Source organism: Orcinus orca, chromosome 18, assembly GCF_937001465.1.
Source record: "Orcinus orca chromosome 18, mOrcOrc1.1, whole genome shotgun sequence".
Lineage (NCBI taxonomy): Eukaryota > Metazoa > Chordata > Mammalia > Artiodactyla > Delphinidae > Orcinus > Orcinus orca.
Window position 1 is genome coordinate 601,458 of NC_064576.1, and position 563,062 is coordinate 1,164,519.

At 53.6% G+C, this 563,062-nt stretch overlaps 12 protein-coding genes, 3 long non-coding RNA genes, 1 other non-coding gene and 1 pseudogene across 54 annotated transcripts; 8 read left to right on the forward strand and 9 right to left on the reverse strand.

Annotated features, from left to right (window-relative positions):
• The first annotated feature begins 682 nt into the window (after nucleotides 1–682).
• On the forward strand, nucleotides 683–24,687 carry GRTP1 (growth hormone regulated TBC protein 1). Of its 6 annotated transcripts, none has more exons than XM_033434997.2 (8): nucleotides 683–771; nucleotides 3,181–3,332; nucleotides 8,451–8,609; nucleotides 11,082–11,206; nucleotides 13,147–13,243; nucleotides 16,717–16,889; nucleotides 16,961–17,146; nucleotides 24,453–24,687. In XM_033434997.2, exons 1-8 carry the CDS (start codon nucleotides 698–700, stop codon nucleotides 24,540–24,542), a joined length of 1,056 nt encoding a protein of 351 aa, XP_033290888.1. In that variant the 5' UTR covers nucleotides 683–697; the 3' UTR covers nucleotides 24,543–24,687. The 6 variants fall into 6 exon arrangements, with proteins under 6 accessions (XP_033290888.1, XP_033290886.1, XP_033290890.1 ...); XM_033434995.2 differs by lacking the exon at nucleotides 24,453–24,687 and adding an exon at nucleotides 22,587–24,441; XM_033434999.2 differs by lacking the exon at nucleotides 24,453–24,687 and adding an exon at nucleotides 18,755–22,028.
• A 1,142-nt stretch (nucleotides 24,688–25,829) lies between these two features.
• Nucleotides 25,830–40,311, reverse strand: LAMP1 (lysosomal associated membrane protein 1). Of its 2 annotated transcripts, none has more exons than XM_033434994.2 (9): nucleotides 40,143–40,311; nucleotides 34,242–34,360; nucleotides 32,183–32,399; nucleotides 31,912–32,070; nucleotides 28,424–28,608; nucleotides 27,769–27,891; nucleotides 27,174–27,240; nucleotides 26,927–27,097; nucleotides 25,830–26,705 (listed from the first exon to the last, which is right to left on the reverse strand). In XM_033434994.2, the coding sequence occupies exons 1-9, from the start codon at nucleotides 40,192–40,194 to the stop codon at nucleotides 26,566–26,568; spliced, it is 1,233 nt and encodes a 410-aa protein (XP_033290885.1). In that variant the 5' UTR covers nucleotides 40,195–40,311; the 3' UTR covers nucleotides 25,830–26,565. The 2 variants fall into 2 exon arrangements, with proteins under 2 accessions (XP_033290885.1, XP_012389860.1); XM_012534406.3 differs by having other exon boundaries at nucleotides 34,242–34,363; nucleotides 40,143–40,310.
• Nucleotides 40,312–40,434: 123 nt separating this feature from the next.
• LOC117202766 (uncharacterized) lies at nucleotides 40,435–48,279 on the forward strand. 3 transcript variants are annotated; one of them, XR_007473190.1, is made up of 2 exons: nucleotides 40,435–43,980; nucleotides 44,573–48,279. It is a non-coding gene; the product is annotated as an uncharacterized LOC117202766 (long non-coding RNA). The 3 variants fall into 3 exon arrangements; XR_007473192.1 differs by having other exon boundaries at nucleotides 40,435–41,394; XR_007473191.1 differs by having other exon boundaries at nucleotides 40,435–41,215.
• An 11,552-nt stretch (nucleotides 48,280–59,831) lies between these two features.
• CUL4A (cullin 4A) lies at nucleotides 59,832–106,488 on the reverse strand. Of its 2 annotated transcripts, XM_049701274.1 has the most exons (20): nucleotides 106,331–106,488; nucleotides 105,546–105,661; nucleotides 95,780–95,884; nucleotides 93,933–94,001; nucleotides 92,698–92,771; nucleotides 90,479–90,641; nucleotides 90,067–90,156; nucleotides 89,043–89,125; nucleotides 86,994–87,061; nucleotides 84,680–84,798; nucleotides 81,407–81,599; nucleotides 79,984–80,088; nucleotides 79,576–79,686; nucleotides 79,408–79,493; nucleotides 78,725–78,832; nucleotides 68,820–68,933; nucleotides 66,606–66,711; nucleotides 66,311–66,483; nucleotides 62,319–62,471; nucleotides 59,832–61,302 (listed from the first exon to the last, which is right to left on the reverse strand). In XM_049701274.1, the coding sequence occupies exons 1-20, from the start codon at nucleotides 106,482–106,484 to the stop codon at nucleotides 61,207–61,209; spliced, it is 2,286 nt and encodes a 761-aa protein (XP_049557231.1). In that variant the 5' UTR covers nucleotides 106,485–106,488; the 3' UTR covers nucleotides 59,832–61,206. The 2 variants fall into 2 exon arrangements, with proteins under 2 accessions (XP_049557231.1, XP_033290893.1); XM_033435002.2 differs by lacking the exons at nucleotides 93,933–94,001; nucleotides 95,780–95,884.
• Nucleotides 106,489–106,921: 433 nt separating this feature from the next.
• Nucleotides 106,922–126,537, forward strand: PCID2 (PCI domain containing 2). Of its 4 annotated transcripts, none has more exons than XM_004273593.4 (14): nucleotides 106,922–107,050; nucleotides 112,599–112,688; nucleotides 114,786–114,859; nucleotides 115,990–116,055; nucleotides 117,158–117,199; nucleotides 118,100–118,154; nucleotides 120,627–120,730; nucleotides 121,244–121,319; nucleotides 121,820–121,961; nucleotides 123,743–123,843; nucleotides 124,791–124,864; nucleotides 125,015–125,140; nucleotides 125,859–125,982; nucleotides 126,250–126,537. In XM_004273593.4, exons 1-14 carry the CDS (start codon nucleotides 107,015–107,017, stop codon nucleotides 126,337–126,339), a joined length of 1,200 nt encoding a protein of 399 aa, XP_004273641.1. In that variant the 5' UTR covers nucleotides 106,922–107,014; the 3' UTR covers nucleotides 126,340–126,537. The 4 variants fall into 4 exon arrangements, with proteins under 4 accessions (XP_004273641.1, XP_049557233.1, XP_049557234.1 ...); XM_049701276.1 differs by having other exon boundaries at nucleotides 106,932–107,050; nucleotides 112,575–112,688; XM_049701277.1 differs by lacking the exon at nucleotides 126,250–126,537 and having other exon boundaries at nucleotides 106,932–107,050; nucleotides 112,575–112,688; nucleotides 123,772–123,843; nucleotides 125,859–125,946.
• A 2,389-nt stretch (nucleotides 126,538–128,926) lies between these two features.
• PROZ (protein Z, vitamin K dependent plasma glycoprotein) lies at nucleotides 128,927–138,980 on the reverse strand. Its single transcript, XM_012534391.3, has 8 exons — nucleotides 138,653–138,980; nucleotides 135,999–136,162; nucleotides 134,720–134,744; nucleotides 134,165–134,278; nucleotides 133,112–133,243; nucleotides 132,479–132,564; nucleotides 130,848–130,965; nucleotides 128,927–129,825 (listed from the first exon to the last, which is right to left on the reverse strand). Exons 1-8 carry the CDS (start codon nucleotides 138,726–138,728, stop codon nucleotides 129,254–129,256), a joined length of 1,287 nt encoding a protein of 428 aa, XP_012389845.1. The 5' UTR covers nucleotides 138,729–138,980; the 3' UTR covers nucleotides 128,927–129,253.
• A 2,628-nt stretch (nucleotides 138,981–141,608) lies between these two features.
• Nucleotides 141,609–163,293, reverse strand: F10 (coagulation factor X). The gene is made up of 8 exons (XM_004273669.4): nucleotides 160,280–163,293; nucleotides 158,304–158,464; nucleotides 149,806–149,830; nucleotides 148,716–148,829; nucleotides 147,275–147,406; nucleotides 145,165–145,406; nucleotides 143,092–143,209; nucleotides 141,609–142,293 (listed from the first exon to the last, which is right to left on the reverse strand). Exons 1-8 carry the CDS (start codon nucleotides 160,347–160,349, stop codon nucleotides 141,713–141,715), a joined length of 1,443 nt encoding a protein of 480 aa, XP_004273717.1. The 5' UTR covers nucleotides 160,350–163,293; the 3' UTR covers nucleotides 141,609–141,712.
• LOC117202767 (lysine--tRNA ligase-like) lies at nucleotides 154,527–157,977 on the reverse strand (annotated as a pseudogene).
• A 122-nt stretch (nucleotides 163,294–163,415) lies between the features above and the next one.
• F7 (coagulation factor VII) lies at nucleotides 163,416–169,371 on the reverse strand. 3 transcript variants are annotated; one of them, XM_004273594.3, is made up of 8 exons: nucleotides 169,279–169,371; nucleotides 168,134–168,294; nucleotides 167,591–167,615; nucleotides 167,403–167,516; nucleotides 165,924–166,064; nucleotides 164,983–165,092; nucleotides 164,616–164,739; nucleotides 163,416–164,066 (listed from the first exon to the last, which is right to left on the reverse strand). In XM_004273594.3, exons 1-8 carry the CDS (start codon nucleotides 169,346–169,348, stop codon nucleotides 163,468–163,470), a joined length of 1,344 nt encoding a protein of 447 aa, XP_004273642.1. In that variant the 5' UTR covers nucleotides 169,349–169,371; the 3' UTR covers nucleotides 163,416–163,467. The 3 variants fall into 3 exon arrangements, with proteins under 3 accessions (XP_004273642.1, XP_049557232.1, XP_033290903.2); XM_049701275.1 differs by lacking the exon at nucleotides 167,591–167,615 and having other exon boundaries at nucleotides 168,134–168,280; nucleotides 169,279–169,366; XM_033435012.2 differs by lacking the exons at nucleotides 165,924–166,064; nucleotides 167,403–167,516; nucleotides 167,591–167,615; nucleotides 168,134–168,294; nucleotides 169,279–169,371 and having other exon boundaries at nucleotides 164,616–164,650; nucleotides 164,983–165,663.
• A 2,247-nt stretch (nucleotides 169,372–171,618) lies between these two features.
• Nucleotides 171,619–295,724, reverse strand: MCF2L (MCF.2 cell line derived transforming sequence like). Of its 12 annotated transcripts, XM_049701269.1 has the most exons (33): nucleotides 295,615–295,724; nucleotides 289,619–289,791; nucleotides 220,899–220,982; nucleotides 217,694–217,808; nucleotides 205,173–205,263; nucleotides 196,303–196,422; nucleotides 194,308–194,424; nucleotides 193,731–193,880; nucleotides 192,941–193,065; nucleotides 192,494–192,608; nucleotides 191,315–191,434; nucleotides 190,607–190,798; nucleotides 190,010–190,201; nucleotides 189,487–189,646; nucleotides 188,714–188,787; nucleotides 188,401–188,474; nucleotides 187,283–187,349; nucleotides 186,587–186,702; nucleotides 185,291–185,360; nucleotides 183,946–184,038; nucleotides 183,751–183,843; nucleotides 182,846–182,971; nucleotides 181,826–182,047; nucleotides 181,620–181,712; nucleotides 180,501–180,579; nucleotides 180,279–180,345; nucleotides 179,321–179,439; nucleotides 179,005–179,097; nucleotides 177,900–177,974; nucleotides 174,844–174,965; nucleotides 173,448–173,560; nucleotides 173,277–173,380; nucleotides 171,619–173,171 (listed from the first exon to the last, which is right to left on the reverse strand). In XM_049701269.1, the coding sequence occupies exons 2-33, from the start codon at nucleotides 289,785–289,787 to the stop codon at nucleotides 173,086–173,088; spliced, it is 3,636 nt and encodes a 1,211-aa protein (XP_049557226.1). In that variant the 5' UTR covers nucleotides 289,788–289,791; nucleotides 295,615–295,724; the 3' UTR covers nucleotides 171,619–173,085. The 12 variants fall into 12 exon arrangements, with proteins under 12 accessions (XP_049557226.1, XP_049557223.1, XP_033290900.1 ...); XM_049701266.1 differs by lacking the exons at nucleotides 289,619–289,791; nucleotides 295,615–295,724 and adding an exon at nucleotides 256,671–256,898; XM_033435009.2 differs by lacking the exons at nucleotides 289,619–289,791; nucleotides 295,615–295,724 and adding an exon at nucleotides 256,070–256,203.
• On the forward strand, nucleotides 256,207–266,801 carry LOC117202768 (translation initiation factor IF-2-like). The gene is made up of 2 exons (XM_033435013.2): nucleotides 256,207–256,737; nucleotides 264,776–266,801. The coding sequence occupies exons 1-2, from the start codon at nucleotides 256,207–256,209 to the stop codon at nucleotides 264,782–264,784; spliced, it is 540 nt and encodes a 179-aa protein (XP_033290904.1). The 3' UTR covers nucleotides 264,785–266,801.
• Nucleotides 295,725–298,991: 3,267 nt separating the features above from the next.
• ATP11A (ATPase phospholipid transporting 11A) lies at nucleotides 298,992–418,625 on the reverse strand. Of its 9 annotated transcripts, none has more exons than XR_004485224.2 (30): nucleotides 418,494–418,625; nucleotides 361,923–362,045; nucleotides 356,755–356,844; nucleotides 355,901–355,981; nucleotides 352,380–352,487; nucleotides 349,293–349,421; nucleotides 346,816–346,919; nucleotides 346,291–346,341; nucleotides 343,462–343,526; nucleotides 342,714–342,795; nucleotides 341,354–341,504; nucleotides 340,159–340,356; nucleotides 338,751–338,924; nucleotides 337,234–337,397; nucleotides 336,419–336,490; nucleotides 335,278–335,351; nucleotides 331,356–331,459; nucleotides 326,920–327,101; nucleotides 324,951–325,202; nucleotides 323,626–323,800; nucleotides 321,467–321,569; nucleotides 321,068–321,213; nucleotides 320,448–320,507; nucleotides 319,855–319,982; nucleotides 317,857–317,992; nucleotides 312,026–312,091; nucleotides 311,261–311,364; nucleotides 309,017–309,182; nucleotides 300,303–301,175; nucleotides 298,992–299,875 (listed from the first exon to the last, which is right to left on the reverse strand). XR_004485224.2 is itself a non-coding variant. In XM_033435015.2 (30 exons), the coding sequence occupies exons 1-29, from the start codon at nucleotides 418,530–418,532 to the stop codon at nucleotides 305,691–305,693; spliced, it is 3,420 nt and encodes a 1,139-aa protein (XP_033290906.1). In that variant the 5' UTR covers nucleotides 418,533–418,625; the 3' UTR covers nucleotides 301,282–304,865; nucleotides 305,680–305,690. The 9 variants fall into 9 exon arrangements, 7 of the variants coding, with proteins under 7 accessions (XP_033290909.1, XP_033290906.1, XP_049557230.1 ...); XR_004485223.2 differs by having other exon boundaries at nucleotides 298,992–299,930; XM_033435015.2 differs by lacking the exons at nucleotides 298,992–299,875; nucleotides 300,303–301,175 and adding exons at nucleotides 301,282–304,865; nucleotides 305,680–305,783.
• Nucleotides 418,531–421,318, forward strand: LOC117202769 (translation initiation factor IF-2-like). The gene is made up of 2 exons (XM_033435021.2): nucleotides 418,531–419,399; nucleotides 419,866–421,318. Exons 1-2 carry the CDS (start codon nucleotides 418,531–418,533, stop codon nucleotides 419,996–419,998), a joined length of 1,002 nt encoding a protein of 333 aa, XP_033290912.2. The 3' UTR covers nucleotides 419,999–421,318.
• A 36,709-nt stretch (nucleotides 421,319–458,027) lies between these two features.
• TRNAE-CUC (transfer RNA glutamic acid (anticodon CUC)) lies at nucleotides 458,028–458,100 on the forward strand. The gene has a single exon. It is a non-coding gene; the product is annotated as a tRNA-Glu (tRNA).
• An 8,977-nt stretch (nucleotides 458,101–467,077) lies between these two features.
• On the forward strand, nucleotides 467,078–527,734 carry TUBGCP3 (tubulin gamma complex associated protein 3). Of its 4 annotated transcripts, none has more exons than XM_033435022.2 (22): nucleotides 467,078–467,353; nucleotides 474,578–474,685; nucleotides 477,774–477,841; nucleotides 480,932–481,009; nucleotides 482,255–482,472; nucleotides 484,236–484,408; nucleotides 485,184–485,302; nucleotides 485,926–486,051; nucleotides 487,798–487,866; nucleotides 488,232–488,364; nucleotides 490,324–490,490; nucleotides 499,737–499,847; nucleotides 500,181–500,289; nucleotides 503,114–503,285; nucleotides 505,249–505,384; nucleotides 506,341–506,409; nucleotides 508,906–509,041; nucleotides 516,676–516,764; nucleotides 516,890–517,021; nucleotides 520,208–520,348; nucleotides 524,369–524,485; nucleotides 526,634–527,734. In XM_033435022.2, the coding sequence occupies exons 1-22, from the start codon at nucleotides 467,278–467,280 to the stop codon at nucleotides 526,790–526,792; spliced, it is 2,706 nt and encodes a 901-aa protein (XP_033290913.1). In that variant the 5' UTR covers nucleotides 467,078–467,277; the 3' UTR covers nucleotides 526,793–527,734. The 4 variants fall into 4 exon arrangements, with proteins under 4 accessions (XP_033290913.1, XP_004273644.1, XP_033290914.1 ...); XM_004273596.4 differs by having other exon boundaries at nucleotides 467,079–467,353; nucleotides 503,096–503,285; XM_033435023.2 differs by lacking the exon at nucleotides 480,932–481,009 and having other exon boundaries at nucleotides 467,079–467,353; nucleotides 503,096–503,285.
• Nucleotides 527,735–537,902: 10,168 nt separating this feature from the next.
• On the reverse strand, nucleotides 537,903–548,838 carry LOC125961908 (uncharacterized). The gene is made up of 3 exons (XR_007473014.1): nucleotides 548,433–548,838; nucleotides 543,985–545,064; nucleotides 537,903–542,090 (listed from the first exon to the last, which is right to left on the reverse strand). It is a non-coding gene; the product is annotated as an uncharacterized LOC125961908 (long non-coding RNA).
• Nucleotides 548,839–549,048: 210 nt separating this feature from the next.
• On the forward strand, nucleotides 549,049–560,628 carry LOC125961907 (uncharacterized). Of its 3 annotated transcripts, XR_007473012.1 has the most exons (4): nucleotides 549,049–549,461; nucleotides 549,575–551,466; nucleotides 552,021–552,261; nucleotides 559,840–559,943. It is a non-coding gene; the product is annotated as an uncharacterized LOC125961907 (long non-coding RNA). The 3 variants fall into 3 exon arrangements; XR_007473013.1 differs by lacking the exon at nucleotides 559,840–559,943 and adding an exon at nucleotides 560,589–560,628 and having other exon boundaries at nucleotides 549,049–551,466; XR_007473011.1 differs by having other exon boundaries at nucleotides 549,049–551,466.
• Nucleotides 560,629–563,062: the final 2,434 nt, after the last annotated feature.

A 563,062-nucleotide genomic window follows, 5' to 3' on the forward strand; every position in this document is an offset into this window, starting at 1 on the left:
GGTCGGGGGTACGGCTAGCACACGGAAGTCCAAGTGTGGACTGTGTGGACTGTATCCGTGCTCTGTGTTTCCTGTTGGGGCCGGGACCAGGGAGCTGTGAGGACACAGTGGGAGACGGAGGCTGGAAAGCGCCTGAGAAGGGCAGGAGTTAGGAAACGAGGCCGAGGGGGAGCAGGAAGTACCCGCCAGGCCCGCCAGGCCAGGGGAGCTGCTGGGCTGGGCCAGCGGGGCTGCGCGCTGGGCTACTCTGGGGCACGAGAGGAGTGAGGGCAGCCGTACCGGACATGCTCTTGGAGACAGGGAGTAGGAAATGTGGTTTGGGCCCCAGAGAAAGGCCGGAACGGGTGGGGAATTCAGGGAGTCACTTGCCGAAACTGGGAGCAGCCCTGCCCAGGGTGGCAGAGGCAGCTGCCAGGGAAAGGGGCGGGGCAGAGACAGGAGGGCGGGGCGCCGGGGGCGGGGCAGGGCTGGTGCTTGATGATTTGTAAGACCGGCACCGCGTGGGCACCGCGTGGGCCGAGGGGCACCCCCGCGCTGGTGGGAGGGTAAGTCACCCTGCCTGCGGACTGGAGTCTGCAGAAGGAGGCGCCCTGTTGGCGGGAGGGCCAAGGAGGTGGGTCTTGAAAGGGATACTGTGAACTGAGCCGAGGGCTTGGAAAGTCTCCCCAGAACCAGCAAATGGGGGGCATTTGGGCTCATGTTCAGTGGAACACTAATTTCCTACAGACTTCCATGGAAATGGACAGACAGACGTCCCCAGCTTAGGGACAGGTATGTTCCTCAAATTACTTTCCAGGCTCCTTGCTTAGCCCTCAGATGGAATGTTCCGGAAAAACCAGTGTTAAGGGCCAGGCTGGTTCACAACAGCCCAGGTAGATTTGCAGCGGATGCTGGCAATCCCGTTTCCACCACGCCCAGCCGCGGCTTATAGGCACTTGTCACGAGAAAGTACATCTAGATCCCCAGTAAGACACTGTCTCCGAAGTTGCCAGGCCCTGGTGGAGTGGGCCCTGCACAGCCGGGTGGCCACGCGACGTCTGCAGAGATGGTGTCTTTTCTGATTTGCCTGATCTGCCTACGGTCTGAACTCACTTCTTATAAAGGACCCTTGGCGCGTGGAGGGCTGAGGCTAAAAAAGGGCCGTAAATCTTAAATTTAAAGAATCTTAAATCCCCTTTTACCTCACCACGTTTCCAAGGCAAAATTCAAAATGACAGTTTGGGCAAATCCTCGATGGCCTCCCAAATACGAAAAGCGGTTTAGACATGGTTTTCACGCCACGATATTGAAATGTGGGGACAGTGCAGTGGTGAACAGGGACCGAGAAAGATGCTGTCCTAAACCAGGGCTGTCCTGCAGTATCAAGGGGAACAGTGGTAACCACGGTGCTCACATCTGCTGGTGTTTCCCTCAAAGTAAAAGGCACGCAAGGCTGGGATCGCATTTCTGTTCAATCGCGGGCGGCACACAGAGGTGACTCATGCGGCCAAGATGTGCGCAGAAGTGGGAAGAGGCAGTGGGAGGAGGGAGCCCCTTTGGGGAGCAGAGCAGACGTGTGGGCTGTTAACCCCAGGTCACCCCAGATGGCAATCCTGCAGGGCCCAGCCCACCCTCCATCAACTGGGCTGGAGGAGCCCCAGCCAGCCAGCTCTTTGGACGTTGTGGTCCCGGCAGGGCTTGGCCCAGGGACAGGGTTGGAGGCAGGTGTCTGTGGAGGGGCTGGACCTCCTCCCCTAGTCTGGTTTGGGGAGGCGGGGAGGGACAGGGCAGATTTCCCTGGGGGTGGGGCTGCAGGGATGAAGATCCACTTACTTGGGGCTTCTCTGGTGGCGCAGTGGTTAAGAATCCACCTGCCAATGCAGAGGACGCGGGTTCGATCCCCGGCCCGGGAAGATCCCACATGCCGCAGAGCAACTAAGCCCGTGCGCCACAACTGCTGAGCCTGTGCTCTAGAGCCCGCAAGCCACAACTACTGAGCCCGCGAATCACAACTACTGAAGCCCGTGCGCCTATAGCCCGTGCTCCGCAACAAGAGAAGCCACTGCAATGAGAAGCCCACGCACCACAAGGAAGAGGAGCGCCCGCTCACAGCAACTAGAGAAAGCCCGCGCGCAGCAACAAAGACCCAACACAGCCAAAAAAATAAATTAAAAAAAATCCACTTGTTTATGTGTTGCTCTCAGGTCTTAAGTGTAGGTTGAAAAAGACCAAGTAAAAAATAAGACGACCTTTTTCTGCAAAAAGAACATTAAAATAGCAGTCATAGGTCAGAACGCCGGCCTTTGGACCTGCGGGTCACTGAGGTTTGGAGTGCTGTCAGAAGAATCCAAACTGGATTGATCTCCTCCAACCTTTGCTCCAGGCCCGAAAGGCCAGGGGGTGGGGGATGAGGGGTGGTACCCGCCGCACCTGTCCGGCCAGCCTTGCCAGGTTGAGTCCCCAGTCCCGCCCCAGGTGCCGCAAATCCCACCCACCCCGGTCTCCCCATCCCGCCCCCGGTCCACCATCCCCCATCCCGTGCCTCCTCCCTCCCGGCCTCGGGCTCCTCCCGGCCTCCTCCCTCCCAGGCTCCGGGCTCCAGCTGCTCCTGGCGTAGGAGCAGGTGCAGCCCCTCCCGCCCCCTCATCCCTTCGGGCCCCGCCCCGTCCCTCCCGCGCCAGCCGCGCCCCCGCCCTCCCCCTCCCCTGACATTCCCATTCCTCCCCCCGCCCTCCTTCCCCGCCCCTCCCCGGCCGCCAGCCCCGCCTCCCGGCGCCCGCGGCCCGGCGGAAAGACCGGAGGCGCCCCGAGTCCCGGGAGGTGGACTTGGCACCCCCGGCCCTGCGGCCCGGGCGCCCCCTCCCGCCCCTTTCGGCATGGAGTCTGCGGGGCGCGCGCAGGCGGCGCGGGACCGCGTCCCCAGGTAGGCGCACGAGGCCCGGGCGCTCCTGGCCCAGCCCGGGGTAGCGGGCGCGGGTGCCGGTGGCGTGGAGCCGGCGGGGGCGGTGGCGCCCGGCGCCTGCGCGCCCCTGGGCGGCCCCTGCGCTGCGCACGCGCCCGCGCCCGCGCTCGGCCCGCCGCCCCTTCCTGCACCCGGGAGGGTGGGGGGGAACACGCGCCCCCCACGGGGGGCCCCGGGCGCCGTAGGTCCCACGTTCCACGTGCGCGCGGAGCTTTACTCTGGGTCTTTTTGTGTCGTAGGATCGATCCGTACGGGTTTGAAAGGCCTGAGGACTTTGATTATGCAGCTTATGAAGAATTTTTTTCCACCTATCTGGCGATACTCACCAGAAGAGCCATAAAATGGTCCAGACTGCTAAAGGGAGGCGCTGGTGTCCAGAAGAGTGTGACACGTGAGTTCGGAGCCTGATCCTCCAGGCGCGCAACAAGTGACCCGACCGACGGGTGACGGGCGCGCCAGGGGGTCAGGGCTTGGGGTTCCTTCGGGTCTCGGATCTCGGGGGGAAGGTTGCCGCGAGCCCGGCTCGTATCCCGCGCAGGCTCGCAGGTGAGGGCGCTGCACGGTCAAGGTGCAGGCCCTCCTTTCTTCCCTCCGGCATGAGGCCTGCTTGTCCTTTGAGATGGATGGAGACCATGGCCTTCTTTCCAGAAGAAGGTGGATTTCCTGCTCCTCCAAATGAGAGTGGCCAGGGCTGTGCCCTTGCGCGGTTCTGGGCAGAGCTCTCCCTGACCCCCGCAGAGTGAAAGCGGGGTCCTTCCTGCACCCCCCCACCTCTTCCCCTGCTCTCCTTGGGGTTCTTCCCCAGCCCCAGGCTGTGCCCTCGCCTCCTTCAGGTCGGGATTGGAATGCCACCTCCAGGAGGCTTTCCCGTCTCACCCCACTGCCCCACACTTCCTGTCCTTTCTTTGCCTATTTTCTGTTCCTCCCTGTCTTATGCGGTGTGGGTCCTACTTATTTCATCCTTTGTTTCCCTGCTGGGATCGAAGACCCCTCCCTGCCGGCTGGCTTGGATGGATGATTGCTTCAGTGTTTGTTGAATGAATGAATGGAGTGTTTGGCTGCAGTGTTCCTCACGCTGTGGATAGAGGGTAGACCGTGGGTACCTGCGGGCAGGTGGTGAGGGGTGGACGGGAATGTGCCCCGGGGAGCGAAGGAAACTCAAGCATGTGGGGCAGAGGGGCTGCTGGGGCTTCCTGACATGGGACATTAATGACAATTAAGGGGTGAGGGTGGGGGTCCCAGCCACCAGGTACTGAGTTGTGACCAGAGTATTAGGGGTGTGGTGAGGAGGGCCCGGCGGTGGAACAGGGGCCCTGCACCAGGTCACAGGTGGGCACACGTTGCACCACCAGGCAGAGAGAAGTCAGTGTTTAAGCAAGGGGGTGACAGGTCAATTTTTGCCTTTAAAGGGGCCCCCAGAGGGGCCCCAGTATGCAGGAGATGCTTGGGAAATACTTGTGGGATTAACACGGGGGGGTGGGGTGGAGGCAGGTGGACCTGGACCTCGGCCTCACCCTGGGCTTCACCCTCAACCAGGCCCTCCCTCCTCAAGGCTGTTACTGGTGGGCAGTGTTTAGTAAAAACATGGGTAAACTAGCGTTTCATATAATCATCAGCCTGAAGGGACCTCAAAGGTTGACCCTTCTTGCTTTCCAGACCCCGAAGCTAATATCCTGCATGATTGTACGCCGAGGCCCATCCCTGCGTTGCTGCTGGTGTTAGCGTGTTTCCAGCAGGCCTCGGCTTCATTTTTCCCTTTTGATTTGTTTTTAAAGTTACACACAAATATATAAAAATAAATTTAATCTTTGCACATGGGAAAACATCGTAATCACACTAAAAGATGTGAATTGAATTGAGCTTCTCTGCTGCCCAGGCCCCAGTCTCCCGTAGAGGCGACTGCTGGCGACCGTCCCACGTCCCCCCGGGAACAGGGCGCACTCTCGGGCTGTCGTTTGCTTTTTAATGCAGGAGAAGACTTCCTGTCCAACCTAGACCCAGGGGTCCAGCTGACCCACAGGTCAGTTAGCGCAGAGAATCATGGCAAGATGTACATGTGCGCATGAGCCTTTGTTTTTATATGAAACACACGTGCATGTTTATTCCTCTTTGATTTTGTCGTTTGATTCTATCCTGTCATCTTTTCTTTGAACAGGGAGGGTCCACCAATTCTGTATCTTTCCTGCCGGAGCCGTACTTAACACGTTGTATCTATTTTCCAGTGTCGGGGTCTTTTTTCCCAGGTGGATCGGGAGTAACAGCACTCTGAGTGCAGAATCCTTCCAGATCTCTAGTCTTTTCCTTGACTTTTGAGGTTGTCTGATTTAAAGGTTTTGTTTTGTTTTTGCTTTTGCCTTTTGGAGCACTTATCAACTTTTTCTGAAAATTTAACTTGCTTTTATTGAAGTAACAATTATTTCTTTTTCTGCTTTAATTTTTTTTTTTTTTTTTTTGTGGTACGCGGGCCTTTCACTGTTGTGGCCTCTCCCGTCGCGGAGCACAGGCTCCGGACGCGCAGGCTCAGCGGCCATGGCTCACGGGCCCAGCCGCTCCGCGGCATGTGGGATCTTCCCGGACCGGGGCACGAACCCGCGTCCCCTGCATCGGCAGGCGGACTCTCAACCACTGCGCCACCAGGGAAGCCCTTTTGCTTTAATTTTTAAAAAATATATGCAACCTTCGTTAAACTGTCTGATCATGGCAGCGAGTATACTTGGCGTACAGGTTTAGGAGCAAATATACTTGATCCCTGGTGAGCCTTTGGCCTGGGGACGGGGTTCACCGTCGAGCTGAACCGGAGAACATAGTGACCTGAAGTTCTTTCAGGAAATCCAGCGAGAGGCATGTGGGCTCGCAGGGTTCTGTGGGCCAGGGCATTGCCACTGGAGCTGGTGTGGCTTCCGGGTGTGACGGCCGGGGAGGCTGCAGCACCCACAGGGCTCCGAGGGAGGGGCAGTCGGCGTAGACAGCAGTGGACGTGTGATCCAGGAAATGGACCTCCAGTTTTTTCCTGCCAGACGTTCCGGGCTGGCCGTAGTGTCGTCGGGGGTGTGGCATCCCAGGGAGGGGAGGCCGTGTGAGGGCTGTGGGACCCAGCTTGCGCGGTCAGAGCCAGGCAGCCGCGTTTGGAGCCCTGCCCCTGACACCAGCAAGCACGCCCGAAGACCACCTTTACTCTTGTGCCTTCACCGTTTCTGGCTTTTTGGGTCCTACTGTGTTCGTTCTCTTTTTTTGAGAGGACTTCGGTCTTGTCTCCAGTCACACGATTACCCACGAATCCTGGCATTCAGCAAGTCTTCAGATGACAGCTGAAACTCACCCTGCTTGAGGACGCTAGCTATGGATACGATGAAGCTTTTCTTCTTCTTTTTCTTTGTCTGTGGCGAGTATCCACCGGGAGCCTGAGATCGCTTGCTCTCAGTGCTCGACCTGGAAGCTACCTTTACTTTCCTTTCCGCCTTGGTGTAAAGGCACTTGGTGAGGGAAAAGCTCTGTCCCGTTTGCTTCTTCTATGTCTCCTGCCTGGTGGGCTAGGGTATTAGCACCATCTAAATGAGAATGAAGTTGCAAAACATATTTTAAAGACAAATATAAAAAACCTGGGAATCTGCTTAACTTTTGGGGGGCAGACGGCTGGGAGTTAATTCTTTGCGGTTTTTACCATATATTTTACACTTCTCCAAATGTCCAGGAGGACGCATGGGTTAGCCCTGCCCTTGGGGAAGCGTCAGTCTCTGAGGATGGGAAAACCGTTTTCTTTCTCTTCCAAAGAAACTTAGTAAATTCAGATAACAAACAACGAAAATAACAGAAGCCTTTATTCTCTGAAACTTCTGGGTGTTGTTACTGCTCTTAAGGCAGCCGAGAGCCCCGAGTCCTGACTGTATTTCAGGCACTGGGCTGTGCTTTGTTCCCATTTCACAGGTTAAGAGACTGAGGCCTACTCAAGGTTGGGGCTGGTGAGGGACAGTGTGAGGGGTTTAACCAGTGTGCACTTTCCTTTTTATACTTTATATTAATTTTTAAAACTTTGCAGTGACGTTCGCTCTTCTTGGCGTACAGGTCTGTGAGCGTAGACAACTGCACAGTTAGGTAATCCCCGCCGCAGGTGAGGTTCAGAACAGTCGGTCGCCTTCAGGAGCCCCTCCTGTGCGATCCTGGGCAGCTGACCTGCAGGCCTGGACGTCGGCAGAGGCCTGGGTGGGTGTGGCGGCAGCTACAGGGCAGCGGGAGGGACCCTGAAGGTGTATTGGCGTCTCTCTCCGTTTATGTAGTTCTTTGATTTCTCTTTGCAGATGTTTTGTTAGATTTATATCTAAATATTTCTCCTTTCATTTTTGGTGCTATCGTAAGTGATACTGTCTCAGTGTTTTTATTTCAGCGGTTTGCTGTTCATACGTGGAGTTACTGTTGATTTCTGCGTGTCCTTTCCTTTTGCTCCGTCTCAGTGGGAATGGCCCCTTCCCAAGTTAGGCCTGACCTGTCCGTCCCCTTGCTGTTGCGTGAAGAGGATTAATTCACTCTGGGTGCGGCTGGTCACGCTGACCCCTGAGGGCTCCTGTAAATCGTACTAAGTTGGAGGGTAGACTTCAAAACGTCCCGTCCCCATAACAGAATGACCAGACCAAGCCACGCTGGCCAAGACGTTCTGGCCCAGACGCGATCCTACGACATGCTTCTAAACTGGCAAAGGGCTTCTCGAGTTTTCTTTGCCTTTGGCGGATGTTGTTAAAATCTGTCCTTTCCTTCCTCTGGGCATCCCTCGTCATCCCGCATCCTTCTGCACACGTTTGCCGTGCGTTTCCTGTCCCACACGCCCTCCCAGGAGCAGGCAGTGCTCGAGGCATGGCCTCCGGGAAGCCTCTTTTCAGGTGCTCCCGTACAGGTGACCGTCAGTTTGAGTGACAAGATTTTAGCGATGCTGCTTTTCTTGACCACAGCCTATAATCTTTTTCTGTTAAATACGGCTGGTGCCTCAGCGTCCGGCACAGGCCGAGGAGCGGGCAGGGTGGGGAACGGAGGTGACCCTCACAGCCCGTATTCTTGTGCTGACAGCGAGCTAGAGGTACCAGGGCTGCTGCAGCCTCCGGACTGTGCTTAGCCTGGGGACGGAGAACGGAATTCTGTAACGAGCGCATGTATCAATTTGGTGGAGGTGCGTGACGTTTTGCACCTTTTTCTTTTTTTTTTTTTTTTTGCGGTACGCGGGCCTCTCACTGTTGTGGCCTCTCCCGTTGCGGAGCACAGGCTCCGAACGCGCAGGCTCAGCGGCCATGGCTCACGGGCCCAGCCGCTCCGCGGCATGTGGGATCCTCCCGGACCAGGGCACGAACCCGTGTCCCCTGCATCGGCAGGCGGACTCCCAACCACTGCGCCACCAGGGAAGCCTTGCACCTTTTTTTATGTCTGATTGAATGATTTTGGCGAGAGCCAGAAGCAAACTCTGTGGTTTCTGGCCTCGGGAAGCGCCCAGCGGTCTGGGTAAAGCTGCCCCTTCCCTCCGTTTCAGTGAAGCGCTACATCCGGAAGGGCGTCCCGCTGGAGCACCGGGCCCGCGTCTGGATGGGGGTGAGCGGAGCCCAGGCCCAGATGGACCAGAACCCCGGCTACTACCTCCATCTCCTCCAGGGAGAGAAGGATGACAGCCTGGAGGAGGCCATCAGGACAGGTGACACACGGGGTCCGTCCCCCGGGATATGGGGGCTGGGCGCCACCCCCAGAAGGAAACTGTGTTAGCACCCGGTGATGCTGTGATGTTGATGAGGAAAGTTACGTGGTTAAGGTTACGTGGTTAAAGCTGATTTCAGTTTTCTGAAAGGAAAATCAAAACGCAGGCATTCACGAGGGGAGGAGAGTGATTTGAACTGGCTCAGGAAATATTTGTGTCTAGCTAGGTGGTAAGGAAAATGGTGCCAGAAAGACCACATTTCTGAGAAGAATCCCTCCAGGAACGCGAGGCCGCTGAGCTAGCAGTCAGTACAGGAGGGACATGGGCTGGGTGACCCCCGCGGACTCGCAGACACAGCTGCGCGCGTGCAGGAAGCCACACACCAGAGACCTCTCTTTATGTCATACTCTGAGTGTCCAGGCTCTTCAAAGTTCAAAGTACTCAAAGAAATGTTTAACCTGGATTGAATAATTAGATTTTTAGGAAATACATCTGCCTTTCTGACTGTAACAGCTTTTGAGAACTACAGATTTAAACACAAATACTTCATTTAAAAAATTTGATTACTTTAAATGTCAGAGAGGTTGGACTGACTTGTAACGTTGAGAAAGTGGTGTGTCCCCAGCGTGAGAGCTGGAGACGGGGTGGGGGGCACTGGGGCGCTGAGCCTGCTGGCTGCACCCTGATGCCACGGCAAACCCCGGCCTAAGGGCTCAGAACAGACGCTGCCATGGCCCTGCGGGCACACGTGCGGGGGTCCCTCCGCAGGGCCAGACGTGCTGATTCAGGGTGGGAAGAGACCTCAGGTCCAAGCGAAGGCCGATCGTGTTAAATAAGGTGGAATGTGGCTGTTTGTTTGAAAAATGAATTTTAAAGGATCTATTTAGTGCAGAGTTTTTGGATACATAAAAGTGACCTTTCTGTCTTTCCAAACTGAACCTCTGTCCCCGTTAAACACTAACTCCCCATCCCGTCCGCCGCCTCCCACCGCCCACTCTGTCTGTGAATTTGGCGCCTCTAGGGGCTTCGTGCGGCTGGAATGACACAGTGTTTGTCCTTTCGCGTCCGGCTCATTTCACTGAGCGCAATGGCCTCGACGTTTGGCCTCAAGGTTCACTCACGTTGAGCGTGTGTCGGGATTCCCTTCCTTTCTGAGGCTGAACAACGTTCTGTTATGTGTAGAGACTGCGCTATGTTTATCCATCATCTGTCCACGGGCGCTTGGTCTGCTTCCAGCCTCTGGCCACTGTGAGTTATGCTGCATGAACGGGGGTGTGCAAGTCATTCTCTGAGACCCTGCTTTCAGTGTTCTGGGTACATGCGCAGAAGGGGAATTGCCGGGTCCTGTGACGATTCGAGGTCTACTTTTGAAGGGTCTGGATCAGTCGTTTTATAGGGACAGTAGAGCGGGTGCTTCGTGCCACGGAAGTGCAGACCAAACGTCCCGCTGCGTCTGCCTCTAGCATGGCAGTGGGGTAGGCGTAGAGAGATTTCAAAACACGGAGAAACGTCTCATCATAGAAGACGTTACGTAGCAACGAGCACTGATCACTCTAGTTTGAATTAGTGAAAAGCACACAATTCCCTGTGGTGGATGCCAGTGTTTGGAAGGTTCAGAATTCCAGGAAAAAACTCTTCTTTGTAAAAACATACAATGAAAACTTACGTGCTTTGAGGCAGGCAGCGTGCTGTTCGGCTCAGAGCTGGTTTTCGTGGGCAGAGACCAGGCCTGGGCCAGAGCCCGGGGGCAGAATTCCTGCAGCAGTGGGGAGGCCTCCAGCCGTCAGCTGTGTCTGAGAGTCCCGCTGTCACGTGGACACCATTGCTCTGATCCAAGCAGGGCCAGCGGTTGTTAGTTGACCCCCGCCCTCCTTGCTCTGCCCGCGTCCTCGCTTCACAGGATCGCAGCTCCTTAAGGCAGGCGTCCGGCCCGGGCGGGGAGGGGGGCCAAGCAGCAGCAAGAGGCGGCCGGACTGTCCTGCAGACAGAAGCCGGCGGCGATGAGCTTATCTCGGGCCGGACTGTCCTGCAGACAGAAGCCGGCGGCGATGAGTTTATCTCGGGCTCAGTTTTCCCTTTTCTCTCTAAACGGGAATCTCAGGGTGTCCTGCCTCCTTATGTGTTCAGTCTTCAGAACTGGGAAAATTCTCCGAAGTTTTATGTAACCTGTTCACCTGTCACCCCACCTCATCCCCGGCTAAGGGGGGGGCGCGGGGATGGCAGGAACCGCCAGGGCCCGAGCAGCCCGGCCTTATCCAAGGATCCCGCTCTGTCGTCCTTGCTGACTCCAGAGGAAGGGCTGCTGTGCCCACCTGTGTCCCCGGGCCGGGCTGCCGTGGGACAGGGGCCCCGGGGGGCCGCCTCTGCGCCCCCGAGGCCGGCTGATGGTGGAGGTCAGGAAGGGTCCGGGTCCGTCGCAGAGCCGTCTCTGTCCCCAGCCCTGAGTGGCCTGCGCCGCGGATTTCCTCACAGACATGAACAGGACCTTCCCTGACAACGTGCGGTTCCGGAAGGGCTCGGACCCCTGCTTGCAGAGGACCCTGTACAACGTGCTGCTGGCCTACGGGCACCACAACCGTGGCGTGGGCTACTGCCAGGTGAGCCCCCGGCGCCCGCAGCCCCGGCAGGGACGTCAGCCTGGTCCTGGGCTGCCAGGTCCTCCCCGACACAGGCTGGGACTTCACCGTCTCCCAGCAGTGCCAGCCCATGGAGACGGGGCGGGGGGAAGGGGAAGCAGCTGAGTGAACACGGGCTGCGGTGACCAGCATCCTCTCGTCCTGGTGCAGATGCTGGGCACGTGTGTGTGTGTCTGAGCGTGCACGCGTGCGGTGGGCCAGTCCTTCGAGGCTGTTTCCGGAAGCCGGATCAGCCGGCACTAGGAGGTGACAGGGGTCGTGCTTCCTGCTGCGCGGAGCTGCCCGTCAGGTGGCAGGGATCAGTTCTCGTTCCTCCCTGGAGACTCTCCTTCTGGAGCATCGAAGGGACAGTGTTCACGGCCTGGAAAGCGAGGGGAGCTGGGTCGGGAGGCGAAGGGACCGCGCCCTCCCGCCGTGCACTCCGGAGGCTGCCGGGTCCCGGCGGGTGTGGGCAGGGGCCAGGGGCTGCGGCTGGGGGCTCCTGTCCCTGCGTATGAGGCCTCTGTGCCCCCCGAGCCGGAGGTCAGGCCAAAGCGTCCCCGAGAGGAAGACAGGCCCTGGGCGGTAGCACCTACGGCCCCCGCTGGCTCCAGGGCTGGGACCACGAGCGCCGGGCCGGGGGCAGGGGACACGGATGCCTACTCGGGGCGGCCCCGGCAGCTCGTGTCCCATGTGGACGGCACGTGGTGTGGCCTCGGCTCCGGGGGGACGGGGGGGGGTCGCGGGAAGGAGTGAGGCAGGAGCTTTGAAAAGACCAGCAGCAAAGACACGTGAGGACGCCGTTCACAGAGCGGCCGGTGTGATCCCCAGGTTGTTTTCAGGCCGCTGTTCCGCAGCGGGTACATGCGGGAAAGACGCAGCTGGGCAGATCTGTTCTTCCGAGGTAATCCCTGTCGCTGTCACTTGTTACGACTGCCCTTAACGTCCTGTCCTGGGGCAGGAGCTGGCCTTCAGGAGTCGGGGAGACAGGGCAGCTGAGAAACTGTCCTTAGATTATTCTAGCTGCTGTTCTTGTGGGTCTTAAAAATAGGGTTAAAAAATAACCCACACAATTTTAAACATGAGCCTGATGGAAATACACGCATGTATGTACACACACACACACACACACACACACACACGTATGAGCTTCCCGTGGGTGCCGTGACATCGTGCTGCCGGCTGAGAGGCGCACGGGACAGGAGTCGATCGTCTCTCAGCCCCGCAGGCAGGAGTCCGAGGTCCGGGGGTCGGGGAGCTGGCTTCTCCATGGCTGTCTCGCTGGTGACCCGTAGCCTCTGTGGGGGGTGTGTCTGGGTCCAAATTCAACTCGTTGGTTGACGAGAGCTGGATTTTCCCCTTATTGCTAGAGAAATACGTGTTTATTTTAGAAGTTGTAGAGAAGCAGCAAAGAAGAAAGTGGAAGTCACCCGAAACCCAGTCTGGCAGGAGGGGCGCTGACTCGGCGCTCGGCCACCGCTGCTACTTTCCGGGTCCGCCCGCCCCTGGCGGCTGAGGGTCCTGAACTGTGTGTACATGGCAGCGTCTGCCCCCTTGGCGCTGTGCACCCTGAATTTCCCCAAATGGGCTCTATCACGAGATTCCACTTCAACGTCCCCGAGCGTCAGACCACGCGCCTTACCGCTCTTAGGAAGTGTGGTCACTGGTGTAGTTTCCCCCCAATAGTTTAATGCACACGAGGCCCTGGCCTGCTCTAAGTCAGGAGTCATGGGCCCAGCTACACGTGTCGCTAGACGGCAGAGCCTCAGACGCCGTAGCTCCACTGAAGGGTCGTTCCAGAACCAGGCAAGCTTTAGGGAAGAGCCAGGGACACGGAAAGTTAGCCGTTAGCCGGGCGATTACAGAGTCTGCGGGTGGTCCCGACCTCAGTGAGTTCCTTTGGTTCTTTTATCTAATTTCAGGGAATGAACTTTCTAGCGGGCTATCTGATTCTGGTGACAAGGAGTGAAGAGGAGTCCTTTTGGCTGTTGGACGCCCTTGTTGGCAGAATACTCCCGGGTACGTTGAGTCCTCGCGGTAAGAGCGGAACTGTCGCTTTCTGGTGTTGCCGAGACGATGTCACTGACAAGTCAAGACGTGACGAAACGGAAGGAACTGTCTGAGAGTCGAGGTCGAAAACCTTCTTGCAGTTGAGTTGAGACAGGAGCGCGATAGATGCAGGTCCCAGCAGGCGGCGATGCGTCTCGGGGCCCGGACGTGGCCGAGCGGGCTCTGAGCTCCTCGTCCGGGTCTGCGCCGCTGGCGTCTGGACCGTGGGGACTGTCGCGGCCGTAGTGAGCAGGCCGGCGAGCGGCCGGGCTTCTGTAGCCTTCATTGCTGGGCTCGTGAATGGCCATGGGCGCAGTGACCGTCAGCTGTTGTGGCTACTGCTTTCGAGGTGAAGATCATTCCTCTCGTGCATTTCTACTTTTCTGTTTATTACTGAATGTTAATTGTTTTAGTGAATAAACCGCCACCGGTTTCTGTGATGCGCCACGTAGACGGTGAGCTGCAGAGTAGGGTCCCTTTGGGACAAGAAGTGGCCGGAGCCGTCTGGGGTGGGAGAGGACTTGGGCAGATGTGACCCCCCACAGCCGCGATGGTGGTGCTTGGTCCAGCCGCTGGCAAAGTCCTGGTGACTGTGGACGGGCTCCGGCTGCCCACGCGACGAGCCCTGGTGGTCTTGTCTGCTGTGCCCGCCTCCCCCAGGACCACCCGGGAGAGCAGCCGCCCGTCCTGGAGGCTGCGTGTTCGGATGCGAGGGCGGCCGGGGCCCGTCCAGGCTCCAGGCTCGCCTGCATCTGCTCTCGTCTGGTCCGTGGAGCAGCCACACCACACATGCCAACCACCGAGTCCCCTTCACGGACGGCAGCACGGAGGCCTGGGCTCAGATCCACAGCTCTGGGCCCCCGGGAGGTGAGCCTGGGCGGTGCCGTGAAGAGGGGCCCTCTCCTCGGGCCTGTGCCGCTGTTAGCAAGGGCTGGGGGGATGCCGCCCGCGGGGACGGAGGACGGAGAGGGGCAGCTGCCCCGGCTTCATGGCGGAGCCTGAACAGCTGTCGGGGAGAAGATGGACAGGCTTCCAGACAAAACGCCAGCACGGCTCCGTGGTCGCCGTTTGCTCAGTTAGGCCAGAGGCTGCATTTTGATGAACGTTCCCACCGTGACCGATCCCAGGGGCTCTTCGGGGGTTTGGGGAAGCCTGGTGGCGACACAGCAGCGGGACCGAGATCAACAGAGGCCGTAAGGGCCGACCTAGAGGAACAGAAACGCAACAGTGGCCCCCGGGGTGGTGCGTCGCACAGGCTTATTTTAAGGCCATAAAGTGTCATTTCTGATGATTATTAGGTTCAGTCAACTAAACTACAATGGAAATAGGCCCATCCTTCTGCAAGGACAGGGCATCGTGGCCGGGCTTAGATCACAGGATGGCCCAGACCGAAAATGGCTTCTTTTACGTCAAGATAGTTATGTCTGGGTCTCTTCCTCGGGGGAACCCCTACCCTATCTGCCCTCAGACTGCCGAGCCTGCAGAGAAGGGACGGGGGGTGGGATGGGCTGGGCCAGCTTGGGATGTCACATTGGTGATGAGTCAGCCCACTTATGAACGAACACGCTTGCGTCCTGAGAGCTGGTCTGACCCGTTTCCCCTTGAGACACAGGGGAGCCGGGCGACGATTGCCCCTCCCGGGAGCAGCCCTGCTGAAGCCAGAAGGCGTGGCCCAGACAAGGGCGGGCAGGGCTCATTGTGGGGGCGACAGTACCCGGGCCCCCCGGGCCCACCTGCCCCTGCAGCAGCACTCCCCTCTCCACGTGCTGACACAGCCATTGGGCTGTTTGCAAAGTGAGGCGAGCCCGGGAGAAGGCCTGGCTTCGGGGAGAAGGCTCAGGCCTGTGGCGGGTGTGGGGTGTGACCTTGACTATTTTGGGAGCTGCCCTAAGCCTGTCTGTAACCGAGAACGAGGCCGTGCTGTGCTCACGGCTCCGCAAATCCGCTGTCTCTGCTGCGCTCTCCTGAGACGGCTCAGCACCTGCAGGACGGGAAGCGGAGCCTGCCCCTTGCCCCCGGGACCAGAGCCAGAGCGCTGCTAGTTGAGAGGACAGGACAGCCAGCGGCCCTAGGGTTTAGGAACAGAAGTGAGAGGAGGGTATGGGAGGGAAGGAAGCTTCAGTCCCAGGTATTTATAACTGAACAGGCTTCTAGTAACTGATTTCTGGGGTCTTTAGTACTGAGCATGGTTTAGTGTGTGCACGCGCTCTGAAAACCGGTGGTGTGACTGATGTCGTGTCGATACTCATAATGATTCTATTTTAACCCAAATACTTAATTAACAAGAACGTCTTTCCCTTTGCTGTGGTGAATGACCAAACTGTGTGTGGCAGCGGGCACAGAACGCGTACCAAGTTTTCCTATTTTATTATTTTTTTAAATTATTTATTTTATTTATTTATTTTTGGCTGTGTTGGGTCTTCGTTGCTGCGCGTGGGCTTTTCTCTAGTTGGCGGCGAGCAGGGGCTGCTCTTCGTTGCGGTGCGCGGGCTTCTCATTGCTGTGGCTTCTCTTGTTGTGAAGCACGGGCTCTGGGCACGTGGGCTTCAGTAGTGTGGCCTGCGGGCTCAGTAGTTGTGGCTCGCGGGCTCTAGAGCACAGGCTCAGTAGTTGTGGCATGTGGGCTCAGTAGTTGTGGCTCATGGGCTCTAGAGCACAGGCTCAGTAGTTGTGGCACGTGGGCTCAGTAGTTGTGGCTCACGGGCTGTAGAGTGCAGGCTCAATAGTTGTGACACACGGGCTTAGTTGCTCCACAGCATGTGGGATCTTCCCGGGCAGGGCTCGAACCCGTGTCCCCTGCCTTGGCAGGTGGATTCTTAACCTCTGCGCCACCAGGAAAGACCCCCTGTTTTATTATTTTATTTTATTCCTGTTTTTACAGCAAAGTTTAAGCTGTCATGTATTATAATACATGACATTAAGCTAGAAAATTCCTTGGCAAGAAAGTGTCCATTCAAAAGACAGTCACGCAGTTGGAAGCATTGGTCTGTCTGATGCTCTCCTGTAACGTTCACCTGCATCTTCTCCATGAGAGGAAAATAGGACACGTGACACAAGAGTGTGGGGGGGGTGCCCAGGACACTCTGGGGGGGGTGCCAGGACGCTCACACGTTCGGTTTTCCCGTCCATCCGTCAGCGGACACTTGGTTGCCCCCACTGTTGGCTGCCTGATCTTGGGTTGCAAACGTCCCTGCTTCCCATCAGGTTGTGACGGATGCCCAGCGGGGCACTGCTGTCCAGAGTGCTGGGACCTGGGGCCCCACTCTGGGCATTGCTCCCAGGAGTTCCTGCATCCCTGTGGCTGGGACCTTGCCCTGGGTCACCCTCTGGAAAGGGTCGCTGGGCGTGGCCCCCCTCATGGCTAAGGGGGAACGAGGGTCACGGGTGTCAGGGGCTGTGGTTTGTGGGGTCCACGTCCCCGCTTCTCCCCTGTCCCCGTGCAGATTACTACAGCCCCTCGATGCTGGGCCTGAAGACGGACCAGGAGGTCCTCGGGGAGCTGGTAAGGACCAAGCTGCCGGCGGTGGCGGCCCTGATGGACAGTCACGGCCTGCTGTGGACCCTGGTCGTGTCGCGCTGGTTCATCTGCCTGTTTGTGGACGTCCTGCCCGTGGAGGTGAGGGCGCCTGGCTCGGACTGGGGCCGACTAGGCGGCCACGCGCTGACCCGCTGTCTCTGCCTCTGCAGACCGTGCTTCGCATCTGGGATTGTCTGTTCAACGAGGGCTCTAAGATCATCTTCCGGGTGGCACTGACCCTCATCAAGGAACATCAGGCCTTGATCTTGGAAGCCACCAGCGTCCCCGACATCTGCGAGAAGTTCAAGGACATCACCAGAGGGAGCTTCGTGACTGAATGCCACACCTTCATGCGGGTGGGTGTCAGCGCCCTGCCACCTCCCTGCGCGGGCTGCCCGGCCCTCCCCCCTAAGCAGCCCAGGGAGGGGCTCCAGCCCTTCCAGGCCAGCTTCTCCTGGAGCCCGGGGTGCCCAGCAGACCCAGGGTGGTCACCCTTGCTCCCCTCCTGCGCCGTCAGCCCAGGGGTGGGGCCGGGTGCCACCTGGGGCCCCCCAGGGAGCCCCGTCACATCCACACCTTGGTTTCTCCCGGGCCTGGGAGGTGACCGCCCCCATCCCAGGCTTTCCCGATGACCCGGTCTACACCGGGCCCCCCATTTCTGTTCAGCCCTATGCCTGTTGACTTCTCTCCGGCCTTGGTGGGGTCATGCCTGTCTGTCCCTCCCCGCTGGGTCCCGGGCCTGGCGCAGGCTGTGTGGACAGCTCAGATCACCTGAGTGAACGAAGTGGATGCTGCGTCCCGCAGGCCCAGGGGGGCGGGGTTTACAGGGACACTGGGACACTGGGATCGGGGGCGAAGCCCAGGCCTGGAGTGACCCTGGGAGGGGGGAGCGCTGACCCAGACGCCCGGCCCGTCGTGTTCTTCAGCTTCCAGTTTGAAACAGCTGCACTGATGGCGTGCCCCCTCCCCCACCCCCCAGGGTACGAGGCCCTGGCGAGGAGGTCCCGCAGCCTAGGGCTGTTAGGTGTTTGGTTTCAGTGAGTGAAGGCCCCGGTACAATTGACCCTTTACCTGGAGATTTCAGAGCTCTTCAGTGCCTTCCACTCAGCGGTGGTGCAGCTGCGTCCCTGGGCCCGGGCGTTTTCTTCTCCCCAAAGGGCGCCCCAGCCCCAGCTAATGCCCTGCTCTGTCCCCGTGGCTCGGCCTCCTGGACTTTGGCGCAAATAGAGTCAGACAGTGCAACTCTGGCGTCCGGCCCTTGGGCTCGAGCTGATGCTTCCGAGGTGGTGCGAGTCTGTCTGTGGAGCAGGGCCCCCGCACGCAGTAGGTGCTCAGTTAGTGCGAGTCTGTGTGGAGCAGGGCCCCGCACGCAGTAGGTGCTCAGTTAGTGCGGGCGCCTGGCCTGCTTGTGTGATGGCTGCGGGCGGACGTGTGTCCACGGCGGGTGTGGCCGGTGTTCCAGCCCAAAGGTGTTCTGGGCCCTGTGAGCTGAGTGGACGCAGAGGACTGGCGGGGTGGTCTCCCCACACGGCAGAAAAGCCACTGCGTAAAGACATGTGTCTGCCCACGACAGGTGTGGCCATCATGGGACGCTGGCGGGGAGGTGGCCCTGGTCTTATTTTCTCAGGGGTCGCTACAAAATTGTATATGCATTTCAGCAAAACTGCAGTTCATAGGTCAAACCTCTCTGAAATCCTGTGTGAGAACATCTAGAATTTCCTTGAGAATGAAAGCCGTGATCTCATTGGCAGCTGAGAGCAACATAACGGGAAGAGGACAGCTGAGCGCATCTGAAGAGTCTGTTCTCAGGGCATCGCCCGCTCAGAACTTGCTCCCAGGTGCTCCCACCCCGCCCCCCAGGCGCCTTCTCTCCTCCTCGTTGTGAAGCAGTTTCTCTGTTACTGGAAGCAAGTCTGAGTCCCTTCCTGCTTCCACTTCTCAAATCTGGTTTCTTCCTTGCTTAGTCTGCTCACCGATGGCCCTGACCGGCTTCCGAGCTGCTGCGGGCAGAGTCAAAACGAAAAGAGCCCATGCAGGAAGGGCAAAAGCAAAATCAGGGCTTCTGTGCAGCAACGGACACCAGCAGCAGAGTGAAGAGGGAACTCACAGAACAGGAGAGACTGTGCAAACCACGGCTGCTAAGGGGTCAACATCCAGACACACAGAGACCACAGCACAACAAGGAGCCAAGGAATTACATTTAAAAACGGGCAGAGCGGATTTCTCTGGTGGCGCAGTGGTCAGGGGACACAGGTTCGAGCCCTGGTCTGGGAAGATCCCACATGCCGCAGAGCAGCTAAGCCCATGCGCCACAACTACTGAGCCTGTGCTCTAGAGCCTGTGAGCCACAACTACTGAGCCCACATACCACAACTACTGAAGCCCGCATACCTAGAGCTTGTGCTCCACAACAAGAGAAGCCCACGCACCGCAACGAAGACCCAACACAGCCATAAATTTTTAAAAAAGAAAAAGAAAAATGGGCAGAGGGACTTCACTGGCGGTCCAGTGCTTAAAACTCCACGCTTCTAATGCAGGGGGCACAGGTTTGATCCCTGGTCAGGGAGCTAAGATCCCACATGCCGTGCAGCGTGGCCAAAATGTTTTAAAAAAAGTTTTAAATGGGCAGAGGGCCTGAGTAGATCCTATCCAAAAAAGACATACAGGTAGCCAACAGGTACACGAAAAGATGCTCAGTATCGCTCGTCATCAGGGAAATGCAAGTCAAAACCACAGTGAGCAATCACCTCACACCTGGCAGAATGGCCATCATCAAAAAGACCACAAATAACAAATGTTTGTGAGGATGTGGAGAAAAGGGAACCCTATTCATACATTGTTGGTGGGAATGTAAATTGGTGCAGGCACTGTGAAAAACAGTATGGAGGTCCTCAAAAGACTAAAAATAGAACTACCATAAGATCCAGCAATCCCACTACTGGGCACTTATCCAAAGGAAATGAAATCAGGGTCTCTAAGAGACCCCAGCCCGCCCACGTTCACTGCAGCATCACAGTAGCCAAGGCATGGAAACAACCTGAATGCCCATACAGATGCATGGATAAACAAGACATGGTCCATCCATGCAGCGGGGTTTTATCCAGCCTCGAAAAGGAAGGTCCTGATACCTGCTACCACGTGGATGAACCTGGAGGACATTATGCTTGGTAATTTGTCACAAAAGGACAAAAACTGTCTGATTCCACATATGTGAGGCCCCTGGAGGAGTCAGATTCATAGAGACAGAAGCGGGGTGCTGGGGACAGAGTTGGGTTTGGGAAGATGAGAAGGTTCTGGAGATCTGATGCCCAACATGTGAACATAGCTTACACCACCCAGCCACACACCTGGAGTGGCTAGGATGTAAATTATTGGGTGGGCCAAGAGGTTCGTCGTTTTCTCTGTAAGATGGCTCTAGTAGCACTTAGCTGTCTTTAACTTCATTCAAAACAATTTTGTTCAACAGAGTTTTGGAAGTCCTAGCCACAGCAATTAGAGAAGAGAAAGAAAGAAAAGGAATACAAATTGGAAAAGAAGTAAAACTGTCACTGTTTGCAGATGACATGATACTATACATAGAGAATCCTAAAGATGCCACCAGAAAACTACTAGAACTAATCAATGAATTCGGTAAGGTTGCAGGATACAAAATTAATGCACAGAAATCTCTGGCATTCCTATACACTAATAATGAAAAATAAGAAAGAGAAATTAAGGAAACAATCTCATTTACCATCGCAACAAAAAGAATAAAATACCTAGGAATAAACCTACCTAAGGAGGCGAAAGATTTGTACTCAGAAAACTTTATAAAACACTGATGAAAGAAATCAAAGATGACATAAACAGGTGGAGAAATATACAGTGTTCTTGGATTGGAAGAATCAATATTGTGAAAATGACTATGCTATCCAAAGCAATCTGCAGATTCAGTGCAGTCCCTATCAAATTACCAATGGCATTCTTTACAGAATTAGAACAAAAAATTTTACAATTCGTATGGAAACACAAAAGACCCTGAATTACCAAAGCAATCTTGAGAACGAAAAACGGAGCTGGAGGAATCAGGCTCCCTGACTTCAGACTATACTACAAAGCTACAGTAATCAAGACAGTATGGTACTGGCACAAAAACAGAAATATAGCTCAATGGTACAGGATAGAAAGCCCAGAGATAAACCCACCCACATATGGGCACCTAATTTACGGCAAAGGAGGCAAGAACATACAATGGAGAAAAGACAGCCTCTTCAATAAGTGGTGCTGGGAAAACTGGACAGGTACATGTAAAAGCATGAAATTAGAACACTCCCTAACACCATACACAAAAATAAACTTCAAATGGATTAAAGACCTAAATGTAAGACCAGACACTATAAAACTCTTAGAGGAAAACATAGGAAAAACACTCTCTGATATAAACCACAGCAAGATCTTTCTTGACCCACCTCCTAGAGTAATGAAAATAAAACCAAAAATAAACAAATGGGACTGAATTAAAAGCTTTTGCACAGCAAAGGAAACCATAAACAAGACGAAAAGACAACCCTCAGAATGGGAGAAAACATTTGCAAATGAAACAACGGACAAAGGATTAATCTCCAAAATATATAAACAGCTCATGGAGCTCAATTTCAGAAAAACAAACAACCCAATTAAAAATTGGGCAGAAGACCTAAATAGACATTTCACCAAAGAAGACGTATAGATGGCCAAAAGACACATGAAAAGATGCTCAACATCACTAATTATTAGAGAAATGCAAATCAAAACTACAATGAGGTACCACCTCACACCAGTCAGAATGGCCATCATCAAAAAATCTAGAAACAGTAAATGCTGGAGAGGGTGTGGAGAAAAGGGAGCCCTCCTGCACTGTTGGTGGGAATGTAAATTGCTACAGCCACTGTGGAGAACAGTATGGAGGGTCCTTAAAAAACTAAAAATGGAACTACCATATGATGCAGCAATCCCACTACTGGGCATATACCCTGAGAAAACCATAATTCAAAAAGAGTCATGTACCACAATGTTCGCTGCAGCTCTATTTACAATAGCCAGGACATGGAACCAACCTAAATGTCCATCGACGGATGAATGGATAAAGAAGATGTGGCACATATATACAATGGAATATTACTCAGCCATAAAAAGAATGAAACTGAGATACTTGTAGTGAGGTGGGTGCACCTAGAGTCTGTCACACAGAGTGAAGTAAGTCAGAAAGAGAAAAACAAATGCCGTACGCTAACGCATGTATATGGAATCTAAAAAAAAAAAAAATGGTGTTGATGAATCTAATGGCAGAGCAGGAATAAAGATGTAGACAGAGAGAATGGACTTGAGGACAAGGCGGGGGATGGGGAGGGGACGCTGGGGCAAAGTGAGAGAGTGCCATGGACATATATACACTACTAAATGTAAACCAGATAGCTAGTGGGGAGCAGCCGCATAGCACAGGGAGATCAGCTCGGTGCTTTGTGACCACATAGAGGGGTGGGATAGGGAGGGTGGGAGGGAGACGCAAGAGGGAGGGGATATGGGGATGTATGTATGCATATGGCTGATTCATTTTGTTGTGCGACAGAGGCTAGCGCAGTATTGTGAAGCAGTTATACTCCAATAAAGACATGTTTAAAAAAAAATTTTGTTAGATTGTATTGTGACTGCTGTCATATCAGCATCCTTTTAAGAAGACATCAAAATTGGTGAATTTTTGTGTAACCATTTTAATATTGAAGATGGAACGAAAAAAGCAACATTTTCAGCATATTATGCTTTATTATTTCAATAAAGGTAAAAACGCAACCAAAATGCAAAGAGATTTGTGCAGTGTATGGAGAAGGTGCTGTGACTGCTGGAACGTGCCAAAAGTGGTTTGCGAAGTTTCGTGCTGGAGATTTCTCGCTGGACGAGGCTCCACAGTCGAGTAGACCAGTTGAAGCTGATAGCGATCAAATCGAGACATTGTGAACAGTCAATGTTATACCGCGTGGAAGATAGCAGACATACTCAAAATCTCCAAATCAAACGTAAATCATTTGAACGAGCTTGGTTATGTTAATTGCTTTGATGTTTGGGTTCCACATAAGTTAAGCGAAAAAAAACCTTCCTGACCATATTTCCACATGCAATTCTCTACGGAAACGTAATGAAAACGTTCCGTTTTTAAAACAAATTGTGATGGGCGATGAAAAGTGGATACTGTACAATAATGTGGAATGGAAGAGATTGTGGGGCAAGTGAAATGAACCATCACCAACCACTCGAAAGGCCAGTGTTCATCCAAAGAAGGTGATGCTGTGTATATAGTGGGATTGGAAGGGAGTCCTCTATTATGAGCTCCTTCCAGGAAACCAAACGATTAATTCCAACAAGTACTGCTCCCAATGAGACCAACTGAAAGCAGCACTCGATGAAAAGCGTCCAGAATTAGTCAACAGAAAACAACACATAATCTTCCATCAGGATAACGCAAGACCGCATGTTTCTTTAATGACCAGGCAAAAGCTGTTACAGCTTGTTACAGTTTGTAAGTTCTGATTCATCCTCGGTATTCACCAGATGTTACATCTTCGGATTTCCATTTATTTTGGTCTTTACAAAATTCTCTTAATGGAAAAAAATTCAATTCCCTGAAAGCCTGTAAGAGGCACCTGGGACAGTTCTTTGCTCAGAAAGGTAAAAGTTTGGGGAAGAAGGAATTATGAAGTTGCCTGGAAAATGGCAGAAAGTAGTGGAACAAAAGGGTGAATACATTGTTCAATAAAGTTCTTGGTGAAAATGAAAAACGTCTTTTATTTTTACTTAAAAACCGAAGGCACTTTTTGGCCAACCCAATATGTGGGTTTTACCACAAAAACAAAGAAACACCAAAAGAATGAAAACTGGACAAGACGTTACCGAATTTTAATTCCAGGAGCTCAGAGCCTCAGACTTCAGAATCTGAGACATTTTATGGATTGGATTCAAAATTTTTAAAGTACTAAACGTGACCCAAGTGTAACGAAGCAAGACCCTGCGGGCCTTCCCGGGGCAGACCCCTCCCCCATCTCCTCTGCTGTGGCTCCTCTGAAGTACCCAGACAGTCGTATCTCACGCACGTTTCCTGAGTTTTTCAGATGCTAAAACCACCAAGGAGTGTCGCCCCCAGCCCTTGTGGCGCCTGAGGATTGATAATGTGACCCTGTGACCTCACCGTCTACCAGAGAATTGTGCAGAGCTGATCACACACCCTGGGACCCCTCCCCCTCTGGTCTTGAAAATGCTTTGCTGAAACCCTTCCGGGAGTTTGGGCCTTTTGGGGGCACAAGCCGCCCATTCTGCTTGCTCGGCCCCGCAGTAAACCCTTCTCTGCTCCAAACTCCGGCCGCCCCACCGGGCTCCCCAGGCCCCTGCCCTCCTGGGGTGAAGGTCAAAGGGGCTGTGCGTTCCTAGCGCCGCGGCTGGCCGACTGGCCGCATGGGGAAGCCGCAGACTCTTCGGGCAGTGTCTGGGCTGATGGTTGAGTTATTCTGTCACTAACATCCTTTCGGTTTTAAAAAGTGATGGAAACAGGTGACCTTCCTTCGCTCACTGACCAACGGGCCTCAGCCCAGCCTTTACCAGGGGCAGGAAGGGGAAACGCATTGCGGGATCTAAACTAATCCCTTTCTGTTCCAGAAAATCTTCTCGGAGCCTGGGAGCCTGTCCAGGGCCAGCATCGCCAGGCTGAGGGAGCGTTGCCGGGCCCGGCTGCTGGCGCAGGGCTGACCAGCCTTCAGGGCATCGGGCCGCCACCCTCCACACGCCAGCCGGGAGCAATTTAATTGTCATTCTGTAACGTAGCTCTTCAAGTCTAGCTCTTCGTGTTTCTAAATATATATTTTTACCTGAGACACTGATAATATATACATAACGTGTGCGATTGTGTTTATTCCATCGGCACCTGTCAGTCTGCATCGGCTCACCAGCCACTGAAAACTAACCCCTAGCAGTGACTTTTGCATCAGTGTCACTGGTGCCACTACTTACCGTCCTTCCTGCAGGAGAGCAGTGGCCTCCAGGGGAGGTTTGTGCACGTGAGACCTCACTGTAGAAGGTAAGTTTTTCAAATGATTTTGTAAAATTATCGTGTTACGTGAAGAATAAACCAGATGCACGTGTGTAAGATTTAAGGCCTGCAAGTCAGATCTGGGCTGCGTCATCCCGGACCCCTGGAGGGAGAAGATGCCCCCAGCGAAACCCCTCCGCTCAGGGCTGGAGGCCCTGGACCTCCACCCTGGCCCCGCCTCCCTCCCTCTGCGGCCTCCTCCTCTGGCTGAGAAACCCACAGCCCGGGCAGGCTGTCCTGCACAGGACACATGGGGACAGGTGGGCTTTTCCTGGAAGGAACCACGCCACGGGTTCCCCTCCGTGGGAGCTCACCAGCAGCACTGCTAGGGCCTGGGGCGCGTCACTGCCCGGGGCTCCACGAAGGCAGACGCACCACCTCCACATGGGCTGGGTTTAACTTAACGTGTTCCTACTGTGTGTGATGCTACAAATCCCACCACGCCTGCCAAGACGTGACCCTGCAGGACGGGCCAGCTGCTGGTCTCTCCGGGCTCAGGCCTGTACCACCCACACCGCAGAAAAGCGGAGATGGACATGTGGGATGATGACGCAGCTCACGCCACTTGCGGCTGGGCTGCTGCTGGGCGGCCGCGTCCTACCCCACCTCAGCGTCCCTCACGGGCCCTGCTCCGCTGAGCCTGGTCTCAAGGGACGGCTGCACAGTACAGGCCGCACAGGGCCACCCGCAGGCAGGCTGCACTCGGCCTCAGCAAGGCCTGTGGGTCCTCCGAGGGCGCGGGTCTCTTCTAACTGGGGCCCCAGCTCCCCCTCGGTGGCCGCTGACCCGGGGAACAGGTAAGGGCCTATCTCCCATGGGGTGATCTGTCCCCTGAGCCACTGAAGACTGGCCTTTCCTCAAGTTGCCCCCCAGGCACACCCTGCCCACCGCATGCCCATCACGACCTCTCGCCGGGAGCTGACAAAAGCATGAGGCCCAGACAGACAGACAAAGAGACATTTTATTAGCATCGTTACGGCAACGCGTCCCAGGAGGGGACGGTCCTCAGCACACAGCCCACCGAGCTGCAAGCGATGAATCAGAGTGAAACGATTACTATACACAGTGCAGACAGAGGATCACCCCAACCTCCAACAGAAGACGGAAAATCACTTCACAAGAACGTAAACGCCCCCTTTTCTGTCTTAAGTGCCAGCTCTGAGTGGCAGCGCGTGGGAAGCCCCGGACCCGGCGCCGCGAGCCCTGGCGCTCCTTACGCCTGCCCTGCGATCCTCGTTCCTACTCATCTCTTCGCGTCAGGCTCCCAGCCACCAGCCTTCCTCAAAGCATTAAGACCAGAGACTCCCTTTGTAAGGCTTACGTCTGAGTAAAGAGTGAAGACACCAAACACCGGACTCTTAAAAAGCCGAATGACAGCGGAGCCAGTGCCCATTTAGAAAAGCTCTCTTACCCCCCACCCCCCTTAGAGTCCTACTTTGGTAAATATTAACGTTTAACCAGTCAGCAAAATATTTAACCCAGTTAGCAAAATTAACACCGTCATTTCCATAGTTACTCTTTTGTGCATAGTAAATGTGGCCGGATGAGCTTCACACTGGACGAAGCAGATTTGAAAACCAGTTTGCAAGGAAGGGTGCCCCCTTGGCAGCAACCTAAGCCCAGGGAAGGGCCCGAGGCTGCGCAGCTGCTGCTGGCCCGCGGCGGGCGCGGGTGGCCGGCCGGCTAGATGGTCTGGTAGCCGGCGTGGCTCCTCTTCCGGCCAATGAGGTAGGCGATGAGGACGACGAGAACCAGCGCTGCCAGGGCACCGCCCACGGCCACGGGGACCAGCATGCTGCGCGCGTCCCGCTGGCACTCCTCCACTGTGGAGACACACGGCCCAGCTGCCCACCTCCGCCCGCTGCCCACACGCTCCCGCGCGAAAGGCTCTCACCAGCCCTCTGTTCAAAGGGCGGCGTGAGCACACCCGCAGGCGGGCTGGAGCGCGCAGAGGCCAGGTGGCGCGAGCAGCGGAACTGGCGCTAACATCTCAGACTTGAAAGGGGTCCCCCAGCCGTCAGCTACCACGCCCTCGCCTACTCACCAGGCCCAAACCTGTCCCCGTCCACGTGGAACGCCTGGACCCACACTCTGAATATGTTGAGGAAGAACGCCTCGGTGACCTGCACGCGCTCCTCGGCGTTGCACTTGTAGGAGTTCCCGGCGGCGGCCTGCAGCGCCCTCAGCGAGCTGTTGGTGGCCCAGAAGGTGGGCTCTGCAAAGGCAGCAGGGGTGAGTGCCTTGGGGCACCCGCACAGGCATGCCGGCTGGGGGGGGGGGTGTGGTCTTACCTCTGGCATCGGGCAGAGTCATATTAAGCTGGACTCCCTGCAGGAAAACCCGGCTGGAACTTGCATTCTAGGGAGAAGGCGACAATCACACGGTCACCGTCAGGCCCGGGGAGGTGGGGGGGCCGGTGATAAAGGTGGCCTCCCACGCCCGTAGCTTCAGAAGGAAACTGCAGCGCGCCCAGCCCATAAAAGGCAGCCTGTCGTCTCGGGAACATGAATCCTGATCAGCTCCTTACAGACCTTGTTACAGAATCAGACTCTGATAAGATGCGGACTGAAGGAGCTACGTTCCAGAAAAGTCAACATCTAACTTCCTAGGAAAGTTGAACTTCATCAGGAGAAACCTAGCAGTTCACCTGCAGAGTGTACCACAAACACCCACCAGGGGCTCTTACTCCTTTGCTAACTGCACATGCAGCCCTTCCCAGGCAGGCATGAAGAGCAGAGGACGCAGAGACGCTGCCCCCAGGACAGGCGGAGGACAGCACCTGAGGCCCCGGGTCGCCCCTGCCCCGTCTGCGGGATAAGCGCAAGGCGTCTGCTGACAGACGCGGGTGGGGCCGAGGGTCCAGGAGGCAGGCCGGGGGGCCCTCACCATCGCAAACTGCAGCACCAGGAGCAGGTTCCCGCTGTGGAGCTCCAGGGTCACCAGCTGGGCTGCGCAGCTCCCCCCGAAGGTGGTCTTGTTGGGGTCGATGTTGAACTCTCTGGTCACCGTCTAGTTAGAAGAGCCAAGAGGTCGGCTTCCCCTCCCCCGGGCCTGCGCTCCTGAGGGGACACAGGCAGCCCCGAAGCAGCGGCTTCAAAGCCACGTTCACATGAACCAAACCCAGAAGAAAACATGGCAAGTTCCCACGGGCAGAGTGTGGATGCCAGACGGTCCTCCTGGTACTTCCGGCTGCTTTCACGTCCCCGCAGCAGCAGGTGGCCCGTCTCCATCCCCAGACTCTCACCCTCAGGGAGAAACGTCATCTCAAGGGAAGAGTAGAAAGACAACCCAAGTGTCTGAGCAGTAAAGCGTCCAAGAAAATCCCACCACCTCCCAGGCCAGCACACCCGTCCTGTGGTGGCAACACACTTGAGGCTTTGGGGCCGCACAACAGCCTGGGTTGGGAGACTCAACCCTGCCATTGCACATGCAGTGGCCCAGGTGGGACGGGGGTCCAGCTGAGCAGCTCAGGACACGCAGCACCCGCGACCCACCCGGTCCGCAAGGCTTAGGGCGGGGAGAAGGGCTCCGGCCGGCCTACCGTGTTGCCCCTTGTCCTGTAGGTGATGTTCAGCTGCAGTCCCATGCTGGCCAGCAGGCAGGTCCCGTTGGTGCCACTCACGTTGTACTTGGACACCGAGGGGCTCTCGGGTGCCGGAGTGGGCGAGGGCCGGGGTGGTGCCGTCGGGGTGGGCGGCAAGGGCCCGTCTTGCTCGCAGTGCGTCTCTGTGGGGACGGTGGGGTGAGTCGTGCCGCCGCCTCAGGACCTCCCGGAACCCTGGACCCCAAGCCCACCCTGGGCCCCAGCTGACGTTCTCAAGGGGCCCCGCCCCACAGAACACAACCTCCAGGCCTCCAGGCAGACGCGGGCTAACTAACGCTGCTCTGGAACCCTGGACGGGAGCAGGTCACCTCAGCGACGCTCGACCTGGTCCCTCGTCCGCAAGGACACCCTCCCTTGCAGGACAAACCTTCCCCCCGTAAGGTCAGAACAAAACCTCAACTCCATCCCGTGCTTTGGGGACCCAGGCCACTTGCAACGGCAACAATTCACTTATATGTTCTCCGAGCTCCTGTGCCAGGCGCTGGGCTGGAAATGGTCCCAGAGACAGCAGCAGAGCGGCCCCAAGTGCCTGGCCTCCGCGGGGACGGACACTGGACACACACACCATCGCCAGCCCGGACCATCAGCGTGGTGCCCCCAGGAGAATTGACAGCGGCCCCGGGAAGGACGGGCACCAGACGGCCCTACTGGTCAAGGATGGAGCCAAGTCTCCGTGCCCGGGGGCAGCCAACTGCTGTGGGCGCTCACCCGGGGCAGGCGGAGGGCCCAGCGAGGGGGTGAGTGGGAGCCCAGTGGCAAGAGACACAATCAGGAGATGGGGGTGGCCCCGGCCGCACAGGTCCGACAGGGGAGGGCACAGGGCGCCCCCGGAGGACACACTGAGGGTGTGCACACGACCCCGTCCCTCAGAATCTGACCCACCATGACTGCTTACGACAAAAATTTATATTCAAAGTCAAAGCTGACTGAGGCAAAAGCTGAAAAGTAACTGTACGTGTTCCACAGGGGCTGACGGGCCAGACACGCCTTCTCTGAAGGTTAGCGAACGTCCCGAACCCCAGGGCATCCGGCACCCCCAACCCAGGCTCTTCCTTTTTTTGTTTTTTTTTTGGTGGTGCGCGGGCCTCTCACTGTGGTGGCCTCTCCTGTTGCGGAGCACAGGCTCCGGACGCGCAGGCTCAGCGGCCATGGCTCACGGGCCCAGCCACTCCGCGGCATGTGGGATCCTCCCGGACCGGGGCACGAACACGTGTCCCCTGCATCGGCAGGCGGACTCTCAACCACTGCGCCACCAGGGAAGCCCAAGGCTCTTCCTTTTACCACCTTGTTTCCGTGGACAGTGGGCAAGCTTAGCACTAACGGTCATACACGATCTCCATCCAACTCTGACCCTTCCCACCGGTCTCCTAGGCCAAGCCACGGAAGCCCGCCCAAACCTCCAGGGTGGGAGCCGCTCGGGAAGCGGCTGGAACCCGTCCACCAGCAGAAGCTCAAGTCCAGCTTGCACTCCTTTCCAGCTGCGGACTCCACGTCCACCCCAGAGGACCGGGACACGGGTAACTCAGCCCACCCTGAGGGTCACCTTGCCCCGCCGGCCTTCACACAACTTGTAGAGGAAAGTGCATTATTCTAGAGAAGAAAGAGGGCAAAAAAGGGAAACAAAACCCAAGCTCTGGGAGGTGGGCTCAGCTGGGTGAGCACCCCCGAGATGCCTGGCCCCAGGGGCCCCGGCTGGCACTGCTGCCTCCCTCCTGGAGCTAAGCTGCAGGTAGACGTTGGGACACCGGTGCTTTTAAAAGCAGTTTTATCAGTTACTTATCAATTGTCACAGGACACAAATGACTAAATGCACAAACCACGTTAAGACAAACGAAGAGAACAGGCCAGTCTCCCAAGTCCTTGTCTACCCGACCACTGAGCCATTGTAACGTGTGACCTGCTGTCTCCACGAAGCTCTTACTAACCGCCAGTCAGAAAACCTCAGGAGTTTAGAATGTGTGTGGGTGACAGCCCTCTCCCTTCTACCTGTTAACCAGCCTGACACCTACGGCAGATACCAAAGTCCCTCCCACAGAGGGCTCACAACCTGAGAGGATCACTTGGGGACGTGCGTGCTCCCCCGGGAAGGCCTCTGGGAGGCGGGAAGCCCAGAGGTGGTGGCAGGGGAGGAGGGGGAGGGGCGGGGCTGTGCGCCCTCCCAGTGCCCTTCTCACAGCTCTCAGAAGCTCGTGTACCCTGAAGGCCCCTGCTGGTCTCCCGGCAGCTGCAGATACTCAGATAAACCTGCACGTTGCACTGACGAAGTTTCAAGTGGAAAGAGACGTTCTAGCACGGCCCGCACCTGAGCTAGACTGGGAGTGAGACTCAAGGTTCCCAAGGAATGAAACCGTTAGTAAGGCCAAGCTGGGCAGGAGGTGAGACGTGATAAACTTCACTGAAAAGCAATTTCTGTTTTGAACTTCTAACTCTCTCAGAAGAGCTGACAAGAATCCACACATCAAACATGAAAGACGGGAAGATGAATACACGTCAATCCTGTGGCGGGCCCGGGGCTGGCACCCGATCCTGCCGGACACGGGGGCTGCAGCGCCCGTCCCAACCTGGCTCTGCCGTGTGAGAGTGAGAGAGCAGCCACAGGAACGGGTGAGCGGGTGGTCACGGCTGTGTCCCAATAAAATGTCGCTTATGATCAGCAAAACTTAATTTTACATCATTTTCATGTGTTGTGAAACGTTATTTTTTAACGTTAATCTATAAGCAAAAACACCATTTTTAGTTGTTGGCTGTACAGAGCCCAGAGGCCCTTGCCCAAGCCCAGGGCTGCAGCTGGCCGCACGGAGGGCCGTGGGGTCAGCAGGCACCCCAGCTGCTTCCGAGCCACCAGGGAAGGCCGCGGGGCAAGGCTTAAACACAGAGAACGACAGTGGGGACACCTCCCCCCCCAAGGAAATGACAGTGAGCTGCCGGGCAGGATGTGGGGAACCGCAGTCAGAAAACGACACCCTCTACCACAGACTCCAGCCGGCACCCAGAGGAGCACTCGGCAGGAGCTTCCTGCGAGTCCTCACACCCTCCGCAGACAGGTGAGCATCCTCACTTCGCAGGTGAGGAAACAAGTGGTCGACTACCTCACCCGAGACCACTGGGTCTGGTGGGTGCACCCCTGAAAGGCCCCCCTGGTCGCTCCCACCCCTGCCCCAGGCCTGCCCAAGCTGGACTGAGGTTAGGTGAGGTCTCTGTGTAGAGACAGCGGCTTGAGCTGAAGGAGAGCCTACAACCCTGACCCCATTAGCTCTGTAACAAGGGAAGAGAGAGGGTTTGAACTGCTTTGCCCCTTTAGCCTGTTTTAATCCACCCTCACCGAAAGGGGTAACCTTCTCTGAAGACCGAGGGGCAGGGGCAGCTCTCCGAGGACGCGCAGGGCTCCCCGGGCACCCAGGGGGCTGGGCCGGGGCGGTCCTCACCCTCCCTGCTGAAGCTGCCGTTGGAGAGGTAGGCCTGAATGGTGGCGTCGCGCAGCGTGACGGTCACGTTGCGCAGGCTGATCTGCTTGCCGCTCACACACCTGTACTTTTTATTTATGTCTGCCTTGATGTCGGTTACGGATTCCACAGTCTTGGTTTCTACACGAAAAAAAAAATCGATCTTTAACTCCTGGAAGTGCTTAGAAGCAATTTTAGATACTCCCCCAACCCAGTTTTTTCCACCCCATAATTGGTCCATATTGGTTCTTACCCTTGGAGCTCGAATCGGGGAAAATCCCTGTATCTGACAAGTTATAAACAAAACGCATCAGCTGGACACTGTAACGTGTTGCATTTCTTGTGAAATTGAGGGTCAGCGTATGGCCTCTTCCAAAAGCAATCACGAGACTGGAGTCAGAAGCATCTCCTTTGCCACAAGAGCTGCTATTTAATACTTCTGCACTGGCCGGCAGCTCAAAGGTCACGCTCTGGAACAAACATGATGACAGTGGAACACAATTAGGGTGCAGGTTACTAAAGGGGTTCAGAAACACCAAAGATCTGACACATGCCCCGACCCCAGCTCCATCTCAGATGTCACTATTAATGCATTCATTTTCAATAAAAACAAAAAACATGAAAGTCAATATTACATGTCAAGTAATAGACCAGAAAATAACTCAAGTGCAAGGCAAGGATGACCTAATTATTCACTAATTTAAAACTGTTCTTCATTAATATGATTTTCATTAACAAGAGAAGTAAAACTACAGTTATCTCAGTAAAGTGAAATAATTCACGCTGGGCTTCAGGATGAGCTGATACTTTTATCTGAAAAAGGCCAGTACCTCATGTTTGCCACAGAAAAGTGTATTTAAAGAATATGTCTCTCTAAACAAAGAGAAGAGGGAGTTTACTGCAGAATTGTCTGAATTAACTATTATAAGCAAAACAAACAACTACAAAACCACCAAAGCTCATCTCGATGAACCGGACTGGGTGAAGGACCCGTGGGAAGCTGTCCTAGCACTGTCCTGATGAACAGACCACGCCTGTGACAAAGACACACTGTGTGAAGTGGGAAGGCACATTACAGCAAACGCATGTTCCCATTTGTGTACGCGATTAGTATATAATGAAACAATGTTTTAAAAAATCCAAACAAAAAGAAGTGAAGTAGAAATTAGAATAAAAGGTGCCTAGGGGACTTCCCTGGTGGTCCAGTGGTTAAAGACTTCGCCTTCCAATGCAGGGAGTGCGGGTTCGATCCCTGGTCGGGGAGCTAAGATCCCACATGCCTTGTGGCCAAGAAACCAAAACATAAAACAGAAGCAACATTGTGACAAATTCAGTAAAGACTAAAAATGGTCCACGTTAAAAAAATAATTAAAAAAAAATTAAAAATAAATAAAAGGTGTTTGGACAAATCTTTACAATTGGAGACATTTCCGTGGAATGAAGTTTTCCCTGCTTTCTCCTGTTCCGATAGAGACCACATTTATATCAAGACAGGGCCAATGAACTGAGGAGGCCAGGCAGCCGGCATGTCCAGAAGCTCTGAAGAAGCCACTCGTCCTCCCAGCGGCCCTGGGCCCCCACTGCCCTCCAAGTGCCGGAAAACAGATATGGTGCCTTGGATGTGGAGACGGGTAAGGAAAAACACTGCTTCAACAAAGCACTGAAAACAAAATATAAGAGTATGTTTACAAGAACAAACGTTAAATGGAAAGAGAAAGTGAGAAGTCCACTAACAGGTAATTCACGGAGGAAGACTTAACAAAGAAATGCTGTTTATTTGCTAGGGATCTGGTAAATGCAAAAGGCTTTCTCATCCTGCAGAGGCGCAAAGCTGTTCTAACAAAACCGAAAGGGACATTCTAATCCAACTAGTACAGTGGCACTGCACCTCGAGCACCTGTGTACACACGATTCTTGGAGTGTAAGTTTACCTAAAGCAGATTCAACAGATCAAAAAAGCTATATTCACAGAGCTGTACACCAGGCATAAAAAGAACATAAGAAAACTTAGTTACAGGGGATGGGTTAGTAAATTAGCGTGATTAACATGATGAAGTACTACGTTGTGATTACAAAAGATAATCAAGAAGAAAACTGGAAAAATGCTCACAATAAAATAGTGAGCGTGAAATGGTTCGTATAATATGACTGCATCCTCAGTATATAAAACGCATAGACTATCACAGGCACTAACAGCCTGTGAGACACAGCACTGTATAACATACAAGAAACACACACACGTGTAAGACTGTCAAGGCAGGTTAAATGATCACACACACAAGCAAGGCATGAAGGGCCCTGGTGTTTCCTACCTTAGAACCGTTCTGGGTGTCATAGCTGGTCAGGAAGGCAGCAGAGAAGTCGGCCATGATACAAGCTGTCCCGTTGCCATCTTTCACCACAAACACAGCTGACACACCATGCACGAGGCCTGCTAACTCCAGGAAAGACAGAAATGACCAAACACCTTTTAGAAAATTTTGGTTGTCTACAGCTGCGGCAATACAGTTGTTATTAGGAAAACTACTTAAATCGCTGAAGAACTAGACACACAGGTCCCGCAGGTGGGGCTCAGCTGGGCTTCTGTCCCTCCTGGAGTCTGGTCTGAAAATGTTCTCTCTAAACCCATCCCATCAGTTTGCCAACCTGTCATTAGCTCTTCAATGCTTTTCTTCAAAATACGTACCGGGAAGTCACAGGTCAATTTCTGAGTCACCCCGGGCCCAGGCTGCCCACGCTCGTTCCTCAGAGGATCTCGGGGACGCGGGGTGGAGTCCTGAGGGCAGGACTCAACATAAACTAAATGCTGACCTTCTACAGAAACCCCGTGGACCCAAATCGCTACTTAATAAGAGTCGGCTCTGCTCTTGCCTCTCGTGGACTGGCGACGTGGCAAGAAAAGCCGCAGACCCAAAGATCAGAGCTCTTTGCCCGTATCCAGAAGGTCCTCAAAATACAGTAATTCCACTGGACCTGGCTGTGTGACCTTAGGACACCACTACGCCTCTGTAGGTATAGCCGCCAAGTGCCTGAGGGAAGGGGCGGAAGGCAGCTGTCACAGGTCCTCCAGCCTGGGAGTGGCCACCACTCTGAGCTAGTTCTCAGGGCCAGGGCCACAGCCCGAAACCCCGAGCAGGCAGCTTAGCAGCAAATGCACTCCGATCTGAGTCAGAGAAGGTAAGTGACAGCCACACACCTTAGCACAGGGTTCTTCACAGACGGGCAGGCGTCCTGACCACCCTGAAGCCAAGCAGCCACCCACCAGCACCGGCACCGCCACACTCCCAGGAACACACCTCCTGGTTCTGCAGCTAAGACCCCTGCACGCCCCTCGTCAAGCAGCGGCACCTCTGGCTCTGACGGCTCTAAGGGTACGTGTGACCCAGGCAGCAGGCTCCGAGGCAGCCAACTAGCTTCCATTCTCAAGTCCCTGTCGCTGACGTGGTGAAATGACTCCAGTGAACCCAGTTCACTTCACCCTTGGGACCGTCACCAAATAAAACCTTCAGAGCAACTACTAATTAAGCCTAAAGCAAACAATATAGACAGAAACCCTGCATACCCTCCTGTAAGCCTCAGGTAAAGGAAATACCAAAATCTGTGTTCATAAAGACAAACTGCTACAAACGAAGCAAACTAGGGCAGACAAGAAAAATGCTGTCTGTTGTGCTTCGCAAATTTTAACCTCCGCCCACCCCCCGAATACTGCGGCAAGATTCCACTAAAGTCATTTCCAATGAATGAACGTTCCTTTTAAAAACCTAGAGAAAATCCCACAACTCATTTTTTAAAACAGTGAAGTTTTTTTTCTTTATTAATTAATTAATTTATTTTTATTTTTTTGGCTGCATTGGGTCTTCGTTGCTGCGCGCAGGCTTTCTCTAGTTGCGGCGAGCGGGGGCTACTCTTGGTTGTGGTGCGTGGGCTTCTCATCACGGTGGCTTCTCTTGTTGCGGAGCACAGGCTCTAGGCGTGCGGGTTTCAGTAGTTGTGGCTCATGGGCTCAGTAGTTGTGGCGCATGGGCTTAGTTGCTCCGCGGCACGTGGGATCTTCCCAGACCAGGGCTCGAACCTGTGTCCCCTGCACTGGCAGGGGGATTCTTAACCACTGCGCCACCAGGGAAGCCCTACAGTGAAGGTTTTTAAAGACATATCTCTGAGAGTGATGGAGTAAGTACACAAGAGCTATAGAGATGCCAGCCAGGCAAACGCAGGTTCAGCAGCAGAAGCAAAAGCCTGGGCGCTGAGGCCAGAGAAACACCGGACAACGACCAGCTCACAGTGCACATGGGCGCCCCCAGGCCTGAGCTGCCCTCAACGGCCCGGGCGCTGGAGCCACAGGCTGTCACACGTGCCACAGCACAGCAGGTCAGGTAGCCACCTCCCACAAGGGCCCGCACAGGCCAGCTCCTACCAAGCCACCCTCCTATAAAATAGGTCCCTAAGTCACCAAAAAACGTTCTACTGACTCAAAGCACTTCACTAGACAACACTTCATAAATAACTTCTCAGTCAATTTTTTCATTTAGTAAACATGCTGAAGGTCTGAGCTTTCAAAGGACAACAAACTAGTATTACTAAAACAAACTTAAAATAAGCATCAAGGACTTATCTGGCGGTCCAGTGGTTAGGACTCTGCGCTTCCACTGCAGGGGGCGCAGGTTCAATCCCTAGTCGGGGAACCAAGATCCCACATGCCGAAAGGCGTGGCCAAAAAACCCCCAGAAACACAAAACAAACAGCATCGGCAGCACTAGAGGCCCCCAAATTTTCCACTATTAAAACAAGAAACCAGAGCCAATTTTGGTCACGAGAAAAACGTCTACAAGAGCGTTACAGCAAAACACTGTAAGAGAAACACGCATGCTAAGAGTCAGAAATTAGTGTTTAACTCTATAAAAGACAACCCCCATCTCAAATTAGCTAGGATATGTGCAGTAATTTGAGGGGTGTCCCTCCCGAAAGCCAGAACCCGCACCACCGGGAGCTGCTCCCCTTCGGCACGGGCGCCAGACTCACGCCAACCTCTCTCCAGGGGTCCCGCAGAGGAACGAGTGGCTTATTCTTTCAAAACACTCCCACCTGGAGACACTCCAGTCTCTAAAACAGGTGCAGCTGTGGGAGCACGCCCGCCTGAGATGAGAGATCTCAGTCTCCGACAGACTCCATCACTGACTGTGACCCCGGGCCCAGAGGGAGCACCACGCCCCTCGGTTTAGGACCTGTGAGACGGAAATGAGCACCAAGGGAGCCAAAGCAAGGGGAGCGCTGGGTACAAGGCATCAGCCTGCTTTCAGTGTTAGCTGTTACTATCGACGCGTTCAGTGCCACACGGCCCTCATCTATTGTTGAATCCTTGGTACCTGACACAAACCGTCAAATAAGCGTTTCATTTAACTAGCACCTGTAGCGCACCTTGCAGGTAACTATAAACTATGGTGACAACTTTAACAGGCGGACACTGTGACGATTTCCTTTCACAGATGTGGAGTCCAAAGCACAAAGTTAACTGCTGTGCTCGAGGTCACACAGCTAGTGATGGTGCAGAGCCAGATCTGGAACTGGGTCTGCTGACTCACAGCACGTGCCCGCCGAGCTTGCCATGGGCCGGCGGCACAGCGAGGTCCACACCTGAACCACGCTTTCTCTCCAGCACTTGGTAAGCAAGTGAATATGCTTCAAATTACGACACACTCACTTGCATGTGAGAGAAGCTGCCACCTAGAGGAACAAGTCAATACGTTCTTTGCTGAACCGTTTAGGAGAAATCACTTTCTAATTTCTCTTGGCTCGATTTTCTTGAAGCCAGGATTTTTATTCTTCTTAACCAGTGATACATAATCACCTGTAAAAACGTAAAGGAAAAAAAGAAAGACCACGGCTCCATCCCAGACACGGAGTCCCAGACTCTAGAGACCAGAAGGTACGTTTCTGAACAGCTCATGTGCACATTCAGTTAGGGACCCCTGGACATCTCTTCCTGTACGTGCTGAGCACTGACTGTATGTGAGGCACGAGGCAGGCTGTAACATAAGGAAGACACAGGTGTGAAAATAATCACAACACAGCAGAACCAACGCTCCAGCAGAAGCATGTGCTGTACATGCACACAGTCAAGTCTTCCGGACGCAGAGAGGAGAAAGGACTAATACAGCCTGGGATGGATCTAACAATATAAATTCAAAATTATGGACCCAAAACATCTGACCTCAAATCTAGTGAAAAATTAGGTCGCCAACCTGGGCAACTGGCAAACTCCCACAAGCGAGGGTAACATTAATCGGTATACAACATTTTTTCAAACTTCCTAAGCAACAGTTCTTCATTCGGAAAGGGGAAGGAGGTCATCCCGGTGACAGCAACAGTCAAGAGCTCTGTTATGCAATATACTTAATCATACGTATCAAGAAGTTTCAGTTCACACTTGTCTATGCTTTCTACCAAGTATTAAAACACAAAGGAAACTTTACTTTCTAATTATCAAAGCAGGATGAATTTGTGACTCAGAAGTTTGAAATATTTTTAGAAAAGATGCTTTTTGGTGAAATTGTGCATTAAAATAGACATTTTAAACAGACCTAAATACAGGCTCTTAACAGAACTTTTTAAAAGTTGGATTTTTAACTGAACATAAAACTTAAAAGATATGATGGAATGGACATTAAAAAGCTAATTATGGGAACTCCCTGGCGGTCCAGTGGTTAGGACTCCGCACTTTCACTGCTGGGGGCCCAGGTTCAATCCCTGATCGGGGAACTAAGATCCTGCAAGCCTCGTGGCATGGCCATAAAAAAGAGAGAAAAAGCTAATTGCATGCTTACTCCAAGCTATCAAGGTAGAGAAGTATGGATCTTTCTCTTCATTCAGGTGAGTTTTTAAAACATGAAACAAAATGTGACAGTTCTAATGCACGCGAGCTCTTCTAATAAAGAACAATGAGCCGCCCTGACACGACAAGGCTTGTCCCAGCAGGCCCTCTCAAAACTCATGACACCTGCGGGGGAGAGCAAGGCTCCGGGTCTGCGGCTGGGATAAGAGCACGCCCCCGCGCGGGTCCTGGAGCTCTAAGAACTCATTTTACGCAACAGGCAAAACAAAATCCTGAAACCAAAATTCATTCTGTCACAAAAAAAGAACTTCAGAGTACGTATTTCGAGAATTCTCGGCAGGTACTTGGGAGACTGCTTCTGTGTCTGCTGAACTCAAGGGAGCGCCCACCAGTGAGCTCCGGTACCTCTTTTCAGTTCCTGGCACTTTAATCTTCCCGTATCATGGGGACCAGGTGAGAAAGTGCCGCAGAGGGAGCTCCCAGTAGCCACAAAAATGAAACCACGCAGTGACTCTTGTTTAAGTCAGCACAATCCCTTTCTCCTTAGGACGGATAAATGACAGCAAAATTCCTCAATGGATAAAACACCGGCGCCCACGGGCAGCTCCCGAGTTCCGTGGGCCCAGCGCGCGCACACACACACACGCGCGCGCGCACACGCACACACGCGCACACACACACACACACACACACACACAGAGGCAGCGCTCCTGACTCACTAGAAATGGAGACGACCCTTGGGAGGCCAGGCCTAGCCCCCCCCGCTTCTGTCCACTGTGGGCTCCCCGAAACTCTCAAGGGCAACTTTAAGTCATTATAACGTAATTAAAATTCACAACGACATAAACACACGCGTCAGCGCTCTGTGCCATGCTGCTGGGGGCGAAGGTTAAAAGCCCGAAGGACGAACTCTCAAGGCCGGGGTCGCCGCCCGCCTTATTCTCCTGCGCGGACATCCGCGTCGGGCGCAAGCCGAGTCCCATGCGGTCCCGCGTCTCCGGCTGCAGCCGCACGCAGCCCTCCGGGGCCACCCGTGCCCCCAAATAAGGGCGCGAACCACGCCGCTCAGAAACCACCAAGTCACTGCCGACTGACCCCACAACCCGAGGGCTGGGACCCGAGGGCCGCGCCGGGCCCTCCCTCCGTCGTCCACTTCTGGGCACCTGGACCGACCCCTCCCCCCGCAGCCGCCTCGGCCGGTGCGGGACGACTCGCCTGGAGTCCCCGGGCCCGGCCCGACCCCAGCCCCGCAGCTCCCGGCCCCCGAGCAGCCCCCCGCCCCTCACGCCGCCCCACATCCCTCTGGGCCCGCGCAGGGCCGCACACCTGCCCGACCCCTCACCCCGCAGCCCCTGAGCCCTCAGCCCCCAGCCCGGCCTCTCACCGAACAGCAGCAGGAGCAGCGGCCATCGCCGGGAGCCGCCGGGGGCCGCCATGGGCGCGAGCGGGAGCCGGGCGGGGTCGTGGGCGGTTGGGCCGGGGCGGGCGGGCCGGGGTCTGACCCGGCCGGCGTGATGGTAGCGGGTCCCGGTGTTGCGCCCGCTGCACGAAACAAACCCCGCGAGCGGCGGCACCTTGTCACGTGATGCCGCGCCGCGCCCGCCCCGCCCCGTTCCCCCCCCGTCCCGTCACGTGACCACCGTGCATCTCGCGAGAGTGAGAGAGCTCAGGCGTGCGACCTGCTCCCGCCTCACACGTTACCTGGGGCTGACACGTGACCGCGACGCCACGTGACTCGGGTCTCGCCTCCGACCCCCGCCCGGTCTCCGGCCGGCGGAAGCGGAAGGCGGGCGGTGGGTGCGGCTGGTCACCTCCTGGAGGGGCCTCTGGGTCCCGCCTGGGGCTGCCGGATGAAAAGAGGGGTTGGGACCGGACGTGCGGCTCTCCACCGCGGGCCGAGGGTGGGAGTCCCACGGCGGCCGCCCCACGGGAGACGAGAGGGCGTTTCCGCAGGGACGCTGATGCTAACGCGTCTCTCGGCCTCGGGGCCCGTGGAGAATCCGGGCTGGGGGGTAGGAAGGAGGGGGATGTGAACACGCGTACTGAGTGTTACCCCTCGTGCTGGAAAAACACACAAGGCACAGGATGTAAAGCTAGACACAATCTTGACTGAAGGGGCTTCAGAGGGTTCGGTGGCTCCCGGCTGTCACCTCGTCCTGGAGGCCGTGGCGGAGCGGCGGCCTTTCCCGGAAGGTTCAGAAGGGCCCCAAGCTGCCCAGGGAAGGAAATCGCAGCCTCGCTGCTTCCAGAACTTTCCTGAAGTGCCTCTCACTCACTCCCCAGTTCCTGATTTGCTTCTAGGCTCTGCCCGGTTCTTCTCTTTCTCGACTGCTGCCCGCGCTCTGGCCACACGGGCCCTTTGCAGAGAGAGGTGACGCCCTCCTGCCCTGCTGCTTCGTTGAGCACTTCCAACCCCACCCCCTGGGGAAACGTGCCTCCAGTTCACCTTCAGTGCAGGTGTGTTGGTTACTACCTGTTATAGGCTTTGATTTTTGTGACTTTTTTTGTTGTTGTTCTTACATTTGTTTGCTTTTTGTAGATTTTGTCTTCCTTGTTCTTTCTTCCTGTCCAGTTTCCCTTCCCCGCCACCTTCTAATACCATCAGCTGAACAAGTCGTGACACTGAAGGATTTCAAGTAAGAGGAAAGCAAAGAGGCCGAGGGAGCCCCAGGCTCGTTGGGTTTTGTCGACTGAAAGTTGAGAGCTGTGTTTTTTTCAGGGATCGTTCTTAGGACTTCAAGCCGGGTCATCTCAACCCCGAGAATCCGAGGGGGGAGCCAGGATATATAGGAGTTTTTGCAACAAAGGGCAGGTAGTCGGAATGTCAAAAGATTATCGTTAATTAAGGAAAACCAGGTATCTCAAGTTAAGGAATTTAGCGCTTTTCTATGTATGGAGAGATGCAAGAGTCTGGGCTCACTGAAATCATTCCTTTGATCTGCACCTCAGCTCTCTGGGGCCAGCGTCCTGTGCTCTCTCATCCTGAGTCCCCTCAGGGCTCACCGTCTGGGGTAGTTGCAGTGTGATGACTCCGTGATGGCAGGCATTCCTTGTTTCCTTCGTGAGTCTTCTCAGGCTGCAGGGTGGGTAGTGGCTGCAGTTACTGATGACTGATGGCTGCAGTGTCCTTCCTTACTGACATGGCAGGCAGCATTCTTAGTCCACAGGTTGTTCAGCTCTTTGGGGCAGAAATCTACTGTTACTACAGAGTTGATTTGCTGATGTCTTGTTTAGGTGTTTAGGGATCTTTCTGGATTTTTTGTTTGTTGCTGTTCCAAATGGGGAAGAGTCTCAGCGGGATCCCATTTGAGAGAAGTGCTGTCTGTTGAAGTGTGCCGTGGGAAAGAGGAGGTGTTGGATCTGCGGTCTCTATGCTTTCACTGTGAGGTCCCTTATCAGCAGCAGGTTGTTAACATGATGTTTGTACAGTAGGTTATTATCTGAGCCTGAGCTGTCCCTATGAAGTAGAGTGTTCAGTTCAGATGTAACTGGAAAATTCTAAAATATTTCCCTTTTCTCTTGAACTTTCTGATGGTGAGAAACTACCAAAAAATCTTGAGTATGGAAACAAAAGACCTATTAATTTTGTGCTTCTCAGCCTTGGAAGCCCCTTCCTCTGTTGAGAGAACGCCTTACCCTCTGAATATGGTTGGCAGACAGAGCACCCAGCAGAAGTTGAAAAAACCAGATGGTCACTTTCCCAGCCTTCCTAGCGGCTAAGGTGCGAGCTCAGCTCGAGTTCAGCCCATTAGACTGGATCAGGAGCTAGTGGTTGCCCCTGAACGTGGTGTTTGCTGGTGACGGCAGCTGTAGCCGCAGCAAAGTGGCATTTCTCCAGGCGGTGGTGAAGGGTCTTCACCGGGTTGTTTGTAGTGTCTTCAGCCGTGGCCCTTGCTGCCCCCTCGCGCCTGCTATTTCCCTAGCGTCATTCTGCATTCCTTTTGGAAATTCTGTGAGCTACTCAGAGGCCTTTCAACAGGGGATTTTTCTGCTTAGACCCATCAGAGCACATTTCTACTGTGTCCAACTGCCCAATACACGCTGTGTTTGAAATCTTCTCTTTTTAAAGACCAAAAAGGAGTTTGTGTGAGCAAAAGAACAGGGTGTAAAAAAAACAGCAGAAAAATGAAAGGTTTAGCAAAAATTCTATGAAGTTACATTTTAATAGAGTATGGAAAAGTAATATGGTGGGATTTTCTTGTTTGGTATTCTTTTTGTTTGAATTCTTAATGAAGGCTGGGTCTGATCTGGGTTTTTTTCTTCTTGGCCGCGCCACGCGGCTTGTGGGATCTTAGTTCCCTGACCAGGGATCAAACCCGTGCCCCCTGCAATGGAAGCACAGAGTCCTAACCAGTGGACCGCCAGGGAAGTCCTGGATCTGAACTATTCTGATTGAAGGAAAGATGGGGAAAACCAAGCACAGTGAAGGACTCCACACCTTCTGAATTCTTTTGGAGACTTTTTTAAAGCCTTTTAAAAACAAAGCAGTGAGGGCAGTGAGTGGAGAGGCCTCTGCGGAGCTGAGCAGGGACTGGGGACCCTGCTTTGGTAATAATGAGCGGGCGAGTTCACAGGTGAAAGGTGGGGCCTTTTACCTGTGAAATGACCTCGTGCCGCTAGGAGGGTGTGGGCTCAGTAGCTAAGGAGATAAGTGATGGCTGATGGTGAAATCTAGAGGAACGGACTAGCAGGCAGTCTGTGCTTTTTTCCCTCTTTTGCTCTAAGTTACGCTTTTTCTTGAGACTTGGTAAGCAAAACTAGTAATGTCGCATAGTGCTGTCGTTTTTAAAGCTTGTTTTATGAAATTTCTAAAAGGGAAATTTTGAATAAAATTAGGATAATCCAGTGAGTGCTGTTGTACCGTTACTTTTACCATTTTCCCTCCCTCCTCACTTGTTTTGTGTTTTGGTTGGTTTGGGGGCTTGAGTGTTATAAAACAAACCTCAGACATTATATTTTTCATGTAAATCTTTTACATAAACAGAATGCCACTATTGTAGCTAATATAAAAACAAAACCTAAGAATTCCTTAGTAACTAATTTCCAGTTTATGTTCACACGTCTCCAGTTGTCCAGAAAACATCTTTTTACAGCCAGTGTGCTCCCTGTGGCTCCGGCGAGGTCTGCACGCTGCCCTTGATGGCGTGTCTCAAGTCCCCGTGTTGGGGAAGGGGAAACGAGACCACTTGTCCTGTAGGACACCCACACTTTGGGTTGACCTGGTGAGTCCTTGAACGGCCATGTCTTCCTCTGCTCCGGTAACCGGGTGGTCTGATTGAGGCTTGACTGAATCAGGCTCATCTCCCCCAGGTACCACGCTCCACACGTGGTGCTGGACCCTCCCCACGCAGTGTGGAGTGCGGGTCTGCAACATTGGCTGCGTCTGGGGCTGGTTGGCAGTGCAGAGCCTCGGGCCCCTCCGTGGACCCACGGAATCAGAACCTGCGTTTCAGCCAGGGCCTCGGGCCATTAGTGTGCATGGAGACCGAGAAGCACTCTGCCCTTTTCTTCAGGCTGTGGGGCCGCATTGGGGTGGCCCCAGTGGCCCCATCCACTGCAGAGTCCCTGTCAGCCTTTGGCCTCTGGCCCCACGGCTTCGCGTGCACCCTGGCGAGTCAGTAGGTCCGTACTCCAGCGGGCTTGGCGATAGCTTTGCTTTGCTCTTTTGGCCACGCCGCGCAGCACGCAGGATCTTAGTTCCCCGACCAGGGGTCGAACCCAGGCCCCTACAGTGGAAGCACAGAGTCCTAACCGCTGGACCACCAGGGAAGTCCCTGGCAATTTCTAATTCTATCTTTCCTATTGTGCTGTCAGCTGGAGCAGACCTGTAAGGAAGAATTTTCCATCGTGGACCAGTTGGTTACTCCAGAGTACCGTCCCTACAGGAAAGCTGGGATCCGTGCCTGGTTCGAGATGCTTTTGTCTGGCTTCAGAGGAAGAACTCAGTGCCGAAGCAGCTTCCAGAAGTGAACTGCCGCACCCGCGTGAGGCGTGCGCTCTGGGGGGTGATGACCTGTCGGTGCGGGTTCCTCAGCGTTGACCGGCGCCCCACCTGGTGCGGACACTGATGGTGGGGGAGGCCATGTGTGGCGGGGAGGTAGCAGAGGGGCTGTGGGAACTCTGTACTTTCAATTTTGCTATGAACCTGAAGCTGCTCTAAAAAATCCAGTTTATTAGAAAACAAAGTGAACATCACATTTTAAAAAATGTGATGTTAAAGTGCTGTGTCACCGTGGATTTCTGTATAGTTGATATGTCTTCAGTCTTTGTAGTTATTATCATTTTCAGGTTAAAATTGTGTGGTCTTGGTAGTGCAGCCTCCTAGATGTGAGTAACTGTGATATTCCTCTCCGCGTGGGCTGCCCCTGTTGCTGTCCCACCAGCGATGCATCAGCAGAGAGCCTGTGTGCCCACAGCCTGACCCTGGCCTGTACGAAATTATGTCCCTGCAGTTTTCATTTGCATTTTCCTTATGAGTGGGGCACCTGCCTTTTTGCCCATCTTTCTATCAGATTATAGAGATATTTGCAATACAAGTCACATTTTTAAAGTCAGTGTATCATTTTTAGAATCATTTTGTTTGCTTATGGCATGTCTTTGTGGAAGTTCTTTTGTTTAAACGTGGGTGAATTGATCACTCTTCCGTAGCATTTGGGTTTTAAGTCCTTCCTAGTCCTAGGTTAGAAGACTCTGTCTCTTCTGCCAATGCATGTGTAGTTTCATTTCTGCATTTGTATCTCTGATTCAGGATGCCAACGGGCAGGGCAGAGAAGGGGTCCATGTCACCCTTCCCGTGCAGGTCTCTAGGTATCCTCCTTCCACTTATCGAAAGCTCCCCTTTTGTGCACTGATTTGAGATTCCACCTCGTCCTGTGCTGACGTGAGAACATACTTGACTTGATTTTTGGAGCTGCCCCAGCACCACTCTTTTGAAGTTATAGATGCTGTATCTGCGGGGCCAGCTCCACTCTTGAAGTTATAGGTGCTGTATCTGCGGGGCCAGCTCCCTCACTTTTCTCCTTCAGGGTTTTTCTGACTGTTGTTGTCTATTTGGCCATGTGATCTTTTGCAATCAAGTTGTCTTTGAAGATAAAGTTAACGTTCACCCGAGAGAAATTCTGACTTAGGTTGGCAGTGTTTACGGCAGCTGTAGCCATCATTGCCCCAGGCTGCACGCAGGCGGTGGCGGGGATCCTCCGGGCACTTGGGAAGTGCAGGACATTCTGGAAAGGGCAAAACTGTTGGGATTGGCGGGGCTGGGGCAGCCCGAGGGGGTCTGGGCTGACGGTGACGAGGGGGTGGGGATGGGACTTTGAAGGTTTGCCAAACCCATAGGAACGTGCACCCCGAAGACTGGACTTCATGTTAATTTTAAAGCTACCAAGCAGGATGTGGGGGTGCAGTCCGTGACAAAGGTGACTGTCCTGGTGGTCCTGTGGCCACACCCCAACCCCAGGAACTCCGTGTGTGGACCGGAGATCTGTGTGGACACTGTCCTCTGGCTGGTCAGCTCATTCTCCCTGGGGTAGGTTAGCGGTTCTGAAGCTGTACGTTTACCGGTGTTGAACAAATAAGGAGATATTTTGCAGATAATGAGAACTGGCAGGTTCCTTGCTGTGGGAGCGAGAAGCCGCGGGGGGAAGAGGGGATCCTGTGAGCTGGAGCTCATATGTGTGTTTAGAACACAGATCGACGGAGAGTCACGGAAATCCACAGAGCCGGGCGTTTGCGCGCGTCGGACTGTCTCCTGAGTGCCCGCTGAGGGCCGAGAAGCACAGCCCTGCAGGTGAGGGTCCTGAGGACGCTCCCTGGGAAAGGAGCCAGGCGGTGCCCACCCGGGGCCTCGGGGACGCAGGTGCCAACCTGAGCTGCCAGCAGCCCTGGGCGCTGGATGAGGAGGTGATGCTGACAGCATTGGGGCGGAATCCAAAGGGTGGGGTAAATGTCGCTGAGAAGTGAGGGAACACAGGGCATGTCCTCCTCACAGAGCCTCCAGCACGGAGGGCCGTGGGCAGTGACCGCTGCGACCGCTGCCGGCGCCCCGGGGGACCGGTGCTCGAAGCTCAAGGGCAGACGGCGTCCGTATGGTCTCAGAGACGTCTCCAAATAGCTCTTTCTTAACTACAAAGAAAAAAGGAGTCATTGTGCAGTGGAGACGCCACCTGCCTCAGCTGTGAGGGTCCCTGTCCCTGGTGACACCGCTGTGCCCTCCTGTCCTTCCTGGTGACCTGTGCCGCAGGCCAGTCCTCAGTATGGAGCAGGTGGTGGGGCGGCTGGCGACGGCTGACCCTGCTCCTCAGAAGCCTCCAGGTCACGGAGACAGGGACCAAGGGGACTGTCCCAGGTGGGGGCCTGAGGATCCAGGGTCAGCTCCCAGGACAGAGATGGGCATTTGCAGAAATACTGGTGACGTCCTCGTCCACCGCGTGGCGTAGCCAGTAGCGTCGGAGCAGGGCCACCCTCGTTGCAGATGGTACATGCTTTCCTTCCCAGAGGGGCTCATGTCCCGGGAAGTGTGGAGACCGGGGGAGGGGACTCTGGTGCCCCTGCAGCTCTTCTGTGAGTCCCAAACTGAAAGAATCTTTTTTTTTTTTTTTTTTTTTTTTTTTGCGGTACGCGGGCCTCTCACTGTTGTGGCCTCTCCCGTTGCGGAACACAGGCTCCGGACGCACAGGCTCAGTGGCCATGGCTCACGGGCCCAGCCGCTCCGCGGCATGTGGGATCTTCCCGGACAGGGTCACGAACTTGCGTCCCCTGCATTGGCAGGCGGACTCTCAACCACTGCACCACCAGGGAAGCCCCCGAAAGAATCTTTACTGGGATCACGTGGTGATTATCAGTCAGCTGTGAGGATGTGACGTCTTTGTGGTGTCCCTGTCGTCCTCTGAAAAGGACGCACGACGTGAGCCCCGAGTTTCCGCGTGATTCGGGGACAGCCCGTCATCCAGCTCCGGGGAGCCGCTACGAGGAGGGGGGCCTCGTGGAGGGTCGCTGCCTGTCACGGGGACAGGTGTACCCGTGAATGACTCTAGCGCTTTCCTGAGGGTGGGAAGATGCAAGGATCCGGTCTGTAAATGTTGTTCCTAGAGTGTAATCGTCGAAGGGCCTGTTTTCCCAAAGCGCCAGGCCTCATTCCGTCCTGGGTCTGCGCTCCCCTCGGGCTGCGCTGTGTGCGCCCGGCGCCCCATGGCTTGATCCTCGGGGAACCAGATGGTGGGGACGTCCTTTGTTTTACACTATAATTAATTGAAGTCTAGCTTATGCTGCTTTTGAAGAGTTTACTGTCTTACTGTGTGAAGATAACAGGTGCTGTGATAGGCAAATTGGAACAAAAGGGGGAAATTCAATGTTCACGTCAACCAGCTATGTATTGTGATATTTAAAGGCTCTTTTCCATGTATTTGTGCTTTTTAAAAAAATTATTGTTGCATTTTGTATCCTCCTCTTTTCACTTGTAACAAATATTTTCCCATGCTATTACAAACTCTATAAATACACTGTTAATAGTACCTGTTATTACATCATTTGGCTGCAGTGTTTTATTCGATGATGCCTCTCTCCCCCAGTATAAGTGACGCTGCTTAGGAAAAGCCTCATGGCTCCTGTGTCTCCGCTCCGATACCTGCCGCACTCACAGCGCCCCTGACGCCAGACGGTGCTGCAGCTCCAGCCAGCTGTCCTACCAGGGAACTCAGTCCCGACACTACCTGAGGTCTCCAGGTCAAGGGCTCAGCCCCACCCTTCAGATGCCAGTCAATCACCAGTGGCAGGTCCCCAGGTTACCCACAACCTCTGTCCGACTTGTTACAAACCGATTGTCCCCGCCCCCGACTCGGCCTCCGTTAATTTGCTGGAAGGGCTCACAGAGCTCGGGGGGAGCCCTCCTCAGGTTTCCTGGTTTGTCCCGGAGGAGAGGACACAGATGAACAGCCGGATGAAGAGGCACAGGGGGCGAGGCCCAGAAGGGTCCCAGGCGCGGGAGATTCTGTCCCCGTGGAGTTGGGGTGCCACCTTCCTGGCACGTAGGTGTGTTCCCCGACCTGGAAGCTCTCTGAACCCCACGCTGTTGGGATTTTACGGAGGTTTCATCACAGAGGCATGAGTGATGGTTAACTCAGTCTCCAGCCCTCTTTCCTTCCCGAGAATGGGGCGGGGCTGGAAGCTCCGAGCTTCTAATCACGGCTTGGTCGTTGTGGTGACCAGGAGCCACCCAGAAGCCCCCCTGGAGTCGCCTCATGAGAACAAAGGACGCCCCTGTCACCCAGGAAACTCCAGGGGGTTTAGGGACCGTGTGTCAGGTACAGGGTCAGAGACGTAGTGTTAGAACAGAAGATGCTCCCAGCGGCCTCGTCAGGACGTTCCGAGGGCTTCAGGAGCCTCGTGCCAGGAACGGGGGGCAGAGACCAATATGGACATTTTCTGTTATCTCACAAATACTATGATAAATATTTTGAGGATAAATTATTTGTTTATGATTTTTCCTTGAGATTCATTTCCCCTGTAGATTAAACTGACTAGGTTAGAAGCAATGGTGTTTAATACACTCCTGCCGGTGTACGCGCCCAGCGACCATAAAAGGGCTTGAGGGTTCATCCTTCCCTTTGCCCTTCCTCACGGGCTGAGTAGTGTGCTGGTGTTTCTGTTTCACTCAAGTTACCCGTCGTTCTTGCTTTGCCCAAGAACTCCCCTTGGAAGGGACCACTGTTTGCAGACGTTAGAGTCCCCAGCCCTGGACCTGGGGGATGTGGGTGCCACAGGGCTGCCCGGCGTGGAGCCCCGACCTGTGAGTCCAGGGGGCCCCTGGCGCTCAGTAGGCACAGCTCACAGCAGACGTGGGCCTGCACCACACTCCCGGGGACCGTGATTTCTCACTTCTCTTTTCCAGTTCTCTTGCCCACTTAGCTCAAAAATATTTACTTTTAGTCCAGTAATGAAACAAAAGGCAAGAGGATGATGGCTTGTAAGTGTAAGACTAGTATTAATGAATAACATGTCAGAAAAATAGAAAACAGTGTGCTTTCAAGTGACATGCGCGCTAATGGGTGGGGGGAGAAGCGAGACCCCCATCATGCAACGTTTCCAAAAACTCAGCCTCCCCTCCAGGTGCCTAACACCTTTTCCGCTGCTTAACGTAAGGCCATTGAGAGCATCTTTCATACACGTCCCATGCACCTCTCGGAGAACTCCCTTTTGTTAGTTTCCTCAAAATTCTTCAACCACAGTAGGCTTCCTTTTAGAAGGTTACAAAAAAGGAACCCTCATAAAAAAGAACCAAAACTTTTTGCTTTCTTAGAAAGCAGGTTAAATCCAGTAGTTCCAAGTCACCTGCAGCACGAGAACTTGTGTGACTTCAGTCACGTGGAGTTTCCAGTTGCAACGCCCTGGACGCCGTCTGGGCCCCTGGTCTGAGCTGGTGTGACTCGGGCCTGAGCTGGTTTGAGAAACGAGACGTGGCCAGCAAGGCTTCTTCCTAGTCGTGGGCAACGCAGGGCAGGAACTGAAGTCCCCATGAAGCTACTTCCCCGTTTGTAACATGACTGTAATTCACAGTGGTTCTGTGTGGCCAGCGAACCCACAAGTCCGCAGCAGTAAGGCTGGGAAGGCTGACAGCGAGAGAGGGTGTAACCGCAGAGCTCCAGGGAGAGCTTCTGTTCCAGACAGATAAGACTGCACTATTAATCAGTTAATCTGGGCGTTGTCTGTTCTTAACTACTAGAGAAAAGTTTAGGACCAAGATAGAAACATTAAGAAAGCTCACAATGACCACGAGCCCAACTGCCTAAGACCAGTCTCCTCTTGCCTTTTCGTTTCTCCAGCTAGAGCCAGGGAAAGGTGCCCCATTCATTTTCTTTTTTTCTTGTAACTTTTACCTTGTCAAATCCACTTTTTAAAGGTTAGTTTATATAAAATACACATACCATTTTAGGTGTACAGTTTGATGAATTTTGACAAACGTAGTGTGAGAGGAAAATCAAACTGGCACCAGTGTTGCCGAGAGAGCCTCTAACTGGACCAGAGGCCGCTGAGGAAGTGGGGTTTGTACGCATCTCAGTCTGGATGGAATCGGAATTCTGACCACTTATCGTCTTGACGCAGGCGTCCGGAACATCTGCACAACGTTCCAGAAACTCAAGACACTTATCGGACCCCTGGCCTAATTAACTTGTGACAGCCTCTCCCTTACAGACAGGTATCTCCTTTCTTGTGTCAGAGTCGATCATAACTCTTGCCGGACTTTAACAACCTCACGGGGCCTTCCCTGGCGGGCCCAGCGGGTGAGACTCCGCGCTCCCGGTGCAGGGCTCACGGGTTTGATCCCTGGTCGGGGAGCTGGATCCTGCATGCAGGCGGCAACTAAGAGTCCGCAGGCCGCAAGGAAGACCCGGCGCAGCCTAAATAAATAAATAAACAAATATTTTTAATATGGTTAGGATGGTGAATTAACAAACACAAGCTCATGGCGTTCGCCTTTGTAAACCCCCGACGCTTTCTCTTCTATTGAACACTCTTTCAGCTTTACCCAAATCTGCGTTTCCCAAGTTGAAATTCTCGAAGATCCCAAAGAAGCTCTTTCTTATATGCAGCCTTCTGCGTTTTCTTAGTCAACAGCAAACACCCACGAAACCACCACCCCAATCAAGGGAGAAAACATCGTCTTCAATCCCAAAGGGCCCCTCGTGCCGCTCTGTGCTTCTCCCCCATCCCTAGCCCCAGGCAGCCGCGGATCTGGTCGCTACAGGTTAGTTTTTCATGTTACAGAATTTCACACAGATGGAACGGCATGGTATATACTTCTTTGTATCTGGATTCATCCATGCCGTGTGAACCGCTAGTTCATGCCTTTGCATTGCTGATAGCAGCTTGTTCCAGTGTGGCTCTGCCACACCTGTTTACCCATTCACCTGTTGAAGGACTTTTGGTTACTTCCAGTATTTTGGTGGTTACAAATAAAGCTGCTATAAATACTCAACACCAAATCGTGGTGTGGACAGATGCTTTCATTTCTCTTGGGTAGATAGCTAGGAGTGGGATGTCTGGGTCATATGGAAGGTGCATGTTTAGCTTTAAAAGGAAACTGTCAAACGCTTTTCCAAAGTGGTTGTACCATTGTAAGTTCCCCCCAACAGTAGCTCCACATCCTGGCCAATACTTGGTATCATTAGTCTTTTACATTTAAAAAATGACGGTAGCTGTCTAATGGTGTCTCATTGTGATTGTAATTTGCATTTTCTTGATGACTGTCGAGGTCGAAGATCTTTTCCTGTGCCTAATAATTCATGTATCTTCTTCGGGTAAGTGTTCGAACTTTGTCCTATTTTTAAAAATAGGTGACTAGTTTTCTTGTTATTGAATTCTAAGTGTTTTTATATATTTTGGATACAGATACTCTGATGTATTGTAAATATTTTTCACCATTATGTGGCTTGCCTTTCTATTTCTTAATAGTACCTTTTAAAAAGCCAACTTTAAATTTAATGAAAATCCCGTTTATTGGTATTTTTTATGCTTCATACTTTTTCTATCCTAAGAAATCTTTGCATATCCCAACACCATAAAGATTTTTCTCCTGTGGTTTTTTTCTTTTTTTCTAGAAAGTATATGGTTTTAGCTTCTACAACTAGGCCTATGATCAAATTAAATTTAAATTTTGCAGATGGTGTGAGATAAGAGTCAATGTTCATTCCTCCCCCTGCCCCAATACGGATAGCTATTTGATGAAAAGACTTTTCTTAACCTATTAAATTACCTTGACATCTTTGTCAAAAATAAGTTGGCCCCAAATAAGTGGATATATTGTGATGCTCCCTGTTCCATTCAGTTGATGTACATGTCCATCATTTCACCAATACCATAATGTATTCATTACTGTAGCCTTATAGTAAGTCTTGAAAGTCTTGAAAGCTAAAGTTCTCCAACTGTTCTTGTAAAGACTGCTTTGGCTTTTTGGATTTCCATAGGCATTTTAGACTCAGCGGATCATTTTTCTATAAAGTAAAAAGCCTGCTGGAATTTTGGTGGGCATTGGAGAAAACCAACCTCTTAACAATATTGGGTCTTGGGACTTCCCTGGGGGTCCAGTGGTAAAGAATCCAATGCAGGGGATGCGGGTTCGATCCCTGGTCAGGGAACTAAGATCCCCCATACTGCAGGGCAACTAAGCCCGTGTGCCACAACTACTGAGCTCAGCTACCTCAACGAGAAAGCCCGTGTGCTCTGGAGCCCGCACACCTCAACTAGAGAGAGAAAAACCCACACGCCACAACTAGGGAGAAGCCCGCATGCCGCGATAAAAGATTCCTCGTGCCTCAATGAAGATCCCGCGTGCCGCAACTAAGACCCGATGCAGCCCCCCAAAATAAAATAAATTTAAAACAAACAAAAATAGACAAAAAACAACCCCCATATTGGGTCTTCCAATGACATGCTGTTGTTCTCCATTTATTTTGGAGTTCTTTAAATTTTTTTCAGCAATGCTTGATAGTTTTGTGTGTTCATCTTTTTGTATAGTTTGTAGTTTATCCCCAGGTATTTCACACATTTCTGGATACTATTTCAAATGGAATTATACTTTAAAATTTTATTTTCCAATTGTTTGTTGCTAGAATGTAGAAATACATTCGATCTTTGTTTAGTGACCTTGCATCTTCTGACCATGCTAAACTGGCTTATTCTAGTAGCATTTTTTGTAGATGTTTTCATATGTTCTACCTATATGATAACGTCATGTGTAAATAAAGACTATTTTAGGGCTTCCCTGGTGGCGCAGCGGTTGAGAGTCCGGCTGCCGATGCAGGGGACACGGGTTCGCGCCCCGGTCTGGGAAAATCCCACATGCCGCAGAGCGGCTGGGCCCGTGAGCCATGGCCGCTGAGCCTGCGCGTCCGGAGCCTGTGCTCCGCAACGGGAGAGGCCACAGCAGTGAGAGGCCCGCGTACTGCAAACAAAAAAAATAAATAAAATAAAAAATAAAGACTATTTTACTTCTTCACTCTTATCTATACGCCTTTCACTTCTTGTTTTATTGCAGTGGCTAAGATCTTCAACACAATACTGAATAAAGGTTGCCTTGTCCCAGCCTTAGGGGGAAAGCTTTCAGTCTGTTACTCTTAAGCATAATGTTAGCTTAAATCTTATGTATATGTCCTTTCTCATGTTACGGAAGTTCCCTTCTATTCCCAGTTTTCTGAGAGTTGTTTTTAAAATCTACGAGTGTTGGGACTCCCCTGGTGGTCCAGTGGTTAAGACTCCATGCTCCCAATGCAGGGCCTGGGTTCAATCCCTGGTCAGGAAACTAGATCCTGCATGCTGCTACTAAAGATCCCACACGTGGCAATGAAGATCCCTCGTGCCGCAAATAAGACCTGGAGCAGCCAAATAAATAAGTATTAAAAAAAAATAAAATCAACCAGTGTTGAATTTCATCAAAATCTTCTTAATCTATTGAGATGATTACGTTTTTCTTTTCTTTCTTTTCTTTTTTAGATTTTCAAATGATAAACCAACCTTGCATTCTTGAGGAAAACTTCACTTGGTTTTGGTATATTATTGATTCTATATATTGGTGTATTCAAATTGCTAATATTTGGTTAAGGGACATTGGTCGGTGTTGTGATATTTTTGTCTTATCTTTTAATCGGGGTAATGCTGGACTCATAATTTTAGTTGTGAACTATTCCCTCCTGTTTCTGAAAGACCGTGTAAGGTTTTTATTTTGTTTCCTCTTGTGTCCATTTTGATAATTTGGAAATTTTGTGGAATTTGACCATGTGATCTAAGTTATAGAATTTATTGGCATAAACTGATTCATAATATTCTCTGTAGGATCTGTTGTCATGTCCTTTCATTCCTAATATGGATAATTTTTGTTTCATTTTTTTTTTTTTTTTTTTGTGGTACGCAGGCCTCTCACTGTTGTGGCCTCTCCCGCTGCGGAGCACAGGCTCCGGACGCGCAGGCTCAGCGGCCATGGCTCACGGGCCCAGCCGCTCCGCAGCATGTGGGATCTTCCCGGACCGGGGCACGAACCTGCGTCCCCTGCGTCGGCAGGCGGACTCTCAACCACTGCGCCACCAGGGAAGCCCCGGTTATTTATTTAAAAGTGTGTTATTTATGTTATCGATTTATATTAGAATTATTGGATTATTTATTTAGAAGTGTATTGCTTAATCTCCATTTAGTCATTTACCAATTATCTTTGTTACATTTCTACTTTAATTTCATTGTGATCTAGGCCACATTCTGTATAGTTTCAGCCCTTTAAAGTGCAGTGAGACTTGTTTTATGACACATCACATGCTTACCTTGGTTAGAGTCCCCACGAACTGGGAAGAGCGTTGTTGAGTGTACTATTCTGTAATTATCCACGAGGTCAGGTCGGTTGATAATGTTTCACGTCCTTCCTGTTTTTCTGTCTACTTATCAGCTACTGAGAGCGCTGAAATCTCCGACTGCAATCATGGATTTGTCTGCTGCTTCTAATTGCTCTTTTCAGCCATCAGTTTTTGCTTCATTTATTTGGAAGCTCTGTTATAGAGGTCTGTACATTTAGGGTTGGCTCTGATGAGTACCTCTTTTATCTTTATGAAATGCCCTCTACCTCTGCAAATACTCCCTGTCGTGAAGTCCACTAGATGCTAATATAGCCACACAGCTTTCTGTGTGTAATTTCCTATGATTAGTTTTCATGCTAAAGCTTTTTTCATCTTTTACTTTAGACCCGTCTGTGTCTTTATGTGTAAAACGACTTTCTTGTAGATGACGTATACCTACCTGGGTCTTAATTTTCTATCCAGTCTGAAAGTCTTTGCCTTTTAGTTGGAGTGTTTCGATCATTTTATTTCTGTTCTTTATTCCCGTTCCCCCACGTTCCTGCCCCCCTTTTCCTGCTCCGCAACGGTTTAACCCCTTTGGGCAGGTTTAAGATTTATACCGAATCAGAACAGGCCCCCGTTTGTCACATGTGCTGGCCTGTGGCACTGTCTTAAGTACCCTTGTATTAACTCAGAACAATCCCACAGCTAAGGAGCATCATTATCTTCTTTTAAAAGATAAGAAAACCAAGGTTTAGAGAGTGTAATTTTCTTAAGGGCACCCAGATGGCGACAGAGCCAGGCTCTGACCCCTGGGCCACCTGACCGTGAAGCTCCAGCCCTAACCCTTTCTGTCTGCCAGCCCAGGGGCCTCCAAGGTGTGAGAAGCTGACAGCATGTCTGCTCTAAGATGCAGCGCCATCTCCGTTTACAGAGCAGTCGACCTTGATTCTTAGGGACCCGTAAAAACCTTCTCAGCTTTTTATGTCGCTGCTTCACGTTTATCTACATCTGCACCTCCCATTCTATGCTGTCCTCCTGTCTTTGTAAGAACACACAGGTGCACACACAGACACACAAATCACACGCACCCCAGCAACCAAGAGAATGTGGGGCATCCTGTGCTGGGGACCGGGGGGCAGAGAACCCCCAACCCCTGATCCTCGAGGGGATCTGAGAAGCCAAAGCTCGCGGCTGGTGTGAGAGGACTAAGGATGGTTTTCACGTAACGTTGTTGGAAAGTAATAGAGAACACCTCACAGCGACTCTGTGGGGCTCACAAAGGAGGAAGTGGTTACTGTCTGGCTCTTTACAGGAAAGGTTTACAGCCCTGCCCTAGACGTGCGGAAAGAGAAAAGAACTTCAAAAATTTGAATTAGTGCCCTCAGAACTTCAAGAACATACTGTAGCCATAAAAACAAAACAAAGCAACAGTCTCCTATTAAAATTGGGGGTAACCAGGAAACAGGAAGTGACAGACTGATCTAGAGGCCACTGCGCTGGGGAAGAACTGACCAGAAACAGAAATGGAAAGTTTACGGCGGGGCAGGGAGGGGAGGGGGCTGTGGGTTTCCATTCAAGATCGTCTGGCCTATTTTCGTCACAAAATTCCTCTTAAAGAAAGTGAGAGCTGGAGGATCAGAGCGGAAGATGCCCTGTGGAAGTGAGTGGAGAAAGGACAGAGGGAGTCACTAGTCTTCTGAAGAGGGAGTTTCACTGGGTCCTGTCAGGACAAATGAAAATGGGCCCCATGTCACAATATTGTGAAATACGAAAACCTGGGACTAGATTTCAAACATTCTGTGGAAAAAAACCAAACAAACCAGGTTAGTTACACAACGGCAGCCAACTTCAGAGCTGGAAATCAGAGGCTGGGGAGCGAGTCCTTCCGAGTTCTGGGCCAGGACGTGAACCTAGAACTTCATTTATTTATTTATTTGGCTGTGTCGGGTCTTAGTTGTGGCATGCGGGATCTTTCACCGCGGCGCGCCAGCTCGGTAGTTGCGGCGCGAGGGCTTCGTTGCCCCGCGTGGCTTGCGGGATCTTAGTTCCCCGACCAGGGATCGAACCCGCGTCCCCTGCATCGGAAGGCGGATTCTTTACCACTGGACCGCCAGCGAAGTCCCGAACCTAGAACTTCATATGCAGCCAAACTACTAACACGAAGGCAAAGTAAGTCAGACAAGCAAGGATTCAGAACGTTCTCCTCCTGTGCCTTTCTGCCGAGGAAGTCATGTGAGGATCACTTTAGTAAAAACGCATCAGGAAAATAAGTGAAATGAAGGCTGGGGGCTGGGGAGCAGGGGACGCCAGCCACGCCGCCGGTCGGAAGGCATCAGGTTCTGAGGAAAAGGTCTTTGAGAAGAAACTGGATTCGTGCAGAGTTTAATAAGAAAACTGCAGATCGTAGTGATAAGACAAAGGTTTGTGTGGGTTTTTTTGTCAATAGCATTAAAAATTGCTATATTTTTACTTAAAATTTTTATTTTAAAATGTCCAGGGAAGACAAAAAGCTGGACCAGAGTCCAAATATAAAGCAAGTTAAAATATGACATGAACTTTGAGCGTTTGATGGCGTTTGGAAGAAGAGAGCTTATTCATCCCTGTGCTCAGACTCTGAGCGGCCCGGGTACAGAATCACACTTCACTCCGGGGTTCCAGGGTGAGTTAACAGATGATCGTAAATGCCTTTTGCGAGTTTGCAACGTTTAGACAAAACATGCAAAGTTTAATATGTATAAATATATAAACATGATATGACAAGAGCTGTCAGAAACTGGAAGGGGGAGGAATCATGGGGAAGAATATGGGCCTTCATTTCCTCATTTTCATACTAGACGCTCTTGAGAAAAGTTGAGCCAGGTACATGGAGGCTGGAATGTGTGACTTACTATGAAGGAACTGAAGAGGACACAACTGACTAGAGGAGGAAGAGGGGCGAGGGGCGCTGGGCCTCCTCTGGGTGGGCTGACCACGCCCTCCACGGTAGGGGCAGGATGCTATGGGTGTGGTATGCGGGGCCATTTTGTTTTTCTTAACAATTTGGATGAATTTTATTTACAAACTTTTTGTTTTGACAAATATTCAAGCAGTACAGTATGCAATGAACAGTTTCCCTTGGCCCTGGAAGTCCACCGTGAGGGGACAGCTGTGTGCTGTTGTGCACCCGCGCGCACGCACACATACACACACGCGTGCACGGGGTGGTGCTCTGCCCCCCACCGTGGCCACACCTCTCCCTCCCATGCGACATCCGCTCCATCAGCGTCTGGATCTCACTCTGGGGAAGGCCTGGGGGACCCAGCGTCACACACGTTTGGACGGACACCACCTAAGTCCTGTCCAAGGACATTCAGGATTTTTTCTATGCGTGCTGTTCTGGTGCCAGGCTTCCCTCCCCACGAGCGGCAGGACATCAAAAGGGATGTGGACTTTGGTGGGTCAAGGGTACGGGCATTTTCGAACATTCGAACAATGTGCTTGTCAGTTTAGCTGAGGGACCACTGTTCCACGCTGCAACTGAGGGGTCACGTCCCGAGGGTCCACGGGTCTGAGCCCGGCGCTCCGCATCCTACCCTGATGGCCCGGTCCCCCCAGCCCTCTCTGCTGACCCGTCGACCCTCCGTCTCTTGATGGGCAGGTTCCACTTCCAGGCGAGAGCTGGACCAGGGTCGACCTCATCAGAGGGTCACCCCCGACCCCAGGGAGGGAACGGGGGGACAGGGTGTTGGGCAGCAGAGCTCCTGCCTGGCCTAACAGCTCGCCCACCCTGTCACCGGGCACGGCTCCCTGGGGCCTGAGGCAGGGGGCATGGCCGCCCTGGCATCACAACCACTCGCTGCTTCTTCTGACCCACCGCTCTGTCTTCCAGCTCTGATCCTACCTCAGCCCCTCCCGCCCCCAGCCCAGCCCCAGCCCCAGCAAGCGCCCTTCCCGACCCACCACCTCCTGGGCCAGGGACCACGGCGCCCCTCACCCCCAGCTGCTCTGGGCTCAGACTGAGAGCACAGCCGAGAGCACAGCCACGGCCGGCTGGCTGGCAGTTCTGTGCACACGAAATGCTCAGCACTGCCTTATTCTGACCCCCAAATTTGCCAGTTTTTATTTAAAAACGTTCCCACCCCACCCCCCGATTTTTTAGAATGTCAATTATCTTTGTCTTTTAACAAAGGGATCTTAATTCGTATTAGACTTTTTGCCACTCCAAAAAAGACGCATCTCAAGTTTTTTTTCTTCTATTTAGTTTCATTTCTTGGACCCTTGGCGACACGCCTGTCCCCAGCCCCGCCCCGCTGCAGCCCCGCAGGCGCGGTTTCCGCACGGACCGCTCTGCCCCGACGCTGCCCTGCGTCAGGAGAGGTCTGAAACAACGCTCCACTCCTCCTGCCTGTTTCTTTCCCGCTGTTACTGTAGAGTCACCGGGTCTGTTTTAAAGGGGACGTTTGACACCGTCCCACGCTGCCCCGACCTCCTGCCTGAGGCTCAGGGCTTCCCCGTGAAAGTCCTCAAAGCATCTCACCTTCTTCCTTCCAATTTAGTAGCTTTTCGCCTACGTCTCTTTTCCTTTTCAATCATTCCTCGACTGCCAGTTTCCCACGCTGACCTTTAACTGTAATGACACGTGAGTGACGTGACCCTGAAGGAAGCGCACAGGTGAAACACAGTGAGGCCAGGGCGGGGGGGCCGGGGGCTGACGTCTGCCACGCTGAAGGGTGAGGAGGAACGTGTTGTTTGCGCCACAGTTGCATTAATGTAATTTTAAGGCCAATTAAACTAATTTTATTCAGGGTAAGTCTACATTCAGTTACAATGTCAACAATCAAGAGATAATGAACTTAAAGTCTAAGAAGTAGAATCTATCTGGTCTCTTATCAACCACCTGTTACTGAACTCACAAATGAAACTTTACAAATATAGAAATAAGGATGATACTTAAAGAGTGAGGATTTTCATATGGAAACCCATAAGATGTCATATTTTAAACACGCATGTTTCAAAAAGGGAGAATCTTTTAATAATTTAGCACAAAAATCAAATTATATAAACTTGGTATATTCCAGAAAATATTGCTTTCAACACTTACACCATGATCAAAATTCCTTTGGTAGCTTTGAATCAAAATGTAGCCTGCTATTGTGTAAAATATAAGCGCTTTTAAATGCTCTCAGCGAAGTGTCTGTTGTAGGTGCCACACGAACGTCACCGTCCGCCGCGCAGCCGAGGCTGCGCGCACACAGCAATGCAAGCAGGTGCCGCCGAGGTCACCCCTGCTCACAACGTCAAGTCTCCTCCGAAACGTTTACAGTGGTTACAGCAGAGGACAGCCACCCTGCCCAGGGCCGTGAAAACAAAACCAAACTTTATTGTCGCAATCGTACAAACACTGCAATTAGAAAAAATCAAACAGCAGTTCCCCAATGCAGAGAACGGGGCTGCTAGACTCAATCTTAGAACGGCAAACACACACACACTGCCCCCCTCTAAACCCTCAAACAGAAAATCCACAAGGGACGCAGTGGAAGTAAAAGTGAAGGCGCTGACGGGCTCGCGGCATCACACACGTCGGACGTGGTGTCCTCCTGGTGCGTCAGAGGTCTCGCCAAGGAGCCCCATCCTGAAAGCCACTCCTCAGAGGTTAACCCTTGTTGAAAGACCTGGAACAGATGCTACTATCCAGGCTGCATAATCGACCAGCCAGCTTTAACAGTGACTGTTTCTTCCTAATGTTCACCAGTAAGGGTTCTTGTTTTGGGTCTAAGAGCTTGTGTCCCTGCAGCTACAGAAGGGCAGCACGGAGGGTCTCACACACACACACCGAACATGAGCTTCTGCCACAAGAACACAGCTTACAAAGGAGCCTCTTTTAAGAAACCAGGATCTGCTTGTCCGACCTCAGAGTCACTCTGCAGAGCCATGGAACCATCCAAACGCCTAACAGAACAGGAGGAAGAACTGGAGGGAAGGTACACAAGCCACCTGCAAATCCTTGAGCCTGTGAAGGAGGAGCCAAGGACCCCCTTTCCTGCTAGTCCCAAAGCAGCCATGCTGCTGAGTACCAGAAAGTCCTGGAAACAGCACAGAAGTGTTTCTGCCCTAAAGATACATTCTAGTGTCTCATGGGAGGAGCCGCCACGAGCCTCAGGCCACGTAGCGGTACTGGTTGGGACTGTCCTGGTCTCTCTCCATGTAGTCTCTGTCTATGAGAGATTCGATTCTCTTTTTCAAATCTCCAGGCTGGAAAAGAAGAACAAAAGCCCCAATTATAGTGGCGTTAAAGTTACAACCATAGGGGAATATAAGATACCACGCTCGAAGCACGGGATTACAGTTATGTGCATATACCACGTATCAGCACACCCATCTACAAAGAACTGTTTATAATCAGAAGCCAATTATAAAACGCTAGACCAAAACTGCCTGCTTCCAAAGACAATGCTAACGTCACATCGTGAGCAAAGCGCTTCCATCCGTGTGGAGGCGTCCGAGCAGGGCTGCCCGTTGGGGGTGTGAGGCTGTGAACGGTGAGCACGGCACCGGGGTCGCAGGCACCGAGGTCGCTGCCCGGGGTGTGTCCTTCCTTCGTGAGGACAATGCCCGATGCCGCCTGCCATCACCGTGTGCTACTTACACATGCTCCACGTGGGCAGTGCCCCTGGGAAGGGGACGCACCAGGCACGCCTGCATTTGGAGGCGTGTCTGCGCGGTCGCCTCCGAGCCCGAGTGGACCCTCCACCCCAAGTGATGGGCCGATACCAGCACCTGTTGGAGCAGAGCTGGCGCTTCTGCAGCCTCTGTTGAACCGCCGGGTCCCTCCTGTACAGGGGCAGGGACTCCGGCCCCACGGGGTGCAGAGCATGGCGGGGCACAGGACTCCCTGGGGACAGGAGGGCCCACTGGCCCGTCCAGTGTCCGTCCACTACCCGGTCCGCCCGGGCTGGACGGCACGGCCTCAGAGAACTTCTGCCCAGGCACACGGGTGGTCCTGGGACGCCTGCCGGAAGGCTTTAGGGCAGACGTCCTCGGGCAGAGGCAACGTGACAACAGCGGGAGGAGAGAGAGCCGGGCCCTAGCGTCCCTCCAGCGGTGACCGGGGGCAGATGGAGCCCCACTCTCACACACACATGGAGATTTCTGTAGTGTGTGACCAGCTATAACGGAGGACAGATGGTCCGATGCTAAAGGTCGTGAGACTCGTATGCGCTTTGCCAAGGGTGCAACGGGTGCTGCGACTTAAGCTGACACCCACTCACCTTGACGGGAAACTTCAGCTGATTATACAATTCGGAAACGAGCAGGTTGTGGCCCAGCGTCTTTCTCATCTTCATTATCCTGACGATGGCGGCGTCGATCTGGTACTGCCGGTCCTGGAACACGCGCTCTGTGGTGCTGGCCTGCTCTTCAACCTGCACGGGAGAAGCCGGAGCGAGAGTGTATTTCAGTGCTGATTATCTCCGACTGTGGAGTCTGATAAGCTTCTGCTGAAAGAAAGGCCACACTGCGGGTGGATCCTGTCCTGTGCTGCAGTTTTGTTCTAGTGAAACTGTTTAACTTCAGGACCAAAATAAGTACATTTATAGGAATAGGTACATTAATTAAAAGACTTTCGGTGCTGGCTATGAAATAGATCAACAGAACTTGTAGAACAGAAATGAGAAACTACCCCATAATGTGAGAATCTGATTATAATAACGGTGACAGTTCCAATAGGTTATCAGAGAATCAACTCACTTTTTAAAGTAGGGAGGGTGGTTACAATGTTTTCTGATACCAAAATAATTTCTACACTGCCCACAGAAAGATTTAAATGTATAAACTACTAGAAAAATAGAGGTAAATGTTTTTTAAAATTTGGGTTAGAGGAAGGTCTTTCTTAGGATGACCCCCAAGTCAGAAACTGTGGAAGAAAAGACTCTACTTCCCACCGTAGTCATGTGGGAAACGCTCTCAGAACGACAAAATCATGTGCACAAAAGACAAAGGTTAATGTCCTCAATATAAACAGGATACCCACAAGTCAGAGGTGGAATATTACAATAAATGTACCAGTGACTTGAATTCAAGCAGTTAATTAAAAAGAGAAAACTGCAAACGGCCGCCCACGAAGAGCCGGACCAGCATCTATAAGGTGCTTCCAGGCGCTCGGCCAAGAGTCTTAAGCAGAAGCATTTTCACTGAAATCTCACACCCTGAGATGGTGTTACACTTATTCTAAAAGATGAAGAACTGAGGACTAGAAAGGTTACCTACTTCGTACGAGCTCCTAAATGGCAAAAAGATGCTCAGAGGAACCAAAGGAAGTCACACTAACACGGCAGTGAACTACTTCGGTGCCTGAGAATGGGGTGGGCAAAGGCCGGGGACGGAGGTCAGGACCCCCGTGAGCCAGAGACTGGAATCTGGCTGAGGGGTCAAGTCAACAAAGTTCACCTTCTCTGACGCAGCGATTCCAGGGCAAGGAGTTTACGCTCAAGAAACAACCCCGCCAGGGAAACAGGAGTGTTTTGAACAGGATGGTCAGCATAACCCGATTTCCAGGAATGGAAGCATCCTGACTGCCTTTCGGCAGGGGCACTGCCAGGCCCTGCAGATGGGCCCCACGGATTCTCGGATCCGAGCCACACAACGGATTACTCTGCACCCTTAAAAACCAAGTCCTGACACGGAAAGAGGCCCAGGGCGAAGAATAGGAACAGCTTACAAAATGGTGCATGTAAATGGCATGTGGAGCGATCCCATTAAGACAAGTTTACACATGTACATCAGAGAAAAGCCGCAAACTCAAGTGGCAGGAGAGGTCACCTCTGGAGGAAGAGAGGTGACAGACAGGCCCACTTGGGAATTATAAGTCCAGAATCTTACACCCTTTAGTCACTCTGGTATAAACTCCAATTAGTAAAAAAGATGGAATACAGGCTACGTGCATTAAACCTTCAACAGATATGTCGAATTACCCACTAAAAACACTGTGCCAATCCAAACATCTCAAAAAATAAAAATTCCCGTTTTCTCATATTCTTGCCAACTCCCGATACTATCAAACTTTTAAACATTTCCCAAATTGATAGCCAAAAAATAGAATATTATTTTAATTTGAATTGAAACAACTACTGATGAGACTAAATACTTTTCACGCATTTATTGATCTATTTCTTTTGCACGATCTGAACATACTTCCCGACTGGGCAACACCGAGCTCCTCCGGGGAAGGGCAGCAGGCCTCAGACCCGCTGCAGGTGTAGGAGCGTCTGTGATGCCACCTCAGACCCTCAGAGCTGCCCATGCATCATCTGGACTACCTCCCTCCCCACGAGGCCCTGTCTCGCTCATCCACACGTACAAGGGGGCGGCTGACACCTGCTCTGTAGATGGGCACCAGGGTGCATCTGCCTGCCTGGCCCACACGCTGACCACAGCCCTGCGGTACCAGGGCTTCTGCATCAGGAAGGCCCGAGGGCAGGTCCAGAACCTGCTCCGGACACGTGACACTCGAGAGCCTGATCAAAGCTACAGATGCTCCACCTGTACATGGATCCCAGAGGCGCTGCTGGTGGGTCCACAACTCCCAGGACCCTCACCACTTCCACCCCAGGACCTGGTGGAGGCGAGGCCGAGAGAATGGCCGAGTGCTGCACAGAAATCAAGAGACCAGTCACCAGGCTTGGGAATGACGCGCTCTCCACGCTAACAGCACGCGGTCACCAGGCTTGGGAATGACGCACTCTCCACGCTAACAGCACGCGGTCACCAGGCTTGGGAATGACGCGCTCTCCACGCTAACAGCACGCGGTCACCAGGCTTGGGAATGACGCGCTCTCCACGCTAACAGCACGCGGTCACCAGGCTTGGGAATGACGCGCTCTCCACGCTAACGGCACGCGGTCACCAGGCTTGGGAATGACGCGCTCTCCACGCTAACGGCACGCGGTCACCAGGCTTGGGAATGACGCGCTCTCCACGCTAACGGCACGCGGTCACCAGGCTTGGGAATGACGCGCTCTCCACGCTAACGGCACGCGGTCACCAGGCTTGGGAATGACGCGCTCTCCACGCTAACGGCACGCGGTCACCAGGCTTGGGAATGACGCGCTCTCCACGCTAACGGCACGCGGTCACCAGGCTTTGGAAATGACGCGCTCTCCACGCTAACGGCACGCGGTCACCAGGCTTGGAAATGACGCGCTCTCCACGCTAACGGCACGCGGTCACCAGGCTTGGGAATGACGCGCTCTCCACGCTAACGGCACGCGGTCACCAGGCTTGGGAATGACGCGCTCTCCACGCTAACGGCACGCGGTCACCAGGCTTGGGAATGACGCGCTCTCCACGCTAACGGCACGCGGTCACCAGGCTTGGGAATGACGCGCTCTCCACGCTAACGGCACGCGGTCACCAGGCTTGGGAATGACGCGCTCTCCACGCTAACGGCACGCGGTCACCAGGCTTGGGAATGACGCGCTCTCCACGCTAACGGCACGCGGTCACCAGGCTTGGGAATGACGCGCTCTCCACGCTAACGGCACGCGGTCACCAGGCTTGGGAATGACGCGCTCTCCACGCTAACGGCACGCGGTCACCAGGCTTGGGAATGACGCGCTCTCCACGCTAACGGCACGCGGTCACCAGGCTTGGGAATGACGCGCTCTCCACGCTAACGGCACGCGGTCACCAGGCTTGGGAATGACGCGCTCTCCACGCTAACGGCACGCGGTCACCAGGTTTGGGAATGACGCGCTCTCCACGCTAACGGCACGCGGTCACCAGGTTTGGGAATGACGCGCTCTCCACGCTAACGGCACGCGGTCACCAGGTTTGGGAATGACGCGCTCTCCACGCTAACGGCACGCGGTCACCAGGCTTTGGAAATGACGCGCTCTCCACGCTAACGGCACGCGGTCACCAGGCTTTGGAAATGACGTGCTCTCCACGCTAACAGCACGCGGTCACCAGGCTTTGGAAATGACGTGCTCTCCATGCTAACAGCATGCGGTCTGGGAAGGTCTGATTTACCCACCACTTCTGTGAATAGGAACCGTAACTGTTAAATGCATTTCTTTCTGATTTTTGCCCCTGTCGCGAGTATAAAGTAATGAAAGTTATGTTAAAATAAGCCCTCTCATAGACATGACGTATGTAATTAGACACTTTAGAACATGCTCTGGAACCCTACAGTCGAGAAATTACTCTACACCTAGTGACTCCCTGGTGAGTGCTGTGTAACGGAAGAGAAAGTGGGTACACGTACGGTTTCCTTCATCTGGATCTGATTGATCTTGATCCGAAACAACTTGTGCTTGAACTCTCCATTGAAGACGAATCTGTCTCCATCTTCGACCTCCCTCCCTCTGGGACTTTTGATCAGCACGCGCGCCCTCCCGCAGGCCAGGGACTGCAACGTCCTCCGCAGCTCGCTGCCCTCTGAGTGGGAGAAAGCGCACAGGTCAGGACCCCGGGCAGCCGCGACCTCGGGTGCAGCCAGCAGGGGCCGCGCCTCCACGTCCCCTTCCCCGAAGCCGCCCGCGCTGCGGAGGCGTGCCTACCTATCCCGGTGGCCATCTTTATGTCCTCAAAGCTGAATCCGTCGCCTTCGTTGAACATGAGGAGCACCAGCGTCTGGAGCAGCGACACCTGCAGCTCCTTCTTCCCCTTGAAGAGAAGGACAGCTCACGTGGGACGCCGCGTTCGCGCACCCCTCAGACCTCTTTAAGAGGCTGCTCTTTGCTCTCAAACTTTGTGTGCGCGGGGAATGGTAAGAATTACTAATTGAACACCAAATAAGAAGAAATTAAGTTACGAGTTATACAACAATAAAATGACTCAGGATTGCACTTAAGTGTTCTCTTGAAATACTCTGGACAGAGCACGAGAAGGCACGGTGACGAGGCCGGGCTGGAGGGGAAGCTGGCAGGAGACGCAGCTGATGCTGCATGAAGAGAACAAGGACACTGCGAACAGGCGCACACGTCACACCTCGCTCGACTGCAGGTCTGCGTGTCTGTCGGCTCCCTTTCCAAGCACCTGCTCCTTCCGTGCCGTGTCCCATGTCGGTGACTCAGTATTTCAAACCCGCCACCAGAAAAGGATTAGGACTTGCTGAAGGCTCACACGACAGTTAGCATTTTCTTGGCAATAAAGTATTAAGTTAAGGTATATAGTGGCTTCTCAGACGTAGCGCTGTCACACGCACAAAGCCATGTGACCCGCCTTATCGCAATACTCCCTCCACTGCAGCAGCTGACATGGGCCCCACCTCCTGTCACCCAGCCCCTGCCACGGACACTCGCCACGTGGTCACTGTGGGGAGGGGCACCCCGTGCAAGTACTTCTTGTGGGCCCAGCCGGGGATGTGGACAGTAAGGGGACCGTGGGATTTAACTCTCACGACACCTTAAAGAACTGTATGTGAGGTCTTCCCTGGTGGCGCAGTGGTTAAGAATCCGCCTGCCAATGCAGGGGACACAGGTTCGAGCCCTGGTCCAGGAAGATCCCACATGCCGCGGAGCAACTAAGCCCGGGCGCCACAACTACTGAGCCTGCGCTCTAGAGCCCGCAAGCCACAACTACTGAGCCAACGAGCCACAACTCCTGAAGCCTGCACGCCTAGAGCCCGTGCTCCGTAACAAGAGAAGCCACCGCGATGAGAAACCCACGCACCGCAATGAAGAGTAGCCCCCGCTCGCCACAACTAGAGAAAGCCCGCACACAGCAACGAAGACCCAACACAGACAAAAAGGAAACAAATAAATCAATTTATTAAAAAAAAAAAAGAAAAAAGAAGAACTATATGTAGCGTGTGTGGTTTTGTGTATATGACCCTGTACAATAACACACAATGAAATGTGTACAGGTAATTTATGTGTAATTGTATATTTAATTTATATGAAAATGCATAGTTAACGTAGTACAACTGCAAAACAGTAATTCTGTAATTTTTTGGCTCAGTATACATAATTGAATTTTATTTACAAAATTGAAGTTAAGTTCGAATATGGACTGTTTTGTGACATGTTTCTTTCACTTATCAATACACTGTAGGAATTTTCCCTTCCTAAATTGTCACTTTTAATAACAGCACTGAAACAAATATTCATATTCATTAATCTGTGAAAATGTTTTATGAAGACGAATTCCCAGAATTGGAACTACTTGCAACCAAGCCCGTGATTGCAGGTTCTGAGACGCAGCACCACTGCCCTCTGCAGGGCTCACGGGCTCCTTCCCGCAGGGGGCGAGGCTGCTGCTCTTTTAGTTGTAGCCTGTCAGTTTCCTAGTCAGAGTTTCAGTCTCACTTTTATGAACTGCCTCTTCACAGCCTTAGCTCTTTTTTTTTTTTTTTTTTGCAGTACACGGGCCTCTCGCTGTTGTGGCCTCTCCTGTCGCGGAGCACAGGCTCCGGCCACGCAGGCTCAGCGGCCATGGCTCACGGGCCCAGCCGCTCCGTGGCATGTGGGATCTTCCCAGACCGGGGCACGAATCCACGTCCCCTGCATCGGCAGGCGGGCTCTCAACCACTGCGCCACCAGGGAAGCCCAGCTCTATTTTTAATTAGGTAAATGTTTTTCTATTCTAATTAATTTTTATTGATTAGAATAGTAATCCTTCGACTGTTTCATTTTATTGACCTTTGAAAAGCCAGTGTTGAGTTATATTGAATAAACGCTTCCTTTCTTTGCTACCAAAGTTCAATCACAATCAAAAAACATTCTATTAACATACTTAAGAAGAATAAAAAGTGGAGGAGACACAGGACTTACCTCTTTAAACTCTGCTTTCAACACGGCGTGACCCAGTGTAGTTTGCCACTGAAGCTTTCGACCGCTGTGCTTTCCAAGATAAAACGTCTTGAATACTTCCTGAAGTTTAATCATCTGTCAAGCCAAGAAAACAACAAATTTAATTATGCTAAACACCTTTAACCTGGAGAACCACATACTGTTCAGTGTTCACGGCCGAATGAAAAGTCAGTTCTGTGTTTTGACAGCTGCCGCCACCTGCTCGGGCCTGAGGTTGTTGCGATTTCAATGGTACTTTCTGGGAGGGCTCCTGACGCCGTCCAGGACGTGAGGCTGGGACCTCCCTCCTGAGCCCCCGTGGGCGGCTCTCATCAGGCTTCACCTGGTGAGCCGACCCCTCTCGACAGCTTCCCTCTGCAGCCTCCCCCTGCCCCCGGGCGCCCGATACCCTCCTCACGAGGATTCCCGTCTCCAACTGGCGACCACGCCTTCTGGGTCTTTTCGGGTTTGTCTTCTCGCCCTGGAGCCCCAGGGCCCGCACTCCACTCGGCCCTGGCAGTGTCAAGAGCCGAGGCCCAGGTCCTAGGAGGGGGTTCAGTCCTCCCCTGGGCCCGGCCCCCCCGACTCCACGGCGTGCACCTCCTCTTCCCACCCCTCTGCCAGGTCCGGAGCTGCTCGCCAGCACTGTCACCAGCCCACTGGACGGGGTGCTAAGGGAGCGGGACCTGGGCTGCCTCTGCGCTACTGCAAAGCAGGGCCGAGGGATGAGGGCCTGGGCCCGCAGCCTCGCAGCTGCCTGGCAACTCCTCTTCACGCTTCCAAGCTCAGCTCCTAGTCACCCCACGGACCCATGACCCAGCTTCAATACATCAAGTCCCAGGCATGATGTCACTGCATGTCTAAGTATTTCAGAACACAGCTAACAGACAAGGACTCTTCTAGAAAACGGGTCTACTGTACCATCTCACACCTAAAAAAAAGTCAACAGTGTGATAATCCTTCCAATGCAGACGTCTCTTAAAATTATTTCCTGGAGATTAATTCCCAGGAGTGGAAATAATAATAATGATTATAATAAGGTAGCAGCAGCTAACACTGGGTGCTTACTAGCTAGTTAACTGTTCTAGGCTCAACAAAGATCAAAGACCTAAATATAATTAAAACTACAAAGCTCTTAGAAGAAAACATAGGCACAAATTTTCGTGACCTTGGATTTGGCAATAGTTTTTTAGATACGACCAAAAGTACAAGTAACAACAGAAAAAAACAGATTAAGTGGACTTCATCAAAATTGAAAACTTTTATGCAGAGGACACTATCAAGAAAATAAAAAAACTCACAGAAGATATCTGCAAGTCACATGTCTGATAAGGATCTAATGTCTGGAACACAGAAAGAACTCTCACCACTTAACAGACAAAAAACACAATTAAAAAATGGGCAGACAACTGAATAAATAAATGTAACAGAATTAATAAACGAGTAATAAACCTTTTGAATTAAAAAACAAAAATGGGCAGAGGACTTGAATAGACAGTTCTCCAAAGAAGGTCTACAAATAGCCAATAAGCACATGGCAAGATGCTCCTCGTCATCAGTCACCAGGCAAAAGCAAGTCTGACCAAAATGAGACACCGATTCCTACCAAGATGGCTATGTCATAAAAAATGAAAAGTAACAAACGCTGGTGAGGAGGTGTGGAAATTGGAACCCCTGTGAGTTGCTGATGGGAACGTAAAATGGCGTAGGTGCTATGAAAAATGGTGGTAGTTCGTCAAAAAATTGAACAATTATCACATGAACCAGCAATTCTACTCCTAGGGATAGACCCCAAAAAGCCAACAACGGGTAATCAAACACGGCACACTCATGTTCACAGCAGCATCGTTCACGACAGCCACAAGGTGGAAATAGCCCACATGCCCACCGATGGATGGATACACGAAGGTGGTCCATGTACCCGGTGGAGCGTGATTCAGCCTTAAATTGGCATGAAGATACCACACGCGACGGCGTGGATGAACCCTGAGGACATGATGCTTAGTGAGAGAAGCCCAACCGAAAAGGCCACACAACGTACGATCTCATTTATAGCAAACGTCTAGAACAAGTAGATCCAGAACAAGTAGATCAGTGGTTGCCTAAGTCTGTGATGTGGAGAGAGAGGGGAGAGAGGGGAGAGAGGGGAGAGAGGGGAGAGAGGGGAGAGAGAGGGGAGAGAGAGAGGAGAGAGGAGAGAGAGGAGAGGAGGAGGAGGAGGAGGAGGGGGGGGGGGAGAGAGAGAGAGAGAGAGAGAGAGAGAGAGAGAGAGAGAGAGAGAGAGAGAGGGAGAGAGAGAGAGAGAGAGAGAGAGAGAGAGAGAGAGTGTGTGTGTGTGTGTGTGTGTGTGTGTGTGTGTAGTGGGGATGGGGGATGGGAGGGACTGCATACTGGGTCAGGGCTTCTGTTTGGGATAACGGGAAAGTTCTGAACTTTCCATAACTTAATGCCACTGAGCTGTACACAAAACTGTAGGTGTATTTTACCAAGTACGAGTATTTGGTAAGCCCCAAACACCTTTTGCTAGAAGACCAAGGTTCTCAAGAGTGCAGGGGTCCATGCTGAAGCACAGGAGCTAGGAGAGCCCCCGCAAGCCAGAGGTGGGGTAATCTCAGCATCAAATAGGTAAGAATCCAGGAGTGCACACTGACAGAGACAGAGGAAAAATAAGTAAATTCGTGGGGCAGGGGGGAAGGCTCGTCCTAGGAAGAGGATGCCAACTTCTAAACAGAGAGAAACGGGAGATGGGACGGGATCACTACTTGTAGGTGAGCATGGACCCGGGCAAGTGAGTCTGATGGGGATTAAGAGGTTCACATCGTCCTCGAATTCTCCCCACAAGTTATTTGATAACTACAAACCGGCTGACACCTTAACCAGGTGAGCACAGGTATCATCATCACCAGGGGCAAAGGAACAGCGTGCGGCCCTGGCCCAGGGACTGAGAAGACTGCGGCGGGACCTGCACGGCCGGTGTCTAACCCGCCAGCAAGCCAGCAGCCTGTGAGAGCCACCTGCAGTTCCAAAAGGGCTGCGTCGTGAGGGAGAAGGAAGGGGGTGCTGCTGCTCCCGCTGAAGGGGACTGCAAACACGGTTGCGGGCGACGTGGGGGCCTGGGCTGGGCCTGGCAACCAGAGAAAACGCCACGCGGGACGCGGCTGGGACACTGACAAAATCGGAATATGGCGACATGCAGGATGGGGGCGGAACATCCACGTCAACTCTCTGCACTTGGCAGTGTCCTCTGGTTCTATTCCCAGGAAATTCCCTCTAACGTACTGTGATTAAAGGACATGATGCAACCTACTCTCAAGTGGATCAGGAAACAACGCACATTATGGGGAGTGTGATGGGCACGCCTGGCGGCGCTAGGGAGTGGTGGAGGGTACTGGGAACCCTGAACCGTTCTTGCAAATTCCTCTAAGCCTGAATTGTTTGTTTTTTTTTTAATTTTTGAAGTTTATTTATTTTTATACAGCAGGTTCTTATTAGTTATCCATTTTATACACATCGGTGTATACATGTCAATCCCAATCTCCCAGTTCATCACACCACCACCCCAACCCCCTGCTGCTTTCCCCCTTTGGTGTCCATACGTTTGTTCTCTACATCTGTGTCTACTTCTGCCCTGCAAACTGGTTCATCTGTACCATTCTTCTAGGTTCCACATATATGCGTTAACATACGATATTTGTTTTTCTCTTTCTGACTTACTTCACTCCGCATGACAGTCTCTAGAGCCATCCACGTCTCTACAAATGACCCAATTTTGTTCCTTTTTATGTCTGAGTAATATTCCATTGTATACATGTACCGCATCTTCTTTATCCATTTGTCTGTTGATGGGCATTTAGGTTGCTTCCATGCCATGGCTATTGTAAATAGTGCTGCAATGAATATTGGGGTGCATGTACCTTTTTGAATTATGGTTTTCTCTGGGTATATGCCCAGTAGTGGGATTGCTAGGTCATATGGTAGTTCTATTTTTAGTTTTTTAAGGAACCTCCATACTGTTCTCCATAGTGACTGTATCGATTTACATTCCCACCAACAGTGCAAGAGGGTTCCCTTTTCTCCACACCCTCTCCAGCATTTGTTGTTTGTAGATTTTCTGCTGATGCCCATTCTAACTGGTGTGAGGCGATATCTCATTGTAGTTTTGATTTGCATTTCTCTAATAATTAGTGATGTTGAGCAGCTTTTCACGTGCCTCTTGGCCGTCTGTATGTCACCTTGGGAGAAATGTCTATTTAGGTCTTCTGCCCATTTTTGGATTGGGTTGTTCGTTTTTTTAATATTGAGGTGCATGAGCTGTTTATATATTTTGGAGATTAATCCTTTGTCCATTGATTCGCTTGCAAATATTTTCTCCCATCCTGAGGGTTGTCTTTTCGTCTTGTTTGTAGTTTCCTTTGCTTTGCAAAAGCTTTAAAGTATCATTAGGTCCAATTTGTTTATTCTTGTTTTTATTTCCATTACTCTAGGAGGTGGATCAAAAAAGATCTTGCTGTGATTTATGTCAAAGAGTGTTCTTCCTATGTTTTCTTCTAAGAGTTCTCTAGTGTCCGGTCTTACATTTAGGTCTCTAATCCATTTTGAGTTTACTTTTGTGTATGGTGTTAGGGAGTGTTCTAATTTCATTCTTTCACATGTAGCTGTCCAGTTTTCCCAACACCGCTTATTGAAGAGGCTGTCTTTTCTCCATTGTATATCCTTGCCTCCTTTTGTCATAGATTAGTTGACCATAGGTGCGTGGGTTTATCTCTGGGCTTTCTAACCTGTTCCATTGATCTATATTTCTGTTATTGTGCCAGCACCATATTGTCTTGATTACTGTAGATTTGTAGTATAGTCTGAAGTCAGGGAGTCTGATTCCTCCAGCTCCGTTTTTTTCCCCTCAAGGTTGCTTTGGCTATTTGGGGTCTTTTGGGTCTCCACACAAATTTTAAGATTTTTTGTTCTAGTTCTGTAAAAAAATGCCACTGGTAATTTGTTAGGGATTGCACTGAATCTGTAGATTGCTTTGGGTAGTACAGTCATTTTCACAATATTGATTCTTTCAATCCAAGAACATGGCATATCTCTCCATCTGTTTGTGTCATCTTTGATTTCTTTCATCAGTGTCAGTTTTCTGAGTACAGGTTTTTTATTTCCTTAGGTAGGTTTATTCCTAGGTATTTTATTCTTTTTGTTGCATTGGTGAATGGGACTGTTTCCTTAATTTCTCTTTCTGATTTTTCGTTGTTAGTGTATAGGAATGCAAGAGATTTCTGTGCCTTAATTTTGTATCCTGCAAACTTACCAAATTCATTGATTAGCTCTAGGAGTTTTCTGGTGGCATCTTTAGGATTCTCTATGTATAGTATCATGTAATCTGCAAATAGTGACAGTTTTACTTCTTCTTTTCCAACTTGTATGCCTTTTCTTTTTCTTCTCTGATTGCCATGGCTAGGACTTCCAAAACTATGTTGAACAGTGGCAACAGTGGACATGCTTGTCTTGTTCCTGATCTTAGAGGAAATGGTTTTCAGTTTTTCACCACTGAGAATGATGCTGGCTGTGGGTTTGTTGTATATGGCCTTTATTATGTTGAGGTGGGTTCCCTCTATGCCCACTTTCTGGAGAGTGTTTATCATAAATGGGTGTTGAATTCTGTCAAAAGCTTTTTCTGCATCTGTTGAGATGATCATATGGTATTTATTCTTCAATTTGTTAATATGGTGTATCACTTGATTGATTTGCGTATATTGAAGAATCCTTGCATCCCTGGGATAAATTCCACTTGATCGTGGTGTACGATCCTTTTAATGTGTTGTTGGATTCTGTTTGCTAGTATTTTGTTGAGGATTTCTGCATGTATAATTCATCAGTGATACTGATCTGTAATTTTCTCTTTTTGTAGTACGTTTGCCTGGTGTTGGTATCAGGGTGATGGTGGCCTCATAGAATGAGTTTGGGAGTGTTCCTTCCTCTGCAATTTTTTGGAAGAGTTTGAGAAGGATGGGTGTTAGCTCTTCTTTAAATGTTTGACAGAATTCACCTGTGAAGCCACCTAGTCCTGGACTTTTGTTTGTTGGGAGATTTTTAATCACAGTTTCAATTTCATTACTTGTGACTGATCTGTTCATATTTTCTATTTCTTCCTGGTTCAGTCTTAGAAGGTTATACCTTTCTAAGAATTTGTCCATTTCTTCCAGGTTGTCCATTTTATTGGCACAGAGCTGCCTGTAGTAGTCTCTTATGATGCTTTATATTTCTGCGGTGTCCATTGTAACTTCTCCTTTTCAATTTCTAATTTTATTGATTTGCGTCCTCTCCCTCTTTTTCCTTTTTGTTTTTATTTTATTTACTTATTTATGGCTGCACTGGGTCTTCGTTGCTGTACACGGGCTTTCTCTAGTTGCGGCGAGCGGGGGCTACCCTTTGTTGCGGTGCGCATGCTTCTCATCGCGGTGGCTTCTCTCATTGCGGAGCACAGGGTCTAGGCACGCGGACTTCAATAGTTGTGGCATGCAGGTTCTAGAGTTCAGGCTCAGTAGTTGTGGCGCATGGGCTTAGTTGCTCCACGGCATGTGGGATCTTCCCGGACCAGGACTCGCACCTGTGACCCCTGCATTGGCAGGCGGATTCTTAACCACTGCACCACCAGGGAAGTCTCGCTCCCTCTTTTTCTTGGTGAGTCTGGCTAAAGGTTTAGCAATTTTGTTTATCTTCTCAGAGAACCAGCTTTTAGTTCTACTGATCTTTGCTTTTGTTTTCTTTGTTTCTATTTCATTTCTTTCTGCTCTGATCTTTATGATTTCTTTCCTTCTGCTAACTTCAGGGTTTTTTAGTTCCTCTTTCTCTAGTTCCTTTAGGTGTAAGGTTAGGTTGTTTATTTGAGATTTTTCTTGTTTCTTGAGGTAGGCTTGTATTGCTATAAACTTCCCTCTTAGAACTGCTTTTGCTGCATCCCATAGGTTTTGGATCGGCGTGTTTTCATTGTCATTTGTCTCTAGGTAATTTCTGATTTCCTCTTTGATTTCTTCAGTGATCTCCTGGTTATTTAGTAACGTATTGTTTAGCCTCCATGTATTTGTGATTTTTACGTTTTTTTCCCTGTAACTGATTTCTGATCTCAGAGCGTTGTGGTCAGAAAAGATGCTTGACATGATTTTGATTTTCTTAAATTTACCAAAGATTGATTTATGATCCAAGATGTGATCTATCCTGGAGAACGATCCATGTGCACTTGAGAAGAAAGTGTAATCTGCCGTTTTTGGATGAAATGTCCTATAAATATCAATTAAATCTATCTGGTCTATTGTGTCATTTAAAGCTTGTGTTTCCTTATTAATTTTCTGTCTGGATGGTGTAGGTGAGGTGTTAAAGTCCCCTACTATTCTTGTGTTACTGTTGATTTCCTCTTTTACAGCTGTTAGCAGTTACCTTACGTATTGAGGTGCTCCTATGTTGGGTGCATATATAATTGTTATATCTTCTTGGATTGATCCCTTGATCATTATGTAGTGTCCTTCCCTGTCTCTTGTAACATTCTTTATTTTAAAGTCTATTTCATCTGATACGAGTATTGCTACTCCAGCTTTCTTTTGATTTCCATTTTCATAGAATATCTTTCTCCATCCCCTCACTTTCAGTCTGTATGTGTCCCTAGGTCTGAAGTGGGTCTCTTGCAGACAGCATATATATGGGTCTTGTTTTCGTGTGCATTCAGCGAGCCTGTGTCTTTTGGTTGGAGCATTTAATCCATTCACGTTTAAGGTAATTATTGATACATATGTTCCTATGACCATTTTCTTAATTCCTATGGGTTTGTTTTTGTAGGTCTTTTTCTTCTCTTGTGTTTCCCACTTACAGAAGTTCCTTTAGCATTTGTTGTAGAGCTGGTTTGGTGGTGCTGAATTCTCTTAGCTTTTGCTTGTCTGTGAAACTTTTGATTTCTCCATCGAATCTGAATGAGACCCTTGCTGGGTAGAGTAATCTTGGTTGTAGGTTCTTCCCTTTCATCACTTTAAATATGTCATGCCACTCCCTTCTGGCTTGTAGAGTTTCTGCTGAGAAATCAGCTGTTAACCTTATGGGAGTTCCCTTGTATATTAGTTGTTGTTTTTCCCTTGCTGCTTTCAATAATTTTTTTTTGTCTTTAATTTTTGCCAATTTGATTTCTATGTGTCTTGTCATGTTTCTCCTTGGGTTTATCCTGTATGGGACTCTCTGTGCTTCCTGGACTTGGGTGGCTATTTCCTTTCCCATGTTAGGGAAGTTTTTGACTATAATCTCTTCAAATATTTTCTCAGGTCCTTTTTCTCTCTCTTCTCCTTCTGGGACCCCTATAATGTGAATGTTGTTGCATTTAATGTTGTCCCAGAGGTCTCTTAGGCTGTCTTCATCGTTTTTCATTCTTTTTTCTTTATTCTGTTCCGCGGCAGTGAATTCCACCATTCTGTCTTCCAGGTCACTTATCTGTTCTTCTGCCTCAGTTATTCTGCTATTGATTCCTTCTAGTGTAGTTTTCATTTCAGTTATTGTATTGTTCATCTCTGTTTGTTTGTTCTTTAATTCTTCTAGGTCTTTGTTAAACATTTCTTGCATCTTCTCAATCTTTGCCTCCATTCTTTTTCCAAGGTCCTGGATCATCTTCACTATCATTATTCTGAATTCTTTTTCTGGAAGGCTGCCTACCTCCACTTCATTTAGTTGTTTCTCTGGGGTTTTATCTTGTTCCTTCGTCTGGTACATAGCCCTCTGCCTTTTCATTTTGTCTACCTTTCTGTGCATGTGGTCTTCCTTCTGCAGGCTGCAGAACTGTAGTTCTTCTTGCTTCTGCTGTCTGCCCTCTGGTGGATGAGGCTCTCTCAGCCTGAACTATTTTGATACAACTGAACAGACCTGCAGCACCATGAGTGGGGTACGCCCGGGGGGAGGAGGTAAGGGGTGTCTTCTGGCGAAGGTGACTGGGGAGACAAGTGTCTCCCAGATGGTGGGGGGGTGTGGTGGTTTTCTGCAGAAGAGGTTCCACTGGGAGGGTCACACCTGGGCCCGGGAGCACGAGAGAACCGGGTGCGTGTGGCGTGCCTCAGAGTCTTCCATCGGGTGGAGAGATTCAGGGAGGGAGGGCCGAGCCCATGGCTGTGGAGGTCCCTTGGGGCAAGCGGACACATAGGCTGGAGGCTGAGTGGGGCATGTGCACAAGGGGAAGGAAGCGGAGGGGGCTTCCAGAGAACATCAGCATTCAGGATGGAGGGAAGGGAAAAAAGAGAAGAAAACCACAAAGGCAACTGACTAGTGGGGTCAGAAACAGAAGAACAGCCAAGGGAAGATACTGTCTTGAAAACAGGAAGAAGGGCTCCAAGAGGCAGTGCTCTGCCCCGGCTCCCAGGGTCCAGGGCTCCATGCCCAGCTCTCTTCCTGGAGGCCTGGCACCAGCCAGCTGGCGCCCTGACCAGCGGTCCAGGTGCTGCTTCCTTCTCTGCACGTTCCGTGCCCGAGCCCAGGGTTCTCCCCAGTACCCACACGTCCCCAGAGAACCAGAGTGATGGCCGGCACACGCACCATCCCCTGCCCCTCGCGGGACCCTGGCACTGTCTACAACGGGCGGGAGGGACAGCCAGACAAGGAGGCCCATGGCTCCGCATGCAGGAACTTTTTTAAAAGCGCCTGTGCCAGCATCTTCTTCACGGGCGGCCGGTGGACACGGAGACAAAAAGCGTCTACTGCGAACACTGTTTAGACAGAGACGACTGGGGTTTTGACCAAGTGCGTGATTTAAACACTCCTTGAAAGAGAGCACATCTGTGCCAGCATGGGTGCTACAAGGGGGAGGTCCGTGGGGCTCTGGAGCACCAGTATATGAATAACAAAGGGCATTCGGGCTTTAAAACGCTTACCTCTGGAGTTAGATGTACTTCCATGGGGGTGTATGTCGGCCAGTATCCCATCGTAAGTATGTTCACTGTCAGGTCTATAGAGCCTGGGTCACTTTGATTCTGCATATACTAAAAATAAAGAAAATCAGGACAGAATGATTACTTTAGAATATCACCAAAAAGAATTAATTCATTAAAAAGTAAATGGTGTCATTTTCAAAGTACAGTTTACCTTGTGTTTTCATTTATTTTAGTCCCTGGAACATATTTCACCAAAACCACACACCCTGTTCTAAAGTCACTAGAAATGTTTTCTCTTCTTTAGTCAAATAAGGATCATTAAAATCATTTAAGTCAAATTTTTAGTGTGCAATTTTAGGGATTATTTTCCCCTTTTCTTTTTTTGGCTATACTGCACAGCTCGCGGGATCTTCGTTCCCCAACCAGGGACTGAACCTGGGCCCTTGGCGGTGAAAGAGTGGAGTCTTAACCACTGGACTGCCAGGGAATTCCCAGGGATTATTTTTCTTTTTCATTTTGAATTTAAGTTTTTTGAATATGTGAGATGTTAACGGTATAATTTTTAAGGATGAGGATTCTACACAATTCACACACTTATGTACATAATTTACATAATCATTTCTCACAATTTAAAATAGGATACTTTTTAAAAAGCTGTTTTACTTGACAAGAACACAACTTGCCTGCTTGAAATGAACCATGATGTCCTTAGAGAGCTCCATGTCCTTGAACATGCCTTCCAGCTTGCTGGTGAAAGCAGCCCCACACTCTGGACACAAGCGGACTGCAGGTGAGCATCCTGGGAGAACACCCATCAGGCACCAAGCCCCAGCCCCGCCCCCCGCGCTCACCGTGCTTCAGCTTCGACAGCATAGACTTTTCAGCATCAACGGAGGCACTTTTTCCAACGAGGAGTCTTTTTGCTAAATCTTTCTTATAAAATGCCTCAAAGACATCTTTACCTATTTATGAGCAAGTGAGGACAACGTTAAGTCATTAGATAGCCACCATGCAAACGTTCACCTCGACAGCTGAGACAGCCGGAGGGGCGTCCACCCTGACGCCAGCCAGCTCTACCCACTGAATCCCCACAAACACCTCACTCAGTTCGTGGCAGCCGTCACCCTAGTCCCTGTGGTAACAGGAAAGCGGACACATTCCTGTTTTTCTCAACAGAAGATGGGGCCCGACTACAGACGCTCTGTGGATACCGCGTCCTCTGTGCCCAGCGGTGAGGAGATGCCGCGAGCCCCGCTCACCGTGAATGAACCGGAAAAGGATCATGATCTTGTCCAGGATCCTCTCCAGCTCCTCGTCTGTTGCTTCCTTATTACCTGCTCTCAATTTTGAATCAACGTGCTTTGCTGTAAGAGGTTCAATTATTTGAAAAATAAGTATTTATATAATACATATTCTAAATAGATGAAGGAAGAGATTTGATTTCTCCACATAAAAACTGAACAGTAACACTCTGGAACCTTTCCAAAATGACATTATTATGAGATAAAAAGGCAAACACCTGATTTTCTAAGATCTGTACTTTCAGGGCACCGAGAACAAACACTTTGATCCCATGCTGGGGCTCATGACACATGAGTGCTCCAGAAATTGCAGTACCCCATCTTCAAGATGTGCTGTGATACATCCGGGTGAGACTTTCTCAAGAGAAAGCACTCTTCTCAGGGCTGACAATGCAGGGACAGAGCAGTTCTGCTTGGGCTTCTTGTTTCTGAGATACACGAACCCACCATGACCTGGCTTAAGGAAGGCAGAACCCAAGCTCCCAAGAGTCTGAAACCATATTTAGAGAAATCGCAATCCATAAAGTGGTTCAAAGGCTAAATTAAATTGCCTTTAAACTTCTCCTCTTGTTGCTTTTTTCCCCTTATCATTCTTTATTATGAAATATTCTGAACACACACAGAAGTAGTCACTTGTACAGTGAACCTCATGTTCCCACCACACATTTTCAACAACCCTCAACAGAGCCCAAGTCTGCATCACACCTCCCCTGCCCTTTGCCTCCTGTCAATCTCAAAAAAAAAATTAAAAAAATTTACTCACTAATGAAATTCTGTGAATCCTAAAATATTTTGATATTATCATGAAATAATTATATAAAGTGATAATTTAAAAACTGTTTCATCTTAAAATATGCTATCTCCTGAGATGTCATTCAATTTTACCGTACTTTAATACTGACTGGAGGATACAAAGATAGTGACTAAATAGCATCTCCTGTTAAGTATTATCTAGAGATTGATAGTTATCCTCATAACCTCATGACGTTCATATGTAACAAACCTCAATCCAATTTCTGAGCAGAAATCACTGGCTTGTAGTCGACATAGAGAATCAGGGCTCATCCCTACAAAAACAGCTCTGGAGCTGTGAGTAGTACAAACTAGGATAAATCTTTATGTCCCTTCCTCTCTTACGATGTCACGCTCCATTTCCTTACAAAATCATAACTACATTCACCCTTATGCAAGTACCACGCACTTACATATGTATCTAATACACCTATAAGCACACACCTGTGTGCATGGTTTTTTGGGAAGGTGTGTCCTGTTAAGGCATGTGCCCTGCCCTCCCCATACGGAGGCTGAACCTTTGGGAAACAATCTACTGGAGTTCTGCTTTATCCCCTTTTAAGAAAAGGATAGAAGCATGTGTTTCTACCGATCAGCTCTGCAGGTTTGTTTGGCCTCTTGTTGATGAACGATTCGAAGGACTCCTTCATCAGGTTGATGAACTTCTCGTTCCTCTGGAAGCACACTTCTATCACGTGGTCTACTCGGTCCTTGAAATCCAGCAGGTCCTGCACCATATCTTTATCTTTTTCAGGATTGATAACGATTGTTGTCCCAAAAGTCTGCAAAAACATACCCCAAGTCATCAACAGGTTTCTGATACAACACAATTTTTCTCCTGCTATCAAACAATCATGATAGTTTTATATAAATTAATCACTCCTGGTGTTAAACACTAAATAGTTTCAAAAGTTTCACAAATTTAGTCCACCTTCTAAAAATTAAGTGGATACGCAACTAATGCTTTAGGGTTACAATTCTGCTTCTGGAAGAATTTATCAATTACTGGGGAAATGTCTGTTGCTTTCTGAAGAAAAAACTTTTACTTATAAATTCCTCAAATAGAAAGTAACCCCCTTAACCTGATACACCTATTTGGACTTCCTGACTATAGTTTTCTTTCCCCTTCACTTCTAACCGTGGGTGGTTTAGAGCCTGGTTTTTAGCCTGTATTTTTAATTTTTTTTTTTTTTTGTATTTTTAATTTAAAGATGCTATTTAAACATTACTAAAAGTCTGTGCGTGACAACAACAGTTCGCTATCTGATGAAAAACTACCAGCTGAAGAGATGCTGAACACAACCGTGGTTCAATGTAAGACATGTCTTCACAGGAAACACACACAGTTGCACGTCAAAGGTGCCCGTGGAGGCTGATCGCTGGTGACAAGGTACAAATGACGTGGCATAAAGACCTTCTGGAGAGGGACAGGGCATGACCAGCAGGGGCAGGAGGGACTCACTCTTCACTCTGTACCCTTTCACACTGACAGGATTTTAAAATAATGTACATAAGACCACGACACATGAGGGTCAGCTTTATTTTGTGAGGAAACACTGTGCTGTCACGGCGTAACTGCTTATCATTAGTGGACCCTCGGAACCGTGTTCACACACTGACTTTTCCTGCCGAGAATGGACACTGCAAAGGTGAACTCCTGTGTTCAGCACCTGTTCCTGTTCTCTCAGGACTACTGGTCAGCAAAACCCTAAATCTCCACTGGCCTTTCTTAACATAAAGCTCCAGCGCTGACCCAGCGTGAGTCGCTTATGCCTTTCAGCTCAATGCAACCGCACAAAATCCTGAGGGCATGTGTGCGTGCATGCGTGTGTGCGTGTGTCCAAGCTGGCCACATGCAGACCAACATGCGACTTCAGGTCTGATTATTTCCTTTATCTTTTTCCTCAGCTGAATTTTCCCTGTGACAGTCACAGATTCACGTGCAGCAGAAACAGTGGCGATGTCCTCGCACACTAAGCCTCGTCTCCCCGACGGTGCCCTGTGGGAAGCTACTGAGCAGCGCCCCAGCCAGGACACTGGCCTTGACACAGCCCACCCGTCCCACCCCGACGGGTCGCGGTGTTCGCCTGTAGCTCCCTGTGTGTGCGTCGCCTGGGCAGGCATCACCTGTGTGTGTCATCTACACCCACGGCCAAGAGGACAAGCAGTCAGCACCACAAGGGTCTCTCCTGTTGCCTTTTGATAACCATACACACACGCACATGCACGCATACACACGCAGAAACCCGCAAGCACATGCTTACATAGTAAATCCTGGATTTCTAGGAAACAAAGTAGCATACACACCCACCTGACATACCAAAATACGTGAGAGTTCCCACTGAGCAAAGGCATGAGATCACGTTTATACAGTAGATTCACAAAAACAACTTCTGAAAATCTCAATTGTAGAACTCAGCTAGTATCGGGTTGGCCAAAAGGTTCGTTCAGTTTCTTCTGCAAGATGGCTCTAGTAGCGCTTAGCTGTCTTTAACTTCATTCAAAACAGTTTTGTTAGACTGTATTGTGACAGCTGTCACATCAGCGTGCATTTAAAAAAAGACATCACAATTGGTGAATCTCTGTGCAGCCCTTTTAATACTGAAGATGGAAGAAAAACAACATTCTCGGCATACTATGCTTTGTTATTTCAAGAAAGGTAAAAACGCAACTGAAGCACAAAAAAAGAGTTGTGCAGTGTATGGAGAAGGTGCTGTGACGGATAGAACGTGTCAAAAGTGGTTTGCGAAGGTCTGTGCTGGAGATTTCTGGCTGGACGATGCTCCGGTCGAGTAGACCAGTTCAAGCTGATAGCGATCAAATCGAGACATTCACTGAGAACAGTCAGTGTTATACCGCGGGGTAGAGAGCCAAAATACTCAAAATCTCCAAATCAAGCACTGAACATCATGAGCACCAGCTTGGTTATGTTCATCGCTTTGATGTTTGGGTTCCACGTAAGTTAAGCGAAAAAAACCTACTTGATGGTATTTCCGCAGATAATTCTCTACTTAAACGTTCCGTTTTTAAAACAAATTGTGACGGGCGATGCAAAGTGGATACTGTACAGTAATGAGTGGATACTGTACAGTAAAGAGATCGTAGGGCAAGTGAAATGGACCACCACCAACCACACCAAAGGCCAGTCTTCATCCAAAAAAGGTGATGTTGTGTGTGGGGTGGGATTGGAAGGGAGTCCTCTATTATGAGCTCCTTCCGGAAAACCAAACGATTAATTCCAACAGGGACTGCTCCCAATGAGACCAACTGAAAGCAGCACTCGATGAAAAGTGTCTGGAATTAGTCAACAGAAAACACATAATCTTCCATTAGGATAACGCAAGACCGTATGTTTCTATGATGACCAGGCAAAAACTGTTACAGCTTGGCTGGGAAGTTCTGATTCATCCACCATATCGCCAGACATTGCACCTTCAGATTTCCATTTATTTCAGTCTTTACAAAATTCTCTTAATGAAAAAAAATGCAATTCCCTGGAAGACAGTGAAAGGCACCTGAACAGTTCTCTGCTGAAAAAGGTAAAAAGTTTTGGGACGACGGAATTATGAAATTGCCTGAAAAATGGCAGAAGGTAGTGGAACAAAACAGTGAATAAATTGTTCAATAAAGTTCTTGGTGAAAATGAAAAATGTGTCTTTTATTTCTACTTGAAAACCGAAGGAACTTTTTGGCCAACCCAATACTTACGCTGACGACAAACAGCCAAATGGCAGCTTTTAAAACGTGTTTACACCCGGACGGTATTCATCCCTCAAACTCCTGTGCACGGGGGACCTGGAGGGAGATGTGTGATGCTGGCCCCACGCCTGTCCCTCACAGAGCCCGACCGATGGCCACGCACCTTGATATACTCGCTCCAGTGCTGCAGCAGCGCCTGCTGGCCGCCCCGCACACGGCTGAACAGCTGGTACATCTGAGTGAGGTCAGGCACTCTGTTCTCATCCAACAGGTGGTCCAGCCCTGAGATCACACGGCAATGTTAGCTCGGCACGGCGGGCGGGACGGCGGCACGAGCAAAAGCTAGGCTGGGCTGGGGCTCGCGGCACACAGGGCCCCCGCGGACGCGGAAACCCAGGGGTGGGCTGGTTCCTAGGCGGGCAAGGCCCCGTGACGCAGCCCAGCAGGCGAGTCTGGTCCCCTGAGCACCACGCTGGGAGGTGTAGTCCCCACTCCTTCCCCGCACGGAGGCCCCTTATTTGGCCACTGCAGCAAAGGTCCGAAGAACGCTTACACCAACTCTCTGACCTGGGAGCTTTACGACCCCAAATCACTTCTGATTTAGTCCATCAGCCAGAAAGTATATCTGCCTAAGATAAGCTATCAAATCTAATCTTTTAGTTGACTTATTTTATTCACCTGTATAATAAATTGCGGAAGGAAAACATGTATTGTTTATCAGATACCTGGAGGTGCTTAACAGCATTTTTTTAGGTCTTTTACTATTTCAGGTTTTAACAAAGATTTACAAAGATTTTCTAAAACCACCACAGCCAGAAGAGCTTCGTGAAGGACGCTCTAACCACCTGCTTTCTGGTAACTGTGGGGAGGCAGTGAGGTTAGAGCAGAGAAGCTGTGAGCCAGTCACGTGACTGCAGCCTCAGCTTCGGCTGTGAATCAGGCACCGTCCACACGTCAAAGACACACAAACACGTAGGCTGTGCCGACGGACCCTGAGCAAGGCTCTAAATGTCTGTATTTCTCTCAATTACGATTTGATCTACTGATGCAGATAACTTATTCTACAACTGATCTACTGAAATGCTGAATGATGACTTAAAAATTCAAAAATTATAGCTTTTAATTTTTAAAATGCCTTTAATAAAATTTAGACTATACTCTTACATATATATAATTTACCATTTTCTTGAAATAATTTTGCTTATCAAAATACACACTGAAACGATTCATCCAAATTTCTACTGTCTACTTGAAGTTCCCTTTTCTTCTATAAGTGACTCCTTTTTGGACCGCCCTGGTGGTCCAGTGGTTAAGACCCTGTGCTTCCACTGCAGGGGACGAGGGTTCAATCCCTGGTCGGGAACTAAGATCCCTCATGCCGTACGGCGTGGCACCCCCGCCCCCCAAAAGTGACTGCTTTTTAATAAACACCTAGTATGAAATCGGAGGACACCTGTTTCAGGTGGACAGTAAATTGAGGCTCCATCCGCGTGGAAACGCACCAGCGTGTGGGCTCCAGCGTGATGTGAGCAGGAGACACCAGATTCGCACCCTGGCCCTTGGCTTTCAGGCCGTGATCTAAGGCACTAGTGTCTCGCTCGGTTTTCCTGTAAACTGGGGCTGTTCTAGGACCAGAAGGCATTTACATGAAGTCCAGCAGATGCTCACGAACACTAATTCTCTCCTTTTGGCTTCATTCTGGTTTCACTTGGAAGCCCCACGTTTAGTGTCTCATTAGAGACAATATTACCATCTGGCAAAGCAGACCCCAACCAGACGCATTTGGGGGCTATTGGGCCTTCCCAAAATTAGACTTTAAGGTTTCCAATAGCTTGAAACAGATCCCGTGGCTCCAAAATGACTTTCAAGCACAACACTAAATGCTATAAAAAGCAACACCAAGCACTAAAGTGTGCAAGGTTAGACTGTGCTCATTACAGTGAGGGTGGGAGTGAAAACGTCACATCACCTCTAACAGCACGGCGCTGAAACTGCACCGTCAGCCGCGTGCCGAGCTGGCCTGGTCCACCTCTGTCCTGGGGCCATGGCGCCAGCAGCTCATCTGCCGCAGAGCCGCACGCAGGGCAGGGATGCAGCCCGCGGGCGCCCCTGGCCCGTCGGACCGCGCGTGTCCACACCTGCGGGTCAGTGCCCAGGAGGGACGTCCCCGTACAGGATGGGGCCTGTGAGCACAGCCCAGGCCGTCTGCCGGCCAGAGGGCCTCTCGCAACCAACCTCTCAGCCTGGATAGGACTTCACGTGATTTTAGCTTAAACCGTGGTTCTTACGGGCGCCTTTCACTATTGCGTGTAATCAATTTTCCCCTCAAGGGCTAATGTCCATCATTCTTCCGATGATTTTAGTGCCTGTCTTCTTACAACAACAAGTGTCCTCGCGTGCTTACAATGCTCCGCTAACTCTCTTAGCAAATCAGGGACGAGCAATCAGTGCAGAGACACAGAGCTGGGAAAACCTACCTTTCTGCAGAATCGCTGTTAAATGTTCTCCTAACAGCTGCTTCTCCACACAGGCAATCAGTGGTTTCCTGGGAAGTAAACAGAGGCGTGTCAGGAAGGAAGTACAGGGGAGAGCCTGTCGGCTATGGAGGACGGGGACCCCCGTCCACGCAGCTGAGCCCAAGTCAGCACACGCCCAGCCATCGCCGACGCCGACACAGACTCAGGTCACCAGGGCCCCGGGAGAGGCGGACAGCAGAGGAAGGCAGGCACCCTCGCCCACCGCACCTGGGGACGACCCGGGCGGGCTGCCCACGACCCTGCCCTGCCCGGGTCCCACAGACGGCCTCCTGCACCCACAGCTGCCCCTCTGCCCTCACTTCTTCCTGCCTGTCTTCCCCCAGGACCATCTTCAAAATCTGACTTCTCAGAGCGGCCGCGAGAATGTCCCGCAGGACACATAGCTGCCACTCCTCCCCCATCGCCCCTGCTCGCTCAGCTCTTCTTTTAGCAGATCAGAGCCCCCACTTCGCTCCCAGGGGTATTGACCTCGGCCTTCATTTTGAGGAATTTTTCACCGCACCACCTCAGGTGAACCTCAGGGCGACCCCAGAGGGAGGCGCGGCAGGCACTCGGGCTCCGGGCACGGAGGGCCCAGAGGTGTGGCCTGCACCGACACCCGCAGCGCCCGTCCCGAGGGTAGCGGCGTGCACGGGCGAGGCGGGAAGGGGCGCCTGGAGCGCAGCCCGTAGGCTGCCGCGGCTCCTTACCTGCGCCACCTCCCTCCTGTTTCTCCGAAAACCGTTTCTCACTCTGTGACCTTTGAATCGCCCGACACCACAGGAGCCACCTCGGGCAGCGCCCCTCGAAACCCTAACCCGAGGGGGGCCACCCTCTGCTCTGCTTAACTCTCAGACACTCCTAAGCAAGACTGGGGAAGGGGCAGTTATAACACAGCATCTACACACCGGAGGCCGGGGAGGAGGGGCCGAGGGGCCCAGCGCCACCAGGCGCTGCACACAGTCTCCTCCACCCCCCCGCCCCCTCCCACCCCCGTGGACCCCGCTTCGGCCCGACGGCACCGCACCTCCAGCGCCAGGTGTCTGACAGCAGCCTCACCTCTGCTTCACGACCCTCTATTTTCCATGTTCTCAAGCTGTCACATCCTGTCCCTTTCTTTCATCCTGCCTGGCCCCTCCCCCCACCTCCGGGAGTCACCACGTTCTGCACGTTTTAGCACTTTCCCTCTTAAAAACATCTCTCTTTTCTGTCTCTCACATTTCTGCTCTAATCTTCCTCACTTGAATAAATATTATGTGCCTGACGCAGACATTCACAAAACCTGCCCTTGTACTTTTCCCTAGCTACATAATGACCTCAGGTTTAGAGGAAAAAAAAAAAATTGGATGAAAAGAGAAGGGACAAGTTACTTCCCTGGTGGTCCAGTGGTTAAAAATCCGCCTTCCAACACAGGGGGCACGGGTTCGATCCCTGGTCGGGGAACTAAGATCCCACATGCCGCAGGGCAACTAAGTCCGTGGGCCACAACTACTGAGCCCGGGCACCACAACTACAGAGCCCACGCGCTCTGGAGCCTGCGCACCGCAACTAGAGAGAAGCCCGCATGCTGCGACAAAAGATCCTGCATACCACAACTAAGACCCGACGCAACCAAAGATAAATATAATAAGTAAACATTAAAAGAAAAAATAATGTGACTGAGTACTATAAGGAAAAATTACAGCTACATCAGATGTCCAACAAAACTTTACAACCGAAATTGCCTATACTCAATGATACCTCATTAACATAAACTTCTATAAATTTATTATACATTTATAACATAAATTATAAACTGTCTATAAGAAGATACCAAGTATCTCAGCCTGAATCACTCCCTTTGGACGCTAACTCACCACAGGCCACAAGTCAGTGTGACTTACAAGTGCTGAGTAATCACAGACAACAAGCAAACTGTCCCAGGAGCAGAATACGTTCAGGTTCAGAGAGCAGCGAGTGAGTCTACAAGACGCTGCGGGTCACGGAGCTGAGCGCGGGAGTGGTACTCACTGTGTGCTGTGGTCTAGATACGTGATCACGCGGTCACCCTCCTCCCCCAGGCGCTTACTCACATGGTTCAGGTACTCCGGAACCTTCCAAACACAACATTTAAACACATCAGCAACAAAAACCTTCATGTTACCCAAGAAGCTGAAATACTGTTTTCCTTATTTAAGAAAAAAAAGCAGACAGTACATTCAGGCCCAAACATTAACGGAGTACCAGGAGCAGGGGTGCTGAGGAGGGGGAGGGAGATACACGGCAGGAGGCTTCCCTCAGCCCCATCCTGGAGACTGAAGGTAACGTCTGGAATGGGGGCAGGCAGCACGGCACCCCCCAGCCCACGCTTGGCGGCGTCGGCAAACGCCAAGCAACAGGCTGTTCCTCTGAGGCCCCAAAGAGAGTGGCTGCAGGAGATCTCAAAACACACTCTCTCTGAGTTTCCAGGGGTGAAGGGTCACCTGCCTGCACAGCAAAGGCCCCATGACAGGGGTCGCTGAGGCTCTGACCCGGGGGCGGCAGCCAGGCCGGTCTCCGACTCCCCCTCCTGTGACGGTCCCGAGGGGCTTCCTGCTGAGCTGGGCTCTGATACCCGAGAAACCAGCTATCAAGTTTTTGGGTTCTTATTACTACTAAATACATGGTTTTTTCCAGTGGCTTTTTGGGTAATCTTTTCAATGCCTCACAGAGATGAAAATTTTTAACATGTCAGGTTTCTCTTTCATATTTAAGAATTATCTTTTAAACTCTGGTTTCAGCTTGAGTTTCTTTATGTATTTTAGAAGCTATTTCACTAGGTTTTTTTTGCTGGGGGCGGGGGGCAATAGAAGGGTTTCTAAATTAGGAGAAAAAAATTAAGCCCTTAATAAACTCACAAAGAAGCTCATCACTGGAATTTAAACTAGATTGTAACTTTCAGAAGATTTTCAGTGAGATGTTTGCCAGCGTGAAGAGACAAACATTTAGAAATCACACTTAGATGCACATCTATGAAAATGAAATAAGGCAATTCAGAAACATTTCGTTGTCTCACCTCTCTTTCTTGCATTAACCTTTGGCCTTCTGCAGCATATAAACAATTAGTTTCTTCCAAAAATTTCAGTTCAAATGAATCTTTATACACCTAAAAAATTAGCAGGGTTAACGACCAATTACAACGAAGAAACCTAGCTCTCAGCTTGAAGTGCTGGTGCAGCCCCACGTTGAGGGTGCACGGCTGCCGTGACCTGTGCCCGTGACAAGCTGCCTGGGCCCGCCCAGCCCCCCTGCTCTGCCCAGGGTGCTCCCAGGCCCCGGCCGCCTCCGGGTGAGTGCCAGTTGAGTCATTCCCCTCCCATACTTGCACCAATACCCTAACGGTGTCAGTTCCGACACCGACGTCGTGGCCACCTCATCGCCCGGGTGCAGCGCCGCCCTCACGGGCTGTGAGGACGCGCGGGGCCCACCTGGAGGTCGGACAGCATGCCCAGCAGGCCCCGCAGCAGGCTGCGGTCCACGGCCTCCCCGCTCCGCTCACGCTTGATCAGCAGCAGGATGCCGTCGATGGTCTTTGTCTGAACCATTTTATCACTAATAATATGGTTTCTGAATAGTTCTAATCCCATATCCCTGTACAAACAGAGAAGACAAGACTGTTTTAGTTTCACTTCTTAGAAGTTCTGGGTGAAGCTCCAGCTACACTATGAATATCACCCCCAAGCTACTGACTTGCTAACTCTCTGGTCCGGGTGTCAAGAACTCCTTTATTTAAAAAATTTTCCTTCTTGACAGTCTGGTGCGCCTTCTATTTCTCTCCTCATCAATGCTGCCTGTTTCCTGCATGGGTCAGTGGGCTTCCGCCGTCCTGCCCGGGAGCCCTGGGACCCTCCGCCTGCCCTGCTCCCATCCTCCAGCTGCGCCTCCCGTGTGGCCCTGGCCACAGGATGACGGAACTGAGGGTGCAAACCAGAGTCCATCGCACTCCCTCAGCCCGTTCCCTCCCGATTCAGCACGCTGTGCCCTCTCGCCACCTCTAAGCCCCGTCCTGTAAAGTTGCTTCCTTTTCTAGCTTCCTGGCCGTCCGTTCACTCTGACCCAGGGCGGTGCGATTTCTCCTTCTACCACTGGGAAACCACTTGTCTTTGTTTACCGTAACCCACGCGTGGGGCGGCTGGGGCCCTCTCTCCTCTCCATGATCCCACATCCCCTCTGCTCCTCTGTCCTAAGGGCTTCAGCACCTCCTGACTGACTCCATCCTTAGAGCAGCTCCATGAGGGATGACCGTCCTCCAGATGGAGAAACCGAGGCAGAGATTACAAGGAGCTTGCTGTGCCCAGCTGGTCAGGCTCCAGAGTCTAAACGTAGTTTACAACGTAACCCTGCTGTCTAACCTGGAGGCACTGCCCAGAGCGTGAAGCCTACCAGCCCCCGTCCACTGCAGCAGGCAGGGAAGCAAGTGTGCTCGTGCAGGACGGCAGGGATCGCTGTGAGGGTGCGTGAGAAACTTGGGTGTGCAGTGGAGCCCCGGCCTGAGCTTTGCAGACTCTGTGGGAGCGGCCCACTAGCTGAGACGGGAGGAGGTGGGGAGAGGAAGCCTGCTGCGCCCAGGCTCGCCGGGGGAGGAGGAAGCCGCGGGCACATCCTGGTGGCTTTGCTGGAGCCTGAGCTGAGAGTGCGGCTTCAGAAGAAGGTCCTGCGGCGGCAGCCGCGCTGCCTCAGTTTCTCCATCTGGAGGACAGTCATCCCTCATGGAGCTGCTCTAAGGATGGAGTCAGTCATGGGGTGCTGAAGCCCTGAGGACAGAGCCCCGCACAGAGGAGGAGCTCTGTGACTTCCTGTCATCATCAGCTTTTCCAAACTGATTGTTTCTCTGAGTAACGACGATCTGTCCTGCAGAGGTTCGTGGGTGTCTAGTAAGAGGCGTGTAGGAGTCGGGGCTGAGAGGACAGAGGAGCAGAGGGGACATGGGATCACGTGGGAGAGAGGGCCCCAGCCGCCCCACACGTGGGTTACAGGAAACAAAGACAAGCCGTTTCCCGGTGGTAGAAGGAGAAGTCGCACCGCCCTGGGTCAGAGTGAACGGACGGCCAGGAAACTAGAAAAGGAAGCGACTTTACAGGACGGGGCTTAGAGGTGGCGAGAGGACACAGCGTGCTGAATCGGGAGGGAATGTCCACGTGGGCACAGGCCAGGAGGACCGAGGGCGAGACCACAGACAGGCCCTGTCACCAAGGCTGAGCTGCTCGGGGACGACGCTGGAAGTCGGGGACCAGGGACCCAGGGCAACGTGGGCACAGGGTTTCCGACTCACACTGCCCCGAGCAGATGGAAGCCAACGCCCTGTGCCCGGCCCATCAGCAGAGTACCGGGGGGCGCCATCAGAGAGTGACCGGCTCCCCAGCCTTTCCCAGAGCAGAGGTGGAAGAGGTGACAGAAACCGACTTCACAAGGCACTTCCGTGCCCACAGGAGAACGTGCTGCACTGGCGGCTGCCGGCTCGGCGGCTGCCCCTCATGGTGACAGACACTTCCGGGCCGAGAGCCACTGAGGGGCAGGCCTGCGTGCCAGCGACCCTGGCCAACACAGAGGGCCACAGACAGACGGTCGGGCACGTGTCATCAAATCAACCATCGGAGACACAGGTCGGCCGCAGCCTCAGCCACAGACCAGGACGGGGGACACTCACCAGATGGAAGGAAGCATGGAATTCTGAAGCACGTAAGTACGATCCAGAAACAGGAAGATGCTTCTGATCATGATCTGGAGGGCAAGAGGAGGACCTGACTTATTACGTACCTTACCGACAAAACATCCAACCCTGGCTGTCTCGAGTCTAACACGATTGCTTCTCAGTGAAAAGATGTTTGTATCTTCAAGACCCTCATGGCTGATTTTTCCCTGAATTTACATGTTCCCCTTGGTGTTTGCTTTTCATCTCTTTTATCCAGAAAATCTGACTGGAGGGATTGTACAGCACTTCGCCTCAAAGATGCCTTTGAAATTCAGTCATTTCCTGACTCACTGGTGAAACCTCCTTAGACTGGGAGATGCTCTAAGCTGAATTCTTCCAGCATTCCGGCTCGGTACGCTGGCATGAGGCTCTCAGCCACGTGTGTGTACTCGACTTTACTTTGCAGGCTCACGTGGTGGGCGGTGGCCCCGGGGCTCTCTCAGGGAGCGCCGCAGACTGTGTCGTGGAGGTGTGCTTACACACATAGAGAGAACCCTCCCGACACATTCACCTGTTTCTACCGTCCCCCGGTGCCTGGCCCAAGAGAGACTCATTCGTTGTCGCCTACTCACCTCAGTCAGGAAACCAAAGAATTCAACCTAGTTAGGGAAGCTATTGATACTATCTCTTCTCTCACTTACATAATTTTCAGCCAGGTCACCCTGAAAACTCATATATATAAAATCAAATTATAATCAATATATCTACTAAATCTAAGCCTGGTTGTCTAGTTACAGTAAACTCCTGGGATTCAGGCTTGATTCTCAGGCATAAACTGAGATCAAGGAAAACTTCAGAGACCCACGGGGAATCACAGGCACCACGAGTCACCTGTGCGGTCGGCCCGAAGGCCAAGCTCACAGCCAGCCCCACCCCAGAAGAGCAGGCCGTCCCCACTCTTCTCCAGCCACTGTCCAGCTCAGTCGGAGCTGGATGGCAGCACCTGACCTGAACAGAACTCCCCATCCCAGCTCCCAACTGGGCCCTGCCTTCCTTGGGGGCTGAGGGAAGATGGATGGGGCCACGCTTTGGTTAAAAAGAAAAACAAACAACACAGCTGGATGCAAAGGGGGCATAGACTCCCAGCTACTCAGATCTGCCTTCCGTCCAGCTGAGCCAGAGGCTGGAGGAAAAGACCCAAGAGGGCGTGTGCACTGAGACCCACTCAGGGAGCATGTTAGCAGGCTTACCATTTGTCTGCAGTGATCCTGCCAGCATGTGTTAATCTTCTTTAAAAATAAAACACTATCTAGCGAGTCTGTGCAGACCTGCTAAGGAAAACTTCAGAAACACCGGCCAATTTACTTGTTGCAATGTTTACGCCTTACTTTCCGCTCTCCTCGCCTCCGAGTCAGGCATGTTGCTTAGTGATCAGAATACTGAAAGGGCAGAAGCTCAGAAGCCACACAGGTGGTTTCCAGCCTCCGTGTCTCCCTGCCTACCTGTGATGAACCTGCCTGCACTCCCCTGCCTCCATCTCTTCCTGCCCCTCCCCGTTTTCCTTTCACCCCACTGCCCGTTGAGGCTTCGTGGGATGGGGGTTGGACCAAAGGCCCCGCCCCAAAGGGCAGCTCTGGAGATGCTGTCCCAGAGGCAAGGAAGCCAGCCACTATGAACAGCACCGGGGGACGGGCAGACGGAGGACAACGGCTGAGGGCCAATGGTCACTTCTGGTCGCACAGAGACGTACGTCACGTCTCATCCGTGCACCACGTGCACGACCTGACTTTCAGGACGCTGTTTACAGCAAAAGACACCTGGTGCGGGCTCCTAGGGAAAACCTCGCCAAGCACCCGGGCACTGCATGCACAGGTTAATTGAAGCCCCACGGTCACAACGTCTACACCGCCTACAGACCACACAGCACCCTCATACCCAGCCGCACAGCGCACCATTACTCCCTTTGGACGGGTGCGCAGGCAGCTGGCGGAGGCAAGGACCCGGCCTCCCGGGCCTCGGCCCTGCTCCAGCCTGTCTCAGCTCCACGGCACCAGACACGGGGGCACCCCTCAGTGCGGCCCCTCGGCCGAGGTGCAGCAGGTGCGCGGCTTGGCACGGCTGCAAGGTTCCATGCAACATTCCGAGCACAGAGAGAGGAGGCAACACACAGCAGCCCGTTTCTGGCGTGTGAAATCGGAAGGCGCTGGGGGCGCACTGACCACAGCCACAGGGGTCCCAGCCAAGCGCCTCACTCATTTTCTCGAGGGTCCGCTTCTAACTCAGAAACAGAGCGAGTCACAGCAAAGACCAAATAGTTGAAGGGTTAACAAGTAATTCTGGAAGAACCGTTACAACTGCTCACAGCTACAATGGCCCATGGGATCAGACCTTCCACGAACAGTCTGAAAAAGCCTGCGTCGTAAGCACACGGAGGCAGGTGCCACCTCGGCAGCGGCCCGGCAGCTCCGGTGCCCAGTGCTGAGCCGAGGCGCTCATCGCGCGGCGGCGCCCTGACCGGTCTCCGTGGCCAGCGGGGGCCGGCAAGGCTGCACAGGGTCAAGCCCACGCCAGCCAACCTGAGGCGTTGGGAGGCCTGGGGGCTGCGGCCAGGTGCGGCCCCACCCGGGGCAACAAAAGGTCCGGTGTGATCTGGGCTGGCGAGGCCCAGAGCCGAGAACCCCTGAGCCCAGCGCGAGCCGACCTGCAGAGCGCAGGCCAACAGGCCGGGGTTGGTTCACGCGGCCAACTCTGTGGGAATTGGTTATAATCACAGAAAACTAACACAGATCTTTAAAAAACAAGAATAAAGAACCGCAGCACTCCCGCCTTAAGGTGTTTTTCAGACTCTTCCTAAACGCTTCCAAATGGACTAGAGAAACGGACACTGACTTCAATCAGGTCAGCCAAGTAATTTAAACAGTGAAAACTCCACCAGAAACATCTGCTACGTTGGGTTATATGATACAAACGTGAGGTTTTGTTTCTATAAAGCTTTTGCTTTAATATTAAGGATACTCATTAGTTCTTTATCCTATTAATGTTCGGTTTCAAAAGATTTAGGTAATAAATAGGAACTTCCCAAGCCAAAAAAAGGATATTCTCTAAACTGAAGGATTTGTGCTTGGACGTGGCCTTCACAGACCTGGCGCAGCTGCTGGTAGAGCACTGGGGAAACTTTGTGAGAACAAAGATTTTCAACAGCCTGAAAACAAAAGGGATAAATGAGTTATTCACTGTGAAAGACAAATTTGTTCTTTAAAAGCAACCTATCTGTACAAACAGCTCGAATCGTAACACAAAGCCACGCCCACACTTACGTAATCCACAAATAAGTTATCATGGTCAAGGGCAATTATCCCTGCAACGCCGGAATCCAGTAGAAGTTTGGCAAAAATGGTCCCTAACAACAGTGAACCTGGAGCGCAGATGGGATGGTGCCGCGCTGGCAGCCCCAGGACACCCAGGCCCCAGGTGGGCCCGCCCCAGGCTGGGCTGCTCATGATACTCGCAAGCTTCCCTCTTCAACAGCCCCTCAAGCTGGCTGCACACCGTTCCCAGAGGACTCAAAAGCAGCTTGAGCCCCCGGCCTGTGTCTGGATGACTCCTTAGTCTGAGGTGGAGCCACGGGAAGGTGTGTGAGTTGACCCTGACGATCGCCAACGTGAAACCAGAGCCAGAAATCCCTGCTCCAGACCCTGGTGACCACCCTCCAGTGGGGGGAGAACGACAGGAATTCCAGTTCCTTTCAAGCTCATGAGTTTGATGATTCTGTCCCAAATAAGCTGAAGGAGCACGGGCCAAATCTGCCTCAAATTAATGCAGAAACAAGGTTTTGAGGCAGAAATATTTTTCATTAGCTGTTTTGATCCACATCAAAGGAATAATGCTTGTATATTCGTACCAGTTCTAATAAAATTTTCTTTCAAATCTCATGTACAAAATCAGCATCTGATTCAATCCAAATACGAAATATTATAAACAGAAATGTAGTTTTTCTACTGCCTATTTTAAAATACATGGGGGATATACAGAACGGAGACACTTTGGAATCTTAACTCAAATACTATATTCCCGAGGGGAAAAAAGGGTAACTTAAATTTTTATAGATGTTAAGAAAATAATTACGTAAAGAAATATATAATACATAAAACACATGCATATTTATAAAGGTCAAAGAGAGGGCTTCCCTGGTGGCGCAGTGGTTGAGAGTCCGCCTGCCGATGCAGGGGATGCAGGTTCGTGCCCTGGTCCGGGAGGATCCCACATGCCGCAGAGCGGCTGGGCCCGTGAGCCATGGCCGCTGAGCCTGCGCGTCTGGAGGCTGTGCTCCGCAACGGGAGAGGCCACAACAGTGAGAGGCCCGCGTACCGCAAAAAAAACCCCAAAAAGGTCAAAGAGAATATGGACTAATGACAATAATTAAAATAAAAATCCCTTTCCCTTACATTCTGCCTTACTTAGAACAAGGGATTCCCAACCACATTTTGTTTTTACATCCTTCAATTCCTTTCCCCAAAGCTTCATGTTTTCATAATTCAGTCCAAGATCCACTGTCTCTTTCTCTCTTAAAAAAAAAAAAACCAAGATAACCTCCTAACAAAGGCCTTTGCACCAGTAGTTAATCATTACAAACAATTATTACCAAGTAAATTTTTAATATAATATACGAAGAAAACATGTTTCTTTGGTAAAAATCAAGATAAGCCCAGTGGTACGTGTCCTTCATCAAAGGACATCTTAGAACCATTTTCTGAATGCTCTGATTCACGAACCAGGTGTCAATGTCCTCAAAACAATCTCTCCCCAGCTGTGACTTTTTTGGGTGAACGCTAGAGCCAACTCTCCCTCGTATGTATGTCCTGTCGAGCACACGCTTACTATTCACGTGAAGCCCACTGAGATTTCTTTTCTGAGAATCTGGAGGCCCCTTAAAACCACCAGCCAAGCCCTGGGGCACCCAGGCGTGCTGGGGGCGCCGGCACGTCTTGGGTCTTTGCTGAGTCACTGCTGGCGTCTTCATGTTACAGGCACCTTGTCACCGGCTCGCTCCCTGCGGTGGGGGGGGGGGGCAGGGATGCCGTGGGCTCTTCAGGGCTGCGGGAGCGGCCCAACACAGGAGGCCCTCCCCAGAACACGTTCAGGAGATTCAGTCACACTTGGACGCTTAGAAATGCCTCCTCGCGGTGTACGAAGCACCTCACGTGACCAGCACCGGTACTGGTACCGAGCACACCTCTGGATCCAGGCATTGTAGGTGGGGAGCGGCAGGACCTGGGCCCTCCTAGCACTGGGACACAGAGGTTTTCCTCACACCAGCGTAGCCGAGGGGAAACACCCGCTCGTCTCAGCCTCCCAGCCCTGCCACCACGCCCGCTCTGCACACGCTCATCTGCCTCAGGACAGACGAGTGTCCCAGCAAAACACCCATGCCTGCGAGGGCGCTCCCCTCAGTGGGGACCCCCCGCCAGGGCCTTAAGGGAGCAAAACAGCCAAGCGGCACCTACAACTACGCACTTCGGGTGCCAGTAGCTAAGGCGACAGCTGACGTCACAGCACAGTGCGACGTTTCAGAGTGAGAAATCGTAAGGGAAAGAGCGGGCAAGTACTCTGAGTTACTTAGGTAAATGAAGGGGAAAAATGAAAAGCAAACCCCCACCCCCACCCCCGGGAAACCACGCCCCTGTGGACTCTCCTGAGGAGCCAGGCCCCAGGTCACCCTACGCGGTGGCAGGTCTGTGTAAACGCGACACGCACACCACACAGAAGCCGCCACCAGGACGCTGCGGTTCCCACCCACAGGAAACGAGGAAAGGGCAACGTAAAAAGGAGACAAGGACTTGGTCCTGAGCGTGGGACGAAGAATGAAGGGGGGGCGGTGTCCCAGGAAGACATCCACCCTCCCGGCCCCCACTGTGCATGCCGGACGTGATGCCCTCGTACAAATGACTGATTTCGCTGAGTGACCAAAGCCGCTGAATTAACAAAATCCTTCCTATTAGGCCTAAGATATTTGAACCTGAATATTCTCTGTTTTTGAATAACTTACGCATTGAATTCACTCTTGATTAATTTACATTCTCAAATTGGTCCATCAAATAAAGTGTCCACTTGTTTCCCATTTTCTGGGCTTCCTCACCCGCTTGCATCACTTTCAACCACCCTATTAATCCATCAGGACCCGACTCCACTCCATTCTCCTTCACCGAGCTCTCACCAGGCACAGGGTTTCCTGGAGACATCTACCCCGTGACTCAAGGTCAGCAGCACAGCTTTTCTCAAGCGCAAGTTCTCTGTGACAGGTTTGATTCTGTGCATCAAAACTAGTCTGAAATCCATAGAGATCAGACTTGTGGTTGCGAAGGGGGAGGGGGAGGGAGAGGTATGCACTGGGAGTTTGGGGTTGGTAGATGCAAACTACCACATTTACAATGGATAAACAACAAGGTCCTACTGTATAACACAAGGAACTGTATCCCATCTCTTGGGACAAATGGTAATGGAAAAGCATATTTAAAAAAGAATGTCTCTATGTGTGTAACTGAGTCACTGCTGTACAGCAGAGATTGCCACAGCATTGGAAATCAACTGTTCTTCAGTAATAAAAAAACCAAAATCAAAACAAACAAAAAACTAGTCTGAAATCAACACCTAGCCTTCCCCGAAACCATTCCCGAAAATGCAGTCTTCAGTTTTCTGTTGTCTCATTGAGACGAACAGGACTAAAACACACAGACCTAAGACACACAAGATACGCTTTCTTCAGCAAGTTGAGATTTCAGATCTAAATTCAGAAAAGATGGATGCACTCAACATCCTCCTCCTCGCATTACAACAAGAGAATGACTCTCAGCACGATGTGTATCTACTATGACTTTTTCATGTAATCTGAATATCCCTTTCTACCAAACAAAAACAAAGTAAGAAACTGCAGGCAGGCTGTGCAGACAGGCTGGAGGTGACCTTTCCCTCCACCGAGGCCTCCTCAGACCTGGCACGGGGAGATGCCAGACCCCACTTTTGGGAAACTGATCAACATCAGAACAACAGGTTCTCCCTCAAACAATCCTGAAAACCTCCTCAAAAACAAACAAACAAAAAACCTTTCCAGCTTTGGTGAGAACTTTTACTTGCACGTAAGATTCTTTGGCAAATTATATACCACACCACCTCAGCAGAAACTCAGGCTTTACTCTGAAACACCAGGTCCAGTGCACTGTCCACTCTACTGGAGACCAGGATAGTTTCACCGCGACATCACTTACTATCTCCACCCCATTCGCTCCACAAGATGTGAGCGGCTCACTCTGCAGAGATGTACTTAGACTTGCTGGAACTTCTGAGTGGCCAGGCACCCGCCCGCACACCTGCGTCCAAAAGCCCACCCACTGCCCCCCACACGGGCCCTCCTGAGATGTTCCCTGGAATGAATGGTGCCACTTTGGGGGTAAGCAGCCCTAGCCCTCAGGGTCTCACATACACCCACACCGACACCCACGATACCCAGGGCATCTGGAAACACTGTTTACAATAGTATCTATGGTGACGATTATGAAACACATCCTGGGTAAAGGGTCCAGCAAAGTCATTCTACTAAGAAAAATGATGGGCAATTGATACCAGACAGTCAAATCTCCAGGGAAAGAGCAATAACGAAGCCTCGCTGGAAGACACAGTATTTCACTAAAGCAAAAGCCTCTGAGTCTGGGCACTCGGTGGGACTCTTGCTCCGGGTCCAGACGAAGTAAAGGAAGCGGACTCAGCCTTCGCTGAAGGAATCCACGAAGCAGCAGTTTCCGAAGCGCTGCACACTGGGCTCTGAGAGGCCGTGGCCTTGGCAGACAGGAGACAGACAAGCACCAAACACTCTGGCTTCTGGCATCCAGCGTCCAGGCCACACAGCAGTCGCCCTGGGCTGAGGCCTCAGTCTGCAGGGCGAAGGCCCCGAGCGCAGGGGACCTCAGGGTCCAATTCGAGTGCTCAGCAGAGCGCTGTCCAGCACGTATGTGGGAGGAGACCGCCGAGGTGAGGGAAGGAACCGCCGAAAGTTTAGAGACCTTGGGCTCTGGTGCTCACACACTTCCCACCAGCCAGGCGGGAACACAGCAGGACGCCGGGCAGAGGATTCAGGAAAGTTTGTCTCAGCAGCAGGGCAATTAGCCCTGGACGAAACACTGCTCTAGTCCTGCCTAGCAACGCTTAAAGGCAACAGTCTAAAAGGTCAAACTGATTCTAAATAATTTAACCGAGTCTGGAACAAAGCTCAAGAATATTCAGAGAAATACAGGGCTTCCCTGGTGGCGCAGTGGTTGAGAGTCCGCCTGCCGATGCAGGGGACACGGGTTCGTGCCCCGGTCCGGGAGGATCCCACATGCCGCGGAGCGGCTGGGCCCGTGAGCCATGGCCGCTGAGCCTGTGCGTCCGGAGCCTGTGCTGCGCAACGGGAGAGGCCACAACAGTGAGAGGCCCGTGTACCGCAAAAAAAAAAAAAAAAAACAAAAACAAAACAAAAGCATCTACCACACAAGTCAAAATTCGCAATGTCTGGCATCCAATCAAAGCTATCAAACATGCGAAGTAGGAAAACCACCTTCACTGGGGAGAAAAGTCAGTCAAAGCAAACCTGGAATTGAAGAGCCAGCAGACAAGGACACAGAAGAGCTGGAACTGTGCTCCACGCGTTAAAGAAAGTTAAGCAAAGAGAAGATACAAAACAAGATTCAAATCGAACACCTAGAGAGGAAGACAAGGCAGAGGTGAAAATTATACCAGATGGTATTAATGGCAGACTAGACATCGCAGAAGATGAGTGAACTTAAAGAAATGGATAAACTGAATAGTTCTGTATCTACTAATGACATTTGTAGTTGAAAATCTTTCCACAAAGAAAGCCAAGATGGCTTCACTGGGGAATTCTCTCAAACATTTAAGGAAAAGATAATACCAATTCTGGACTTCCCTTTAAGAATCTACCTGCCAATGCAGGGAACACGGGTTCGAGCCCTGGTCCGGGAAGATCTCACGTGCCGCAGAGCAACTAAGCCTGTGAACCACAACTACTGAGCCTGCGCTCTGGAGCCCATGAGCCACAACTACTGAGCCCACATGCCACAACTACTGAGCCTGTGCTCTAGAGCCCGCAAGCCACAACTACTGAGCCCAAGTGCCACAACTACTGAAGCCCACGCGCCTAGAGCCTGTGCTCCACGAGAAGCCATCGCAATGAGAAGCCCGCGCACCGCAACGAAGACCCAACACAGCCAAAAATAAATAAATTTATTTTAAAAAAAACCAAAAAAGAAATAATACCAATTCTACACAAAGTCTTCTAGACAATGAAAAGAAGAGAACATTTCCAACTCACTTTATGAGGCCAGCATTACTCTGATACTAAAACCAGACACAGACATTACACGAGAATAATACAATATCCTGTGATCACAGATGCAAAAATTAACAAAATGTCAGGAAACTGAGTCCAACAGTACATTGAAAAAATAATACATCATGACCAAGTAGGATTTATACCAGAATGAAAGACTGGTTTAACATATGAAAAAATCAATCCGTGTAATTAACAAACTAAAAAACAAAAATCACACGACCACCTCAACAGTCACAGAAGAATTTGTCAAAATCCAACACGTATTTCTGATAAAAACTCTCAACAACCTAGGAACAGAAAGGAACTTCCTCAACCTGATAATGGGTATTTTTGAAAAACCCACAGCTAGCATCGTATGGTGTTCAATGATGAAAGACTGAAAGCTTTCTCCCCTAAGACCAGGAACAAAACAAGGATGTCTGCTTTTTCCGTTTCTATTAACCATCGTACTAACCACCAGAGGTTCTATATAGTTCAATGAGGCAAGAAAGGAAATAAAAGGCGTGGAGATTAGAAAGGGAGAAGTAAAGTCATCTCTGTGTATAGGCGACATGATTGTCCACACAGAAAATCCAATGGGATCTACGAGAAAGCTACTAGAGATAAGTGCGGTTAGCAAGACAGCAATGTACAAGATAAATGTATAAACATGAGTTGTATTTGTATGTACTATCAACAACCAGAAATTAAAATTTATACTACCTTTTACAATACCATAAAAACATGAAATGCTTTAGGGATAAATTTCACAGAAGATGTACAAGACCCGCACAGCGGAACTAGAAACCATTGCTGAGACCTAACTAAGCGAGAGCTGCCCCTTGCGGTCAACTGGGGGGTTCAGTGTTGTCAAGATAGCAGCTCTCCCCACGCTCACCTACAATTACACATAATCCAAACCAAAATCCTAGGAGGCTTCTTTGCAGAAATTGGCAAACAGATTCTAAAATTCATATGGAAATATAATGGACCTAGAATACCCAAAACAACTTTACCCAAAAAAGGATAAACCTGCAGGGCCAGCGCTCCAGACTTTGAGACTTAGGACACCCACACTCACAGGGACAAGGACTTGACACAGGAGCAAAGGCAGTCTGCTGGAGAAGACAGATGCCTCAACACATGGCATTGGACCAACTGGACCTCCACAGGGAAGACAGTGAACTTGGATTTGTACCTCACAGCAAATACAAAAATTCACCTCAAAACAGATAACAGACCTAAATGTAAAACCTAAAACGCTGCAAGAAGGAAATACAAGGGAGAATCTTTACCACCTTAGATTCAGCAAAGACTTCTCAGAGAGACACTAAAAGCACAGTCCATAAAAGACCAAACTGATACGAAGACTTCATCAAAATTTCAAACGCCTGCTCTCTGAAAGCCATAGTTAAGAGAATCAAAAGACAAGCTGCAAACTGGGAGAACATATTTGCAAGGCAAACACCTGGTACAGGATGCATGCTCAGAACACGTAATAAACTCAAACACTCGATAATAAGAAAATAAACACCACCATAAAAAACAAGCAGAAGATCTGAACACACACTTCATTAAAGAAGGTGTATGGAATGGCAACGGGCACAAGAAAAGATACCTAATATCGTTAGGGAAATGCAAATTAAAACCGTAGTGAAATTCCACTACTCACCTACTAGAATAGCAAAAATTAAAAAGACTGACAATACCCAATGCCAGCAAGCACACGGAGCAGCTGGAACGCTCACATACCACTGGCAGAGAGGCAACACGGTGAAGCCATCTGAAAAAGTTAGGAAACGTCTTGTAAAGTTAAACACACACTTTCCATTTTACTCTGAGAACCCACTTCTAGATGTTCACCCGAGAGAAACGAGAATTTCTGTCCACACAGACTTACCCATGAATGTCGGCAGCAGCTTTATTCATAACCCAAAACCAGACACCCAGACGTCCATGACCTCAGGATAACTAACTGGTGGTCCCCAGAGTACTCAGCAACAAAGAAACGAATTACTGTCACGACGCATGCATGTGCCCAACTCACGAGCCCTACCCTAAGCGAAAGGAGCTAGGCACAATTGCACGGTTCCACTGACATGAGACTCTGAACATGGCAAAGCATACCGACACAAGGCACATCAGTGACTGCCAAGGACTGGGGGTTAGGGCACAGGACAGGACCCACTGCAAAGGGGCCTCAGGGAACTTCTCGGGGTGACAGAAACATTCTGTATCTTGATTGTGTGGTGGTTATACAATTGGATACATTTGTTAAAACTTGTTGAAGTACATATTCTACACCGTAATTAAGTCGATTAAACAATACAATAACCTCACACAAACTTAAGACAAAGAAGGGACAGGTGTCCGTCGAACTGTCCATGGTAGTCTTGTTTGGGTGGTAGGAATATAGGTGATTTTTATTTTCTTCTTTGTACTTTTTGTAGTTTCCATAATTTTTCACTTATGTAAACAGAAAAATGTAATCACTTATGTAAACAGAAAAAAATTTAAGTCTCTTAGTAGAAATTGTGCTATATTACCTAAAATGTAGATAATATTAGACCAGTTAGCGAATGTCATTCTTTAAAAACAAGATATCAGGAAAACCAGTCTGTGTGTAACTGAAATATCCCAAAAGTGAAACCTACTTTTGATCATTTCTTCTGGTGTTAGAAAAGGAACATCGTTATCTCAAATTAAATGTAACAAAACCAGTCTGCACATTTTAACTGCAACAATTAATCACAAAACACAACTAAAAGGGGAAAATCCACATTAACAAGTCAAACTGTAATAAGAGTTTCATATATAACATAATGGAATTATAATAATAGTTTGCTGCACATTTGGAAAATATTAGAAGTCATGTGACTCTTAGAAACGCATTTCTCTCCTGTAATGGGTTAACTTTAAAATACCCTTCTAGAGGGCTTCCCTGGTGGCGCAGTGGTTGAGAGTCCGCCTGCCGATGCAGGGGACACGGGTTCATGCCCCGGTCCGGGAAGATCCCACATGCCGCGGATAGGCTGGGCCTGTGAGCCATGGCCGCTGAGCCTGCGCGTCCAGAGCCTGTGCTCCGCAATGGGAGAGGCCACAATAGTGAGAGGCCCGCGTACAGCAAAAAAAAAAAAAAAAAAAAACCCTTCTAGACAGCTGAGGCCTGAAAATGAAATAAAAATCCGACAACCACCAGAAACGGAAAACACTCCTCGACTTGGGACACGCTGCCACCGAACTCCTACTGTTCTTGTTGCAGGCAAGAGTCGATTTCTATTATCCCCTTCATTACTGACTCTGAAACAACACCGAGGAGCACAAGATCCACGTCTGGGTCCCATTTCACAGGAGTTGGATAATTGTGCTATTTAGACACTATAAGACAATCAGGTAAGTGAAAAACCGGACCCGGGCCCCCTCAGGTCTAAAAGTTCTCCCTAAGAAAACTGCGCGCTTACATCTCAGTGAGAATCTGCTTTCTGCACAGGTGGAGCCTTACCTGGTAGAGCTCTTCCAGGTTATATCTGATGGACGTACTACTCTGTATGGCTCTCACTGCTTCATGAAGTTTCTGCCAGGTGTCCTGAGTGTAGTTGTCAGGCAATTTAGGTCTGTCTGTAAATGCAGATGGAGTCAGTGGGTAACGGCATCCGTGCTAAGAATCACACATCTTTAAAAAACTATTCCACAAAAAAAGTCCTTAAAAGACACACAGGTAAGGAGCGCAAAAATTAGGTTTTCCCAATACAAGTACCACATTTATAAATTTCTTGGGTTACAGACTATGCAACCATTCCATCTTCGTTTGGCTAAACAAATACGTCTAGTACTGATACTTAGAATAAGCACATGTAGGAATCATACAAATCTTAACAGTATTCCTTTACTTAAAAAGTGGGTTTCACAAACGTATAAACGTGGAATAGTTAAGCTCTCTACAACATTTAAAGTTGACTGAAACTACTCCAAACTGGGAGGAAGGTGAAGAATAAGCTTGTAACTGGTGTGTCTGCATCGAAGACGCCTGCTTTGAGACGGTGACAGCGACAGAGCTGGTGAGAAGTGGAGCAAGTAATTAAATTACATCACGAAGAGCTTCAGTCCTGCTACTCGGTCCGGCTCGGCCGTGTGAACCGGGACACCTGAGTTGCCTGGCGTCACTCAATGCCATTGGACCAACTATACAGACCAAGGGGAAGCCGCCGCTGGCCCGCGCCGCCCCGCCGACGTCGCAGCCCGAGCGGCCAAGGGGAGGGACCCCCGCCCCGCCCGCCCCGCACCCACCTCGGAAATTCTTGATCACGAGCTTCTTGGAGCCGCCGGCGGCTCCGGGCTTGGAGGTGACGGCGGCCGCGGCGAGAGACGCGGGCTTGGTGAGGCCGTTGGTGTGTCCGACAAGCGCCGAGAAGCTGCCCTTCCGAGGGGTCTCGTCGGCCATGGCCGCGGCCGCAGCGCCCCGCCCGCCGCCCGCCCGGCCTCCGCCTCGGCCTCGGCCTCGGTCTCCGCCGCCCGGCCTCGCCCTCCCTCCGCTGCGCTCCCTCAGCCCCACCCGGCCCAGCCCAACCGTCGCCCGACTCGGCCCGACCAGAGCCGGTGCCTCAGGCCTCAGGAGCACTCCAGACCCCGACCCGACCCAGCCCCGAGCTCGCGGGCGCCGCAGTCCGCGTCCGCCGCGGTCCGTGTGGAACCCGCAACAGCCGAGGGCCCGAAAGGCCCGGGCACCGGGGCGCCGACTAGGCGGCCTCGTGTGGGAGGCAGGGAGTCGCAGCGCAGCCCCCGACCTTCCTCAGCCCGGGCGCGCCGCCATACCGGCCCGGGGCTCGCACTCCCGCGCACACGCTGCCTCCGGAACCAACGTGCGCGGAAGGCGGGGCCGGCGGCGCGGGGCCGGGACCGGACCGCGGCCCGGAAGTGACGCGACGGCGGCGACGGGGCGCGCAGCTCCGCGGGGCGGCGGCGGTAGCGGCCATGGCGCACATCACCATCAACCAGTACCTGCAGCAGGTAACTTTCCTCGGCCAACGGGCATCCTGCCAGCTGTCCTCCCGCTGTCTTGGCCTGCGGGCCAGAGCTGGATCCCGGGCGAGTCTGTCCACCAGCTGCGCTGGAGCCCCTGGCCGCGCTCTCAGTTTAGGGGCGTGTGGGGAGGGGGGACAAAGTGGTGGAAGTAACGGGGGGACAGAGCAAGTGGTACGGCTGCGAGCCGGTCTGTGTTAGCGATCCGCTGCTTACATCCTTTGGGAAGTGTGGCTCTCAGGGTTTTGTCCATACAGCCTGTGAACGCAGCAGCACAGCGCAAACATAGGTATTTATGGATTCAAGGCTTGTAGTCTTTCCTCTGAGCTGTGCTAATTCGCAGAACTAGAACCGTGGTAATAGGGATAAGGAAAGGGCGAGTGGGCTTTTTAGAATTTATGAAGGGGACTTCACCAGGGCTTTGCTGAATGAGGATGTGCGGCTGGGGAACGGGGAGGAGGCAAGAACGATTCCTAGGTTTCTAGTTGGGCAACAGATGAGCAGGACAGATTTAGAGGGAAAGACAAATGTAGTCTTGGACGTGTCAAGTTGGAGGTGTCTGTTGACAAGCAGGCCAAGATATCTAGTTGGCAGTTGAATATAGTCTAACAGGATTGGAACCATTAGTTGTTTGGTTAGTTGAGAAAGTTGGTTAAAACGGGAATCATGAAAAAACAGATGCATGCTTTAATCTTAACTTAAAGGATAAGTCCACCTTGGCCTTATCTTTGCAGAGTTAACATTTTTCAATATCAGTTTTTATTTAAAGTTGAACAAGTACGTAGACATTTGAGAACCAATGCGAATATAGAGTCTCTCCAGAATTTTATGCTTTCTTATAACTTTTATCTTCTATGTACTTGTATCTTTTGTATATTTCTAAGTCTCTTACAGTTTTCTTGCCCACACCTAATCCCAGGGTTTGGGGGGAGGGGCACCATGTGTGCCTTGAACAGTGTCTGAGCCACGCAGTGTGCCGTACAGTTTGTGGGCTGGATAGATGCAGGCAGGTGGAGGGGTGTGAGGCCGAGTGATATACCAGTGATCGGACCTCCACGTTCTAGTGAGCAGTGAGTTAGAACTCGTGCTGGTCTGTCTGTCTCAGTTTCCTATGCCTCTGTTTCTCCAGACTACCGCTCGGTCCTGTTCCCTGCGTTCCCAGAGGAGCACTCTGAGAATCTCCTTTAATTGTCTGTCTTCTCTGTTCCACCCCACGGAACAGCGGGGTGGCTGAGAAGAACAGGCATGATGGGTGCTTGGTGAAGGCTTACCGAGAACCAGGCGCTGTGGTACACGGCAGCTCATCATCGTCACTGTTTTCCTAGGAGGTTGGTCCATTGCAAGCCCCATTTTACAGAGGATGTTAAGTGACTTTCCAAGGTCACTGGGCTAGTAAGTGGCACATTCAGACTGGGAGTCCTGGCCCCAGAATCCGTGCTGTGACACCAAGCTCACTACCTCTGCCAGCCCAAGCTTCAGCCATTTCCTGTCCGAGTCAGAACCTGCCTATTCCTCAGCTTCCAAAGTTTATTGTTGCTTGAATCTCAGTGACCCTGTCAGCTTGGACTTATTTCTCACCTTTGCAGCATCCTCGGCCAGCAGTCACCTGTGGACAAGTCGCCTGTCGTTCATTTCCTGTGGTCCCTGTGATAACTTCCATTAGCTGTTGGGTGTGGGATTTGATTTTACCCTCAGTAGCCCATGAGGTGTCTTGTTAGCTTCTTGGATGCTGGCAGAACACATGCGGTTCCTGGGTCAGAGACCAGGGACCTTGTTACTCTGTGTGGCTCCCTGGGCCCGAAGTCCCACAGACGGTGTGACAGGCCCAGAAGGGTGGCTGCACATGTACCTGAGAGAGACAGAACCTGGGGAATCTACCTGGTCTAGCAGGCAGTAAGCAAGTCTGGTTTTTGTCTAGGGTTGGGATGGGGGAGACATTATCTCATTTCTCAAGGTAACTCGTCACATGAACAGCCCTGAGTAACGGCCCTAGTGAAAGAGCCAGTGGTCCGAGTCTTGTAGTGTGGGACCCCCAGCACGAGGGCCCAGGAGGGCTGTCTCTCACCAACCGGCCCGCGGCAACACCCGCTTTCCGCTCAGCACGCGAGTTTTCGCAGGCATTCCATTAGGTTTCTTTTTGAATTAATTTACCTTACATTTCCCCATGTATTTTACTTTAAAGATTTGTTGTTCTCCTTAGAAATAGATCAGTTTGCATGCTTCTTCCCGAGGTGGATCTCTCCGTCACTTCTAGTATCTCTCTGAGGGCTGGTATTATTTTTTTTAGTGTGTTTTATTTCATTCTTTTGTCCGTTACACAAACTCTTATTTCACACGGCAGGTTACTTTTTAAAAGCTGTGTCTACATTAAAATTTTTTTCCTCCAGCTTTTTTCCTGAAAAATTTCAAACCTACAGAAAAGTTGAAAGCATAGAATGGAGAGGTGTGTACCTCTCACCCGGGCGTGTACCCACCATGCTCACCCGTCCTTCCCTCCGGGCCCGTGCGCTTCTTCCCGGCGATCCCGTGGCCTTCACCTTCCTGAGCGTGCGCCTGAGACCCAGGCAGTCCGCTGTGTAACTGCAGCGCCTTTGGTGCATCCGAGAAACTGAACATCAGCGTGAACATCAGTATTTTCCAATGTAGAAGCCATAGTTTAATCCCCACCCCCCACCCCCAATCTTCTTTGGAACCTCTTTTTTGAAACCCAGGGTCCAGTCAGATCACATGGCATTGGGGTGCTTTGCCCTTTAGTCTTCTAGAAGAGTCCTCTTGCCTCTTGGGGAAGGGGGCTTTTATGACCCGTGACCTTGTTTACATGTCCAGGCCCATGGCCACACGTGTACATGCCTCACCAGCTGCCTTTATGTGGCTGTTCCTGGGATTAGATGCGGCTTCAGTCGGCTAGTGTGGCTTTCCCGTGGCCTCTCCCAGCGCTGGGGATGCTGACGGCATCACTTGGTTAGAGAGGCGTCTGCCCATCAGATCACTCCACTGTTGAGGTACCTTTTTGCATTGCGATGAACCTGTAGGCTGTTGGACGGACCCTGAAAACCACTGAGCGTCCTGTTCTCTACACCCTCTCACAAAATGGTTTTCCCAAGTCAGTTATTACGTTATTACGTTAGTGGTTGCCAAGTGGTGATTTCCTATTGTTCTTTCTACATTTACTAGCTAGTATTTCATCAGTTAAACAATGCTTTCCTCTATGCCCCTCTTTTTGGAAGTATCATTATAGATTACTTTTAATACCTAGTTATAATCCAGGACCAATAGTGAGAATGTTATTATTCTTTTTGAAGCTCAAATTGTCCCAGATTTGACCACTGAGAGTCCATTCAAACTGGTTTCTGTGGCTTTTTTTTTTAAACATCTTTATTGGAGTATAATTGCTTTACAATTGTGGGTTAGTTTCTGCTTTATAACGAAGTGAATCCATTATACGTATGTCCCCGTTCTGTGGCTCTTTGACACGTCTCTGTCCTTTTTTGAGCCTGGCCTTGCTTTCTGGCACAATAATATATACTCTAGGCTCGCCTAGTTCTTTCCCTGTCCCAGTGCTGGATTTGCCCTTTCCCCAGGGAGCTCTGGTTCCTTTTAGTGGGGAATAGAATTTAGAAAACAAACCTGAGTGCTAGGTGTGCCCATTGCTACTGGGGAGCCATTAATTCTATGCCTTTTCAGTGGCTGGAGCTAGAAAATGTATTTTTAAGGAATCATGAGTTCGTGAGTAGATGATCCCCCCTGTGGACCAGCTCGGAACCTGGAGAGTGCACGGTGGCCAGCAGCATCCTGGGAAGAGAATTGCCCCCTGGGAGCGCGCAGAGCTAGTGATCTTCACTTGGTGAGGTCTGCAGTCCCTGGTCCAGGCCCACAGGGACCGCTCAACAGGCTGACCTGGGGTCCGGCTGCAGGGTCCAGTGCGGGTGTTAAGTGAAAGGGCCGAAGGTTCTGGGGCGTGACACATTAACAGTGACCGGAGCGGGTGACTGGCCTGTTTGCGATTCTAGTGTCTGCTGAGCAGTGCATCGGTACTTTCAGACTTGCCCATAGTCTGTCGCCAGCCTCCTGTTTTCCGTCACACCCCCTGTGACGGGAAGGTCGTGGGCTATATCAGCTTCTCGGAGGCAGGGGCACTGATTTTGTGTATTTTGTGATGACTCATTATAATACATCAGCAAGTAAGCCTGCACGAATATCTTGTTCCTTGTTGTAAGGTAAATCCCCAGAAGTGGGATTGCTGGCTCAGAATGTAAGTGCATATGTAGTTTGTTGAGTAGTCAAGTGGCAAATTCTTTATTTTGTGAATTGCCTTAGAATTCACAGAATTTCACTGGTGAAACTTTCCCAGTCGATGCTGAGTGTGCAACCGACGAGGAGCTGGGTCCTGGAGGTGTCCAGGCCGCATGGGCCTCCATGCCTCCTGGCCGTCGGGTCACCGGGTGGGAGGGTCACATGCCTCGCCGTTTCCGCAGGCAGCTGCACCCCTTCACCCTCCCACCAGCGGTGGCTGGGGTTCCAGTTGCTTTGTGTTCTCAGCAGCGCTCAGGGTGGTTGGCCTTTCAGTGTTAACCCTGCTGGTGGGCGGTGATGTGAGCACCCCTCGTGGGTGTGCATTCGTGTGTCCTCTTGTGTCGCCCCTGCATGTATTTTCCACACCTGACTTTCTGTGGGTAAATGATGCTGTAGTTCGTGCAGCTTTACGCTTGGCTTTGTCTTCACTTATGTGGTTAGGATTTTTATGTCATTTTTTGCTAAATATAAGTTTAAAATATCATTTGGTTTTCTAATTACAAAATTTCTGCTGTAACGCAGGCCTCCAGTATAGAAATATATAAAATAAAAGTCTCCTCGACCCCCCTGGCTCCCACTCCACTGGCCAGGGGTCAGCTGGTGCGGCCTGGGGCCCCGCATTTCTTCCTGTGCTTACACGTCATATCAATAATTAGTTTTTCTTTTTCTCCAAGATCAAGTTACACAGTTTTTCTGCAACTAATTTTTTTGGAATTAACAGTAAGTATGTTGTGGACACTTTTCCATGTTATTACAAGTAGATCTATTTGATTCTCTTTCACAACACCCAGGCATCCTATTGTGTGACTGTGACATTTATTTGGTCATTGCCTTCCCATTTTTATTTTAAATTTAGGTTGAGTGGAAGTGCTTTGAATTTTGGACATATGCGATTTTCAAGATCTTTTTTCTTTTTCGTAAGCTGTATAAGTGGATTTTCAAATGTTTCTTAGTATGACTGAGTAAAATTGACTACTTCACCTTCATTAATAAGCAGATAATAAACTGATGGCTTATTCTGCTTTTTCGTGGTTTTTAGCGGTAAGTCACCTGTTCGCCTCCAGGATGTCTCATTTTCAAATGCAGTGATTATCTGCTGGCTAAGGAGAGTACTGATTGTTATATTTTGACTCCTTTCAAAGTAGGGAAAGTGAAGTGTAGGGGTGTGCAATGTGCTGTCTAGGTTCCACTAGGACAGAGTGTTTTATTTTCCACTTAGCTCTTCTCTTTCCAAACGCTTCAGGTCTATGAAGCAATTGACACCAGAGACGGGTCATCCCTTGCAGAGCTGGTGTCTTTCAAGCACCCTCATGTTGCCAACCCACGGCTTCAGGTAGGTGGTGGGACCACGCACACAGGTGTCTGAGAGGGTTACAGGGTCACCACCTTCCTAAGAAAAGTTTAGACTTTGAGTAGGAAGGAAACTAATATTGCCACTCTTGTTTGAAAATTGCCAAGTTCCTTCACGATTTATCTAATTCCAATTCATTTATTGAGCATTAATTGAGCACCGTGTCTCAGAGTCTGTCCTGAGATCTGTGCTCGTTTTCCTGCATTTAATTCCCACACGACTTTCTGGGGTTCAGAGAAGTGCAGTAGCGGGGCCAGGTCATCCAAGGTCATCCAGCGGACAGGCAGTGGGGCTCGGGCTCTGCCCAGGCCTGGCTCTCCCTGGAGCCCAAAACCGTGTCCTGTTGCTGCCAGTGCGGTTTTGTTGGCGCGCGGCCGCTTGCGTTGCGCGCTGGCTGCCGCAGAGGCACGTGGGCCTTGCAGAGCCTGCAGCATTTCCTGGCTGGCCGTTTACGTGAGCATCTGCCAGCCCCTGCTCTAAATATAAGCATTCTTCTTTTTTTTTTTAATTAATTAATTAATTTATTTATTTTTGGCTGTGTTGGGTCTTTGTTTCTGTGCGGGGGCTTTCTCCAGTTGCGGCGAGCGGGGGCCACTCTTCATCGCGGTGCGCGGGCCTCTCACTGTCACGGCCTCTCTTGTTGAGGAGCGCAGGCTCAGTAGTTGTGGCTCACGGGCCTAGTTGCTCCGTGGCATGTGGGATCTTCCCGGACCAGGGCTCGAACCCGTGTCCCCTGCATTAGCAGGCAGATTCTCAACCACTGCGCCACCAGGGAAGCCCTGAACTATAAGCGTTCTTGATTCAGATGATAAATGCTCTCCAAGCAATAGCTTCTGTGGAATATATTGTTGATATTTTGTAATGCCCACTTCCTCGCTGATGGCCGTCACGGTGTCGGAGTGTCCTATCAGGGACCTAAATTTTTCTTTCGAAAGAAAGTGCCCTGGGCTTCCCTGGTGGCGCAGTGGTTAAGAGTCCGCCTGCCAATGCAGGGGACACGGGTTCGAGCCCTGGTCCGGGAAGATCCCACATGCCGCGGAGCAATGAAGCCCGTGCGCCACAACTACTGAGCCTGTGCCCTAGAGCCCGTGTGCCACAACTACTGAAGCCCACATGCCTAGAGCCCGTGCTCCGCAACAAGAGAAGCCACTGCAATGAGAAGCCCACGTGCCGCAACAAAGAGTAGCCCCCACTCGCTGCAACTAGAGAAAGCCTGCGTGCAGCAACGAAGACCCAACGCAGCCAAAGATAGATAGATAGATAGATAAAATTAAATTAAATTAAATTAAATTTAAAAAAAATAAAGTGCTCGGGGTCCTGATGGGACTCGGGTTCAGCTTGCTGGCAGGTTGTCCCTGATACACGTATGCTCGCCCATTTGTGACCTGAGGCTGATTCCTTCGCTCCAAAACTCCACGTCCTTCCACGTGACAGCTGCCTCGCTGGGCCCGTTGTCTGCCTGGTTGTTTCGTCAGGGACTGTGGGGTGGTGATCTTTCCCATGCTGTCATTCTCGCTCTCTCATTTATAGAGCTGTATCAGTGTGGATTCACTGAGTCCCTTTCTTTTAAATTCAGTGCACTGCATAATCCACTGCGATGCTTGTGTTATCCAGAATTTGGCCACTGGGAGGCGAGGGCAAGTTCGAGGTGAATGTCTGCTGTCTCCCAGGACCCCGAGTGGGCAGTCCTGTCAGCAGGAAGTGGGCAGGAGCGATTGCTGGCCGCCCGACCCCCTTGCCCCCAGGCACTGTCTCCAGCTCCTTCGACCTCACACGAGGCACATAGTAGCTGCTTAATAAATAGATTAAGAGGTACATGAACATGCCTAGAGTATTTCCTGGCCTGTGGTAGACAAAGCAAATTGTGTTCATCTCCTGCCCTGTACGTAGGTTGTGCTTGATAAATATGTGTGGAAGAAATGAACCTTTTTTTTTGAAGTGCTAAAGTGTGAAGAGTTACTGTCAGCTGTAAAGTGTAAATTCTTTTGAAACAAAGGTTTGTCTAAATCTCTTCCTACATGTTGCATTCTTTCTGTCCCAGTTAATTTTATTTTTACTATTTTTCTTATGATCATTTAGATGGCCTCTCCAGAAGAGAAGTGTCAACAAGTTTTGGAACCCCCTTATGACGAAATGTTTGCAGCTCATTTAAGGTAATCCATGAGTGAGGAAGAAAAACAAGCAAATCTGAAAATTGCTGAACTGACTCTAGGGGTTTTATTTAACATTTTATGCTTGAAGCAGTGAAAAATTTCCTTTGAAAAAGTAGAAAAGTGTGTTTGTAATTTCACTTTGGTAACACCTATGAAAATCTTGTGAAGTTTAAAATACTTTTAAAAAAATGAAATACTTTTGAATTTTAATAAATGTTTTATTCAGGGACCACGTATGTTTTGAAAAGTTAACATGAAATGGTAATCGTGGATGTGTGTGTGTCTTCTGTGTAATGCTCTGAAAAGCATTTGGTATCCGTCCTACTGGTCGCGTAGCGGTCTCTTGTGTGTGTATGTGTCTTCTGTGTAACGCTCTGAAAAGCATTTGGTATCCGTCCTACTGGCTGCATTGGTCTTTTGTGCAGCAGGCTGTGGCGCCCACTATTGACTTGCGTTTTTCATGGAAACGCCCAGTTTTTAACCTTTTGGCCTTACTGGGGAAGAAACTGGAGCAGAGCAGAGCAGTTGAAATTCTGCTTTTTATTCACATGTCATGTCTACTGTTTTCACCTCTAAAGCCTCGATTCGGGCAAGCTCCAGGTGTTACAGTGTGTGGGATTTGGTTGTCCTCCTGCCTGCCCTCTTCTCCGGCGTCCTGAGCAGGCTGGGGTGTGGGGGCAGGGTGGGGCAGACCTGCGGGGCCCCTGAGATCTCTGGAAAAGTTGGAGTGCCACTGTGTTTCTTGTAGCAACTTCCTAGCTCTGTGCAGCATGCGACGAGGCGCCAGGTTTGGGGACGGACTGACTGGTAGTGACACTGCCAGCCGGGCGTCTGGGTAGAGTGTCCTTGCCCATTGATGCCCGAGAAGGGCCATTTGCGTGTTGTTAGTGGAACCTCTGCAGCTGGGCTTCTCCTTCTGGGACTTGAAAGAACAGGCCCAGCATGTAGCGTGGGATTTCCTCCTGTACCCGGTGGTCTCTCGTGAGCCTCCTTGTAATCTGCTGGGTCAGTTGAGAGCAGGGCGTTTTTGCTGGGAGCGAGCAGTGCGGTCCGCGTGGTCCGTGCCGGCTCTCAGCGAGTGCGCGCGCTTGCTGCCCCTCCGCCCTCAGTGCCCACCACTTCCTTTCCAGGTGCACGTACGCGGTGGGGAACCACGACTTCATAGAGGCGTACAAGTGCCAGACCGTCATTGTCCAATATCTTTTGTCGTGGGTGTTACTGTTCAGTGTCTAACAGGTACAGCGGGTTACTTGGGGGCTAAGATCCTGAAACGTCAGGCCAGTTTTAGTCCCGCCTTTAGTTAGAAAGCAGGAGAAGCTCACTTAGCCCTTCCACTCAGGTTCTTAAATGTAGCCTGGCCTTCAGACTGCGTCCAGCCACCTACGTGGTAGGAAGAACACTGGTTATGATTAAGGATTTTAGCATGGCCTTCAGACTGTGTCCAGTCACCTACATGGTGGGGAGGAACACTGGTTATGATTAAGGATTTTATTTATTTCTGTTGTGAAGAATAATACTTTGTTGCCTTTCCATCATTCAGTATAGTTACAGGGATGGGTTAGTCCCCTTGGAGAAATAGAAGAACTTCCAGATCCGGGCACAGATGGAAGAGTGGACGCAGCACACAGCATCATTGAATTGTGGTCACTGAGGGCCTTAATCCAGCCAATGCTGATTTAAGTCACTGAAGTGCTATCTTACGGCTAAGGCCCTGGTCAGTGAGTGTTCTGCTACTGTTTATATGTATCTCCAGACTTTAGTGGCTTTTTTTTTTTTTTCGGCCAAGCCGCACAGCTTGTGGAACCTGGCAGTGAAGGTGCTGAGTCCTAACCACCGGACCTCCAGGGAATTCCCTTTAGCTGCTAATTTTTTAACCATCTTGCTTAGTATACACGGAAGAGAATTGGTTACTGACCAGCCAAGTCTCCTCTGAATTCAAGAATTCTGTAATCAGTGAAATACACTTTATACCACAGATTCTAAAGCACATTATATATAAGTTGTGATCATCTGAGCTCAGAGAAGCCAAATAAGCCAGTTTTAAAAATCTTATAACAGCCTTTTTCTTACTTTGGGGAAAGTATGTCTGAAATAAATGTATTTACGTATACCTAATGATACTCAGATGTTTGTAATGTGGGCTCATGTATTTTTTCCCTTCAAGAACCTGCTGCTGTGATACATAATCTTTTAAGTGGTGAGCTATAGCCCTTACAGTTTAGAACCCTTGTTGTTCTTTAGTCTTTCAATTGTAGCATGACTTGAACTTTTTCTGTCGGACCTTCCTTAATATACTACATCATTCCTACGGGCATTTCAGGCCCACAAAGAAGAAAACTGGTAAGTACAAACAGAAACAGCTGGAAATTAGCAAATGGCTTTTTTCTTTTTTAAAAGCAGAAGTTTTAATTGTGTTTTCGGTGTTGGTATTTAATGTTGTGTGTTGACGTGATAATATCAACACAGATAATGGAGTTTTAATAGTCAGTGTAAACTTAAATGGCAGGTCAGCCAGATTATTTGCAGTGTTTTTCTGTAAATATGAAGTATTTCAGCCATTCCATGCCCCCAAATATTTATTAATATTGTCAATTTCCCTTTAATTGTCAATTTTGAACTTACTTTGGGTTTTAAACTTGGATAAAAGATGTAGATCAGTTACAGTTCATTTGGGATGATGGAATACATAGTAACTGGGTTATTTTAAATTCCTTGGTAAGCTATTTTATGATTTATTAAAAATCTGGGTAAATACTGAAATTCTGTTTATACTAAGATAACTGAAGGCTTGCAAATACCTTTTACTGAAAAAAAAAGAAAACAAAACCCTTTTAAAGTGAAGATCTCTCTTACACATAAAATTAACACTGCCAGCTAGATTTTGAAAAGTCGTTTTGTGACGTTGGTCTGTTGCATACCTTGGGCCCTGTTAGGAGATCGTTGTGAACCACGTCTTGTTTTAATGGAGCTGTTGGCTGGTGGTAGGGGCTGAGAGGAAGGAGACTTCCTGTCCCAGCGTAGGAGGAGGGTGCTGCCAGGGCTGAGCCCCTCGACTCCCCGGGACTCGTGCAGATGGGGAGGGGCTGCCACCTGCCCGGGAGGAGGGTGAGGGAAAGCATAGCAGCCCCTGGGCGTGGGCTGGTGACCCCCTTTCTGGATGGTAGCCCTGGCCTCCCCGCCTCTGGCAATGGAACCTCTGGCCTCAGAGCGTCTTCAGACGTGCTTGTTTTTGCCCCATAGGGCTCTGCCTGTCATGTATGCAGTGGCACTTGACCTTCGAATATTTGCCAATAACGTAAGTTCAGTTTCTGTCACTGTGCTTTTAAACCCAAACTCATTCTCTATCTGTTGCTTAATTTCATATCATCGTTCCACAAATTTTGAGGAACACGTTGGGTTGGTGAATGTGGTGTGGAGAGAGCACGGGGGTGGCTTGGCTCGCGCGTGAGGGCCTGTGCTCTCCCAGCTGTGGAGATGCACCCCGTTCCGTCCCTAGTGTAGCTTCAGGGAGTGCTCAGGGTTCTCTGGAACAAGGAGGATTTCATGAGTCCATTTCCCCTTGGGGTCAGCATAGCCATTTTGGGAGCAGCAGTTCTTAACTTTTTGGTCCTGACAGACACCCCTTTACAGTTTTAAAAACCATCTATAACGTCTGGTTCTGCACAGGACACAGTAGGCGCGTGCTTCTCTCCCTCCTGCTGGGAGTTTTAAGGCCAGCGTGGCTCTGAGAGGTGGAGAGAAGAAGGGGCAGAGCAGCGAGTTCCCCGCGTTTGTTTCCTTCTCATCTCCTGGGCGTCCTGGTTCCGTCCGGCACCCGGGGACACTGACAGTAGGCAGAGACGACGCGGCTCCCTCCCCTGCATCCCACCTCTGGGCGGGGAGCATCCCAGCTGCCTCCGCCCTGGCCTGCAGGCCCAGCCCTGTCCACGGTGGGTGGCTGGTGTGAGCGCAGGCCTGGCTGAAACAAGGAGAGCCACAGTCTTATGACACCCCGGGCATCCAGGATATAATCGAGAGTCCCTTGTCATACCAGGAATCGGGACTCTTGGCCTTTGAGACTCTGAATGGGGGAGATAGTCAGCAAGCACCCGACACCGAGGATGGGGTGGGGATTCCACCCCCGCCGCCATAAAACCCTGGGAGCAGGTGCGAACGCGCTTGAAGCGGGTGGAGACATCTCAGCAAAGAAATGCACGATATAAAGCAGCACCAAGTGGAAATTTGAGAGCGAAAAATATAATAACTTACATAGAAATTATTGAGGACCCCCAGAAGCTTCTGTTCATGTGGGCTATATCAGTACTTACTGTGTTAGAAATTTTAACTGGGGAAATTTTTAATATTGTTCACCTAAAATAATAAACCTTTTATGTGGTAACATAATTGACTTTCTAAATTAAAAAAATATATATATTCAAAGTGAACAAAACGTACAAAAAAGTGGCATTTTTATCCGTTTTGATCTCGTTAATGTATGGCTCAGCGGAAGCCGCTCAGATTCTTAGGTCTGCTTCTGTCACTCTTGGCAGTACCTCGTTTTGGTTGAATGTATGAAGAAGTGTGGCCTCACGTAGATGTACATGGAAGTGGGAGGACTGTTCTAGGAGCCTTTTCAGGTGATCGTAGATGCCCTTCTCTGAGCTACACCTTTTAAAACTACAAGAGCAGTTCCTAAGGTTCATTACAGTGTGGGCTCTGAAGCTTAGCAGTGCCGTTTCCTGCTACATCTGAACCCACTGGTGTGTCCTGCATGCTGCATGGACCTTTCACCCCTGTAGGATTTTGTAACGTTGTACATTGATCATTTGGAGAGTTCTGGTTCACTGAGTTACCCAGACGTTCCAAATGTGACGTATTTCATTACGTGAAAAAACAAAAACCGGGAAAGCTCTACATTTGTTAATATCTCCAGTGACCTCCTCAGAGAAGCCGTGAAGCAATGGAAAGCCGCCGGCTCTTGGTGGTCAGTACAAGTTTCCCAGAGTTCTAAGTTCTTCTTGAAAGTGCAGATGTCATCGGCAGCAGATAACAGCCAGTGTCTGCCTGGGAGTGGCAGGCTCACTTCATTCACTTTCCAGAGCCCCGCGCCGGCCAGTGGCCCATGCCGGCTGGCCAGGCTTTGAGGTTGTTTGTTCCACGGTCCAGCTTGAGGCCTCAACAGTGGCCCCAGTGCTTTTCCTGAAAAACAGACGTGCTGTAGGCGGACTTCCCGCTTCATCGCAAAGAACGCTAAAAATACATGTATTCAAGGCCTAAGACTTACTAATAGTGTTAATATTTACTGCATCCTCACTGACCCTCTGAAGTGAAGTTAGCTGTATTGGTTGGTTGATGGGAGGACGCAGGTGCGCGAGGTTCAGGACAGAGTGGCTGCAAGTTCGGTTGGGGCCGCCGGGCAGGCGCCGGTCCTGTCCATTGCCGTCCTCTGCACCGTCCATGCAAACGTCACGCGCGTGGGAGATGGGGCTTCGCGGCCAAGTAAGAAAAGGCTAGTTAGCAGCGCGTGGCACAGGTCGCGCAGGCTCAGGGAGTCCGTGACCGACTTACTGGCTTGAATTGGTTGAAGAGCGATTTGATTTGTGGAAGAGCTGGAACACGCTGTGGACGCTTCCGTTTTGTAAACGTAGTAGCACAGGCTAGATGGTCTCGCCAGAACCTTTGGGGACGACCCTCCGCTGTGCGTTTTTGCTTCTAGCTGTGCCGTGATCTTCTGTTTAACCGAGGTGTCTAGAGGAGATGAAAAGTGAAGGTTTTTATCTTCTATCAGGCAGATCAGCAGCTGGTAAAGAAAGGGAAGAGCAAAGTTGGGGACATGCTGGAGAAGGCGGCCGAGCTGTTGATGAGCTGCTTCCGCGTCTGCGCCAGCGACACGTGAGCGCCCCGCCGCCCTGCCCGCCCTGCTGGGCGCTGGCCTTGACCCCACGATCGCTGTTAGCTTTTGCTTCAAATAGTCCACTGTCTCACAAGGAAATAAGAGAACAGAACCACCTCTTATGCTGCCGCACACATTTAGCACTTCTGGGCCCACGTGGCCTGCGCTCTGGGTCTCACGCTTTCCGAGGTCCCTCTGTGTCGCCGTGTTTCGGTGGCTGTGACAATAAGAGAAGGTCCTTTTTCCTTTTCCCCAAGCGCTTTATCGCAGTCAGCTTTTACACAACATCGCTGCAAACTGAGCGGTTTTCGTCCGCTGTGGCAAGGCGCTGTATCCCCCGAGTACCCACGGTGTTAGAGAAGACGTCTTCTTTCGTGGCGTTGTAGTCTTCCGTGCACGTGACTCGAGCTGCGGGGCTCTAAAGACGCTAATTTGTTGCGGAAGCTGAGTTTGCGGTTGACATGTGACATCTTTACTTCCGGGCAGCGTTAACATAACCGTTCTCCCCGTAGCCGTGCGGGCATAGAGGACTCCAAGAAGTGGGGCATGCTATTTCTGGTGAATCAGTTATTCAAGATCTATTTTAAGGTAAGAGAGCGCTGCGTCTCTTTGTTGGGTCTGCTTTCCGCCTGTCTTCCCAGACAGCCCTTTTATTCGCTGCCAGCCAGCCTCCCGGGCAAGCGGTCCCCCCGCTCGCCCCCGGCTGCGCACATAATCCTGGGAGCTGGTGTGCGCCCAGGGGCTGCCCGGCGCGAGGGCTGCTGTCAGCGCTTCACGCCCGTGTCCTCTTTAGCCTCCGCCCGGCGAGGCGCGCGCTCGGCTCCAGGGCAAGTGAGGTTCCAGCGCCTCACACCAGTGTCGGTGCGGGGACGGCCAGGCGAGGGGCGCCAGCCGGGCCCTGTGCGGGTGGGCCCTCCGCGGTGGGCGTGGTCGGGCTGTGCAGCTGTGGTGCGGTGTTAGCGTCAAGGCTTCGGTTTTGATGATGTGAATCCCACCGCAAGGAGGCGTGTACTTCGTAACCAGAAGTTTATGTTGGTTCTGCCTATTTATTTAAAATACTGTTTAGGGTAGATTGTTACTCGTTATAGATCAACAAGCTCCATTTGTGTAAACCGCTCATCCGAGCCATCGACAGCTCAAACCTGAAGGACGACTACAGCACTGCGCAGAGGGTGACGTACAGGTACTACGTGGGGCGGAAGGCCATGTTCGACAGCGACTTCAAGCAAGGTGTGTCACTTCTTCTGAGCAGCTGGGGTGGGTTCAGGGGACGTGGTCACTGCCTCCTGTTACTGCTGAAGGTAGACCGTGGGTGTTGGCTGCATCCAAGCTGTGTTTATTTTTGACACTAAGTTGGTTCCACAAGGGAAAGTCCCACGTGAAGTTCCTCGCTCCACACCAGGTCTCTGAGACGGGCGCCAGCATGTCCTTTTCTGGGCACCGGTGTTCCGGCGCAGGCTACAGTCGGTGTTTCCCTATGGCCTCTGCTGGTCCCGTTGGCCCAGGACGTGGAGATGGGGCGGCGCGTAGCTCAGCTCCAGCCGCGGTGGACGAGCCTTTGCGCAGGTGCCATCTTTGGTGCTTGTGGCCGTGCGTGGCGGACCGGTGCCGCGCCAGAGCTGCGCTCGTGAAATCGCATTATGTGGCTCGTGTCACTAGCTTTCTCAAGAATGGGAAGCCACGTTTTTTCTTCTGAGCTTTTGGAGTAGCTGGCACGTGGTGGTCCTTTATGATTCTTCTCTCGTCCTCAGACCAGACTTTCTAAACTCACTTCTCTGACAGTTATTTGCACGTGAAGCCATGTGACTTCAGGCAACACACCGGATGTAAGGAGCACCTCCTCTCCGTGTGTCAACGGCCATGGATGCTCCGATAACAAAAATAACAGCTCTCGGGCTTCCCTGGTGGCGCAGTGGTTGGGAGTCCGCCTGCCGATGCAGGGGACGCAGGTTCGTGCCCTGGTCCGGGAAGATCCCACATGCCGCGGAGCGGCTGGGCCCGTGAGCCATGGCCGCTGAGCCTGCGCCTCCGGAGCCTGTGCTCCGCAGCGGGAGAGGCCACAGCAGTGAGAGGCCCGTGTACTACAAATAATAATAACAACAACAGCTCTCTCATAATAAGTGCTCTGTTTTTTTACTCTGTAGGGTCATGTAGACCAACTTTTCATTTTCTTTCACAAAATCTTTATACATCTACAGCCTTCGAAAGAGGGCTTTTCTTGGTTAGTTCCCCCATCTTTTTCTTTTCCTTTAAATATCAAGCATAAGAAGATAAGTTTTTATTTTTTACTTTTTTAAAATAAATTTATTTATCTATTTATTTATTTTTTGGCCACGTTGGGTCTTCGTTGCTGTGCGCGAGCTTTCTCTAGCTGCAGCGAGCAGGGGCTACTCTTCCCTGTGGTGCGCGGGCTTCTTATTGTGGCGGCTTCTCTTGTTGCGGAGCACGGGCTCTAGAGTGCAGGCTCAGTAGTTGTGGCGCACGGGCTGAGTTGCTCCGTGGGATCTTCCTGGACCAGGGCTTGAACCCCTGTCCCCTGCGTTGGCAGGTGGATTCTTAACCACCGCGCCATGGGGGATGTCCAAGAAGAGAAGCTTTTAAATTACAGCTTACCCCTGAACAACGAGGGGGTTAAGCCCCGTGTGACTCACAGTCAGCCCTGTGCCCACGGTTCCTCCACATCCATGGATCAGCCAGCCGCAGACCACGTGGTAACGTAGTGTTTACCGTTGCAAGTACCTGTGTACAGGTAGACCCGCACAGCTCGGACTGCCTTGTTCAGGGGTCACCTGTACTCTCAGCTGAGGTCTCTGAAGGTATTGCTGTGCTTTTCCTCTGAATATGCACTGAGTGGTATTTTTGAATACCTAACACAGCAGGAAATAATTTGTTAATATTGACGGTAGATATTTGCAGTTCCTGAAGCCTTTCGGGCCTTCATGTAAGGGGGGGTGGTAGCATCAGGCCCAGGGTGGGGACCGTGGGGACCATGTCTGTGTCTGACTCTGCAGCTGAGGAGTACCTGTCCTTTGCTTTTGAGCACTGCCACCGTTTGAGCCAGAAGAACAAAAGGATGGTCCTCATTTATCTCCTTCCTGTGAAGATGCTCCTGGTAAGTGATCTCAGCAGCTCTCACGGGTCCTGTTGTCTACGAGAAGTGGGCAGGTGTCTTACGGCGCGGCCAGTGGTATGTGATGGGTCACAGTCTGAGCTGCACGTGAGCGCACCCCAAAACTGAGGAGGAAGAGCCTTGGGTGTGACCCAGACTACTCTTTCCGTGACTGGCACTTCCAGATCCTTCTGGAAAGGCTTGCCTGTGTTTCCTTTCTCTTGAAGTTCCCTAACTCAAAAGTTTACCATATATAAGACAAGTAAAATAAGTGCATATTATTTTTGTTTCCCCTAAAAATGTAAATTTATAGAAATGGGTTAACGAAGAAAGAAAAAGGTCATTCCAGCCTGTCTGTAGGTATCTTACTTGGTCACTGAAAATTATTTTTGATATTTGTAAAGAAATGACAAATAGCTAGCAAGTTATTTGACTAAAACATCCTCAAAGTAATAGATAGGGCTTCCTTTCCTCCCATTTAAAAATTTTTTAAAATTATCAAAACAACACACACATACTTACCTAGTTCAGGGCGACTTGTAGTGGGAAAGAGACAGTGTCACACCTCCCTCCCCACTGCTAACCCGACTTCACGGGAACAACCAGTTTTAGATTTTTCAGCTGGTTCTTCTAGAAGCTGTTTCTGAATTCCTAAATTGTAGCCTAGTATTGCTTCAGGTGTCACCCGCCTCCTATGATACAGTAATGAGAAGGTCGAGATCGAGGTCAGACGTCACTGACGACAAAACCATGTTTTGGCTAGGTTTTCTGATTTCCAGACCAGCATTGGTTTTTTTTTTTCCCAGTAGACTAGGATGCTTTCAGTTCTTGTTCAGCGACTTAGGAAGAAAGCCTAAGAAACGCAGGTTGCAAGTTTTTCCTTGACAAGAGTTTTATCAGACAATTTGGTTAAAAGGGAAAGCGTTCTTACCCTGGAAATTTACTCTTAGGGTCACATGCCAACCGTCGAGCTCCTGAGGAAGTACCATCTCATGCAGTTTGCGGAGGTGACCAAAGCTGTGAGGTAGAGTATTTTTCCTTTTCCATTTGAGACCTCATAGAAGGTGAAATCAGCACACACGTCCTCGTGTTGTGACAGAACTAATGGCGTTTCGACGCACTCTCGTCCCGGACGTTGTTCTGACTGTGTCTGTGCGTCTGTCCCGCCGCCCAGCGAAGGCAACCTCCTCCTCCTGAACGAGGCTCTGGCCAAGCACGAGACCTTCTTCATCCGGTGCGGCATTTTCCTCATCCTCGAGAAGCTGAAGATTATCACCTACAGGAACCTCTTTAAGAAAGTGTAAGCAGAGTCCATCCTTTTCATTCCGGGGGTAAAATCCGCCTTCCGCGGCCCGCACACTGCCCTGGGCCTGGGCGCTACGGCTGCGCAGGGAGGGGAGCAGAGGTCTGCCCGCCCTTGCGGGAGGAACAACTCAGGTTGCGGTGGAGACCTTGTAACAGACGTTTTAGCGCCAGCCCTGAGAACCAGGCATTTCCCATTGTGCCGGAGAGTGTGGGACCCGTTGCCCATGTCCTCCGTTGGTGACCCGCTGACCCTCCCCACCACCCCTGTCCATCAGGAGGTTGTTCTTTTCTTCCGTGTCAGTCTGGAAGTTGACTCTTCTCTGAGCCCTGGTCCCAGCAGGATCTCAGTTAAACTTCAGTTAAAGTCAGACTTTTTCTGGCTGCGAGGAATATATCAAAATTAGCAAGGACCGCCGTTCATCACACCTGAGACACTGTCCATCGTAAGGTGCTTCTCGATTATAAGGATGTTAAAATGCGAGAACACGTGCATCTGAGACTCAAGCAAATAGTCAGTAAACGTAAAGTATATTTGTACTAGTGGCTTTTTAAAATTGGAAAGTCAGAATTAAAAGCTCTTATTTTTCAAGTGTATCTGGCGGGTGGGAGATGCTTTGTTCCTCTTGAACAGAGGTTTCTCAGCAGATGTTTCTCCTGCTGACTTCGTCCTCACATCCCGTCCCTGATGAGCGTGAGCTCTGTCCCTCTTGCAGGTACCTGTTACTCAAGACACACCAGCTGTCTCTGGATGCGTTCCTGGTTGCCTTGAAGTTCATGCAGGTGGAGGACGTGGACATCGCCGAGGTCCAGTGCATCCTGGCCAACCTGATCTACATGGTGTGTGGCCGCGCCTCCCCCGGGCCCCGCCTTCACTGGGAGCTCTGATGTCTTCCTTGTTCCCAGAGGGCTCTGTGCGGGCGGGGTGGATGCACACGGCACGTATTTCTCTGTTCTCTCCTGTGCGTGTTCACTCGTCCTCCCAGGGAGCTGACTGCACGGTGACTGGGTGGGGGGATACTTGTGCCACAGCGTCAGGTCCTTCACCCCCGCAGGCTTGACGAGACCCAGGCCCAGAAACACGCCGCCTCTGCTCTTCTCCCACAGGGTCACATTAAAGGCTACATCTCGCACCAGCACCAGAAGCTGGTTGTCAGCAAGCAGAACCCGTTCCCCCCGCTGTCCACGGTGTGCTGACCCCGCCCCCGGCCCCGGGGACAGGGAGTCGGGCCATCCTGGTTCGTATCCTGCCGAGAACTCGTCCTCCGCGGCTGGAGTCTCTCGGGTCTTTCCCGGGGGAGGCTGAGACCTCAGTGTCTCTGCCATCACGGCTGACGGATATGCACCTCACAGAGGCCTGGCATCCCCTTCTCAGAAAGCACAGCCGTCTCCGCTGGCCCTGGGGTGCTGGTGACACTCAGGCTAGGGGCACGGCCTCCGAGACAGCTTCTGTTTACTTCTCATGAGTGTTCTTCACGAAGGCATCTTTTAACTCTTTCTGTAAAAAAGGTGATCTGAATTTATACAAAAAGGTGTCTTCTCTACCGTATCTTCTGGGATACGTCTTTTTATGTTAAATTTGAACATTCTGTGTGATCAAAATGCTGGGTTAACTTAGTGCTTCTTTTTACAAGCTGAATTTACTTTGATTTAAATTTCCCAGGTGTCATAGCTGTTTTTTCAGAGTGTGCGCGTCTCCTTTGTCTGTGCAGAACTTACTAAAGAAGGAAACGTCACGGACTGTAGTTGCTCATCGCTGCAAAGGCGCATGCCCTTTGCGCGGAGAAGAGCCACTGTGGGACGTGGAGACACACACACACACACACACACACACACACACACACACACACCCCGCCCCCCCGTCCCCCCCGCCGAGGCCTCCCATCTGTCCTCCCCCGCGTCAGCTGCTCCAGCTGCCAGACCGACTGTCCCAGTTGGCTCAGAAGTGTGCAGTGTGCTCCTGGCTTCTGCTCCACGTGGCGCATCTGCAGGGCTCTCCCGGGCTGCACAAGTGACCCACCCTGAAGGCGCGTCATCCCAGGGCTCTGACGCGCTCAGCCGGGCTCCACGTGGGCCTCTCCAGTCGGATGGAGCCGCATTCCGAGGGCGAGGACCCCAGAGAAGAGGTGGAGCTGGATCCACTTCTGTGAGCTGGGCTTCCGAGTCAACAGTGTGACCTCCACCATGGGCATGTCCAGACTTGGGCATGGGGACGGGCAGTGCGGAGGGGACAGCCTGCCGTGGGTGTCAGGCCCTCAGCCGCCTCCCCCCACCAGTTCCCTGAGCAGGAGAGCGTGGCCTGGGGGAGGCGCAGACGGCCATGGTGAGACAGTCCGTGTTTCCTGGGGCACTGCTGTCACGGCATCGCTGCTCCGCGGGGCCGGGCACACCCTCACGGATGAGAGCTGCGTCCTCGCTGCGGGGTGAGCGCTGGACTTCGGGGAGCGTGCCTGGATTTCATAGCGTAGAGAGCTGGGCATTTTCAACACTTTCAGGTATTTTCTTGAACAGGAGAAAATCAGGGACTGACCGTGAACCATAACACGGGGTTGTACTTGGCAATGAAAGAAGCAGAACCTCGGGCACGAGCATCCCGCGTTCCCACTGGTCTGGAGGCCTGTGTGTGGAGCGGCCGGCCTGGCCTCGTCAACACAGGCCTGGCGGCGTTGTTCGCGCTGCCCCCAAACCTGGAAGCAGACAGTCTGTGCCCGGGCGTGAACGGGTGTGGCCGTCTAATCAAGTTCCCTTTTCTTGCGTTTTATTGTGTGGACTTGCTTACCTCGTGTGGTTTCTAACCACTTATTAAGCTATACACGTGACTAGAGCAGTTGTCGTTTCGCATGGCCCTCTGCGTCTCCGCTGCGTTGCAGGCCTGTATCTTTCTCTGCAGTGGTCCTTGTTTTTAGAGCCTGTAAATGGTGTAGGGAGATTCTTACCTCTGCCTGTGCTGTGTGTGTGTGTCATAATTTCCAGGTAGGGTTTCTACTCTAGCAAATCCAGATTTGTAGGGCAAATTAATGCCATCCGCGAGGTTGCAGGTACCTTTACAGAACTATTTATGTAGAAGTTGCAGTGCGCAACCGCTGGATTTTAAATCCTTGGTAGCCGTTCAGAGCAGTGGCCCGATGACCTCATGAGAGTTTGAAGATAATACAGCCGCATTCAGTAAGACGTCAGAGTCCTCTCCTGTTCCTCCACTGCCCTGTCCCTTAGTTCGCGTCAGATTCACATATTTACTTTTGCCAAGGTCCTTTCAGAGAAATGGGCCAGCGCTGCTGCAGACTGGCCAATAAAAGGCTAACTCTGGGGTTGCAGTATAATGTCAGAAGTGAAACAAGCATCGTGTTTGTTTAAGGGTTGTTACTTAAAAATCTGAATTGTGTTTAAGCTCCGTTCTCCGGTGAGGAGTGTGTGTAAGTCACAGTTTTAACCCCTTAAAACAGTCCTCCGCTCCCCAGCAGCGCGTCAGGAAGGAGCCCGCCCCCGCCTGTGCCTTTGGCGGGAGCTGCCTTTAGGCCCTGCCGTGGTGGCCGCGGAGCTGTCAGCCGGGAGAGCCCTTCCTTCCCTCGGGGGAACTGGGCACCTCCGGCTTAGACATTAACGGGGAAATAGACGTGATGTGCACCCACGCGCTCTCGCCTGCCGGTCGGGCACCGGCCGCCCCGCCCCCCCGGGTCGGGTCTGCGGGAAGCGCCGTTCGGGCTGGGCTGGACTCGCGGCCCGTCGGCGTGGGTGGAGGCGGCGGCGTCACGGGGCCGCGGGGCTGTCGCCGCGCGGTCCCTGCGCCGCCCTCGTCGTGGGGCTGCGGCCTTTCGGCCCAGCCGCTCCGCTGCTCCCGCCCCGGGGTCGGGCCCGCGCGGAGGCCCGCGGTTTGCCTTCCAGCCCCTCGCGCTGCCCGCTCCTTCTGCCCTCCCGGGGCAGGCGGGGAGGTCGCTGCGACGCCGCCGCCCCCGCGACCGCTGTTGGACTGAACCCCTCTGTTCCCTGGCGTTTCAGGAAAGCGCCTTTCGGTGCCGGCAGCTCTGCTTTTATTGCTGGACGCGCGCCCTTTCCCCTCCTCCCCGGGGTTCTGCTCAGACGAGGGGTCCTGGGGGAGGGGCTGAGGGCGCTGTCACCCCAGCACCGGCTCCTCGTCGCCTCTGTGACCGTGGTCGCCTCTCTGGCTGGCGGAGCTCGGCTGCTGCGTGACTCGCTGGAGCCAGAGCGCGTATCGGGGGACCTTGATGAGCAGGAGCGGCCCGGGGCCCTCGGGGGGCGCAGCGCTCAAGAGGCCGGTGAGGAACCAGGCGCCGCGGTGCTCCCGGGCCACCGCGCCGCCCGCCGCCCACCGCGCCGACCCGGCCGCCGCGCCCCGCTCGCAGACCGTCCGCGTGGTCACCGTGGCGTTGAGGGCCCGGCCGCACTCCCCGGGGTCCACGTGCTTGACCAGCAGCCGCGCGGGCTCCAGCTCGGGGCCACGGAGGGTCCAGCCGCCCAGCACGCCCGGCCGCGGGATGAGGACGCGCTCGGCGAAGTCGGCCTCGGCAGTGCAGACGGGCCGCCCGGCGTCGGGGCAGCGCACGGGCTGCGCCAGCTCCAACAGGGCCACGTCATTGTCCCCCGTGTCCTCCTCGAATCTCGTGTGCACGTGGACGCCCTTCACCTCCACCGCCGGCGGGGCCTCGCGCGCCCGGCAGCGGGAACCTAGAAGGAGGCGGGGGGGGGGGGGGGGGGTCAAGGTGACAACGTGCGCCCCGCCGCCCGGCTCCTGCACGCAGGGGACAGGGGCTACCCCACAGAGGGGACTCTCCCACACTCTCCTCTAGGAAACCCAGTGAGGTGTTCGGGGGGGGGGGGCGGGGGCGCGGGCGCAGAGCGCAGTGCGGGTTGCTGAACCGGTCAAAAGACAAGGAAGAAATTAGGAGGAACCTCTCCAAGCCAATCAGAGCTTGGCTTTTCGGATGTCATTTTCTAGGCCGACGTTCTGTTGACTGAAAAGTGTCTGGGGCTGGAGCGTATATTTGCGGGTCCTGGGAATCGCTGTGGAGCAGCTCACAGCACAGCCCAGGCCCCGGGGTGGACAGGGATCCGAGCTGCCCCACGTCAGTATCAGTGCCTCGCAGTGACAGTTTCACCAGCTGTGATTTCCTCCTTAGACTAAACATTCCGCATTTGTCTGCCTGCTGTGCCCAGAGTTCCACTAGGTGTCCCCGTTGCTTTATGACTTTGTGAGGAAGATAAGCTCAGTCTGTATTGCATTAGAAGCAAAAATTCTAGATTAAAATTTTTGTTTCTACATAGGATAGTTTTTACTTCCAATGTGATCTTATAAAAATGAATGACAGGGCTTCCCTGGTGGCGCAGTGGTTAAGAATCTGCCTGCCAATGCAAAGGGACACGGGTTCGAGCCCTGGCCTGGGAAGATCCCACATGCCGTGGAGCAACTAAGCCTGTGCGCCACAACTACAGAGCCTGCGCTCTAGAGCCCGTGAGCCACAACTACTGAGCCCACGTGCCACAACTACTGAAGCCTGCGCACCTAGAGCCCGTGCTCCGCAACAAGAGAGGCCACCGCAATGAGAAGCCCGCGCACCACAATGAAGAGTAGCCCTGGCTCACCGCAACTCGAGAAAGCCTGCGTGCAGCAACGAAGAACCAATGCAGCCAAAACTTAAAAGATAAATAAATAAATAAATCTATTTTAAAAAGAATGATAAAATACTTACTTGTTTTCACACTAATGTTTCTGTACAAGAGTGAACATTTTGCTGTTGTCAGTACAAAATTGTCCTGTATTAGAACACCTCCACAGAAGTCTTCTCCTTCAGAATTTGTTAGTTTTACCTTTAAAAACCAAACAGACAATAAAGAGTTGGTGCCAGTTTTCAGGATTCGGGTCAGTATAGTGTCGTGGTTAGGAAGATGGGCGCACACCCCTCCAGCGAGCCCAGCCCAGCCCACCCACTGCTGAGGCCGCCTCAGCGCACGGAGTGGAGGGGCGAGAAGGGGTGAGTGATGGACACTTGGAAGATGGACGCTCAGGAGGACAGGCAGCAAAGGTACGGTCCCGCTGGGGACAGATCCCCACCTCCACCCCGCCTCTCACTTGATGTCCCCTCCCTCGGTCCTTTCGGGTCCGGTGGTCACTGAGCTCTGTCCGTTGTCTGGCCGGGCCTCCACCCAGCAGCCGAACGCTTCTGCCCCGCTCCACCTGCTTGCGAGCAGCAGGGCGAAGTAGACGCGTTCCGCACATGCGCACACGTGCGCACACGCGCACGCACGTGGGGCTGAGGCAGCCCCTTCACCAAAGGGCCCTGTACAGCTCTCTGTCGACCATGGTGGTCGCTGTGGTTACTGGGCACTTGAGATTGACTGGTCCAAGCCAGGATGTGCTCCAAGAGTAAAAGGCTGTACACCCCAGAGGGCAAAGGCTTAGTTGAAAGAGAAAATGTGAGTGTCTCTCATTGTTTACTATTCATTACATGTTGAGATGATATTTAGATGTATTGAGGTAAGTAAAACACACTATCAAAATTAATTGCACCTGCTTTTACTTTTATGCACGTGGCTACTAGAAAATTTAAGTTACGTCTGTGGCCGATATTGTGTTTCTATCGACAGGGCTGTTCTAAAGGACAGACGAGACAGAAGGGGATGATCTGCATTAAGGGCCTGGGTTGCAAGGAAAATGCAAAACATAGGTAAATCCAAACCCATGTTGGCGGTATGATTAAAAATAATACTTATTTTGTGGAGTTACTAAAAAAGCAAGAAAAGGATAAAATATTGGTCAAAATAGCAGATGAGCCTAGTGGGAGGTGCTTGAAATAATTTGGGAGAAGAGTAAACATTATAACTTCAGGTATTGCTAAGTTAGATATGAAAGTTTCAGTGTCAAGGGTGGTCACTGGATGAAGAGAAAGAATATTTAGCTTCCAAACCAGGCAAGGGAGAAACAGGAAAATAACAGAAATGGTGCCGAAGAAGAGACGTTTCCTGAACATGGCAGCGGAGCTGGACTCCGCCAGCTGGATGTGAGCAGGGCCCAGGCCTTGCTCTGGCTCTGGACCCACCGTGTCCACCCGAGCGCCGCCAGGATGCCTATCTTCCGAGAGCAGCGACATTGGAAACGGTTTTTGGACTCTAAGAAAGGCCTTGGATGGCTGTAAATAAAACTATGTTTTTATTTGGTGCAAATAATGAAGACACTGAAGCTGTGAGTTCAGAATGAGAAAGTGCTTTGAAGTGTGATGTTGAGATTGTAAGTAGTTCACCTAAATCAAAGAAGGTGGAGATGACAAATAGGATGAAATTTGTAACAAAAGATTAAAACACATTTATAAAATGTTTCTGTTACCTGCCACGGGAAAGTCGGAGGGTCCTGCTCGCATCCCTGTGACGCCAGGAGGCCGTCAGAGATGAGGGCTCCGCACGCACACCTGTCTTCATTGTGGCCACATGAAAAGAAAAGTCAGTGCCTCCCAGGGCAGACGTCGGGTTTATCTGTGGCGCTGACCCTTCAGCCTATTCCTGGATGCCCGCTAGGTTGAGATAATTCACAGAGCAGGTGAGATTAAACGACCTGCTCTCAGGGACTGAGAAGGCCCCGGGCAAGCCCAGCAGGGGACTGGGAACCCCCGGCCCAGCCACAGTGGAGGAGAACCCCACGCCCAGCCACGGAGGAGGAGGACCCCCCCGCCCAGCCATGGAGGAGGAGGACCCCATGCCCAGCCACAGAGGAGGAGGACCCCGTGCCCAGCCATGGGGGAGGAGGACCCCCCACCCAGCCACGGAGGAGGCGGACCCCACGCCCAGCCATGGAGGAGGAGGACCCCCGTGCCCAGCCACGGAGGAGGAGGACCCCCCGCCCAGCCACGGAGGAGGAGGACCCCCCGCCCAGCCACGGAGGAGGAGGACCCCCCCCAGCCACGGGGGAGGAGGTGGCCTGTCAGAGGTCCCTGCAGGAGGAAGCCCAGCGGAGGGGACTCACCGTGGGGGATGCAGGATTTGTGGTCCTGGCCCAGCTTATGCCCCTTCGCACAGCTGCACGTGTAAGACCCCGGCCCCGGGTGGCAGAAGTGCTGACACCCATCCGTCCTCAAAGGGTGACATTCATTTTTAGCTGAAAAGGGAAGAAAGGAAAACCAGACATGTTACCCTGGACACTCTGAAATCTCCTTGCGCACTGGGACTCTGGCTTTTCCTTCCAAACGTCGCCAGGCAAGCATTTCGACTCCCGCGTCAGGAAGGGGCGAGGAGCAGTCAGGGCTCCGTCCTCAGAGCAACAGCTCGGTTGCGGGGGGCAGGTCTGCAAGTCCCTCGCAAGGATCCTCGTTTCCCGGCCGTGGGCTCACTTCCCGACGCAGCAGCCGCTCCCTTTAAGGGGCTTCTTCCAGGTGGGCATTGGGATGAAGCTGGAAGCCCTGCTTTGGCGCGAGTTGCACTTGGGGCGTCCACACAGCACTGGGCGGGGCGCTCAGGAGGCAGCTGGAGTCCGGGGATCCAGGCTGGACGTAACGTTCGTCCCGGAAACGGGCTCCGCGTTGGCCCTCGGGAGCATTACGCGAGTTTACTGCCGCACGAACGACCACTGACAGGAATTGGCGCCGCCCACCCCCCACGGATAGTCTCACGATGTTGAAGGGACATCAGCTGATGAGGCTGCAGGCCGGGTCACGCACCCACGACCCAGAGAGCCGGGTGCGGTCCCCTCATAGGCTGACCACCCCAGACCCATCACCCCCAGCGGGGTCAGCCGGGCCCCGGGAGAAAGGAGAGTAGATCGCGAATGGTCTGGACGCGGCGGGGGGCTGGGAGGAAGAGGAGGGGACCCCACGGGGGAAACAGGGGCCGTTCACAAGGTGTGATTCCCAGCGGAAAGCCGGGTTACCACGGGCCTCCTCCTGCTCATCCCCGGGGCGGGGCTCGGTGTGGCGGAGGCCGGGGGCGGGGGTCCGGGGGCGGGGGCGGAGGCCGGGGCGGGGGCGGGGCAGGAGGCCGGGGGCGGGGCGGAGGCCGGGCGTGGGGGGGGGGCGGTGCTCACCGAAGGCGCAGTCCCGGCCGTCGTAGCCCGGGGCGCAGGTGCAGGTGTAGCCGCGGATGGTGTCCTGGCAGGACCCGTTGTTGAGGCAGGGCCGGGAGACGCACGGGGAGCCGCCTGCCGATAGGGACGTGAGGACACCCTGCGGGTAACACCCTCCGACGTCCCTCCAGGACCCCCTTTCCTTGCTGGGCGGCCACGTGACCAGCGCCGGCGCCTCCTCGAGCTCTCCTGTCACTGTGGTCCCCGCAGGGACGCCCAGCATTCCCCAAGCCTCGCCTTCCTCAACCGGGTCTGACCCTTCAGCACGAGGCCCAAGGGAGCCCGGGAGGCCGCTCCAGCTTCCCCCTGATCCCGGCGGGACCTCGGGGCCTTTCCCACCCTCGTCCTCGGGCAGTGCCAGGCCCTTCCTTTGGGTCAGGGGTTCCAGGAGCCCAAGGCTCGAAATCTGGAATCCACTGGCCTCAAATTAGCAGCCCTCGTGAGCCAACTGCCTCCCCTGACCTTAAAGGGAGGAGAAGAGGAAAGAATCCTGGAGTAGGTGGAGGAGACACTTACCCAGATACGTCTTCCAAAATTCATCCTGTACAAGAGAAACATAAAAGTGTTACAAATGGGACATCTGTGTTCCATGTTTTCTCCTGTGGTCGGGCTTGAAAATAAGAAAATGTTGATTTTATTCACTTCATAGGAAAATACTGGTTGAAACAAAGAATGTAAAATTCTTTACATCTACTTAATATCATCTTTAATACACCCATGTCCCATGTCCCATTCAGTATTTATTTACGGTGACCCATTTGAGGAAGGGAAAACAGTCTAAGACGTGGCACAAACACCACGGCCTCGCGAGGCCCTTTCCCCTCCCGGGCCTGTCTCCATGGCCCCACTCTGCAGAGTGCCTGGGGCAGATGTAGAAAATTCACATCACTTTTTCTGTTTTTATAAGCCAATTCAACAAGGATTAAAAATGTGGGGGGAATGTTAACTTGGGGTGGCGGTATCTAAAATTAGGAGAATTACTCAGACTTAAGGCCTGGAGGGTAAACATATAAGTAATTGCATCTCCCCAAATCATACTCGGACTTCTAACAACTCAAGCACAACTTTACCAGGAAGTTTTAATTTCTCTTAGTTTGATTAAAGATCATTTTCTTATACATGGGCATTTAAGAAATTATGATTTTAAAATACTTTAAAAATATATTAGAGAAACGGGTCAACATTTTGTTCAGAATCACCTTTAAATATTGCTGCTTTAATATGTAGAACTGGGAAGTCTTTATTACGTATTTTACTATTCTGAAATATTTACACACAAATATTCAGGCCCTCTGTTTACTGATTGATAAGCTTATGAGTAACTGAGAATGGCAAGTTCTCAGTTGTATTATTCAGAGTGTATGTGTTGTCGCTTGTAATCCAAGTTATAGATTATGACAGATGTTCTTACCACGTAGGCATCCTAGGGAGGATCTTTGCGTTGCTGACACATTGAAACAATTACATCTTTATTAAAAATACTAAATTCCGTCAGAGTCCTGTCAAGCTGAGTGACCTCTGTGAGGAGTCCGGCTACTCAATATGCTAATTTGCTTAATCTGAAGAGTTTAGGTGGTGGGACTGAGCTGCCATCCCGGGTGCCCCACTAACTGGCTGGGGAAAGTGATTTCACTTCTGTGTCTCTGTTTCCTCATCTGTACAATTAGGATTAGATCAACCTCCCAGGTAAGTAAATAGGTTAATTAATTTAGTTCAGCCTCTTTGAGAAAATATGTCCTCTAAGGCAGCGGAATAATCAGAAAGCGTGTGAGTCTGTGGCAGGGGGGATACATACAGTGGATGCGTCATTTTCAAATACTTCTCGTGCTTCCTCATAGACACAGATTTCTTCGTAACATTCCTTTTCTAAATTTCCCTCAAAGAGCTCTTCCAAAAGGTAGGAGCTGGCTCGTTTCCGTCTCACCAGAATTTCATTTGCTTTTGAGGTGGGAAGAAACACTGCAGAACAAGACAGGCGTGTAGGCGCCTCAGCGTGGGCGGGCAACCCAAGAACTCCCACCCGCATCCTGAGGGCCAGGCTCTGCGGTGCTGGGAGGAGCAGACCCAACGGTTGACCCTCAGACCCGGGAAGAAGTTTACCTCCTGCTCACCACGACGTTGGGCCCCGGGCCCCTTACGTGCAGCCAGGTGAGTAGGAGTGAGCTTAGAACAGGAGGGTGGGAGCCCGCGAGGAAGGGGTGGAGACCGGGTTTGAGAGGCTGCCCCCTGGGCAGTCCTCTGCCAGGACAAGAGCCCCCGATTTCTAGCTGGGCACACGGCTGCGCGGACAGACTCCCCTAGTGCTAAGGGTGGCCGCATGGCTGAGCGCTGGCCACCAAGATGCAAACAGAAGGGCTAGGCAGCAGGTTCCTGGGAACCTTCTTGAAAAAGACAACTGGCGTGGCCCCTGGCCGTTTCTTTGTCCCTCTCTCCATCCTGCTACCTGGGACACAGATGTGATGGCTGGAGCTCTAAGCGTCATTCTGGAATATGAGGATGAGGATCACAGCGGGGAGGACTGAGTAGAGCCACCTCATAAGGACACCAGTCATTGGATTTAGGGTCCACCCTAACTGAGGATGATCTCCTCTTAATTAACACACCTGCAAAGACCCCATTTGCAACTAAGGTCACATTCTGAGGTTCTGGGTAAACATGAAGTTTGGGGGACACTGCATAGACGGTGTCCACAGATTTCTCCACTGTGAGGAAGATGTTTTGGGATAGGAATGTCCTGTCCCCCAACAGTCTTTAGCCGAGTGTTTTCAGCGTCAATGAAGTACTTTTTCCTGCATCAGTTATTACCATTTTAATTGCAGAAGAGTGACTTTACACCCCTCTTTCCTTCTGCACTTACTAATCGGCATTCTGCTGTAAAGGAGAATCTTTTCCCTGAATGCTTTGTGTTGACTCATTTATTGAATGGATTTTAAAATTCCAATGAATATTTTTTCCATTTCAGAAGTTCTGTTCGATTCTTTTTCACATCTGTTTGGGCATTTTAATGTCTCCTGTTTTCTTGCCGTATCTCTATCACATCTGCTGTGTTCTGTGTCTGGGTATCAAGGTTTTTGTGAGTCTGATTCTACTCTTTTTCCTGCAAGTTTCTGGTTGTCTTCTTTCCTTGTGTGTTTGGGTTTTTCTTTTACCATGAGACGCCCCAGGTTGAGAAGGGAGCCCGAGGCAACGAGGACCCATGTCTCCCCCCGACGTGACCCTGGATCGTTGGGGTGTCACTGCAGTCACCAGCAGTCGCCGCAGACCCCTGGGCCGACTGCAGTGACTGCTTCTCCGGAGAGGTTTCTCTTTCTCCACCCAGCACCAGCATCCCGCCGCGGAGCTTGTCTCTTTCCCCCACGTGGTGCCAAGCATGGTCTGAGCTGGGGTGGGGCCTCCTCCTGGGTCCCCTCGCGCCGTGTAGGCTCTGCGCCTGGGGCTGCGGGGAGCCGAGGGTGGTGGGTGCTCCACTGCCTCGTTCACTCTTTTGCTCCCGTTGGTCTTTCCCCTCGTGCCAGGCAGAGGCATGTAGCAAACATGGGATAAAATACTTACTCTGCTTTCAGCGTTACTGGGAGGGTTTTTCTGGGTATCTCTTCTGTGGCCCCTCCAGGACAGCGTTTCACGAGTCCTCGTTTATTTACGCTGCTTCGGCCGTTTACCTCGTACACGATCGTGCACAGTTGTACGCGGCTGTGAGCTGTGTGCTGCCGGGGGCGGGGGGGGGGTGTCTCTTACTGAGACCTCATTCCGAGCTTTGGGTTTTATTCTAAAGTTTCCACTGACTGTAAGAGGAGCCTTGCCCGAGGTGGGCAGCGCAGCCGAGAGAAGCGGTTGCAGGCCCTGTGGTCACGAGTGTCCCCGGACATTTAGGACATCGGAGAAAAGAGGTTATGATCATTTTAATAATATACTTATTTAACCCAATAGATCCAAAATACTTCTGTTTCAACACACAACAATTGTTAAAAAACTATTAATTTGAGTTTGCATTCTAATTTCTGTGCTAAACCTCTGCAGTCTGGTGTGTTTTGAGCTCCTGGCGACCTGACCTTGGCCGCCGGTTGGGTGCGGGGGCGCGTTGGCCGCGTGGGCGGCAGGGCTCCAGGGCCCCCCATCGGTCGCTGGTTTGGGTCTGAATGTGAAGGAAGGTTGAGGACGGGGAGAGGCCCGCGGGCGGGGGGCATGAGGGGCTGGGGTGCCCTCCCGGCTCCCCCAGAAGCCGTGCCCTACCCAGTCCTGAGCCCCGGACCCGGCGGCCGGCTCCACCTGGGCCCCCGGGGCCCCCGAGGGACACGGTCGCTTCCAACATACTCGTCACGAGCGGCGAAGAGACCGGGAGCTGGGCTCAGATCATGCTGGTCCCGCCGGGGGCCCTCGCCTCCCAGAAAAAGCCCCCGACCCACCCACCCGCAAGCCTGAGTCAGGAAGGATGCCCAAGGTGGCGCCTACCTGCGGGCTGGGCGCCGCGCGGCGCGAGGAGGGCGAGGAGGGCGAGGAGGGCGAGCGGCGGCCCGCGGCCGGCCATGCTCAGCCCGCGGCCAGAGCGCCGCCCGGCTCGGCTCGGAGCGGGTGCGGACGGGAAAGCAGCCCCGCAGAGGAAGGCCGCCCGCGGAGGCCAGCGGGCAATCCAGTGGCCTAGAGGCTTCAGTCCTGTCTTTTTCCGTTTAAGGCGAAGAGAGGGCAAGACGGAGAAATGAAAGGCCGAGGCCGACAGGGACGGAGCTGGGGCGGCTCCTCGGGAGGAGGTCGGAGGTCGGAGGTCGGAGGTCGGAGGTCGGGGGTCGGGAGCCGAGGCGTCCCGCGGGAACCGGGCCTGCGCCGCGGGGGCGGGGAGACACAGTGGCACATTTCGCCGACACGGAAAGCCGAGCTGATAAGGCGGCACAGCGCGGTGGGGGGTAACCCGAACAGAGCGGGGCAGCGACCCCCTGCCCGGGGTGGGGGCGGGGGTTAAGGCAGACCCTCGAGGGCGGGCGCCCTCCAGGCCGGGCCAGCGGGGCTCCTGTGAAGGGCTGGGGAGCCCAGCACCTCCCGGGGAGACCAGCTCTCCTGGGGCACCAAGTGCCAGGGGAAGCGGGCCTGGGGGGCGCTCGGGAAGAGCCTCGCGCAGCGCCACGAGGGGGTAGATACTCTGACCTCCGTCTGAGGGGACAGCAAACTCATCCCCCCGCACCGAGCGGGTCAGCACGGGGCCCCCCGGGGGCGCTCTGCCTCTGTCCCTCTCGGTCTCTGACTCTGGCTCTGGCTCTGTGTGTCTGTCTCTCTGTCTCTCTCCCTCCCTCCGCCGGCAGCCCGCACACCGGGCTTCCCTCCTGTTAAGGGGCCCCTGACGAGCACCCGCACGGTGCCCTCTCTGCCCGCATCCTCTTGGTTTCCTTCGAAGGCTCGTGTAGTGTGTTTTTCCCAGCTGTTTCGTTCTTTCTGACGTGGGCACCTCGGCGACCAGGGCTGAACCCCGTTCTTGTCAGGAGCCCTGCTTCCCGTCCGCATCGTCAGTGAGGACACACCCCCACTCGGTGATGCGCCCCGGGCTCTCCTGATGCAGAGCTACCCCGTCCTGTTTGTACTTCAAGTCCGATGCTCGGGATGACTTTCCCCAGGGCTCTGGTACCTCCATCAGGGTCTCATGGTGGCTGTGAGGATCATTCTAGAACGGAAACATCACCCTCCAGCCCCAAGGGCCGGGGGCTGCACCTGCAGCGGGCGGAGGCCTCCAGGGACCCTGTGTCTGCAGGTCTCCGGCTCTCTAAGCCCGCCCCCTCCCCCTGTCACCCGGCCGCCATACAGCCGCTCTGCCCTCCCCGCTCCAAACGCGGCTCTGTCCCAGGCATGTCTTCACCCTGCCCCTCAGGGACCGCGGGTGCCGATGAGCGGTCCCTCACTCTCGGGAGGGACAGTCAGACCCTGACTGCCACCGCCCCCCGTGGTTCCTCACGGTCGGCTTCCTGCTCACGTCTGTCCCCGGAGGAGACTTTCTAGGGGACATGCAGTGGAGCGGGACCGACTGTGCCCACAGGGCACAGGCCTGGTTCAGGTCCACCTGGAGACGAGCTTTGAGGCCCATGGTCCCAGGGCCCACGGAACCAGCATTGTGCGAACCAGACAAGAGGCCTCCCTACCACGCTGCCCGAATTCCCTCTGGAACCTCACTGAGTCCAGCTCTGTTTCCCAACGGGGAAGGTTCAGCGCCTTGGGCGGTGGGGACCCCTCTGCCCTCCACTCCCAGGTGCCCAGCTGCCCTTGCTCTCTGACCTGTGGGCTCGGCCCCGCTGGTGAGAGATGCCAGCCTGGTGGGAAGGAGGGCTCCCCCAGAGCTCTCTCCGGACCCCAGGCAACCTGTGGGCTGACAGCCCATCCAGGTTTGCTCTGGACAGAGACCCCCGTCCCCAGCACACAGGGCCTGGCCGTCCGAGGCCTTCTCTGCGGGACGGTTCCCTTTGAGGAGGTCAAGGCGGGATGTGCAGAAACGGACCCTCTGGCTTGACCGTTTCTGGGAAGCCCGTTCGCGTTGATTTTTGCAAACGTGCAGATCTCCTGTTTATGCAACTGCCCAGCCAGTGACCTTGGGAGTTCTCGTACTGGAACTTTGAAAGTTTGCTTAGCCAAGTTACGCAAAATGCAAACGGTACCGGGAAACACGGCACGTCCCGTCTGAGGTGACTGCTTTTTCTAGAAGCATGTCTGCTTTTCCTGGCTGTTTGGCTTGAGGGCCTGGAGCTGGTGCGGCCGGGAGGGCTCGACCTGGGCTGTGACCACTGGAGGAGGGGCGGCCCTCCTGCAGCCCCCCAGCACACACCTCGCTAGCAGGGTAGCAGGGGGGCAGCAGGGGCTAGCCAGAGCTGGGTTCGTGCTCTGAGCTGTGGCCTAGAGGCAGACTCCAGAGCCCCGGCCTGGCGACAGTCACACCCAGGGGCGTCGTGCCCGTGGCTCTGGAGCCCATGTGGCTGGGCCCCCAGGGACGCAGCCGTGAAGCCACGTAGAGAGTCGGTCTTTAGGTCAACATTAAAATGTCCCTGCCGACGAGACCTGCTGGGCCCTGCCTTCCCAGGGAGCCTGCCTCTCCTGGAAGGTGACTGGGGGCCAGGAGGGCATGCGTGGGGAAGCCCCACCCGACCCTGGGGAGGGGGGATGGCCCTGGCGCCCCTGTGCTCCCAGAACCCTGCTGGTTTACTCAGCACTGTTGTGAGCAGCCAGGGGGGCAGCTGGCGGCCTCCAGGACAGAGAAACGCGCTGTGAACAGAAAAGGCCCCTCAGTTTTAAGACTTGGTCTGGGAGCCCTGGCCCATCCTATGTGGGTAGCACTTCCCGAATCCTGAAACCTCCCAGCTGGCGACGGGAAGGCAGGGTCCCAGGTTCCAAATGGACCTTCATTTCCCACTTCGGTGGAGCAAAAACAGAAGCAGGATAAGGAATCAACCCAGCTCTAATCACGGCAGGGAGGGAGGCCGGCTCAGAGCCCCGGTGCTGAGACGAGGGAGAGGCAGGGGCTGCGAGGGGCAGTGGGGGGCTTCACTGGGGGCGCGGCTCCCCCCTGTCCCCTGTCCCCAGCCCGGCTTTCATGGACTTGTCAATCCACTTGAGGAAGTTGGTGACCTTGGTGTAGACGCCGTACTTCCCCTTCCGCGCGCACCCTTCGCCCCAGCTGACGATGCCAGTGATGAAGTAGGTGTCCCTGAAGCGGGTGACGTGGGGGCCACCGCTGTCGCCCTGGCAGGCGTCCTCGGGCTGCGCATCGTAGCCGGCGCAGAACATGTTGGAGGTGATGGTGAAGCTGCTGGACAGCTTGCAGGTGGTCCTGTCCACGTAGGGCACCTCCAGCATCTTGAGCGTGGACGACAGGCGGCCCCGCTCGTGCGTGCGCCCGAAGCCACTGACGACGCCCGTCTTCTGGGTCAGCAGCGTGGCCTCGGCCCAGTCCTTCTCCGGCAGGCAGGCGGGCGCCACGTTCCTGCGGAACTTGATGGGCGTCTTGAGCCGCAGCACCGCGATGTCGAAGTCGTAAGTCTCCTTGACGAACCGGCTGTGCTTCACCGTCACCTCCACCTCGTGTGCCATCTCGTTGCCCTCCTCCTTCTCCGTGTCCCGGTCGCCTGCGGACGGGGACGTGGCCGTCAGCTGGGGGCCGCCAGGCCCTGCACGTCACTGACGCTTTAAAGCAGTCCCGCTTTTTTTCTGCTTAGAGATTGGCACGTGGTCACTAGGAAATGTGAAATACAGGCGACTAGAGCGAGGCCAGTGTGACAGCCTACGGCTTCCCCGCCGGGGGCAGCGGCCACCCTCCCCTGGTCTGCCCGCGGGTGGGGCTGGGCACCGGGTCAGGCCTGCTGGACCTGCCCCCAGCCACGGGGCCAAGTGGGCACTGAGCAGAACCCACATGTGCCATGAGTGCCAAATCTCAGAATGAAAAACTAACTCAAAATACCTCAAGAGGACTTTACAAGCCAATTACAGGTCAAACTGACACCACTTTGGCTATACTGGGTAATGAGGGGGTGTTACCGAAATGAGTATCACCTGTGGACTTTAAAACTAGACGACGTAAGGTAACTAGGAAGCTAGACATTGCAGCCGTGGCTCGGGCACGTGGCTCGCCCTGGATTGTCATGGAGCAGCTCTAGGGTGTGGTGAGAAGGGGGACGTTAGGAAATAGTCCCCCAGATGCAAATGTGGGGCAGTGGTGGCGGCTGCTCAGACGGCTGGGGGCTCTGGGGGACTTCCCGGAGGAGAGGGCACGGCGGACCCTGCGTGCAGGGGGCAGGGGCGCCCCTCGTCCCCCGGCCTCCCTCTCCCCCTCAGGACCTCAGTGTTTGAACTAGCTTTTCCGGCCAGCCTGTCAGTCCTAGTGCCTCTGAAACCCGGGGGCCCCGCACGGTGTGAGCGGCACTCACCTACCCTCACCGTGAACCGCTTAGCCTGCAGAAGACAGTGGGCTGCGGTGAGGACGCAGAACTCGCTCAGGATGGTGCCCCCGCAGAAGCCCTCGTTCTCCTCATTGACGAGCAGAGCCTGCGACGGGAGGGCCAGAGGTGCCAGGTGGAGCCTGACTTTGAGACCGTTAGCCCAAGCCTCCTCCCTGTCTCCCCACCACAGCGGGCCTGCCCCCCGGGAGGACTCGTGGGGTCTTCGAGCTGGAACGAGGACCAGGCCAGCACAGCCCCACGCCCACCCCCAGGGGCCGTGCTGCCCAGCACCGCCCGTTCTTGGAGCGGGCCCACCGTGGACCCCACGGCCCTGCCGAGGGCCCAGCGCTACGGCTGAGGGGCTTCTCCCCACCCAGATCCAGCCCCTACCCGTCTGTATTTCCCGGCTCCGGAAGGCCCCTCAGCAGCTCTATGTGCAGAAGAACTGCTGTCTGTTGTCTCTGGTGTGAATTAGGCCCCAGACCAGGCAGACACCAGGCTCTGGACGAGACACTTGCTACGCTGGGCCTGGGGACGCTTCCACCGTCTGGACCCCCTCCCGCGGCTGCGGGTGCTACCATTCAAGGCCGGTTCCTGGGATCCACATGGCTGCTCCTGACAGGACGTGGGGCGGGGAACACTCCACCGGGATGGGGTGCTGACTGGGCGAGTGAGAGCACAGACCCTTCCCCTATTTTCCTTCTCCCCAAAGGGCTGGGCCGGCAGATGCCGAGAGAGCGTTTTCTGCTTTCCCTTCTCTGGGGACTCGCTAAGCAACAGCCATGGGTTGAGAGGGGGCAGGTTAATGAAACTCTCAACAATGTCAAGTTCTAAAAGAACTTTGGAGGACGTTCATGACTGGCATGAAGTCGTGATATTTTGTTTTTGTTTTTGCATAATCTATCAACTCATAACCTCACTTGTGGGACAAGTGAGGAGGGTCAGTCTTCCTAAGACTTGGGACACTGACCGTCCTTCCTGGAGACGGACATGAGGCAACTGGCCAAGTCTGGGGACCCTCCCGTGAGGCTCTCCCTGTCCGCTCCCCGGAGAGCCCCGTGCGAGCCCCTCTCAGAGCCCCGTGTCCGCCCCCGCCCTGTGGGGAGCCGCCCTCCTTTCCCAGTGGGAATTCACATGCTCCACGGGTACCACATTCCTGGCCCTCTCACGCAGCAACTTGAATTGTGGGGATTTGCGGGGGGCTCACCTCCCTTCCTAGGTCGTGATGCCACACGTGAGAGAAGAGGCCCTGGCGCTTTCAGACCCACACGCACAACACCCAGGCAGCCCTGACCCGTGACACACTCTCCGTGGATGGTGACTAGGTTTTGGCGTGTCCTTGCTCAGGCTCGTGATAATTCAGATAAACGCACACCTGCCTTGTAGCCGGTGGGGCCAGCTGACGTCATTCCTAAGGGTTGTCGGCAGCTCTGGGAATATTACTTGCAGGAGAAGGCATTTTGGCTTTGGACACTTAAAGGCCAAGTGAGGGTTCTGGGTAGGCCCCCAGTTAAATCTGACTCAAGTAAATAGCAAATCATTTTCAGTGTGTGTCCCGTGTGATATTTGGGACATACTCACATTAAAACTTATTTATTGTTTATCTGAAATTCAAATTTAAGTGGAAACCTGTGTTTTCATTTGCTAAGTCTGGCAACTTTAGTCCAAATCAACAACCAAAGAGTGAGTTTTTACCTTTGAAAACAGATGGATATACTTTTTGCTAAGGTACCGTCTGCCTCATTAGGACTTGGGTGTTTGGGTAAAAAAAATCTACCAAATTAGAAATGAAACAGGGAGAGCAACTCTTTCTGCCTCCTGTCGAACCAAAGAGCAAGCAGAGGCCTCAGGGGAGCCGCCCTCCGCCTGCTGCCGCCGAGCTGGAGCCCCTTCTCTGCCTGGGCGGGAGGGGGGCCGGGCAGAGAGGGCAGAGGCCCGGCCTCTTCGACCTCGGCTCCTTCCGCCGCCGCCCACTCAAGTCTGCTGCGGGCCCGCGTGGGCCGGGCGCCCGGCGGGGCAGCCCCCACCCAGCTCACCGGCCGCTGAGCTGCGCGCAGTTACCTGCCAGGGGCACTCCCCGTCTTCACAGTCCCTCCCGCCCACTATCCGGACCAGGTGGCGCTCGTCCTCCTTGGGGCTTGGCTCTGTCCCGTTGAGGCCCAGCAGGTGGAGGGAGCTCTCGGTGGGGCCCAGGTCTCCGCGGTCGTACTGCTCCGGCACGCCTGCTTCGGGGGTCTCCCCGCTGCCGTGGGTGGCCGACCGCCTGCCGCGTCCCGGGGTGAGCTTCCCGCAGGGGAAGGGCTCTGGAAGAAGGGCAGTCGGGCCTCAGCCTCGCGGAGGCCTCCCTGCAGGGCCCACGCAGGCCACTCCGAGGAGGAGCCCGAGAAGCGGGCCCTGGGGGAGTGGGGCGCCCTGTATCCTGCTAGGGCTGGGCTGCGGGTGGGAGCCCTGACCTCTGGCCGGCCAGCGTGCAGACGCATGTAAGGGGCTCTGTGTCTACTGGGACGCCTGTGGAAGTCGGGTGGCTGTGGCTGGACGGAGGACCGTGGGGCTGCGGGGGACACGACTGGTACGTGGAGACCAGGATGGCAGACAGGGGCGCTGGGGCGCTCAAGCCCCAAATTTCTCTTAGCCCCGCTGTGTGTTGGAAACATTTCCTAATGAAACGCTGAAGAGAAAGAAGTGTTCTGGGCAGGACGAGCGGCAGGCGGAGCTTTGTCAGGGACAGCTGAAGGACGACAGCGACCCTTACAAGCGCCAAGCAAGGGAGGGGCCAGGAAAGACCAAAAAGCGCCCTTTCGTATCCTTACCAACTAGGCAACCGAGGCAGAGCGGGGGCGAAGCAGAACAGAGGCAGGGGAGCTGGCGGCCGCACATCTGAGGCCGTCCCCCGTGTGTGTTCCTGGTGGAACTTGCCCCGCAGGGCCCGCGGGTGCACTGGGAGTGTGCTCGCTCGCTCGCGGAGGAGAGCTCTTCCCACGCCAGCCGCCTCTGCCTTAACATTTGTGATCACTGCCCCCTTGAAGTTCTGCATCAGCTCGTCCATGACTTAGAACAGAACTTTCTGCACCAGGAAGTAGTTTACCTGATTTTATTTTCAAACATCAAACTTTATTTTAAATTGATCTGTAATTATTCCTGGAATTAAAAAAATTTTGCAAGCATGTCAAGCAACGACTTCAATTAAAATATTTTTGGGGGGCTTCCCTGGTGGCACAGTGGTTGAGAGTCCGCCTGCCAATGCAGGGGACACGGGTTTGTACCCCGGTCCGGGAAGATCCCACATGCCGCGGAGCAGCTGGGCCCGTGAGCCATGGCCGCTGAGCCTGCGCGTCCGGAGCCTGTGCTCCGCAACAGGAGAGGCCACAGCAGTGAGAGGCCCGTGTACCGCAAAAAAAAAAAAAAAAAAAAAAATCTCATTACCAATAGAAATGTAAATCTCACTGTCCTCTACCTGTTGAGAGATTTAATTTTACACAATTGCCACTGCCCTGGAATATGCCCACCTCTACAGTGGGCCCGGGACTCTGCATTCCTCACCACCCCAGGTAATGCCAAGGCTGCGGGCCAGCTGGGGCCTGCTGGAGGAGGAGCTGGGGTCACCCCAAGAAGGAGCCCGAGTTGAGAGGGGCACGGCCGGCCCCCGCCCCACAGCAGAGGAGTCCCAGTCAGGCAGGACTCCCCATGGGGTGTGAGATGGGGTCTCTCCCACCACCAGGACCCCCAGAACCCAGGCCCTCACTCAGCCCTCCGTGAGCTTCTGGGCCAGATGCATGGCATCTGGCTTTTATCACGGAAAAAATCTTCTGTTAACATCGGGACCCACACAACCCAAAACGGTGCTGGAGGGCCCTGGGTTCCCCTTCTGGCCCCTGCACCCCCTCCCCGGCTCCTCGGCCGGCCCACGGCTCCGGCCCTTGAAACTCCAGCCTCCCAAGCCCCCACCCTTCCGAGAGGGACGGGGACACCATCGTGGCAGCTGCAAAGTGGCCACTTGGGATTCGCTGCGAGCCGGGCACTGGGCAAAGAGACCTCCACGCGTTACCCTCACGCTCCACGTGCCCCCAGGAGAGCTGACAGCACTGGCCCGTTTCTCAGGCGGTTCACAGAAACAGTGGGTCTGTCTCCAAACCACGAGCCCCACCGGGAGCCCAGCCTGCGCCCCTCCTACCTGCGGAGACGCAGGACTTGCCGTCGTCGCCCAGGTCGTACCCGCTGGCGCACGAGCACAGCACCGCGCTCCGCTCCTCCCTGCAGAACTGGTCGCAGCCCCCGTTGTCCAGGCTGCAGAGCTCACGCGTGGCTGCGGAAGAGCCGGGAAGCTGAGGGTGCGGCCCGCCCGGGACGTGCCGTCACTCGCCGGTGCCACGGTGCCCACCAGCCGGCGCCCCGGGCAGGCCCCTCCCCCGCCCACGTGGGGCCCCGGGGGCCAGGGAGCCCACACAAGCCCAGGGAAGGCCTGGAGGCTGGAGGGTCTCAAGTTCAGCCCTAAGAAGGGCGTGGCGGCGCTGGCCAGCGAGGTGGGAGCTCAGGCCGAGCCGAGAGTAGACCACGGCGTCCACTCTGAGGCCTCAGTCCCCCGTGGCATAAAGCACCTGGGGTCCATCCCCAGACGGGGGTCTGGCTCCCGTGCGGCGGGAAGGAGGGGTGGTAGCCACGTCCCGGACTCAGGCCGGCTCCCAGTTGGCCGTCGGTCTCCAGCTGTGTGATTTGGGCACGTTATTTAAACCCCACGGCCTGTCGCGTCCCTTGTAAAGGGGTGGAGACCACCCAGCCCCCAGGAGAGCTGTCCAGGTCCCGCGAGGCGCCGGGCGCAGGGACAACGTGCACCGGACATCAGACCCCAGACTCATCAGTCATGCCGCCTGGCAGCTGACTTTACATTTCGCCACTGGGTTTTGATGAAAGACTAGTTACGGGGCAAACATTAAAGAAATTTTAGAAAACATTCCTGACAGCCCCAGCGTCAGCAGAACGGTATTTGGGGAAGCTGCTCTGGACGGTGGATGGAAGGGTGCACGACTGATACTCCCACTGGGGAACACTCAGAAGTATCCAATCGAAAAGCATGCTCTGAAGATTAAAGATTAAGAAATTAAAAAAGCTTGAATTTTTCTCCTCAGGGAGAAACTGGCCTAATTCTAACCTAATTTTTATTAAAAGTTAATCACTGTATTAGGAAAACTCAGTGATTTTTCCATGCAGAATTAATTGTACCAAATGTTTATATAATAATGTTATATAATTGGACAATCCCGATCATTCAGCACTGACATTCGCACGAATTTCCAGGATCCTGACAAGCAGGAGAAACATCCTCCTCCGAGGAAAGAAACGTCGGTTCTCGTTTCCAGGTGAAGGGGCCCCACCCTTCGGGAACGTTCGTTCCACAGCCACTCCTCAGAGGGGCAGAGGAGTGCCCGGTATCCCGTCCTCCACACTGGGGACTCTGACTCGTGTTCCACTGCCTGCAGCGGCACAGCCTCACGGAGCACAGGCTGAAGCCCACGTGACCGGAGACGGTTTCCCTGGGCCTCTAGCTTCTTTCCGCATTCCCACCTGGCCTCGGCAGGGGGCTCTGACCTGAAGGTCCACCAAGAAGAGGAACTCACGTAATTCACAGTTTTGGCCTTCAAATCCTTCCAAACAGGTGCATGTGTATTCCCCGAGGCCATCTTTACATATGCCCTGATTCAGGCAAGGACGGCTTTCACACTGGTCACCATCTGCGCATAAAACATTTGGAAACCACAGCTTGCAGGCAATTCCCCTCATCGTGGAAACGATTTTGCTGGTTGATTCTGGCGCCCAGTTCTCAGCTAACTTGAATGAACCTGGGATTCTTCCTGTTTTCCTGTAAACAAGCTGTCCTGTCTGGACTTCGTTACCACTGCCCCCCCCCCCGCCACCCCCACCCCCCCCCCCCCAGCTTTGTGGCTACGTGCACGTGAGGCCTCTATCTAGCTGGATTGCTGACTGAGTTTTCCAATTTTTGCTGAGACCTCTGACCATGTTTTTACAATCACTGACAACTTTTTTCCATCACGGAGCGGAGCCCTGTGCTGGTGACCACATGGGGTCAGCTGGAAGGAGGGAGGATAAGTGATTGCTCGACACTTGTTTCTGGGCTGGGCATCGACAAGATGGTTCCTATTTCCAATGGTTTGGGTGTAAAGGAGAAGGAAAAGTTCCTGTACAGCACTAACGTGGGACTTCACATTTCTTGGGGCATTTGTACAATACAATTTAGAGACAGGTCCAGTTGTCATTTTGAGAAACCTGAATACTATTACCAGAATGAAAACATTAGTTATGATAAATACCATTTTAGACGCTATAAGCATTAAATCAAGATGGTTACCTTATGAGAGGACCCAGTGTTTCAGACTCTTATGTTCTGTTTCTACCTAGTATACTTGGGTTTAAAAAAATTATCATGGAATTTGGTATCCTCAAATGGGAATGAACCGATTTAAATGTATATAAGTAACAAAACTAGAATTAGTATAAAGCTACTATAAAAAACTATTTTACGATCACTATTATGGAAACACTCAGAGGGGAAAAGTCTTAGATAAGTAAAACTTAAACAGGAGCAGAAAGGAAATTCAGGAAAATCTTCAAAGTTTGAATACAATCTCTCCCGATTTAAATACCCTGATGAACCCCTCTCACTCAAGACTGAAACAGAAAACATCTCACCTTTGTATATATTCCAGAATTCATTCTAAAAGGGAAAAAAAATTTTAAATGCATTATGGAAAAGAGACATTTTACACCAATAACAGCGACAATCTAGTTACTCAAGCAAATAGGCTATTTCCCAGACAGAGGTCATTTTCTGGAACAAAATGCCCTAGAACTATTCAACCTGAAAGGGAAATGTTTTCAGATCTCCTGCATTTGTAAAGCTGTGGCTTCATTCATGTTTTTTTTTAATACAATACATGTTTGTGTAATAAATGATCATACCCCAATACGGCCTAGCGTCCATTCTCTTGCCTGCTCACACAGCTGAACATGGCATCTGGGAAACATGTTGTAATATTAAATGTACTTTTCTAACTTTCATCCTAGCAAAATCACTAACGATATGATCACAATCAAGATTTTCACATTATTTGCTTCAACTGTTAAGTAATTCGAAATTGGATTACTTTTCTTGAACCACAAAAGTTTCTATATAGGTTTTATTTGTTTGTTTTTCACTAATCTCAGTTTGGAGAAACTGTGCTGAGACAACAGCAACTGAAGTAAAATCTCTAAAGTGATTGCTTAGATTCAGAAGCAAACTGTACACTTTATGCATCACATGCAAACACTGTAACAAATTCATAATGACAAATAATTGTAATTCTAAGACAGAATGTTTAAATTTCATCATACACAACATTATCATATAATTTTTTACTATCTCTTAAATCAATACCTATATCCAAGCTTTTATATGAAGAATCAGTGTTATACTTCACACATATTACATCTAGAGCTACATGTATATCAATTTAAGATTAACATGAATCATTTAATATTACAAAATGTTTCCCAGATGCCATGCTCGATCATCTTAATTGCACAACTTTGTTAAATATTGAAAATTTATTTTCAAATTAATTACCAAGAAACGAATTGTACCAAAAATGGTTTGCTCTATTTGCTACCCCCAAGCCAATCAAATAAGTGGTTTTACATTAAGATACCTGGGTCAAGATTCAAAACACGATCAGATGCTTGGAGAATAATCATTATGATACTTAAAAAAAAAGATAATTGGTAATTAGCTTAAAATAGGGCATCAAGAGCCTATGTAACACTGAAAAGAAATGTTCGTAGTCTTAAAACAATTTTTTTCTATCTATAGTAGGTTAATTAGTGTCTCCCCTACTCCCCGGCCCCAACTTAGGTGCAACCTCAGAATCTGACCTTAATGGAAAGAGGGTCTTTGCAGATGTAATTAAGTTATGGATCGAGAACAGCTCGTACTGGATTAGAGTGGACCCCCAATCAATGAGAGTGTCCTTATAAGAGACATAAAATATCACACAGGCCACACAGAGAGAAGGCTGTGTGAAGGTGCAGGCAGAGAGTGGAGTGATGTATCTACCAGCCAAGGAACAGCAAGGGCTGCTGGTCGCCCCCAGAAGCTGGGCGAGAGGATGGAACAGATCCTCCCTCAGACCTTCCAGAAGGAACCAAGCCTGGTGACACTTTGGTTTCGACTTGTGGTCTCCAGAACTGTGAGAGAGTAAATTTCTGTTGTTTTAAGACACCCAATTTGGGGTGCTTTGTTACAGAAGGCCTAAGAAATGACTACACTTTTAAATTTTTTATTTAAAAATTTATCGCACAGTAAAACTTTTTTTGGTGTACAATTCTATAAAAGCCAACACATGTATAGATTTGTATAATCACCGCCACAACCGAGACGCAGAACAGCTCCATCTCCTCCAACCTTGCCAGCCACTGGCCACCCCCGCTCCGAATGCCCAGCACGAGTCTGCTCTGCGTCACTACAGTCATGACTTCTTGAGAATGTCCTGTAAATGGACTCATACGTGATACAACCTTGTGAAACTAGCTTCCTTCACTCAGCATAGTGCCTCTGAAACTGAAATTCTTTCGAGTTACTGTGCATGTTGATGTTTGTGCTCTTTTACTGATGAGCAGTGTTCCACTGTGTGGCGTACCACGCTGTTTATCCATTCATCCAACAAAGGACATCTGTACTGTTTCTAGTTTTCGGCAATTATGAATAGAGTTGCTATAAACATTTATGTACAGGTTTTGTTGAAAAAGTCTTCAATTCTCTACAGTAAATACCCAAGAATGGGATTGCTGAGTCACATGGTAACTTTATAAGAAACTGTCAAACTGGTTTTCAGACTGGCTGTACCGTTTTGCGTGCCCACAGCAGTGTATGAGCTGTGGTCGCTCCACATCTTCACCAGCACTTGGTTTTTATTCTAGGTGTGTAGTGGCATCTCATTGTGTTTTGTTTTGTTCTTTTTGGGGGGGGGGCGCACCTTGCTGCACGTGGGACCTCAGTTCCCTGGCCAGGGATCGAAATCATGCCCCCTGCAGTGGAAGCATGGAGTCTTAACCACTGGACCACCAGGGAAGTCCCTCATCGTGGTTTTAATCTGTATTTCTGTAATGGCTAATAATGTTGAATATCTTCTCGCATGCTTATTTGCCATCCATGTATCCTCTTTGGTGAAGTGTCTGTTCAAATCTTTTGCTCACTGTATTTAATTGGGTTGTTTATTTTCTTCTGTTGACTTGTGAGAGTTCTTTATATTCTGACCACGAAACTTTTGGCAGATATGTGATTTGCAAATATTTTCTTAGTCAATAGCTTGTATTTTCATTCTCTTAGTGTTTTTCACAGAGCAAAAGTTTTAAATTTAGAATAAGTCTAATTTATCTATATACTTTTTATGGATTATGCTTTTGGTGTCATGTCTAAGAATTTTTGCCTAACTGAACTTTGTGTCATGAAAATTTTCTCCTAAAAGTTTCCTGTTTTATCTTTAGAGCTATATGGTCCATTTTGAGATATTTGTATAGTTGTGAAGTTTAGGTCAAAGCTGACCTTTTTCTGCATATAGATGTAGAATTATTCCAATACCATTTATTGAAAAAGAGAATTCTTTTTCTATTGAAATGCTTATGCACCTTTGTCAAAATCAATTGGCCAAGGACTTCCCCAGTGGTCCAGTGGGTAAGACTCTGTGCTCCCAATGCAGGGGGCTCAGGTTTGATCCCTGGTAGGGGAACTACATCCCGCATGCATGCCACAACTAAAGATCCCGCATGCATACCGCAACTAAAGATCCCGCATGTGGCAATGAAGATCCCGCGTGCTGCAATAAGACCCGGCACAGCCTAAATAAATAAATATTAAAAAAAAATCAACTGGCCATATTTGCATGGGTCTATTTATGGACTTTCTATTCTGTTCTTTTGATCTATGTGTTTCTCTCTTTACCAACAGCACACATCAGTATCGCTACGATTTTATTTATTTATTTATTTATGGCTGCGTTGGGTCTTCATTGCTGTGCGCGGGCTTTCTCTAGTTGTGGCGAGCAGGGGCTACTCTTCGTTGAGGTGCATGGGCTTCTCACTGCAGTGGCTTCTCTTGTTGCGGAGCATGGACTCTAGGCACGCAGGCTAGTTGCAGCACTTGGGCTCAGTAGTTGTGGTGCACGGGCTTAGTTGCTCCACGGCATGTGGGATCATCTGGGACCAGGGATTGAACCTGTGTCCCCTGCACTGGCAGGCGGACTCTTAACCACTGCGCCACCAAGCAAGTCCCTTATCTCTGTGATTAATGTAGATTTACAGTCTTTAAATCAGGCAGTGTGATTCCTCCAATTTTATCTTCTTTCTCAAAATTGTTTTAGCTATTCTAATTCCTTTGTTTTTCCATATTACAAATATTGAATCAACTTGTCTTTATCTGATGGAAGTTTGGCACTGCATTAAATCTATATATCAAATAGGGAAGAGTCAATATTTTAATATGTTAAGTCTTTCAAACCATGAACATTCTATGTCTATTTATGTAGGTCCTCTTCCTTTCGTTAGCATTTTGCAGATTTCAGCATACAGGTCGTGCACGTTTTATTAGATTTACACATAGATATTTTTCTTTGGAGCAACAGTAAGTGGCATTAATTTTTTTGTTTGTTTCTAACTGCACATTACTACTACACAGAAATACAATTAACATTTGTGTGCTGACCTTGTATTCTGTGACCTTGCTAGACACATACATTTTAGGAGTATTTTTTCCAGATTCCATGGGATTTTCTATGTAGATAATCATGTTACTTGCAAATAGGGAGTTTTATTTCTTTATCTTGGCTTATTGTTAAACCTTCCTCATGGCTAGGGTTTCCAGTACAATGCTGAATTGGGTGTATTAGAAATGGACATCCTTGCCTTTTTCCCAGTATTAGAGGGCAAGCATTCAGTTTTCACCACGATGTCAGCTGTAGGTTCCTTGTTAATAATCTTTATCATGTTGAAGAAGTTCCCTTTAAATTGTAGTTTGCTGAAAGGTTTGTTTTAAATAATTGTTTTATTTACTTATTTAAAAATATTTATTTTTGGCTGCTCTGGGTCTTCGTTGCGGCATGCGGGATCTTTTAGTTGCAGCATGCGTGCAGGATCTCATAACCCTACCAGGGATCAAACCCCTGCCCCCTGCATTGGGAGCACAGAGTCTTACTCACTGGACCACCAGGGAAATCACTGAAAGGTTTTTTATCATGAATGGATATTGAATCTTTTCGGGTGCTTTTTCTCTATCAGTTGATATGATTATGTGGATTTTTCTTCTTTAAACTGGTGGATTACACTACTGATTTTCAAATACTGAGCCAGCCTTGTGTACCCCAGATAAACCCACTTGGTCATTGTGTGTTCTTTTTTTTTTTTTTTTTTTTAACATATATTGCTTTATTCAATTTGCTAATAATTTGTTGAGAATATTTATAAGAGGTTCATGAGAAATGTTGTTATATAGCTTTCTTTCTTTCTACCTTCCTCCCTCCCTCTTTCCCTCTTTTTCTCTTTCTTCTGTTTTTGTGGGTTTTGGCATCAGGGTAATGCTGATGGAAAACAAACTTACAAGTGTTCCCTTTTCGTTTCTAGAAGAGATTACACAGAATTGGTGTTATTTCTTCTATAAATGTTTGGTAAAACTCACCAGTGACACAGTCTGGACCTGGACATTTCCTTTACAGAAGGTTTTTAACTAAGAAGTTGAATTTGCAGATATCTCTGTCGTACTACATGTTTTGATAGTTCATGGTTTTGAGGAATTGGTCCATTTTATCCATTGTAAAATTCCATCCAAATTTGTGCATGGAGTTGTTCATAGTATTCTCTTATTATCCTTTTAACATATGCAGAGTCTGTAGTAATAGCTCTTCTTTCATTCCTGATACAATTCATGTGCTCTTTTTTGTCAGTCTTGTTAAATCTTATCAGTTTTACTGATTTTCTCTATTATTTCAAATTATTTCTTCACTTTTATTGATTTCTCCTCTTTTGGGTTTATTTTGCCTTTTTGTGTGTGTGTGTCTTAAGGTGGAAGCTTAGATTATCAATTTGAAAACTTCTTTTCCTATAAAAACATTTCATGCTATAAATTTCCCGATAAGCACTGTTTAGCTGCATCCCACAGATTTTGTATGTTATGTATTCATTTTTGTTCAGCTGAGAGTATTTTCTTTTCTTTTTTCAAAAAATTTATTTATATATATTTTTATTTTTGGCTGTGTCGGGTCTTACTTGCGGCATGCGGGATCCTTGTCACAGCACGCGGGATCTTTTGTTGCGGTGCACGGGCTTCTCTCTAGTTGTGTCATGTGGGTTTTCTCTCTCTAGTTGTGGCACACGGGCTCCAGAGCATGTGGGCTCTGTAGTTTACAGCACATGGGCTCTCTAGTTGAGGCGCGTGGGCTCAGTAGTTGAGGCGCATGGGCTTAGCTGGCCCATAGCATGGGGACCTTAGTTCCCCAACCAGGGATTGAACCCACGTCCCCTGCACTGGAAGGTGGATTCTTTACCACTGCACCACCAGGGAAGTCCTGAAAGTATTTTCTAGCTTCCCTTGAGACTTCTTCTTTGACACGTGAATTATTTAGAGAATTCCCTGGCAGTCTGGTGGTTAGGACTCTGAACTTTCACTGCTGAGTGCGTGGGTTCAAGCCCTGTTTGGGGAAGTAAGATCCCACAAGCTGTGCAGCATGGCCAAAACAAACAAACAACTTAGCTCTTTAAAATTATAAGTATGGTAGTTCTAAGGCAGTAAGGCAGAGTGTTTGGGAAATGATGCTGAGGAAAAAGGCAGAACATGAACTTGGCACTACAATTATTTTTATAATCTAAAAAACTGTTAAGTGTATGTGAATTAAAGGAACAGTTAAAAATAAAAACAGTTCCTGAAATTATGAATAACTTCTTAAAAGAGAGAAATCGTTCACTTGGTAACAAGGAGTAAAAATGAATTCTTAATTCCTCTTCTCTCTTCTGGTGGCTGAAATGAACCATGGTAGTCAAATGGATAGCAACACAAGAATTCCCTTGCAGACCTTGACCTTTTGCAGGAATGCAAAGATGTCTGAGTCATACAACTTACCAATTATTATTTTCTAGACAGAAGTGCCAACTATTGTGCTTTTCAATGTATCAGTGGTTGCCACATTCTCCTTACCTTCAGGTTTCATGGCAGGAAACAGAAGTACCTCCTTGATGTTACCGTAGGCTGTGAGAAACACGGTGATGCAGCCAATGTCCATGCCACAGCCAGGTGGGGGGCAGCCTGGATTCCAGGCGGTACAGAAGTTTTCATCTATGAACATCATCCTCGTTGGTGGCTCTGGCCTGTTGCTTAAAAGCCTCTGGCTGCTGTATGGGACTATTTAACCAGTGTAAGCACTGCACACTTCCCTCCTCATGACAAGTAACTCAACCTGCTCAGTGAGACCCAGAGCAGTCTGTCTGGCCGTTATCTGTGGGCGATCACCGATGAGTGGGTCGCTGCTGCAAGCCACTTTCAGGGACTCTGACAAGCTCAGCAAGGAGTCTACCTGTGGTCTGAGGCGGAGGACATTCAGCAGTTTTTGCGACACAGATGTGATCAATAATTTTTTCGGTCTCTTCTGTTCTGAAGAGGTTAGTTTCCGGCAGCTTCACTCCCAGGTTTTTCTTGAGCCCTTCTATTGTGCTTATTCTCCAGAAGGGTGGGGTGGAGTCCATCTCATGGGTTTGGCCTGCTGGGCTGACTGGATGGTGGGTGGTCTTGTAACTGCCCGTAACATGTTCAGCATCCCTGATACGCTATCCATGATTTCACGAGATCATAATCGGCCAGGTAAAACTCACGAGTGGTGAGTTCGAGTCAAACCGTCTGGAACTGGCATCCGACATCACAAATGCAGTCAATGCCACCAACTACCAGCATCTTACAGTTGGAGTTCTGCAGCAGTTCTTACACGTGGTTCATGTCCAAGTTGCCGTGCTAGGTGATGGAAAGCTTGGTCACAGCTCCCCGTGAGGCGGCATTCAGCATGGGAAGTTCATCTAGGAACCCCAACTCTTCCAAGAAACTTATTCTACACGTGATCATCTTGGCGTGTGGGATACACTTCTTCCTCACAAAGTCACTCTGGCTGGAGTGAGAATCTCCGATGATACCGCCTTTCCTCACCTTTCGGCCAAAGGGGGATGAGGTGCCCATGGAAGCAAGAAGACAGTAATGCGAGTCTGTGGAGCTGAGGGACTCTCGGCTCTGCTCCTCGGTTTTCCCAGGCTTCTCTGGACTCCACAAGGCAGTCTGCTATAGACTTGAGTAAGTTCTTCTTCCGACTTAACACTTCGCCACTCAGCCATGACTTGCAACTGGACCTGTCCTCCAAGGGCACAGCTCTTCTGCCACCTTTAAGGTGAGCCAGGCCGGGGGCGTCCAGGCTGCCGCGAGCAGGCGGGAGTCTACACGAGCCTGTGTGGCGCGGGTCCCCCAGGGCCCAGACTCCGCTGGACGCTCCACTGCGGGCCTGTGGTGTGGATGGGCCCGCTGTCCGAGGTGTGGACAGGTCCGCCATCTGCGGCCAGGCTGTCTCTCGTGGGCTCCTGCTTGGCCTCCTTCTCCGCCACTTTCTCCTCAGCCTTCAGGCGTCTTCAGCTCTCGGTTGCTCAGTTTTGGCTCGCGGCCGTCCACCTCCACCTCGGCCCCTGCACCGCAGCCAAGCCGCCCCACGGCCTGACGCAAAACGCCACACAACAGCACGACGCGAGGTGGCTAACGGACCTCAGAGACTTCCGGGGCAGCATCGGAGGCCCCACCTCTTCCGGGGGAGGGGCGGGTGCTTTCGCGCCGCCGCCGCCGCCGCCGCCGCCGCCGCCGCCGCCGCCGCCGCCGCCGCGCAGGCACGGAACGGGGCCTCGACGCCGCGTTCGTCCTGCGCCTGCGCACCGACCCACCCTGCGGTCTCAGGACCAGAACCCGTTGGCGGGCATGGCGGCGGCTGAGTGTCTGGGCGAAAAGCCGGGGCCTGGGGTCCTTGTGCACTGCCGAGGCCGACAGCGCGTTCTTAGATAAACATTTTGAGTTTTAAGGTGGACCTGACAGCGCTTCAGAAGCCCCCGCAGCCCTGTAAGTGCGTCCTGGCCGCGCCGCCCCTTACCGTCTTCTCCGTGTCTTCGAAGACCTCGCGGGCCTCCTCATACGAGCAGGCCTCCTCTAGGCACTCCCTTTCCAGGTTTCCCTTCTTCACCTCCTCCCAAAACGAGTTGGCCCTGCGGACTCTCTGCAGGACGCTGTGGGCCTGGTCCCGGGGCAGGAACACTGTGGTGGGGAACGCGGCTGTCACGTGCTCGCCCACATGCGGTCCCGTCCCCGGGCCACCCCCGCCCCCGCGAGTGACGGGTCAGACGCCTGCCCTGGGCCTGCGCGCCCACCACTGACCTGCCCTGTCCTGCACGCGCACACCCGGCCCCGCGCTGAGACCCGAGCCCTCCTTCTGGAACTCGCCCTTCGGTGCCTCTTGCCTCCCCCGGCCCTCCACTCCGTTCTGTGGCTCAGCTGTTCCCCTCCGCGCCCCCTCCCCACCCTTCAAGGTCTCAGCTCTGCGTTAGGTGGGGAGGTGACACGGTTTTGCACGATCTACAATTAGAAGTATGATTTGTTTCAAGTCCCAGGACACACGTACACAAGAGTAAAACAAAAGTTTCAAGAAATAGTGCTTACTATTATTTTCTACAAAATAGTACTTGCGACAAAATTTTCTACTTCTGTCCTGTTTCATTAAAAAAAAAAAGCCCACTAAATTGACCTGCCAGTTCAAGTGTGCTGGCTCAGAGATCTCCCCCATCAGGGATCTCTCCCCTCTCCCCTCAGTAGTCCCTTCCGAGCTGCCTGGGTCTCCCCGGTCTCACCCACTCCTCTTCCCCTTTTCACTGTGCTGTGGGAGGCCCTCAGGTCCTTTTCTTGGCACTCTGCCCTGCTCTCTGCCTCTTTTCTGCTGGGGATTTGAGAGTCTCACCATAAGGAAGATGACTCTCCAAGTTGGTGTTTCTAGTCCCAACTTCCATCGTGAGCTCTGTGTTTTCAGCTCTCTCACAGCGATGGATGTCTGCCCTCACATCAGAGCTCCAGACTCCCCATGTCCGAAACTAAAAAACAGGGCTGCGGAATCGAACTGTCTTGAGTGGCAAATGCATCTTGGTCACCTACTGCTGAATATTGGCAAGTGGGAACTAGATACCTCCTTCTTAGAGTTGTTTTAAAGAGTGTCTAGAACTCCGAGTGTGCACTCGATCCTACCTCAAATTACTTTCCCTTCCAAATTCCCCATTTCTTTTAGTGACACCTGTGTTTTCCCGGCAAGGCCAGGCCCACGTTTGTTCTGTGTGGGCCCATCCTCCATTACTCCAAACATCTGCTCCTCCAGGGAGCGCTTGCTTTGAAATACAAGCCACACACCCATTCCTCCCCTCCCTCCTTCCCCTACCTGGTCCCCCCCCCCCCGTCCTGTTTGGTTTGTTTCTCTTTCTCACTTTTCACCCTTTCCTTCTCCCACGCGCCTGGGCCCCTGAACTTCCACGTCACCCAGAGTGCAAACATGCAGACAGGCCCCCGGGGCTGCCTCCACTCTGCTCTGTCCTTTCTGGCTTCCTCTCTTGGACAGGTCTGGAGTCCCAGAAAGCCTAGAGCCCCCTGGCGGAGCCAGCCTGTGGGTGGTGGCACTGGCTGTCATCCTCTTCCCTGCCATGGAAGCTCCTCTCTGCCTGTGACCCCCTAGCCTGTGTGCTCGCAGTTTGCTCCGGCAGAGGAAGGGGGCTTCTCTCTGTCTCTGCCACTGCCCCCCTCCCCCTCCCTCCATCTCCCTCCCTCTCTGTCTCTGTCTCTCTCCCTCCTTCTCTGCCCATGTTTCTGTCTTTGTGATCCGTGATCTGCTGTCTGACTCTCCACCCACAGGGAGGCACACCTGGCCCTAAGATACGCCTGGCTGGAACCACCCCGCCAGGCTCTCGTGCCAGCCTCCCACGGGGGATGGGCACCCACTCTCCACACTGTGGAAGTTCCGGGGCATCGCCCTGACCCCTCACCCTCCTCCTCCCCAGGGCCACCCCTGCAGTCTGCAGGGTGAGGGGCACTTACCACTTGCCCCCGGCAGCAGGAGGCCAGCCAGGGAGGCGCCGAGAAGGAAGAGGCCCAGCCCGCCCGCCATGGTGTGGCCGAGGACAGCACTCGTCCCCGCCGTGACAGGCCTCTGGAGCAAGGTTCACTCCCCCTGGCTGGAGGGTGGCTGGGTGTCCTGCTGTTTATCTCAGCCTCCTGATTGGAGCCTGGGCCTGCCCGGTGGCAGGGGAGGCGGGGGGAGGGTAGGGGCGGGCGACCGCACTGAGGGCATGGTCACCCTGGCCTGTGTGGCGTGGGGAGGTCCTGGCCCAACCTTGTCCTTGTCAGGAACCGTGTCCGGGGGGCCTGCTGTGGGCACAGGAGCTCTTTGTTCTGAGAGAGAAAAAAACGTCACTGTATAGTTTTCAGACATTTATGTTAGCTCTGTTTTTGTTCTCACAACCACGATAAAAGCCAAGTATCATTTGCCCATCTTTTCTCTAGGACAGGTTTAGAGAGAGGTGGAGCGTTAGTCCATGGCCGTGTGTGGTGGATGCGGGGTTAGGACCCGGGGCGTTCTGCCCACGCTGGGTGGGAGGTGTGCGTACCACACGGGCCCCTGGGCCGATCTGCCAGCCAGGAACCTCCCCTCCCTGGAGTGGCAGGTGTGGGACATGGCCGGAGCTTCTCAGCTGACGGGGGCTCTGCAGCAGAGTCCACGCTCTGGAGGAAGAGGCCTGGGAACTGCTGGTGGGGTGCTTGTGCTGGGAGATGAGGGGCTTGTGCTGTGTTCCACGCGCCGAGCACACCTGATGCTTCCCACATATGACACCCTGGTCGCTTGGCTTGTTCGCTGCTCTGTCCAGCATGGAGAGGGGTGTCTGGCACACAGTAGGTGGTCAGTAAACACCAGTGGACTGAACGAATAGGTGATGTCCCAGAACGCTCCTGCTGGGCGCCCAGGCCAGGCTGGTCTTTCGCAGGGTGGTCAGTGTGATGTGCAGAGCCTGGTCCCTGGGCCTGGCTCGCCTGATCTCTGTGCTGCCCTGTCTCCGCACTGCTGGACGTGTGGGGCGAGACTGGATTCCCCGCGCCTGGCGAGGGGAGATGGTCCATGCGGGTGATGCACTGCGGCTGGCCTGGCACTGCGCCCACCACAGCAGTGAGGCCGGGGAAAGCAGGGCAGAGCCAGCAGCCCACCCACGACCTGCTGAACCCCTGTGGGTCTGAGTGGGCTCCTGGCTTGGCCCCTTGAACCCCACATCCCCTTTTCTTCCCAGGAAGAGGAGTCCAGCCAGTTTTCATTTCCAGGAAGAAACAAGAGGCCCACTGGGCTCAGGGCCTCCGGAGACCTCAGGCATTTTGGTTGCAGAATTCCTCGAGTGTCTGCAGCCTGAGCTGTGAGCTGGGGGCACCTGGACATTTGCATATCGGCTTTCCTGGCCTTGGCCAGGTGGCCTGTCCTCCCAGTGCCTCATTTTACCTGCACCAGTTTCATCCTCACGACAAGCATGGCAGCGGGCCTCATCTTGTAGACGAAACGAGGGGCAGAGAGGGTTGGTGGTGCCTCTGAGGGGGCCAGAGCCACCCCAGGAGGTCTGGCCCAAGGTCGGAGCTCTCGACGTGTGCCCGGCGAGAACCCCAGAAACCACCACCTGATGGGGCAGCAAAGTGTTTCTGTAAAGGCTCAGATGGTGAGCACGTGGCCAGGCTTGCGGAGCCCTGGTTACTCAACAGGCCGGACTGTCCGCCGGAGCACGTCTGGCACTTTAAGCACGGCGTCCCAGGCTGGGACGGGCGAGTCCTGAGGAGGTGGGCGCCCGCCGCGGTGGCCTTGCCCGCCTGGCTGGGTTCAGGTGGGGTCAGGCGCTCCCCTCCCTGGTCCCTGGTTCCTCATTCTTCCCAACATGAGGCCTGTGTGCCCATCACCTGAGGGACTCGATAAGAAGGTAGGTCAAGGGGCCTCACCCCTATCCCACTGAGCTGGGCAGGACCTGGGAACCTGCATTTTTGGAACATCCCTGCTGGTCCCCAGGCAGGGGTCATCTGCTGGGGCCTCAGCTGGAAGAGACACCCAGTCCTCAGGGTTGGGGACTATAGCCTCCAAATCCATGAGGGCTGTTGTGTTTGGAAACAGCCTCATGCAAGGTTCACTTTAGTGAAGCTGGCGATTGTGAAGGAGACCTGCTCAGAGATAAACATGAGGGTCTCCGTGAAATGCCTCTGGACAGTTCGGGGAGGGCAGGCAGCCACCGGGGGCTTGGAGGAGGCTCAGCTGCTTGCTGTCAGTGGGGGAGCAGGTGTGCAGAGCATGAGGTCGCGTGTTACCGTAAAGTTCGCACACTTAGAAAAGATCTGGGGACTTCCCTGGTGGCGCAATGGTTAAGAATCCGCCTGCCAGTGCAGGGGACATGGGTTCGAGCCCTGGTCCGGGAAGATCCCACATGCCACGGAGCAGCTAAGCCCGTGCGCCACAACTACTGAGCCTGCGCTCTAGAGCCTGTGAGCCACAACTACTGAGCCGGTGTGCCACAACTACTGAGCCTGCACTCTAGAGCCCGTGAGCCACAACAACAGCCCACGTGCCGCAACTACTGAAGCTCGTGCGCCTAGAGCCCATGCTCTGCAACAAGAGAAGCCACCGCAGTGAGAAGCCCACGCACCGCAAGGAGGAGTCGCGCCCGCTCGCCTCAACTAGAGAAAGCCTGCGCGCAGCAACGAAGACCCAATGCAGCCAAAAATAAATAAATTTATAAAAAGAAAAGAAAAGATCCGGAAGGATATTCAGCACAGTGAGTGGCGGATGCTAACAGTTTATCTGCAATGAAGATGAAACGCTTGAGTGAGAGGCGAATGTGTGGGGAAGTGGCACCGTCACCACGGGTGGACACGTCACCGGGGGTGGACACTCGCGCCCCTGCTGCTGGCCTGGCGCACCCAGCCCCCGCGTGCTCTGCCCAGTGTGCCACTTTCTGTCGTTACCCTCCCCCCCCTTCTGCCTCTTTGACACTCAGTCTCTCTTTCTCTCCAGCTGCTCAGAATCTCCCTCAGGTTTCTCTCTGTCTCTCCATCCCTCAGTCTCTCTCTGTCAGTCTCCCTGTCTCCCTCTCTGTCTCTCTGTCTCTGTTTCCGCTTCCCCCTCCCCCGCCCCAAGAACCACAGGAGAATTTCCGGCTTTGGCGCGGGAAGACCGGGCACACATGGCGGCTTTATTTGCGGGGCGGGTGCTAGGGCAGCAGCGGGGCCCGGACGAGGCCCCCCGAGGGTGGTGGGGAGCCCATGAGACGGCGGAGCCAGGCCGTGTACTGGGAGACCCGGGTGTAGACGCCGAAGTGGCCGGCGGCTGCGCAGCCCTCGCCCCAGCTGACGACACCCGTCAGGTACCAGGTGCCCTGGAAGTGGGTGGCGTGCGGGCCCCCGCTGTCCCCCTTGCAGGCGTCCTTGCTGCCGTCCGTGTAGCCGGCGCAGAACATGTTGTCAGTGACGACGGGGCCTCCGGGCCTCCGGCGCGACAGCTGCCGGCAGTCCTGGGTCAGGAGCCGGGGCACGTGAACGGCCATGAGCCGGAGGGCCGTGGCGCCGCGCTCCAGGAGCTGGCCCCAGCCGCTGACGGCCGAGAAGCGCACAAAGGCCAGCGTCCGCTCCGCGAAGGCCCGCTCGGGCAGGCAGAGGGGCGCCACGTGGTCGCCGAGGGCCACGGGCCGCGCCAGGCGCAGCAGGGCCAGGTCGTGGTCCGTCTTGCCCCGGACGTACTTGTCGGGAATGATGACCTGAGCCACCTGCCTCTCCTGCTCGTCACCTTCGTCCTGGCTGAGGTCGTGCTCGCCTGTGGCGGGGGCGGGGGCGGACCGTCCACTCACTCCCCGCCTCGCCTCCCGGGCCAGTGTCTCCCGTCGGGCAGGAGGGGCCCTGCGTCCCCCACCCCCGGTGGGCGAGCAGCCTCCTGGGGCTGCCGGGGGGGTCGGCGTGGGTGTGAGTCGGGGCGGATATGGCCCCCGAGGTGCTGGAGGCAGGTGAGGGGGTCGGGCGGGCAGCCATGGCTGGGTGAGGAGAGGGTGCCCCGTTCCCCTGGTTCTTCCAGACGGGGCCTGGCCCTCCTGGGGTCCTCGTCGTCCCCTAAACCCACCGGGCAGCGCAGCCTTGGGTGGGGCACCCCTTCGGGGACCTTGGCGGGAGCAGCGTCACCCCAGGGCCGCATCTGGGTGGCAGAGAGGCTGAGGGGGTGGCCACAGCGGCGCTGTGGGTATGGGGTCTGCCCAGACGCTGCCACTTCTCTTTGTGGGGAAGGTCACTGGTCGTGGAAGCCCCAAATCTTGGCCCCGCGGTTATCATTCAAGGATCGTCTCCCGGCAGAAGGAGGCGCCACGCAACCTACCCAGCACCACTGTCAGGTTCCTCCAGCTTCTGAGTCTGTCGAAACAGTGGGCTGCGGAGACCACCCAGACGGTGTCGAGCAGGGAGCCCCCGCACAGCAGCGCCCCATTCAGCTTCAGCATGGCCTGACAAGGGCACAGCAGATGCTGGAAGCTCGCGTTCCCGTCGTGGCTGCCTGGGGGGCCCCCCTTTCCCGTGCACCCCGGATGGGGGCCCCCCTTTCCCGTGCACCCCGGATGGGGGCTGCTTTACGGGCCGCTTCCATCCAGCTAAGGGAGTGGCCAGACGGTGGGCCCGCCGGGGCTGGACTGCTCTGTGCATGCCCGGGATCGTCACCCACGTTCGACCCAGTGCTCCTGGAGCCTTACCTGCCAGGGGCACTCCCCTTTGGGGCAGACGTGACCACCCACGATTCGGCCTTGGGGGTTGCTGTCGTTTCTTTTTTGCAGAACAGGCATTTTTCCGCACGGATATTCAACTGTGTAAAACAAATCCAGCAAGACGTGGGGATGTGTGGGGTGCTGGTGAGAAAGGCCAGGGGCCCTGCGGACGGGCGGCTGCGCCTCTGGTCCTGCCCGGGGCTGCGGCAGGCCCTTGCAGGAGCTGCCGGGGAAGCAGATGGCCCAGGGTCCTGGAGACTGGGTCCCGCGCATTTTCCAAGGGGGGAAGACGTGCAGCTTGAGGTCACTAAAGGTGTAAAGGATAAGCTGTGTAAGGTGACCGGCATCTCAGACAATCGGGCTGCTCTTCTGACGGGCTCTAAGTTTTCCTTCCTGCTCCAGGAAAGCCCCAGGCCAGAAAAGAAAGCCTTTAGAGGCGGCAGCTGAGTTTCAGGCTTCCTAGACAAGGCTGGGTCCATCCACCTATGGAGAGACGCAGGGCTGGGGGTGGGGTCAGCTTTGGGGGCTGCAGCCCCGTCGCCTTTAGGCTGGTTTGGAGACGTTTTCCATTTTCCCAGAAGTGCTTGCCGTTGAAGAGACTTGGAATCCAGAACCGTGCTGCCGTCAGTACAGACACTGGGTGTGGTGCTGCGCGGGGAGCGGGGGTGGGCAGCGAGCGACGCCTTCTGCACCTCCCCCCGGCTCCGGGGCTCCGCCCCGCCCACCGTGGCCCCTCCCTGCTCTGGGGGCGGGGCGGCCGCCTCCACCCCAGCTTCCCCTCTGCCGCGACGCGCAGAGCGCGCCGGCAGTGCCTGGTAGATGCTCAGTGATGCTATGCTTCCCCCCACCCCATCTTGTAGCCAACGGGGAGACGTGTATCAGGACAATGAAACCACCAGCCCTAGACCTGGTCCCCGAGGACCTGTTACCTGTGGCCGTGCAGGACACCCCGTCCGCCTGGAGCGCGTACCCCTCGTGGCACCAGCAGGTGCGCCCAGCCTCCGCGTCATCCCTGCAGTACTGCTCACAGCCACCGTTGTCATTCGGGCAGATCAGCTGGCTCTTCTTGTCTGAGGGCAGAGGGCATGGCCGACAAGGGGCCCGGTCAGGGCAAGCAGGCCTGGGCCAGGGGCTGTGTTCTGCAGGAAGGTGGCGCCCAGCTTCCGGCTCCAGGGACAGCCTGGCACCAGCCCACTCCGCAGACTGACCCAGAAGGGCACGACCTGGAGTTTGGGGCAGGGTCCCACGTCTGAGCAGCTTCGCCAGTGGGGATGCGGGGCTGGCACGCTGTGGCCTCCACAACGTCATCCCTCCCGGGCTGGGGAAAGCAGAGGCCCCTGGGGACGGTGGACGAGTCCGACTCAATCGGAGGCCTGCCCGCGAGCAGTCAGAGCCAGGAGGCTGGTCTGCAGCCGGGGCCTGGTGCCCCGGGGAGCTGCCCGGGCTGGCCGCTGGCCAACCTGCCTCTGGAAAAGGGAGCTTTGTTGTGGACACGGGCTTGGCTCGCTCTGCAAGTCCAGGGCCTGTCCTGGAGGTGAATTCACACCAGGACCGCTGAGCACCCAAGCCCCAGGTGACCGGTGGGGACCCTCCTCCCTGGCCGTTGCCCTCCCTCTTTGACCGTGGTCCTTTGAGACGAGCTAGGCGGCATCAGAATGTTCACAGGTGGGGAGGGATCCCAGGAAGTGACTGCCCCCTCTGATGAAGTCGTCCACTTTAATTTGAGCTGCCTGATAAGTGTGTTGTTTTCCTGGGGGCCTGGGGCCACCTGGCATCAGCGTGACCCCTGGAAGGGCTGGACATGGGGGTCAGCCACATCCTTGTGCCTGAGCCCCAGTGGGACCTCAGGACACTGGGGCTTGTGGGCGCGTCCCTGGCGGGTGAGTCTCTGTAAGTTCTGTCCCACATGGTCTCGGAGAACAGAACACCATCCACAGGGCTCCCGGGAAGAAGCCGCTGGGAGCTCACACCTGGCCCCTCGGCTGTTTGAACCCATATCCTTTCCGTGTGGTAACTGTAACCGTGCCTGTGTCGGCCTTCAGAGCACGCTGGCTGACCTAGCAGATGACTGACGCTGAGGCTGGTCTGGGGAGCCCTGAGCTGTGTGATGCTGTAATACTGGGCCTACCCTTGTAACACCAAGTAGGGAAGGCCGAGCTTCCCCAACCACCTCGCCATGGGGATGTGTGGAGCTGACGGAGATGCAGTGATTCCCCGGGCCCCTCCGGGTGCGTCAGAATTTCCCAGTGCCGGGAGCCCAGAAGGGGACAGGGCATCACAAGTGGAAGAATTAGCACCTGAGAACACCAGATCCGAGACTCTCAGGTTGAGGCCCTTCCAGGTCACGGAGGCCAACCTCCCCCCAGGCCGTGCTCAGCAGCCCCCCTGGGGGCCCCGGTTGTCCTCACCCGTCTCACAGTTCCGGCCCTCGAAGCCATCCAGGCAGAAGCAGAGGTAGGACTGCAGCTGGTCCTCGCAGGAGCCCCCGTTCTGACAGGGCCTGGAGGCGCACTGGTCCCCGTCTGTGGGCAAGTCAGAGTTAGGATGCCGAGAGAGGGGCTGGCGGGTAGATCACGTCGGCCGGGCACGTACTCACCGTTGTAAGAAATCCAGAACTGATTCTGAGGGAGCAAAGAGGAAGGTGCGTGACGCGGGCGTGCGCCAGAGGCAGTGCATATGGCCCTGCGGAAGGAGCTGGCGGGCTGGGGGGCTTCTGACCTGGCCCTCGTGATGGGCTCTGAAAGCCAGACTTTTCCTCTGGAGGCGAGGTGGGTGCATCCAGGGGAAGCGAGTTTTGTCCTAATATCCACCCGCCATTGCTAAGGCCACCAGAGGTCACAGGTTTCCTCGCCCAAGTCAGGCTCTAGCTGCGCCACGTCCGAGCTGTGAACGCGGACAAGACACCCCCGCTCCCTGAGCCCCCAGTTCCTCCTCGGATGCTGCATCGACTGTCCAGTCACCCGCTGAGCGGGACCGACCGCAGAGGCTCTGCCGACCGCAGAGGCCCCATCAGTAAAAGGGATTCCCGCGGAATCTTTTGGCCAATGAAGTAAAACGCGCAGGGTTGTCGTGAGAATCAAAGCAGGCTTCACAACCACGGGGTGGCCGCCGCACGCCCGCTGGCCCCAGGCGAGCTCACCGTCCTCTCCTTGCTCTGGAAGATCTCCCGGGCCTCCTCGAAGGAGCAGAACTCCTCCCTGCACTCGCGCTCCAGGGATCCAGGCCACAGTTCCTCCAGCAACCAGTTGGCGCGCCGGGGCCTGTGCAGGACACTGTGGGCTTGCTCCTGGGAGACAAAGACTGGAGGGCGGGCCGTGAGACGCTGGACGCCCGGGGGGGCCCACAGCCTCCCGTCCCCCACCCCGCCCTCCACAGGAAGTGTTCCCACCATCCCTTCTGCTAGGTAATGCGAGTCAGAGGGCTCCTGTCCACAGGCCTGGCTGAGTTTGCAATGGGAGCACTGCACAGCTTTATGTGCCGGAGGAAGGCAATGTGCTCAGTGAGTCATCGCAACACGTTCACGCCCTTGACCTGGTCCCTTCGCTTCTAGGAGTTTATCCCAAGGAAATGCTCTGAGACCTGCAGAGACCCAGCCATCAGGAAAGCTGGAGACAATCTGAAGCATAAACGATGGTGCCCCGTGATGCTTAAGAAGGTGCGATATTAAGTGAAAAAAGAAGACAAGCAGGAGGGACCACGGCGGCACCAGCTCTGCCTCTCGGACCCCAGAGTCTGGCCGTGGGATCTCAGGGACGACGTGAGCCGGACTTTACGGGACAGTGTCGGTGCCCGGTTCCCACCTCGGCCGCCCCTCGGGGCTGGAGAGTCACGATGACAGCTCACAGAGCCGTCCCCGTGTTACCGGCTCAGGCCTCCCAGCGTCTGCGAGGACGGGGTGCAGGGGTCACTGGCGTGGTGGCAGATCATCACGGTCCGGCGTCCCCACACCGTCCCTCGCACCAGCCCCCCACCGAGAGGCCGAGAGAGCAGAGTGAGAGAGGCACCCCTGAGCCCCAGATCCTGTGCCAGGGGGTGGGGGGGTGTTGGCGGCAGGCGGGGGGTGCCCACTGTGGCCGGCGGACGCCACGGCTCCCAAAAGTCTGGAAAATAATTCCCCGAAGCCTTTCCTCCAAATGCTGGGCGAGGCCCTGGGCACCGTTTGCCTTTCGGAAGGAGAGCAGATCAGAGCAGAGCTGCCAGCAAACAGGAGCGCCCAGCACATGGGCCGGCTTTGGGGGTCGGCTGCCCTTCCGCTGGGTGAATGGGGAAACCTCCCTCGCGTACCTGCCACCAGGGAACCCCGCAGGCCCAGCAGAAGGCAGAGGAGGGCCAGCCCCCGGAGCCGAGGAGCCATGGCGAGGCCCTGGGTCGCTTTGTCTGTTGACTTTCCAGGTGGGGAGGCGGGCAAAGTTCTCCAAGAGCCCGAGAGGGTGGGGGAGGGAGGCCTCGCCTCCCAAGCACACGGGCGTGCGGTCCCCCGCCCAGTGCCTGCTGACCGGACAGACGGGCCGCCCCAGGGCACGGGCCTGGGGAGTCAGGCTCCTTGTCCGAGAGGAGACTCGGGCGGGGCGTCGGGATGCGTGTCCGGTGGCGTGTGCAGCTCAAATGCGGCTCAGAAGCCTGCAGCCCGAGGACCTAGGACGGTAAGCTGGGGAACAGAACTAAAGTGCAGGTGGAGAGCCGTCCCCCGCAGTGATGGTACTGGGAAAGGGGAGCAGGTTTGGGGCGTGAATGTGAATATCTTGTCACAGGGGAGGCCGGGTTTCTCAGCCGAAGGGCCCCTCTGGGAGCGCGAGGGGGAGGGGTGCGCGCCCCCTGCGGAGCCCCTGCCCCCGTCTCAGCCCTGGGGTGCCCGGGTCTTGTCCCTCATGCCCTCCTGGGCCCAGGCCACCAGCTGGGGTGACCAGCTATCCTGGCCGCCAGGCACGAAAGGGTTTCTCAGGACGCTGGACTTTCCAGACTTAACTGGTACTGTCCTGGGCCCGTTGGGCTGGCGGTCACCCTGCAAGCCTCACTCGGGCGTCCAGCCTCCTCTCCATAAACGGGTGGAGGCTGGGGACACCAGCTCTGCGCATTTATCTTCAGAGGGGGAGCAGGGAGACCCAGCTGCTCCAGGCGGTCCGGCGCTACTCCCTCCCCAGATGGAAGGCAGTCCTTAGAGGACAACATTTTACTTATCACCTCTGGAATTTCTATTTGTCACTGTCAACAATTGTTTAGGAATTCAGTTATACAGGAATTTATTTGTGAAGGGGGGAGGGGGAGAGGAGGGGGAGGGGAGGGACTCTCACAGCCCTTCGTGGCGCCGCCTGGGCCCAGTGGGTGCAGCAGCTCTGGAGTCAGACCACCTGGCAGGGTGCTGTCAGGGTCCGTCTCCTCCCAGCTTGGGGAGGAAGGGGCTCATTCCTTTGAGCCCTACTTCCTTTGCGGGGCAGCGGGGCTGCTCGTCCTGCCGAGAGCCTGGGGGTGTGCACTGTCCTGCGAGGGCTCCAGAAGCGCCACCTGCCACCCCTGCCGGTGCGGCCACTGCCCGGGGCTTCCTCCGGCTCCAGGGCTGCGTGCGCACCTTCTCAGACCGAGTACGGCGCGGTCACTGCTCACTGACTCAGTGCTCCTTTCCAGCCGCCTGACCCAGCACCGCCCCCAGGGGCTCCAGCGACAGGAATCTATCCAGTCCCAGGTCTGGGCAGGTGTCCCAGGGCCCAGCTCCCTCCAGAGGCTCTGTGGAGGGTCCTTCCGGCCTCTTCCAGCTCCTGGGGCTCTGGTGGCCCTTGGTACCCCTGACATGCTGAGCCAGCCCTCCAGCTCCCGCCTGGTGTGTGTGTGTGTCCAAATTTCCTGCTCCTTATAAGGACACCAGCCATTGGACTAGGGGCCACCATGACCCCATCTTAACCAACTGCACCTGCAGTGACCCTATATCCAGGCAGGATCACCTTCTGGGGTCCAGGCGGACAGGGATCCTAGGGGGTGCTCTCAGCCCGGTGCCCCTGGCTTCCCTCGAACGGAGCTGAGCTGCACCTGTGTTTGGAGCCACGTGAGGGGCGTCCTGACCACAGGCCCAGTAGGGACAAGGCTCGGGGGTGAAGAAAAGACTCTGCTCCTTCTAGGGCTTCTCAGAGCATCACCACTGAACCGGGTTTCCGCAGACAAGTGACCTGCCAGGCGTAGGGCATCAGCGTGAATTAGGCCAATGCGAAGGACAGAGGCCCTCAGGTCCAGGGTGACGGGGGTCCCCGCAGAGGTGGAGGGGACGCTGCAGGCTTCGAGGAGCCACTACGCTCACTGACACTTGTACTATTTCTCCCAGCTGGCCGAGCACAGGTACAGAGTTCACCCTATCTTATTCCTGCAGGAGAAGCCCTGACAGAGGGGGGAGGGGAGGGGGCTCAGGGGTCAGGAGGCCCCACTCGCCCTGGGCCCCTCCGGCGCACGCTGGCATCTGGGGGGGGGGGGGCGTTCCAGTGAGGGCCACCCAGTTCCAGATCCTGTGCCTTTACAGAGGACGGCCGACAGCAAGAGGTGCTGATGTTTATTCAAACACCAGCCATGCAGTAAAGAACTCGGATTTTTAAATTTCACTTACATCAGCAGTTAAAAAAAAAAGGAACAGTGACTGAAACATGAGGTTTTAAAGTGCTTTTATGAGGAAGAGATCGCAAAAATGGTGGCCAGTCCCAGGCTGGGATGGCAGGAACGGTGCCTGAACAATCAATATATTCAGTAAATTACGTGAAGCATCATTTTCCAAATAACTTATACACCAGGAGGAAAGCTGCCGAGCTTGTACGCCGTCCACTACGCACTCCAGAGAGGTCTGGCCCTGCACAAGGACGCGGAGCCCGTGGGCTGGGCTGCAGGGGCCTGGGGCTCGGGAGGCTGTAAAGCGACACATCGCCAGCAGCTTGGAGGCTATAAATACACCCCTCACAGTGGGGACGCATGTACACACATCGACATATATACACACATACAAAAATATCTGCCCCAATCAGACCCAGAAAGAAGCGTTTCCAGGGAACAGAATTCGTTTCTGAAACACAAAACACAGTAAAACAGAAGAGTTTTCTTTCCAGTTCTGCCTTGATTTGAATAAGATAAACTCTGCTGTGCTCACGACAGCTCCACACAGGACATGCCAGGCGGGGGGGGGGCGGGAGCTCAGATTTTCCCTGGGCTCCTGTGACAGCATCGGTTCAGGTGACACCTGCAAAAACTGCATCTTTACACAGTCTTTAAAAATAACAGAAATACCCTAATTCAGTGAAGTGTTAAAAACTCGAGTCCCCCGTGTTCTTCTGTAGAAAAGAAGGTTAATATTTTAAATTATAGCTCACATTTTCGTTTGAAAACTAACCTACACAGGTGAAGGAATTTCCTTGGTTTCTAACTGCCTGTGTTTGTAGAAACGCTGCCTGATTCTACCGAGGGATGTCCTTCCACTCACCTGTGACCAGGTGGGCTGTTTCCACGAGAGCGTGTCCCCCAAATCATTCAGCGCCATGTAAACCCCAGTAACAAAAAATAGTTGTATATCAAATACAGTATGAAATTGTCATTTCACGTAAACACAGTGATTCTTGGTAAAGATCAGAGGCCAAAGTATCACCAAAAAGATGGCCGTAGAATTAATCCTTGCTTTAAAAAAAAATGTGTATAAGACAAACTAGCCTCCTGCCCCCGCACCAAGCCGCTGGGTCAGTGAATCGGTCACTTCTTTTGGAAGCAGCTCCACAGAACGCGTGTTCCTGCAGAAAGCACCGGACCAGAAACGTCGGAAACCAAAGGGGAGCGGCTGCGGCCGAGGCCGAAGGGGAGTCCCGGGAGCCCTTCTGCACCAGAGGTCTGTCGTCTGCAGCCCCGTCCGTCCGACTCCCCGAGGAAGCCGCGGTGCCGCGCTCTTCCTGCGCCCTGGGGCGCGCGCGCGGTCCCGGCGCCGAGGCCGCAGGGCGGACTCTTCCCGAACCTTCGTCTGGGGCCGCGGCGGCTCCGGGGTTCCGTGGACGGTTCTGTGGGCGCCGGCCCCTCCCCACGCCGCGCCGGCCTGAGCAGAGGCCAGCTCCCAGGGCCGCAGGCGGGGTGGCCGCGGCGCTACCCCTGCAGGTCCGCGAGGGCGGCCGCGCAGCTCTCGCTGCAGCTGGACGAGGCGCTCAGCAGGGCGGACCCCGCGCTGGACTCTGCGGACAAGCAGGCGAGCGGCTGCCGCGCGTCCTGGCCCCGCCCCTGGCCCCGCCCCCGGCCCCGCCTTCGCCGCAGCGCCTGGGCTGCTCAGCGGCCCGTACCTGGGCTGCTCAGGCACCCGGGGGCGCCGCGCTGGCCGAGGAGCGCGGACAGGTTGCGGGCTGGCAGCCAGCCCTCGCCGCCGGAGCTCACGTTCCGCACGAACCTGCAAGGGGCGCGGTCAGGGTGCGGTAGCGCGCGCGGGCTGCGGGGGGGCGCGCGGGCGGTCTTACCAGAGGCCCTCGTCGCCCTCCTGCACCAGCTCCACCTCGTCCCCGCTCCTCAGGACCAGCGCGTCGGGGCCCCCCTTCTCGTCCAGCCCCGTGACGGTGTACTTCCCGGGGACCTGGGGAGGGGACGGCAGGGCGCATGGCACACGTGGCACGCAGCTGCCGGTGCCCAGCGTCCAGCGTCCCGGGAAGGACGAGAGCCTTGCCATTCGCAGAGCTTCCGGTGGGACTATGGCCTTACATTGGGAAGGTCTCCTCGTCCAGGGAGACGCTCGGTCTCACGTGGCGACCACTAAACCTGACCAGCCTGTGCGGTGCCCCTGGCTGCGCCCCAGTGCTCACACTACACCCAGCTCCTGCGGCCGCAGGGCCTTTGCACCTGCTGCACCTCTTACTGGGTCACGCCTCTGCCCTCAAGGCACACGCTCTGCCTTTTACTAGTCTTTCACCCCAGGAGAGGGGGGATTCTTGTCCACCTTGTCCCCTGTTTGCCTTCAGTGCCTGACACAGCAGGTGCTCAGCACACCTGTGGACGGAGCTGCTGCGCGACACGGACTCTGAGAAGGGGAGGCCATTCTGCTGGACTGTGGGGCTGCGGCCTCACGGGCAGCGAGACACATGACTGGGAGCCCCTGAACTGTGCAGGGGTCACGCGCCACCAGGCTTGGGAGCAGGGAAAGCCAGGCCGGTGTCCGTTACCCTCACGGGAGCAGCTGCACCCTCTGGACACCCTGAGCAGCACCTCGCACCCTCCTGCTGCACCGCGAGCGGAATGCAACCAGCAGGCCTGCCCGCCCGCCCACCTGCCTCCCCGCCCGCCCGCCTCCCTGCCCGCCTGCCTAGGCTCCCCCACTGGCCCCGCAACGCCCTGGCCGGCTCTTCTCACCCTCAGGCCTCCTCGGGAAAGGCTGCCCTGGCCACCCGAGACTCTCCCTGCGCTCTCCTCCAGTTACCTGTGTCTACCCCTCCAGCTCTGGGGTGCTTTGCTCGCTGCGATAAACCAGGTGTGGACCAGGGCAGCACTGAGCGGGCAGCAAATAACTGTTGCTACCGTCCTGACTCTGATGACTTAATATATAAATAGTTTCCTCTGCTGCTCGTGCTAAAACAGGACTTTGTTTAGGAAGCAAATCCGTACCTCAGACAGTGCGATTCTCTGAAACAGACGGCGGTACACACGCAGCTTTAAGAAAGCTCCTCTGAGGGGCAGGTCAGAGGTGTGCACTGTCCGCCGTGAGGTGGTCTGGTGAGAACTACAGGAGGGCGGGCACACAGCCAAGGGGCCCTGGCACCTGAAGGTCCTCCCTAAGCCCTAGGAGGCGCGGCCCCCTGAGCTGCACTGCTGGCTCCCTGCCCCCGGGACCAGCAGTGCCGCGGACGAGGTGGGAGCCAAGGTTACCAGCTTCCTGAGGCCCGCTCTCCCTTCCTCCTCTGCGTCCGAGGAGTTGACCGGCTCCTCGGCGCTGGACCAGCCGTCGTTGTCCTCAGGAGCCTCTGGCGGGTTAGACGTTTTGCTCCAACCTAGAGAGGACCAGGCCCCAGTGAGGTCCCCCTCAAGGTCGAGGGCGGCCTATGCACATCCCCGCCACCCACACGTGTCGGCTGGGGGAGCCTGCCCTTCCCAGCGGTGCGTAAAGGCGGGCCGGACACCCGCAGGTTTCCGCTTCAACCGTGCAAGCTGCCCAGGGGACCTGGGCCACAGCACCTGCTTCCTCAGCCGGAAACGAACCCCAGCCTCCACCGGACAGCTGGTGACAACCACCCGTCCCGTGTCGAGGCAAACGACGCGGGAAAGGCATTTTTAATCAACACCTGCAACTCTCAACACCCATCGGCCGGCCGGGAGAACAGCTCCTCACGATGCTGGGTGCTAGGAGCGCCCAGGCCAGGGAGGGGGCCACCCTGTGCGGGTCACGGGCGGGGAAAGAAGCTTCCTCCGGGTTTTATAAACTACGTAAACATTCCTTCTACTGCCCTGTGTCCCCAAAGAGTAGCCGCTGCATCTCCCATTGGGGGAGAGTGCAAGTGCGTCGTGGAGAAATACAGCAAGTGTCACGAACGAAGCGAGAGGCCGGAGCCACACGCCTGCAGCTCTGGAGCCCAGCCGCCGCTCCGCGTGAGGTGGCGTTTCGACAAGAGGGGAGCGGATCCAGAACCAGTCCCCAGTTCCAGCTGGTGTGGCCAGAAGCACACCTTCTCCTGGGAGAGAGGGAGTGAGGGAACCACGTGGACAAGGGCAGAATGCATGCCTGCATGTCCCCCCACCCCTTGCAGTCAGGGTGCAGACAGAGGGGCAGCTGTCCCAAGGCCGACACTTTGAAGGCTGGCAGTGACAAGCTTGTGTTAAAGCGGTGTCAGGGAGCTGCCTCTGTCTTCACAGAAAAGGGAGCTGGGACCCAGAGATCCCCCCCCAGCCCGCAGAGCACTGAGCCCCTGCTCCAGGCCAGGCCCGGCGCCCAGAGACCCTCTGACCCCGCCTCTGCAGCCGGGCAGGGGTGGCGAGCACGACCCTTGGCCCCCGGCGGCTGGCGTCCATGCAGGAAGCGGGAAGCGGGGACCGTGGGTTGCCAGCCATTAACCACGCTCGCCGCCTGCTTCGGCACGTCCGGAGCCGCCCAGGGCGGGAAGCTCAGACGGATGCCGGGTGGGGGTCACCAGGGGCCCCGGCGCCGGGCAGCTGGCCACAAATGTCCACCCTCCAGCCCAGCACCGATAGACACAGGGCTCCCGGCCAAATGGAAGCATGTGTCCGAAGGGGGACAGCGGAGGCAGAAGGACGACGCTGCTGCCTGGGCAGAGGGCAGCCCCTGGAAACGAGGTGTGTAAACCCTCACTGGAGAGCTGCGTGGACAGACGGCTCTGCCCTTCGGTCACACCCGGCCGCCCGGGGCCTCTGAGTGACCCTCTGCTAACAAGTGGGACGGTCCCTGTGTCAACACAGTGACACGGGAATAAGCATGAGATACTGAGCCCCGTGGCCCGCTCTTAATCCACGTAGGATGCTGGGGGCTTCGAGGAGGACATCAGGCCAAGGAACCGTGAATACGGTCACCTCTCGTTCCAGTAAAAGAGTCGCTGACACTGATACTGAAAAAACAAGGGGCTGATGCAACTCCAGGAAGCAAGCACTTGGCATTTTCAAGAGTGCCAGCCAGGACGGCCTGCAGCTCCCTGTCACCTGCTGTGGACTGAAGTGATTCTGATGGATGGGAGAAGGAGGGGGAAGGAAGGGGAAGGAGGGGGAAGGAAGGGGAAGGAGGGGAGAGGAGCTGGAGGGGGAGGAGGAGGGGAGGGGAAGGGGAGGGGAGGGGGGAGGGGAGGGGAGGGGAGGGGGGAAGGAGTAGAGGGGGAAGGGAGAGGAGGAGGAGGGAGTAAGGGGGAGGGGGAGGGAGTAAGGGGGAGGGGAGGGGGAGGGGAGGGGAGGGAGTAAGGGGGAGGGCAGGGGGAGGGGGAGGAGGAGGGAGGGAGGGGGGCTGGCAGCTGGGCCTGAGCTCAAGGCCCTAACACTCATCTACCAGGACATGAGGTCACCTCACCTGTCTCACAGGTGAGCAGAGGAGCTCGCAGAGGTGACACACTGGGCTCAGAGGGAGTAGACTGCAGCCTCCCACACAAGGAGAGTCAGCAAAGCAGAGAGATGCCTCGGGCACCTCTGGGCCTTAAGCAGGAACACTAATGGCCAAGTCCAGCCCCTCCCGGAGACGGAGACGGTGGTGGGGAGGTGATTCTACTCCCAAGTGCCTGGGGCTCCGTCTGCAGGGCTGGGTGTAGGCTGGGGTAGGGGTGGGTCTCTGGGCTCTCCAGCTGCCCATGGAAGAGCCCTGGGTCCCTGCAGCCTGGGTCCCTGCAGCGCGGACTGTGGACTGAGGCCCGAGGGGGGTCTGCGTCGGGATCTGGCCCGGCAGTACCATCACATGGTCTGGAAGCGCGGGATAGCTCACAGAGTGAAACCCTGTCTGCGAGCCTTAGACCCTCAACCTGGGCCGGGTGGAGATGGGGGGCTCTGGGTTTCCCTGGGGGGGGCTCTGCCCTCAGAATATGAGGGCAAGAGAGACAAAGGCCCAAGTTCCAATACGGAACCTCACCCCATCTGTCTGCGTCCCCAGAAGCATGGGGACAAACGGTGAGGAAGGATGGGCCTGGGACGTGGAGCCCCGCAGCCACTGAGTAAGAGAGCCCAGCCCAGCCCAGGCACCAGCCAGGTGTCAGCAGCTGCTACCTGGTGGCCCGTGGGCAGCTCTGCGCATTCTGGGCACACCTGGCCTGAGGCCTCGGACCGAGAAGCGTGACGTCACCACGGTACCTGTGGCCGGAGCGTCAGGCTTTGAACAAAACAGTGACTGTGCTCCTGGCTGGGAGGGACCTGTTTCACTGGGCAGCTCAGATGGCAAGACAGGGTCCCTAACCGGATGGGGAAATGGCGCCAGGCTAGTCCAGGAGGCGGAGCCACTCTACCTCGTAAACCAAAAGGCGTTGGGTCGCTCTTTACTTGGTGTCGCTTAGCTTTTTTGTCGGGACTGGTAGGAGAGGCTGCAAAAGGAGGAAGAGCAGAGACAGAACGGGAGAGACGGAGTGAGGAGCGAGCGGAGCACCAAGGGGGCAGGAGACACAGCGAGCTCATGCTGGGGTGAGACACACACGGCGGCAACAGGCTGCTTTCCAGTGACTCAGAAAGCAGCTTCTTGGGAACACGGCTCAGCTGGCGGAGGGATCCAGAGGTCCAGGGGGAGGCCCAGGAGAGCAGGAGGGGGAGACGGGCGGGTGATGGCCCTGCGTCGGCATCGTAGCTTTAGGTAAGCGGCCCCTTGGTTTGTTTTCTGAGCTCCACGTAGAGCATGCCCAGTACGCATGCTCGCCAAACCCAGCAAGGTATAAGGACCGGGATTTGTCCGTCTTTTTGTTTGTTTGTTTGTTTGAGGTCAACTTAAAAGTATTTTATAAATTGGGAAAAAAAGAAAAAACCCTCCAATATTTGGACCAATGAAAAGACCTCTAGACAAGACGGGCTTTCAGAATCGGGAAGGGAGTCCTCTAGCGACCCGCCTGGAACCTCAGGGCTGGCCTCCTGTGCTGTCTGGGCCTATTTCCCCCATATTCACTGCTCAGGAGTCCAGGCAAGCTCTTAGAGACCTCCATCGGGTGTTCTGAACCCGCCTGTGCACTAGAAACGCCCAGAGGGAAGCGGATGCCTCGCACTCTGGCAAGGGGAGCAATGCCCTCGGGGACCCCACGGGAAAAGGCAGGAAAGGGAGGAGCTGGACCAGAAAAGCAAAGGACAGTCCCAGCTCCTGGCAGGCGGGCCTCTGTCAGAAGAGCTCACCTCCACCTCTGCAAAGAAAAGGCCCTGAAAACAGAGCCCTGGCTGCACGAATGACAGACCCGCCAGCGTCAGGGAAAGAGAGCGACTCAGCGGCAGACGCGTGCCTGGTGACCCACGCGAGAGGCAGATGCCCCTCCCGAGACCGTCCACACGGATGAGCACGGCACGGATGGATGACAGACAGCCATGGGCGCGACCCGCCCAGAAGCCCGCCGGCCGGCCGGGGCCGGGCACCTTTACCTTTCTGACCTTTGAGGGCAGCAAAGCTCTGCAGGGTGAAGCGCTTTTTGGAAAGCGCAGAGCTTTCTGAAGTAGAGCTAGTGACCGCGTCATCTGCGGGGAAGAGAGGGCAGTGCAGAGGGCGCCGGGCGGCCCCAGAGGGCAGGCGGTCACGCCCGGGCCCCCTGCCCAGGCCCCTGTGCTCTGTGCAGGCGGCCGGGCCCCGCGCTCTCCGTGAACCTTCCCTGTGCCCACCGGGGGCTGTGAGGCCCTGACACGCCTGCCGCGGACCCCCGATGCAGCTCCCGGCACTTCCGGGCTTGGCCCCAACACTCACCTCTGCCCTTCTCGGGGGGCCTCGGCAGTGGCGCGGGGCCCACGTATCCCTCCAGGGTCAGCGGGTCCGTTTTTCTTTCTTCCAACTTTCTGACGTCTTTTGTGTTCCCTTTAGAGGGACTAAGGACATCAGACACATGGAAAAAGAAAGAGAATGTTGTGGCCTGGTTGGCGTTCAAAGGTCTGTGAGGAGGAGGGTGGAGACCTCCCTGAGCTCCTACCCAGGCCTCGGGCTGCGTGTCTCCCGCCGCAGGGCCACGGCCACGGCCACTCATGTCCAGACTCTGGGCGGAGCCAAGTAGGAACAAAACCCACCTCCCTGACTATTAAGTAGGAGGCGGTTTTGTTGTTGTTTTCTTTCCCCTGGGGGGACCCTTTCTCCTTTAAAGCTATTGTTCTGTGGTTTATTTATTTAGACCATTAATCATTATTAGAGCATCATTATTATTTCAACCATGAATAATTAGACGTGGCTTACATAAGAAACAGTAAACAAGTAAGTGAATGAATAAAATAACAAAGGAAAAATAAGGGCAGAAAAGGTACGATGAGGCCAGCGTGAAATGTGACCCTGCGTCTGTCTGCGAGCCATGGGCCTCGGCCTCGGCTCTGAGCCTCCCGTGCCCGGGGTCCCTGCCCACCTGGGACACTACCGTCACTGCAGTGCTGGCGCTGGACTGCTCTCTGGAACAGCCGCCCGCCGCGCACTGATCGTGATGGGAAATACCGCCCGGATGGAAAACGGTCAGAGATGCTGCGGACGGGCCTTGGGCTGGGGCTAGGGCTAGAGGCACACGCCTTGGCGCTGACCTGCTGGGACTGACCCAGCAGCATGCGACCCCAGGGACGCTCTCCAGAGCGACCCCGAGGACCAGGAGGCTCGGTGACAAGGCCGCGGAGACCCAGCGGCACGGGCTGGCTCCCACTGGTGACACCCCCGACGCGCGGCCGGGCCTCACCTGGTGCCGGCGGGCGCGGGCAGGGGCAGGCTGTGGGACTGCTCCAGGGCTCGGTGCTGGCTGGCCTCTGCGGGGACAAGAGCCCAGCGTGGCTCAGGAACGCGAGTCCAGCACCTTCCCCTCCAGGTGCTACCGCGGTGCCTCAGACGGCTAAGGATCCCGAGGAGGCTTTGCGGGACATAAACGGGCCCCCGGGGGACAGCCCAGAGGCCGCGCCCTCACCTCTGCACGCCTGCAGCTGGCTCGTCAGCACCTTCCGGATCTCGCTCACCCAGGCGGCCTTGATTTCAGGAGTTGGTGCCTGTGCCGCCAAAGCAGACCGGAAGGTGAGTGCGTGTGTTCCCGAGGGACGCGTCAGGGTCTCACTCTGCAGGCGCCCGGGCCCCTCAGAATCGGGGCTGACGGCGCCACGCTCGCGATGCGGGGCGGCATCCCCGCGGGCACCGGTGCACGGACCCCACGCCAGCACCCTGCACGGCCTCTGACTCTGACTCAGTGGGAGCCCCTGCAACGTGGCCTGCCCCGAGAGTGTTTCTCTGGGATGCGGCCCTGACGTCTCCCTAGCTGACAAGGACGACGGGCGTCTGACATCCCGCAAGTGGACCAGAAGCTGGACCAGCGCGGCCGGGCTGCTGCCCCACCTCCACTCTGCCTGGGGCCCGAGGGCAGTGCAGGCGGGCGGCTGGGCCCTGAGGACCCTGGGCTTGTGCAAAGCCGGGGCGCCGGCCGAGCCCCTGGCCGCTCCCGCTGTAGCTCTGTGGGGCCCTCGGCCGGCCGCGCTAGCCTGGGTGTTGTGAGCTGTGAAGAGTGCAGGTCACCGGGGCCTCCACGCTGCGGTGCTGCGACACCCCCAGGGCCCCCAGGCCCAGACCGCCAAGGGCGTCAGAACGGTCAAGGGCAACTGGCGAGGCACCTCCCAGTGCCGGATCGCCCTCTCGGGCTGGGGTCTCTCCCGGGCTCATGGGCGAACTTACACTCCACCACCTCCCGCCATCACCGGCGAGCGAGGAGGACACGCTCCCTGCAGGCGCCTGGTCGTGCGCGGCAGCGAGGATGCCTGGCCCAGGCGGGCCGGGACCCCCTGCTGTCCAGGGACCAGGAGCCCACTTCCTGGCAGGGCACCTGGGGCACCCCTGCCCCGCGGCGTCCCTGTGCCTTGTCCCGGGCTCAGCTTAGTGACTGACGGCCCAGGGCAGCCCCAAACGAATGGCGGGGCCCTGGCCTCCGGGGAATAGAGCTTTCCGAAGATTCCAGACAGCAGCTCTCAGCAGAAGACGCTCACCGGCGGTCCTGACGGAGCTGGGCAGAGCCCGCAGCCTGGCCCGAGAGCGCGGGGCCTACCTGGACGATGTACACCTCCTCTCTGGCGTTGTACCAGATCTCGAATTTCTTCGTGTCCCCTTTCACGTTCTCCGTTATGCCGACGGCCGTCATCTGTGAGGGCGGGGCGGGCGGTAGGCGTCCGGGCAAGGGCACCCCCTGCTCCAGAAGGTGGGTGTCGCGGCCCAGCGGGGGCCCCAGGGTCTCCGCGGGGCGGCCTCACTCACGTTCAGGGACTGCTTGAAGCTGTAGGACGGGGCCTTCTCGTAGCCCTCGCCGTTCTCCTCCCGCTTCTTACAGAAGAGCACGGCCTTCTCGTGCAGGAACAGGTGGCGCTGCATGGGCTTGAACCTGGCCAGGTCCTTCACCTTGGTGTGGCCCTTCTTGTGGTCCGTCCAGACGCTGAAGGAGCCCTGCATCAGCAGCTTCCCCAGGTCGCTCAGGTTCCCCTAAAGGCGGCGGCGTGGGGTGCAGTTAGCGCCCAGAGCACGTGCGGCCGAGGATCCCGTCTGGGAGGCCGGGCTGCACCCCGCGGGGTCCAACGGCCCGACACCCGGGAGAGGCAAGTCTGTGGTGTGCTGGAAAGGTCGGGGGTCGCAGGGGGTCTGCGGGGATGAACAGGGGAGCCCAGGGGTGTCTAGAGCAGTGGGCTGCTCTGTGTGACGCTACCGTGCGGGACACAGGTCATCGGTTTGTCCAAACCCCCAGAGTGACCCTGCCGTGGGCCGTGGACTCTGGGCGACACGCCAGTGGAGGCCGTCGGCTGGGACAAATGCCTGACTCCACGGGGCGGGCCAGACGGGGGTGGCTGGGTGGGAAACCCCTGCGCGTTCCCCTCAGTTTTGCTGTGAACCCGCTACTGCTCCAGAAAGAAAGTCTATTAATGAAAAAACAGAGGCGAGTGCTGAGTGGATTTACAGAGAGGACAGGAACCGTGCGCGGCCTACGCGGGCGCAGAGGGCCAGGAGGCGGGGTCTCAAGGTCGCGCCCACACGGGCGTCACCGAGAACAAAACGGGTTCAGGGAAAGGCCGGGAGGGAGGTGTTTTCGGAGCCGCCTCTGCGCTGAGGTGCGGCCACGGGGTGAAGCGCCCTGGCTTCCGCACAGGCTGGTGAGCCGCGTGCAGGGCGGCCGCGGCCCAGCCAGAACCGGGTCTGACGGCGTGCTGGGGGGTGCGCGAGTAGGGCCCGCGCTGGCACCGCCGCCGGCTCGTGGGCTCCCCCTGCAGGACAGGGTCGGGGCCTCACCTCATAGCCCGTGATGGCGATCAGGTGCATGGAGTCGTTCACAGCCTTGAGGATGCCCAGGATGGAGCTCAGGGCCTCCTGCAGGTCCTCGGCCCCCTCGCAGCTCTTGCTGTATTTCAGCATCTCCTGGGGGAGGTTCCACGCCCGTCTGGACACTGAACCCCGCCACTCCACCGAGAGCGGCTGGGATGCCCGTGCTCTGCCCCACAGGTGAAGGCCCTGGGCAGCCCCGGGCACCGACCTTCGGGACCCGTGTGCAGTCGTCGCCGGTGGGGACAACACCCCACACGCACTCAGACACTCACGCCCTCCCCCCGCCGGGGGGCCTGCCCGAGCCCCTGGCCCCAGAGCGCCTCAGGAAGCCACCTTCCCGGCCGCTGCGGGCCTACACCCCAGCCCTCGCAGCTGCAGATCGGGCTTGTCCCTGAGCTGGGCAAGGGCAGGCCCCTCGCAGCGCCTGGCCTGGGCGAGCACCCAGCCCCACCCCCGCTGCAGCTCCCGTCTCCCCGCTTCTAAGCCATTATTCCTTCCGTCCAGATCTGAACCCCGGAAGAACATCTGTTACAGCTCTTCACACCCATTCTCAGGTCTCGGGGATCTGCTCTGCTGGGCCCCCAAGACAGCAGGACACAGGCAGCCTCGCATGTGCCCTGTGGGGCAGGGTCTGCCCGCCTGCTGCCCCCTGTGTCCCTGATGCCCGACAATGGGCAGCGCACAACAGGCCCTCCACAAAGGCGTGTGAAGAGCCAGGGCCTCGCAGAGACGGGAAGAAGGTGCCCAGAGACCACGGGGTTCAGGGACGGGTCGGGGCGGCCGCCACTAAATGGTGTGCGGCTGGCGGGGGGGCCAGGCGGGGAGGGGGCTCCGGGGGACGCCCGGCCAGGTGTGGCCGCCCGGCCTCTCACCTTGAGCAGCAGCTGGTACTTGGTGATCCTCTGGACTGGCTTCAGCAGGTAGGAGTCGAGGCTCAGCTTGTGGTCCAGCTTCTTCTGGCATTCCTGCAACCACCAGAACCTCTGCCTTAGACGGCTGACGCTCTTCCTTGTCTGAGAGTCAAGCAGTAAAGGAACGTCCCCGCTCAAGGGAGCCAGGAGACACACCTGGAAGAACGGGCAGTCGGAGCACTGTCTCCACAGGCTCTCGGAGCGCGGCTTGTTCTGGCAGTACTTCTCGTAGACCTGGAACTGCTCCATCTGCAGCGGGACAGGGGCCGAGTCGCAGGGCGCCTCTGCGCTCACGGGGACCTCAGCGCCCGGAGGTGGGCTGACCCCGCCGCTGAGTCACGCCCCTCCGCGCCAGGACGCACGGCACCTCCGGGACCAGCCTGGACTCCCCCGGAATCCGGGTCACGTCTGCATCTCAGACGCCACGGCTGTCATTGGCGGGCAGCCAGGTAACAGCCCCCCAGAAGTTCAGTTCTCAGGGCTGCCCTAGTCCGGGTACTTCTTTTATAAAAGATTAGGTCCATACGGCTGGCTTTGGCCTCAGAGATAACAGACTGAAAAGAAATGCAGGACCAGCACCGACTCTGTAAAGAAAGGCTCCCCAGGGCTCAGCTACACCGTGGTGCTCACGCTTGCGTGCGCATCCGACGGCCAGCGGGCTGGAGAAAACAGTGGCTGCCGCCTCCACCCGCGCTCCGGGTTCCGCAGGCCAGGGGCGGCCTGAGAGCCTGCACCGCTCACGGGTCCCCCGAGCCACGGCGCGGTGCTCCCCCAGCCCCGATTCTCAGAGAGCACAGGGAGGCGCTCCCCAAGGCCAGGCCGAGCGGGGCACAAACATGGCCCCTTCTTTCCTCCCTCTGCCCCTCGATGCCAATTCCTGACAGGGAGCCTCGGCCTGTGGCTTGCGTTGTGAAGGCGACCTTTTCACTACTGGGAGGAAGGAAGTGCGCCCCCTGCTGCTGAGTCAGCAGTTCACCGGGATCCATGCAGCCGGGTCGAGGGAGACAGCATCCCGCATCCCGCATCCCGCATCCTGCATCCCGCATCCCCTCCCGCTCCCAGAGCCTCGCCACAAACCCCCACGCTAGCGATTGTCCCGCCGGAAGGAGAGCGCGTCTACAACTTCAGAGCACGAGTGACGTGCAGGGTCAGCTGGTGAGCGCGGGAGTCCTGATCGGCAAGGCCAGCACGAAACCAACCCCAGCAGGAAGGAGCGTCGGCTACCCGTACGCTTGCAAATCCAAACCTAGACGCTGTGTAATCCTGGCATCTCTCAGAGCTGATGCTTTACAGTCTCTCTTGTTTTTGGACTAATTTGGCTTCAGACAAAACTGTATTCTTCTGGCCCTACCACAAAGCGTCTCAGCTAAACTGGAAACATTTGTACTTGTGATTCCGGTTGGTTAGACGGGGACTGTGACAGAACTTAAAGCCATTATGACCGCGAGGAGTAACTGTAAGAGGTAAGACATGGCGAAGTATGCATTTGAGAATCACCTACCCTTTCTAGAAAGCACCTTCCAACCAGCTCTGGGCAGTCTATGTAGTTCTCCAGCTCCCTCAGGAATATTCTAGACAAAGAAAGTTTGCAATAGGTCACATGAACAACACCAGCACAAGACGGCATCCGTCACAAACCATCAGACGTCATTTTCTGGACAGCACTCATCCTGACTCTGGACGGCCGCGGAGGCTGTGGGAGCAAGGAGGCGCCTCCTGATTTCAGGGCCTGAAGCCACGCCTGTCCCTCCTGGGGTCCCGACTGCACCAGACTCTCAGGTTCATGCAGCTGTGACCCCGTGGGGATGCTGTGTTTCTGGTGTTGCGCTCACACAGAAGTTGGGAGACGCTCCATCAGCACAAACATGGATGAAGAGTCCACAGCAGCAGACGGGAGCATCTCGAGGCCCTCACAGCCCGTGTGCTCTGCGGGTTTCCTGCAGACGTCAGGGATCTTGGCTCTGCCCCCGGGACCCTCCTCCACGAAGCACTGCCCCTGAGCCTGCGGGCTGAGTTTTCCTCTAGGTTCCTGACTCGCATCTGTCCACTGGGTAAATCCCTCCAGGGCCCCAGAACCGAGGCCGGGCCGAGACCCTAGGCCGGGGCGAGGATGCTGAGGGAGCAGGGGGACCAGGCCACCTGCTCACTCTAATCCCCAAGGGAAGCCTCCGGCTGCAGCTCAGGTGAGACCTGACACCTCCTTTATAAGCGGCAGGTGACAGAGGCTGAGGACAGAGGGTGAAAGTGAGTGGCCAGACAGAAGCCCCAGTGTCTCCTGGAGTCCAGCGGAGGGGAGGGCCGGGCAGCACAGGAGGGGCTCGTGCACAGCGGCCTTTCCTCAGGACCACAGGCTCGTGCTGCCAATCTGCTTCTCTCTGCTAGACGGATCTTCCCCGAGAGCCCCCAAAACTGCTGAGGGTGAGCGGGCCCAGGAGGACCACGCACCCTTTCCCCACAGCCACAGAGAGGCCACGGGTGCTCCCACGAGGGGAGGGCGGGCAGGAAGGAACTTGCGGTGTTGCCGTCCTTTCGAGACGGGCTGGGCAAGGGGCCTCACCAAGGGGTGTGGCTTCGGTGTCACCCAGAAGGGCCGAGTGCGTACACCTGGGGGGCCAGCTCCCGCTTCCTCCCTCTGTGGGCGGCCCCTTGTAACTCACCGCCGCCCAGGGAGCTACCCTGGGCACGCCCTACCGAACCCGCTGCCCGTCCGCTTATCCCTCTTGAGAGGGAGGGAGGAATCTTCTCCCCCAGCAAAGCATAACCTGAGGCCCGTGGGCGACCTGAGGGAGGGCCTGACCTGTTATGAAAGTGGTAAATTTCTTCCATGTTTCCAAACAGAACATCCTTCTTGTTCTGAAGTCCCGTCGAGATGAGATGTGTCATTAAAGGGTTGTCCATCTCAGCAGCGTAGCCCTGCGGAGAGGGGAGGGGTCAGCGGGGAAGCCCGGGCCCATCAGCCCCGCGTAAGCCTGGTCTCCACGTGGCCGCCAAGTGGGGAAGTGACGCTGTCTCAGGCTTCAGAAATCGAATCCACCTCAAATTCATTCACTGACCATCTAAGGTGACTCTCCGGACCAGCACCAGAAATACGAGTGAATTAGAAGCGGCACCAATTATCTTTTTGGGAGGGAGGGTGGCTCCATCCTCCTCCCTTTGAACCTTTTTAAATTCAGTAAATTCAGGTACACCTTCCATGAAGAGGACAAGTCCTGTGGGTTATCTCTGTGTCCGCACCCGTGACCACTGCCCACACCCCACGACAGAACAGTCCCGCACCCAGAAGCCCTGCTGCTGCCCCCAGGCAACAGCCCCCCACCCCGGGAGGGTCAGGCACGGCTGCCCTCTCCGGCCGCAAACACGGCCCAGTGCCAGTGCACCTGCAGCCAGCGCCCCGTCCTGGGGACGGACAGGCGAGTGGCCTCCAGCCCTGGGCTGTCGGCAGAGCCGTGTCGTGGCCACGAGACCACACGGCGCGGCGGCGCCGGCGCCTCACCTCCAGGATGCACAGCAGCTCCTCCACGTAGACCCGCTCCGTGTCCAGAAGCTCGTTCATCACGTGCCTGCGGATGGGCGCCGGCTTTCATGCAGGGGCAGCTTCCCAACCGTCCCCCGAGGCACCCTGGGCTCCCAGTGCCCGAGGCCCCGCCAGCCGCCCGCAGGCAGCGGCTCTGCAGCGACCCTCTGGGGATCGTCTACGTGCCGTCAGGTTAGGGCTCCCAGGAGGGCCTGGCTTGCAAACCGGCCACTCAGACCTCGCCTTACGGACCAGGACCACCTTCTAACTGCCTATGACCAAGCTTCCTGTTTTCACGCACAGAAAACGGAGCCAAGGGTGGGGATCGTGGAGCAGGCGGCAGCCGGCACGTCAGCTGGCCCTGGCGCCGTTCAAAGTGCCCGTGCTCCGCACAGGGTGGGACAGGTCGCGGGAGAGGAAGGCTCGGGTTCCCTCTCCACCGCGGGCTGGAGGGCGGCGTGAGCTTGGCGGGGAGGACGTCCCCGTGGGAGGCTGGGCAGTGTGGGGTGTGAGCAGGGTTTCAGAGTGGGCGCAGGAGGGCGCCGAGTGCAGGCTGCCTTCGTGGAGCTATGGACGATCCAGCTCGGCTGGCAGGCAGGGGCCCTGCGGGAGAGCGACCGCCAGCCTGGGAAGCACGTGGGCAGTGCCTTCCTGCCCAGCCCAGAGTTTGGAGCCCAGCAGTGCGTCCGTGCAGGGACAGACACTCTCCCGGCATCTGGGTGGGGCTGGAGCATGCGGGGCGCCCAGGGCGGGCGTGGGGCAAGCAGAGCCTCCGCAGGGTTGCGGTGGGGAGAGACCAAGAAAGAGAAGTGACGCCCGGCACCAGCACGTGGAGCGGAGGGTCGGAAAGGCTCGTGGGTGGCAGGAGGGGCCCGTCCCGAGGAGACAGGGCCGGCGGGGGTGGGTCCGAGGCTGGCCCTGCGAGAGTGGCCTGGGGCTGCATCCACTAGCCGGGTGCCCTGGGCTCAGGGAGGGACAACACGGGCCTCTGGTCCCACCGCCTCTGGCTCCTTTACGTACAGACCCTCCCCAGGGGCTGAGCTCCGGTGGGTCACGCTTGTCCTCAGACCTGCTGGGGGGAAAGGCAGGCCACTCACCTCCGCAGGACGGCCAGGCTCTCCTCGTCCCCGGTGGAGCGGCCGCGGCCCTGCCGGCCCTCGCTCACTTCACTCTGGGGAGAAAGGGGGGCCCACATCGCGCTTTCAGAGACGAGAAGGTGCAGCCGGACGCCCTGCTTCCATAACCCAACCTCCTGCCGGTCGAGGCCCCGCAGGCAGGATGGGGCGGCCCGGAGGGAGGGATGGGGCAGGAGCAGAGGATGCCCCCCAGGTGCGCTGGCCTGTGTGCACAGAGGAGTGCCGGGGGGTCCGGGGGCAGGGAGGGGACCGGGCGGCGGGGACGGGCACTCACCCTGGCCCTCCTGTAGGGCCCCCTCCGGAGCACGCTGCCCTCAGAACTGTGGATCTCAGAGCCTCTCCGGATGCCTGGGTTGGAAAGAAGTGGACAGGAGTGGGACCTCGCACCCTACTGCCTGGAGGTGAAAAGCTTATCCAGGACCGTCGGTGTGCTCTTGAGTGTGTCTTTTTAACTTTTGGAGGAAAAGCTGTGAGCAGCCCAAAGCACAGTCAGGTACAGAGCAAGGAAACGGGGCTCCGGGCGCGTGGGGCGCCCACCGTCCACCACTTCCCAGTGCGGCCCGGCTCCCAGGTGACGGGGGAGAACTCGGCGCCTGGAGGCCTCCGAATGGGCCCTGCGCGCCGGGCTCAGGGTCTCTCAGCGCCGACGGCCCACACCAGCCACAGCTGTAGAAAGCAGCGGGAGCCCTGCTGGCGCTGGGGCAGCGCGTCTGCCGACAGGAGGTGATGGGAGGGGCCTTAGGAAAGGCCTCGCGTCCAGCTGTGCCTTCCAGAAGCGCTGCACTGGGGAACCAGGAGGCTTCGGGGTGGAGGGCCGAGCTGCGCGAGGGGAAGACCATCCCGGCTATGGCGCCAAGGACAGACGGGCGGGATGAGCCCAGGAAAGGCCCCGACAGTCAGGCGGTCCCCGTCCAGCCACAGCAACGGGGAGTGGCACGGATGTGAGCACAGGAATGAGCAGGCCGAGGGCCGATGACACTTTATCATTTACGCAATGGGCTGGGGGGAAGGAGGGCCTTGCCCAGGGGGAGGGGCGACCGCCCGTACCCGGGGAGGGGCAGGGCGATTTCGCGGGCGCCTCTGGCCGGGGGGCCACCGGCTGCACGGGCCGCGTCTGCTTGGCGGCCAGCTTCTTGAGGCTCGCCTGTCTCCGGTGAAACATCTCCTCCACACTCTCCTGCTTCCGGAAGACCTTCTGCACGTGCTCCTGCAGGGAAGGGGGTGACGGGCTCATCAGGACACCTCCCGAGAGCTGCCGTGATGCACGTGGCCCCCGCGCTGCCCTTGGCAGGCGGGGGGCACCGAGGGGGGAGGGGCCCCGGGCCTGGAGCCCGGCGAGCGGCCGGCGGTGTGGCGCAGACAGCGGCCGAGTGAGGAGTCCGGTTTCGTCTCACTGTCGGCACCGAGCAAGGGCCCTCCCCGCAGGCGGGGACCCCGTAGGGGCGTGGGGGGCCCGGGAGCGACATCCGGCCTGAAAGGCACCATCTGCTCTCCTCCCCCCGATCGCCCGGTGTCTCTGGGCATCATCAGAGTAACCCGTCGTCGAACAGGTGAGAGGCTGTCTCCTCACCAGCAGGTCTCGGGTAAGGATGGGTTCGTAGTCCTGGTAGATTTTACTGAGCTCCTGGATCTTGTTTTCCGCACGCGTCTCCAGAAACTTCTCGACCTCCTGGAGGGCCGCCTCGGCGCCGTCCTGGGCCTGGCACTTGTCCACCGGCTGCGAGGCCAGCAGGTAGATGCCCTCGTCACACCACTTCATGGACTGGAGGGGGACAAGGCACCTTGGAAGCTGTCCTGGCGTCTCCCGTGGCCCGCTGACCGCTGTGCTTTGGGACCACCTGCAGGACGTAGCGTCCCTGTCCTGCCCCTACGTCCAGAGGGCTCCCCTGGGGGACGCAGGCCTGAAACCAAGTGAATCGCCCGGGACGGGACGCACCCACGCTGAGGACCAAGTGCAGGGAACTGGCTGGACAGTCAGCCTCTGGGTTTCTTAAAGAAACGGCCAGTTGTGGCAGGCGAGTCCTATAAACGCTTCCGTGTCGGGACGGGACCTTCTGGGCCACAGGAAAGGGCCGTTTTTCACCGGTGCCTGGGGCCCAGCCCACGGCAGGAGCGTCCCCGCGGGACGGCGGGGCGTGGGGTGTGTGCACCGGGCTGGGGGGCCTACCGCCTCGAGGAGGCCGTGCAGATCCAGCGCCCTGCCCAGCAGCCCTCTCCTCCGCCCGACGTCAGCTGCAAACTGGTCACACAGCTGGCGGAGCTCGTGGCACTTGGGGCGGATGGAGTCCACGGCGTAGTGCTTCAGCTCGATGAGCCGCTCACCCTCCAGGGCCAGGGTGCAGGCCCGCTGCGTGACCGCCTGTGGAGCCGCCAGAGACCGGCTCAGCCTGGTTCTTGGGGCAAAGGGGCACCACTTCCTGCCAGGGGTCGGCAGGGGTGGGCGTGGGGGTCAGCGGGGGTGGGATGGGGGTCAGTGAGGTGGGACGGGGGTCAGTGGGCTGGGACGGGGGTCAGTGAGGTGGGACGGGGGTCAGTGGGCTGGGACGGGGGTCAGTGAGGTGGGACGGGGGTCAGTGGGCTGGGACGAGGGTCAGCGGGGGTGGGACGGGGGTCAGTGGGCTGGGACGGGGGTCAGTGGGCTGGGACGGGGGTCAGCGAGGTGGGACGGGGGTCAGTGGGCTGGGACGGGGGTCAGTGAGGTGGGATGGGGGTCACTGAGGGTGAGACGGGGGTCAGTGGGGGTGAGTGGGCCAGGTAGCCGCCCCTCCCCCTGCCCACGGGGCTCAGGGCAGGGACGGGAGCCTCTGCGGGGACGGTGACACTGAGCACAGCGTCCCCAGGCCGCCGCGCGCCTGCCGCCCACGTCCCTTCTTACACTGGACTTCTCCTCAAAGCTGGCGAGGTCCTTCAGGAGGTGCTGCACATGCGCCAGGCTGTTCCCCACGTCGGTGAAGGTCGCGATCTTCTGGGCCAACACGTCCAAGGCGGCTTTGACCTGCGACGGAGTGGGGGTGAGAGACCAGGCAGGGAGAGCAGTGAGAAGAGCCACGGCCGAGAAGGAGGGGGGATATGCCGCGGAAACGGGGCGCGCAGGGAGGGGCGGGGCCCGGAGCCCTCTCAGAAGCAGAGCCAGAGGGAAACTTCCTCAATTTGAGAAGCAGCCTCTGCAGCGGCCCCACTGCCGACGCCACAGGCGCAATGACGGCGAGACGCCTTCCCCGTGAGACTGGGGGCAGGGCAGGGACGCCCGCCCTCACTACCGTTACGCGAGTGGTGGAAGCTCTCTCCGGGCAACGGGGCAAACAATTTAAAAAATAAACAAATAAAGACATACAGATCAAACAGGAAGAAATCAAGCCATTTCTGTTTGCACGTCACCTGATCGTCTATGTGGAGAAACCCCGAAACGCTACCAAACGACTCCCAGATTGAGTTCAGCAAGGTTTCAAGAGACGAGATAAATATACAAAAACCCAGCTGTACTTCCATAGATAGCAATGAGCACATGGACGCCGAAATTAAAAATACAACACCATCTACAATTGCTTAAGAAACGGAATATGTACACGTAAATCAAACAAAACACGTACTGAACTCGTGCAAACCACACAGCACTGGTGAAAGAAATCTAAGAAAATCTAAATAAATGGACCGACGTGCGCGTTCACTGAGTGGAGGACTCGGCACAGTGAAGGCGCTGATTCTCCCCAGATTGAGGTACAGGTTCAACACCGTTCCTGACAGAGCCCAGCAGGATTTCCTCGTAGGCAAATCTTGTCTCGTAGACGAGATTATTTTAAATTTACACGGAAAGGCAAAGGAACCAGAACAGCTAAAACCACCGTGATGGAGAAGGATGAAGGGCGCGGGACAGAGTTTCTACGACCTCCGCCTGCAATGGTTTACTCATCGCTCACATCGTCCAAGCCCAGCCCGCGGCCCCGCGGGGCTCCGCGTGGCTGACGAGCCAGTTCTCACCGCGCGCTGTCAGCGGCCTTCCGCAGCCGCAGTGCCGGGCGCCCACCCGCAGGCCCCCCGAGCCCCAGCCTCTCACCTCTCGGAAGTCCTGCTCGAAGTGCCGGAGCTGCAGGCACTGCTCCAGTTTTCGCTGATGCTTTGCCCAAAACTCATCGAAGGCGGCCTCGGTTTCACTCAGCTGGGCCAGGAGCCTGCGAGAGGGGACGGCAGCCATGCGGGGCCCCTGCAGCGCCAAGCGGGCGGGGCGCTCGGTCTGCCCTCCACACGCGAGGGGGCACGTCGGAGGGCTCGGGGGGCCGGGGTCTGTCTCCCCCCAGGGCCCTGCCCTTGCCCTCGACGCCCTGGGTCTCTCGGAGCCGCCTGGGGCGGGTGGTTGTGCTGAGTGTGTTGTTTTAAAAGGTGCAGACGTGGCCGTTTGGGCCTGTCATTCGCAACCTCAGCTCAGGGGACGAGGAAGCGGTGAGCTGCCTCTGCGCCTGCAGGTCACGCGCTGCCGCCCTGACCCCGCCGGCCCCGGCCTCACCTCTGCACGGTGCTCTGACTGTCCAGCTGGTCCTGGTTCGGGCTCTGCTCCGGGCCCCGGGCCAGCGGCTCCCGGATGCTCTCCAGGACGCTCCGCCCCTCGTCCAGCGCCAGCCTCATGTCCTCCTGTGGGAAGAGCGCGCCGCCCATCACCCCAGGCCGCTGGGCCCTGGACTTGGCCCCCGGCGGTGGGCTCCATGGCGCCCGGCCCCGCAGGGGAGTGTGAAGGTGACGACAATCAGGTGGGCACACGGTGGCCTCCGCCTGTCCCCCAGACCCTCTGCTGACCGCCCAGCAGTGCTGGGGAGGCGCTCCCACCGTGAACGGGGAAGGGCTAGGCTTACGGGTCTCCCAGGCAGTGGGACCGGACAGGGTAACAGGAAACCAGACCCCCGGTGTCTGTTCCCGCGGCCCGCCGCCGGGGGCCGGACGGGGTGAGGGCTGTCTTGGCGGGGTAGGGGGCGGCCCCCAAGCACCAGCAGTGGGTCACGGCCGCCACTAACTCAAAGCCCGAATTGCGCGGCGGCCTCGGGGGCACAGTCCCGATCGCGTTGACCAGGAAGCCGGTTGTGTGCCGCGACCACTTGGTCAGGCTCAGGCGTCCGAGTCCGCCCCCCTCTCCCGGGGTGCCGGGGATGCTGTCTCGTTGCCCTGATCAGCAGGGCCCGGCAGCAGGACGGCAGGGCCAACCAGAGACGTTGCTTGGAAGGGAGGTTCAGCTTCCCTGCAGGGCAGCCAGCTCGGGAGCCCCCCAGACGCCCCTCCCTGCACCACCCCGCCTGCGCACGCACCTTGGCCCTGTCCTTCTTCTCCGTGTGGGCACAGAGCACGGAGCTCGTGGACTGTACGTCGTTGGGCAGCTCCGTCTCGGCCAGCTCGGTCCCGAAGGCCTGCAGCATCTGAGCCGTCTGCTTAACCAGGAGGGCGAAGCTCTCTATCGCCTGGTGGGGAGGAAAGCACCCTCACGGAGCTGCTGACGCGCTGCGGCTCCCGCGCCTGGAAGCTTGGCCGCAGGCCAGCCCGTCTCCCCGCCTGCGCCTCGGCCTCGGCTCCTTCACAAACACGGGCTCTGCACCTCCTCGGAGGGCGAGTGCCGAGAACCCAGCTCGTGTTTTCCTTCTTTCTTCTCTGTCCTGAGCCCAGGAAAGCCAGTCCCGACTCATGACTCGCGATCCTCCTTCAGACTAACTTCCACGGAGACCACCTGCTCATTCTTGGGGAGGATGACTAACGTCCACTGAGACCACCTGCTCATCCTCGGGGAGAACACCCGGGTAGACGGGAAGAGGTCTTTGGAACAGGCAGCACCTTAAGGCAAAAGCAGCTCTGCTGGATTGACTATGGTTACGGAGGACGCAGGGGACTCACTGTGCGGTGGCAGAGCCACCTGGAGTGGCAGTAATCCAGGGTCCCGCCCAGGTCCTCGGTCAGCTGGGACTTGTCAATGTAGCTGTGTAATTCCGGGACGGAGCTCAGCATTATGACCTGGGGAGGATGAGAGCCGCCCGTAAGCAGAGCGCCCCGCACACGCAGGCGGAGGGGCCGAGGCAGGCGTGGACGGAAGGCGTCTCCCGGCTCCTCCACGGAGGGCAGGGCGCGGCGCCCCCTGGGCCTCGGCTCTCCCATCCGTGAGACGAGTGTACGATGACCGGTCTCACCAGACGACCGCTGCTGGGGTCGAGCAAAGCCCTGGATGGAGCCGGGCACGCTGCCGACACCGGGCATCTGATGGGTGAGGGGGCCCTCGTGCTAACGGAGCCGCACGGACCCCAAAGCCGCGGGTCTGTCCGCATTCCTGCTGAGACCGGGAGGCTGCGCGGGGGCGGGGTAGCTGCCCAGCACGGCACAGCTGCCTTTGGGGAGAACAGGTGGCCCCGGAGGCTCTTCCACACGGATGAGTTTTACTTCCTATCTTGCTCTTGTCCTTTGGAGGTCATTCCATCCATGAGCCTGGATAAAAATACAGCCTTTGCTTTGCAAGCTGTCAGTTCCTGCTGCCGAGGTCCTGGGAGGCTCAGCCCACGCGCCACTTGACACCACCTCGTGTTTTATTAAACTCTGAGCTCGCTGGGGGCCGAGGGGACACCTGACACGTCCCAGGTCAACTGTATCCCGACGTGGGAGGTCAGGGTGCCACTGAGACCCGGAGGACCACCTGCCTCGCCGTCGGGGGCCCACGTGAGGCCCCCCGACTGAGGCATAACTTTCACTTAAGAACAGGCTACAATGTCAGTTCTCAGCGGAGGTATCTGGTCTCTCTTTGCCGTCCGGCAAGGCCGTTCCCCCAGGTCAGCCTGATTCACGCCAACAGGACCAGGGACGGGTCGGTCCACTATCCAAGGACCTAACGCTCTTCCTCCATGACTTCTACCTGCTTCGCGTCTACTGAACCACGACAGAAGAGGCGAGAACACACCGCCCCTCTGGACGTTTTCTACTTAGCACCGAGGTCAGCACAGGCACCAGCACTGACGTGGACACACTGTAGCAGCAGCCTTCCCGAGATGATGCTTCTCTAATGCTAAAGAATGATCCAAAATGGACCAGGGAACAGGAGATGCTGGCGACGAATTCTGTGAAACCGTGTTTCGAGAACTCACGGGCTCAGCCCCACGGGGCCACATGCAGGGCAACCACCGCACTTAGGGTGGGACCCCAGCCTTGTTTCCTCTGACCCGGGGTCTCTTGTTAGCGAGGGTCACTCGCCAAATATGGGCAAATGTCACTGCCTCACAGGGTCCCTGAGACGTTGGTGCCCAGGAGATGGCTTGGCAGAGGGAGGGCCGGGCTGCGGCCTGGGGAGCACAGACCCCTGCCCGCAGCGTCAGAAACCAAGGCTTTTGATGCTACAAAAACGGGTGCACCCCCTTCCCCTCAAACCCTGGAGCCTGAGGTCTAGGGCCGCTGAGTGTGGCCTGCACACCTGGCCCCGGCCGGCAAAGCACCCTCTGTCCTGAGCACGGAGAGCAGGGGACAACCTCGGGGACGGTGACCCACACCGGGATTCTCAGATTCCAAGAGAAACCTGGCTGGTCTTGTTGGAGAGGTTCTAAGGTGCTGGGGGTGGGCTCTGTCCTCTTGGTAACAGGCGCGTTGCCGGGCAACCCCTCCAACTGGGTTGCTCTGGGTACCTGGCTCAACGTGGGCCGGCCTCCCTGGGGGGACGCAGGCTTCCTGGGTGCACAGTTTCTAAGGGATCCCAGCAACCTCTGCCTTGAAAGGGGCTGCCCTGTGCTGGCCGGAGTGAGAAGGCAACACAGGGGTCCCTCTGCAGCTGGGGGTCGCTCACACCCACTTCCCTGGCCCCCTCGCCCCCATGCCCAGGTGGAGCCGGGCCGCTCCTCACAGGAGGTGAGCACTTACCGGTACCTTCATCTTAAAGTCATCTCTGTTGAACCTGAAGGCGAGGTCAGAGAGCGTCCTTTGGAAAAATCCCGTTGGGCGCAGGACAAGGACAAGCTGGAGGTTTGCTGGGAAGGATGCCTGCAGGGGACAGAGGGCTGCGGCTCTGTCTGCGGGCAGCACGGCTGCCAGCCGGGTCCCCACGCCCGCAGCAGCCCTCGGTCCCAACGGGGAGGACCAGCCCACCAGAGCGGGCGTTTCCAACACGCCAACGTCAGACTAAAGTGGAAATGGTTACAGACACTGCACTGTTAGAGCATCACCATTTCTTACAAAAAAGCACAAAAGTCACACTGCTTGGTACAGCTGTGCTATGCTGCTTCTCAACTTCAAGGGCAAAAGCTCTGACCTTCTGGGGAGCCTGTAATAACCTATCATGGAAGAGAACGTAAAGAAGAAGGTATATATTTATGTATAATTGAATCCCTTTGCCGTACATCTGGAACTAACACAACGTTGTGAATCAACTATATTTCAATAAAAATTTTAAAAATAAAATAAAATAAAAAATAAACTGTAAAAAAACGAGCTTTGACCCCTTGTTAAGGCTGAGCTGGTGCCCCCAGATGCTCATTTTGAAGCCCACGTCCCCGGTGGCTCAGAATGTCTTTAGGGTCTTCACAGAGTGACCGAGTTAAGATGAGGTCATCAGGGCAGGCCCATGACCGGACATGACTGTGTCCTTATAAATACAAAGGGGACATTTGGGCACAGAGACCCACGGGGACCCATGTGAGGATGGATGTAGAGACAGGGGCTACCATGGCTGAGGGTGTCCAGAGGCCACCAGACGCTGGGGGAGCACGGAGAGACACCCCTCCACAGCCTCCACAGCCGCAGAGGGACCAACCTGCCGACACCGTGATCTCAGACTTCTGCCTGCAGACTCGGGGGACAGGAGATTCCTGTCGTTTGAGCCCCTCTGTGGTCTATGGTATCTGTTATGACGGCCCCAGGAAACTAAGACACTTGTGCAATAAAGACAAAGCCACACACAGACACACACACACACACACACACACACGCACGCATCACCTAAAACAGAGCTAAAGATAAGCTTACACCCAGGCGCACACCCGTAGATATGGTCACGTGAGCAGATTCGCACATTCACGTAAGCTCTGCGTACGAGGTGCCTGACCTTGGACAGGTTAACCTCTGTGCCTCGGTCTCCCCATGTGCAAATGGGGATAACAAAGCACCTTCCTCAGCGCACGGTCCTGGAGGCCGAGCTCTCTGCCGCCCAGGCAGTGTTCAGAGCCCTGCTCCTGACTGAAGCTGAGACACGGCCATTGCCTGCCCAGGGCCCTGGGGCCGCACCCGGTGGCCTCGGTCTGAGAACCCGTCCCTCAAGTGAGAGGAAAAGGAGGAGAAAGAGAGGCCGCTGGGACTGGGCGCTCAGGCTCAGGGCTCCCCGGCCAGGCGGGGCGGGCAGGGTCACTCCTGCCGGCGGCCCTGACCTGACGCTGCCCAGCTGCTCCCCACAGAAGCGCTGGGACCCTCTCGAGATGTCAGCTGACCACGACAGCCCCCGCCCAGAACACCCACACAAGTCCCCGCCTGGCCGCGAACAAGCCCAGAGTCCCCCTCCCCCACCCCGCGGCTCCCCGACCCCCCGACATGGTTCCACGGCCTCCCCAGCCTCCGCACCTGGACACCTGCCCGGCGCCTTGGTGGGTCAGGGAGGCCCCGGGAGCCCGGCCCCGCGTCGGAGGATTCCGCTATCCCGTCCCCGAACCGGACACAGCGAGGCCGTGGCCCCGCGGCCCCAGGGCCCGCCCTCCCACCGCGTCGGGGCGGCCACCCTGAACCCCAGCAGCGAGCGCTCAGCCTCCGTGTCTGCCCAGGAGCCCCGCGCCATCGTCCTCTGTCTCCAAACACAACCCACATCTTCGGGCTGGATCTCGCCATCCCGTTCCCGTGGCCGACGCACACCTGCCCCCTGGCTCCCTCCCGCCCTCCCGCCCAGGCCACCACGCGCCTGATCTCCAGCCACCCTCCCCAGGCCACGGCGGGGTCCTGGCCCTTCACGGAGCCCGACCCCAATCCCCTCTACTGATCGTCACCCCGTGAGTCAACCACAGCCCCCCAGACGTCCGCTCAGGTGTGCTCTGCCCCAGCGCGCGGCCACCTGGAAGCTGAGCTTTCCCGCACCTCAACCCCACCTCCCGGCCTCTCTGCACACCAGCACATGGCGCTGGTCACCACTGTGACTCCACACCCTGTCCAGCCTGGCCGCACCTGCCCTACACCTGCCGCCTCTCCATCGCCCGCCGCCCGTCCCGCCTGCACCCCTCCCCCCTGCGTCCCTCCGTCACCAGCCGCCCCTCCCCCCTGCACCCCTCCCCCCTGCAGCCCCTGCACGCCTGCCCCACAGTCCCTAACGTGTCCGGGTGTCGCCGTCACAGCCCTGGAGGGCAGGACTGCGTGTCCCCCATGCCAGCACCCGAGCAGGTGCCTGCTGAGTGTTGTGGACAGAGACGAGAAGGTGGGCAGCCTGACGGGGGGCTCTGGGTCCCCATCAGCAAGAGGGCCGTGTAGCCCCCCCACCAGGCGTGAGACCAGCGTCCACTACCTCAGGAAAACCGCCTTCAGCGTCTCTTTCTGGAGGCGACACCGAGTCACACTTCTCTAGCCTTCAGCCCGGTTCTATTGCCCTGATTCGCACCTCACAGCTGCTGTGGTCTGAGCTTACAAGGTAACACGAGCCCTTGTCCTTCACTGAGGTCCACTCAGGGCAGGTGGCCAGGAAACCCAGGGTGGGGGACTTGCCCACCCCATCCCGGGAGGAGGGGCACCAGCCGTGCTCACCGTCCCGTCAACGTGGAGAAGACTGTCCCCTTCTTGCCCTCTGCTTCAGTTTTTCCGTGTCTCTAAATGATTGAGTCTTTATATTGAAGAGAGTAACTGTGAGATCCCAGCCCAGTGGGAACACTTCAATGAGACACACACAACTATAAATTAAATCATAATTTATAGCTGCAAATTAATTTTCTCCCCCTTGGAGTCAAACATCTGTATGAAAAGCTCTGGGAAATTCCAAAACAAAAACTTTATTTTAAAAATACAGTAACTATGGGATTTCCCTGGTGGCACAGTGGTTAAGAATCTGCCCGCCGATGCAGGGGACACAGGTTCGAGCCCTGGTCCGGGAAGATCCCACATGCCGCGGAGCAACTAAGCCCATGTGCCACAACTACTGAGTCTGCGCTCTAGAGCCCATGCACTGCAACAACTCAGCCCACATGCTGCAAATACTGAAGCCCACGTGCCTAGAGCCCGTGCTCTGCAACAAGAGAAGCCACCAGAATGAGAAGTCCGCACGCCGCAACGAAGAGTAGCCCCCGCTCGCCGCAACGAGAGAAAGCCCGCGCGCAGCAACGAAGACCCAACGCGGCCAAAAATAAATAAATAAATAAAAATAGAGTAACTATATGGAAGATTTGGGATGAAGGCTATAAGATAACATCTTTTTGTAACTTACTCAGTAATCAAGTGATTACAATAGTTTCTATGTAACCTGAAAGTAACAGTGTTTCTTTTCTGAGGCTGACATTCATTGGCTGAGGAACAGAGAGGTGGTGCGAGGACCATTAAAATGTAATCTGGAGGCAGAGAAGGAGGCTGGTTTCTGAACTAATATCCTAAGAGCCTTAGACACTGCAAAGACATCACCTACATTTACAAAACAGCTAAACGCAGCGGAACGCAGCAGCAGCTCTGTGGAACCCCAGTGCCTCAGGGAACGGGGTTTGAAAACACTCCCCAAGCGCATGTGCATGTTACTTTCTTAAGTTTTGCTCGAAGTCACATCTACCCAGCCTGACTATACACTTGATTTCAAACAGAGCAGCCAAACCCTGACCAATAACATTTGTCTGACAGCAGTCAAAAAACACGAGTTTGTGTGATGAATATAGACTTGAAACTTGGTGTCTCAGTGCCAACACATGAAAACCCTAGGGTCTGAATCAGAGAGGCTGACGTGAGAAGAGGCCGCCCCTCGCTCCCAGGGTGGCTCCCACGCAGGTTGTGTGTGAGCACTGAGGATGGGGCCGTCTAAGACCCCCCCACCTCCTGGTGGACGGAGTGGAGACCGCCATAAACACCGCTATGGAAAAGACATTGAAGAACTCGGTGGGAAGGGCATCTCTTTGGTCAGAGGACGATCATGAGACCAAATGCTCCCCACGTCAGGGGAGCTGTCCTCCCCCAGGACATTCTGTGTGGACCTGCACCGCCCACCGGCCTGGACTCGGACCCCCAGCCACTGACCCCATCCATAGGCGGCCTCGGCCCTTGAAGCCCAGTCTCCACCGGCAGCGCAGGTGAGTCTAAGGGAAGCTGCCTGAAGGCCTCTCCACGCACAGCCCAGGGCTGGAGGCGCCCTGTCCCCTCCACAGAGCAGCTCTGCTGAGCTACTTATCTTAGAAGTCACAGCTCTTCAAGAGTCAACGCTGGCCTCCCAAGGGGCCAGTCCATGCATTGTCCTCAGCCAGAGCGGTGCTATGACCCGACCCCCTCGGTGACCTGTGTTCCACCCCCTGCGCCCCAGGCCCCTCGGAAGGAGCCATGCCCTGGCCCCCCGCCTTCCCGTCTGTTCCGAGGGGCGGATCACCACCCCTCTGCCCAGACAAGGCCTTCTTCCCCTCCCAGCTCTCGGCAGGGTCACCTCAGCCGGGAAGCCCTCCTGGAGCTTGCTCTGCTCCCGCCTTCCCTGTGCTAGAGGTGCTCGCAAGCTGCGCTTAGACCTCTAGTAACTGGCGCACGGTAGGAAGTCACCAGCGTTGTTTAGGACGATATTATTTTGCTACATTTGGAATATTTACCGATGACCTAAAAATCCTGGTGCTTCAGATACTTCAGTTGGTACCTTTTCTGCACACAGAAGGCATAGGCTTGACAAGCAAAAAGTGGAGCTCTGCCCCACACAGACTAGAAACAGCTCTCACTGTGATTTCCTGCAAGGTGTGCTCTAGGGTATGGACTCAGCTGAGTCGGGCTGGCCCCAAACGCAGATCAGCGCCCTCTGCTGCCACGTCCCCAGCTGCCCCCCAACCCCTCCACGAACTCCTGTAGTTTAGAAAAAGGGGGTTCAATTTTAAATGAATCCCAGAAGAGTATACACGGTATTTTATGAAAGATACATCCATCCGAGGACGGTCCAAACCTTGATCCAACTGTTGGGCAAAGAGCAATGTTCGAGCTCTCAGCTTTGGGTCTCCTCCGTGGGTTGTGACCGTGAACTGTGACAGGCAGACACGCACATCAAACTGACACCCGGTGAGCTGTCGCGGGCTCTGCTCTTGATGGGGACACGGCAAGTCTGATTTTAGCGACACTGGACTTTGGACCCTCCAGTGCCTTATTTTTCTATTCCAAGCTGAGGTAAAGGCATCCAAAAAAAGGGAAAAGAACACCCCGAAGTACAGAAATCTCAGCTCACGAGACAGCACACATGGCGGCTTAAAATAGCCCCAAATTTCAGCGCATTATGTAAGCGCCCAGGCTCACTCGGGCGGCGTGGTGGAATCGTTCAGGCTGGGCCGGTGCCAACAGATGTCCCGTCCTCAAGGGCTCTGGCCCAGCTGAAGCCAGCTGGTCTTCCCCCCAAGCTCCCCTGGATGAAAGCAAAGGCCAGCGAGGCTGGCGGTCCAGGTCCACAGCGGGGAATGGCGTCGTGGGCCAGCTCTGTCCCCTCCTGCTCCCCTGCACGGGGACAAGGTGCCAGCTGTGTCCCCACCACAGAGCCAGGGTGCAGCGCGGACCCCGCGCCTAGCTCAGAGGCACACAGACCAGGAGCGGCAAGTCCCGGCCCCCTGCCACCTCCCTGCCCGTCTCCGGTGCCCTGTGTGTGTGTCCGGCATCTGGTCACGATGTCAGCCACCTGCACTCCACTAGTCTACACATTTCCTGCTATGCTCCCCTGTCCCCAGCACTTCCCACCGTGCCAGGCACACATTATGGTCTCAATAAATGTGTTGAATATATAAATAGAACTTTTGGCATTAATACGATCAGTGAATTCTTGTAACAAAAACCACTGGAGTTCAAAGAGAATTTATGACCATTCTGCTGAAAAGTGCTAACTTCTGGGCAGTTCCAAGGCAGTATTGGGGAACCCTAAGGCTTACAGGAGAAAAATTTATATTTTTATTGTATAAGAATCAGTGCAAACACGAAAACTCTAACTTTTTTTTTGTTTTTTTTTTGCGGTACGCGGGCCTCTCACTGTTGTGGCCTCTCCCGTTGTGGAGCACAGGCTCCGGACGCGCAGGCTCAGCGGCCATGGCTCACGGGCCCAGCCGCTCCGCGGCATGTGGGATCTTCCCGGACCGGGGCACGAACCCGCGTCCCCTGCATCGGCAGGCGGACTCTCAACCACTGCGCCACCAGGGAAGCCCCTAACTTTTCAGTTATGATTTTCACAAAGTTTTGAAGATGAGCCAGCTCTCTTCAGAAATTCATCTCATTATAAACTGGATGAAGGGACTTCCCTGGTGGTGCAGTGGTTAAGAATCCGCCGGCCAATTCAAGGGGCATGGGTTCAAGCCCTGGTCCGGGAAAATCCCGTATACTGTGGAGTAACTAAGCCCGCGCACCACAACTACTGAGCCCACGAGCCACAACTACTGAAGCCCGCGCTCCTAGAGCCCGTGCTCCGCAACAAGAGAAGCCACCGCAATGAGAAGCCCGCGCACCGCATCGAAGAGTAGCCCCCGCTCACCGCAACTAGAGAAAGCCCGCGCACAGCAGTGAAGCCCAATGCAGCCACAAAAAAACCAACCAACCAACCAACCAACCAAACAACTGGATGAAGAGTAAAGCTGTGTTTACGCTCGGCCACGGGAGAGCCTGACCCTACACAGGCTACCCGGGGCCACTGGCGATCTCGATGACTACTCAGGTTTTAAAACTAATGTATCTGTTTCTTAGAGAACAATACTGCATTCGGAGAATCTCTTATTGTCTGACCAGGAGTCGCTGACCAGCTTGAGAGAGATTCACAGCGCTCCTGTCTCGCCCGGGCCCGGTGGGTGCCGGCCACACGAAGGCGGATGGGGCTGGCCGTGGCCTCGAGGGCCCATGGCGTGCAGACAGAGAAGGAGGGTATCCTCCCGGGAAGGGAGGCCAGGCAGGGACTGAGTGCAGCCCTGCTCCAGGGTTGGGGGGGGCGCTAGGGGCGGGTAAGGAGGGATGGGTGGCAGCCACCCTGGCTCTGGGTGAGGGCCCCCCAGGGTGTGGCGTGTGGCAAGGCCTGGACCCCACGGGGATGCCCGTGACCATCACGGCAAAGCGCCTGACTCAGACGCCCGTGCACACCACGACGTGCCCGAGCGGTGGTTCAAACCACTGATAGACAAACGCAAAAGAACTGGGCAGATTACTGGACTCGAAAATGTTATTATAACAGTGTTACCTTTTAAAACAGCAACACACTTGACTGGAAGCTTCTTGGCCGCCAGCTCAGGACTAATTTACTGAGTTATTGATTCAAGAAAAATGTGTTGTTAAGTCCTTTGTGCATCTGACCCAAGTGGCTTTTACAATTTAATCCTTAATTTGGGCTGTCAGGTGACGTCACGCGCAAATTTATTTTAAAATTTAAAATAATGAAACGGACGTGCTGGCTGTGAACTGGGGGTGGTACATCAAGGTCCTCTGTGAGCTTCTAAGGACTTAAAAACAAAGGAAAGCTGACGATGAAACGTTTATATACTACGTGAATACGCTGCTTGTGAAACATCCTCAAGCGTTTTGATTTGTTGCAGACAAACGGTGACGTAGAGAGTGCGTGCCTGGTGGGGACGGGAAGCAGGGGCAGGGCGGTGAGGGAGTCGCTCTGTCAGGACGAAGCGGGGACCGGGCAGCCCCAGGACGGGTTTGCACAGGACCCTGTCGGTCGTGAGCGTCGGGGCAGATACTGGGCCTGAAGCGTTGTTCAGAGGAAGTAACGAGGCAGCCAGGAGGAGGGATCAGTTCTCCCGCCACATCCAGACCCCAGCACAGCAACAGCCCCTCAGAGGCCAGAACAAGACCCAGAGCAAGAGCCTGGGGGACCGTCCCCCCACCGGGGGTCGGTCGGGGTCACTCTGCCTGCAGAGCAGCAAACTTCCCGGTCCTCTGGCTGTGGGGAGGCAGGGGTGGGTGAAACTCAGCCGGGGAGAAGCGCTCCGCACCCAGCTCGGGAGCCGGGCCAAGCCGCCGCCGCAAGTAAGACTGGGGGCCTTCTGCTGACTTCAGCTATTCCCGCGGCTAAAAACAGCACAGCAGCAGCGCAGACCAGCGGCTCTTCCGCCTGCAGTCTGCGGACCAGGAGGGTCTCCACGTGGCCATGAGGGCCACCAAGGACGGCTACTAGTCTGCCTTAGTCTAAGACTAAAGAAGAAACAGCCCGTTGAGAAGGAGAAGGTCACATAGGAAAAGCTATTCAATGTAATCCCCAAACTTGTAGCCTGAAGGTTTCCCTCGAGAATGACGGCACGGTGTGTCCTGAGCCTCTCACATACTCAGCGTCAGAGACAAACCAGCTGGGGAGATGGTTGTCAAGTTATAACACAGCCCCCGAGAGTGGTAACCCACTTGAGAACACACAGGCATGCACACACACGTGCACAGACATGCACACACGTGCACACACACTTGTGCTCGCAACTCGAGGAACCCAGGGAGGGGTGGCTGGCCCTGCCCCAGGCCCCAGGCTGGTGCTCCGAGCTGGTGCCCCACCGAGCAGCACAGGCCAGAACCCAAAGTGCCAGCCGGCAGGAGAGGCTGCGCCACCCGCCCAGGAGGAGGGGGTGGGGGGCACGCGCGCGGTTACCGACACTTACCGCTATTCTCAGGATGGACGCCTTGACCGAGGTCCATTTGTCCTGCCTGCGGTCTATGACCAGGATGAACCCGATGCCAGCATCCTGCAGGCTGAGAGGAGGAGAGCGCCGCGCTCAGTGCGCCGCCGGAGGATGGGCCTGCCCTGCCGTCCATCTCCGGGAAGAGCTCGGGGCAAACCGGCTCCTCCTGTGGCCCTCAGCCTGCTCCACACACTGCCGGGGGCGCCGCTGCCAGGACAGCATCGAGCCACCTGCAGGGCTTCCCTGAGCTCGCGGGCACCTTCCAGGGCTTGCTCTGACCCGAGACGGACGGACAGACTCTGTGTTGTTTATTTCCCAGCCTGACACCAACCAGCTCACGGCACAGAGAGGTGGGCAGGACCCATGCTTCCTGGAGCCCAGCTGTTCAGTCAGAGCTGGTCATGTTGCCTTGCAAGTGGACCGGCCGGCCCAGCCCTTCACAGTGAGCCTATGACCCACACGTCACGTTAGTCCCAGCATCTGGGGTCCCTGAGTTCATCCACGACACAAAATCGCTCTTGAAGGCACGGCCACAGCTCGGGGAGAAAAGCCCCGAGACGCCCGGAGGTGCACGAGCGTCCACTGGGGACGGGAGACAAGATGAGGCTCCTTGCAGCAGGAGCATCTGAGAGAGACGCTGAGCACCGGTGACGACAGCCCCGTCCCCACAGCCTGACGCGGCGTCTGAGTCACTGCGGAGACCAGGAGGCTTCTCCCCTTGGACAAGCCCGCCACCGTGAGCCAGCTGCAGGGTGGCAGCGCCCACGCCAGCCAGGTGGCGCGGAGGAACGAGCGAGGGGCCGAGGCTCCGACTGGAGCTGCTGATTTCCACGTCTCCGAACACACCGACGGTGTAAATGAAAACCAGAAATACACGGCACACGTACAAACTACGTGGCTGGCAGCGGTGCTCTGCCTGCTGGGAACGTTATGTAACAAAAGCCAGAGCTGAGACAGCCCAAGTGCTCCGTGTCGGAGCAACACCGATGATGGACACACAGAGCCACGCCTGCACGGGAGCGTGCGCGCCGCTGTGTGTCAGCGCACCCGATGGTGAAAGGCTCCACCCGTTCAGCGTTACCTGCTCCACAGACGGCACAGGACTTCCGGGAAAAGCACAAACAGACGTCAGAGCGCGCACAGCCAGGCCCACACGGCGCCCCGACAGAACCGCCTTCTAACCGGGCTCAGCTCTCACGGAGGGAAGTTTTATTTTGTTTGCCACTCGGGCTTAAGTGCCAGGTACCTGGGATCACAGCCACCTTGCCCCACCCCCCACGCCCGGCGGCCTCAGGGCCTGATCTGGGCGGGCAGGGCAGTGGAAGCTGAGACGGCCCCTAAGCCTGGTGCCGGCTCTGGCCGGGGCGGTCAGGAGCCTGGGGCGTCACGGGCACACGCCTTCCTCTGGGAGCCCCAGGCGGGCTCCTGAGCCCTCGCAGCCTCGGCCATGGGAGCCGGGGCTCAGCCCGGCGCGTGGCGGCAGCGCATCGGGCGCCCGCGCGGCCCCGTCCCGTCCACTCGCTGGTGCCCTGCCCCTCTTGGCGGCCCCTCCCCCGGGGGGACAAGTCCCACGCAGCCCCCCGATGACACCGACCACAGCGGCTTCTCCACAGCCTGTGTCTGCACTCTGCCCCACCCTCCCTCCGTCTCACAGGGAGCTGCCCTGCGGTCCGCGCCGTGGGGCCGGCCCGGGTCTGAGGCCCAGCCGCCGGGATCCCACTCTTCCTGAGGTGCAGGAGACTCGCTTCCCCTGAGCAGGCGGCCACCCTGCCAGGCATGGGCCCCGCCGGCACAGGGGTCTGAGATGCGCTCCCAGACCACCCGCCCGTGGGGGGCTACCGAGAAGAGCACAGCCCAGGGGCGGACGCCACACGCGGGGACACGGGCCTGTCACCGCAAGCCGGGCCGGGCCATTCCTCGGCGCCACCTGGACGGGCCACTCAGCGAGAAGCAAAAGCGGGACCCGAACAGTGTCCACCTCTGGGGCTGCCGCGGGAGCAAAGCCTGACAATGGCGGCAGGCCCGCCGTGCGCCCTATTCAGCGGCGGCTGCTGTGCGGCCGTCTCCCTTCCCCCGGGACAGAGCTCCAGGAGCGCGGCCCGCCTCCCCATCACCCCTCGTGACTCCACGACAGGCCTCAGGGTGTCAGCTGTGGTTCTGGGCCCGGAACGTCCTCCCGTGGCCCCTGCGCTGACCCCGCTGCCCTCGGCGGCCTGTCACCCTCACGCACGAGCAGGGCCGCTGGCCTGGCCACTCACGGAGCACGCGGCCCAGGGCCTCGCGCCCCACCGCCCGCGTCACTTCCACGTCCCCCTGCCGCCCCCACCCCCGTCCCTTGGGGTCTTTAACTGGCTCTGCGCATTTGAAAGCCTTACGGTAAAAAGTCCGTCACGACCTCAGGGGACAGCGCTGACGACAAACACGATGAAGACGCGAAGGCGCCAACGACACGATCTCTTAAAAAGAGAATTTCAAGAGAAATATGAGGAATTTGCTGGATCCACAGAAACGTGTCCCAGAAGGCGGGCTTCCCAGCGAGGCAGCGGTCGGGCCGGCAGCTCCCGGCTCCCGCCGTATGAAAACACTCGGGCCAGAGCCCTGCGGTCACTCGCCTGCGGCCCCGCAGGTGCCCAGTGGGGTCGTGCAGGGAAGGTGCGGCCGAGGCCCCGCTGGGTCCCCCCTCCCGGCAGGCACTGCACTGAAGCCTGGGGCGATTCCTCCCTCACTCCTCACCATGAGCCAGAGGCACAGAGAGGCTAAGCCGTCTGCCCAGAGTCACACAGCCGGGGAGCACAGACCGGGTGGGGCCCGCGGCCTGGCTCCGCGTCCAGACCCCCCAGGCCGAGTCCACCCTGCGGGATAAAGCTGCCCCCCCTCCCGCCCACCCCTGGGCTGCCTCCTGTGTCGGGCCAGGCAGGGCGGCCCCAGAGGCGGAAGGAGACGATGCCCGTGCACCAGCACCTGGCTCGGGGCCACGAGAGCTCTCCTCCCTGCCGCTCTCCTCCCTGCCGCTCTCCCGTCTCTGACCACGTTTTGGGAACGCTGGCTCAGAGGTGCACAGGCGTAACAGAAGGCACCTTATGTAAGGACGTAGGGACCCTCCAAGGCCCCCTCTGCCCACATGACTGCAGCCCCAGAGCAAGGCCGTGTGATCTGCCCAGCCCCCAGGAGCCAGGGCCCAGCATCCCAGGGTCCCGTCACTCCGCCCTCCACCGCTCTAAGGAGGGTCCCGTCTGCCCGTCTCCCGCGTCCGTGACCTCACATGCCCAAGGGAGAGGGAGGGTGGCTGACGCTCAGATTGCACAAGAGGCCAGCACCCAGGGTCCCTCGTGTGCCAGGCCCCGAGGTGACTGCGCTGAGGGTGGTGGCAGTGGGGGAAACTGCACGCGGCCCTGTGGAGGCACAGACGCCAGCCCACAATGTCCCAACAGCCGCTTGGAGGGGCCACTGGATGGCTGCCCGGCCGCTGCGTGGGGCTGACGAGCTCACTTCGGGCCCAACAATCAAAAAAGGCCCAGAGCTCACGCAGCATGGTGTCCTCTCTAACACCCCAGGCCTGCTAGCTCCTCGGGTGGCCCTGGGGAGCCGGAGGCACGGCCAGCTGCGGCCTGACCTCCCCTTCGTCGGGACTGGGCAGCATGGGGGCGGCCCGGGAACTGGGCTGGCCTGGAGGGTCCCCGCAGCGAGGCCACGGCTACCCGGCGTCACCGTGACCAGTTCCTGCGTGGCTGCACCTTGCTCTCGGACCCAACACGTCACAGAGCAGGGACAGGCGGGGACACGAGGCCCGGCTTGGCCTCGCTCAGCCCGCGCGGAGCTCCCGGTGGGAAGGACCACGGCTGGGGTGAGGGTGAGCGTTCTCAGGGCCACCTTCACAGAGGCCAGCTAGGCCTGGCACCAGGCGGGGGAAACAAGCCCAGCAAGGGGGGCAGCGGGCCAGGCAGGCCCGGGAAGGAGGCGCCGGCAGGCTGGCGCCCATCCCAGCCCGGCCTGGCGGGTGGCAGTGCGGTGCATCCCCAGGGGCCCGTGGGACAGAAGGTCCCACCTCCTCCAGGAGCCCTGGCCAAGCAGCTGGGCCCTGGGGCTGGGCCAGCCCTCGGGGTGGGCAGGGGGTGGGCAGGCCAGGCAGGGGCCTGGGGTACGGGTGGAGGCTGCAGCTGGGAGTTGGGGGGCACAAGCCGGCCTGTGGAGCAAATGGGTCCAGGCAGGACCTGCCCCACCTTCCTGACCGCCCCTGCTTCCCCACCTGGCTGTACTTCTTTGCCCTTTCTTCTCTCTTTGCATCCCATGTTTTGACCCTGGTCTACAGAGGTTGCGAATGTTACAAAGGTTTTCTTTCCCTGTCTTCCTTTTGTAAGCGAAATGCCGCAGCCCGTTTCCTCTCTGCCTGTGACTTACCTGCTGGGTTCAAACGCCGTGACTTTGAACGTAGCCCTGAGCATTCAAGCCTGAGCCTTTCTTTCCTGGCTGTCTCTTCCCTCTTCTTGTGATTCAAAAGCTGCCCCTGTTATCATATCACGTGTGCAATGTAGTTCTCTTAACGCTGCTCAGCTTTCCATCCCAGAAAGCACAACGGCAAGAAAAACGTCAGACCCTTTTAAAGAACTCTCTCACACTTGGTAACAGCACCATATCTGTCCTCAAGGCTACAGCAGCCCCGTCAGGGTCAGACGCACATGGGGAGAGCAGGGCCGGCCAGGGAGCCCTGACCGCACAGCAGGGCTGTCGCCTCGTCCTTACGACCCAAAGGAAACAGTCCACCTCTTACAAAAACACAGGGATTTCTCCAAAGAGCCCGAAAACTTGCATTTTTTGTTCTTTATATTTGAGTTATTTTTTCCACATCAACATCAAGGTGAACATACTCAAGATTTGTTTGAACTGACGCGTGTGCAGTAGTAGAGGGTCTTTCTTACACAACGGAGAGGTTAACGTGCAGCCCCGTGCCCCGTCTACAGCGACCCACCTGGCACAGAAGGAAACTGGGGTATGTACCTGGTTTTCAAAGACTGATTTTCATCTATCTCAAAACACAGCCTTCTCCAACAGATGACGGATGAACACAATGTGGTCCAGCCATGCAACGGAGCATTACTCAGCCTTAAAAAGGAAGGAGATCCTGACACCTGCTACGACACGGGTGAACCTCGAGGACGGTATGCTCGGTGAAATAAGCCACCCAGAGTGACAAATCCGGGCTGATTCCACTCACGCGAGGTCCTTGGAGGAGTCAGATTCACAGAGACAGAAAGTGGCCGGTGGGGCCCACGGCTCGGGGAGGGAGCGCTTCACGGCGACAGAGCTTCAGTTCTACAAGACGCCAAGTTCTGCAGTCTGCTTCACGGCACCGTGCGTGTAACACCACTGAGCTGTGCACTTAGAAACAGTTAGGACGGCGAGAAGTACGTGTATTTTCCCACAACTAGAAAATTACGTTGGGGGAAGAACCCACCAAGCACACAGCTTCCTTAAATACATGAAAAAAAAAAGACACGCGCACACGCACACACTATCGGCTGCCTCCCTGTAACAGAGGGAACTGCTCCCCCGAGGGCACGCAGACGCCAGCACCACCTCGGCTACTCCGGAATCCCTGCTACCTCGTTACCTGCCAGAGGCTCCACGTTGCTGCTGCAGCCCCAGCTGCCTGCCGTCTGGCTCCTGCCCTGCAAGTGGGTCCTGAGCTGTGCCAGGGCTGCCTCAGGCACGTCCTCTGCACCTGGAGCTGAAACCCTAGATGAGGAGGCCTCTGGGCGTGGCGACGCCCCATGTGCACGAGCTGCTGGGTGCAGCCTGGGCGCTCTGACGGCAGCGAGGGAGGGGCTCCCCAAGCCCACGCCCACCCCTCCTGGGCTCCCCTCACGGGGACCTGTCGCTGTTCCCAAGCAGGGCAGGGCTGCACCCCTCCTCCCGGGCAGGTCTCTCGCTCTTCCCCCCACAGGTGAAGGGCATGGCCGCTGTTAGCTGGATGCCGCCCCATCACAGCCGCGTGCGCAACAGGTGGGGATGTCCCACTTCTGAGCTGCCCGAGATGGCAGCCACTGGCCCCTGGGAACTGCAGGACGGCTAGCCCGGCCCAGGGACTGAGCTTTGACATTTAGTTAGTTTCAATTTAAATGGCTACACGTGGCCAGTGGCTGTTGCGCTAGACGGTGGTGACAGAGAAAGGTCATTACGACAAAGGAAGAGTCCTGAGCCGGGCGGCCTCTGGCTCCACAGGAGAACAAGGTCGGGAGGACAGAGAGACAGGACCCCTGTGGAGAGGGTGCCCCAGCGGGCACGGGTCCCTGAGCTTCAGGCCACGTGGGGCAACGGGCTGAGCCAGGCCACTGGACAGCAAATGGACAGCACACGGCAAGGACGGCCCTTTACTTGCTAATTACGCGAGGCCAGAGCGCCTGAGAGCTGTTGCTAATTACGCGAGCCCCGGGGAAGGGTCACCCCCGGCCAGAGCGCCTGAGAGCTGTCACAAACGGGATCACCGTCAAGGTGTCCGGCCTCAGAACAGAGCACCACACCTGCCACGTGGGGGGCCAGGCTGCAGGAGGCAGAGGGGTGGTGGCCACAGGCTGTGGCTCACCTGCCCGGTCCATCCACACCCGAGGCTGCAGCACAGCTGCCACAGGACAGGCAGGGCGCCGTCTACGAGGACGCCTGCCACACGCCGTCGACCAGGAAGGGGCTGCGCTGTCCTGTCTTGTGGGGGGGCATCTGCACACGGACGGAGCGACATGCTTGACTGTGGTTTCCTGTGGGGAGCGTGAAAGCTAACGATTTTTCACGTATGCGTTTGAGTTGCTTGGGACACGCTCATGCCACATTTTCTATCCTTATATTCAAAAGTCAGCTGAAAATTCACATGGAGTCACAGCCACAGCGAGAAGGGAGGTGCTGCCAGGGGCTCGAGGCAGGGCTCGAGGCAGCCTGGCTGCAGGGCTTGGCAGTAGGCGTGTCCCGAGCGCGGCTGGGGGCCTCAGAACGGCATTTACGACCCTGCTCCATCCCCACGTGTGCTGCCTTTCCCCGTCACGTAGTCCACACAACTGCCAAGTGGGGGCACGTGTGTGCACGCGTGTGGTGTGTATGCTTGCGTGTGGTGTGCACACCCGCTCCTATGCACGTATGAGCATTCGTGTGTGTGGTCTGTGATGCACACCTGCATGCACACGTGTGATGTGTGATGCACGCCTGTGTAAGTGTGCATGGTGTGATGTACACCTGTGTGTACATGTGGTGTGTGACGCACACCTGTGTGTATGTGTGTCGCGTGTGATGCACACCTGTGTGTGTGTGATGTGTGATGCACGCCTGCGTGTGTAAGTGTGCATGGTGTGATGCACACCTGTGTATGTGTGTGTGAAGTGTGACGCACACCTGTGTGTACATGTATATGGTGTGTGATGCACGCCTGTGTGTACGTGTATGTGGTGTGTGATGCACACCTGTGTATGTGTGATGCACGCCTGTATGTACATGTGTGTCGTGTGTGATGCACGCCCGTGTGTGGGTGACCTCTTTGCGTGCACCTCTCCTCGGGTGAACACGCCCACCACGGAAGCAGATGGGAGATGTGCCTGTGTCTCCCGAGCAGCTGGGTGATCTGACCCGGGTCCATGGAAAGTTAGCGTCCTTATCGGCGTCCAGTAATCTAGGAGCCCCTGAGCTGCGCCGTCACCGGGCTGGGGAGGGCGGCAGCTGTGCAGCAAGGTGATCCTCGCGGTGTTATCTTCCAAACCCAGGGCGAGTAGGTGGGGGATGCCCCCAGGGATCCTGCAGGACCGCCGTGTGGAAGGGCGTCCGGGACGGCTAAATCTGTCCTTCAGAGAAAGGCCAGAAACCTACTGTCTCAGTGTTGGCAGCCCTAAGACCCTATGACCTTGCGTGTGTGAGTGCACGCGTGTGCCTGTGCATGTCCTGTATGTGTACACCGGCACCCACAGGGGAAGCCGCCAGTGACTGCCCTCAGCAGGAGAGAGGATCAGCTGGGAAGCTTCGGTTTTGCCACAGGGAGGGGTGAGAGGGGGTGAGAGGTGGATGGAGGGGGGGCCCAGACTCCAGAATCGCGAGGGGAGGGGCCCTGGGGCCCGGCAGCCCGGCTCCGTGACCCGCTCACGATTTACTGGGTGCTGGACCCAAGCCCTGCACGGCGACACGCGGCAGCTGCACATGAATCAAAAGGTCGACCTTGCTTTTTCTATTGGGCGACTTCCATCAGCACAAACATGCTGCGATCTCCCTCATCCTAGAAGAAAGCCTCGTCTGCCCGCCTCCGCCCCTCACTGACCATCTCCCCACCCCCCTCGAGAGCAGATCCTGGAAGGAGGTGTCCACGCTCCCTGCACTGGCTCTGATCCCTTTCCATGACTGAGGTTCCCCTGACTGACACCCCTGTGAGGACCGTCCCCCCTGAGACACCCCCGGGGGTCCTGTGAGGACCGTCCCCCCGAGACACCCCCGGGGGTCCTGTGAGGACCGTCCCCCCTGAGACCCCCCTGGTGGTTCTGTGAGGACCGTCCCCCCTGAGACACCCCCGGGGGTCCTGTGAGGACCGTCCCCCATGCCAGAGGTCCCCTCACCTCCCGTAAGCCACCGTCGGCGGGGGCTCCCCTCTCCCCACCCCCCATCCTTCACCCCTTTTTGCTTTGCTTTTTTTCTTTTGCAACCCACACTCCTTGCATCTCATTTAATTTTCTGAGACCATGAGCACAGGATTTTACCTGTTTTGTCCCCTGCCCGGTCCCAAGGGTGTCCAGCACCGGCCGACCCTCACAGCAGTGACCTGAGCAGCTCCCTCTGCCGCGTGCACCCCCCCAACCCCCGGCATGAGTTCTGCTGAGGTCACAGCTACTCTTCGGGCAGGGCCTGGGGGTCACGGTCACATGTCCCTGGACTTGTCCCCACCGGCCTGGCAGATGGTGGTGATGGAGCCCCAGAGGAACTGCGAGGGTTGCAGGCATCGGCGTGGGAAGCCGGCCCCCGAGCCACGACGGGCTCCCAGGAGCAGCCCTGCGGTGCGGCCGCGGACCCGCCAGCTGAGAAATCACCAAGGCAGCCCAGCTTCTCTCGTGGAGGCATTTCCATGTTCACGTGTGTCTGGTGCGTCCAGACGAGGGCTGCCCGGCAGCGTAAGGTTTCGAGATGACCCACGACTGTGAACCAGATGTAACCTGGGGCTCCTGTCCTCTGCATTTAATAACGGGACGAGAGCTACGCGCTGGAGGGTGTATTTTTCAGAGGACAGAGGGAAGCTCGGGGCGACCGCAGGAGTCAGCTCCTCTCGGAAGCAGCCGGCACGAGACCGTCCGTCCACGTGATCTGCGTTGACCTTTACAGCGCGCCGGGTCCCGGATCTCACCCTCCCGCGTGGAGGCCGTGCTGGCGCCGGGCTGTCTAGGGTAAGCCCGGCCCGCGCTGGGGGCAGGGGGGGTTCCCCCTTTTCTTGGGGCCGGCAGTGCTGGCTGCGTCCGCCAGGCGGCAGCCCCTCCCTCCCTGGGTTCCCGCAGGAGGGGAGCCCTTGGCAGGCAGCGCCCGGCCCTGCTTGACCCACAGACACCGAGTGTCTCCCCCGCGCCCCGTGAGATGTGCGCTGAATCTTCTGGAAACGCAGCTGCTTGTGAGCTGATGGGCGACACCCTTCCGTACGCTTAGGAGGTTCCCCAAATCCGCCCTCGCTCGGGGCTGATCCCCCCACACCCCCGAGGAGCCCGCCCAACAGCGCTGCGGCCAAGGGCTCGGAACGCGGCCCCTCCCCGCCTCCCTGACAGCCTGCCGGGCAGCTGCCCCTCCCCCGCTGGCCCGGCACCCAGCTGCGAAAGGACGGTATCCGGTGCCGCCGCGGGGTTTCACTCTGTGTGAGAGGGCGTCGCGGCCACGGGACCCCCCCGCCGCCCCATCCTCCGTCAGGAGGAAGAGACGTGAACAGGACACACGCCGACCACCACGCCGCGCGCGGCTCCCTGGAGACGGAGCCCACGGGTCTGGGCTGCACACGCTCAAGCCGGCCCTGCGGCCAGGTCCACGGCACCAGAGCCCCGCCAGGTGCGAGGAGCCCACCGTCGCTCCTCAGCTTCAGGGGGAACGTGTTTCTTGCCCTTGCATCCGCGGGCAGGTTCTGTTTGAGACCTTGGAGACCAAGGTTTGGAGAGGTTCCACTGCACCGGGGCGAGAACCCCTTAAAGAAGGAGAGAAACACAGGTGCTGGTCCCACCTGAAGGGGAGGTGAGTGTGCTGCGGTGAGGGACGCGGGGGGAGCCTCAGTCCCGCCAGGCCGCAGGCTGACTACCAGCTGAGCTGGCTTTGCTCTCTGCAGACCAAGCCCACTTGTCCAGGAAATGTTTACCAAGGAACCACCTGCTGCTCTCAGGACCTGCGTGCGGGGCAGACACAGACCAACACCGAGCTGTCAGGTAACGGGGACACCGCAGCTAAGCCCGTGAAGCCAGGGAGCCTGTGGGCCGGGCCCGGGGGTGGCGGGTGTGACGGCCGGCCTACCAGAGGAGGGCGCCTGCAGCCCGAAGAGGAAACACCGCGCCGAGGGAGCGCATCAAAGGCCCCGAGGCCAGGAGGCCTGAGCAGCCCCAGCACTAGTGAGGGTGGCAACCCGGGCGGGGAGGGTCCGAGAGGGCACAGGGGCCGGCCTGCTGCGTCAGGGAGAAGCCTCGCCTCTGAGCCAGACAGAAAGTGACGTCTGACCTTCCCAAACCCGAGAGTGACCTGAAACCTGAGATTCCCCCACAGGCAGGGGAGGGTCACCCCACCGCACCATCGCAGGTGGGCAGTGGGAGGCCACATATAGCGCCCCCAGGGCCCTTGTTCAGCCTGCACTGAGCGGTCCGGTCGCTGTGGCAACGGCGCCCGCCGACCGCCGAGCCCAGGGCCGGCCGCCGCCTCGGCTGGGGCAGCAGGGCCGTGCCCGTAGCTATGGAGAGGCTCACGGCAGCCCCCAACGCAGGACTTCGGCCCGTACGTCCCCATGCAGGGGCCGGAGCGGGAAGAGACAGAGAGACGAGGTGGCAGCAAGGAGGCCGCGGGGGTCTCCGGGCCCCTGGACGCGTGCAGAACCCGCCTGCCTTCGCCGATGCCTCTGAGTCATCCGACCCTGACCCCCCGGCCACGGAGATGGGCAGAAACCTCCGCGGAGCGCAGGCGGCCTCTGTCACGGCTCATGGGTGTCAGACTGAGAACTGTGCCTCGGACCCCTCCCCGGGCAGGCTTACTGCACTGTGAGCTCCACTGCCTGGTCTGAGACAGGCCTGGGGACCACGGGAGATGGGGGAAAAGACGGCCACGGCGGGGACAAGAGGCATGGGCTGGGGGGCTCACAGGGTGGGGGAGGAGGGCCACGCCTCACCTGGACGTGGAACGCCCACCCCTGGGAGATGTCATGGAGGGGAGCGGGGGAGCTGGCCACAAGCCCGCCTCCCGGAGGGCCAGTGAGACCCCTGGGGGGGCCCACGGTCAGCCACCAACAGCCGCCGTCTTCTTGTTAAGTCACCAGACTGCCTGACACCGGTGCTGAGTGCAGCTGCCCTTCCTCTTGCTGGCCTGTCCCCGGTGTCCCACCGCCAAGGCTGTGAGGCTTTTCTGCGCCTCACTGCTGGGCACGCCGAGAGCTGGACCCACCGTGCCGGGTCCCCCTCCCCCAAGGACACCCCCTGTGCCGCTGCACGCGGGCGGCATCCACCTTCCCGCCACTCTCCAGACCCTTGAACCTACTCAAGCATCGTCCCCCGCGGTCCAGGGGCCTTGTCCGTGGACTTCCTGGCTGTAACTTCAAGGGAGAAGACAAATGGAGATGTTTGCAGGATCGCATGGCCAGCCCGAGGGGCCCTCAAGGAAGGCTACGCACTCCCAGGACAGTGGCTGAACCTCCCGCCTCAGCTCGGCCACCCAGAGCCTGGCCAGCGAGTTGGGTACAGAGAAGGACGGAGATGGTGGCCACCATAAGCCAACCCTAACAAGAGCCCCCGCCCCGCGGGACCCAGGGCGCGTCGTCCAGCTCCCTCTGCCAAGTGACCTTCACCACCCACGTCCATCGGGAGGGCTCCCCCAGCTTAACACCTCCACCCCGCAGGCATCTGGAAGGATCTCCCCCAGCCTCCCCCTCCCCCCGGCACTGATCGGTGCTGACGGGACGACACTGACCAGCACCTTCTGTAGGACAGGTGTTGGGCGGTCAAACTCGCTGTCGGGTCTGTTTCCCAGATTAGACTTAATTCACCGAGCTGTGACCTGCCTTCCGAAACCCGACAGAGGGAGAGTCTGACGGCACCCATGCCCCCAGTGCCTGAGCGGGGCAGCCGCTCGTCTGCTGGGCGGGAGGTCGGCAGCCTCACCCCTTCCGAGGGGGGATCCCCAGGCAGCATCAGCCCCCCCGCCCCTCGGCTCCTGGGTGCCACACCGCCCAGCGTGGCCGTGGGCTCGGAGGAGGTCTCCCTACCTTTCTGAAGGACGGACCCAGTTCTGCTTGTAATGAAACAGAGTGACCCGTCTACACGCACCTGGGGATGCTGGTGAGATAGGTCATGACATTCTGGAACTCCTTGTCGGGGACGTCGCCGAAGGCCGGGTAGTCGGGGAAGGTGATGACGGGGCTGCCGTCCTGCCCCCGCCCACCTGGGGAGAGAGAACAGCTGCACTCAGCACGGGGGGCGCTGCTCCCGGGTGTCGGCAGGACAGTCATTTTCCAGAAGGAAACTCACTTTCCGTGTTTTGGGTTTTTTTTTTGTTTTGACGTGGACCATCTTTAAAGTCTTTATTGAATTTGTTACAATATTGCTTCTGTTTTTACGTTTTGTTTTTTTGGCCGCAGGCATGTGGGATCTTAGCTCCCTGACCAGGGATCGAACCCACACCCCCTGCACTGGAAGGCGAAGTCTTAACCATCGGACCGCCAGGGAAGTCCCTTCCATGTCTTCTATTATGAGAGAAATGTGTGCTATCGATGGGAACATTTGGAATGAGGTGATGAGCTAAAGCAGGTACCCGCTATTCTGCCGCCGCCGGAGCACCGTGGGAGCACGTTTCCTCCCAAACCCACTTCCGTGCGCTTTTGTGTGTGACGGACCGCGCTGAACAGAAAGCTGGCATCCTGCTTCCTTCCTGACGGCGTGGACGTTTTCCATGCTCCACAGGTGACGTGAAGAGCATTTAAACACTGCACGTGCCACCAGGCTGCAGCCCAACCGCCTGGGCGCCCTGTGGCGACTTCGGATAGACAGTTCCTGTCTGATGGGAGTCATCCCTTCGGCACCGTGTGTGGGGAGGTACAGGTGGAACCGGCGGGGAGGGGGGGGCACTTTTCCCAGGGGAGGCGCACCCGACACAGTTCCCGAGGGAAAACGAGGCAGTGGCCTTGGATCTGGGAAGGTGAGCACGGCTCCCCAGGGCCAGGCAGTCGGGAGGGCAGGCGTGGAGATGCAGGCTGGGATTCTGGGCCGAGCTGTCCCACCGACGACCTGGGCGGCAGTGCAGAGGCCAGGAGGTGAGGCCAGGCATGGTCTGCTGCCAGCCGGTGCCCTGCGCGGCAGGAGGTGGCCACCTCTGCTCCTCCGGGGCTGGGTCCTTCCCTCTTCCCTTCGAACCGAGGCTGGCCTGGCCCATCCGAGGTGGCAGAAGTGATGCCGCGTGACTCTCAAGGCTGGTCTGCAGTGAACTAGCAGAGGCAGCCGGCCGCAGACAGCCTGACACAGGCGAGCACCTGGGGCCCCTTACAAGGGCAGACCCGGTTGACCCCTGAAGACCTCTCACTCTGTCCACACCAGCTGCTCTGGTGTCCACTGGCAGCATCTGGGCAGTTCTGGTCGTCACTCTGTGGGGTGCTGGCCTCCAGTGGGTGGGGCTGCTCTACGTCCTACAATGTGGGACAGCCCCACGGGGGAGCCGTCCCCCCAGTGTCAGCGGTGCTGGGCTGCGAAGCCAGCCACCCCGACCTTCGCACACGGACACCCCGGCAGGAGGTTACGGCAGTTTGGTCCAGGGCAGGCAGTGGGCACCGTGATAACTGGCCAGGGTGTCCTCACGTTGGGAGGCGGGCAACCCGGGTGTCCTGGCGGGTGGGGGAGGGATGGAGAGGACGAGGGCCACCTCCGCCCCGGGCTCTGCTTGGCCAACCCGCACGGGGTGTCCGCAAAAACCCAGGACGCTCCAGCTTTGTTCCAGACGCTGAAGCTCGGGATGTGTTGTCTTCTAACCAATTCCCAGACTTGACGACGTGAACCAACCCGGCCCGTCGGCTCGCGCCCTGCAGGTTGGGATGGCGGCGGGCTTGGTGGTCCTCAGCTCAGGGCCTTGCCACCCGTCTGTGGGCTCGCCTGAGCCCGGGGTCACCTTCCAGCCTCCCTCAGATGCTGGCGGAACCCCCTCCCGTGGCTGTAGCGCTGGGGTCGCTCTCTGCCCCCCTCGGCCGCCTACCCTCCTCCAGACACCCCCGATAGCCCAGGCCGGCGGTAGGGTATCTTGGTCACATCAGCTCCCTTGTCCTTGGCCCCCCGTGTGCTGGGGGACCTGGGGCCTGTGAGGCCCAGTGGTCAGTGACCTTGTAGCCGCCGAGCTGGGGCCGTGGTTACTTCCGCAAAACCCCCTCCCCGAGCACCCGGCGGCCTCTGAATAACAGGAGGTGTGTCTGGGGGTCAGGGCCCCCCTGGGGTCTCCTCCTGAGGGCAGCGGGTGAAGACTTGAAGGAAGGTCAAGGTCATGACCCTGTCCTGTTGGGGACTTTGGTTTCTCAGAAGGACACCCCGCTCTCTCTCCGTCCTCCATGAGGTGGGCGCCCCTCGCGGTGCCCCCCCAGGAACAGCAGGAGGCCGTCTCCGCTGACAGACCTCAGAGGCTCAGCTTTCCTGCTCAGGGGGCTCAGGCCTCGAGGTTTAACCCCCGAGCGACACCGCGGGTCCATGTGCAGGGGGGCAGGTGGGCCTGAGCCACACAGGGCACGGCCTGGGGAGCAGCTCCTGGCACCAAGGGGTGGGCAGGGGAGCCCGGGGGCGCAGGACTGGCTCTCGGAGCTCAGGAGAGACCCCAACCTGCTGGCCAGGGGAAAGGGCTGCGAGCAGGGGGCCTTCAACCTCGGGCCCCTGACCGACAGCACAGCGAGCCTCGGGGGGCAGGCCTGCCCGGCGGAGCGGCGCCGCCCTGCTCCAGGCACTGCTCTCGCGCAATGCTCACGGCCTTTGCGGGCCCGAGGCACCAGCACCCTGGCCGGCCGGATAGGGCAGCAAGATGTCCCTGCAGGCTGGAGACAGAGCCCGGATCCCAGGGGAGGTGGCAGGTGGACAGGGGCTGGAGATACGGAGCGACCCCAGGACAGGCTTGTGGGCAGTGCCGGCCCCTCGCCCTTGTCGGTGGCGCCCCAGGGGCTTCTCCCAGAAGGCGGAGCCACAGAAGCCAGAGCCCAGGCCCTGGACACTGCACGGGGGCGACTGTGCCACACCTGCACCTCCTCCCCGTCCCAGGAGAGCTCTGGAATCCAGGAGACCGCAGCCAGGAGCAGCCGGGCCACGCCCCCCTGGGGACCCAGCTGGCCCCTGGCCGGCATTTGCCGGCTCTGAGCTGCCCTCATCACAGGCATCGGTGCAATGGGGGGCGGGCCGCACCGCACGGATTGTCCCCAGGCCCCACGACGCGGTCACGGAGGGCCAGGAGGCCGACCGCCTGGCGAGCAGACACTCCCCCGCCCGCGTCACACAGCCTGGCCTTCGCACTCACCAGACAGGTACGCAAAGCGCTTCTGCAGCTGGTCCTGGATGTCGGCAGCACAGAGCGGGCTGATGTCGTGGTGCATGATTTCATCTGCGGGGAGAGCAGAGCAGACGGAAACACGCTGTCATTTGGAGGAAATGGCCTCCCGAGCTACGTCTGGGTCAGCCCCACCGCAGACACTCGAGGGTCCAGCGGTCACGGGCCTGGAGAAAGGGATTCCAGTTTCCAGTAGAGAAACCTTTGTTTCGCAGAGCACAGAAAGCTGTGCGCTGAGTGATTCATCAGTATTTAAAGCGTGGTGTGTGTCAGAAGCACAGAGAAAGGCGGAGGGAGTGGAGGAAGGGACAGGGAGGGACACGGGGGGACAGAGGGGGACACGGAGGGACAGAGGGGGACAGAGAAGGACCGGCAGGCAGAGGGGAGGTGGGGGGAGTGGGCCAGGACCGGAGCTGGAGGACTGACCCTGAGATGACTGCTGGGGGAGCAGACACTCTTTGGTCTGAGAGCACCTACCGACGTCCTGGGAGTGGCTGGGCCACCCTTGGGGTTCTCGCCTGCTGTCTATGCAACAACCCACTGGTCAGAGTGGAAACCTGGCCATGGCAGTGGGTTCAGACATACATGCCTGGAGCCTCACCCCAGCCTGACACTGACCCTGAGCAGGGCGCTGAGCCCGGTACCGACAGCCACAAGTCCTAGATCAGGGCCCCGAGTGACCCAGTCACAGCCTGGAGGCGTTGACCAGAAACAAAAGGTTTAGCAAGACTCCTGGTGGAACCCGGACACGGCCAGGGTCTGGGTCCATGCGGGGGCACCAGCAGGTGGCCACAGGGCCGGGCTGCTGGGGGGCCTTTGCGGACCTGTGTCTCTAGTTGCTGCTAGGTTGGTACCACGTGAGTGACGGCCCACGTCTCGTGTCTCCAGACCCGGGTGTCCTGGAGAGTCTGCAGCCTTCAGTGTTGACACAACTTCTCCACAGAGACTACAACTCACAAATGGCTTAAGAGTCAGCTCTCCTACACCCAGAAGAAGACCCCGGCCCCCAGGGCCTGGAGATTCAGGTCACGGAGACAGTGGAACGCCCTCCGAGCGGATGAGCCTCCGTCCTGCAGACCAGTGAGCGTGGGCAGGTGGCACAATTAAACGCACAGGCGGGTCCCCAGATCCCGGCTGTCATCTGTGGAACTGCCGAGACCCATGGCTGGCTGCCCCGTGACTCTGCCTGGTGCTGACGAGGACGTGACGGGGGCCGTGTCCACTCATCCCGACACAGCCGCAGCCCGTTCAGGGTCAGGGACCGAATGACGGGTCACACTCAGAAAACTCAGAGGCCACGACTCTGCCGGTTCCACGGGCAGCTCGGGGCCATGCCACCTCCCCTGTGCAGGGAAACGTCTCACCAGTGGCTTTCTTTTGTGGGAGAAAAACAGGGCTGGAAACAAGTGCTAAAAGAAAACCTGAAATGTTTTAAATTCCAGACGAGGTGGTTTATGGCCGTCACACCTCATTTATTTAGAACACATGTCAGGTGCGATGGACGGGCAGCTGCACTGGAGGCTGGGAGGCCAGACTTTATGCTGCCCACACTGTCGAGCATGGACCCTGTTCTCCTCAAATCCGGCCTCTGCCCGCCGGGGACAAGCGCGTCATTGAGACGGACCCCCAGGGAAGTGGGGTCGCCCTCAAGCTTGGAAAGGAGACGCCCAGGGCTGCAGAAAACAGCACGGACGCTGCTAGCTGGCAAGTCCCCTGACCGGCGTGGACGCTGGGACGGGCAGTTCCTCAGGCCTCGCAGGGCTGCCCTCAGCTCGCAGACCCCCCCGGACCACATTGAGACTCCGACGGGCATTTCTGCAGAGATTCTCAGACCTGGTTTCGAGCAGCTCCGAGCGGCAGGGCCTTCACGTGGCCCCTCCGACGAGCACACTTCCTCCTTCCTGAGCTCGCCGTGGACACCAGAGCTGTCTGCCCTCCGTGTCCAGCTCCCCCGGACGGCAGGCGGCTCCCCACGTACTAGGGGCACGGCGGCTACCCCTGACCATCCCTGCCCTTTCTCACTGTCTGGACCACCGTCCATGTTAAGCTGCTTCCACAGAGGGACGCGCTTGGGGCCGCCGCCCCGACGTGCTTCGAGTTCCCCGACCAGCCGAGGTCCTGCCAGGCCCGGGGTCTCTGCACAGGCTGCCCCTCTGTGATGCTTCTCCCATCCCTGTTTCCTGGTCCAATCCTACTCAAGATGTCTTACCGAGATGCCACCTCTTCGGGGTGTCTTTCTCCGCCTCCTAGCCTGGCGGGGGCCTCACAGCACCCTGCACCCCCGCGGAGGGCACCAGCCGGCCCACTCCCAGGGCAGGAGCCCAGAGAACTCGTGCTGAACGGACAGACGATGACTCCTCAGAGCTTCACGTGGAATCTGGCTAATCTGGCAAAGTTCGCTCTGACTTGCACACAGGCTGGTCCCAGAATTTCTGCCCGTTGCGGGCCCCGCGGGTGCAGACCCCTCACCACGGCAGCCGCGCCCCAGAACCCACCACCCATGAATCTTCTGGGGCAGAACTAACCTAATATTGTGCCTTAGAGCAAATGACCCAATTTAGGTTTGAAGGTCGGGTTACTCTGCACACGAGGTCCATTCAGACAAATGGACCGAACAAAACCTCATGCGTGTTAAATGGTCACTGGCCGCCCCTCAGAGAGCTGAGAATAACCGAGCAGTTTCCGGCTGCCATCGAGGCACATGGTGCTTGTCACGCGCCCTCCGTGGACAGCAGGCGCTGCGGCGTCAGGCACGCACTGCTCTTTCTCCCTCAAAGGCTGGGGCCTCGTCCACGATATTTCATCCTGCACTCGAGCGGCAGGTGCTGGCCGGTTGAGAAGGAAGTGGAGGTACCCGGCCTGGCCCGTCTGAGGTCTGGGACGGGAAGTGGGGTCGCCCTGCCCGCCGGGTCAGGGTCAGGGTCAGGGTCAGGGGAGGCCCAGCTCCTGCACAGACCCGCTCTGTGTGCACACAATGCCCCACAGATAACCACCCGACAACGACTTTCCTGTCGCCCAGACGTAAGCGGAGACTCCAGGCAATTACCCAGCACAGAGTCACTCTTGAGACGGGAGGGGTGCAGTGGGGAGAGGAGAGCGCTTCCCTTCCGACTCCTGCAGGGTGGGGGCCGGGGGCGGGGTCTGCAGGTTGACCTGGTCCCTCTGGCACCAGCTCTGGGAGCCCGTCTGGAAGTGTCGCTCTGTCCGGAGCACCGCAGGGGACAGAGGCCCGCTCCCTGTCAGAGGCCAGAGGGAATGACCCCTCGCTGAGCTCACGACATCTCAGCGGTGCGGGGACCCAGCTCAGTTCTACATGAGGACAAAGGGGAAGAAACATCGACCACTGGAATCTCTGGCCACGAAGTGGTCCCCTGAGTCCTGGTCTGCGCAGCAATCGGAGAGTCCGGGGGAGGGGCACCACCCTTTTATCTTCACACCGTTTCATCTTAACACAATCAGACTCCGGCAGCAAACTTCCTTCCTCTGGCAAACTGACTCGCATATTTTCTTTCTTTTAGGACGAGGATTTCACAGTGCGGAGCAGGCTGCATCTGGCCCGCGCTGCCCATGGGGAGGGCCTCCGAGCGGCACCACGCACGCCAGCGCTGCTCGGGCCGAGAACACGTGCAGGGTTGGGGCTCGAGAGACGCAGGGCGCGTGGACCCTGAAGATCCATGTCCCGGTGGCGAGGGTCTGGGTCAAGGAAGCCCGCGGCGCGTGCAGAAGCCTGGCGTTCGTGTTCGAGGCTGGTCCCCGCCTTGCTGAAGGGGGGACAGGAGCCTGAGAAGGGCTCCGACGGAGGGGTCGGCAGCTGGCAAGAGGCCCTGGGCCGCAAAGTCCACTAAGTCCGTCACGAGCTAATTCTCTTCCTTGTTTATATCTGGCTGCACATCCACACCCGAGGCTTTTGTTTATTTTCTGTCAAAATACACCCGTGATGCCCTTTCAGAGTCCGAAGTGGAGAGTCCGTGGGGTGGCCTCACCATCCCGCGTGGGTGGGATTCCTAGTCTACCGAGACCCCACCCAGGAAGCCCCAAACCAGAGCAGAGCGTGTGCGGAGGGATGGCCGCAAAGAGGCGACTCCAAGCTGGGGGACGAGGATGCCTGGGGCTCCAGACAGGCAGGGACCCATCAGCTCCCCAAGTCCCTGGTCGGGCGGGAGAGGCATCTCCATGGCAACCTGTAGTCCACGGGACGGCTCTGGGGTTCAGCCCTCCGGGTGTTGGAGATCGACACTCACTTGGGCTGAATCCTCCCTCACAGGTCACCCTGGGTATTTTTAACAAGTCACTCGTTACTGGATTAGGCACAAACATTTCACGTCACGTACGATGCGTCGTTAACTCAGTTCATCCCTGTTCTCCCCGATTTCCTGATCTCAAGACGTGAATCCTTATGTATTTTAAAATAAAAGGCCCCATGTGAGAAGATGCTTAACCAAACTCGTGCTCAGGGAAGCCCCATCCTCAGCAGAGGGGTTGGCTCCCAGGCACCCCCGGCGGAGCTCAGGGAACCAGCCAGGGCCCAGCTGGCGCCGTGGGAGCTCTTCCGCGTGGGCACCAGGGACAAACCCTGAGCAGAGCCGCGGGAGGCCCTGGGCGACCACAGCGGGCACCATCTGTGCAGACGAGGCCCAGCGGCCTCCTGCCATCCAGGCTGCAGACCTGCATCTTCCGAGGCCACGGCCCACTCGGCGTCGTGTCTGCAGCTCAGGCTGCGTGGGAATGACCGCTGGGGCCTCGGCGAGGCTCTCGTAGAACCCTCATCCCGCCCTGCCCCGCCGGCCATGGCCTTTTCAGTCGACCTCAGACGAGTGCGGGCTTCTCAAGGCCACCCGCCCGCGGGGCTGGCGCTGATCAGACCCTCCTTCCGTGCGCTGGACAGCCAATCAGAGGCCAGGGCTCCCCGGACGCGTCTCCATCTGCCCCTTCACCGACACCCGTTCTGTGAAGGTTCTGGACGTCAGAAGAGACCACCTGGGCAGCAGCTTCAGCCAGCTGGGCCCTGGGGCGCACGCTCCACACCCACGCCAGGGGCCCCGGATACGAAGCTTGCACGCACGTTTCACAGCCTGGCTCGTGGATATTCACGCCCCACGCTTGGCGGTTTCAGAGCTACAAACAACTTCTTAAAAAACAGCTTTTGGAACCCTGTCCCGTAGGGTGTCAACTACATCACCTCCGCCACGTCCCGGGCGACGCAGGGCATGGCAGACACCTGGCTTAGACGTTGCACCGCCTGCCGATGGCAGACGGCTGAGCCCTAGCGGGCCTCAGAATCCTCTCTAACACAGGCTCCAGGCAGCTCGCCAAGCACGCGGAGACCTGCCCCGACCCGCATCAGTGACCTGCATCAGCGCATAAGCGACCCTCACACCCACTGGCCCTCACGCCAGCACGGAACATTTTCCCAGGGGCTCCACTCACAGTGGGGGGCTCCAGACCTTCACTTCTCTGCACCTTTGGCAGAGCCCCTCCCCAGTCGGGGAGACAAGGGCCCCGCAGTCAGACAAACTGCGTTGGCAGGTGGATCTTAACCGCTGCGCCCCCAGGGAAGCCCCCAAGGAGAATTCTGGCCCGAGATCTTCTAAGGTCTGAAGCTGTGGGCGGAGCGGAGAATGACCTTGCCCTCGGTGAACGGGCAGACGCGCACCTGCATCCACCTGTGAGCAAGGACGGTCCGTTGTCCCCGAGGCTCACACAGAGCTGCTCTGGCCCCTGGGCACCTCCTGGTCCAGAGGCCGTGTTCTATTTTGCAGAATCACCACCCGTTATGTGCAGGGTCCCTGGTCTCCTGGGCGGTGGACCAGTACTCCACAGGCAGGCGGGAGCTGTGTGACCTTGGGTGTGTTACCTAACCTCTCTGAACTGGTCTCTTTGTCTGTAAATCGGGATAATTGCGGCATCGAGCTCTGGGGAAGCTTGTGCACACGTGCAGCATGGCGTCTGGCATGCGGTGGGTGTTTAACTGCTGCTAGTGTGCGACCTGGCACCTGGCCGCACTGCACCTCGGGGAGGTCGGGCCAGGAAAGGGCCGCATCCACCCCTCAGCCTCTCCCGTTTCTTCTGGCTCTGCTGCCGTTACCGAGAGCAGGGACGTGCCCACAGGGAAAGGCGGGTTCTGGGTGGGACGGCCCCACCCCGCTTTCCCTTCCCGCACCTGCTCCGAGGCACAGCTCCACCTAGGACCCTCCACCCGGCCTGCCCGTCCTGCGTCTCAGCTCAGCTGGGGCCACCCCAGCGCCTGATCCCAGAGCGCCGGCACCCCCGCCGCGTGCGCGGCGGCTCACGTGTCTCCAGAGCAGGCCGCCCGCCCCCAGACCGGAGCCCCCGTCTCTGCCGCCCGACCCACAGACACCCGGGTCGCGGAGCTGGGGTCCGGCCGCGTGCTCGGACGGCCGGGTTCACCCTGGGGTCAGGGTGGGCACCGGGCTGGGGCCTGGGATGTGCGCTTGGACCAAGGGGCCTTGGGCCCCGTAGAGGACCCGGAAGGGGCCCCCTTGCCATGGCGAGGGCCTCCTTTGCATCCACACCATGGAGCTCCAAGCGGGGTCGGGCTGCCTGCGCGAGGCCTCCCTAGAGAAGGGCCCTGATGAACTAGAATCAGACCTGCAGGACGGGGGTGGGGGGGTGGGTGGAAGCCCAGCAGGAGGCCTCGTGGCCACATCGCAAGCAGGTTAATTTACTACACGTCACTCTGCGCAGCGACTCCTGAGTGCCCAGAGCAGGCTGGAGGGATGAGGGTGGTTCACACACCCAGCAGGGAGCCAGGCGGCAGGCGGGCCAGGTGAGAGGTCGGGGAGGACTAGGGCAGCCAGGGGCCTGGGCTACAGCCTCCAAGCTCAGGCATCGGGTGTGGGCTGGCACGGAACAGAATCTCCGTGGACCTTTTATTACCAACAACGCTCATCCTAGTGACCCCCGTCCCCGCGCAGCACCGGGCAAACCCTGCCAGGGTCCGGCTCCCGAGCCTGGCCGGCCCACCAGGCAGGTCGTCACACATGAAGGCCCAAGGTTACGACGACGCAGTGGGCAGAACTGCTGACACCCACCGGCTCCCCATGGCTCCTGGGAGCCCCCAGAGCCCGGCCAAGCTGGAAAGGGGCGGGGGATCTGCAGGCCGGGCCCACAAAGCAGCCCCGGGGCCAGACAGTGGGCGTCCCTCTCCTGGGCCTCACGGCTCCTCCCCCGGCCGAAAGTCCACCCCCGCCCAGGGCCTGAGGGTCAGTCCTTTCCAAACCTTCCTCCTCCTGGGCGTCCTGGGCCCGAGAGCACCTGCCTGATGAGTTAATGTTGCCACTTAAACATGCACCCAGCGGCCCACGTCCCCGCGAAAGAGCGGGTCTGAGAGCAGAACAGCAGTCCCCGCCAGGCAGGCCCCCCGCTTCCGTTTGAGCTGTGCTGGAAGTCCCTCGGGCTCCTGCCTGCTCCAAAAGCAGCGACTCTCAGCGCCCAGTTAGGTGGAACCTGCCCTCGTGCTGTTTGCGTCTCATCCCGGCTGGGCGGGGCCTCCACAGGGATCAGGGACACGGTCCAGATGGGATTCCAGGCCCTGGAGATGACCGGGAGGGGGGCTGCGGCTGGGGTCACTCTGGCCCGGCCTCCCCGCAGGACGCACCAAGTAGAGGCCGCAGGAGGTGCCTCGAGGGCCTGTGGAGGACGTGACGCCTTCCCGGGGGGCCGACGGCCAGCAGCTCACACACCCTTCAAGCCACCCCCCCCCCACGCCCTCTTTGCACGTGAGCACTTCGGGGTTCAGTGAAAGCCAGCAGGTCCGAGCAGCGCGCCGGCAGCAGGGCCTCACCCTCACTCGGCTTTGGGTCGAGTCTCCCGCCACGCTGGGCCCCCGGCAGCTTGTCGGACACGTCTCACGAACACACCACAGATACACACACGTGTGAGCCCACTGCTGCTCGGAAAGGAAGGAGATGTGCGACAGCTCTTTTCTAAAACAACCACGTGTCAACAGTAAAAAGCAGCAGGTCCGTAAAGCTCAGGGACGTCCACCTCCTTCCGCCCCTCCTGGCTCCGAAGGCAGAAGGCGGGGCTGCGAGCAGAACCCCGGGGACCTGTCCATATCTGCCTCGAAAAGCACCTCACAGAGCGGGCCCGACACCCACACCACGCTCCTGCAAGGGCCCCAGAAGCTCCCCAAGCCCTCCCCTCGATGGTGGACACGCTCATCCCACTTCCTAAGTGTCCGCAGCTCGACGAATCTGAGACCAAACAAGGAACTGCATTAACCTTCTCAAGACACACCCCTCCCCCACAAAAAACAGAATCAACGATGCACAGGGCAGAGGAGGCTGGGGCCTTGGGCGACAGGGACGGGGGCGCATGTCACCCTGAGCCTCACCCAGGCGGTCCCTGCTGACGGGGTCCCTGATCGCCAGACGGGGCGGCTCAGAGCAGAGTGGGGCTTGGGCCCTCCACGGACGCTGCCCCGCCGGAGCTTGACTGCGGAGCCCCGGACACACACAGGAGACAGGGGAGAGACACAGAGATAGAGAGACAGAGACAGAGAGTGAGAAAGACACAGAGAGACAGAGGGACTGCGGGGGAGGGGCAGAGACAGTGACACACACAGACACAGCGAGACAGACGAGACAGACCAAGTGAGAGAGACAGAGACAGAGAGAGGAGGGGGTGGAGAAGGGGTGACGGAGAGGGAGCTGGGGGAGGGGGTGGAGGAGGGGTGACGGAGAGGGAGCTGGGGGTGGGCAGCGGTGGGTCGTGCACACCTGGCGACCTCCCTGGTTTCAGAAGGGACAGAATGGGAGACCCTGGCCCTGGTCTGGGAGCGTGGCTCAGCCCTGCTGTCCTGCTCTGTGGGCTCCGCTGCCCTGGACGCGGTGACGGAGCTGTGGCCTCGCCACGTGACTCTCATCCATTCCATCTGCCCAGGGCCCAGCTGCCGGCTCGGCCGGTGCCAACTGCTCCCCCCGGCCCCCATCCTGTGCAGCCGGAGCAGAAGTGAGGAAGGAGGTGCAGCGACCTGTCCGCAAACACCAGGCGCTCATAAAAGTCAGCATCCGGTTACAGAGCCAGGTACGGGCCACCTGGGAGTGTTCCCCAGCAACACCAAGGAAGAGGTCCCAGCACATGTGCCAACAGCTCTGGGAAACTGGACCAACGCGTCCTTCTGTAGGAAACCAGTGGATGGTTTCCAGAGACTGAGGGAGAAGCCCTCCGCCCCTCAGGTACCCCAAATTGCCTCAGGACATTCACTCAAGAGCCCATTTATCTTAAAAATAAAGCACGTGTTAGAAAAACACCTAGAATTTTTGAGGGAACGTGATAAGAATCAGAGCAGGAGTGTAGCTTGGAAACAAAGGGGCGGCTTTGATGACCACGCAGGTCCACGCAGGAGGGAAGACTACAGCATTCGGTAGGGAACGCACCGCCCACTGGCGAGCCTCTAAGCTCTAAGCCCCAGGAAGCGTTCCTTTCAGGATCCCAGCCTTGTCACCTTGCTGCCACCTCAGGCGTGAATCACACGCTCTCACCCTGTGTACCAGCTTGTGTTCCGACCTGGCCACCCAGGCTGTCACCGTCCTGAGCCTTGTCCATCAGGAAACTCACTGATTCCCTCGTCTCACCTTCGGGTCACCTCGTTATAAAACCGGAAACTTCATGCACTGAAGGCTAGGGTGCGGCTGATTCATTAAAATTTACAAAAGACTAACGCATTGTTGGTCAATCCTTAGCAGGAGCACCCACCGCAAAATGAACTCACGACAAACCACTTCCAAGCGAGCACCCTCGTCCCTAGAAACGAGCCCAGGAGACTGGGCGCCCTCCCGGGCCCAGCTCTTTGTTCTCGGTCACCACGGGTGTGACCCTCCCCCAGCCAGGCAGGTACAGGAGCGCGAGCTGCAGACCGCCCCGCGGTGCTCCCCCCGCCGGTCCAGCCCCGGTCCCGCTGCGTGGAGAGCCCCCACCGGCACCCCCCAGCATCGGCAGGTCTCCCGCAGCCGGAACAAAGGAGCTTCCAGGCGGAGCGGCGACTGTGGCCCGGTACCCGGCAGGCGCTGCCCGAGGATGAGAATGAGGATGGGGGGGAGGGACGCGCGGCACGCCCACCCGGGAGGCTGCCTTCCGCGCCCGCCACCCGGCCCGGACCCCGCGGACAAGTCCCGAGTCCGGCGTGGGCGCCGCGCCAGACCCCCGGGGCCCCGCCCCGTCGCGCACGGTCCCCACGGCGCCCACCGGCGCGCACCTGTGCGGGTCTTCAGCAGCAGCCACAGCGCGGACAGGTCCCGCGACAGCAGCGAGAGGAGGCTTAAGGTCATGCTGTCGCCCGCCGGCAGCGTCAGGAGGTGGCGACGGGCCGCCCGGAACGCCCGTGCTGGGCGCACAAAGGGACGTGGTCGGGCTCCATGCTCGCGCCGCCCGCCCGGAGCGCGAGGACCCGGGCTCTCCCCGGGGCCTCGGGTTTGCCGTCCCCGAGCCCGGGGCCTGCGGTCGGCTCCCTTGCTCTGCCCGCCGCCGGTTAACCGTGCGGCCAGGCGGCGGCAGGGCTCGCACAGCGCCGGCTCCCTCCCCGTCGCCCGTCCAGACCCTCCCTGCGGGGGGCCCCCCCGCGCTCAGTGGCTCCCTAAGCCGGGCGGGCGGGAGGCAGGACGGCCGGGGTTGGGGGCGCAGGACCCGGCCAGGACGTCCCAGGGGCGAACCCCCAGGTCCTCGGCAGCCAGACCTCAGAACACCGCCGCCAGGGGCTGGGGCACGGGGCAGAGGGCGGGGGGGGAATGGGGTGGCTGAGAACAAGGAAAATGGGACGGGGTGGGGGGGCGGCCGCCGCAGGGTAAGGGGGGCCCCCGGGGGAGCTCGTTAAAACGCAGAGTTTGGTTCTGCAGGTGGCGCTCCCGGGGGAGGGGGAGGCCAGGCCGCCCCCCAAGGACCAGATCTCCAGCAGGAAGGACCCGAGGGGCTGAGCCCAGCCTGGAGCCGACCCACCTGGAGAGGACGGCCCTCGGGCTGGACCAGGACTGCCTGTGGCTGTGCATCCACGGGCAGCGAGGGCTCCGTCCTCTCCATCGTGGGAATGAGGCAGATGTGACCTCCCCCAGCCTGGGCCCCAGGCCGCTCACCCCAGGGGAGGCTGTGGAGTCCAGCTGCTCTCGCCACTGGGGGCACCGGTCACGGCACCGCCAACGCGCGCCCCGTCCGCGCTCCCGTCGTGTGTCACGTGGTCCCGGGCCTGACCTGGCCTTTGCTGGATGGTTCCCAAGTCTTCCTTGAACAGCTCCTCTGTGGCCTCCCGCTGGCGCTGGCACACGAGTCCCGCGAGCACAGCTCTCACACCCTCCGCCCAGGGGCTGGGCCCACGGACGTTCCTGCAGATCGGGGTGCAGCTCCCAGCGTGGTGGGCAAGGCCCCCTGTGGCCGGGCCGGCCCAGCTCCTCCCTGGGCAGCCCTCGCCCACGTCCCCCGACACGCGGCCTGCGGCTCACACCTCAGGCGGGTCCTTGCCCAGAGCACGGCCTCCAGAATCACGCTCAGGGTGGCTGGCCTCTGACCGCTCGGAGACACGGAGACCACAACGGCCCCCTCCTGCCCCAGGGACACCTCGGGCATCCAGCATGGTGGTGGACACCTGCCGAGTGAGTGACTGACAGCCTGAGAGGTGACCGTTCTGAGAAAGGAGTCTTCAGGCCCGACATGCTCTTACCAGGAGGTCGTGGTGCACGCCCGGGGTATGTCCAGCCTCGCCTGCTCCCACTGTCCTCTCTTCCCGACCGACCGAGTCAAGGTCGAAGGCCCGACCTCCAGGCCACTGTCTCAGGCAGGTCGCCACACTCCTCAGCCAGCTGCTGGGCCACGAGCTCTGGGTTCACAGGCTCAGCTGCGGGCGCCCTGCTCCAGCCCCAACGTTTCCGCTCCAGGCTGTGCTTGAACGTGAGACGCGTGCCCGGCCCGCTGCTGGGTTGCGTGGCTTCCGAGGAGAGGGCCGAGGCCCACAGGTCTGGAGGGTGGGGTCCTAACGCGCGCCCTGTGCTTGTGCAGAACCAGCAGGCACCGCGCTTCAGCGTGCACAAGACAACACGCGCCCTCCTTTAAAACCGGTCCGCTCCAGATCCCCGACTCGGAGACACGTGATCTGTTCATCCAGGAAACGTGCGGCCTCGGCCGTTGAGGCGTGGGGTCGGGTGGGAGGGGTCAGAGGAGGCCGGGGGCTGCTCTTCCCCCAGGGGCCATGGTCAGGGGAGCATCAGGGCAAACTGCACACGGTTAATCAGCTCCTGGTCTCTCTACCCCGAAGACCAGAGAGCCGAGAGGCACTGGCACCACTGACACGTCGGCACACCGCCAGCCCTGTTCCCGCATCCACGGCGCTCGGGTGCCCGTGTCTGCGCCTCAGCTTGTGTCTGCCGCCGCCCCCCAGGGCCGAGCCCCCTGCTACACCTCCGGCAGCCCAGGGCAGGTGCATGACGAAAGGAACATCTCTTCGGCGGGAGAGGAGTGAAGAGGAGGCCGCTCCCTCTGCAGTCACCTCCCCCCACTGGCTCTCCGCAGCCCCAGAGGCCCTCGGGGTGGCGTCCGGGCCACAGGTCCATGCTCGCATGGCTCTCCTCGGCCTCGGGCTCCGCGTCAGTCCCTGTGTGCCCACCCACTCCCCACGTGGCCCTTGACCACAGGCTCCACCACAGACCTGGAAGCCACCGGGGTTTTCCTCTCGCTGTGCTGGCGGCTCTAGGACCATCGCTTCGGCCCCTGGTTTTCACGTCCACCCGATGCTGTGCTCTCAAGAGTAGGCCGTGCACGGAGTGAGGAAGGGTGTGCGGGCCAGCTGGGGCCAAAGGGCACGCAGACATTTCTCGCAGTCTCTGGGGATGGCTCAGTAGCTGATGCCCCGCAGAGCCTCAAGGACAGGCCCTGGGCCAGGGATGACGAGTCACACTGGGGGACAGCTGAGCCGGAGCCCAGAGTCACACACGGATGCCACTGACATTCGGCTCTCGGGCTGGCGGGTGTGTCCAGCTGGGGGTGGGGGGGTTCGTGACCTCAGCCCCGATGGGCTGACACTGGTTACTTCTGCAGAGTTGGCTGCGTCCGAGGCCCGTGAGCTCACTCAGGACCTGGCTCCAGGGCCGGCCGCTGGGCCAGGAGGGTGTTTGCTTAAGATGTCAACGCTCTCCCAGGTGCAGGGTTCGGTGAGTTTGCGGATATTCAAACCTCTTCAACCTACAAAGAAGGCAATTTTATGCGGCTCTGCCCAGCAGTACAGGCGGGCGACCAGCGCAAGATGGGGAAAGAACCAGCGGGCAGGAGAGGGTGCAGAGAATCCGGGGAAGGAGGCCTGACGGTCGGACAGGAACCGGAGGCCAGAGGCTGCCGACCACGGGCCCCAGGCGGACGCCCTGAGAGAAAGGCAGCGGGCAGGGGCAGGGCCTCTGTTCCCCGAAGAAACCCACTGCGAAGGGCGGTCCAGCTTCCCCCGTGACCCTCCAGGGGCTCCCTTAGCTGGAAGGACACGCAGGCACGGAATTCAGCGTGAACAGGGCATATGTGAGCGAACGCAACAGCGTTCTGGCTCACACGCACACGTTTAGCACACGGTATAGGCGGCGGCATGCTCTGAGCACACAGGGTGCACCCCGGCTGCACCCCGGCCTCCCGCCTAGCTGGTCCTGTAGATAGTTACAGACACTTGGTATTAATTCTTCCTTGCCCAGGGATGCAAGACAAGCTAACCAAGCCGCCACCCTCTCCAGCCACGACCCGCTGCTGATAACGTGGGAGGGACCATCCCTCACTCACAGGCGCGCCCTTGTTTGCCGAGGCCACCTTGCCACCTGGTCCTGTTTCATCGTCATGGCAACCTGTGAGGCAGGTGTCCCTGATCAGCAAAGCCTCAGGCAGCAGGGAAACTGGACACAGCGCTCCTCAGTCCTCTCCAGGCCTAGTTGGCCCCTGTCCCCCTCCCTGTCCCCCTCCCTGTCCCCCTCTCGTGTCCTCACTGTCCTTCTAAGGCCCTGTGATCCTTGCAGCCCGGGTCCTTCCCACCCCCAGCTGCTGCCCCTTAGCTTAAGGTGCTCCCAGCGCTTCGCCCCGTTTCTCGTCTCCTGCAGCCCCGCCCACCCAGCTCTCCTAAGCTGAACGCGTCACCCTGCCCCCAAGGTCACCCACGGTCACAGGATAAGCAGCAGCTTTCCTGGAGCGACGGGCAGGCCTGGGCAGCTGGCCTGAGCGGCAGGCCTCGCGGCCGGCCATCCGCGTCCCCTGGCTCCCGCACGAGCTCCAGCCATGGCCGCAGCAGTGAGAACCGAGGAAGGTGTGCGGGACCCGCAAGGAGGGTGGGCGGCCACCGGGCAGAGGGCTCGCAGGCAGCTCGTCCCCAGGCAACCTCTCGGCTCCCGCAAGCACCGCGGTCCACGCATCCAGCTAGCGAGTCTGCAGCCGGCGCCCTCCAGTCTTAAACCGGAGCTAACCGCCCCCACCTGGCCCCCGGCCCCACGTCCTGCCTCAGGGTCTGTCGGGGGTCTAGCCCTGGCCCCAGGCTCCAGGCATGCAGCTCCTTCGCCCCCACCCCCATTCCTTTACCCGCCCCCGAGGCCTTCCAGTGATTCTGGTTTTGTTTGGCGGCTGGACTAGTCTCCTGGGAAGGCGGGTGGAGCCTGCCCACCCTCCACGGGCACCCCACGCTGGTCCTCAGCACTGTCCACGTGCTCCGGACCCTCGGAAGGGCTGTCTCTTCATCCTCAACCCAGGATGACTTACGGCCTCCCGGCCCGGAGTTCACAGGGAGCCTGAGGAAGGGGACGTGGGCTCGCGGTCCAGCGGCAGCCTCACGGAAGGCCGCCACGAGGCCATGCTCGGAGTCTCCCGGGAGCGCGCTTGTCGCTGTTGCAGCTGGAACCACTCGGCCGACGGCCCCCCCTCCGTGCCCTGGGCCTCCCCCGCGGCCACAGCCTCCAGGCCAGGCGCCTTGCGGGCTCTGAGCACGCACACCTCCGACCCGCGCTCCTTGCCATGGGGGGACCGCGGCTGGCGGGGACGTGCACCGGGATGCAGCTCTGTCCGTCTGACCTTTGCCTGTAGGGTTCAAGTGCCAAGGGCACCGGGGGCTCTGACCACTTTTCGTGGGCGGCCTGAGATGGGACACGTGAAATCAGGGCCGAACGTATCCCCGCGGCATCAGAGACGATCCATCCGCACCCAGCCCGACTGCGGCAGAGCCAGGCCGCTTCTCTGTCTCTCTGGCTTCCCTTCCATCTGACTACAACCCGATTCCGGTGCCCAGTCACCCTCCGGGACAGCATACACCCGGACGCGCGTCCCACAGGGCCCCAGCCGGGCCTTCGCACCCGCCCCAGCTCTACGCTGCCCCTTCCTCTGCTCACCACTCGATTCTGTGTCTTACTGCATGTCTGCATCCCGTGTGCTGGCACGTATGCTTTCCTTTCCCAATCACAGCAGGGATGAGCCCTGACGTTTTAGGGCTGCCCACAGCGGGACCAGAGAGGGCTGCGGGAAATGCTCAGTCCTCACTTTTATTCTGTACAGTGACATGCATGGGGGTTATACTGGGAGTGCCCTAAAGTCTCTCGTGGTGACTACGGGAACCGAGGACTGAAAGACAGACAGAGGTGAGGCCAGCGGAAGCCAGTGACACCTAACCACTCAGGTGGAAGGCGGCACGAGGGGCTCAGGACCCCCTCCCGCGGGCCGCAGAGCAGACGTGCCGCCCGCAGGGCTGTGAGCCTGGCTGGGCGGCCCCCGCCCACCTCCATGAGCTAAACAGGAAGACTCTCCTGCCCCGTTGGAAACAAGACACAAGAGCTGCAGATACTATCGCCTGCCTTCCGGGCGGGGCCGGGATGAGTGTTCATCTGCACCCATCACTCCCCACCCTCCGGGGCAGCGGGAACAATGTGCCATTTGTTCTGCACAAGCTGCGACCTGGACAGACGGACCGGGAGGGGGCCAGGCCCCGCCTGCTAGATCAACGACTTCTGTCACAAACCCAGTAACTGCGGGGTGGCTGAGAGGAGCAGACGCAGGGCAGAGAGCAAACACAGCTGGGCCTGAGGCTAATACAATGTCACTGCGTGAGGGCGAGGCTCGGTCCGTCCACTGGACACCCGTGGGTCCAGGACACCCATGGCTCCGGGACACCCTGGGGGCTCAGCCAGTGGACGGCAGGTGTGCAGGGCTCGGAGGGACGCCTGACTTACTGGGCCCTTCCTGCCCCCAGAGGAAAGGCAGCAGCGTTCTCCCCGCCACCTGGAAAGCACAAAGGGGCTTTTGTTGTGGGATTTAGGACGTAGAGAGGTGACACGGGCTTTTCTGGGCTGGACCACGGTGGTCTCGGGAATTCTGGATCCTAAATCTGACCTCCGAGCTGGTCTCAGTTTCCTTAAGGGAGAGGTCGGGACAAGGTGACCCACCCTCCGGGGCTCACAATCCCCTCCGTTCACAGGGTGGCAGGACCCTGGCCACGGGGCACAGAGGAAGGCGGCCCTCACCCGGGATGTGGGGTGCAGACCAGCCTGCGCCAGTGCTGTGTGTGCCTGAAGGGCTGAAAGAGTTCCGAGGGGGCGGCAGCTCAGGTCCCAGGCAGGAGGCTTGCGGACGGGAGCCCAGAAGTGAAGACAGCAGGTGGGCGGTGCTGCCGGGCGGGGTGCTTAGGAGAACCGAGGGCGCACCAGATGGGGACGCCCACGGGCCCACCGGATCCACATCTGGGGAAGGTGGTCCCAAGAGTGGGGACAACGAATGGAGGAGACAGATGCGGCGACGGGAAGATCCCTCAGGAGGGGCAGATGTCATGACGCGTTTAAAGCTGTTTCCAAAACAAGCTTCCCGTCGCAGGTGACTCGGGAAATCGTGGTACAAATGCCGTCGGGTTGGCGCACAGCTCTGCCGCCATGCGGGGCAGCGGGAGGGCCTCGGTCCCGGGGTGGCCACCGTGGGCACTTTAGAAAATTCTGTTTTTATTTTTAGAACCTACCTCAAGAAACAAGAAAACTCTCAACTAAACAATCTAACTTTACACATAAAGCAATTAGAGAAAGAAGAACAAAAAAACCCTGAGGTTAGCAGAAGGAAAGCAATCATAAAGATCAGGTCAGAAATACATGAAAAAGACATGAAGGAAACAATAGCAAAGATCAATAAAACTAAAAGCTGGTTCTTTGAGAAGATAAACAAAACTGATAAACCATTAGCCAGACTCATCAAGAAAAAAAGGGAGAAGACTCAAATCAATAGAATTAGAAATGAAAAAGGAGAAGTTACAACTGACACTGCAGAAATACAAAGGATCATGAGAGATTACTACAAGTAGCTATATGCCAACAAAATGGACAGCCTGGAAGAAATGGACAAATTCTTAGAAAGGTATAACCTTCCAAGACTGAACCAGGAAGAAATAGAAAATATGAACAGATGAATCACAAGCACTGAAATTGAAACTGTGATTAAAAATCTTCCGACAAACAAAAGCCCAAGACCAGATGGCTTCACAGGTGAATTCTATCAAACATTTAGAGAAGAGCTAACACCCATCCTTCTCAAACTCTTCCAAAAAACTGCAGAGGAAGGAACACTCCCAAACTCCTTCTATGAGGCCACCATCACCCTGAAACCAAAACAGACAAAGATACTACAAAAAAAGAAAACTACAGGCCAATACCACTGATGAACATAGATGCAAAAATCCTCAACAAAATACTAGCAACAGAATCCAACAGCACATTAAAAGGATCATACACCATGATCAAGTGGGATTTATCCCAGGGATGCAAGGATTCTTCAGTATATGCTAATCAATCAATGGGATACACCGTATCAACAAACTGAAGGAGAAGAACCATATGATCGTCTCAATAGATGCAGAAAAAGCTTTCAACGAAATTCAACATCCATTTATGATTAAAAAACCCTCCAGAAAGTAGGCATAGAGGGAACTTACCTCAACATAATAAAGGCCATATATGACAAACCCACAGCCAACATCGTTTTCAATGGTGAAAAACTGAAACCATTTCCTCTAAGATCAGGAACAAGACAAGGTTTTCCACTCTCACCACTATTATTCAACATAGTTTTGGAAGTTTTAGCCACAGCAATCAGAAAAGAAAAAGAAATGAATCCAAATCGGAAAAGAAGAAGTAAAGCTGTCACTGTTTGCAGATGACGTGATACTACGTGCAGAGAATCCTAAAGATGCTACCAGAAGACTACTAGAGCGAATCAATGAATCTGATAAAGTTGCAGGATACAAAATTAATGCACAGAAATCTCTTGCATTCCTATACACTGACGATGAAAAATCTGAAACAGAAATTAAGAAAACACTCCCCTTTACCATTGCAACAAAAAGAATAAAATACCTAGGAATAAACCTACCTAAGGAAACAAAAGACCTGTATGCAGAAAACTGTAAGACATTGATGAAAGAAATTAAAGATGATACAAACAGATGGAGAGATAGACCATGTTCTTGGATTGGAAGAATCAACATTGTGAAAATGACTATACTACCCAAAGCAATCTACAGATTCAATACAATCCCTATCAAACCACCAATGGCATTTTTCACAGAACTGGAACAAAAAATTTCACAATTTGTATGGAAACACAAAAGACCCCGAATAGCCTAAGGAATCTTGAGAAAGAAAAACAGAGCTGGAGGAAGCAGGCTCCTGGACTTCAGACTATACTACAAAGCTACAGTAATCAAGACAGTATGGTACTGTCACAAAAACAGAAATATAGATCAACGGAACTGGATGGAAGGCCCAGAGATAAACCCATGCACATATGGTCACCTTATCTTTGATAAAGGAGGCAGGAATGTACAGTGGAGAAAGGACAGCCTCTTCAATAAGTGGTGCTGGGAAAACAGGACAGCTACATGTAAAAGAATGAAATTAGAATACTTCCTAACACCATACACAAAAGTAAACTCAAAATGGATTAAAGACCTAAATATAAGGCCAGACACTATAAAACTCTTAGAGGAAAACATAGGCAGAACACTCTACGAAATAAATCACAGCAAGATCCTTTTTGACCCACCTCCTAGAGAAATGGAAATAAAAAACAAATGGGACCTAATGAAACTTAAAAGCTTTTGCACAGCAAAGGAAACCAAAAACGAGACCGAAAGACAACTCTCAGAATGGGAGAAAATATTTGCAAATGAAGCAACTGACAAAATACTAATCTCCAAAATATACAAGCAGCTCATGCAGCTCAATATCAAAAAAACAAACAACCCAATCCAAAAATGGGCAGAAGACCTAAATAGACATTCCTCCAAAGAAGACATACAGATGGCCAAGAAGCACATGAAAAGCTGCTCAACATCACTAATCATTAGAGAAATGCAAATCAAAACTACAATGAGGTATCACCTCACACCAGTTAGAATGGGCATCATCAGAAAATCTACAAACAACAAATGCTGGAGAGGGTGTGGAGAAATGGGAACCCTCTTGCACTGTTGGTGGGAATGTAAATCGATACAGTCACTATGGAGAACAGTATGGAGGTTCCTTAAAAAACTAAAACTAGGGCTTCCCTGGTGGCGCAGTGGTTGAGAGTCTGCCTGCTGATGCAGGGGACACGGGTTCGTGCCCCGGTCCGGGAAGATCCCACATGCCGCGGAGCGGCTGGGCCCGTGAGCCATGGCCGCTGAGCCTGCGCGTCCGGAGCCTGTGCTCCGCAACGGGAGAGGCCACAACAGTGAGAGGCCCGCGTATTGCAAAAAAAAAAAACAAAAAAAAAAACTAAAACTAGAATTACCATATGACCCAGCAATCCCACTACTGGGCATATACCCAGAGAAACCATAATTCAAAAAGAGTCATGTACCAAAATGTTCACTGCAGTTCTATTTACAATAGCCAGGACATGGAAGCAACCTAAGTGTCCATCAACAGATGAATGGATAAAGAAGGTGTGGCACATATATACAATGGAATATTACTCAGCCATAAAAAGAATGAAATTGAGTTATTTGTAGTGAGGTGGATGGACCTAGAGTCTGTCATACAGAGTGAAGTAAGTCAGAAAGAGAAAAACAAATACCATATGCTAACACATATATATGGAATCTAAAAAACAAACAAACAAATAGGTTCTGATGAGCCTAGGGGCAGGGTAGGAATAAAGACGCAGATGTAGAGAATGGACTTGAGGACACAGGAAGGGGGAAGGGTAAGCTGGGACGAAGTGAGAGAGTGGCATGGACATGTATACACTACCAAATGTGAAATAGATAGCTAGTGGGAAGCAGCTGCATAGCACAGGGAGATCAGCTCGGTGCTCTGTGACCACCTAGAGGGGTGGGATAGGGAGGGTGGGAGGGAGGCACAAGAGGGAGGGGATATGGGGATATATGTATACATATGGCTGACGCACTTTGTTATACAGCAGAAGCTAACGCACATTGTAAAGCAATTATGCTCCAATAAAGATGTTAACAAAAGAAAAACTCTCTGAAGCCAACATGTTTTGTTTTAAAACACCATTTACCTTTGTGCTACCAGACATAACTAAACATTACTTAGACACTGGGCCAACTGTTTTGGGCTCAGAAGAGATGCCTGATTCATGGTGAGGCGGGGTGGGGGGGGACCGTGGGAGGGACAGGTGGTCTCGGGGGAGGAGCATGGGGGCCGGACCCGCTAGAGGACAGGGTGGAGCCTGTGCGGGCGCCTGGCCAGGGGCACCGGGGGCCTGAGGGAGCGTCCTGGCCCTGCCCCGGGCCTGCAGAGGTGCACGGACTGGACGGAAGGGGCTGCAGCCTCCCGCTCCTGTTCCGTCAGTCTCACCGGTCCCGCACGCCCCGCACCAGCCGGCCAGGGAGGGGGCATCTCTGCTGCTGCCCACCCAGCTCGGGTGCCCCAGGGCCGGGGGGCAGGATGCAGAGGGGCCGCCGCCCTCAGGTGAGCCAGGCAGACCCGAGTGGAGGTTCCTGCGCTGGGCCGGGGGCTCGGAACCCTCTTTCTCCTGGGGCCACCCGCAGAGACGCAGGTGAACCAGGAGGCCTCGCCGCTTCTCCTTGCTCTTTTGTACGTTTTAGATGCGTGTTTTTATATCGCAGAACCACACCCCACAGGTACTGAACCTCCTCTGCTCCCCATCCCACACTGGGGAAAGAAAAGCCAGCACAGCACGTAAAGCACATAAAAGCATCTCGCGCCCGGTGCGAAGCAGCCGCGCCCACGCAGCAAACAGCCTTCGTGCTGCCAGGCTATTCGCTGATATCACTCACGCTTCCCGGGAACCACAGCAAACACGGCAGCGCCAGCAGGACCGCGCTGGGCACGCCTGCCCGGGGAAGCTTCCCACCCTTGGTTCACTGCCTGCAGCCCCTCGAGACGCAGCCTATTGAGAGCAGCCGCCTCTGCCCAACGCCCGCGGCCCTCGGGAGGGCTCGGGCTGGGTGTGCCCCACCTGACAGCGGTCCCGACGGCGCCTCCGCCCTCGTGGCGGACGTTCTCCCACCTCCACGTCCGGGTCTGACGTGCACGGGCACTGGCAGCAGCTCTGAGCGACACCTGCTGCTGGTGGGGATACGCCCCCAGCCCGCCTCCCCGGCCTCTGCTCTTCGGGGCGGAAGCGGAGCTTTCTGAGACTCAGGGCCACACGAGACGCTGAGGTCCCAGGAGCTCGAGTTCCACTTCCCCATGGCCGCTCTGACTCAGTTTTAATTCATCAGCTGAGTATTTTTAGCCAAATGTGGGGAGGGCACCCGCTCTGTGGATGCTACTGTCATGTGAAGAGCAGTTCCGGGGGGAATTTGGACATGCAACAAACGTGAAAACGCCGGAGGAGAATCAAAACAGAAACTGCACTGCCCGGATTAACTTCATGCCTGGCGGGGCTCAGGGGGGACCCGGGCTGCGTCCTGGGCACTCCCACCCTGCCCGGGGGCTGCAGTGTCCACCCCTCGGAGCCAAAAGTGTTTCCAGGAAGTGCTGGAAGGGGCGGGCGGTAAGAGACTCCGTCCCGCCCACATGAGACCCAGGCAGAGAGCCGGTGGCCCCCCAGGCCTGTGCCCCTAGAAGAGGCAGCCCCTCGGCCGTCCTGTCCCCGCTGTCCTCTGGGGAAGGGCCCAGAGAGGCGTGTGGTTAAGAGCGAGCCACCGGTCATGGCGACCCCAGGGTGCCTCCCACAGAGAGGACGGGACTCAGCCCAGAGGAGACCCGCTGGCCAGCGCGTGGCCCGGGTCCTGCCGGGACGGCCCAGGGGGATTCGCCAGCAGTTGCAGCTCCCCGGAAAGCCCACCACAAAGCAGCTCTGCCACTGAACCGCGCTTGGACGTAGCAGCAGCTGACGTCCAGGTGAGTCACCTGCTCGTGCCTCTCTGTCATGGGCTCGTCGGTACTGCGTAGCTAACGGCTTTGTTCTGTTCTGCGTTCTGCATGGACTTCATCCTTCAAGGGCGCCTGAAGGAGGTCCGGCTGCAGCTCTGACGGGTGTGGCACTGGCTACACCAGGCTTGGACTGGCAGAGCTTATGCTCTTAGCCAAAGGGAGAGTCATCTGACGATAACTGGGCGAAGGGCTCACACCCCATCCCCGAGCTGTTCCGAATGCCACGGGGATGCAGGGTGCACGTGACCCACCAAGACACCCTCCCTTGTCAACACTAGAAACCTGCACGTGCCACGTCCACACTGCACAGCCGCTGCCACCATGGCCGGGTCCCTGCCCCGTCCCCTCACGCCTCCGGGGAGTGACCCCAAAGGACTCACCCTCAGCTACAGAGAGCAGCCAGGAGCAGCAGGCAGAGTAAACGTAGTAGCTTCTCATCTCCTCCGGGGGGGTGTGGGCAGCCGCCCGTCTCCCGCGGCCGAGGGGCCACCGCTGCCCGGCAGCTCCCGCCCGCTGAGCTTCGCTCCCTAGAATCTGCCTGCGACCAGCCGGCTTTCTACTTTTGCTTCACGTGGCAGCCAGGACGCACCATCACAGGGCGGCTACCGGCCCGCGGGCCAGCGCTTCCACTCCCCCCTGCCCTGCGTGTTTACGCACAGGCTCGGGCCGTGTAGCTGTCCCGGCCTCGGTTCCAGGCACGAGGGACACCTCCGCGGGCGAGGGACATACACCTCCGCGGGCGAGACATCTGTGCTCTCCAGCAGGGACGTGCTCCTCTCCGCCCGGGACTCGCCGGAGGTGCTAATCAGACGATACCGTCCTGTCCCATCTGATAAAGTCCAGGAGGGCAGCCACGCTTGTCTCAGGAAGGGGAGGGAGTGCGGACACAGGCACTGCGTCCAAGGCCCCTCGCGTCTCTTCCCAGACTTCCATTCAAGGTGTGCATCTCTAAGCCGTGTGGGCGTGAAGCAGCGGCCCCACCTGGGGACCCCCCTTCAGAGCCCAGAGAACGCTGTGCCGCCCGGCTGCCACGGTGGCCCTGCCTTGCCCACCGTGGGGATGGCGGGAAGGCTCCCCTCACCCAGTGCTCAGAGACGAAGGTGGGCAGAGTCCCCAAACCCCAGCCAGCAGGCGCCAGTGAGGCTCCCTGTTGCGCAGCGGATGGAGCCCAGGCCGCGCGGACCACGGGGCCTGGGGCAGGCGGCTGGCGGGTGGGCCTGCAGCCCCAGGGCTCCTTGGGCCGAGACCCCGCCAAGACCCAGACACCTGAACACCCCACTCTGTGTCCTCCTTGGATCTGGGGAAATGCGGGAGCTTGGAGCAGGGGGCCAGAGGAGGGACTTCAACCAAGTTGCCTGAAATTCAAAGTAATAAAAATACGAACCACCACCAGATTTCCTCAGACCGTGACGCGTCTCCTTACCCACAGCGGTACGGCCCGTAGGGAGACACCTCAAGGCGAGTCCTTCCCCCGAGAAAGCACTGTAACTAAAACGGCACGTTCTCTCCGTCCTCACAGCTCCCATCAGCTCCCAGCCGTGTGCTCCAAGAAGCCAAACGTAATGACCGCGGCGAGCGTAAGTGCCCGAAGCTCCTCTAACTCCCACAAAGATGAAAACCGCATTCACAACGTAAAACCCGAGCAGGAAAGACCCAGAGCGTCAGGGCCGGGCGTCGACTGTACTTTCCCAAATGCGTGCCCACGTGCGGCTACTCTCAGGAAACCGGGGCTTCTCGGGCGCCTCGCCGCCCACTTCTGGCCTCCGCACAGACCTGGGCCTCCACCGCCCAGGCCCACGGGAGCGGCAGCTCCGCGGCCCGTGGCCTGGTGTCCTGAGCATGACGGCGCGGTCCTGAGACAGTTTCGGCCCGAGTCAGCTCCCACTTCACACAGGCTCTCCTGGAACGACGGGGGGAGGGGCCCAGGCAAAGGCTGGAACCACACTGTTGCCTCTACCGACTCTGAAAGGGCCTCACCGACATTTAGGGCTGTTTTCAACATTTTCAGGTGCATCGATTTTCCAAAAGAAAGAACACGTTCCAAAGACGTCGCCTACTGAGTGTTCCAGTGCCTCTACGGCACACAGACGAGCGGCCGCTTTCCTCCAGAATTCCTTCCAGAAGGGCCTGTTTTCTGGGCACGTGACCTTGCATTTAAACATTTCCCCTTTTTGCCTCAGCTGCCAGGAAGCTCAAGGGAAAATTCTGCGCCCACTTGCAGTGATCAGCTCGCCCACGTGCCTAAGGTGGGTTTATCTGCTTCTTTAAAAATCAGTCCTGGTCCTGTGCAAAACTGTCCGTGACAACCTGGAACACCTTCCTATAAAGAACTGTCAATTCTGAGGGAAGCAGTTGGCCTTCCTGCTCGTTGGGACTCAGTCCCAAATGTCCCAGAGCAGAGTGGACCCTCCTCCCCACTGCTCGAGGGCCCGCTGCAGGAAGTGTTCTGCTTCTGAAAGGGTGGCAGCTCCTTGTAGGAACAGAGCAGAGGCGACAGTCAGGTAGCTGTCCCTGTTCCCCTTCATGAACTGATAGTGTCCACTCTGGCGATCAAAGAAAACCACAGCCTCGCAGCCACACTTTCTCCTGCACCCTCGCCTTGCAGCGGGAAGTCTGACCTGTTCATCGCCTAACTTGAAGGTGCTTCCTTCCACACTCCCCCCAGGGAAACGGCTGAGGCGCCTGGGAAGGTCTGTCCATGGGACGCAGAGGCCAGCCTGACCTAGACATGTGCATGGATGGGTTTGCAAGGAAGGAACCAGGGCAAACTCACAGGCAGGAAGGAAAGCTGCGGCCAGACTGCTTCTATGGGAGCAGGAAAAAGTGATGCTGTGGGGACCCGAGAGCTTGGGCACTGCTCCTGCAGGACGAGGAAACTGATCCCAGAAAGGCCAGGCCAGACGGGGCGGGGTGTGGGGAGCAGACGGACAGAGCGGGAGGTGGAGGCTGCATGGAACCACACTGACCAGGAGCCACGTGTGTCACAGAGCAGGTAACTGCCCACCGTCCACGCTGGATCCTCACGACCAACAGGCAGAGCACAGAACAAAGGCGTCTAATGTGCTGACCAGGAAAAGAGAAGCTGCTCCGGTCACATGGCCCCCTTTCCCCAGATCTCCGATGGTCACAGCCACCCCCTGCTCCATAGAGAGAGGACCCTCGGGGCCCCACTTCATAGCATAGGGCCCCTGGAGCCCCAGATCCACTGCCCCGACGCACACCTGGAGAGTGGGGGGCAGACTCAGGCCCCACCCTTCCCCCCCGGGCATCAGGACAACAATTCAGTCCTTCTGGGGTTGGGGGTCCTGGGTGCCACCCTAAAAGCCACGGCGCAGATCCCCAGCGCCAGCGCTCGTCCGGTCAGGCTACTCAGGGACCCCGCCGCCCGGGTGGAGTGCCCAGCCCACCGCGGGCTTGGGAGGGAGACAGGAGAAGGTCTGACGGAGTACTCACACCCCTGTGTGCACCGGGCCAGGCGGGGGCCCGCGCAGCCCCTGGTGACGGCCCCTCGCGCTGAGTTTAGGGCAGGAGTCAGTGGACCTGGTGAAAGGCTTTGCGTCGTGGGCGCTGACGGGGCTGAGCCCAGAACAACGGCCACGGAGCCGGCAGCGTGAGGCTGAGTCCAGCTCCACCGGGGCCACGCGCGCAGCTCCGTCCAGTCGGGGCGCCCTGCCCCCTCTCTCGGTGCCCCCCAGCACCGGGCAGCTGTCCGACACTCCCCGAAAAGGAGAGGACCGTGGGCCGAGCCACAGAGGGGCCGGCTCTGACCTGTTGTTTCTGATGCCGCACGTTGCAGACACACGGGCGTCTGTCCTGGGAAGCGATCCCAGCCTCATGGCTGCGCGGAGCGTGCCTTGGTCAGCACCCACCCTCCGCCTTCCAGGTCCCCGAAGGAGGAAGGGGCCCCCCGCCGAAGGAGCAGAGCAGGGAGACGGGGCTCTTTTCTCCAAGTCAGCCCCGTGAAAGCCCCACTCCTGGGGCAGTCAGCCAGGAAAACCATCCTTTGAGACCACGAGTGTTTGTCCTGCGCCGTCTGGCTGAGCCTTTCCCAGCCAGAGCCCGGGGCCCTCGGGACAGAGGACAACGTGAACCAGATAAGAGCCGCACCCCAGCCTCAGTCAAGGCTGCCCAACACGGCTTTTCTATTCCAGCCTTTTTCCGAAAAGTCCTGTGAGTGGCACACGTTTCTTTGGTGAAAGAAATATACAGGGAGCCGCCCGCCCGCCAAGGCACCCAGGCGCTGGTTCCCACGCCCCGCGGCCAGCGCCACCCGTCCCGCCTCACCGGGCTGTGGGCACCGCGAGGCCGCCCGACGCCTCCAGCACTGCAGCAGGGGAAGCGGGCAGAGCCAGCGCCCGGGGGGGCCCCGGGACGCGCCCCTCTCGGCCATCGTGTCGTCTCCCCACCGGGGACACAGCGGCGGCGGCAGCGGCAGCGGGTCTTCAGGCCGGGCTCACTCGAGGGCTGCCCCGCAGGGCTCCGTCGGGGACGCTCACTCGAAAGCCGAGCTGACGCCGGGACGTGGAGCGGGGGTGCCGGGCGTGGGCTGCGCGCTGCGCTGGGACGAGGCCCCGGGTGACCTCGGGTCTGCCGTGCACGTCCAGGCCACGGTCCCCACACCGCCCGGCACCGCCAGGCCACTGGGGCAGCTGCGCACCGGGGGGCCTGGCTGCAGGGCGCAGGACTCGTCAGGGAAGGGCTCCGCTGTGGGCGAGGCTCGGCTCGGCTCGGCTGTCTACTTGCAAGTCCTGGGCGTTTCCTTCCTCGGGGGTGGGGAGTGGTGGCGGAGCTCCCAGCCTCGGGGCCGCTGGAGCCAAAGCCCCTCCAAGCTCAGGAAGCCTCAGGTCCAAACAAACGACGTGGCAGGAGGGCCTCAGGGGACGCGGCCCCGCTCTCCTGAAATAAACCGGCAGTTCCGCCCCCTGTCGCTCCTGCAGCTCGGCTCCGGGAGAGGAAACCCTAACGCTGCTTTGTTTGGTGAGCAACACTTTCCACACAGAGACGCTGAGCCGCCCCTCGGCCAAGGCCCCCCAGCAGGCCGCCCGGGACCGTCCCGGGACGCCTGTGCTGCGGGCGGCGGCCGGGCACCCTGGGCGTGGCAGAGCCCTGCACGCAGCTCCGTGCCGATGACGCCATGTGACCCAGAGCCTCCCCGGGCTCCGGGCGCTTACTAGATGCTCGAGGTCGCAGGGCGGGCGGGGGGAGCACCTGGGTGCCCTTCCCGGAGCCCGGGTGACAGGGCCGCACCATGACGCCTTGGTTCACCCTCCTCCCACGAGCGCTCCCGACACGACACGACACGACACCCAAGCCGGAGCAGACGCCGTCCACGCTTGCGTTTTCACACCGGCTTCCGAGAGAGGCTGGCCCGGCACACGATCCAGAGGAAACAGATGGTGCGTTTGATGTGGCACGTCCGGGACACAGGCCCCTTCCCGCAACCAGGGTGCAGCGCCTCGGGAACAGCCACGTGGAAACGTGGTCCCTACCGGGACCCGCAGCGAGCCGTCGCCCTGGGCTGTGTCCCTCCCCATGCGTGCAGCTTGCACAGAGACCCCTGAACGCTGGGGGTCGGGTCGGTGAGTCAGAACTCGCCCCCGCGCACCGGTGCAGACGGTTTATGACCCAGTACAGTCTTCCCACCCAGTGGCCGGGGTTAATCCACTTTCTCCCAAATATGTAATTGTTTTAAAGATGTTACTAATTAAACCCTTTTCCAAAAGTCTGCTCTGCGCTGGAGCCTCACTCACAAACTGCTGGTTTCTTTGTCTCGCACGTTTGCAGCCTCGGGTGTCAGAGCATCCTGAGACTGCGGGATTTTGCCAGCAGTTGGCGGGCGTTTCCTCCCCAAGACCCCGTGAAAAACTCACAAAGACTCCTGAGAGCCAGGGCTCCTGGGAGGACGCTGGCCGGGTAAGCTGAAGGCCATTCACGAACCGGACTCACTTCTCTGGACCCAGGGGTGTACTTCATACAACGGGGCCTCAAGTTACTAGGAAATTCCATAAATGGCATGGCTTTTGGCAGTAAAAGAGCCTTCAATCCTGCCAGGGGAGCAGGGAGTCATTCAGTGCAGGTCTGATGCCAAGTGAGACACTGGGTGATTGAAAATTCAACCCTCCGGGGGCAGGATGCAGGCGGGAGCGCCGCGCTCCGAACTGAGGTGCAGAAAGTGTGCCCCTCGCTCTTCTCGGGACACCGCGTACAGAGGGCAGCCCGTGGCTCGCACGTGGAGTCCGTGGATTCCCATGAAGCCGTCGCACCGCTGAGCACACCTGCGCCCGAGGAGCCCCTGCCCCGCGGAGCACGGGCAAGCATGGCCCTGCTGCCCACTCCATCCCTCCCTGGGTTTTTCCTCGACCTGGTGCCTGGTGCCCCTGTTGCACTGGGTCGGGGGGAGAGGGGATTCGTTCTGGCTGTGTGGTCTCGGGTCCAGTGAGCACCGAGGTCCACAGGCGGCCACACACCCGACGAGCCCTCCTCGGCCCCGGCCCCGTGACCTGGCACCGCTCTCGGCCACAACCTGTGGTCCCACTAGTGGCGGTTCCTGAGGCAGCCGCGCGGCCAGTCCCGCCTCAGTTGTTCCGTGTTCAGGAGGGGCGTCGAGGAGGGATGCTTTCTGTCATTTCCAGGCACATGTCTTCCCTCTAACAAAGAAAGTTCTGGGAGCTGGGCGATCAAGGTAACCTGTAGGACTTGCTCTGGTTCTAAAACTCAGAGGCTTCTGTAACCTAGGAATAAAACCATGTGTGGAGAAACAGGCCATTATAGAATCTGGAACTAGTTACTCTTAAAAACGAGCTTCTTAAACGATATGCTTAATTTCTTTAAGTAAAGGATACGTCACAACTGACTGACCAATCATGACAACATGTGGAGACGATGCCCAAGGCCTATGACCTTAGAAATCTTTGAAAACACAGATAACAGATGACAAGGTGATTCAGGTCCTTTCTAAGCTGTGTTTGCAAAACTCTTTTTCTTTTCTTTTCTTTTTGGGGCAGCATGCACAATCTTAGTTCCCTGACCAGGGATCGGACCTGTGCCCCCTGCAGTGGAATCGTGGATGCTGACCACTGGACCGCCAGGGAATTCCCACAAAAATCAAAGACACGGATTGGGTCGTGGCTGGGCCACATTTTACATAAGGGTCTTCCCTGTGCTGGGAACAAGCACGCAGCCCGTGAACTGCTCAGGTTCTAACACTGATCACGTCTAGTGACGGCTGTGTCTGAGGACTGTTCCCGGCGAAGCTTCCGGATCCGGACAGAACCTCGCAGTCACACTCCACGTGGTGGACGTGCTTGCCCTGCTCGCCCGGCCTTGGTTCTGCTCCCTAAGCGTCCGGTGAGTGAATGAATGAAAGTGTCCACAGGAATGAGTGATCCTGTCCGCACTAAGGGTGTGGTTTCAGAGGAGAAGACAGTAAAAACTTTAGTCCTCCAATTGATGGAGGCATAGTTATAAACTGATAAACCCCGGAGACCTACCATCTAGGTGCGTTCAACTGCTTTCCATATTCTGTTATCATTTAAGTATCAAATGACACGTTCCCCTCCTTAAGGATTCAGGAATCAAAACAGTAAAACATTTTGTCCTTAAAGACAAAGCACCCTTACAAAGGTGAAGTCGTGTGGGGGGCATTAGTGCACCGTCCCTAACATCTCGTCCAAGATGTCATCATTTGGGGACATTTTGATACCAGTTCTTTCCTTTGCTGAAGTAAGTACCACGGCCACGCAGATGACGATAAGCATGAGGAACTGGTCATGCTGTGAGGCTGGGACTCATTTCTTTCACATACTAATAATGGAAGAAAGCAAACCCCAGAGCACTCGTTGAAACCCCGACTGAGACACATAAGAGGCACTTAGCTCGAAAGCTGAGAAAGAACCATCAGCTCTTTTGTATTTTCAACTTGAAATTTGCTTGAAAGTCTCCTCCCCAGAGTTCGACTTCCTCTCATACGTGTGCATCTGGGGGGTCTGAGCTGGGGAAAGGGGTCTGGGCCCCGGACTCGCCCGTGTGTGTCTTCTGCACACCTGCCCCGCCTGGGTCATCGGCCCTGGCCCCCTGAGCCAACTCCCACTCCCCCGGGACACTTCCTTTTCCTTCTCACTCGCCTGGAGAATCCCCACCTTTCATTACTGGGATGTTAGTCAAATGACATAGTTAATAACATGCATAATAGAGGCCAGGGCGTGGCCAGCCAGAGGCCCAGCTCTGCACGGGGCAAGGGGGTGTGAGGCTGAAGGGAGCTTCTTAATTACATGCTGACTTCTACTTGGGAAAATATAATTCTTCCTTTTATTAAAACACAAGATTTTGACAATCATTTGCTCAAATCTTAAGTCCTGGAGAGGAGCACACGATTTCTCTGCCTCGTTAACTGCCCATGTTTGGTCTATTTACGTCTGGGGAAAAGGCAAACTCCGAAGACGAAAGACCAAACACCTACCAAAGAGGCATTCAGTGGGTCCCCAGAGTTTCCCACCCACCAGAGAAGAGAGAACCAGGTTCCAGCTGCCGATCAGCTGGGGGACGCTCACCCCAAAATCCCCCTGCGTCCTCATCGCGCGGGTTCACTCTCTGAAGCCACCCAGGAAAAGCACAACTTCCCCAGGAAGAGAACAGTCCCCACATCTCGAGGAGACGTGAAGCCTGGCGCTTCTGGAACCTCAGAGGCGGTACCTGGCGAATCAGAAAGACAACCTGCTCAGTCCTGGGGAGGAAGCCGGGGTTGCAACAAGCATCTCAAGACAGAGGACAGCTGCAAGGGCGGGTGACCAAGGCGCGTTCACGAAACCTCAGCAAACGCTGCCCTCAGCCCCACTTACTGCTTCGCTGTGTGTGGAAGCTCTTCAGATAAAGCCACTGTTGCCACTTTCCAAAGCTGAGGAGTGCTGTGCTCCCATCTACCATCCTGAGCAAGGCCCTAGGAAGTGTTACGAGGGGGCGGGGAGAGGTGGCCGCCCTCCTCGCAGCGCTGATGATAGGGGAGGGGGCCGGGCCGCCTCGCTGGCTGTAGGACTCAGGCTGGTACAGAGAAAAGGCAGCTCAGCCCCAGCGATGCCAACCACAGGGCGTGGGCACCGTCGGGGGTCCGGAGGAAGGGGTGAGCGTCACCAGGGACCCTGGACACAGAAGAGGCACCACAAGCCCTGCCACGCCGAAGGGAGGAAGTCCCCTGCCCAGGCGGGCACATCCTGGAGGGACCAGGCACGACCAGGGCAGAGCCCGCCTCGGGCCAGAAGTGGGCGCGCTGGGGGCGGAGGTGGCAGTCCTGGGCTGGAGCCAGGCTGTCCCAGGTGGGGCGGGAGTGCAGGGGGGCGGCAGGACCACAACGACCAGCCGCAGAGCCGAACGGTTTCCTTAGGAACAACCCAGCGCACAGCGGACTCCGCGGGGTGCAGGCCGCACAGGCCAGGCCAGGCTGTGGCTGCAGCGGCCCCTCCCCCGGGCCGTCAGTCTCCTGCACGTCCTCTCCACCCAACGGTGTCTGTTTTCCCTACAAAGAGACGGCTCAGGTCAGGCCTGGCACAAAGCTACATCCGCTTCCCTCTGCTGGGGCTCTCTAGGGAGCTCAGCGATAGGAACCCCACAAAGCCTCCCTTCTTGCAACTGATCACGGCTTTCAGAGGACACGGCTGTGGGCCGCCTGGGTCCTTAAAGGGAACAGGTCAGACCCGTGAACACCATGTACTCAGGTGCTGCTAGAATGACGGTGCTGGGACAGCATCCCTGCCCCCAACAGGCCGAGTTAGCAGCTGGGACAGCAGGTGCATTTAGCTTCTTGCATTGTGGTTAAAGGTGGTGTAAAAGATGAGATGATGGGACCGAAAGGGCAGAAAGGAAGATGTCTGGATAAAGAGTAAGGGTGCCGGGGCTGAATGGCCTCACTGCTTACGTCCTGATGCAAACCAATGATTTGTTCCTTCAACATGCAAAGAGCTAGGAGTTGTTAGCCCTCATCAGGAGACATGAAAACTCCGAAATGTGATAGAGCTTCTATCTTTACTGTCTTGTGTGCAACCTCGTCCATGGGTCCATCCGTCCGTCCGTCCGTCCACCCACCCATCCATCCTTATCTGTCTGTGTGTCCGTCCGTCCACCCACCCATCCATCCTTATCCATCCATGTGTCCGTCCATCCACCCATCCATCCATCCTTACCCATCTGTGTGTCCGTCCACCCACCCACCCACCCATCCATCCTTACCCATCCGTGTGTCCGTCCATCCACCCACCCATCCATCCTTATCCATCCGTCCGTCCGTCCACCCACCCACCCATCCATCCTTATCCGTCTGTGTGTCCGTCCATCCACCCACGACAGTAGCTGGCACTTTGCTCAAGGGCAATCAGTGGAGAAGGTGGCACTAGATTTAAAGACTTTTCTACTAAGTGTTTCTCCAGTTTTGCTTCCTGGACCAGTACCTTCAGCGTCACCTGAGAACTTAAAATGCAAATTCTCAGGCCCCTGACTTCCTGAATCAGAAACTCTAGGGGTGGCCCCGGAACCTGAGATGATTCCCTCCAGAAGATCCAGACGCTCCGGTTGGGCAAACGTTACAAGGACTCGATCCATCAGCATCCCTGCCTCAAATGTTCCGTACTCTGTCACCACTTACTGCAAATCTAGGGAGAAAACCAAAACAATGAAAATGCTGGAAAAGGAGCCCAACCACATGGAAGGGGGTCCTGGTCCTGTGACTAAAGATTGAGTTCGAGAGTCCAGAGAATTTAAATTCTCAAGGTCAACAGCCTCACAGGCCACGCGGGCAGCACGCGTCAGCCTCCCTCGCAGGCGGACTAACCGGATGATGACTGTCCTGGAGGACACGGGGCCACGACAACCCTGAAGCTAAAACCAGGCGGCGGCACGTCCGCACAGCAGGCGAGAGAGAACGCTGCCGGTGCGGGGTAGGGCCTCGGAGGGTCCAGCTCCGCGCAGGGAAACTGCCACCCAGCCCCGGGAGGGCTCAGGGCACCCGAGCCTCCGCTCCGAACCCCCTCCCCTGAATCGCGACAGCAGCATCCAGGTGACCTCTGTGGCCTCCAGACAGAGCCGTTCTGCTACGGACGGGGCTTCCTCCGAGGAAGTGCTGGGGATACAGACCTGAGCTGGCAGGGGGCTTACAGTGACCTATATCCCCGTTCCCACAAGAGCACGTGTAACCCACCCACGCTCGGCGGGGGGCACCGCGTCGACACCGCACGACACACGCCCGGCGCCGTGTCTCACAGCCTCCGTCTGGCGGCGCCTCCCCATCGCAGGAGTGAAAAGGCGGCGTTAGTGGGAGGGAAGCAGGTCTCCGCTAACCAAGCCCGATGGGGTGTTCCTAAGGCCAGCGTCTGCTGACCTGGATTTTCAAGAGTCTTGGTGAGACTGGAGCCCGGAGCACAGGTGTGTCAAAGGACACACCTAGAGAGCTGCTGTTTAGAGCGAGGCGATGGTCCCCCAGGGCCCGGCTCGCAGCACGACTCGGGGGGCGGTCAGCACCTCCCCGCTCTGGGCAGGAGGCCTTTTCACAATTCAAAGTGCACATGCGTCTCCCGAGCTCACCAAGAAGCCTGCATCCCTGAAACGCAGGGATGACATCACTCTTGGGAACAGTTCCCACTGGCTCTGTAATCCCAGCTCCAGCCCAGTGCAGAGGGCACCTGGAACCCAGTCCCGTGCCCTTCACCTCAGCTGCACGCCGCATCCTGTACCCAGCGAAACGCGACTTGCGTGTCAGGAAAAGGGGTCCCTTCCTAAGAATAAGGGGCCACGTGGCACAAAATGGCTTTATTTGCTTTTGACCCATTTACAATAAATCCAGTAGCTTTAATCACAAAAATAACCATTAAAACCAATGCCTCCCAAAGTCTCGGTTAGACCATCACATACAGTGTGTTTACACTGACTTAGTCATTGCTTTGCTCTCCAAATCTTTGGGTCCCGTGCTTATAAGAGAGGGGTGGGGGGATACCATGCCCCACACCAAGTAACCTAATCTCTCAGGAGAGCATTATTCAGACAACGAGGCCACGGTCTGTAACAACGCAGGGCGACGTCAGGCAAAAGGCTGGCGACTCCCTGTTAATAATACCGGCTTATTTCCCACTCATTTCAAGGAAAACGAGCCCAGGCCGACGTGCCCCTGCACACGCAGCAGGAAGGCTCCGAAGTGACCGCCTGGAAGCAGCGCCCGGCGCAGCCTGCGCAGGGCTCTCCTGAGTCCAAACGACCCCCTGGGAACTAATCGTGAGTCATCCTTTACTCGGGGCAGAAAACGAGCATCGGGTCAAGCTGTGCCCCGCTCCACAGCCACACCGCGTTCCAACACCTGTCTTAGGTTCGCGTCATATTTGGTGGAGAGAAGAACTACCTGACTGACCAGACTCCCCCTCCTCAAGATGAGCCTCTGACGCTCCGCCAGCCCTACACCAGCTCGAAACGCCCGGGCTCACGCTATTTTCAGGCCACAAACACGTACGCTTCCTCCATTGCGACTGTAGCCATGAAGCCGAAATGCGGGTTGAGTGAGCAGATTTCAGACCACGGCTCCACGTACAAACCTGGGGTCTCCCAGAAAGCCCGCCACCAATCTGCAATTCTGTCCCCCTTCCTAGGCGGAATAAAATCAGGCTGACCGGCCACGGAGCCTATCAGCGCCAGACCAAAGCCGTCCTTCTGCTGTCCTGTTACCTCAGCTTGGAAGGAGAAATGCAGGCTGTTACAGAAAACCCAGCCGCATCTCCCTAGACTCAGCACATGATGTCAAGCTCAAGAACGGGCTTCAGGGCCAGCGGCTCCGCCTACCAGTGCGCTTGGAAACCGCATTCAGCCTCTGCACCATCTCCTCCAGGGCCATCTCTTCATTTCTGAGCCAGAACCTCATCCTGAGACCGAGCAGAAGGGTCCCGCAGCCCTGCTTTCCTCTGCACCAGAGGTGCTTTATGGGCGGGGAAGGCGGTGGGGAGGGGGCCGGCAGCGCTGCCTTCCCGGGATTGGTCCCCGAGCCCCGCCAAGGAGGCGCGCCCTGCGCGGGGTGCGGGGAGCTGCTCGGCGGAAGCGGAAGCGGTGCGCGCCCCGCGTCTCCCCGCGGCCACCTGGGAGCCCCGCGAGTGCACCCCCGCGGTGACCAGGGCGCTCGGCAAGGGCCCCCCCGCGGTCACCCGGGAGCCCCGCGCGCGCACCTACGGACCCCGGACAGTCCCGCGCGCGCACCCCCAAGGCCACCTGGGAGCCCCGCGGGCGGGCGGGCGCACCCCGCCGCGACCTCAGCCCGCAGCGCGCCCCTCCCCTCCCCGCGGGCGCAGAGGCGCAGCCCGGCCCACCCCTCCAGCCGCGCGACTCTGCGCCCTCCCCGGAGAGACAGGGGAAGCTGCGGGCGCGAGCACGGGAACCTGCCCGCCGTTACCTCCGGCCGCCCCCAGGCAGGTGCAGAGGCCGCAGCAGCCGAGCGCGCCCTCCCCGCGCCGCCCATGGTGAGTAGGTCGGTGGGTCCGCGGGTGGAGGGGTGGACCGGCCGCTCCCGCTGCGCCGCCTGCCCCGAGGACGCGAGGCGCAGGAGGGAAGCGCGCGCCCAGACTTGGGCCCTGGGACCTCGCCACGGTTGGCACGAAGCCACCCAGTGCGTTCTGCAGCCCGGCATCCTGCAGATGCCAGTCGTGAGTGTGCCCGGCCATGAAACCACTTCCCAGGGATGTGCGTGCACCACGTGTGCGCTCTGACCCTGGCTGGCCTCTCCTTACCGCGGGGCTGGCCATCCCTTAGAGGCTGGCATCGCAGAGGGAGTGTCTCGGGAGGAAGTGCCCGTTTTCGTAAGTGGTTTTGGGGATTCAAGTGGGCAGCTCGTGTCAGCACAGTGTGTGCCCACTAACCGTCGGCACCGATGGCCAGGAGCGGGGGGGTGGGGTGGGGTGGGGTGGTGAAAAGGTGAAGGTTGCCCAGCGTTTGCCCTCAGAGCTCAAGGGTCTGGGGGCAAGAAAGATCTGGAAACACATAATTGCAACATGAGATGAAGGTACGATAGCCACACATGGAAAGTGGAGCAAAGCTACGAAACTGACGACTTTTCTTTTTTAACGTCAAAACCCACTGAATGTCAGCAGTTTTGTGCGGTTCAGAGTGGAGGCCAGTGAAGGGCGTGGGGGTCAGGAGAGGTGTGAGCCTCTCCCTGTGGACACACGGCCTGGGCTCCTGCAGCTGATGCAAACCCCGCTGTACCTGCGCCAGGCCAGCCTGCCCCCATCACGACCTCCCGCCTCCAACTTCAGGGAAGGCCAGTCACCTGGCGGAGCGTCCAGAAACGCTGGCCCAGCCCTCCCCAAAGTGCAGGGGGCACGTCTGCCTTCCCACAGGTCCAAGGGGAAAAACAGCCACACTTGTCCAGGAGCACAACTGGCCCCAGGCCACGTGCCCTCAGGCCTCCACGGCCACCAGGGCGGGGCCTCCTCTCTCCCAGGTACCACCCCATCTTCCTGGTCCCGCCTCCCCCCCCGCCCCCGCTTCAGGCACAAAAGTGTACGCAAGTGGTGCTCCAACTTGAGGTGACTGGGGTCCCCCAAGAGCTCGTTAACCCCAGAAGGCCAGCACCCTCCCCCCAGAGTTCCCCATCCAGTAGGTCTTGGGGACCCAGGAACATGCCCTTCTCACGGGAACCCCGGTGACGCTGGTTCACACTTTGAGAACTGCTGCCCGGGTCTAGCCCATCTTTAAACCAAAAGCAAAACAAAGGGAAATGCAAACCTCTGGCCGTGCTGCTCCCACTGGCTCCCGCTCCCTTTGTCAGTCAGCTGTTCCCACTCACTGTCAGCTTCGTCCCCTGAAGCACCTCTCGCTGGTGCATTTCTGGGACCAAGCCGCTAACTCCAGCGCTGCTTCAGGGTCGAGTCTGCTGGCCTCGGTGCCCAGGTGTTTGCTCAAACTGTCTGGATGTCATCTTGAGGGTGTTTTGTAGCCACGATGAACATGTAGACCACCAGATCACCCTCTCCGGTGTGGGTGGGCCTCGTCCCATCAGTCGAAGAGGAAAAGATTGAGGTCCCCGAGGGAGAGGGAATTCTGCCTCCAGACTGTCCAGACTCAGCTCTTCCCAGGTCCCCAGGCTGCGGCCATGCTGCAGACTGCAGACTTGCAGGCCTCCGTGATCCCGTGAGCCAGTCCCTCCCTCCCTCTCAATCTATATCGGACCTTTACTCTCTCCTTAAATTACGGCACACGTGGTGCCGTTGCTATGAAAATCACTGGATGTGGCGTAAAGTTTCACAGTCATGACGACCCCGCCCAACACTACCGAGCGCTTCCTAAGCTCTTTCCATGATGTGAACTGATTAAATCTTCACAAGGATTTAGGAGGCTGGCACTGTTTCTACCCTGCTTTACAGAATAAGGCAGAGAGGTCCAGTAACTTGCCCAAGGTCACACAGCTGGTAAGGAGTCAGAGACAGGATCAAACTTCGATGCGTATAAACACAGGCCTAAAAACAAGTGTTTGCTTCAGGGAAGCACTGTCACGGATCAGTTGGAACGTCACCCCCAGACCCCACCCTGCACAGCGCATCTTAGCCTGAGTGTCCCAAGAGCACAGGCCTGCTCCGCATCGCTGCCTCGGCCCGTCCCAGAAAGAAGAGGCAGAACGTAAGATTATCCCCGGATACTGAACACATCCTCTTAGCAACTGTTCCGGAAAGTCAGCCCTGAAAGGGGAGGCGAGAAACAGGAGAGCTGGGAGGGTGTGCAGGTCGGGTTCTGAGAACCCAGGCGCCGGGGGAGCCTGCCCTCGGGAGAGAGGAGGGGGCCCTGGGAGAGGTGGCGACGTGGCTCTTGGAAGGTAACGGGAGCCGCCCGCCAGGCCTGGGCGCGCTGTTTCGTGCACTAGACTGTCCCACACGGCGGAGCAGGGGGGCAGCAAAGAAGAAGAGGAGACTTGAAAAGGATGCTGTGAAGAAACCCACAGCCTTGGGCAGATAGCCTCCCCTGTGAGCTGGGGTGCAGAGCCAGCCTCCATCTGAGGGGGCATCCTGGAGCCCTCGGGGACCTCAGGACACACCCGCCTCTCCTGGGCAGCTTCCCCCTGGGCGCTGGATCCAGGTGGTGCTGAGCAGGCGGCGGGGCTGGGGGCGGCCCCTGCCCTCACGGGGCTCCCAGGATAAGCCCCGGGCCAAAGGCGCGGACAGAACACTCCGAAGACAGAAGGCAGGGTTCACCCAGGATGCTGTGGGAGGGACCAGCTGTGGCTCAGCCAGCACGCAGCGTGAGAATGGCTGGAGGGTGCTCAACACCAGGGACGTCAGGGATGCAAACCAGACCTCGGGGAGACACCCCCTTGCACCTGCCAACAGCCTCATGAAATAGACGAGAGACGGCAAGCGCTGGTGAGGACACGGAGAGGAGGAGCCCTCGCGCACTGTTGGTGGGAACGTAAACGGGCGCAGCCGCTGTGGGGAACAGTGTGGAGGTTCCTCAGAAAACAAAACAGAACTACCACGTGATCTGGTAAGTCCACTTCTGGGCATTTTTCTGAAGAAAACAAAAACGCTAATTCATAAAGATATAAGTACCCCTGTGTTAACTGCAGCGTTATTTACAGTAGCCAAGATATGGAAGCAACCTAAGTGTCCATCGACGGATGAATGGATGACGATGTACATACACACAATGGAATATTACTCAGCCGTAGAAAGCAATGAAGTCCTGCCATCTGCAGCAACACGGATGGACCCTGAGGGCGTTAGGCTGAGCGAACTAAGTCAGACACAGAAAGACAGACACTGTGTGATCTCACTTACACGCGGAATCTAGAAAAACCAAACTCAGAGAAAGAGCAGGATGGTCGCCACCAAGGGCTGCGGGCAGGGGGTTGTCGTGGGAGACGGGGAGATGGTGCCCCAAGGATACAAACCTCCCGTTACAGTTACAGATGAGGCAGTTCCAGGCTCCACTGTTCAGCGCGGTGACTACAGTTACCAACACCGTGTTCTACATGTGAATGTGGTTAAGGGGGTAGGTCTCGAAGGTTCTTACCGCAGAAGCGGAGCGGGAACTGTGTGACGTGGTGGAGGCGTTCACTAAGCTCATCGTGCTGTTCACCTGAGGTACCGTGTATCACCCTGCCACACCGGGCACCTGAAGCTCAACAGTGTGTATAGGGGCATCCACCGAAAAGGCGGTAGCGGTCCCATGGCCCAGGTTTGGTGCAGAGGCCCCGGGGGAGGGTGGCCATCACCGGGATCGGCTAGAAGTGGTACCACAGGGGTGGCGGTGGTGCGCCTGGCCAACCCCACATGCTGGTCTCCAGGAGACAGCCTGCAAGTCAGCCCGCACGTGCACGTGCATGCATCTCCCCGCCCTGCCCCGCCCTGCGTCCAGGGAGACGCTGGGGGGAGGGAGAGTGGAGAGCAGCGCCCCATCCATCCCAAACCTGCGCCCAGGTGGGGCGGGACCGGGTGGAGAGGGAGAGGTGGAGACCAGGTTTCACATCAGGACTGAGCCTTGGACACTGAGCTGAGCTAACTGAATGACAACAATTAATCCACTTCTAGACTCAGAATACAAAGTCACTGGGACCCCCTCTGTAGGTAACAGAGGGGCTGGTCTGGGCGCGGCCACGCCTGCGGGATCCCGGCCCAGTTCGGGGAAACTGCAGACGGCATCCTGTCTCACGAGGCTCAGGTTAACCAGACGCCTCCACAGACCGGGGCCCTGCTTCTCCAGCTTTGCCCTTTCACAGCCTAACGGGCCCTGCATTGCCATTCCTGAGCTCAGCAAGGAGCCCAGCGCCCTGTGCATTCTAAGAGGAAATGCAAAATTCAGAGTGCTTCCCTACTGTCACAGCATCACTTACCTGGTAGCAAGGCAGGGTGTCCCTTTCATAATTTACTGGGGATTTGTTCAAGGGAAACTTCACAAAGATCCCCCAGCGGCCCATAAATGACTTCTGACCAACTGGGGCAAGGACTCTGGGACGCAGGACTGACCGTCCAGAAAGATCCCAACTGGGAAAGTAAAAGCCTCTGGTCTGAGTGATGCTCTCAGGCTGTGGGTGAGCAGGTGGGGACCCCCTGTGGGGCCCTCCTCAGAGAGGGCTGCGCCCCGAACTCAGCCCCTGTTCTGCTGGGGCCACAGGCCCCCCTGCAGCCACACAGGGCAGGGCCTGGGGGGAGGGCAGTGCCAGGTCTGGGATCCCACCCCACTCCCTCCCGCTTGCAGAGCTCTGGCCTCCTCGGGTTCTGTGGTTATTTTAAGGATGTCACCAGGCTGGGGTTCAGCCCTGCCACCTCCCAGCTGGGCACTTGGGGCAGATCTTTTGGGGCATCGGGCCTGTGCATCTCCTCGTGGGCCTGAGCAGCCTCCAAGTCAGAGAGATTCCGACTTTCTGGGAAGAACGTTCGTTCAGACGTAAAGCAGGAAATAACCGCAAGGACCCACTTCACACTTTGCTGCCGCGCCTGAGTCGGCGTGGAAGCCATAGCAGAACGGCATAGGCTCGGGGCTCGTAACAACAGGAACTTAGCTCCCACGGTTCTGGGGTCTGGACGTCCAGGACCAAGACGCCAGCGTGGTCTGGTCTGGGGAGGACCCCCTTTCTAGGGCCTCCTTGCCGTGTCCTCACACGTGAGAAGGGGTGAGCCACTCTCTCGGGTCCCTCCTATAAGAGCCCTAATGGGGCTCCACCCTCATGACCTAATCACCCCAAAGCCCCCCACCTCCTAACACCATCACCTTGGGAGTTACGATTTCAACGTATGAATTTTGGGGGTGGGACACAGCCCGTCCACGGCATTCTGCTCCTGGCCCCCCAAAATCCACATCCTCACACGCAGAACATGTTTGTTCCGGCATCAACTCAGAAGAGTCCCGAGTCTCACCTGAGCTACACGGCTGAGGCGACTCACCGGGGCCAGGTCCTCTCCGGCCGAGAGCCCGTGGAACCGGACAGGCGGCCGCTTCCGAGGGACAAACAGCCCCGTCCCAAAGGGGAGAAAGGGAAGAATGGAGGGTAGCAGGCCCCGAGCCCGTCCAGATCCTAAGGCCCCGGGGGGGCCGTCTTCCAAGATGGGGCGCGGGGTTGGTGCAGGCCCCAGGGGCCGCCCTCACGCAACCTTCCCAGCTTGGAGCCCTGCAGAGAAGACGCTGCCATGACAACACCAAGGTTTACCCCCCGACCCTCCGGAGGGGCGGCCACCTGGGCCTACGGCGTACCTAGGCCCATACCACGCCCGGGCCCGCCCAGGAGCGAGGTGCCGCGATGCCGGGAGCAGCAGCCCCCCGGCCCTTGCACTCAGCTGTGACGGCAGCCCGGTGGCCTCCGGGGCCCTTCCTGCGTTGCCCTGGACAGCAGGTCCTGGCTTCGTTTGCTCACAGTCACGGCCACGCTCCAGTCCTCCTGAGCTCTTTGCTTTGTTCCCGGCCGTCCGGGGAGGGGGAGAAAAGGAGCCGTGGTTGCCATGACGTAGGCATGTTGCTACAAAGTCACCAAAGTGACCAGGCTGCCTGGCCGTGAGGACAGTAGGATCCGTCCACCTGGCAGCTGGTAAGATCCCCAGATGTTACACGAATGCACAGAAGACAGCTCAGCGGACAAGCCTGATACTTGAGGAAGACTCTGCGGGTGTCTGGCTCTGACGGACATCCGCTCGCGGTCAGGTCAGTGGAGCCGTGTGAGGCTTTAGGCCCAGCGCGCCTGCCTTCCAGGAGCCCTGGTCGGAACACAGCTGACGCAGCCTCGCCTGGGGGCCGCCTCGTCCATCCCAACAGCGCTGGATGCCCCACGAGGAAAGCGCGCGGGCAGCGAGGCAGGGACACAGGCTACCCGAGGACAGTCGCGGCCCAGGGAACGTGCTGCTGTCCCTCGGGCCCAGCGCACGTCGGCAGGTGCTCTGACTCTAAAGGGGTGTCACAGACAGGCGAGGTGGTCTGTTAGCGCACACCGACCTCGCTTATAAGTGAAACGAGCTTTCGGAGCGGGAATCGCATGTCTATGTCCCTTCTCCAGACCCTGACCCTCCTGCTTCGCTCTATAAACACGGCCCGTCGCCCAGAACAAGTGCTGGCTGGAAACACAAGAGTTTTAAGAGGTAAAATGTTTAAAGCGAACTCGCACTGTGACGTCTAACGTTCTCCTCACGTCATGTGAACCTCAGTTCAGGTTCTCAGGACAGAACATCAGGTCCGAGCAGCGACGCAGGAGGCTCCAGGGTTAGGGTCGGACGCAGCGCCGGCCCCACGACCTCGCACCTTGTTGGGCTCTTTCGGTTCCTTGGGAATCACGCCTCCTGGGAAGCAGGAAAGATAACTCGGTGCACGGTGGCATCTGGACTTTCTTCCCTCATTTCAGATACTTTCCAAGAGACCGAAGGAGACTAGAGAAGAGCGCGTGGTAGGCCCTGAAGGGATCTGGCACTGCTCCCTCTGGGACTCAGTGCAACACTGACGCCCGGTCCTACAGCAGCTGGAGTTGATTTTAGTCTCCGAGCGCCTGGGGATCTCCTGTGCGTGCGTTTAAGAGGCCCCCACGTTCGGGGTCGTGCACGTGGCATACCCACCGTGAGCCCCAACCCTGGGCCTCTGGGGAGACATCCCCACAGAAGGCCAAATGCTGACAGTGTGCTTTTGGGGGTGGAAACGCCCCTCTGGGAGACTCTGCCTAGCAGCGCAGCTCGGAGTTTGGGTTCCAGAGTCAGCAACCTGGGCTCACATCCCGGCCTGGCCACTCACTGGGTGGGTGACCTCGAAGAAGTTTCTTAGTCACGCTCTGCCTCAGTTTCCCCATCTGTGAATGGGGACCACAGAATACCTACAGCACTGGGTCGTTTTGAAGATTAAATATGTGGAAACGGTTAGAAGAGTGCCTGGCACGTGGTACACATTCGATAAATATTGGCAGTGTTGTAACATTCAGAGAATCAGGCCTTGTCCCCGTGGTTCAGGGCGACCGGGGGGGACCCCACGCTCGCCTACCCCGAGCCCCGAGGCCCGGCACGGACGCGAGGCTGCGCTCCCGCTTGGCGGCGGGTCCACTTGTCCAGCACGGACTTGAGCCGCCCCCTCTGGGGCCCAGGTCGCGGCCATGTCTTCTTCGTTTGCCCGGCTCCTGAGGTCTGATGATGCGGGGCCCCCAGCCTGGCCGTGGCCCAGCGGCCCCTCAGGGCACAGCGGGTGTGACACGGCGTAGCTCCGAGTATCCCAGGGCTGTTTCCTCCTTGCGGGGCAAGCCACCTTATGTTTGCAAAGCCGCGCACCCAACCCTGCAACGAGCACACAGAGCCCGGAAACCCAGGGCCCTCCCGAGGCCCTGCCGCCTCATCAAACCAGAGTCCGGGGCCTTGGCCGCAGGGGTGCCGCGGGGGGGGCTCAGCCCACAGGGGACGGTTGTTCAGAGGGGCCCACCTCCAGGTGGCCCCTGTGGCTGCCGGACTAGGTCAGGGGAATCGTGAGGTTCAGTAAAGAGAGAGTGAAGAATTAAAGCAGCCCCGCTAACACCTGTTGTTCTTTTATTTCACTGTTTCCATTTTTGAACAGCTCTACTGAGGACAATTGAGATACGAAGAGCCACGCCGTCGCCATGTACGGTGCGATGAGCCTGGACCTGCGAGAGCACCGAGAGCCCCTCCACAGTCAGGGGAACAGAGGGAGCCCCCACCCCGAGCTGCCTGCACCCCCGAGCTGCCTGCACCCCCGAGCTGCGGCCGGAACACTTAACGTGAGACCTGCCCTCCTGACGCGGTTTCAGGTGCACAGCACCGGGCTCTCAACCAGGGCGCTGTGCCGTCAGCAGCTGCGGAGCACCCTCGTCTCCGTAACCGAGACCCCACGCCCGCTGAGCCGCCCCTGCAGCCCCTGCAGCCCCGGCCCGCCTGCTCCTCTGGGTCTGACTATTCGAAGCTCAGCCCTTGCAGCCTTTGCCCCTCTGCCTGCTCACGTCAGTCGGCGTCATGTCCTCCAGGTCAGTCCCCGTTGTGACAAGCGACAGGATTTCCTTCTTTCAGGCTGGCCGTCCTAGCCAGGCGTTTAGAGCACAACACCAGCGTGAGGAGGGGGGCGGTGGCAGGTGTCCCCTCCCCCGGGAGGTGGGGGCTGGAGCAGGGAGGGGGGACACCAGGGCAGCCCAAAGGGACCTGAGTCGGTCGGGCAGAGGTGGGGAGATTTCATTCTTTTGCTACCACTGTGTTTGAGGCCTGGGAAGGCGGATGTCACAGGAAAGTGAAATACTACCCTGGCTCCAGGCAGTTACAATCTCATCGGGTGATAAGACAAGTTTGGGAGAAGCTCCAGGATAAAAGCAAACTTGACTCAGGACTTCACAGCCGCTGGGAAAGGCCAGGAGGGTGGCGGAAGGAGACTGTCAAATACAGTCCCCTCCAGAGAGCGCCAGGGCGCTGGACGCAGACAGTCTTCCGGCCGGGCGGCCCCCTCCTGGCAGCAGCTCCCAGGCTCCCACTAGGAAGCCGTGGACGGGAGGCCAGGGAACAGGGGTCATGGCAGTCCCTGGGGGCCGGGACACCCGCAGGGGCTCTCCCACCCCTGTCTCTGCCATTTGTGCCCCTGCACAGGTGAACCCCGTGACAGAGATCACAGCTTCCGTCTTAGGCTCCCGCGGCCCCTTGGACGGTTGGCGGCTCCATGTGTGTCTGCTGGTGTCCATCTTTGTCTGCTGGACCCTGGAGGAGATGGACACCCACGTCAGACCTCTGTTGGATTAGTGTCAGGTGGCCAGCCCTTCACCACATCCTACGGAGATCAGGGCTGGAAACGTTCCTTCCACCAAAAATGCACGGAATAAGCACTGATGCCGAAATAGGGCCCCTGGCAAAGGGTCGCATCCTCTTCCCCCCGCAGGGAGCAGGGCCCCTTTCAGCTCCCTGGGGGTGGGGTGTGCCCAGCACCAGCCCACAGAACAGACTCGCGCGAAGTAGCCCCTCACACCCGAGGTACCTCGGACCTTCTGGGTACCAGCTGCTCTCCGTACACAGTATCTCTTCCCCAAATGCGCGGGTGTGTGACTGTCGCCTGCAGCCTTAATTATCCCCCCCCCCCACCGGGCTCTCCCTGGCAGTGGACTTGACGTCTGAGTGGAGAGGAAGCGGCTAACAATAGGGGTCATCGGTGGGAATGACAGCGGGTCTTTCCGGGGGCGCCCGCGCTGACGTCTCTGTGCTGTTTATGCTCCTTCTCCGGGGACTTTGGTCCAAAACAGTAAACATGGGGAACATGCCAATCTGTGATTAGGAAGCTGGTTTATTACTTTGTTTAGAAAATTAGTAGTAACACCTTTAAATTTGATTTTATCGTATGTTTTCAGATTCTCCCCACCCAACAATCCACAAAATACCCGAAGGTCCAGAGGAGGGGGTCACAGGCACTCAGGCTCTGCAGAGGCTTGGGGGCTGGTACGTGGGCCGTGGGCCTCCTGTCTCTCCCCGGGGACGTGGTCAGTGGAAAAGATGACGCAGGGGCGCCTTGGCGCTGAGACCTCCAGGAAGGAACCGGGAAGCCGGGCATGTGTGTGAATCGCACACAGTGACACCAGCGGTGCCGCAGGGCAGTAGGGGAGGGTGGGGGGGAGGGTGGGGGGCAGTGGGGAGAGGGCGGGGGGAGGGTGGGGGCAGTGGGGGGAGGGCAGGGGGAGGGTGGGGGCTGTGGGGGGAGGGCAGGGGAGGGCATTGGGGCGGGGGAGGGCAGGGGGAGGGTGGGGGCAGTGGGGGGAGGGCAGGGGGAGGGTGGGGGCAGTGGGGGGAGGGCAGGGGCGGGGGGAGGGCAGGGGGCGGGGGAGGGCAGTGGGGGGAGGGCAGTGGGGGGAGGGCGAGGGCGGGGGGCGGGGGGGAGGGCAGGGGGTGCTCTGAGCTCCCTTGCAGCCCCCGCTGAGGCTCCAGCAGCAGCAGCAGGCAACCACATTCCCCTCAGCATCCGCCGCTGCCTCCATCCCCTCTGCCTGCCACTGAATATTTAAACATACCTGATTAATTTCAGAAACGTCATGTATTCAAGTGTTAACTAAGAGGCCGTATTTTCCAAGGCTCAACACCAAGGTCACTGAAATTGAATTTAACCTACCTTAACATGTATTTTAACTTAGAGATCTGGACCTATAACTCTGTAGCAAATATTTATTTTACGCCAGCCAAGGTCACAGCTATCTAAAAGGAGAGCTCCTTCCCCCTCCTTCCCACTGCAAGTAAGATTCTACGTCCTGGCAAAACCCTTCCTCCCCAGCACGTGTGTGTGGACCTGCTGGCAGTGAGTGAACAGGGCTGTGGGTTATTGACTCCCTTTTTAAAGTCACTTGTAGGTTCACAGGCAGTTATAAGGAATAATCCAGAGAGACCCCTTCCCCCCAACGGTTACAACGTGCGAAAGTACAGTAAGATGTCACAGCGTGGACAGTGACACCAGCACAGCCCACACCCTGGGCTCCCCATCACCACACGGCCCCCTTCACAGACACCCACCTCCCTCCCACCCCCTCCTGAACCCTGGTGGCCACTAGTTTTTTCTCCATTTCCATGGTGCTGTCATTTCAAGAATGTTCTCTAAATGGAATCACTCAGCCTGACTCTCTGGAGGTTCATCCAGGTGGTTTTGTGAACCTGTCGTCTGTCCTTGCTCTTGCTGAGTAGTTAGCGTTCCACAGAGTAGAGGGACCACAGCTTCTTCTAGCCATTCACCCACTGAAGGACGTGAGGGTTCTTTCCAGTTTGGGGCTACTATGAATACAACTAATGGAAACATTCGTGTGCATGAATTCGTGTGAATATGTTTCTCTTTCTCTGGGATAAATGCCCAGGAGTGCAATTTGCTGGGCTGGATGACAGCTGCATGTTTTGTTTTCAAAGAAACTGGCAAACCGTTTCCAGATGGCTGTACCATTTTACATTCATCCCCACCATCAACGTAGAGACCCAGCTCCTCAGCGCCCTGACCAGCACTGGGTGCGGCCACTGCTCTTCACTTGAGCCCCTCTGGCAGCTGCGTAATGGTAGCTCGTAGCTATTCTGCATTTCCCTAATCACCTTTCTGGTGTGCCTTTGTCATCAGTACCTCTTCATCTCTGCTTTCCATTTTCTAACTGGACTGTTTGCTCTTATACCGGTGAGCTTTGAGTCTCCTTAGTCCTCTATCTGTGATTTGCAAATATTTTCTCCTGTCTGTAGCTTGTCTTTGTTCTCCTGGCAGGGTCCTTTGGAGAGCATACGTTTTTCATTTTGATAAAGTCTAATTTACCCGTTTTTTCTTTTATCATGTTTTTGGCATCAAGTCTATGAACTCTTGGTCTATTCCTAGGTCCTGAATGTCATCTACTTTATTTTTTTCTGACGTTTTATAGTTTTACACTTTATGTTTAAATCTGTGACCCATTTCGAGGTAATGTTTGTATAAGGTGTGAAACTTAAGGCATGGTTTTTTGTTCGTTTTTGTTTTGCCTCTGATGTCCTACTGCCCCAGACCATTTGTTGAAAGGCTGTTTTCCCCCCACTGAGCTGATATGACACCTTTGTCAAAAATCAGTTGGTCCGTCTGTGTGGGGTTACTCCTGAGCGCTGTATTCCGCTCCGCTATTCCGCTCCGCTGTCTGTCCCTCTGCCAGCTCCTACCCGTCCTGATTAGTGTGGCAAAATAATGCCTTGCTATCATTTAGACTGCTTCCTCCTACTACATTCTTCTTTTTCAAGATATTTTAGGTATTCTACCTCTTTGACTTTCCACACAAATTTTATGATAATCTTGTCTATATCTACAAAAAATGTTGTTGATCAGTTTGGAAAGAATTGAGGTCTTCACTATGTTAAGACGTCCGATCCGTACACACAGTATGTCTCTCCATTCATTTAGGTATTTGAGTTCCTTCATCAGCATTTTCCAGTTTTCAAGCCGTGTACGTGTTTTGTTGGAGTTGCACCGAAGTACTTCATTTTTTGGAGTAATTGTGAATGGTATTGTATTTTTAATTTTGGTGTCCATGTGCTCATTGCTATACGGAGAGATACAATTTATTTTTCAATGTTTATCTTGTATCCTGCAGCCTTGCTAAACTCACTCATTAGTTCTAGGGCTCTTCTGTAGAGTCCTTGAGATTTTATAGTTAGATAATCGTGTCATCTGTAAATAGAGACTGTTTAATTCTTCCTCGCCAATCTCCATGCCTTTTATTTCCTTTTCCTGACTCACTGCACCAGCAGGAACTTCCAATACAATGTTGAGAACGTTGTTCCCAGCTGTGCGGGTACAGCATACAATCCCCACCGCTAAGTGTAACGTCAGCTGCAGGGGTCTTTTGTAAGTACTCTGATAACTTAAGAAGCTCCCCCGTATTCCTGTGTCTCTGAAAGTGTGTTGAACTTTGTGAAATACTTTTTCTGCATTGATTGAAATGACCGTGTGATTTTTCTTTAGTTCATTAATATGGTGGATTACACCGATTCATTTTCAAATACTGATCCGGCCTTGCACTCCTGGATTAAACCCACGTTGGCCATAATGAGTAATTCTTATTATTTGTGGCTTCCCTCCATTGCTAATGCTTTGTTGTGGATTTTGTGTCTGTATCCATGAGGGCTGTCGGCCCACAGTTTTCCTTCTCGTTTTTGTCTGGTTTGGGCATCAGCGTAACACTGGCCTCGTAAGGTGAATAGGAAGAGGGCGTGCAGAGCTGGCGTTCTTTACTGTGTGGTAGAACTCTTGAGTGAAACCATCTTGATCTGAAGGTTTCCTTTCTGAGAGTTTTTAAATTATGAACTCAACGTCTCTAACAGCTCCAGACTGTTCAGATTATCTGTTTCCTATCAAGGGAATGGTGGTAGTCTGCGCTTTTCAAGAAATCTTTGTTTGTCTTCAATGTTCAGAAGTTTAACTATATGTCTTGGTGTGGTTCGGGTGGATTTATTCTAACTGGGGTTCTACTAACTTCTTAAATATTTGCGTTTGTGTCTTTTGCCAAGTAGAGCCATTTTCAGCCTTTATTTAGGGACGTTTCAGCCCCTCCTTTGTCTTCTCTCCTGTGACTCCAGTGACGGGAAGGTCAGATCTTCCGTTAGAATCCCCTCAGGTCCCCAGGGCTCTGTTCTTTTTTTTCCCTTAGTTTATTTTCCTTATGGTTGGGTGATTCCTGCTGCTTTCTCTTCAAGTTTATAGATTCTTTCTGCCGTCCTCTCCCTTTTGTTGCTGAGCCCACTGACTGGGATGTTTTTGCTTCAATTACAGTATTTATGAAATTTATGAAATGCCCGCTTCCTTCTCTTCATCTTCTATTTCTTTGCTGAGAGTTCTTGTTTTCCCTTTTCACGCACGTCTGTAATCGCTCGGGGAAGCGTTCTATGGTGGCTGCTTTGACCTCTTTGTCGGACGGTCTTGCCGTCTCTCCCATCTCTGTGTTGACACCTCGTCTTTTTTCATTCGTTCTGAGACTTTCCTGGTTCCTGATATGAGTTAGTTTTCGAAGGACACGTGGACATTTCTGCATTATGTTACGAAACTCTGTATTTGTTAAAAAGCTGCCGTTTTGGCGGACTTCCTCTGGGTGCTCCAATGGGGGGGAAGTAAGGGCACCGCCTCTTTACTGCCAAGCAGGGGTAGAGGCCAGGTTCCCCAACGGCGACACTCAAGACTCGACATCTGGGGCAGAGGGTGAGAGGTCGGGGGCTCCTTGTCACTGCTGAGGGGTCCCCACTGACGCCTCCCAGCTGGGGGTCTGGGGTCCTTGTCACTGCTGAGGGGTCCCCACTGACGCCTCCCGGCTGGGGGTCTGGGGTCCTTGTCACTGCTCCCTGAGCATCCCCACTGTCACTGTGGGGGGGGTCTCGCTGGTCGCCCGGGTGGTGGTGAAAGTCCTGGGTCCACCAAGCCTCCTCCGAGTCCCAGGGCAGGGGGACGTCCAGGCTCCCCACGTGGCCTCCACTGACCTCACGTGCCAGCGCTGGGATGGGACTCATCGCCACCGAATGAGGCAGGGGAGCCTCAGGCAGCCTCTCAGAGTGGGAGTCTACGTCCCCGCCATCGCTGGGGCCTGGTGGGTAGAGGGGCACAGTCTTCCCGTGATGTCAGGCTGGGGTGGGGCAGGTATCGTCCAGAAGTTGCTGTCCTTCCTCTCCTGGTCCTTTGGTGGAGAGAGCAGGCTTCGGTCAGGGCTTTCTGGGGTTTACGCCCAGTGGCGCTTCCGGGTGCCGGTTCCTCCAGCACGCAGCCTGGGCCACTGTGCCCGCCTCGGGCCCTGGGATCCCGGCTGCCCCATGTGAAGTTCAGGGGCCCGTGTTTACCGAGTGGAAGCGTCGGGGGAAAGTCCGTCTGCTCCATCTTCTGTGCGGTGGTCTTTCATGGGTTAAGGTTTAAAGTGACATCAGAGCACAAGCATCTCTTCTGACCCAGTGAGCTCTGGATACACACCTCCCTCTGGCTCTGGGTGAATTCATTCAGAAAAACTCCTGAGACAACAAAGGGGGCTGCCTCTCAGTTTCCCACATAAGAGGCGGCCCTGACCTGGGGGCGGGGCGCTGACCTCGAGGAGGCCCTGACCTGGGGGCGGGGCGCTGACCTCGAGGGAACCTCCAGCCCATTTTCACAGCAAAATCCGAGGAGGGTCGGGGCAGACACAGCCCTCTTCCTCCAGCGGCTGCAGTGAAGCTGTGACCTGCCATTCTCGTCTGTTTCCTTCCTGTTTGGTAGAACACGTGCATTCCCATAGGTTTAAAGTTTAGTGATCTGTCGGCTCACAAGGTATCCAGCTGGTAATTATGCTTCTGTGGGTCACAGCTGCATCTATTTTGTTTATTTTGAGATTAGAGTTACTGTCGTTTTTATTGCAAAGGGAAGAAAAATGATCTTTAGGGATATCTGCTGAAGGATGTTGGCTAGCTTTAGTTAGAGTAATTTCACTGGGTAGCAAATGTGCCTGCTTACATTCTGACATTTCAAATGAAAAGCTGACCAAGCGAAAAGGTGACTAAATTTTAGCATCCGTCATGGAAAGCTCTGGAATTTCAACAAATACAAACGGAAAAGTGTTAGCATTTCGAAGAGGGAGATGCAAGAGGGAAGAGATATCGGGAACATATGTATATGTGTAACTGATTCACTTTGTTATAAAGCAGAAACTAACACACCATTGTAAAGCAATTATACTCCAATAAAGATGTTAAACATAAATAAATAAATAAATAAATAAATAAGAGAAATCCCCTCAAAACATGATGCCCCAAATAGAGAAGGCTGGCCCTCGGGTGAGCTCAGGTGTTCTGCAGGAAATAACCTCACTTTCCCACCTGGCTGGAACCACCTGGAAGTCACAGGAGGAGTCCTGGGTTTAAAAAATTAAAAACATGGTTAATATCCGTGTCAGTGAACCACGGTGTCACTGATTCACCTGCCTGTGGTTCGTTTCTGTAAGACTAAGAAGGACGCTGGTACCAGCCCAATTATCTGTTTTGACCACCTCAGGTAGTGGGTGTATAAACGTGCCAGACATGCTCCACCACCACCCGTGTACGCAAGATGAGACCGCATCGCACGTGCAGATGAGGCTTTGACTCTCTGCCCACACGGGCACTTCCTGCTCAGCCGGGCGGGCGCACGGCCCACGGTCAAGAAGACGGTGCAGGAGGTGAGGCTGCAAACCCGTCACCGCAGCTTCCAACACACCTCGTGGGAAAAGATCCCAACGACAGTGACGTGGGATCACCCCCTTCCACGACAAGCGCTTAGAAATAAGACTTCAACTTTGAAAGCAGTTTGAGGTTTGCAGAACACGGAAGAGGAGGTACAGGGAGTCCCCACACATCCCCCCTCACTGGTGTGGTACCCACGTTATGACTGATGAACCAGTATTGCTATGTTCTATGTTATTAGCTAAATCTGCGGTTTACATCAGAGCTCGCTCTTTGCGTCAGGCAGTTTTTGAGTTTGGACAAATGCATGGTGTCACGTACCCACCATTATGGTATCGTGCAAGATGGTTTCACTGCCCTAAAAGCCCCCTCTCTCTGTCCACCCTGTGGTCACCCCAGGTGGCTCTGGGGCGTCCCTGTGATGTGGTCCATCCCACAGGACGCAAGCTGGGGGCATGGCGACCTACCCTCATGTCCCGCCCACTCGCCCCTCCACCCCCCAATTCCCTGGTCCCCATACCCCCGTGGTGCCCACAGGACCTTCCTCCCTCTCCCCAGGCCCTGCTGCAGCCTGAGAAGCAAAAAACACATGGTTTGGGGTGCCGGACCCTGGAAACCTGCCCGTCGGGAAGGCACGTTCTCCAAGACAAAGTCTGCTCTGAGGCGCTCCACTCAGGGTGTCATGGGCCCAGGTGCACCCAGCCCCGGGGACCACGCCCATTCACCCCGGCAGGAAGCCAGCCCCGGCGCCCTCTGGGTCCTCAGGGGTCAGCGCATTAGTGAGGTCGCACTTCCCACAGGGAGACTCGTGCCCCTGGGCACGGTTTTGGTTGTCAGCATGGGTGGGTGGAGGCCGGACCTGCTGCGCGCCCCACTGTGTACAGAAGGGCCCCCTGGCCACGAGCAACTCGCCTGCACACCTGCCGTACCAGGTGGGAGCCCCAGAGTGAGAGCCAGGGACACGGGAGGGTGCAGGGCCTTGTACCCGGAAAACGCAGAGCCCTCCACAACTAACAGTAAGAAGACAAACGCCCCTAATGAAAATGACCTGCATTCACCATTCTCTGAAGAAGGTCTTCAAACTCATGGAAAGATGCTCACCATCGTCAGTGATCAGGGAAAACTACGTCAGGCCACAGGAGGTACCACCTCCCTCCCAGTGGGTGGCCGAAAGGGAGGCGATGCACAGTGACACAGCCGGTGGGGATGGGAGCGGGGCGGGGGGGGCAGCCGCTGCGGGAGACGTGATCGGCAGCTCCATCCCAGGTCCGGCCCAAGAGGACGGAAAGCCGGGCCCCACAGACACTAGTGCATCAGTGCTCACAGCAGCCAAGACGTGGAGAGAACCCCAGTGTCCATCGACTGACGGACATGAAGGGAGGTCCATCCACACGGGGCGGGGGGCACGGTCCAGCCGCGGAAAGGAAGGAAGCGCTGACACGCTACAACACGTATGCCCCCGAAAACATGCTAAGGGAAAGAAGCCAGACACAAAAGGCCGCGTACTGAGTCCGGTACGTGAGACACACCCAGCACAGGCAAACCCACAGAGGCAGAAGGCGGGTTAGCAGCTGCCGGGGTCTGCAGCGGGCTGGGGAGGCAGTGCTGGTGTGTGGGCTTCTTTGGGGCCAGGGGAATGGTCTAAAATTAGAGCCTGGTGGCTGCCCAGCTCTGTGAATACACTTAAAGCCACCAAATTATACATTTTAAAAGGGTGAAATTTTATGGTGCAGGCACACCTTGTTTTATTGTGCTTCGCAGATACTGCAGTTTTTACACATTGAAGGTTTATGGCAACCCTGGGCTGTCAGAGGATAACTGACATTTTTTAGCAATAAAGTATTTTTAAATTAAGGTAGGTAGATTGTTTGTTTGTTTTTTTTTTTTTTTGCGGTACGCAGGCCTCTCACTGCTGTGGCCTCTCCCGTTGCGGAGCACAGGCTCCGGACGCGCAGGCTCAGCGGCCATGGCTCACGGGCCCAGCCGCTCCGCGGCATGTGGGAATCTTCCCAGACTGGGGCACGAACCCACGTCCCCTGCATCGGCAGGCGGACTCTCAACCACTGCGCCACCAGGGAAGGCCGGGTTTTGGTTTTTTAGACGTAACGCTGTTGCACACTTAACAGACTACAGTACAGTGCAAACATAGCTTTTACAGGTACCGGGAAACCGAGAAATTCACGTGACTCGCTTCATTGCGGTACCTGCTTTATCGTGGTTGGCCTGGAACCGAACCCACGATATCTCCGAGCTCTGCGTGTATGCGAATTATGCCTAAACAGGCTGTTATGAAAATTGAAGTGAATGGCGGACCAGACAATCGACATTCACACACACCAGCCCCTCCTGGATGCTGTCAAGCTGCTCACAAGCCAGTTTCTTCTACTTTCCCTGCAACAATCCAGAAGCTGGCGGAGAAACTCAGAGAACGCCGAGCTCGCCCGGGCGCCACCCCAGCCGGAGGGCGGCCTGCCTGTAAACTCGCCTGTGCATAAACTCACCTGCGTGACTCCTGGGCAGGTGCACAAGCCTGTGGCTCCAGGCCTCCTGGGACCCCTCGGCTTCTCCAAGGAGCAGGCCTCACTTCCCCGCTCATCCAAACTGTACTCGCCTAAAGCGTCCCCATCATTCTGTCACATCCTTAGGACACATTTCACCCCTAAACGTGGAAGGAAAGGTGGTCCAGCCTTGGCCGGCCCAGCAGTGCCACCTGCTGGCACGAGGGGGTCTAGCGGGGCCAGGCCGGCCCGCCAGGCGGCAGGGGAATTGGAATTCTCAGGGTGTCCGAGTGGGGGTAACACTGCGTCGACAACTGTCGATGCCCTGCACCCCTGGGACATTCTGTCAGTAAAATTTGGGTACATGTATCTGAGCCCAGAAACACTGTATTTTACACAAAACCAGACAGCATTTTTGCAGTTTCCATGTTCAGATACTAGCACACAGGTTTCAAAGTCAAAGTCAGCGTTTAACGGAGCCCGGGCCCTCCAGGACGCCAGGATCTCCGCCCGCAGCTGACCACGGGTGCCCGCGAGACGCTGCGTCCCTGCGTTCACATGTTGGCACCTTCCACGTGCCGGGTGGCAGGGCGTCAGAGTCACCAAGGACACTCCTGTCCGCAGACACGCAGGAAAATGAGCTATGAAAGCCTTTGCAAGGGTGTCAAAATAAACCGGTTACAAGTGGCTTATTGGAAAAAACACAATAGCTCAAGATTTACATGAAAAAGCGGCGACATGTTTCTAAGGACTTAAAACACTTACTGTGAAAAAGTGACAGATGAGATCTTTGCTTGAGGGCCGGGCGGAGCGGGGGCTATCTGCGGTGACCCGTAAGGAGAGCCGCTGCAGTGGAGAAGCGGCCTTGTGGCGCTAACCGCCCCCCAACCCCGGCCGGCAGCTCGCCAAGCGGCCTCCAGGGCGGGCTCAGGACCGGGGGTCTCTGGACGTGGAGCCCCCAACCTAGCAGCGCCATCCGCACTGGAGAGCAAAGCTGTGCTGGAGTTTCATCTCTCGTCAGAGCAGGGGTCGGGGAGAGAGGGCGGCGATTTTGCCCCTAACCCGGGTACTGGACAGCGTCGGGAGGCATCTCCGGTCATCACAACTCGGGGTGCTGCCCACACCCCATAAGGCACAGGGTGGACCCACGGCAGGATGTCCGGCCCCAAATCCCTGAGCCGCCGAGGCTGCGAGAGCCCTGTGGGCCCAGCTGACCTGTTTCTGCTCCTCCCACCTGGCTCCAAGGTGCGGCCCTCAAATGACAAGGACGGGGTTTGGCCTTACTTTCCCCAGAGCGTAAAACAAATTCCTTATCTGCTGTTCGGTGAAGTTCACAGATGCATCTGGAAATTGAAACTCAAAGGTGACATTTTTCTTTCTTCCACGTGCTTGATTTTCCTCCCTTGAGAGCTGCGGCTGCTGACATTTTGTGCCGTTTCTGTGCTGTCCCTCCTCCTGTCCTTGTGCACGAGGGGCCTGGGGCAGCCTCCCCAGCCCCCAATCCGGCCGCCGCCCTCCAGGGAGACCCCCGCCGCGGTCCTCCCACACCTGCCTCTGCGGTGCTCCGGACGGCCAGTCAGTCTGTGCAACACGTGGCCCAGCTGTTGTATAAGCCACAGAAAACGTGGACATTTCATACTAAACGGTGGACACGAGGATGGGCTGAGGTCAGGAATGTGGTCAAGTTTCAAAGTGCCTGTTCCGCTTTCCAATGAAACAAAGGCCCCTTTCCTCCCAGTCACCCGAGCTTCCGTTCCTGGATCTGCCGTCAGGGCCCCACAGCAGGTGCGAGGCTCCTGGGCTTACAAACTCACAGCCACCGCCTTCGCCTCCCGAAGACTGTCCAACGGGGTGTCAGGAAGACACTCACCTTCCTCCCAAACAAAGAGGAAGTCCACCACCCGGTACTTTTCCTCTGTGTTCTCTTTCTCTGACTCCATGAGATAATTTTTAAACTGGAGTTTTAAAGGATTCACTTTAGAGAAGCAGTAACCTCGAGGTGTAACCATCGTCCTGCACGAGGCCTTAGTATTTACAATCCGTGCTTTGCAGAAAGGCATCTAAGAAATAAGCTCCCAGAGCAGCTGAATCGCAAATGTTTTCCAGCAAAACATTCAGATTGTTTTCAGATTAAGGAAAATCTTTTCTGACAAAGCGTCCACGAATTTTCTGCCACCAGCGAATAAATCACACACCGCCTTATTGATTCCTTCACTTCGACCCCCAAAACATATTCTTCCAAATAACCAGCACTGAATCAGGCTTTCACCAAAAGCTTGGTAACTGCATTAAATGGCAGATGGCCAGCAGGAAAGCTGAGTGTCCTGGGGCCACTGTAACAGAGTTCCCCGGACGGGCGGCTTAAATGACAGGGATCTGTTCTCTCAGAGTCTCCAGCCAGGAGTCCAAGGTCAAGGTGCCGGCAGACTGGCTCCTTCTGAGGCCATGAGGGAGGGTCTGTCCCGGGCTCTCTCCCAGCCTCTGGTGGTTCCTGGCATCCTTGCCTGGTAGAAGCATGACTCCGATCCCCGCCGTCACCTTCACATGGCTTCTCCCTGTGTGTGTCTCTTCTCCCTGTGTGTGTCTCTCTCCCTGTGTGTCTCTCTCCCTGTGTGTGTCTCTCCCTGTGCGTGTCTCTTCTCCCTGTGTGTGTCTCTTCTCCCTGTGCGTGTCTCTTCTCCCTGTGTGTGTCTCTTCTCCCTGTGTGTGTCTCAATTTCCCAATTTTATAAGGACACCAGTCACGTTGGATCAGGACCGCCCCATTCTAGTAAGGCCTCATCTTACCTAGTTACATCTGCAACAACCCTTTTCCCAAATAAGGTCACATTTTGAGGTGCTGGGGGTCAGGACTCTGACACATGAATTTGGGGGGCACACGAGGCATCCCCTTGCTGAACTTAGACCTTGTGATGTGATCCTGTCACATCTTCCGAAGTGTTTATTGTTGGGAAACACGAACCCTATCACTGACGTGTCCAGGGCCAGGAAACTGGTCTCACTTTCAAAAGGCCCATCAACGCGTCTGAACTGAGAATTCGGGGAGCGGCCCGGGGCCCACGGGAAGGTCGGCCTGTTCATAACGGGGGTGGTGTTTAGAAGTCTCTGGGGGGCCAGCGCTGGGGATGCCAGGGCAGCCGGGTCCCAGCGGTGTGAGACGGTCCGTGTGTCTCAGCGCCAGCCCCCGGGACCCCTCCCACACATGACATTCCTGCACCCAGAGGGTCACTGGTCCGGGACTGAGGACACACGTCCTGCTCACGCCATCCTCAAAACTAAAGACAGGAGAAGAGGTCCTTCAACACCACACTTCAAACAGGCAAACATTCCCGCCTAATTGCTAACTGTTACTAACAGGGAGGAAGGCACTAACCAACCCCAGGGTCCCTTGGCCCTTGTGTACAGACCCCCTCCCTCCCCAGGCCACTCACGTCGGCACGGCACCCGCCCCTTACTGACCGCACACTTGTCACGTCTGTGTGCTTCCTGAGACCCCTGACCCCTCAATGGTTGGTTTCCTTCGCATGCATTGAGTTCACCCTTTGTGCTGTAAAGTTCTCTGGGTGTTGACAGGTCCGTGATGTCCTGCCTCTACCACCACAGCCGTGCAGAATGGTTTCACCTGCCCTAAGATCCTCTCTGCTCATTTCCTCTCAGCCCTGAACGGAACCATCGGCCGATGGACCACAGTTTGTTCATCCGTCACCTGCTGAAGGGCACCCGGGCTGCTCTGAATAAGCTGCCACAAACATCCACGTGCAGCTTCGCGTGGGTGTAAGTTTTCAGCTCGTCTGGGTAAACACACAGGAGAGCGGTCGCTGGATCACGTGGTAAGAATTTTGGAAGAAACTGTCCAGTGTCTTCAAAGCGACCGCGGCATCCTGCACCCCTCGCCTCACTCATCCCGACGGGCTCCTCCGGCTCTGAATCACGCATCAACGTCCAGCGGAAAGGACGCCAGGAAACAGGGCCCCTGAGGAAAGGGACTCCAGGAAAGGGACGAATCCCACAGGCCACAGAGGCCCGTCCCTGCAGATTCTGAGCGGTACGTGTGGCCGTGAGGCCAAGATGAACCCTGCCTGCTTCCTAGGCTCCGCGGGGGTTGAAGAGTTAACCTGGGGACGAGCTTCGGATCAGCTCCCGCTGCCTCCTGCAGTGACTCTGCTAACACCCTAAGAGCAGGCTTTTCCTGCTGTCCGTGTCCCACCCCCGACTCCCCACTGGAGCCAGTGCCCTCGGGGGGACGGGACGGGCCGCCGTGACTCCAGAGCTCACCCCTCGGCTTGAGCAGGGCCTGGCCGCCGTCTGTGGCAAAGGTTAAGCCCACAGGGGGACGCACAGCAAACCTGAAGGCGAACGGCCCACGGCCATGGCCAGCCCGGCCTCTGCTGGCACCTGAGTCCAGGGGCCGGGCGAGTCCTTCCAGGCGCTGGTGGCCCGGAGTCAGTCTCGCAAAGGCCAGCTACCGTCTCTGACTGTGTCCCTGGCACCAACCTCAGACGGCGCCCCGGAGCCAGGAGCTGTCGGGGACACTCCCGGGGTGGGGTGTCACTCGGGGCAGCAGCCCTCCTCTTCCTGAGGGTGACTCTCGTCCACCCCGCCTCGGGGCAGGGCCATGAAGCTTCCTGGCTCATTCCAACGCCTGCCCCGTCCCTGTGCCAAAGCCACGCCCACGCACCTGCAGCTCCTGGTCCCACACGCACGCAAGCAACAGGCAGACGGGGCCGCCCCACGTGCCTGCTGCTGCGGCTGAGAACGCGCTCTGGAGCAGAGCTGTCATGGCTTTTTTTTTGCGGTATGCGGCCCCTCACTGCTGTGGCCTCTCCCGTTGCGGAGCACAGGCTCCGGACGCGCAGGCTCAGCGGCCATGGCTCACGGGCCCAGCTGCTCCGCGGCATGTGGGATCTTCCCGGACCGGGGCGCGAACCCACGTCCCCTGCATCGGCAGGCGGACTCTCAACCACTGCGCCACTAGGGAAGCCCAATCATGGCTTTTTTTTAAGGAGGAAAAACGCACCAGATTTATTTAAAAAGCGAAAACCGTTCCTCTGCATTCAGGTCTAGTAACTGTGGGCCCGGCTGGACGGAAAGAAGCCTGCTCTCCGCTGGTCCCCAGGGATGCGATCCGGCAGAGAACCAGCCCCGACTGTGATGACCCACAGTCGTGGCCTCGAGTCGGGGGTCTCTACCACGCAAGTTACGTTACAGGGGATTTTCCACCCAGAGAAGAAACTTCAAATGTGCACAGAAGCAGCGGCACAGGGTAAGGACTGCGGGTGTCTGCGCCCGACCCGCCCTGCGCCTCCCTCATCCCGCCAACCGCCGCACCGCCCCTGCCCCCATGTGATCTAAGGAGACCAGCCACCACCATCTAAACACAAACACGAGACAATCGACAGCTGCGTGGCCACGACGCGGTTAACAGCTCTTAGTTTAAATGTCGTTTCTCTGTTTACTGAGCCCAGTGGGTGTGTCAGAATTGGGACCTGCACGGTGCAGCTCACACACTGGATTGGCCGCTACTTCCCGGCGGCTCTTCGGACCTGCAGGTTCTCCTCCAATTCTTGCTTCTCCGCAACGTTTTCGTGGGTCACGTAAGGCTTCCCACAGACTGGAGTCTGCCCGTCCCTCGCCTTCAGCGGCCTTTAGCGAGGTCCCTGCTCCCAGCATTGCCTAGAAACTGTCATCAGGTCTAAGTGTCCTCAGACCTCAGAGCAGCTTTTCTTTATCTACTTTACTGCGAGGGCACCTCTCTCCTCCCCGCCCCCCGTGTAACCCTCCCTTCCTGTCTCCCAACATCTGCTTCGAGGTGAACGCCCACCACGCGGTAATCCCCGTTTCTACCCACTTTATCTGTCAGAGCAGATGAGCAGCGCAAGGCGCCGCGTCCCTCCGCCGGGGCGGGAGGGGGGCTCTTCTTTCCCTCCACCCACTGAATTCTGTCCCTCCTCAAAAGCCCAGGCCAGCCAGGGCCCTGTCCCCCTGCCCCCAGGTGTGAGGCTGCTCCCTGGTTAACAGCTGTCTGTACCCAGGGTATCCATCAGCTCCCCGCTTGTCCCGACATCTCTGTCTGCGGACACCAGTCCCGACTCTGCAGCCAGGCTGCTGGGTCCTGTTAACCACACCCCAGGGATCCAGCTCCGCCCAAGAGACACGTGTGCCCGTGAGTGTCCATAACTGACCACACACATGTGCAGGAGGCGACACCCACGCGTGGGCTGCACAGCTGCTTGCCGGGTCAAGCTTTCTTCCGTGTTTGTGCCAACACAAGAAAGAAAATGTACTTCCATCAGATGACCTCAGAACCGAGTCCTGAAGACCCAGATCCCTCTTCCCACTTCCCGATGCACAAATCCGAGCTCTTCCCTCTGCAGGTGAGGAGGCCACCTGGGATTCCTGGCCACATCCCCCTTTCTCTTAACCGCCTAACTCTCCAGGTGTCGCGATCGCCTTCCCGCTTCTAACCTCAGAAAACAGAAAAGATCCCAGCTGCACAGGGCACAGGTCAAGAGAGGTGGCAAAGCTCACAAGAGCTGTCAGACACTAGGAGACATGGCGTTGCCTGAAGAGGCGTCAGACTGCTTGGCAGGTCTGTTTATTTACGAAGAGAAGGACAGTAAATGACTCAGGATGCTTAATTCAGCCAAAGCTTGATATCTGAAGGAGGAGAAATTACACAGAGAAATCAGACCAGTTGTTGGGTCCTTCAAAGCATGGAGAAATGGAATATTGCATCTCGAACACATTTCACGGTCTCCTTAATTCAATAAATAAAAAATTGCCTTTCAGAGCTGCAGACGGTGCCAATGAAATAAGTGAATGCTGTTTTCAGAGAGTCACTGAAAAGGCTGCCTGGCTAAAGGTCCAGGTCGGATTTTAAAGCAGCTGAACAAGACCACAAGTACAGTCCGCAGGGAGGACAAACGCATGACGAGAATTACCGTAAGCACTCGTCGCTTATACGCTTTCTATTGTTTCAAAGCATTTTCTTCCAAAGCAAAACCACGGCTCCGCACATTTTTGGCATGAAAATGGCATTTTATTTTATTTTACTTATTTTTGGCCGTGCTGCACAGCTTGTGGGATCTGGTTCCCTATTCAGGGATTGAACCCGGGCTCTCGGCAGTGAAAGTGCAGCATGCTAACCACTGGACCACCAGGGAACTCCCCCCAAATGGCATTTTAATATAAAAATTGCAAACCCTTACCTGGTGGGAAAATGAGTAAAGACTAAAAGTCCTGTTGTAGGATTTCATATATTCTAGATGAACCTGAATCAATCAAATCATCTCTACGCACATGGAGAGAGAATAAGCGAGTGAACAGCACAGAGACATTGGGTCCACGATGACAAGGGTCAGCCCAGAGACCCCAGAGGAGGTTCCAGGGGCTGCAGGGCAGGGACTGATGGAGAAGCCGGAGGGTGCAGCAGGTGTGGAGCACGCAAGGCCTGCAGGCGGAGATGCTGTGGAGGCAGCTAGAGGTGGGGCTCAGGGCGACCCGGGCATCCCGACGTGGATGGTACCCACAGCCACAGCACTGCGAGCGTACCGAGGGGCTGGGTGCAGACGGCGGGCAGGCTCTCGGGCGGGAGACACTACAGCACCTCTGAACTGATGTGGGTCTGGAGAGAATGAAGACCCAGAGACGCAGGGAGGACAAGGGGGAGCTAGAGCGACGTTGGAGGGAGGAAGAGGGCACCGGGGCTCGGACGGGACTCAGGTAGGGCACAGGTGGGGCTCAGGTGGGCACAGGTGGGCACAGGTGGGGCTCAGGTGGGAACAGGTGGGGCACAGGTGGGGCACAGGGGGACACAGGCGGGGCTCAGGCGGGGCTCAGGTGGGGCTCAGGTGGGACACAGGTGGGACACAGGTGGGACACAGGTGTGGTCAGGTGGGGCTCAGGTGAAGGGGAAAGGTCCAGGCAGCGACAGCCAGGAAGGCAGGCGTGTGGTGCAGGTGGAAGGGTGGCACTGGCGGGAAGGCACCCCTGCGAGGGATTCAGTCCCGTGGGGGGTGGGCTCAGGGTCACCCACAGGAGAGAGTGGGGACAGGCACTGGGCTGGGGAGGGAGCAGGCCTGGACAGTCTGCAGACCCAGCAGCCTCCCCGAGGGCTTCGGCTCACCGAGGCTCAAGGCTGAGAAGTGAAACTCAAACGATCCGCCCGCTGGTACCCTCGGTTCAGCTCTGTGGAGACCCTGCTGGCACACGACGCCCATCCTCACTCACCCAAGTACGAGAGGAACTAGGCGGACGGATGGAGACACCAGGCTCTGGTTCTGCCCAGTCGGTGCCAGGAAGCGAGGGGTGTGGGGACGGAGGTGCCCGCTGAGCAACGGGGAGTTGGGGGGCAGGAAAGATCAATAGAGTCCTTGCATTAATGCTCTGAGACTGAGCGAAAAATAAATGCATCAGGAAGGAGCTCGGAAGATTCTTAAAGGAGAAATAAAGCTCGGGAAATAGAGACAAGCAGCAATGGACGGCAGCAAAATTAATGAAACCCCTGAAGACAGCAGTCTCACAGCCCGTCCTGCGGGATGGGCTGCACAGAGCAGCCTGGTTCCAAAAGCACGGGCCGCGAAGGGGGGAACCTGTGCCACGGGGAGCCTGACAGTCACACCTTGGCCAGGTGACCAGGGCCAACACCCTCCGGGGTGAGTCCTGGTGATGCCAAGGGCACTTCTGCCTCTGGGCTGTTCCTCCCAACCCCCCGCCCCAGCCTAACCAGGAGAAGGACATCAGACGGATCCCAGCCGAGGGCCGTCCTACAGAATGGTCCCCCTCAAAGCCATCGAGGTCACCAAACAAGGTGAGTCTGAGCGGCCGTCACAGCCGAGAGGACCCTGAGGAGACCGGAGACCTGGTGACTAAGTGTCATGTGGTGTCAGGATGGGACCCTCTAACAGAACAAGGACAGTAGGTAAACACCAAGGCAATCTGAATAAAGTAAGGACTTTATTTAATAACAATATGTCAACATTGGCTCATCAATTGTAACAAACACACGATAAAAATGTAAGATGTCACTAACAGTGGAAGCTGAGCGTGAGGCGCGTGGGAGCCCTGTGCCACCTTCACGACGCGTCTGTTCACCTATAACTGTTCTCAAGATTAGAATCTATTTCTAAAAACAGAATCATCAGATTGGTACTTAGAGTACGTCACACCTGAAATACAAACTGAGGTCAACCTAAGCGAACTGACAAGGAAAGATTTCTGGAACATATTGCATGCAAAGATCAAACTATAAAGAAAGAAAAAAGTGGTATTAAATAGACTCCAGCGTCACATTAAAGGAATGCTGTCACGACTGGCTGGGGTTTATGCCTGGAACACAGAGGACTAAATATGGTAAAATTCACGCCTGCGCTGTCTCCTAACGTCATCTGTTAATAAGAACGTTACGACCATCTCCACAGACGCCAAAGAGGCATCTGATGAACTTATTTTTATTTATTCTTGACTTGTCTATTCTGGAGCGTCTGGACCAGGGTGGGGGGCGCCATGGGGGAGGAGGCCTGGCCCCTTCCCAAGCTGTGCCCACGGTGTGACCCAATGGAGGGGGTTGGGAGGTGGGAGCGTGGGGGGGCTTGCCTAGCCCCCCTTTCCGCGGCTCTGTTCATACCCAGCTTCTCCCCCAGGAAAATTCTCCCACCAGACCTCCCTTCAAAGCTGCTCTGTGCCCTCCTGCCCTCGGGAGAAGCTGGGCGCCTCCCAAAGGGACCACGCAGTGGGGACAGTTCCTGTGGAAACAGCGCCCGTGTGGGCATATGCTTCCGGGAACAGGGTCAGCGTGGGATGGGCCCGACAGGGTCCAGGCTCACGTCCTGCTTTGGGAAACGAGTATCTCAGAGACGGTAAGGCTTCCTGATGCGGAAAAACAGAGGAAAGAAACAACTGCGAATGCATGAGAAAAATACACTGGGGCACTCATGGTAGGTCTTTCATCAAAACTACACACGCTCTGTGCTCACAAATTGCCGTCGCAGTGTATCGTTTCATAATCGGCTGCGTCACTTCTTAGAGCATAAGACATGCGACAGTTATCACCGGACAACTAAATGACTTTGCCTCCCCCAATCCTGTGATTTTGCTTTTCCCAAAATATCCATCGTCATAAATAATGACTCCGGTGAACATCTTTGTTTATGAATCTTCATGACAATTTTTAATTCATTCCTTAGTTTGCATTCTAGAAGTGGAGATTGCTGATTGAAAACAAAACGCTTGAAGATTTTTATCCACACCATCAACCTGATTTCCAGGTCAGCTATAAGGACAGGCATTCTTACCAGCAGTGGGTTTCAAATTTTTGTCCATAACGATAGAGACAAAGGAGATCCCCGGTGGAAATCGACATTTCTCGTTTCCGTTTATTCCCAGGACAGTGTTTCTTGTCCTCGTGCTGCTGTGTCATCCCTAAAGCTTTCGTTTCTGTTAAGACGTCTGTCCTGCTGATCCTGCCTTGTAGGAGAGCCACGTATAGAAAGGCTGTATCTTTGCAGCAATTTTTTTTTCTAGTTCTTCGCGGTTAATCGTCATGTTGATTTGATGCAGAGCCCAGACAGGAGCAGCGCTCGCTCTGCGGGGTCATGGGGTCATGGGGTTGCAGGCGCAGCCCCAGGGGGAGGATGATGGGCGGGACGCCGGGAGCACTGCTTCTTGGAACAGGTGGGGTGTTTGCCAGTCCTGGACAGACAGGCAGGATTCACAGGGCGAGGCCAGGGGAGGAGGAATTTCTGGGCGGTGGGACCTGGTCAAAGGGCGCAAAGGCTGGTCCCTCAGACACCCTCCTGGCTAGGAGACATGGTCATACTCAGAGGAGGGTGTGGCCCGTTGGTCACCTCGGTCATATGGCATGTGTTATAAAGCGCACAGTCAAACAGAAAACCCGCTAAGTTTCTGATGAAACATTAACAGACTCGCCGCTGCTACTGGGCATGCTGCGCTGGCTGCCAGAGATGGGTCCTGAGGGCCAGGCTCTGGGCTGAGGGCTCCCCAGGCATCCTCAGGCCTGTGAGCAACTCCTCCAGCCGCTCAGCCATCACTCCTCGTTCTAGGTGATGCAGCCTGTCCGTGCTAAGTGAAGATGAGACACACCACGTCAGTTCCCTGAGAAGAGCATGCAGGAGACGCTGGGGGACAGAGGACTCCCCTGGAGTCCCCAGAGCTTTGCAAGGTGGCCGGGGGGTTGATCAGCTCGGGGCTGCTCGGGGCCCTTCTACTCTGAGACCTGCCCCATCCCCCGGCTGCCTCACCCGGCCCTGGCGCCCCGGCAGCTGCCGTAAGAAGATGGTCAATCTGCTCCCAGCGTCAACCTGCAACACACCAGCTAGTCCCAAGTATTTATAAATTCCTGAATGGTGCTGTGTTCTCTAAAACACAGCTCCTGAAACAAAAAGGAACTCCTTCTAGCTGCCTGGCTAATATAAAAAGTCCAAATAAAGACCAAGGGATCAGGAAAGGTTAAAAATGAGAAGTGAATCACCAGAAGTTACACCAGGAGCTCCGTTTCCACCAACAGCGCATGTCTTTTGAGAACGTCCCCCTCGAGACACACAAAACCACAAAGAACAGACTGACCGGGCCGGTGCTCTTGGCTCGGTCGGGAGGGTCAGCAACACCACGAGGCTCCCAGGAAAGGACGGACGGTCCCGAGAGACAGAATGAGCTTCGGGAGACACGAACCAGGAAACCGCGAGCGCGACGTCCACCCAATTCTGCACAGCTCGACCCCCGAGAGGGCCGCGATCATGGAAAGTCACTCGTTCTCCTTAAACTGCAACCACCACCCAGACCAGAAACACGGGGGACAGACAGGAAGCCAATTTCTCTCCAAGCATCACTTTCCTGTGGTCGTTTTCCCCTTTTCTGAAATGCATTTTCAGCCCAAGCGAATTGTTTCTGCAAACCTCCCTCCCCAGAAATGTGCATGGCCCAGGGCCCCTCCCCGAGTCTCCTCCGACCCCCTCCTCAGGAGCCCCCTCCCCAGAATCCTGAAGGATCTCACACCGTAGACGCACTAAGGTGTTGGGTTCAGCTGCCAGCAATTACCGACATGCTAAGGTTTCTGACCCAAACAACAGCAACTTCACAATTCAACGAATATTGGAGGTGGCATCTGGCATCACTAAAGACACTATTAGCCAATCGGGACAGACAGAACTTTCTAAAAAGGAAACGTGCGCGGCGATGGTGGTGGGGTCCTGCCCCTTCGCCGCTGCTGTGACAGGGAAACTGCTACGCGTTCTCAGCTCCCCTTCCTGCCCCGAAACTCAGGCTCTACGATGACAGCAGGCATTTGGAAACACGAGCAAACATTTCCAGACAAATGCATCCTCGTGCCCCGCAGCCTGCTTGTGAGGAACGGGGCCACGCCGGCCGCGGCTGTGGGCCCACCGTCCTCTGTACGCGGCGCGTGCGCAGCCAGGGAGACCCATCACCCACCGGTTCCGAGGCACGGGCGGCAGCAGGAGCTCGCGGGGACCTGCGTGTGGACACGAAGGCCTTGTGTGGACGGGGAGGCGGGAGCGGGAAGGCCCCCTTGCCACATCGAGCTCACCGGTGCTCACGCAGCCCGGCCCAGCCCCCCCGACCTTCTCCAGGACGAGTGTCTGCTGATGCGGAGTCTGGCCCGGCCCAGCCCCCCTGACCTTCTCCAGGACGAGTGTCTGCTGATGTGGAGTCTGGGAGTTGGGCCAGACAGATCAGCCCTTCACCTCACCGTCACCCAGTTCGACAGGAGGAAACCAGCTTCCCTTCTGGTTTCAAAACCGGCGAACGCTTTCATGACCCGCAATCCCACTTCTGGGGATGCACCCAAAGAAGGGGAAGCAGGGCCTCGGGCAGACATCCGTGTACCTTGTTCACGGCAATGCTGTTCACAGCGGCCAAAAGATGGAAGCCACCCGAGTGTCTCAGCAGACAGTGGATAAACAGTGTGGCCCATCCCCACGAGGGAGCAGGCCTCAGCTCTGAGGAGTGAAGCCCCGACCCGGGACACAGCACAGAGGGGCCTCCAGGACCCCGCGCTGGCTGGAATAAGCCACAAGGAGACAGACGCTGTCTGACTCCATGGACACGAGGTCTTTGAAGGAGTCAGATTCACGGAGACAGAAAGTGGACAGTGGGGCCCACGCTGGGGGAGGGGAGGGCAGGGAGCGTTTCACGGGGACAGAGCTTCAGTTTGGGAAGATGAGAAAGTTCAGAGACGGACAGCGGTGACGGTTGCACAACAGTGTGAATGTACTTGATGCCACTGAACCGCACACTTAAAAGTAGTTGAAGTGGCCAATTTCATGTTATGTACGTTTTACCACAATAAAAATCTAACAACTGATTTCAAAGACTTAAGTTCTGACACAAGCAGACTTCATACCCCATACGCCCGCAGCAGGACGGAGCCCAGGACACAGCCGTGAGCCAGCGACCCGGGGACTCAGCGCAGTCTCAGGACGGCAGCACTGCCCTGAGCCCCAGCCGTCCAAGCCGCCACGGGACCAGCCTGGGGCCGAGGAAGCTCCAGCGGCAGAGCCGGAAGAACCGTTACCCAAGTCCCCGGATGAGTCTCTGGCTTTTGGCCCTGGCCCAGCCCCAGGGGGACGTACGGCCCAGGCCAGCGCGCTCACCAGCAGGTTACCACCGGGCCGCGGGTGGCCGTGCGCGCGCGTCCCTCGTCCAGCAAAAACTACTTTGGGAGTCAGTTTGGGAAGGAATGGCAACAAATGACTAAACACAGGCCAAAGTAAGAACAGGAGCGACGTCCCTCCACTAAGAGGTGTGGGGAGAGGGCTCGGGACGGCCAGGAACAGGAAGAAACGTGGCCCGGGCCTGGACCGGGGGTCAGGCCGAGCTCCGACGAGGGCGGGTGGGCACCGCCCAGTGTGTCCCGTGGGCCTGGGCCACGGCTGTGGTGACCAGTGCAAGCCCGGCACCACCTCAGTCTGACAAGACCCCAAATCCAAACAATGGCGTGCGTGGTCCTAAGCTGAAGCGAAGATGGGGAACCGTGCCCTGGGGGAGCACCGTGCTCCGTCTGAAGCCCAGACAGGTGCGTCCCGTGGTCCCACCGGAGCCAGCCTCAGCGGGTCGACCGCCAGGATGCCAAACGGGCAAACGTGCAGGGTGACATCTCACCCACACGAGGGCAGGGGCAGCCCCGGGACCCAGCCTGGGCCCGCCCCCGCCGCACTGTTCCCCCAGATCTAAAACACGTCGGTCCCCCCGGGAGGACCAGAGGCACGATCAGGACCCAAAGGTGTAAGGCGGCCCTACCTGCGGGTGTGGGCGTCCCCCCTGGCTGGTTTTGAACGAGCCTGATGACGTCAGACACATCGACCCGAGGGTCACTTTCTTCCTCTTTGGCCTCACTGGGCCCTCGCGCGGGAGGACCACTGTCACCTCCAGTCTCCTTGCACAGGACGAAGCTCCAACAGCCGAACATGAGTCTGCAGAGCGAAAAACGGTTTTAAAAGGAAACGCAGCTCAGGCAGCCAAAGACATCAGCCGTGTTTCTTTGAACAAAACCCAAATCACCAGACACAGCCTGCAGCAGTGTTTATTCTGAAACGGATGCAGGTTACTTAGAATTCAAGTCATTCTTCTCCAGTGAATTTCTACTGTGTCAACGTGCAGTTAAAGCAGCAGCGTGCTTTCATAACGCCGAAATGGAATAACGCGTGGCACAAGCAAAAACATCACTTACTTCCGCTGCTTAAGGAAAAGAAAAACCTAGTTTTCCCCTTGGCATTTGGGCTCTCGTTTCAAGGACAGAAAAGCCCCTGGTTCTCCTGGTTTCAATGTCACAGTCGAATCCACTGAACTGGCAAACGTTCAGAGCCACTGCCCCCTGCGCTGGGAACACCTCCAGCCCTCCAGGTAAAGAATGCCATCCGAGTGCCAGGACAAACATTCGAGTCTTACTCCTCCAGCGAAAATGTGGTTAAGAAACTCAGACCAAGTCTTGGGAGGCAATCTTGGATTTAAAGAGACAGCTAATGACTATATTTCAAACAGAAGCCATGTGAAATCACCTGCTGGGTAGATGGGCACCGCCAGCAGGTGATCACAGACGACTGCTTTCTGTACTCAGGTTTCTGGCATGTTTATGGCTCATTGGCTTAGTACCTGGCTGGGCCCCTCCCTTAAGCACACAGATGTAAATCATTCAGCCTGGATACGTTCTGCTTGGGGGTCCCATGGCAGCTGCTCAGATGCTTTCTCCACTCAGGTGCCTTGTCCTGCTTCCAGCCGCACCCCACGGGCAAACCCTTGTTAGCCCGGGGAGGAGGCCACCTGGACACACGGGAAAGGCCGCCCAGCTACTCTGGATGACCCTCCTGTTCCCACATCTCCCCCTTCGTGCCCCTCCCTGAAGCCCCTCCCTGGCCACCTGGCCGCGCGATGCCAGCCCACGCCCAGCACCGTGCACAAGCCCACCACTGCCAGCGGTCCCAGGGAGGGGCTCCAATGGGCCGCCTACATGAGAACCACAGCTCGACCATCATTCCAGGGGGAAAGGGGCTGCCATGGGGCAGGGGACACACAGTTCAGGTCCCAAACCCTCTGGGGCTCCACCAACCCCATACTAACAAGGACAGGTGGCGTTTCCTCCCGTCGCCTCCTCTTCCCACCAAAACCTACAATGCCACTGGGCTCCCAAAGGCACGTCCCTTTGTCTTTATCAACACTGCCTTCGGTCAGTACCTTGTCTGTTTTATCCGTTACCCACACGAGTCTTCGTGTCACTTTTCCAGGCATGTCTTCAGATCCCTGTAACGTTTTATTAAACCCATTTGCGTGACCCTATGATGAGGGACCTTCCTGGTGACAAGAGACAAGGGAGCCACAACCCACACCGTCTCCTCCAGCAGGACCTCAGCCCTCGGCCCTGGTCCTTGGGTCCTGCTGCGTCTCCCCAAGAAACCCAGGCCAGGCAGGTGCTCGGGAGGGTGAAGACAGACGAGAGATGCTGGGCCGAGCGCACGCACATACCCAGACGCCAAGCGCGGTCAGACCCGGGGCTAGGCTTCTGGTGGCTTCAGTCTAGTTTTGACCTTAAAAGTAGGAAGAGAAATTTCCCTAGCTAAAAATAAAACAAAACCCCAAACCCTCTTTTGTCCTCTTTTTTTTTAAATTCTACTCAGAGAATTTCCGACACGAGCAGGCCGATCGTGATTTCAAGCCTCCAGAAGGAACAGAAAAGGCCGGTGTGTCTGCCTCACGTTTGCCGCCAGTGGCCGTGATGCCCCCCCCCCCCCCCCCGCCGCCCACTCCGGGAAAGAAAGCCCCTCCCCCAACCCAACAAGGCGCTGCTGGAAGTATCAGCGGCTGCTCAGGCTCAAGACACAAGTACAAGAGCCAAGGGTTGCTTTTTTTCTTTTTTTTGCGGTTCGCAGGCCTCTCGCCGCTGCGGCCCCTCCCGCTGCGGAGCACAGGCTCCGGACGCGCAGGCGCAGCGGCCACGGCTCACGGGCCAGCCGCTCCGCGGCCTGTGGGATCCTCCCGGACCGGGGCACGAACCCGCGCCCCCCGCATCGGCAGGCGGACTCTCAACCACTGCGCCACCAGGGAAGCCCCCAAAGTTTGCGTTTAATGAGCGTGTTCTGAGAAACAGAAGAAACGTGCCCTTCGCCTGACCCGGCTAGAGGACGGGTGAGCATCCCGCTTCCACAGGACACCGTCCAGGGCTGCCCCCCTCCCTGCGGTCAGCCTCCAGCCCCGAGGCTGCTGGTGCCAGGGGCCCAGGAAGGGTGGGGTTTCTGCCTTCCACTGGGAATTTACTTCTCCAGCTGCACGGACAGCAGCATCGCAGAGGTGCTGAAACAGAGACAGGCCAGGAGACAGGGCGGTTTCTCCAGCCCTGTGCTTCCCATGGTCCAAGGGCGCAGAGGACAAACCCAGACATTAGGCCCACGTGGGCTGTCGTTCTCCTCTGTTCACTTTAAAAATCTCAAGGCTTGCGTAACCACAGCACCAGACCCTGTCGGTGCCTTTCGATGTCCTGTTTCCCACCGAAAAAGCCCTGACAAGCAGTTAGGACAGAGATGACAAGGGCTCACGCCTGGTCTTGGCCTCCGAGCTCCAGGTGTCCTGCACACAGACGAGAACTCGGCCACCAGAGGCTAGACGCGGCCAAGCACGGTGGGGCATCCACCCCAGGGGCTTCCCTGGCTTGCCACCTGCTCAGCCGGCTTTCCCTGCTCACCTGCTTCATCCCCCTGGGCGCTGAGGGCGCAGACACAGGGCAGCCCCACCCCAGGGAGCTCGTGGCCCGGAAGAGGGTTTGTTCAGGGACCACAGCCATGGAGCAGTGGGGCTCCGCGGCGCTCACACCCACCGCGCCGTCTAGGGCACCAGGAAGGGAGGTAGGGGCTGTCCAACTCGGTGCCTGGGACGGGCAACCCTCAGGGTGAAATCTCCACTCCGCCCCGCCGCACCCTCCCTGCCCCCCAGGCCCGTTTTGTGGGACAAGAGCAGAGCCTTCCCCGCGGGAGTCGGGCCCACTGTGCCCCGTCTCCAGCCCTGAACTCGGAATGAGACACAGACAAGGGAGGAGGAGGAAGTCTGTGAAGATGTCCAGCCCTTCCAGCTCCACTCTGGCGTCCACACCAGTACCTTCCTATTTGATCTGTTCAGATTTTGTCTTTGTTTCCACTCGGTAATTTGAATAAAGTTCTTCACTTTCTCAACAGATTGGACGGAATGCCCCCAGCGGTGACTGACACCCACACTTCACCTGACACGTCCCAAAGGTTACCCACCCTGGCGCAGGCTCTGCAGACGGACCCTGGACGGCTCCCTGCTCAACTCCGTGGAGCTGTGGAGGGACTGGTCCTGTGGGCTCCAGAGAGATGCTGGGAGGTTCCGGGGACGCCAGCTTTCCTGGGGATCCTGGGGCTGTGACCGGGGCTGTCCTGATGCTTGAGGGGGTGCTTCTGGAGGGGCCCCTGACCACAAAGTGAAGTGTCCGGCTCCAGATGTCCACGAGTTTCTCGGTAGACACGGAGTGTCCAGAACCCCATCGTGGGCTGGAAGTCCCCAGCCTTCTACGTGGGGATGCCCAGAGGACACAGGATGCAGCCGTCCCCAAGGCGAGGGTGCTACGGGCCGGCTCCGCCAGCATGAAGACTCCACACGCAGCCCTGCACGCCCTCGGCCAGGTTCAGGGTGTGTGCTTGCGGTCAGCCCAGCGTCTCTCGTCTGTCAGGTAAGAGCTTCACCCAGGCCCTCCTGGGCTCAGATGAGGGTGGAATGAGTGAACTTGAGAACAAGAGGCTGAGCTTCACTACGTAGAACAGAACAACAGAACGTCACCTTCCCGCCACTGTTACTGTTACACTTCTAACTTCTTCTCCCAGAGCCTCTTAAAATAGCACCACATCAACTACGCTGGTGGCCAGATGCTACGAATCCGAATCTGTAACATTCCAGGCCAGTTTATTTCCATCACACAAGTACTCCAGTAACCTTCCTTTCAACTTCAGGTTTTTCGCTGTTTTCAAAAGGTACTTAAATGCCTATGGGCAGAAGGCTCTTCTTTCCAAGTGGCTGTACTTTACTTCTAGTCACCAGGATGCTGCCTCCCAGATAAATGTCCAGTTTTCACAACGGAGCCCCAAACTCAGAAAGAGGGTCTCGTGGAAAACTGACCTTGGACCGCTGACCTGAGGACCTGAGTTCAACAGAAGCCCAGCAGTGACAGCTGGGGTGCGGGGGGGAGTGAAGACACTCAAATTCAGGAGAAAGACGGGATTTCAAGCTGCATTTCAAGCACAGAAGTCCTCTGTCGCTGAGCTCCGCAAATCCGATCACCTTGACAAGTTAGGCTGCCGCCCTCCTCTTGTTCCGACGGTCTCTTGTGCGAAGACCACTCTGGAAAGGGTCTGCCTGAAGCTGTGGCCAGGAGGGTTGTAACCAGGCTTCCGGCGCATAAGGCCTTCAGCTCTCCAGTCACAGCCTCTCACACAACAGTCCTGGCTGCCAGGGGAGGCATCACACGGGGCGGGGCTGAGGCCACAGAGGCTTGGGTGTTCCCGACCACAGCTGCACTAGCGCCTGCCCAGACTGTGAGGCCAGGACCTGGGAGGGTGCCCCTGCCCCAGGGGGCGGGGGTCCTAAAATAGAGCTGAAAACTCTCTCTTCCTACCCCTCCCGGGTTGACTCACCGCAGAGAGAGCGCCCGCCTGGCTGCCCCCCGCAGGACCGCAGGGCAGGACTCCCTCCGACCCCGTGGTGGTGGCCTCTCCTGCTGCAGTGGGTCCCAGGAGGCTGGAGCAGAGCTCAGAACTCAGGTCCCCAAACCAGCTTTGGGCCAGTCATTTCACCGATGATTTGCATATTAGAAGACCCTCCAGCGCAAGGGCTCCTTCCCCAGGGCCCGCGCCCCTCACCTACCTGCCCAGCGGGGTCCCCTGCCGGCCTGGGGCCCTCGGCAGACACTCCAGCACCAGCAGCCCCTGGGGGACGCACTTCTATTTCTGTGGCTTGGCTCTGCCCCTCCCAGCGGTCACACATCCTGGGGCCTCCCACGGCCACCCCACACATCCTGCCTGTGCCTCAGGGTCACCTTAACCCCTTCCCCGTGCAGGGCTCGCAGGCGGTCCATTAGGGGCAGGGTGAGCCACGTGGCCCCGGATGGGGACGCTTTCAGTGAAGTTAAGAGGCTGCACCTGCTCCAGAAGAAAGTCTCCTTCAGGACCAGCTCCCGCCCGGCTCTTATTTAAGTGTCTAGCGCTACAGAAAGGCAACAAAGTGTGGTTTTGAAAAACTGGCAGCAATAGTCTCTGGAATTGAAAGAGCAAACGGCATTATTTCTAAACTGCAGAGCCTACTTTTCTGCGGCCCGGCTGAAAAGCAAAACAGCCAGGCTGGGGCCACGCCACTCCCGCTGCCCGGCCAGGAAGGGCAGAGTCAGGGGGGGACCCACGCCCCTAGCACACCTGTCCCGGCACCTGCTGGGGGTCTGCAGAGCCTGGAGGTCGGCTCCTCCGCGGAGGGAACCCTGCAGGAGAAGGCCTGGGAGTGACACCTGCCTGGGCGTGCGGGACCCCGGCCCCGGCAGTGGGGAGGGGCGTCTGTGCAGTGGGGAGGGGCGTCTGTGCGCGTAGAGCCCGCGCTCCGGCCCCGCCCGGAGTCCCCAGGGCTCTCAGGGGTCGCACGCTGGGCGGGGGCGGGAGGCGAGCGGAGCCTCCGGGAGCTGACCGAGCGCCCTCCCTCCCTCCCTCCTTCCCTTCCCCGGCCCCACTCCCCCCTTCTCCAGCCCCACACACCTGCGCGGCCGTGGGCCCGTCCTCCCCGTGTCCGAGGCCTCCACCCGCAGGTGCCCGCGCTGAGGCCGCTCCCCCTCGGCCTGGGGGAGGGGAGAGGGGAGAGGGGAGGGGAGGGAGGGAGGGCAGGAGGGCGGTGGGGTGGAGGGCCGGTCAGGCGGCGCCACGAGAGTGGCGGGGGGCAGGGGAAGAGGAGGGAGGAGGGTCTGGAGTAAAGGGAGCGGTGGGGGAGGGGACAGCGCGGAGCCGAGTGGGCGGGGCCGGGAGGACGCGGGGAGGGGAGGAGGGGGAGGAGCCTCCGAGCCCCGCCCCGCCCCTCCCCCCGCGTGTTCGCACGCTCGCCCCACGCGCCCCAGTCGGCCTGCGTGGGGCAGGTGCCGCTGCCCATGGGTCGAGACGGGCGTCGCCCGCGACCTGCTCGGACCGGGCTCTGGGTTTGCGGATCCCAGGGCAGGAAGTGGTTCTGGATGAGCCGGCCGCGGGGTTCCCCGACCCTGCGGCAGCGTTTGCAAGGAACAGGAAGGCGCCCGCCTTTTCTCTCTTGGGTCTTCCAGAGTTCAGGGCACACACAAGTGCCCGAGTAGAACTCAGAAAATCGAGGTGCACAGAAGGACTGAAGCATCCCAAATGTTGACCTGGGTATAAACGTTATTTTAGTTGGGGCTTTAAAACGTCTGCATTTCGTGGGTCACGGTGGGAAATGTGAGTAACAGAAGCGCGGGCTTCTGCCACGAAAGTGGCCAACATGGACCCCAAAGGCTCTAGGGCGCCCCTGGGGAGGCGGGGCGGCGCCTCTGAAGGGCTTTCCCCTCAAAGTGCGGTTCCCGCGGCCACGCAGCATCCCCTTGCAAGTCCGCGTGCACTTCCCCGGCGTCCCGGAGCCCAGGCGGAGGCTGGGGCGCCGGGCTGGGCGGGCAGGCTCTCCCCCTACGGGATGGGTGCGGGGGAGGGCAGGGCTCCTGGGTGGACAGGACACCAGCTCCTTCACGGGCGCAGCGGCGGCCGCTGCAGAAGGAGGGTGGCCTGAGGGGACAGGACGGTAAAGGCAGGGAACTCCCCCAGCTGGATGGTTTCCTCCACAGAAGTGGGGTGGAGGGGTCCACTGGAAACGCCCCTAAGAACCTGCCAGGGTTGGAAACAGGTGCCTCTTCTCAAAGGGCCTGGAGACCAGTCAGGTGTGCCAGCGTGGGGTCCTGAACTAAGACCACGTCCCTCTTTCCCATGACACACCGAGGGCTTGGGTCACGGGGATGCCCTCCCAGAGGCTGTTTGAGTATCACTTACCGGAGGCGTGAAAGTCCAAAGAGAGGCAGCCTGGCGGCGAGCACGCCCGGGAGGGGTTCTCTACAGAGACGTGCGAACAGACAGCACCGCTGGTGCGGAAACGAGGGGAAGCAGTCGCTGACCCGCTCGACCCCGGTCAGGGTATCTGCAGGCTCAGATCCCACGGCCGGGCAGCACGGACTCCGACCTGAAGCCCAGCTGCCCCAAGGCGGGCGTCCCACGAAGGGTCCTGGGTCCCCTTCTCAGTCGCCCGCACCCGGAAACAGGCCAGTGAGCCCGGGGCCCCTTTCCTTCCCCGTGAAGGCTTTCTGCCTCGGGATGTGGTGAGTGACATGGGGAGGACACAGGACACGGGGGACAACGCCCCAAGACCCCTGTGCTCTTAGAAGTAGTCAGGGCTCATTAAAGTCGCCGTAACTCAGGGGGAGCGAAGCCCCAGAACAAAAGCCCGGCGGGCGCCCTGCTGGCGGCGGCCTTTGGGGCCTAGTGAGCCCTTTGTGCCGACTCTCCCGGCTTTCCAGGCCCCGAGGCCCCGGGGAAGCACAAGGAAATTAGCATCACAAATGGAGTTCTAGAAAGAGCCCCCGAGGAGCTGAGCTTAAGGAACAGCTCGCCTGAGGAGCCTCCGCTCCCGCGGTGTCGGCCCCCAGGGTGAGCCAGAGCAGGGCCTCCGGGCAGGCAGCCCCGTGGGCTCCCCGGAGGCGGGGCTCGCGGCCTGGACCCTGCGCAGCTCGGGCGTGCGGGCGCCCGGCAGGTGTGAGGGCCGTCCTGGGACGGCGTCCCCGCTCGGTCACTGCTGATGGCCGCTCGGGGAGTTTGGAACTTTGCCGCTTGAGATTAAATCCTTTGTGGAAAGCGTTGCTCCCACAGAGAAGTTTGTGTTAAAGGCAGTAATAACACCCGAGCGGGGAGAACCGCCCCGCTCTCCGGAAGCCTGGGGTCCCCTGGGACACGCGGGAGGCCAGGTACGGGACCCGGTCCTCTGCAGTCCCGAGGAGCCCTGAGGGGCCATCCCTCTGGGGGCTGGGGGGCTGCCTACCCCATCGCTAGGGCGTCGGGGCCCCAACCGCGGAGAGGACCAGTGGGCCCCCAGTCGGCAGCATCCTGGCCCCGACCCTCCCTCCCCCCCCCCGCTCCTCCTGAGCTGAGGCGCCTCAGGCCCGGGGCCCCGGCTCTGCTGCGGCCCGGCGGGGCGGGCAGGCCCCAGGCCCCGTGCTGGCTGCTGCTCTGGGCGGCTCCCGTGGGACGAATCAGTCGGGCTGTGAACACCGGCGCGGTGTGGGCAGGACCCCCAGGACCCGCTGGGCCCACGGTGGTCACGGGCTTGCACCCCAAGGTGGACGACGTGGAGGCCGCAGTGAGTTAGCAGCCCCGGGTGAGGGGAGGCAGCTGAGCTCTGCCCGCTGCTCCCTCCCCACGCGCATCCCAAGGGTACAGCCTCCATGGTCGCCCCGAGTGCCCTGCCACGGATCCCCCAAACAGACTGATGGGTTGAATTGTGTCTCCCCAGAAAGGTATGTTGAGATCCTAACCCCTGGCACTTTAGAATGTGACCTTATTTGGAAATAAGGTCTTTACAGACACAACTAATGTAAAATAAGGTCATCAGCGTGGGCCCCTAACCCAATGTGACGGACATCCTTACAAAGATGGGACGTTGGGATACAGACAGGCACAGGGGAACGCCTGCCTGACGGAGGCAGGGACAGGGTCTCCAGGAGCCCCAGGGGCAGACCCTCCCTCCCAGCCCCGAGGGAGCCAGCCTGATCTCAGACTTCTGCTTTGGGGACTGAGGGACAGTCAGTTCCTGTGTTTGAGCCGTGGGCCACCCCAGCCCCGGGGAACGGGAGACACATTTTCTTCCAAGTGGCTTTTCTGTGCCGCCCGGTGATTCTTTCACACTGTGCTGTCCCCATGGAATGACCTCCTCTTAACTATTGTAAGACGGCCTACAAGTGCTACAGCAATAGCCAGTCTTCAGGTTTCACACATTCAGCGACACTGGTCTGTGTTTTAGCCTTCATGTCCCTAACAACACATATATTCTCTGCTCAACTAGTTTCTAAGGATTTGGGAACTGTAATCACTCATAAACAAGACAAAGTCTTAGCTAATTAAAGCACATGTTTATTTTGATACTTGGCTTATATTTTGAGACTTTACAGTAGGTCTTTTTAAAATTCTAAAGGTACTGAAACTATCTGAGTCTCAGGGGAAATTTGATTATTCTACAACCCCCTCTCTCTCTTTGGATCTTGTAAAAACCAAGTGAATAAGAGCACTGATGAGTGAACTTTTTCAAATTATGATGTTGTGTAACTATTCTTTGAAATTCATTTATTTACTTTCGGCTGCATTGGGTCTTCGTTGCTGCGTGCGGTCTTTCTCTAGTTGCGGCGAGCGGGGGCTACTCTTCGTTGCGGTGCGCAGGCTCAGTAGTTGTGGCGCACGGGCTTAGTGGCTCCGCGGTATGTGGGATCTTCCCGGACCAGGGCTCGAACCCGTGTCCCCTGCATTGGCAGGCGGATTCTTAACTGAGCCACTAGGGAAGTCCCTGTATAACTAATTTTAAAGGATAATACATACTCTTAATAAGTAATACAGCTAGTAATCCATATTTCTCATTAAAGTTTTAACAAATAAATTGGGATGGGGTCTGTCATAGGCCCCTCAGGTACAAGGCACAGCCCTTCTCATGGTTTCTGGGGTGTTATGAGTTCTCATGCCTTGCAGATGGGTCAGTGGAGCACACAACACGATGTAACGAAGACACGGGGGCCTTGAAGAATGTGCTGTGTGGGGCATTAAGGGTAAATTTCTCTGGGTGTCAAGCGCTGACTCAAGATCACCTTTAGACGTGACACCTGTCCACTAGCTGTGGGGTTTGATGTCTTGAGTAAGAAATTCTTCATCCGATTAAAGATGCTGCATCTCTCGATTTCTGCTGGGCCTCCGTCAGGCTCGATTAGGACTGATGCACCTCGATGAGGAATTAGAAGATGGCTAATTAAATGCTCCTGAATTATTCGAACGGCCTGAATAATAAAAATGTACAAAGGGGTGAGCATTTTCTGTGGGGAAGTTAATACGATGATACAGTTTTAGTGGTATCCCCTTAGTGCAAGAAAGGAATTGAGAAATTATGTGTTTCTAAGATTTTTCCATGAAAGAGGATGCTTAATAACATGGGTGTTGATCAAGCTGGGATACGACCCAGTAGAATAAAGGGCTGTGTTCACGGGAACACAGGCGCGCAGGCTGGCTGTTCACACCGCAGAGCCTCAGGCGAAGGTGCCCTCGCTCGCTCCTCCCAGCTGCCGAGGTTAGCGTGGTCACACGTTTGGGTCACCTGAGGCAGGTGTGGACACCGGACCACAGCAACCAGCAGCCCCGGGACTCCGACTCACCTGCAGCATCTGCTTCCTGTCGCGTCTGTGGCTGTGTTGGCTGCTGGCGTTTGGTCTGACAGCCAAGGTCACCCACTCAGGGTGAGTTACTCGCCCCGGCTGTGTGCTTGTTCCATGGTGTTTGGGAGCCGGGAAAAAAGCCCCCAGTTTAGAACTGTGCCCGGTGAAGCCAGAGGCCTGAGCCAGTCCCTCCCAGGGAGCCAGTCGGCCCTGAAGGGGCAGTCCTGCCCCAGCCCAGGGAGGCCCTTTCTCAGGACCCTCGACCTGGCTCCACCCTGGTCCCCTAATCCCAGGAATGAGACCTGGTGCGAGGATGTGTGGAGTTTTCTGAGGTTGAAGCTTTCAGAGGAGACAGGGAGCTTGGTGCTGGTGGGAGCAGCGGCCAGGGGCTGGGGAGGCCAGGGCTGGGGGGCCAGGAACCCGAGCATGGCGGTGCTGGGCGCACAGAACCCGCCCTCTGTCCGACTGCCCACGAGCCTGTGGGACCCGGGGCCTGGACAAGAGTGGGGAGGAGAGCCTGGAGGGAAAGGGGAGGAATCCAGATGGAGAGGGGGTCTCAGGCGGAGGGTCAGGGAGCAGCTGGAGGGGGATGGGCAGGATCCCAGCGCTAGGAAATCCCACACTGAGCTTCCTGTTCTGCGCCCCTCGGCCTCGGTGAGGCACCCGGTCCCACACGTTCCCAGGGCACCAGCTCCCACAGTGCCGTCCACTTCATCCCAAACAGAGACACTCCCTTTGAGAGTGTTTACCCGGCAGCTCCTCTTAGCAGAAAGTTAAGACCAACTTCTATGATCTTTTTAATTTGTAAAGAAACTAATCCAGACCTTTCTTCTTCTTTATTGCAAGCAGATTCAGGTCTCCGGCTTAGATAATCTGCAGAAAAGTCCAATCATAATTCGTATTATGAAGATACACTTTATCTACAGAAATAAAAGTTAAAAACAGTAGCATACAAAATAAATTCTACAGAAATTTAAGATTCGGTTTAATTCACAATTTAATTTTTCAAAGCAGGTTAATAAATAATTATCAATTAAACATTACTGTTTGGAGGCTGATTTATTATCTTAAACGCACCTACTATATTCAATAATTTAAAAATAAATTCCAGTATTTACGATGACAACACCTAGAGATAACATTCGTGTTAAATACATTTTTGAAGATTCTCTTTTATTACATTACATAACGAACGGACATTTTAAACAGCAATGCAGACACACATTATAACTTTAAGTCAGAGACAATATACGCATATTAAAATTCTGTATATTTCGATAAGGTAAAAAATAAAGCTATATAAACTGATCTTTAGATTTTTTTCTGCAAAAGTAGAATCACACTTTAATAATACTCTGACACAGCTTCATTAAAGCTTTGTTTATAGACGAATCAGAATGATTCCCAGCCCCATTCACCTGCCCTCTAACTGAAAAAAAAAAAAAGAAAAAAGAATGCGTTTGCCTGCTGACATTTTTCCTGTTTTTAAAGTTACAAATGGGAAACTTCCAAAAGAAAGTGCATAGCAAGCTGTTACACTGAGTCGTCAAATAAATACCATTAATTTTAAGATAAAGCAGAAGTGGTTGTATTACGTCATTAACAGTGCAAAACAGATGAACTCAGTGGTTTTAAAGAAAGAGGCCGGAAACTTCCCTTAGGTTTTGCCCTGAACTTCTGGTTGACGCCCATGAACTTAGGAACAGTTACACAGCATGTGCGAGGCAGTTCTCTAGTTAAAGCTGCAAAGTCTCACCAGGCCGAACTATGCTTCTATAAACCTGCTACTGCAGAAGGCGGCGCTCCTGGGCTCCTCCCGTGGCCCGGCACTGCCACCAGTGGGTCTCACGGGGCCACGGCCCCCCCCCGGGGGAGGGGGGCGCGGGTCATTTGGTCTGCGTTCACCCCATGGAATCAAGGGCACAGGAATGGGCTGATTTGGGTTCTAACAGGAGTTGCCAAGAGAGGGTCTTTACTCCCAGCTCCGGACACAGGGACGCTGCAGCTGGGAGGGTCCGAGGGCTGCTGGCAGCCACCTGTCCTGAGGGTGGGGCTCAGAGGCACCCGCAGGGTCCCCTTAGGACGTGGGATGTGTGCGGCCTCGGGTGGCCGGGAGCTGAAAGCAGGACCACGGAGGTGGCCGGAGCAACACGGCCTACAGACAGCTTGCTTTGGGGGATGGCGTGTGGGTCAGGAACCAGACATCTGGACCAGCGGGGGAAATGTTAATAAGTGATGAACGTGCAGCTGTAAGATTTTCAAAACTAAGTTACTTGCTTTAAGGTTAGTGTAAGGCAAGTACGTGCTGCCCACTGTCAGGTGGGAATCTCATTGTCTTGTCCGAAATGTCACTTCAGTGGGCTCTTCTGTCCCTCCTTTGACTTTACTTTTGATCTCATGCCCCTCGCCTATTTCAAATTATCAGGCACAGTCACTTAATAATTTCCCAAACAATTTTAAGAAGACTTTTTGGAGCATGGAAAGGTCAGTAACTTTCATAAGGAGACTTGACTTATCCGAGGTAAATGGTAACCATCTCAATACAGGCAAAAAGAGGACACAGAACCGTCAAGAAGCTATTTTAAGGCTGAAGGATAGAAATTAAAAACCAAATAAAAAGCAGATGAAATGGCAATGAACTGTGAAGAATGAGCATAGCAAATTATCATACTCTAAATGTGCCTTTTAGCTACTCACTACCGCCAGAAACACCAAAAATAAACAGGTGTAGAGAAGAAAACCAAATCTGAAAATTCACATTCATCAGATATTGAGACATTCAACCAGAATGTTCATCAGAATTCAAATATAAAGTGGCCAAAATGCCATCAACTTAAAAAATAAAAGCTTTAAAAACATACTTTAAAAATTAGATATGATACATTAACAAACAAAACAGCTATGAAAATACTTCAGTGCAAAGGGAATTTTAAGATTTCTAAAAAAATACATTACAAACAATTTGTTAACTAAACGTACAGAGAATCTGTCCCCCACGTGTATTACATTTATACCCATTTTAGGTTCTTAAAAACGACTGTAAAAATGCACACACCATTGTTTGCAGGGTCTAGTGTGGACCACACACTGGACGTGGAGTGTGAGTGACAGGGGCGGGGCGGAGGCTGGAGGACCCTCAGACAGACACGCCCTCCCATCCCCGTCTCACTGGAGGCCCCACGTCCATCATCCTAGTCTTTGGTATGTTTATACTTCACCTGCTTCACCCCGACTACCTGTGTACGCTTGTTCTTGCTGTTAACTCATCCCCTCGTTCAAACAAATAGTTTATAGGTGAACATTATACAATCAAACTGAAATCTGAACTTCCCGAAACCCCTAACGTCGAGCATCTCGGAAGTAGACTCAGTGTTCACTCCCCAACCGACATCCCTAAATCCCACCCATGCATCCAGCGGGGGCAATGTTTAGCTTTTGGGTGACCCTTTCCTAAAAAGCCATTGGTTTTACCCTCTGAATCTCAAACTGAAATGTCTTCTTTACGGACTATTAAGGCTATGTCGAACGGGTTATTTCCAGAAATAAGATACTGGTACAGGAAAGTCACAGGGAGTGTACAGCACAGCTGCCTTCTGACGGTTCACCCCCACAAGGAGACACGGATAGGCCCCCTGCAGAGCAGGGTTAGGTCAGAGTCAGCGCGGTGGCGGCGAGGGCTGCGATATTGCTTTTCAGGTCGCCCCGGCCACCTTGTCAGACCTGTGGGCCTGACACAGATCTGGGGGACAACACCGCCGGGAGACCGACCACTCTTAATGGGGGCCTAAGCACCACATCAGAGGCCGGCCTCCGGCACCCAGACCCCACCCTTCCCCTCAACCCCCAAAACGGGCATTTCGCAGCAAGGGCGCCCCGGTGAGCCGCATCCTCGGGAGCGGGAAGATGAACTGCCCGGAACCTGTGCCGGAAGCTTTACTGGATAGGTTCCCCTCTTCGCGTAGGCAGCTGGGGGGAGGCAGGAGGCGGTGCCGAAGCACACAGGCCCCAGCCCCGCGGAGGAAGGGACGCGGGACCAGACACGTCCGCGGTCAGCCTCGCTACCGCAGGTCCCGGTGCCAGCAGCGGACAGACGGGAGGGAGGGAGGGGTGCCGGTCCTGCGGTGTCCCTGGGCTGGTTCCGAAAGCAGAGGTTTTGGGGCCCGGGAGGAGGGGCCAGACCCGACCCCGCCTGCAAGGCTCAGCTGCGCTTCGCAGGAGGTCGAGGTGCGGCCTCACCCGGGGGGGCCCGCCATCCCCCCAGATCCTGCTCCCACAGGGTGCACCGAGGGCTCGCGTGCGTCCTGCCTGGTCGCCGCCCGGAGACGCCTGTCCTGTCCCCTTCACCGTGCGGCTCTTAGAGGCTGGACCCGTGATCCGTGCATCTGGTCTCCCCTCGGGCCACAGGAGCGGGGTCTGTAGCCGGGTGGGGACGCGGGGAGTGCGAGAGGCTGAGCTGGAGGGGGCCTGGCGCCCCCGCCCTCCCAGGGCGCTGCCCAGGGCTGGGGTCTACAGAGAGGCAAGGGGGTGACTCCCGAGAGGTGGTCGTGACACCAAGCACGCGGTCTGTCGGGAACAGAAAGGACAGAGTCAGTGCCGGGACCCCCGCAAGAATCCCATCGAGCACCCGTCGTCTGACCCGACGCCCCGACGTGGCCACCGCCCTCGCTGCCCTGGCCTAGGCTCCCCTGAACACAGCTGGACCAGACACGGAGGAGGCACGTGGACCGTCCCGGCTGCGATCGTGTCCCCTTCTCGGGCCCACCGTCCCGCAGAAGACACGCGTGAAAACACGAAGCCCCTCCCTGGGCCCGGACTGGCTGCGGTTCCTCTAATGGGGATGCTGACCTCGCCCTACCCAGCGCCCCCAGAGGCACCTCCCCTACCCGGCCCACGCGTGTGCTCGGATCGAACGGGCAGGGAGGGGAGGGGCAGCCGGGCGGGAGACGCCTGCTCTGGACACTGAAGGTGCTGCTGGACACCTGCCCCGGCCAAGGCTCGGGCCGCTCACTCCAGACCCCCTTTTTTACTTCGAAAGGTGGTCTTTCCTGATGGACCTTTCAGGTGAAGCCATTCCCACCACCACGGATGAGAATGAAAGAACTGTGCTCTGGACGCCGAACACCGGACACGTGTGGGGCGATGTCCACCCGGCGTGTGCGCTGCACAGGTGTGCAGGCGTGTGCGTGTGTGTGCACGGCACGCAGCCCACGCGGCCGGCCTCTTGGGCAGGCCACTTACCTGGGATGGAACCCACGTGTGTAAAGGCCTTTCTCTGTGACCACGAACCTAACAGACACAGCACAGCACGCAAAACTTTGGAGGAAAACCGCACACAGCAAGAGCACAGCACACCGGGCTGCCCGCGGGCGGCCGTTACCTATCCACCAGCTACTCGCGCCGCGGCCGCGGCTCGGGGTCCATCAGGAGAGGCCGGTCAGGGCTCGGCGCGGTGTCGGCCGGGGCTCGGCGGCTCGAGCTCCTCTGCAAGGCGAGGACAGACACTGAGCCCGCGGAGGGGAGGCCGGGCCACCGGGGAGGCTGCTGCCCAGAGCGGGGCGTTGGCTGACGGCCTTGCCCGCTCCCCGAGACCACACCGGCACGGCTGGGCTCCCCAAGCGGGCACCCGGCCCCAAGGGAGGAGCTCTGTGCCTGTCCCTCTAGCCCGCTCTGTGTGCCTGTCTGTCCCTCTGTCCCTCTCTGTGTGCCTGTCCCTCTGTCCTCTGTCCACCTGCCTGTCACTCTCTGTGTGCCTGCCCGACCCCGTCCCTCGGCCCCGTCTCTGGTCAAACAGAGGAGTCCCGGACTGAGACCAGAATCTGGGAGGTGCCAGGAGTCACAGGGCCACAGGTCAGCGGGGCCGGGCATCTGAACACTGAGATTTTCTAGTCAAACTGTATGAGTCTCTCAGTAACAAGGAAGAAGAGAATTGTAGGAGCTGAAGGATCACAAGCGTGAGCTGCAGAACGTTCTCCAGAGAGGAGGGGGTGAAGCAGACAAGCGCTGGGGGGGCTGCTCTTCGCAGGGGCGGAAACGCACACGACTGTATGTGCAAATGGATGTAGAAACCAGAAATGCACACGTATATGTAACTGACCTATGTGTGTACACATACAGTGCCTGCCATGTTTTTCGCCTTAATAGGACAGGTGAAAAGAAAAAGCCATCCATCTCAAACGCAGTACGTCCCACAAAACGGCTAGTCAAGTGTTTGTTCCTCCCAAGTTTTGCAGAAGTTGGACGGTTCTCCAGCAACAACACGTTGACCCTGTGTGTGCCCGGAGTGCAGGCTCCAGGCACCCTGGGGTCACGGCCGCAGCTATGGACACACAGAGCTCAGGGCCCTTCTCCCAGCGGCCAGAGTGTGGCGTCTGCAAATCAACTCTAAATGAACCCCATCAACAGTCAGAGGAATTTAGTTTTAGCCTGGAGTTGGCATGATTCAACCAATCTCATAAGCACCTCCTGTGACTTATTAAAATGTTCCTAAGAATTTCATCCTGAATGTTTTCAAGCGTGTGAACAGCAAGATGAAATGATGTAACTTATTCCAACAAATTCTGAGGGCATCAGATTAAAAAAATTTCGATCGCCAATAATTACTTGAACTTAAAAAATGTACCATCCTGCTAGTTAAAAAGCAGTGCTAAAGCTGTGTGGCATATGAACAGTTATTAAAGAGGAAAAAGCCTTTTTGTTTTTTTTTGCTTTAGGCATTTTCCCATTAAGCAGGCTGCCTCAGTGAAGCAGTAACACCAAACACAGACCTTCAGAGTGTGCCTGGCTCGGAGCACACAGAAACGAGGCACCAGGCACACAAACGACTGAAAACAGATACGCCGTGTCCCCGAAGCCTTGCCTCCGGAAGAAACGCCTTCGACCCTGGGCGGCGGCCACAGAACGCCGTGTGAATGGCTCTATGTGCCCGAGAGAGAGGCGCTACGGCCCTTTAAGGCAAGGTCAGCGCCTTTTTCTAAAAATGATCAGACTTTTTAAAAAAGTTTTTTGATAAAAATGTTGACCCCAGACACGTCTGTCCTGGCTTTCTCTGCAGCCCAGTGCCATGGCCTGAGTCTGGTCTCTCCGGAGGCCCTCAGTCCCGCCTGCAGAGCGGGCTCTGACGCTCCCCAGGCACGCGTGCAGGCACCAGTCAGTGGCGTGGACGGCAGGAGCCCGGCACCCTGCGTCCCCGACGCCAGCGGCCCGGTGCTGCCTGGGGCGGGCCTGCGAGCGCGGCTCTGAGCTTAACCGTCAACCCTGTGCGGTCCTGCGACTGAGTCCCAAGCATGCAAAAAGACAGAAAAGCGTCACCTTGTTCCATTAGAAAGTCAGACTGCTGGAAGTCTGAGAAAGCATAAAGACGGTGGGCTGCTCGACAGAAAGGCACTGGTTCCTAGTCTGCCGGTCCCAGAGGCCAGAGGTCAGAGGTCAGGAGGCCATGCACATCGATAAACAAGGTGGTTATTTGGGCAAAGAGGCCGGAAGACGAAAGGAACGAAGAAGGGAAGAGACAAGAAAAGGCGGTGAGTCCGGTGAGACGAGCGGCAGCCTCCGGACGTCCCTGCAGCCACTGGAAACCAGGCCACACCGGCCCCGCGGCCCAGCCCAGGCGGGCGGGATCCCTCCCCTCGCACTCCCGCCTGTGTCCCGCCCGGGAACAGCCCCAGACGACTGTGCAACTCGTAATGAAGTTGTCAGACGTGGACCTGCACTAACCCCTCCTGCGTTCGTCTGGGCACCGACTTTGCAAACCCAGCAGAATCCCCAGGGCTGGGGCACTGCGCTCAGCATTTTAAACCAGCACCAGGAACCTGAAGGCTTTGCCCCCGACCCGTCACCTGCTGGGAGGGGAGCGGGGACTTGTGGGGGCAAGTCCACCTGCTTTCCACCCCAAAGCCGGCCAACAGCACTTGGGACTGAGACCACGGGGCCCCTGAGCTTCCCAGTGACTCAGCCCCAGGACGTGCCACTCACCCTCTCCTGTTGTCACCCTCCCTCCGGTCCCTCCCCACCTGCATGCCCCGCCCCCTTCACCTGCACAAGCACCTTGCTACAGGTGAGACAAGCGTCCTGCAGCAACGGGCCCTGCTGTGGCCTCTGCCCTCTCACTAGCATCCTTCCTCCTCCTCCTGAGGCCTGCACCTCCAAGGGCAAGTCACAGGGGTGAGAGGGTAGCGGGGGGTCACAGGGGTAAGGGGACGGGGGACACCCCCTCCCCAGGAACCCCGGGGAGGGCCAGAGCACTCTTGGGAAGCTCTGAGTACCACTTGTGTCTGATGCCAGTCCCGGCATACTTCATATCTCTCATCTTTCCTGGATCCGGAATTCAGCTTGTTGGCTTCCATTTGGGAGGGTGGAAAACAACAGCCCTAACTACTCATAACCAGAATTTTCCAAAATAAATGCTAAAGTTTGAGCCAAATTCACCATCCCTAAAAGTAATGCCATTTTACCTTCAAGGTAATGATTAGTTGAAAAAACTTTTAAAAATGTACAAAAAACAATTTGCCTTTTGTATTGGCTTCATCTTTTTCTCTTAATCTTTTTCTTAGTTCAGGGACTAGCCGCTCAAGTCTAACCACTGGTCATCTAGGTTCAGGCGTAAACCCACGTGTCATCATGGAACTCGTTAGTAACGGCGGACTGACCGCATTTCCAAACCCAAACCTTTCCCGCTCCCCTATCTAAGGGCTGCCCCACGGCGCCCGGGGCGGTACCTGGACTCTCTCGGTGGCGCTGGGCCACAGCTGCCTGCACAGCACTTTCTTGAGGACGTCGGGAAGGAGGCTGACGGCGACGAGCAGGACGATGGCCAGCCAGGCGGGGCCGCTGGACAGCATGTGTATGAACACATAGTACATCCTTTGATAACTGAGGAACGGCCTGCAGCGTCGAGGGAAAGGAGAAACGTAACACGATGGCAGGAGAAACACCGAAATCCTGGTCTGTTTTCTCTACTTGCACGAAGAGCCCATGTGTTCTGGAAGTTTTCACTTTTGTCACGACAGTCACTGGACAAGCCACCTAGCCTGCCTGCGGGGACTAACCCCATTAACACTGGGCTGTGGCCTCTCCCTGTAACGCTGCGTGTTAACCCACGGGAAAAGGAGAGGAATTCTATGAAGTCATCCCAACGGGGAAAACAAGTCCCCGAAGTTCAGTTTCAGAACAGCGGGAAAGATTTTAAAAGATGAAGTAGGTCATATTTTTTGTACCTTAGAATCATATCTGCGCAATAGCTATTAATGTGGAGAAGATATGCAAGCATGCATATCTTCATGCATTCATATCTGCACGCGTCAGCAGAACGATTAAATACTTAAAAATTTATGCCATAGGGGCTTCCCTGGTGGCACAGTGGTTGAGAGTCCGCCTGCCGATGCAGGGGACACGGGTTCGTGCCCCGGTCCGGGAAGATCCCATGTGCTGCGGAGTGGCTGGGCCCGTGAGCCGTGGCCACTGGGCCTGCGCGTCTGGAGCCTGTGCTCCGCGAGGGGAGGGGCCACAGCAGTGAGAGGCCCGCGTACCACAAAAAAAAAAAAAAAAAAATTATGCCATAATATATTTTTTTAATTTCCATAAAAATACAGAGAATGAAATGACTCTCCTGCCAGGTGACTCACAAAAGCCTCTGGAAAGGGGCAGTGATGATGCTAAACACAACCGCTTCTTGGCTCCGAAGCCCCAAGGCCCAGGAGCCGGCCTGGGAGTTCTCAGGCGAGGCTCCCATTTGCACAGCCGCTCTGGAGAGCTCGCTAGAACCGCAGGGATCTGTGGCCTGGGGCAGGGCTGCTGGAAACCCACCAAAAGCTGGTCTGGTCTTCCTGGATTTCCTGGTCTCCAAGAATGTGCAATGCATGGATCTGGCCACTGGGGGGTCAGCGACAGAGCGGGTCATTGGGTGGATGTCAGCTCAGCAACCTCCACGTGGGGACCTGATGGACCGGGAAGTCTCTCCCCCATTTCGGGGGCCGCCTGCCCCTCCCGGGAGCCGAGGTCAGCACTGGGGACGCCAGGTGGAGGGGACACTGCTTCTGGCCTCCCGTTCGGCCAGGCTGTGGTCCCGGGCCTCACTCGCCTCCCCCCAGTCCCAGCCCTGCTCAGGAAATTCTCCATCTTATGGGGGAGGTGGAAACGTAAACAGGAGAATTACAGGTAAATCCAGCATGCGCTGTGACAGGGGAAGGAACAGCTGCTCGGGGGACCAGGTGGAAATGCCCGCCTGGGAGGTGACTCGAGGGAAGAGTGGATGAGGTTGATGGGCCGCCGGGTTTCGAAAGATGAACAGGCGCTCCCCAGGTAGGCTAGTGAGAAAGGACGTCTGGGCGGACGGAACAGCGCCGGCAAAGGCAGCCACTTGCTGCCCCCGTCAGGACTGACCGCTGTACTGCAACGGTCTCTAGACCGGCTGCCTTGTCTGTGTTCCACTCCCAAGTTCACTTCCAACACAGCAGCCACCGTGACCTTCCTAAGAGTGCAGTCGGACTCTGACGCTCCTCTGCTTAAAGTCCCCGATGGAGGCAGGCTGGACCTTCCTTCCCCTGCCGGGCCCCGCCCCAAGGTGTTTGCACCTTCCTTAGGAAGGGCCCTGGCTGGGGTCCGACTGCCTCGGCCCAGGCCAGCTCTCCGGGCGCACCCACCACGGTGATGACAGTGCTTCCCTCCCAGGTTTCCGTTTAAATAACAGCTTTTCTGGAGACGCCTTCCCCCAGCCTTTGATCTGAACTAGGTCCCTTGCTGTAGTGTCCGGTCTGCTCCTCCTGTCACGTGTATGATGCAGCGTGTCTCCCCCACTGAGAACCTGGCGGAAAGGAGCAGGGACCACACCCGCCTCGTCCCCTGCGGGCCCCCCCCCCCCGGCCCTGGCGCCATGCCCCTCCTGCACACAGTTGTCAGCCCTCGAGGAAAGACACCGCGGGGCCAGTAACATAATGATGATTCTAGAATTATCAACTCCATACCAGATAATTCCTCCCCAGAGGAGGGAAAAGACGACGTAGAACAGCAGTGACCCCCAGATCACGAAGTGGTTTATCCAAGTCCAGTAGTGTGTGTCCAGCGCCAGCTGAAAGAGGGAAAAGGTGATTGATGGTGGTGTTACCTGGGCAGGGCCCTGGGAGCCCTGACAGCTGGGGAAGGAAGCGGGAAGAGAATGGAAACAGCCTTAATTTTAGCTCAAATGCCTACATCAACCTGTTTGGGAAAAACACACTTTAGGTTCCAATGGAGAGAAAGGGTTCCCCACGGCCTCCGAGTCTCAACATTGCCAGTAAGCCTGCCCGGATCCCAGGGAGATGCTCCCACAGGGCGACTCGGGCGGCGGCTCGAGGCGCTGGTCATAGCTCCCCCCGGGACGCTGCTCTGGGGTTTCCAAGACTCGGGCTGGCAGGATTTGGGACCTTCATAATGAGATTCCAGGAAGAATCCGACCTGACTCGAAAAAGAGCTAAATTTTCCACGGTACGTTAATTTGTTCCAATTAAGACGGATTTTGCTTCTACTAGGGGTGGGGCAGATGGCCATTTAAAAGAAGTCTAATATCCATCCCTTCCCACAGAACAGGCTCCTTCCCTCCACCACCTTCTGTGCAATTCTGACCTTTGCCCCTTGGGGCCGGGGCCGAGTTGGTGGCGGGGAGAAGACCCCGGCAGGGTTAGCGTCAGGGTCACGACTCACTAGGAGGGCTGATTGTGCCCGGAGGAAGCACGTCAGGTCAGGGGATGTACCTTCAGGGTGACCGTAAACACCATCACCGTGAAAACCAGCGTCCCGAAGGTCCAGTTCCCAAATACCTGTGGAGACAAGAGTCCACGTCGTCTCCCACTAATACGGATTCTCCTCCTTCGCACTCTGCACGAGGGGCAGAGAGCACCTCCCACGGCCCCGCCTGACACTTCCAGCCCCAGACACGCGGAGACCCTGCGATGTCGCCAAAACGTGAGAGGGAGGCCGGCCGAGCCCGGCTCGCTATGCCTCAGATCCCGCAGCATCGCTGGGGCGGGTGGTGGTTCCCGCTGGGCGCCCCGTCCTTCCTGCACAGCCACCCCCGGTGTTGCCCTCTCGCTGCTCCCACAAACGGTGGCCCTGCTTACAAACCAGAGCAGGACACGCCTGCGAGCTAGAGTCACGGTCCGCAGGGGCCGACGCCGCTCCCCCCGCTCGTTAGAGTCACGGTCCGCAGGGGCCGACCCCGCTCCCCCCGCTCGTGTTTCACGCAGACGACAGGACACGTCTGCGAGCTAGAGTCACGGTCCGCAAGGGCCGACCCCGCTCTCCCGCTCGTTAGAGTCACGGTCCGCAGAGGGCAGACCCCGCTCCCCCCGCTCGCTATAGTCACGGTCCGCAGGGGCCGACCCCGCTCTCCCCGCTCATGTTTCATGCGGACGAGACCTTTACCCGGCGGCCCAGCCCACGCTCGGTAGAGCGCGTGTCTAGTCTCTTTCCAGCTCAAACACCTTTCGGCTCGGAAGGCAAACCACGGCTGCCATCGTCCTGGGAGCGGTGAGAGCGACAGCCTTGTCCCCTGCGGGCGGCATCACCAGGATGCGGCCCCGTGGGAGCCATGGAAACGGAGGAGGGGAGACACGACAGAGCTGCACAAGGGCCCGGGGCAGGTCCGCGGCCAGGACCTCAGACACGCAGCAGCCCCCGACGAGGCCCCGGCGGGATGTGGGCTCGGCCAGCGGGGAGCACACACGTCCGACCAGGGGACAACACATTTCTCACCCACAGACACAGACACAAGCAAAAGGCAACACCAGCCACTTCAGAGTCTTCCTCCCGGGGACAAACCAGCCTCTTGTTGTTACTTTACAAGAGTTATTTTCTTTGAGATTTCTACACCGCCTAAGAGCCGACCCATTTCTGGTTTGTCGGATTCTGCGAGCTGGGCCTCAGAAAACGCTCCTAGTTCTTCTTTAAGAGAAAACAAAGCATTACCAGCTGGAATAAAAACTGCTTTCCCGTGTGGTTAGTTTTCAACCAAAGGAACATCCCTACACGCGACTCACTTCAGGCGAGCATGTGGGCTGCAGGCCTTGCGAGGTGTTTACCAAGGCAAGAACCTACTTGCAGAATTCTAGGAGAAAAAGCAAAGCGCCAGGACTTCTGCAGGGAACAGACTTAAGGACCCTCGTCACTTCATTCTTTGCTTCATCAGCGTGATCAAAACTGGGCTCAGACCCACAGCCACGGTGGCCGTCCCTGGAGGTGATTCTGTCCCCGAGGTGGGGGACACCTGCAGTGTCTGGGGACATTTCGGGGGAGGGGGCTACTGGCATCCAGGAGGCAGAGGCCAGGGGTCTGCTAACTGCACCGGGGCAGCCCTACAACCAAGAACTCCTGGCCTCACTGGCAACAGTGCCCAGGCTGGGAAACCCTCAAAAACAGGGCTCTCTCTTCAATGCTTCATGTCGGGGGCAGGAAATTTTCCCTCTGAGGTGGGCTGCAGCTCGGCAGTGGCCAGCAGGTGCAGGAGGACGCAGCGCCCGCTTCCTTTTCATTGGAAGCTACCGTTTTTAGCCAAAAGCAAGAGGTGAAGGGGCAGGGAGGGGGCGGCTCTGAACCCCGCGGGCACCATCAGCTCAGCTGCACGGGCAGAAGCCCTCACAGCCTTTGTGTTTGCCGCCCCTGCCTGGGAGGGATTCAGAGATCCTTTACAAAACTGTTAGGCAGCAGCAAATGTGGCTGTGGAGCACCAGTGGCAGAGCGACAGGGCAGCTCCAGCAGCATCGCAATCGGGGACAACATTTCAATCACTCAAACGGCTTCTCATCTCTTCCCGAGAGGGGTAGGACGGTGCTTCCCAAGGCGCTGCCGAGATTCCTAGGATCCGGTAGATTCTGGTGGATCTGGGATCCACGCCCAGCCCAGCAAAACACAGGGTGTGCTGTTTACAGGCGAACAGCAGTAAAGCACAAGTGCCTTGAATCAGATTCAGGCCTTTGGGTTGGAACCTGGGCAAGGCTGCACACCTGGCCACCTTCACCTGTGCCCTCCGCCAGCTATCGCAGCTCACTGGGAGGTGATCACGGTAACACCTCCGTAAGCGCCTCTGGGGCTCCTTAGTTAAGGGAGCCCTCAGGTCGAGCTGATAGTCAACGCATTATTGAATTCGTTACCCATCATTTCTATGGACTTTGGGGGTGATTCACTGGGGCTCCAATCCCCTTTCTCAAAGGGGTGTCCTGAGGGACGGCCTTTCTCCCGAGTGATATCAGTTCCCCAGCCCCCAGGAAGCCCCGGGGCTGATTTCCTAAAGCAACACGCGTCTCCGCGGAGAGCGTCGTGAACTTCTGGGCCTCGCTCAGAGGAGAGGATTCAGTAGGAGGTCTCCCACCTCCCCCGCAACCAGGTCCAAGTTTAATTCCTTCTCCCACTCCGCCCTCTCTCCTCTTCCTCAGGACTATCTTGTAGGAAATCTTACTGCTCACAGAAGCTCTAAAGCCTAGAGCAGTTTAATTTTTGTGTGTAAAAATATCCCACGACAAACATGTCTTATGTTTTCTCAAGATCGCGGCCACATCTACTACATTCACTTCACGTGCTGACTGGGAACCTCTGCAGAGCGCTGGTGTTCTTGTCCTCAGCCCGCTGAGGACAGCTCACGTTCCCGCGCTCTAGATGTTTACTGGCTTCTATTACAACGCGCCCCAAACTTTCAAGCGTGCACCTAGGAATATCCCGCAGTTCAACAATAAAATAATCATTGTCTTATATTCTCACTTGAGAAATAATACAGCTCTTGATGTCTGTGCAGAAAACGCTCCACAAGTGAATTTCTCTTTTTCGAAAGTTATCAATGATTCAGTTGTTCTCAACGGATCCACGAACACGCCCACAGAATGATTTAGGTCTTTAGGCGTCACCTCCCGACCATCACTAGAACAGGGCAGCTAAAATGTCCCACCAAGGAGACACGTCCGTCCTCCTTGGAAGAGGACAGAGATGACCGCTATCCTCACCGAACCACCTGCTGCCCAAGACCAAGGACGTCAGCAGCCCCCTGAGGCCGCCCTGGACTTACAGCTCTGTTTGCTGCTTTGTCTGAATTGCTACAGAACCAGCCTACGATATCATTTTTGGTTTTGTAAGGGATGCAACCCCCTTACCTGACAAACAAACAAGAATTTAAGACTCAGTGATCCAGAGCGAGAAGGCTCTGTGCGGAGGCCCCGAGGTACCGCAGGGGTCTAGAGTCAGACCATCGACGGAGCGCGCTCGCCACGTGTGGCCCTGGGGCTCCTGTCCTCCTGGTGATAAAGGTCTACCCTGGGTCCCCGCAGGTGTCCCTCCGCTTAGCGCTGGCCTTGCTCTCACGCCTCTATGTCTGCAGGTTGTTTATCGTCCCCCGGGCGCCAGTGACCCAAGGCACAGCTGTGGACAAATGCCCAGGTCCAGCACCTCGCTTGGTACGACTGTCGCGCACGCTGCTTCCTGACATCACCGTGCATCTCAGGAGCTTTTCACGCGACAGGATGTGCGTGGCCTGTGCTGACTCTGTTCCCACGGGGGCCTCAGACCTCCTGGCCCGTGAGCACAGGGCCCCAGCCAACAGGCGTTCTTTCTACCTCGCTCTCCCTTCCTGTCATCGTTCCAGATTCTAACCAACGCTTTTGTCCCATAACAGTTGAGCAAAGGCACAGAGGTGGCAGGTGGGGGAGGGATGGTACGGGAAAGACCCCTTCTAGACGCTGGGATCCGGGTTCCATGGTGGCTCAGGGCGCCCTCAGGAGCGAGTAGCAGAGAAACAGGAAACGGCAGAAGCCCTTGGCTCACGGGAAGGGCCTCAAGGCACCCGGGCCTGCAGCTCTGACCACAGCAGCGGCAGGAGGAGATGCGGCCCAGCCTCGTGCCGGGAAGGCCCCCCAGGCCTGCATCCGGGGCCCCTCGGGCGACCAGCACCTGTGTCCAGGGTGCATGTCCCCTCCCTGCTCACACCCGCCCTCTTGTGGGCTTGCAGAGCAGGGCCAACCATGTCACCACGTGATGTGAGCGTCAAGCAATGCAGCAGCTGCATGGTCTAAAACACTACCCTAGGTCTGAGCTCTAATTCCCTGACCTCGTACAGTACTCATCTGTCAACTTCCATTTGCTCGGCTCTAACACCGTGAAACTGTCCGACTGAAGGAGCGACTGGTGAGCGAGGGTGACGCCTGCAGAAGCGACTCACTGCCTGGATCCTGGGACCACGGATGCCGGGACACAAAGTCTGAGCTCTTTAAGGTACACGTGAGGTGCTCACTTAAAACTGGGCCGCAAGGGAATCTCACTAAAGATGCATCAGAGCAAACGCTGAGACAGCTCGACTCAACCACCGGTACATGACGGCCTCGTGGCACCCGGGAGCTATTCTACCACAACTAAGACAAAGTGTAAATCCTTGAAAAATGTGAAGATTTTAGAAAAGTGCAAAAAGACTTTGAAAAATCCTCAAGATCAATTTAGGAAAAATTGGTTTCAGTTATAATGAGAGATGACAGTACCTTGCAGTCACAAGAAAAAAGAAACAGACAAACCGATGGGCAAACACACAGCAAGACTCTGAACTTCAGGCCAGCCACGCGGAGGGACAAACGGGCAGAGAGGTGTCCCATCAGACAGGACGTGCAGTAAACCTCTGTTCACAAGCTCCCCTTCTTTACGTGGACCCTGGGGCATCAGGTCAGAAGCAGGGCGCCGGGCCCCGGGCCTCTCGTATTCTCCAGGCGGGGCTGGAGGTCGGCCACGGTCAAAGCAGCATCCCCTCCAGCCTCACATGCTCGTGTGTCTTCCTACTTACTTAGGTCAAGGGAGGTCCAAACAGATCAAGTCCACTTAGAAACACCACTGACCCCGCTGGTGGTCCCCAACATGGAAATACAGGGAGTAACCTCAGCAACAGGGACCCAAGTGGACGCACAGGTTTCTGGGACGACCCCAGTCCTACAGACGTGGGGCAGCAACTAACAGCATTTCTACCGACAAAGCACACAAAGGGAGTCACGTTGGAAAATATTTTCAAGAAATATTTTATTTATAACGCACTCCAAAAACACAAAGGACGCACCCACAGATTTCTTACCATGTGTGTGTTGGTGGTCACTATCTGAGAGTGGGAAGGAAGCCATGGCAGAAAGAAAAAAGCAAGATACGAATAAAACAACCCCTAGAAATTATGCAGAAAACCAGAGCGCTGAACGCCTACCAGGCAAGTGTAAATCTACTTGTTGCGAAGTAAACAGATACTTAAGGATGTGAACAAACACTAAAATGGGTTAAATACTAAATTATTTCCCATATTTAATAAGCCACGTCTCAACGATCAAATCGAACCACTAGGTATATAGCTAACGGTGAGTAAGCTACAGAACTAAAGCCTGGAACCCCTCAGGAAGGGTGTCCCTACAGTCGGCAGAACTCTGCCATCACGTCCCTTCCATCCAGCTGGGGGGCAGACACCCAGACACGGTCCCCGCGGGCTGTGCTGAGACTGCGCTGACCCGGGATCGTGCTGGATTCAAGCTCTATCCCCAAAGACTCCCGGAGCCACGCTGACACGACCCAGTTCCGTACTAACCTGTCCGTTGCTGGTCACGGTTGTGTTTTCAAACATGAAGTAAGCACCGAAGAAAAACACCAGAGCATCGAACACGCCTAAGAACGTCCAGTAAATGAACACGCGCCAGCGGAGGAGAGCGTTCTTGGCGATGTCTCTGGGGGAGGCAAAGGGTGGGAACCTGTGAGCGTGTCCAGGCGCACGCGCCCACTCAGCCCCCACCGTGTCCACCGGCCCTGCGGCCGCCGTCCTCGTCCGGGGGCCCCTGACTCGCGGAGAGCCCCGAGGTGGCAGAGCTGCAGGGACAAGCAGGGACAGGAGAAGGAGGGCCCTCGAAGGGGGCGGGGCCCCTACCGACACCCACTCAGCCAAGCCCCGAAAAGCGGGTCCTGGAGAAGCCCGGCCGCGAGCACCACACAGCCTGTCCACGTCGCGGCCAGACCCCCATCTCCACCCGCCGACTGGCCGGCACACGCTCTGAATGCACGGAGCCCGTGGGATGCCAGGTGGGCCTCACGACTGACCACGCCCCCGAGCCACACTTGACGCTCTGTGGCTCCTCCGGCCGCACCACCTGTCACTTCACCCAACACCACACCCGGTCCCAGAAAGGCCCTGGGACAGCTTGTAGCACAAAGCTGTAGTAACCGAAACCATCACGGTCAAAGCACAGCGAGAAGGGAGCAAACATGCTGAGGTGTGAGGGGCGACGTCCCCAGCTGATACAGTGGGAAGGACCAACAGACATGAAGTGAGCTTCCTGGGAGCAAAAGCAAAATGCTCTCCAGACTTTGCATTTTACTACATACGGATATTCCTGAACAATCTCTGTTTGAATATTTTATTTCTCAAAAATGGACTGTGATATCACTAGAGGAAGAAAGATGCCAGTGCTCACACCTCTGCTTCCGAAAGGAAGGACACAGGACACAGGGACACGCTGGCATCCAAATGCCAAGACCGCGGGCTTCCCGGACCAGGCTGCGCATTTCACGACAGGGCTTCCTACACCTGTCAGTTTAGTTCAATAAGACAGAGAACCTGCAGGGTTCCCTCCGGGTGTGTGTCTAAAATGGTGTGGGTTCCCTATTTTCTTAGACTTACTCCTGTATCATTAAATGCACGTGACAAACTCAGAGCTTGCTTTTTTTTTTTTATCACCTACAGGGATTATTTTGGACCCCAACACTTCAAGACCCCATTTAACGGCTAATGATTCTGATGTAGGCCGTGGGGCTGGTGAGGTGTCTTGACTGTGTGGGCATAGGACTCACACACGTGAAAAGCCTGCACAGAATGTAGTGCACACACACGTGAGCACACGAGCAAGGACCAGTAGGATGGCTGGGCGTGTCGCGTCGGTGCCCTGCTTGTGACCTTGTCCTGCGGTTCTGCAGGGCGGTCTGTCAGATGCTACCACTGGGGAAACTGGATAAAACCTCACAGAATCTCTCTCCTATTTCTTACAACCACATGTGCATCTAAAATGTTCTGAAAATAACACATTTAATTTACAAAGCCACAATAAACAGTGACACATTGAATCGGCCAAAGATCCTGGGGTGCAGTTCTGAAACAGCAGAAAAATCGTTTCCTTGTTATTAAAAATACTTTTTAGCAGAAAAGAGCACCCTGAGATCAGATATGTTAACTTTTCTCTTTTCTCACTGAATGGAACCTATTTGGACCTGCGAGGATCATTTAGGCCATAAATCCGCTGGGGTCACAAGGGGATAGAAACTCTCACCCCAAGTTCTTTCATAACCATCGAAAACCACGGTAAAATGCAAACTGGCTTAACGTGTACATTTCAAACGCAACATAAATCCTCTGTCTGAATTTGGAGTATATTCACTTAAATCACATGGCTTCCTGCTTGAAGAATCTCCTGTGGAAGTGAGTGTGTCAGCTGACACTGAATCGTCTGGCTTTTAAGTACTTCAACCAAGCATTATCCGGATTCGCGGCAGGGCTGCCCGGTCCCTCTCCTTGCCTACAGCGGCTGCCTGCTTGAGGTACCTGTAGAGGGCAGGGTCCCTCTTGAGCGTGTCCATGGCGACGTGCTGCTCCGTCAGGCTGTGCAGCAGGATGGGGAGGGAGGTGAAGCTGATGTTGTAGAGAGTCAGGTAGGCAGTGTCGTACAGGGTCTGCGGGACCGAAAAGCCACGTGAAAACAGCACCCGGGCATCTCGACAAGACTTTCGGATGATTCGTTTCAATATGCATGTGTAGTTTTCATTTACAAAGGGCCACAGGCACGAGCATTCTAAAATGCACACAGGGCCATTTTTCTACAGATACAGAAGGACAAGGACATTTTTCAAAGTGTCAGGATGTCGACTAGTCTGGATTAAAATCACAGCGGACCCACCCGGTCCTGCCATTCCAAACCTGCAACAAGAGAAAGTTGCACGAAAGTTTGCAATTCTGATCGCCGCCTCCAAGCTTAGGTTTTCCCCGGTCCTGGTTGCTTTAGATGAAAGAAGATCAGCGACGGAACGGGGGGGTCATCTGGCCCGCATGCCCTGACGTCCACCCTCCACCCACCACAGACACATGTGGGGAAGAGGGATAAGGCTCAGGTGAGCTCGACCTCAGGCATCAGGACTCACCTGTTGCGAAAACCCACAGAAGAACTGGTATAAAAACTGAGGGAAAATGAAGCAGACATTCTGAAAGAGAAGTCACACACGTGTTAATCAAGGGCACATTGTAAGACACGTCACTTTTCTATCCCGTCACAGAGCTTGGCCACGTGACACACTCTACCTGGGCAAAGTGCCCCACATTCTCCAGCAAGACAGGCAATGGCTCTAAAACTCCTTGCTCATCTCAGGGGCTCCCACAGTACACACGGGACCATTCTGGTCACCCTGAGATCAGACAGACTCAAGGGAAACTTGTGGCAGAGAAATGAGGCGGCAACGTCGGTGTCAGGACAGACAGGAAAGAATGCAACCGCATTAAAGAAGAAGAAACTACTTCAAGGAACTATAAAAGAATGCCCCTTCCTCAAGCGTTTTACAGCCCGTATCTCACTGGTTCCACATTCAGTTTTGAGACTGCGAAGAGAGCTGGGCGTTTGCTCCCGTGGTCCTACGATTACCCCCTCCTTTCTGACAGTCAATTCTATCCATGGACAAATCACCCCTGTAGCCTCGGGGCATCATGACAGACGAGCCATCGCTCACACGCTTTGAGACGGTGAGAGGGGAAAGGAAAGCCTTCCTACCTTATAAAAGAAGTACTGCACAAGCTCAGATATTCGAATATAGTAAAAGTGCCCATGAACAAGTAGCATCTTCTTCAAATGCTTAAATTTCGGTATCGCATAGTCGCTGTTCCTTGCAGCCTGGCGACCTTCTTTCCCAATGATGCCTACGAGAAGGGAGCAAACGCGCTGAGGAAAGCCTTTCTCAACACCACGCAGGTGGACACGGACACAGGCAAAACGGGATGATGCTGAACCGTGACTGTCGGATTTCTAGGCACGAACGCTCTGTGTCACAGACAGTGTCCTGAACGTGTGTCTACATTCTATGGCCCTGCCTTGGCTGTGTCCTTTCTCGTCCAGCTGCGTGATAAACCCGGGTTACCAAGAGGCGCAGGGAAGCAGAACCGAGGGGCTTACCTATGCCCACATGGGCCTCTAGGATCATGCTGACGTCATTTGCGCCGTCACCAATCGCTAAAGTGATAGGGTGCTCTTTTGAAAATTTGATTAATTTAACAATCTGGAAAAGAAGCAAGTGCAGATTTTATCGTCTCTGTTCTATTTTTGCAAAGGTCATTCACTAACTAGGCAGAAACGACAAAGATGTCAAGTTAATCAAGGAAAAATGAAACAACTATGTACTTAAAGTGAATTATTTATTATATGCAGTCTATTTTATCCACTTAGGATAAAATCTTTTTGACGTCGAAAGCGAAACACACTTCAGCAAAAGCAGCTGAGAAATGACTGTAGTAAGATGAGCTGAGCAGGCTGGTGGGCAGACAGGACGGAGAGTGAAATCCAGGAAGTCATTTGCAGGGGCTGCTCAACTCCTTATGTAAACGTGGGGGAAACAGATTTAAATATACGGGGTGGGGGGAGTGTGAACGCTGCATTCCGTTAGAAGATACTGCTATTCCAAGCTATCTGGTTTCAAGCATCTATTTTTTAAAATAAGCTGCTCATTTACTTTTCAAATTTGTCATGTGTGCAAAACCAAATCTGACAACTCAATGCAATGAATAATTTCCAAATTTTTAGTCTGTTTCTTGACAGTCTTTTTTCCTATTTATGTGCCAAGTATAAGGTTCCATGATGTAAGACTGAAAAGATGAGGAAAAAATGTGTGGATTGCCTTCTTGTTTCAAGACTGAGACACTAATTGGTATAAAAGTTTGCAAAAGTCACTTAAGAACCTAAAAGAAATACCAAGTATCATGTGAAGACCAAACGACATCCTTAGTTCTGTTCTGGACGTCACTGTACAAGGTTTACGCAGAGTCACACATTTAAGAGGGACAGTTGGGAATGAAACCATTTTTATCCCAAATAGAACGTACGTGAACGCCTGAGTCTGCTTCTCTTCACTGAGAATCACCCCAGGGCAATGCTTTATGTGTTTTATGCTTAGTGACACTGTCACGTGGCACGTCAGTGTAGCACGCATGCAAGGACGCGAAAAATGACCCCTTTGCACGTGGTGTTCAGTATTTTACCTTAAGCACTAGGTCAGTCTGAGAAGCTGACAGTTTCCTTCATGAGCAACTCAAGAGAAACTGATCTCCCTTATCTAAAATGTGGTTTACAGAATTGGGACCGTTTTAGGTTTACCAACACCAGAAAGGCACACATGCTCACGTTCGTATCCCATATGCTTTAAAAAATATTTAAAAACACACAACAGGGGGCTTCCCTGGTGGCACAGTGGTTAAGAATCCGCCTGCCAATGCAGGGGACACGGGTTCGAGCCCTGGTCCAGGAAGATCCCACGCGCCGCAGAGTAACTAAGCCCGTGCGCCACAACTACTGAGCCCGCGCTCCAGAGCTTGAGAGCCACAACTACTGAGCCCATGTGCCACAACTACTGAAGTCCGCACGCCTAGAGCTTGTGCTCCGCAATGAGAAGCCACTGCAATGAGAAGCCCGCTCACCGCAACTAGAGAAAGCCCACGTGCAGCAACGAAGACCCAACGCAGCCAAAAAAAAAAAAAAAAAAATTAAGAAAAAAACACGTCAGGTGGTGTTTCCACAAGAGTGTGGTGCAATGGGCAGAACGTGAGTTCAGAGTCCGACAGAGTGGAAGCCGATTCGGACCGCCACTTTCCAGATCATCCCGCCAGGCAGGTTCTCCCGATTTTGTGTCTTAGGTACTTCATTCCTAAAATTAGCACAGCCTCCCTCGCCTCAAGGGTTACCGTGAGGGTCGGTGGGTTCGCACCTGCCTCAGCAATCGGCACACAGTAGGTGCTCGACGGCAGCTGCCTCCCCCCGGGCTTCCGTACAGACGGCTCTACCTCCTTGATACAGTTCTGTTTACGTGAGAGATGGGACGAGCATCTCCCTTGGTCTCTGCACCCGGAAGGGCCATCCATCTGATTCCATCAATGCTTACTAACCACAGCGAGCAAAGTTAAGTCTCACGTTTCAATTTCTATCATTTTTGCTTCCATTTTTAAAAGGAGGTGCTTTGCTAGATTTAAAAATAAAACCCAGAGGCTGTAAGGGCTCATGAATGGCTCTCACTACGTAACCCCTTCCCCCGGGGATCCCTAGCTGGTTCCTGGTGGGCGGCGGACCTGGGCCTTCTGCAGGGGCGCCATCCGGCAGCAGAGCACAGCGCTGCAGTTCCGGCAGATGTCCAGGAAGAGCTCTCGGTAGTGGCTGGAGCTCCCGTCCTCACACGGCTTCATTATCAAGGACAGCGCGGCACCATCAATAATTAAACCGTAGTCCTGCATATCGGCGGAGAGTCTGTTAGATCATACAAACCAGAGAAATTACTCAGTAACTAAATCCAGAGATTTGAGAAGACTATGTACTTTTTTGGGATATCTATAGATGCTACACATTCAGGATCAAGGAATAAGAAACTGGGTTTTCTTGTTTTGTCAATAATAACACAGCCTCTAGATTAGTGGCTGTAAGGCCTTTGATTACATTTTAAAATTGTGTGTGAATTAAACTTTCTCATTTCACTGAGGCAAAGCAAACAACGGTTGCAACTGTGGACTCCTGGGCGTGTTCCGGTACTTCTTGACAACAGAAAGAGAGCGTTTATCCCGCTATCGAAGAGATCGGCCTTCATTCCCGAACTGCCTGGCCACCTCAGCCAACCACAGTCTTTATTGTTACAACTAATACCTCCGTGCTACTCTGTCCGGGTGACCTGACTTGGAAAGAACATGGTCGTAATTTCTCTTTGCTGGGTTTCAAAGTTACAAGGAACATCTCTAATCCCCCAAAGGAATTCTGCAGACAGGGCAAAGGGAAATATCGCTGTACTATTTATAAATGAATAATTTTAGATCCACATATGATTAGAGAGCTGCCTTTGCTTTATCTAAATTAATGAAAACTTGAAAGGTTCAAATGAAATCTAATCTTAGATCATGCGTCTAATACCAGCAAGGAGAGCGTTGATAAAATGTGAATAAACTGGCGAATATTCTCGGAAAAAACAACTGTCGGGCATACGCTGTTCTGTCTTAATCGACAAACGACCACGCATTATTCACGTCTCCCTCCTGCTCTGGCAGGAGCCCTGAGGAATCCACGACGCAGCCCGCAAGTGTCGTAGAAGCAGATGGGAATCACCCCATGCACGGTATTTTGTAAATCCATGAATGAAGTCTCTTTGCACCCTCAGCCAGCGGTCTGCAAGTGAGCGCGCACACACACGCGCGCACACACACACACACACACACACACACACACACACACACCGCTCTGATGCAAAAAGGCATGTATGTCACAGTTGCTAAAGACAAATAGCTCTGGTCATGGTCCCGACCACGGGATGCTGTTAGAGGCCAGAGGACAGGACCACGTCCGCACAAAGGGAGCTGAGGCCACGTCCCTGCCCACGGAGCTTGCCCAGTCCGTCTGCAAACGTCCCGCCTACCCTGAGAAGCTGTCCCGGGTCAGGCTGGCGCTGCAGTGCAGGACGGTCTTGCTCAGCTCGCAGAGCACGTCGTGCAGGCTCTGCTCCTCCAGCCTCTTGGTGGTCACCTCGAGCAGCTGCGTGTTCCTGCGGAAGAGCCTGCAGGCGTAGCAGGCGGCGGCTGCCGTCTCCATCTTGTCACCCGTGAGCACCCACACCTTGATGCCCGCCTTCTGCAGGGCCTCGATGGTGTCGGCCGCCTTCTCCTGCAGCCTGGGGGGCGGGGGCGGGGGACACAACACACACGTCAGCATGAACACAGCAAACCAAGTGCAGAATTCCGAGAACTTGTGATCTACGGAACTGATTCAGTTTTTTGCCCCCAAATTAAAAAGCACCGCGGTGCTGGCTCGTGATTTCCCGTGAAGGACCCGAGGCTGGCGACAGCTGTGTATTAACTTTTTACAACAGAACACTTCCTAATACGAGAAAATCCACAGGGATAAAATACTAAGAAACAAGACAGCATCTTGTACGAGTAACAGTGGCCGAGCACACAGCTTTCTGCCTGGTGGGACTTGCTACTCAGAGAGGACTTTACGCTATTATAAGACGGCCCGTCACGACCACCAACCAAAAAAGTCTTAACCAGGGAAAAACAGGACCTGGAAAAGAGGTGACGCTCACCACCTTTTCATTGTGCATAAACTGTTCTAATTTTGCCACGTATCAAACCGGAGCCCAGGTTCCCCTAAAGAACGTGAAATGCCAGGCGCGGCTCTGGGACGGGCTGATGGCGTCGCAGGCTCGCCCCGCATCAGATGCTGCGGGAAGCACTTGCCTGCGACGTTTTGTCTTTGCCAGAACCTTACAGGATGAGGACGGTGTTAGGATCCTGGTCTACGTGTAGAAAACCCACAGCTTGCAGAGGCCACAACACATGTCTGAGGGTAAACGGCACTCTTGACCTTGGTCAGGCTGTCTTGCCATCCGTGGAAGTCTGGCAGCAAAACCACGTCTGCCTCACTTGGGGGCCTGCTGTGTTTTCTAGATTTTAGAGTCTTAGTTTTTGATAGATGTGTGTCAGTGATGTGTTTCTGTCCAGTGCTGAGTGAAAGGCAAGGTAAGGATCCGGATTCTGACTGGAACCATCTGGTTAGATTCTGGGATAAACTTCCTAGGTCAAGTCTGGAGATGATATAATCGTACTATTCTAGAGGCAGAAAAAACCATCTCTCATTTCATCCTTTTTTGCAAAAAGGAAACCGAGGCCCAGAGTGGTCTGTAAAGATGTTGGCCAGAGATTTCAAAGAAATAATCTGTAATCAAATATCATCACTTCAACCCCTCCCCTCCGCCCCATCCCCGGGGATCTATTCTCAATGTCCTGAGGTGCCAGCTCCCCGCAGGTGCATCAGCTCCCAGGACCCCCGTGAGGGTCCTCGGATGCGCAGGCGAAGATCCCTCCACCCTTAAGAGCCTTCCCTTCTCCCCAGTTCCTCCAAGGACCCAGGAATTCTACCAGCTATTATTGTCAGTTTTTGCAATGTTCTACTTCATTATTTTAAATTCCTTCAATGAGTGATGACAAGAACACCGAGAATGTTAAGATCCAACATGTTTACACTTGTATTTGGAAAGAACTAGTGACAAACTGAGGACCAGATTAGTTATTGATTCCATTCTAAAGAATAATTGAACAGCATAGCCTTGTAGCTTGACTATTCAGAATATGGTGTGAAAATGCTGACCATTTCTGGTTTCTTCTGGGGGCCTTTTATTCGTGGAAAGTCAAACATCACAATAGCGCAGCCTGACCCCCCGCGCTATTACCCCAGGCAACCAAGTGGCCTGCCCGGTCCTGACGCGTGAACGCGTTCACCGGGTGCGGCCGACGCCGGCTGTGGGGCTCCCCCGGAAGCGCCCCTGTAGCCCCTGCGATCCCGCTGCAACACTATTATTTCTGAAGACAAGCGCGGAGAGCCTTTACCGATCCTCCACGGCCGTAGCACCGAGCAGGATAAGGTCTTTCTCTATCTGCTCATAGGCTTCTGCTAACTTCCTTTCCCGGTCGTGGAGCGCCACTCTGGCGGCCTGCAGCAGCTTATAGATGCCTTCATATTCTTCCTGCATGAGCCTTTTGTAGGCAACGCACAAGGTCCGAAGCCCCTCCTGCAGGACACAAAGTGGCACTTAACGTGAACTCGAGGGTCACTTTGCTGAATATCACTTCCCAAAGCCTTCCCGACACCCCCCTCCAGCTCGAGTGACTAACCAGAGAACGAGAAACCAACCCACCCTCAAGGGGCTGGTCATCTGCAAGTGAAGCGTATCCACCTTAAATATACACAATCATGGTCGGTGATAAAGTTTTCAAACTAGTAAGCGTGGGAATACAAAATATAAACCGGGGCCGTCGAAAGGTAAGACTTGGTTCTTTTATTTTGACAAATGAAGAGTTAACCTTCTTTAGGATAGCAATTAGCAATTTATAGTAAATATCAAGTGATATTTCTTTTTTTGTGTTTTTTTTGGCCACACCACGTGGCATGTGGGAACTTAGTTCCCTGACCAGGGATTGAACCCACGCCCCCTGCAGTGGAAGCTCCAAGTCTTAACCACGGGACCGCCAGGGAAGCCCCATCAAGTGATATTTCTAAAGTGACGCTTTACGTGGGGAGTTTGTGTGACACTTTGACCTTATTTGGGTCTCACCGAAGGAAAACCACACGGTTATTGATCAAACCTATCGGGTCCACAGGAGAGGAAAACAAGAACCTAAGACTAATTCTGGACGTCAGGGCGCGCAGGGCAAGCACACCAGCTGGCAGGGCACCAGGAAGCTGGGCTCTCAAAGGCGCCACACAGAGCACTTTCACTGCGTCAACAGACGCTTCCTTTGGTCACGATGAAGCAACCATCGCAACGGCCCGACTGGCGACCCTGGACGATCCCCTTCTGCTTCCCTTGTTCCTTCAGCCCCAGCTCTACGGATCCCCTGAAATGAGCCAGTCTCCTACATGATCAGTCCAAATTCTGGGAGAACACTGGTTCCTAAGATTTGAAGGGTTTCCACTATATGAATTCTAACGTCCCATCGCTCTCAGGGAACGCTTCACATCTGCCATGTTTTCTCCGACCTCCAGATGTAGCCGAGGGACACGATCACGGTCGGGTTAACAGCTCCTCTTGTCCCCGGAGCTCTCGGAAGCCTGAAGGCGGGAAGGGAGCCCCCGGGAAGGAGCGGGACAAAAGCAGCATCTGTGTGTCCGACGCTCTAGGAAGGCACTGAGCTCTGTGACCGCCCACCATCCAGACGCCGAGTCCCGTCCCCGGGGAGCAAGCAAGCAGCCCGCTCGCCTCTCTGAGAAGGCAGGTCCCCCTCCACCCCCGAGCTGTGAAAGCGCAGAGATGTTCTTCCCCTGCATCCTTCCCGGGTCCACGCCCCGCCCACTTCGCTGCCCTCCTGTCTGTCTCCTTTGTGGGGTGGGAGCTCTCAGGCCGCTGGCACTGTCTCACTTCACCCCCGACTCCTTGACACACAATAATAACTCAGTGACTTCTGCTAAAAAAAGTGGTTGAAGTTGGATCGGAAGTATCCACGGTGATCAAGGAAATCGGAGACATGAGCTCGAGCTACAGAATGGATCCTCTGACTTCTCCTAAGAGGTGAAACGCACAGGATACATGTATATGACTTCATTCTACGCCAGAAAAACTGCACGATAAGAAAGAGGTTTTACGAGGATAGTAATTCAGAGCTGTCCCAGAACATAGAGCTGGTGTGAACGGGCAGCAGAAACTTCAGAAATAAATAGAACCTTGCCTTTAAAAGCAGCTATGGGGCTTCCCCTTGTGGAAACATGGAGTAGAGATACTTTTCTCTATTCTTCCTGCAAAGTATTACTAAAACCCTGGACACTGTATATAAAACAATACTGATATACAAAGCCAGACAAATACACCACAGGGAAAGAAAATTATAGAACATTATCCCTTACAAACATATATGCAAAAATCCTCAACCAAATTTCAGTAAACTGAATCTGACAGTATGTCCGAAGGATTATATACATGACCAAGAGGGATTTATCCCAGCGATGCAAGGGTGACCCAACATATGAAAACCAATCGATGTAATATATGACATAAATAGAACACAGGAGAAAAACTCACATCATCATCTCAACAGATGCAAAACAGCATCGACAAACCCCGACAGCTTTTCATGATAAAACCACTCAGTAAACTAGGATAGAAGGGAACTTCCTCAACCTGATAAAAGCCATATATGCAAACTCACAGCCAGCATCATACTCAACGGGGGGAGGTGGAAAACTTTCTCCCTAAGATCAGGCAGAAGACAAGGATGGCTGCCTCTGCCACTTCCATTCAACATGGCGCCAGAGGTCTTAACCAGAGCAATCAGGCAAGAAAAAAAAAGGTATCAAGTTGGAAAGGAAGAAATAAAGTTAGTTCTGTTCTTAGATGATAGGATCTTATATGTAGAAAACTCTAAGGATTCCACCACCAAAAAAAAAAAAAAAAAAAAAATGGTTGGAACTAAAAGACGAATTCAGTAAAGGTGCAGAATTCAAAGTCAACACACAAAAAGCGGCTGCATTTCTACACGCTAACTATGAACAATCCAAAAGGGAAATTAAGAAAACAAGACCATTTACAGTAGCATCAGAAAGAATAAAATACCCGAGAATGAGTTAAACCATGGAGGTGAAAGGTTCATAGACTGAAAACTACAATACGTTGCTGAAAGGAATCACAGAAGATCTAAGTAAATGGACAGGCATCCTGTGTTCATAGATTGCAAGACTTAATATCCCACGATGACGACACCACCCAAAGTGATCTACAGGTTCAGAACGCCCATCACAACTCCAATGGCATTCTTGTGGGAATGGGAAAACCCACCTGAAATTCACGGGGAATCTCAAGCGGCGCAGAGTAGACCACAGTCTTGTAAAAGAACGAGGCTGGAGGACGGACTCACGTTTCCTGGTTTCAAAACTCACCGGAAAGGGACAAGTAACCAAAACGGGGTGGTCCTAGCGTAAAGACAGACATAGACCAACGCAACAGAACCGAGAGCTCAAAAATGAACAGCTGCACATGTGGCCCCATGATTTTTGACAAGGATGCCAAGACCATCCAACAGGGAAAGAACAGTCTTGTTCAACCAACGGTCCTGACACAAGCAGCCATCCATATGTGACAGAGTGAAGCTGGACCCTTACCTGTCCCACACACGCAAAATTAACTCTAAATGGATCAAAGACCTGAATATAAGTGCTACCTTATAAAACTCTCAGAAAACAACATAGGGACAAATTATGATCTTGGACTTGACAACAGTTTCTTAAATACGACACTAAAAGCACAGGCCACAACAAAAAAGTAAATTGGACTTGATTAAAATTAAAAACTTTTGTGCATCAAAGGATACTATCAAGAGAGTGATAGACAACCTACAGACTGGGAGAAAATGTTTGCAATTCATACATCTGATAAGGTGTTAGTATTCTGAATATATAAAGAACTCCTACAATTCAACAAGAAAAAAAACCTGATTAAAAAATGGGCAAAAACCCTGAATAAGCATTTCTGCAGAGAAGATACAAATGGTCCATAAGCACCTAAAAAGGTGCTCAACACCTTCAGTCATTAGGGAAATGCAAACAAAAACCATAATGAGTTACCACTTCATACCCAACCAGGGTGACTACAGTTAACAAAAATGGAAAATAACAAGTGCTGGCGAATAGGTGGAGGAACTGACACCCTCACGCACGGCTGGTGGGGCTGCGACGCGGTGCAGCCTCTGCGGAACAGTCTGGCATCTCCTTAAAAAGTGAAACATATTGGAATTACCAGGTGACCCAGCCATCCCAGTCCTAGGTACACAATCAAAGGAACTCAGAGAGATACGAGCACACCCATGTTCACAGCAGCATCGTTCCCAGTGGCCAAAAGGTGGAAACAACCCAAGTGCCCACCAACAGATGACGGATAAACACAGTGTGGCACATACAGCGCATCCACACGATGGAATATTTTTCAGCCACAAAATGGAACAAAGCTCTGATGATGTAAGAACTCGCATGAGCCTAGAACAGACTGAGCACTCGCTTCAGAACAAAACGCGAGAAGAAAACCAAACAGGTCACAAGGGAAAGCATTACCCGCCAATCACTGGAAGTCCTCAGGATAAAGATCTATTTTCTTCAAAACCGTCACAACGTGCTTGTCATTCTGGACGCCCTCCCCCCCAAACACCAGCGGAGGGCTGCGGAGCGTGGTGCCCGCCCAAGGGCACGTGGCCAGGCTTCCCGCGGCGCGCACACGTGGCACCCAGCAGGAACGTGCCCCCCACGAGGGAGAAGAGGCGTGAGGCCACCGCCCGCATCTCACCACTGCGTTGCGCTCCACTCTGGATCGGATCTGGTCCACCTTGCCTTCTATCACTCGGGGAAATATTGAGGAATCTGCTCCTTTGCAAAACAGATAAATTTCTCCTAGAAAACGAGAAAAGAAGATTTTCATTTAATCACTCTATGGGGAAGACTAAATTATTTTTCAAATGACGCTTTTATTAAAAACAAAACCAGGGGTACCAGCGCTGAGACTGTCGTGGAGATGTTGACTGACCGGTTAACCTGTAAGATCAGGAAAACGTCAAAGCCACAGATTCCCCCACAAAGCCTCGTTTTATTCCGACAAGCCCAGAATCTCAGGAAAGTCAGGAACGAAACTGGCTCCTGGGCGTCCTTCGTCCTGTCACTTCTGCCTGCTCCCTGGCAAGGATGTGAGTGAGGGACGAATGCCCTCGGGACCAGGGAGGGGTACGGACGCAGAGGGCGTGGCCGACCCCAAATGGGGTAACAAGCTGCTGGGACACTGGGCGTGACCAAGAGTGACGAGAAGCATCTGTCGAACGATTCTCCCCACACCTACTGCCCCGGTCACTTCACACGTCTCAGTGCTGGGGGTGCACGCTCCTCCTCCCTCGAGGTGAAAGGTTTTCCCTTCCAGAAGGGTCGGGAAGCTCTCGGCTCAGACAGAACTGCGGGCGCCCGCGCTGACCCACAGGCCGCTGGCACCGGGGCTCCTCTTTCTCGAGGACTCTTCTGGCCTGCAAACCACGTGGCCCTCTGCTGCGGAAGCACCGAGGGGCTTGTCACAGCGGCTGCAGGGCCGGAGAGGGGGCACTGCCGCTGGAACCGGGTTCTGCTCAGCACTTGTCATCAGACAGAAATCACGAACACCGAGCCCCGGCCTGGGGTGGGTCCCTGGAAACCCAAGATGCTGACGGCCCGCGGGAAGGAAACCCGGGAGCCAAACCCAGGGCACCAGGAGGGGCCGGGAGGAGGGGGCACAGTGCTGGGGTGAGGGCTGGGGTGCCCAGAACCGGTGGTCCACACGGGGATCTGGACAAGGGCCCGTGAACTCAGGGGCAGCATCGGAGCCCACTGTGGGTGGCTCTGTCCTTGGTCCCAGAAAGAACTATCTTCTGCAACATACAGAGCGAAACACTTAAAACATGGCCCGGTTCACGCTCACGGGAGTCCTGGAGTTAAACCCAGGGCAACGTCAACCTACGGCCAGGAAGGACGGTGTCTGCAGTGTGTGTCGCAGGCGTGCAGAAGGGACATGCGGGGCTGAGCTGGCAAAGAAGCGGCAGCACGGCCGCCGCCCCCAGTGGGAATCTGAGCAGTGAGTCCAATCCCCAGGAGAAGCCCGCACACCCTCAGGCCGTGACCCGAGAGTCCTGGTCACACGCCCGCCAGCCTAACGGCAGAATCCGTGCCCGGCACCAGCCGTGACTTCTAGGCAATGCTGTACGTACGGCACCAGATATAGGATAAAACAAGTTTCGTGGTCCAGACAATTCTGAGTGGTGATACCTTCTTGAACAGTAATTCCTTTTCTAGAAAAATCACAGGTGACTCCAAGTAATGGCCTGTGAATGACTTAAATTTTCTCCTGTCTCAACCTGTCATCCCCCTGTACCCGCCGTAGACGTGGGCCGTGTTCAGCCTAAAGACTCTGTCGAGCGGAGCCTCTGACGTGAAAACATCTGGAGTGGAAGGCGACGTTTAACTTGCAAAGGACAAGAGCAGAGACTGTTGGGCCCCAGCTGCAGACCTGCTTTTCCAGTTTTGTAAACGAATAAGAAGTTGGAACTCCAGAGCAGTGCAAACACACAGGTGAGGTGACCGCGGCCCACGCCAAGCGCCGTGGGACCCGGGTGGCTCCACGGCTGCAGTGGCTTCTCGGGGAGAATCCTCAGAAGCTCAGGGCTGCAGGGGCTCCTGTCTCCGTCCCGCCCACAAGGCTGGAAATCAGTGCCTTTAGGGTCATCTCCGGGCAGGTATTACTACTTGGAGAACAACTTGTTTAGTTAAATATTCAACGTCTCTGAGAATTCACTGCTGCCTTGCGGGGTTCTGATGGCCCGGCCTCTCCCCTCCAGGAAGGGGTTTCTAGCGGCGCGAGCGCCGAGGATGTAAGTCCTTCACGTGACCCAGCTGCTGCTCCAGGCCGAGCCATGCTCCTCCTGACGGGAAGTGTCGCTGTTCGTGAAGATTCCATGGTCCACACCTCGGCTCCTGCGCTGTGCGGGGCGGGTCAGGAGAATGTGCAGAGGGGGAGAAGGTGGTGTGTGACCAGCTAACGCATTGCTTCCCGAGGCTGTGGCCACGACTGCCGGCCCACGGACTGTCTCGAGCATGAGCCACGTTTGTATCGGGGAAAGTCACAAGAGACAAAGACGGATGGTGGGACCTTGCACAGTTGAACGCCTTCGTCCTGGATGGACCCCAGCGCTGGCCAGCGCACAGCAGAGGGGGCACCCGCCCAGGGGACTCGTCTCCAAACACGACGGGCCGTGTGCTTCCCGTGTCCTGCTGCCCCTGTTGCCACGTGTCCGGGGCAGCATTTACATAAAGACTTGGCGCCCATGGCGCTCACCGGCGCAAGGCTCGTCGGTGGGGACCCCACGTCTGACGGCCTGCTTCGCGGGCGAGGGAGCCACGCGGTCTGAGCACGAGCTCCGAGACACCCAAGCGCCGCAGCTCGCGGAGCGCGGTTCACAGGGCCTGGCTGAAAGATGGGCCTTCAGCCCCATGTCCTCAACCGGCTTGGGAGACAAAATAAGGCATTTCCGGTTCCATCGAAAGAGGCTCAAGCAGCCCTGTTACGGGAACTCACTTTGTGGAAAGGAAATCCGCTCGAGCTGAGCGTGAGGACGCCGCTGACGCAGAGCTCTCCAGGTCATACCTGAGGCCGAGTCTGTAGGTTCAGGGCAGCAGCTTGGTTTCACTGCTCTCCAGGCAAGTTTCCAAAGAGAAAAACATAGCCTAGCGCGGTCTCGTTTTAAGAAACAAGAAAGAGTAAGATGCCTTGTCTCTTGGTAAGATGCCACTTGCAAACACGTTAGCAAACTGAACCCAGAAGCACTCACCGAACGCTCGGCAGCGCTGTGCTGGGGACACTGCTGAGTAAGTGTGGCTCTGCATTCAGGACATCTGCAGCCCCGCAAGGGCAGGAGGAAACCAGGAAGGCTTCCTACAGGTGGCCGTGAGAGGTCCTGGGAGAGCTGCACATGAGTAACAGGGCCTCCAGGCGGAAAAGCCCTGCCAGGCAGAGGGCCTCCAGGTGGAAAAGTCCAGACCAGGTTGAGGGCCTCCAGGTGGAAAAGTCTACACCCGATAGAAGGCCTCTAAGTGGAAAAGTCCAGACCAGGTAGAGGGCCTCCAGGTGGAAAAGCCCTGCCAGGTAGAGGGCCTCCAGGTGGAAAAGCCCTGCCAGGTAGAGGGCCTCCAGGTGGAGAAGCCCGGGTGGTGTACCCTAGGGGGCGGCCTGGGAAGGAAAGCTGGGAGGCAGCTCAGGGCCTCCACGAGAAGAGCTGGAGGGGCGGCTGCCTGTTTCCATCAAGGACCCGAGCCCAGGAGGCCCGGCAGAGACAGCGAGCACACGAGGGCTCGAGAGGGAGGGGGTCGCAGACGCCTGGGCGGGGCCTGCAGGTGGGCGGGGCCTGCAGGTGGGGACCCAGGAGACAGGCTGCGCAGTGTGTGTAAACTGAGGGGGGGTTCAGAGCCCCGGGGATGAGTCACAGGACTTTCCCTCGGGGGAAAAACCAAAGGTGACAACCTGAGCCGAAGATGCTCGGGGACAAACGGGCCCGAGGCTGAGGGGTGAGTGGTGGTTTATCCATGCTTTAAACAAAGAGAGTAAACAGTTACATCCTTAAAGCTCCCACAGAATCTAGGCATCAGAGTGAAACACAGTCACACTGCATCATTTAAGAAACCAAAGGGAAAGAAATCTCTACCTGTAGCAGATTTGACAATCACACTCATTCTCCTTCTTACTGAGTCAAAGCTCAAAATCTCCAGCAATTCGAACCTGAAAAAGAGGTTGAAGTATTGCTTTTACTGTCATCCAGCTCCACGTCTCGCTACATCGGGGTGACTACCGGCCCGCCCCTGCATGCTTCACGATCCCTAAAGAGCAAGGGGGGTGTCAGCCTAGGGGGCTGTGAGGCTGCGCCGGCCCCGCTGGCCCACAGGCTGGCTCCCGGGGGGCCTGGAGCACCGAGCGGCGGTTACGGTCTCAGGGGCGCTCACTTGCCTTCCCAGCTGGAAACCAGAAGCCGGACAGCAATGTCACTGCCCTCCCAGGGGTGACCCCATGGCGCCCAGAGGCCCCGAGCGCTTGCGGGAGGAGCCGCAGCTGACCTGGCGGGCCTGGGGCCCAGCAGCCGTTCTGGAGTCGAGGGGCTCCACCTCCGCAGCCTGGGAGTTTATTGTTCTTAAGAGCAAAAATGTAAAATCCAGCTCTTTTGAGACCATCACCACCAAATCTTACATTCTTTACCACGTGTGCCACGTGTAACCATAACTGCCCATTGATGTTTATTTAGCAAGGAGAGATGGATGGCCCCATCCTCTGAGTCAAAATCAAACCATGCCATTTGTCTCTGGGAGCAGCAGTTTTAGACTAGATGGTCCCTAAGAGTCGATATGGAAAGTGAAACATCCCCCGTCCATCTGGTCCCTCCAAGGCTACCGCTCAGTGTTTCTGTAGGACCCCGAGCTCCACGGCCTGGGGACCTGCTCTGAGAACACAGGATTCCAGGGCCACTCCCGGGGGAAGGGCTTACGTTGGCCCTCTCGTGGGGAGTCAGAGCTCGGCCTTGGGGGTGTCAGAACGTACTAGAAGCTTTGTCAACTCCTGCAGTAAAACTGACAATGTGTGGCTTAACCCCAGCCTGTCTGAGGGCACACCACCACCCAACTTCTCCTCTAACCGTCCGACTCAACTTCTCCAGGCGTTTCGGTGACATTCTTGGTGTTGTTACTGAGAAGAGGGAGAACGAGTTATGGAAGGAGTGCGGAGAACTTGGTATTTTCTCCAGTGAGAGAGCTCTGTAAAGACGACCCTGTCTGCCGTCCCAACCAGGCAGTTCTCACCTCTCGATGTCATTGTCCCTGTTCCGGAGCTCCATGTAATTCTCCTTCAGCCTCAGGTACGTGAAGCCCAACCTGCAGAGGAGAAGACACACCTGGGAGTTCATGTGGACCCGGATGGCCCTCTTTCATGGCATGTTTCCATTTTACACTTTGGGAAAGCTCTCCTTTTGAAAAAGAAATGCTTCCAGAAAAAGAGGCTGTAAACTGCATTGTAAAGTCGGGAAATTATAGCACTGTCTCAGAACGTTCTCCAAGAGCCCAGGGAATGTCGACTTACCCGACCGTCTGGCGCACCACACGCAATTAGCTGCCTTCTTACTGGAGGGTATGGACGGCAGCAGGTCTGAGGTTTGGTCCCTGTCTCTACTGATCAGTGGGGCTGCTTACAGCTTGGTTACCATGTCAGAATTGGAAGGACTCTGGGAGCCCATCCATCTCCAGACAGACGCTCCACTTTACTGATGAGGAAACTAGAGCCCCGTTCAACCAACGGGCCACGGGCCACTTCGTCTGTAACGCCCCCTCCTGCACCAGCACGTGTGAGGGCTCTGCTCATGTGGGCCCAGGCTGGGATGGGAAAGAGCAAACGGGCCTGGCTTCTGGACTCGAGGAGCTTCCAGGACGTGGAGGTGGAGACATACACTAACACGGCAACAGCCCTAATCGTATTAGGAAGACACTATGGGGACAGGGTCCCGCTGACCCGGCAGGAGCTGGCAGGCTGAAGGAGAGGCTGCTTGGAGGGTGATCTCTATGACTGAATGTCGGGGTGGAGAGGTCCCGCACCCCCCTCGCATCAGGGACCAGAGACGCACCTCTGGATGCCTTCGACCAGAGCCACCTCGTCAGGCGAGGACGAGATGTACGCGCAGCGCTTCCCTGAATCCGGCGACTTCCTGGGCCCGTCCACCTCGTCGTCGTCCTTCACCTGGATGGTGTGGCACAGACAGACGGCCCGGAAAAACAGCTCTTCCCTCTCCTACAAATGCAGCACAAACCCACAACTCTATGGCGCACCCACTCAAAACAAGGAGACCAAACAGAAAACGGTAAGCAACGACGCCGGGCCTGCAGCCCTGGGGGTCAGGGAGTCTTAGTGCCACCTCTGGCAGTGGCAGCGGAGTCCGGCTGCCTTTCCTCCGCTCTCGCAGTCCAGACGAAAACGGACACGGACCTCAGGGAGGCCGTGGGTTCAAGGCCACAAGAAGAGATGGGCCTGCGATCTCCGGGTTCCCGGAAGCCGTCCCGCGCCCTGGGGTGTGACCGAGACTGAGGGGGCCAAGAAGGGCTGGGCTGGCCTCGCGCAGGCCAGGTGGGCAGCTGAGGCAGGTGCGACGCCCCGCAAGGCCACAGACCACCGGGCCCTCCCCCGAGGCTCGGGGGTGAAGAGGCCGTTTCTGCACCACCAGAGGCACACGCGCACCGGCTCCCAAGAGGCCGCTGAAGCAGAGCTGACTCAGGCCCCCTCAGTCCCCTGGGGCTCCATGCAGGCCACCAAAGCTTCCGGAACGGTCTCCTGGGCGACTGCCGCTGAGGGTCACGGCCCTCCTGGAGCCACAGAGCCAGTGTGTGTGTGTGTGTGTGTGTGTGTCCGTGTCCATGTGTGAGCGTGTATGTATGTGTGAGCACGTGTGTGCCTTGTGGCTGTGTGCAGGTGTGTGTCTGCATCTGAGCACGTGTGTGCCTTGTGTGTGTGGTGTGTGTCCATGTCTGTGTGTGTGTGCCTTGTGTGTGTGGTGTGTGTCCATGTCTGTGTGTGTGTGCCTTGTGTGTGTGCAGGTGTGTGTCCATGTGTCTGTGTGCAGATGTGTGTGTCTGTGAGCACGTGTGTGCCCGTGTCTGTGTGTCTGTGAGCACGTGTATGCCTGTGTCTGAGCACGCATGTGTGTGTGTCTGTGAGCACGTGTGTGCCCGTGTCTGTGTGTGTGTGTGCCCGTGCCTGTGAGCGCGTGCCCGTGTCTGTGTGTGCGCCCGTGTCTGTGTGTGTGTGCCCATGTCTGTGAGCACGTGTGCCCGTGTCTGTGTGTGCGCCCGTGTCTGTGTGCGAGTGTGTGTCTGTGTGTCCGTGTGTGAGCACGCAGGGCCTGACTAGTCTCAGTCCACGGTTTCCCCACCTGGCCACGTGAAGATAGCTGCCCCAACCCTGATGTGACGGCCAGATGCACCTGGGGACGCCTGTGCAGATGGGGACACTCACAGCTCTTGCCCCCCCGAGTCGCCGGAGGGCAGCATCTGTCCTGGACCCCAGGACAGGAGGTGCCCCTGGTCCCTCACATGACCCGCCCGTGGCCAGGTGGCAGCAGGACGCACGGCCAGGAGCACGGCCACCTACCCGCCCGCCGGCGCCCGGGGAGGCGTCGATCATGTCGATGGCAGCGGCGGCGGGGAGCACCTGTCCGTTGCAGACGGCGTGCGGCACGTACACGTGGCCCTCCACACAGCACTCCTTGAACTCCATGTTGTTCTCGGTGAGGGTGCCCGTCTTGTCCGTGAACACGTACTCCACCTGCGGACATGGCTCGGCTGGGAGCTGCTGCCCCTCGAGGGCCCTCGGACCCCCCAAGGCAGCCTCGTCCCAACGAAGCGATTTCCAAGGCTTTCATCCAACCGCGCTGCCTCCCTGGCCGGACGGTGAGCACACTGGCCGTCCCCGCCCGAAGCGCCATGCATGCGAGCGTCTGGACACAGCCTGGCTCCGGGGGCCGAGGGGGGACTTTCTACACTTTTCTCCTTCCATCTCATAGAAAGACAGAGACGCGGCAGGGGTTGGGGGCTTGGTCCTGGATCCGATCTGACCAAAAAATCAAGGGTACGGGTGGGATGAGCTTATCCCATAAGGCCTGGGAGGTCCAAGCCTGCAGCATCGCTTAAGGGTTGGAAGATGACAGAATTCAAACAAGGGACAAAAATCTCTGATAGAAAACTGTGGCAAGTGTGAAAACTACACGGAGTTTTAAACCCTGGATCTCGATGAACTGAAAGAAGGCGGGGATCCCTGACCCTGTGGGCACCTTGTGAGCTGTGGGGAACACGGGTCCCCCCTGAGCCCCCGCCGCCGGCTATCAGAGACCCGCGGGCCCGGGAGGGGGTGGAGGGTCCCGGCGAGTCCCCGCTCCACCCATCCCGCTGGGCTCCCGCTCGCGGGCTCCCACCCGCACGTCCTGTCCGCGGGACACGCTGCAGGGCGGGTACCTGTTACTACGCCCACTTTACAGGTCAAGAGCTGCCAGTGCAGAGCCCAGGCCGCGAGCCGTCAGCCTGGAGCAGGGGTGCAGTGGAGGGGTTCTGAACTCTACACCGCGAGACTGAAACTCAGGTCTCACTCTGCCCACCCTGACGATGATGACCGGGGCCGTGAGGACCGAGGAGATGGGACGGGACAGCCGAGGGCAGCCCCTGTGAGCAGGCTCGCCGCTAACTCTCCCTTGAAACCCAGAATCAGCACCACTTAGAAAGGCCACGATGAGCTTAAGGCAGTGAGTTAATGTGATGAATCTGCACAACTCGTAAACCCAGAGCACCCCGCACTGTCACATGAAGTTAAAAAGCCACTTTGCCGCCCTCTTTCACTAGGTATAGGTTACACCGCTGTGCACGAGCTGAAATGGAAACGTTCCCATCTGACCATCCTGATGACCTGCCTGCGTGATAAGAATCACGTAGCTTCCAGAAACCTGGGGACATAACAGAGAGGGGCTCAACGGCCAGCCAGTGAGAGAAGACAATTCAGGAGACCTGACCTGTCCTAGCTCTTCGTTTAAATCCGAGGTGTTAACCAGAGGCCCTTCACCCGTTTCCTCGTCAAACATTTCTTCGTCCCAGGTGATGAAGTAGGAGCCGAGGAACTTCTGCATCTCCACGGTGACGTACATGGACACGGGGATGATGTAGTTGAAGAGGACCATGAAGGCGAGGAAGTCCGTGAAGGCTCTGAGGAGCTAAGAGAAGGCGTGTGACCCCCGCCGCCCGCCAGCATCACGACGGCTCCAAGTGTGATCCCCCCTGCCGCCCGCCAGCATCACGACGGCGCAAACCTCAGAGTCAGTCCGTGAAGGCTCTGAGGAGCTAGAGAAGGCGTGTGACCCCCGCCGCCCGCCAGCATCACGACGGCTCCAAGGGTGATCCCCCCCCGCCGCCCGTGGCGGGGGGTGTGAGTCACACTCAGAGGCGGCGGGGAGCGGGGGTGGGTCTCCAGCTGAGAGCCCGCAGGACGCTGTATACTGTGATTACTGCAAGTTTCCCTCGAGAGTCTGATAAACGACCGCATTTAGGGGTCTGTACAAAGGGTGTTTCTGTATAGTTTTATCCTTATTCTGAGCCATTTGTCTCATGGGAGGCCGGACTGAACGCAGGAAGGAAGTGGGGGCCAGGCTGGGACCTGCACACGGCCCTGCTCTGAGCTGAGCGGGTCCAGGTCTGGATTTGCACACCGCTCAGGTGGACGCGGTAGGCCCAGCAGGAGACTGTACTGCTTTAAGCAGAGGACATGTCATCAAATTAACTCGCTGGTTTGGGGGAAAACATTTTTGATAAATAGGAGTACGTAAAAATGAAGCCAATTCTTATTGTAATTTCCCATCGTCATCGAGACGCTCCTTTCATCCATCTATTACCTAATTAGGGACCGTGTATCTCACCAATAGCAGCTCCTCAGCCCCCCTTATAATACAGGTCGCCGCGCTGAGTCTTAGGTGTTTAAGGTGTGTCCTTATGAATCTGGGATGGAAGCCGATACCTTTTCAGACTCGACTCTTCAAATACCCAAAGAAGGAGGCTCAACCAGTGTCTACAGCTGCAGGGCCGGGGCGGGGGCAGGCAGCTGACAACCTTCACTATCGATGAGCGCGGCGTCTGCTACAAAGATTTCATCAACCTAGACCTCATCCGGTCTCCCCACGTTTCCATAGCGACAGCCTGCAGGGTCCCTTTCCATACCAGGTTCCTCTGTCTTTCTGCCTCTGTCTTCTGGTTGTACCACGGCTCATCTCGGAACAGCTCGCTCTGCCACACGTACTTCATGACGGTATTAATCAGCGCTTTGCTGATGAGGATGCAGAGGTACACGATGAGGAATACATTCATTGATCTGAAACACAAGACAGCGGGGGTGACTGAGCTCCCGCTCCCCGAGGAATCCTGAGCTGGGCGTCGCCTTTCTCACAAACGTCAGCATGAACATGTTGTGAACAGACAGGAACGGCACAACAGGACTCCCCCACCCCGACGAACTGTCAGGGTAAAAGTGAAAATGCGAACTCGTCTACATCTGAGTACACGCCGTGGGCACTGGCGTGTGTCCTGCGGCCACCTGGGAAAGTGCTGAGGGCAGGGAACTCCTATAGACAGGAGGGCACAGCCTGGCTCACAGGGCTTCTGCATGGTCTAGGACTCTTAATTCAAAGAACACCCAGAAATCAATTTCTTCTACCATCAGCCAGTGAGTTCCAAACTTGGAGATTATCACCACGAAGGAAGGGGGGAGGGAGGGAGGGAGCGAATGCCCTCCGCATAGGAAAAGTGCTGAATCCTTAGCCGGTATCTTAGGAGCTTATGAAGAAGGTTTGGTTTTCCAATATCTATTTCTGAAACCAATTTGTCAGTGCAGACATCTGGAAACTAAGCATTCTTCTTTAGTAAGAACCAACTGTCCAAGTTCATATCTGATGCAGCCACAGATGGACAGAGACCCAGGATCACATTTCAAGGTCGACTTGCCAGGAGCAGACAGACGATGCCTCAACAGTCTCCCCACAGATCACCCAGGAGCCCGGAGCGCTTTATTACGCTACACGAGGACACTCAGTTGTACACTTAAAGTTAAGGACACCCTTTAGCGAGAGGCAAAGAAGACATCATTCTGGGCCATGTTTTCTTACAAATTCAACTGTGTCCTTGACATTAACAGGATTTTACCATTTAATGAAAAGAAGACTGTTCCCTCTGCTAATGCTTTCCTCACTGAACCCGTATCAGAAAAGTGACTGAACTTTCACTTTTTCATGAAATGGTGGGAGGAGATGCTGGGCACCCACAACGGACCTTGACCCAGAACTCCAGGTGTCCACGCGCAGGCGGAGCCTGCAGACGTGGCTGAGGGTGCGTGGCCATTTACGTCTCCACAAAGTAACGCTGTCAATCTAAGGTCTAAATAACCCGCTTGACTGTCCCTCAGATCCCATGAAGGAGTTGCTAGTAAGACTAAGAGGAAAATGGTTCCCCATCTGCAGGGGTTTGCCACAGTGGGAAGCCACGGATGAGTTTTTACACGTTTCGAACCACGGGGCAATCAGCTTACTTTTCGACAGCAGATCGCTTCTGGGATTTTGACTGATAATTCAGCGCCATCTTGGTTTCCATGCCCGTGTAAACAGCAACACCTATAAAGTACAGAGCGGATGTTAGAACAACACCACAACTGTGTCTTGCTCTACATCGTGAAGTATGCACAGCTACGATAAAAATGAAATTCTGGACAAAACGGATCATATTTTAAATTTTTCTAGGCAAGCTAGCTGTTCATAAAAAGTCACACAGGATTCTTCAGACCAAAGGAATGCTTTTCTTTTCCTGCATAAAGAGCAATCCGCCCTTTTTTTTTAGGTTCAGATTTTAATGTATTGAGTTTTCCAACAACGGGACACATTTGTATATTTATAAGTTGTTTCAGTTAAAACATAAAAAGTAACCCACCAGAAGTGGGAAATACTAGCAAAGAAGTACAGCCATTAAAGGAAATTTCTTGCAGAACTACACTGTGTGAATCCTTTCATAGATGTAAGTTCACGTCTGAGTCAAAAACTACAGGCACTTAATTTGCAAGCAACACTCTCAGGTGTCACGGCTCTGTGGACTGCGGTTATACGCGGCGACTGGTTTTCTTAGCGAGGAAAATTACCGCGGCTGTAAATCCACAGCCCCTCAAAGCACAAAGAGACGCTTTTATGGTACGCTTTCATCCACAGTTAAATCTACGGATTTCAACTGCTTAACGGGTCCTTGGTTTCAGAAGCTATTATTAATAATTCACTAATTAAAACACTTACCGAAGATTTTCTCAGTGTTCTTTAGCGTGGCTCCTCTAAGAAGCAAGTTTTCCGATCCTAATGGCCTGCAAAGATAAGGATGACCAGAAACAGGGCAATGGAGAAAGCAGGTCGGCACGACAAGACGCAGAAGCCGCTCACGGCTCCACACACTTCGCTCTGAGAGGAGACCGTCTCAGTGAAGATCTGCTTGTGCTCGGACTAGGAAAGCTAGCCGGGCCCATGTAAAAGCTTGTGCTCTTTCCCTGGGGGGCGGGAAGAACCTGTCTGCTGGGAGATCCTGGAAGAGTCAGCCCCTCCAGGGCCCCGGTCCTGCCCCAGCCCCGCGGGGCCACACCCCAAGGCTTTAAACGCGCTCCACTGGCGACAGTGAGGGTGCTGGGGCAGCCCCTGGGCACTCGTCAGAAGCGCCGCTCGAGGGACCAACCCGGAAACCCGCTACTAACAGGCTTCAGGTCTGAGGCCTGAGGCACCGGGGACCCCACGCGGTGCCTGCGCCTCACTCAGCTGTTTCTACCGCACCCTCGGGGGTTTCACGCACACAACACAGTCGCACCTCCAGGGGAGAAGGCTGTGAGGCCCTGCGTGGCATTACAAGCACTGCAGCCGAGCCCCAAGGGCCCCTGAATGCGGGTGGCCTGGGAGTCTGGGGCGATCCCGGGGCCCACGCAGCGACCGAGGCATTGAGAACCATTCGCGCAAAAACAAGCCCTCTGGACGCCACAGTGAGCCGCAGACAGACGCTCTGCCTGCAGGGGCTCCTGGACGCGCGGTCCCCTTTGTTGACCGAGTGATAATTTCTTCCCGTTTCCCAAGAGTAGAAGGGAAATAGGCAGAATCCAGATGCACTAATTTTGCCATTCACAATATTCTCCCAATTTTCTTCGGAGGGTAAAGGGAAAGCGTTGATTTGGGATAAAGGGAACGGTTTGCTAAAGCCTGCTTTTCACTTTGTCGGCATTTAATTTCCCTTTACCGCGGAAGGCTGAGAAGCCACTGAACGTGATAAGCTTAAATGCGTTCAGTATACTTAGCTGACCCAGCTCAGGACCACATCAGGCTGAAGATGAGAAAGGAGGGCTTCCCAGCAGGGTGCATTGGCAGGGCCCCCCCCCCGCCCCGACCGACGGGCCTACCCAGGGCTGTCCCATGGCCTCAGGGTGTGTCCCCCAGCCTCACAGCCACGCGGGACAGGCGCCCGGCTGCACACGTGCTGTCTGCTTGTGTTACAAGTACTGTCAGCCTCTGTTAGCTAACACTTAGGACAGCTCATGTCCAAGGTGTTTATGGAAATAAATGGCCCTTTTATGAAGTGTCTCTGGGGAGTCTAAAAATAATTTACTTCAAAAAGTACTTCACTTCTAGTTTGGACAGGAGGATGAAGAAATATCACTACAAAAAGACTGAGAGCTTAGATATATAACTCACAGCTGTCCACACCACGAGTTTATAAACGTCTCTAAATACCCAAATATTAAAAGTCTGCTGAATCACACGGATACTTAAAAAGCTAAAGTAAAACTCGTATCAAAATACAAACTATATTGGTAATTATCTTCCCAAAGGGCTCAGCCTTCAGCTCCGTCCAAATACCACACGAGGAAAGCCTGCGGCGCTCACTTTTCCAGCCTCACCCGCTGGCAATACGGATCCGCCGAAATATATTCACTCTGTTCAAACTCAAACTAACCCTCGCGAGACACAGAAATCCACATTATTTCTCCAAGGTAACCAGGCATTTACCTTTAGAACAACAGGTATTTAAGAACGAGCAGGCAATGCCTCCACAGATTCTGGAAAGCAACTGCTAACCTGCTGATGAAGAATGGTGATAAAAATGTGCTAAGAGGGGTGCCAACTGTCTCCTTAAAGCGAGTAATTTCTGGAGCTCTTCAAGGACATAAACCCCATGACGATTTACTTTGCAGTAATTTCCCACTGAGTGTTTTTTCCTACTTCTGGCCCAGTATCTTCCTTAATACACGAGGCAATGCCAGGACACAGAGAATCTAGTGACTGCTGAACTTGGAAGAAAAATAATTTCTCTAACCAGCGGGATTTGTGAAGAAGGAGAGCGCTGTCAAAACCTACTGAAAGCCAAGTTCCCTCAGCGTAGACCTGAGGCCACGTGCAGGTCAAACGTCCAAGGCCCGGGAAGTGAGGCAGCACAGGCCACAGCTGCAGTGAGCAGGGCCGGCTCGTCTGGGCGCCACGACCTCAGGGCTGAGTCAGCTCCCGCCGCCAGCGGCCCGGGGTGAGGCCACTGATGAAGCAGGTGTGGACACCCACCTGTGACCGCGCTGGTCACTGCCCATCCCTGAAGCAGACTCCCCCGTCCCCGGGGGACGTGAGCCCGCACAAGCCCTTGGGAGACACATCCCCCAACGTCTAAGACTGAGGCTGTGTCCCAGTGGTGAGTCTGGGCAGATTCACGCAGCCCAGTGAAGTGGTCCCCAAGTCAGAAACCTTTCAACGTCCTGGCCGAAGACGCACGGTCTGCTCAGCTGTGAAAGCGTCTCTACTGGGGAAACGCGCCTTCGCCTTCGCCTGCTGGACCAGCTCCCACCCTTCCCGGCTGTGAGAAGACCCTCGGCAGAGTCATGGGAGAACGTGCTCCACGGGGGCGTTCGTCTGTTAACGCGTCCAGACGCGTGTACACAAGAGAAACCAGCAAGTGGAGCGGAACCCGGACCTCTGGTCACGCAGAATTCCCCCCTCAAACCCAGCAGGACAGCAACGATGAAAAACTCTCATCAGGAAAAGAATCCACGTTTAATTGAACGATAGAGAGGAAATCGCCAAGTGTTTAGAAGAAGCAGGAATCCTCACCTCACCACGGGGTCATTCAGATCGCTGTAAACATTTATGCGGCCGACGAACCTGGGGAGAGGAGAGTCAGGTCACTGCCAGGGCAACAGGGGACCGGGGAGGCGGGCAGGACCCGAGACCCCGGCTCTGGGGAACCCCCCTCCTCACCCCTGACCCGTTTCTAAGAAGGACTGGGATTCTGTACTGGAAACACAGGGGTGTGAGGCTAAACCACTCCTCCCCCCTCCTCCCACTTTTTAATTGTTCTATTTAGCTCACGACTTAAATGATTTCCCTTAGAGTCACTTCCTCAACATACAGAAAATTCATTTTTCTTTGACAAAGGTAGTTCCATCAAGCCTTTTCAAATATTTGTATTAAGATTTATGGATTGGAATGTTGCTGGACTATGAAAATACAGAAGTAATATAAGTTTGACGAGGTCCTAATTTTTCAGCAGTGATTTGCAATCTCATTCCAAACCCCCGCGCGACTGGGCCATGGGCACGGACAGCAGCGAGGACCCCGGGGAGAAAGCCGGCTCACTTGTAGAGGTCGGGCTGCGGTCGCTCACACTCGATGGTGGCGTGGAGAGAATCTATATCTTCCTCCGTATGAAACCCCTTTGTGTCTTGAACTGCGTAATGGGTCTGCAGATTGACAAGAAATGGGAATTCACAGCCAAAATGATCAAGACAAACCCAGCGGCGGGGGCCTCCCGTCCTAGGGCAGCACCAATGTTTAATTTTTTAGGCATATAAATAAGCCTGGTTACAAAGCCTGGTTACCATACGAGACAGGGTGTATAATAAAGAGTTTGCAAATGTAACAAGGTTACAGAACTGTAGGTACCACCGGGATTCCTGTACCTATTAGGTGCCAGAAAATTCTTCCATTCTTACCCAGTGTCCTCAACTAACAGAATTCTTCTTCAAAACTGGACACTTGGATTCATCTGTCAGAGTGGTGGCTCTGAATGAGGAAACAAATTTGGGACCTAAAATATTCTTTTTTGTTTATGTGGTTCACAGACAGCTGTCGCAGGCATGGCAAGCGGCCCTCACCTGTCACTGTCCGGGGAGCACAGCTTTCTGCACGGATCCTCACCTGGCCTTGACCCCAGGGCTCCTCAAACTAAGGGGGCCACGGACCCCAGGCCCCGCGCCCAGAGTTTCTGAGGCCGTGAGTCTGGGGTGGCGCCCGAGAACCGCATTTCTAACCTGATCCCAGGTGATGCTCGTGCTGGGGTCTGGGACCCCATTTTGAGAAGATGGACCCAGACGGCACCAGGGAGCGTGGATGGGTGGACCAGCCTTGGGAAGAGACAGGAAGGAGGGGCGGGGGGAGGGGATGCAGCCTCCTCCGTGTCTCCCATGAGTGTCGGGCAAAGCGTGAAAGGATTCAGAGCAACAGGGGGTGTGACCACAGCAACCCTGCAACGTTGTGGAGGCACTTGTGCGTCCGGCACTTTGGGACATTTCCTAGTTATAGCCTCACAAGAGCCCCTGGAACACAGGTTTGCCCCCATCTTACAGATGTGAAAACTGCAGGCGTGACCTCTGCTTTTAAGGAAAGGGATCAGGTGACTCCGGCCCCCCCAAGCACAAACACAGAGAGGTCCAAGCGCAGCCCCGGTGCAGACATGGGCCACGTCTGGACCAGGGTGACTGCTGTTAAACTTCACCCTGACAGCAGTGAGGCACCCGGAGGCTCATGGCGTCTGCTCCAGGGACGCGTCTAGGCAGTGATGTCCCTTTGTGGGTCGGGGTGCAGAGGGCAGCCCACTGCCCGCAGCCGGGTGTGCACGGCTCGCCGGGGCTGGGGAGGACGGGACATGATACCCCAAGCTCCAACGGCCATTGGACACCCAGCGCTTCCCAGCCCAGAACTGCTTTCCCTGACAGTTGACTGTGCCAGAAGGGTCCCCCCTCCTGGGATTCGTTACATAGAAAATGTGAGAGTAAACGTGGGAAACGCCATAGGGCTTCATACGATGACACCCCAAGTCACCCACAAAGGATTAGGGCATCCTCTGGTGCTTTCCCGGCATAGAATCGCCTGTGTCCACAGGCAGCATTCAGGCACTGTTAGAGCTGCACTTCGGAGCCAGAGCCTCAGAGCAAGGCTCACTTTCATAAACTCCTTGGAAGCTTCCAGGTTTTTAAAACAATGAAATCCTTAAAATTAATAGCGATGTGTTTCTTCTTTTGTGATTGTTAATTAAAATTTTGTAGCACTAGCTGCTGGTACAGAATTCCATATTGAGCGTAAGAAATGAATCATAATTTCAGAAAATCCTTACTAAGATATTTTAACAAAAAGACACTCATAGGGCTTCCCTAGTGGCACAGTGGTTAAGAATCCACCTGCCAATGCAGGAGACACGGGTTAGAGCCGTGGTCCGGCAAGATCCCACATGCTGCAGAGCAACTAAGCCCGTGCACCACAACTACTGAAGCCCGCGCGCCTAGAGCCCGTGCTCTGCAACAAGAGAAGCCACTACAATGAGAAGCCCGCGCACCGCAACGAAGAGTAGCCCCCACTCGCCGCAACTAGAGAAAGCCCGCACGCAGCAACAAAGGCCCAATGCAACCAAAAATTAAAAAAAAAAAAAAAAAAAAGACACTCATTGATGTAACAGTCGGGCAAAATCTAGACTCACGACTTACTTTTCACACAATTCCAGTCCAGTCAAGTCACTAACTTTGACCAGTAGAATGAAAACTGCAAAATTCCAACCATCTCTTCCTTCCATCCTTAACTAGGTACTGACGCTAAACGACACAGCTAAATAAGGAACGTGGAGCTGCTTCTGTTAACCTGAGAGGCTGGTCGTTAGGGGGGCTGAGGGTGGAAGGAAGAAAGTGGGAAACAGGGAGAAGCAAACGAGAGGAAAACAGTCCCTGGCTTTCCCCTGAACACAGAGCCTCATGCCCGGTGCAGCTTCTGCCCACAGGAGCACAGCTGGGAGGATGCGGAGGTCCCGACGGGTCCCGACGGGGCACAAACGACAGGCACGTTACCTTGTGGCTGGACTCTCCGTCCAGGCTGGCAGTGGTCACGTGGCAGGTCCCATCCGCGCGGCTGCTGGACAGGAAGATCAGGTCACAGGGGAAGGTCTCGTCCTCCTTGACCATGACGATGTCCCCGACCTGCGGGACAGACAGACAGCAGCACCGTGAACCGAAAGCCGGGCTCCGGACGGCGGTTCCCACAGACACCATCACGGTGTTACCTGCAGGAAGGCGTGTGGATGCTAATATGACTGAGAAACATCGCTGCCCGGACATCTGGCCCAAACCCAGGAGAGACCTGTCAGTCAATGCCCCAGCCTTAGACCTGGGATCTTCACAGTGCATTATGACAGAATAGTTTGCGATATTCTATTTTGCAATGATAGAAATATTTGCACCATTTGTATTCCAAGCAGGCAGATGAGGTGGGCGGTCACCCTGCGGGCATGAAGCCTGTGACGTGGCCGCAGTGATCCGCACTGAATGGTCCCCGGTGGTCCCCACAGAAGACGGGCACAGGCCATCGCGACGCAGCCCAGAGCCCAGAAACAGACCCACGAAAATACGCTTAACTGACTTTGGACAAAGGTACGAAAGCCACTCGATGGAGGGGGGACAGCCCTTCCAACAGACGAGCACCTGGTCAGTCCTGGGCCAAAACAGGGACTTTCACCTAAACCTCACACCTGACGTAAAAAGTAACACAAAATGGATCAGGAAGTTAAATCTGAAACATAAAATTATAAAACTTTCAGGAAAAAAAAAACAGGAGACAACCTTTGGGCTCCAGGGCTTGGCAAAGAGTTCTTGACCTTGACACGAAAGGCAGCAGCCATAAAAGGAAAGATCAGTAAATGGGACTCCATCAAAATGAACAACTTCTGCTTTGCGGAATAGCCCATGAAGGCACTTCTGACAGAGGACCAGGTTCGAGAATAGAGGAACTCCCAACGCTCAACAGTAAAAGCCCTCAATAATCCACGTAGGAAATGGGTAAAGGCCATGAACACATGTTTCATGAAGAGGATGCCCTGATGGCAAATAAGCACACGGTAAGATGCGCACCAGCCTCTAGGGAAGCACACACTTAAACCGCACCGACAATCAGAACGACCGAGAGAAGAAACGGCGAGACACCCAACGCCGCCGGGGATGCCGAGAAACGGGCCCCTCACACGTTGCTGGTACAACAGTGCAGACGCTCTGGAAATGGTTTGGCCGTTCCTTTTACCGTAATTTCATGACAACCCAGCAACTGAACTCTTTGAGTTTTTATGCCAGAGAAACGGAAACTATACTCATACAAAAACCTGTACACAAATGTTCACAGCAGCTTTATTTGAACGGCCCCAAACTGGAGAAACATCAACATCCTTCACCTGGGCCACACACCCCCCAGACTCTGCAACGAAAGGAAGGCGTCCAGATGCCCAACCTGGGTGAGTCCCAAGGGAATTCAGCTGCATGAAAGTTACAGACTGTGTGACACCATCCACGCAAGGACAAATCCTGGAGGTGGACAAATTGAAGGTTCCTTTGCTACTCGCCACAAGCAGCCTTTGCTTCCCTCCTTGTCTCACAGACTCCATTAAAATCCTCTCGGGTAAAACAGGCTGGATACAGGGCAGACATTCCCCATAGGAGATCGATACATTAAAAATTCAATTTTCTGCTGACAGGTACTGTTTCGGTCTGTTTTTGAAGAGATGTTTATTAAAAGTATAGAAGACTTTGCAAAGGAAATGTAGTTGTTAAAGGAAACGGTATTTGGAGCCTAGGGTCCGAAAGAGCCTGTTAACATATACATGGGGGTCCCCACTGCTGTTCCCATACTGAGAGGCTGTCCTCCCAGCTCCCCACCTCCTGACTCCTTGACCACTAGGAAAATGTCGCCAACCTAGGCTAACGGAGGGGAATTACTGAAACACCTGGACGGTGAAATTTATAAAACAAAGAAAATGTGGTTTAGAAACTTAAAAATACCCCCAATATAGAACACATATAGTAACTATTATGAGGTTAACAAAGATGGACCACGTGCTGATGACACCTGAAACAGGCGTGTCCCGGCATCCCGAACCCTGTCCTCCACCAGAGATACCCACTGACCCCCAGGCTGACCGGCTGCCCCTCCCAGGGCTTGGGGATGTGCCCGGAAGCAGAGGCTTGGGTTCAAAGACGCGGAGGCCCACCTTTCTGTCCCTGTGCACGAGCGCTGGCGACTCTCTCCCACAGCAGCTTCCCGATGGCCCTGCCAGGACTTCTGGCCAGGAAAGCAGCCCCGGGGAGGACAGAGGGATGGTGGGGCTGCAGGGGAGGGGAGGGAGGCGGCGACTAGGGGGAGGACAAGCCCAAGGAGGATCCGGGGGAGGGTGGCCAGGCTCCACCCCCAGGCTCACAGCGAGACATGACTCGGGGACAAACCGTAAAAATCATACTTATCACCTGCACACGTGTAAGCGCTTCTAAACGGCTAGCACAGGCCTGAAAATAATCCACTTAAATAATTTAAATTTGAATTTAAACATAATGATGCATTATTACACCAATAATATATTGAAAAAGAAGAAATCAACATGCAGCTTTCAGGGAGGTTTCTGTCCCCATTTTCATAAATTTCCAGCTAGTAGAGCTGATCATACTAATATGATTTTGCCTTACTGTAAAATAACTTCTCTACAGGTGTTTAGAGCTCTCCCTGTCTGGACTGGTTACTATCACGTCATACGCTTCAGACAACAGGCCTGGGGGGAGCCTGATGGCCGAGAGGCTGTGCATGGGGGACCGGGCGCGGGGGAGACACGGGGAGGCTTTGGACCTTCCACTCAATTTGCTGTGACCCTAAACCTGCTCTAAAAATAAAGTCGATTAAAGCTTTAAAAATAAATACATAGAAATAAGACGTTAAAGAAAGATAGTGGTAGGAGCTTGCCTGAAGTGAGCAGTACTTGGGGAAGAGGGTGGGCCTGCATCCAATAAATGAAACCATTTCAGACGGAGGTTTGGCCAAAGAAAACAGCCCCGTGGCGCTGTTTCCTCATCGTAACAGGTCTGCGGCCGTCTGGGGGCCTCTGGGGTCGGCGGGCGGGGACTCACCCTGAGCTTCCGGCTCTGCTTCCGCACCAGCCGGCCGTGCTGGACGAAGTGCACGGGGCACTGGTTCACGGCGCTGTCGGCTTTGTGGCGCAGCCAGTCCTCGTAGCCCTGCGGTGGGGGAGAGACGCCGTGAGCCCCTCCTGGACTTGGCGGGGGCGGCCGTGGCCACGGTCAAGTGCGTGTGCACACGAGCGGGGGGAGCCGCGTCCCTGGGCTCCCGCCACCGCCGTGCACGAAGCCACGTCACGTTTTGTGCTCCCTTCCCTCGCACCCAGCCCCCACCCGGGCAACTCCTGGCGCGTCCTGCACAGGGACACGCGTCCTGAACCGACCCCTTCCTGCTCGCGTCCCGGCTGCCCCGTGCCGCGGCCTCCGGCCCGCAAGGACAGTACCAACCCGACTCCGCCCCACCCGACACAGCTCCAAAGGCTCCCCGCCGGGACCCGCGCAGGTGGATGGCCGCCCTCGGGTCAGCTGGGCTGTGCCTGGGGTCCCTGGGGGGCCGAGGGCCGCTCGAGCCCCCTGGGTCTCAGGAGGGCCGAGGAAGGGGTGAGGGCCGCGGGCAGGTGGGCAGGGGAGCGGGCGGCACCCAGGGGCTGCGCCCACCCAGGTGAGCGCTGCAAGGGTCACGCAGAGGCGCCCGATGTCGGCTGCTCAGCACCCAGAGGAGGACGGGAGCTCGGGGGCTGGCCAGGCGGTGGGCTCCGTGGGAGGGGCTTTGCGTGCAGAGGGAGGAGGGGGCTGAGGAGGAAGCGGGGGGCTGGTAAAGCTGGAGGTTAGCTTGCGGACGGGTGGCCCTGGAAGGTCACAGCTCTGACAAGGGACCTCCTTCGTCCTCTCCTCAGGCCCTTTGGGTCTGCTGGCCTATGTCTGAGGGTCGAGCCAGGATGGACCCGGGCTGCGCAGGGCACCGTGTCCTGGCCAGGGTGGCAGGCAGGCGCTTTCTGTGCCCATGGGCGGGTCTCACCCACCAGGAGCTGCTACCACCGCCGTCACTCCGTAGCCACAGGGCGGGGAGTTCGAGGGCACACACTTAGGGACACTTGCTGTATCCAGAGGCCCCTCGCTGTGGTCAGGATGCTCTTGGGGCTGGCTCGGTGCTCTTTCAGATCTGCCTGCATCACTGTCTCAGGGCAGAACCCTCTAAGGTCAGGCCTGGGGTCGCCAGCCCCCTGGTGGCTGGTCTGTTCTAAGAGGCTCACACAGTATGTGCTAAGTACATAGACCAGGGTCCACCTGTGGGTCCCTGTATGACATCCTCAGCTTTGCCAGATATTCCAAACTGTTCCCCAGGACGGTCCCGACATGCTCCCATCAGTGTGTGTGGATGCCTGTGTGACCACGTCTTAATCCCATCTGCTCTTCAGACTTTCATATTTAAAAGCCAATTTACTGGGTATAAAGTAAAATCATATCGTTGTTCAAATCTGTATTTCCAGATGACTGGTGAGTGGAAAATAAAACCCAAGTTATCACAAAGGAACCCTTAAATGCTTCTCACGGTTCTGTATTAAACACAGACCAGTCCAGACGTTCACACTGAAGACTGGCTGGGAGAGATACAGGCACCGCCCTTACACTCACAAAGGTCACCTTGAGACTCCGTTCTTCATGTTTTCTCAGTCTGGAGTCAATCACTCCGCCATGCGTCACCTCATTCCCACTGTCACCCACTGTCACTTGAACCATGTCTCATGTGACATGTGTATTCAGTTTCTTAATTTTTTATTTAGAAACTAACACAGAAAGCACGGCTTTGTCAGCAACAATGTGACCATCAAGAATTTAACTAGATGCTACCTTTCTGTAAATTATTTCAAATGCAAATGTCATCCTGTTCAAAAGTTTGCAGCAGGGACTTACTTCCCTGGTGGTCCAGTGGGTAAGACTCTGCGCTCCCAATGCAGGGGGCTAGGGTTCCATCCCTAGTCGGGGAACTAGATCCCGCATGCATGCCGCAACTAAGAGTTTGCATGCCACAACTAAAAGATCCCGCATGCCGCAACTAGGACCCAGTGCAGGCAAAACAAATAAGTAAATAAATAAATCACTAAAAAAAAAGTCTGCAGCAGATAAGGGACTTGTATCTACAACATATAAAGAATTTTCACGACTCATGGAGAAAAAGACGATGCAATTTAAAAACAGGCCAATGACCTGAAGCTATTTCTCTAAAGAAGATTTACAAAAGGCCAATCAGCTCATGCAAAGATGCTCAGCATCATTGGTTACCAAGGAAACGTAAAATCAAAGCCACAGTGGGATCCCACCCCACACCCGCTAGGGTAAGTGTAATAAAAAAGATGGACAACAAGCCTTAGCAGGAATGTGGGAAACTGAAACCTCACGCACGGCTGGTTGGAACGTAAAATGGGGCAGTCGCTTTGGAAAATACTTTGGCAGTTCTTTACAACATTAGCGCAACTCGATTCCTTTGTATGTACCCAGGAGAAATGAAAACCTATGTCCACACAAAGCTTACACGTGCATGTTCATAACGGTGTTCTCCATAATAGACAAAAAGTAGAAGCATCCCGGGAATGCCCTGGCGATCCAGTGGTTAGGACTCTGCGCTTCCTCTGGGTTCGACCCCTGGTCGGGGAACTAAGATGCCACAAGCCACGCCATGTGGCAAGAAGTAAGCAAATAAATAAATAAAGCCACATTAAAAAAAAAAAAGTAGAAGCACCCCAAATGTCCATCCGTGGATGACGGATAAACAAAATGTGGTCTGTCTGTCCACATGATGGAATATTATTCATCTGTGAATGAAGCGCTGACACAGGCTACAACGTGGATAAACCCTGAAAACACGCTCGGTGAAATAAACCAGACACAAAAGATCACTACTGTATGGTGCTGTTAATGGGAAATGTCCCCAGGGGGCAAATTATAGCAACAGGAAGTAGGCTGGTGGCTGCCAGGAGCTGCGGAGGGGGGTGGCGAGTGACGCGCACGGGTACGGGGGTTTCTTTCAAGATGTCGGGAATTTGCTGGAACTAAGCAGAGGTGATGGTTGAGCATTAAGCTGGCTGAGTGGATGGTGGGACTAACAGACGACCTGTCCTTCCTGTTAGTCACCGGCTTTATCTATCAGGATTGCAAAGAGCAGCGCAATCCACACGGAGCGAGTCAGGGGTCGCCAGGCTGTTCTACTCATGGAGCCGCACCCCAGACCCTCTGCACGAGCAGGTCCTCGGGGTTCGGGCAGCCGGGGACACAGCGGGCGAGGCAACTCAGGTGCTGTGTCTCCGGGTGATTCCACGTGAGAACGACCGTGTCCTCTTCAAACTCTCGGGGCGACAAGCTAGCACTAAATTACACAATCTCTCTTCTTTTAACTCAAGCATCTCTTGACTCAAGACTGTATCTAAACCAGTCACAAAAGTGAATTTCGAGAAGTCAGCTAAGTTTCCTACGAGCCAGCTGAAACAAGGCGGGGAACTCTGCTTTGGATGAAAGGCGATGTCCTATAGCAGAGATTCTGTAGGACCTTCGTCCTTTCTGCCTGTAAGGCTCACCTGCTTGATAGCTGTGACAGTGATGACGAAGAACAGCGGCAGGCCGCTCGTCACTGGACTCGTGGGCGTATCAATAATCAGCTGCAGTGAGAAGAGAACCGTTGAGTCATTTTCAGAAACACTTCTTAGGGGCTTTAGACGGACTGGCTGGCCCTGTAACACCTGCCGACGTTTGCTTTGACTCGTTTTAACTCGCTTTACTATTACCCCACTTCATCCCACCCCTGGAGATAAATTAGATATGAATTTTTACTATAAAACTGAGGGCAGTTCTCCTTAATTACAGGCTGTGCTTAGGAAGCCACGTCAGCAGTGGCAAAGACACCAGCTGACTCCAGTGCACGTTTTATTTCAATTCACCCCTCTGCTCCTGGTGCCACACTTTAATTACATTAGTTGCATAAATTACTGTCGGGGAAATTTTAAAAGTCCTTCAACGGTATTTTGTATGATTGAGACAAGTAAGGTTGCTGTTCTTAAAGCACATCTGACCTGTTCCCTAATCCATACCTCACTGTGGTTTTCACTTTTTTTTTTAACTCTCTTTCTCTTAATGTTTTTGTTTAGGAGAATCCCCCCTAAAGATTAGGAAGATCCTGCTCTCCCGTCAGTACTGGAGAATGAGGACGGAAAGTCGCCAGGACCAGTTCACATGCACAGCGCTCACGCCTGTGTTTCAGTGAACAGGTCTCTCTGACCCAACATGCTTGTCCTTGAAGAAAACAAGTGAAGTAGCTGCAGATAAAGGGGCATTAAGTGCTTCCTCCTTCTGAGGAGCAAACCAGTCACCTGAGAATAAATGCCACTTACTTATATTTACACTTGAGGTGACAGAAAAAGATGACCAGACTTACCTGCACCAGAAATATGATAAGAAAATAAAAGTTGGCTATTCTTCTGAATTGTTCAAATAAGTTCTTGGGTATGAAGTTCCAGAATGTGTACTGTGTAAAAGAAAAACAGAAAGGAGTCATTTTGATCCCATTTTACGTTCTGTGGTATTACTCTACCACGTGATAAGCTGTCCTGAATTTCAAAGTACAAAATGCCTAGCCCTAGATACAAAATTGAGAGTGTTTGTAGACATGTTATCAACTTGTTGACTGTAAAAACAACCGCTAACACAGAACATGTGCTCCAAGAGGAGCATATGTCAACTACCTAATTCCAACAATTCAAGGTAAGGCAAAGTAGCTTAAGAATTGTTTTACTATTAAAATGTCTCTCGTAAAATGTAAACCTCTGATTGTTAACTCAAAACACACATGGTTAGCATTCTTCTTTGACTGTAATTTTTGGTAAGCTCTCTGTTTTGTTACAGCGTGGCTACGAGGGGACAGAACGTGAAACAGAAGTCACCATTTTCAGGTGGTCTTAACCCAGCTTGGCTACTGAGGAGGTGTCCTGGGCCAGCCCCTCCCCCTTACCTAGGGGGCTGGAGAGGGACACAGGGAGGGTAGTCAGGCCACTTACTAGCCAAATGTCTCGTTTTTGCCTCAGAAGGAGACCTTCCCTAACCTTTGTGTTGAAAACAACAATGTCCCGTATGTCATTAACCTACAGTAAACACTGAGCTTGGACACTGTTTTTAAAATTCCATTTGACAGTTTTGCCTTTTAACGAAGATCGCCCCCTGAAGGGGAAGAGCCTGCTCTGCACGCCATCTCTCTCATCTGGACTGGTAAGCACCTTGGTTATCTCCCTGCATCTAGACCCACAGGCACCTTTAAAGCCACTTAATTTAAAGCCACTTAAATGATGACTTTATTCCTATCAGGTGCAGAAGACCCATGCTGCAGCTCAGACATGTTTTGTGATCTCCATATTTTACAGAATAAATGACTGTCATAAGTTATTACTGCTGATTATTAGTAATACGGTCAAAATCCCTGATGATGTATGGTAAGAAGAGTGAAAACCCAATGAGACAGTCGAAACATTCATGACTGCACTGATACATCAGTACTGTATGGATAAAATAAAATAAAACAAGCATTTTATTACACATGTAAGTGTTGGCAATTGGATAATGGTGTGCCAATTGTACATTTTTAAAATATTCCATTACCACATTTTTAAAAGTATTTATTTATTTACTTATTTATGTGGTTGCACCAGGTCTTAGTTGTGGCAAGCGGGCTCCTTAGTTGCGGCTTGCCTGGCTCCTTAGTTGTGGCGTGCGAATATTTAGTTGCGGCGTGCGAATCTTTAGTTGTGGTGTGCGAATCTTTAGTTGAGACATGAGTGTGGGATCTAGTTCCCCGACCAGGGATCAAACCCAGGCCCCTGCATTGGGAGCATGGAGTCTTATCCACTGTGCCACCAGGGAAGTCCTCCAATTGCACATTTTTGATCTCTGCTAAATTCTAAAGATCTAAATATCTGCTTAGACACTTGGGCCACAATATAATGTAACACTTTGTATTACAATGTACAAGGCAACACTCTGACCTACATCTGTCAAGTCCCGGATCAGTAGAACAGAACTTAATACTGGAATCCTTGAGCCACAAGCATGGAACAAAGGGGGGTTTTTTTGCTATGAGGGAGCTAAGGAGTCTGAGGTCGGCGGAGCATCTCTTTCCCACCAGACAACTTGAGGAGCATTGAAGCCACAGGACAATTACTAGCCTTGTGTTTCTTTCACGCCATGAAAGACTTCACACCCAAAGTGTGCACCTGCCCTGGGGGTCGTGTGTCGTCAGCGCTGAGCCGGATTTGGCCACTCTCTTCCTTCCGTGAGAGTCACCTGTGTCCTGTACTCACTGGGAGGGCGGCTCAGACGCAGAGAAGCCGTCCCGCCTGGTCGACCTTTAGTCACATGGAGACGGGGAGACAAGGACAGCCTGGCGCCACCCTGCTTCGCCAGCCCCGGAGAGTGAAACCAGAGCACCTGGAAACCGCTGAGGCTGCGGCTACTATGTGCCTGGAGGGGGAATCCCGCACAGGTGCGCACGCGGCGCCCTAGAAACGCACCGGGCACGGTCACTGATCTCCAGGGAAGGCGACCCGGAAGGTCACAAGTAGTTCAGCTTTCTGTACAGGGTGGAGGGACAGCACAGCCTGAGCTGAACATTTAATTCCATAGCATGCTGAGGGCAGAGATGGGAGCCACACGCGTCTTGTGCCCAAAGGTACAATTTTGTAACTTGATGAAGCCCCACTGTCCCTGAGTCCAGGATCTGGTGCTAGAGCAGGCCTTGGGTTGGGGGCTCGGCGTGAGGTCAGAAGCCAAGGGGTTGTGCTGGGGTCATTTCTACCAGGCTCTGCCCCAAAAGGAAACAGAACTCACTGATCACCAATAACAGCACTTCTTCAGATCAGGCCAGATGAGCATTTTCACCCCTCGTGTAACTTTTCACATGCTAAGTGCTTTCACGACCTTGGATTTAATAAAATCAAACTTACGACTTTACTGCTGGTCGTAGTATTACTGCTCCTTAAGTAATAAGTCATAAAACTTACTACTAAAGTGCGTCTGCGCACTTACGAAATCTTTGTTGACCATCTTTTCTTTTAAGGTAGAAACGAATGTTCTCTTCCCAAGAAAACATATATACATCACCAGAAACATATTCTCTGAACCTGTCTGTAAACTTGCGCTTTACAAATTAAGTTGTATTTTCCACATCCTGAGCTGTTTTTAAATGAAAATGATCATGTGTCCCGATGTCCACGTCATCTGGTCTAAATCCACGGCCTGTCCACCCTGCTCCTGACTTGGATTCTAGGTCCTCGTCTGAGGGTCTCCTCTGTACTGAGATCAATTAGCAACCGAGGTTACGTTGTCTGTAATTGTCCTTGAAATGACACACCATCATCTACCCGGAACTGACTTTAAGCCACTAATACTGCGAGTGCCCTCTCTCCTCAGAGCTGAGACGTGTTGCCTTTTCACCAAAACCCACGCCTCCCGTGTGACAGCCTGATCTGGCTCCGGGGGCAGACGCTGACTTCATTCTGTCAGGGCGTGGGGTGAAGGAACCTTCCCGAAAAGAAACAGTTTTGAAAAGGCGCCCAGGACCTGCACGTGTATGGAAACCCATCCTTACAGCGCCCTCGCCCCGGAGGTGGGTTTCCTCTGTTAGAACCCAAGGAGCCTCGGGGCACATAGGAAGAAGCCACCCCAGGCAAGGCAGCGCCTCTTGCAGACCCTGGGAGGTGACATGGGGCCCCTCAACGTCTTGCTGGCCACCGGCTGCGGGAATATTAGAAGGGAAAACCTGAAAATGATAAATTGGCTCGAAACTTGAATCATAGCAAGGGGTCATAAATGGGATTTAGGAATCTCTGCTCTCGATTATCTCCCCCAGAGCGTGGACGCGGCTTCATAACAAACGCAGTGCCCCGCAGTCTCGGGCTCTAGTCCACCGGATGCGTCAAGAAGGGCTTTGCTGCTCCGATCCCTGAGTTTCTGAAGTTTCCTTTGAGCGGCTGCACAGAACCTTCCAGGTCCCTGGGAGGAAGCGGGGCTGGGACAGCAGGGCCCAAGCTCCGTCCCTGGGGGAGAAGCCAGCTGTGCGGGATGTGACTCAGCAGCTGAGGCGGCTTTGTCAAACGTCCTGCCCAGACTAGACGCGGGGCAGCGTGGGGACCCGAGGCCTAGTCGAGTGGGGGCTCGAAGTCGTCCCTGCAAGTTCACACGTGCACAGTATCTGAGTGTCTTCAGTGCACTTCCCCATTCCTCGACGCGCCTGCACTGCACACGAGCAGATTTCTAAGAAATACGTCTGAGATTTTGTTCCTTTGGGGGCACTGGTGGTTGACAGAGTGCATCTTCAGTGAGCTCTATTCGAGACTGTCTAACTTATAAACGTCACTACTGGAAAGACCTATTTCTGGATATGAGGTCCTCCTGTTTATTTCTCCTTTCATTGGTCATGTCTGGGCAACCACGGACTACATTTGTTTGGCTGTGATTTTGTTTATGAGCAACTGACTTTCCCATGCCGTATTTCTGGAGATTAAAGTTATTATTTTACATTGCAGTTTTAAAATAAAATAATTCCATTAAGAAAACTGCCTTACACAAATGAACCTATCTATGAAACAGAAACAGATTCACAGACACAGAGAACAGACTTGTGGTTGCCAAGGGGAAGGGGGATGGGGGAGGGATGGAGTGGGAGTTTGGGGTTAGTAGATGCAAACTATTACATATAGAGTGGATGAACAACAAGGTCCTAGTGTAGAGCACAGGGAACTATATTCAATACCCCGGGATAAACCATAATGGAAAAGAATGTATATATATGTGTAACTGAGCCACTTTGCTGTACAGCAGAAATTAACACAACACTGCAAATCAACTGCACTTCTACTAAAAAAAAATTTTAAAAAAAACTGCTTTAGAAAACCTCAGCTGTCAAGTATTTGTAACAAGCACGGGACACTCTTGATAACTCATGACAGAATTAAGCGGGTCCGCCGCAGGTATCTGGACACGCAGCACACTGATGTGTGAATTACGCAGGTCTGTGACGTGGGTCTGGGTGTCCAGGACACCCAGGCGTGTGGAAAGTTCTCCGTAGCCTGCAAAGCCACCGTTTGCTGTTTTCCAGAGTCAGCGACCCCATTCCCAAGACCCAGCTACCGGTTAATCTGAGGTGTGAAGACGGTCCTGCAACCCCACCTCCAGGCCAAGAGACGGTCAAAGCCCCCGTAAACGGTGACACGCGCGTCCTCCTCTTTGCGTCACCGCTCCTCCCTGACGGCCTCGGACACGCGCCCAGCGCGTGCTCGCCAGCTGGTGGCGCCGGGGCACCTGCGTCATCTGTTTTGCAGGAAGAGACCCTGGCCTGGGGCGGCTCGATGGTGGCATGCGGCCAACAGCTAATACGTGGTGCCGGCAGGACCTGAACGTCCTAGACTTCACATCTGATCCTTAAACGTGACACAGGTAAGAGGGACGTGAAGAGAATGTGCTGTGACGTCACGTCTCAACAGTGTTCGGGGGGCAACCGGAGGGGTGCTGAGCCCACGCGCCGAGGGCCGTGCGGCGAGCTCGCAGGCTGCTGCTTACCTTGGAGGAGACGATTCTGTTGTCCGGGCACCTGTGCGGGATGTAGGCCTCAGCTCCCGGTGGGGGCTCGCGGTGGCCCACGTACACGGTCCGGCTGTCCACACAGTCTTCCTCCCCAGCACACTGCGGGGGGAAGAGCGGTCAGAGCGGGCCTTGGGGCGGGCTTGGATGCAGGTCTGTGCTGGGCCCTGGGGAGGGCTGGGCGCCCCTGCAAGGCCGGGCCCCCCACCCCTGCCCACCCGCTGGGCCCTCACGGTGTAAGTGCTCAAACCCCCGCCCAGTTCTTCAGGGGAGCGGTCTGAGCGGCCACCAGCACCCCCAGCAGGAGTCGAGGGGGGCTTCAAAGCTGGTGGGCGGTGGAAATGCCACAGGGCGGGTCCATTCAAAACCAGAAAGTGACAGCAAAACCCTAAGCCTTCAGAAAAAAAGACGACAATCCCAGAACTTTTGGGAAAGGTCTTTAACGAAAGAAGAAAGTAAAACTATGAGTTCAGAGCAGAAGGACGGTTCACACACTGCAGCAGCTCACCCATAAGCCTCCCTGGAAACCGAGAAGACCTGGGTCTGACTCATCTTTGCATTATTCACAGTGCTGTGCACCGGACGTTAAGGAAACACCTCCGACCTGAAGAACCTTCTAGTGACGCTCAACCAACTGTACGCGGTCAGCACTGCAGTGCCTGAGACATGATGGCTGCTGACGAGAGACTGAATGAAGCCTCGCATAGCGGCCCCGGCACGGGGCCCTGGACCTCCCCCCACAGACAGGCAGCCCCAGCACGGGGCCCTGGACCTCCCCCCACAGACAGGCAGCCCCAGCACGGGGCCCTGGACCTCCCCCCACAGACAGGCAGCCCCAGCACGGGGCCCTGGACCCCCCCCCACAGACAGGCAGCCCCAGCACGGGGCCCTGGACCTCCCCCCACAGACAGGCAGCCCCGGCACGGGGTCCTAGCCCCTTGCTCAGCGTTGTCAAGAACAAACAGAGACAACGAAAGGAAACACACGGCCACGCTCCGGGGGCCCAGCCCGTCCCATCCAGCACCGTGTCCAGCCTTTGTGGCTTCAGGGAACCTTCACTTTTTTTTTTTTTTTTGCGGTACGCGGGCCTCTCACTGCTGTGGCCTCTCCCGTTGCGGAGCACAGGCTCCGGACGCGCAGGCTCAGCGGCCATGGCTCACGGGCCCAGCCGCTCTGCGGCACGTGGGATCCTCCCGGACCGGGGCACGAACCCGTGTCCCCTGCATCGGCAGGCGGACTCTCAACCACTGCGCCACCAACTTTAACACAAACATGAAAATCCTGGAAACCTTCCGCCTAAACTCTGAAGACAGTGGCTCCGCGGCGGCCGGGCACAGGCACAGGAGCCCCGTCCCCAGGGAGGCACGGCAGAAGGAGGCTCATTAGGGCCAGTTCACACCCTGGGCACAGGCCGGCTTTACCGTAATCATTCAACACCTCAAATACCACTCGCCCGCTCAGCGCTGTTCTAACTGTACAGGTCAGGGTACAACACCTGCCTGTGGGACGAGGTCAGAAAACAAACCCAACACGACATATTCCGAGGGACTCGCCACGTCATCGCAACACCAGCTCCTTTGGGGATGAACCTCGTCCTACTCAGCCCTGCGTGACAGCGCAGGGGCGGGGCTCCATCCCTGCAGCCGCGCGGGCTGTCGGGTCCCCTGCAGACGACAGCAGCAAGAAGCGGCCAGGCAAACCCTGCCCCAGAGCTGGTCCTCCGCCCGGACGTGCAAGAGGAAAATGAATCCCACCTTCCCCAGAGACACCGTCAACTCTCCTCGCAAGTCTCGGGACTTCAGGGGTGTTTACATCCTGCTGCTGAGCCGGACGGCAGGTAACGTGTCCAAATTACAAAGGCAGAGCTGTTTACAAACTGCCAACAGAAATAAACCCACTCCCCATCTCTCCACCAGCGTGTCCTAAACCGGGCAGGGACCTCAGCAGGCTTTCTGCCCTGTTCGATCCGACACACACGCAGGCGAGAAGAGACCACCGTCAGGGCACAGAGGCTGAACCTCCGATGGAAAGAGGCCCTGAACCTGCGAGGCCAGCTTTCCTCCAGCTTCAGGAAGGCCCGGGGGGCGCAGGAGACACTTCACTAAGAGCTGCGGGGCAGGGAGGGGCCGTTGTTCTTGTGCTGCCCGGGCCTCTCCTCAGGGGTGGGGGAGGAGCTGAGTCAGGACAGGAGCGGGGTGACCTGGGGAGGGTGAACCTCCTAAGCATCCTGCACCCCTTCGCTCCACACCAGCCCCCTCGACTCTGAAACCCACACTCCCTGCTGTGATGCCTTCGGCTGCCACTTCCAGGCCCCCCTGGAGCAGGGACAGGGCTTCAGAGCCTGCATGTGCCCCTAAGGCGACACGGCTCAGCCCCCAACACGTGTCACCTGTGGAAGGTGGCTTTGCAGGTACACCTGAGGTCCCGGCTACACCTTAGGCCCCGGGTACACCCTAAGGCTCCGGGTACACCTGAGGCCCCGGGTACACCCTAAGGCTCCGGGTACACCTGAGGCCCCCGGTACACCTATGGCTCCGGGTACACCTGAGGCCCCGGGTACATCTAAGGTCATGGGTACACCTTAGACTGCAGGTACACCTAAGGGCCCGGGTACACCCTAGGCCCCGGGTACACCTGAGGTCGCAGGTACACCTGAGGTTGGCAGCTGCACCCCCAGGGCTCTGTGGACATGAAAGGGAAAGTTCCCCACCTCGGGCTCAGTGCAGAGGAGCACTGGCAGGTTCTAACGCAGAAGAAGGATGAGGTAACCCAAAGTGCCGCCCGCCCCTCCCTGGGCCCCACGTCGACCACAGACGAAGCATCCAGCTTCCCAGGAGCTGGAAGGGCACCGCTGCTCGTCTGCTCAGAGGGCACGCAGCCAGCAGGCCCACGGGGCTTCCGAGACAGACTTGGGGTGCAGAAGGGCACTCCACGAAGGGCTCGACCGAGGGGCAGCAGGAAGGGTTTCCTTGGCTGCAGACAAAGCAGTGTGTGCGTGAACAAGGGCCGCAGGCACGACGTCCTGGGAAACTGCTAGAGACCAGAGGCCCGATCCTGGGGGTGGCGGGCAGGAGGCAGCTCCCCTGCATCAGAACCCCAGGCGGCCACAAGAAACTGTGCCGGACACCCTCCCGGGGGTGGCAGGAAGGTGGGTGAGACCCGGCCCCACAGATTTCCACGTTCCTGGGGAATCACAAGACGTTCCACCAAAACGCAGGTGAACTAGACGTCAAGGCTTTGCCTGCATGGCCCCTGAGGATGCGTGAAAGGTCCCCAGGGTTGCCCTAGAAAATACTCGCAAATCATATCTAATGAGGGATCGGTATCTGGGATAGACAGAGGCCATCGCAACCAATAATGAAAAGACAAATAAGGAGATTTGACTAGACTTTCTCCAAAGATTTACAATGGCCAACATCACATGGGAAGATGCTCAAAACCAACGGCCCTCAAGGAGATGCAAATCAAACCCTGCACAGGCGGAAGGCGCCAGACTCAAAGGAGCAAACGCTGGATGACGTTTGTGTGAAGCGTCCAGCACAGCCAAATCCACGGAGACGGAAAGCGTGGTGGTGGCTGCCAGGGGCTGCGGGAGCCGCTGCCTGGGTACTGGGTTTCTTCGGGGCGATGAAAATGTTTTAAAATTAGATTGTGATGGGGACTTCCCTGGCGTCCAGTGGTTAAGACTCTGCACTCCCAATACGGGGGGCACGGGTTCAATCCCTGGTCGGGGAACTAAGATCCTGCCTGCCGCACGGTGTGGCCATCAATCAATGAATCAATCAATCAAATTAGATTATGGCGATGTTCCATACCTTGGTTCGGTACTAAATTCCACTGAACTGTACTCCTTGAACAGGCGGGGTTTAGGATCTATGAATTTTGCCTCAGTAAAGCTGTCGGTTAGGTCTCGCCACGAATTCCTGGGTCCCGAGCATTGCCCGTCACTTGCTTCTGCATCCGTGCTGAGACCCCCACCCTGCGTCAGTGCAGCGAACCTCACGTCTCTGAAGCTGAGACGGGCCCTTCCTTCCCAGACAAATCCACCCCCTCCTCTTACCACAGTGAAGCTTGGGTTTTACCAGAATGAGGGATCCTCTCCATTTTAGGGAAAACGAATAACATCTTTAAGGTTTGGTTTTTAATAGATAGCATTTCCTGATGGATGAAACTGAGCTGGATGCGTTTCCAAAGGAGAACGCCCAACAGCCGCAGAGCTGGAAAAGAAGAGATTACATCTGGGGTAAAATGGGAGGAACACGGCAAGCAGTGCACCCTCGCTCCCTGGGCCTGAGCCAAGGAAACACCCCACTTCTAGGGGCCTCGCGGGGCCAGCAGGTGTGTCAGACGCAGTGGCCGCGCCTTCAACAAGTTCGCCATCAGCCTTGTTAGGATGTGGGGCACAGTAGCCTGAGCGTTAACGTCAGAAAGCACACAAGGACAGAAGAGAGTCTAAAATACGCCGGAAATCAATTTCACCCAGCATTAGTCACCTAATGGGAGTTTTGAATTTCAGCTGAAACGAGCAGAACCTATTAGCTGAGTTACATGTCCCACTGGAACGTAAACATGTAATCTAGCCTCGAATTACCAGATCAATTTTTGTAGAGGTGGTTCCACCTAACGACCATCTCTTTCTTTCTTTTTTTTTTTTTAATAAATGTATTTATTTATTTTTGGCCGCGTTGGGTCTTTGTGGCTGCGTGCGGGCTTTCTCTAGTTGTGGCGTGCGGGCGCTACTCTTTGTTGCGGTGCGCGGGCTTCTCACTGCGGTGGCTTCTCTTATTGCGGAGTATGGGTTCTGGGCGCACGGGCTTCAGTAGTTGTGGCACGTGGGTTCAGTAGTTGTGGCTCGTGGGCTCTAGAGTGCAGGCTCAGTAGTTGTGGTGCACGGGCTTAGTTGCTCCGCGGCATGTGGGATCTTCCCGGACCAGGGTTCGAACCGTGTCCCCTGCATCGGCAGTCGGATTCTCAACCACTGCGCCCCCAGGGAAGTCCCCTAACGACCATTTTTCAAATTTACAGGGATCCAATGACAAAGCAATTCCTTGTTCTGGTGTCTGTTTATTGCTTTAAAAGGCAGCATTTCTTGTTTGACGGCTAAGAAGATGATACAGCACTGAGGTGTTTCTAAACTTGAGACGTTTTTCTGGCTCAGTTTCCCCAGCACTTCAGCTTCCCCGTGATGCGGAGTGTGTGATGTGGCCCCTTCTGTCACCCCTGCCCACACACACGGGTGTCTGTCTGCACCCAGGGAGCCTTCACTCACTCCTGCTTCTGCAAGCCTTACTCGGGAGCAATGGTTAAAGTGATGCTCCGTAAGTGGAACCCATGGGTTTAACTGCTGATCAGATCAGAGTTCTCTGCGTGAATCACCGGCCTTCCCAGGGCCAGTAAGCAGAGTCTGGACTTCCCGCGGTGAGGCAGGAGCCCAGGTGCGCACCCTTTCTCCTGTCACTGGACCAGTGCCCTTGGCCTCTGCCGGAGCCCCTCTCCACGGACCTCACTCGATGGGAACGACAGGCCCGTCCTTCCCAGACAGATCCGGGCCTCGGCACGGCTCCCAGTGGCATTTTCCTGCCGTGGACATATTTCCCAACACAAAATTGTTTGGATCACAGAAGCACCAGCGATGGTCCACTTCATTGGGAAACACTGACCATCTGGAAAATGAAGACGCCGGCTGACCTAAACCATAATTTACTGGGTCCAGAACCAAACTAAAAATAAAAACTCTAACCACAGACGACTTTTGGCCCGCTCTGGGCTCTCCTAATTCGATAGCTCACAGCAGCAGATAAAGAGTCCTGTGCCTGGGGCGCCCGGGCGGGAGGCCGGGACTGGGCTGGACAGGACAGAGCACTGGCCACCACTGACCCCCTCGTGAAACGCACAGGAGCAAAAACAACAGTGACGTTTTTGACAAAAATAAGTTTCCAGACGAGGCTGCAGATGAAGCAGATACAATCGTTCCTGCGACTTCAACGTGAAAAAAGGCAGCAGCGATCAAAGATGGGTTTCCGTCCAGTTTCCCGCCGTGACCCCCTCACGACGCACATCATCAGGGCCTGTGCAGAGATGCAGCCTCGTCTCTGGTCGTGGATTGGGGGTGGGTGCAGGGGCTCAGACCTCCCTACGGGGGAGCAGGTTGCAGCTCAGCTCACGCAGGCGGGTTACCTGCCGCCACCTGTCCCATGGAGGCCACAGAGGCCCGGCTCCCCTGGAAAGCAGGCCCGGGTGGGTCCCCCGCATGCTGCCTGGGGAGGGGCTGGGAGGACACAGGGAGGACGGATCGCGTCCCTGCCTGTTCAGGGGGCAGTCTCCGTGCTGGGGCACGGCTTCCCCACGTAGAAGTCAGGGAACCAGCCTATCGACGAGAAGCAACGACTCCAGGCTGAGCTGATGCAGTCAGCGTGGAGGTGCGGGCGAGCTGGGCCAAGTGAGTGACCAGGCGGTGAAACGAGAAAGCCCAGGGAAGGGAGACGAGGTTTACAGCGTCGGAGAAAGAACCTCACCTGCAGGTCTTAGATGTGAGCCCAGTTCCCCGGCCCGGGCCAGAGGGGACCCAGCCTGTCAGCTCCTCCCCCAGAGAGAAGGGCAGGGACTCCTGAGTCGCTGACCAGATAAGTACTGCCCTGTGAGCCAGCGGCGAGGGCTCCCACGGTCCAGAGCACAGCATAGCGACCCCGTGTCCCCTGGAGCGTCAGGAGGGCGATGGCGTCACAGGCCAGACGGTCCCCATGCTGGGGGGGGGGGGTGTTGGTGCCGGCAGGGGGCATTTATGAAGAAGGGACAGGAAAGGGAACAGAGGCCCAGGTCCCGAGGAGGCAGAGGGGCGGGCTGGGCACCTGTCAGGGACCCATCCAATTTCTGCATCTGCCCCTAACCTGCTAACCTCACCGAGGCTGTTGGTTCCTCCCCCCACGTCCCCCCCACGAAACAGCCCCTCTTTACAACAGGTGTACATCCTGGTGCGTCCCCAGCTGTTCACATTACAGTGCAACTGCAGTAGCCTCTGCAGAAAGAAACGTGGATAAAGACGCCAGAACACGGACAATGCGAAGAAGAACTAGCCACGCACGCGGGCCAGCAGAAACTACAGCACGAGGATGGCGGGTGGGAATCAGTTAGCCTGAGAGAGATGCTCAAATGATCAAGGATCCAACCGCAGTGCTTCATACGGCACTAGAAAAGCTGTCACCAGGAGGCCGGCAGGAGGACCACGTGATTTCTATATTTACTTCCCAGGAAAGACTGTCCCCTTCCAGAGACGAATTAGCCAGAAAACTAAGCAAACTCACCCACTTCCCACACAGAACATGTTGGTGCACACGGGGGCTTTTCACAGCCGAAATTATGTACCTTCCGCCGCACTGGAGGCATATTTTCTAAATATTGAATATATATCTAATGAAGGACCCGCAGGGCTGAGTCAGGAATTACGGCAAACTGCGTGGTGACAATACCGACTAATTGGATAACGACATCCACAGAGCCGCTTCAGAAACGTGGCTCAGCTGGCTGGCCTCGGCCTGGAAACGGGCTGCCTGAAACCCGCGCGAATCTCCGAAACCCCGAAGCGAAGAGTCTATTTCGGGGGAGATACCGGCCTGGGAGCCCGAGGCTGAGGCCAACCCCGCAGTGGTCTGTGTGTCAGGCCCGGGAAGGTGACCACTGGGGGCCACCAACAAGTCCTGAGACCTGGGCCGGGCTGGCGGGGGCAGAAGCAGGAGGGGAGAGCAGGGCAGCTGCCGTGTTGTCTGCACGTGGCGCCCCCCGTGACTGGGAGCCCCCCCCGACGGCCCAGCTCGCCCACCGTTCCGCCCCTCCCCAGGGAAGCCCACTGTGACCCTCCTCCGAGGGGGTCAAGAGGTCTGGCCCCTCCCCTGGCTCAAGGCGCAGGCCTCCGCGTGACCCGTCACACCTGCACCGCTCCCGCCCACTTCCCGACAGGTGCTCAACATGAATGGTCTCACCATCGTGACTCACTCCCCAGACGTGAAAACATAACTGAGTGTTTCTCCCTGTGTGTGAAGCCCACTCAAGAAACGCCGGTATTTCCTTGTCCACTCTTGAGGCCATTCCTTCATCTTCACTGTGTCACCAAACACTCTCAGAGGAAGGCATAGTTAGATGGAGGCTGGGCACCAGCCAGGAAGGCCTCTTCCAGGGGCGGGGTGGGCCCAAGGCCTGCAGCACAAGGTGGAGGGCCTGAGGAAGAAGCTTCCAGAACAGGGAGCCGAAGGCCAGGACGGGCCGGAGGTGAGGGCCTTCACACCACCTGCGCCACAGGCCCAAGGTGCGCCAGGCAACTGGTAGCAGGGAGGACAGGCGACACCGGCCAGCTGCACCTTAGGGTCCCAGGGTCTCCCCGTGTAACTAAGCAACCATTCCAGACCCCAACCCGTCCCGCTTCTTGCAGCTCCAATCCTGCTTCTTGGCAAACAACTTGGGTAACTTTGCCGGTTCTGCCTTTCTGAGCCTCAAGTCGGTCCTTCTTGAATCGGTGTCTCCCGGGCTCAATTCGGCTCCAACAAAACTTTTCTATTCCTATTATAGACTGTTTATTATTCTTTTCATTGAAAATGAAATACAGACAGCCCCACCCCCAGAATAAGGATGACAGATTATACAGCCTAGGGGAGCACCGGGTGTCCCAGAGCTTCTGGGGCCCCTCCTTCACTGCCTATCCCTGTGCTGGACTTCGCAGCCAGCATCCCCGTCAACAAGCTGCCCGGAGACCCCGTCTGAGCCAGCCAGGTGGCAGGAGGGGCTGAGAGCAAGCCCACCGGGGGCCGGCACCGTCCGGGGCAGAGTCTCCCTGCGTCCCGCCCTGCCCATCCCTGGAGCGCTTCTCACCCCGTCAGACCCAGGGTCCCCTCCTGTTAGTAAACCCCTCTTACCGTCCCCGTGCTATGAAATTCCTAGGAACAGCCCCAACTAACCCCAATAACTCGTACAAAGCACCGGGAGGCTCTGATTCTAAAGGGAAGATGGAAGGAACACAAGTTAGGAAAACCACACACGCATTTCAGCCCGTACGACACAGACACGGCTCCACCTGAAACTTCAGGAGTGATGTCACCAGGGCTGCACGGCCTCAACCAGACAGACACCCTGGGTCTGTGTCAGGCACAACCAGACACAACACTCTTGCTTTACTGGGCTCTGACACCACGAGCAGAGATACTACAGGCTACGTGACTTTCCACAATGGGAACCAGTCCTGGTAAGGTTCTGATGAAAATAACATGAACTCTCCCCACAATTTACGTAACAGCTGACGTTTCTGTTTGTTTTTTTTAAAAAAATATTTATTTATTTATTTTTGGCTGCGTTGGGTCTTCGTTGCTGCACGCAGGCTTTCTCCAGTTGCAGCGAGTGGGGGCTACTCTTCATTGCGGTGCGGGGGCTTCTAATTGCAGTGGCTTGTTGCTGCAGAGCACGGGCTCTAGGTGCGTGGGCTTCAGTATTGTGGCACGTGGACTCAGTAGTTGTGGCACGTGGACTCAGTAGTTGCGGCACACAGGCTTAGTTGCTCCGCGGCATGTGGGATCTTCCCGGACCAGGGCTCAAACCCGTGTCCCCTGCATTGGCAGGCGGATTCTTAACCACTGCACCACCAGGGAAGCCCACAGCTGATGTTTTGAAATGTACCGGGATTTGTTTTAATCAGGTCTGGTGAGTCACACAGAACCAGAAACGACTGTCCTGGCGGAGGGAGCTGTTACATCACAGATCCCCGGAAACAGGAGCAGGCCAGGCGGGCAGGGCCACATGGGGTGGCTGCAGGGGGGAGGGGGATGGAGGGAAACACAGCGAGGCTGGCGCCCCACAGCTGGGCTGCACGGAGCCTCAGAGGTGCTGCCCTGTTCCCCACACACGACTCATTCATTATTAGAAACTAGAGCAGGAGGGGCAGGCAGTGAGAAACCTCAATGCAAGAGGCAAGTCCCAAGGAGGAGGGGCGCGGTGACCACCCCCTCTGCCGGGACCTTCAAATCCACAAAGAGACGGAAACAGGAAAAGGCTCCGGGGCTTTCCGCATTTGATTTCTGGGGTCAAACACCTTTTGTCTTTAATGACGAGAAGCAGCAGGAGCGTGATGGGAACGCCCAGGTCTCCACCATCCAGAGCTGGCAGATATGAACACTTGTGATGTCTGACTCGGGACCTTTGAGAGCTAACACCTCATGGACAGAGCTGCAGCCCCCAATTTCCCCCTTCAGCCCCGCCCCCTCCCCACGAGGCACATCTGATGGATGGTGAGCTCTGGGGGCGTCCCAAAGGTGAGGTCACACGCAGGGTCCACGTTAATCCAGCCACGAGCCACGCACACGACCTGCTGCAGTCGTGAGTCCCCAAATGTGTCTCACAACGGCAGCATGCGTGCTAATCCCCTCCAACCCGCTGTTTCACCCAGGGTCATGGGAACGGGGCTGTAACGGTAACTCTGAGACAACGGCTTACCTATAGGGATAGACACAGACTGGGCCCATCCTTTTAACCCACTGCAAACCCCAGAGAAGGAACTTACAAGTGACCCATGCACCCGAGAGGTTTTCCCCCAGATGTTTCACGCCGAGACAGACATCCTCGTGTGGGCGTGAGCCTCTCTGGGGGTCACTCTGGAAGAGGAGGCCGGACGGTAAACCACGGGCAGGCACATTTTGGGGGAGCCGACGCGTTCTGAACGTACACCCCAGCAGGTCTGACCCCCGGGTCCCCCCCCCGCCAGCTGTCACGGGCGTATCCACGCGGCCGAGCTGACTGTCTGAGCAAAGAGCTCGCTGCCTTCCCGGCTGCGGCGGTGGGACCCTCGTGAGCTGTGAGCTCTGCGGCATTGACCCGCTTTTCTCTCCTGGGTTTTCTTTTTCTCACAGATTCACAGAAGCCTGTTACAGGTGACAGACACTGAAGCACTGCACACCTCCTCCCTGTTGGTCACTCCTCTTTTAACTTTTATAGTCTTTCGCGTAGAGTTTTACACTGTGATGCAGTCAGACTTACCCATCTTTCTGCAAAACTTTGCACACATTGACATTTTTAAAGGAGATGTTACCTGACTTCCGTTCCTCGGTGATACAAATTTGATCTGAAGACCCCACCACATAATTTGACAGACGAAGGAACAATAAAGTTCCAGTAAGAAGAACTGATTTGCCCAAAGCAGCAGGTCCAGGGCAAAACCCAGGAGTCTGATTCCCCACCCGTGTCCCCGGGCTGCGCTGTCAGGACCAGGTGTGCTGTCCCACCTGTCAGGGCCAGGAGCTGAAATAAGATTCCAAGTAGTCAAGCTTGGCTGGATAAATAATTAGGGGAGAGTAAAAACCTTTCATAAGTGTTGGCTATCATGATCTCGAGTAGATGAAAGCCCCGCGACAGCAAGGATCATATTTAATGTTGTTTCTACCTTCTGTCAGGGTCAGAAGCACAGGCAGCTGGGGACTGCCCTGGTGGTGCAGTGGTTAAGCCTCCGCGCTCCCAGTGCAGGGGGCCCAGTTTCGACCCCTGGTCGGGGAACAAGATGCCTCCCGCTGCGACTAAGACGCGACGACGCAACCAAATCAATAAACAAATAAACAGGAAACACGAGCACCCGCAGGGCGGGGCAGGTAACCAAGGGAGCGAGATGGGTGTGTCCCGTGGCTGGGCAGCCCCTCCTCGGGCAGCCGTGGGGCGGCAGGGACAGCTCGGGACCACTGGCTGAGCCAAGGAGTTTCAAGGCTTTGTAAGAGCACAGGCAGGACACGCCACGACATCTGGCCTGGGGGCCACGGCCCGCGGATGAGGCAGTATTTGTCCAATGTGTACGATGCGTGGCACCATCCCAGCACCAGTAACTGCTAAAAAGGCTTGTGGACTCGACAAATAAAGCACGTACTACAGAAAAAACTATCATCCTTTCTCAGCCCCAGTACTTTAAAGCTCAGCTTGGGTTGTCCAATTCCTATCAAAGCAATAGGTATCATGGGCAGCGCTGTGGCCGTCATTACCATCTTAGACAGACCCGGCTCGGCGTCCGGGAACTCCAGTCTGAGTGGAAGGAGGCGCCCGTCCAGCTGTGAACGTGCCCTTAGTGCCCGTGTGAACTGTCTGTGTGGTTCTGAGCCTGCTGGCCTCGTGGGCCTTGACCCCAGGAAACCCAGGACCTGCACAGGGCAACCAGCATGACCGCACCCTCGTGAGTTCCAGATAATGAGAAAAAAATAAGAGAGGCGACTTTTGTTCCCATCTCTGGACGGCGTGCGCAGAGGCTGAGCGACAGGAAGCGTAGCCCACGCGCTGCTGCCAACACCGCGAAACCTTCCTGTTCCTCTCCCCTAATCCCAAGCAGAGCTGTCCTGAGGCATGTGGGCAGAGGGCCTCCTACCAGCTGAGGGGACGGGGATTAGTGGCACGGATCCATCTACAAGGTTCTGTTTTCCACCGTGTGCATTTTTTTTAAGCAAAAAGCAACTCACGTGAAAAACGCATAACTTGTTACCAAGTCGGTTACTATGGTTTTCTAGGAGAAAAACTACACAAGGTCTTTTTTCAATAGACATGTCGTTAATTTGAGTAAGAATTCGAGATTTCAGAATCGATGTCATTCTGCCTGCTTGGCAAAACCAGAACAAAATGAAGTCGCTCTAGGGCTTCCTTGGTGGCAGAGTGGTTGAGAATCTGTCTGCCAATGCAGGGGACACGGGTTTGATCCCTGATCCAGGAAGATCCCACATGCCATGGAACAACTGAGCCCGTGTGCCACAACTACTGAAACCCACGCGCCACAACTACTGAAGCCTGCGTGCCTAGAGCCCGTGCTCTGCAACAAGAGAAGCCACCACAATGAGAAGCCCGTGCACCACAACGAAGAGTAGCCCCCGCTCACCGCAGCTAGAGAAAGCCCGTGAGCAGCAACAAAGACCCAATGCAGCCAAAAATAAATAAATTTATTTTTAAAAAAATGATATCACTCTATAAAAAAACAGATAAAACAAAAGAAAAGCTTCCAAGACAGGCTCCAAAATGCTCCAGATAATCTTGGAAGCATCTTTAACAAGCAAACAGAAGATAAAGAATGTCCATCTCTGATTTTTCCATCAGTAAATGAAGGTCAACTGGCTGAGCTGAGCTCAATGTCAGGGAAATTTTACTGGCGTGCGAGTTCAATGAACTGTTAACATAACCGAGGAGTCAGAGTCCAGAAATACCCGGTTCTTATCCTTGGCCCGTGTCCTCCACATGCTTGAAAATCCCCGCCTTCCAACAACTAGACCCAGGAATGGGCCACAGTCCGGCAGAGGTCCTCAGACTGTCACCCCTTCCCCTGTTCCATGACAGAAACTTCTGGATGAGCTCTCGAAGAACTCGGTACTTGACAAGAGTCAATTTGGGGGTGTCCCGTGTGAGCCGCCCCAGGGAGAAGCCAGGGGGCAGCAGCCGTGAGGACCCAGGCCAGCACGGGCACCTGGGTGACCTGGAGGTGACCGCCCTCAGTGAGGCCAGGAGGAGAGGCCTGGAGTCACAGGGCCCAGCTCACCTGCACCAGGATTCCTGGTCCAGAAACTGAGGTGATAACCAGACCTGTTTTAAGGTTGGGGTAATTTGTTACTCAGCAAAGATGACAGATACATGGCAGGTCACAGATTGCTGAACCAGGTCACTGACACACACACACGTGAGAAGGGCACGAGGTCCGTCCCTCAGAGGAGGAGGGACGAGCAGAACCCCGGTGAGAGCACCCTCCATGTGCCCCTGGTGGACAAGTCCTGAGGTGCTAAGAGCCATGCAGGTCAAAGGCTTGGCCCAGAACACCCGGGGTTCCCGGGCGGACTACAGAGCTCCCTCACCGCCACCTCCAGGGAAGCACCTCCCGCAGCTGCAGCGCTGCTGGCCTGACCCAAATCGCCTCTGTGCGCCGCTGGCACAGGCCCCGAATGAGGGGCCCAGCAAAGGACGCAGACAGCGTGTCTGCTAACCCACAACGTGCTGGTGGCTCAGGCTGCGGCCACGGCAGAGGGTCAGCCCCACCTCCTGTTTCATGGGCTACATTGTATTTAATTTGCATTTTGGGTTGGGTTCTATGGCGTAAGCGTAACGTGATGTCAAGGTATAAGCATTATCATAATAAAACTAAGTCAAGATTAGGGTTCTCAGAGATGTTTACACCGCTCTAACCACGCGTCCCTGACGGGAAATCATTCCCGGGGTGCTATTATTGACGACCAGCACCTTCTGTGACGGTAGGCAGCTCGGCCACCTGGAAGGTGGGAGCTGCAGCTTTTCTAGTGTCTGTACATTTTCAATCCCTTGCACTTAAAATAAAAAAGGCACAGAGCACAGATGAGCTGAGAGGCAGGGAGCCTGGCACACGGTGGGCGCCCAGCAATTATTTTCCGAGTGAATAAATACAAGCATTCCACCTCAGTGTAGTCAAACTGGGGCTTTAACTCTACTGGACGACCCCCCACAGGAAATGGAGACTCGGAGAGAGTGCTGGGGTCTCACGAGTTACATGTGGGGTATTCACAGGTATGAATTATAACGATCACACCACACGTTTGCAACACGCATCCCAGCCACCAGCTCAGTCACGTGCATTGTCACACCTGAACTTTATGACAACGCTGAAAGATGCCATCTCCCTTGCTGACAAAGACACTGAGAAACAGGCCAGGAAGACGAGCCAGCGCCTCTGTCACCATAAACTAATGTAAAGCAAGGAACGTCCCGGTCACCCGCCGACGCTTGGTGAAGGGCTGCGTGTCCGCTGTGGGATCAACATGTCCACTGGCAGCCCACCTTGAAAAGCTCAGACCAAAATCTAGAACACAAAGAGCAGCTTCCGGAAACTTTAAATTCTAGCTTTTGCAACAGTCCCGAAGGGCAGGGGCCTCGTGTCCCTATTACACACGGGAGCCCGAGGCCAGAGGGACGAGGAGATACCCCACGGGCCGCTAGGGAGCTGCCGACCTGTCAGTACCGGCGGGGACAACCCGTGTAGGACTCGGAGGAAAAGGAGAAAACCCGTCCCTCGTGATGAAGATGAGGCTGGTCCCAGCTGGGGAAGAGTCTGGAAGGTCTGAGGCCAGGCTGGGCAGAGGGAGCTGGGATGCAGCGACCTCCGGGGTTGGCAAACTACGGCCCCAGCTGTGGCACAGGGTTTGCATTTTCAAACGGTAGAAAAAATCAAAAGAAAAAGAATTCCTCACGACGTGACAACTGGAGGAAAGCAGAACACCGCCATCTGTAATAAAGTCTTACTGTCAGGCAGCGGCCCTCGTTCGTTATGGCTGTCACAGCTGCACTCGCACCGCAGGACAGATTGGCGTGGACAGACCACGTGGCCTTGCAGCCCGAAATATTTACCATCAAGGCCTTAACAGAGGGTTGCCAGCCCTGCCGACAGGACAGAAGTGTAGGAAGCCTGGGGCTTGATCAATGCTTCTTGAAGCTAAAATGATTACAGCTGGTCCATTCTGAATCCCCCCCAGGCCCGTGCATCTTGGTGATCCCCGTACCTCTCCACCACCACCCCAAAAGCTGGAGATACACACGAGATCCCCACGGAGAAAACCCCAGTCTGACAACACTGCGCAGGTGAGGTGGGTGGAGAACAAGTATCATTGTCACTGCAGGTGAAAATGCAAAACTGTGAATAAAAGAGGCATTTCCTTCTGCCTCAGGAATCCCACTTCTAAAAATCTATCCCAAAGACATCCTTGCAAAAATACTATCGATTCACAAGGCTAGTAACCGCGGCGTTACTGTAATAGGAGACTAGCAACCAGTGTCCATGAACGGACTGGCTGACTCACAAGGGAATATCACCCAGCCGTGTCCATGCAACAGGCTGGTGAGGAAGGACCTCTGGACGTACCGAGAGATCGAGGACATGACAGTGTTTATGGTTTGCTGTCGTTTGTGAGAAAGAAGAAATACGGACATACATTTGGGGGCAATCGGGAAATCTGAACGTGGACCGAAGAGTAGATGCTGGTCAAGAACTGCTACTGGTTTGATGCGGTGTGATGATGGGGCAACACCTATGTTTAAAAGATGTTCTCGTCAGTTACAGACTGTATGAAGTATGTAGGGTGAAGTGACCTGGCTCAAGTGCTGGGTTTGGACACTAGCAGGGAGAAAAGGAGCTGTTGCAGGGTAAGGAGGAAACAAGATGGATCGTAACTTAGTTATGGTTGAAGCTGAGTGAGATGGGGTTCATTACACTGTTATTTCTAATGGTGTATATGTTTGAAAATGTGTACGATAAAAGGTTAAAACACAGAGGATACAATAAAGGTCCATGAACCCGCCATCTAACGTAAGAAAACTGAAACCCTGCAATCTGTAATGGGCTGGACTGTGTCCCCCAGAAAGACATATTCAAGCCCTTACTCCCGGGGCTTTAGGGTGTGACCTTATGTGGGAACAGGGTCTCACACTGCATTATGAGGGGCCCTAAGTGCAGTGCCCGGTGTCCTTCTCGGAGGAACACAGACACGCGGGCGAGATGGAGACAGAGAGGGGTGATGCACCTGCAAGTCCAGGAACAAAGAGGATCCCCGCAACCCCAGAGGCAGGAAGAGGACGCTCCAGAAGGACCCTCCCCTGAAGCCTGCGGGGGGAGTGCAGCCCCATGACACCTGGATTTGGGATGGAAACCTCCAGGGCGTAACAGGACAGAGCCCTGTGTCTTCGGCCCCCGCGCGGTGGTAGTTTTTTCTGGCCGCTCCAGGAAGAACACACCTCCTCTCTCCGCTGGACCCTCGCCATGTCATTCCTTCTACGCGTGCCCAGAGGTGACCACTGTGGTCCTTTGCTCAACGTGATATTCAGTTTCTTCACATTGACACTTTTATCTCTGTTTTCACTGCTGTAGGATACTCTTGCATATCCTATTGGTACAATTCACATTTGAATTCAAAAGCAGTAAAAGAAAGGACCCCACAAACATCAGAAATGAGTTCAAAATCTACGATACTTTCCTGCTAAGAGCATAGCGTTGAATCAGGTATTGTCAACCTTGGGCAGGAGACTCTGTCGTGGGGGTCCATCCTGTGCGGTGCCAGCAGCGTCCCTGCCCACTCGATGCCAGGAGCATCCCCAACTCTGACAACCAAAACTGCTTCCTGACATCGCCAAGTGCCCCTCGGGTGGCAAAGTCACCCCCGCCCTCACTGAGAACTGCTGCATTAAATATACAAATATTCTGAGGACTTTTAGATGATGGACTACATAATCTATGTGTTCGCACGATCACATAATCACAATCCTCCACTTACTTTCCAAACTTTGGTTCAAAACTTTCAGCCACACAAATACATTAGCCATTTTTCCTAAAGCATTTTTGCCTCTGAATCCACGCAGGATGCGTGGAAATTCCATTCGCTGATTATGGTTCCCTTTGCTCCTACACTAATAATCTAGCTTCCTGAGCGTCCTGCTGCAAATAAGGGATCTGCTCCCTGATACGCAATACTGCTCGCCAGCTGTGGACGGCGTGAAGCTGTGGCTTTACTGTGCTGACTGCAACGCCAGCTCCTTCTCATCTCCTTTCTCCAAACAAGTGTCTACAAAGCGAGGTGATTTTGAAAAAGATAAAATGGTGATGGTGTTCAAGTACCAGTTTTTGCCGAATCTTATAGACCATCTGAGGCCCAGAACGGACTTCCCACGACTGCCGTGGGAAGTCACCTCGTCCTGATGTTCTGATCTATTGCGGTCAGAAGACTCGGGTGAAAAACGAACAGACAGCGCCTGGGCTTTTCGCGTGTGCGCGAGCAGGACGCGTAGGTCGCCCGCGCGCTCCATCCCCTTACAGCAGCAGGTGTAAATAACACCCAGTCTCTCCACCTCCTCCATTCACTCCAGAGGACTCGCCCCCAGAGAGCCCCCGCGTGCAGCCGCTGGAGCCAGGAGGAGCCCCGTCCCGGGAGCGCTGCGCCAGGCGTTCCCGGAAACCCTGGTGTCGCCTGGCGACCCCACGTCTTCTCTTCCGCAGTTTCAGGATGGCGAGAGCCCAGCGCGGTTGTCTGCGATGCAAAGTAACTGCTGGCATCTGCAGCTCCTCCGGGTGTCAGACTACAGTACGCGCTTTGTTTGGTAGAAACGTGGGGTGTACTCCACTTAGAAGGCAGTTAAGCTCGGAGGATCAGAACGTCTCTGACTGAAAGCCCTCATTAGTTTTCTCACACAGAAACGCACAACCAGTCAGCAGGGACCGTCCACGTTCTGGGCTGCAGCTCTGCCCCCGACGCACAGGGGCTCCGCCCCGAACCCCCCTTGCCCAGCTTTGCAAACGGCACGGTGCGGCCACCCAGGCCCTGGACCGTGGGCCCGGCCTGGGATGTTCTCACACTCCAACGACCCAGGTCTGTGCTCAGAGACGCCCTTTCCCCGCGGGCGCCGCACAAACAGCCCATCACGCCCACCGGCACCCTCCCCCCCGCCTCTCTCTGCGCCCTCACATCCGACAAAGCCGCCCCTGTTTTTACACATGGACCGCCTGACTCGCCGGAACGGAGGCACGAGGGCCCCCGTGACCGCCACGGAGCGGCACTCTCCAGGCAGGGCAGGCACTCGGGCAACGCCGTGGACCGAACGAAGCTGAAAGAGAAACCAAGACCGCCCGCAGGGCAAACACGCCCTGCACATCTGGACTCTAGGTCCACACATAACCCTCTTCCGGACCTCTTCCCCAGTAAACCCGTGCAGTCTGAGGCCAGGGTGCGGGGCACTGGCTCTTCCACAACATCACAGACAGTCAAGAGTCTGCAGGGGCCCCAGAGAAATCAATCCCAAACTCTCCCATAACACAGTGCAAATGCTGTGCATTTTTATGGCGAGGTGGCATAAAAACGAACAAAACTCCCCTTCACAGCCCTGACTGTGACACCTGACTATCCTGGCAGAGAAAGGCCCGTACCAGCCACGCTGCCAACGTGCAGGGGGCCCTGACCCCCAGCTGCCATCCATTCCACGAGCACAGAATTCCTTTGGAAGGAGACAGACCCTGCATGACATCAACAGACACCAGGCTCCAAGTTCAATGCCCCAGGAAAGGTAACACACCTCAAGTTCCTAAGGTAAGAATGACTGTGCTGTGGGAAGAGAAATGGTCCCTTAAAGCATGTGGCCCCCAGCGGGCATAAAAAGACTGACTAACTGGCCACATGATTATTTTTAAGATCTGCACACCTATGCACGTCCATGTGTACACGACCAAACACACAAGAAGTGTCCGTCACAGTGAAGGGATGGACCCCAGCCACAGGCCTTCTCTGAAACTCACCAGCCGCGTCACAAGGGCAACCTTCTTCTTTCTGCGCCTCGATTCCCATCAGCAAATGGAACACAACACCGCTCCACCTCGTGGACTGTTGTGGAGAGTAAGACCCAGAAATGCCTTAACACAGACTCCACTGGTCTACAAGTGCTGGCTGCCGCTGATAAATAACTGTGACAACAGTCCTCTTGGTTACAAAGGGGAGAACTGCTCACACGTAACCATGAAGAGGTCAGGGGTCGGCCCTGCCAGACAGACAGCCTCCGTCTCCGTGCCAGTCCAAGCTCCAAGCCTCTCAGCATCCCCCCCGAGAGAGCCTGGTCCACAGGATGTCAGCGGGCAGAGGAGAGGCAGCACTGAGACGTTCGCGAGGGGCTGACGGAGGCCGGACCGCTCCCAACAGCACGGCTGGGGGCCGGTGCCACCTGCGCTGCCTCCCCAGACCCCCGCCAGCCTCAGTGTCCCTTCTCCCTTCTCCCTTCCAAGCAAAGCGCCCACCTTCCCAGAAGCCAACGTTCCCGCTTTCTTTGATTACTATCTAGGTTCAGTATTTCCCCCAAAGCACGTCTGTATTTCCCTCTTCCTTTCTGACTTCGTGCGTCTCCTTTGCCTGTTCTTACCTAGTGGCCATAATAGATTCTCAATGGCTTGCAATTCTTTTTTTTTATAAATTTATTTTATTTATTTATTTTTGGCTGCGTTGGGTCTTCGTTGCTGCACGCGGGCTTTCTCTAGTTGTGGTGAGCGGGGGCTACTCTTCGTCGCGGTGCACGGGCTTCTCATTGCGGTGGCTTCTCTTGTTGCGGAGCACGGGCTCTAGGCACGTGGACTTCAGTAGTTGTGGCTCGCGGGCTCCAGAGTGCAGGCTCAGTAGTTGTGGCGCACGGGCTTAGTTGCTCCGCGGCATGTGGGATCTTCCTGGACCAGGGATCGAACCCGTGTCCCCTGCATCGGCAGGTGGATTCTTAACCACTGCGCCACCAGGGAAGTCCAAGACTTCTTAAATAAGTGTTTTTAAAAATGCTACAGAAGGACAAGGGAAGGGCACGTGATCAGGATGGACCCCCCCCCCCCCGGGAAGTGTGCAGATACTGGTGATAATCGATTTATTTAGCTGCGCGTTTGTGTTATTATTACTCTTAAACTGTTCGTATACATTACACACACTCTTTTGCATGCTTGATATTTCATAAACTGTTTACAATCCCTTCCTTCCAAAATGCTAAAAAAGTTTCCATTTCTTAGGGAAGTGTGGCATCAGAAATAGAAGGCTGGGGCCAGGGTGACAGATTCCAGCTGGCTCTCAACTCTCATCCTGCTGGGATGAAGGCCAGACCCAGGAGGGGGCCAGCTGCACATACGGCTACCGGCTACCTCGGGGCTGGGGACTCAGGTGTCACCGGGCCGCATCCGCCCACCCAGAGCCTTGTGCAAATGTTACGACTCTGTGCGCGCTCTGTGAGCTGGAAAAGGGTGGAAGGCACTGCAAAAGCGGGCAGCGGTGGCTGAATTAACAAATTTAAGGTGTTACGAAGACGCCAGCATGATCTTGAAGCCCTTGTAGCAATCAGAGCTGACCACAGGCTAAAATTTTAAGGGTGCAAATACTGAAGATACGGACCTACAAGCAGCATTTTCTGCCTGGTAACAGGGTTTTACAATATTTTGTACATTATATCTGCAGCTGGCTGGCTCACAACACAATTGCTTATTCAGATTAACAAGAAATAGGCGTAAATTCCCATAATTTTAAAGTTGCATTCATACTTAGGATTACTTCTCAGAATAAATACATCCACTGCGTGCTCATCAAAATTCAAAGGTAACAAAGGCCCATCTTGGTGTGTGTAATGGCTTCCAGCCGCTGCCCGTACATGTTTTATGAATCCATCCCATCCTTTCGACTTCGTCTTATCCTTTCATTTTGCACACAGTCCTACATTTTTTTTTTTTTGCAAAAAGCTACAAAGGATCTGTGAAATGTGCACACGAGGCACTCTCTAAGAAAAGCACAGCTTCTCTGAAACACTGCCAGAAAAACTATTTTGCCTTTGCAGTATCTTGCACCATCGGCCCCGTGCTGAGTGGAGCGAATCCTCGCCAGTCAGGGCTCCAGGGTCCAGGAGGCGGCCCGGGGGTCGGCCAGCCTGCGGGGACGGCCTGCGCACCGTCACTCTCGCTGTCCGCTCCCTGCCCAGCCCCCCATCGGGACTGGGCATCACGAGCTCTTCCCTGGCTCCCCGACTGGTCTCCCTCAAGGACCCATTTGTGCTGAAGAAACGTTTAAGCAGCACCTGAGGTGAAACACCCCCCGTCCACAGCCAGGCCCTGACTCTGAACTGTCGCGCCCACTGTCGACACACACAGCAGGGACCCACCTCCTACGGCCGGCTTTCCAGAGGCTCCGGCCCCTCTCCCACCCTCCCGAACACACAGCAGATCTAACGGCACAAAACCAGAATCTCAGATCCGTTGCTTATGGGCTGGTTTTACGTCTGATCACTGGTTCCCAGCCCCGTTAGCACATCAGTACCACTTAGGAAGTTTTGAAAAAGCAATACCAATGCCGCTCAACAACACAAAAATAAACAACCGATCACAACACGGGCAAAGGCCTTGAATCTACATTTCTACAAAGAAGATATACCCGTGGTCCACAGGCACGTGAGAAGATGGTCAGCATCACTGAGCACCAGGGAAATGCAAATCAGGGCCACGATGAGACACTGCCCAACAGGGCGGCCACCGTCAAAACAGAAAACAGCAGGTGCGGGAGAGGACGTGCCGAGAGTGCGCTGTGGATGTACAACGGTGCAGCCACCGTGGAAAACAGCTTGGAGGCTCCTCACAAAATTAAACATGGAATTAGCATGTGACCCAGCAACCCCACTTCTGGATACGCACCGAAAAGGGCTGAAAGCAGGGAGTCAAAGAGCCATTTGCGTGCCCACGTCCACAGCAGCACCATTCATAACACAGGATCTGAAGCCCGAACGTCTACTGATAGGGTGATGGACACGCAAAAGGTGGTCCACACATACGATGGGATATTACTCGGCCTCTTCAAAAGGAAAGGAATTCTGACACCTGCCACGGCCTGGATGAACCGCGAGGACACTGTGCTCAGCGACACAAACCACTTACAAAAGGACAAATAATGTACGATCCGTACGAGACGCTTCGACTCACAGAGGCAGAAAGTACATGGTGGACACAGGGGAGGGGAGAGGGTGGGGATTTAATGGCACGGAGCTTCAGATGGGAAAAGGAGAAAGTTCTGGAGGTCTGTTGTGCTCCAGTGTGAGCACAGTTGACACTACTGCACTGGGCACTGAAGAACAGTCAGGATGGTATATCTTAGGCTACGTGTTCATTAATACATTTAAAAAATACACAGTAAAAGGAAGAACAATGCCGGGGCCTGCCTCTCAGAGCTTCTCACTTCTTGGGGTGGGAGCTGGGTATCTCCTTTTTTAAAGCTTCTTATTATGATTTTAATATAACCATGACTAGGGACATCTATAAATTATAAACGGCAATTTAAGGCTATTTGTTTATTTGTGTCTTTTTATCTTCTACATCCTGGGTACACAGTAGGTGCTCAGCACTTACAAAACACTCCCATGACCGCGGACTGAGTAAAAGAACGAACAATTAGCTGGGTAGTGACGACACTCTAAATAATCATTTTAAACCCTGGGCTAAAATCATAAAGAGCTAAATTCTGTTTTAATTGTGTTGCCAATTTCCCTCAAGACTCGTAAGTCTCGTCTGGGTCCAGTGCCAATTTCCATTGGGAAGTTAGCAGTGCGGGTCCATGACCACGTGCCGGGCACTGACCAGGCGCCCCCGTGGGCATCCTTTCCAGTTGAGGAAGCAGGGCCTGGGGACCGGCAGTCACCCGCCTTGGGGGGCAGGGCTGGACCTGGAGTCTGGGGGCCACAAGTGTCAACAAGGGGTCACGGGACAGTGTCACACGGTAAAGAAAACGGTAACAGAAGTTATAGCCAAAGCCAGTGCTACGGAGAAGCTTGTTTTTGTTTTATTTTTTTAGTTAAGGAGGAAAACATGAACCTCCAAGAGGACAGAGTCTGTTCACTGTGTCCAGATGCAGGGTGGCTGCTTCCCGACGGGCAGCGGGCAGGCCAGGGAGGCGGGGCACGGGGCGCTGGAGGGACACGGGCAGTGCTGCCCGCACCTCCGCCGCCAGGGCGAGGCCCCCTCTGACAAACAGCTTGCTGGACGCCAGACAGGAAACCCACCTGCGAGGCCACGACCAGGCAATGGTAGCTCCCACCTCTGCAGGGAGGAGTCTCGGCCTCACATCTCAGCAAAGATCAAAACTTGACTCTCATCACCACGGTAACCCACCGAGCGCCATGAACACGGACAGAAGGAAGAACTGGGGGCTCGGGAGACACCCTTCCATCACCCCAACCACGGTCCTTCCTCCGGATTAGCTCTGCCTCTTTCTGACCTGATAAACCACCAGAGCTACAGTTTAAATCCCTCTCCTTCCACTTGATTTGAAATACTGCAATTTAGGATCATCTTTTCAGACACAAGTTCCTCATTCTGAAGAGTCTTCACTTGGGCTCTACCTTAGGCCACAGCTGACTCTGCACTGAAACTCATCTGAAAGTGACTCAGGTGCCTGTAAAGCTGGAAGCGTGTTTGGAAAAGAACAGGGCAGCCCCTGTGTGTCCTGTGGTCACAGTTCGCAGGATTTACATTAAAATGGTTCCTACAAAGGCACATCTCGAACTACAGCCGAGTACACAAGGGACACGCCACACCGCACCCTACGCACCAGGATGACTGCGGGTCGGCCAGGTGAGGTGGGTGGAGAAATGTGCCTTCCCGGCAAAAGCCAGGAGAGTCAACTGGGGTTCAGTGAACATCCCAAGTAGAGGTCACTGGACAGGGAGGGCTGGTGAGCAGAGGGCGGGGGGCGGTGCCGTCTGTAAACGGTTAACCACGGTGAAGCTCTATCACTTTCATATGATGTGTCCGGGGGTCACCAAACGGGAGATTCAGAGGTGGACCAGCTGGCAAACTGAGAGGGACTACCCCTGAAATCACCAGAGGAAAGCAGGATAAGTCAACACAGAGGAAAAACACTGAAATCACACCCTTTTAGATCAGTCCAGATCAGGTCAAAGAACAGGGACACTTCCGGTTCTTTGATGAACCTTCTTGCCAAAGAGGAAGGCATTTCTTACTCGAAACAGGCAGGCAGCCAAACTCCCCCCCGTGGAGGTCTGGTTCAGTCTTACCTGTTACGAGTAGTATTATGACTAAAACGGCCACTTTTCACACCAGCACAAAATAGTTTCAAAATGTGAAAACTGGCTTTCCCTACAACCTGCACTGCTGGTTCAGTCACAACCAGGCACAATCAGGGTCCTTGGCAAACCCCCCAGATCACAGCAACCCCCCTGGACGACTGGATGGCCCTATTTTTAAACTACAGCGGGACATGCTGAGGCCAGTGCAGATAAACCATGAGTCATTTTCTTCCCTTGAACTACATAAGTCAGCGTAAACGTATTTCCACAGACTCCTCAGCTTCGATGAACCTGTAGCATTTGCGCAGAGTCAGGGTCTGGAGACGCCCCAGGGCCGCCCCCGGCCCTCCCACTTTCTGTCTGACAATGCGCTCATCACTAGCCCCTGGTACTTATGATGCTGTGAAGGGTGAGACAGACGCCCCGCAAAATCCGCGCCCTTCGCCGCTAGAATGAGGGCGTCACGAGCTCTGCTCCGATCCTTGAGATCTTCTCTGCAGGAGCCAGAGCCGGCTAATGACTGCTTCAAAAATCGCTCTGCATCTAGAAAGGCTGTCAGCATCCCCTGTGTCATAAACTACGCTACCTGAGCTTAAAAACCAAACCACATTAGCTTAGGAAGTTATCTTTATCGAACTTCTCAGCAATTCTTGAGTTGCTTTCCCCTCTTGCAGTACATGCAATAAAGGATTTGAAAAGTGCATGTTCTGTAAATAGAAAAGCACAACATTCTCAAGGTCAGAATCCGAAAATGTTCTTTGGAATTTTCAGGTTGAGAACACGCACTGGAGCCCGTGAGATACAGCTACACGTGGGGCACGTCGTGAAGGCTGGTCGCCTTACGTGGAATATGCCATCGGGATGAACGAAAACAAGGCGAGTCCGGTGGTTCATGAGAAAGGAGGCTGTTACTATGCACAGATAATAGGCTTCATACAAATTACTGTAATTAGCGTCATTTTTATACAGTTGAGCAAATTTTTAGTTCTTCCTTGTCTCGCTTTCGGTTCTCTAGGATCTAAAATTAGTGCTGATATCAAGTTTACCCTAATACCCATCAACTGTAAGCCAGACACCGGTGCTGGCTTACAGTTGATTTAATTTATTGTTCATTTAATTCTCAAAAAAACGTGATAAAGTTGTCATTAATTCTTCTTACTATTCTTAAAAGACAAACTCAGGCATATTAAAAATTTTAATAGATTATTTTGTCCAAAAATCTTGCCCCACAGCCCTTATGCCAATTATGCTGCCAGAAACACAAACAATGGTACCCTTTTACCACTTGGTGTTCCAATTATTTTTATAAAGATAAAATTACAGACGGTCTGGACAAGAAAGGCAAATGGCCCACAACGACACACTAGTATCTATTTTCTTCTTTGCACACCCCCTTTGTCTTTGACCATATTCATACATAATTTAAGGCAATTTTGCACGCCAGTGTTTTACTGCTACTGTTTCAGAATAAACTTAATAGCAAATTGGGAAATAACAGCCTTTCGTAGCTATTAACAGCAAATAACCTTCATACCACATTCAGTGGCTGTACGTTGAAATGCGTGGCTTTTCAGCAGCTTTTATAGCTTCAGTCCCCACCTCCACTGTCACCTCAGTCCCACAGCTGCAGATTCACAGATGCACGTGCTTACCTGCCAAACTGGGTCCTTACAGCTCAAACAACGGCAAAGACTTGGATTTGTAAATGCTAAAACCCAGTGGCACTGGGACTTCCTTGGTGGTCCAGTGGTTAAGGATCTGTCTGCAATTCCGAGGATGCCAGTTCGATCCCTGGCCAGGGAACTAAGAACCCACATGCCGTGGGGTGACTGAGCTGGAGCACCAGCACTAGAGAGAAGCCCGGGCACGCACTGCAACGAAGCGAAGAGCCCATGCGTGCCGCAACTAAGACCTGACACAGCCAATAAATAAATAAATAAACTTAAAAAAAAAAAACGGCGGCAATGGAATAAACCCTAAGAATTCTGAAACCACCCGTGGTGAATGTGATGTGATTTTAATTCTAAAAATCCCCCTCCTTTGAATTCTCCAAAATGAAGTATTATCTAGCAAAAAGGTCTAAAGTTAAGTACCGTTAAATTTAAAGGAAGTTAAATATACACCACACACCCCACGGGAAATTTCCAAGGGACACAGGTCTTTCTACTTGAGATGCACACCTTACAGTTCTCCCCATGGGACGTGTGTCGCGGGGGAGAGGGGCCTTAAAGAGACGGCCATGGAGGAGCTCGGCAGGTGTGGGGGGCCTTCCTCCAGTGGCCCGCCCCCGAGCCCTCCTCGCCCGGGCGACTCACAGGGCGTCGTCCTCGCCCAGGGCCTCGGCAGGTGGCTGCAGCCGGGCGCGGCCAGAGGCCACCGCGTTTCCTGCCCACCTCCACCTGAAGCTGCCCGGGACCGGGCCGCCCTCCCTCATCGCTGTCCAGACCTCTTACCAACAGCCCCGCCCCGCCCGTGCATCACCCGCTGTCCATACACGTCGTAAATGTCACCCACGACTGTTCCAGGCTCAGGGAACAGGGGACAGAGGCCTTTCCGAACCGCCAGCAGCTTCAGACACAGACGGACTGTTGGATGGGCACCATCGCCCTCTGGAGCTCAGGGCGCGGAAAGCCGGGAGCTCTGACCAGTGTGGTCCCGGGAAGAAGGCGACAGCACCTGCATGCTTGCTCCAGGGCTCAGAGGGCTCCGGAGGGCGTGCTGGAGCAGCGTCTCCCGGAACCACGGGGAGCCCGCTGTGGGGAATGTACTTGGGAGGACCTGGTCACTGGGACCACCCCCTACGGTTATCAGCTCAGCACCTGAGCCCGCAGTGATTCTCAGCACAGCCAGAGGGGCTTTTAGAAACAAGGTTGCCTCCTTCCCACCTCTTCCCAAATCCTCCAAGGCTCCCATCCATCCACAGTTAAGAGGAGAAAGTGTCTCCGCCCCCGGGCCCTACCTGACCTCACTGCCCAAGGCTCCCCGGGTCACTCGCCCCTCCTCCCTGCTCTCACCTCAGGGCCTGTAAACACCCCCCCAACCAAGCCCACCGCTCCGTAGCTCCTGGTCCCACTGGAGGCTTCCCCATGATACTCACCACCATATCACTTTATATTTCGATGAACCTTCCCCTGAAAAGTAACCTACAAACAAAAAGTGCCCATCCAGGTGTGTCGCCCAGCCTTCACCTGGGTACCCAGACCGCGATCAAGAGACAGAACATCTCTTCTGCCCTGAAGCCTCTCCCGCTATTCCCAGCCACTCCCGCCAGGGCACCTGGCACCGCGACCTCTGTGCCTGGCTTGAACTTCACTAAATGGAACTCTGTAAAAGGTACTCTTTCCGTCTGGCTTCTTTGGGCTTAACCCTAGGTCTGTGAGAGTCACATGTGTTGTTCACTCATTTTATATCACGTGTGCTGTGCCACTATATAAACATACCATGAATTATTTTGGCTTTTTCCTACTGCTGACCAATGTCTGGGTTGCTTCCAGGTGTATATATGTAACTTGACCGGACATGGCCGAACAGCTGTCTGAAGTGCTCCTTAGTTTACGTTCCCACGAGCGGTATACATATATGTGAGTTCTAACAGTTCCACATCCTTGCCAACATCCGGGTTGTCTGCTATGTAATTTAACAGGTGATCTGCTTGCTGTCAGCCTCTCCCTCCACCATGGACACTCAACTACGTGGACACCACCAGGGCACGATTCTCAAAATACTGACAGAAAACCCGCACACTCCAATGTGCTGTAAACATTAACATGCTAGAAACCACCCACATTTAAATTTAATTCGTGTTGCCAGGTTAACTCACTTTTTGTGTGCACACCTCAGAACACAACTTCTTCTATTGTTTGTAGCTCCACACTGACTTTTTTTTTCTTTTTTTTAAATTCCAGTAAGTTCCTTCAAGTCCTTCCTGGAAGAGGGATACTACAACTCATAATTAGCAGTTCTTTTCTCTTTCATCAGCCTGGCCTTCTTTGCTGAGTGCCATGAGTGGCTTACATATATTATTTTCTAGAAACTGAGGCGAAGCTAAAATAATGCTCGACTGTCAGAGTTGCTAACCTTAGGAGGTAGCTGTGCTGTCCCATAATCACATTTTTTCCTATAAAATTAGCTAATACTTTTTGTGCCCTTACTATGTCAGATATTACTTAATCGCTTTCCATATATTTTCTCATTTAATCATCATAAGATTCCCAGGAAGAAGGCATTGTTACAATTCCCACTTTACAGACCAGAAAACTGAGGCTAAGAAAAACTAAATAACTTGCCAAAGGTCAAACAACTGCTAAGTGACAGAGTCATGTTCAAACCCAGGGCAGTTGGTTGGCCCCGGTCTCACCCTCCATCCACGCTGCCCTCACAACCAGCATCCTGGTACCGTGGTCCATATACAGTGCAAGGTGTGGATGGAGGGAGAGACCTCTATGCTCGCTCACGCCAAGGGGCAAGCTTGGGTGCTTCACCTGCACTATATCCAGCTAGCAACCATTTTAAGATGTGCGCACACGTTCAGAAATGCAGGCAACTATATTAGGTGATTTCAAGCAGCTGCTAGAGAATGGAGCTGCACACGTTCAGAAACGCAGGCAACTATATTAGGTGATTTCAAGCAGCTGCTAGAGAATGGAGCTCCACGTATGCGTCTCTGGAGGTTCTGGGACTGTTTGCACTGCAAAGGGAAGGGTTCCAAAGCCTGCCACCTTCACGACTACTCACATGTCAGCAAGATTTTCCCTACACGACGCAAGCAAAAGAGAGCCCGGCAGGAGAGATGGACCCCAGCGGGCAGCCTAACCTCTGACTGCAAATTTCCTGCTCATTAAAGTCTCACTTTCTCTGAATTTATAGTAAGTAAATGGTAAAACTTGGAACTTATACATTCATACGGATGAAATTATTTTGAGATGAGGCTCTGCTGCCAAAAACCTTAAAAATGACTGCTGTGGGTTCTCTAACTTGAGCCTTGTAGGAATTCGGAAAGCAAAGTCCAGCAGTCACAGAGAGGATACCAGGCCTGTGCGATTCTCAGAGGGATCAACTTTTATTTAAAGAAGAACACCTTAATCTGAACATTTTGGAAACAGGAGCAAAATCACAGTTCAAGATGATCGATTTCCCCGTGTCCTTTTATAATTAATTCTCCTTGAATGGAAGCGTCTGCTTTGCCCAATAAAGGTAACGAACCCAAACCCAGATGGACGTTTCCATTTTCTACTTTAACTGCAAGAAAACAAAGAGCTAATGTGAGCAGCTGTCTGCTGACGCTTTTCTTCTTAAATGTCCTGCTTTTTGTTGCATTTAATTGCATAAGCTACTGCGAACCCTTCCTGAAGGAGGAAGACCAGATCTCAACAGCGGTGGCTCACAGCACCTCTACTACATTCTGGGAGTTGAGGGACATTTAAAACAACACTCAGCTGTTGGAGTTGCCATCCCATCGACACCGGGATGACGCTCCCACAAGCAACGTGAGCAGTGGGCACCAGTGGCGGGAAACAGGAGAGCTTTTGTTACGTCAATAAAAACAAAGCATCGCTGACTAAGAGGCCGATTTGTATCGCTATCCACTGTGAAATCTGCACAGTTACGGAAGGGAAATGACACTTTAGTATTGGGTCACACTGGTCGCTAATATTTACCATACTAATAAATTTACTTTTAGTCCAATACAGCCGGGGTTCGGCTGTTCAAACAGCCTGAGGGTGGACCTGCAAAGTTTGATGGTCAAAAGTGTGCTCCATGTGCACGGACTAACACTTTTTTTTTTTGCGGTACGTGGGCCTCTCACTGTTGTGGCCTCTCCCGTCGCAGAGCACAGGCTCCGGACGCGCAGGCTCAGCGGCCATGGCTCACGGGCCCAGCCGCTCCGCGGCATGCGGGATCTTCCCGGACCAGGGCTCGAACCCGTGTCCCCTGCACTGGCAGGTGGATTCTTAACCACTGTACCACCAGGGAAGTCCCCAGAATTTGTTTGAACTTAAAAGATGTTGAAGTTAACATTCCTCCAAATAGAGTCGATGCACCAGCAGACAGGTAAGATGGTCCTGTGGTCCCGGCCACGCCCCCCCCACCGCCCACCACAGCACCTGCAGAACCCTGGGTAAGGGTACGTACGGCAGACGCGCCCCTGCTGACAGGTTAAGGACGGACACTCCAGGCCCACCCTCCCAACAGGAGGAAGGCTCTGCCTGAGCTTTAATGACCTATCAGCGCTCGTGACGGGCAAACACCGGTGCGCCCCGGGCCCATGCCGTGCAGGCCACCCTCCCTCTAGGCACTGGGGACCCACTCTCCTCCCTGCCGTACCTGACACTTGTCCGACAGGCTTCCCTGGACACCAGGCGCCTGAGGGCTGGTTGCTTCCTCCGACCCGGCTCAGCCCACCTGCCCTCCCCTGGATCCACGGTCTGGCAGGGTGGCCTCCCCTACGTCCCCCACCCCTCACCCCTTAAGGGGACACACAACCCGGGCCAGGCGGTCACTGAATGGGGACAAATCAGGTTCTAACACGCAGGGCCAATTCCCACCTACATCGTCACATTACCACGGACCTAATACAAAACAGAAATCCATCAGCACAGAGGAGAACCCTGGGAAATGGGGGCTGGCGGGGGCTGGATGAGGTGCAGGCTGGGCGTCTGCTGGGGAAACGGGACAGGCATGTCGAGTCAGGAACTGCGCTGTCATCAGAAGAGCTCTGAGTGCAGCCTCTGTCGTTGCTCTGGTGGCATTTCCTCTTCATTTAGTAAGAAAGCTAATTTTACTCTTTAATATTTTATTTGATTTATTTAAGAAAGAATGTATAATGAACGGAAGTATCTTCCCACGAGGAAGTTCTGTTGAAAAGCCCACTTACTTCACCACAATAGCAACCCGATTCAGACAAGTGCCCCTCAGGCCCGCCCGCCGGCGGGGCTCAGCTCATTCCCCCCCTTCACGAGCTGCCAGCCGGCGGGGCTCAGCTCATTCCCCCGCTTCACGAGCTGCCAGCCGGCGGGGCTCAGCTCATTCCCCCCCTTCACGAGCTGCCAGCCGGCGGGGCTCAGCTCATTCCCACCCTTCACGAGCTCCCGTCCTACTCAACCCTCGCCTTTGACATGTTAGATCTTCTCCCCCAAGAACCCTGCTCTCTGGGTGACGCACTGAAACTCCAGTTGCCTCCGGTAACGGATAAACGGCTGATGTGACGTGTGTGGTGAGCAGATAATCGCCCTGATGAAGGTCTGTGCAGACAAAACCAGCCAGGAAATACTGATCAGCTTCTACTGGGAAGTTGGAAACGTTACAGCAATTCCCCTCCAAACACCTGAAAGCCCCCGAAAAGCTTCTCCCTTATGAAATTATTTACAAATCCATGATCTGTGCCAAGCCTGGGTTCACCTGCTCGGTCCAGTGGCCAGCTCTGCAGGTCAGGAAGGGCCATGCCCAGGCGGGGGCCTCGCTGCTTTCTCCCCGGGAGCCCAGCTCTGCAGTGGGGGTGTGAGCCCACCTCCGTGATACCCCCCCCGCCCGAGCCCACCTCCATGATCTACACCCCCCCCGCCCGAGCCCACCTCCGTGATCTCCCCCCCAGCCCGAGCCCACCTCCGTGATCTCCCACCCCCGCGCCTGAGCCCACCTCCGTGATCTCCCCCCCAGCCCGAGCCCACCTCCGTGATCTCCCCCCCCCGCGCCCGAGCCCACCTCCGTGATCTACACCCCCCCCAGCCCGAGCCCACCTCCGTGATCTCTCCCCAACCGCCTGAGCCCACCTCCGTGATCTCCCCACCCCCTCACCCGAGCCCACCTCCATGATCCCCCCACCCGAGCCCACCTCCGTGATCTCCCCCCCAGCCCGAGCCCACCTCCGTGATCTCCACCCCCCGCGCCTGAGCCCACCTCCGTGATCTCCCCCCCAGCCCGAGCCCACCTCCGTGATCTCCCCCCCCCGCGCCTGAGCCCACCTCCGTGATCTCTCCCCAACTGCCTGAGCCCACCTCCGTGATCTCCCCACCCCCTCACCCGAGCCCACCTCCGTGATCCCCCCACCCGAGCCCACCTCCGTGATCCCCCCACCCGAGCCCACCTCCGTGATCTCCTCCCCAGCCCGAGCCCACCTCCGTGATCCCCCCGCCCGAGCCCACCTCCGTGATCTCCCCCCCACCTGAGCCCACCTCTGTAATCCCCCCATGTGAATCCACCCCCGCAGCCCCAACCCAAACTGGCACGGGGGTCCCGCGCCTTCACTGTGTCTGTTTTCTGCGTGCCCCTCCATTACTTTATCACAGACACAGTGATGTGTGAGGAGTTAACGCCTATATCCCTTGAGGATGAGAGAGGCGACGTCACACGGGAATCGAGGGACAGGCGTGGAAGCTACTGACCGCTGTGAGGTGTGACCCTGCTCCACGGACGCTCTCACCCATCAGGAATGTGCTATCCTCGTCCGCCCCCATCACGCCTCTCCTCCCACGAGGCCCTGGTGGGCCGCAAACAAAGAGGACAGACAGAGCCCCGGAAAGGAACCGCGGCTGATGGGCCCTGAGGTGGCATCTTCCACTCGGCCCCGCGATGCAGCCGCTCAGTCCACTGTCTACGCTTAGGCTGCTGAGGTTTCCCAAAGATGACCGTACTTCCCATGAAGAAACGCTCACGTCCACGGGTCAGGAACACACTTAACCCGGAAACAGAAAACGGGGAAGGAGGTGGCATGGGCACCCCTCCCCCCGGAGACCAAATGTGTAACTAAGAATCAGCACTGAATTTTCTTAACTATAAATTCTGGCCAATGGGGTGGTGTGGACTCTACCGTTCTACCTAAAGAATTCAACAAATCATACTTATGAGCTATTTAAGAGCGATTATTTTTCCCAGTCTGCTTCAAATCAGATTCATTATTGACCACAAGAGCAGCTTCCCAGTCTCCTTTACTGCCTTTCAAAGAGGCGGCGAGGCAGCCTCGCTGTTTCCTAAACCCTCCCGTGAGGAGGTGGCCTGACGGCATCAGCTAAAGATAGCAGGAGGCTAAGAATAGCTGGGCGCCCTGGAGGCCCTTCTGCTCTGTTCACCGCAGACGCCGGGGCCGGTACCAGAAGGCAAGCAGGCTCACGCGAGCAGAGCCCAGAGGCTGCGGGGACGAAGTGGGAACTGGGCAAAGTGGTTTCTGAGCTGTGACGGAGCAGCAGCCCCAGGAAAGTCGGCTCGGCCAGAGACAGGACGTCCCCCGTAGCCCGAGCATCCTGGGCCCAGCAAGGCGGTCCCCCAGTCCTCAAGGTTCTGTCGCTCAGGTTCTTGGGACAGCTGGGCCCTATCCTGGACTTTATGAGGGAAGAAAGCCCTTGCGTCATTTCCATGAAACAAGACAGCACCCAAACGCTGCCAGTGTGCAAGCCTGCTTTACCCACCCTCCCTGTCATTCCCCGCACGTGTGCCCACTCGCCAGCCCCATGCGCGGCGGGAAGGTGGGGGGCCCTGGGGGGGGGCAGGCAAGAGGGGCTTTCACCCCATGCTCTTCTTTTATGTTTGCACCTCGAGCCACATGTACGTCTATCCATCCATCAACGAAGTCATCAAGATAAAAAGATGGAGAACGTGGGCTTCCCTGGTGGCGCAGTGGTTGAGAGTCTGCCTGCCGATGCAGGGGACACGGGTTCGTGCCCCGGTCCGGGAAGATCCCACATGCCGCGGAGCGGCTGGGCCTGTGAGCCATGGTCGCTGAGCCTGCGTGTCCGGAGCCTGTGCTCCGCAACACCGGAGGCAAGCGAAAAGTAGTATTTTCAGTTAAAGCTACCTGGAAACTGACAAAGTGATACAGGCGCCAAGTGTCAGGGGGAGGGGTAGTCACCAAGTTCATGGGCCAACAGCCACCCCTTCAGTCCAGGACAAAGCAGGAGACTGGTAAACGCAGCCTCACTGGCGCACAGCCAGGCCAGCACCATGAACGGTCCACGGCCACCTTCCTGCCAGACGGCAGAGCTGAGGCATTGCCACAGAGCTCGAAGCCCTGAGAGCCTAAGACAGTTACTATATTGTAAATACTTAGACCCCCATAAACCCAAAAGATTTGCCCTTTTCAAAACAAGTTTGCTACCTGCTGGCCTAGGGAAAAGGTAAGGGAAAAAGGACTTTCTTCCTTTGCTCATCAGAGAAGGGCCGTCACTAGAGCCCTATGAGTAACCATTACTCATTCATTCCCAGTTATGAGTCAAGGAGACAGGTCGGAGACAGGTCGCTAGTGCCAAGTACAAGTGTGGCCTCACCCCTAACAAACACTCCCAGCCCTGAGGCTGGCCCCTGGGTGGGCTGCTTGGTCTAGAGTTTCCTACCGGAAACACGAGTTGGGTGAGAGGAAGGTCCCCCAGCCAGCTGCCCTCGAGGAAGCTGACTCAGGACATCTGCACCCACGCCAGGGGCTGGGCAGGACCCTCCCAAAGAAAATCCCTGCACCTCACCCTGTGAGATTCCTTCACGTGCAAGAACGAAACTGTGCCCCTTTGCCGGTTTCTCCCGCTGGACTTTAAGTTCCTTCAGGGAAGAGAGCAATTCTTATTTCTGTTGTCTGGTTTTTTCTGTATTCCCAGCAGCTAGCACAATACCTGGTCCACAGTGGGCGCTCCTTAACTACTGGTTGAATAAAATGAAAAAAACAGGGAAACTTGCTGAAAATAGAGCAGCAAGCTATTGCCAGAAACAGCATTCAGCCTCACCAATACCTATAAAACTGAGTTACTTTAAAGAATTCACAGACAGTATGAAAGAGCCTTAAAGATGTAAACTAATGAAAACTTGCAACGTCCCTAAAGTTTTCCATAAGATTTCCCGACACCAAGTCCCCATAAAAACCCAAAGGACGGGTCTGGAGACCTTCCCAGTTGGTGGCTGGCGAGCACGTGCAGATGGGGACTGTGGTGGCCTGGACCCTCCACACCACCTCCCCACTGCTTGTCCTGTGCACCTCTTCCATCTGGCTGTTCCTGATGAAACCTTGTTCCCTAACTGAGTTTGATTCATCCCTCCATGCAAAACTTTACTCCCTGTCTCGTGCCCTCTGACCTCAATCCTGTGCTCACGGAACACTAATCAACAGGGTCAGATGCTAAGATCGCTGCTGTCGATAACATTGTTAACAGACTAAAACCGCTATCACAGACGTCATCGTTACCTACAAACTCAGGTTGTCTCTCCAGGGCGAGATGAGTGAACAGACCCCTGAGCCAGGGACCACCTGGCCTGAGAATCGTAAACCCAGGGACATCCTGGCTCCCGAAATGTCACTAGATGATGGTGAACCCCAGTCTCTTTTTCTTCCCCTAAAAACCCCCCAACTTGGGGCTTCCCTGGTGGCGCAGTGGTTGGGAGTCCGCCTGCCGATGCAGGGGACACGGGTTCGTGCCCCAGTTCGGGAAGATCCCACATGCCGCGGAGCGGCTGGGCCCGTGAGCCGTGGCCGCTGAGCCTGCGCGTCCGGAGCCTGTGCTCCGCAATGGGAGAGGCCACAACAGTGAGAGGCCCGCGTGCCGCAAGGAAAAACAAAACAAAACAAAACAAAACCCCAACTCAGTGTCCGAGAGAGCGATCTGAGGCTTGTCTCCCACCCCCTTGCTTGGCACCTGAAATAAACCGTTATTTTGCCGCGAACACCTGTTCTCGGAGTTTGGCTTTCCGTGCTGCAGGCTCACAGCCTTGCTCGGTTACACTGAATTGTGTACTTTTATAATAAGCTGGTGAGTGAGTATGTAAAGTGCTTCTCTGAGCTCTGTGAGCGCTCCAGCAATTTAACCGAACCCGAGGAGGGGCCGTGGGAGCCTCTGACTGTAGCCGGTGGGTCAGAAGCACAGGTGGCAACCTGGGCCTGTGACCCGCGTCTGGAGCAGAGGGTGGTCTCGCGGGATCTGACGCTGTCGACGGTCATAATGGAGTTGGAGTCTGGAGCGCCCTGTGGTGCTGGAGTACTGCTTGACTGAGTGAGGGGACATGACCCCCGGCCGCCCCCATGGAACTGGGTGCAAAAGCTAATTTCCCGTGTGTCTAAGCTCCTTCGTTACTACAGCAACACAGGCTAACTTTATGCAGAGGGGAAAACTACCCACTGTCTGCGTCCGGGGTCATGAAACACAGACTCAGCGTCAACCCCACGCAGACTGTGCTGAGGCACCTGGGGGGCCTAGGCTTGTGTGGGTGCACTTGGTCCACCAGGCTGGTGCCGGGGGGCACGTGACGGGCAGCGCGTGAGAAGCACAAACAGAAAGGCAGAGGCAGCAGATGGCGGGGCGGGGCGGTCAGGGCCGGCTGGGCTCAGCAGGGAGGGAAGAGGCTGGTGAGGAGGGAGACGATCGGCCTTCAGCACGAGCGCCCCTCGCCAGCCCCAGGTCCCCTCCTCCGCGGACACGCCCTGACACACAAGGCCACACGTCTTGGAACCATGGAGGTACCTGTCTGTCCGAGGGCCAGTTTCCCGGGGCAGGGGGGTGGCGAGGCCTCTGTGATGGCCCCTGGGTTGAAGCAGGGGTGGGGTCCAAATTATCCACCAGGAACAGCGCGGCCTGCCTGCCATAGGAAGGGGCAGTGGCCTTAGGAAGCGGCAGTGACCGTAGGAAGGGGCAGTGACCGTAGGAAGGAAAGTGGCCTTAGGAAGCGGCAGTGACCGTAGGAAGGGGCAGTGACCGCAGAAGGGGCAGTGGCAATAGGAAGGGGCAGTGACTGTCAGCTGGGAACCAAGACACTGCCCAGGACGCAAGGCCCGGGGACAGAAGCCGCAAGTGCGGCCTGGAGAGGAGGCGGGAAACAGGAGGGCTGGGCGCCAGACGGTGGGTGGGAAAAGGAGAGCAAATGATTCCTGAAACAAACTGCGGATGTGGTTCCCGGCACAGAGCTTCTCAAGCCCTTGGAATTTCCTGTGAGGCCGGAGTGTCCTTGTATTTCAAAACGGGCCTCTTTCGGCCACACCTCCCCAGGTGGCTCAGGTGGGTACGTGGATGGTTTCAGGGGAGGAGCTGGCCACACACTGATGACAGGGTTGGAACTCCCAACCTGCTGCTGACCTCTGGGGAGGGCAGGGGGTCGAAGACTGGGCTCAGCCACGTGGCCGGTGATGTGCTGAGACCCCAGGGAGCAGCCTGGGGAGCTTTGCGGTGGGTGGGCACCTCAGGTGCCGGGAGAGACACCCTGATTCCCCGGGACAGGGCAGGAAGCCTCAGCCCTGCCCTGACCCCAGGCCCCACTTCCACTGGGCCCGGGGCAGAGTTGTGTCTTTTATAAAAATTGGAATTGTATGGACTGCACGTGTCTGTAATACGCAGCAGTGTCTGTAATACGCAGTAGTGTCTAGAATACGCAGCAGTGTCTGTAATACGCAGCAGTGTCTGGAATACGCAGCAGTGTCTGGAATACGCAGTAGCATAAAGGCCGTACAGCCAAAATCACAAACATTTACCACAGGAGAACTTGGGGATATTTCTTCTCAATCCAAGTATGTTTGGCTGTTAAAATGTTTTCTAAAACTGTGTTTTCCAAAGAACCCCACGTCCCCTCCTGATCAACGACCGACCTGACGCTGTGATGAGAGCCCGCCCCGTCTGCTTTGGGGTGCGGCCGTACATTCCGAAATAAAGTTGGATGTGACTCAGGAGCAAAATTATTCTTCTGGCTGTGAACTCTTCATGTACCCATTTCACCAGCTTTTATTCCAAATACATGAGGCCCTATTGTGCATCTGACATTCCGTCCCGCTCGTTCAGCTCTTTGTAACTGGAAAACGAGCTCTTCCCCAAGTAGGACAATCTCTGTTCACAGGTCTTGAGCCTCATCCCGGTAGAAACCCCAGCAGCAAGCTTGCACTTCCTTGTTTTCAGCACACGCCTGAGCCCCCGCCTTACCCCCGTGCGGGGCTCCCGCCCCCCGGGGCTTGCGTGTCCACAGACCCAGAAAGCACAGGGCTCGGGCGGGCCCCAGAACTGCCGGGGTTTCTGCAGTTTCACCTGCCATCGCCCGTGCGGCTTCTTCCAAAGCAGACAGAGAGGGGGTTCTGGAAGGGGAGCCGGGCTGCCCCCAGCCGAGCCCACTTCACACACACGGACCCCAGCCGTGAGTGGGGGGGATGCATGGCAAGTCCAAGTCCACGGAGCCAGCCAGGCTTCGGCCCTGGATGGAGGGGTGAGAGCCTGCCCGCGCCTGAGGGGGCCTCGGTCCCGCCCCTGCTCTGGCCCCAGAAGGCTGGGCTGGGCCAGCGGCACCAAGGCAGCTCCCTCTGAGTCCCCCTGAGCTGCAGGAGGGGTGAAGGCAAGCTGACAGCAAAGCAGCCACACGTGTGCTGGAAGGGCGGAGATGAGGGTCAGTGTGGAGAAAGACCAGCTGTAAAGAATTCCCGGGAAAGGGGGTTTCAGGCAAGGGCAGGAGAGCAGCTGGGGCACAGCGGCCAGGAGGGAGCCGCCCAGCTGCAGGCCTGTGCGAAGCGACGAGCTTTAGAGACAGGTGACACGGCCTTCTCCGGTGGAGGCGGGGGCAACCTGAGGCTTTGGGTCCATAAAAAACTGCTGCAGGAAGCAACCCGTGTGTCCACCAACAATGATGGATAAACAAAACGAGTGATATATATGCAACTATTGAGCTTGAAAAAGGAGGGGGATTTCTACACACGTACAACGTGGATGAGCCCTCCGGACACTCTGCTGAGGGGAATCCTGTGTGACTCCACTTAGAGGAGAGACTCGTCTCGACAGGTCAAAGTCACGGAGACAGAAAGCACAACTGTGATCACCAGGGCGGGGGGGAGGGGCAGCTAGTGTGAAATGGGGACGGAGTTTCCATCTCAGACGAAGAGTCCAGGGATGGACGGTGGGATGATTGACAAGCGTGTGAATGTACTTAGTGCCTCTGATTTTATAGCATGAAATGGTTACAGTGGTAAATTACTACAATAAAAAAAGTGCTGCATACGTATCTCATGAATCCTCTGGAAACTACAGGACGAACAGCCTTGGGTGTTTGCAGCCGTCCTGTGGTCAGGGGTGTTTCACCTTCATGTGTCTCTGTCAAGGCTTCCCCATACAGAGCACCTGTCACGGCACAGGAACACACACAGTAAGCCCCGGGTGTGGGGCCGGAACACGGAGCGGCCCGGATGAGCAGCCAGGGCAGCCCCCAGCTCTGCTCCTTCCTTCCTGTCGCCCCGCCCCGTGGTGGCTTAGAGCTGGGGTGGGGATCCTCCGAAGGGCAGGAAAACCACAGCGTTTCCTCTGGTTGAGAGGGGAACGTTTCCAGTCGAACTCAGAAGATGCTCCCTAAGGATGGGGGATGACGGAGGGTAAGGTAAGGGGAACTGGGCTTGTCACGGAGGAAGAAAGGCAGGTGAAGGGGAGGGAACAGGAGAGAGGAAAAGCCCGGGGCGGTGGGACAAGAGGTAATTAAGCCACAGGGCTCATCTGACCCCGCTGTGTCCTACGCCACCTGCCCGGGTATGGCTTGCTTGTCCTCAATCAGGTACGCCCAAACTGATACCTGGTTTCAATTCATCCTTATCAACACTTAGCTACCAGCAAAAGATTAAATGGCCCACAAACAAAATGGGAACAAAATTTCCATCCTGCCTGGAACAACTGCAGCCTTAGAAGCCCCAGCTTAAACAACAATTAAAAGCCCACGAGACCTTCTAAAAGGCAGGCACGAGGACAGGTAATACAATTTCAATACTGCCATTTACACAGGACACGACTCCTTTCTGTTCGAACATGTTCAATAATACGAATTCTTACATCCACGAGGATCATGAAATTCATAAAAAATAATTTCAGAAAGATCCACAGGGCTTTGTGAACTGTTAGGTAATACCGTGCGGACGAATTTACAACTAGTCCACGGCCACGGAAATCCAACGGAACTTGTTTTCAACGTTCACGCTCTACTCCGATAACCAAACGTGTCTCGTTCGAAGATCCTAACAAACACCAACTGTAGGTCTATTGGGCCCTGAGCTCCGGGGCGGCTGCCAGAAAACCACCCACCTTCGAAAGCGTCCCGACACTAAATGCACGGCCCCGCCCGGGCGTGTGTTCGGCACTGGGTCCCGGGACATGGCTCCGGAATATTCGCCTCTTCATGGTTCTGTCCAATGGATTTGAGAGCGGGCAGGGGCGGGCGCTGTCTGGCTGATTTCGCTGCAGCCGTAGAGCTGCACGTTGGAGGTCTCAGCCTCACGGGGGCACCAGGCTGGTCCATGGAGGGGGCTCCACAGGAAAGGAGTTGGGGGCTGTGACCACCAGCTAATCAGTAGCAGCACTTCCAACAATAAGAAAGGGCCTCTGCCCCGGGCCCGTCCAAGGGTGTGGCGCTCTCCCCAGCCACTCTTAGCGGTCAAGCTGTGGGACCCAGCGGGCTGCCTACCGAAGGACCCGCCCTGGAGACAGGCCAGCCTCTGCCCCCAGCCCCTGTGTGACCTGGGTTGGCGGCCTCCAATCCCTGTCTATAAATTGGGGGCCCAAATGACACCACCTACACAGGAGGGCTGCAGGAAACCAGCCCTCATGCCCTGATCCCCAGGTAAACCGAACCATGAACAGAGCATTTCATCCGTGTCTGGGGGCAGGGTGGGGGGACTTAATCAGGTTGCTGTTTACCTGCAGGGACACTGCGTTGCTTACTCCTGGGAGCTACTGGGAAGCAGAAACCGACTGCAGTATGTTTGAGGCATATGTAGCGCTAGGCATTTGGAAGCAAACACGGAGAAGAGGCACGTGGCAGCTCTTATCACGAAGCTCCGTCTAGCACTGTGTCCCCTACAGCTGGCCGGGCTGGGGTGAGGAACCTCAGCCTCGGGATGGTAAGTAAGGCTTCTCCCCGCCCTCTCTTCCTCCTTGCACTCCAGAACCGAGTCCGCACCGAGGCTCCCGGGGCGCGTTCAGAAAGACGGTGGGGACCACGCAGCCTCCTTTCTGTCTGTCCCCATCAGCGTGAAAGTTCAACCCGACCTCACACATTGGCGCAGCCTCCCAGCCCCCGGAAAACCACTCTCTAGTAAAATCAAGCCTGGAATTCTGAAAAGCTGCCCCAAGATGGAAACACACCCGGGACCCGGGGACAGTCACGTGTCAGCACGTCCGGGGGCCCTTCCTTCCTCCCCGGTGTCCCCGCAAGCAGAGCTGAGATCGGACCTAAGTTAGCTCCGCTCCTTCCCTCTGAGTTTCTAGTTTGAACAAAGAAGTAACTTCGGACAATTCTCCCCTTGACTACTTCAAGTCAATTTTTAAAACCACAAAACTTTATAGTGAACCCCAAATTCTAAATTACAACAGGACTGGAAGAGAAGCTGGCTCTGCGTTAGGAGGAACGTCAGTCCCCGGCCGCTGTAAACCTGCCTCCCCCCCACCCCCCGCCGCCTCCTGGCTGGGGCCCCGGAGGGAATGGACGGTGGCCGAGCATCAGTCCCGCGCTGGGCACCGAGTCAACAGCACGGCCGCTCTGGGTTACCCATCACGCGCTCGGGCAGAAGGGGCGCGCGGGGCCAGTCCCCGGATGGACGCCCCGAACGGAACGTGCGGTGCAGAGCCCCCGCCCCGCTTTCATCGACCTCAGCGACCTCTGACCTCAGCACTTTGTTTACAACAACAAGGTGCCTCCGCGCCCTCGTGAGGGGCAGCAGCGGTCGGCGCCCACCCTGTGCCCCTCGCGTCCCCCTGAGCCCCACAATCAGTGCCTCCGAGCTCTGCCACTCGCCGTCGCTAATCTCTAACCACTGCCCGGGTCCGCAGGAACGGGGCCCAGGGCGCCCGAGCCCCTCGGGGAGCAGCGGTGACAGCAGGAAAGAGTGGTTCCTGTCCTGGACCGGGCCTGTCCTGGTTTGACAGTCGATCTTTATTACTATCCGTCTCCCCGCGGCCCTGCTGGCCGCCTCTGAATGACCTCCCTCCATCACCCCTTTCGTTAAATACTGAACATCTGGTCCCCCTACCCGCAGCGAGAACACCGACCGTAGGGACCAGGTGTCAGAACCGCCCACGGGCCCAGGGAGGCCGCCACCCCACCCCAGACGCAGGGCCAGGCCCCCTGCTGCGGAGCTGTGTCCACCCGCCCCGCCCGTCACAACGGGCTGTCCTCTGGGGCCACTGGGCCCACCTCCCCCTGCTACTCCACCCGCTGGAGAGCCACGGGGGCCGCGCTGCGTCAGCGGGTGGTCGTCAAGCCGTCAGGACCAAAGCGGAGAAGCGAACGCGCGTGTGTGTGACCACACTCACCGGCGGGGGCACGGACTCCACCGGGCACGCGCCGCGCGTGGGCCGCACCCTCGGCGGCTGAGCCGCACGTGGGTGTTACACGCTGGAGGCCTCGTCCTGGCCTTTAAGACACAGTCCAAAACCCACTGAGGAGGCGCCTTTCCAGAAGGGCCCCCAAGGCTGGCAATGGGACGTCAGGTCGCAGGCCTGCCCGTCTGCGAAGAGAAAGCCTGGAAAACCTTCGTGACACTGTCGCCGGCTACAGACCTAACGCTGGTCAGTCCGAGCAAGCGGCAGGCCCGAGTCCAGGCTCCCACCGCCCAGGTCCCCCCTCGGCCCCATCCCCAGCAGGGCCAGCGAGCCCGGGGCGGGAGCGGGCAGCTCGTGGGCCCGCGTGGGGCGCCGGGCGGGCCGCCTGCCGTGCAGGATCCCTGATACACACCGGCTCCCTGAATCCCCCTTAGGGTCTGCTCTTCGGGCCCGGCCCACAGCCTTCGGGTCAAGACCTGAACCAAGTCGCTCTCTTCCTCGACGGGGCCATTAAAATAACAAAATCGAGGAGAATCGGATACACGTGATCCCCAATCGGGACACAAATCCCACCCTCGGTGAGTTCAGAGCACAGGCAGGAAGTCAGTCATTCACTGAGAAAATGACCGAAGGTGGGTGAACTGTCTGCCAGGCTTGGGACAAAAAAGGGAAAAAAATCAGCCCCGGGCACGGCGACCACAGTGACCAGTCCTCATTCCAGTGAGGGGCAGAGGCCTCCGTGTGGATGAGACGTCCTCCCTCAGACCTAAGACCTTTCTGAATCTGCAAGGGTAATGGATTGATGGAAACCAGCATCAACCCACCTTTCAAGAAACTTAAATTGTGAGGGGGCTAAGGAGGTGTCATCAGCGCCCTTTAGTTTTTACTTTTCCGTCAGCTCCAAAGAGCGCCTGGCAAGCTGGGCATCTCGCCAACTCCCTGTTACAGCTGCAGCGTTTTACGAGCCAAAATTATTCAACTTTTCAACTAAGTTTCTGGTTAATAAATTAAGTACTTGATAAGAATGGGACTTATTGCTTTTGAAACCATGCTGTTCTCTAAAAAGTGACAGGGCAATTTATGAAATCAAGGGATTATTTCAATTTAAGAACAAAAAAATCTCATATCCCCTTTGGAGGAGAAATAACAGGAAACTGCTTCTCACAGACCCAATAATTTTACAGAAAAAATTTAAGTTTAATCTATTCTTAATAATTTTTTAGACAGTAAAAGAACACATGTTATAGATTAACTCAAAACAGAAAACTGATCTGAACCAGTGAATCAGCAGAATGCAGTTTCTGGAGGAAAATTTCACATAAAATGCTTTAATTGCTATTCCTTATTAACGCACTTAGGAGAAAGCCACGTGGCTTTATCATATCGTTAAACAAACACCATTATGAACTATATTATTTGAAAGTATTGCCAACTAGACATAACTCTTTTTTTGGAGGTACGCGGGCCTCTCATTGTTGTGGCCTCTCCCGTTGCGGAGCACAGGCTCCGGACGCGCAGGCTCAGCGGCCATGGCTCACGGGCCCAGTCGCTCCGCGGCACGTGGGATCCTCCCGGACCAGGGCACGAACCCGCGCCCCCTGCATCGGCAGGCGGACTCTCAACCACTGCGCCACCAGGGAAGCCCTAGACATAACCTTTATGATATTCTGTTTCATTACAGAATTACTTGTTCTAAGACAAATATCAGCTTTTCTTCTCTGGAGCGGTAATCACCACTCTGGCCGCTCTCGACAGCACACGCTAAGCAAAACTAAAGCCCAAATGAATCCTCATATTCGAGTACTTAAATTTTAATAAAACTTACCACTGCCAATTATTTAAAAGAGAAAAAAACCCTCCTGCCAAAGGTACATTTTCCATTAAAATTTAATCGGCACTTAGGTTTCAATAAGTCTTCCCATGACCCTGATAAGGTCCTTATCATTGATTTAAAAAAACATGTTCCCAAAAAAGCAAGATATACAATATCAAATGTGGAATAAACTACTTAAAATTGCTCTTAAATCAGTTTCTGTTTGGGAAGATGAAAAAGTTCTAGAAATGGATGGAGGTGATGTGAATGTACTTAAAGCCACTGGACTATACACTTAATTCGAAATGGTCAAAATGGTAAATTTTAGGGATATTTTACGACAATCACAAAAGAACTGCCCATAAACCAACCTACCGTATATTCACTCAATAAGTCAATGCATCTTTATAATGTTAAACCATCTTAATTTAGCTATTACGTAACATTTTCCTCATTTGGCCATGTAATTCTTTAAAGTTTTATTAGAGTATATAGTTGATTTACAACGTCATGTTAGTTTCAGAAGTACAGCACAGTGAATCAGTTATACAGATACATACGTCCGCTCTCTTTTTAGACTCTTTTCCCATATAGGTCATCACAGAGTATTGAGTAGAGTTCCTTGTGCTCTACAGTAGGCCCATATAACTTTAAAACAAACTGAAACCTTTATCAAAGGCAACATATATAACACATTCCATATTTTAAGCAGTGAAATTTGCGGGGCGGCCACGTGCTCCTATTAAAACGTTGGTGACAGGCTTCCCTGGTGGCGCAGTGGTTGAGAGTCCGCCTGCTGATGCAGGGGACGCGGGTTCGTGTCCCGGTCCGGGAAGATCCCACATGCTGCGGAGCGGCTGGGCCCGTGAGCCATGGCCGCTGAGCCTGCGCGTCCGGAGCCTGTGCTCCGCAACGGGAGAGGCCACAACGGTGAGAGGCCCGCGTACCACAAAAAACAAACAAACAAAAAAAACGCTGGTGACGCATCATCCCTGTCACATCCCCCCCGCCCCCACCACCGCCCTCGGGCCTGCCACCCCGGGCTGGCCTCTGGCCTCCATCCTGCCCAGAACCATCCTGTCTCCCCCTCCCAGACCTGGCTCCTGTCACACCCCCTCCCCCTGACCCCTCCTCGGCTCATGTCTGTCCGCGGCCCTTCCCGACACCTGGCCTACTGTGTGCTTATTTATTTTGTCCTACACCACCCAAATGCAGCCTCCAGGGGCGCCCGGGGTGTCCGTGTATTCTGCCCTGCCACGGAATCCCTTCAGCAAGTGTCAGTAAACATGTGGTGAACAGCCGATGCTGAGCACCCGGTGTGTCCCGAGCGCAGCGCACGCCTTCCTCTGCTGGAATCTCACTAGGTTTGCCCCACACGTGTTCTTCAGCGTCAAGAGTTTCCATAGCTTATTCCCATTTTACCACAGAAAAATGGTGAAGTGAGTTGAACATCAGAAGCGAGGACTCAGACCCTAACCACAAGATGGTCACCCCAACTTTCTAACACACGTGGCTTTCAGGTTTATATCCAACTGAAAAAAATGCACGCACACGCCTCATGGTTATATCTACTATTTTAATGCTCTGCTTAAATTGATCCAAGTCAAAACAACTGTTTCCGTACACTTTCTAAACAGAAAAGGTAACGTAAATTATTCCACATGCATATATCCGTCACTTTCAGATATTTCACCTGAAAGTGACAGATAACTCTAGGTCTGCTTTACCCTCATACCACATCTCTTCCACACCAGTGATCACCCCATGATTTTGTTCCATGGAATGACTTTAAATTAATTCCATGATTTAAAATCTCAGTTTTGTGGGCAGTCCCCGAGGCCGTCCTGAAAAATCACAAAGAAATCCGGATGACGTTCCAATGGCCGCCCTTCACTGTCCCTAATCCTTTGCTGAAAACACGGTGGAGGAGATCCTCTTTTCTCCGAAGGAGGGAGATTAGGTAACGGCTAGGATGGCTGACTCCTTCCCGGCAGCCAGGGGTCTGTCCGGAGAGGAGGGAGGGGCAGTCGGCACCCCCCCCCCATCCGGGAGCAGGTTCAAGGGAGGGAGGCCAACATGCCAGGCCAGAGTCAGACGCACACGGCCCAGGTACGAACTTGACCTTCAGGAAGCAGAGCCCGTCATTCTGCACAGACAGTTCAGATGGGACAGTACGGGACGTGGGAGAGCCCCTCAGGGTCCTGTGGCTTTCACTAGTGTCACAGCATCAGACGGGGTGAGCGACCAGCCTCACAGCAACAGCAGAGGCCATCCAGAGTCCTAATCACATGATGAATAATGCTTTAGGGTCACTTCCGACGCGGGCTTACAACAGCGTAAGCAAATTTTTAATAAAAGACAACGAGGCCGTGATTACAGAGAAACCTAAGAGGGAAAGGTCCACAGCAGCTGGCTTGGGAACTTATACGCACTGCCGCGAAAGCCCACGATGTGTGGGCGACAGGGTGACACCATGCTCTGGATGTGCAGAGAAGTCACGTCCCTGTCACCCTAATGACAGCTCGGGGTCACCTTCCAACCATCACTTTCCGATTTTGCCAAAGGTAAGAGGTCACCCTGTACAGAGCAGATCGACAGCGTGGAGTCCCTAAAACCCAACCCCACTGACTAGGAGAATCGGCTCGTTACGCAGCGGCCTCCCAGCTTCCGAAGCAGACACGTGCGCCCAATCCAGTTACGTGGCAGATACCGTGACATCTGTCCTGTCAACAAGCCAGACGCTGTGGATTTAGGTTATAACACAAAACCCAAAACAACACTTTATAGTCTAGTCTTAATACCAACCACCATTCTCCTACCAATCCTCCTACGGGGGAAAAATGAAGCAACAGAAAGAGAAGAAAAAGATATAAATACACACAACCTTAGATCTGATCAAATAATGCAAACTGTGGTATGTCAGAGGTCACACCGGCCTAAATCTGCCCCACAGTTTAAAAAGTAACCCATTCCCACTACACGTTTATTTTATTTTAGTCTTCCCAGATTCTGTGGAACATTTTTTTTTGTATTTGTTTGATAAAACAGTCAGCAAACGATGCGCTGTTTCAAACCGCCTCCTTTGAGGTTCTTCACCTGTGTGAACGTTTACCACCCAAACAGCGCCTCCTTTAACAGTATACAGCCTTGAACTGAACTGTGTCCCCCTGAATTCACATGTCGAACCCCTAACCCCCGATGTGATTAGAGTTGGAGATAGGGATTTGGGGAGGGAATTAAGATGAAATGAGGTCATAAGGGTGGACTCGTAATCTGATAGGATTGGTGTCCTTACAAGAGGAGGGAGAAGAGATCACTTGCTCTGCTCCCCTCCCTCCTTCCCTCCCTCTCTGGGCACCAGAGGAGGCAGCTGAGGGGAGGGAAGGCTGCCACCTGCAAGCCAAGAGGAGGCCCCTCACAGGAACCCACCTGCAGGCCCCAGGTCTTGCACTTGCAGCCCCGAGGCTGAGAATCTGAGCTCTGCAGTGGGCACCAGCCCTGCCTGCGGTGAGCAGACCAGGACACGCCCAGGCCTGTCACAGCTTTGTATTTTAGATGCCGGCGCTTAAACACAACATTAAAGTTCACAGACCCGCCATGAGCATCTCAGAGAACAACCCCAGAAACAACGTCAGCTTTTCGCCATCGAGACCACTCCTTCCTCAGCCACATTCTTAGCATCAACGTCCTCGATAATCAAACGGGTGTGTTGACATGATCGGCATCTCAGAGTCGTGCTGGCTGGTCTCTGACCTAAGACCCAGGAAAGAGGCGTGAAGAAGGGCGCTGAAAGGTCATGGCAAAGGGCACAACGTCCACACTCGCTGGGAAGCCCCTGGCCCAACGCAGACGAGGGGACGGAGGGGTGGTGAGCTGCCCCCGGGGAACACAGCCGGGAAGAGCAGACTGGACGAGCCAGGCCCCCGTCCACTGTGTTCACAGAAAGATTCGTGAGCCCCAAGGAAACTCGCAAAGAGCGTTCGCATCTTCTCAGGCGCATATGCAGTCACGGGCTCCAGCGGAACACCACGCCCACATGCGCAGCATCCCATCCACCCGCGTGCCCGGCGGCGGGAGGGGCTCCTGGAACGGATGCAGGTCCCCCAGCAGGTAACATGTGGAGGAAACGGTGCAGAAGACGGTAACTCTGGCCTCTACCTATCACAGAACCCATGAAACAGGCACTGGTGTGAGCACAGCAGAAACAAAGTGAGTGGAAGTTAAAAGCCTTTTTGCCACTGGCAGCCCACCTTTGCGAAAATGTTTTATCCGCAAATCACACACAATGGACGGGGCAAATTTCTCAAGGGCCACCAACCCTGACAGGGGCAGCCAACGAATGTGGGCTCAAGTCCGTGTCGAGCAGGGGCAGATTTTGATGCCGGGTGACGCGGGGCACGCTGCTGCCTCCCAGGAAAACTGACTTCTTCTACTGCCTACACCACTCCCAAGAGGTGCTCTGATACTGAAACCCACCAAAGACAAAATCAAAACCCCAGAAAAATGGGAAACATTTTGCCCACATAAACCAGGAGGGTGAGAGGTGGTTAAACATTTCTGGACCAGGAAATCCATCCGAGTGACTCTTCTCCTCAGAGGATGACTAACTCCTCAAGTCAGGAGTGACGGAAACATAGACGGGAAGGACACCTGCAAATGTGTGTAAATATGTTACCAACAAACTCCTCGCTGAGAGCGTGGGGAAAGGAGGACTCAGGGGAAATGACTTTCCTCCCGCTCCACTTAAAAATGGGGGAAATAGGGCTTCCCTGGTGGCACAGCGGTTGAGAGTCCGCCTGCTGATGCAGGGGACGCGGGTTCGTGCCCCGGTCCGGGAAGATCCCACATGCAGCAGAGCGGCTGGGCCCGTGAGCCATGGCCGCTGAGCCTGCGCGTCCGGAGCCTGTGCTCCGCAACGGGAGAGGCCACGACAGTGAGAGGCCCGTGTACCGCAAAAAAAAAAAAAAAAAAAAAAAAAAAAAATGGGGGAAATATGTAAAGGTTTGGTTTGAAGAGGCAGCTAATGATTAACTCACCCACAGAGCTCACCTGGTCTGGCCTTCGCCCAGGTGACAGAGGTAACGTTAACAGAGGGGGCCTAAAATCCTCTCCTGACTCTCGACCCAGTGGCGGGTTTTTTCCAGGTCCACACGCAGCATGAGCGAGCCTCCCACCCCGGCAGATACTGCTGGATCGCCGCCCCGGCACCACCCCCCAGCACCCAGCACACACACCGGGGGACACGGAGCCACCCCTCTGCTCTCGGTGGCCGGTCACACGGGTGTCTTCTAAACTCCCTACAGACGCAGCTTGCTTTGGGCTCAAAGGTACACCCGAACTGGAGGAGCCTGTATCCTGGGGTGGTGATGACAGGGCAGCCACAGGACAGGGCGCTGAACCCTCCGTGAGGGGCAGCCATGGTCCCGGGAAGCCACCCAACGCAGCACTGCCCGATCACACCATTTATGAAGAGGCGAGGAAACCTGGACACGTGCTCACACTCACCATGTTTAAATGTCGGCCAGACGCTCAGGTAGCTCTGACACAACCACATCAGAGGGACAAGAGGGCCGGTTCCCTACCTGCGCCTGCAGACAGGGTTCTCGGCCTTCACCCGGGCAGGCACTCCTTTGCGAACCTAGCAAATCTGGGAACCCCCTGCCCAGAAAACAAAAGGCATCCACGCAAAAAGTTCTGCGCTCTGCGCGACGGGGGTCCAGGCCTCGCAGGGGACCAGCTAAGAATGCTCGTTCGTGACGAGGCTCCGGGAGAGGGTCCTTTCCAGGCCCGGGGTCCACAGGACGGATGCAAGAAAAGAGGAGACACATCCCGGGAGCCCAGTGTTCAGAGGACCTGCCCTCGAGCCACAGACAGAGCACGGCGGAAGCTACCACCGAGTCAGGCGTCCGCACCAGAGGTGCGGGGACCACGGCTGTGACCCTGGGGACTTAGTGTTTATTAAGTGAGGGGGTGGGACCGGACGCCTTCCCCGTCTTTTCCCACATTGTTAAGACTCTGTGAAATGTACCGGGGAAAGAGAATCCAAAAGCTTGACGTATCATCAGTCACTCAAGTCCTTGGAAGCGCCACGCTTTCCTTCGGAAGCAGGCAAGGGCAGCTTCTTCAAGGCTCTTGTTAACAGCAGTGATAAGAGGCGCAATCAGTCTTGGGGCAGATGTTCACGGAGCGCTGACTCTGTGCCAGGAGCGGTCCCGGGCCTACGGGGGAGGGGGGGGGGCGGGGGGAAGGCTGGGCTCCAGAAGGTAACGTGGGATCTGCGGACACAGAGGAGGAATTCCAGGTCTCCCCCAGGCAAGGTGTCGATGGGAAGGGAGAGGCCCCGGGGTGACCCCGGTGAAGGGGCGGCTGACCCGCTGCGCCCTCCTCTCTGCCTGGACGCGCCCGCCAGACGCTGCAGCTCAGCGAGCCTCGCGGTCCCGGCTCCAGCACCCACCACTGCCCAGCGAGCCTCGCGGTCCCGGCTCCAGCACCCACCGCTGCCCAGCGCCCTGGGACAGCACTTCCGGGGCCACAGGGACGGGGGTCCGGCTGTCTGCCCCTTGTCTGGCTCAGGCTGCGTCGGTGAACACACACCAAACGTGTGCCGCGCCTAAGAAACCCAGCAGGACCCTGTGAGGCCCTCTGGCTACAAATCCTTTCCGGGTCCCCCGTCTCTCGTTCATAGGAAAAAGTTTCAGTGTCCGTGACCTTCCCTGGGTTCCAAAGGGCAGACTCCAACAGCTGCTATCAGGGAAGCGGGGGACGCAGAGACACGGGAGGGGCGACAGTGCAGCCTGGGGCATGGCCCCCCTGGAGGCACGTACATCACCACATCTCAGAGCTCTTCCGCAGGAACCAAGACCCCACCCAGTCGCTTCAGGCTGAGCACAGATTCCTGGAGCCCCGCCCTGCTACCTCGCCGCCAGCCAATCAGAAGACAGTCACGCGCCCTGACGCCCTCACCCCCAATTTTGCCATTAAACACGTCTCCCCGAAAACCGTCAGGGGGTTCAGGGTTTTTGAGCACGAGCCGCCCATTCTCCGTGCTCGGCCCTGCCTGCAATAAACCTTTCTCTGCTCCGAACTCCGACGCTGCGGTGCGTCGGGCACATGAACTTGCGCTTGGTAACACCTGCACCAGGTACGCCGGGGTCAGCTGTGAGGGCAGAAAGGTGACCCCTGGTGGGGCCACCTCGGACACGATGGAGGTGGGGACGGACACGCCCACCGGAGGGACACCGAGATGCCACATTACAGAAACGAGGCTGTGAAGGAAAGGGAAGCGGGGAGATCGTGGGAAGGGAATGTGGGGTCAAGAAAGTCTGCTTTTCGGGCTTCCCTGGTGGCGCAGTGATTCAGAGTCCGCCTGCCGATGCAGGGGACACGGGTTCGTGCCCCGGTCCGAGAAGATCCCACGTGCCGCGGAGCGGCTGGGCCCGTGAGCCGTGGCCGCTGAGCCTGCGCGTCCGGAGCCTGTGCTCCGCAACGGGAGAGGCCACAGCAGTGAGAGGCCCGCGTACCGCAAACAAACAAACAAAGTCTGCTTTTCAAAAAAAAAAGGCGATTTCAAGGCATGGCTGAGTGCCACAGGGACTGGGTGACGTCACCCTAAAAGGGAGACGCTGCTGATTGAGGATAAGAAGGGGTGAGGGGCGGGGGACCCCAAGCTGCAGGACAGATCTTTACAGAGCGGGCTCACCTGCCCCGAACCAGAAGGGCGGCAAGAGCACCGACAGGCGTGGGCCGGTGGCAGAGGGGCGTCCCGTCTGAGGACTGCTGTGCTCTCCACCAAGTGCAGGGCAAGCACGGCCCTCCACACCTTCCGCAGGGGGAGGGGGGCCAGAGGCTCTCCAGGAAGCAGCAGACGCCGTCCCTCCGAGGAGCTGGGGCTGCCAGCAGCACCGGGCTCACCTTTCAGATAAGAGGCCCCCTGACAGAGCACCTCCCCATGCCACAGGGCCCCATCCTGGCAGCGCCCCCAGGGAGCCGCAGTCGGTGCCTCGTTTCAAGCAGGAAGACGCCCAAGGCCTCGCAGTCAGAGGCCGGCCCAGGTCTCAAGCTGCCTGTTAGGCTCTGACGCTGAACTTTTGACCTCCACAAACAACTGTCTTGTTTCTCAGATACCAGGAGTCAAGTAAAAGCAAAAACAATCCCTTGTTCAATCTTGTTGAGTTTATATTGCTGTAAAAATGACTTTTTATTGATTTTCCTTGCAAATAAATAGCATTTCTGCCGGCGTTTAACTTGGTTAAAAAAGCATCTGTAAGTCTGGGACTTGGGGATCTAAGCAGCTCTGATTACCCTGTTGCCAGTGGAACATGTGGTCCCAGCACCGAGGAACAGTGCGTCTCTAGGTTTCAAGGCCCAGCACAGCTGTAAACAGAGGCCTTCCTGCGTACTGAGCGGCAGCTCAGTGCATTCCAGGTGGTTTTAGCTAACTGTAAACTGAGGACAGCGTGCTCATCCCTAGAAATGCAACTGACTGCAGCCAAACCCAAACACCTAAACTCCCTCTTCCCCTCGGGTTATTAAACCTACCCTCAGGCGTGAAAGAAAAGCATGTGAAGGTCCCTTGTGGCAACAGACATTAAACAGGGTTTGAAAGGACAATGGAAGGAACTGAACTTAACAGCCAGGACACAAAGGTTAAATTATACACCTGGCAGACTGCTTTGAAAGGCCTGTGCAAACACTGCAGCACAGCCCTCGGGCCAGCCTAGGGGGTCACCTACTTCAAATACCTGATGGCCTCGGGGGTTCCAGTGACTTAACTTAGTGTCCTGGGGTGCAGACTCCAGGCAGATCCGGAGGCCCCACGTCGGAAGCGCCATGAAGAGGCAGCCCCGAGGCAGGCGGCACTGAAAGCTGTTAAAACTAAATCTGCCTCGGATGGATGGGTCCGCCTGTAGGGCAGCACCAGTGGGCACTGACGTCCACGGCACACAGCATTTGGTGATAAAAAAACAAACCAACGCAGACCCATGAGCATGCATTCAAATGGTGAATTTTAAAGGTGTAAAGCATTCTAACACAGCCACGCTTGAGGTTCTCCAGGGATCAGTGATGTTTACTAAACACAAACGCCAGAAACAACAAACTTAAGCTTTACAGTCACATCTCCCGAATGTGAGGCGTGGATGGAAAGGAGAGAAGTGTCCCGACAAGGTGGGCCTCCTGGCCTGGAAATAACTGTTGTGCTCAGAGGTGGCCTGCAGGCTTTCCGTGGGGCCTGCGGCATTTTGGCGCCCCTCGTTTCAAAATTTCCCGAAGCTGCTCCAGAGCAGGGCACCCAGGGCCCCTGGGTACTGACTGGCCTGGCCGGCAACCGACAGAGAGAGATGCCTGCCCTCCCCCGGCCAGTGACCGGGGGCAAAGTTATGCTAACGGCTAGTCGTGACACGTGTGCTGAGCACTTCCGCAGAGCCGGGCACCACTCTTAGCTCCTGGCCTGTACTAACTCACTTAATTCTCACGATAACCCTCTGCAACGGGTACCGCTATTCATCCTCAGATGAGAGAACCGAGGCAGAGAAAAAGCGAAGCCACCTGCCCAGGGTGACACGGCCTCAAAGTGGGCAGGCCAGGTCCACATCCAGGTGGGCTCCCGGAGACTCTGCAGGTGCCTCTCAGAACTTAAACTACCCGACTCTGGGTTTCCCACCTCACATCTCTTCTAGGAGGATAACACTAGTTCTCCACCCACTTCGTTAAACATTTCTTTTAAAAGCTCAAGGTACAGAAGCGCTTTGCCATTTACAAGTACAGCGCATCTCTACGCGGCTGACATGCATCAAGGCTCACAAACGACCAGTAATGCCAGCTTTGGCATATACCTGGCCTAACCCGGAAGGGAATCCTCTCATTCATTTGCCTATTCTACCTCTCTGGAATTAACCCAGAATAGAATACCCACAGCAATGGTTTCCAAGGACTCCTTTATCTTTGGCAGCCCTCAGGCGTCATCATGAAAAGGTTTCTTTGTCCTGGAAATTCTGACTGTGTGAACACCAGATGGGAACACGGTATGACTTTATTCATGCTTATGAAATACGTCATATATGGAAACCACAAGGAAATATGAATATTTAATCCCAGAGTCTTTCTTCGCCCTCTAGCAAAAGGAAGTATAATTAATTCCTAAATATTGAAAGATAATCCAATTATAAGCAAACAAATTGACTGTTTCTGGAAAAAGTCAAATTAGTTTAATAACGTAGACATGAGTTTCACATCATAGAAATGAATGGTTTTGTATGTGAATATGGTGAAGTAGACAAATGATCAGACTGTTAAAAAAAAAAAAGATGTGGAATGAGAAACAAAGAAATAATAACAGCACCCTGTAACTGGATCCCAGGGACATTACCAAACATATATGCTGGGAAAGTTCACTGAAGAATATTTCCCAGTTAGGTCTGAGAAAAATAAGTCTAATAACACAGCAAAGGGGAATTAAAATATATCAGGTACACCAACATTTATAGAGATTGATATGCCATGAAACAGCTGAAGGCCTGGAGGACGTAAGGGAGTGAAAGCACAAAACTCGGACACCTGTCTGCCGGACTCCGAGGACGAAGGGGTCACGGGAGCAGGACGGAGGGGAAGACCCACCAGACGGGGGGTCTCGGACCAGGAGACCCGTGGATAGAGACTGCGCGTTACCGCTCACAATTCAACTCTCCTTCCTATCACAGAGTCTCAGAGTTGGAAGAGAATAGAAATTAACTGGAAAACTAGTGAGCACATCCTAGGCAAACGCTGGCTCCGAGCTCGTGGGCCATAAGCCTGAGAACAGAATGTCTGGGACCCGTCAAGCGTTTCTCTAAGACATCTGATTACCTACTGCCACTGTTACCTGATTTTCCAGAACTTACTACTGTAGAGACACCAAGGTGACCCTGATGTTTACACTCACGTTATAAGATGGACTCAAGAATCCCTGAGGGGACAGGGCCCTTCCCACGGGAAGCCTTCCCGGCCCTAACCAGAATCCCAGAGGGGTTCGCCCCACTAACCGGAAGGCAGACTGCCCTCCCCAGGGGAGCTACTGGAAGGTGCCACGAGCTCCCCTGACCCTTGAGTCCTCTGGTGAGTGGATTCGGGGGAAGGCACTGATTCAACGTTCCCCTTGGATGAACAGAAACACCCTCGTATGCGGCCGAGGTCTCCTCGAAGAAAACACGTAAATATGAATGACTGACGAAGGGAATTCCTCAGCCAGAAGAAAACAAGTTCCCACCACCGTTCCCTCTCCTAGCGGAAACCTCAGTGCGCACAACTTTTGCAACCTGCGACTGGCGGCGGTGCGCGCGGGGGACAGGGGGGCCTTTGTCAGAGACGCGACCAGTTTCCTTCTCCTGCGCGCACCCCCTCTACCCCCGGGGCCGGCGACAGCGCTGCACGCGGCTCCCCTCGGGCGGATGGGAAACAAACCCAACTTGACCCTCCGTGTCCCCCTGCCCAAGCCCGGCGTCGCCACGCGCCTCCCGGAGCGAAGACTCCGGGGGAACCCCGAACCGCCAGCCTCGGGTCTGACTGGTTACTTTCGGGACAAAGGTCCCAAACTTCACTTCCGAACCCCCCGGTGCTGTTACCAAACTAACGAGCAAAGCCACCGCCTTTTTCCCTGTGGGTGCCCCTCTCCCTGTCCCTTAACCCTGGGGTAGCGCCAGCAGGCGAGGCTAAGCCCGAGCATCCCTCCCCAGCCCGGCCCGCGCCGATCTAAGCAGTCTCTGCCCCGGCAGCTCTGCCCGGCTCCTCCGCCGTCGGGGCCCAGGTGCCAGCTCCGCAGGTACCCCGCGTCCTGCCGTCCCCCGGGGCGCGGTCGGCCGCACGAGGCCGCCCAAGCCCCCAGCGACCCAGGGCCGGCGGCCGCGGCACGATCGGGGGCGAAGGGCCCGTCCCCCCCGGTCCCGGCCCCGGTCCCGCGCCGGCCGCACTCACGTATCTGTGCACGAGCGTCCGCACGAGGGTGCAGTCCATGGCTCCTCCGGCCGCGCCCGCCCGCTCAGCGCCCCCGAGCCCGGCTCGGCGCGCCCATGGGCCCGGGCCCGAGTGCGGCCGCGCGCCCCGCCCCGGTCACGGCCTGGGCGCGCCGGGCGGTGCGGGGGGCGGCCGCGGCCCCTCCGCGCTCATGCCCGGCCCGGCCCGCGGCGGCCGGCTCGGGGGTGACCGCTCGGCGACCGGAGCCCGCGTGCCGAGGCCCAGGCGGTGGGGCTGCGGGCTCGGGGGCGCGGCGGCCGGCGCTCCCGCCGCTGCTCTGCTGCTCGGCTCCTCCTCTCCGCTCCGCGGCTCTGCCCTGCTCTGCTCTGCTCCCGGTCTCCGCCCGCCGCCGTCTCAGCCCGGCCTCCGGCAGGCCGGTCCCCGCGCGCACGTCACGAGCGCGTGTGAGCATGCGCCCCGCGGGCCGCGCCCCCGCCCCGCTCCCGCGCCCTGGCGCTCTGGTGCCAGCCCGCCCCGGCCCTGCCCCCTCCCGGCCTGCCCCCTGGCGCAGGGCCGCCGAGGGGACCCAGGGGCGGAGGGCGGGGCGCGGCTCCCTGTTGCTTCCGCCTCCGGGGCGGGGGTGCGGGCCGCGCAGCCGGGGCCTGGACGGCGGGCCCTGGGCGTCCAGCCCTGGGTCCGGCCTGAAACGTGTATCTCCCCGCGAAGGCCCGAGGGCAGGGGCGAGATCGCGGGGAGTCGGGGAGGGGGCGGGATCAGGTTGGGCCGGAGACCGGCTAAACCCGGCCTGTGTCTCCCTCGTGCTCCACGGCCCCACGCGCGGCCCGCCTGCTTGGCAGGTGAGGGGGCGCCGAGGCGGGCCCCGCGGGGCTGCCCAGAGTCGCGCAGCTCCTCTGCGCCGAGGCGAAGGTAAGCTCAGCGTCTCCCACCTAGGATCCCCGCTTCCTTCTGAAACCCCGCCGGCTCCCTCGCCCGGGGCCCCTGGCCCAAGGACTCCAGAGCTGCGACAGTCACAGGCACTTGTAATCCGGCGGGGCTGAGGCGTTGGAATCAGCCTTGAACCTGTTCGGCCCGCCCGGCCCGGCTGGCCGACCCCTTCGGTCCTGCCGGTCCAGCTCCTGCCTCCGTCCCTGGCTGCGCCAGGCGGTCTCCCGGAGGCTGAGCTGGGCCCGCGGGAAGGAGCTCTGGGCTCCGGGCCTCCAGGCCCCGGGGGGCGCGCGCTCGTGCGTTATCTGGTCACCAGACTGAGAACCCTTGCGTCTCTCAGACACCTCGATTTCAATCCCAGGGAATGCTTCTGTTTCCCCAAGGGGAAACGAACTCTCTCTTCTCAATCACAGTCAGCCTTGAATTAAAGGATGCACTTTGTTTCCAGCATCTGTTCTCGCTGCCACGGGCCACCGCTTGTGAAACCAGAGGGGCCTGACAGCGCCCCTGGAGGAACGCCACTGAGTGTCCCCCTGGCTGGCTGTGAAGAGAAGCTTCCACGTGGACCCTTTGGGGATTAGATACAGAAGCCTGGGATTGGGTGGGAGTGAATGGTGGTCATGGCTAAACTATCTGGATTCTGAACTGCTTTTCTTCAGTAAAATGCTCGTTTTTGGTCACCTAACTCATCGATTCTCCACTTTCCAACCGAATCTACTCTCTCCTGCGTGGCATCCAGGAGGCCAATGGCCAGCGTCAGTGGATCTTCACCAACGGGGTGCCCGTTGCGAGCTGAGACCAAGCAGAGAGGCTGGAGCCTTTCTTCCCTCGTCTGCACCCTGGCCTGGCAGTGTCTGTGTCCTTCGGTGACCACAGTGCTTGCCCAGCTTTCTTTTCTGTTGGATCAATTCGTGTCAGGTGCCGAATGAGTGGGTGACAGTTGTCACCCCATGCTTCCTACAGCCAGGCAGCGGAGTCAGCTGGGCCCTGGGGAGCAGCACCTCTGGTGGGTCGTGGAGCCACGTTCACACTGCAGCAGGTGGTCCTGTCGCCATGCGGTCTTCCACATCTCCTCCCAGGGACGCCTTCTGCTTTCTGCCGGGACCCTGGCTGCTTGAGACAGATATTGACCGGCCTAGCACCTTGCGAACGGTGACATTTGCAGGGGGCGGGTGGAAGGACACAGGCAGAGGCCACACAAGGCCACAGGATAAAGGCTGTGTGCCTTTCAGGGACGCCTGTTTTGTTCAGTGGTCAATGCTAATTTCATCTTGTAGTAAACACTGTGGTGGCCACAGCCATGCCCTCCGTCCTTGCTGGCAGAAGCCCACCTTGGTGCAGGTAGCCACCCTCTGCGTGGCTAGGGGTAAACTGGTCCATGTGAGCTAATCTCGGTAACTCCATGCCTCTTCTTGTGACTGGTTTTGAAACAAGTTTTAAACCAGTGAATCCTGCTGTTGGGAAAGGTCTCCTCACTTGTAAAAAGCACATAAAGAGGACATGCTCCTCGTTTCCTGCCGGATGTTGTGTGTCTGGATGTGATGTCTGGCGTTTCGCAGCCTTCTTGCGTCCGTGATGTGACAGGAACAGCGTCACAGTGGGGATGGCAGCGTGGAGAGATGGGAAGAGCATGGGTCCTTGGTGACACCACTGGGCCACTACCCTAACTTGGATTTCATGTTTTGAGAGATAATAAATATCCTTATTGAGTTGGATTTTCTGTTACTAGCGGCTCACAGCATCCTAATTCTAAACCTATGGAAACATGGGATTGATATATATACACTAATATGTATCAAATAGATAACTAATAAGAACCTGCTGTATAAAAATAATATAATAAAAAAATAAACCTATGGAGCCAAACCAGTTAGGTGTCTATTAAAGTAACATTAAGTCCAGCTCACGCTGTGAGTGGGTTATTTATTTCTGTGTAACAGACCACACAAACTTGGGCGCTTAAACACCAGTGAGCTATTATTTCTCAGGACAGTGTTTTGGGGGAAGGTTCCTCTGTTCCACCTGGTCGTGGCTGGGATTGTCCATGCATCTGCATTCTTTTGGGGGCTTAGCTGGGCCCTGGGGGTTTCTGATGGCTTTAGTCACATGTCTAGTGTCTCAGCTGGGTCAATGGAGAGCTGGGAGCAGGTGGTCTCTCTCTCCGTACTTGGTGGTCAGCCTGAGCTTCTTTACACGCAGCTGGATCCCAAGAGGGTCAAAGTGGACACTGCCCGGCCCCTGAAGGTCTGGGCTTGGAAGTTCCGGATCATCACCTTCCTCTCATTCTATTGGGGAAAGTAAGCCCAAGACCATCCTGGATTCAAGGGGGAGGGGCAGAGCCTTGTACATAAAGGATGAGAGAACCTATGAACAGTCATCTTCAGAAATAACCTACCTTACACATCAAACGACGACTGAGTATGTTGACAGTATCACAGGAAGGTCACAGTGAGAAGGCTGTGGGAACTCCAGGGCCTGTGTGTTTCTTCATTCCCATCCAAGCGGAAAGAGAGTCTCCACTCTGATTGGACCGGCCACATCCTCTGCCCATTCCTGGCCAATCAGTTACTAGGATGGTGGAATGCCATCAGATGATTGGCTTAGGCCTGGGTTAAGTGCCGACCCCTGGCTAGTTGGTGTCCATGGGGGATGGAAGGATCCCAGTGAGCTTGGGGCCATCAGGGCCTTCCACTGACCCACACACAGCACGGCTGCTTCCCGGTGGAGGGTGGTATGAGCAAGTAGGAGGGACAGGCAGGAGGCAAACCCCAAACTGAAGCCAGACTGTGGGTCTGCAGTAGCTGCACGCCCACCCTCACCCATGCACAGGCTCACACACACCTGCGCTAACCCTCCTCCACTGTGCAGGGACTAGGGTGGGAACCAGGGCTCCTGGTTCTTGGACTCCCATGTGAAGAAGACCTTTGAGAAATAAGGGGGCAGGAGCAAAGAAGTGGGGCCTTCCTGTGGAGACAGTCGAAAGCAGTGATTGTCACTGGGACTGCAGATAACAAAACCTGAAGCCAAAACTGATAGCTGAAAACACAGAACAGGGAAGCGTGAGTTTTTCATGTTTTGTTTTGTTTTTAAACATCTGTATTGGAGTATAATTGCTTTACAATGGTGTGTTAGTTGCTGCTGTATAGCAAAGTGAATCAGTTGTACATATACATATGTTCCCATATCTCTTCCTTCTCGCATCTCCCTCCCTCCCACCCTCCCTATCCCACCCCTCTAGGTGGTCACAAAGCACCAAGCTGATTTCCCTGTGCTATGCGGCTGCTTCCCACTAGCTATCTATTTTACGTTTGGGAGTGTATATATGTCTATGCCACTCTCTCACTTCGTCCCAGCTTACCCTTCCCCCTCCCCGTGTACTCATGTCCATTGTCTATGTCTGCATGTTTATTCCTGTCCTGCCCCTAGGTTCTTCATATCCTTTTTTTTTTTTTTAGATTCCATATATATGTGTTAGCATACGGTATTTGTCTTTCTCTTTCTGACTTACTTCACTCTGCATGACAGACTCTAGCTCCATCCATTCATGGTCTTGATATAATAATATCTGACCCTGCTCTAAGCAGGTGAGTTAAGCTTCTGTGTTACATACTCTCTTTTTAAAAAAAAAAAAATCACTAACTGCACTAAACAGAGACCAAAGGAGGATGTTACACGGCTCCCACCAGTTCTCCTCAGCCTGCAGACAGACTCCATCGCCCGGGGACATTTGACAAGACCTGCAGACAGTTTTGAGCCTCGTGACCTCGCTGCTGGCACCCAGTGGGTGGAGGCTGGGCTGCTCTTAGCACCCTGCAAGGCACCCAGCAGCCCTCACAACCAAACCTCATTCGGTCTGAAGCAACAGTGTTGAGGCTGCGAATCCCTGTCTCACGCTGACCTCCTCGGCAAGAATCGACTCATCATCCTAAAGAGCTTTTCTCTCTGGTAGCCCGTTTTCAAGGTCAAACAGCAGCATCAAAGGTCAAGGTGGCGGATGGGACATCCCCCAGGTTTATGGACACTGGTGACCCTTATCACTTGGGGTGTTTCCATGTTTAAGTCTAGAATTATGTGGAACCAATTTTAAGAAAACCAACAGGGTTTAATTTTGTTTTTTTGCAAGATGGTTAATATTAGTTCGTCTGACTGTTTCCATCCCACAGAAGCGGTGGTGCCTCCCGGGTGTGTTCTGGGACTCTGTGGGGCACTCTTGGTCATCACCATGACTGAAGTGGTCCTTGAGGCATCCTTAAAGCCATCCTGGACACTCATGTTACACAGGAACCTAAAGAACTTGTGTGTGGTTTTAACACGCAGATTGTACACTTACGGTTTACATTCTCATGTTCACCTGTGCCAGTGTTTTGCCATGTTCTCTACTTTTTGAACGGTATCACTTCTTAACATACTTTTTAAGCATCAAGACTGATACGTTAGGGAATTCCCTTGTGGTCCAGTGGTTAGGGCTCCGTGCTCTCACTGACGAGGGCCTGGGTTTAATCCCTGGTTGGGGAACTAAGGTCCCACAAGCTGCGTGCCCTGGGCAGAAGAAAAAAGAAAGAAAAGAAAAACAAAAGATTGATGCGTTAAAGTGAGCGAGCCTCTGAGTACGTTACCTGAGTACATTAAAGTGAGCGAGCCTCTGAGTACGTTACCTGAGTACTTTCTGTTTTGCCCTGTGACCCTACCTGAGAACTTACATTCTTAGATATGCATTATTTTATCATAAATTACACTTGGTTTCTCCTTTATATTTCTCTGAGTAGGAGTTTGGGCGCTACGGAGATTTTTCTAAAGTGTTTGAGGGTGTTCACACCACGTGTGAATTCACTTCGTCTCAGGCTGGTGAAGGTGTTGGTCTGAAGGGCTGAAGTCTGCTGGTCCAGGCTCTGCCCCTTCTGTTTGCTCTGGGGGCTGCAGCCTCCCTGGGTGACCAGGATGGGGCAGGAGGTCCAGGAGAGGGAGGGGGCAGGGGTAAAAGTGAAGAGGCAGATTACAGCACCTCTCTCCAGTTTTTCCTTCTATCCCTGTCACATGTGTGTGGTCACTTTTAGACAAAATATCAGGTAAATACAATATCATGTTCTCTCTTATTTCCAAGTATAAAATATATTATCTCAAACTAGTGAATCTAGTCCCACGTGGGGTCCCAATATCTCCATATTTCTGTTATGTGCTAGGGAAATATATAGGTATATACACATAATATATAATGTGAGGGGACTTCCCTGGTGGCGCGGTGGTTAAGAATCTGCCTGCCAATGCAGGGGACACGGTTCGAGCCCTGGTCCGGGAGGATCCCACATGCCGTGGAGCAACTAAGCCTGTGCGCCACAACTACTGAGCCTGTGCTCTAGAGCCCGTGAGCCACCACTACAGAGCCAACGAGCCACCACTACTGAGCCCGCGCGCCTAGAGCCCATGCTTCGCAACAAGAGAAGCCACCGCAATGAGAAGCCCGCGTACCGCAAGGAGGAGTAGCTCCCACTCGCCACAACTAGAGAAAAGCCCGCGTGCATCCACAAAGACCCAAAATATATAATGCAGCCAAAAATAAATAGACAATAAAAAAAAAAATTAGTCAACAAACGCTGCCCCCAAACCTCACAGCCGAGCCCAGGAGGGGCCTCATGCCCCTCGGTCAGTGGAAACACATGTGCTGTCCCGACCTTGACGTAAACCATCAGAGGGAAGAGAGCGTCTTCCCCTGGGGGAACCCAGAGCTTCAGGGAGGGGCCCCATGCCCCGGTCCAGGGCCTGGAGAGGGTCCCTTCTCGCTGTGCTCCCCACCGATCACGACTGAACAGCAGACCGCCCCCCAGCTGTCGTCTCTCCTCGGGACTGAGCTGATAGAAGCGGAAAGCCTAAGTCTCTGCATCACTTCAGCTCCAGTAAATCAAAGCCGACCACTGTTCTCTAATGAATGAACAAGTAGAAGGGTTCACAAATACAGCGTTGTCCCGAATACAGGGCTCTGTGGGACAGCGAAGATGCTATCTGCTTCCCACCCTAACGCTCGGCCCAGACATTAATACTTGGGTCTTTTTGAGGATAATTCACTATTACTACTGTAGAAAACCTCTGATTTCAGGAGAGTGATTAAATAAATCTGTGACACTTTCTTTTTCCAGGAGTTGAAACAGCACAGGGATATTACCCTGCATTTTCAAGGTCAAACCTGGAGAGCAGTAAAATGTGCCTTGTGTTTACAAGATGCTTACATTCTTTCATGCTAAGTTTATCATTGCTAAGTTCTTTCGTGTGAATGACCTCAAACACCCTGCGGGGCTCTCCATTCCTCTCTGGGAGAAACGAGCCTCAGAGAGGTCATGGGACAGGCCAGGGCCCACCCAGTCGGGGCGGAGCCTGGCTGAGTCTGGCTGTGTCCCCTCGGTCTCCCCGTCCCCCCAACGTGGGATGGCGCGCAGCTTCCCACGGTCGCCTGAGAAGGATCTGGAGGAATCTTCTCTGCCGTGCGAGGCTGGGCAGACAGCAGCCACTGAAGGACGGGTCTGAAAGGTTCACATCTTCTCCTAGACGGCTGAACTGATTTTGGCAAAACTACTTACAATCTTGAGTTTTTCCACATCAATATAAGGATATTGATTACTGTGAGGAATGTCTAAGGAGATAGATTAGAAAATATTTACCTGACACGCATGAAGGGCTTAAACATGGTATCTGAGAATAGAAGTTTGTTCTGGGCACAGAGAAAGGTAATAAATCTCTGTAAGCCATTCTAGTCAATAGCACGCTGGGATCACTTCAAGTCTAAGTGGCTAGCAATCCACAAATAACGCTTCGAAAATGAAAAGGAGAGAAATAGGCATCACACATTCCCATTCTGCCCTCAGAGTCTCCTGTTTTCACTAATTGGCTATCCAAGTTTAAAATATTTTCTCACAGAAATTCAAGATGGGAAACTATTCAGTTGCATTTGGTCACCACTTATAAAACACCTGATTCAGTTTGGCTGTATTCTTCTTGATATTAATGAAAAGATCCTTTTCATCCTGGGAAGCTCGGAAGTAAAACATATAGCGTGAAGTCCTGAGCCAACTTGTTCAGAGCACAACCAACCCTGGACACTCGACGTGGCGGACAGACCAAACTGGCGACGCCCCTGGAGGGGACTCAGGTCCGTGCCTTAGCAGAGGCAGTTTATTTTTAGGCCTTTAGGGCTCTTATTTTTTCCCCTTCCTCTTATAGAAATAGTGTACATTTCCCTGAGACTACAATCATTAAAGAGCAGGAAGATAGGAAACAATAAAACAATTTATCCCGTCAGGTAAAAGGAAAGATGCCACCAAAAACGCATTCGTGGTATTTAAGACGTGGGGCCAGGCGGAGGCCTGAGCTGCGCCTTCCATCTAAAGGCCCGGGAGCGGCACGGAGGCAGAGGGACGGACGTCCTCATCGGGACGCGCCCCAGTGGCCAGGGCTGTGATGAAGCATCAGCTCGCTGCTTTGCGTGTCTCCGTGTGCCGGTTCACTGCTGTCGTCTTGCTGGTCGGGGGGACAGCCTAAGGTGCACGAGGGCCGGGCCAGTTCCCAAGAGGTCCTGGGTCCTCAGAGAGACTCACTGCAGAGTGATCTTCCAGTTCTCCCCTGGGGTCCCGAGGCCACACCGGCTTCAGGATCTGCCCCGGGAAATAGCAGGACGCCCCCCACCCCGTCACTCTACGTGCATTTTCTGTGCCTCCGCCGAGTGCCAGGTACCGATCTCGGGTCCTCCTGAGACGGACTCTGCCCCCGTGGACTCACACTCAGCATCTCTTGGTTTGGACAGAGACCAAGACGGAGGCCTTGGTAATAAGTAAAACAAATGGGAACCCCTTCCAGAAAGCCTACCCAACACTGAATTTGGCAGTCAGGCTCCTGTCTGCCCTGTGCTCTCCCGCCTGAGGCTGCAGAGCCGTAGAGGTACGGGGACCTGCCTCGGGGCAGCTGGTGGTGGAGACCAGCAGGCTGGATGCCCTTCCCACGGAGCAGTGATGCTCTGCGCCCCCGAGAGCCCGGGGGAGGGCCGTGCCGCGTCCCTTTCAAGGGGCCCAGAGAACAGTGTTCGCGGGACTGAATGCACTGAAACCGAGACTGAGGTGATTAAAGGTGGAGAAGGGAGTCGATTCTGCGCCTCCAGGCAGCCCGGGTCCCTCCGCTTCAGGCACCTGCTGAAGCAGGTGGCTCAGGCCCCCAGGACAGCCGGCCCAGTGCCCCCTCCCCCGGGCGTGCCAGCCGGGATGGGCAGGGACCCGCCATGCCTCTGCGGGGACGCGGCAGCCTCAGACTCAGCCCCGCCACCAGCTCCGTCCTCCCCGGAGTCACTCCCTCAACGTCCTCATCTTGGCAAACGGGGCCTGGAAGCAGGATGTGCGGGCACGCTTGTTGTCTTGGGAAAGAGACTGAAAAATATTTATTAACTGCTTTTCATTATAAGACACGTTCATGTTTCTTGGTTGGTTGGTTGGTTTTTAATGAAAATAATACAGGAAGGTATAAGGTAAAAATCGAAAGCTTGCTTCCAAACCCTGGATCTTTCCCCCCCGGGTGTGTGTATATACACACACGTGTGTATGTGCATGCGTGTGTGTCCTGTTGTCTCCATAAGACTCTGCAATGGTTTTCTCACTTAAGGAACCGGACAATTTTCTGCCAGCATGTGTAGCTCTCCCTCATTCTGGCCTAAATCGTTGAATTGAATGTTTTTCCATGGCTCTATCATATTTATTTCTCCAACCACCTAGTGATAATGTCCCTGGAGGACGACTGCCCAGGGGTCCATGGCCAGCGGGGTCCAGTGGGACGACAGCCCAGGGAGCTGGAGCCGCTGCCCTTCCCTGGCCCCCCTTCCCCGCAGCCCGCAGAGTCCACAGTCCCCCCAGGCCTCGCCGGCAGCCGGGCTGCTCTGGACGCGGGGTTGTCACCAGAACTCTGATGACTGGTTGTGTGTGTGAAGCCTCCGTCTCCCTCCTTCCCAGGTGAATTGTGCCCAAGTACTTGCTTAATACATCTTGTAGATAGCTGGTATAAAAGCAAAGCAATTGCCTTTTTTATGACCCAAATCTCTTGGACAAAAGAATTCTGGGGCTGAGATGGAAGCATATAATATTTCCCTCAAACTAAGTTATTCCTGCTCTGCACCTCAAAGCAGAGCCCAAGGGGGACTTCTTTGTTTTCCACTTTTTTAAAAAAATTTAATTTTATTTATTTTTTATGCAGCAGGTTCTTATTAGTTATCTATTTCATACATGTTAGTGTATACTGTCAACCCCAATCTCCCAATTCATCCACCACCATCCCCCCCCACCACTTTCCCCCCTTGGTGTCCATATGTTTGTTCTCTACATCTCTGTCTCTATTTCTGTCCTGCAGACCGGTTCATCTGTACCATTTTTCTAGGTTCCACATACATGCGTTAATACACGATATTTGTTTTCTCTTTTTGACTTACTTCACTCTGTAGGACAGTCTCTAGATCCATCCACGTTTCTACAGATGACCCAATTTCGTTCCTTCTTATGGCTGAGTAATATTCCATTGTATATATGTACCACATCTTCTTTATCCATTTGTCTGTTGATGGACATTTAGGTTGCTTTCATGACCTGGCTATTGTAAATAGTGCTGCAATGAACATTGGGGTGCATGTGTCTTTTTGAATTATCATTTTCTCTGGGTATATGCCCAGTAATGGGATTGCTGGGTCATATGGTAATTCTGTTTTTAGTTTTTTAAGGAACCTCCATACTGTTCTCCATAGTGACTGTATCGATTTACATTCCCACCAACAGTGCAGGAGGGTTCCCTTTTCTACACACCCTCTCCAGCATTTGTTGTTTGTAGATTTTCTGATGATGCCCATTCTGACTGGTGTGAGGTGATACCTCATTGTAGTTTTGATTTGCATTTCTCTAATAGTTAGTGATGCTGAGCAGCTTTTCAGGTGCCTCTTGGCCGTCTGTATGTCTTCTTTGGAGAAATGTCTATTTAGGTCTTCTGCCCATTTTTGGATTGGGTTGTTTTTTTTTTAATATTGAGCTGCATGAGCTGTTGCTATATTTTGGAGATTAATCCTTTGTTGATTCGTTTGCAAATATTTTCTCCCATTCTGAGGGCTGTCTTTTCATCTTGTTTGTAGTTTCCTTTGCTTTGCAAAAGCTTTTAAGTTTCATTAGGTCCCATTTGTTTATTTTTGGTTTTATTTCCATTACTCTAGGAGGTGGATCAAAAAAGATCTTGCTGTGATTTATGTCAAAGAGTGCTCTTCCTATGTTTTCCTCTAAGAGTTTTATAGTGTCTGGTCTTACATTTAGGTCTCTAATCCATTTTGAGTTTATTTTTGTGTATAGTGTTAGGGAGTGTTCTAATTTCATTCTTCTACATGTAGCAGTCCAGTTTTCCCAGCACTGCTTACCAAGGGGGACTTCTTTTTTTTTTTGTGGTACGCGGGCCTCTCACTGCTGTGGCCTCTCCCGTTGCAGAGCACAGGCTCCGGATGCGCAGGCTCAGCGGCCGTGGCTCACGGGCCCAGCCGCTCCGCGGCATGTGGGATCTTCCCGGACCGGGGCACGAACCCGTGTCCCCTGCATTGGCAGGCGGACTCTCAACCACTGCGCCACCAGGGAAGCCCAGGAGGACTTCTTAATTCAGCCAAATGGTCCTGTAAAACCATAAACCACTTTATCACACGTATAGCCTCCCTTCTAAGTGGTATGTTCCTTATCTTATAGGCTGCGTATAATCAGGACGCCTGTCTATACCGCATTTCTCAACAGTTATAAGCCAGGCACAGTTCTGATCAGTGGCTCAGGATCACCTTCCTAGTGATTTAACAGAAACTACCAGTGAGATGATCTAGTTGAACTTTATTTTCTCTGCTTTACTTGATGAAATGATGGGTACTTTTTTCTTTCCCCAAATATAAACTTTCGTATTGTGTATCTTTATAGAAAACATTTTTATTGAGATATAATTCACATACCACAAGATTCACTCCTTTAAAGTATACAGTTCCATGGTTTTAATATATTCACAGAGTTGTGCAACTGTCGCCACGAAGTTTAGAACTTTCCATCACCCCCAGTGAAAATTCCTCCCCATTAGCCCTCACTATCCCCCCACCTCCGCCAGACCTAGGCAGCCACTCATCTACTCTCTGTCTCTGGGATTTGCCAATTCTGGACATTTCATGTCAATGGGATCATGCAATGCGTGGTCTTTTGTGACCGGCTCTCTCATGTGTTTTCACAATTCATCCACGGTGTGGCATGTGTCACTGCTTCCTTCCTTCTGATGGCTGAATAACGTTCCATGGTCTGAATGCACCACACTTTATTTGTCCATTGGTCTCTGATGGCTGAATAACGTTCCACGGTCTGAATGCACCACACTTTATTTGTCCATTGGTCTCTGATGGCTGAATAACGTTCCACGGTCTGAATGCACCACATTTTATTTGTCCATTGGTCTCTGATGGCTGAATAACGTTCCATGGTCTGAATGCACCACACTTTATTTGTCCATTGGTCTCTGATGGCTGAATAACGTTCCATGGTCTGAATGCACCACATTTTAGTTGTCCATTGGTCAGTGGTTGGAGATTTGTGTTCTTTCCACTTGTTGGCTATTGTGAATGATGCTTTTACAAACATTAATATACAAGTCTTTGTGTGGACATACGCTTCCATTGCTCTGGGGCCTACACCTGTGAGTGGAATTGCTGGGTCACATTGCAACTCTGTGTGTAAACTTTTGAGGAACCGCCAGACTGTTTTCCAAAGAGGCTGCACCATTTCACATCCAGCCAGTAACGTATGGGGCTCGTGTCCCTACGTCCCTCCTAGCGTTTGTCATTATGTGTCTTTTTATTACCGCCATCCTGGTGGGTATGAAGTGGTTTCTCATTGTGGTTTGGATTTGCATTTCCCAATGACTAAAGATGTTGAGCATCTTTGCATGTGCTTATGGGATCCTTGTATGTCTCCTTGGGAGAAATGTCTGTGCAAGTCCATTTCCTTTTAAGATAGGAATGTTTTTACTGTTGAATTATGAGGCCTCTTTATATATTCCAGATGCAATTTTCTCATCAGATACATGATTTGAAAATACTCCCACTCTAGGGGCTCTCTGCTTTCTTAATGGTATTTTCAATACAAAGTTTTAAATTCCGATGAAGTGCGGTTTATTTTTCATGGGTTCGCTTTTGGTGTCATATCTGAAACTGTGGCCTCATTTTACATTTTAGGTCACGAAAGGTCAGAGGGCAGGGATGATGTCTATCTTGTTCACTATCCCCAGACTTCGCAGTGCACACGGTAGGTTCCCAAACAATACTTGTCGAATGAATGCACTGCAGCAGAGTCCATGTGCCGGGTGGGCTCTGGAAGCAGACGCTCACCCTGACAACCCCTCACTCACTGCTCTGCATCAGGTTGGAGACTTCGCTCCTGGGTGCCTCCCCCTCTTTACGCCATCGAGCTTCTGGCAAAAATGACATTGGGTGGCAAACCCCATCCTGCCAAGAGGTAAGCAGTGAGTTAGGACATTAGACTCCCGGCCCCTGACCGGGAAGGTGTAGCATGTGTGGGCCTGAGCCAGAATGACCCCCACGAACGACATATGAGGTTGAACTATGTGATCTCACCCCTATATGACCCACTTTACCTAGAAAAATTGCAGCTGCATTTGGTTCAACATAAAAAATTTGAATTAGTTTCCACCAAAGAAAATGAAAATGAATTTAATTAAAAATCTTTGTTTGAAACCTACAAAACTCCCTCCCTCATCCGGGGGTTTCCTCTTTCTCTCTCTCCCTCCCTGCAGGGAGCACGTCCAGGCCCAGCTCCCGTTCCACTGGAAGGATGCTGGGACAGGTCCGCCCTCTCCCCTGATGGTGCGAGGTGGGCGCTACCCCGCACATGACATGGTGGTGTCTGAAACAGGACTTCTTGAGCCTCAGACTTAAGTCCCCTGACCATTTCTTACAGGGGACTTACAGACAGCTGGTACCAGGCAGGGGCCAAGGACAGAGGACATTCTGTATGCAGCAAACCAACGCCATTAAATGAAGTTCTACATCAGTGATGATCTGTTTTTCTGCATCTACCTGGTGACTAAGGAGAGGAATTTCACTTGGTTGGTTTTTTTTTTTTTTTTTAAGTGTTTGTCATATTTTGTTGTTACTTGAATGATTTGGAGTTTTTCCTTTCCTTTTTACTTCACTAAATTTACTTTCCCATTTTCTAAGTCAAACTTGACAAGCAGCTTGGATAATACATGATACATTATTCATAAAGAGCTGCTTGAAGTGAGGAAATTTAAGTTAGCCACTTTCCTGAGAAATTCTACTTATAGCACAAAGTTTGTGGTCTAAGTGTTTCTGAAGTCCATTCATGAATAAAACATGAATATCGAGGAGGGCATTTTGCAACCGTTTTATATTCCTTTTTGCTTTTCTGACTTTCCTTTTACAATAGCTGTGCTTTTCCTGTGCACCAGGTACAGCCCAAGATTTCAGTAGGAAGGGGAAGCTTGACAATCAAGGAGGCTGCATGATAATAAACTTCAAAGGCTGGTGTCTTAAAATTGGAGGTCATGTGAGGTTTTGAATGGCAAAATGCCAATCATTGTTCTAAATGCTCTCCAGGCCTTATCTGCGTGACAAGCGTTAAAATCAAGATTGGCCAGAGTGCTGTGTGGCAGGTGACATGGGACCCTGGAAAGTTCAGGAACATTTCAGGACCCAGGGCCTCACAGTGGATGGAGCACAGGGTTTCTTTTTTCTTTGTTTGTTTATTTATTTATTTATTTATTTATTTTTATTTTTGGCTGCATTGGGTCTTCGTTGCTGCATGCGGACTTTCTCTAGTTGCAGTGAGCAGGGGCTACTCTTCGTTGCGGTGCACAGGCTTCTCATTGTGGCGGCATCTCTTGTTGTGGAGCACGGGCTCAAGGCATGTGCGCTTCAGTAGTTGTGGCATGCAGGCTCAGTAGTTGTGGCTCTCGGGCTTAGTTGCCCCGCGGCATGTGGGATCTTCCCAGACCAGGGCTCGAACCCGTGTCCCCTGCATGGCAGGCAGATTCTTATCCACTGTGCCACCAGGGAAGTCCCACAGGGTTTCTAACACAGCTGGGTGGTGGTCCAACCCGCCATCTCCCAGATCTCGGTCACAGGGTGGGCCTGTGCACATCTCTCCATCTTACTGGGTTCCCACTTTTCTTGCTCTAAAATGGGAAATTTTGCAGCACCTCTCCTTTAAGGGAAACTTGTTCCTTCCTCGTGCTTACGGGGTCCCTGTGGTCACTCTGAGCTGCTTTACATGCTTAGCAATGGTGCCTTTGGGTGTTATTGTTATTATCTTGGAGTTCGACCTTGAATTGCTCTTTGAATTTCAAAGCGTTTGAAGAAACACCCTCTGATCTATTTGCCCCACCCTCTGATTTTTAAGGCTCTGCCTGGCCCGGAGAAGGTCCGAGGTGGATGATTCACAGGATGAACAGAGAGGTGGGGACTTCAGGTGAGACTTTGCCCGGGATGAGCAAAGGCAGAGGGGAGCTTAGGAAGGAAGATGGCTGGCCAAGAGGAGTTGTGTGAAATGTCTGCTTCGTGGCGAGAAGTGTGAATTCTCACCCGTCGAATTTTCCGTAAAAAGGTTTCTCGTTAATGAGCTGGATATTGGGTCTGTCCGTGGGGGAGGGGTGTGGAGGCGGCTGGGAGTGGCCTCAGGGTGGCGGCAGGATGAGAGCTGGGGGCTCTGTTCAGCCGCAGGGGAGGGGCATGCAGCCCCGCCGGGAGGCTCAGGAGGTGCCCAAGAAGCGGCAGTGGGGGTGAGACCACCGTGGCCACGACGTCCCGTCCCGAGGGAAGTGCGCGTTTCCAGACCCTGATGGATGGAGAGGAGGCTGCCTACTCAGAGAGCCCCCTACACCCTCATCCATGTGGACCCCTCACATTTGCAACAGATGTAGAAACCCTGAGGCTTCGTGATGTTTCCCTAATTTTAGACCACACAGTGCTGACAGCGAGCGCCGTGTTATCCTTCACCGGCAAACGGTGGGACCGCCCCCACTCGTCCCCTCCCACCACAAAACTGAGGGTCCAGTGCGTCTAGAAGGAGCACGGACTGGCCTGGCTCAGAGTAGGAGGCAGCTCTTGCTTTGGTCGATGCTTGAGAAATATTTGTGGAGCAGAGGAATGAATGAAAGAATGAAGGTGTGAATGGATGAATGAATGAAGGTGTGAAGGTGTGAAGCGTGCTTTCCCGGGCCTGCTGGCCCGATGTTTACCACATTCTGTGTTCCACTTGCTTAAACTCCAAAGTCCCAGGCGATGCAGTGAAGACGCAATTGAATACCTATGCTTCTTAAGTTCTGAAACTCACACATTTAGAGAATCAGATCAAGGCCCAAGGGCAGAGGGCCTGTGGTCCTTCTCCTCGCCTGACTGGGCCCCTGTCAGCGCCCGCATGCCTTTCCTATGCTCCTTTCAGGCCCTGACGGTCACGTCCACCCACCGTCACCCCTCACCTCGTGGGCCTGGATCCATCACCCTTTCCCACACCACTGGATTGTCTAAATCATCTGACATAAGCTTGGAGGCCAGCACCCTCAGCTCCACCCAGGCCCCAGAACCTTTGTTGGAAGCTCTGAATCCCTGTGGGATCTGAGCTGGGTGCCGGCCCCTCTCCCCTCCAGGCGAGCTGGCCCTGGCAGGGGGGTGAGGGGTTCTGTGTCCACACTGAGACCTGACACCCATCGCTCTCCTGGAATGAAGAAGTCCACCATCTCATTGTACTTGTTGAGAAAAGAAACACAAAAACACTGACCGATAATCTAGGGAACTTCCTGTTGGCAAATCCTTGGAGTAAGATTCTTTTCACCTATTCAGCTGTTAAATTCATAACTTGATCAGGATTTTTAAGAATTAGGTGAAACTCCCGGAACCGGCGCTTCCCAGAGCCCCGTTCGGAACCTCAGCGCTGAGGACCAGCAGGGATACGCACACGTGCTGGGTTTGACCCCGAATTCAGAGCACCCGGTGTGATGCTGCCAAACACAGGTCTCTCCTGCGAGGAGGCAGAGACACAGACGCGAGACCGGTATTTCTGGTTCTTATCTCCCACGGGGCCATGTAAACAAGCCGTGGGGGCCCAGCTTTACAACAGAAACGGCCTCAGAGCTGAGCTCACTTACTTCTGACCGTGTTCAGAACACTGGTCAGGTTGCTGCAAGGGCACAGAAGCAGCATCACCGAAAATCCACTCGGGTCCCTTCAGGGGTTCATCCAACGCTCCTACCAGGTTCCTATGAGGCTTGAACTTAGAAGGGCCGAGCTGAAGAGCCCTCGCCTGGGTCAGCAGGATGTAGGGACATGAGGAGGATGTAGGGACACTCTGCTCAGAACTTGAGACACCAGGTGAGGCTCTGAGCTGCAGCCCCTCGCCCGGTATCTTTTCTGTGATGCTGAGGTACAAACAGGAAGACATTCAAACCCCAAGGTGAGTGGATTAATTATTAAGCAGTCCAGCACAATCGATGCAATATTGCTGCTGTGTTTCCTTGTCGATATTTCTGGAGTTTGCTTCAATATTTAATTCAACCCCAAACTGTAGGTCGTTAGAAAATGTGTGCTCCAGGCTTCCACAGGGTACAGCTTGTGTCCTGTGGTCACCCCGCAGGAGGCCTGGAATGCTGGAGGCAGGTCTTGGGTCTGGTTTTCAAGACCCCCTCCCCCTTAAAGGGAAAGTCAGGAGACATTCTCCAGGCTCTTTTCTTCTCTGCCTTTTTTAAAAAATAATTTTTAAAAATTGAAATATACTTGATTTACAATGTTGTGTTAGATTCAGGTGTACAGCAAAGTGATTCAGTTATACATATACACGTAACCATTCCTTTTCAGATTCTTTCCCCTTGTAGGTTATAACAAAGCATTGAGTAGAGTTCCCTGTGCTGTACAGTAGGTCCTTGCTGGATATGTATGTTATATTTAGCAGTGTGTACCTGTTAATCCCAAACTCCTCATTTATCTCCTCTCTATCCCCTTTGGTAACCATAAGTTGGTTTTCTATGTCTGTGGGCCTATTTGTGTTTGGGATGTAAGTTCACTGGTATCACTTTTTTTAGATTCCACATATAAGTGGTCTTTCTCTGTCTCTTGTCCACATATTTAAAAACACGGGTGGGGTTACTTCATTTGCCAATTCTTGAATCAACGAGTTGCCAAAGAGTTTGGCATCGGTGGGGTCTTGTTGAAAAGAGGAAGAAGCGGTGTGGTTATGCCGAAGTGCTGTGTCCTGTGCTTCTCCTTATTAGTGTGTAAACAATGAGATCAGAGTGGCGGGAAAGCTTTTGTGTTTTTGGTGTTATTGAGGATGTGAAGGATCCCGCCCAGGGCGCGTGACCGGGCTTGGCTGCGTTTCCTATTTGACCTGGAAAAACAACCAGCCAGAAACCCCACGCAGCACCTTTCACCTTTGAAAAGTGACTGAATTGTTCCGCTGGGTGATGGGGTGAGCTGCCCCCTCCCAGGCCGAGCGTCTCCTCAGCAGGGAGGTGGGGCACGTCAGGCACGTCTGCCTAAACTTCACCTGGAAAGAAAGATGTGTGACTCCTCGGGTTGACCTGGCTGTCCTGACACAGTTGCTTAGAAGAATGACGTAAGGCAGCTTCCTCCGACTCCTGTTGAAGCCCAGGTGAGGCCGGGGCCCCCGAGGCCCTCCTACCCCACCCTCCCCTCCCTGGCGTGTGGCTGATTCTACGCTGTCACCATTTGGGATGTCCCCTTCGGGGCTGAGCCATGATCCCGCCGTCAGAAGGGCAGTTTTACCGGCCGTGAACACCTCCCGTGGTGGCTGCCAGGGCCAGCAAAGCACCACGGCCGGCAGCTAGCACAACAGAAAGTCTGGAGGCCGGAGTCGGGAAGCCGGGTGTCGGGGGCCGGGCTCGCCCAGCTCCCGGTGACGGCGGCTGGCCGGCAGTGCTTGGCTTGCGGGTGCAGCTCTCCAGTCTCGGCCTCCGTCTTCACGTGGCTTCTGTGTGTCTGTGTCCAAGTTTCCCTCTTCCTATAAGGACTCCAGTCCTGTTGGACTATAGGACAGGCCCTACCCCGGGGTGACCTCAGCTAACTCGATGACGTGTGCAAAGACCCTGTTTCCAGTGAGGCCACATTCACAGGCTCCTGTTGGGCGTGACTTTGGGGGCACACTGTCCGTCCCTGAGCACCTGCCACTGTCCTCCGGTCTGACCACCAAGGACCGTGATGGGATTCCTGAGGCAGGCTGTGAGGTCGGGGCCTGGACGCCGCTTACGGTAGAACAGGACGGCCGAGGCCTTCTGTGTGTGGGGGAAGGGTGGCCGGGGCTCCAGGGTTCAGGAGAGGATGACAGGGAGGCAGGAGCCCAGAGAAGAAGCATCGCCCACCTCACTTCTGTCTTGGGTGACGCTTTGTAGCCGCCTCCCACACCGCCGTGCCCCAGCCCTGCACCCCACGCCGACCGGGCCGGGTAGGGGGCTGAGGATGTTACTGCCCCAGCCAGGGTCAGGGGGGCCGGGTCTGCACCTTCTTCTGGAGCAGCTGGGCCACCGCCAGGCGGCACAGCCTCAATCGGGCCACTTTGTACCGATTTTAAACAGGATTCCTTCCCTTCAGGTGAAGAACGTGTTTATATTTTAGCTTTTGTGCAAGACTTGCACGTGGTAATGGAAGGCAAATTCCAACTTTCAATAAAGTGCATAGTAGCATTCACACAACTGACTCCAGAGTTTCCCGACCTGCTTCTTAAACAGGATGCATTACAGAGGCGTCAAGATACTTTTGATAAAATCCAATCAAATTTCAAGAGTCAGTTATTTTTAGCAGCAGCGGAGACCCTGTGGAGAAGACCCAACCTGTGAATTCACACACGAGTTGTTGTTCCTTTTCTAATTGTTCTGAGGGTCTAGAGGTAAAGAAATGACGAGAAAGCAGAATCTTCATTGTAAAAGAAGGAAGCCACGTGACTTTTAGAGAAGGTAGACGTGTCTGAGGAACATCCTTCTCCACCTGAAGGTAAAACTGGCTCTGAGTTCCTAAACGGTATGAAGGGGTGAGGGGTCTGTGTGCTGCTTCTCTTTTTTTTTTTGCGGTACGCGGGCCTCTCACTGCTGTGGCCTCTCCCGTTGCGGAGCACAGGCTCCGGACGCGCAGGCTCAGCGGCCATGGCTCACGGGCCCAGCCGCTCCGTGGCATGTGGGATCTTCCCGGACCGGGGCATGAACCCGCGTCCCCTGCATCGGCAGGCGGACTCTCAACCACTGCGCCACCAGGAAAGCCCCTGTGTGCTTCTTAATGGAAGAGAAATGAATGTTTTGTGGGAGAATATTATGTAAATAAAGGAGGGAGAACATTTTGGGAGGCCGTTCTAGGTTGAAACAGACAAAAGAGACATTTGAAACAAAACACAAGGCGTGAATCTTGACCGGGTTCTTGACAGGATGGATGGAGTTCCCTGTATGACAGGAAGGCTTTGCTTGTGTGAGAGACACAGGGCGAGGTGACTGGGGGTGAATGGCCACCACGTCTGCATGAAATGGATCGGAAAAAAAAAGCAATAGTTAAGGGCAATGGGTTACTTTTTTCAAATGTCCTCTATATTTGAAACCATTTACGATGAAAATAATCTGACAAAGCCCAGTATTAGCAGCTGAGCCTGGCCCAAGATCACACGGCCAAGGTGCGGCAGAGCTGGGCTGACGAGGGGCTGCTGTCCTGTCAGGGAGCTTTGACTTGAAATACACAAATAGCAAGAAGGCGTGGGGAGAAGGACAAATGGATCAAACGGTGGCTGCACAGCGTCTAGGCGGTGGGCCGTTCACTGGACGATTCATTCAGATTTGCCGAGTTTAAAATGTTTCATAAGAAAATTTGGGGAAAACATTTAAAAGTGGCAGAACTGAATTTCAGGCCAAGGCCGCCGTGCTCCAGGGTCGAGGTTCTTGGCGTCCGTGCGCTGCTGCCTCCCAGGCAGGAGGATTTGGACCCCAGATGCTTAAGGGATTTGACCAAATCCTTGCTGCAGAAGCATCGCAGGCCTGGGTGGAGGCTGAGAAGTTTCTGCTCACCCCTCCCCCGAGGGATGAGGCTCAGGGAGGGGGAGGCTTGCTCGGGGTCTGGGGAAGGGTTGGGACCGTGTCCCCGACCCCCCGGTGCTCAGTCCAACCACCCTTCCGGGCGGCCATGCCCCTTCCTGGGAGCTGCGTGTTTGGCCACAGAACAGGCCTTCTCACGGGCAGCCGCGCCCTGCCTGCTGCGCTGCCGGCTCCTGACGCCTCGTTCGCCGTCACCCCATCCACTGCCCCGCGTCAGAGCGCTGTCCTTCACCTTCAGGCGTGAGTGTCCAGCGTATTGAGCTGCACGGGAAATTCTGCCCTCTCGATTAAACGTCTGCTGGTTTCACTTCTATTTTTAATTCCTTGGATCCATAGAGCACTCTTCTCCGATGAGGTCAGGAGCTTCACAGACATTACGTCTTGAACCTTCCCCGACTGGTGGGGCGGGTATTGCTGACCGGAGGCCACAGAAGGAAAACAACGACCTCCGGAGCTTCAGTGACTCTTCCAAGCTCGCAGGTGCAAGAGCAGGAGAGGAGCTGGCGCCCCTGCTGCAGGCGGTCTTCCTCTTCCAGGGGCCGGGAAGCGACGCCTGTCTGGCGCAGGGGTGATGTCCGAGCGCAGACGCGCAGCATTTCGGCGCACGGAGGGACCGCGTCTGCCCTTTACTGATGGGGAGAGTAGAAAAGTGGAGGCTCGTATGAGGACGCAGACCTCCTTGACGGCGAAGCCTCTCGCAAGGTCCTGGGTCGCCTGGGTCTCGGAATTCCACTTTCGGATGGTTATTCTTTTATTTCCTACGAAGTAATATTAAGCCACACACATAATTCCTTGCTAGGGGACCATGCAAGCCTTTCTCAGCCCAGGACAATTCTGTCTTTCAGGAAAATCCCCTTGGAAGGTTGCCCTCAAGCCCGGAGACCTAGACAAGTCTGTAAATTTGCATCCTTTTTCCAAGTGTGTTAGCACAGGCAGTGCCACTCTGGGGGAGGAAACCAGCCATGCTGGGGGATCCCAGGCGAAGGGTCAGGTCCTAAGAAAGGCATTGACATGCAGAGCGCGCTCAGGGCCGCCTGGACCAGGCAGGTCAGCAGGGCGGCGCCAGTGGGTTTGGGCCGGGCTCAGAGCTGCCGCCAGGATGCTTCATGTCTCGGCCTGAGTGTCCCGTGCGGGGCACCTGGGTTCTCCTCTACGTCCCGCCCATGGCCCAGTGATGCTCCACAGGAACCAGTAACCACAGTTCTGTGTTGTTTCTGGGCTCCCTCAGCACCTTTGGGGTTCTAGGGGGCCACTCCCCAAATGGAATCCTTTTCTTTTTTTTCTTCTTTAAATTAATTTATTTTATTTTTATTTATTATTTTTGGCTGTGTTGGGTCTTCGTTGCTGCGCGCAGGCTTTCTCTAGTTGTGGCGAGCGGGGGCTACTCTTCGTTGTGGTGCGCGGGCTTCTCATTGCGGTGGCTTCTGTTGTTGCGGAGCACGGCCTCTAGGCATGCGGGCTTCAGGAGTTGTGACACACGGGCTCAGTAGTTGTGGCTCACAGGCTCTAGAGCACAGGCTCAGTAGTTGTAGTGCATGGGCTTAGCTGCTTCACGGCATGTGGGATCTTCCCAGACCTGGGCTCGAACCCGTATCCCCTGCATTGGCAGGAGGATTCTTAACCATTGCACCACGAGGAAGCCCTGGAATACTTTTCTAGGAGTTCAATCAATGCTGCAGATGGGTCGATGTGGACACCTAGCAAAGTTCAGGGAGGCCTAGAGTGGGAACTTGAAGGATGTCTTTGGCCTCCACAGTATAAGATGTTGATACCATTGGTGTTTGTGTAAAAACAATTCTGCAGTGGTACCAGTTCTCAGTTCTTTTCAATCAATGTCCCCCATAATATTTTCTCATTTCATCTTCCAGATACCACCTTAGTGAGGAAGATTTTGGGGGGCTCAAGCTTTATTCCATTATTTATTATCCATCCATCCATCCATCTACCCATCCATTTATTAATTTAATTAATGTACTGTCTATCCCTATCTAACCAGACTCAGGTGTACAAGCTGGATTAGCACGTTTCATCATTGGCCAATGGATGGTGGGTGAGTTACTCGTTAGGTATCTTTGATAATGTAATAAGCATCTATAAACCCACACCCCAAACAAAGCTAGAACTTCTACCATAGCCTACCCTGAACTGTGTAATTCCACCTCAACCCTGCCCCATGCCAGCCCCTTCGCTTCCCATCCCAGGCAACCACCGTCCTAAATCTCACGTTCGTTGTTGCCTTGCTTTCATTTTTCTGTGGTTTTGCATTCGTATGTATTTCTAAAAAGTATGTGTGTGAGTGTGATTGTTTTTAACTTTGTAAAAAGGGTCTTGCCCTTTCCGTAGTGTTTCTGGACTTACTTTTTCACTCATTAAATTGCTGTTTCCCTGTGTCACCACGCCTTGCTGTAGTTCTTTTGCCATCATAGGAATACAGCGCCCAGAACCGTGACATGACCAGGTGTTACCCTACATGCGAGCTTTCATGTTAGCCCGTCAGGTCCACAGATCTGACAGGAGGCAGGAGACCCCCATCGGGGACAGAGGACTGGGTGACGCCTGGCCCTGCAGGCAGCAGGGGCATCGGCGTGGCTGTGCGGTCCCCTTGTCCAAGCCCCACGGGGGACACGGGGGCCTGCACGCACAGTGGGTCCCTGGGCTCGGGGAATGTGCATCTTTTGCTGCAGGCAGTCAGCACGCCTGCCCTCCGCTCCAGGGCGCCCGGCCATTGCTCTCCTCCAAGGCTGTCAGCTGCACGGACGTTCTGGGAGAACTAGTGGCGACAAGGGCAGCTGCTGCCTTGCTTGCAGGATGTGCAGAATGTGAGAGATGGTGGGGAATTAACTTTCACACTTTAAGGTCCTTTGCTAGTGGAATAGAGACATCTCTAAGAAAGCAAACATCCTAAGCCTTACGCATCCACTTATATCTTAAGGAAAATGAATGTATCTGCTCTTTACCACTTTTGGAGGTAAATGAGCTAAGCTTTAAAGTAGAGAACGGGGAGGGGGAGCATTTGGGGTCCCCAGGTTGTGGGAGATGGATGGAGAGTAGAGGCTGCTAATGGGAGGATGGGCTGCTACACCTAATTCTTGCCTCTGGGGTAATTTTATCCGAAGCGACCACGGCCACGTATCTGATGGGATGGATGCCACCTGCCTACAAGGCCATAACATCAAGTAGCAATTAATTGACGTGACTGCGTTTTCATGCTGTGCTGATTCAGCAACAAAGTCAGGATGGACGAGAGGGAAGCTGGTTCTAGGAAAGAGTGAGCTTGGGGCTGCAGCACAGTGCATGGATGTGCTGACATCAAGCTAGGGCGACTCTGCTGTTTCGGGAGCCAGCCCCTCCCGAAACTCCAGCCCCTTAGCAGCACAAGTGGTTTCTGGAGCGGCTGAAGCGGTGGACGTACCAGGAACATCCCATAGGAGGAGTCTGAATATTCACCTGCCGGGCACAGCGGCTCCTGGGCTCGGCCCCACCTGGGGTTACCTGGGGACAGGTAACAAAGTCCCTGCCAGGCTACGGCCACACCAAGTGCTGCAGAATCCCGGGGCAGCTCGGACCTCACACAGACCTGGGTACAAATTAGGGGTTCGCTGCATCGGTGCTTCCTTGAACTGAGCAGATGCTCCTACCCCAACCTGCAAGACAAAGATTCAGAGCGTGGCTTTTCACCCGTGTTCCCAGCAGAGTCACCGGGATGGACTCAGAAGCCTGGTGGTGGAGCCCCGGCCGACGCTTGTCTGGAAGGCTCCTCAGTAGTTGTGGCTCACGGGCTCTAGAGCGCAGGCTCAGATGGCCTCAGGGGAAGGAACGAAGGCTCGGCCTGTACTTGCTGTCTGCTCAGGGTCAGCCTCGGGGTCATCACACGGACACAGCGCAGGTCAGGGGCACGGGGGAGCGAGTGGCCCGGCCAGCCTCCTTCTCCAGGAACTGACCGGGTCAGGGACTTAGCCGAGGGCTTGCCGCTCTTCCCTGTAATTGAATGAAGTGTTTCAAGAGCTCCTACAGGACTCCACCCGGTTTCTCCATGAGATTTTTGGGGGTTACTTAGCGGCAGAAGCTTCCTGAAGCAGAGGCGGCTGACGACTTGTCAAGTGTGAGCCATGCTAGGGGAACTGGGATCTAGCCAACTCCTTCGGGGCCTTGAGGCTCCTCTGTCTGGGGTTTCTCTGATTCCAGGGCGGGAGGGGAAAGGCCGGGTCTCTGCAGCCGGCCTGCAGCAGCCCTCGTCCGTTGCTACGTGACAGAGCCTGGCTGTGCTGGTGGCAGAAGCAGCGTTTAATTGTTTCGGCTTCTCCTTTGGGGCCTTTCCCATGTTTCCCATATTTCTTGAGAGGCGGTGCTTCTCGCTTGAACCGAGCGTGCTAACTGAGAGAAGCACCCTTAGGTTGAGTTTGGTGAAGGGTTTCAGGCTGGTTGTAAGGCTGCTTGAAGCCTCAGGCCTCCCCCTGGAAGACTCACAGGGCTCTGGGCCCCTGAGATACGGGTCTCAAGGAGGGAGTGGCCACATGAGGCTGGAGGTCCCACATGGGCCGTTGTCATCGACAGACCCCAGAGCACTTGGCCCCCGCTTCCTGGTGCCCTGGGAGCAAGCTGGGGCCACAGGCAAGCTGGGGGCCACAGGCAGACTCCGGGGAGCTCAGAAGGCTGGCGGGGGCAGTATGACAGCATCGTGTGCTGGCCTGTGCCACGTGGGGATGACACGAGTGCATTGCCCCTGTGCACGCATGGACTCGGGAGGGGCAGACCGTGGTCAGCGGTGGGGGAACCAGGCCGCGGGGGGTTTGCACCCCGGCTCTACCCTGACGTCGCTGGACGTCTCTGCGTTCCCGACACGGGAATTGTAATAGTTCGTGAGAACCCTGCTTTGGACGGGCCCCTGCACGTGCTAACCGCCACCTTCCCTCAGGGAGGAAATGGGCAGCCCCCAGCCCGGGAGTGGACCGGTCCAGCTGCCATCCCCGCTGCGGGGAGCCGGGATCCCAGAGCTGGGAAGAGTGGGTGCCGCACACCCAGCTGGCCTCGGACCTGCCCGTGATGCAGCGCCCTCACTTTAGCGGGTTTTTCTCTTCACCGCGGCTGAAAGCATCCTGACGGTACAGCTGCTGTGTCTTTGCGCCATCACAGTCTTAAAATAAAAAGGGAAACCCAGTTCTGCTAATTCTGGATTGGCAACTTAGTCAATTTGCATAACTGGTTGACAAACTGTGAGCACAGGCTTGACAGAGACAGCTAGCGGGGTGCACGGATGAGAAACAAACGCCGCAGACAGAAAGGGACCCACTTGAAAGGATGGGAATTTAAATGCTAAATTAAGGAAAACAGGATCTGATCTTTGAAACAGATGTTGATTTTTTTTCTATCAGAAAAACTTAAGGACAGAGTGTATTTGGAATCCCCCTGGAGCGAATAACCAGTATCAGCTAGATCAATTCTCCTTTCAAACATGTGATCCTTAAGCATTTCTTTTTACTTTAAAAAAGGCACTCATGTTCTGTTGTCGTAATCCAAAACGCTTCCAGGGTTTTCATTTTTCCTTTGAAGATGTCCAAATTCTGAAATATCTGGATTTAGCCCAGCATTCAGATAGCCTGAAAGTGCTTACATGTTACCTAAAAACAGGTTTTGGAGGTTTTCATCTATCAGAGGCCCCACGGTTCTACCTGGCCTTTCAGACAAGCCCAAAGCAAGATGTGCATTTCCCGCCGCTCAGTCAGTGACCCCCGGACGCAGAGACCACAGGGCAGTGACGTGGGACCACTGCGCAGCCCTTCAGCTTTCTCCGGACCCTTGGCCACTGGGAATGGCATCGTCAGTGCTGCCTCCTGGGCCTGGGGTGGGAGTTATGGGGTCCCTGAAGTCCTCTTTCTCTTCCTCCAGACTCCTGTCCTCCCAGGGCAGAAAAGGAAGGCTACACGGAGGCTGTCCAGGGCCTGGGATGAGCCGCGCCTGCCTGCAGGCATTGCCCAGCAGCTTGGGGAATGGAAAGAACATGTGGAAATCCAGGGACAAGTTGGGGGAGACGAGCTGAGGGCTGTTGATGCCCGTGGGTCTGCCTTGCTGGAGGGGGGGGGCCCTGGGCCGTGTACATTACCCACGCAAACCGTCTGCGGCTTTTTGACCAAAGCTCTCCGCTTCCGCGCCCTAAAAGACGGGAAGGCCGGAGACAGGAGACCAGGAGACGAGCAATCCAAAAGCAACGTGTGACCCTGGAAGAGATCCTGTCTTGGAGGGAAAATAGGATGAAGGACATTATGTGGTCAGTGATACAACTGGAACACAGGCAGTAGATTAGATAAAAACATCGCGTTGATGTTGGATTTACTGACCCTGGCATCTGCTCTGTGGTTACGTTAGACAAGGTCCTTAGTCTAAGGAAACCCGCGCGGAAGTAGTCAGAGGGCCGGCGATGTACGCAGCCCACAGTCACCCAGCTCAGGAGAAGGGACGCGTGTTTATACGCGATCGTACGTGCCAGGGAGAGAGCGGACACAAATGCCAAAGCAACTGGGGCAAAACGTTCACAATAAGTGGATCTGGACAAAGGCTTTTTGGACATTCTTTGCGCTGACTCTGCAAATCTGTAAGCTTGCAGGTTTCCCAAATAAAGTCGTTTAGAATCTCTGGACTGAACTTTAATATCTCTCTGAGGACCGTCTATCTCACTTTTTTCTTCCGTATCATTTACTGTGGGACGAAGGTGTGGTTTTCCACGATTCTGTTTCATTTGCGGAGCTAGTTTGAGAAGGTCGACGTTTAAACGGATGGATGAGGAACATGACATACTTTCCTCCAATGTGTGAGGCTGTAGCTGAGCAAGGGTCCACGTGCCTGCAACACAAAAAGCCAAACTCTGACCGCGGGAGTTTGCGGCAAAGTCAGGCGCCAAGCAAGACGAACGGCAGCTCATGTTCCAAAAGCCCGAATCCCTGCAGTCTTTCAGGGAAGGGATTTAAAAGACAGTCTAGGGGGAGAGGGTCGCAGGGTGTGTGATCAGCTCATGGACCTTCTTCAGGTCGGTTGGTGGTGAGGCAGCAGGTAACGTTTCGGGAATCTCAACCTTCTGGTCCCAACCGCTCCGGGGTCCACGCGCGTGTGGTCAGCACGTGGTTACCATCCTCCACCTGGGTGGGGCTCTCAGTTTCTAGAGCACAACTCAGAGATACGCATCAGTGTCTTATCTCTGTCCCTTCAGAAGGACCCAGGAGGCCTGTGACTCTATTGTCCTATTAACTGCTGAATCCTCTCTTTGGAACTCGGGGAAGGCCTAGGGGACTAAAGCCTTTTTTTCTACAAACAAGTAACAGGGGACACGGAGGGGATTTTGCACCCGCTTGGTTCCAATCCCCCCTCTTCTGTGACACTCCTCAACCCTGAGGGGAACAGGGGCGGGACAGGAAAGGGACTAAAGCTTCGGATGGAGAGGTTCAACGTGAACTCGGGAGGGGACGCGGTCTACGGGGACGCCTCGTTTCCGTGGCTCAGTCTTCTCTGAGGTCTTTCATAATCTTATAAGTGACTTGCTGAGTGGATTAGATCAGAAACCAGTGGGACAAACGCCTAATACTTTGGGCACTGGGCAGGACGACTGCGGGGGGAAGCCGGTGCCCGACGTGCAGGGTCCTTTCAGTGGCTGTAAATGGGCTTGTTCCTGTTCCTGAGCAGTGCGCGTGGAAACAGACACATGTCCGCTAAACGTGGGCAGAGAGCGGATAACAGTGCCGTTCCTCTTTTTTACTGCCTTTGGCTCTGTTCTAGTTATTTGTCTAAAAGTTCCTTGGGCCCCATAAAAGGTGATACACTTAAATCAACAAATAACAAATCACCATCTTATTATGTTGAAAGTTCTGAAAATGTATCATCTGTACAACGTATTTTAGAAATAGGTTCTGTCCCTTCCTCCATTCAGAGAACTAGAGGTCTTAATTCTCCATGAGACTCTTGAAACTTATATTCCTGAGTCAAGGGAATTTACGCATTCATCCGTTCACCCGTATTTACCGGCACCTGCCCCGGCTCCCGGCAGGCAAGGCTCTGGCGCGTCTCTGCAGGAGCGGAGTCTGGCTCTCCCCCAGCGGGGGGCTGGGTCTGCTCCTCGTGGCTTCTTCTCTAGTCTGTTTCCGCTTTCAGAAGGAGACAGATGGTCCCGCAGGGAGGTGCAGGTCCCTCTGCATCTCCCCAAATCTGGGGGCCTGAGAGAGGAGCTCACACCTGAAGGAGGGGTGGTGGACGTCGTTCAGCCCTGGGTAACTTCCAACAAAGGCAGACGGGGCGGGTGGGACGCGGGTGGCCAGCAGCCCCCAGCGGCTGGGCTTGGGTAGGAGGCAGCAGCTCGGTGCCCTGACCTGGCAGAGGAGGAGGGGAATAAATGCCTGGATTCAGGTTGCGGATGGGAGGTATCCTGGAAGGAACGATTCTTCGGGACGGGCTTGATGAGTCCAGGTCCCAGGCAGGAGCTGTACCGGCAAGAACCCATCTCTGGGCGAGTATGTGGGGTCACCTTCGCTGAAGCACTTTAAAGGGAGGATTCGTTTCCCCCGTCTGGGGCCGGTGAAATCGGTCCTTCCGAGAGACAGGAAATGGATCAGAGTGATGGTCAAGGTCCTTCCTAGCTCCGTGTTCCGCAGTCTCGCCACCGCTTGAAGTAAGGAAGGTACAACTCCGAATGCATTTGGAAAACTGAAAAGTCTGGGCGGGCTTTGCCAGAGCTCGTATGTGATCTGTTTGCACGTGCGGAGGTGATTCAGATGAAGGAAAATGCTCTGTCTGGTCTCTTCTAGACACCGGTTTATGAGAACAGCCAAACTCTGTAGGTCATCCACACAGGTACTGGAGGTAGATGTACAACTCCAGCATCCTCTAGGACAAAGCACGTTAACTCCACTCTAGAAATGCCGGGAAAAGCTCAGACACTACAGCCCGAGGCACAGAGGAAGCATGAGAAATACTGAGAGAAGACCAGTGTCAGTAGTCACCTCTTGGGGAAAAGTAAGCTGGAAGGACAGAAATAGGAGGCCTTCAAGGGCAAGGCTGAATTCTGTAAAACTGTGAGGGCCAGAGGCAGAGGGAAAAGACTGACTGCTAAACCCAGAGCCCAGAACATGGATGGGGGAAGCCTCCTTTAACTTGGAAGAGACAAATTTACTACTTTTCAAAGAAGGCATTAATTTTTCACAATAAGTAAATTCATGGAACTCCCGACCCTATAGTTAACACTAGGAAGGCTTAGAAGGCTCAAAGAGATGAATTGGCGATCGAGACACACAGTTCCACGGAGGAAAGCGGGGTTTCCACCATCTGCTGGCAGCTGTGAGAACGCTGGCGTGGCCCACGACGTAGCCCTTGTGCCATGACTGCGAGGGCACGGCGCCCTGGGCGGGTGGACCCTGGGGTGCTGTGACGACGACTTTTAAGGGACCTCGTGGGGAGAGGCTGCCTGCTTCTCCAAGGAAACTGCATGCGTTTGAGGCAGATTGAAGGCCTTGTTGATTTGAAGAAATACAATTTTCAAGTTATTGGTTATTTGCCAAAGTAATGAATATCAGACATCACTTCTGTCATCTCACGAGGACAAAATGAGGGGAAAAGCTGCCTTTTCTCAGGCTCCTGAAGCGCTTACATATGCTTCCTACTTGGCCCTCCCTCTAAATATTTATGATTCACGAACGGTCTTTCCCCTAAGTGCCTTTTGAATCAGCGTTCATTTATTTATTCATAGCAAATACTTATTGAAAGGCAATACGTCGGTATTGGGACACAGGTATTAATAAAGCGTGGCCTCTGCCCTCCAGGAGCTCCCGGTCCGATGGATGAGCCACATGTTGGGAGGTGAGGGTGCTGTGCAGAGGGCGGACTCAGCCCCCGCTCCCTCAGCCCTGCGCGGACCATTCCCGGCACCGGAGACCCCTTCCCGAGGGCTCCTCTGACGCCCAGAAGCACAACTCCACCCCGGAGCTGGCGGATGGGGGAATGAACATACTCTGTATACATAGGTCGTAAAAGCTAAACAAGGACAGAGGGTGAAAACCTGGGCAATCTACTCCTTAAGGGGTGGTTGACGGGGCAGGAACCACTGCAGGAGGCGAGAGCAGGGAGGCGTGAGCTCCACAGACTGGGGTGGGAGGACAGTTGTCCTGACTCCAGGGAAAGGGACTAGTCCCACTGGGCGAGAACTGAACACGGCTGGTGACCTGGGCGACTAGGAGGTGATGTGGGACCCGGAGCAGGGTGCCAGAGGACAGGAGGAGCTCTGGGGAAGCATCGCACGTGCGGACCCGCCCGTGACAAGCCGCCCTGAGGTCTGTCCGCGGGAGCGGTGGCTGCTACTCAGTGATTCAGCGTCTTAGCACCTGGAAAGCGTTTTGCGGTGATTGTACGGACTACTCCTCACAACCCCGTGAGGTAGACCAGGCAGCTGTTCTTCTCCCCAGCTCCACAGAAGTGTCCACAGTGCAAAAGAGTGCTGAGTTTTAGAAAATTGCTATCATTTCAGTTGCATTTGGCATTTGCTTTCCTGGTGAAATATCAACCATGTGCCCAGACACGGCAGGGTGAGGTGAAGATGGTGTGACGTTAGAGGCTGGCTTCAGTCATCCTGGGGAGCTGTGGGCCTCTGATAGCTGCGGTGTCAGGGCTCAGGACTCGGGGTCAGGGCTGACATCTAGGGAGACCGCACGGCAGGTGCACACAGACCAGAGGCAGGCAGGCTCTTCTTTAGTGAAACAGGAGTCAGAGATTAAAAAGAAGGATTGAAACCGGAGGCGGTTAAGAGCAAAGCCCTGTGAAGAAGGAGAAGCAGGTGGCGCTGGGCCTCCGTGGAGGATGGGGCTCATCTCTGTGCTGTCCCAGCGGGGAGGCCGTGGCTGCACACAAAACACCCATCCTGGGCCCAGGCCCCAGAGATCCTGACGGGGTTTCAGAGAATTCTTCACGCAATTGCGCAGCTGTGATTGGGAACCACAGACGGTGTTGGCTAGCGCGTTCTCGGGCATTTCTGGGAAGGTGATTTACATCTACGTAAAGCACCTGCGCTTGGTAGGCACACGGTGAATTCCGGTTTCCTCTTGTCTCTTTCACCTCTTTCTACATCATTTAAAAATATGACAACGGCTTTTCTTTTCAACCATCTCCCACGTATTCTACAAGACTTGCAAGAAATGCGTCCTTGATTACAATGGTGTGACCTATGAGATCACTGCAGAAGAAAATCATTTTTTAACCATCATTTTATTTATTTTGCCAAAATTGCACTTTTGAGTCTGTTGTTGGCAGGGACCGCAGCACCATTTCTGAGAATTATCACACGGCCAACGCTGGCGAATGGAAACCTGATATAAAACACCCCTTCTATCCTGCTTTGATATTGATTTAATATCAGAGTACCATTTTCTCTTCATCTCTACCAGATGCTAAAAGGAACTTGAGGTGGATAGAAAGGACACTTCCTGAGTAAGGTAATGCTCATTAACTTAAAATAAAAGACATCTTTTTTCCTGCCTTTGAAATATCTTGTCGCATTTTTTTTATATATATAGAAAGGAGTTTAGCTGTGTGTTGAGACAGCAGGATTCTAAATGATAAAAATAAATCAGAAGGACATATTTTTGCCTCATTTTGCATATCCTTCATTTTTTCCAGTTTTATTGAGCTATAATGATCAATAACACTGTGTAAGTTTAGGGTGTACAGCGTGATGAGATACATACATATATATATAAATGATTACCACATCAGGGTTAGTTAACACGTCCATCACGCCACACAGTTACCTTTTTTGTGTGTATGTGTGGCAAGAACAATGAAGATCTACTGTGTTAGCAAGTTCCAAATATCCAACACAGTATCGTTAACTTCAGTCCCCATGCCGTACATCAGATCCGCAGAACTTATTCCTCTTACAACCGAAAGCTTGTATCCTTTGAGCACCACCACCTCCCCACCCCGCTTCCCCTGTCCCCCTGTCCCTGGCAACTACCATTCTTCTCTCTGTTTCCATGAGCTGCACTTTTTTAGGTTCCACAAGTAAGTGAGATTACGCAATATATGTCTTTCTCTGTCTGACGTATTTCACTTAGCACAATGCCCTCAAGCTCCATCTATGTTGTTGGAAATGGCAGGATTTCCTTCTTTCTCTTGGCCGAAAAGCATCGTTTGTCCACTCATTCGTTGATGCAGACTTAGTCGTTTCCATGTCTTGGTTATTGTGAATAAGGCTGCATTGAACACGGGGTGCAGTATCTCTTTGAGATCCTGATTTATATCCTTTAGATCCTTCGGATATATACCCAGAAGTGGGATCGCTGGATCACATGGTAGCTCTGTTTTTAATTGTTTAAGGAACCTCCATACTGTTTTCCATAGTGACTGTACCAATTTGCATTCCCACCGACAGTGCACAAGGGTTCCCTTTTCTTCTACATACCTGGCAACACTTGTTATTTCTTGTCTTTCTGATGACGGCCATTCTGACAGGCATGAGGTGGTCTCTCATTGTGGTGTTGACTTGCATCTCCCTGATGACTAGTGAGCAGCTTTTCTTGTGTTTGTTGGCCATTTGCATGTCTTCTTTGGAAAAACATCTATTCAGGTCCTTTGCCCACGTTAAAATCAGTTTTGTGTGTTTTTGCTATTGAGTTGTAGGAGCTCCTTATATATTCTGGATGACATTTGGTTGTACTGGGTTCACAAACCATGCCCTTCTCTGCCGTTTGCTAGAGGCAGTTGTGTAGCCATTTTTTAAATGTTTGGTGAAATTTTCTAGTGAAACCATCTGGATCTGAATATTACTTTTTCAGAACTTTTAGTGCAAGGTCAATTTTTTCTTGTTTTTTTTTTTATTTTGCGCTATGCGGGCCTCTCACTGTCGTGGCCTCTCCCGTTGCGGAGCACAGGCTCCGGACGCGCAGGCTCAGCGGCCACGGCTCACGGGCCCAGCCGCTCCGCGGCATGTGGGATCCTCCCGGAACGGGGCACGAACCCGCGCCCCCCGCATCGGCAGGCGGACTCCCAACCACTGCGCCACCAGGGAAGCCCTTTTTTCTTGTTTTTTTAAATTAAATTAAATTTCATTTTTTTCCAATTTTTAATAGAAGGTTATATACCTATTCACCTTATCTATTTCATCTTGGCTGAATTTTGGTAGTTTGTGTTTTTCGAGGAATTGGTCCGTCTCTTCTGAGTTGTCATATGTATGAGTGTATGTTGTTCATAGAATTCCCTTTTTATCCTTTAATAACCCCAGGATCTGTAGTTATATTTATCGTTTTATACCTGATATTGCTGATTTGTGTATTCTATTTATCTTTCTCAGACTTTCTAGAGGTTCATCAATTTTGTTGATTTTTGGGGGGAAAAACTGACTCTGTGTTTCATCGACTTTCTTGATGTTTTTATGTTCTTAATTGTATTGATTACTGCCTTTATCATTATTTTTCATTTTTCTTTCTTTGGATATATTTCGGCCTTCTTTTTCTAATTTCTTGAGTTGAGAACTTACGTTATTGATTTGAAACTTTTCTTCTTTTCTGATTAAGCGCTTAGATGTCAGCACTGCTTTCGCCGCATTCCACACATTTTGATATGCTGTAGGTTCATCTCCCTAGAGTTTACATATTTTCAACATTTCTTTTGAGACTTCCTTTTTGGTCCAAAGATTATGTATAAGTGTGTTGTTTAGCTTCCACATGTTGGAGATTTTCCTGTTGTCTTTCTGTTATTGATTTCTGGTTTGAATCCATTTGGTCAGAGAACACACTCTGTATGATTTCAATACTTTTAAATTTGTGACTTAGGTTAAGGTTATTGTTTATCTTGGTCCTTGAAAAACTGTGTATTCTGCTATTATTGGGTGCAGTGTTCTAAAAATGTTAGACTCTGTTGGTTGAATGTATTTAGTTTTTCTATATCTTCACTGATTTCCTGTCTAGAAATTCTATTTATATCACAGAATATGGTGTTGAATGAAGTCTCTAACTATAATTTTATTTTTTTTAATATTTCAGCTGACTTTTATTTTTATTTATTTGTTTAAAATACATCTTTACTGGAGTATAATTGCTTCACAATGCTGTGCTAGTTTATATTGTACAACAAAGTGAATCAGCCATATGTATACTTATATCCCCATATCCCCTCCCTCTTGAGCCTCCCTCCCACCCTCCCTATCCCACCCCTCTAGGTCATCACAAAGCACCGAGCTGATCTCCCTGTGCTATGCAGCTGCTTCCCGCTAGCTATCTATTTCACATGTGGTAGTGTATACATGTCCATGCCACTCTCTCACTTCGTCCTAGCTTACCCTTCCCCCTCCCCGTGTCCTCAAGTCCATTCTCTACGTCTGCATCTTTATTCCTGTCCTGCCCCTAGGTTCATCAGAGCCATTTTTTTTTAGATTCCACATATATGTGTTAGCATGTGGTATTTTTTTTTTCTCTTTCTGACTTACTTCACTCTGTATGACAGACTCTAGGTCCATCCACCTCACTACAAATATCTCAATTTCATTTCCTTTTATGGCTGAGTAATATTCCATTGTATATATGTGCCACATCTTTTTTATCCATTCATCTGTTGTTGGACACTTAGGTTGCTTCCATGTCCTGGCTATTGTAAATAGAGCTGCAGTGAACATTTTGGTACATGACTCTTTTTGAATTATGGTTTTCTCAGGGTATATGCCCAGTAGTGGGATTGCTGGGTCATATGGTAGTTCTATTTTTAGTTTTTTAAGCAACTTCCATACTGTTCTCCATAGTGGCTGTATCATTTACATGCAGGATGGTTCCCTTTTCTCCATACCCTCTCCAGCATTTATTGTTTCTACATTTTTTGATAATGGCCATTCTGACCAGTGTGAGGTGGTACCTCATTGTAGTTTTGATTTGCATTTCTCTAATAATTACTGATGTTGAGCATCTTTTCATGTGCCTCTTGGCCATCTGTATGTCCTCTTTGGTGAAATGTCTCTTTAGGTCTTCTGCCCATTTTTTAATTGGGTTGTTTGTGTTTTTGATATTGAGCCCAATGAGCTGTTTGTATATTTTGGAAATTAATCCTTTGTCTGTTGTTTCATTTGCAAATATTTTCGCCCATTCTGAGGGTTCTCTTTTCATCTTGTTTATGGTTTCCTTTGCTGTGCAAAAGCTTTTAAGTTTAGTTAGGTCTCATTTGTTTATTTGTCTTTATTTTCATTACTCTAGGAGGTGGTTCAAAAAAGATCTTGCTGTGGTTTATGTCAAAGAGTGTTTTTCCTATGTTTTCTTCTAAGAGTTTTATAGTGTCTTGTCTTACATTTAGGTCTTTAATCCATTTGGAGTTTATTTTGTGTATGGTGTTAGGGAGTTCTCTAATTTCATTCTTTTACATGTAGCTGTCTAGTTTTCCCAGCACCACTTATTGAAGAGGCTGTCTGTTCTCCATTGTATGTTCTTGCCTCCTCTGTCATAAATTAGGTGACTATATGTGCGTGGGTTTATCTCTGGGTTTTCTATCTTGTACCATTGATCTATATTTCTGTTTTTGTGCCAGTACCATACTGTCTTGATTACTATAGCTTTGTAGTATAGTTTGAAGTCAGGGAGCCTGATTTCTCCAGCTCCGTTTTTCTTTCTCTAGATTGCTTTGGCTATTTGGGATCTTTTGTGTTTCCATATGAATTGTAAAATTTTTTGTTCTAATTCTGTGAAGAATACTATTGGTAGTTTGATAGGAATTGCAGTGAATCTGTAGATTACTTTGGGTAGTATAGTCATTTTCACAATATTTGTTCTTCCAGTCCAAGAACATGGTATATCTCTCCATCTGTTTGTGTCATCTTTGATTTCTTTTTGTAATACATTTTATCACCTAATATTCTTTTTAAAAAATTTTTAATTTTTAAATAAATTTTATTTATTTATTTTTGGCTGTGTTGGTTCTTCGTTGATGTGCGAGGGCTTTTCATTGCGGTGGCTTCTCTTGTTGCGGAGCACGGGATCTAGGTGCATGGGTTTCAGTAGTTGTGGTGAGCAGGCTTCAGTAATTGTGGCACATGGGCTTCAGTAGTTGTGGCTCATGGGCTCTAGAGTGCAGGCTCAGTAGTTGTGATGCACGGGCTTAGTTGCTCCACGGCATGTGGGATCCTCCTGACCAGGGCTCAAACCCGTGTCCCCTGCACTGGCAGGTGGATTCTTAACCACTGTGTCACCAGGGAAGCCCCTTGTCTTTGATTTCTTTCATCAGTATCTTATCTTGATCCTATTCAAGTCTCCTATTTTATCAGGCAGTGCTTCTGGTTATGTTTCATGTGTAAGGCCTAGCCTGCTTCTGAGACCTGTAATTCCAGTGACAATGTAGTTTTCAGGGCCCTTTCAATGCTATTCTGGTCTGCTTATATTTCATCAAAGTTCAAAATTTTACTGAGCATGTATTCACTTTGTAATTAGAAAAGTGAAAATTCAAGGTGGACATGTATTTTCTACCCCATGTATTAGCATGGAAGACACCAAGTCCAAGTTAACAAAGAGTCAAAGGAATGGCCGAGAGTCATGGCCAGGAAAAGAGGAAGCAGATGAGAAGTTCTGGGGTTGGAGGAGAGAGGCCAGTTTGACTGTATCCCAGGGAGCAATGGTTTGCTGGGGTGAGGTCTCTGTGGTCGCTGGGTTAAGATGCGTCCATCTCAGAGATGCTCTCCAGCATCTGGGAGGGGTTTGCCCAGTGGCCAGACTCAGATTCAAAGTTAGGGCTTCAGACTCTGAGGCCAGAATGCTTTCTTTCAGCAAGTAAGACGAAAGACAACACAATCTTAGGTAACTGACGAATGAGTTAATTTTCCACATTGAAAACATGGTTATAGGGATTCCACCTCATATATGTGATCTCATTTTTGTCTCATGTGATTCAAGTGGACAGCAGTGCTCTTGACAGTGACCAGTGTACCATGTAGATAAAGTCAATAATCTCTACAGAGCAGACCTTTGCTCATTGGTTACGACTATTGAAATCATTTTATATATTTAGGCCTTTGGCTACTTTCAAATTATCTTTGATTAATTTTTAATACATATGTGTAATGCTGAATTAGTTTCATTTTTAAATAGATTCAATGTGATAAAAACGAATCTCTTTGTTGGTTCTTTTAATGTAATCTTGAAAAAATTCAAATACTGAAATCTACTAGTAGACATTCCATAACCTCCCTTACAAACTGTAATTTTCAAATGTTTACCAGGTTGGGGTTTTTTTTAGCATGAACTTGTTGAATCCTCTCAAAGTCTGGCAAGGTGAATATGTTCATTCTGTTTTGAAAATTAGAAAATTGAAGCTGGAAGAAATAAGTTGCTCGGAGTCACATGCCTGGTGGTAGGGTTTGAGCCGCAGTCTTCCTGAAGGACTCTGCGGTACACTTCGATGTCTCCCACTTTCTCTTACTGATGGCAGATGGAACAGTCTCAAGCATTCTGAAAATGAGACAGACTCTTCCAACACCATTTTTGAAGATAGCATTTAATTCGTTTGATGCAGAAAAAACACACTCCTGATTCGCTTTTTGCAGTAAGGCAAAGACTGTGGACCAGGATAGAAAAGTTAAGGATACAATGCTTACTAGGTTTATTCTCTAAAACCAGTTGATGGGATTAAGCTGCAATTCCCGGGTCTCAGGAGAGCAATTCGGCCCATCCGGCCAGCAGAGGGCAGCACCAGGCCGGCACTCGGAGGACGGTCCAGCAGTGACCAGCGTCACCTGGCCTCGCTCTCCTGATTGATTACCTGGGTATAGCCCATCCCAGGCCCCTTGCGGGGCACTGGTGACCTGGCGCTATTAAGTCGTGAAAGGCCTAATGGCAGAAGAGGGGATTCCTCTCTGGTCCTCTGTGGGTTTACAGAATGGAGAGAAGAGCTGAGAAAGTTCTAAACCAAATGCACATTTTCCCCACCTAGTGATCCTGTCAGATTTCTGCATCAAATGTATTGAATGCTATCTTCCAAAATATTTCTGATTGTACTTCTTGCAGCAAGAATTCCAAATGATTTCCCAGGAGCTAGATAACAAGATACAGAGAAGCTTAAATTTCCATGTAACCCACCAGGGAATTTTGGGAAGGAAACAGTGTTCACTGGGGGAAAAAAAAAAACGTTGCTTTTAAAAAGCGTACAGAGACAGCAGCTTTGACACGGTAGATGTCAACTGGCAAAGATTTTTTTTTTTTGGCCACGCTGCACAGCTTGTGGGATTTTAGTTCCCTGACCAGGGATTGAACCTGGGCCACGGCAATGAAGGCACAGAGTCCTAACCACTGGACTGCCAGGGAATTCCTGCAAAGGTTTTTTTAACACACGATGTTGTACTGAGTTTTTATCTCCAAATTTTTTTAAATAAATAAATATTTATTTATTTATTGTTGGCTGTGTTGGGTCTTTGTTGCTGTGTGTGGACTTCTCATTGCAGTTCCCCTAATTTTTAAATAGTGTTAAAATAAGAACTAATAATTCATTTTAGGGACTTCCCTGGTGGCCCAGTGGTTAAGACTCTGTGCTCTCAATGCAGGAGGCCCAGGTTCGATCCCTGGCCAGGGAACTAAATCCCACATGCATGCCTCAACTAAGAGCTCACATGCCACAACTAAGGAGCCTGCCTGCCGCAACTAAGACCTGGTGCAAACAAATAAATTTAAAAACTAAAAAAAAAGAAGTATTAATGCATTTTATAGACCATCGATAATCAAATAGAGATTTAAAAACTACATTTTAATTGGTAATCCAAATTTCTATTACAAAGTTACTATTAGGTAATGTGTTAATAGCAGAAGCAGCCTCAGCCTGGAAGAGACATGAATCCTAGTCCCTGCTTGGCCATTTACTGCTGTGTGAGCTTATGCAAAACACTCAACCTCTCTGAGCCTCAGCCTCCTTAGTTCTAAAATAGGTATCATAACCTCCACTTCAGGGAGGCTTGGTGAGGCAAACTGTCTTATCTGTAGCTCCTGGTTGGGAGCATAGGTATGATGAGACATCGTTCCGTGTCACTAAGAGGTTCAGTTTGTGTAGCATTTCGCAGTATGTTTACCTTCGCAGTGTGCCTGCCTCCTCCGTACGGACCAGGAAGCCATGACTCGAGTGTGTCTGTGCCTTTGCGATGGCCACATGGACGGTCGACAGCAGAGCCAGGATGGGAAGCTCTCGTCTGGCTCCAAATCCTGCTCCCTTTCTTCCTCGTGGCACTGCCTGGTCAAATCTGTGAAGGGCCAAGCGGAGGTGGAAAGGCCGGAATCCTTCCCAGCTCGCTCTAACTTCTGATGAGATGGGCTAAGAGAACGTCACCCTCAAGGAAACAGCTCTGATGAAGACTTAGAGTGCTTGTCTGCTCCAAACGGATGGCTTTACAAACGGACTTCAGCCAGTGTTTGCGGTCCAAAGCTGTCTTTATTGGCTTTAATGTTCTTTGCATATAATAACAAAACATGTGCAAACAAACAGGACATCCAGGATCATGAAGAGGGAGCTCAATCACATAAATTGTGACACATCCACGTGACGGGATATTCTGTAGTCAGTAATGGTCAGGCTTTAGCCTATTTGATGACACAGAAAAACACAAGATGTGATATTGAGTGAAACTGGAGGTCACAAAACAGTACGTGTAGTACAATTGCATGTATATGGACGTGCACACACACAGAGGGAGACTGGGTGTATAGATGCTAAAACATTAATGGGGAAAAAAATTAATGGGGGCTGTCCCTAAGGGGTGCAATTCTGCCTGATTTTTATCCTTTAGGTATTTTTGTCGCTTCTCAATTTTTCCCATGTACATTTGTTATCTTGGGGGCAGAAAAAAGTTTATTTTTAAATAATTGTGTATATATAACACTGCCATTAAATAAAAACAATTTCGTAAGTTAATATATGAAGGCCATTTCCCCAACTAAAAGATGCCAAAAGAAAACCTTAGTAAGATAGAATGAATGCATAAATTGAAAATAAGAGGTCATAATGCCAAGACACTAAGGAAAATGGGGTAAAACTTGATAAGACCTGGTGGAAATTAGAACAAAGCATTTGAAATTGACTGGATTGCTTTCTCACAGGACAGTAAGAAATCCTATCACTTTACCACCAAAATGCTTTTGGGAATTCTGGAAATAGGGCTTAAGCAGTGACGTCTTTGCCCGGAAATCTGCTCTTAAGATCCCAGGGAGGAAACTGATCTGAATAGAGAAGGTGGACGGTTAAAGTTACAGTTACAGTTAAAACAAGAGAGTTGGAGTGTCGATTTGAAGCAGAGCCAGCATAACAAAATTCTGGATATAAAGTGAGCAAAGTCAGTCTCTTGGGGCTTCTTTGGTGGCGCAGTGGTTAAGAGTCTGCCTGCCAACGCAGGGGACACGGGTTCGAGCCCTGGTCCAGGAAGATCCCACATGCCGCAGAGCAACTAAGCCCGTGCGCCACAACTACTGAGCCTGCACTCTAGAGCCTGTGAGCCACAACTACTAAGCCTACGTGCCACAACTACTGAAACTCACGCACCTAGAGCCCGTGCTCCGCAAGAGAAGCCACCACCATGAGAAGCCTGCACACCGCAACGAAGAGTAGCCCCCGCTCGCTACAACTAGAGAAAGCCCACGTGCAGCAACGAAGACCCAACGCAGCCAAAAATAAATAAATAATTTTTAAAAATCTCTTTCCTTTCCTCCCTCCTTTGCTTTCCTTCATGTACATGTTACCTTTGACCCCATTTTATAAACCAAGGATAAAAAATTAAGCACGATACGTTTGTGGATGTTATTAACATTTAAGATTGTTATACTGAATTCTCAACGGCTTCTGAGTTTAAGAACAAAGCAAAACAAAGCTACCAAACATAGAGAATTAGTAATTAAATAAAATCACCCTCAAAGAAGAAAGACCCGGTTTTAGGGGGAGAAAATTCTGAAACAACCCCCTTATAACACAAAGACAGCCTTGAAAGCTACAAAGATATTGCAGCCATTCTTGGGATGCAATTTCTGCGAAGGCTGATGGGGGACCCTGAGGTGTCACGGTCAGGCAAGGCCAGCGTGTAAGGGGTGTGATCCACTCCGTTCTTTGAACAAGAATCTGAAATTAATAAAATGCTGCAGCTTTTATTTTTCGGATCAGAAAGCAGGCAAGAAGAAGTTAGACGATCCGCCCGCGTAAGGACCGGGGCCGTCAGATCATCCGCCTCTGGTTTTGGTGTTGTTCCTCTGCTTTAGTAAGGCTGCTGCATTTTTTTAAAAAATTAATCAATTTTTTTATTGAAGTATAGTTGATTTACAATTTGTGTTAAGTCTGTTGCTCCTAAACTGTAAATTGAGGTTGTGCACAGGGAGACTTCAGAATGCAGACCTTGCCTTGGGAATATCTACACGGTAATTTTATATTTACATTATACACTGAATGTGAATGGCAGCGAGGGATTGTGGGAGAATGTAATTGGTGTAAATTGAAGAGTTAATGTGTTAGCACAGGGAGATCAGCTCGCTGCTTTGTGACCACCTAGAGGGGAGGGATAGGGAGGGTGGGAGGGAGACGCAAGAGGGAGGAGATATGGGGATATATGTGTACGTATAGCTGATTCACTTTGTTATACAGCAGAAACTAACATACCGTTGTAAAGCAATTATACTCCAATAAAGATGTTAAAACAAAGAGTTAATGTGTAAGACACAAGATGGGGGATTTTCTTGGCTTTGATTCTGTGTTTCATATTATACAGACTCGCCTCGTGTTGATATATTCCAGCTGTGTCTTTAAAAATATATTCAAGCAAATTTTATGTAAAACGAACAAACAGTGCTGGTTGTGCATGATGGGTCACGGGTCCATCCCATTGTCGTCTGAGGCACAGCAAATATAAAAACGTGACAAACAGCAAATGTCTTTTTCCACTATGCAGAGATGAGCTGAATTCTGTCGCTGCCAAGGTAACACAGAATAGATATTTATAGAAATAAGCGAGCGGTCCAGTCATTCACGTGCTTCAAATCAATCCCTGAGCACAAAGCCCCGAGCCCGGCAGAAAGTGTTAGACCTCAGCGGCCACGACGGCTCCTTGAAGAGTTTGTGGCTCAAAGAGGCTCCCTGTCTGCCCATTGTTAACTCGGAGAAGCATTTGTTCAAGCAAACGGGGACTAAGTGCTCTAATCATCTGGAAAACTAATTAATTTCTGTTTTCAAAGGCGTTATCAGATTTCTCCTTGCAGCGTTCCTCAAATTCCTTAGCACCGAAGGGCTGAAGACCCCGGAGAGCAGCTCAGCAGTGATCATGAGTGTCTGGAGGAGAGGCTGAAACGCACTGTCTCAGGGTCCTGTGACCCAGATTTGAATCATGGGTCTGACCCTGGCCGTGAACTTGGACAAGGGATTTATAACTTCAGGTTGCAACGGGGAGAACCGGACTGGGCTTGTGATGATTAGAGATGGGCTAGTCCACACTGCACACAAAGAGCAGATCGCGGCAGCTCTGTAACCTAGCAATGCTGGGCCAGGTGGCCGTGGTGGCCTGGTGGACATCGTGATCCCCGCAGCCCCTGCGGATGGGCCCTGAGGGCCTGGGAGTGATGAATGGACAAAGGCGGTCTGGGTCCCAGAAGCTTCACAGACTTTGGGGGCACAGGGTATATCCTGCCGTGGAATCGAACACTGTGCTAGGGCCAGCCTGGGCCGGCGAGGGCTTTAACCCAGGTTTCTCAGCCCCGGGAGGAGAGGAACCCTCAGCCCACCTCATGTGCCTGGGGTGGTGAGGGGCGGGCACAGGGCACGGAGGGACCCACGCAGGAGGCAGGCCAGCTGTCACCTTTTACCTGACTCGAAAAGGGCGTCCAGTCCCTAGTCCCGGAGGCAGGTTCTATCTTGCAAAGATCCGACGCCAGCACCACATGCCGAGCACTGCAGCCGCGACCCACCAGCTGCGCGGACAGCCTGCCCCACTGTGCACCTTCTCTTTCTTTCCTCCTCACAACGGCTCTGCTTAGGCTTGAAGAATCTCTAAAACTCTGTTCAGTCTTCTACCAAGAGAATCCACCTATTCCCAGCCACCCCCAGACAACAGCATAAGAACGTTCAACCAGATCATGAGTAAACTGGGAAGGTAAAGTTGGTAAATCCACGGTCAGAGGGGAGAGATGAGGGCAGGATGGAAATACTAGTCACAGAATTTTGTACCCAAACAAGGATATTTCATCCCCATTATGAAAAGTCATTTGTATTCTTTTAAAATAGTGTTTTTAAAATTAATTTAAAATACTTTTAAAATCAAAGAAGCAACGTGCCGGTTGAACACCATACTAAAAAACGTGATATACTTCAAAAACTGTAAATATAGACCTGAGAAATAAGATAAAAGAACTCTGAGAAAAACAATGCTAGAAAAGAGGGGCGTAGTGGCTCCTGCTTCCTAAGCCGGGGAGAAGGGCAAAGGTAATACTCAGTCCTGGTGGTATTTATAGTAAAGCTGCGTCAGATGTCAGCCTTTGAAAACTGATTACAATTTTTTAAAAGTATGAGAAGAAACACTACATACTCACAAAACAAGATAACAGAAAGGACAGTGGCTCAAAAGACTTCTTGACTTCTAAAGTAATTTATCCATCCACTTACTAGGGTTAAATGACATGTTCCTGAAATATATGAGTTTTCAAAGTCTAATTGGAGTTTCTTTCTGTTGATCTGATGTCAGAACAGTAAATTATTATGGTCTCAAAAAAGAAAAGTGAATATCAATTTAAAAATTCATTGTAATTTGAAAGACTGTTCACTAGTTTTAGTCAATCAATCATTACCGGTCTTTATAATCACTGAGTTGGGTACTGAAGGCCCTTAATCACAAAGCGTCCAATTGAGGCAACTTGAATGGGTTTTTTCCTACGATATCAAATGTGACATAAGAGATAGAATATGAAAGAATTTTAAATGTAGCCCATATCAAGGAGGAGTGAGACAGAGCAGCAGATCACACGGGGAAGGAGGGAATGCGAATACCCAGATGTGGAAACTCTCTGCCGTGGTATCCCACATGACTGCCTCACCGTTTTACAGAAAAGTTGAGACGGGGGCACCTGACCACAGAATTCACTGTCTTACCACAATAACCCACCGCCCAGAAGCACTGGACTAACATAAACTACGGACTTTAGTTAATAACATCATGTCCATACTGGTTCATTAATTGTAGCAGATATACCACACTCATGCAAAATGTTAATAATAGGGGAAGCTGTGCCTGGGGTGGATGGGTGTATGAGCCTTTCTGTACTATTTACTTAATTTTCTATAAGTTTAAAATGATACTGGGCTTCCCTGGTGGTGCAGTGGTTAAGAATCCGCCTGCCAGTGCAGGGGATACGGGTTCGAGCCCTGGTCCAGAAAGATCCCACCTACGGTGGAGCAGCTAAGCCCGTGCACCACAACTACTGAGCCTGCACTCTAGAGCCTGTGTGCCTAGAGCCCATGCTCCGCAACAAGAGAAGCCACTGCAGTGAGAAGCCCACACACCGCAGCAAAGAGTAGTCCCCGCTCAGTGCAACTAGAGAAAGCCCACACGCAGCAACAAAGACCCAGTGCAGCCAAAAAAAAAAAAAAAAGATACTAAAACCCATTAAGTCTATTCACTATTTTTAAGAACTCATGGCCATGAGGGAGTGTCCAAGGAGCCAGCTGAAACAGCTCCCAAGAGCCAAGGCTGGAACAATTTGAGCAAGAAAATAAGTGATGCATTATTGGATTATGACCCAAAGTATAAAAATAAATACCCACAAATGCATACTGATATAAGTAAATTGTTGAAAAACAAGCAAATGGGGGAGAATAAACAAATCTCCATGCAGAAAAATTTCACATAAATCTGTGTAGGTACCCCACACTTAGGGAAGGGGACCATAACTACCCACTCCCTAGGTGTGGGCTGCACAGTGACGTTCTTCCAAAGAGCAAGAAAGGAAAGAGAAAAGGAGTAACTGTACGAACACCACTGGAGGGCAGCTGACCAAGGTCCACACCAGCAGTGAGACGTCCAGTCAATAGACTGCAGCCTCGATGGGATGTGATTAGAATTGTTCTTCACCTCTGTGGACTTAGTGCGTTTATATTTAATGTAATTTGTGAGCTACTTTGGTTTCAACATACCATCTTAATAGGTTTTCTCTTGTCCCTCCTGTTCTATGTTCATTTTTATTTCTTTTTTTCTTTAAGTGGATGAAAATTTTTTATTGTTTTATATTCTACACTATCATCTATCTAGAGTGAGGGAAAGAGATTGAGTTCTTTTAAGGGATTGGCTCACATGAGTGTGGGAATGGCAATTCCACAATCTGCAGGGTGAGCTGTCAGCTGGAGACCCAGGGAATAGCTGATGCTGCAGCTCGAGTCTGAAGGCCGCCTGCTGGCAGAGCTCCCTCATCCTTGGGGAAGGTCAGTCTTTTGTTCTATTCAGGCCTTCAACTGATTGGGTGAGGCCCACCCATGCTACGGAGGGCAATCTGCTTTACTCAAGGCCTACTATTTACATGTTAATCTCATCCCAAAACACACTCGCAGAGACACCTAGAACAATGTTTGACCACACATCTGGGCACCATGGCTAGTCAAGGTGACAAAAGTCACACTCGGCATTAAAATCCTGGCGGGGCTGCCACTTGTACCAAGTAGGCCCCCAACCTTGGGCTACTGTAGCTGGAGTGTCACCCTGTTCGTTTCCTACCAAGCCCCCTTTAGCTGGTGAGCCATGGCTTTTCACCTCCTGCCCCAAATTGAGCCCACCCCTTCTGGAACCAAAGCTGATGGTTGGGCAGCCACCGTGCACTGGGAGTACCAGGGCTCTCCTGGGTCAAGCTGTGTGTTGGGGACTGGAGCAGTCCTGGCAAGAAGACCACAGATGCACATTTTTCTCCCTAGAAGCTCCATCATTTTTTCAAGACTGAATGCTTTCCAATTTGTGGTCTATCTTTGGTTGATTTCCAGTGCCCTGGCTTGTTCATCTTGGCAAATTGGTCCAGTTTTCTGCTTTTTTTTTTGGTGAAAAGGAGTTGCTTGCATCCTCACCCATCATCTCTGGAAGTCCCTCTGGCTTCATGTATTTTAAGGGTGTGTCATCAGGCACACACGCATTTACAGTTGTGTCTTCCTAAGGAACTGACCCTTTTATCAGCACGAGATGTCCTTCTCTGTCTCTGGACACTCCCCGTCTCCGAGTCTATTTCACCTGATGTTAATGTGGCCACTCCAGCCTTGCTATCCTCACTGTTTTCTTGGTATATCTTTTCTCCACCCATTTACTGACTACCAACTTTTTATATTAAAATATGTCTTAACCTGTAATTAGGTCCTGCTTTTTTCCTTCACTCATTCTGGCAATCTTGGCCTTTTAATGGAGCGTTTCAACCATTAACACTTGTTGCCGTCATTAGAGTGGTTGGATTTAGGTACACTGTTTTAAAAGTTTGTTTTCTGTTGTCCTCTTTGATTTTTTCTTTCTCTGTCCACTCTTTCACTCCTTCTTTAGGATGACTTGAGTCCTTTGGAATTCTGCTTCACTTGCTGCTGAGAAGAGCCAAACTGATTCTTCAGAAAATGGAGGAAAGGCCAGACTCTGCACGCACACACACACACACGAGGAGGGGTTTCCTGCTGTGTTTAAGAAGGTTCAGGTGACCTGGGTTTTCACGTTTTACCCAAACGTCTCCATCTCAAACCTCAGGGTCCACTTCTTCTCAATTAACCATCCACCCTTAACAGGAGAGACTTGGAAGGACTGTGTGTTGAACTTGCATCATAACTGGAGTCTGGTCCTCAGTTCTGATGACTTAGCAGGTACAAGATAAGAGATTTCTTTTAGGGCTGTTATAGACGCCCTCTGGTTCTGCCTATGCCTGAGCCTCTAGCTAGAAATGCAAGGACCCTAGGTTTCCGCATGTACCCCAGCACAGTCCACCCTGTGCTCTCTGTAGCCATCATTACCCCTAACCGCAGCAGCTGCTTAATTTCCCCAAGTCTTGCCATCAGCCAGCCCCTTTCCCCAGGTAGCCACACGTGACCATGTAACACATTTTGGTGGTCGAGCCTGCCCCCTTCTCTCGCTCTTGTCTGACTGACTAGTTACCTGGGGCTGGGGGTGGGGAGGTGCCAAACAGCACTCTTATGAAAAGCTGGACAATGTGGCCGGTGTCGATGGTCAGCCACGTGTCGAAAATCATAAAACCCTTGTACTTCTATAAACAGACTTCTCCACCCAAAGTGTAAGTAGAACCAATGATCCTTTAAAAAAAATTATGGACTGTGAAAGCGCTGCAGGGCACCCTCCACTCTTACAGCAGGTCAGGGGCCGTCCTGAACCTCTGCTGAGGACGTCTGGGGGTCGGTGCCGTCCTCACCCTCGAGGACACCTGGGGACGTTTGTGGGTCTGAGCACCCCGAGCACCAGCGGCTGGGGCGCCTGGTTCCGGAAGTTTCCTGGCTGGGCCGCAGTTGTCGGGAGGAACCCTTAGGCAGGCGCACCTGCGGCCCCGAGCGCCCGGAAGAAGCGGGGCATTGTGGGAGGGGCCCGCGTTTCGGCGGGTTCCGTCAAAATGGCGCCCTTCTTGCCGGCGCTGTCCGCGAGCCCTTAGCCTGTGGGGGACCCGGGAGCCCGCGTGACGCGGGGCGGACGCGGGCGGCCGGGCCTCCGGAGCACGCCAGGCTCGGGGCGGGGCGGGCGAGCGCCGGGGCTTCGCGGGGCCCCCGCGGGCAGCCCCGGGCTAGGATGGCGGCCCCGGACCAGAAGTCGCCGAACGTTCTGCTGCAGAACCTGTGCTGCCGGATCCTGGGCAGGAGTGAAGGTAGCGGGGCTGGCCGGGCGGCTGGGAGGCGTCCCCGGGGCTGGCGGGGTCGGGGCTGGCGGGCCTGCGGGCGCTGCAGCCCCCTGGGCGGGGGAAGGAGGCCGGTCCCGGGGCGGCTGAGTCACCGCTGCCCGGCGCGGTGCCGGGGTGCAGCCCGGAGGACGGTCAGCCGCCGCGCGTCCGCCTCCTCCGGCCGCAAGGCCCGGCGGGCGCTCCCGTGCTTATCCGGATGGAGAGTGCGGCGGGCTGGCCCGGGTCACACGCCCGTGACTGCGCGGGGGCGACGCCGCGGAGGGGGTCCGGGTGGTGGAGCCACACAGTTTCCCCTTAACGTTAGCAAAGGAGCGGATTTGAGGATCATGCAAAGGTGCCTATGACGGTTACCTGCCACGTTTTCCTTCGACGAAGGGCTGAGGGTTGGTTGCTTTTGATGTAAAACCATTTCTGCAGGGTTCACATGGCGAGTCCTGCTACCAGACCAGTCCCGTGCAGTAGGTCAAGCCATTGTGTAGTTCTGGAACCGTAGAACACGGCACAGTTTGTCGTCTCTCGATGTTTGTTTTGGCGGGAGGGAGGGGGGAAGAGGGGATGCACTACGAAGGGATCTTTTGGGTAATTGAAGCAACTGGGTTACTTACTCCTTGAGCACCATAATGTGGGAAAGAAAGTGTGCAGTTTTTGCAGGGAGACTTAAAACGAAATTAAAGAATTGAGACTACATTTTGACCTTTCATGATTAGCGTACATAATTTATTTGATGGTCTTAGGAGCAAAAAGATGAATTTTATTTGGTCAGTCTGCTAAATGACACTGACTTTACACGGTTCTTGCTCCAGTTTTTGAAGTTTCACTCTTTCTCTTTGTTCATCTAAGAAATCTTTGGGCTCCCCCCACCTCCAGGCACTGTGCTAGGCGCTGGTGATGCAGAGGTAGAGAGACAGGTAATTCCTCTCATAGATCCTACATTCTAGTGGAGGATATGTGATAAAATCAGTAAACTTAGGGGCTTCCCTGGCGGTGCAGTGGTTAAGACTCATGCTTCCAATGCAGGGGCACAGGTTTGATCCCTGGTCGGGGAAACTAAGATCCCACATACCATGTGGCGCAGCCAAAAAGTTAAATAAATAAAAATTAAAAACAAGAAGGTTTTCTCTCATCGTTAGAGTGGAAGAAACGTTCCTTATTAAAAAAAAATCAGTAAACTTATAATGTTGTTTAGTGGTGCTGTGATGAAAAATAAAGTAGGGTAAAGGGATTTTTTTTTAATTTACAAGTTAATAGACTAGATTTAATCTTTTTTTAAAAATTAATTTATTTTTGGCTGCGTTGGGTCTTCATTCCTGCAAGCGGGGCTACTCTTTGTTACGGTGCACGTGCTTCTCATTGCAGTGGCTTCTCTTGTTGCAGAGCACGGGCTTCAGTAGTTGTGGCACATGGGCTTCAGTAGTTGCAGCACGCAGGCTCAGTAGTTGTGGCTCACGGGCTCTAGAGTGCAAGCTCAGTAGTTGTGGCTCACGGGCTTCAGTGGGCTCAGTAGTTGTGGCTCATGGGCTCTAGAACACAGGCTTAGTAGTTGTGGCGCATGGGCTTAGTTGATCCATGGCATGTGGGATCTTCCTGGACCAGGGATCAAACCCGTGTCCCCTGCATTGGCAGGCGGATTCTTAACCACTGTGCCACCAGGGAAGCCCAGGGTAAAGGTATATTGAGGGAAAGCTGAGGATACCTAAACAGAGACCTGGGTGGAGAGAGGGAGGGGCCCTGGAACACCTGTGCCAAGGTCTTGAGGAGGGCGGGGCCTGGCTGTTTTCTGGTTTTATCTCCAGCTCTTCTGTGTGTGTCTGAGTTGCCTTTCTGATTAGATGTTCCTGATCATAGGAGACACCAGGGAACTGATGTTGGTCATGATTCACTCATGTTAAAGTCAGGGTTTGCGTTACACCCGTGGGCCCTCAGTTTTCCTCTGGGGATAAACCACACATTCATCCGTTTCCATTGTCACAACTAGACTTTGAAGACCATTCATTCATTGCTAGGTGTCATCATGTTTCTCAAATTTTTTTTTTTAACATTTGAGGCTCCTTTTGATTGACTTAGTTTCACCCATTCCAGGAGGTTGAAAAACTTTTCAGAAAGTTCTGCACCGTGTAGAATTGTGTCTAAATTAAGAGTAAATTGGCTCCCGTACACCTTAAACTTATACGGTGATGCATGTCAGTCATATCTCAATAAAACTGGAAGGAAAAAAAAAGTAAATAAGCTGTCTGTGAGATCCTGAGGGGTCCTCTCAGAGTAAAATATATCATAAAGTCCACTAAAACGATGCTCTCTTTATTCTGTTCTGGACAGCTAGGATTGCCAAACAGTTGTTTTCGTAATTCCAAATTATGCTACTACTTACTGAAGAATATATGTCTTTAATAGCTTGCCTTGGTCTGTTTTAATTTATTCTTCCTTAGTGAACAAAGGAGCAATGTTATTGCTGCCTTTACAGTGTTTGAGATTTTAAAAAATTTTTCTTTTCATTGGTGGGTATTTTATCTGTTAACTTAGTAGAACGTTTGATTAACTACATTTTCTAGTGAGCTTACAAACAATTGGCCTTATGCTTTTATAATATTGCTTTTTTAATACTGTGAAATTGAGGCATAATAGACACTTGTTACTTTTAATGTGAATTTCATATGAATCAGTTTTTCATAAAGTTTTTTTTTTAATTTGTAGTTAGCTTCAAGGGACCTTCAGAAGCAAAGCACCTAGCTATAATGATGCTTGACACTTTTATAAAGTTAGTAGAACCATTATTTCCCACCTTTTCCAGCTTATAGCACTTGTGAATTTGTTTGAAACACACAGTGCCAGTCAGTGAGAGGAGAATTCTCTCTCCACATCCTTGAGCCTCTCCTGGAAAACATTTTACTCATTATTATATCTTTGGATAGTCATTATTTCTGTCTTTGGAAACAATGTACTTGACGTTATAGTGTTTCAGCTCTGCCAGAGGCCACATTCCTTTTCATACTTTGTAATCCTCTTTCTAACTAGAGATTAAGAAGAAATACAGGAGTTTTTGTTAGGTAAGTGTTTTAGCGCAAACGCTTAGGTAGGACTACAGTAGCCCATGTACTGAGGTCAGACGATGGCCCTGGCTGGGAACGGCCGTGTGAGGGCAGCGTGAGCCATGGCGCAGGCGGGGAGAGGGTGCCGTCCTGGTTTGTGGACCACAAGTGGTGTTGCTGTGGGGTTTATGATTTTTGAAAATTGTGAAGAGTTCTTGATGAAGTTCCAAACAAAGTGTAGTCTTTACCTTGGGAAAATCAATGTGTATTAAATATACATCAAAACATATTATGTGGGGAAAAAACCCTTATTATGTGTATGTTAAAATGTACTCTAAATGTTTATTAATGTGTATATTGAAATTTTAAAGGTTTAGGCTTCATTTGAAAATTGTACTTAATGGGTTTATTATTGCTATTTTAAAATGAATTAGTATTTAAAAATGATCATGGTTTATGTTTATAATACAGGAAGTATAGATTGATGTAACCCACATAAATGAAAGACTTTTAGGGGTCCTCAATCTTAAAAGTGTAAAGCGGCCTTGAGACCAAAAAGTTTGAGAACCACAAACTAGAGCAATGGTTTTTATTTTGGTTTTGTTTAGAGCGTTGCTTTTCAACCAGTGCTGTGATCAGAGTCATCTGATCACAGATCAGCATGTGATCTCACGAGAACCTGGTAACACTGGCTGCTTTGGGGAGAGGAGCTGGTGGCCAGACAGTAGTGGAGGGGGAAGACTTTACTGTATGCAGTGTTACGTCTTTTCACTTTGAATTCTCTAAATGTGGCACTTATTCACAACTAATATTGTGGGCCCCATCTCTAGAGATACTGGTCCTGGCGGTGTGTGTTGGAGCTTGGCGTCTGGAACACAGTCATTCCGACCTGTGTCTGGGGTGGGGATTGCTGGTTCAGGTTACTGACCTGTTGGCCTGTCCTTTACGAAAGCAATGTCACGTGCGCACAAGCCCACAGGTAGAAGAGGTGCAGGAAGGCAGGAACTTACGACTTGGACAGTTTGTCCTCCGTCACTTTCTGAATCTCTGGGAAGCACACGACTGTAGAGTTTTTGTAATTCCTGGGGACTCGCTTATTTTTGTGCACCTTGAAGTTCAGTGGTTGTCTTTTACCTGAACGTGTGGATAATAACCCTTTCAGGATGCAGAGGCAGCTGTCTTCCATCTGAAACCTCCTGGGCCCACACCTGCGTGCTCTCTGGGCCTTCGCGTGTCGGATTGAGATCCTGTGGTCCCACGGTGTCGCGGCCCTGGCTTTGCACCTCCTCCCAGTTTCTCTCCCACCCTGCAGCCAGAGGGTCATTTCTATTGAAGGCTGATTTTGTTGCCTGTCTGTAACCTACAGGATGAAGACCCCATTATCTTGCTTAAAGTTAAAAACTAAGGGTGCTGTGTTGAGTTGTAGTTTTGATGGCTGTGCTAGACAAAATGTACATTTAAATGACATTTTCAGGTTAATAATAAGAAAGGTAGCTAACGTTTGTTAAGTCCTTGCTGTGTGCCAGACGCTCTGCGCGCCCTCTGGGAGGTGGCAGTGGTTCCTAGTGGCCTCGTTTTAGAGCCGAGGTCCCTGAGACCTGGAGAGGTGAAGTACCGGCCCGCTGTCCTCCGGCTGCGGCGGGCAGGGCCACGCCGGGAGCCCAGGCCTCTGATCCTGGAGCGTCTTGTCTTGAACTCACTCATTCCTGCTCCTGCCGCTGAGTAGAGGCGGGAAAGCCGTGGCCCTGCCTGTGGGGTGGCCTCTCACCTGCTGGGCTGGAAGTGTGTGTGTCAGCAGCACTGCAGCGGCTCTCTGGCACTCGTCAGGCAGCATATCCTTGAATTCACTGGTGCCATTGCTTCTCACAGAAATGCCGTGGGAGGCTTGGCGGGGGGTGTACCTCCCCTTCCCCGCTCCTGAAAACCGCCCACCCCTGGCACATACCCAGAGCAGATTGGAGGCGAGAGTGCTCCGGTACTCTGTGGTCCAAAATTTGAATACTCCTATTTTTAGTCTTGGGTTAAGCCAGGTCATCACAGAGCTGCCGTGTGGGCCTCCTTGTCTGGGACTCTTGATGGAGTACGTTTGGCTTTGATGGTTTGGATTTTAGAATCCAGTCATTGGCCTCCTTGAGGAACAGTGTCCTGAGTAGCCCTGAATCCCACTACTGTGTCCTTTCCACCTGGGTCTCTGGCTTTTCACCTGGCAGGCTCCTGCCTGTCTTAAAGGTCACTTCCTCGGAGGGGCCTTGCGTAGCCAGCCTGTGTCACGAAGTCTTCCCTGTTATTTGCCGTCGTAATGTCCTATTTCTTAGTAGCTCTTGTCACAGTCTGATTACCTTGTGTATTATTGGCCTCATTCTTTTGTATTCTCACAAAGGCTGCCTTGTTAGCCACTATTTCTTGTCTATTCTATTCTTAGGGCCTGTACTGTTTGGCACGTAGTAGGTGCTTTGCAATTATTCATTGAACTACTGATTGAGTTTACGTATACTTTAAAAATTGAATGCTGTTTTGCGGGTGTTAAAGGAGAAATTTGTGGTTGGCATTGTTTGACACTTTGCATTGTAATCTTTGATGATAGTCACTATTAAAGAGAGAATAACTGCCTCTGCTGACTTCCTTCACGGTCTGGATTCTGTGCGTCCACCTTTGAAGCACAAGATAGGTGGATTCGGTTTAAGAAATAGCGGATGGGTTTTTCAAATACTCTATCATCAACAAGAAAGATAGACTGGAAACTTGGCTGGCAGGCAGATAGGGAAACTGCAGTGTGGCTGCCGAGGCGGGAGGGATGTGGCAGACGAACAGAGGCGTGGAGAGGATGTGAAGACAAGGAAGAGGGTGTCTGGTACTGAGGAGGTTTGAATTTTGGGTGGGAGAAAATTCAAAAGTTTATGAAACTTTCAGAGTGGGGATTTTTCTGTAATGTCCTCAAGTATGTTGTTAATGAACTGTTGTTTGTAGAACTCAGGATCATGGTAATCTAAAAATAATTTTTAACTAAAATAGTTATACAAACACTCCTTTTAAATAAGTGATGTTCAGTGACACTTAATATTTATAAAATTAATGTATACTTGGTGTAGAAAATTTTTAAAGTGGGAAAACGTGAGGAAGAAGGTCTCCCCTCTAATCCTGTGACTCCACAGAAACAGTGTGAGTTACTTCTGTTTGCTCCTTTCCCCCATGTATACACTCACCTTCTGTGTTGTGGTGCAGTGGTGTTTAAGGAAGACTCCGCACGTGCGTGTGTGTGTGTGTACATGTGTGCGTGTGTGCGTGTGTATGTGTGCTGGAGGTGGGAAGGCGGTCTGAGGAGCTAGGTGGGGGAGGGTGTGTCAGGGTTCTCAGCTGGACGTGAGTGAGGCGTCCTCAAGGAAGGGCAGGACCGCAGAGCATGGCTGGTGTGTCGTGAGCTGGGCCAGGAGAGGTGGCAGGTGGCAAGGGGCCCAGTGTTGTAGCCTTCCTCGGGATCAGCCTGACTGCGTGTGGGTAATTCACTCCAGGGGCAAAAGGAGGAGTAGGTCACCAGCTACTCAGGAGACTTGTTGAGATGGGCTAGTGGCTATGGAGTGATCATAGTGGGATCCACTTTTAGAAGTCGAGTCAGCAGGGTTTACTGATCTGCCTTGTTTTCTTTGCTCTTGTAGGTTTATGCCTTAGAAAAAACAAGATCCCCCTTTCTCAGTTTCATGGGGTTTTTGAAGGGCGTGGAGGCACGTGTCTGTGTTTAAGCCACCCTCTTTACCTGGAAGTGCACACATGGTTCATACGTTATTGCCCGTTTTGGTTGCTCGCGGCCAGTCCTGGTGTGTGTGTGCACGTGAGCCCTGGCTCCTCGTAGGCTCTGCTGAGCAGGTGCCATGGTTTGGGCTGGCGCTTTTCCTGCTCCTTTTTGTATGTTTATCAGTCCAGTCTGTTTTCTGTCTCCTAGGAGTTGTCAGACTTTGTGTTGCTGTCTCCCTCACTTTGTCTGTAAAGCTGTCATTCCGCTCGTTTAGTCGTTCATCTGCCTCTCTGTGGCTCTTCCGTCCTCTCAGTTAAGCCCTGGGGAAGGTGGACGGTAGATGCACATGCCCAGTGCGCTGTGTTGAACTGGAGCTTCGGGGGATCACAGCGTAACGTGGTGGTGGTGACTCGCACCCTTTTATTTGCCTTTCAGCCGACGTGGCCCAGCAGTTCCAGTACGCCGTGCGAGTCATTGGCAGCAACTTTGCCCCGACTGTTGAGAGAGATGAGTTCCTAGCAGCCGAAAGAATCAAGAAAGAACGTACGCACCCGCCCCGCGCCGCCCCGCGCCGCCCCGCGCCGCCTCCTCGGGCTGCCAGAGCTCGCGCTCACACTCACTCACTCAGATGCACTCCTGTGTATCTCTTCATATATGTATGTATTTCTCTGCATGCATGCATGTAGTTCCCAAGCACATTTTGATTATAGGCACCATTACAAACACATAAAAATATATATTAAAAATAAGGACAAGAACATAGTGGAAGGGGGTTGTTTTAAATACTATTATAACAACATAACCTGGGTTGAGAATGTGAGAAAGATAAAAGCACTTCATATAACTTGCTGCTTATCTTGTGATAAGATAAGTATTTAATCTTATGCACCCTTTGACCCGATAACAGAGGGTATTATCTTGGCAGTTAAAACAACTCAGTGAGTAACTCGCAGTACTTTAGAGCTTACTGTTGAATGTTTTAATTCTGAGATGGTCCTGAAAGCTTTCATACACAGTGTTTGTTACCTTAGAGAAGGAAGCTTTCCACGTATTAGCCCCCGACTGTGCGTCCCAGCAGCATCTGAGGGAGGGGCTCTGAGCACCAGGGCCCACCTGTGAGAGCCGCCCCTGTCCCGGTCGGAGGGTGGTTCTTCCCCAGGGGCTGGGTCCCCTTTCCTCACAGTTCTCCACACTCAAGAGCCTGGCCCCAGCCACCTAAGCAGCAGCCTGGCACCCAAGAAAGCAGGTGCGTTCTCCCTGCAGGCCCGGCTCTCAAGCCGCCCAGGTGAAACGGGCTGTCGCAAGTGTTAATGCCACCTTCTCGGAGGTAGCTCCTCACGGCACCGTTTCCCACCTCAGCTGTTGCATTATTAACTGTTTGGCCAGGGCTCTGGGTGGATGTCCTGTTTCAGAGCTGGGTACCCGAGCTGGGTGGTGTGGCAGCCGGGGGTAGGGTTGAGGCCCTGGCGTGTGAGCGGCTTGGTCTGGGGGAGGCTCGGTGAGCAGTGCAGGGCTGGGATGATTCAGATCTTGGGGTGACCTGGCATGTAGGTACTGTGTAAGGTGGGGGGACAGACTATTTAGCATACTGTAGAGACTACTTTCCTTTCTTGTCTGTAAAACTGAGCCTGAGAACATTGTACTCACTTCTTCATCCCTGATGGTTGCTACGTTTTAGATTATTAGTGGGAACCCCAACTATTGGGTACCGCATGTAACAGACCATGCCCTTTATGGACGCACAGGTCCAGGCCCGCTGGTGAGAGCACTGCACATCCTTGGAGTAGCTGAAGATAGTTTGTCCTCAGTTACAGGACTGGCAGCCACGTTGTTGAGTGGGTCCTGAAGGGTCCTTTTTTAAGAAGAAAACTGTAACCGTGTGCAGTTTGTTGTTCTGTGTAGTCTCTGTACCCTTGACATGAGGCTTGCTGTGTAGACGCAGTGCGTCACTTCTGCCCATTATCACCTCGTGTCCGCGGCTGCCCCTGGGCCTCCAGCCCGAGTCCCCATCCCTGACGTGGCCCAGCTGTGGTTGAGGTGTCAGTGGTGGTGCATGGAGTGGTCACCAGTGGTCTATCATCTTTCATTCATTCTTAGACTTAGTTTTTACATTTTAATATTTTTGAAATTTGGTGATTGTTTTTGGTGAATTAGATTAGCTGAGTTATGGTAGTTCTGCCGTCTAGAATAGCACAAAAATGTTAACTTGCCATTTTATATAAAATGCTAGTATGTTTTATATTGGCACAAATTGCAAAACTCGTGTGTGACAAAATTTCACACCTATTGGTGTCTTCATTTTTCACATTGGTAAGTGAGGTACATTGTAACTCAAGGCTTGTTTTGCTTTATTTAGCAGTCCATTAGATAAAACATCATTTTTGGGGTGAATATTCTGTGTTCATTTTTATTAATATCACTTACTATATTTTATTGTCCTGTGACTTTTATATCTGAGTTAGCATTAGTCCCATTCTGTAGAAATAACATGTAAAAGTATATTGAATTTTTAGCTGCATTCATTCTGTTGAATGCGTTTTGTAATAGTGCATTTTAAAGAGAGAGTTACCGTTCTGCACAGGAAGACTTGGAGGTGCCGCTTGATCAGGATGGAGCGGCCTCTGGTATGTCCACACGAGACATGCTGGGCCACACGCTCAGTACATGATGCGGGGGCCCTTTCCTAGGTGATGAATGTGAAAAGGTACTGGCTGTCAAGTCGGTCATCGTCTTTCTAGAGGAGAATTCGAGCATTTAAACTAAGTGAGCTTGGCTGATGAGATTTTTAGAAAGCAGTCCCGCTACACTGGGGTGAATAGACGCAGATTCCCGTAAGCCAGCTTCTGAGGGCGGTGCTTTTCTCTCGGCTGTAACGGGATTCCTCGGAGAGGCATCTGTGCACAGGCGGTGCGTGCAGCGTGCTGGATGTGGGTGAGCGTCTCTTCCCAGGCCCACGTCCTCCTTCACGGAGCTGAGCGGCGAGTGAGCTTCTTGTTGGTTCCCTTGGCTTCTAGAGAATGTGCTGTGGCCGTGAGCCCTGGGGACACGCAGGCATGGAACGAATTCCTGGGTGAAGATTAGCCCCTTAGCTGTTTCGATTTCGATTTTGAAACAGTAACTGACTATTATATCTTACACCAAAGCAAGATGAAGCGTTGCATATATATTAACAAAAATGCTTGGAAGGTGTGGTTTTAAGTCACACTGTCATGAATGGGGTACTTCTTTGTTATTGCCTTTTGCAGTTAGGATCCCAGAGATGTTTTCACTTCCCATCCCTCCCTCCAGGTGGCCTTTATTAACTAGCTGAACTCGTGGTACTTTGCCTCGCTGGGCGGTTTGTTACTATTTATAGATAGGATCTAAAAAAATCCCATCATTTCTGTTACTTTAGCTAATTTTCACATAAACTCTTTGATTCCAGCCTAATTTTGTCCATATTTTACAAATCTCAGATCCAGTGACCTGACGAAATTTATGGAGTTGAAGTGACGTTGCCTGGTTATTTTGATTCTTAAGCTCAAGATTCGTTGCAGACGTCAGAGTTATCCATTACTGTGAATGGTGAAATAGTATCATAAGAGTAAACTTTGGTGTGTGCCATTAACATGCTCATTTTCTGACTTTCCAGTTACCCGACAGAGAAGAGAAGCAGATGCTGCATTATTTTCAGAACTCCACAGGAAACTTCACTCACAGGTATCACGCACGTGTCTGAAAGCTGCTCTGCCGTTGGCGAGGCAGTCAGTGTGGCTGGGAGCACGTGGTCACCTTCTCTGTGTTGGGTAGTGGCTTTCAACTCTAGATAGTGTTTGCTTTTCAAAGACGTTCGGTGTTAGAAGTAGCTTCTAGCTGGGTTGAATGTGAAATTGCTTATAAAGATGAATGAAGCTGCAGTGAGAAAGCGATCAGACTTCCTGGGCAGTGAGCGTGTCACTGAAGCCTTAGTTACGTCCCTGGGAGGAAGCACGTCAGCAGAAGCTTTGACTTGTCTACACACGACAGCAGAGGCTTAGCTTGTTGGTGCATCTCATTGTTCATCAGGTGCAGTTCCTGCTGTTACTGTGAATAAGTTACAGTAAATAAATAAAAAATTGATTTGAACATTTTGTGCTTGGATGTTGATACTTGCACGTGAGTGGTTTGTCTAACCTGTTATTTTCATAAAAGACTCTGCTGGCCTTTACTCCAGTAAACTAACTGAATCCTAGGGGGAGATTTTTGTGATTCAGACTATAAAGGAAGCTGGACAGCTAGGTAGCCGTCTCCCTTCTCTTACAGAGAAGAGAGTGAAATCCTGAGAAGTTTACTGCTTTGCTCAAAAATCCCGGGTTAGTCTCACGATGGTGACGTCACGGAGCAGTGCCTGACGCTGCCAGTGGTAGCACTCGTGGTTCTTTCAAGCCTTCCTCTCTGTTCGTCTCTTGTGCCCCTAAAAAGAAGCCTAACTTTATTTGCTGACCATTTTGATTCCTTAATTCAATTGGATTTACTTGGATTCACTGCTTTAAGTACGTTTTTCTGTCTTTGATGATATTTATGAAGTTAAGAAATGACCTTGCAAGAGATATGGTTAAAAAAAAACCTTTCAATATGAATATAATCTAACATTAAATTATAAAATCCAAAGAAAAAGAGGAACCTTTTTTTGTACAGCCGTTTCCAGGCAGGTAGTTTCAAACTGCTGTATTATTTGGTTTTCTTAATCTTTCTCTATTTTAAAAAACAATTTCACTTGTGCATTGAATATTACCAAGATCTGCTTATCAGATGTCACATTCCCGAAATGCTGATTAGCCTTCCTGAGATCCCCAAAGGGAGATTTCATCAGTAAGAGCTGTTATGTCTGTTAACACTGGCCATTAGGTGAAAACATATTTAAGGCGTTTCTAATTTAAATGGCTGTTTCCCACAGTTCAGTTTGGAACACCAAATGCTTATTCCTAAAGCGGCGATGTTTTACATAGTAGCCGGCTTCCTAGGGCTGGAGGCTGAAGCGTGGTGGAAGACGTTAGCGAGCGGCGGGAGCCGTCCCTTCCTGTTGCTGAAACGTCTGCTTCTTTGGAACCACAGCCGTGGTCGGTGTTTGGTCCTCCCTCCCACCCGTCAGGGCCTTCCAGCAGTGTGCCCGTGGGCACCAGGGCAGGTCCGAGGGGCCCTTTGCCGTTTGCCATTGTGTCCTTAGACCCCAGGCGGGGAGTCAGGGAGCAGAGGTGTGGGCAGGGTGTCCTGGGCTAGAAGCTGGACCGTGGCGGGCGGGGCAGAGCTGAAGACGAGGAGGGGCTGCGGGCGGGGGGAGAAGGCGGGGCTGTGCGAGAGGAGCCGGGGCCTCGGGAGGGGTGGGCTGGGGTGCGCGCCGCTGGAAGTAACTGCGCTCGCAACGCTTGTTCCCATGCTCCTCTAGGGCTTACGGGGCCCTGATACGCGCCTCTACATTTAGAATTCAGGGTGTGCGCAGCGTTTAACGTTTTATGTGTGAATTGAGGTCCTTTCAGTTTCAAAGTCTAAGACAACAGGGTCTGAAGTGGTTTAGAATCATCTGAAACGTGTGTGCTGCTGGAGTTGTTGATTCTGGTGGTCCCACCAGCTCTCTTCTCTCCCCCTTTCTGCTGCTTCGGGCTCCGGGGTGCTGACGGGTGTGGATCGCAGCCCCTAGGCTCCCTTGCTTCTGGTTGGCTTCCCCTGGAACAGGCAGGGTAGGGAAGAGTGAGCCCCTCCTGCCGCGCTGCAGGGACACACGTCTCTGTTTCTGGGAGATGCACGTCTCCTCGGGGGGTCCTTTTGTGAGCCTGGACCACTGAGCGATCCTCCTGTGTCTGGAAGGGTAGTTCATGATACCAAAGTGTATTTGCCCGGACGTCTGCTTACCACTGGGCTGAGGCCTCGGTCAGGGCTGGCCTCTTTCTTCCTTGCTGTTGTCCCAGCTGGGGAGTTGGCTGTTTCTGAAAAATTCTGTGTGAATCAATTAAATACCTGGAATGAGCTTATTCTTTAAAGAAACTTTCCAGGAATATTTTATACATATAATGAAGAACTTGTGCAACCTGAGTAACCGTCCCATCATTTGTTTTGTAAATAAAGTATTTATAGTTTCTAGCCTATGCATAGGAAAGGTAGGAATCCAGGAATAGAGTGGAATGCACTGTAAATTTGGGATGAAACGTATCGAGGGCAGGCTGCTTGCTGTTAACGGTTGTGAATCGGGGGGAGTGATACATGTTTGGAAATTAATGAAATCATTATGATTGCCTTACATGGAAACCTAGGGGTAGTTATCCTGACGTCTAAGTGCTTCAGAACCTTGAATTTGCCAAGAATGCATGATGCCGAGACCTACGTCTTATACTTTGGAATTATTTTCTTTTTTCCTAATACTCTTTTTTTATGGCTTAAATTGGACTTAAGGCGGGGAAAGCATTCACACATTTTGTGATGGTATTATTCTTATAATCACTGTGTTTGGGAAGTTGGTTATTATAAGAATTATTTCAGGGAGGAAATACCGTTAGACAGGAATAGGGTAATTGAAAAAATGTTCGCATTGGGACTTCGGAGTTAGATTTCAGGGGGTTAAATGTTCCAAGGGTCTTGACCTCTTGAGAACGTTCTCTTGCCTTCTCACGGATAGCACTGTGGTAGTGCCTGAAAAATAGACAAATTCAGGTTTGATGTTACCGGGTGGATCTTAAAACGCTTTTCTGTTTTGGAAATAAGGGTAATTTAGGGGAGAGGAAGATAAAATTGGGAACTAGTACAAAGTTGTTCTTTTACTGTTTTCTTTCTAAACAGGGAGTTTTGAAAAATAAATGGTCAATTCTCTACCTCTTGCTAAGCCTTAGTGAAGATCCGCGCAAGCAGCCTAACAAGGTGAGAGGCCCTGTTTTCACAGCTCGACGCCTGTTTAAAGCACAGTGTCTTTTGCTGGGACAGTTATACCAAAGTTTGATAGGAATTGGCTTCCATACTTAAGAAAATAGTAGGAGAAAAGCAAAAAAATTCTGTATAGTTTTCTGGGCAGTCACGAGGGTCAAGAGATTTCTTTTTCTTTCTTTCTTTTTGTTCTGTTTTTAAGGGCATTTTTAGTCAGTGTGCTGTGTTTCCTTAAGATGTTTCTTGAGAATCATGTTATTACTTCCAATATAACAATGTCTGGTTAAATAGAGTATAAACTATCAGTTTTCAGATTTTTATTCTGTGAAGTTATTAATATTAGCACAGCTTCATTATTCTTTGGGTTAGAAGACCTTTTAGGGTTTTCTTGGGTTTTCAGATTATCATGATGAACATTAATTACTCTTATACCATGAAAAGTTTGTTGTCCGTGGGGTCAGTTTTTGACCCGTGTGGTGTTTGAAAGAGCTATTGGGCTGCCGCCCGGAGTCCCAGAGAGTCTGGTGTAATAAGATGCTCGACCACAGAAATTTGAGTGTTTAGAGAGTTGAAGAATGTGGGTGAAAGAGTCATATTGACCTTTAAAGCCTTAGTCTGAGTAATGAGCATTCTTTCATTACATAATAATGCCAGACTTCTAAAAATATTTGAGTAATTATTTGAGTTTCAGTTTGCTTGGTTTCTGAGTAAAGTGTTTAGTTATCAGACCATGTGGGAGTTTTGAAATTCAGAAAACTTTCCAGAACTTTTATCAGTTCAGGCATATTTCAAAACTATAATAACTGATTTATCGTTTAATAAATACAGGCACATCTCGTTTTATTGTGCTTCTCAGATACTGCATTTTTTACAAGTTGAAGGTGTGTGGCAACTTTACATTGTCAGACGATGGTTAGCATTTTTAAGCAATGAGGTATTTTTCAATTAAGGTGTGTATATTGCTTTTTAGACAAAATGCTATTGCATACTCAATAGACTACAGTATAGTGTACACATAACTCTTATATGCACTGGGAAGCCAGAAAATTCGTGTGACTTGCTTTGTGTCACTACTCATTTTATTGCGGTGGTCTGGAACTGAACCCACAATGTCTCTGAGGTCTGCCTGCACAAAATCCAGTTACAAAAATAGAACCAAAGTCTGAATGTAAATTATCTTTGCGGGTGTGGGAAAGCGTTCTGTAATTTCGTACCCATATTCGTGACGCCTTTTATTTTCAGGTTTCTAGCTATGCCACGTTGTTTGCTCAAGCGCTACCCCGAGACGCTCACTCCACGCCCTACTGCTACGCCAGGCCTCAGACCCTGCCCCTGAACTACCAGGACCGCAGCGTCCCGCCGGCCCAGAGCTCTGGCAGCCTGGGCAGCAGCGGCGTCAGCAGCATCGGCGTGTGCGCCCTCAGCGGCCCGACCCCGACGCCTCAGCCTCTCCTCCCGGGGTAACCCAGCTCGCGCGCGGGAGTCCTCACACAGTAGGAGTGGGGGGTGCTCGGCCTTTAATCAGGCATTTCGTCTTCACCGAAACTACCTCCAGAGCCTCGTATGTGCCAGGGATGTTCTAGGCGCCGGGTCTGAGGTGCTTTATCTAGGATGCTCCCTTCCAAGCACTCCCTCCGTTTCAGACGGGAGCTCTTCCCGCGTTTAGTCCTAGCTGACTGTGAAGGGTTTGGGCCGACTCCCGCCTGTTAAGGCACAGGCCCGTTATAGCAGGGGGCCCGCTCACGCGACGGCGTGCAGAGCCTTCTCTGGCCGTAACTGAGCGACAGGCTCTTGCTGGGCTCTCGTACTTCTCTCAGTGCACGTTGTCCCCTTCATAGGTGTGCTGTTCTCTTCCTCAGTTATTTAAAATGTCAGGAACATAAGATAAAGCTGTCTCGTCCTCAAGCGCTGAGATCTTCAGACTGAGGAGTGTGGCACCTTACGGTGCTTTTATATCAACGTGCTGTCACGTCCGGTTACACGCAGAGCTCGTGGCTGAGAATAAAGCGAGTGCCAGCGCAGGAATGGACTTGGAACGTTGCTCTCCTGCGTGTTTCTCCATACACGTTCCTAGAAATCCCATTAGCGCAGACTGTGCTCTAAAATGTCAGAAAGTGGGTATTTTTCCGGGAGAACAGTGGCCAAGGATTTACCATCAAATGACGTTTTCCACATGAGCGCAATACAGTTATAAGTCACTGTGCGACTTAATCAGATTTTGTTAAAGTTATCAGAAGATAGAATGTGTGTACCACACGTGTGGAATAAATGGAGTCTAGTATTTTAGAAAGACAGCACAATACATCCCAAAATTTCATCTTAAACTCATATTCTGGCTAAAAGAATAAACAGATGTTCATATTTTCACCTTTAAAATAAGTATTTGAAATAATTAGTGTCATGATATAGAAAAAGCTGTATAGACAACTTTGAACTGAAGTGGTCTTTTAGAATTTTTTCTTAAATTTAGGACTATTCAAAAACATAGTTTTAATTTAGTGTTGTTGATGACTTTTTCCCCCCGTCAAAAATAGGGAAAAGTCAGGGCCATTTCAGGTTTTTCTTTCCTCTCTTATTCGACCAGTTAAAACCAGAGCTCACCACTTGGAAGCAGTAGTGCCACTGAGATCCTCGTTTCTGTATTTTGCGGTCCCAGGAAGCGCTATTTTTGTTGCGGTTGTCAAAACATGTCATTAGAAATCAGCTGTCAGCTTCCTGCATCTTCAGGGAGCAGCTTTGACACGTTCTCCAAATTATTAGAAGCTGTCTTGACCTTGGAGGTGCCTTTGCCTTGTATTTTACGTTTGTGCATTTTTAAAACTAATTGCAGATTACGACATTTCTTTTCGTATCAAGGTTTGTGAAGACTGAGGGACAGGGAGGACGGAAGGGGGACAGTGTTTCAGATTTTTTTAACTCAACGAATGTTGACTGGATGAAAGATGTTAACTTTCAGGGTAAAACCAGTAGTGAATCTCAAAGTGGTTTTAGCTGGGTGGTGTGTGTTATGTATTTGTAAAGAAAGTCCAGTAGGTTGTGACTTGTGTGTTGAGAAGTCTGTGGAGGTGGCAGGAAGAGCCCAAGAGCCACTGTGGGAGACCAGGAGGCCTTGGGCGTTATCGCTGGGACACGGGGGCGCGGTGGTGGTGTGTCTTCGGCTGTCTCAGTGTCCTCCGTGAAGAGCCGGGCATTTGAAGACACAGACAGTCCCTTCCTCTTTCAGACAGTCTCACCCAGCTCCGGGCGTGGGAGATTGTCTTCGACAGCAGCTGAGCTCACGTCTTGCATGGACTTTAACTGCAAACCAGCCTTCTTTACAAACCACTACCTCGAAAGGTGTCCCCAGCGCTGTTTCTCGCAATGTGACGAGGCCACGGAGAGAAGGGGATGCAGGTGGTGAGTAGGGATGCACCCCTTGTTTTAAACGCTCACAACCTTGGCCTGGTTTCTCGTTCTGGTGACGGGGTTCAGGAGCCTCAGTCCTCCAGGCTGGCTTTGCCACCCTGTCACCCTGACTGTGCCTCCCCAGAGCCGCCCACCCCTCAGGTCCTTGCTGAGTGCTTTCCTGGGTCTGCTCTCCCTTCCCCAGTGACGATAGGCCCGGTTTGCTGCAATCCGATATTTATAGACCATTATCGCCACAACTGACTGCAGCCTGGAGTGGGAGCCTGACCCCACTGGGCTCTCACTGTGTCTCCTCCCACTGAGACCTTGGATCTGTGGGCTTTGCCTCTTGTCATGACATTGGGTAACACCTAAATTCTGAGTTAGCTTTTGTTCCAAGGTTTGTGGAAATCATAACTCCGTTTCTGCTGTGTTAACTCCTTTCGTCATGGTGGTGGAGATGGAACCAGGTTTGCGTGCTTGCTGTGCAGCCAGTTTTCTAAACATCGTATGAAATAATTATCCATCCTTTTGTGATTGTTTTGTGCTGCTCCTTGATCATATGTTAAACTCCCACATATTGCTTTGTCTTTTTAAAAGACTTTTGGAAGAGAAATTGTATGATCTCCATATCATTTTCAGAAAATCCTTTTTTCTTATAACTTCATATTCTTTCTCATCTTAAACTCATTTATTTAGTTTTTAAATTTTGTTCTGGTTGCAAATATATTACCTGGAGCGAATTGTGTTGTGCGATTTATTTCACCTTGTAAAAACCGTGTTACAGGTGCTGTGGAAGTTGCCGAGGCAGCCCTAGTCAGAGATATTCTGTACGTCTTCCAGGGCATAGACGGCAGAAATGTCAAGATGAGCAACGCTGACAACTGTTACAAAGTGGAGGGAAAGGTACAGTCACTGAAACCCCGTCTGAAGTGTTCAGAAGTCAAGACAGATGGCATCAGGACCAGGCAGGCACGGTTGGTTTGTGAGGCAGTACTAGGGTCACGAGGGCTGGCGTGCAGATTCGGGAGTCCTGGTCAGCCTGCACCAGGTTTGCGCCCTGGTTTGATCCTCAGCGTGTTGCCCGCTTTCCTCCTGTGGCGGTGGTGCCCGAGTTACCTGACGGCCAGGTATCCTGGCATCTTTGCTTCTGTCTTCCAGAACCTGCCTTTCCCACAGTCCTTCTTGTTGATCCTCTGTCCTTTTGCGACTCTTAGCCGAGTCATGAGGCCACTGATGTCACAGACTGTCCCTGCCACGCCGGCACCCCGGCCAGTCACTCCTGGGGCGGTGGGACCCAGGCCTAACACTTGCTCAGAGGTGTCTTACTTCTCTGCCTGCTCTCTGATGCTTTTTGTTCCCTAGAGTCTCACTGCTTTCACTTGAGTGGTGGTGTATTAGTTATCTTTCAGTTTCTTATGTTGAAGCCTAAGAATTATAAAAGTACAAATGGTTAAAACAATAATAATAATTAAAATCCTAGTGTTAAAATTTTTTTATTTTAAACTCTGGATATATTTACTTTTTAGGCAAACCTAAATAAATCTTTGAGGGATACGACAGTCAGACTTGCTGAGTTGGGATGGTTACATAATAAAATCAGAAAATACACTGACCAGAGGAGCCTAGACCGTTCATTTGGACTTGTAGGCCAGGTATGTTCTTTGTTACGGAGACACGTGGGGTTTTGGGGTGACATTCAGCTCGGGAAATGCTTAATCTCCTTAGAATCTTATAAGAAAGTCATCCTGAAGAGGGTTCTTTTTACATAAAGAAGGTTTGAAAATGGACTGTGTCAGTCACGGTCAACTCAAGAAAAGAGAAAACATAGTGGATAGTGACAAAGATAATCAAATATAGCGATTTTTAAAAATGTTTAATGAATACTTAGGAACACTGACCATGTATGAGTCACTTTACATATTTTAGTGTATTTTCCCTTTGACTTGATTCTCTCAATTAAAAAAACCTTTTTTTAATTGAAGGATAGTTGATTTACAGTGTTGTGTTTCAGGTGTATATCAGAGTGATTTGGTTATACGTGTATATGTATGTATTTTTATTACCTTCCATTGTAGTTACAAATATTGAATATCGTTGCCTGTGCTATACAGTAAATTCCTGTTTATCTATTTCACTATAGTAGTGTGCGTCTGTAATCCCATACTCCCAGTTTATCCCTCCCTCCCTTCCCTCCCTTTCTCCTTTGGTAACCATACGTTTGTTTTCTGTCTGTGAGTCTGTTTCTGTTTTGTAAATAGGTTCATTTGTATTATTTTTAGATTCCACATTGAAGTGGTATCATATGGTATTTGTCTTTGTCTGACTTACTTCACTTTGTATGGTAATCTCTAGGTCCATCCATGCTTCTGCAAGTGGCATTATTTCATTCTTTTTTATAGCTGAGTAATATTCCATTGCATATGTGTGTGTGTGTGTGTGTGTGTGTGTGTGTGTGTGTGTACGTGCACACACACACCCACACCACATCTTCTTTATCCAGTCATCTGTTGATAGACACTTAATGTTTCTTTTATGTTCTCTAACGTGCTGCACTAGTGATATTTTTAAATTGGCAACTCCATGCCAGTTCCCCCCATTTTGGTGAGGGGAGTTGTACCATCCACATTATTAAAAACTGCCTTGTACCTTTTCAATCTCAAATTCTGAAAAGGTATCAGAAGGACCTTCACATACTCCTGTTCCTCTGGAATGAACCCTGGGCCTAAGCCTAGGGATATGCAGGAGGAGAGCCTGCGACAGAACCTGCGAAGGACAGACAGGTTTCTCAAGGACACAGAGGACATACTCGTGGTTACCAAAGGGAAGGTGGTGGGAGGGATAAGTTAGGAGTTTGGAATTAGCAGATATGCGGTACTGTGTATATATAAAATAGGTAAACAGCAAGGACCTGCTGTATAGCACCGGGAACTATATTCAGTATCCTGTAATAAGCTATAACAGAAAAGAGTCCAAAAAAAAGAATATAGATGTATACATATATTTGTATAACCGAATCACTTTGCTGTACACCTGAAACTAACAGAATATTGTAAATCAACTGTACTTCAATGAAAAAAAATTAGAAGGGACGCAATCTGAAAATAAAGCGTCAGTGTCTAAAGTGAATGCCCTTTAGCTTATGAAAAATGCACTGTTTCTCCACTTCCCCCCTGCAAAGCTCACGCTGAGGGACAGCCCTTTCCGGATGCTATTAAATGCGTATGTCGTGGTGGGTACACCTGCGTGGGGACTGTGGACAGAAGCAGACTTTCGTTTCGCGGACACCCGAACTTTGTCTCAAGGCGTCGTCCTGCGAGGTCCCCGTGTGTTGCGGTGTAGTGACCGTCGTGTGCAGTGACCGTGTCCTACTTTAATTGTGCTCCGTCCTTTCTCCACAGAGCTTTTGTGCTGCGTTGCACCAGGAGCTCAAAGAATACTACCGATTACTGTCTGTTCTACATTCCCAGGTAAATACCTTATTTTTAATTTCTTCAGGATTTGAAGTGTTAGGAAATGCCACTGTACAGAATTTTTAAGTTTCTTCCTACATTACTTTTGAAAGATAAAAATCTGATAATCCTGTTGGGAAGGATTGGATATCTGTAAAGTTTCAGTGTGTCCTAGAGCCAGTTCATTGCTAATTTTCAGGGTCCTGTCTGCCATTGAAACAGACCTCCTTTGTAGCTTGAAGGAACTGTCGCTGTCTCAGAGGGACCTTCTGTTTCATTTTTATGAGGATAATCCTTTCCCCGTGTCTACTTCACATGGATTAAGACATGCTTGGCCTGTTTGGTGACCTGTACTTACACATTCTGTCTTTCCTGTTTTTCAGCTACAGTTAGAAGATGATCAGGGTGTGAATTTGGGCCTTGAGAGTAGCTTAACGCTCAGGCGTCTCCTGGTTTGGACGTACGACCCCAAGATAAGACTGAAGACCCTGGCGGCGCTGGTGGACCACTGCCAAGGTCATTTTGCTTTATTTCAAAGCAGGTTTTAGGGAATGTCACCGAGGTTTGTTTTTGTGCCTGCCCCTTTTGTATGCTTAACAGCCAGAAGGATGCTGATTAAATACAAATTAATAGACGTGACATTATAGGGAGAATAACCAGCTGCCCTCACAGCCCAGTGTTTATGCTTTGGAGGCTCAGGACTTCCTTGAGGGGAAGGGGGCGGGGTCTAGTTTTCAGAGATTTCGCCTTTTCCTCTGGCCCACGGTGTTCCAGCTGCTTATCTCTGTTCCTCTTTTATTTGTCTTTCAATTAGCAGCCTCTCCTAGCGCTTCACTCCCCCCCAGGTTCTGGCCCAGGTCGGGGCTCAGCAGCTGCGTCACAAGTTCCCTTGTTTGCGCGTCTGGGTGGGGCCTCCCCTGGGCTCTCAGCCTGTGTTTCTAGTTGCTTCTCAGCATCTTTCTCACTGTGTGTGCTCCCTTGGCCAGGAAGCCCTTTGTCTCTCCTCATCTGTAACCGTGGGCACTGGGGATCCCTGCCCCCTCGGGGTGGGAGGGCCAGGTGAGATGTGGGGGCTGGTGACCACCCTGCCCTCCTGGCTGCACGTGCGCTGCCCCCCTCCCGCGGGATGGTTCTTGGGGCCACTGACTCCAAGGGCACGGTGTGGGGGGCACCTTCCTCAAAAGAAGAAAGAAGTCGAATACAGTGAGTAAATGCCTCCTTTCTCTCCAGCTACTGGCAGCCCCCCAACTGTCTTCCTGCCGACCCCCATCCCTTTCTTGGTCCTGGCGCCTTCAGCTCCTCCCTAGGCCCCCAGGCTTTGCCCTCCCTGGGGCGCTGGGGTCCCCGCTCCGGGCCTTCTTCATGCCCTGTCCTCATAACCTGCCAACTGGCTCTGTCTCTGTTTGTGCACACATGCCAAGAGGGATCTCACTAAAGTCAGAGTACATCAGTCCTTCCCTTAAAATCTGTCTGCAATCCGAAGACGCAGACGTAGAGAGAATGGACTTGAGGACATGGGGAGTGGGAAGGGTAAGCTGGGACACAGTGAGGGAGTGGCATGGACATATATACACTCCCAAATGGAAAATAGATAGCTAGTGGGAAGCAGCCGCATAGCACAGGGAGATCAGCTCGGTGCTTTGTGACCACCTAGAGGGGTGGGATAGGGAGGGTGGGAGGGAGGGAGATGCAAGAGGGAGGGGCTGTGGGGATATATGTATGTGTATAGCTGATTCACTTTGTTATACAGCAGCAACTAACACACCATTGTAAAGAAATTATACTCCAATAAAGCTGTTAAAAAAAAAACAAAACTTTCTGCAATCTAACGAACTCCAGAATTACTCACATGGGAAACTCTTCGTGTGCTTATACTGTTGGATCTGGTTTTTGCCACTCCCAATATTTTATGCTGAGCTGTGCTCCTGGGACACCGGGCACTGTTAACACAGGGCCATGTTTTCAAACTGTAGGGCCACCAGTTAGTTAATGGGTTATGACATCAGTTTAATGAGTTGAGACCAGTGTATCATTACCAAAAGAGAAAAAGGAAAAAATAAGAAAATCTTTTTCCTTAAAAAGGAAAAAATAGAAAATCTTAAAGTGTAAGTATTGTTTGTAAAACCCTTGTTTTCTATATATGCCTATTTGTGTACTGGATTGCGGTGTAACGTGTGAGTCTTGATGTGGGTCTCAGTCAATAGAAGGTGAAGAATTGTGTTCTCGGTCGTATCTCGAGTCACGTTTTCCATAGAGGTCGTGGAGAGTCACGTGAAGCGCTCTGACTCACGTGAAGCCCAGGAAGAACCTAGGCCTCTGGGCTCCTGGTCCGTCACGTGTTGACCGCTGCGTCTGCGTCCAGACGGTACTAAGAGAGCAGCCACGCTTTATCTCCGTGACTTGGCCGTTTGCATTAGTGTTCAGTTGTTGGTTTCTGCTGTGAGTGTCAACGTGGATGTTTTGCTGTGTCCCCAGGAAGGAAGGGAGGTGAGCTGGCTTCAGCCGTCCACGCCTACACCAAGACGGGGGACCCCTCCATGAGGTCCCTGGTGCAGCACATCCTCAGCCTGGTGTCGCACCCCGTCCTGAGCTTCCTTTACCGGTGGATCTACGACGGCGAGCTTGAGGACACGTACCACGAAGTAAGGGACGCGGCCCCTTCCCAGGCGCGGCTTTGAGGAGCGTGGGAGCAGTTGCCCTTTCTTGATTTCTTCCAGAAACGATTTCCCCCTCACGGCGGCGCCACCGCACCTCATTGGCCTGCCTGGCCTGCTCTGCCTCAGTCAGAGCTGCACTTGGCCAGTGAGAAATCGTCACCTCCGTCTGAGCGGTGGGGACTCAGCAAGGGCAGATCGCTTGTCCCTGTTGAGCAGCAAGCTGGCGGCAAAGCTCGGACTAGGGGTCCCCAGTCTCAGTCCGGTTTTGCTGGCGGGGGGGTATTACGTGTTCTCGTGCTTTGCACCATTACTGTGTGAACTGAGCTCATCTGGTTAACTGTGGTGCTGACAATTTTAATGAGACAAGTTATCTGTATATGTGTATATGTACCTATTGAAATACAGTTAGTTCCCCCAGAATGTAACATATTTGTCCCTAAAAATCACTGCTATGCAAAATCATACGGTAAAAACCAGACTCTGACAAAAAGTAGAGTGAGGGGCACCACACTCAAAAACCTTGTCATTATGTTACATTAAAAAAGGATAGGAATTAAATGGAAGCTGTAGCACAGTTTCTAACACATATTAAACGGTTAAGGAATGGGCAAATTCTAGAGTAAATATGGCATTGACCTTGACAAAGCCCTGGTATTAGCTTGTGGGCCTGGGTGGAGGCAGGATGGACGGTCGTGGCTGCTGGAACGCGTGGGTGAAGGCGGCAGGGCAGTTTCAGGTGCGTCTGTGGGGATGTTCGTGTGGCCCACGTGGCTGGGCTCCTGTTTTCACCTAGTTTTTCGCGGGTGAAATTGCACGTAAGCAATCAGGGAAGCAGATCTGACCGTAGGTGGTACTGTTTTGTGCTTTGGGGATACACACGGCATCCACATGTGCGTGTGTGCTGTGGAGGCCCCCAGGGTGCCCTGTAGGCCTCGTGTGCAGGGTTGGGCTTGTAACTGTTGCTGCCTGGACACGGCCCTTTTGCCTAACATGTTGCTCTCCTATCCGAGCAGATTATGTTCTTTTAGTTTTAAATCTTACCCACATTATTAAAGTGAACACCACTTCATGTGCCTCCCTGGGAGTGTTTATGAGCTTCTCTGAAGTCAGTCCTGGGAGATGGGCTGGCTCGGCTGTGGGGAGGGCACAGCTGTAGGTTTGACTCCGTCTCGAGCGCTGGGTGGCTCTCCCGGTCCCCACACTCCATGCGCCCCCGTCGGCTTATTCCTCCTTCCTGTGTGCACTTCATGTTACCCAACCTGAGTAAAAGTGTTTTTAATCTAATGTATGAGATGTGGCGTCTCCTATGGTATTTATGTATTTGTGTTTCACTGGTTACTAGTGAGATTGACCAGCTTTTCATGTGTAGCGGTTATTTTTATTTGTCCTACTAATTGCTGTTTGTATTGTTTCCCCATTTGTCCTGTGGATTTGTCTGACTTATTAAGAGTCGAATCATGGCATGGGTTTATACATTTGGATATCTTGTATCTGTAATTGCACTTTTTTCCTTTAATTATTTTTCTTCAACCGTTTGTTTTCACATTATTTCAGACTTAGAGGTGTAAGAATAGTACCGAGAATCAGAGGCTTCACGGATGCTCTCCAAACGTTGGTTTTGCCATGTTTTATCTTATACTGAATTCCCGTTTACACCCGAGTCTGTTTCTGGACTATTTTTTCCGGTTTGCTATTTCTTTGTCAGTAATACTTAAACGTAGCTTTAAAGTTTGATATCTGGTAGGAGCAGCTCTTTTCACAATCGTCCTTGTTGTTTCTGCACATTTCTACTTACATATAGATTTAGAATTAGCTTGTTCATTCTGCCAGATAAAACCTGAGAGAGTTCGTAGAAACACAAACTATCAAACTGACTCATGGGAAATAGAAAATCTAAATAGACCTATAACAAGTAAAGAGAATAAATCAGTGCTCTAAAAAGCTTTCCAGAAAAGAAGAGTCCAGGGCCAGATGGCTTCACTGGCGGATGTGACCGGAGTGGGGCCGGGGCCATGTCTGCCCCTGTCTGCCTGGCGGGGCTCCTGGACCTGCTTTCTCTGGCCCGCCGTCCACTCCTCCCCAGTAACTTCCCTGCGTGCAGCTCCTGTCAGTCTTTGTTGACGGCTCTGCAGAGCTCACTTCCTGTGTAACGTGGCTTCATCCTGTGGTCCTTCCAGGAAGCTCTTTGAAACGCCCATGTTTACCTGGTTCCCCGGAGGCTTTTCTCTTCCCCTCCTGCTGCAGAGCGACTCTCGGTGTCCCACCGTGGCTGCCTCTGGTTTTGACTGACTTGCAGCCCAAGGATGAGTTTTCAGTCCTTTTATCTGAAAGAAAAACTTCCAGGTGGCCTCTGAGCTTTGCTATTTCTGTGGCATCATTAAAACTGCCTCTGGGTCCACCAGTTGGGATTTTACTTTTATTTTATTTATTTATTTATTTTAAATTACTTAATTAAGTTTTAGCTGCGTTGGGTCTTCGTTGCTGTGCGCGGGCTTTCTCTAGTTGCGGTGAATGGGGGCTACTCTTCGTTGCAGTGCGTGGGCTTCTCATTGTGGTGGCTTCTCTTGTTGCGGAGCACGAGCTCTAGGGTGCGCGGGCTTTGGTAGTTGTGTCACATGGGCTCAGTAGTTGTGGCTTGTGGGCTCTAGAGTGCAGGCTCAGTAGTTGTGGCTCACAGGCTTAGTTGCTCTGCGGCATGTGGGATCTTCCCAGACCAGGGCTTGCACCCGTGTCCCCTGCATTGGCAGGTGGGTTCTTAACCACTGCGCCACCAGGGAAGACTGGACTTTTCTTTTAATTGTTAAAAAGATATGATCCTTTAGTCCAGTGGTGCAGGGATTAGTATCCAGCTTTTATTTTGTTTATCTTGTATTAGGATGAAGTGCAAAGGCAGGCAAGACTAGAGACCTGTAAGAATTTACAGATGTCCTCTGAATAGACATTTTTCCAAAGAAGACATACAGATGGCCAACAGACACATGGAAAGATGCTCAACATCACTAATTATTAGAGAAATGGAAATCAAAGCCACAGTGAACTATCACCTCACACCTGTCAGAAATGGCCATCACCAAAAAGACAAGAAATAACAAATGTCGGCGAGGACTCGGAGGAAAGGGGGCCCCGGGCACTGTTGCTGGGGGTGTGAATTGCTGCAGCCACTGTGGAGGGCTCTCAAATAATTAACAATAGAACTACCATAGGAGCCAGCAATTCTGCTCCTGGGTATATGCCTGAAAAAACGTAAACACTGAATTGAAAAGATACATGCGCCCCGATGTTCATAGCAGCATTATTTCCAATTGCCAAGATATGGAAGCAACCTAAGTGTCCATCAACAGATGAATTAATAAAGAAGATGAGGTACATATACACACAATGGAACACGACTCCGCCATAAAAAGAAATGGAATTTTGCCATTTGCAACAATGTGGATGGACTTGGAGGGCATTATGCCAAGTGAGATAAGTCAGAGGAAGACAAATAGTGTATGCTATCACTAATATGCGGAACTTAAAAAATACAACAAACTAGTGAATGTAACAAAAGAGAAGCAGACTCAGATGCAGAGAACGAACTAGTGGTTACAAGTGGGGAGAGGGAAGGGCGAGGGGCAAGATAGAAGTGGATGATTAAGAGGTACAAATGGTCATGTATAAAACAAGCTACAAGGATATACTGTATAGCACAGGAACTATAGCCAGTATTTTATAATAAGTGTAAATGGACTTTTAATCATTGTGAATCAATATGTTGTACACCTGAACTTATAATGTACATCAACTATACCTCAGTTAAAAAAAAGATTTTACAGATGCACTGAATGATTAGTGTAGAAAGTACTTTCAGTGTTTGGGGAGAAGTTTCGAATTATTTTGGTTCTTACAGAGTAGTACTGTAAAAGAAAACCAGAGTTTTTCATTTTGCCACAGTGACTATCTAGGGAAGCTCTATCATGAGACACTTAGTGGCTCACGTGGGTTCTCCCCTGTAAACTGAGAGAGGTAAACAAATTACGCCAGTGTGTTCAAGGTAAGAACATGATAGCTCAGTGCTAATTTGTTTTATATTTTTGCCTTTTGGATAAACCTGTCAGAGCTATAAAGGATTGGGGCCTTCAACTAGGAGCAGGAAAATAAGGGAAAAGTTGAAAGTCAGCACTCTTGCTTTCAAAATTAGAAAAATTTCAGACAGCAATCAAATGTTAGCTGAAACGCTCTGCTGAGGCTCCCAAACCTGCCTCCTTGGATCGGAAGGTCGGGGCACTACCTAGAGAGAATGCAGGGGCTGCTTTCTGGACTATCTCTGTGGACGCCTTCAGCCCTCTCCTTATTTTGTTCCGCTTACACTTTTGCTGGGAATTACTGGATTTAAAGGTTGACCGTGTACCTGTCTTACGCTTCGGCACTTTGACGCCCGCCCCTGAAAGCTGTCGTCTGCCAGGCTGCCTGGTCGGCTCCAGGGCCTTCCCCTGGTCCAGAGCCTCCGGCTTCCTTCCGCGTGGCCAGAGCCGGGTCTCTTGGTGGCGGCCTGCCTGTTGACCCGTTGAAGTTGGGGTCCTTTGTGGTCTGAATGAATGGATCTGGTCTTAGAAGATAAGTCGCTTGCTGAGGAAATTACCCTCTTTATTTCTGTTCTTAGCAGGAAGACCTTGGCATTTGTCCAGCACTTCATGAGAAATCATGGTTCAATTATGCTTTATTTTTCCCTCACTTCTTTCTGTGTTTGACATAGTGGTGAAAATTAAAGAACCTTGAGTGGAAAGTGCATCAGTAAAATAAAAGCATATTGCAATTATATTCTGACCTTGATTCTTTTCCTCCGTAGCTATATTTTTCGCAAGATTAATTATATCCTAAAGTATGCCCAGGTCTCTCGGTGTTTGCTTCTAGATGTTTGCCAGTAGGTGATTGAGTGCTGCTTTGCCCTCAGATGAAGTGATGCTTTCATAACTTCTAAAGGTGACTGAATGCCTGAGTTCTTTATCTTTTAAATTAAATTTTCTTATTGTTCATACTGATAAAAATCCAGCTGTACTCCAACTATCAGGATAAATTAGTGTGTTGTCTGTAGAAACTAGCTCTTCTGTTTAAGTGAATAACAGATAAATAACAATTTATATGCAGTGAATCTAATCTGTTGAATGGCAAGCCGCAGAGCGGACACACTGTGGTGACTGGGTAACCTCTTAGATTGTTCATGGTGAGCTTGTGACACTTCAGTTTCTATCAGGGCTGATTTGAGTTTATGTTAAAGTGGTGATAGCCTCATTATAATAGTACTGAAAGCAGTCATTAGTTATGTGTTTAAAATTAGAAAGGGAATATAAATTTAAAAACTAAAGAAAGGAATATCAATAAATACTTTCATAATTTAAATTGATATCTAAAGATAAGAATATGAGTTGGAAATAAATGTAGCAGTCTCGTCCTCATGATCATAAAAGTGTTGGCATTTGTTCAGATGCCTACTTAAAGGAAACTGGCTCCATACCATCTAGGATCAAATACAAGGATCAAATACAAGACCTTAACATCATTGGAAATTTTGTTTCCTTAAATAGTTACCCTTGGGAGTAGATTTCTGTGAAGAGGAAAAAAAAATCTTTTTTAGATGATCGCCTTGGGAAAACAGTGTTTCTAAAAAAATTCTTACTTGTACCATATGTTCACTCATTGGCTTGAATTACTCAGTTCTTTTGAACAGTATTTTTTTCTGATTTAAAAATGTGCAATTAAAACGTTTCTGAGTATGTAAACACAGAGGGGAAAATTAAAATTTATTGAATCTCATCATGAACCTATAACCTCTGTTAATATTTTTGTATATCCCGTTTTTACAGTGTATTGTTATATATTTTTATGTGTGTGTATATCATACCACGCATAGTATTTTGTAAACTCTTTTTTTTTAAAATAAATTTATTTATTTTTGGCTGCGTTGGGTCTTCGCTGCTGCTCACGGGCTTTCTCTAGTTGCGAGCGGGGGCTACTCTTCGTTGCAGTGCATGGGCTTCTCATTGCGGTGGCTTCTCTTGTTGTGGAGCATGGGCTCTAGGCACGTGGACTTCAGTAGGTTGCGGCACGTGGGCTCAGTAGTTGTGGCTTGGGGTCTCTAGAGCGCAGGCTTGGTAGTTGTGGCACATGGGCTTAGTTGCTCCACGGCATGTGGGATCTTCCGGACCAGGGCTCAAACCTGTGTCCCCTGCATTGGCAGGCGGATTCTTAACCACTGCACCACCAGGGAAGTCCTGTAACCTCTATTTTTATTTGAAGCAAATAAAGCAAATAATTTCATGCCATTAAACATTATTCTTCTATACCAAGACTTCTTAAAATGTGATCTCTGAAACTCCTGAATAGCACATAAAACTGTGTGTTTTGTGGATATAAGCATTTTTTTCCTGGGAAGAAAATCTGTAGTTTTCATCAGATTCTCAGAATGGCTTCTGATAGTTAACAGACTTCATTTTAATTAATTAATTAATTTTCTTCCAGCCATGACACGTGGCTTGCGGGACCTTAGTTCCCCGACTAGGGATTGAGCCCAGGCCACGCAGTGAAAGTGCTGAGTCCTAACCACCGGACTGCCAGGGGATTCCCATACTTCATTTTTAATGACTACATGATAATATTCTGTAATTCATTTTTACACATTTAGTGTGTATTAGAAGTATGTTGTGCCCCAAAATACTTTATTCCAGTAACGCAAGGATAATGTTTCACTCAGAGTTTCTTCATCTGTATTCACAAATGAAGGTGGTCTGTAGTTTCCATTTGGGGCATTATTTTTATCAGGATTAGCTCGTGTTAAACGAGATTCATTAAATAAACAGGTACCGCACATTCTTCTGTGGTCTAGAATAATATAAGAAAGATACCTTTTTTTACAGTTTAGTAGGCCCCATGTCTTAGTGTTAGCAGTTTCCATTTCTGATTTCTTCTACAGATACTGCTCTTTTAGAGTCTTCTCTCTCCCTCCCTCCTCTGTTTCTCAAGCCCCTTCCTTAGGTTTATTTTGGTTATTTACTTTTTGCTAGGAAACTATTAATTTTGTATTGCTATATATTTGCTAAAAATATTTTAAAAATTCTTTAAATCCATTTTGTATCTGCAGACACATCTTTGTAGCCAGGGTTGTGTGTTATTCACCAATTGGTGATTTGGAATTTACGTAAAAATCAACAAAAAGGCATTTAGGTATGTTAGGACTTCAATGGATCTTACAGTCCAGTGGGAGGACCGAGCTGCCATGTGTAACGTGGCCATTGCTGCGTCTCAGACATCCAGCTGCTGACTTAAAGTACTGCCAAGTACTCAGACTGTGGTCCAAATGCCATTTCTCCCTAAAAGGGACTGGGGCTCCTTGGAGAAGCAGCTGATTCTAGGTCGGGGGAGAAATGAACGCTTAGGAACCTAGAGCCTGGATCAGGCCAGCAGCAGGGAAGGCACCTCGCGTGGAGTCTGAAGGATGCAGCGTCAGCTCAAGGCACTCCGCCCTCCCAGGATGGGCAACGGGACGCCGGGAGGGATAGTAACCGAGATGGATCGAAGCACCAGATGCGCTCCAGTCCATCTAAGTAGTCGCCGTGGATGGGTGTAAACATACTATCAGACACTCCTCAGCGTCTCTTGGTGGAGTCAGTTTTTCCCCTTTTAATCTTTCGATGTAAGTGACTGTAATGATTGCTCCTGGTGAGCACGCTAGCTCAGAGGAAAGGGTGCTGGCCTGGCCAGTAAAGAGAAAATGCAGCCCAGAAGGAAACAGACCCCAGTGTGTACTGTGTGCAGGGATGGAAGATCTAAGGAACTGAAACAGTGCAGCGGGAATACAGCTGTCCCTCGGTATCCACGGGGCATTGTTTCCAGGACCCTCGCAGATAAACGTTTGCAGGTGCTCAAGTCCCTTGTGTATAGTGGTGTGGTGCCCACCCTACCTGCATCCCTGGGCTCTGCATCCGTGGATGCCCCCAGCCATGGATACGGAGGGCCCAGTGTGCTTGCTAAAATAGTGGAGAATCTTTCCGTAATCTAGGATGGGAGCTCTTAGGAAGACAGGAGACCCAGAAGCCATAAAGGAAGACGGTCACCAATATGACCCAGAAAGAAAAAGACAAAACATGGAGCAGACCATACACAGTGGCAGGTCATTAATTTGGAAACATTTGTAATTCTTAATGATTCGCAAATGGTCACTCTCCCTTATATAACAAAGAGCCTCTGTGTATTGGTAAGAAAAAGACAGTAGAAAGATGGGATGAAGATATAAAAAGACAATTCACAGGAGAAAATCATGTGGTAATCAGCATTATGAAAATGGGCCCAACTTCCTTTGTTGTCAGTGAAAGAACAGTACAAGCAACCGTGATTTTGCCTGATTGGCAAAATTCAAACCGAGCAAGGATGCAGAAATGTAGAGCTTCCTGTGGTGGGAGGGTCAGTTGACAGGGCCGTTTGGAAGGGAGATCTGACATTGTTTATAAAAATTAGGAATTACTTTGACTCAGCAGTTCTGCTTTTAGAGCTCGAGTTTATAGAAATAAAAGCACAAGTCTGTTAGGACTATGACTGAAAAAGGAGAGTGGCCTCAGTGTAGTAGCAAACGAGCTGGAAACCATAGCAGCTTCGTTTTCTCCTTAACACCCGTGCCCTTTGGGATGTCAGGGAACAGGCGGCGGGGCGGGGTTAGGGAAGAAGTGAACAGGGGAAGCTTCTGAGCGCAGTGGTTCTGGGGGAGGGCGCCACGCGAAGGTCGCTTCCTGCAGTGCTGCGGGTGGACCTGGGGCCTCTGCAGGCGGTGCACAGCGGCAGGAGGAGACGCTGCTGATTGGTGGAAGGAGGAGAGGAAGACTCTGAATTGGCTTGAATTGAATATTCAAACAGCCCCAGAGGCTTGTGTGCCTTTCCTAAGGTGGTGGGAAGAGTCCGTGTGGATTAGGCAGGCCTCGCACTCAGATCCATGATGTACACAGCAGAGGCTGTGATTGATACTATATTTACAATTTATCTTATTTTCACTATATTTTGGTTTTAAAAAGTGGGGAATAAGTGATTCCATTTAGAGAGATCTATCAAAATGCCTCTTAAAATAAGATTTATTGTATAAATGGTAAGCCTCCCAATATCTGGAGAATTTTGCTTCCTAGAATTACTTATTTCTTGATGTTGCTGTTAGCTAATATTTCGCCATAAATATCACTTTTTAATGTTTCACTGCCTCTTTCCTTTCAGTTTTTCGTAGCATCAGATCCAACAGTGAAGACAGACCGGCTGTGGCACGACAAGTACACCCTGAGGAAATCAATGATCCCATCCTTCATGACGATGGACCAGTCCAGGAAGGTAGGGTGGGACTGCTGTGACTGTGATGTGCTAATGCTGTATTTACCTGCATCCGGTGACAAAACCAGTCTTCAGTTACACACAGTTTTGTGGCATGTTAGGATTTACATTCTTGAGGTGAAGTATATGTTAATTGACTGCCTCAACGCATTAATATGTGTTTGTTAATAACAATTTTTTCAGTTCCTGGAATTCACTTGATACTATCCCAGATGTTCTTATTTAGTTTTTAATCAATAGAATAATTTGTTGCTTATGAATATTTGTAGTGCTTGGATGTTTGATCGTTTTAATTTTGAATAAAGGTAACTAGAATATTTTCCTTTTTTTTAGGTCCTTTTGATAGGAAAATCAATAAATTTCCTGCACCAGGTTTGTCATGACCAGACGCCCACTACAAAGATGATAGCTGTGACCAAGTCTGCAGAATCACCCCAGGACGGTATGATGACGATGATGGTGGTGATAGGGATGGTGGTGATGATGTGATGGCACGATGGTGGTGATGGTGGTGGTGGTGGTGGTGGTGATAGTGGTCATGTCGGGGTGACGTTGGTGATGGTGCTGGTGACAGTGCTATATATTGCTGGAAGTATGTTTCGTTCAATAGGACTGACAGATTTTCTGAATTATTATCCAGGATACCTTAATACACAGTGTGATACATACAAAATATCTATTACTGTGTAAATTTTGAATTTCCTTTCTTATACAGTTAAACAATAACTAGGTGTAGCTATTTTACTCTCCTTGGTAACTTGTGTTACTTTTTTTATGATGCAGTGACAGTATGCCAAAGTAAGGAAATAAAGGAAACACTTGCTAATGAACTCAGAGACTTGTTCAGAAATCAGCGTGGATTCCCAGCGTTTATGTATTCAGAATGCCGCACTGTGTTAACCATTCTGTGGTTTTCCCTCATTTACTACTGTCCTCTCTGCCATTTCCCCCATTTGCTGCCTGCCCCATCCTCAGTAATTTCATGTATTCTCTGTGTGGCTGACTTACACGGACAGCTGTCGGGTCTTGGCTACATTTGTTCCTTATACTGTTGTCTTGACTCATTCAAGTTTATTTTGTGTGGGGCATTGTGGTAGCTGTAGGGGAGGTGGTATGAATTCACCATGATGATGCTTTTCATGAACTGTGATCTAGGAATGGCGATTAAACGTACAAAAAAGTGAAATAATAAGTAGTAAATGGTAGAAAGTGATACATGAAATGAGGTGTGCAGATAACGTGCTTGAAGTACAGAGTGCAGTACTGCTAGCTGTAGGCACTGTGCCGTTTGGTGTATACAGGTCTCCAGAGCTTATGCATCTTGTATAATCAAAACTCGGTACCCTTGGACCTTCACCGTCCTGTTTCCCCCTCTCCACCGTCCCTGGCAGCCACCATTCTACGCTCTGATTCTATGAGTTTGACTATTTTAGATTCCACACGTGAGTGAGATCATACAGTATTTCTTTTCTCTGTCTGGCTTACTTCACTCAGCATGATGTCATCCAGGTCCATCCACGTTGTCACCAATGGCTGAAGTACCTTCTTTTTTCAGGCTGAATTATGTTCCATTGGATATGTACACTGTATCTTCTTTATCCATTCATATGTCCGTGGACACTTTGGTGGTTGCCATGTCTTGGCTTTTGTCAGTAATGCTGCAGTGAACACGGAGTGCAGACATTCCTTTGAGATCCTGACTTCATTTCATTTTTGGATGTGAATTGCTGGGTCGTGTGGTAGTTCTGTTCTTAATTTTTTGGGGAACCGCCGTACTGTTCTCCACAGTGGCTGCACTGGGGCTCCCTTCTCTCCACGCCCCCATCAGCACTTGTGATTTCTTGACGTTTCGATGGTGGCCCTTCTGCGAGGCCTGAGGTGGCGTCTCACTGTGGTTTTGATTCGCATTTCCCTGATGATTAGTGATGCTGAGCACCTTCTTGTGTTCCTTTGGGCCCAGCTTGATTTTCAGCATCTGAGAGGACTCGCTAGGGGAGATTCCAGAATGTGCTGGAGTTGTACTGAAAATCCAGAGCAAGGTCAGGGCTGACGGGAGATGTGGTTGCAGCTGTGTCGCCATGCGGTTAAGGCCAGGGCCCCAGGGCTCCAGAGCGAGGCGGCGGCTGCAGCCGCAGGCCACACACGTCTCCCTCTCACCCCTCTGGCTCCCCGTCTCAGGTGTGTTTGACACGCGCTATTCTGCGTAAACTTTTTAGGGATTCAGAGATGCCAGGTTAGTTCTTAGAATATGGAGGTCCCCGTACAGAATTTTTGGAAACACCTGTGCTGAAGAGGTAGCAGAAGGAGGAAGAGCCAGGTGAAGAGTTGTTTTGATGCCTTTCGACGCTTCCCTAGTGGCCGGAGAAGATAGCACTTAGGGAGGACGAGTGCCGTGCCCTGCCTGCTGTGGAGACCCGCGGGGGAGGCCAGCACCGCCGAGCGCCCAGCGCCCAGCACGTGGCGGGTGTGCAGGAGACCGCTGGGCCGCAGTCGGCGACTCCTGCCCCCTCCACTGCTACCCTCTGTGGAGGAAGGTTGTTTGGCTGTCAGTACCGCTGGGAGGATGGGAGATGCGGACTCGGGAGGACTGCTGGTAATGATACAAAAAGCAGTGGGAAAAGTCACATTTATATTTCTCCTATGTGAAAAATTTTGGAAATTTAAAAGTGAGCCGAGAGAGTTAAGGGTAAATGTTCTCCTGTGGGAACATATGGACCAGAGACTGGCCAGCAGGCTCTGGGTCGCGTGTCTTCTGGCAGGCGCTTTGGCTGCCGTTGGTTGGCATCTGACCTTTTCTTTGGCGTGAAAACCCTTCATGAATCCAACACTGGTACAGTAAGAACACTTCCGGGGGGAGATATCGACATTTTTAAAATGACGTAGATCAACAGAAATGTATGTTGCCCCCCCCTCCCCCATCCCCGCAATATGACCGTGGTCAGCTCGGCGCCTGGCGTCCTCACATTACTGCACCGTCAGACCTCCGCTTCTACAGAAAACTACGTTTTCCTCACTGTGGACACCTTAGTTTCTCCGCAGTAATGTATAACTAGAATAGCAGCAGTACTAAAATAGGTTTTTCTTAATGGGCCCGTTATTCTGAAGCACAAACAAGCCCTCCTGACCACGCCCTCGGCTGTCAGCGAAGCTGTGAGCGGGTGTAGCGACTCTGTGTGTGTGAGTCTCATTCCTCCTCGTAAGATGCAGATTATGTACGTTTGTGCACTCTTCCCTTTTGTTCTTTACAGCTGCAGATTTTTTCACAGATTTGGAAAATGCATTTCAGGGGAAAATTGACGCGGCTTATTTTGAGACCAGCAAGTACCTACTGGATGTTCTGAATAAGAAGTACAGCCTGCTGGACCACATGCAGGCCATGCGGCGGTACTTGCTGCTCGGTCAAGGAGACTTCATCAGGCACTTAATGGATTTGCTCAAGTAAGAAGGCTCTTGAGGGTTCTTTTTGTAGACGTGCAGTAGATTTCAGCACGATAAAGAGCTTTACAGTTTCTCTTTAAAAGAGCAAGCGACATTAGAGGAAATGTGTTGAATTCTCACAGAACGTTGGGAAGATGAAATCGAGGAGAGAAAATTGTCGCGTCATCAAGCCGATGTCCCTTTAGCTCTGCTTGTCCTGCGCTCCGCCCGCGGGGCTCGTGCGCCTCTTGAGCGCTGGCACCGACCAGCAGGGGTATGAGGGGTGCGTGGTGTGGTCGGTTAGCCTAGCTTCAGTTTGAGAGTAGTCTGAGAAATAAAATGTATGTTTTAAGATGGAACTTTTTCTTCCATGTTTTTAGTTTACATTATTTCTTGCTAAAAAAAACAAAAAACAAAACAACTTCATGGAGCAAATACAACTGCTCCTTCCATTTAGTTCCATGACGTTCCTCCTGGCACCGTCCCTTCTAGAAGGAAGTGTGTGTCCCTCCTTCCTGCCATAGAGACAGGAGGGCCAGCTCTGTAGCAGACAGCCGGGCCCCGGGCAGCCGAGGGTGGGCACAGCGTGGACTCGGGCGCCTAGGACTGGACATGTGGCTTCTTGGCACTGCCTTTGGGACACTTCAGTCATGCCTGTGTGAGTCCAGCAGTGTCTCAGGCCTTTGGTCCCCAGACTCCATGTGTGTCGGAATCCCCTCCAGGGATTGTTGGACTGGATGGCCGGGCCTGCCCGCAGAGCCCGGCTCCGTGGCTCTGGGCTGGAGCCAGGACGGTGCGTCCCTAAGAGGGTCCCGGCCGAGGGGAAGCTGCCGGCATGGGGACTGCACTTGAGAAGCTGCTTCAGCCACGGAAACTCTGTAGTTCCACCTCTAACCAGAAGGCCGTCTTCAGTACGAAAGATGATTGAGTTTTGGGGGCACACATAGCAAGCAGGCTCAGGGGTAACCTTGTTTGAGGTATTAGCTCATGAAAGAGTTGATGATCTGCTGAACATGAATTTTTGGTGGTTATACTTCCTGAAGGAGCCTTTCTGCTCTCTGTAAGGAAGGGGGTCACTGGTGACTTAGGTACTGGTCCCAGGGCAGCACCTGTGGGGAGTGGGTGGAGATGAGTTTTTAGGGGGAGATGTTCTTTCAGTGGCCCAGGGGGTGGGGGCCAAGTGTGCAGGTTTGGGGTGGAGGAGAGCAGGTGTTTCATGAACGTTTAGAGGCCATGGCCGTGTTGCAGATCGCATCATTTAGCTGACTTACCCGTGTTTGCCTTATGCTGCGTTTTAATAATTAGAGTGTCTCATCCTTGATAGTAAATGAAAAATTTATTTCTTCTCAAAGCCCTGTTTTAAGTTTCCGGTTTTAAAAGGGGAATGTCATCAGTCTCTAGCTTGCCTCAGATTTATTTGAGCGACACTGACGTTGTTGGTCCTTTTTCACCCTGTGCTCACCTGGGGCGGATCTCGGAAATGTTAGCTTCATATTTAGGAACGCAGATGTCAGTTTCATATTTAGGAATGCAGATGTCAGTAACCCTTAAGTGTTTGCTGGTAATACAGTAGTTCTTAGCCTTTAGAATCATGGTGTCCACACAGCCAATTGTTTTGATTTAATCTAGTCCTTTCTGCCCATTGGATCTGTACAGGAAGTTACAGTAGTTCATGCTACTGTAGGCCAGGCTTAAGTTTGAAAACTGTATTTTTTAACATGCGTGGCTCACTTAAGGATTTTCAATTTTAAGCTGAACCAAAATTAATTTTAAAGAAGTGTTTTGCTCCCCAAAATACTTGATGAAATCTTATTTATAGTTAATTCTGTAGCATTCAGATTTCATAGTCATTTTGTTGCCGTGTTGTATCGGTTCCATTTGTCCTGTTAGGTTTTGTCATTTGAACTCTATAATCTGAAGTTTTCAGGAAGCACACTGAGAATCCAAGTAACATCCTCTTTTGCTTTTACCAAACTCTGTTAAGACCAGAGCTTGTCCGTCCGGCTACGACTTTGTACCAACACAACCTGACTGGAATTCTTGAAACAGCTGTCAGAGCCACCAACGCCCAGTTTGACAGCCCTGAGGCCCTCAGAAGACTGGATGTGAGGCTGCTGGAGGTACCGCAGCTCTGGTCCCACCGGGGCTCTTCGCTGGCGCCCTCCGTGTGGCCTGAGGCCCCTCGGCTCTCTTCTCTTCTCTGCTTTTCTCTGCTCTTCTCTGCTCTTCTCTGCTCTGCTATCTCTTCTCTTCTCTTCTCTTCTCTTCTCTTCTCTTCTCTTCTCTTCTCTTCTCTTCTCTTCACTTCTCTTCTCTTCTCGTCTCGTCTCGTCTCGTCTCGTCTCTTCTCTTCGCTGCTCCACGCTGCTCCGCTCTGGTGGGGGGGAGCTGGCCACCGTGCGTCGGAATCCCTGTCCGGTGGCCTGGCGTGGTGTGGCCTCAGACAGGTCCCTGCACCTCTGTGTTCTCCTGACAGAGGGCCGCCAGGGCTGCGGGCAGGGGACGTGCAGCTCTGTCCTGGGGCCTGGCCACGTGGGTGCTTAGTCACCTCCGCTGTTGCTGCTGGTGACGACACCGGGCACAGAGGTGACAGATCGCAGTAGCATTGATCACAAACAGAGGTGTTTAGTTTTAGTTGAGAGAAGATGGCTTTTTTAGGGGAATGAGTATTTCATAAACATAATACACTGTTTGCTTACTTATGATGAAGGACCATTAGCAGAACCTGTGGGTTTTTAAAAAATGTTTACTTTTATGGATTAGGGACACAAAAGGCAGTGGGTTTTTGTCATTTAAGAAAATGCTGATGAATGTTAAAACTGATTTTACAATTTCATTAAAAATACGCTCTTTATCCCAGAATATTTGCAGGGCACCTCGTATGCGCCTGTCTGTCTAGATGCTGAGGGTACAGGAGTGGAAAAAAGATGCCCTCCTCTGCTCTCAGGCAGCTCACGCTCAGAACTGCTGAGTGGTTTTTAAAAATTGGGCTTTATTTTAATGCCTTTCCTTTGAGGACTCGACAGCTTCACAGTGGTGGGAAGCCCTGCAGTTGTGTGTTTGTTTTTGCTCTCAGGTCTCTCCAGGTGACACCGGCTGGGACGTCTTCAGCCTGGATTACCACGTCGATGGGCCCATTGCAACCGTAAGATCCCGCTGGGCGCCGTCGTAGCTGTTTGGGTGGCTGCACGTCCCTGTTGCTTCAGAGTCGGTTTCTCTCTAGAGCTCCGCGTGAAGTGCTTGCTCGCATCCCCGATGCGTCCATTGAATGAATGCTCGAGCCAGAGTCGTGTGTGTGTGCGTGTGCATGTGTGTGTGCACCAGTCACTGATGAGTGCTGAAGTGCTGGATTATTTTAAGAATTCTTAATATTATTTGTTCTTATCATAGGTTTCAGCAAGTACTTAACAAATGGGTTATTCATTTTGTTCCATTATTCTTAGACTGTAGTGACTAATTTAGGATAATTTGAAGGGAACTATAAAGTATTTTAGTGGCGTTGTATTTTTACTACTTGGATAAAATTTGATATTTAGTATCCATTTGAGCTGATGAGAAAATAGCTGCGCAGTTGTTCACGGCACTCTTCCACTGTGTTTAAAGAAAAGTTCTGTTTCCTTGAATGGTTCCCAGGTCATAAAGGATTGACCAGCACAGCTCTCTTGTGTGTCCGCAATTAAAATGCCCTCTTTAGTGCTCAGTTTTTCTTTATTCAGACTTGAGTGAACTCTCCTTGACCAAGGTATCTCTTTGAACTTATCTCAGTCATTTTCATATCTGAAATATTGAAGAAGGACATGCATTTCTTCTAATTCTTGGGAGAATATTTTGTTAAGAAGTATTTTGGCTCTACTGTGTCTCCCTAGCGGTCTCTGCAGAGTTGGCTGTCCATGGCTGTCCTTCCTCTCCAGGGGTGGTGTGCGCCCATCTCCTGCTGCAGAGCCTGCACGGAAGCCGGCTCTCGTGCATTCCCTCTGGGCTGACAGCTTTGCTCTGCAGGGGGCTCTGCCTGTCTCCTGTGAGGCGGTAGCTGCTGGGGCAGGCTTTTCACACGCAAACTCCCATTGTTTAAACTTTACCAGATCAAAGCTACGACATCTTCAATAGACAGCTGCGCTCAGACTTAATTTTTGGTCATATTCAAATTAGTTTTTTCTCCTTAGATGTACGCCATAAATAGTTTTAAGTAATTATAATGTACAAAACAGGATATTTTAACAAATTATTTATGTTAGAAACTTTCATATTATCTACCTTGTTAATATTGCATATATTACACGTTATTTTTTCGTAGAATAAATGATACCATAGTGAGGCAGCTGCACCGATTATTTCACAAAATGTAGGTGCCTGGAGTGATAGATACACTGAGCATGGTCTGTATACACAGTTACTTAATTATTGTATGATTTTGCACATCTTACGAGAGTATCGAAGTTATGCATTGCATACCTTGTGCATAAATAATTGATCACGCAATGTTATATTTTCAAGATTTTAGATTTTTAAAAGCTCTAGTAGAGTCAAGAAAATAAGTTTATATCATAGATGTATTTAAAACGAAATTTAAGATAGATCCCTGCCTGTGGCTAATAGGTGTCAATTTCCTTGCTGACTCCAGTGGGTTGATGGTCCGACGGGAGAGGCTGGATTGGAAGGAGAAGAGGTCTTGTAATTGGTTGGTGGAGTCTGCCCAGGACTCACACAGGGAGTGGCCTCCTCCCTGTCCAGTCTTTGCCCTCCAGTCCCAGGGTCAGCATATGTCCTGGGTTGGCATGTTCTCAGTGGAGTGGCTGTACCTGTAACCATTTTATTATACAGCTGCAGATAATCAGACTAGCGTTAGAAATTGAAATAATTTTTAACTATCACATTAAGTTCTGTGCAGTTGGATACAGAAGTTACTAGAAAGATAAAAAGGGCTGTTTTATTTAAAAATTTATGGTTTTAGAATCAGATTTTAGAAGCAAATGGATTTCCTGATTTTTGCCTGTTTAATTTACCATATTAATCTCTATTTCCTTTCTATTCTCTTTGAGATTGTCATTTTTTGTATAGAATTTAATTAGAATGGGTACATATCTTAGTTACATAGTTACGTCTTCTATAACACAGCATTATTTTAGATTCTTACAAATTCTGTGAAGAAGGATTTGGAAGGACAGATGTCATTTTGACAGTGGGCAGGATAAGATCCATGTATTTCTACCCTTGGTCTCCAGGGTGTTACATGAGGTGTCAGGAGGTTATTTGTTGAATGTTCCTCCAAACTTTATTCTGTAGTAAGTGATGGACTGAGGGACCACGTCCTGTGGGTGCTGTTTCCCTGTGTGAATGCAGTGGGATGTGAATGTCCCCCCTCAAGACAGGTCATAGTTGTAAGGAATTTCGGCCACACTGAACTTTTGTACATCAGGTCCGTTGAATGTGCTCTGACACATAAACGATTAGCGTGGTTGCTGTGTGATGACGCTTTCCTAAAGTGTGCTGTGATGGTTGCTTACATACTACTTAGAACGCGTTAGAGTTGGTTGTGTGTTCTCTGGCTTTTTGTTTAAGGAAAAAAAAAAAAGACTGAGCCCTGCCCTGGGAGGACCCTCACCTCACAGGATCCTGTCAGCCTGTGTTCTGCTCTTTCCAGGTGTTCACTCGAGAGTGTATGAGCCACTACCTGAGAGTGTTTAACTTCCTTTGGAGGGCCAAGCGGATGGAGTACATCCTCACTGACATCCGGAAGGGGCACATGTGCAACGCCAAGCTCCTGAGAAATATGCCAGGTAAACCCCGGCAGAGGGCGTGTCCCCGCCTGGCCCCTGGTTTCTAGCAGCTTCGCAAAAACAAAAGTGTTCTTAATGTAATTGAAAAGTGGTTTCTTGTGCTTTTGGATTTGTCTTTTGTGAAGAGGCTCATTTGTAATATGCTTATCTTGACTTCAGTGCAAATCAGGAAAAGAAATTGAGTCAAGTTAGGTTTTTTTAGACATTGAAGTTTCTTTTAGAATCATGTAGTGTTCATATATGTGCTTTAATTTTTTTTAAAAAATAATCTTTAAGGAAAGAAAGCTGTTTAATAAATCACTGGCTCATTTAAAATTCAGTAAGTGTTTTAATTAAAGTCTGTTTGGGAATTGCTTTAATATTGTTTTGGTTCATAAACCAGGACATGGGAAGATTTTACAATATTTTACAGTTAAAAGCTATAATAAAACTCTCATGTCATGTAGTCAAGTTCATTTTTTTTTTTGTTTTTTTTTTGTTTTTGTTTTTTTTGTGGTACGCGGGCCTCTCACTGTTGTGGCCTCTCCCGTTGCGGAGCACAGGCTCCGGACGCGCAGGCTCAGCGGCCGTGGCTCACGGGCCCAGTCGCTCCGCGGCATGTGGGATCTTCCCAGACCGGGGCACGAACCCGTGTCCCCTGTGTCGGCAGGCGGACTCTCAACCACTGCGCCACCAGGGAAGCCCCAAGTTCATTTTAATGTTATAAATATTGAGTGACTTGAATTATGAATAATTTTGAAATCTTTATATTGGAAGTGATTTGGTCAAAACGTTTGAGAAAGTATTTCAACAAATTATGTCTCCAGAGAAGAACCACACGGTCATACTGTTAATCCTTTGGTGAAAGCAGTTCCTAAAAGAGGCGCAGTTGTTTGCGGAAAGGCTGCATGAGCTCTGCTTGTTTACTAGGTCGAGGCTCCTCCCTGGGCAGCTCCCAGAGTTCCAGAACTGTGACACCCCAGAAGCTGGGGGCTGGTGGGTACCTGTCCACGTGGTAACACGCGGAATCACAGGTTTACTGGCGTCCAGGCTTTCTGTCTTCCTGGCGGGACTCGGCGAGTGGTCGTGATGCTCTTAGGCTCCTGGCCGAGCTTCCTCCGGACTCACTTCGAGACGATTAATGGTAGGGTCCCTCTGAAGTAGCTGAGAAGGAATCAAGAGGGGGCGTTTTCTTTGAAAGCCTCTCGTGGTTGTGGACGGTAAATATGCCTTCAGCGTCCATTTTCTAGTCGATGAGGGCGGAGGTGCTGGCTCCTGGCTCTGCCTCTGCCGCCCTCCCCGGAAGTCACGCGGTCGGAAGTCACACGGTCGGTGCGCCTGCCAGGTGTCCACTGGGCCTGCCCTCTCCCCTTCCCTGCGAGCACAGGGGTCTCATCTTCCTCAGTGTCTGATCGAGATCATTTCAGCACAGTGCAGATATTTGTCATTGTATCACTCTTCTCCTTTCGAAGTAAACAGCTGTATTATTATTATTATTATTTTAATATAAATTTATTTATTTTTGGCTGTGTTGGGTCTTCGTTTCTGTGCGAGGGCTTTCTCCAGTTGCGGCGAGCGGGGACCACTCTTCATTGCAGTGCGCGGGCCTCTCACTGTCACGGCCTCTTGTGTTGCGGAGCACAGGCTCCAGACGCGCAGGCTCAGTAGTTGTGGCTCACCGGCTTAGTTGCTCTGCGGCATTTGGGATCTTCCAAGACCAGGGGTCGAACCCGTGTCCCCTGCATTGGCAGGCGGACTCTCAACCGCTGCGCCACCAGGGAAGCCCAACAACTGTATTATTTTTAGCTGTGGGAAATCTGAGCTCTGTAACGGATCCAAGTATTAGCTGGTTCTGATACGTTTTTCTGATTTGGATATCAGCAATGTCTATGCAAATTGGCTTTTCTCTTATTTTGAATAGTCAGCAATGAGTTTTGCTTTCTACTTGAAGATAACTAATGCATTTATTTGATCAGTTTTCTGTAATTTTAACATAACTTGATCCTATTGTATCGTGTTCAGTTTCAGCTTCTTTCACTGAGCCTCTTCCCTTGTCATTAAAACTTCTTCTAACATATTTTTAATAGCATAATATTGCCTCCTGTGGACATATCATTTTATCTTTCCTCTTCGGTTGGGTATATAGTTTTTTTGTTGGTTTTTTTTTACTATTTTTCCACTAATATAAATAATGCCATAAGCTTTGTGTAAATATATATTTATATGCCTCTGAATGTTTCTTTAGAATAGGTGAATTGGAATTGCTGGGTTAACAGATACGAATCTTAGTTTTACTTTACATTTACTAATACTTTTATTTCTTAGTATTTATATTTTAACTCTGTTGGTACATATTGTCAGATTACTTTTCAGGAAAGTTTGTACCTGAAAAGTTTGTACCAATTTAATTTACATCCCCGTAAGCACAGCTGCCACTGGTTGATAGTTGTCTGTATTGCTGTTTTCTTTCTTCTTTTTTTTTTTTTTTGACTAACATTGGAGATTATGTTCAAACTGTCAATTTGATAGGTGAAAATGGAAGTTCATTTTATTTATTTGTTTTGTATGAATTAAAAAAATTTTTTTGGCCACACCCCATGGCATGCGAGATCTAAGTTCTCTGACAAGGGATCGAACCCATGCCCCCTGCAGTGGAAGCGTGGAGTCCTAACCACTGGACCACCAGGGAATTCCCTGGAAGTTCATTTTAATTCCTTTTAATGCTTTTTAAATTATCTTTGAATGTAAACTCTTTCTTTCTTTTGTCATTTGTGTTTGTTTTTTCAGGAAATTGTTTTTTTGCCCATGTTTCTGTTGGAGTGCAGCCTTCTTACCTTTAACTTATAAGGAAGTGTTTTAGTTATTAACGGCCAGGCAACTTGATGAACAGAGATCAACCAGGTAGTTAGTCTTTTTAACACAGCAGATTTAGAAATTTCCCATCAACCATAAATCTGAGGCAAAAATACAGGAAGATTCCAGAAAATGCTTCTGAAAGCAGCCCATGGAGTCCTTCACATATGCATGTGTGTGTTTGGTCATGTGCACAGTATCCATGATCATTATCCCAGATATAATTTTAATAATATTCATCAAAATAAGTTGTTTGGAGTAAATAGTTACACCTGAAAATGATTTGCTTAGAGCAAGAGAGCTAAATTTGCCATTTAGCTAGACAGAAAAGATTATTGATCTGAAATGGTTTAAAGATTTTTTTCCTTTAAAAAGAAATGGAAGTTCTTTTGTTAGATTCAGTTAATCTAAAAACTGTTGCTATTAGTGGCAACTAAATGTGTATTTCAGATAACATTTAACAGATGAAATAGACAAATACAGAACTACAGGTAAATGAGCTTCCTGCCTCTTTCTCAGCCTTTGTGTCCTGGGGGCAGGGAGTGCATGGAGCTTCCCCTCCCCAAAGAATGGTGTTAAAATAGTCTCTGTTTTGGTCCTCCTACGGGGAGGAGGTAGGGGAAGTGGTCGGCTCCCCTGCTGGCACGGGACTTGTTTTCCTTTCTTGGTGATTGATATGATAATGATTCATCTTACAGTTGGCCTTCTAGGCTTAGTGGAATGGTGGCTCAAAGATGAGTAGATGTTTTTCTCTTTGAAAGTTCCTTTTTGTGTCTGTTGTTTCTGTCCACGTGTGTGAGTAGGTAGTCCTCAGTGATTACACGCCTGTGACGTGTTCTCTTCTTGTTTGCCAGACTGCTAGGTTGAGTGGTTAGCGCTCTGCCCGGATTCTGGGCTGTGGCCTCGGGCTGGTTCTTAGTCTTCTGCCTCAGAGGCCTCGTCTGGGTGGGGGCTGGCTGGCAGCACTTGCCTTCAAGGGTTGCCAGGATGGAATCTGCGCAGCGCTCAGCCCAGTACCCCTCGGGGAGCCCCACGTGGACAGGTGTCCTCACACTTGCCTGGTAGACAGAGGACGCCAGACGGTGTCTGCAGGAGGCCCTGACTGGTGACCAGAGGTCTTGTACCCAGGAGACAGGAAAGACCCAGGGTCTTACCAACCTCCTTTGACTCCATAGCCTTGAGAAATGAATCTCATGGGTAATTTGGTGAAGTCACTTTTAAATATCATCCCTTCAGCTGTAGATAAAAGTTGAAGGAGGTGATTTTGAAATTGTGAATAAATTGTTTTAGGGTATTTTTTAGAAAGAAACTTTTGTAATTTTTAACAACACTCAAGGCTATTTCCAGTGCATCTCCAGTTGGGCAGAAGCTTCTGGGAAAGATGTCCAAACCACACGGTCAAGCCTGTGAGAGCTGCTGGTGTATTTTAAAGCCCTGAAGTCCCTCCCGCAGCCTTGAGGGGCAGTAGAGGATTGCAGACAGGTCTAACGTCTCACACCTAAGTCTGCCGGAGGGGAGATGGTCATTCTTGGTGTCTGTAAAGCCGTCTGCCGCCACGCTAGTCCAGCGGGAGAGGTACTGTATTTATGTATTTATTGGACCTCGGGGTGAATGTTGCTTTGCTTTTGGAAGTTTTAGAATTATATGGTTATTTGTGGTTCAATTATAAAAACACAAGTGCTTCTATTTTAAGTATGTTTTAAGTGTATTTTCAAGGTTCTGGGTAAAGAGATTCAAGGGCTGTTTCAGGTGTAAGCTGTATTTTTTAGGAGTTAAAGGACCAAAGTATACCTTGTGAATTCAGTCTCCGTATCAGTTGGGTTCGTAGTCGTTAGAGCCTTACCTGGGCAGTGAGCAGTTCCGAATCCGTCGGCTCAGAGCGCTTGCTCTCTCCCGTGCGGAAGGGAAGCACTGTGGTGGTAGAGGGAGGGCAGGCTTTACCCGTGGGTTATTTCGCCAGATCCCTTTTCAGGAGGCAGTGCCCTCGGGCCCCTTCACTCTCGGAGGCTTTCTCTTAGGAGGAGGGTGCATCAAAGATGCTGTCCTCCGTGCTCCCTTCAGACTGGAGAGCAGATCAGTTTTCTAGAGTGAGAATACATTTGGTAGTACTTGAAGACTATGAAGAAAATAACACTCATTTTACCATTGTTGCCAAATTTGCCTTTGGTCGCGGAAGCCTCTGGAAGAGGATGTGAGTGAAATAGTCCAGGCGTAGCTGGCGCAGCTTGTCCCCTTAAAGTCTGAGGGTCGAGACGATTCATTCAGCAGGCAACGGTTGGCCTACTCGGTGCCGCCCGTCCTTGGTATCCAGTGGTGGATGTGACAGAAAGGTCCCTGTGGTCAGGAAGCGTCTTGTCTCGCAGGCAAGCTGGACGTGTCAGCAGGCACTTAGAGCGCTTTGATCGTCGTTTGAAGTGGGGAAGACCAGGTGCTGTGGGAGTACGGGAGGGAGACCCCCACCAGCTGGTGTCATAGGACGGAGGGGCCCCCGGGCTGGCATCTGGAGGTGAGTGCCTTAGACGGGAAGAGTGGGGAGCGGGGCAGGGCCGGGGGCCGGCAGAAGAGCGTGTTCAGAAGGGGGGCTGGGCCAGGTGCAAGGGCCTCGAGGCCCAGTGAGCCGGTGTGACTTCAGTGCAGCAGGGGCCAGGGAGGCTCCGCCCCGAGGGCTGAGCTTGGAGGCCAGCAGACTGGCCCACCATGACAAGCGTTACGCAGCCCGGGGAGCCTGCAGCCTCGGGGCTGAGAGCCGTGGGGTGGGAGGTGTGGCCAGGGTGGACCCCTGGGCCTCTGCTTCCGGGCACTGTGGGAGGAGCGGGGCCGGGCTGCCAGGTCAGGCTCACCTGTGTGAGATGTTTTTAAGGGCAAATGGATCTGCAGCCCAAGACAGATCTGGGCAGGAGGAAAAGACTTCAGCCTAGGTGATAGTTAGAGGAGACCCAGACTGCACAGAGCAGTGAAACCTGGAGTCGCACTTCTTCCCTGATGTGTGGAAGATGGTCCTGGAGCTGGAGGCTGGCAAGTGGCCGCAGATGTGCTCTTGCCTCTGCACTGACCCAGGCCCCCGGGCAGCGCTCAGCGTTCTCACGTCATCCGCCGGGAGCCGGGATGAGACCTACCGTTCTGCCTGCGATCTTAAACTTTCTATGGTGGGAAAATGTCAGGCTGGGTTAGTGTAAACTGCAGACCCGTCTCACGAGGCTGGGAAACAGGCTGCCCCCCTTTGCTGTGAGTGCGGGCAGAGCTGTGCCCTCGGAAGTGGTGAGGTTGTGCTGGACGAGGCCTCAGAGACGCTGGGCTTCCGGGAAAGTTCCACCCGAGGTCTGTGATGACATGAAGAACAGTAAACAAACAGACCCTTCCACTCGGGGTTTCTAGACTATTTCGTATCACAGACCGTTTCATGGAACTTTGCCGCTCTACGAAGAAATCCCATCACACTGAGAAAGATCTGGAGAATCGGACTGGCACGCGCCCGCATGCCTGTGGGATGTTTGAATGTACACGGACGGCTCTCCAGGGGGACTGCCTGGCGTCGGGGGTGGGGCACAGCCCGCCGTTCCAGCTCTGGTTAAACCCCAGATGGAGTTGCACACTGGGGTTACTTCTCTGAGAAGCTTACCTAAACCATAATGCAGATGAATATGGCTTAAAACAGCATGTTCTTACGCCTTTTTACATTGAAAAGTCATTTTAGTGAAATAGACTTTGAGTGCTAGACTAGAAGTCTTAGCCCCTCTGATGGTTTTAGTAGGAAAAGTACATCCTTCACTCTGGACTTACAAATGAAATAGGAAGCTTATAGCTGTCTTTCAGAAGAATGTTTACCATATTATGGATTGCAGATTCCTGATGGTACGGGGGACGGCAGGCTTTGGAGCCTGTGCCGATCTTCTGAGGTGGCCGTGCTGTTTCTTCCCTGGCCGAGGAGGGCCTGTTAGACAAGCCAGAATCCCCACAAGTGTCTCTTAGTCCTCAGCTTGTAGAAGGCAGTAGTTTTTCAAGTATACAGCACACTGTTGTTTTTTTCACATCTGTTTATACGTCGCTCCGTCATTACTCTTTGAGGAAGGGACAAGAATGATTTCTCAGATAACCGCATGCAGCGACAAGTGAGTTATCCAGGTAGTTAATTGAAGGCCCTTGGAGCGGTAACAGAAATATGTCCAGTCTGACCCATATTAAAGTCATTCCCCCAATGGAGCCTTCAGGGACAGTAGTATCCCATAATAGTCCAGCGGAGTCTCTGAACAAAAATGAAAAGTCCAAGCAGAGAATGCTGCTCCCTGGTGACCCTCCAGCCTTTTCCTGGTTTTATAATCTCACAAAGAACAGGAGTGGAGTCTGGGCCCTGCCCACCCCCTCCAAGTTCATGCTTCTCTCAGGTGACAAGGTCACATTCGGTACTTAAGGAAATGTCATTTTTGTCGCCAAATAGCTAGGGAATAGTAAAAGTCTCACACACAGTAGGCAGACTGACTGACTGTAAAGAAACCATAAAATTGAGCTTATATTTATTCAAGATATTGCATCATTATAAAACAGAATTTCTCTACTCTTCAAATACAGTTATTTCATTTTATGCCATTTCTTGTTAGATCCTTATATTCCGTAAAGTAATCTGTCACCGCGTGATTGGGTGGCTAAGTACGTGTTTACATAGCACAGAGATGGACTCTGGAAAGGCGGGTTCCTGCTTTAGGGGTCGAGAGTGAAAGTGAGGGCGTTTGGGGGAAGACAGCTTGCAGGTGGCCAGGAGGGCGGGCTGTGCTGGTGTCCGACGGCGGTGTCCGGCTCTCTTGCAGAATTCTCTGGGGTGCTGCACCACTGTCACATTCTGGCTTCCGAGATGGTCCATTTCATCCATCAGATGCAGTATTACATTACATTTGAGGTACGTTCAAATCAGCCCTCGATTCTGGTTGAGATCATCTTGTCTCAGGCCGTCGTGCTGTGCTTCGTAGAAGGTGCTGCGCCAGCGTGGCGTCAGCACCTCCCTCAGGCTCTCGTCATTTCCAGGTGCTTGAGTGCTCTTGGGATGAACTTTGGAACAAAGTGCAGCAGGCCCAGGACCTGGACCACATCATCGCCGCGCACGAGGCCTTCCTGGACACCGTCATCTCCCGCTGTCTGCTGGACGCCGACTCCAGGGTAAGACGAGAACAGACGGTCAGCCAGTCCTTCCCTTGGGCTCGTCCCCTGGTGCGGCCACAGCCCTGATAGCCGGGACAGTCTTGCTGTTAGTGTGATGTTTCCCCTCAGGGTTGGAGCAGTAGTGCTCAGGTGAGAACGTGCCTTGAACTGGGCATGAAAGGCTGAAGACTGGTGGCGCCCATCCACCTCCTGGGGTGGCAGCGATGTCCTCGCGTGCTGCTCAGGGGGGAGTCGTCCTGAGGGATGGCAGTGCGAGAACAAGCATTCAGAGCCCATCCCTCAGTTCAGGGGGTATGGACGGAGGCCAGGCCTTCCGGAGCCTCTGGCGGCAGAGTCAGGACAGGCTGTCTGGATAAACCCCTGCTTGTTTGCTGACACTCCTTCCTGTAGGCCCTGCTGCAAGTTGCATGTTCCATGTGGCAAGTCTTCCCGGAGCTTAGATTTTATTCAGAGATCTGGGAAAATAAGGAACACTTTGCTTTCACTTGAGACAAATGTGAAGTAGGAAGCAAAATTTCAAGTACATTTTTGACGTTAAATGTGCGACTTTAAAGACATTTCAGGATTGCAGAGGGCTGCTTCCCACTAAACCTCCACCCGCTGCAGGGGTCCTTCTGTGGGAACACGCTGTTTCGTCGGATTTCTTTTTTAGTAGACGCTTTAGTAGATATTTGCCAGAAGCGTGTGTGCGTTTGCACTCCCAGCAGCAGGTGCGTGAGAGTCCGTTTTCCTGCAGCCTCGCCAACAGAACATGTTGTCATACTTTTAAATTTTTGCCAGTGTGATAGATAGGTGAGAAATTGTATCTTAGTGCTGGTTTTTAATCATTTTTTATAACATCTTTATTGGAGTATAATTGCTTTACAATGGTATGTTAGTTTCTGCTGTATAACAAAGTGAATCAGCTGTACTTGTCTGATTTTTTTAGTATATCTGGTTAGCCATCCATGGCTGGGAAAACAGGTATTTTGATATGCCAGATTTCATTATTAGAGAATTATTGATCATGTGTGCTTCTTTATAGATGCTTCAGATCAAAGATGCTTCTATATAGAATGTTTTATAAATATATTGGAACAGTGGCACAGGAGTAATTTAAAATGCTTGGAGCGTAAGGAGAACTTAGGAAGCGCACACCTCAGGGCTTTCAGCCTCGATCACTGCACCTCGTCTGTATCAGGCTGGCGCTGTGGGCAGGTCCTGTCAGGGGTCTGCCTGCTGACACGCTCATGTTCAGTCCAGGTAGATGAGTGTCCAGGGCCCGACCTGATGGGCTGCGGGCGTTCGCTGCCACCATGTCCTTGTCCACTCGCACAGCGCGGGGCACTGCGGGCAGGTGGACCTAAGGCTCCGTCCTACTTCTCAGCTTTTGACCCCGGCGTTCCCGTGTTTTGAAAGAGCACGACACCCCTCTCTCTTCCCTACATTTGTGAGAATTAAATTGCGTGCTGCTCGTAAGCCGTCACCATAGTGCCTGGCACATGTGAGTTGCTACTGTTTTTAAACAATTAAAAGTCATCTTGTGTGTGTGTGTTTTGCAGGGAGATTTACGATCGTTAGATCTAATGCTTTTTAGAAAACGTGCGAAGGGCTGGGGGTTGTCCCCAAGCTGGCGAATCAGGAGCACACGCACCTGCCAGTGGCGGTGTCTCTGCCCGTTTGCACATGTGGAAGTTCCATTGTAAACAGCTAGAGGCCACGCTGCTCACTGCTAAAGATGTCTACGGGGATGAACAGAATCCAAGCGAGAAAATATTTTCGCCTGTAACGTGATTTTCTCATGATAGTAAATGTTTACGTGTGAGTTGGTCCTGGCTAAATTCATGGAAGGAGTCGTTTGCTGAAGGCCTTAATGATCTTTTCTGAAATGGTCCGTCTGCTGAGGGTTTTACTTTTAATTTGATGGTTTATTTAAAGTAATCACTAGAGGGTTTTTTGTTTTTTAAGAAACCCAATATATAAAACAAATTAAGGCAGTCTGTTACTGACATAAATTAAATGTATTTTTCTTACGTCACTTAGTAAGAAAAACAAGGCTGTTTGATACACGTAATTTTGAAGTTGGAGGTTGTGACAGGTGTGTGTATACATTTTCGTAATTTCTACTTGTGCATTCTTGAGAGAAATCCTGAGTTACACTGTAAATTGTCGCAAACCGGTGTCAGCACAGAAGGCACTTCCATCGCCGCCCTGTCTGAACAGATTGCTGACAACAGAAGCACATGTTGCACTCTTAGCTTGGAGTAAACAGCAGTAAGTCACCCCAGCTCCAAAAATAGTCAATTTTTATTTGACTACAATAAAGAAACAAACTAGAGGAAATAAATCCTTGTTAAAAAGTCGTCTCCAGCTTTTGTTTTGATTTTGTGTTACGGCTGAGGCCCCACCAGGAACAGGCAGCTCTGAGCCGAGCGCACTGCTTGCTGTCCACGAAAGACCCCGTGGGTGTTGGCTCTCATGTTACCTTTCAGCCCCCTGCCCCTTCCCCTCCGCCGGTGTCGTGGTGCTCGCCGTACAGCCTTGGGTTAGGATGTGTATGGTGCGTGGATATCGTTTGGTGTACATGCAAGACTGTGTGCTGTGGTCTCCTTTCCGTGCCGCACTAGAGAGAGAATGCATGACCTGCGGTAGGTGTGTGCCCTGAGGAACCCTGTGAATTAGGGAGACGCACTGTCGCCCTTGGTTTAAAACCATCCTTTCATTCCTGGTGTAAAGCATGATACCTTTTTCTAAAAAACCTTGCAGGATTTGTTTTTTATACTTTTTCAAGAATTTCCTCTCTCATATTCTCCATGTCTGGTTTTGGTATGTACCACCAAAAGAAAACAAAAGTGTTTCCATCCCTTCCCCTCGCTTTCTGACCCTCGAGCAGTCCCGCTGCGGGCGCGGCTGCGCGCTCCACACTGTGGAGTCGGGCAGCACCTTGGGTTGCCAGGTCTCAGTGAGGATGGGAGGTGATTCAGTGAGAGCCTGGGCTCTGCCTGCTTGCTGTTGCTATGGTGATTCAGAATTCGCGTATTTGCCAGGACCGGGTGTTCAGTCAGTGTCTGCTGATGCATGAATGAACAGCTAAAGAGCGCCTTGAGAATTTCACTAAGTGTCAGTATTTTATTTGAAAAACTTAGTAATAAGCGTGTTGGGGGCTCTGTTCATGAAAAGAAAAAACTTGTCCTCTCTCCCCAGGCACTTTTAAACCAGCTGAGGGCCGTGTTTGATCAAATCATCGAGCTTCAGAACACTCAAGATGCCATCTACAGAGCCGCCCTGGAGGAGCTGCAGAGGCGCCTGCAGTTCGAGGAGAAGAAGCAGCAGCGTGGAGCCGAGGTATGGTTCTGGTGCTGGTGGGCTTGGGCTCATCCGCTTAGACAGTGAGCTGGTGGGGCTCATGCGCTTAGACAGTGAGCTGTTGCCGCAGCGATTCCCAGCGCAGCAGACTCTGCCGCTGAAATGTCACTGAGGCTGTGGTCGTAGCCGCGTCCGGCCGGGGTCCTGAGCGGCTCTGGACTCTTACAGGGAGCGGGCACCATCGCTGTCCTCAGCTTTCAAAATCAGTGAGGGCAGAGTTCACGGGAAGCTCTGGTCTCTTGCCAGCGTTCCTCAGTCAAGTGTCGAGACGTTCGTCTGCGTCGGTGTCTCCGCTGGGCGGTGCCCGACCCTGCGTCGCTCTCGTGGAGCCGGCGGGCGCGTCGGCTGTTTTCAGTCACCTTACTGAGTGGTTCATGTCCTTCATGACCTTGAAGTACAAAGGTTTATTGAATGAGTTTGAGTCTTTATGGGATGTCTTGTATTGGATATAATCTGTACAGTCGTTCACTTTTTCAAGATGCTTATTCTTGGGGTGGTGACAGACAGATTGCTCAGTTGATGCGGTTGGATTAGTTTTATTTTTGAGTATTCCCTTACAGTCTGCGTTAGAGGATCGTTAACTTGGAAGGGACACAGCGCATCGTGTGCGTGTCGTGCCTTCAGGGTGTTCTAGAGATGGGTGTACTGCTCACTTTGTTTGCATCGCCGGGAGCAGGGGTTTGTGGCTGAAATGTCAGAGTTGGCGACCCCCCGCCCCCGGGGCCTCCCGGCCGGGCCCGCCCAGGAAGCCTGCGCACCAGGCAGACTGAAGGCCACAACCCCGTCACCAGCTTTGAGCCTTTGCTGACTTGACCTCTCTGAGACCAGTTTCCTGGTTTGTAGAATGGGAGTGATAATAAACAAACAGACTCCCCTGGAGCTCCTTACTTTCATGTGCTGGTGTATGTCAGCTGTTAAGTGTCCAGTGAATCCCGCCATGGCCGTGGTTTCTCAAACTGCCCACTTGCCCAGAGCTCTGCCCTTCTGGGGAATCGCTGAGCTGGGAGTCTGCGCTCTGGGGGCGCCCAGGCTCACTCCCCAGACTGTTACCCGTCAGCGCCTCGGAGCAGATCTGCCTGATAAGGCAGGTTATTCAGCGTGTTTGTTCAGACGTGCTTGGGATACGCGGGAGAGGCGAGAGCTGCGAGTGTACCCGAGGAGTGGTTAACGTTCGTGAGGCAGGGTGATCTGCGCACTGTCATCAGACCTGAGGCCCCCGCAGGCTGGAGGGGCTGTGCAGGACGGCTCGGAGGGCCCAGGGCGCCTGGTCGGGGGCCTCTGCCCGCCCCTGCCGCAGCGTTCCGCACTGCTGCTGCTGGGCAAGGGCTCCCGGGCGCCTCTTCCTCCTTCAGTCCCTGCCCTCAGTTTTCTGCTTTCTTCCCACTTCTCAAAACCGTGTGTGATAATATGTCCAATTCAAATTTAGGGCTAAAGGCCTTTTCTTTCTTCTTTTTTCTGTCTCACAATTGGAAATCTTGTTTTCTAGCAGGAGCTCACCCAGCTCTTTGTTCTCTGACTCCACCTGCCCCCCACACACCTGTACACACCTGTACACACCTGTACACACCACTCTCTCAGAACAGGCATCTTGACCCTCCCCCCACAGTGCAGCAGCCATGCGATTTCCCAGCCACGTGTCCGCTCCTGCAGGGTGACCTCCCTGAAATAGCTATTCCCGTAAGGTTTTGCCACCAGCTCAGCACCCAGTTAGATTAATTGGTTTCATTTTTGCTTTTAATTATTAGGGATAGCTTTTATTTATAAAACAAAATTGAATTTAACTATGTAAAATCGTTACCTGGCTGCAAGTACAAGACGAAGTGTTTGGACGCAGCCGCTGTGCTGCTGATGTGAACGTGCATGTCAGCCCAGCTGTGACGCGTGTGCCGCATTGTGACACTGCATCATGCTATCCACTTAGAGTTCTTGTGCTTTTTTATATGTATGTACTACAGTAAAATAGAATATTTAGAAATCGTGTTCGAAAAGACAAAAGGTGGCAGGGAAAGGATAGAAAGTAATATAAGTTTAGTAATTACTTCATCTTTTAAAACCCAGCATCAAGAGATACTTTTTAAAGCTCATGAAGTAAGTAAAACAGACGTACATACGTTAAAGATACGGACATGGAAATAATGTCTCCTAAAATCAGGCCGCAAGAAGGGGCGCTCATCGTTCGCGCTCAGGCTGGTTAACGCTGTCTGAAGAAATAGAGCACAGGGACGGCCCGCTGTGTGAAGCTGTCCTTTTAAAGGCAGCCACTGAACAGACTTAGAAGCCCCTGGTTGTCAGAAGAAACACAGACCACGTGGTAAAAGACGACCACCGTCAGGGAGACCGGAAAGCGTCTCGCTGGTGAGATGACGGTGAGACCAGGCGTGTCTGTCCTGTCAACAGAGGCAGCGGGGCTGAGCCCACCGCATGAAAGGAGAGGCCTCTGGGTAACCTCTGGGCTGGGGCTGCCCTCTGGACCCGTCGCCTGCTCGCCGTCTGGGCAGACCTGCTTGGTCGGGAGGTTCTGGGACAGAAGAGACAGGACAGGGTGGAAAGGACGGACGACGCACCGGGCACTGAAGTTGTCCAGAGGGAAGCAGCTTGCCGTCGAGATCACAAGGCAGTAGAGAGGACAGGGCCAGCTTGTGATGGAAGATGGGGTTGCGGTGAGGTCCCGCCACGGACGGAGGGCCGGAGGGGCGCTAGAGGTGGCCTGTGTCTCTCAGGCCGCGGAGCGATTCTGAAAATGCGCAACCCTCATGCCGACGGAAATAAACGGGGAGAGAGTCACCCAGACGCCCGCTGAAGCCACTGGGGAAGCAGCGAAACCCGGAGGCGGCCGGGCAGCAGGAGGTGGGCCCCGGTGAGATGAGGGTGAGCGTGGACAGAGGGCGTCTCCGGCCCAGGGGGAGCAGAACAAGCCGGGCACCTCCTGGGAGGCCGTGGGGGGAAGACAGACACACCGAGGCGGTGCGGAAATGCCGCCTGCTGTCTGGCTCGGACCCGTGAAGTCAGCCTGCACACGGGAGGGAGATGAAGGGCTTTCTCTGGACAGAGGGCAAATTCTAGGCAGAGCAGTGGCTCAGCAAGGAGCAAAGTTGCTTATCAGCAGCTCTGCCACAGGAAAGGGAGCGGCCGGACCTCGGCGGCTGGCGTGGAGAGCGCTGTGCTCGTGCGCCAGTTCAGTCACAGGGAGGGAAGTGTCCAGAGCCTGCTTGGGAAGCTCTGTGAAGTTGACGCCAGATGCGAGAATCCTTATACCAGACCTAGGTTGTACATGTTGATGGAAGAAGTCTTACAGAAAATACAGTGGAAACATTTAACAGAATACTGAGAGAATAATTCACCAAGACTGGGGTTTATTTAAGGAATGCAGGGGTTCAAGAGGTCTATTCATGTAATTTACCATGTTAATTGATAAGAAGTGATCCTGTGATAATTCCTGCGTGTGCTGGCTGGAAAGCAGCTAGTCAGCGTCACCAGTGATCGAGAACAGTCTTTTACACGCATCACGGCTAAGGGAAACGGTAAGAACCGTTCCCGTTCAAGTCAGGAGTTAATGCAACGTGTGAGGGTGCCAGTGCTTTGAACCGTCGGGTTCAGTTTACAGACACGTAAAGTATCGGCACTGAAATACGTACAAAATGACAGACAGATACAGGCTGTTTGTTACAGCATTGTTTCTACTAGCAGAAGACTGGTGAGCTGTGAGAAATCGTCTGCATTGTGGGATGTCACAGAATGTTAACACTGGGGCTGATGAACATTACTAAGAACAGTGAGGGAGTTCTACGGTACTCATGTGTGTTGATGTAAAATACTTCTGAGGTATGTTTTAATTGAAAAAAGTAAGCTAGAGAGCAGTTCGGCATCAGAAAACGACCATGGACGTTTCCAGCGGCACAGAGGGGTGGAAGTCAGCGCCCCGCCACTAACACGCTCCTCAGCCCCGCCCCCCAGCGTCTTCCATCCGGAGTCTAACCCGTCTGCTTCTCTCACTCTCAGGGCCAGTGGGGGGTGACGGCCGCAGAAGAAGAGCAGGAGAGCCAGAGGGTCCGGGAGTTCCAGGAGTCGATACCAAGGCTGTGCTCGCAGCTGCGCATACTGACGCATTTCTACCAGGTGCGTGTCCAGCGACAGGGTGCCGCCCGCGTCACAGTAACGGACGCTCGATGCCAGATGACGGAAGGGGCGTCGTTCCAGCCGGTCCGGCCTCTGCCGCTGGGTGGGAGTCTTGCCCTCGGTGCTGTCTGACCTCTGGTGGCCCTTCCTTCCCGTGGTTGCTCTGGTGGGCGCGGCTCTGCGGCCGCCTCCTCTGCGGACAGGCGGGGAGCGTGCGGGGAGCGTGTGGGGAGCGTGCGGGACGGGCCTCAGGCTGCTGGGCCGCGGAGGCCACACGCTCTGCTCTGCTTTGTCTCTTTTGAGGGTTTGGTTTCTGATTTCATGTTTCTCAAGGTGATGTTAGTGCTGGAAATAGAGATGAAAAGATTTTATGAAGAGTTCTTCCACTCAGTTCTGGTAACTAATTAGACAAATCAGGCGTTGAACCCCAGACCTTGAAAACTTATGTTTCCGTGCCATGTATTCATTGTTTCCGAATTCTGACTGAAACGCCACGACCCTGTTCCCTAGGCATCTAGTTTGCTTCCCAAGGTCCTCATACTTTTTAGTTTTGAATTTCTCTTCTGCATAACTAAGGGGTAAATTTGTCCCTTTTGTAAGTGGCCTCACTTTGGCATTGGCCTCCTGTTACCTTTCTGTTGAAAACACGTTTCATAAATGGTGGCAATGACTGGTTTATGTCCAATGCAAAAATATATCTATTGGGCAGGTGTTTTGATGATGAAGCGCTGTCTTGACCCAGGTCCTGTATGTGGTGTGGGTTCATAATTCTCAGAAATGGGTGCCTCGTGGTTACGTTCGTGCTGTTAATTAAGATAGTTGCCCAGCTGCAGAGGAGTACTCAATAACTTAAAATGTGTCCAAGTGCTGATTTCTAAAAGGACAGTGGTGGTTACATGTTTTCCCGGTAGAGTTAATACAGTTTTTAAAAAGTAATCTTAATGTAATCCCAGCATTACTTAACATTACAGTCTTGTAAATCACTACCGTTCAGACTTCTTTTCTTGATCACGTAAGTCCTTTGCTGTCTTCTTTGTGTCGGTGGCTGAAACACTATAGAGTCTTAACAGCCATCCGTGCTTTGCTGCTTGTGAGCGGCCCTGGGCCCGGCCCCGCGGGAAGGCATGTCCTCACGTGTCCAGGTGGAGGCGTCCTTCGTCGGCATGTTTCAGTTTCACGCTCACGAGAAGCCCTGGCGGTGTTTTGAGCAGCGTGGTTCCTTAGGGACTTTCTCCCAAGTCCTCCTTACCCAGAGAGATGGTGACACGTGCACACGCACGCAGGCAGTGTGTTCGCTCAGTGTAAAGTGACTAGTGTCGCATACACGCGTCTGCACGCGTCCCAGCTCCCAGGAGCTCCACCAGAAGCAAGGGTGGGGGGCAGTGTCCACCTCGAGAGTTCGGGAAGGATGGACAAGGGTGTGTCGGTGACCTTTTCTCTGCCGATCAGAGCTTTCCCAAGCGCTTCCCCTGAGCAGGTGACGGTCAGCTGACGTGAGATGGGTGGGGGGGTTGGCAGGGATGGGAGGTGTCCTCAGTGACTCAGCCCGGACAGAAGCAGTTGGGAATTCTGTTCTGTTAAAGTTGAGTGAACGTCTCTCACACCCTGTCGTCGTCTTTGCAAACCCCCCAATGAGGAGGTGATGTGGCCGCACTGCCCGCCCTCGGGGGCAGCCGCAGCCCGACACCCCCAAAGGCACCGGGGCCCCGAGCCATGGTTTACATCACGTGTCTGTTCCTGGTGTTCTCAATTTGTCCTCCCATCAGGGCTGTATGATTAAATACTCTTTCATAACTCATGTGAAATATGAAGTGTCACACTGAAGTTATCTATTCAAAATTTAAAAAATAGGATGTTTTCCCACCAGTTGCTTTGCTGTTTTGCTCATTCTTGTAGAACTTAAGGGCAGAAAGGAAAAATCTGTTGGTTAGTTCTTTTCCATGAAATTACTGTTGTGAATTTGCATTTGTGGAAATGGGCATCTCTTCCCCGTGGGGCTGCCCTTGACTGGGTGAACTCTGGTCCCAGGAACAGCCGCTAGGGTGGGTGTTGGTGGAAATAACCGCGGAGGGGGTTAAAGGCGGGGCGGTGGTGTGGGCAGCTCCTCCCTGGACCTGAGATGGGCGTGTGTCCCCCGCGTCTCTCCAGGGCATCGTGCAGCAGTTCCTGGTGTTGCTGACGACCAGCCCCGACGAGAGCCTGCGCTTCCTGAGCTTCCGGCTGGATTTCAACGAGCATTACCGCGCCCGGGAGCCGCGGCTCCGCGTGTCCCTGGGCGCCAGGGGCCGGCGCAGCTCCCACACGTGAGGCCCCGGCCCTGCCTCCGGGCGGCAGGTACCGCTGCAGGCGTCGTCATGGAAACGCTCGCATCGCATCCTCGGGGACCGCCTGCTGCCCTCGATCCTGGCAACCTCGACAGCCCGGCGTCGGGCCGGCGGCAGAGTCGTGCTTTCCTACGTTGGAGTTGAATATATTCGTAATATCACTACGTTAAAGAGGCTGGCTTGCACTATTCAAATTTATTTTTCAAAGTCTTCATATTTAAAAGATACCACACTTTGTTGAGGCTTTTAAGCTCTCCGTGATATAATTCATATTTGTCACTTTTTGAAAAAAACCACAGTTTCTTTTAGAGAAAATTAGGGTGATGGATATTCATCAGTTAGGATGGTGACATCGTTGCTGTTTCCCTGGCATCCTCTTCAGAGGCAATTTTTGTTAATGTCATCAAATTACATTGAAACCAAATGTCCCTACTAAAGAAATATAGAGAGCATTTTATTTTGGTTTTTAGTGTTGTAAAATATTAACCTCTGTAAGGACCTTTCTATCAGTGCATTTACACGTGTTCTTTTTTTCTCTTCCTTCAAAGTTTACATTTTTATATTTAATTTACTCTCAGATAACTTGGAAAATAGTGTAGAAAAGGAGCAGGAGTGATGTAGACAAAACATCCTTAAGCCTAGATTTCTTGAACCATCAGCTGAATCAACATGTAAATATGGATGACTAAGAAAGGTAATGAAGTATTTTATTTTCAAGATTCTGAGAAGCATTGGAAAGAAATTGTCTTGAACCATGAAGATTTCCTTTTTCCTTGCCTATGTTTTCATTGTAAATATTTATATACTACTGCCCAGATGCTGGGGGGACATTTTTTGTAAAAATGTCATATCGAGTCGCATAAATCTGCCTTTATCATGTTGCGTAAGTGAAAACTTAGAAAATTAAAACCGATTATCTTTCCGATGTGTTGGTTCTTTCCTGATTGTCTATGAAGAGACATAGTTCACTTGCCAGGTTCGGCGGCTGGGGGTTGGCAGAGTTCGTGCTTCAGTATATGAATTATTGAATCAGTGAAACCAAGACCTCAGACCGTGTGCAACTTCCGGGGCAGATCCAGAGGGAACGCCCCCCTTGCCGCTTGCGTGATGCGTCCTCTCAGTTTTTACCCACGTCCGATTCCTTTGGGTGCAGAGTCCCCGTAGAAGAAAAGGGGCATCAGGGGTGCTGGCTGTGCAGAGATGGGCCCAGGGCGAAGGTCGGAACTTCTTAGGATGTACGTTTAACTTCAGTTTAAAGATGAATACGATCAGAAATTTGAAGCAGGTTTCTGTACTGCAGAGCTTCCCAGAAATGACGATGTATCGTGTATCTCCCGGAGAAACTGCCCGAAGCTTTTTGACCTTGGAGCCTGCTTTTAATTTATCTGAAGCAGTTCTCCAGAGGTGACTCCTCAGTAGAAGCCACTCTAGAAAACGCCACTCTAGATTTGGGGACAGAAATGCCCTTTGACGTAGGAGCCATCAGGTAATCAGGCTGAGTCGTGGGTTGTGGAGTCGCTTCCGACAGGAGCCCGGGCCGGGCCGGGTCGAGGGGCTCACTCAGGAGGGGCTGTGGGCCTGGAAGATGGGGGCGCTGACTGTGGAGGGTCAGGCAGCCTGTCACCCCCGAGCAGGGTCTCACCAGTCAGAGTCGGCAGCAGCTTCGGGGAGCGGGGGGCTCCGTGCTGGGGTGGGGAGGGGAGAGCCCACTGCAGGCTGAGCCATCTCTGGAGGCAGGTGCCCCGCGCGGCCCCGGGAGGGCAGGGTCACCGTTTCACCCAGAAGGTGGTAATCATTCTGAGCTTTAGGTAGCCGCTGGGTAATCATTCTGAGCTTTAGGTAACCTCTGAGCACGAGGTCCGCGGGCCTGCGGCCGTGCACTCAGTGGAGAGAAGCCCCTGCCCGGACCCCTGCAGGCCCAGCCCTCCCCCCGCGCAGGAGGCCACTTGCCGAGGCTGAAGGCCGAAGGCCGTCCTCAGGCTCGAAGGACCTGCCACCCTCCCGCCTGCTGGCTTAGCCTTGGACCACGTCGCCAGCAGAATTCCCAGCGTGTGATTCTGTGTCACTGGGGAGGATGCGTCCTGCAGGCTTTGCGGGGCAGAAGGGCACAGCCAAGCTGAAAATCCCACTTGTTGGGAAAAGAGCCCTTTGATCAAATAGCCACGGTCACACTCAAGTTGGGTCACGAGGCACCACAGCCACGTGAGGGGGGAGCGCGACAGAAACCGCAGCGGCAGCAGGGGTGTGGGGCGGGAAGGCTGGGACGGACCCCGGGGCTCCCAGGCAGCGCCCGCGCTTCGCTTTCCCTCCCCTCCAGCCGCCCCAGAGGTGTTTCCATTGCTGTGGTTTTGCGGGGCGACCCAGGTTCAGGGGCTGAGGTGGCTGAGGTCGCCAGGCCCGGCCAGAGTGGGCCGCCAGGTGCTAAAGCTGTGCACTGGGACCTGGGCCCCCGGGAACACTGGGTCAGATCCCGCCGCCTGCCTGGAGAAGGCGCTCGGGGCCAGGGCCCTGCCGCCGCAGCCTCCCCGCCGGCCTCGCCCAGCTCCGCGGGGGCTTGGGGCACAGGGGGCGTGAATCACACACGGCTCTCTGCGCTGAAAATATGCCTCTGCTTTCCAGAAAATTGAGTCAAAGGGTGTGGAAATTTGAGTGATCATGCATATCGTTCTGTGGACGTGTTGCCAGGTGTCTCTTCAAGAAGAGAAATAAATTTGTATCTCTCTGCCTTTATTCCGGTTTAAGGTTTTAATAAAAATGCAGCCAGGGAAAATCGCGTAGCAACTTGCGTGGGGCCCAGATTCATGCTGCTGACAAGCACTTTCGACTGGCTTTCTCACACGTTCTCTGGTTTCCACCGGAAATCTAACCCTGTCCCCCCCGGGGGACGCCAGAGAGCCCGACAGCCTGCATCTGTCCCCACCGGACGTGCGCACCAGCCTCTGCCGTCAGAGCAGCCCTCAGCTCATCCCTCTCTCGCAAAGCTGGGCTCGTGTCGTTGCAGGGCCTGCGGGTCCGCTGCCCGCGGGGATGCTTGGACCAGGGGTGGCCTGTCTCAGCCTCCGCCCACACCTGACGGGCCGCCCTGTCCTGCAGCCTGTGCTGCCCACCCTACCTGGCGGAGAGCTGCGGTCCTTCCCTTAGATGCCCTGACGTGAAGGGTGGGGCTGGGGAAGGCCGCTCTGTTTTGCGGGCTGCAGGCCTGGGCTGGCTGGGGTCACCCCACCAGGCTGGGCGCCCAGAGCAGCTGCGCCTGGCCCCTGGGCCCCTCAAGGGAGCGCCAGGCCCTTTGAGGGCATCCTGAAGCCTGACGTGGTCCACCCAAGGCTCCAGCCCTGGGGGCCCCGGTGACCCCGGCACCACAGGCGGGAGCGGGGAGCCCCTGACGGGGCCGGAAGGGTCACAGCCTGGGGCTGCGGAGGAGGAGGAGGGACGCTTAGAAACACGGGAATGCAAAGCTTTCCGAACCCTGAGAGCACGGCCGGAGGGCGCGGCACGATGCCACCCGTGTGCCGGGGACACCAGCCGTACGTGGGGGAAGGGGTCCCCGCGGACAAGCCTCCGCCCTGCGGTCGGCGGGCGAGGGGGCCTGCTTCCTGCGTGTCCCCAGCAGGGGCACAGAGGACCCCACACGCCGGCCCCCAGGGGAGTGAGGGGCCCAGCGTTTCTCTTGGGGTCTCCAGGCCGCTCTTCCTGCGTCTCAGCTGCCCCGCGGGGGTCTGCAGGGCACGGCTCCTCCGGGACCACAGGCCTCGCATCGTCTCGCATGTGCCCCCTCCTCGCTGCCCCCCTTCCCGGGACATCACAGCACATGGGCCCCTGCGACGGCCCTGCCTGGGAAGGGGCTGGGCTGCCCCCGTTTCCGCTTGACCTTCGCAGCCCAAGCGGAAGCAGAAGCGTCAGTTTATCCTTTAAGTAGTGGAATCTTCACAGTATTTTGCCAGGAGATGGGAAGAGGCCCTGAAAGTCCTCTGTGATGCCCTGTAACCTCAGGGTTTGAGTCAGATGTTCGATTTTACTGAAGAATAAATGTCCAATTTTCAGGTCTTCCCTTGAGGAGAAGTGGCCACTGAGCAAACATTTCCAACAGCGTTCAGACGCGCAGCCGGCCGCGAGGGGACCCTCCCGAGTGACAAGGACGCAGCTACTTTTCAGAAGAAATGTGTATTATATAACATCATATAACGAGGCGGCGTCCTCGCGTTGCTGGTGGAAGACGCAGAGGCTAAGGGTCTCCAGCTGGAGGGGGAGGGGGTCCCGGGAGGGCTGTTGGATCGCGGGTGTTCAGGCTGAAGGTGTGGGAGGAAGAGGGCGTCTTTGTCGCGGCTCTGGCCAGGCTCCCGGCCGCCCGTGCTGAGCTGGGTGCCCGTCGGTGTGACCGTTCTGCAGAGAGAACATTTTGAAAATGAACATCCAGAAATGTTACGTAATCGTTACGGGATTTTATTGTGAAGAATGATATGTATCCCTTATTTTTTTGTAAGTTGGGCTTAAACACTTAAAAAACTTGGGAATCCACTTTTTTTTTTTTTTTTGCGGTATGCGGGCCTCTCACTGTTGTGGCCTCTCCCGTTGCGGAGCACAGGCTCCGGACGCGCAGGCTCAGCGGCCATGGCTCACGGGCCCAGCCGCTCCGCGGCATGTGGGATCCTCCCGGACTGGGGCACGAACCCGTGTCCCCTGCACCGGCAGGCGGACTCTCAACCACTGCGCCACCAGGGAAGCCCCGGGAATCCACTTTTAAACTTGTTTTAAGATATTCCAAGCGGAGGGTTTCAGTTGGTGGGGCCCATTTATTAGAGTTGTCAAAATGCAACACATTCTAAGTGGTCTGGAGCAGCAACTGATGGTCATGGAGCACAGAGATTTACTGCCCAAACTTTAACCAAATCCCCTGCAGAACCGGTCGACAGGTTGGACTAACCCCCAACGCGACGAAGAAGTCCAGCCAGTGATGCGCGTCTCATTCTGATCTACGTGTCCCGGTGAGGAATCTTTTCCAGACGTGATAGTCGTTAAAACCAAGTATCAAGGCTTCCCTGGTGGTGCAGTGGTTAGGAATCCGCCTGCCAGTGCGGGGGACACGGGTTTGAGCCCTGGTCCGGGAGGATCCCACATGCCGCGGAGCAGCTAAGCCCGTGCACCACAACTACTGAGCCTGAGCTCTAGAGCCCGCGAGCCACAACTACTGAGCCCAAGTGCCACAACTACTGAGCCCGTGCGCCTAGAGCCCGTGCTCCGCAACAAGAGAAGCCACCGCAATGAGAAGCCCGTGCACCGCAACGAAGAGTAGCCCCCGCTCGCCGCAACTAGAGAAAGCCCGCGCGCAGCAACGAAGACCCAACACAGCCAAGAATAAATAAATAAAAATAAATTTATAAAAAACAGTGGGGTTTTAGAAGCAACACCAACCCACTGCCAGGTCTGCACCTCGGAACGAAGTTCTCTCTCCATGGTTATTTCTAAGGCAGGATTCACGACCTTCTCCAGACCCGCCTTCCTGGAGAAATGGGACAACCCCACTTTGTCCTAAGGAACTCTTTCCACAAGTCAGGCAGAGGTACAACCTGCCCACAGTCCGAATGGGTTTGCATTAAAAAAACCTGCCGAAAGCTGTGCTCTAGTCGCCTCGCCAAGAAAGCACTGTAGGTCGGAAACCCCACTTGGAGCACGGCTTCACCTCCCACACCAGAGAGACCCAGTTTGCATTTCCCCAGCACGGCAAACGCGAGGACACAGTGGCATCGGGTGTGCGTGCACGTCTGTGTGTGTGTCTACGTGCATGTTGTACATGCGTGTGCACTTCGCTGCCTGTTCTTCCTGGGAAAGAGGCACGGCCTCTCTGGGCTCAGCGGGAAGGGAGGCGACGCCCGCAGGTGGCCCGGGACTCCTGCAACGCGCACGTGGTGGGCCAGGAGACCCCTGCGCGCCCACACTGGTGCCCCCGGGACGGCGCCGCCTGCTCCTCCAGAGCTGCTCTCAGGGCACGCGGGGCCCTCGAGTGGACGCCTCACGTCCCTTCTCACCAGGGAAGAGAATTCCTATTAGAGCCAAACGGTTGTTCCCATTTACCTGGAGATTTTCCAGTGTTTTGAAGGATTGTGTCCGGAACCGATTGTTTCACATGTTGATCGTTGTCTGAGTTCTTCTTTCCTGGAGGAGCGATAAGTATAACGATCAAGGTTTGGTGAAGAGTTCAGGCAGGATTCTAAACGTCTTTTCAGCTTTAGACAACCACGAGCCCTGAGAACGCGGTATTTCGCAGAGCACGTGACGTGACATGGCCTCGGGTGAGGCTGTCGAAACATCCCTCCTCGCAGGAGCCCAGAGCCGAGAGTGCGTGCTGGGCACTCGGGCACGGGGTGGAGGCCACGTCTTCTTGCTTCGCGTGCGCCTCTCCTCGCTCTGAGCACACGCTAGCGCCATCTGTGTCGTCTACTGTGCCTGCTGGGCACTGCTTCCTTCTATGGACGATGCTCCTGACCTCTTGGCTGCTGTCCTTGGTCCTGGACGCACATTTTATAAGATGCTTCACCCCTCCAAAGGGCGATTCTCCACCCTCCCTCCTGTCCACCCCTTTGCACGCATAATTGCATGGGACTCGCTGGTCCCGCTGCCAAAAAAGGGGAGCAGCGTGAGGGGTGGGGGCCACTGCAGGCAGCTTTTGCCCACGAGGGTCCCTGTTGTCGGGGGACGAGCCCCCCTGCAGGAAGCTGCCCTTCCCACCTGCCCTACTCACAAAGCTCACCAAGAAGACCTGCCTCCGTTCGGTTTTCCCAAAACCCCATATAAGTACAGCCTGGAACACTTAAGAAAAACCTTCAGGTTTAGACGTTTATATTTGTTGAACCCATGAGAAATAACTAGTCGTTGGCTACCCTGTGGGTTGTTGGAGAAGAACCCCTTGTTCTGAGCAGATGCTCAGTAGATAGTTACTGAGTGAGTGAATGAATCTTTTGTTAAAGCTAATGTTAATAGGAAAGTAATGATTATGGCATAAAATTATATCTATCCCGTGGGACACTTTGATCTCAACAGAGCCCCAAGTCTAAACTGGGCATTTAGGCACAGTCAGGATGTCAGGGACAGTGTCGGGGACCAAGAAGACTTTTCAGACACCCCGGAAATCACAGAGGCAGAGCTGGCTGCGCTGGCAACAAGGAAGGGAAGATGTCTGCAGTTTCAGTATCCTTCAAGATGCTTCAGCCTTTAAAAATACTAAGCTAAATTTTATTTAAGTATCACATTTGTTTTTTGTTTTTTTTTTTTTTTTTTTTGCTGTACGCGGGCCTCTCACTGCTGTGGCCTCTCGCGCTGCGGAGCACAGGCTCCGGACGCGCAGGCTCAGCGGCCATGGCTCACGGGCCCAGCCGCTCCACGGCATGCGGGATCCCCCCAGACCGGGGCACGAACCCGCGTCCCCTGCATTGGCAGGCGGACTCCCAACCACTGCGCCACCAGGGAAGCCCCACATTTGTATTTTTAATGGTACAATTTTTAAATTGGAAAGTCTGTCCGTGATAAGTCAGGCCGTTCCGATCACTGACTCTAGTTTCCTCTTGGGGCCACAGCTGTCATGCCCTCCCTGTCCCTGTGTGTTGTCCTTCCAGGGATTTTCCACATCGTAGAGATTATTACCAACATCATCCTTTCACTGAATATTTAAAACCACACCTGTATTTTTAAGAGGAAATCGTATAGGAAATTTTGACAGATAATTCAGGCTGGGAATTTATGGAAAAACATACAATTCAACAATAAATATAAAAATTTACATCTTAAATTTGCTTATTTGTGGAGTTGGGAGTCCCAAGGGCGCACATATCATGACAACATTCACATGGTCCCTATGCAGGTGGGGTTCCATTTGACCATCAATGCACCTGCCGAAGCTCGGGAATGATGTTTACTTTCCTTTTACAGGTGAGACCCCAGAGAGGCAGATTTTGCTTAAGGTCACTGGGGCCGCAGGTGACCTAGCTGGGAAGGAACCCAGGGGGCTGGGCTCTCTGGCCTCTGCTCTTCCCAGGTCACCTGAATCTTCTCTCTGGGCTAAAATGCAGAGATTTTCATAGCTACAGGATTCCCAATGGAACCACATCAATATATCCTAGTATTTGAATTTTCATGCCTGGAAAAGATGGAATAACAAGGAACAGATTTATCCTCCCAAGGTAATTTAAAAACTAGAAAAATAAATACGAAATAATGATTTTGCATACACCAGACAGGCAGCAAAGGATAGAAATCCCTGAGAGGGGAAACTAATGAAGGGTTTCCTATGGTTCCTCCAGTTTACTGCCTGGAGACTTTCCAGGCCAGACAGTGATGGGGGACACAGCGGAGCCCAGAGGTCTCAATGTGCGGAGGAGATGGGGTTGGGGGCAGGGAGAGGCCAAAGCAGCTGGAGTTCAAAGATGGGGTCCGAAGAGAATTCCAGAGGGGGGTGTGTGTGTGTGTGTACACCAGACATTTTAGGTAGAAATAATTTCCATTTCCTAGAGACATATCAAGAAGAGGGAACACTTCTCAACTCATTCTAGGAGGCCATTATTACCTTGAAACCAAAGCTAGACAAAAACATCAGAAGGAGAAATATCCAGAGGCCAGTATCACTCATGAACATAGATGCGAGAATTGTTAAGTAAATTTTAGCAAATTGAATCTCAAAAATATAGAAAAGAAACTATGTCATGACCAAATGGGTTTATCCTGGGAATACAGGACTGGTTCAGCACTCAAAATCAATCACATGTGACTCACCATATGAACAGGATTAAAAAAACCCAGCTGATGATTTCAAAAGATCAGGGTTGGCAAACCATGGCTTATGGGCCATAAGATATAGGATCAACGCCTGTTTTAGTAAATAAAGTTTTATTGACGTACAGCCACACCCATTCTTTTATGTATTGTCCCTGGCTGCTCCTGTGCTACAATGGCAGAGTTAAGTAGTTACAACGGGGACCATATTGCCCTCAAAGACTAAAATATTTACTATCTGACTTTTTACCAAAAAGTTCACTATGCCTGCAATAGATAACAGAAAAAAACTTTGTCAAATTTCAACATCTATTCCTGATCAAAAGGCTCAGCGAACTAGGAGTAGAAAGAAGGTAACTCCTTCAACCTAATAAAAGGATTCTATTAAAAATGCCCACAACTAACATCAGCTTTTAGTAGAAGCACCCTTAATGCTTTCACCCTAAGCTATGAAAGGATGTCTGTTCTAACCACTCCTATTTGACATTCAGCATTGTGTCAGAGCTGGTGAAATAAGGCAAGAAAAATAAATAGAAGGTGTATATACTGGAAAGGAAAAACAAAACTGTTCACAGATAATATAATTTTGTGGAAAATCCTGAAGAATCCACAGGAAGACTGCTGGAACTGAAGGCAGGTTGATCAGGGTGGTGGGTTACAGAGTCAGTGTGTGAAACAATCACATTTCGATGTGCTAGAAACAGTTGGAAATTAAAATAAGTACCATTTGTGGTAGCACCAAGAAATGGGAAATACTTATGTATAATCTAATTATGCAGGGTTTTGTTGCTGATGAGGGGAGTCACAGGAGACCTAAAGAGATGAAATCATTGCAAGGTCAGAAGACTGGATATGTCAAGATGTCAGCGTCTTGCAAAGTGATCTACAGATCTGTAGCAACCCCAGTCAAAATCCCGCCCAGTTTTCTTTTGTTGAAATTCACAAGCTGTTTCTTCCATTTATATGGGAAGACAAAGGAACCAGAACAGCTAAATCAATTTAGAAAATCAAGACCACAGTGGGAGGATTCACGCTACCTGATTTCAAATCTTGTTGTAAACATACAGTGACCAACACAATGTGAAATCTGAAAAAGAATAGATCTTACGTCAGTGGAACAAAAGAAAGAATCCAGAAATAGCCCCACACATATGTGATCAACTGATTGTCACCATCTGGCAATTCAAAGAGCAAAGTGTCAGCAAAAGCAACGCAACAGAGAAAGCTGAGTTTGTTTAACAAATGGTGTTGAAACAATGGGGCATCAGTCCATGCAAGAAATCACACCAAAACAAAATATCTACCTTTCATCATGGACACAAATCAACTCGACATAAATCATAGTCCTAAATGTAAAATCTACAACTGTAAAATTTCTAGAAAAGAACATAGAAAATATTTGTGACTTGGAACTAGGCAAAGATTTCTGATATTCGACACCAAAAGCACGATCCATAAAATGAAAATGGATAAGTTGGACTTGATCGATATTAAGAATTCCTGATCTTTGAAAAACCACGTTATGCAAATGAAAAAGCAAACCACAGGCCGGTAGGAAATGTTGTCCCATCGCATATCTGGTGAGGGACTTGTATCCAAAGTGTACAGATACCTCTCAAATGCAATAATAAGAAAACGAGCTCATAAATCATGGGCAAAATGTCTGAACAGACATCTGACCAAAGAAGATATACAGGTGGCAAATGAACAGGACGGGACGCTCAACATTACTAGTTACTAGGGAAATGCAAACTAACAGTACAATAACATACGACTGCAGGCCATTAGATTGGTTAAACAATAGAAAATATCAAATGTTGAGGAGGACCCAGGGCAACTCGAATCCTTCTAGCCAATGCAAAAATCTGTCTTGACAGTTTCTTATAAAGTAAAACATAGTTACCATATCTCTAGATATTTACCTAAGTGAAACGAAAATCTGTATCCACCCCAAAACTACTACGCAGATGGTTACCGTGGCTTTATTTGTAGTTCCCAAACCTGGAAACAGGTTGGATGTCATTCTGCTGGTGAGGAATGAACAAACTGTGGTTCCAGTGGAGCATCACTCACCGAGAAGGGGGCGATGGCGGATACACACATGACACGGCAATTGGCCGACGGAGGAAACCAGACTCACGGTCTACACAGCGAACGACACCGCGTGGACGGCATTCCGGAAAGGGCAGCGCTAGAGGCACAGGAAACAGGTCCGTCCTTTTTAGGGCTGGGGGTGGTGGAAGGAATTGACTACAATGGAGGCGTGGAATTTGGGGTGATGGACCTGTTCTGTCTTGTTCGTTGCAATGGGGCTGTTTTTCTCTTCTAGATGTTGGTGCCAACCCAATGAATTGATTCCAGGACCCACTCAGTGGCTTGGAAACCACTGGCCTGGTGGAGCCCCGCTTCCCGTGGAAAGGTGTCAGCCCACCAGGCGGGGCTGAAGGGACCAGCTGTGTCCTAACCCCCAGCACGGAGACGGGTTCCTCTCCAGCTATAGCCGTGCTGTTGTCTGATCTTCCCTCTGTTTCTGCCAGACCTTTTCTTTGCCCTTTGCCTTCAGTGAACACGGAGGAGTATTCCTTTAACTTGTTCGCCCCTGTTTTTCCAGTCCAGTTCTTCCGTGACCACAGGATCTCTCTCTGGCACGGTTTCCTGGCCTGATCCTGACAGGTCAGTGAGCACCTCGGCGAGGCCCTCGGTGGATTTGCCTGCGGACCCCAGAACCCGCCCCTTCGGCCACAGCAGAAACTCTTGTCAGGTTGCATCTGAGCTGCTTGTGAAGTTACTAGATCACGATGGGACTTCGCCTCTTCTCCGTGTTAATAAAACACATGCCTGTAGAAGCCGGTCCTCTGCTCAGATGAGCTCCAGGGCTCAGTGTTCCCTTCCAGCTGGGACACTTCAGTCATTCATCTGCCCGTTCATTCATTCAGAGTCTGCAGACACCTACCCTGCAGGTTTGGGCTTCACGACGCCGTTTCCCTTTAATTAAATGGGCTGAACCTCTAACAGGACGTCACCAGCCACCGACTGGCTGTGTAGCCCTTCTGCCGATCCATTCTTTCCTGGAAACTAGCAGGTCCTGGTGGGTCATCCCGACCCCTCCTGGCCCTGCTATCCCATCACCCTAGACGCCCTGAAAAATAAAAAATGGATGCCTGCAGAGCAAAAGGAGGGGATCAATGCCTGATCAGCAAATAGGAGACACCACATGCGTGCAGCGAAAAAGACTGAACAAGTATTAACGTGGTGGCGGTGGAGATGGGGGAGCATTTCCCACCAACTCCTCATCAGGCAGAGGCAGTGAAACTTGCCCGGATGGTTTGGCTGGGGAGGAGGAACGTCTGTTTGAGGCTGGGGGGCGACCAGCACCTGCAAGAGGGGTCACCAGCACTCACGGCTGCATGACGATGATGAGGCAGGAATTGCTTCATGATTGTTGTTTCACCCAGGGATCCTTGTTTGGATTTACCCCATAGTTATCAGTTTGTTTTAAAACAAAATTCTATCAGTGCGAAACTCTTAGGATTTTACAGTGTATGCAGGCTTAACTCATGCATTAAATTGTTTTCTTTTTGGCAATACTCCTTAGAAAGCAAGATCCAAGTGTATGTAGTATGCTGTATACTTAAAGTGATGCTGAATGATTGAAAATAAAGGAAAGGAGGTGAAAGACATATGTTGAGCACTATGAAACACTGATAAAGGAAACTGAAGCTGATTCAAAGAAATGGAAAGATATCGCATGCTCTTGGATTGGAAGAATTAATATAGTTAAAATGGACATACTACCCAAAGCAATCTACAGATTTAACTCAATCCCTACCAAATTACCCATGACATTTTTTCACAGAACTAGAACAAATAACCCTAAAATTCATATGGAACCACAAAAGACCCAGAATTGCCGAAGCAATCCTGAGGGAAAAGAACAAAGCTGGAGGCATAATCCTCCCAGACTTCAGACTATACTACAAAGCTACAGTAATCAAAGCAGTATGGTATTCGCATGAAAACAGGCACAAAGATCAATGGAAGAGAGGACAGAGCCCAGAAATAAACCCTCACACCTATGGTCAGTTGATCTACAACAAAGCAGGCAAGAATACACAATGGAGAAAAGACAATGTCTTTAATAAGTGGTGCTGGGAAAACTGGACAGCTACATGGAAAAGAATGAAATTAGAACATTCTCTCACTGTCAGGATTTAAACACCTAGATCCTTGCTTCTCCTGGGCACTTACTTTACATGAATGCCAGCAGGGGTTATTGAGGATGATGACTACCTGTAGAAGTATTACCAACCTGGAGGCAGTCAGATCCAAGGTTCATAAATATTACAGCAGCCACTGTGGAGAATAGTATGGAGGTTCTTTGAAAAACTAAAAATAGAGCTACCAAATGATCCAGCAATCCCACACCTGGGCATGTATTTGGAGAAAACTCCAGTTTGAGAAGGCACACGCACCCCTATATTCATTGCAGCACTATTGACAATAGCCAAGACATGGCAGCAACCTAAATGTCCACTGGACAGAGGAATGGATAAAGAAGATGTGGTACATATATACATGGAATATTACTCAGCCATAAAAAAGAATGAAATAATGCCATTTGCAGCAACGTGGATGGACCTAGAAATTATCATACTGAGTGAAGTAAGTCAGAGAAAAATATGATATCGCTTGTATGTGGAATCTAAAAAAAATGATACAAACGAACTTATTTACAAAACAGAAACAGACTCCCAGACATAGAAAACAAACTTATGGTTAACAAAGGGGAAAGGGAGGGGGAGGGATAAATAAGGAGTTTGTGATTAACAGATATGCACCACTGTGTATAAAATAGATAAACAACAAGGACCTACTGTACAGCACAGGGAACTATATTCAATATCTTGTAATAACCTATAATGGAAAAGAATCTGAAAATGAATATATATATATGTATATCTATTTATTTATTTAGTTAGCTAGCTAGCTAGCTATCTAAATGAATCACTTTGCTGTACACCATAAACTAACACAACATTGTAGATCAACTATACTTCAATAATAAGAAAAAAGAAATAGTTGAGGAAGATTAAGAGGTAGAAACTTCCAGTTGCAAACTAAATGAGTAACAGGTATGAAATGTACAGTGTGGGGAATATAGTCAACGATTATGTAATACCTTTGTGTGGTGACAGATCATAACTAGACTTATTGTGACGATCATTTTGAAAGGTATAGAAATACTGATTCACTGTGTTGTGTAACAGGAACTAACGTAGTGTTGTAGGTCAATTATAGTTCAAAAACAAACAAACAAACTCATAGATAAAGAGATCAGACCTGTGGTTACCAGGGCTAAGGAGGAGGGGAATGGGGTGAAGGTGGTCAAATGGTAAAAACTTTCAGTCATAAGCTAAATTAGTACTAGGGATGTAATGTACGACATGATAAATGTAATTAACCCTGCTGCAAGTTATGTATGAAAGTTGTGAAGACAATAAGTCCTGAGTCCTCATCGCAAGGAAAATTATATTTTCCTATTCCTTTAATTTTGTATCTAAATGAGATGATGTTCAGTGAAATTATTGTGATCATTATTTCGTGATGTATGTAACTCAAGTCATCATGCTCTACACCTGAAACGTACACAGTGCTGCGTATCAATTCTATCTCAATAAAACTGGAAGAAAAAAAGAAAATCATTATCATATTACATAAAGAAGCAAGGTACAGAATTTATGTTGTATGTTTCCAACTATATTTTAAAAATAAGCCTTGAAAAAAGACTGAAGGGAAAGGATAAAAGGAAAGATTTTGAAATGATAAAAGAAATGGCCTTTAAAATATGAGATGTTCAGACTCACTCATAATTAGAAAATTGCAAATTAAAACAAGACAGAAACACCCTCCTCCCCCATCAGATTGGTGATAATTTACAAGTGTGAGCACACACTGAGGGTGAGGCTGCTGTCCCAGCCATGCTCGATGCCCACGCCCCGTCCCTCCACTGCACGCGGATGCCGGCCGGGGTAGTCACCAGGTTACATTTACCATTGTTGCAAGACCTGTCTTCAAGGCCAGAGGAGAGCTGTGATCCATGGTAAACCTCGGGACCACAGACTTGGTAACTCTCATCAATTTGGGGTTCTTGGATGAAGAACATAGAAAACATGGGGGAGCATTTGATTACATACTTATGAACATTTCAGCTCACACTTTATTTTAAAAGGCTGGGTTGAAACACTCATGTTATTTTCAAATTTTATTGGAAAGCATTTTGGAAAGTTATTGTGTAAATATAGAATTATCTGACTATTCAGATTACATAGTCACTCATTTTTTGATCCCGCCATCCCAGTTCTAAGAATTTACCCTGGAGGGGCTTCCCTGGTGGCGCAGTGGTTGAGAGTCCGCCTGCTGATGCAGGGGACACGGGTTCGTGCCCCGGTCCAGGAGGATCCCACATGCCGCGGAGCAGCTGGGCCCGTGAGCCATGGCCGCTGAGTCTGCGGGTCCGGAGCCTGTGCTCCGCAACGGGAGAGGCCACAACAGTGAGAGGCCCGCGTAACGCAAAAAACAGAAAAAAGAAAAAAAAAAAAAAGAATTTACCCTGGTGATACATCTCCAACAATAGGAAAATACTTATGCACTAGGCTGTTCATTGCAGCAGTGTTTGTAACTGCAGAAGGTTGGAACCAAGTGAAAACACTGTACACAGATAGCAGGGCGCTAAGTATGGTTTACACACGTTGTGGAATATTTTGCAGCTGTGAAAAATAGAGGGAGATCTGTATTAACGGATGTGGACTGATTTTCAGTTTTCATTGTTAAGTGGAAAAAAAGACTAGAGGCGATTTATGGTGTGTACCCCTCATGCAACAAAGGAGGGATACACGAATATCTCTCGTCTCCTCATTTGTGCAAAAGGAGACACAGGAAGATGGAAGTAAGGAGACTGGTCCCCTATACAGGTGGGATGATGGGCTGGGGGCGTTTTCTGTGTTCCTTTTTCTAGAGTGTGACTTTCAAAACCATAGTGATGCTTCAGAGTCAGATGTAAATAAGTATTTATAATTAACAGGCTGAGGGAACCGACAAGGGAAAGCAAACAGTAACAAGGGGCCTTATGTATTAGAAATGAGCCACATGCAGGGTGCCCGGTGGGCAGGGAGGATGGCCCTGGCGACACCGGAAAACAATGACACTTAGAGATGAAAGGACCGATGAAAAATATTGTTCTCTTGTGGGGTGACTGGATTTTCTCAGGGGCGGGGATAGCAACTCTGAACTCCAGGACTACGCAGTTAAATCTGTGTGGAAAGTGGGAGCCAGTTCCTAACAAAGTGGTACCGAGAAGGAGCTTCGAGAAGAACCCCTGAAATTGATACTGGAGTGGAACCAGAGGTGCCCGTGTGAACTCATGGTTTATACAGAGAAACAAAGAAAGCAGGGAGGGAGGCTGAGAAGTCAGCACAGAGGTGTCTGTGCGTGTCTGCGTGCACGTGTGCATCTGTGTGTGTGTGTGCATGTGTCTCAGTCTGCATCTGCATGTGTGTTTGTGTGTCTTCATATGTTTTCCAGCTCTGTCTGCCGAGAGGGACTGGAAGCAATGCTATTCCACTGAATTTACCTGGCAGCCACCTTTGGTTTCTAAGTTCAGTTCTCCAGTAAAAGAAACCAGATTCTTAGGCTGGGGCAGGTGCAGTACTTGTGGTGCCAGAACGTAAGGAAGTGCTCCGAAGGGATGAGGCATTAGAAGGACAGAAGAACCAAATGGAAGGATTCCCCAAAGCAAATTTGGGGCAATTTGGACACGACAGTAATGACATTAGCGTGCTAAACTCGATAGAATAAATATTTATGAGTGCGAATGGATATGAATAAACATTTAAATATGCACATACATACATATTTATAAAGGGCAAGCTCTTCCTTAAACCAGAATCTCAATTAATAGCAGAGAAGGATGATAGAAATAAAAAGTTGCCTTTCAGCAAACACCACACTGGCCATTGGGCAATTTGCACAGGTCAATGTGTGGGACGCACCCAGAGGCGTTAGAAATATTAACTGTAACTGCAGCCCTATTCCTGTTCAATCTTCCAAACACCAGACGCCCGCCGGCTCACTGGAAAGACTGTTTGGGGAATGGGCTGAAATGCAGATTCCCGGGCGCCACCTGCAGAGACGTTCGATGGGCCCGGGAATGTGTCTTTGAGTCACCTCTTGTCTTCTCCGTGCCCAGGAGGGAGGAGATCTGCCTGACCAGGGAGGTGTCACGGTGGCGGAAGCGGCATCGCTCTCCAACCCTCCAACCACGCTGTTCATCCCCCACGAAGGAGGCGTCTCTGCCTACATCCTCCTGTCCTCCCACCTCATCTGAGCTCGGGCTGGGACCTGCCAGGCTGCATTTACCGTTATTGAGAATTTCGTCCTCAGGGTCCGGAGATAATGATGAAATATCTGAGAGCTCACGGTAGCCCTCAGGACCACCAACTTGATAGCTCTCATCAAGGTCTGCATCTTTGATGAACAGCATGGGAAAAAAATGAGGGAAAACATAAATGTACACTCCCGCGAAAGTTTTCATCCATACTGTACTTTAAAGCATTAGCTTGGGATGCTAACACAGTTTTCAACTTCTACTGAAAACGTGCTCTGGCCACCTAGTATGTAAACAGTCAGGCTTCATCTGACCTCCTTGAACCCAGCTGTTTAGCAGATGTTCCATGAGCTATTGGAACTTCCATCTGGATGTAAAATTTCAAGAAAATGCTGAACGTCCCTGCTGCTGAATGCGTTTTCACGCGCTGCGTGTAGATTTCTGCCATGCTGCTCTCTCCTGAGCAAGGGTCAAATGCTCCGTCTTGGGTCTCAGGGTGCTATTTGACTTATCTGTATGCATTTGGACCACAGGAAGCTGCACTTTGGGAAAGCACATTGTTTTGTTCACTACTAGCTCTGGGGCCTCGGGCCAGTCCTCTTCCAGACCTTACTTTTATCCCCTGTCGGATGGGGTCGTAGTCACTGCCCTGCTCTCAGAGGTTTAGGTGAGCATCAAACGTGCTGGGTGGTCGAAAGCTCCTATTTCCGTACGCCCCGGGTTCCCGCAGTGGCTAAACCCCACCTGCATCCCAAGCACGAGGCCCTTCTTGCACGTGCACCCAGAGACCAGCCGGGATAAAGGGACTTGTCTCTGCCTGTCTAGGTGTGACCTCCCCAGTCTAGGGAAGATTACAGCAGATGTTTGGGACGACTGTTTCATCCACATCTCCATCTGCTTTTGCCCCAGAAGTAGCTGGCCTCAAAGAATGCGACCATGATGGGATTGTGCATATGTACCACAGACCTCTAGGAACACATGTAATTAGGCTTTAAGAAATGTGTACTTGCTTTTTTTCTTTGTCGGAGTCTTTGTTGATGTTGGTGGGAGTCTTTGTGTTTCAAGAAATGATGATTTATTTGGCTCCAACATCTCTCGGACCAGAATTTCATCTTGGAAAAAGCACACAAGGACAGTTAAACCAGCAATGCAAGACCCTACCTACATGCTTCTGCTCTACGCAGACCTAAGGCAGGCGGCGAATGCTGGACTGGACCAGGGACTCAAGGAGCTCCGTGGAGATGGACCTGGTTTCTAAAGAACCTTGTCTCGGGGGGGAGACCACCGCCTCCCTAAATAAGTTCTGAAAACCTGAGATCATCCAGGTACCCTGGACAAGAAACAGGCCCCCGGAGATACGATGCTGGAAACCCGGCCCGGGCGTCGTAATTCTCCTTCCCGCCCCTGCTGCCGTCTGTCCCCTCTCTGAGACTCCTCCCTCTAGCCGTCCCCCGGCAGGCAGGCACGAACATCTTTCCTGATTTCTACCTGATGCGGCAGGGTTTCCTTCCTGTACATCCTCTGACCTCTGCCAGGGAGCTTCTAACATAGGCGTCCTGGACTGTGTGTCGGGCAGCCCCGGACCACCCTCTGGTTCTGCTCTCACTGGCTGTGCTCTTACACATGTTTCTCTTGAACCTTGGGTTTTCACGTCTGTAAAATGGGGTCTGTGCTTATCTCATCGGGACTTTTACGAGGTTCAAATGAAGCAGGGCATGTAGGGAGCACTTAACATGGACTGGGATGGAGTTGAGGCTAAATGAATACACGGCAGCGCTGAGCCCCAGCTGCGAGCCCGGTGGTCATGTGACCGGCCATCCACGCTCTGGGTTTGTATTGACTCGAGCCCTGATTTTCCTGGTTCAGCATGAGAGTCCCCAGTCCTGGGAGCCCCCCAGTCCCAGCCAAGTTGAAGCTGTCGGTTGGTGCCCCGGTTCCAGCTCATGTGGAGACACACGGAAAGGGGAGAAGCCCGCAAGCACCACAGGAAGCAGAGACTTCGCCCCACACACGGGGCCAGGCTCTCCCAGTTCTGTGGCTCCCTCCCCAGAGAGCCTGAGCCTGGCCAGGGCCTGGCTGTGTGCACCCAGGGGCGCTCTGAGACCCCTGCAGCCGGGGTGGGGGGTACAGGATGTGCGGAGTGTCTGGACCTGCAGCCCTGCTTCTTTCCGACGACCTGGCGGCAGCCCTGATGTCTGGAGCTGTGGACGCCCCCCGGGACCCCGGGGCACAAGCTGGAGGGCCGGCCAGGGCGACCTCAGGGGCGCGGCCTCCTGGTGGGGCTGCTGGGGACACAGGACAGGACCCCGTGGGGCGGGGTTCCCCACCCCCCCATCCCCCCACCCCCGGGCTCTGCTCGAGCGGCCGCTGCAGCTGCTCCGCAGTACCTCCCCCACCTCGAGCCGGCCTCGGCCCCTTTGCTGGGAGCTACTGTGCAGAAGGACCACTGCTAAGTGCCGAAGACGTCATGGCGTCAGGCTAGACCGGGGGTCACGGGGAAGAGTGGACACTCAAGGGAACCACAAGCATTTACTGAGCACCTACTGTGTACCAGACACGGTCCAGGTGCTGGAGGGTCAGGGACGGCCCAGCCCTGGTCCCTGGTCTCTGTCGCGAGGCATCCAGCCGTGTGTGAGGGCAGGACGAGGTGTCCACAGACCTCCGGCTGTCACAGGGCCCCTACCCGGGGCTGGCGCGGCGGCCAGGCAGGGGACAGGGCTCGGCCGACCAGCGCAGAGAAGCGAGGCCTCCTGCGGTCAGTGTGACGCGCAGGACGCTGGGGTGGCCTCCGGAGACCCCCCGCGCCATGACCCGCAGACATCCTGAGAGGTCCCCGGAGCGGGTGGTGACAGCCCAGCTGCAGCAGGACACACTCCCTGCCGGCGGGCAGGGACAACCTTGGGTGAGAGGGGCCGAAGTCGCCCTCAGGGCTGGGGGCTGGGGACGCCCCAAAGGTGGGCAAACCAAGACCAAAAGCTGCCGGAAACTTCCACACCTCTGTAAGTTGTGCGTATAATCGTAGCTGGAAGAACCCTCAGGTAGACATCAGTCGACCAGGTGTGCAAGGTGAGAAAGCTCTGTGGTTTTAAACCTTGTCCTTTTTCTACTTAAAATTTTCCTTTTTGAGAAATGAGATATTGAACGTGCAATCGGACGATGACCTACATAACACAGAAAACACTCTGGCCGCAACGTGAGCGCCCTTCAGGGCAGCCAGCTGGCCACCCAGACATCACAGGAAGCTGACGCTGGAGGCCAAACACCCGCCCGCAGGGATCGGCGCCCCCCTGACGGCCCGCCAGGCCTCATCAGTGACTGATGGCTTCCCGTGCTCCTCCCTGCTTCCAACTCAGGATGCGAGAGAGTCAGACGTGCTCCCCTAACCCATCACACGGAGCCGCTTCTGGTCAGCACCTCCCCCAGGACACCCCTGAGCTGTCCCCCCAGCACCTCCCCCAGGACACCCCTGAGCTGTCCCCCCAGCACATCCCCCAGGACACCCCTGAGCTGTCCCCCCAGCACCTCCCCCAGGACACCCCTGAGCTGTCCCCCCGGCACCTCCCCCAGGACACCCCTGAGCTGTCCCCCAGGCACCTCCCCCAGGACACCCCTGAGCTGTCCCCCCAGCACCTCCCCCAGGACACCCCTGAGCTGTCCCCCCAGCACCTCCCCCAGGACACCCCTGAGCTGTCCCCCAGGCACCTCCCTGAGGACACCCCTGAGCTGTCCCCCCAGCACCTCCCCCAGGACACCCCTGAGCTGTCCCCCATCCCCTCCCCCTGGACACCCCTGAACCCCCTTTCCCACCATGAGCTCTCCCCTCCCCATCTGCCTGAGTCTCTGCCACACGCCAGTGACGGTGGCTGACGCTGCGCAGCGAGCTCTGAACCAGCACCTCTGCTGTTCTCATGTGGGTCCCGTGGCTTATTTCCAGACACAAGGATTTTCCACTTCTAAGGCTCTCCACTTTCCGCCTGGGATGTGAGGGCAGGGCAGGGGCTGCAGTTCCCCTCCAGGGTTAGCTTGCTGAGCCCAGAAAGTCATCAGAAATCCCGGTGACTCCATTGTTTCTGACCTTTTCCCAAAGGTTGTCTGGGGCTCTGGGTGGTGGGCCGCCCGGACGGAGCGGGTGCTGGTGTTGGACTCTAATTCTCCGCTACAGTAACTGTCAGACCCGCCGGGCAAGTGTGAGTCCTCGTCCCAGCCACTCCCTGACCTGGTGGAGCTGGATTCTCCCCGAGAGCTCAGCTGACCACCGTCCGGCCCCAGAGCTGTGCGTCCTAACCAGCAGCACCCTGAAGGGGGTCTCACTCCGCCCAGCTCAGGCCTGCGCGGGCCGTGGGAACGTGATCCTAGCCTCAAACCAAGTCACCTGGCTCCACCTTGCGCGGCTGCCCCAGCTTATCTGGGACACACCCACCGACGGTCACCCACCCCCTCCAGGCATGGACCAGATGTGTGATAAGAGGAGCCTCCTTACCAAATCCTGTATCCACATCGTCATCCAGATTTCTTAAATCTGCTGGCTGTTCAGTGCCTGAAACTGGGGGGAAAAAACCCAATAGTTTAACAACGTTCCCTGAATTTGCACCGACTTGTCCGTCGGCCGACTGGCTTTTGCGGGGCCGACCACCTGCTCGAGGGGGAGGGGCCCTGCACGGGGCTCCTGGGACTCGGGGCCCGCCGGGAGGGAGGGGTGAGGACGGGTGGCGCGCCGGGCGCTGGAGGTGACACCCGCGCTCCCGGGCCGCGCTCACTGGCGCCGCCCCTCGCGGGGGGAAGGAGCGCGGGGCGGGTGAAGAGGGACCCGCACGTCCTTCCGTAAAAAGCCCACGCGGCTCCCGTATGACCGGCGGGCTGAGGATGTGACGTGCGGAAGGGACACCGTCACGGCCACCTGCCCTGTGCCTCTCTGGACGGGGGGGCAGAGGCACTGACCCCGCCGGCTCCTCTTCCGTAAGCGAGCGATTCCGGGCGGTCCGAGTCCCCTGGGGGAGCTGACCGCCGGAAGCCAGTCCTCCGTGGGGCCCCCGGGCTCCTGGCCGCCGGCTTCCCCGGCCTGGCCGACCTGAAGCAGCCTCGCGGGCCGGGCAGTGGGCGGGGACTCTGAGTGCCGGCCCCCCGGCAGCACCGCCCAGGGCTCCTCCCCCTCTTCTTAGGGCTGGGTGTCAGGCTCCGGGTCCTCCATTCAAGGTCAGGGTCGGCCCCTTCCTCCAGCCCCTGCGGAGAGCAGAGAGCAGACAGCCGCCCCCAGGGGCCGGCCGGGCAGGGTCCCCGTCCCCTCGGGGCGCACGGAGCGTTCAGGTGGCGCCTGCAGGCGCTCAAGTTCCAGCACTAAAGCAGTGACGACGCTGATTTTCCAAGTTTTAATGATGGGCAATCTGCATACCGATCGGCTCATCTGCGCGCCCGCGGCTTCGAACAACACAGGAAACCGGCATAAAGAGGGCCGTGCTGTGATGACAATGGCTTCCCAGTGTGCTGACCTCCGTAAACGCAGCAAACAAAAGTACAGTCCTCTTTGGCTGCGACACTAACGAGTCATTACGAACGGGCACAGCTGCTCGTGCAAGCACTTTGTTAAAAATATTCTTCTCATTTTGTGTCTGTCCCCAATTATAGCGGAGCCATTGTGCCAGCCAGCCAGCGAGCGCAAGCAGAAGAATATTTACGTTCTGTGGTCTCGGCCGGTTTGCGGAGCGCACTGTCAAGTGTAGCCGCCTCGCCGTGTGGTGCCTGTTGACGCCTCCTCCCCCTGACATTCTCAGTTTTCCACCCGCCCTGTGCCCGCGTTAGGATGACAGAGCTGGGAAGCCCTTGACGGTCACCTGCGGACGTCTCTGTCTGCACGAGGAGGCGGACCGACTTGGGGCTGCGTCAGGAGCGCTTGGGTCAAGCCTGTGTGGGAGCAGCTCCCGCGGGCACCGGGGGCCCGACAGTCGTGAAAGGAACGGGCAGCCGGGGGAACCCAGCGGTGTGGGGTGACGGCACGTCCCCACCTGTCACAGAACCTTCGACACCCCAGCACCCAGAGGATGCCGTCCTTGGTCGGCGCCTCAAAACTCAAAGTTTCTTGCAGGAAAGCAGCTGGAAGCAGTAGCTTCTTCGTGACGAGGTCAGGCAGGGTGACCTCCAGACCCAGGCTGGGCTGGGCCGCCCCCCTGGTAACTCTGGGCCCGGCCTGGGCCACGTCCTGCTCTCAGGGGAGCCGCATGGGCCCTGTGCTGACTCTCCAGGGCCTGCTCGTCCGGCCTGGGAGCTGGGCCGGGGGTCTGTCGGGACCCCTGTCCTCGAGCTCGCCCTTGGTGACCTCTGAGGGGGGCAGGAAGGGGAGGGGGGAGCAGGGGGCCCGGGTTGCAGCCTCCTGCCAGGAAGAGGGGGTCGGGGGGCCCCGCCCCTGTCTGCACCTGCGGCCTCCTCGGCCAGCGAGTCACATCCCAGCAAGGGGGGCGCGTCCACTGTCCCCTTCCTCAACTCAGAGGTCAGGACACAGCAGCCGGAGCCAGGTGGGGCCTGCTTGGGTGGGATTCGAACCAGCCGCCTGTAAAAGACATTCTGAGACCTGGGGGGAGGCCTGAGTGTGGGCCAGTACTAGCCCTGCACGGGAGTTTTGTTAATTTCGTTAGTGTTTCAATGACACTGTAGGTATGTAAGAGAAAAATGCCTTTATCTTAGCAAGAAGGCGTTTGCATAAAATCATAAGACATCTTGGACGATGCTAAAATGCTCCAGTAAAAACTAAAGTGTGTGTGTGTGTGTGTGTGTGTGTGTGTGTGTGTGTAAAACAAGATGGCAAAACGTATACGATTGAAACCGGGTGATGGAGTTCCCACGATTCCCCCACTTTTGGGTGAGCTAGGAATTTTCCATAATTAAAAGTTAAAATATATAATGTATGCTACTCTCCCATGGAGTATTGGATCTGAAAAAAGCTTCAATTATAGAACAACACTTCAACTTGCTCCATTCCCCCAGCAATAAACGGTAAATCTGGGGAGGCATGAAGGGGAGGGACCCCAGGAGAAGGCCATGGCCCGCCTGACTCAGCCCGGGGAGGCACCCGTTTTCTCCCACCCACAGCAACGCCCCGTGACTGTACCCGTGGTCATGTTTATCGGCTGGAACTCAGCTCCCTGCCCGCAGCAAAGCAGCAGGACGAAGACGGCCACTCCTGTATTAGCCGCCATGTTCCTCCAGCTGCGGAAGGAGGACGCTCTCCTGAGGTCCCCTCAGATTCTCCCGCGTGGTCTCCAGGACACTGTGGAATGTCCAGGGTGTGAGACCTCACGGCAGGAAGCGAACAGCGTCCTGCCTGTGTGGGTGGCAGAGACAGGAAGATGCGGGAGACCCCTGGGGCCTTGGGGGACGGGGATCCCCTCTCCTTACTTCTGTTGCCCCTTCCCGTCCTCCCTCGGTCCTGCAGACCCTGAGACCTGGCAGAACCCAACAAAGCCAGCTTCGGGGAAAAGAGGCGCATTGGGAAAAGGCTGGGAGCTCACTGAGTTACAGAGCAGGTGCTGGAGCCAGCAGGGGGGCCGGGGCTGACGCCTGTCTCCCCACCATCACCAGTCCCCCCTCCATCTCAGCAGGAACAAGGCTGCTTGTCCCCCCGCAGCACCTCCCAGCTCCACCCCCAGAGATTCTTGCTCCATTCACACCAGTGAGAAAATCCCACAGGATTTTGGTTGGCTTGCCTGGGCCATACCGCATCCCATATCCCAATCCCGGACCGCTTCCTATGTCTGGGGCTCAGAATGGGGTAGCTGGTCCACCCCAGGGCAGGGCTGGGTCCCAGGTGGACAGTCCTCCAAGCACAGGGGGGTGGTCCTGGACGCACAGCAACGGTGCCCCGTAAACCCGGGGAGGACCCAAGGGTGGCAGGGCCACCAGGGACCTGTGGGCTTTTGTATGTTTTCTTGCTGTTATGGGGAACTAATGCAGACGCTTTAAGGATTTTCTTTGGGTAGATGTGGAAAGCAGTCTACCTTGAGGGGTAGCCACGGAGGAGACTGCAAACGTTTGCAGTGTCCATGGCCATGTTGGATTTAAGCACAGCTTACATTTGCAGGGAGCATGTTGGGGTCCGTGTCCCATTTGAGTTAATTAATGGTCCGATGACACACAGACCAGTGGTCTGGACACTTTCCACTCAAGTGCGGTCCTTTGACCAGCAGCCTCAAATGGAAAACAGCACCATGAAGGGTTGTAGAACTTCGACCCACAGTCTGCAGTGACCAGCCCGGGCAGGGAAACCGGTGTCCGTGGTGACCATCCAGGAGCAAAGAGTGCCAAGCACAGGAACCGTCCAGGTAGGTCCAGGAAGGTAAACAACAGCCCCTGCGGGATCTGATCAGTAGCTGACAGTTTTCCTAGTTTTTGTCTCCACTTCCAATTTAGACGAAGCAGAGAGAGCTGGGCTCTCACGAATGATGCTCTGGACGTTTCCCTGTAAGGGTGTGGGCAGCAAAGCCGGAGAGACCCACCCTGGGCAGGTGTGTCCTCCACGCTCACTTCAAACAATACAAAGTTATAATCTTCCTGGTCCTGGAGACCAGAAGCCCCAGCCGGGCGTCGCTGGCCTAAAATCGTGGTGTCAGCAGTGCCGTGTGGCTCCTGGAAGCTGCGTGGAATTTGTTTCCTTGCCTCTTCCCACTCCCAGGAGCCACCAATTCTTGGACTGTGGCTCTTCTCCTCCATCGTCAAAGCCTGTCCTGTCTCTGACTCTCTGCTGCGACATCTACAGACCCCTGTGATTACAATGGCCGCTCTGGCTGGGCCACAGTGCCTACATGTACTGACTCCTATCCTGGCTGTGTTTCTGTGAGGGTGTCTTGAGCGAGATTTAGGTTTAAATTGGTGGGCTTTGCAGTCACGATAAGACAAATACTGTCTGATTGCACTTATATGAGATCCTTAGAGTTGTCAAAATCACAGAGATAGAAAGTGGATGGGTAGATGCAAGGAGCAGAGTGAAGGCAGAATGTATAGACCTTATGTTTCGCAAGATAAAAAGAGTCATGGGACTATCTCTGTAAAATTGTGTAACTAGATTGTGTAAAATAACTTCATTGCTTAATATGAAATCATAAAGTTAAAGCTTGGGGAAAATGGGCTTTTTAGAAGCAAACAATTCTAAGTATATTCTGTTCTTTGAATAAATGTCTTTTTTTTTTCTAAAAAAGATTTATGGGGATAGATGGAGGTGATGATTGAACAACAATATGAATGCCCTTAATACCACTGAACTATACCCTTAACAATTGTTACAATGGTAAATTTTATGTTATGTTGGTTTTCAAATTGGGAGGGAAAAAATATAAAGTGCATGGAAGAGTCCGTGGCATGTACTAAGTACTCAGTCAATGTTAGTTATCAAAGGAAATAAAAAAAAATGGGTGGGCTTTGAGTAAAGCAGATTGTGGGTGGGCCTCATCCAATCAGTTGAAAGCCTGGATAGAAAGAAAAGACTGGCGTCCCCTGGGCAAGAGGAACTTGTGCCAGCAGATGGTAGGACCACCTGTTCCCTGGGATTCCAGCCCTCCCGCCTGCCCTGCTGATTTGGGCTCTGCTGGTCACCACGATTGTGTGAGCCAATTCCTTAAAATAAATCTCTCTCTATATATACCTACACCAACTACACCTGTATATATACCTACACCACCTACACCTATATATATACCTACACCACCGCCACCTATATATATACCTACACCACCTACACCTATATATATACCTACACCACCGCCACCTATATATATACCTACACCACCTCCACCTATATATATACCTACACCACCTCCACCTATATATATACCTACATCCCCTACTACATCCGCTCTGCTTCCTGGAGAACCCTAACACAGCCCATGTGGATGACCCAGGATCATCTCTGTCCTCAACTTCAGTTTACTAGCGTCTTAACTCCATCTGCAATCTTAGTTATCCTTTGCCGTAAAACTCAAGATATCCTCAGGTTCTAGAGATTACAGGCCTGAGAAGATGGGTATCTTTGGGGAACCATTATTCTGCAGACAACATCTTCTGCCCATTTTCCAACTGGATTGTTTGGGGGTTTTCACCGTTACATCTTGAGAGCTCTTTATGCATTCTTAACTATGAGTGCTTTGTTAGACACTTGGTCTGCAAAACATTTCTCTCAGTCCATGGTTTGTCTTTTAATCTTCTTTACAAAGTCTTCTGTAGGACGACAGCTGTTTTTAGTTGTGCTAAGCCCAATGTGTTGCTGTTTTCCTTTTATGGACTGTGCTTTTGGTGTCACGTCTGAGAACTCTTCACCAAGCCTTAGGTCCTGAAGCTTCTCTCCTGTCTTCTAAAAATTTTATAATTTTACGTTTAAATTTATGATCGACTTTGAGTTACTTTTTGATAAGTTGTGGGTTTTGTTCAAGGTTCATTATTTTGCCTTAAGATTTAAAATTGCTCTAGCACCATTTTTTGAAATGGCTATTCTTCTTCCACTGAATTGCTTTGGCCTTTTTTTTAGAGAATCAGTTGGCCGTCATTGTGTGGGGCTCTTTCCGGGTTCTCTATTCTGTTTCTTTTGTATTATTGATCTATGTGTTTATGCCCCACCCAATACCACACTGCCCTGATTATTGAAGCTACATAAAAAGTCTGGAAAACAGGTAGAGTAATTCCACTTTAGTTTTCTTTTTCAAAATTGTTTTAGCTATTCTAGTTCCTTTGCCCTTCCATATAGATTTTAGGATAATCTTGTCTATGTCTGCAAAATATTTTGCTTGGATTTTGATGGAATTTGCGTGAAACCTGTACATCAATTTGAGGAGAATCGTTAAATATTTTTTCTGCATGAATTGATATGATTGTGTGGCTCTTCACCAGCTTGCTAAGATGGTCAGTGACACCGAGGAATGTCTATTGTTTTATCTTTTTTCACTGTTTTTTTTCTGTTTTTTCCATTTTGCCGTTGAGCCAACCTTGTGGGTCAGACACAATATTTGTATCTGACACTGTTTCATATACAATAGTCGTTAGTTCTGAAACGTCTAGATGGTTCTGCTTTGTATTTTCTATTTATTTGCTGAAAGCTTCATGTCTTTGTTGAGACTTGCTATTTCTTCATTTGTTTCAGGTGTGTTTGTAAATGCTTGCTGAAGCATCCTTACCGTCACTGCTTTCACGTCCTCATCAGATAATCCTACCGTCTGTTATTTCAGTGTTGGCCTCTACTGAGCGTCTTTTCTTGTTCCATAGGACATTTTCCTGGTTCTTGGTGTGGCGGATGGTCTTTGATGGAAACGTGGGTGGTGTGTGTGTTATAAGACTCTGTCCTCGAGCAGGCAGGCTCCTGACCCCGTGCTGGTGCACCGTGATATTGTCGGCTGGGGTGGAAGCCCGTGTTCCCCACACAGCCTGCTCCACCACAACCCCAAACATGGCCCGGCCGCCTCTTTTCAGCCCCACGATGGTGCGGGTGTCGACTCGCCACTGAACTTCTGCTGGAAGGCTGGGGACAGGGCCTGAATTCCCTCTGTGCTATTTGGCTGGGGTGGAACCATCACTGTGGAAGCACTGTGGGTCTTGGGAGGCCGACTGGTCTCCCGGTCCTTAGGCTGGAGAGCAGCCTTTCTCGTATGGATCTGTGGGTGTTTCCAGATCTGCCAAGTTTCTCCAGCACCTGGTGGGAGGCATAAGCCAAACCACGAACTAGGGGCTCCCGGCCAGCCTGGGCCTCGTGATCCTTGTACCTCTGCTGCCTCTGCACCTTCCAGAGGCTTCCCATGTTTGCTTTGTCCGTGACAACCAGGGCTTTTCGTGGTGCTTAGTGGGAAGAACAGGGGAAAAGATGTCTGCTCCAATTTTCATGCAGTAGAAGAGCGTGCAGGCTGTCTGTGAAACGTGGGGGCACGTGTCCAGCTGGGGCAAGTTTGCAGCAGCCATGGGCACCAGGGTTAAGAGGTCAGCTCCAGTCGCAGGGGCTGGCTGACTTCCCAGCGTAGCCACGTGCTGGGTGGTGACCTCAGACAAGCCTCTTACACTGATCCCACTAGGACGGCCCTGCCCGGGGGGCTGGGTCACTCGTCTCTGGCTAATGCTGAGATCACTGGGCTGGGTCTGGCCTTGGGGGTCATGTCCCAACCCCCCTTCCCACCCGCCCTCCACCCCCCGCTGGCTGTGCCGTTTCCTGTCCCTGAAGGAGCTCCTCAAGTCCCTGCTCTCATCCTGGGGGCATTTGGTCTCTGGGCCTCTGCTATTTGCTGCCGCACCTTGGCTTCTGAGATGTTTAGGACTTGGGAAGATTCCTTGCTGGCCGGGTGCTGAGCCGGTGGGGTTGGCAGGATTTTGAGGTTCCGGGAAGATTTGTTTGAGGCACTTTCGGCCACAGAATGAACGCGTGGAGTCACCAGCATGTGGCCCTCCGATGCAGTGTGATAGTCTGCAAGGGCTGGGGTCTGCGGGCAGAGACCCCAGGGCGGGGGGCAGGGGCTGTAGCTCACGGGCTTCCCGCTGCCAAGTCCACAGACCTCTGCTCCCAGAAAACTTGAGAGGAAAGAGGAGATGTTTCAACCCCCGGGAGGCCTCGGAATAGGGGCACCAGGACCCTTAGGCCATGCCTCTGTGTGTCACCAGACTCCCTATTTAAAGGTCATTTTCAAAGCACATTTGCAGTTGTTTTCACTTATGAAAATGTCCAGTGGGTCCATAATTTGGCAACAGCCATATAATCAATTGTTTTAAAACAGAAGTGATGCTGGCTATTATAATGTAAACTGTTCTCTAAATGAAAGAATTAAAGGACTGCAGTTGGAGAAGTGCACGAGCAGCGGTTAACATGCTGCTTCTGGCAAAGACGTGTCCCAGCTTACAGCCTTCTTCCGGGTGTGTGTTGCGGTGTTTAATCAGGCGCGTGCGTGCGCTCAGGTGCTGGGCTGTCGTCCTATCAGCTGGGATGCTGCCCTGTTAACTGCTGAGCTGTGCACTTTCCACTGTGGTTGTGTCTCTCCGAGCTTCTCTTTCTCTTACTCTTTCTCTGGTCTCCGCAATCTGTATAATTGTCTTCTTACTTTTGTCCTCAGAAAGCTTTAAACAGAGTTGCTGGGAAAGATGAACTGTGTCAGTCGCCAAGTTCTGATGCTTCACGGATTAACTGTAGGGACTGGTTATGTGGATGCTGTAAAGGCAGGAAGGGACCTGGGTCTCGCACGGAGGCCACGTGGGCCGTGGCCAGTGGCCCTTCCTCCCTGGGGAGGGTCCACGGGAGGCGAGTCCGAGCAGACCAGCCCTGCGACTGCCCAGCCCGAGGCTGCTGGTGGTGCCGGGCGCTGCGTTTGGGGACCCCAACCTTGACCTCAATGGGCCAAAATAGCTCTGCATTCCCAGGACCCCTCTACAGGGAATTCTAAGCGTGGGAGAGAAAAGTGAAATGCCACCTCTGCTGAGGAAGCAGCAGGGAGGATTTGCCTGAGTAAGGGGACCCCTGAGAACACCGCTGTATTCATTCATCAGTTTATCCATTCATCTCTTCATTCATCCATCCAACCATCTTTTCATCCATTCATCTGTTCGTTCATTCATCCTCTTTGTCTCCGAATGGGCTGTGTTTTCCGAGAAGACTGTGTTTCAGTGTTGCTGTTACAGGAAATCAGATTATTTACACATTTCTACATGTAATAAAATGGCTGGTCAGTGTAGCTGCTCGGCTGTGAGCGCCTCAGGATGGCAAAGACAGGCCTGGAACATCTGGGCAGACGTGCTCCTTGAGACCACTTCCATTTTCAGGTTCTGTTTTGTATCATTCTCTTGAATTCAGATAAAGAATCCAATATTGCTTTAAGAAATAATTTTGGCAAAATCCAATATATTATACAGAACACACTGTTGTTTGAGGATGGGCTTACCTTACAATTAAAGGGGAAAAAAAGCTGCTTACATAGAATTAAGTATTAACTGGAAAATTCAAAGAAAAAGCCATCAGGGCTTAGATATAAAATTGTGCTAGAAAAGTTTATCCAGACCCACTCCTTGCAAAACACACCACTATGGAGTAGGACCTCTGTTAGCTGAGCTTAAATGCAGGGTTTTTTCCCCCAAAGGACATCATTAACTAGAGAGAGACAAAAAGGGAAACAGCGTAAAGAAACTTTAAAGATGCTTTTAAACCAGCAACACCCCCACTAATGCACGTGCTTCAGCCCCACTGCCGTTCTTCCCCATCACTGTGGAAAAGCAGACGACGGTTCATCCCCCTGGGTGCGTTCACAAATCCATAGTTGTCAGTCCTACGATTGTTGGGATTAAGTGACTAAGAATTCAAACTGGGCATCCTATAGGTCTGGGTCTCATGACCACCTTTAAGGTTCTAAAATCATGACTTGAAATAAAGTCACTCTGTTCCCACCCACGGCTCTAACTGCGGTGCGGACTGAGCAGCAGGGAAAGAATTGTTTTCTGCTGCTTGACCATTTCAGTGACTCATCGCTGTGAGCAACAGACCTGAGGGGTGAACTTCTAAGATTGTGGCAATGGAAATGAAGTCCAGAGGGCTCTGCATGAACAGAGCTGAACCAGGGCTTGCTCTGGGCATCTCATCACCAAGAGGCTTGCTCCATAAAAGCGGGGGGAGTGTTGGCCCATGACAGAGAAGAGAAAATTGGTGCCGCAGCCCGTAGTTAATGTGACAACACGCAGCTAATGAGACTTAATTGTCCCCAGTCTGTTCATTTTTGTCACCCATTTGAGAATGTCACTTGTTTTATACTTAGCCCCACGGTGTAGGATTAGCTTCACGCTAAAGTGAATTAGTCAAGGTTCTTTAAAAATCAGAACAAAAGTACCAGAAAATGTGTACAGATATGAAGAGACTGAACGTGTATACACTTGTTCAGATAATGTATAATTAACTTAAAGGAACTTTTGGCTGAATGTGTGAACTGGCAGTAAAATTTTACATTTGGTGAGAACTTCACCTTAACATGGAACATATGTTTTTAACCTGAAATCACTCTTGGAGAAAAATATCAAAGGTCATCAATCACCGCTCATTGTCTGGGTACTGAAGGAACCTCACTTTCAAAATAGAATTGAGTTCTATCTCAAAACATGCAGATCCCATCAGCTATTTATTTATTACATACATACATACATACATATATATATACACACACACACACATTCACTTTTTTTTCTTTTTTAGCACCAATTTTTCATGTTTTGTTTCCATTCTCCCAAGTTTTCCCATAGAAATTCTCTCTTCTATTCTTCATGTCGGTAAGTACATCCCAGAACTCAGAGATTCTAGAAAAGGGGTAGAATTTGTCAGTTTAAAAAAAGTGCAGAGATCTCTTTCTGTCACTCTAGTGTTCTACAGGTAAGATCAACTTTAGCAGAGAAGTTCATTCTGCCTGCTGTTAAATTTTGCTGTGAATGAGTGAAAATAGATTTCTCATTTGCTGATTTTCTTTTTTTTTTTTTACATCTTTATTGGAGTGTAATTGCTTTACAATGGTGAGTTAGTTTCTGCTTTATAACAAAGTGAATCAGCTATACATATACATATATCCCCATAGCCCCTCCCTCTTGCGTCTCCGTCCCACCCTCCCTATCCCACCCCTCTAGGTGGTCACAGACCACCTAGGTGATCTCCCTGTGCTATGCGGCTGCTTCCCACTAGCTAGCTATTTTACGTTTGGTAGTGTATATATGTCCATGCCACTTTCTCACTTTGTCACAGCTTACCCTCCCCCTGCTCCCCATATCCTCAAGTCCGTTCTCTAGTAGGTCTGCGCCTTTATTCCCGTCTTGCCCCTAGGTTCTTCATGACCTTTTTTTTTCTTAGATTCCTTATATATGTGTTAGCATACGGTATTTGTTTTTCTCTTTCTGACTCACTTCACTCTGTATGACAGCCTCTAGGTGCTGATTTTCTTAAGATAACACCACAGCCTTGAAACAGCTGGGTCTGCTGTCTCTTTTCACCCTGAAATCACACATCCCAACACCCGTTTGTCAGAGTTTACGCTTCATTGTGAGTAAGAACTCATGTTTCTTATAACAATGCAGAATAAATAAAAGTTTCCATGCTTTGGAACTAGAAGGAAGGGTGGAAGTGACATGGTTCTCTTTTGACTAATAAAGGTTCAGAATAGAACAGTTAGTTCTGCTATCTTTTACGGCTCGGTGGCCCACTGTGGAAATACAACAGGGATCTGCAGTTCACAGATCCAACCATAGATGGCGACACAGTACGCAGCTCCTTCAGACCATAAAGACACAAACTTGTCTTCTCATTGGCTCAGGTGGTTGGAGTTTTACCATTAGAGAGTTCTTCCTTTACTTAAAATATTATGTTATTGGGGGTACCATGTGAGATGAAATACTTTTGGAAGGGATAACATGTTAATAATTGACCAGCCATTGGTAGCCAAGAGCTGATTAGCTTGGAAAATGACTTTCCTAATGTGATAAAGGGTTGGCAAGTCTGAAGGCACAGGACCAGGGTGGACCAGCAGAGACGGATGAAGGTCCCTACCTGGTGTGCCCTGCTGGAGAACGACCAGAGCTCTTGGGGAGGTTGTCTTGGAGGGCGGATGATAACTTCCTCTCAATTCTAAATGAGCCTGAGGGGCTTCCTTATACCTCCCCCTGTTGAATCCAGGAAACGATGCATCTTAAATTCACGAGAGCGTGAAATTCTGTGGAAATCTGAGTCAGGAACCATGCAGAGACCGCTGAAACCCTTGCAAATGCATCCCTTTCAATTTGGAATCAAACACTTGGAATTCTGAGTTTTCTAATTTTGTTATCTAGCAGCTCTTGGAGGTGAATGAGCCAGGTATGTAATTCCATTTTAATGGACCTTGTCATTAATGTCTGCTCATAAAATAGCTTCATTACATCAGTGGCCTGAAGCGGGGACGCAGCGTTGTTCTGGAGTCTCCAGGTGGCCCCGAGGTTCAATGCAAAGTTGTTTTGCGCAAAGCGAGCTGCAAAAATAATTCTGGCCTTTTAGTTTTGATTTCCTTTCTATTGATTTACGCTCGGTACATCTAATTCCAAATCTTACTGATGGCCAACTTGGCCATTCAATTGAGGCTTTGTAGTGAAGGAGCCATTAAGAAAGTGGAGAGGGAAGGCCATACAATTTCCACTGGAATGGGGAATCCAGGGCTAATTTTATTCTGAGATCAAATTCATGCCAAATGCTTAGCTGGTCACAGGCCAGTGCCGTGGCTGAAGTACAGAAAACCTTGCGGTTGGGGCGCAAGGAGGTGAATGCACCCTCTGAATCTTTATTCGTGGGACGCACACAACTAAGGAAGCGTAATTCTGTGGACAGCAGGAGGCGGGGTTGGGAGATTCCTGCCCAAAGCACTGTCCTGATCTATCACAAGTTCAACGACCAGTGATGTTGTTGGCACGTCTCTTCAGATTTTTATCTGAAATAATTGAGGGAGATTTTAAAAATTAATGTTGATCTTAAAAAGAAAGATGCCTTTCCCTTAGCCTGGGAAGCCAAATGGACCAAACCTGGCCCTGGCCCAGTGACCGCTCTGCTTCAGAGCCACGTCCCTTCATGTGTGGGGACACCGGGCTGGATGCTTACAGGTTCTTTTTTTAAGAAGAGTATTTATTTATTTTATTTGGTTGCATTGGGTCTTCATTGCAGCAGGCGGGCTCCTTAGTTGAGGCTCGAGGGTTCCTTAGTTGGGGCATGTGAACTCTTAGTTGCGGCCTGCGTGTGGGATCTAGTTTCCTGACCGGGAATCGAACCCACGTCCCCTGCCTTGGGAGCACGGAGTCTTAACCACTGTGCCACCAGGGAAGTCCCTACAGGTTCTTTCTTTGCAAATGATCACTTTACAGACTCAGTGGGTAGGTGGCGCCAGAGGGGGAAAACCTTGACTGAGCAGAACGAGGCAATGTCTACATTAAAAACCTGAACAACAGGGTTGTTTTGGACTTGAACATTTCAAATTTTATCTCACTCTGAAGGGAAGAAAGTCAAAGCTGGGTCTTATGTGTTCGGATGCATTTCTCTGCAGCCAGATCTCCCATCAGGACACAGCGTCAAGGGTGGTTGCTAAGGTGCCCTATGGCCCCGGGGGGCCCAGGGCTGCCGTGCTGAGCCCGCTGGCTTTGGGGGACCTCTGAGTCGCCATGCCAGCTTCGGGGGCCGGGGGCTTCTTGTGCACCTGGGACCTGAGGCCGGGCCATTCCCACCCCCAGAGGGCCAGCCCCGCTCTAGGCCTGTCAGCTGCCTTGTCCGGGGGTGGGCTCCCCTCTCTGGTGCAGCAGGAGGTGGAGGTAGGAGAGATGGCAGGAGGGGACCTGAGTGTTAGCTTGGGTGTTGTGGCCGAGTGGTAGGGGCAATGGAGGGGTCAGAGGTCACGGTCGCCCCCCCAGGTGCCATTCTTGGAAGCTCTGGAAGCTCAGCAAGGCCCCTCCGAGGTGGTGCCCGGCACCGCTCCCCCCGGGGTTTTGGGGTCAGGGTCCGACTCTGCCAGCCCCTCCGCCCCTCCACCACAGTCCTCACCGACCCCGGGCTCCAGGGGGCTCCCGCAGTGGTTGGCCCCCCACCCCTCCCCTGCCGGGCCCAGCAGGACGGGCTCCTTCAGGTGGATGACCTCCCCCCGGCCCAGCTCCCGGCGCCTCCTGACTCTGGAGCGTTCAGAGCCGTGGAAGGGCGATGCCACCTGCTTCTCGGTCTCAGGAGAGCCGGTGTGCCCCCCACTGGCACAGTAGCCGTCGCCCCGCCAAGTACTTCAAAGGCTTCTGGACATTCGGTGACCTGTCCATGCTACTGGGATTTAACCGAACTCGTCTCTCCTTCACCCACTGTCCTCACTCTCCTCTCGGCCTCTCGTTTCATTCCAGCCTGTTGCCCACTGATTGGACTTCGGGAAGCGTTTTAAGATTTCCTCTTCTGAAAACACCACCCGGAATCCACCCACTGCACCCTGGAGCTCTGGCAGCCAGGCAAGGTCCCTGACTCCTTGGGAGTGTCTGAGAGACTGAAAGTCAAGGGGAGTTTCTGAGATGGAGTGTCCTCAAGGGATGAGGCTAATGAGAAACTTCTGAAGTAACTTCGGTTGTCATTTGGTCGAAAACAGTGAATGCTGTGGGGGTTAA

Excerpts from the sequence above, each read along its gene's own strand:
- LOC117202769 (XM_033435021.2), top strand. The coding sequence starts at position 418,531 with ATGGCTCCTCCGGCCGCGCCCGCCCGCTCAGCGCCCCCGAGCCCGGCT. Across the intron at positions 419,400-419,865 it reads TCCTCTGCGCCGAGGCGAAG|CATCTGTTCTCGCTGCCACG; the intron begins GTAAGCTCAGCG and ends CTTTGTTTCCAG.
- MCF2L (XM_049701269.1), bottom strand. The coding sequence starts at position 289,787 with ATGTTCGGCTGTTGGAGCTTCGTCCTGTGCAAGGAGACTGGAGGTGAC. Across the intron at positions 205,264-217,693 it reads TATCTCACCAGCATCCCCAG|CCTGCAGGATGCTGGCATCG; the intron begins GTGCGTGTAGAC and ends TCCTCCTCTCAG. Across the intron at positions 193,881-194,307 it reads GGTGGCTCTGCCACCGCACA|GCGATAGAGAGCTTCGCCCT; the intron begins GTGAGTCCCCTG and ends CCTCCCCACCAG.
- CUL4A (XM_049701274.1), bottom strand. The coding sequence starts at position 106,484 with ATGGCCGACGAGACCCCTCGGAAGGGCAGCTTCTCGGCGCTTGTCGGA. Across the intron at positions 92,772-93,932 it reads AGGATCACTGCAGACAAATG|ATCATGATCAGAAGCATCTT; the intron begins GTAAGCCTGCTA and ends CTTGCCCTCCAG. Across the intron at positions 61,303-62,318 it reads AGCTGAAGTTTCCCGTCAAG|CCTGGAGATTTGAAAAAGAG; the intron begins GTGAGTGGGTGT and ends CTTCTTTTCCAG.
- TUBGCP3 (XM_004273596.4), top strand. The coding sequence starts at position 467,278 with ATGGCGGCCCCGGACCAGAAGTCGCCGAACGTTCTGCTGCAGAACCTG. Across the intron at positions 490,491-499,736 it reads TTGAGGACACGTACCACGAA|TTTTTCGTAGCATCAGATCC; the intron begins GTAAGGGACGCG and ends CTTTCCTTTCAG. Across the intron at positions 517,022-520,207 it reads TGCTGGACGCCGACTCCAGG|GCACTTTTAAACCAGCTGAG; the intron begins GTAAGACGAGAA and ends CTCTCTCCCCAG.
- PCID2 (XM_049701276.1), top strand. The coding sequence starts at position 107,015 with ATGGCGCACATCACCATCAACCAGTACCTGCAGCAG. Across the intron at positions 107,051-112,574 it reads TCAACCAGTACCTGCAGCAG|CTCTTCTCTTTCCAAACGCT; the intron begins GTAACTTTCCTC and ends TTTTCCACTTAG. Across the intron at positions 124,865-125,014 it reads GAGGTGACCAAAGCTGTGAG|CGAAGGCAACCTCCTCCTCC; the intron begins GTAGAGTATTTT and ends CCCGCCGCCCAG.
- LOC117202768 (XM_033435013.2), top strand. The coding sequence starts at position 256,207 with ATGGGCGGGGAAGGCGGTGGGGAGGGGGCCGGCAGCGCTGCCTTCCCG.
- GRTP1 (XM_033434995.2), top strand. The coding sequence starts at position 698 with ATGTTCAGTGGAACACTAATTTCCTACAGACTTCCATGGAAATGGACA. Across the intron at positions 772-3,180 it reads CGTCCCCAGCTTAGGGACAG|GATCGATCCGTACGGGTTTG; the intron begins GTATGTTCCTCA and ends TTTGTGTCGTAG. Across the intron at positions 13,244-16,716 it reads TGTTGGCAGAATACTCCCGG|ATTACTACAGCCCCTCGATG; the intron begins GTACGTTGAGTC and ends GTCCCCGTGCAG.
- ATP11A (XM_033435015.2), bottom strand. The coding sequence starts at position 418,532 with ATGGACTGCACCCTCGTGCGGACGCTCGTGCACAGATAC. Across the intron at positions 321,570-323,625 it reads CGCCCCTGCAGAAGGCCCAG|ATTGTTAAATTAATCAAATT; the intron begins GTCCGCCGCCCA and ends CTTCTTTTCCAG. Across the intron at positions 311,365-312,025 it reads TGTTTACGGTCACCCTGAAG|CTGGCGCTGGACACACACTA; the intron begins GTACATCCCCTG and ends TCCCTCTTTCAG.
- LAMP1 (XM_012534406.3), bottom strand. The coding sequence starts at position 40,194 with ATGGCGGCCCCCGGCGGCTCCCGGCGATGGCCGCTGCTCCTGCTGCTG. Across the intron at positions 34,364-40,142 it reads GCTGCTCCTGCTGCTGTTCG|CAGGCCTCGTGCATGGTGTG; the intron begins GTGAGAGGCCGG and ends TCCTGGAGTTAG. Across the intron at positions 32,071-32,182 it reads CCCCGATTCGAGCTCCAAGG|AAACCAAGACTGTGGAATCC; the intron begins GTAAGAACCAAT and ends TTTTTCGTGTAG.
- F7 (XM_004273594.3), bottom strand. The coding sequence starts at position 169,348 with ATGGCTCCTCGGCTCCGGGGGCTGGCCCTCCTCTGCCTTCTGCTGGGC. Across the intron at positions 167,616-168,133 it reads TCCAGAGCAAGGAGAGGACG|AATCAGTTCTGGATTTCTTA; the intron begins GTGAGCTCGCCT and ends TTGCTCCCTCAG. Across the intron at positions 165,093-165,923 it reads GGTGTCCTGCACGGCCACAG|TTGAATATCCGTGCGGAAAA; the intron begins GTAACAGGTCCT and ends TGTTTTACACAG.
- PROZ (XM_012534391.3), bottom strand. The coding sequence starts at position 138,728 with ATGGCCGGCCGCGGGCCGCCGCTCGCCCTCCTCGCCCTCCTCGCCCTC. Across the intron at positions 136,163-138,652 it reads GCGCGGCGCCCAGCCCGCAG|TGTTTCTTCCCACCTCAAAA; the intron begins GTAGGCGCCACC and ends CTTGTTCTGCAG. Across the intron at positions 130,966-132,478 it reads CTCCGACTTTCCCGTGGCAG|GTAAAACTAACAAATTCTGA; the intron begins GTAACAGAAACA and ends TGGTTTTTAAAG.
- F10 (XM_004273669.4), bottom strand. The coding sequence starts at position 160,349 with ATGGCGGGCGGGCTGGGCCTCTTCCTTCTCGGCGCCTCCCTGGCTGGC. Across the intron at positions 147,407-148,715 it reads AGGCCAAAACTGTGAATTAC|CCACGCGTGAGCTCTGCAGC; the intron begins GTGAGTTCCTCT and ends GCTCTTCCGCAG. Across the intron at positions 142,294-143,091 it reads GCGGTTCACGGTGAGGGTAG|GCGACCGGGACACGGAGAAG; the intron begins GTGAGTGCCGCT and ends CCCCGTCCGCAG.